Raw genomic sequence first — 536,148 nt, forward strand, 5'->3', positions numbered from 1 at the left:
TTCGGTTTCATGGCAGAGGCGTTCGCATATTGCTGCTGTTGCTGCTGCAGAGAGGATGCGCAGCAGCAGCTGTAGTTTTATACTGTTCTTGTTATTGCTGTTGTTGTTGTTATTGCTGCCGCCGTTGCTGTCGCTGTCGCTGCTGGTTGGGGCAGAAAGTTTGTCGAACCAATGGCATTTTTCAAAGTGACATTTGGCGCTTTTGCTCTTGTTGTTACAGTCACGTTCACGTTCACAGCCCTGTCTCTCTGTCTGCCTGTATGTGTGTAGCATGTGTGCGTCTGTATGTGTGTGTGTGTGTGCGTTGCCTTGCCAAGGTAAAATGTCAAATGCTTTTGCACTGTCAACTGTTGGTCGCAACTTTTCTTTTTGTTTTCTCAGCCTCTTGTCGTTGTTGTTGTTGTATTTTGGTACTGTTTTTTTTTTTTGTGTTCGAAGCTTTTTAAAGCGCAAGTTTAAGCAAAGCATGACAACAACTACAACGACAAGAACAACAACTATTACAATAACAATTGCTGCCGCTGCCAGCGTCTTGTCGTTAGCGTTGTCAAAGGCAGCAGTAGCAACGGCAAAAAAATTCAACGCCCCTTTGGCGTTTTAACGCATTCGAGCAAAGGAAAAAAAAAAAAATAAGAATTGAAGAGGCAACAAAAAAAAAAAAAAGAAAAAAACAAGACAGCTTCTAACGTGTATGTGTGTGTGACAGAGTGTATATGTGTGAGTGTACATTTTGTATTCCGGCAGCGTTCGCATTTCGCATTCAACGTGACATGGTAATAAGCCAAAGATCAAGCGCAATAAAAATGAGCAAAAAAAAACACCAAAAAAATACTCAAACACACACACACACACACACACACACGTACAGAGAGAACAACACGAAAAGCTGCAAAAAATGCCAAACTTCAAATAGGGAAGAAGAAGCAGCAACAGCAACAGCAGCTGCTTTGACACTCTGAGAGCGAGAGTGAGTGTGTGAGCGAGCAAGCGCTACAGCCTGAGCTTACAGCAACTGTGGGCGAGAGCGAGAGCGCAATAGCGTGAGAGCGAGTGTGAGTAAGTTTTGTTGTTGGGGCAGTGGGTGGCGCCCGCAGCTGTCGTTGTGTTGTTGTTGTTGTTGCTGTTGTCTTTGTGTGCGTTGCGTGAGCGCCATTGTCGTTTGCCGCTGTCGCTGTTGCTGTTGCTGCTGTCGTTTCGGTGAGAGTGAGTGAGTAGAGAGAGCGAAGAGTGGAGGGTGGAGAGTGGAGAGTGGAGGGTGGAGAGTAGGAGTATTTGGGTGGCGATGCTTTCTGAGTGAATGGCGCTTGGCGGCTGCGACTGATGCTGATGCCAATGCTGAATGCTGATGCTGCTGCTGCTGCTAGCAACGCAGTCGCGCCTTCGACTTTGCTGCGTGGGTGGGGGAGAGGGAGAAGGCAGCAGCCTTCTGAATTTCCTTTTTATACAATTCGTTTGTGCGTGTGTCTGTATGTGTGTGTGTGTGTGTGTGGGAGTCAAAAATATTGCACATTAGGGTGTTAAGCTGTGAAGTGCTTGACTGCCTCCGCCTGTCTTGGTCCTGCGTTCGTCCTGCGCCACATTGAGCACGTCTGTCTGCCTCACTGGCTATGCGTATGTGTGTGTGTGTGTGTATCTGTGTGTGTTTGTGTGTTTGTGTGTGACCGTGGGCATTGGCGCTTTGGGCTGTGTGCGCTCATTTGTCTGATGTTTCACTTGTCAATGTCTTTGGCCCTTCACAACTCACGACTCACGACTCGCGTGACACGTGTCACGACTCTTGACCCATCAACTCACGAGCATCGCGATAACTTTTTTGTTTATCAACATTTCACTGTTATCGAATATTCTATCGCTGTAAGATCGTATTCACTGCTTTAAAGTTGCTCAAAAAAATCATCTTGCTTGGAAATTTACTCAATAAGTAAGATTATTTTCAAGTAATCATTTTAAATTTAGTTTTGCAATCAACCAAAAAATTTTTTTTAATTACCACTTAAATTTCGTGAAATATAAAATAACGTTATATTTAAAACATTTTCAATCTTTTGGCTTGCATTTCTTTTTTATTTGCTTGTTTACAACTGAATATCATCTTATGAATTAATTAGTTTTGTTTTGAGATCTGCAAATTTTAGAAGAATATTAAAATAGTTTCCTAAAACGTTTTACTTATTATATATTTTGTTTGGTTTTGAGATCTGCAAATGTTATTTAAGTATTAAAATAGGTTTCTTGAATAAAATATTCCTATTTTATATTCAAGTGTTTAAATATTTTTGTATTTCATGTATTTTAATATATTTTTTTGACATTGTTTTCCCCTAGAATTATGTTATAATGTGATCTTAAGAAAAGTTCGTTTCGATTTTTCTATATTTTGTTTATAGTAATGTATTTTCAGTAATTGTAAGTTCGTAACTTACTATGAAAAGCTACTTTTAAGTAGTTTGCTTTGGATGAACTTTAACCGTGAATTTTTCACTTCAGTTTTATTTGCTCTGAAGTGAACTTTGCAATCGGACATAGTCAAATTGTTATGCCCTGAGCTCCAATCTGTGCAAAAGTTGTTCTCTATTTTGCTTTCATTTCTTATTCGTCTTCCAACTGTGCTCCAATTGCTCATATCAACTGTGTTAATCTGTGTGTGCCGCACATTCATATCATTTTGGCCAGAGGGAAATTACCTTTGGCCCCTTGTAGCTTCCCTGAACTTCCCCCTCTCCTATCCCTACAACCCCCCTCCTGTGTGTTCAGTGTTTCAGCTCCATTTGTTATAGCTGAGGCGAAATGTCAGTTATCAAAAATCGCAAAAGCAAACAAACAAGTAGCCAAGAAAATGTTGGCCAAAATGCATGATAAGGCCAGCACACCACGCCCACAGAGAAGCGGGGAGCGGAGGTTCGCTGGCTTGACATTCGATGGGGCAACAACAAAAGACGCGACGCGCCATAAACTTTTGGCTTTGGCGACGCTACGCGAAACGCGAATCGAGGCAAAAACAACACAAAAACACACACACACACACAAAGGATGTGAATGTGGCCGTGTGGCACTGCCATGTGGCATGTGGCACGTTTGCCACGTTGCCACATTGCCTTATGGCCATGTTGAGCCAGAGTCAGAGCCAGAGTCAGAGCCAAAGCCGTGTAGCCGGCGTGTCCTGGCTGGCGACCAGGAGTCAAGTGCCTGGCGCCGCCCTCCAGTCACGAACAGCGAACAACGAACAGCGAACAACTCGCAACTGGCAACTCGCAACGTGCAACGCGCAGCGCGAGCAAACAGCACAAAACAGCCAACGGACGCGCCATGTCAGCCCCGGTGGCAGTCTCGGGACAGGAGTCAGGACAACGACGAGGACACTTGGCGATCGCTGTGCTCAGATATGCAAACACACGTTCAGCCCCCTATCCCCTATCCCCTCTCACTCATCTCCTCTCCTGGCTTGCACTTCCCCTTTTACCTTACCCTACAACGTTGCTCTGCATTGAGGCGGAAACGACAAACAGCGAACGATGCGACGCGAAACGAGCAACAACAATGCGAAAACGAGAAAATAACTGCAACACATATGCGACGTGAAGATACCCTATACTTAATGCAACTGAAATATTGACAACAAGAAGAGAAAAGACTTAAGAAACAAATATAAACTCAATAATTTCAATAATTCATAAAATAATCAGAGACATTAATTTGGAATAATCTTTTATTTTAAGATCACAACAAGTTTTGCGTTAGTTTCGAAGTTACATAATTGTAAATCTTAAAACATAATTATTAAAATATAACCCAATTTTGTATATAGCACATACATATGTACATATAGTAATAAAAATACGCTAGAAAATTTTATATAGAATTTGATTTTGATGTATTTAATCATATTATGCACTTAAAGAACTTAAGTACTAAAAAACAAATACTTCGAATAACCTAATGAATAATGAATGAATAATTTCATAAAGAAAATTTTCATAACACAATGGATCCATAGCATATCTCCCTTGTTTTTATAAAAAAAATTGTCTGAAAACCGAAAAAATTAATTTAAATTAATTAAATTAAATTAATTTATTCGCTTTTAGCTACTTTTAAATGCATTTTTATGTTTAAATATTTCACAAGGAAAACATAAGATACCTTTTCACTTTTTCTACCAAATCTCTTAAAGCAATCCAATAAGAATAGGAAAATGTATTGTATATAATAATAAAAAATTTCAAAATAATTTTATTTATATTGTTTTTAAACATATTATGCATTCGTAGAACTAAAGTTGTAACAACCAAAAGTTCAGACTTACAAGTTTATTATTTACTTAAATTTTAATCTAACATTTTTTTTTTTATAAATTGCATTTAATCTGTTCTTATCAAAGTTACATGCTCCGAAAAGTGAGAGAAATTCGTCGTTGTAATTATTATTTTTATGAAATAACGAATACAATTCCTTATAGCAATGACGTGACTGAGGTCTTAAGGCTTAAGATGAAATTCTAATTAATAGTTTACTATATATTTTTTCCTTTATTTTCCTTATATTTACATATACAACTTTTGGTACACTTAGAACATATATAATAATGTATTAGTACTAATTATTAAGATTTTTTAATAAAATTTTAGTTTTAATTAAAGTTAATTAGGTTAAATTAAAGTCGTGGACTTCAGCTTTTAATACTTTATGGATAATTATACGATAATTCTTTAAAAAGAAAAAAATATATTTTAATATTCACAACTTTAAATTAACTTAATTTTGTACTAGCATTACATATAAAAAAAATACATGAATATGATAATATAGAAGAAGTTGTAAGCTCAAATAATAATGCATGATAGATAAAAGATTGCATTGAATGTTTGTACTGAGTACTCAGTAACCAAACTACCCCATTTGATGCATTTGCTGTGAGGGTATTGAGTCCAAATCAAAGCCAAGCAAAAATTTGCGAGTGCGCTCGATGTTGTAGTTGTAGTTGTGTGTGTGGGCGGTGCGCAAGTGCCACGCCTTGTTGAGCGTTGAATGCTTGGCGCCACACACACACACACGCACACACATATATAGAGAGAAGAGTTGCAAGCAAGCAAGAAGCAGCAACATAAGCTGCTGTTGTGTGTCACTTTTGCTTGTTTGTTGCGGAAAAATACTTTTTCCTGAGTTGAGTTCAGCTCAGCTCGCTTTTCTCTCTGTGTGTGTGTGTGTGTGTGTGTGTGCGAGTGTGTGTGTGCATTGCATTTCTATGGCTGCAACAGCTGCACATGTGTCTTGTCTCTGTTTGCGTCTCGCTTGCACATGCCACAGTCTTTATTCTAATATTTGCGATTTCTGATTTAGCCAGAGCAGAGTGCGCTCTCTCCCTCTCCCTCTTCCTTTCCCCCTCACACACACACACACACACACACTGACACACACTCTCTTGACGTTGCCTGTCGCTGCTTTTTGCAACGCTTTGTTATTTGTTTTGGCAACATAAATGTCACTTGTTTGCAACTTGCTCCTCCTCGACATAAGCTAACTTTTGCACCACCCCCTGTCTCTGTCCCCCCCTCCTCCCATCACCACCACCGCTTGGCCTCATCCTGTCTGTCCATTTACGGTATCTTTTCTCCATTTTGACATGTTGTCAACTTCACGTAACGTCATTCATTCCAAGTTTTCTGACATGCATGGCCTCCCCTCCCCACCTTCCCACTTCTCACCATCCCTTCCCCCTCCTACCCTTGCCAGTTCCCCTCCCAGCTCCACTTATGTCATCCTTAGTATTCTAGGCTAGGCTTATTCCCAGTTTAGATTTCGTATTTGGATTTTGATTTTGAGAGTTTTTAGCTTCAGATTTTTGATTTGAGTTGCTTTCTTCTCCCTTCCCCATTCCTCCTCTCCCTTCGTCTCATTGTTTGACAGACAAACCTTGTGTGTATGAATGTGTGTGTGTGTGTGTCTGTGTGACATTTGTGAATCATGGCAACCTCGCATTTATTTAGTTGCGTCAACAATTCAAATTTAAATTTCCTAGTTTGCAGTCATGTCCTTGCCTCACATATACACACACTCACACATGCAGAGTATGTGTGTGTGTCTGTGTTATTTATGGTCCAGTTTTTGGGTTTTGATTCAAGTGTTTCTGTTTTGAGTTTCGCCTTCAGTTTTAGCTTCTTATCGCGTCTGCAATTTTGCAATTTCTGCAGTTTACAGTACAGCAAGTTGTGCGTCGCTTTCTGTATCTGTATCTGCATTTGTATCTGTATCTGCAGCTTTTTGTATCCGTGCATCTGTAAAGTGCACTTCTATCTGTGCATCTCTCTTAAATTAAACCATAAACATATTGCGCATAAATTGCGACCATGTTCGCAATTGTCCATGCAACAACTTTGCGATGTGTTGCAACATGCAATTCTTCCTTTGCATTTTGTGCTGTGCTTTTCTCCTTGTGATCCTCGCTTATCAATCACTTCACAGTGCTGTCTAAATACATGCACACCTGATTGCATTTACAACAAAGTGTCTACGAGGTGAGCAAACAGATTAACGAATGAAGCTTTTGCTACTGTTATTCATTTACTTTAATATTTTGTTGTATTGATTTTTATTGCTTTAAAGCATCAAAAATTATTATAATCTATTTATAATTTAAATGTAAGTACAATAATAACAAAGTCAAAAAGATTCTCATCAACTAATTTCATAACAAATTTTCTTAGCCACAAAAGCAGATTATTTTCTATAATTCTTTAAACTTAACTGCACTGCACATAATTGCACATTTCCAATGATTTATATTTTTATATATATTTTGTTAATATGTTATTTATTTTATATTTTGTATAAAATGTTTACAATACAGCTGTTAAATAGAATGACATATGTTAATATTATAATTTTGTTTTTATGTTTTAAGAAAAAGTTGCTGTTAAGTGCATATATGCTGTTCAGTGCATAAGTGCTGCTAAGTCGCATTAATTTTATATATTATGAAAAGTGTTTCCATAACAACTGTTAAATAGATTCATACATGGTTTAATTTAATTGTTAATATTTTACAAAAAAGTTGCAGTTAAGTGCACAATTACTGTTAAGTTGTATAGCTAATGGCCTCTACAAAGGTCAAAGAAAATCTGTTTTTTAATGTGTACCTAATACCAAAATAAAAATGAACTAAAAATTACTTTTTATTTTAATTGCGATAGTTATATATAAAATGTGAATTTCTTAATTTTTTGTGAAATAGAAACGACTTTATATTTGTATATTATTATCGTATAATTATTGTCGTTATAATGTAAAATTGAAATAAAGTAAAACTATGTTTTACTCCAATAGCAGATGAGTGCATAACTTTTAAAGGAATGAAAAATGATACACTTTTGATTGTTGAAAATGTAAATTGCATTATTATATTTGGCAATAATTTCTAAGTACAATAAGCAAAAGGTGTATTTTCAATTTAAATTCAAATCACAGATAAATGCAACACTTTTTCGATTAAAAAATGATACAATTTTAAGCGTAGACAATGTGAATTGCATCATTATATTATATTCTGTTTATATTTTCAAAATAATATTAAATTACAATAAACGAAAGGTGTATTTTTTATTAAAATGCAAATCTCAGATAACTGCAACACCTTTAGTGTGTCAAATGTGTGTGCACTTATCTGCATTATATTGTATGTATGTAGTATTTAAAAGAAGTGCAATATAATGAATATTTTTATTGTTTTTATTTTACTATTATTACTATCTACTTAAAAGTTAGTGTTGTGATGTGACAGTGATAAAGATAACGTCTGGTTTAACACTTAAATGTACTATATTATAACTATCTGTTTCAATAGTTATTATTTCATTTATGTAAGCTCTAAAATTGGCACACTTCCTGACATAATTATGAACATTCTTTTTAGCAACATCATCATCATCATTTGCATTAAGACTTTTAAAAATGCATGGAAAGCTAAAGCAGCTGCTAAAGGTATCTTTATTTATTCGCTGCCTACATACATAGGTATATATCTGTATATATAAAAATATATGTATATATATATCCTTTCAGTGGCGTATCTCGTTTTGTGCTTTGTTCTTGTGGCCAGTTACGCTGTTGTTGACGTTGTTTTTTGCTGCTGTTGCCGTTGCTGTTGTTCTTGTTGTTGTTATTGCTGTAACTTTTCACTGGCCACAAAGAATAATGTAAAAAGTTGAATATGCATAAAGTTTCATTTGGTTTTTGGCAGCGCCGCAAGCCCCGTCGGACTCCAACTCGAGCTGTAACTCGAACTCGAAACTGAGTTGCCTCCGTCGCCGTGTTTTTCACTTTTGTCGAAAACTCTGAGCCAACAACGACAACGGTAACAACAAAAAGCAACTAAAACAGTAGCGATTACTAGAATATAAAAAACGAGACAGCAGAGAGAGAGAGAAAGAGAGAGGTAGAATACTATAGAGAGAAGGCAAAAAAGGTGTTACAGCCACATAAATGTGACAAGATTTATGTTTGGTTTTCCGGCTGTCTGCTTGTTAGCCTAAAAGTTGCCTCCCGTTATGTTGAACAAAAGTAAATAACTGAAATATTTTGTCAAATACATTTCCCGTGCTGCACTGCATTTGGTTGCCAACCGAAAGGATTATAGCAGGAGTTTTGCAGGACGATGAGGAGAAGGGAGGTGGAGGTAGTGAACTGCTGCTCCTGTCGTTGTCGTCCTTTGCTTGTTTCATGAGTTTTGGTGTGCAAATAAAATGGAAATCCCTCACAGACTTGACAACGTTGCCAGTTAAAAACTGAGCTTACCTATCCGAGTATGCTATGCTATGCTGGGGCACAATCAAACGATGCCTGAAAACCGCAAAAACTAACCAACGACGAGGCTCGACATAATACTTTCAAAAGTTGAGGTGGCCAGAATATAATTGTTAATACTTTAAATGCCGGTATTAACAGAAATGATGAATTTGATTCTAAGTATTGTTCCATTCATATTAATAATTAATATGATGTATAGATTGATAAAATCAAATAAATTCTAACAGCCAGATAAATTCAGCTTTGATTCCTAAGTAGCTAACAGAATCTTTCTAAGAATTACAATAAATTTTGTATGCTAATTAAAATAAATTCTATTAAATTTGCTTGCTTCTTATTATTATTTTACTTTTTATTATTAATGGAAAGAATAGATTTACAAAGATTCACAGTTCTTTATAAAATTATAGATTCCAGTTAATTATTTTTCTTATTTGTTTTGTTATAAAGTTATAAAAATTCTATACACTGTCATTAAATCGAAAAGTATTGGATGCTAATCATTCCTTTACTGTTTTTGTTATCATTAAATAAAAATCATATTTTGAAACAAGAGCCGTTTTTTTTTTTGGTATGCATAATAATTACAGAATTTATTATGTTATTCCTCAAAATTTGCTTGCGATGAAATAAAAATTGTAGAAGTTAACATATTAAAGAAATACTTTTACATATATGGGCAAAAACGCCTTCTGCAATTGGATTTTATTTCCTTTCGCTGACAATCTGGTATATTTTGCACTCAATAGTATATTTTAAATGTAATCAATATACCAAGTAAAGCATTTGGTACATTTTCAGTATATTTGTGATATATTTTTACTTTAGTATAATTTAAATGTATTGCTATATATACATATTTATACTGAATATAGTCGTTGGTATATTTTTAGTATTTTTGTGGTATATTTTTATTATAGTATAATTTGAATGTAGTACTATATCGATATACCTGGTATATTTTTAGTATTTTTGCTATAGTATAATTTGAATATAGTACTATATTGATATACCGAATATAGTCTTTGGTATATTTTTAGTATTTTTGTACTATATTTTTTCTATTGTATAATTTGAATAGTACTATATAGATATACCGAATATAGTCTTTGGTATATTTAAGTATTTTTGCGGTATATTTCGGTATATTTCTAGAATATGGTTTTATTGAAAAGATGTAGCGGATTTCTTACTCAACTGAAGTTTTCCTACTTGTTCTTATTAAAAAAAAGATAATTATTTTGGTAGATTGTGGTTTGGTAAACGGTTCGATTGACCCTCGCTGACTGGCCATGCCACAGAAAATTGCTGTACGCTATAGCTGTGCTTATCCCCCCTCATCGCTTCACATCGCTTCCCATCTCATCGCATCTATGTATGTTGGTAAGTTTTGTTCCATGGATTTTGTTATTATTCTTTCTGTATTTCGTACAGTTTTTTCTGTGTTTTGTCTTGTTGTTTTTTTCTGTGTGGGTATCTCTTTCGGCAACAAGGAAAAATGCTAGAAATTTATGCTTGCACAAAGAAAAAAAAAGGAAAAACGAAAGAAAAATGCTGAAAGTGGATACATTGGGAATGGCAAACAGAAATGAAGATGGTGATGGCGATGGCGATGAAGAGATGGTAGTTGGAGCTTTAGCTACGTGAGAATTATTGTGGCATTCGGAATGGGTAAAAGGAATGTAAAGGCGAGCAAAGGATAACACACGTAACTGAAGCTGTCCAGCGAGCAGAGAGACAGACAGCAGTCAGGAGACACGACTTGAATTGGAGCTGTTGCTGTTGCTGGAGTTGGAGTTGGAGTTGGAGTTGGAGTCAGAGACAGAGGCGTCGAGTAGCTGCATTCCATAAATAAAAATGGCAAAATGGCGCACAAATGCCACATGGCACATGGCACATGCCACACACAGCGACAGACAGATACAGCAGAGAGTTACACAAAGGCCGAGCGAGATGGCGTCAGCTGTGAAGCTGTGCGCACAACTGCGACAGACAGCAAATGAAGAGGAGAACGAGAACGAGAGCAACATGAACGAAATCATCATGAATGGCGAACGTGACACAAATGACAAAATATCAGCCGAAGCCGTCCTGCATGTCCTGCAAGTCCTCTTGTCCTGCCTGTGTGTGTGTGTGTGTGTGTGTGTGTCTGTCCATGGCTTCGGCTGTGGCTATGGAAACAGTCCTTGCTGCTGCTGTTGCTCTGCTTGAATGCCGCCCCGGGGGCAGATTTGCGACCCACACAGCACAGCCAACTTTCAGCCTATCTCCTCTTCCTCCACCACCTCCTCCGCCTTTGTCTGTCTGTTTGCTGCTTGTGTCCGCTTCGGTTTTATGTGGCAACTGTGTGCAGTGTCAGCTCATTGTCCACTCAAGCTCCATGCGACCAAAAGCCACCCAAGCATCTATCGAGCCAGGACATTTTGCTCAGTGATTCGTGGCACGCTGTCAAAGACAATATTTCAGATTTACAAGCATTCGCATTGGCGCGAAGCAACTGCAATTGCAGCTATATTAAATATGCCCCTAAAGCAAAAATGCGAATCAACAAATTACAGTAAGCACTTTTCAAATGCTCGACGGTTGCCAGCTTGCCACTTCTGCCACCAATATTTGTGTCTGCTCACTGCTAAGATTTGCCGCAACATCAACAAACAATTATTATCACGCTTAGCGGCCAAACAAAAATAGGCTGTTAAGTGCACAAATATAAAATAAAGTCACTATATTTTTTTTCCTTTTTTATGGTTTCTTATTCGAGGCGCATTAAGATAAATCGCTATGCCACTAAGTGAGTTGTGCTACTAAGTGCAATTTGACTGTTAAGTGCAAACACATTAAAGGTAGCAACATTTTGTCTTTCTTTTTTAGAGTTTGTATTAGGTGTCAAAATGATTTTGTTTATATAATTTTTCTATTAAGTAGAAAGTGGCCGGTAAGTGCAATCACATTAATTAATTTTAAAACTTTGCAAATTTTGTTACTACAATTCATTAAATGATGCTAAATTGTTGTCCAGGCTCTCTTCGTTTGATTGGCTTAGTTTGCTAGTTAGTTTGAACTAAGTTAAAAAGTAAGTAAGAAAAGTAATTCGTTAAGTGAAAGTTGCTTCTATACAGATTGTTACCGTTAACTGCAAACACATTAAATTAAGCTACATTTTGTACGTTTGTAATGCTTTTATTTTAGGTTTATTTAAGCGAGAGAATTGTTTGGTAAACAAGTTCAGCTGATAAACACAAAGTGACTGTTAAGTGCAACTTTTAGTAAATGTAACGTTGCATTAAATAAATGCTTTAAATGAAAATTCATTATTAAGCTAAATTAAACTAAGTTTTTGTTTGGAAGTAATTAAACTAAAAAATTAGTAAGAATTAATATAGAATATAAAATATAGAACATTGTCCTTAACTGCAAACAAGTTGAATTAAGCAAAACATCTTTTTTTTGGTTTTTATGGGTTAATTTATGGTTTGACTTTAAGTGAGACAATTGTGGAGGTAAACACAAAGTGACCGTTAAGTGCAAGTATCGCAAAGCAGCGTCAATCGTCAAGTTTGTCATGAATATATTATACACACGTGTTTATAGAAGCGAGACAATTGTGTCCTTCGCTCTTCAAATGCCTCGGCGAAGGCCTTTTCACACTTCGAGACAATAACACAAAAGCACTTTGGCCGTGATGTGCCAGACATGTCCTTGAAACTGCAGTGTGCAGATTATGTACACACACATATACATAAGCATACACACACACACACACATACATATGGCAAGGGATATTCGAATGAGTTTTGATTTTAACGCGAGCAATTAGAAGGGCCAAAAACGTTGCCTACTTTTGGGCGCGCTGCTAACAATACTCGAACTTTCGTTGGCCTTGTTAATAAATGGTAGAAAGGAGGCGAAGCAAGGGGAGAGGATATAGAGTTTATTAGTTTTTTTTCGTTATGATTTTTTACTTTTTTTTCACCTGCAAAAAGCCAACGCAGAAACAAACAAAATAAGCATTAAGAGAGAGAGAGAGAGAGAGAGAGAACGAAGGGAAAATGCGGGGTGTGTGTTTTGGGTGCGCTGTGAAGCCCACAGACAACTGACTAACTGACAGATGCACAGACTGACAAACTGACACTGTGTGTGAGTGTGTGTGTGTGTGTGTGTGTGTGTCTGTTTGTGTGTGGACTGGGCCTCAGTTTTTGGTTGGGTTAGTTTTTCTGTCCCATTAAACGTTCCATGGCTGCCGTTGCCTTTCCCGTTGCTGTTGCTTTTGCTGTTGCTGTTGCTGTTGGTTTGCTCGTGGGCTCAGTGTGGCTTTTATGGGATTTGATTTCTAATAAGCGGCAAGCGAGGCACGTCCAGCATCTAACAGCAGCCACAGCAGCAGCAGCAGCAGCCAGAGCAAAGAGCCATTTCAACATTGCTCGGTTACTCGGCACTTTATTTTTTTTTTTTTTGGTGCCTTTTCATTTTTTTCTTCTTTTTTTTTGGTTACGTTGCCAACGTTGACAGCCATTTTGTAGCTGTTGTTACTGTGCTGCTTCTTCACTCACGTACATATGCGTGTGTGTATGTGTGTATGTGTGTATGTGTGTGTGCATGTCTGTGTGTGGCAAGTGGATTTTTCGTTGCGCAGAGCAACTCAGAAAAATGACACGAGCAAAAAGACGCAAAAAACATTTCAGCTTTTCGCTTCATTTTTTCTTCTTTCCTTTCCTTCCCTCTCACTCTGCTGCTCTATCTCTCTCTCTCTTTCGCTCTGTGTGTGCTGCCCACTGTCTCGTTTCTCTCTTTCTTTTGGTAAGGTTGCAAAAAGCTAAATTGAGTTTTTCCAACAACAACGATCTCAAATGGCAGGCGAGTCGAGGCGAGGCAGAAGTTTTTTTTTTTTGGGGAGTCGAAGAGATAAAAGCAGCTGCCCGTACTGGATGGCAACGCGTACGTGTTTATGGCCACGAAAAGTTGCCGAACAAAACGACAAGCAACTGCAACAACAACAACAACAAAATACTGAAATCAGAAGAAAAATGTGCGCAGCGTTGCAAACAAACCAAACGGAATGCGAAAGGAAGTTGAAATGCGACTGCGAATGCGATTGTGAATGCGAATGTGAATACTCCACACCACTCCACTCTATATAGTATAAGCGAGTGTGTGAATACGGGCACTCAGACTCAGACTCAGACGACGGGATGCAACAGCAGCAGTCCGCAAATGAGCAGGTCGAGAATGAAGGAAAACACAGCGCCCAAAAAGGGAAGCAAACAAGCAGCTCGAAGCGACAATGCGCTGCCATTCCAATAAAATGCCGAAGAACCCTTTAAAATAACCACTTACAAATGCTCACAACTGCATGCGAAATGCATGCAAAAATAACTCAGCTTACAGAATATATATTGATTGATATAACTTAATCATAATAAGATAATCTAACATATAGAAATACATAATGATATGAATCTGAGAAGTTAATAAATTATATTAATCTGAAAAGTTACTAATGTATTTATTATGTGAAGATAAATAGGATAAGATAAACTTACAAATGGAAATAGAAAACATATGTATATAAGAAACTGATCGAACATTAAGAATATCTTATCATATCTTCCTTCATTCAATAAATAAATTAATATTATATCATATTGTTAACTTTTTGGATTATGCATTCTTATAGATGCTCGAATGCCTAAATTCAACGAGAGAAAAAGGAGAAAACGATCTAGATTCAAAAATAAATTGCGCATCTTAATTTAAGATTTTATTGATCTTAAAAGTTTGAAAAATGTTAAATCAAGATTTTTCTGGTAATTGACTTTCTACGATTAAAAAACATCTTATTTTAAGTATAGATTTTTAAAATAATTAAGATGTTTAGTCCCTAGTCCCTAGTTTGTCCCTAAATTGATAGCAAAACATTTCATATTACAAATTATCTAGAATTTATAGAATAGAATTTTAAAACAAAAATATATTTTAAATAAAATAAGAGAAATTAATAAATAAATAAATATTGTGCATCAAATAGGTTCATTATTTAAATTATTATTACTGTGGAATAAGTTACAAAATATATGGCAAAAGGCAAATAAAAAGATAAAAATAATAAGTAAGGAAGCTACAGACAAGTGTGCTGGACTGTGAGATACCCATATTGAATAAAAGCAAACTGGCGTTGTATCATATTATACTAAAATATACCGAATGCTATATTTTGTATATTGATATATGACCCCATTTAAAATATACCATCATAGAGTACAAAAAAATATTGTAAAAAAGTAACTAAGATTTCGTAGTTTTATTTATAATTTAACCGAAAATAAATAAAACATAGCTTAATTGAAATACTACTGTAATTACAATACTTCTAATAATTTATTGGTATTTACATTTTGAACAGTTTATAAAATATTTTTGAATATTAAAAAGTGATTTCGACCATTTATATCGCATAAGTTAAGGTTGAGGTTGTAACTATTTAACATAACTATTTTTATTGAGCTTATGCAAACAACTTTTAGTCTTGTTTAATTTTTTAAATGATTCTTTCACGAATATCGTTGGTGAATTTCTTAAGCACAAACTTTATACTTTTGACAGGCATTTAATTATAATTTTCGCATTTCTGCGAATGATTTTTGCATTAAATGTTTCTTGTTTTTATGTTTTTACGAGTAGTTTATTAAAAGTGCCATCTCATAACTAGCAACTCAATGTCCAGACATTTTGACACACTCAAGTCGCCAGCTGAATTGCTTTTTTGCATCCATTTCAGTTGACCTTATCGATATGCCGACCTTTGCTTTTGTAGCTGACTGAGCGCGATGAAGATGCAAAATAATGAAAATACTAAAGCAAAAGGAAAAGGAGAAAAAAAAGAAACCAACGCAGTGTGTTTACTTTGTGTGCTGCGGGGCATAAAAGCCGCATGCTTGGCCATGGACGCATACTCGTATCCTCGCCTTACCACATGTAGTTGCAACACACACACGTAGATTTCTTTTCGTTATTGCTGGCATTTATTTATTTACTCGGTTGTCTTGAACTTTAACAAGTTTTTATGAAAATTATTTATGGAAATGCGCCGCGAAGTCTCTCTTCGTTCTTTCTTATGTACGAGTATCGAGTGTGGTTGATGATGATGGTTCGATGGGTTTAGTTAATTTGCAATTCGTCTGGGCATATTAAAAGTATTCTTGCGTAAGAGATTAGATAAGATACGAAGATGAAGAAGACGAAGGCGGAGAGAAGGAGGAAGAAGAAAAGCAACCACAAGCGGATAAAGAAAATGGAAGGAGAAGAGCTCGAACACATTGCGGCAAAGCATTTGCCGTCGGCCAGTTTCGAACTGTCCAAGCGCAAATGTTAATCATACGCAACGTTGTCCACAGCTAGACACGAACACACGCACACACACACACACGAACACATTTGTATTTGCTCAAGTGATGGTGTCTGTGGCACTGTCACTAAGAGCGCAAAACTGTAAGTACTTAAGGCAGCTAAATATAATTAAATATTTAAAACACACACACACACACACATGCGCACACATCTACGTGTGTGTTGTTGCTCAGGGGCAGCGCTTAATAACGTTTTAATGCGTTTGACAAAATTTAGCTGCATACTTGCAGGCGCAACGGCAACGCTCATTAAATGCAGCAAATCAAAGCAACGTCAACGTTAACGACAACGCCAACAACAACAACAGCAACAATAGCAACAACATCAACAAGAGCTACAACAAGAGCAGCCACAACATCAGCAACAGCAACAACAATGAGCATGACAACAATGTTCTCTACGGCTGCCAGAGCACTAAAAACAATCGCCTCAACTCTGTCACACCGAATGGCAAATGTGCTCACATTGCGTATACATAATACATTTTGGATTCTAAATGCACATTTTACTTACTTGGAGTTATATTTCACATTCATATAATAAATTACTGATATTTTGAAATAGTTTTCAATGTTCCATTGATTAATTGGTATATATATTGAAGCTCAAATAACATTGCGTATACTTATTTATGTTATTTGATCTTATGCTATTTAATTGTGCTAACTTGTACTTATTTTAATATTCACCTATAAAAAGAGTTCTTTTTTTAAAACGTTTACTTTTTTGTACATATTATGTTCTAATAAATAGCAATTTACTTAGGTAGTTCTATTACATTTAAAAATAAATGTAAAAAAAATATATAGGTTTTGATTTTATTTTATTCAATTGTACTTACTTATTATTATATTTCTATTTAGCCATTTCTATATATATATATATATATTTAAGTTTTTATTTCGGTATACTGTGTGGTATATTATAAGTATAATATTCCACTGTTTTTCTTTTATTCAAAATGGGTAGTGAGTATGTCACAGTCGAGCACACTCTCGGTTTTTTACTAATTTTGGGTTCAACTAATTAGAAATTTATTATTAACATAACTTTAATTATTGTTATTAGTTTTATTTTAATAAAGAATACAATTCCTTATTGCAATGAGATGAGACAGAGCGACTAAGGAATACAGGCATATTTTTAATAAAACTTTGTTGAGATATTAAATATTTAATAATTTGATCTTAAATAACATTGAACTTGATAAAAGAGTCTATCTTTTGATTTTGTTGTACATATTTATATTTAATATGTATTTTAATAATATAATATAACATTAAATAACAACTTTTGGCCTTTTCTCGTTTCTGTCTTATTATTTTAATAATGATAATTATTTGTAAACTATTTGATTCTATTGCCTATTATAAAATATAAGAAAATTCAAAATACTTTTTAAAATTACCAACTAATTTAGTTAAAAATCGGTTTACAAGATTTTATTTCATTATAAATAGTATCAAGCCGAAGGCCTATGCACCCAGAGCATTAAAAATAGGTTAAAGTTAATTTTAATTGTATGTAATCTTTACTTATAAATAATATAAACTATTGACTGATTTATTTGTTAAGCTTATAACTTGCAGCTTCAATAAACTATTCTCAAAGTGAAACGCTTAACTGCTTTGATATTTTGCATATGCCCCAAATGAAGGTTAGAGCAGCACTTTTAAGTGGCCAAAAGTGCAACACGATGCGGGGGCAAGAGAGGAGCGAGGACAACAACAACAACGAGGACGACGACGACGACAACGGGAGGACACAACTTCATGCTGTTATGCATGCCCAGGCTCAGTTTGAGGTCCAGTGCCACAATAACAATATATATACACATATGTGTGTGCATATAGACAGAGAGAGAGAGAGAGAGAGAGAGAGAGAGAGGGATGTGTGTGTGTGCGTACACACTTAAATTACCTGGAGGAAATTTTATGAGTATCGTAGAGCAGCACTTGAAAGTTAAACAGACGCTTCCTGTGTGGCGGCGACGACCACAATCCGCAGCCTCAGCGAGCGAAGGACGAAGGACGAGCACAAGGACGAGCATGAGAAACAAAATGTGAATGAGTACGTGTATGTGTGTGTGTGTATGTGTGTGTGTGTGTGCTAATTGTGTATGCAACTTGTTGCATCGTTGTGCTGCTTCTGTTTTTGACGCTCTCTCTCTCTTTGTCTCTCTCTCTCTCTGTCTTTCTCTCGGTAGCAGACTGCAGTCCATTTTCATTCCCAGCACAGCCATCAACTGCTTTGTTTGCATGCACACACACACACACACACACACACACACATAGTTGTCTCGTCGTTGTTGTTACTGTGCTTGTCTCTAAGTTACATTGTAAATGTTAGTTTTGTAATTAGAAAATTTTCTAACCAGCTAGCGAATGTGATAAGGAGCTGCCAGCATGTGAGACGACAACTAAAACGATAGCCAAGCCAAGAGAAGTGAGGGGGGAGCAGAGATCGAGGCCACTTTTGGTTCTTGGTTGCATCACACACACACACACACACACACACATTTATGTGACATTTATTAGCTGCAACTTTTTTCATAAATCAAGTGAACAACGCGCATGCAAAAAGTTGTTCAACTTTAGAAAAAAGAACCACTCACAAAAAAAAGGAGGAAATAAGAGCAAAGAAAAAAAAACTAACATTAAAAGGCATTAAAAGCGTACAAAAAAAAAAAAATGAATCTCAGCCAACACATAAATCAATTTGGAAACCCCAAAAACATCACACGAAGTAAGTCCGGCCTTAGCTTCAACCTCAACCTGAGTTCTCTCATCGGTTTCAGTTTCGGTTTCGGTTTCGGTTTCAGGTCATTTGTCGAAGAGACGGAGACAGAGACGAGCTCATAATTCATCAGCCGTTGGCAACGTTTGCTGCAACTGGAAGCTGCAACGTCTGGCTACGTGTGATTGACTGACTGAGCGACTGACAGAGCAGCGGCCACAAATGCCAAAGGTTGAAGATGCATCACACAGACACACAGAGCTGCAACATCGACACCAGCAAGAGCAACAGCAACCATCAATATCCGTTGTAGACATTTCAGCAAAAGAGTGATCTGCACATGTTGATTGCCGATTGCCCATCGCCGTTGTTGCTACTCGTCATGAGAAATCGGCCAGCGGCAGCAACATTTCTAGTTGCTGCAGTTGCAACAGCAACACCAACAGCCACAGCAACAGCAACTGCAACTGCATCAATTTAACGGAAGTTGCAATTTGCATTTGCAACTTGACCAGATCTGTGCAGTCTGTGAGCGACCTGTCGCGACGGTCACGTTTCAGACTCTCGGCGACTGGCGCCATTTGCTGATTTGCTGCCATCGAGCGGAAAACGCGGCGTATGCTTAATAAACCGCAGCAAGCAGCCGCATCGCATCGCTGCCACCAAAAGGGGGGAATATTGACTTGATGAGGCAGCTAGCAAATCAAATCAAATTAAATCAAATCGAAATTCGTTATCTAAATAAGTCAGCAATCCACTTAACTTCATTAAATAACAAATTTTAAAGAAAAATACAAGTAAAACTAAATACAAAATTTAAGAAATGAAATGACTAATAACTAGCATGACATTTCCATAATAAAAAAAGCAAATTAAAAGTTGCAAAATTGATCAAACAAATTTATAGAAACCCTGACTAAAATTTTAACTAAAAAGTGCTTCAAAAGTTAAGCAAAACAAGTAATAAAAAGTCGGGTTTATTTATTATTATTTAAAAATAATTATATAAAATATATAAAGCGAAATTATAAATAAAAATAAATCAAACATTTAAGTAGAGAAAATATTAATAAATAACTAAAGATTTCAGTTGACATTTGCATAATATAAATATTTGCAAAATTTAAGAACAATTTGCCAGAAAACCTAACGAAAATTATAAAATATATTTAATTTTTTTTTATTAAAAAGTGTTATACAAAGTTGTAAAATCAAACAACAAAAGGTGTATATTTTTTTTAGTAAGTTTTCTTATACTTTAAATATATTTTTTTTATAGTTTGTTTCAGAAATAATCTATATTAGAAAGTAATATAAATTTCACATATATTTTGTATAAATGTGTGCCATTTCAAATAAAATAAAATGGGCGAAATAATATCAAAATAAAACAACAAAAATAAAAGGAAAGTTTTACATGTTTAATTTCAAAAAATGTTTGTTAAGTATTTACATTTTGAACAATGAATTCAGTTTTAAGGCTTAATTTAAAAGGAATTTTGTAAGATTATTTAAAAGCTGATTGTTTCTTTTTAAGATATCATTTATATAATTTTTATGCTTATTATCGAAGTATTTTTTAATAAAAATTTATTTTTTGGGTGTATGCTGTTGTTTGTTGTATGTTTCTGTTTAAAATGTCATATACATATATAATTTTTATGCTTATTTTCGAAGTATTTTTTAACAAAAATTTCTTTTTTGGGTGTACATATGCTTAACATATAATATTTTAAATATTTTAGAAAAAAAAAATTGCTATGCTTTCTTTTAAATTTTCTTTATTTGTTAAGCTTAGTTGAAATAAATAAATAAATAGTACTTTTGTTTTAATGCTAATTGTTTATTTATTTTAAATTTCATTCATTTGAATTTCTTAAGCTAATTTTTAACCTTTATTTTAACATAAATTTTAACTGATTGTCCATTAATTTAAAATTTAGTAAATTTTTAGCATTTTTTAAACATAAATTTCATTTGTTTTGGGTTATATTTGAAATATATTCTTTTAAGTCGATTTCGTATATATATATTGTTTGTTAATTATATTGTTCATTTTTTCCCATAATTTAATCTGTTCTGTACTTCATTTTCATTCTAATTGATTAAACACTTACGTTTACAAACATTCCTTTACATTTTCTTATCAAAAACACAATTTAAAATATTGTTTTTCTTGAAGTAACGAAGAGTGGCAACAATTAAAAAGTAGCGTGAGTGTAAAATCGGTTTACAAATGTACAAAGTTTTCTTTTAGATTAAGTTTGTGAGACTGTCAATCGCCCGTGGGCTTTCAATTTTCCGCCAATGTAACGCACACTGAGAGTGTGAGTGTATGAGTGAGTGTGTGTGCGTGTGTGTGTGGGTTTGTGTGTGTGGCATTTGATATTGCATGTCGCATTTGAAACAACGTTTTGCGTAATGCGCTCGAATGGCCTCCGTTTTTATGGGCCATTCTGGGCGTTTTGACCATTTGTGATTTGTAATTAGATTTGCAGTCGACATAAAGCGGGAACCAGAAGCGATAGCAAAAGCTGTAGCCAAAGCAAAAGCAAAAGCATTCCCGATGTTGTTGCGCAACAAAGTGCGCGGCGGGACACCTCATAAAACGGCACTAACAATTGAAAATTCATTAGAGGCGACGACAAACGACAAACGGCAAAGCAACTGGCAACTGGCAACTGGCAAAAGCTGTGGCAAAAGCTGTGGCAAAACGGGAATCGACAATAACAAGAACAGCCAAATAGCGAAAAAAAAAAGAAAACAAAAACAATAAATACTTTGGAACAGTGCACGCACAAAAAGACCAAAAGCTAATTAGCCAAAACGTTAACGGCTGACGAAAGAGCTATGAAAAGGTTCCAGCTAATGACCTGGCTGCATAAAAGTTCCCCCTCTCCCCCCTCCCCTTCCCAAAACTTAATAACACTCTCAGCACACACATTGTATATAGTGAACAGAGTGCCACACATGCAACACAGACAGTTGCACCTACTTTTTAATAAATTCCTAAGCATAGCTTCTTGTTCAAAGCTATCAAATTTAAGTGGATTTTAAATAGCCAACTTTGTCTAATAGTTTCTTATTTATTGCCACGCACTTTGAACTAACATTTGTCTCATATCTTTTCATTCTCTTCTCTCTCTCTCTCTCTCTCTCTCTCTACAGGGTGTCCGCCAGCTGAGCACACCCGATTATTAAGTAGCTACAACTACTTACTACTGTGCACAACGCCTTGCGGCTTAAGTCTACAAAATAGCAGATGAATACACAGAGAGAAAAAAAGATTGCAATATTTTAAATCGATCCTAAAAAAAATCTTAAAGCAAGATGTTGTTCTTCAATCATCATTTTTGAATTAAAAATCTTCATTTAAGATCCAAAATATCGAAAATTCAAGAATAATGTTCCTGTTCTTTAAAATTAGAACCTTAATATACCCGCTACCCATAGGGTAGAAGGGTATTATAACTTTGTGCCGGCGGGAAATGTATGTAACAGGTAGAAGGAGGCATCTCCAACCCTATAAAGTATATATATTCTTGATCAGCGTCAACAGCAGAGACGATATAGCCATGTTCATCTGTCCGTCTGTCCGTCTGTGTGTCTGTCCGTCTGTCCGTATGAACACCTAGATCTCAGAGACTATAAGAGATAGAGCTATAATTTTTTTTCGACAGCATTTGTTATGTTTGCACGCAGATGAAGTTTGTTTCAAATTTTTGGCACGCCCACTTCCGCCCCCGCAAATCAAAAAAATCGAATAACAAGCCTAATTTTAAAGTTAGAGTTGCGAATATATATGTATGTATATACTATAAATAAATACTATAGTGGTTATGATTCCTGAAAATTTGGTTCCGATCAGATAAAAATTGTGAAAGTTAAAATACTTTTGTATGGGCACAAACGCCTTCTTACTGGGGGTCTGAGTTGCTTTATCCGGCAATCTGGTACATTGTGTCGTCTAAGGTACATTTTGAATGGTGTATTTTTACAGTATATTCGGTATATTTTGAAAATGATACCGCAATATTTGGCCTTTATTAAAAATGGGTAGCGGGTATCTTACAGTCGAGCACACTCGACTGTAGCTTTCTTACTTTTTTCTTGTGTTGTTGATGTTAGCTCAGTAAGTAGAGATGTCTTCAAACTCTAGTCGATTCGAAAATAAAAGTCTTATAATTGTAACCGATATTAAAAAAATTAGACACAACAGTTTATATCTAAAAAAACACACACATAAATAAATCTATACGTATTTTTGTTTTATTTTAAACAATCTAAATTTTAAAAATATTGATATTGATTTAAGATTTTTCCTTCTTCGTTCATTTTGAAAACTTTATTCATTCTTGAAACAAAATAATCATAAATGTGTTAAAAAATATATAGAAAAGAAACACGCAATCAATTTTATTGGTTTTTAAGATTTTTTATGTTTGTTTTGAAATTGTTTTATTTTCACGATAAGGCAATCTAACACTTTTTAAGAATTCAGATCTTGAATAAACCTTCTTGGTTGAATTTTGACATACAAAAAATGTTTAATCATGGAATCTTGATGCATAATGTTATTCTTAATTTTACCACGATTGTTTTTTTCTGTGTATTCGAAGTCGATGTTGGAGTTAAAGTCAAAACAGCAGCTAAACAGCTGAACCCGGAACCACGTTATGCACTTGGCCTTTAATGACTCTACGAAAATAGCCGTTAATATTTTACGGCGAGTACAAAAACAGCTTTCGCCTGCATTTGCCTATTTAGCTGGCAAATCGGAAACACGGATCTACGCCTAATGAGAAATCTCGCCAAACTAATCAGCTGCGTTGTGTTCAGTTGGATATTTTTTTTTTTTATTTATGTGTGTAAAGTTGACAAAGAGCGACGGAGAACACAAAGCGTGAACTAAAGCGATATGTATCGATAAGCATCGAACAGCGTATTATGGCAAAAAAAAAAAGCAGATTTAACATAAAAAACGTTTTCGTTTCAAGAGAAAATCTTGAGGGAGGGAATTGAGGCAAAGACGATGGCAAACACACAGCACACAGGAAATAATTTTGAAGCGCAGCCAGCCAAGTAAAGCAAACGAGAAGAAAGGAAAGGACGGCACAGGAAAAGATGAAGACAAACGAAGCCAAACCAAAAACCAAAAAACCAAAACCAAAACTAAACCAAAGCTAAGACCAAGCAGACAAAAAAAAGCAAAAAAAAAGGAAAAAGCTAAAGCGAAAGAAGCATTGTGGAAACTTTACGTTTCGGTGGCACGTTTGAATTGCAAACTGCAATGCGCATTGATGGAGGCGGGTTGGAGAGGGGCGGGCAACAGTTTGTGGCAGTTACTGAATCGGTTATCCTCAATGCAAAGGGCCAACCAGGTTCAGGTTTAGGTTGAGGTCCCATCGCATTGCATCGCAGCCAGCAGCAGAGAAAACAAACTTCCAGAAGTTATTCAGTTCGCATAACGATAAACGCCCATCGTTTTATTTTGATTTCGCACCCAACCCCACCAGCTGCCTCTTCTTCGCCATTTGTTTGTGTGTGTGTGTGTGTAGAGTATAGTTTATATTCTGCTGCGTTTTCAGATATGAAATTATGTTTATGGCTGCCGCAGCCGAACCGCAGTCCACACGCAGTTGCACAAAGTCTCGCTGCATGCTTCACCTCTATGCCTCTCTTTCTCTCTCTCTCTCTCTCTCACTCTCTTTCCATTTGAATTGCACTTCTTCTATCCACAAGTTGCAAGTACTGCTGCTGCTTTTGCCATTGCAGTTTGTTGTACCCTGCAGCAGAGTTTGATTGGGGTATGCTCGACTGTTGCATTCGTTGCTTCTGCTTAACTGCATTGCCAAATGATTGAAATACAAATAAGAGTGTAGTGTACAACAAATTAACCACAATCAGTTTTTATTTATTTATTTAAAAATTTTGATATATAGTAATTGCAATTAACACTAATGTATTTCTAAAGCATTGGCTGCAAAGGGATTTTGCTTAAATCAGTTTTTAATTTCCTTTTAAATTAGTACAACAGCAATAGATAAGAAGAACTCAATTTAATACCATACTTTCAAAATGATATACAAAAATTGACAGTCCGAATATTCTAAATTCGGTTTTTTGAATTTTTTATTTCCGTTAGTTTTCCGTTTTGTATTCTGCGTTCTGTTGTTTCTGTGTTTATATATTTTAAATAATTAACGAATTTATTTACAATTGCAATTACAGTTGTGTAATATATGTATTATTACTTGTATAGCTTACAAAAAATCAATTCGTATTTTAATTTTAAATAATAGAGCAACATATTCGCATATAAAAAAGTTCGTATAAAGTTGTATAAAGAGAAGAAGTTAGTAAATCGAGTTATTTAAATTATAAATTTAGTTATATAAATAAATGTTTCCAATAATCCATCCAACCAGAATGCAGTCTTAACACACTGTTAGATAAATTTTAATCTTAAGATTCGTAAACTTATTGTTAGTCTCAAAATTAAGAAGAAGATTCAATAAATAAAAGCAAAGTTCTCAAAAAAAAAAAAAATAATAATAATAATCCACAATAAATGATTTTTATTAAACAATTTATATTTTATATTTTTATAATTTATATTAATAATATATAAAACATATACTATAGAAAATTGTTAAAAATTAAAATTTTAAGAAGTTTGTTAGCTACACTTTATATTATATAGTTGGTTATGCCGCATAATAAACTTTAAAAGAATAGATTATTAAAAGGAAATAAAGTAATAAAGAAAAAAATAAGAAAGATACATTGGAGTGTGTTCGACTGTGAAATACCTGCTATTCATTCTCAATGAAACCATTTTCAACAAATATAACAAATGCTATATTTGATCTATTGAAATAGTACTACATTCAAAATATACCATAGATAACATAATATACTATATTGTTACAGCAACTAAGACCCAATTGGGTCATACAAAAGAATTTCTTTAATAACTTTCGGGAATCTTAAATATTGTTGTTATTATTGCATGCACTAAAAAACTTACGTAAATCTAGCTTCAAAATTACGCTACTCTATTCGATTCGGAAGTGGGCGTGACAAAGATCTTAAACTGCCTGAAAAAAGTCTGTACTTAGGAGCAGAAAAGAATACTGCTCAAAAGTCAAGAGTTTTATAGCTTTAAATGAATGTTTAGGGAAATAAAGCATAGATAAATTATTAGTATATGGTTAATTTACAGTTAAATATATGCTTAAAATTACTGTGTATAATAAAAAAGTTTGTTATATCTGAAAAAAATACGAAATATAAATACTACGAAATAAGTTTTAAGTTAGTAGAGAATATTTAGTACAACAGAACGAAAAGTGTAATAAAAACATTTGGGTAGCATAATATTTTTTGTATTTAGAAAAAAATTGTGTGCCCACAGAGGGTATCTAGAAGTAATTCTTGTGGCTGTTGTTCTTGTTGTTGCTGTTGCTGGGTTGTTGTTGTTGTGTGTTGTCGCTGGCGCATTGAAAATTGCTTGCGTTGTTGCGAGTCGAAGAGCAGCTCGAACTGGCAACCGCAACCGCCCGTAATCACGCCGCGTGCTGCTCACGTAGCAGGTCGAGTGCTGCCTCTCCCTCCTCCACCCCTCAGTTCTCGATCAAATACTGTGCAATCCTCCAATGAGGCAATCGTCGAATGCCCAATCCGCAATCCACAACGGTCGAGTCGAAGCTGAAGCTGAACGCTGAAGCCGGGCGAGCACGTCGCGACTTTGGCGGCTGCTGTTGCCATTTTTACCTTCACTTCCAATGAGGACATTCAGCGCACGTTAACTTTTCGAACTGACTGTGGCTCTTGCTCTTGCTCTTGCTCTCGACTCTGAGTCTGAGTCTGAGTCGAAGTGGAAGTGGAAGTCGGACTCTGACTTGCGAGTCTCTTTGGCTTTGGCTTTTGGGTTGCTTCTGAAGTTGTTGCTGTTGTTGTTGTTGTGATTATCATTATATCTGCAAGATTACCAATTATTTGTTGTTGCTGCTTGCTGCTTGCACTATGCGCACTCCTGTTTCGCCTTCCCTTCCCCTTCCCTTCCCCACTCCCTTCGCTTCCTTCCTTCTCTGCATCACTCCGTTGTCTTTCACTTGCTGCGGCCACATCTCTCTTTCCTTTTGCTCTCTGCGCACTTTCTGGTTATTTTTTATAATTCGCGTTAATTTTTCTTTTAAAATGAAATTGCATTGGTGCAGCAGCAACAGCAGCAACAGCAGCTCAGTTGGCCAGCAGTGTTGTTGTCTCGATTATGTCAGTCGTGTGTTGCCTCCTCTTTGATGTTGCTTGCAACAACAGCAGCAGCAACCAGGTAACAACAACAACAACAACAATTGCTGCAACTCCTTCAGCTGGCAATCTCAACGTTTAACTCCACTCATTCATACAACTTGCACTAATATGCATTATGCTCTGCTCTCCTCTGCTCCCTCTCTCCTCCATCTCCTCCTCCTCCTCTCCTCTTGCATTGTCTGTAATAGTCGCAGCTTTTGTCTCAGTTCGCTTCGGTTTCGTTCCGTTTTCGTCCATTGAACTGCGCGACGAGCGTGTCGCACATTTTGGCCACTGGTCTTCAGACCATCGCAAGACCCCAAAGCAGACCTCGACAGACCTCAACAGACAATGGCCAGGTCAGGCCATACTTCCGCTGCAATATTCTCTTTTTTATTATCATCGTTTTAGGCTTAACTTTTACATAGATATCAACTATACTTTTAACTTCATCTTAAGAAACATTATTTGGATTTTTCATATGTACATTACACACCAAAAGTGTTAGTATTAATTTTAATTATAATTAATCTTTAAATAATAATAATAATAATAAATTTGCTACAAGTTTTTGTTCATTTTCAAATATAAATATCACTTGATGTTCCTATCAAAATGAGCAAAACATTATATGAAATATATAAAGAATTATAATTCACTACAAGCATCATTTATTATCATCGTTTTAGAATTAACTTTTACATAGATATCAACTATTCTTTAACTTCATCTTAAGGAAAATTATTTGGATTTCCCATATTAAATTAAATATATTGCATATCATTTTGAAAATATAATCACAATAGAATTGATAAATTTATTAAATTATTGACATTGTCAAAATTATTATATGTTATATTATATTATAAGAATTACTTCTGTATAAGCTTATTTTGAATTTCTTGCTTGTTATTATTATTATTATTATGTTATTTTACGAGTTTTCGTTAATTTAACAAAAAAAAAATATATATATATATTTCTAAGAAAATGAGTAAAATAATTTACCACAAGCTTTCGTTAATTTTCAAATATAAATAACACTTGATGGTCCTATGAAAATGAGCAACACATTACTATATACAAAAATATATTTATTTCTTATAAGATAATAATAGAATATAAGAATTTAATAAATTAAGGAATTATAATTCACTACAAGCATCATTTATTATGATCGTTTTATAATTTACTTTTACATAGATACCAACTATACTTTTAACTTCATCTTAAGGAACATTCTTTGGATTTCCAATATTAAAATAAATATATTGCATGTGAATACATTTATTTTAAATAACTAACAGATCAGGCATTCGACTTAATTGAAATCAATAAAATATCATACATTAGAATAAGTATAAAATGCTGATAGAATACAGTTGTTGATATTGTTAGCAGACATTTATTTATTAAATAATAATTTGAATGATTGGATATTATACAATTGTAATTGTAAAGTATATAGAAAAATTAAGAAAAAATTACGTATATTATCGACAATTAATTTATTATTACAAGAAAGTAGTAAGCTTCAGCTTACAGCATTAAGGATAAAATAAATAAATAATTAGAAGAATACTTCAGATATAAATGAACAACATCTCAAGCGAATTACATTTGTATTTTTTCTTCTTTTTACATTATTTTAAGCATTTGTTATATGTATTTATTCTTAAATAATTTAATGACTAATACTAGAAACAAATAATAAGAAAACAAATAACAAAAATAATTCTTAAAATATGAATTTCTACACAATAAATATTTGAACTCTAAAATGTAATTATTAAAAGATTATTTTAACATCAATTCCAATGAGAAAAATGTTATTTTTTATGTTAAGTCTAAAACACGACACTTCTTAGCGACGGCAGTAGCAATAATATTTTTATTAAATGTATTTTTAAATCCGTTACTCATAAGGTAAAAGGGCAACAGAGAGAGGGAGTCATCTCCGACCCTATGAACTATATATATTGCCACACCCACTTCCGCCCCTCAAATCGATTAAAATCGAATAGCAAGCGAAATTTTGAAGCTAGAGCCATGATTTGAACATACAAAACAAACTATAGTATTTAAAATTTCTGAAAAATTCTGATGAAAAATTTAGAATTTATTTAAGAAATAATTTTGTATAGAAAAACACATACTGCTTATGTGCTTTGGCTGAGATCCAGTATATTTTGTAGTCCATGGTATATTTTTAATGTACTAAAATGTCGTTATTCCGAATATAACTTTCGTTTTATTTTAGTATTTCTGCGGTATATTTTTGATAGATTTGTAGAATATGGTCGAGCACACTCGACTGTAGTTTTTTTACTTGTTAACATTAAAATTATCATATGAAGTTTCAAAAATAGACAGCAGACACAACACTTTAATATATACATACATACATATGTTAAAAGTTAGATAGATGTGAATCTAATTAAAATAAACAAAAATAAAGTACTCATGTAATGAATCGATCTCAATTATATTTAAGAATCGATCCAACAATATGTGTATTTTTATATGAAATCTTACAATTCGACAGCAGAATAAGAAAGTCTAAAAGTATATAGATATCGATTTAAAATAATCCTCAGCATATTTAGAAATTGATGCAGAGTGTTCATTAGTTTATCACGCTTAACTGTGGACAATTCAATTGTTTTTTATTGCAGCGTGTTGATGGGCAAAATGTATTTTGTCATTATTGCCATAAATAAATATTTGAATTAACGAGAACTGGCGACAATGGCAACTCGTTGATGCTGATGACAATAACAGCAACAACAACAACAACAAATTTAATAATAACAAAGGCAACAACTATGGGAATACATGCAATACATACCCAATCAAACACACACACACACACACACACACACACACACACACACATACACAGCACATATGTGTATACACATATTTATGCAACATGGTTTTTGTCTCCCATTTTTTTTTTTTGTGTTGTGTTGTGTTGTTGTCGCAATTATTTTTGTTTCCTCCTTTTTTTTTGTCTTGTTGCAATTTTGTTTTTTATTGCTGTCGTTGGTCCATTTTACAATAATAATAATAATAATTTTACGCCCCTGCTGGCTCGGTAAATATTTGAATTTTTAAGCATATGCGCATCAACTTCATTGGGTTTTATTTCGCTTATTTTACTTTTTTCTTCTTTTTTTTTTTTTGCTCGTCGTTTTGTGTTTTTCATTTTTGCGTGTTTTTGCCGCATTCCGAGTTCGGGGCGCATTTGTTTGCTTTGCCATTGTACTGCACTCAATGTAAACAGTCAGTCAATATTATTTATTTTTAAATTGCTTACTTTATTCATCGTCATCATCATCATCATCGCTGTTGTCGTACTTGTTTTATGCTTACATAGAGAATCGATGCATTTGCCGTCTTTCTTTATTATTTAAATGCTGTTGTCCTGTTGATATTGTTTTTAATGTTCAGTCAGTTGCGTTTATCACCTGGGCCATGCATTCCACTAAAGCTGTACATTTTGTTTGCATTTTTACACTGTCTAACGAAGGGATTAATCATCATTTTATTAAGGAAAGTAATCCCAACTATTTCTTTTTTTCATGTTAAATCTAAAACAAACGTAAAATATTCTTTTTTAAATCCAATCGCAACAGAATTGATAAAGTTATTAATTTATTGACATTGTAAATACATCACTCAAAATTATTATATATTATAAGAATTATTTCCAGGTTGGATAAGCTGATTTTGCATTACTTGCGCAAAATAGTTGTTGTTATTATTATTATTATATAGTTTTAAATAAAATCCTCACTTTTGAAACTCAGGAAATTGGCGAAAAATACTTATTAAATTTAATTTTAAATAATATTTTTCAAAAATTGTTGTAATCAAAATAAATGAATTTGGCATTATTGAAATTAGTTTCATTTACTACAAGTTTTCGTTATTTTTCTGATAATTTTACTCATGAATGCAGTTATGAAAATTACCAAAAATATGTTCATATAATGCTCAATACAATTTTAAGAAAATAGTATAAAAAAATGAAAAGTTTTGTGACTTTTTAATAACTTTTCTCCCTCATGCATCTAAGGAAATATGCAAACAAATATTCAAAGATATTCATATTAATCTTGAACAAGTTTTATTTACAAAATTATTGTAGTAAAATAGTAGAAAAATAAAAGACAAATTTCTTACATATAAGAAAAGTGTACTACGAGTTTTTGTTTATGAAAAAACGAAAATAAATAACACTTCATGTTGCTAAAAAAAAATGTGTAAAATAATTTACTACAAGTTTTAGTTAATTTTCAAAAAAAAATATCACTTAATGTTCCAAAGAAAATGAGCAAAATATTATACAAAAATATATTCATTTCTTATAAGATAATAATAGAATATAAAAACTAAAAACTAAAAAATAAAGAATAAAGAATTTAATTCACTACAAGCATCATTCATTTCGAAAATAACTTTTTGTTAATTGGAGAGTTAGAAAGCAGAAAACTTGTTTCAATTATGTTTGTGCAAAGTTGTCATTGACAATTGATAATTTATGTTCCAACGAAAATGAGCTAAACATTATACAATAAATATATACAAAAAAAATTAAAATGAATTAGAATTTATTATATAGTTCAATCTATTTCTTCTAACGAACTTTGTTGATTGTTAATCACGAAAAGTTATACAAAAAAATAAGGTTAGTTTTAACATCACAATTGACTGAAGATGCTGTTGCCTTGTTGTCATCTTTGACTAAAAATTACAGGGTATTATTAGCCCATTGCATCCATCATTCGGCAATTCGAGTATGCTTCATGTGCTCGCATTACATATGGCATGTAAATGTGGCATGTTGTGTTTACGCACAGATACAGATACAGTTTTCTTTTATGTGGCATATAAAGCAGCCGAATACATATGTGTATGTGTCATATCTATATACATAATGTACGTGTGTGTATGTGTGTGTGTAGGCTTGCATGGGATTAAATTGTAATTACTTTATTACTTAATAACAAAACCATTCATGCCGCTGAAGTTATTAAGCAGTTTTTTTTATTCTCTCTCTGTGTGTGTGTGTGAGTATTTGATTCACTCGTTTTTTACTGGAATTCCCATTTGATTTTTACTGCAAAGCACATATATATATATAAATTATTAAATTGCGTGCAATATTTAAATTATGCGCATACTTCAGAAAAGTAACTCGAAAAAGCTCGATAATTGGATGACAGCCAAGCGATAGACTATTTTGATTACAATCTAGCGCTAAGTGCGACAAATTAGACAACTGACAAGCCGCTATATACTACTATAAATATATATAACTAACTAATTAAATAAATTAAAATGAACAAAAAAAAAAAAAAAGTGAAGAAATTAAAATGCAATATTTTACGAGATTTATGAGCTTTGCATTTTAATTGAATAGATTTCGATAGTCCGGTTTCATGTGCCTTGACTTTTCATGCGCCATTGCAAAGGGGCGTGGCGAAGCGTAGCTACACAAACACATATATATATATATATATATATAGTATATATGCATGCCACAATCAGTTAATGGAATCTAATAAACGTGCGCCTATCTTACGACCACAATCTAATCGCAGGCGCACGACGACGACGATGACGACGATGAGAACAACAACAAATGGCATCGAGGGGCTGCTTACAGGAGGAGGGTGTTGCCAACTGAGGTGGCTACAAGTACAACGGCTACCGGTGCCAGTTTCGATACCAATTGCGATACCGATGACGATGACCGTTCAGATGCCCGTTCAGATGCACTCAACACCAGTGTTCAGGCTACAATTGCGCTACTGCCAGCAGCAAGGCCACTGCCACTGCCTTCGTCTCTGCCTTCGTCTCTGCCACTGCTGCGACACCCTGTAATTAAGTCACATGGCCAGCCAGCACACACACACACACACACTCACACAACAAAGCGACGATACGAAATGTGAAATAAGGCAAAACAGCAAGCGACGGCAAACGGCGACGTCTCAAATTACGCAACGCCAATCGTCGAGATCAGCGTAATTCCGTTTCGCAGCTGAGTGCGAGAGGGAACACAGAACACACATCTTTTTCAGGTTGCCACAACTTACAAAATGTCAAACATCAAACACACAATACAATAAAATAATGCGAATGATTCGTGCCAATGCAAAAATGCGGGTTTGCTATCGATAGCAGTAAAAGATACAATAAATAAAAAAAAAGTTAGAAAGCTCCCATCGAGTTTGCTCGACTGTGAGATACTCGCTACATATTTTATATAAGAACGCTATATTGCGGTATTATTCTTAAAATATACCACAAAAGTACGAAAATATATCGAAGATTATATTTGGTATATTAATATGGTACTATATACCGAAGGTTATATTTAGTATATTAATATGGTACTACAATATTTTAAAAATATACCATAGAGTGCAAAATATATCAAATATACCATAGAGTGCAAAATATTGTCAACCAAAGCAACTAAGACTCGTAATAAGAATCATTTTTTCTAATACAAAAGTATTTTTTAAATAACTTCTACAACAGACAGATAGATGGCCAGACGAACATACATAGCTATATAAGATGAACAAACTATATCAAGAATATATATACTCTATGGAGTCGAAGATGGCTTTTTTTTGCCTGTGTCATACATTTCCAGCTGGCACAAAATTTTAATGTCCTTCGACCTTCATTCTTAACATAAATCTTCACAAGATATATTACAAAAATTATATTTAAGAATCGGAAAGAATTTTGAAGAATTTTGGCTTGTAATTAAGATATTGTTTAAAGCTTTTATCAATGAAGAATGCACTAAGTGTGGATTATTAGCAGTAAATTAGAAGTTTAACAATAATTAAACTAAATCTTTAAATGCTAAAAGCATTATGAAATTAGAAAATATTAATAAATTGAATTAAATATGAATTAATTCATTAATTATATAAATTAATACTATGAAGTAACTTGTACCATCATTTAAAAGTGAACTAAAAAAATTAATATTATAAATAAACTGCACAATTAACTATAATTTTATTTCCTTTAAAAGTCTTGTAAACATTAAAGTTTAATTTCTTCAAAAATAAAGTAAAGTTTACTATTACTATCACACTTAAAGAAAGAAAGAAAACATTTTCTTAGTTTTCAATAAGCATAAATTCCAATTAAATGTTTTGTGAGTACGAACTCATCAAATGAGCGAAGCAAAAAGCATAGCTAACAACTGTTAGTATTTAATGAAAATAATGTGCTAAATGGAAAAATAAATCAAAGCAAATGTAAAGCTCATAAAATGTGGACTAAGAAATGTACTTCATTTCGTATCAAAATTATTAAAGCGTTTAATAATTGCCGATGAAAATAACTATTCAGCTGTCAGGTGGAAAACTCTTAGCAGTCGAAGTGTCCGGAAAATAAAAAGGAAATGCAGTTGTCAAGTAGTGTATTTGGGTGTCACAAATTGTCACACTTTGGAGCAAATTGCTTAGCCTGCAGCTAATTAGCTGCACAGACAAAATTCAATTTCAATTTTCAAAATATTGAAATTAAGTTTGAAACTGTTTTAGAATTGTTGTTGTTGCTGGTACTACTATATATATATATTTTTTTTTTTGGTGACAATTCGTGTGACATTGTGACGGGACTTTTGATGGCATTTTCCGTTTGCTTGATTACTCTATTTTCTCAATATACATATTTTTTCTTTTAGTGTTCGGAGCTCATTAAACACACAAATATTTGGTTGAGCAATTGTTGTTGATTTCGTTTTCTATTTTTTTTTTTTTGTTGGTTTTTTTGGGTTATTCTGTTGTCAGTTGCCGGATCGTTGCTGTCGCTTGAAGTGTCAGTTTTGTTTCGTGTCCGCGTCAGTCAAGTCGCCAACAGTTTTTTTTTTCTTCTTTTTTTTTTGGGGCTGCTGCCATCGAAAAACCAACAGGCGGGACAGTCCCCAACAACAGCAAAAACAAACTATGCACTCGCTCAGGTAGCTGCTGGCATGCCAGACTGCCCCCGTCCCCCTCCCCCTCTATCTACCCTCTACCCACAACCCTGATTTATCCTATGGCATAACCGTCGGCACTCCAACTAACTAACTAACTGTCGCCTGTCCCCAAACTCTCTCTCTCTCTCTCTCTCTCTGTGCTTCGCATCTCTCCACCCGCATCGCCTCTGCTATCTCTCTGTCTAGCACTCTCTCTTTCTCTCGCTGTCTGTCTCTTTTTCAGCTACCCAATCTCCATCTCCATCTCCATCTGACTAGCTGTCTGTCTATCAGGCTGCCTGCCATTTGTTTACTGGGGCTGTCCATCTTTTTGTCACGAGTGCCGCCTGCCACGCCCACAATGAAGCGAAATTAGTTTGGCTGTCAGGCCGCAGATCGTTGCACAGTGTCCTCTCACCATATTGACCTTTCAAATGTCTATCTATTGTAGAAGTTACTTCGCAAATACTTTTGTATAAGCATATTTGGTATATTTTGAATGTAGTAGTATTTCAATATACCAAATATAGCATTCGACATATTTTTGTATATTATAGGAATAATGCCGCACTTCTCTGATTTGATTCAATGTAAGTAGCGAGTATCTCACAGTTTAACACACTCAACAGTTTCTTAATTCTAAATATATTAATATTTTATAAAAATGTCGGATATTTCTATGTTTCGTAATTGTCATGTAAACGGTTTTAATATTAATTATTATTATTGTAATATTATATATAACAATATTTATTTAAGAAGTTTCTACTTTTTATTCCATTTTTTTTTTAAATATTTATCATATTTAAAGTTCATTTGAATCACATTTATCATGGCTTAAATGCTGTATTTTTCAAGTACAATATTTTGGACGGAATCTGTATCAAAACTTCGAAAGTTTCTATATTTTTTAGATAGCATCGATCAATTATATTTTTTGTTTATAGAATCACTTAAGAGTTTAGTTTTATTACAATTTTTATTTTCTAAACACTTTGTTTTGTAATCTATATTATTTATATATTTTTTAGGTAGCATCTATGAATTATGTTATTTGTTTATAAAATCATCTTTGTTTGATCAAAAATTTTCCTTATTTAGAGTTTAGTTGTTTTACATCTTTTTATTTTCTAAACACTTTGTTTTATAATCTATGTTATTTCAATATTTCTTAGATAGCATCAATCAATAATTTTCCATATTTAAAGTTTATTACATTTTTTTTTATTTTCTAAACATTTTGTTTTTATGATCCGGAAATAATCAACACAATTTTAATATATTCATTGAAATTTCTATATATTACATTATTTTTGGATATTTAAAGTTAATTTGTAATATATTTATTATTATCTAACAGCTGAATTTTTCTAATGCAATATTTTCAGCGAAATCTTACAGCATTCAATGTGTGCAAAGTGCTATACAAAATATAATTTTGTGGAAATTAAATTACAACTTATCTGCATGCCAACAATGTCTAAAAAAATTGATAGAATTCATAATATTTATTTAAATAAGTTCTCCAGCTTCCTTCCGTGTGCTCTCATTTCATATTTAGATTTCAATTAAAAATATATTCTAAAGGCAACTCAAAAATTCTCAAATATTCCCCACAAAAATGGAAGAGAAAAAAAAAACTCTGTCAATTATGAAAGTCGCTTAGCTGACTGAGTGGCAATTAAGACACTGTGCGACATTTGGTTTGGGACTTGTTAATTAGCTTAGCTTAAAAACGGCGGCTGAGAATCTATTCGAAATTTCATTTTTCTTTTCTTTTACACGTTGTGTTTTTTCTTTATTTCGTTTTCTTATATATATATATATATTTTTTTTTTTCTCATTGGGGGCTTAAATGTGTTTGTTATTTTTTTGTTTTTCGTGTTTTTTCTTTGCCATTTGTTTGTTAACTTTAAGATGCAAAGGCGATAAAAGCCGAAGGGCAACAACAAGAACAATTAACAGTCGCACCAGCAGCAGCAACAACAGCAACAACAACATCAACAGAGACAGACATGAGAAGGAGGTTGTGTGGGTGGGATTTTTGGGTCAAAGAGCTTGACTGGGCGGCGATGTCTGGGCACAAGTTGAAGTCGGGGGTCTAGGGTTTGGGTTGGGTTGGGTTGCGTCGGCTTATCGGCACCGAGACCATCTCAATGACTTACTTAATCACATAGAGCAAATCTGGTTACAGGATATCCGCCGTGCACGGGAGGCCATCAACATCAACAGGCGTTGACGACAGCACAGGACACAGGACCTTTGGCAACAAGACACATACAGACATAGTGTAAGAGTGCGGAAGAGACAGAGAGAGATGGCGAACGGAAGGACGAAGGTAAAAAGGACAGACGGAAGGACTAACGCAGCCAAAAGGAAGGAGGCACACACAAATTGAAGCTCATCTACTTAACGCGGCTCGCTCGCGGCTGGCAACGTCGTCAGCGACGTTATCGTTGTCGTTGCTGTTGTTGTTGTTGTTGCTCTGTGTGTTGTCCTCGTGTCCTTCTCTGTCCTGCACTCATCGTGTTGCCATATCCTGCGGCACAGTCATCGCCACCTCTCACACCTCTCGCTCTTGCTTGCGCAGTTGCGCCATCTCGCTTTCTCGTTTTGCTCTGTTGCTGTTGTTGCCTCGCCTTGTCCTGCTGCGTGTCCGTGTGCGTGTGCGTGTGCGGGTCTAAGGATAATCTTTGGCATAATTATTACAATGTCACCATGTTTCGCCAGTCTTGCTGTCCGTCTGTCCGTCTGACGCCTCTCGCAATTTTTCTGCTCATCGCCATCATCTCATTTATTGCTTGCGGTGTTTGGCACGTTCCCTTGTGGTTTACAGCGTGAAATAAGATTTTCCTATGACCAGGCAACCAACAGCACCACCAGCGTCACCAGAAGGACATTGCTCGCCTTCCCACTCCCCACTCCCCTTCCCTCTTTTCTTCTCCTTCCTCGCCTTCCTCTTGCGCTTCTTTATTATGATTATTTGCGCTCGTGTGCGTGCCGCTTGCCGCATGGAGTTGCTATGGTCAGTAATCAAGAGTTTCCAGCTTCCAGCTCGCAGCTCGCAGCTATCAAATGGCATACGCCGAGGCGCCTCCATTTCCTCCAACGCCTCCGCACTTCTCCACTTCGCCTGGCGATGACCTGCAACGTCAGCGCCTGGGAGAGATTTGGCTCCCAGGTTCAAGTCGCCCTGCTGTCCAGCTGCTTGACACTTGCGTCGTCAGCGTCGACACTTGACACACGACACTGACACTTGCCCACTGTCACTTCCTCCTCCTCCTCCTCCTCCTCCTCCTCTTCTATGTGCTGCTCTCAAGTGCGTTGATGCGTGTTCACTTGATGTTGTTTGCTGTGGCGAGCAGAAAACACACACACACAAAAAAAAAATACAGAAACCCAACGCAACTCTCCAAGCGCACAAACAGCGCCAAGGCAACAGCTGGAAGCGAGAAAAAATATATAGTACACATAATGCGAATGTAAATATAAATGATTATTATTATTATTATTATTAAAATAATACAAAATAATAGTTATAATACTTGTGTGATTTCTTGATTTGCTAAAGTTGCACATTTCAAATTGCCAAGTTCTTTTCCACAATTACTTATTCTATTACAAGATAGTTTAAAAGGTAAATTGTAAATTATAAATTTTGCACTTTTCAAGCTTGAAGTGAATAGAAATTTAATAAACAAAATAATTCGTATTTAGTAACGAAATTTGTGCTTTCTTTCTTTATAATCTTACTCCAAAAAACTACAGAATTAATTTACTTAATTGAACAGCAAATATTAGTTAACAAGTGAGAAAGCTACAGTCGAGTGTGCTCGACTCTGAGACACTCGCCACCCATTTTGAATAAGAGCAAAACAGTACGGTATTATTCTTAAAATATACTACATTTATATGTTTATCGAAAGAATACAAAATATACCAAAAGCTATTTTTATATATTACAAATATACCGTAGAGTGCAAAATATACCATATTGTTAATCAAATCAACTAAGGCCCATATAAAGTGGCATTCTTGCCATACAAACGATTTTCTTAAATAATTTAAAATATCTCATCGAATTAGATTTTCAGAAATCACAAATACCGTAGTCGTTGTTGTTTTTACTAAAATTATACTTGTATAGTAATTTTATTTACATTTTTTTTATTGAGACAAACTTTATCTGTGTGCCAAAAAAAATAACAAGTGCTGTGGAAATGAAATGATATCTCTATCTCTTATAGTCTCTGAGATCTACAAAGGATGGTCAGATAGATAAACAGACAGACAGGTTGGAGATGACTCCTTTAACCTGTTTCATAGATTTACTGTAATAAAGAACTTCTGAAACTTTTGTATATAATATAATACAAAAGTAGTTTAGATATCGTTTAGTACAAATTAACTTATTCAGCTTTGCCTTTTATAATATATATGGAACCTGTGCACTGAAAAAAAAACTTTATATTATATTCCATTACTATTACTATGAAGTATTTAAGGAAATTATGTTTGAAATTTAAATTAGTATGGTTTAAAAATATTCAACAGTAAAATACCTTCACATATTTGTAAAATATTTAATTCATTATTTTCGATTTATATTTAAAAAATGTATATTATTTGTATATATTTTTCTTTCTCCAATTGTGTTAAATCGAAATCGTGTTTAATACTTTATAAAATAATATTTAATATTAAAATCATTATTCCTTCAAAATACATGCCACTGAAATCCCTTAAAATTCTTGTACAATATTTAAAAATTGAAATTATTATGCTTAAAGAAAATATGCCACTAAAATTTTAATAAATTTGTCTAAAATATATATGAAATAATGTTCAAAATTAAAATGATTATGCTTAACGAATAAATGGCACTGGAATTTCTTCAAATATTTAAATGAATAATGTTCAATGGGAATTTTGTTTGCATTTAAGTTGAATTTCCAGCATCTAGCTACGAGTATTGCCGTTAATCACCTTAGTTTTGGGCTGAGAGATATGTGAAATATGCTGGACAGCCGGACAACAAGAGACAGACAGAGGTGCTCGTCATTTTGGAGAATGAAACTACAACTGAAAAGGCGGATTCAAAATTTGAAGCGAGGCTTAGGCCAGGGCAAACAAATTGCCAACAATAAGTCAGCAAAATTGAGCAACAACTGGCAGGCAGGTAAAAATTCGAAAGAGCTGAGAACACGCTGAAGCGAAAGTGGAAGTCGAAGTAGAAGTGTAAGTGGAAGGGGAAGGGGAAGGGGCTTAAAACCCTTTGCAGATAATGAAAGTGAGGCAGCAGCAGCGGCAGCAGAAGAGGCGGCTGAGTTGTGATTTAAGATAGCAGCAGCCAAAGCAAACCCGGAACAACAGAGCCAGAGCCAGAGCAGCCTCTGCGGTGTGTGGCATGTGCGGCATGCGGCACCCGCACTTGGCACTCGCTGCCAAGGCCTGACTCGGCTCGGCTTCGGCTTGACAAATGATGATGAGCCGCACGCGCAGCAAAACCGGCAGCAACGACAACAGCAACAACAACAACATAAAGAGCATGCCACTGGCTTTGTATGCAAATCACCGTTGACACTTGCCGCTTGTTGCAGCTCTCGGTTACACAGGTACAAAGTGCAGCCAGAGAGCCAGCTGTGCCTCACACTAAGCTGTCGGCTTTAGTGACAAATCCACTCGCCACAGTCGCAGCCACAGTTGCAGCCACAGCCGCAGTCACCGCCACAGCAACCGCATCTCGCTCTTTGTCAGACTTGCAGTTGCATATGCAGATGTTACCCTCTTCCGTGTGCCTCTTAATGTTTAATGCGCTTTTCCCATACATCGCATGCAACAAATGCAACAATAACAACATCGACACACACTCTTCAGCATTTCAGCATTTCAATATTTCAACATTTCAGCGTTGACATCTTTCACACCTCAACATTCGGTCAATGAATTTCGCTTGGATTTATCCCAAAGCTGACCCACGTTGCTCTATAACTATAAGTTGACTTAAGGAGTGTCAATGAGCCGCATCTACATTTCATTTGCTGATCGAGAAAACTCTGCAAATTAATCGCCTAAGCTACTTTTGCAAATTATAATTCTTTTTGTGCAGTCTAAACGAAAACAACAACAACTTTGATTCGCAATTATTATAATAAAACATTTTTAAATTTAGTATCCTAAAATACAATTATTCTGCTACAAATTTATATTTTCAACCTTAATAATATTAGTTCTTTACACACTGCAAATACCATTGGTTTTATGTAGCTTTAATCTGCGAAAAAATGAAGACAACAACGTTGATTTTATTAGCCAAAAATTAAAATTTTAATAAATCCACTATCTCTAAAATATTAATGTCATAATTTAAAAATTATCGCTCTTTAAAATGTCATTGCTTTGTGCAATTTAAATTTGCAAAATAAGTGATGAAGCTATTCTTTGATTTTATGAATCAAAAACAATGATTCTACGTTTTCTGAATTTATTACCCAAAAATATAATTATTTTTTAAATACGAATTCAAAAATTAAACCAAAATTATATTCTCTTTTTAAAATGTCATTTTCTTTTGTGCAATTTTAATTTGCATCAAGTAGTTAAGTAATAATAAAATACATCATATTTTACAAATATACCAAATTAATATTCCGAAAAAAATAATACTATATACATATATATATATTGTACTACACTCAAAATATACCATATACCGATTGCAGTAATAGATTTTTGCATTAGTATTACTTAAATAAATTTTATCATGAATTCCGTAATTAGTATTTCATGTACTTTACTTTCTCTTTAAAAATACGTTTGTCATTCAATTTTTTTCGATTTGTGATTGAAAGACACAGCTTTGATATGCAATTATTAACTTTATTATTAAAATTTCTTAGCCGAAAATATAATTATTCTACAGTTATACTTTCGATCTTATTTTTAACACTTTATAAACCCCTCTTTAGTTATATTACTTCATCACGTCGCAAATAAATATCTTCTTAAAGTTTTAATTTCCTAATAATGAAAACAACTGAAAGCAAAAATGAGAATTATTATAATATGAACTTCTAAATTCCTTATTATTTTAAATATATTTCCAGTCTTATTTTAAATCACTCTTAAAACGCTCTTCAAAAATATTACTTCGTTAAAAATGCCATGCAGAAAAATGAAAATGTTGTAAAACATAGTTCTGACAATTATTTCTTAATTTACAATTTTTTTTTTAGAACCCGGGCAACCGAAGTGATATTTGTAATTTGCAATTTGGATAATTATGAAGTATTTTTTCTTTTGTATTGTTGAATGTTGAATGTGTTTGATGGCTGCATTTCAGCCTGAAGCGATGTGAGCTCATTATTACGTGCATATTTTCACGCATTTTAAAACCTATCGAAAATATGAATTCCTTTTTTTTTATTGATTTACTTTACCAAAACACATTTTGACATGTCATTTGAGTGTGTCAAGAGTTTGTTAATTTTGTAAGTCGATTTGTAACACTGAATATCTAAGATTAATTTTTGTTAACTACATTTATGAAGTGCTCATCACTGAAATACTAAATACTAAATTAACATTATAAGATTATAGTAGAATTCTTATGTTAGTTATTTTGTTAACTTAAAAGCAAAAGCGTATTTGACATGCCTTCATAGAATGCAGTTGAGCGCATATTTCATCTGTTTTCATTTAACTGAAAATTGCATTTTGATAATTTTCAACAGAAATCGCTGAAAGCGAAACTAAACTGCAGTTGACATTTTAGTGGAGTTGGGAAAATTCCACGCAACGCAGCGACGAGCCAACCAATCAGGCAAACCAATCAAAAATAAATAAGAAAACATATATTTTATAAAATATGCGCATCAAATGAATTTTATAACGAGTACAATGTGCACAGCTCGAGTATAATGGACTTTTCAATGTCCTGTAAACCGGACAAATAAAAATGATTATAAAGTCAAAAATTGAACGCACATTCAATTAATCCATGTCAATGTGTGTGTGTGAGTGTGTTTTGGAAATTATTTGCAAAAATACACTTTGATAGTGCTTTGTTTGAGTTATGTTAAGGAAATGTATACCATTATTGTTTGTGCGATTCAAAAATATGCATAATAATTGAATTACATTTCAGTTCAAATTTTTTTTGTTTGTTCGGTGATTCTTTTTGTCATTTACATAATTATAGGATCACATATGTTTGACCATACTTTTGCGTACTTAATACATTCAATCTGATTTCCAGTTTTTCTTTCATTACTAAACTGCCGACTGACGAGTGACGAGTATTTGAATAATTTACTTCTATATATACTACATATATACAGCAAGTGAATGTGTGTGTGTGTGTACATACTCGTATAATTTAAATTGCAATTTATTTCATCTTTTTACTCGCCCCAACAGTATTTTTTTCTCTATTTATTTCATATTATTTTCTCTCTTTTTTTTTTGTGCTGCGTGTTTTTTGACGTGCCATACGCGCCACTCAAATGAAGCAACAACCATTTTTATGACAGCTCGCCCCTTAAACTAGAACCCACTGTGTGTGATTCTGCATTTGCCTAAAGGGGCCAACCAGTCAGCCAGTCAGCTAGCTCTGTGGAGTGGAGAAGCTTTCATGACAACTCATCTGCATACAACAAATTGACGCATCAGTAATCCACACAGACACACGCTTGATTTACATTAAAAACTGATGACAGCCATTAAATACTCTGCGTATTGAAAATATCCATAAAGAAAAAACCTATTTAAAATTCATTGCAGCATTTTCGTTTGCAACATTATAATCAACAAATTATACACAAAAAAAAAACCAAAAACAACTACTAATATATTTTGCTATTTTTTTTCAGTGTTGTTAGAGAGTTAATAGTTTATTTTATATATTTGACTTTGGCTATTTTCTATTTCGTATAATATATATTGCCTATGCGTGTGAGTGTGCGTATGTGTATGTGTGTGATGCACGAAAAATTATTTTAATTTTCAATAAAAATGCAAATATTTTATTTATAATTCTGTGCAAATTTTTTAATTTTATTTTTATTTTTTAATACCACATTCAATATGTGTGGCACATGCCACACAATAACACACACACACACATGCGTAGATTCGCGCATATTTTACATATGCAACAACAACAGCAACACAATGCAAATACAATTGTTGTAGTTATTGCAGAGCCACATTTGTCGCCCTGTTAACCCAGCCAACCCAATCCGCGTGTTCCCCCATTTCTCCCCCCTCCACCCATCCACCCACAACTTTTCAACGCGTTGCAACGTCGCTTCGGTGACAATTTGACGGACTTGCGACAGACGTAAGCGAGTGACAAAGCGTCAATCCGTCAAATGCAGCTAACTGAAGCATTGACTGCAGTTCCGATCAATATACTCCGACAATATGTGCATACACATCTATATAAATACACACTATATGTATATACATACTATATATGTATGTTACGTATAGGTACTTGTAGTTACACCCACAAAAATCCACCTATTTATTATAATGCTTTTTTATACCCGCTTTCCATAGGGTAGACAGGTATTATAACTTTTTGTCTACAGAAAATGTATCTAACAGGCAGAAGGAGGCATCTCCGTCCCTTAAAATATATAAATATATTCTTGGTCAGCATCAACAGCCGAGATGGTATACCAATGTCTGTCCGTCTGTCTGTCTGTCTGTCCGTGCGTTTGAACCTCTATATTTCAGAAACTATACGAGATAGAGCTATAATTTTTTTGACAGAACTTAAAATGTTTGCAAACACATCAAATTTGTTTCAAATCTCTGCACGCCCACTTTCGCCAGCTTTATTTTCAAGCTAAAACCGCAATGCACTAATAACTACAATGCTTCTAATTCTCGAATATTTCGATCTGACTAAAATTGTAGAAGCCTACTAAATTTGACTACTAAAATTGTGTCTAGTCTATTTTGTACTCTAAGGTAAATTTTAAATGTAGTACTATTTCGATATACTAAATATAGTATTTGATATTATTTGTTTGGTATATTTTTGTGCTATATTTTCAGCATATTTTTAGAACGTGGTTTTATTGATATGGGTAGCGGGTATTTCACAGTCAAGCTCACCGGACTGTAGCTTTCTTACATGTTATATATGTGTTTACACAAACATCAGAGAGTGAGAGGGGGAGTGAAGGGAAAACCGAAGTCGATATAAACAAATGTATTAAAATATATTTACAGCAATATTGCAAATGGATTAACCTGGCTTTGTTCACCTTATTCCTTGTTTTATATATTCAACCTCTTTAACTACTTTATACTCATTGTAGGACTTTATTTTACTCCTTCATTTTAACTGTTAAAAGAATCATATTTAAATTTGATCACATTTCCTTTGCGACATCAGCAACTGAGCTAAGAACTTGCCTTAAATAATTTAGTCTATGATATAATTTTGTAATGCATAAATTTATTATTTGGCTTAGCTCAGAATAAAAAGTATCTAGCAACTTAGTCACTTGCTTAATTTTAAAAATATGTCGCCTCAAGAAATATAAAAGAGTATTTTAATAATTTATCGAGTGCAAAGTAAAATATTTATACATTTTTTCATTGCATATATTTATAATTCATTTCAATAATTAGTTGAAGGTCTAAGTAGTCCTCTATGTGGTATATGAGTGAGCTTCTATGTTTTAATTATGTAAACTTTCAATAAACAAAAAATTTAAGAAAAAATGAAAGCATTGTCGAACCCAAAACACTTTATTTTTAAGAGCAATTATTGTTGGATTCTAAGTTCTTACAAGAAACTTGCTAAATAATTACATTAATTTTGGAATTTTACCTCTTATACAAATGTCACATACAAAATTGTACTATTAAGTTATATGCTTAAGTCAAGAATTTCATTTTATTAAATTTAAAGAAACGGAATTATTTAAAAATCAAGTTTCCTTTAGATTTGTGTATAAATGTATTAAACAAATTTAACCATTTATATATTGTTATAAAAACACACTACAATAAAAATAACATATTCAGTCTAAACTTCAAGCTGATCTAATTTCCAACTGCAACGAAAAAAAGTAAGAAAGTTACAGTCGAGTGTGCTCGACTGTGAAATACCCGCTACCCACTTTTAAAAAAGGCAAAATATTGCGGTATCATTTTCAAAATATACCAAAAATACTAAAATATACCAAATGGTATGTTTGGAATATGTAGATAAAGTACACCATTCAAAATATACCATAGACGGCACAATATACCAGATTGTCAGACAAAGTAACTAAGACCCCCAGTAAGTAGGCGTTTTTGTCCATACAAAAGTATTTCTTTAATAACTTCCACAATTTTTATCTAATCGCAACCAAATTTTCAGGAATCATAACTACTACAGTAGTTATTGTATATACAAAAATTCGTAACTCTAGCTTTACGCTTGTTATTCGATTTTTTTGATTTGCGGGGGCGGAAGTGGGCGTGGCAAAAATTTGAGACAAACTTGATCTGCGTGCAAACATAACAAATGCTGTCGAAAAAAAGTTATAGCTCTATCTCTTATAGTCTCTGAGATCCAGTGTTTCATACGGACGGACGGACAGACGGACAGACAGACAGACGGACATGGCTATATCGTCTCAGCTGTTGACGCTGATCAAGAATATATATACTTTATAGGGTCGGAGATGCCTCCTTCTACCTGTTACATACATTTCCTGCCGGCACAAAGTTATAATACCCTTCTACCCTATGGGTAGCGGGTATAAAAAGTCGAAAAGTTTCTCAATATCCAGCGTATTTTTTGCAGGGTATGACGATAGCTAATATATCAGTGTTTGCTTTAGAAATAATATTTTTACATTTCAGAGTTAGTCGCTAGTCTATGGACTGTCACATTCACGGTTAAATGAATAAATTTGATAACCGTTGACCGCTGATAACCTGGCTAAAAGCAACAACAAGAACAACAACAGCAACTATGCAAATTTGAAACGCGCAACAAACGGAAACGGAAAGCGTTATACGAATATAGACAGACAGATAGAGAGAGAGGTAGAATGAGAGAGGTAGAATGAGCGAGACAGATAGATCAGACAGACGACGTAGAGATAGATGGGCAAGCGGATGACCATCGTCTGTCTCTCCGTCTGTGTGTGTGCGTGTGTGTGTGTATAGATCAGAGAGTCAGTGAGTCAATTAATATTTTGTTAATTTTTTGTTGCACAAACCGGGGCCACAATCAGAGACAGAGGCAGAGGCAGAGGCAGGGGCAGCGGCAGGTCCGCTTGGTTTTTTTGGTCTGGCTCGTGTTATGGTCACATCAATTTCCAGCTTGCTTTTATTTAAATGTATTTGTTTGCATAAATAAATAGACAGACAGAGAGAGAGAGCAACAGCCAACTCAAAAAAAACAACCAAAACCAAAAAAAAAAAACCGAATCAGAAAGCGGGGATGGGGGAAAAAAAAGCAAACTAAACAAACGTCAAAACTTTTAAAATTTCAATTTCCGGTGCAGACGACGGTTGGGGAATCTCTTCAGATCGCCACAGATGGGCAACTGGAGAGTCGAGTCTGCGACTTGCGACTTGTGTCTGTGGCCAAGAGTCTGTGGCGACCTGTTGCCCATTCATAAAAGAGATCAGAAGGACTTTGGGACTCGGACTTGGACTTGGACTTGAACTTCTTAAGGCAAGTGCAAAACGGAAAGAGGCAAAAGCAAAGGCAAAGGAACTGAAGAAAACAGAAGAGCACCGAACACAGAACGCTCCAGTGAATTGTGTAAAAATCAACGAAATTAATTTTATTTTGATATTTGTGCAACAAATTCCCCAGCGAAATTATCACAACAAGTTATTTTTCAACAGCATGCACAACCAGGGAGGAGGAGCAGCAGCAGCAACAACAAAAGGACACAACTCGCAATGTTGCACGTCAAATTTATCAAAAGCGACAGCCGTAAGAAAGGAATCAGCGACCAGAGCAACAAAAAAAAACCATTGAAACCCATGTCCAGCGTATTCCTTGCAGCTTATCCTCTTGCTCTCCCTTCTCCCTCCACTACTTCCCTCCCTCTCAGCTGCCGGCTGATCCATGTGGTGTCCATGTCCAGAGCTTGTGCAACTGTCAGTCGAATAACCTTGGCGAAATTTGCGAATCTTGCATACGAGGCGAGTATTTCGCTATTTGCATTTATTCAAAATTAATCAAAAAACGCTTTTGATTTGTGATTTCCTGCTGTGGTTGGTGTTGTGCTCCTCCAACTTTGTGACTGCGGCTGAGTAGGCTCTTTTTTTTTATATATTCACCAAAGTTCTTTAGTCTTCAGCCTTAGTTTCCAGCCTCGATATCAATTGCATTATTAAGACACAAACGCACGCTCCGAACTGATTTTATTGCTCAACATCTTTCTTTGAGCGATAGAATTTAAAAAGTTGCTTTAAATGTCGTTAAAAAAAGTCACTGGTTGATATCTATGTGGATGAAGAATTTATGTCTAATGAACCACATTAAGATACTTTATTTCTGTAAAATGGTAGAGAGTTGGAATTTGAAATTTGAAATAATTTATATGGTAACTAAAATATAGAAAAAGTTGTATAAACTTTGCATAATAAACTCATTTATTTATCGTCAATGCCAGTATAAAAAAAATTTGTTGAAGAGATTATATTTGTATTTTGCAGTTAAAGACAGAGTTAGTAAATATATTTTCCCTTAATTTATAATTACAATATATTTTGAAATAGTAAATCAATCCAAACAAGTAAGAAAGTTTCAGTCTGGCGTGCTACAGCAAAATAGTGTGGTATTATTCTAAAAATATACCAAATTAATATACCACAAAATACTAAAATATACCAAAGACTACATTTGGTATATTTATATAGTATTATATTCAAAATATAATATATACATACATGATTGTCAGCCAAATCAACCATACATGATTGTCAGCCAACGCAACTAAGACCCGTAGAAAGCATTTCAAAAATAACTTCAAAAATTTTAATCTGATCGCAACCAACTTTTCAGCAATCATAAATACTGTAGATAGTTTTGCATGTACCAAAAATCGACACTATAGTCAAATTTTCAATTTGCATGGGCGTAAGTGGGCGAGACAAAAATTTGAAACAAATTTTATCTGCTCGCGAGTGTTCTCGAAAAAAATGTATCTCTATCTTTTCTCTCTGAGATCTAGGTGTTCATAACATATGGTCTAACGGACGGACAGACAGACAGACAGACAGCTATATCTTATTGTTTGTTGACGCTAATCAACCCTTTATAGGGTTGCAAATGCCTTCTTCTGCCTGTTTCCTGTAGCCTCAAAGTTATAATTCCCTTCTAGCCTATGGGAAGCGGGTATAAAAAATACTAACCAGTAATCTAAAAAATGGAATAGTTAATGTACTAAAATTCAAAAATGTCGCAAAAATTTAGCTGTAAATCATTTTCAGAATCATTTATTGAACAAGGTTCGCACAAAGTTTTATGATGATAATATATTTCCATAGTTGTGTTTATAATGACAGAGTTAGTTGACAAACAAACTTGACATATAAATTTCAAAAAAATTTCATAATAACACATGGGCTGAAAAGTCCCGGGCCTAATAAAGAAAACACGCTTTTTTTGGATCAAAATTGGCGTTACTCATTAATTTAATCTTTATCAAGAGCATCGCAATCATTCCAGAGCCGCTGTAACATTTCAATATAAATTTTTTAGAACGATTTATTTTTTGCCTCAAAATAGGCTTCAATTTCAGTGATAACCTCTTCATTCCTACGAAATTTTTTACCGGCGAATATTTTTTCAGGACTGCGAACCTCCAGAAGTCGCTGGGAGCCTAATCTGGCGAATACGGTGGATGTGGGAGCAATTCGAAGTTAAATTCATGTAGTTTTGTCACTGTCATTGAATCATGAACACATTCTTGTTGATGGTCAAAAGTGAGCAAACGCGGCAGCCACTTTGAAGAGAGCTTTCTCATAGTCAAATGTTCATGCAATATTAGGCCAACATGTTCTTTTAATATCTTTACGATGTTAGTTAACTCATGCAAATTTAAATTTCGATCATTCAAAACGATTTTGTGGATTTTTTTTGATGTTTTCTGGTGTGACCTCCCCATTTGGACGTCCTCTGGGGTCTGCATCATCGGTGTCCCTACGACCACGTTTGATTTTAGCAAACCAACGTTTAATTGTTGTTTCTGATGGAGAGGAGTCCCCATAACACTATTCAAGCCAAAACTGTGCTTAAACGGTATTTTTTCCCATCAAGAAGCAGTGTAAGATTAGAACACGAAATTGCTTTTGATCCATTGTTTTGAAAAAATCAAAAGTGGTGTCACTCTTAGCTCAATAACTTACAAACTAATGAATAGAATATCATGAAATTTTAGCAGCTGTCTTCTGAAGGATTGTATTAACTGAAAAAAAGGTGACTGCAATAAAACTAGCGCCACCTATGTGTAAGGCCCGGGACTTTTCAGCCCACGTGTTAAAATGCTTCGAAGCTATGCCAAGTAGCCGCTAATTATAATTATAGGTCTGTTCATTTATTTGAAAACATATTTTGCTGTTCGCTTAAGTAACAACTAATCTCAGTATAGAAAAAACAATGAATAAAAGTCGCTAATTATGTTTTCAAAATAAGATTTAAAGTCTTTTAAGTGCAAAGTGACAAGCAATAAGCTTTGTAGTAACGTGCTTTCAACTAAGCATAAAAAATGACAGCGCAAAGAGTTTTGGAACTAGGCAAGGCACAAGCAATTTGTTATGTAAATGCGACTGGCTTTGATGATGATGATGATTATTGGCAATACTTGGCTTGCACTCTCGAGATAAGTATCGATGCAAGTGAGTGAGTGAGTGCTGTCTACATACGATTACGTTGAGGTACCACACGCATCAGTTGATCAGCTCATCCATGGATGTGCTACCATCGCGGATAGAACACCCACAACACAATGTGAAGGGGCGAGGGAGTAATTACTCCATATACATAGATATCTTATAAGTAGGCAGCGTGCTCTATAGACAACAATAGCGACTCATTGAAGAGAAAGAGAGAGAAAAGGGCAACGACGAGTCTCAGGCATTCATTCATTGCCGCGACGACTCATTTGAGATATGCACATAAAGCTAATGTGGCATGATCATGAGGCAGCTCAGATCGAAATCACAACAAGAATATGGGAGCAGTGCGTGACGACGACGACGACGACTCTCGAGTCGGAGTGGAAGTGGGAGTCATTGAGATGCTTGGCGCTTGATAGCCAAAGTCGAATAAATATGAGTACTTGAAGCGCTCTCGCATTCATATCAAAGCGAAAGCAACTCATTGCTGCCCACACACACACAGGGCTGAGACTGAGACTGAGACTGAGACCGAGGAGAGGTCTAACTTTCTGGCCTGTTGCAGTCTTCGCACCCGCTCAAAGCGACAAAGATAAACAAAATGGCGCCCCACAAAGGCAACAACAATTCTTTGGCTCTGGCTCTGGCTCTGGCTCTGGTCATTGGCTAAGTTATGGAGTATTGCATGCAAATGCAGCCTGGCCTCTGGATGGCCTGCCTTTTGCCTCTTCAACTTCATGCCACAGTCACACAATCGACTCAACTCAACGCAACTCGACCCTCGGTCTCTGGCCGTCTGTCTGGCTTGGCATTTCCCTCTGTACGTCTGCAGCTGACATGATATACGCTTTGATGTCTCGTTTTTTTGATAAAGTACTCAATCTATAAACGCCAAGAGCAAAAACGAAGAGCCGCTTTGGCCGCAAATGGCACTGGCTCCTCTTGACGTAGAGAGATACGTATGTACATATATATGTATATCATCTCTCTGTGGTCTGGTCTTGTATCTGCTCTGCTCTGCTCTGCTCTGCTCTTTTACGGGGCTGGGGGTCAGTGCAAAAATATGATATGAATTGGCTCGCTGGCCAAGCGACTGCCAACTGCCAACTGCCAACCAACTGGCGACTCTGGTCACTCGCTCACTCGCTGACTGGCTGCCTGACTGGAGAATGCTAAAACAGCAAAAACAACAACCATTCGACAAAAAAATAAAAATAAATAATAAAAAGCATTCAAGAAAAAACGCAAAAATGGCGCACTCGCAAGCGCTTCAAAGGTAAACACACTCCACGAACGGGCGAGCGGCAACAGCTTTTGGCTAATTCGCGCGGCACCAAAAAGCGGCACTGAATCAGCAAAAGCAACAAAAATACAACAACAACAACAACAACAACTACAACAAAACGCATTCAATTGCGATGCAGCGAAAGTGTCAATACCCTGACAAAAGTGCTCGAAATCTCAGCAACTTTTTGTAGAACACTTATTAAAGATAACGAAATATTTGCATCAACTTTGATTTTAATTTCGTAATAGTTTATTTTTAATTTTTACGAAATGGTCTTTGTGAAAAACCACTTTCAAGCCTTTGAAGCGAAAGCAGTTCAAAGTCAGTAAAATTTTTAGGAAAACAAAATATACATATGATAAAATAACTATAATATTAAATACACATTTTATGCTGTAGAATAAGAAACATACCATTTTTTTACTTTCTTAATTTTTATTAAGCACAGAATTCGTAATAAATCGGACCAATATACTTGTATAAAATATTATATTATTAAATGAAATATAAAACTTTTATTTTATTTTATACTTATTAATACATATTAGGGAAATCTCATTCAGGTCAAACCTCATACACATATAATAAAGACGTAAATATTGAATGTGATTATTTAAAAACCTACTGCTTGACATTTATGTATGTTAATTTAATTATTTGCTTACTCCAAAAAGTATGCTACATTAATTTAATGGAAAAAAACATGCCAACACATTTGCTAATTTTGAGTAAAGATGAATTGTATAGCTCTTGATTAGCACTTTATTTAGAACTGAGAATGATGTTGCAATTATTTTTCCAGTTAAAGATAATTGCAAAAATTATCGAGCTCGTACGCAATCCAAAAAAAAATTAAAAACAAATTCATATATTTTATCGTAAAACAAAAAAAAAGTTCCTGATAACAATCTTAGTTTCTTATAGTCTATATAGAGCTATAAGAATAACCTTTATTTATTTTTAATATTTTTTCAGTTTATAGTATTTTTTCCATCGTACATAGAGTTGCAGGCAACAAATTCAATCAGAGAATTGAACCATATATAAAATGTTTTTATTTTATCTAAAGAGTGTAAGAAAGGAGTCTAAAAAGGTATTCACATTAAAAACTAATTATTAGTTTAGTAAAACTGTATCTAAAATATAGCAGTATTTAGCTTTGAATGACAATTTTCCTAATTTGTGCCATGCAAAATGAAATCATATTCTTTTTATAACTCAAACCCTAAACATACTGCAAAGCTGCTGTGCTAGCCATGCGAACCGCTTGTGGTAAGGGCAACTGTAAGCTGAAATGTCATTCATAAATCATACGCAACGATGTCGGTGCTACGGCGGCAACAGCAACGATTCCATTGCTCTGTGCTCTGGCTACGCGATTCGTTTATTTGTCCGGTTTTTGTTTTGTTTCATTTCTTATTTTTTTGTTTTTTTCTTTTTGTTGAGCTCTTCTTTGCTTTGCTTTTGCGCCTCTTTTGCTTTTGTTGTCTTTGCTTATTTCGCGAGCGCTTTAAATCGATTCGCAAGCAAATTAAAACATTTCAAGATTTATACGCACAACTGTCAAAAAATGTTCAAGTTCGTTTATCAGTGGGTCTCCCCTGCGGCCCCCCTCTCCTACAAGCACCACGCGAGCGCTGCGTTGCATGCCACAGACTAGCACCCGCTCCGCTGTTGCCCGCTGTTGCCTCCGCCCCCTCCGCTCCTTCACTCTGGTTGCGCTCGAAATGCATTTGCAATCGCAAAGCACTTCCGGCATTCAATTTGAACTTTGCCCACAAAAAGGGCACAAAAGGCACAGAAATTGTTCACATTATATGCATATATACATATATAGACCATATATGCATATACGCACATTGCAATGCATTGCATATATGTTATATGTATGTGTGTGTGTGTATGTGTGTGGGTGTATTGTATGTGATATGATTCTATCGCTGTTTTGGCCCCGTTAAGCCGCGGGTATTGCATCTGAGTCGAAACTTTTGTGCGTGCTGCGAAAACATAGCCCGCAAAAATTGGCTTTAACTTTTATGATTTTCATGATGAAAGTTCCCCAAAAAAGTAGCATAAGCATCCAAATGGCAAAAATGGGAAAGAAACGGATGCGAAAGCGGAAATGCAAACGTTGCTGCCACTCTCTTTCTCTATGATAATATTATTGCATGGAACGCGAAACACGAAACTACAAATGAAATCATAATTTCATTTTAATCAAATACGCACACACACACACACACACACACACACGAACATAGACAAAAATTGACTTTACAACATTTAAATGAGAAATTAGACTATATTGCATATAGAGTTATTAAAGTATGCTCTCTCAATATTTTAGAATTCTACAGTAAAAGTGTAAAATGATTCAAAACAAAGATCTTTACATAAAAGATGCTGACTAAGTAGCAGAAAAACATAAATCAACAGCAAGTAGAAATATAGCAAATCGTTCTCTTACCAAGTGGCGCCATCTATCGTTTGTTCGATTATTGAACACTTGTTGGATGAAATAATAATAATAATAATAATTAACTGAATTTATTTTCGATCGTGTTTTTTTTTTCAAATTTAAAAATATCCATTTTTGAAGCATACTTTGAGGATGCAAGAATTAAAATCACTTTACTCTGAAAACAAGTGACTTTTTGTATATATGCCATCGACATCTTTTAAAAATTTGTTGATCATTTTTAATGTTGATTTTCACAATGTATTCAATTACGCTATATTTTATTTTACCACTTCGTTCTTAAGATTTATCAAATTTTGTATAAAGATATACAAATATAGATAAAAAGCATTTCCCATGCAGAAGACCGTTAGCAAATCGAAATTTGTGAACACTCGAACGATATTACAAATAACGTATGTACATTTAAGCAGAACAAAAGCACAGTGGCGACATCTATTAGCTGCAAAAGTATGCAACACTTAGCCAAGACAACAACCAACTTTTTACGATACAGCGACTTACGATAAAGTTAACAGAAAATGCAATTGTACGTTAACTATTCACAAATCTGTTAAAGAAATAATATTTTTATTTAAACTGTTGAAAATACAAATTGTTAAAAGAGGAATAGAAGAAATATCAATAAAAAATATTTTATTCAATAATTTATTTGAAATAGGCAATCATTAATTGAAGTTCAGATTTGGTGTTCGATATATATTTTAGCTCGGAATTTTCACCTAAAAGTTCTTCTACACGTGCAGTAATCTGACTCAAAAAGCCGTTAAAACAAATACTCCAACCGATATTCTATGTGCTATCCGAAAAACAAAAGCAAGACTTTACGCTCGCTGCTTCTGCGACCGAAGACAGCGGCAACTAAGTCGACGGCAACTCTAAAGTCAACCGGTTTTTATACACTACCATTTAGTAGGCTATACGAATTTTTATAAATTATATGTTCGTTCAAAAACTAATTTATATGTGTTATTAAAAAATATGTTGTTTTTAAAGTACAATTTAATTAATTCATTTAATGTTTAAAAATATCCTCCATTGTTTATTGTAATAAAATTAATTGCTTTAGTATTTTTTTTGTGTTGTAATTCTATGAGAAATGACAAATAGTAGGAATATATTTTCAAAATTACCAGAGTTTGAAAAGAAACTTTACAAGTCTTTAGTACTTTCTGCATTAACTTTTCGCTCTTTCTTTGCAGAGCACTTGCTTGTCAGTGTGGGCCAAGTTAACAGTTCTGTTACTTGTTTTCTCTGCCAACGTTGCTGGTGTCTTTGGTGTCTCTTGTTGTTATTGTTGTGCGGCGCTTTTGTTAGTTTGTGCGCGCTACTCAAAGACGTTGGTTGTTGCACCAAAACACACCATAAAAAAAGAGAAAAAAACGAACACTCAAGAAAAAAACAAAATCACCAAAACAGCAAACAACAAGTCTAGTGCAATCCAAGAGATTGTTGTTATTCTATCGAATTGTTTTTATTTTTTTTTGTTATGTTTGTTGCATTCTAATGTCCTGCATCCGAAGAGGTGAACAACAGTGCTGAGCACAAAGAGAAAGAATTGAATAGAAACCAAACAGAAATCGAAACGCGAGTGCAAAACATCAAAACCCAAAACCAAAGCTGACATCAGCTGGAGATTCGACCAAAAGTCAGCAGCTAGTTGTGCCGGAGGAGAACGGAAGTGGTGACTGGGGGGCAACCAAGCGGGTAAGACAAATCTTCCAGAACTGCCGTTAGACTCGAAAATATTTGTGAAGCCAATTTGCTATGTGTGGCAACGTTTGGAGCGAGCTGCTTTTATGACAGAACACGATCTAATTTTGATTGAGTGTGTGTGTGTGCCACATATATATTAATGTTCTTCTGTATATACATGTGTGTATGTGTGTGCAACAGCCTCGCGTCAAGTGGAGCTCAGCATGTGCATCTTGGCAGCTGGCAGTTGCAACGGGTGAAAATTCTGTGGCGGCGACAAATACGCCCACTTTCTAGTGGCTAAACCAGACTGCAGGCTGTTCAGTGCTCAGCAGGCGGGCCGAACAAGCTTATGAATGAAGCTTCAAGTGCACAACCTACATGAGAATCGCGTAGAGAGGCGTGGTATACATAATTAATTTCTTACGATACATATTTGCATCGTCAGAAATGCTTAAAGTTATTGTAAAGAATGTATTCATAACTGATTCTAGCTACATTTTGCCGAAATACAATTCTGATTAGCCTATATCCATTTTTAATGGTAAAATTATTAGACAAAACGGAAATATACGATTTAGATCCGAAATCTGCTAATAAACTTAAATGCCAATACACATTTGCTTGTGCTATGTAAAATAGCGTCTTTATTTTAAAAGTGCTAATGAACAAATAGTATAAATAAGAAACATATACATTCCAAAATACTTGGCATATACTTCCTAATTCGTTACTCGTATTTTTCTCGCTTATCATATCCGTTTGTGCTGTAGGGTAGGTCGATAGAATCGATAGGTTCTCAATGACAGCTGTTTTAAAACTTCTCAGAAAAAATTTCAAAATAATGTTGAATTTCTACAAATCGATTTAAATCATTCCGGACATCTATTCGGAGAGAAACAAATCTAGATGGAAAAGTAGACTGCAAAATTATTTTTTATTTTGTTTTAAGTTATCTTAATTGTAGAATGTTTGATCTTTATTTACAATTGTTCCTTCTTGGTTCAATTTTAAGACTTTTGTATTTTGCATACAAGATTATAATCTTGAATTTAAAGATCGGTCAATCTAGATTTTTCGTAGAATTTGGTTCTTAATTTAAAAATAAATTGTTTGGTTTAATTTTAAGTTTCTTTCCATTTTTGAAACAAGATTATAATTCTCAATTTCAAGATTGGGCAATCTAGAATCATACAATCTTAATTCAAGATTTTATTTTTGATTTTAGCACTTTTTTTTTTATCCGTGTAGTTAGATCAGCAAACCACATGGCGCCCAACGTGCGGTTACGACCCAACATTTGGCACAGTGTGAGGTATTGTTTTTGCTAATGAATATACTAAAAATGAGGTTCCGTGAATACAAAATTGAAGATGTATTACAGAATATAAAGTGCCTAGAAAGTTGCACTTGCCCACAAACCATATGAAGATGGAGCTTGTACTCGTACTTATACGCTCATATGTAGGTCTGTTGTGCATAGGGTATACCAAAAAAAAGCGCTACGGAACTTATAGCTATGCAAATTGATGTAAAAACCAAAAACAACAAACCAAGACGCAACGAGTGGGAAAAAGTAAGTAAGCAATAGAGATAGAGATAGAGAGAGAGAATGGCAACAATTGAAGCAGTTGCTAAGCTGAGCATCTCGACACATTGAGAATTGCATAGAGAAGCGGCGAGTGGCGCACAACAATCCCAAGAGTTTGCTATGACTTTGACTTGAGACAGTTGGCCTGGATTTTTGGGTTGTTGCTCGTTGCTGGTTGCTGGTTCGCTTGTCGCTTGTTGGTTGCTGGTTGCTGGTCGTAGTTTGCAGGTTTTTCTTTCTATTTTTTTAATTTTTATATTTTTCTTTCTTTGGCTCTCTTGTTTTATTTTGCTTTGTTGCTTTTCACGCTTCTCGGCTCAGGTTTGCGCGCCAAGTGAACTGAACGATGCCGAGTGAATGAGCTGGGTAGCTGGGCAGAAGTGTTGCAGCTGAAAGAGGAGGCAGCAACCGCAGCAACAGTGTCGTCAGTGGCAAGAAATCTTTGACTATTAAGGTTTGCCAGCCTGTGTGTGTATGTGTTTGTGTGTGTGTGATGTGTAGGTAATTAAACAGACAACATCTGCAGTTCAATTCACAGGCATTGCTGCTGCTGCTGATGTTGCTGCTGCAGTTGTTGCTGCGATGCGTTGCAAGATTTATTTATGACTTGACCATTCGCCCAAGCAACCAAACAGAGGGCGGGGGAAGGGCTACAGCCTGTGGTCTGCTATCTACAGTCTGCACTCTGATGCTGCACGGCTTTGCACGGCAACAAATTCATAAACAACATAGAAATCAAGTTTAGCAGCAGCTGCATCCAAAGCGAGAGAGCAAGAGAGAGCGAATAAACGTATAGTAGGTATGTCCAGTGGGTATAGCAATTTACTGTGCAATTGCCAACTGTGGCAGCAACAAAATCAAGATGTTGTTGCAAGGCCTGGAAAATTCTTCGACACACACACAGAGAGCTATAGAGATCCGCAGTGTCTTCACATTTAACTCGGCACTTTTCGTTATTTATTTTTATCAGCATTTTTCTTGAGTGCGGCGGCGCACAAAACAAGTTTTTCCTTCTCCAGCATGCATTTAGTAGAGTTTTTCTTTTCGAGCTTCAGTTCTTCTGATAAACTCCTCAACAATAACAGCAACAACAACAATAACATCTTGCATTTTGCGCTTCGCTGATGTTGCTGCTAGGAATTTAATGCCGCATGGCAACAACAACAACGACAACGATTTTTATTGTTATTATTATTATTATTGCTTTTCGCTATTGCTATTATTATTACTATTGCTCTGCTCAAACTGTCAAATAAATCATGCGATCAACAGATTTTTGCATCTTCTTTTGCGAGTTTCAATTCGGGTTTTCCATTTCTGTTCTTCGTTTGGATTCAGCTAAAAACAAGTCAACAAACAGCATTAAGAAGCCTGTTGCCTGTCAAGTAAGAAACTTACTTTTTATATAGTTGAACAGGCAATTAAAACATCATTGATAATATCTACATGCTAATTAGATCCATTGATATTTATTGCAGACCCGCTGCACACTTTCTACGCCTAGCAAAACCTGTCTTTAATACATATTTAGAATCGAAGTCAGAACTGACGTTTTCTCCAATTCTTGTTATGTGGAACATTCTTACTCTTTGACAGCGTTTCAATTATGGTATCATATACAATTTCAATCCACAATTATCTTTTCTCCTGCGAAACATTTACACTGTCATTCAATAATTATATGTATTTGCAACACACACACATAATTATTGTGTCTTCTGTGTATAGAAGCTTCCATTTAAGATATTTTTTGGGTTGCTTTAGCTGACAATTTAGTATATTTTCTACTCTTTGGTATATTTTTAAGTAGTCTTATACCAATATATCAAATATAGATTTTGGTATGTTTGTAGTATTGTTGCAGTATTTAGTATATTTTGTACACTTTGGCATATTTTTATGTAGTCTTATACCAATATACCAAATATAGATTTTGGTATGTTTGTAGTATTGTTGCAGTATTTAGTATATTTTCTACTCTTTGGTATATTTTTATGTAGTCTTATACCAATATACCAAATATATATTTTGGTATATTTTTATGTAGTCTCATACCAATATACCAAATATAGATTTTGGTATATTTTTATGTAGTCTTATACCAATACACCAAATATAGATTGTGGTATATTTTTAGTATTGTTGTAGTATATATAGTATATATAAATATAGATTTTGGTATGTTTGTAGTATTGTTGCAGTATTTAGTATATTTTGTACTCTTTGGTATATTTTATGTAGTCTTATACCAATATACCAAATATAGATTTTGGTATATTTTAGTATTGTTCTAGTATATTAATTTGGTATATTTTAAGAATAAAATCGCAATGTCATTTTACAGTATATCAATATACCAAAGGCTAAACGCTATTTCCTTAGTAAATATTAGTATTTTTTGTGGTATATTTTAAGAATAATACTGAACTGTTTTGCTTTCATTCAAAATGGGCAGCGGTTATCTTACTTTTTTACTTGTTTTTACTTTAAACCATGCGCAAATAAGTCATCGTCATCTTATTAAAATGTATAAAAATAAAATCGAAAATATAATCGCATCCCAAAGTATTGCGCTTATGAGTAACTCTCATTGTTACAGCCTTTCATTAAAAGTGATTTCTCTCGGTTCGAAGTGCCATTAACAAATTTGAAATTCGAAATTAGCTTTCGGGGGAAATTTGGCTAATGCCCCAATGGCCCACACACCCGAATGTTGTTGCTTTAAGTGGAGATTTGACACATTTCACCAATCCATCATCGCCCAGTTAACTTAAGTTGACAAACCAAATAAAAAAAAACTTTCGCATAGCGTATTTTGTAATCCATTCGCGTTGATCTGTCAAAATCAAATCAAACAATCATTTAATTAGCAACCACAGCAGCAGCAACATCAGCAGCAGTACCTAAATGCAAACGAAGAAGCTAAAGAAACGGGGACGTCAACTTCCGCACGCTATAAAAAAACACACACACACACAACACACAAAAAGAAGAAATTAAAATTGAAATTGTCTGGGTTGGGAGTCAGTCTCGATGCTTCTTTTGAGAGTCTGCGAGAGTCGTCGTCGTCGTCAGCGGCAGCAACAAGCCTGGGCGTTACCTTATTGGTGAAGACTTTCTAAGCTTTCAAGATTTTTCAAAAGTGTGCAAATATTTCCATATAGAAAGTAAATGAAATTTTTTTGCGCGCAAAATAATTGCCATAGATGCATGCAGAGAGGCCGTGTAGTACTTGCTCGTTAATACAGTATACACAACAAACACACAAGCACACTTACAGACAACTCGACACAACGACCTACACCTGCAACATCAGCAGCAGCAGCGGCAGCAACAATGCCAAAGGTCTGCGTCAACGTCAACGAAGCATCGTCGCATTGTCAACGGGCAATCAGTGAAAGTTAAATCGAACAATGCAGTCGCCTCTTTTACTTACTCTCTCTCTCTCTCTCTGTCTGTCGCTCTTTCTCTCTACCTCACTGACTCAGTCTCGTGTCCACCTGCTCTCTCACAGCTGGAGCTGTCGTTGGTCGGTTGTAGGCGCGCCGCAGGTGCCATTGTTGTTATTGTAATTTCACACTCTCAACGAGCAAAAGTGAAAAGAATGCTCAAGCCAAAAAACTGAAAAACAAAGTAAAGAAAAAAACAAAATAGCTTACGCTTACGCTCACGCTCACGCACCCAAAAGATCAAAACCTCTCGCTGAGGAAGCGGACGAAGCGACAGTGACGACGGTGTTGGTGACGGCGACAGCAACAGCAACAGCAACGACGACAGCAACTGAGACGCTGACGCCGACTGCGACTGCGAGAGGTTCATCAATTTAATTAACGCGCGTGTGAAACGCAACGGCAACAGCAACGGCCAACAATAGCAACAACAAATTTGACAGCGCTGTCAGTTAAACAGTTAAGCCAAAAGTGTACGAGACACAACACAACAAAAGAGACAATACACACATACACACACACCCATTCGTACACACCATATTGGGCAGTAGAAACTATTGTTCATAAGTATGAGTAATTAATATTATTATAAATAATTCCATAGAAATTCACTTAACTTTTTAGAAAGAATGAAAGACTTTCCTCTCAGTCTTAATATGCTCACCGTTTCTTAAAATATTATTAAATTTGGTGAACCACAGATCTAGAATTCCTAAATTCAATTTTACAATATTTATGCAATTTAAAACAATAAAATAACTATAATACTCGTTTTTTAAACAGGCCCTTCGAAGTCCCAGGCATTTAATTTTCAAATTTTATCACTTAAAATCATAAAAATAGATTTAGTTGCTAGTACTTATTATATACAGCTGTGTTCCTTGAAGTAGCAAGATTTAAAGATTGAAAAATACTATTATAAAGCAATTCACTTACATTAATTTAAATGCAAAACAAAACCGATTCATAGTTCTGCTTCTATCACGCTGCTATTTTAATGTCCACAACTCTATCTCTAGCTCTTTTAGCTTTAATATATGAGTATGAAAGCTACAGTCTAATGTGATAGATCCTCTAATCATATTGAATAAAAGTCAAAACAGTACAGTATTATTCTTACATACAGAAAAATATACTAAAATATACTAAAGCCTATAATTGGTATAGTATTGGCATAGTATTACATTTAAAAAATATCATAGAGTATCACATATGCCAGTCGAAGCAACTAAGACCCGATTACGGACAGACAGACAGACAGACAGACAGACATACGGACTTGGCAATATTGTCTTGGCTATTGACGTTGATCAAAAATATAGAAACGTTCTAGGGTCGGCGATGCCTTCTTTTGACTGCCGCCAAAAAGTTATGACACCCTTCTACCCTATGGGTAGCGGGTATAAATAACATTGTATATTGTAACATTCTGCTTCTGTTACACTGCTATTTGAAAGTACACAACTCTTTTAAATTAAATGTATCACATTATCTCTAAGTTTATAAATAAAAAAGTATAAAAATAATTAATTTTTCGTGTCCTTTAACTACCCACCTTTAATAAATTGCCAGCTAATTTCATTTAACTTCATGCTTTTAACTACAAGTGATCTTTCCCATATGCAAATCCCAAGCTTGTCCCATGTTTTTGCAGGAACATGCATTAAAGATTATAAATAAACTTGATCATCTTGCTGGAAAGAGATGTTCCCCAGAAAATGGGTGCGTCTCTCTCTCTTGATGTTATACATACATATGTATATACAAATATGTATTTTTGGCTTATGGGAAGTCGGAATGGGGGTAACGGACTCCCCCCTCCTGAAAGCTGCGTAATACTTGTTCGTAACATCAACCATAAACCCCTATCAATTATTGTAGATGATGAATACCCTTTTTTTTGTTTGTGTGCATGTTTTTTTTCGAAAATAATTTCGCAGTTAATTCGCCCGCATGAATGAATGAAATGGGCAAATCAGAGTTATTTCTTTATGCTGATTTCGTTGCTCTCCGCTGTGTCGTTATGTGTTTGTTTTTGTTATAAATTACATGCAAATACAATTTATTGAAGGTGAACGGAAATGTGAGCTAATTTTTGAATGATTAATGCGTTTTATGCGGCTCGCAGACCAAAAGTGATTTACTTTAATTAATTAAATGCTAAGTTACAACAACGACAACACGTGTCTGTATAAGAGGCCGAAGACGTTTGGTATTGGTAGCTGGCACATGGAAAATGTAGCCAAGCCAAGTAGTCGACAATCGGTAGTCAGCAGCCAGCGAAGCGCTTAAAAGTTTCTTGACCTTCACGGCGCTGTTTTCTTTGCGCAACAACAACAAAATAGAAAAACAGCAGCAGACAGGCAGTAAATAGCAACAGCAACAGCAACAGCAACGACAACAGCAACCACAACGAGAGCTGTAACAGCAACCGATTCATAACTCACGACTTTCGCGACAATTTTCACCTATAACTCATCTAAATGGTAACGAACAAAAATATAAAAAAAAAAAAAACCCGCCAAAAAGGCCAAAAAAACACTTAAACCCGTTTCATGCCGAAAAAAGATACTCTGCAACCTGCAAGTGCAAATTGCTTTGGTCAACACTTTGGCCAGCGCCTCTAACATTTTGGCTCTACAACATTGTTATTTATGCCAAGAAAGTCCCTTTCATTGCGAAGCACTTTCTTATCGTCCATTAATATTACGTATACGTCATTTGCATCTAGAACTTTCTCCGCTTGTTTCTGCGAATGTCTAATTAAGCGCCATTCATCTTACTCTCTTTTCATACTCAACAATACTATTAATTTAATTTCCAATCAAATCGATAATTAATCTATTTCTGATTTATGATCTTTACCATGGAATTTGTTACAATCGTTTGATTAATAGTTTAATCGTAGTATAACTAGAACATCTTGATCTACTAATACTTTAAAGCGAATGAGTTTTATTAATTGTGTGAACTCTCGATCTTCGCTTGATAAAATAGGAATTGATTTATTATTGATTTGGAACAACTTTCTAGCCAAAAACATACCTCCACTTTTATTTATTTAGTCTAGAAATATCCAACACTTTGAGCATTCATTTTAGTTTAAGAAATTTTATATTACTCAATTTATTTGATAATGTTCATTTGATAATAATGATTGAGCATGAATTGTAGTTAAAAAAAATTCTACATATGTATATTAATATTTAATAATTTTGTTTTTGTTGATCATGTTAGAGTATTTTGATATCGTCAGAGCTGCGCTTCTGTCAACTTGTCTTTATTTTGCACACACTTAATAAAGATTTGATTTTTATGTTGGCATGTGTTAAGTACCCGCAATGTATATGCAAATATATCTACATAAACGATATATTTTTCGTTGTGTATAACTAATTGCAAATTTGCCCAAAAGACAACGCAAATAATTCAAAATATTTTGCGCGACTTGCGCATATTAATTTGCCACATAAATTTTGCAATTTTATGACAGGACATATTTTTTTTTTGTTGTGGTTTTCAAGTTTTCGGCTTTTATTAATTTTTATTTTATAATATTTGATTTTGCGATCGTTGTTTGTTGCTGTTGTTGTTGCTGGCGGTCAACGCCAAAGGCGACAAAAAATTTATATATTGCAAATGAAAAAGAGATTTTTTTCCTTTCTTTATATTTTTTATGTGCATCATTAGAAAGTGAATTGCGCGTGTGTTGCCGGTGGAGTTGGCTGTTGGTTGCTGGTTGCTGGTTGCTGTTGTTGTTGTTACTGGTTTGCTGACTGATCAGCAGCACCTTTCTCTTAACGAGAGAGCGAACTGAGAAATAAAAATAAAAGCAACAACACAAAATCCAAACAAACGCGAAATAAATATAAAAATCAAAAAGCAAAAAAAAAGAAGAGAGAAGAGAAAAACAAAATGCCAAAATCGATTCGTTTCGGTTGGAAACCTGGCAGCCAGACATGGATCGGGCCAACTTGAAAGATGGAGTTGGCGTTGTGCTCAGATCATGGAATACACATGACCAACCAACAAGTGCTGAGGCTGGGTTGGAGGAGAGTGGAGTGGGGAGGGGGAGTTAATGTGCCAGCGGCAACGGTAGCAATGGACAATTTATGAGGAGCACCGCCTGCATTTTTATGGCCAAATAAATTAAATGCAAATTAACGAAAATATTTTGAGCAAATAAAACAAAAAGTGGAAAAGACTTGAAAAATAAGCTAAAATGAACTTTGGCTAGAAAGCCGCTCCCATGTCCATGTAATATGCATTGTCAACGGATTCGTTTTGGCTCTGGCTAGCTAATTTAATGCTCTTCACTCTTGATGATGTCCAAGCGAATCAGTCTCGAAAGTCTCCTGAGAGCCAAATCATACAGCCAAGATGATTGTAAATGATGTTTACAGACATCATCTTCTCCTTCTCCTTTGCCTTCGTCTCGACTTGCATGTCATTAAGATGAGACATACTGTGAAATTGGCCCACAACAACAGCAACAACAACAGCAGCATTCAGTTAACAAACTCAATTGCCGTCTAATTTGGCTAATACTTATGTCAATCATTGTATTATTTTTATGATTTCATTTCGGCGAGCTTTGCCGTCTTCATTATATAATTAATTTAATTTAATATTGTCATGCATTTGAGAGACAAAACTTAGTTCATTGCCAGTAAAATTGTTGAAGACAAAGATAAACATACATATGTATAATTTTTAATATTTTGGTCTGCTTAAACGATTAACTCTGCAGAAGTGGCAAAAACAGCTTAAGGCTCTTCAATAATCTCGAATAGGAAACGCAAATAAATAAATCTCGATATTCTAAAATGATTTTCGAATTGAAATTTGCGGCACATCGAGTGGTTGTCTTTTCGTTGCCATTTTCGGAATTGGCCATGTCCGTATCGGTGTGAGCAACCAGTTAGTTAACTGTGAACTTTGCGCCTTAATTAAATGTTAATACAACCACTTTTGGTTTCACAGGGCCCCACGGATGCAGAGTCAGGCAGTGTTGTTCAGCTTTTTTTTGGTTTTTTGGCCATTAACCGAGGCCCGTTTCAGTTTGTGTTTCACTTTTGTTTTCATTAAAAACCATTAAAAATTGCTTTGACTGTTGTGAGGTTTATTTTGCTGTACGTTTTGCAGCGACTGAACAAGTCGAACACTGACAGACACAGGTAAGCAGGAAGGTAACGATCTGCAGTGGATGTGGAAGGGAGGGAAGCAGACTTAATGGGAGTAAGTAGGAGCGCAGTGTGTGTGTGGGAGGAAAGGGGGAAAGGGGTCAGTTTTCTATGTTTCTCAGGCGAACGTGGTCAACAACATGCGACAATTGAAAGTGTTGTCAATTTCAGCTAGGTTTTTTTTTCTCTATTTTCTGTTTGTTGTTTGTTTGTTTGTTTGCTTTCGTTTGCTGGCTTTGACGTAGTGCGTCCATTTGGCGGCCACTTTGGCTGCTGCTGCTGTTGTTGCTGCCTCAGATTTCCGTCATTAATGTCATGCGACATTAAACTTTGTTGTTGCTGCCTGCTGCTGCTTGGCAGCTTGTTATTTTTATTAGCATAGTTGTTGTTGATATTATTATGATTATATTTCGCATTGTCTTTTGGCGGTCGACCAGCGCCCAACGCTACTTGAACAGCAACCAGTTGACCTGCTCCACGAAAGAAAAAACACGTCTTCAACTCGAAACTCAAACTCAAAACTTGTGCTTTTCATTTTCATTTTCATTTCTCGTATCTTGCCCTGCTCCCGTTGCCTCTTGCCTCTTGCCACTTGCCATGCGAATCGAGTTTCAGTTACACCAAAAAAAACCAAACAAACTGACAACAACACAAAATATTCATATACAAAACAGAAAAACTTGACAATTAAGGGCAATGCAGTGGGAAGTGTGCGAAAAAAGTGTAACAAGAACTTGAAACAAGATTCAGATATGTCGGACAGCAACCCTATCGTCTGACCTCACTCTAAATGGCTTTTTATTGCTTGATGGCCAATACATAAAGATATGGGATTATTTCTTATACATAAATATAATTTGGCAGTATCAGAAATGCAAATTTATTAAGCACTCGTATGCCATGAAATTAATAGCAAGAGCAAAATACAAAAAAAAAAGAACGAAATACATCATTTAAACTGTATTTCAATTAAATACTACTGTGGGCAAAAAGTAAGGCGAATTTCTTTTGAATCAATTTCATCGCGCTCAAGCCAATTCCCTCCTGATAAAATACACTTATGCGAACGTTTTTGCAAACCCTCAAAATAAACCAAATAGTCCCGTTCCGGAATAGACATCAGCGCCTTCTTCAACATTTCCCGGAGTGATCTCTAGGGTGTTGGGAATAAAACGATTTCACTCGGAGACAAATCAGAAAAGTACACTGATTGTGAAACGATATACTATACGTCGAGTTTTGTTCGAAATGATCACAAAGAACTAGTGAATAAATTAAGCATTTTCGGTACCAAACGGGATTTGACTTTTCATAGGCTCAAATGGTCTTTCAAAATGGCTTTCACAGATCCTTCTGACAATCCGATCATATCAGTCAGATGTCTAGCAGTTAATCAACGATTTTTGTACACTAATTACTTCACTTCAATCACGTGATATTCATCTCTCGATTATCGTCCGGAGCGCTTTAAGTCATCAACACGTTCTCGACTCACTTTGAAGTCTTTACACTACTTATAAACATTTTTCTGTGACATGGTAGAATCAGCAAAGGCCTTCCGCAATATCCTGAAACTTTCCGCAGCCAAAATATCATTAAGCAAAGAAATCTTCTCGGATCAATTAAGACATTGTAAAAATCCAAAAAAGCATTCTTGGTCGTTTGATAAACACAAACGTAAATATATTACTGATAATGGCAATGGCATTCAGTTTTACCCAGATGTCATTAACAGTCCTGCTAACTCAAGAAAAAAAGAACTAGCCCAAAATGTGAAACCTGAGTGATTTAAATTACAAATTCACGTTACCCCCAGTAGAACATAACATTCACATTTACTACTGTGGGCAAAAAGTAAGGTGAATTTGCTTGTAAAATGAAAAATCTTTATTTATTCTTGTAAATCAATATCATGCCCTTCAAAGTAATCCCCTCCCTATAAAATACACTTATGCACAGTTTTTTTCCTATCCTCGAAACATGCCAAATAGTCCCTTTTCGGTATAGCCATCAGTGCCTTCTTCGATTTAGCTTTTATCTCCTCAATCGACTCGAAACGCGTTCTCCGAAGTGGTTTCTTCAGTTTTGGGAATAGTCAGAAGTCACACGGAGCCAAATCAGGCGAATACGATGGTTGTGGATCGATATGCCTCGAATTTTTGGCGAAATGGTCAAGAAAATCGTGTACAGAAATTGGTCGTTTTTGGTACCAAACGAGATTGGACTTTTCGTAGGCCCAAATGGCCTTTCAAAATGGTTTTCACAGATCTTTCTCATATTCCGATCATATCAGTAAGGTCTATAATAGTCAACCGACGAATTTTGCCTCCACTTCATTGACGTGTTGGTCATCTGTTGACGTCGATGGTCGTCCGGAGCGCTCCAAGTCATCAACACGTTCTCGATCCTCTTTGAAGTCATTGTACCACTTAAAAACATTTTTTTTGTGACATGGTAGAATCACCAAAGGTCTTCCGCAACATCCTCAACGTTTCCGCAACCGAATTTTCATTCGGCAAACAAAATTTGATGACACTTCTTATTCAGACATTGTAAAAAATCGAAAAATGCACTCTTGGACGTTTGGAAAACGCAAGCGTAAATATATTTCTGATAATGACATTCATATGAAATTTGGCCCAGATGTCATTAACAGTCTTGCTAACTTAAGAAAAAAAGAATTAGGCCGAATTGTTAGGCCCGCGAAGTTTAAATTAAAAATTCACCTTACTTTTTGCCCACAGTAGTACATTTACATTTTTGTTATGCTCCTCTCTCCTTAGGACTTTAAAGTGTATTTCTTCTAGACGATTCCTCAGATTAAAGAGAATATTTCAATACACTTTACACACTTTGAAAGACAAACGTCATTGGTAGCCTTCAACATTCATGTCTTTTGTTTTGTATTCACTTTACAAGAAAATAACAGCTTTACTAAACGATCCCCTTGTGCATATTATGCCACTTAAATAATACAAATGCTAACAATGATATTAAGCTGATCGATTGTAACAATATAACTAGCGATATCATAATTTAATTGTAAGTTGTAAATTCATACGTTTATACGTTACAAGTTCATTCGTTTTCTTTTGAATTTGTGACAAATTTATAATGATCCAAGCGCCGACATAATAAACTCATTAAGTCGTTTGGCTTTGGCTTTGGCATCAAAAACAATCATTTTTTATCAATTGATTGACCGGGCCAAAGGGGTAAGGAACGGGGGGCCGATGGCTCACCTTATCGACCCAGTTGAAGCTAAAGCTTTGCTTTGCGAGTCAAGTCAAGTGTAGGGCACACATACACACACACATACATACATAAAAATACAATCAATCGAATCATATTTTGACCTTTTCGGCGTATTAAACAAATTGGATTTTTTTTCTTGGTTTTTTCTTCATTGAATCTCGTGGACATAAAAGGCCAATCAAAAGAGTCGTGCAATCGTTGTTATTGTGGTTGTTGCTTGTGCTTTTATCGTGTATCTAGTTGTTGTTGAGCATTTGACTTGACTTCTTCAATGACCCACTAACTGAAGCCATCGAGCACGGAAGTGGGCAACAAGTCAACGTGTGTTGTTTTCTCACATTGAGGGGGCATTTAAAAAAATAATTATATGTTATTTTATAGTCAGCGATTTATTTGACTTTTCAAATTATAATTCTAAAACGAAATCTGGTCAGCGAATATTACGTATACGTAATCAAAATAGTGTACTTACAATTTTGCGCTACCATCAAAGAATCGTCTCCCGTTGGTCTTTGCAATTATCAACTCTTAACTATCTCCAAGTCATGCTGCATTGTTCCTCTTCTTCTTCTACAAGAGTCAAGAGAGGGCAACGCTTGATTGCCGCATTTGTTGCACGCATTTTGCATGCTCTATATAAAAGAATTCATACAATAAAAGTGGCGAAAAATATAATAGCAAACCAATTTAGCGCACTTTAAATATAAGTATGTCTTTTTCTAATTTGTTCCATTATTTTTTTTTCGACTTTTTCATTTTTACTGACAGCAACAATTAATAATCGCTATTGTTGTTGGCTTGTTTTGTGGCAAGCGGCGCTTTTCATGCAATAATTTTCAGCTTCCGCAATTCAAATGTATAATGGAAAATTTGGCAATAGCAAATGTAGCCAAAGAGCTAGAGCATGATTCATAAATTTACGTATAGTATTTAATATACGTGATTAGCGTTTTTTTGTGTAATTTAAATAAATATGAAATACTCTTTAAAGAACTCATAATTCCAAAGGGAACACTTTGAAATCGAAAAGCATTCAAATTTTCAAAACTATAATATGAAATATATATCTTTTGTATTGTTTATTGATACAGCAAGTAAAAAAGTTACACTCAAGTGTGCTCGACTGTGAGATACTCGCAATCCATTTCCAATAAAACCATATTCTACAAATATACCAAAAATATACCGAAAAAATACAAAAATATAGCAAGGTTATATTTGGTATATCGATATTGTACTATATTCGATATATGCCATCGAGCATATACCAGATTGTCAGCCAAAGCACTGATATATTTTGTATTAAATTAGAAATTCAATTTTGTAAAAATACCAAGAATATTAGAATAAAAACAAACATTAAATGTAAAACGTATAGAGTATTTGATTGTTCATGTCAAATGTTTATTTTCCCCTATTTACTTTATAGTTAGTATTTGCAGTAACAACAAATGCAGCAAAACAAAATGTTTAAATTTAATATATGCAACAAAAACCAAAAACAATTCTTAAATACAAAATGAGATAATACCTATAATGGGAATGGCGAGCCAATTTTTAGCCTGTTTGCTTGTGCACAAAGTTTAGGCGTCACAATTTTCAATTATTATTATAATAATGATTTATAGAACCAGTTATTGTTGCTCTTCGTTGATGATGTTGTTGCTGTTGTTGTTGTTATGTATTACGCGTATCGTTACCTTGACCAGATATACATCGTAATTGAAAAATTCCCACAGTGAGACCCGAAAATATAAAAAAATAATATACTTATAAAGATACACGGCAACAGCAACGACAACGACAACAAATCATTTCCCGCTTCGAATGCGATTTCAAGGCGAAACCTTTCAATGGCCGCGAAGGGTGCACGCGTGCAAAGGGGGCGTGGCAGCGGAAGGGGAACCGAAGGGGGGCGGGGGCGAGGGGAACGCAGCGTAAAACAAAATATTGAGAAGAAAACAAAAATGAATGACAACAACAAATGCACGAAGGCTACAATGTTGCTGAAGCTAAAGTACGCCTCAACTTGAAAGAGACAAATAAATAAGCATCAACGAAATCGAGATCTTGTCAAAAACATACAACAATCAAGTGATAGTCTGCTAAGCCAGATACCCTGGAAATTACAAGCTGAAAACTATTTTGGAATGAATGAAATTTGATGTAGCATTTTGTATTTGTATAACACTTCAAATGTAATTCAATAATCTAATAGAATACAAAAGTATATAATCAAATAAATTTTTAATCAAATTTTAAGTGTAAAACATTAATAAAAACGTAGACCAAATTTAAAATATATATTTAGATTTATTTGAATATGAACAATCAAAAGACTGCAAATGAAAAATGTAAAAATTCATTAATTTTAAAAATTGCTTCAAAGTAATAATAAATTTAAAGATTATACCCATTTAAATATGAATTTCCTCAATTTTAAATATTACAAAGTTTGCTAATGGAAAATAGATTTAATTGGATATAAAAAAATAGAATAAATAGAAAGAGGGCAATTAAAACGAAATTATATATAATTTAAAATTTTGAATATTGCTTAACTCTTAAAATATATATTGAAATATTATACCAATTAAATCCGTGCTCTCTGTTATTTTTAAATTTAATTTTTTTTATGACATAATCCATTAAAATAAGAAAAGATTAATCAGCAAGATTCCAAATGAGAAAAAAAAAAGAATTTGAAAATTAGAAAAATGTATACATTTAAAAGTATATATTGAAATATTATACCAATTAAATCCGTGCTGTCTGTTATATTGAAATATTACGAGGTATGCTCATTGAAGACCGATTTAATTTAATACAACATAATCCATTAAAATAAGAAACGATTAATCAAAAAGGAAAGAATTTGAAAATTAAGAAAAGGTATACATTTAAGAATATATATTTAAATATAATATCCAATTAAATCCGTGTTGTCTGTTATTTTCAAATATTACGAGGTATGCTGATTGAAGACAAGTCTAATTAGTATCTAGAAAGACATTTACGCGTAGATAGCGCAATTTGAGTGGGTGTGAGGTCTCTCTCAAAACAAAGTACACGGCTTTATTAGTCTACCCATCGTGTGATAGAAGTGTTTTGCACTGTTTGCAGTAGTAAATTACGACTACAGTAGCTAACATACACTGGCTGGGCAAAATTGCAGCCCACACATGCAATTAAAGCGAGCACTTCCGTAACGGAATTCGATGCCCACGTCTTGAGGGCATTGCACCTTAAAGCAGAGAGAGAGGTCACAAATTACTTACACAGATCTATCAGATAATGAGTGGCAAACAGTTGTTTTAAACCGCTTCAACATACACTTGAACTTTGAAACGTAGAACAACCGTTAAGATGAAATGTTAAAATTTAAATATTTGAATTCACTTTCTCCAAATCAAGAATTCACAATTCAAAGGTTTATTAATAGAAGAGACCTGTATAACTTGAAGACTCTTGCTTTCAATAACAATTATGCGAATTAAGTAGAAATGAATTTCAGGAATTATTGATGTTATTACTAATAAAAACAGTTTCAAATGTGGCTGCATAACTCAACTTTGTTATTCGCTGTTCGCATACTTTTCGATGCATTATCGACTACTAGCTCGAAATTCAAGTCGCCGTATTTGAAGATCAGGAAGCGAAAAAAGCAAAAGTGTGACATAATAACGAGTCATAAACAATGCACCGTCAACAATCATTGACTACACATACGGGCGGGGGGAAATTGTCTATGAAATCATCTGCGGTTGAATGCAACAACTAATGCTAGACCATTATTGCCATTACGAGGGGCATATTAGATAAAATGCTGCCCTCCCTTTGTGCCAGCACTCCTTTTCTCGATTAGCTTCATATCGATTACCGAGCGCATGCAAACACTTCCCCATTTATTACATATATGCTTCGGCATATGCATGTGCCCCGACTCGATCCCAGTCCCAGTCCCAATCCCAATCCCAGTTTCAGTTGCAGCAGTGGCAGTGGAAGTTCGAGTCGACTGCACACCAAAAATAACACCAACAAAAAAAACAACTATGAAAACTACAGAGGAGTTTGCTCAACTTTGAGATACCCGCTACCCATTTTGAACACTGTGCGGTATTATTCATATAAGTATACCATATGAATATACCGTAAAAATACTTAAAATATACCAAAGGATATATTTGGTATATTATTATATTATTAAGTTGCAGAGCGGTAGTATTCTTAAAATATACCTAACTAATATACCACAAAAAAATTAAATATACCAAAGGCAATATTTGGTATAATAATATACTAATTGATGGCCGCGTGGTATTATTCTTAAAATATACCAAATTAATATACAGTACAAAAGCTAAAATATACCGAAGGCTTTATTTGGTATATTGGTAAATCATAACGTGACAATATGGTATTATTCTTCAAATATACAAATTAAATATACCGCAAAATACTAAAATATACCGAATGCTATATTTGATAAATTAATATATAATTTAATGGCAGTGTGGTATTATTTCAAAATATATATATCGAATATTAATATAACAAAAATACTAAAATACACCGAAGACTTTATTTGGTATATTGGTATACTATTGCATGACAATTTGGTATTATTCTTAAAATATAAGAAATAAATATATTTCAAAAATACTAAAATATACCAACTAATGTATTTGGTATATTAACATACTCTTATATGTCAAGGTGGCATTACTCATAAAATATACCGAATTAATACATCGCAAAAATACTCAAATATACCAAAGGCTATATTTGGTATAGTAATATACTGATTGATCACCGTGTGGTATTAAAATATACCAAATTAATATACCACACAAAACTAAAATATACCGAATGCTCTTTTTGGTATATTAATAAACCATTACATGACAATGTGGTATTATAAATATACCAATTAAATATACTGCAAAAATACTAAAATAGACCGATGACTATATTTGGTATATTAGTATACTATTACACAACAGTACAGTATTATTCTTAAAATATACCAAATACCAATATACCAAAAATACTAAAATACACCGAAGACTTTATTTCGTATATTAGTATACTATTACGAGTATATGATTATATCGCTTTGGCTCCTTCTGCAGGCACAAAGTTATAATACCCTCCTACCCTATGGGTAGCGGGTATTAAAAAGTATCGAAACCGAAACCAAAACGCAAAGTGTACGCAAAAAAAACCTTAATTACAACAACAACAACAACAACAACAAGAGCAACGAATGCAGCAAATGAAGTCAAGCAAAACCTCAGACCCAGTCAACAGTCATCAGTTGTGTGTGAGTTGTGAGTTGCTTGTGAGCTGTGAGCTGTGTGTGAGTTGTGAGTAGTGAGTAGTGAGTGAATCTGTGTCTGTTCCAGTTCCAAGCAGGGCTATCATATGACCGCAAGTCGCTCCATTGAAGCATTGCGAATTTTTTGCTTCTCTTACCTTTGCTTTTTGTTTTGGGCACACACCCAGCTGAAAGACACAAACGTGTCGAGGCGCTGAGACCTAAACTAAGAGCATGAGCGGCAAATCGACATAGAAATGGCAAATGGCAGTTGAAGTCAGAGCTGGGAGATCGAGATGGAGATGAGACTGAGACTGAGGCTGAGCTTCAGCCCTGGTCTGGTGAGCTGCGTCCATTGTCTTTTTTTTTTGTTGTTGTTTGTGTTTTGTTCGATTATAATGATGTGACGCCAATGGGATGATGTAATAATCTCAGGCCCTGGCCACGTAATCATCAACTAAACAACTAAACAACTTTGCTTAATTTGTTTAGCCTCAATGCGGTTGCTCTCGTCTCCTCTCTTCCTTTTCATTGTTATTGTTGTTGTTGTTGTTGTCAGTTCCAGTTGAAGTTTCTTTCGCTTTTTGATTTCTATCATAAACAAACGAAATAGCAACAAATAAGATTTTTATTATGTCGGCAGCATGCACTTGCCACTAAAAAATAAACAACTTCTATAAAACAACTGACAACCAAGCAAAATGTTTTTTCCACAATCAAAATTGAAAACTTGTTCCTTTTATGACATTTAACTTTTGGGCATTTCCTTGAGCCCATAATCCACACATGCAATTGTTGTAAAAGACGTTGTTCATGACACTCGGAAATAAAAAACTCTAGAGTAATAAAAATAAATAAAAATAATGTCTGCCAAAGGCGCTTTATTGAAATATATTTCGATTATAAAACAGACAAAAACTGCAACTACAATAAAATACGTTTTTTGTTTTATTTAAATAATATAAATTACAAAATTAATTTTAGTATAAATGTTCAGTTATTTCAAGGTCGAAACAAATCTTAGTAAACTAAGTGGAGCAAAACATTAGCTGCCAAAATAAACAATAAAATTAAAAGATCAAAATAATAGCTGCCAAAATGAAGCATATTATTAAACACTATAAAAACACATTTCGGTGATTGGGCAAGCATAAATATCAACTAAAGGCAACTGGAAAAAAAAGAAATTAAATTTGTTAAGTAAACTTTGCTAAACAAAAGTAATTTTGAAATATTGATTCTAATTTATAGTTACTTCTAACACATATATTAATAAATAAAATAGAACAAAATATTAACTGGCAAAATAAAACACTTTATTAAACGCTTGCGACGCAACTTAATAAATTCTTGAAAATATCTAGATTGTTACTGCTTCACCTAACACAAATTAATTTAAATTACTATGAATACAAATAAAACTATAAAAGCTACTGTAAATATAAACATAAATACAAAAAATATATGTTATTCAATGTTGAACTTGAATTAAATTTGTTTTGCAATGAATCACAGAATAACTTACTTATTTCATATAAACTTAATTTACTTTGTTTTGCTATAATAATAACATTACAACTTAATATATTCTTGAAAATATAAAGATTGTTAAAGCTGCGCCTAAGCTCAATGAAATGTATTATTGAACACAAATTAAATTCAATTACTATGAATACAAATAAAACTATAAAGCTAATGTAAATATAAACATAAATACAAAAAAATATATTATTCAAGATTGAATTTGGATTAAATTTGTTTTTCAATGAATCACAAAATAACTTACTTATATCTTATAAACTTAATTTACTTTGTTTTGCTATGAATCACATTACAACTTAATAAATTCTTGTAATTATAAAATAAGTTACACCTTCACCTAGACTCAATCAAAATTCATTGTCAATTCAAAGCAAACATGCCAATAATATTTTGGTTAATTTGTGTTATGCTTTAACCAACATTTGCCATAATTCACAAGTTGCAAGTTGGCCACGGTCTGTCAGCTCTGTCATTATAATAACAAATATAGTACAACAACAAAAAACTCCCCCACGCATCGCATCGCATGGCGAAGTATAACATTGTGGATGGATGGAGTTTATTATTATTTGTGTAAATAGTTGAGGTCTTGCGACGATTGTCATCCTTGGCAAATTGTTATTTGATTTAATTAACACTTGGCTTTTAATTAGTGCAAATGTGTTTAAGAGTTTTGTTTGCAGAGCGTACTATTGTTATATGGATTTGAAAGAAAGCGTGACTTGTGCTTTCAATGCACTCAAACAATAAAAACGAGTCTCTCGAAATCGAATAGGTTTCGCCTACAACAAAATTTCATAATCGAATCGTGTGTCGTAAGCGTATGAATTTTGAACAGCGTTGTTATTTTTTTTTGCAGCAGCAGCAGCAACAGCTTTGCCATGTAAAGTCTCACTCAGAGTCTGGCACAGAAATATGAAAGAATTCTGTTCAGCTGACTTTTGTGGGCGTGGCAGACAGTGGTGTTGCTTAGGGAGAGGCCGTCGTCAAGACAAAACGAAATCAGCGCAAGGCGAGTTGTGTGTGTGTGCTGTTGTTTGGTTTTTGGGTTTTTTGATTTCGGTGCGCTTTTTTACCCACGCCATAGAAAACAAAAGACTTAGGAAACGAACTTGCCCCCAAGACAAGTGATGCAAAAAATGTGGCACAGCCGCGCGGCAGCCACAACAACAAACACTGAAATGTGAATAGGAACAAAATGCTGCAGCGAATTAGTTGCACGTTTGCTCGACTTATTGTTGACTCGATTGCAGCTGCTGCTGTTGTTGCAGAACAAACCGCTCATTAGGCGCATTAAATGCAACTGTGCTTTTGCTCTTGTTGTTGTTGTTGATGTTGTTGATGTTGCTTGGCATCGTAATTACCCGACTAGTAGCAACTCTTATGTTAACACAAATGCCCTGCTCACACACTCACATTCCATGTGGCGCATTGCGTAGGCTGTCTGTGCAAATATTTTGCCATTTGCTGAGTTCAAGGCTCACATACAGACATATCCACGTATCCCACGCCCTGTCGTGGCAACAACAACTTGCACTCCGTCTGTGCTTTAACCATACATACAGCTCAATTACAGCTGGACTTTGTTGTTACTGAGCTGCTGAGCTGCATTAGAATTACGCTTGTTTTGATTTCCAGGAAGTTCTGCAGTCGCAGCTATTGAACATACCATTTCACAACAACAAAAGTATTTGCCAACCAACTCTAGTATTTATCTATATCATTATTCTACCTACATTCATTTCCTAGTTGTCTTAATTATATTTTAAAAATTGCTTCTAGCCCAAAAAGTCATTAGTAAATGTAGCTAAATTAGTCATCGAGTGGTCTCCAAAATGTATTCACTTCCTATAAAAGAAAACACACAAAAAAAATCAAACTTTTTAGAGACGTTATTCTGCTATTTTCCATATATATTAATTTACTGCGACAATAAATCCATAAATAATAGGAAATGAGTAAGCCGATAACAATATAATGAAAAATTTCACACCTCAAAGCAGTTTCAATTACCTTTCATCAAATAAATCAATAATTCATTTTCATATTCCAAAAATTCAATAAAGTGAATAAAAGCGTCTCTTTAATAGTAAAACTTGAATATTAATTTTTAATTCTATATGACAAAAGTATTGTGATTTTTCAGTTGTTTTTCAACAGCTTTTAATCTTATTAACTTAAAGCTTTTTACGAAAATGCTGCATTTAATTTATGCTAAAATATATACAGTATATTCATAAAAATCAGTTCATTAACTGTTGTTTATAGCATATTTACAAAATCAAAGAAAAGTAGAGAAAATATATTATTTCTTTTTATATGCTAAATTATTTTTGGGCATCAACTAATTTCGAGAATATTTGGTTTTAATAAATTTAAAAAAAATATATCAACCATTATACAAAATTCTTTTAAATATGTATATCAATGTATTTATTTTAATTATTATATTAAAGTCACAAACAACAAAAAAAACAATATACATATATTTGAGTGCTTTTTGTACAGTGCTAAAGAAAGGTATTAAGTAAGTTTCCATAACTATTAATCTCTAATAAAACCAACGCAATAATGAATAATGTTCTCAATGAATAATGAAACAGAAGTTTAATTTAAAGAATTTCAGTATATCCTCTGTAGCACTTTTGCATTAATAATCTTTCTTGTGAAATTCAGAAAAGAACAAGTAAGAAAACTACAGTCGAGTGTACACGTCTCTGAGATACCCTTCATCCATTTTCCATAAGACCAATACAGTGCGGTTTTATTCTTAAAATATGCCAAATAAATGTAACGTCAAAATATTAATATATACCAATGTCCATATTTGGTATATTCATATTGTACAATATTCGAATCATACCATAGATTACAAAATATACTACTTAGATTGCCTGCCAAAGCAGCTGAGACCCAATTGCAGTAGGTTTTTTTTTGCTTTAGAAAAGTATTTCTTAAATAACTTCGACAATTTTTATTTGATAACAATCAAATTCTTAGGAATCGTAGAATATTGTATGTGCCAACAATCCTGAATCTACCGTCAAAAGTACGTTTGTTAAACATTATCAATTTTCGGGGACTGAAGTGGGCGTGGAAAAAATTGAAAACAAAAAATTGAAAAAATACTGTCAAAGAAAAAGTCTCTCCCTATGTCTTATAGACTCCAAAATCCAGGACTTCGTACGCAAGGATGTGGTTAAAAATACTTTCTTCTCTGTCTGTTTCATAGATTTTCTGCAGACACAAAATTATAATACTCTTCTTCAAAAGAAATGATTATGTTTCGTCAAAAAGTTTGCAGTGTCAGACGAGTTGCAAGCAAGTGCTCGCATGAATACTCGCTACTATTCAAGTACTCGCATTCGCACTCACATGCACTCGCTGAGTAGATGTAAGATTAAAGAGATCACAGTTAATTGTGCGCCTCTTGTGAGCGGCATTTCGCATTTACAGCAAGCTAACTCAACTAACTAACTAACTAAGCAACTAACTAGCAAGCTGGGTAACTAACTAAGTTACTAACTAACAAAGTAAATGACTATCCCATGGCGCATGGCGAGTGTGTGAGTGTGTGAGTGTGTCAAGCAACGATGGGAATTGGGATGTAGATGAGGTTGGAGGTTGTAGGTTGGACTATGTGTGTGTGTATGTGGGTGTGTGGGAAATGTGCAGTAAAAGTGCAACAGCAGCAGCAGCAGCAGCAGCAGCAGCATCTTCTCCCATCGCGTTTTTGGCATTGTCTGCACTCTGTTGGCAGCGATCTCTTCTTCTCTGGGCATGACATGAGAATTAGGCACTAAAGCGCAGTCACAAGAGTCGGAAGAGAGCGCTTTGTGCTAGATACGACGAGTATTCCTGGTAACGTCGCTGCTGTTATTGTTATTGTTGTTGTCTTTTTCTATTGGGGTAACGTTCATCACGTTTGTCGATGCAATTTCACAGATAACTGTTTCTTCATGTTTGCCACTCGTGCGGTTGCATAATCCAACAGCAGCAGCGGCAGCAGCAGCCGCAACTAGCACCACTAAGAAAAAACAAAAACTTGAAACAAAAACAAAACAATGCAAGCGCTTTAAAATGCCGCAATTATCTAACAACAACAATAACAACAACAACAACGGCAAACTGAGACTAAGCCAATTGCTTCTTTGGCTTTGGCAGCTTCCTCGCCAGCCAGCCAGCTAGCTAGACTTGCCAAATGTCTTTGTTGTTGCAAGCCATCCCCCTCCGCCCCTTAATCCACCTCTCTCCCCGCCTATGTGGGTCACAGCAGCTGTTGTTGTTGTTGTTGTTGTTGCTGGGCTGCGCCAGCCAGAATATAATTGTTGTCGGTTTTATTTATTTTTGTAGACAATTTTTTAAATATTTCTTTTTGGGTTTTTGTTATTGTTTTTGTCTCTAACGCTTTACGTGGGCCACTTTGCCATTTGCAATTGCAATTTTTTTGTGTGTTGTGTTGTGTTGTCTTTTGTGTTTGTTTTTGGGGCTTGTTATGACATTTTTGTTGTTGTTGTTGTGCGCTGGTATTTATTTGATATTTGTTTTTCTGCGCCGTGGCATTTGAATGATTGCCTGACATTTTGTCATTTGGCGATTGCATGCGGCAAAAATTAAGTAATACAAGTATTTTCAACAAATATCTTTTCATTAATCGTCTCGTTTTTGTTTTGTTTTTTACTTGCAGATATCAAAGGCACGCCACCAAATAGTGCAACTTGTGAGTAATGTATTTAAGTGTTTAAGTTATTTATCAACTAATTGATCAAGTATTTAAGCTACAAATTTTGCGATTTAATTTTACTTCCAATCGAATCTAACTGCTCTTTGATGACAACAACAAACAGCTACGACAATGACAATTTATCATTTGTAAATGCTTTCCCAACAATGGCTGAAAAGTTCATTTGACAACTGGAAAAATGTTTGAAATGTCATTCAAGACAACAACAAGAAATGACAAGAAAGGAATGAAGAAAGAAACAAATGTGAAAAATTGTTTTATGCATATTTAAATGCATTTTGCATAAATTGTGGCATTGTCATGTTGTGCATTTCGTTGTTGCTGTTGTTTGCTGTTGTTTATTGCATATTTTCACATGATTTCCAAAATGCATTCGACAAATGCGGCAACAACAGCAGCAGCAGCAAATAATATTACAAACAAATAATGCAACATTTTGTGCGCAACACAAAAGGCGCATTAAAATGACATACAAAATATTTGGGTCCTCATTTGTTGAAACAACCAAACAACGACAACGACGACGACGACGACGACGACGATGAGCGACAACAACGTGTAGAAAGCTAATGTTAATGAACCATTTTTCAAACACAACAACAATAGCAACAAATGGCTGAAAATGTGCGCTAAATGATAATCAAAAAACACACACAAAGCAAAACAAAACAAAACAAACAACAACAAAAATGCACAGCAGCAACAACGACAACAAAAGCGACGCTGCGCATTTAAATTGAAGTTCAGTTTTGTTTGAAAGACTCCCAACAGGGCTAAGGGCAGCGGTCTAGGGAAAAAGGGGGGACAGAGTAAGGGCAGTGACTGCGATTGCGATTGCGACTGAGACAGAGACAGAGATGGAGACAGAGATGGAGACAGAGGAATGGAGCCACTTGATGGCGCGTCAAGTGGACACTTGAAAATCACTACAACAAATTAAAGCAACAAGCACAATAAACTTGCACAACACATCATTTGATTTCCATTACTTGCTTATGAATTGTAAATACTCTAATGGCTGAAAGAGCGCGTTGACTAAGCTTATGCACTTAGCCAGAATATTTACAATAAAATTACATTTTATAAATCACATTTCATGTTAATCTTTTCCTTAAATGAAGCAACTTGATACTTACTTCGCACAGAAGTATGTCTGAAATATCATAACCAAAGTAACATTTTGTAAATCTTATTTTATAAGAATCATTTCGTTAAATGAATCAACTTAATTCTTATAGCTAGACGCAGAAGTTTGTCAAAAATAAATCAACAATAAAATGCAAATTTTATAAATCTTAATTCATTTCAAAAGAGTTGACTCGGTTTATGAAGTTGTTGCATATTTTGCTTTAAAGCTGAAAATGAACGCTGACTCGACTTAAAATTTTGACGAAAGATCCACAACAAAATCACATGAATCTTTTAATAAAATTAAAAGACATGATTCTAATGATTATTTTACACTTAATGCTGAAAGTGCAGGTTGACTAGGTGCATAAGTTTGTCAGAAATATCATCAATAAAGGGATATTTTATACATCTTTAATGCATTAAGAATTGACTCATTTTATGTTAATCTTTCAATAAAATGAATGTAATTGATTTTTATGCTAAAAGTTTAGCTTAACTAGACTGCGAAGTTACTCCAAATATCAACAACAAAATGTCATTTAATAAATCTTAAAGTTGCTTCGAGAATTTACTTATTTTATGCACTAAAATCACATTTGGTTAATATGAAATCTACTTTAATATATTCATTTGAAATTGACTAATTTTTTGTTAATCTTTTAATTAAATGATTTAACTTGATGCTCATACTAATTTTGAAGTTCAAGGCTTTTGCGAGTACTTGAAAAAAAATGTATTCTTTTGTCTTATAGCTTCAAGCTTTGACTTTTGACTTTAAAACACAATTTATAAACTTTTACTAAATGAATAAAAAACAAATTAAGTTGCCATTTAATAAACTTTGGCATTTCTTGTATAAATTTTTTTTATGGTCGCCTGTCATATTTGGAAATATTTAAAATTCAATTGCAAACTCTGCAAACACCTGACAAAAGCACTCTACAAATGCCAACTACTTAAGTTACATCGCTGCCCAATTATCACAAGCTGATGAAACACTCTTTTTTGGTTTTTGTTTACAAGAGCATACCATATTTTGTCGACGCACTCAACTTAACTTTCCACTCATGTCTTCAATTGCATTTTAACCTTCAACATTTCTCAATGAAATTTCATCAACAAAAACAAAAAAAAAGAGCCAAAAAAAATCCAAATCAATGTTGTCTGCAGTTGTGTTTGGCATTTCTGATTGACATCGCTGGCTGCCCAGCCAACTGACTGGATGTGATGTCTGTCTCGTGATTTTGTCGTAGCCATTTCACCCCGCTCCCATTCCCCTCTCATCTCCCCTCCCCATCCGACGGGGGTATGTATGACATGAGATTTTTGTTGGTTTTGTTTTTTATGCCAATGGCAGGCGGTGAAAGTTGTTAGCCTGTCATTTCGAGGCCTTGTTGAATGTTTAATTGCTCATTTCGCTTGTCCAACAGCATCTCCTTTAGCTGCTCCTACTTCGTCTTCATCGTGAGCTCCTTCTTCTTCCTCATCATCGTCTTGTGCTGCTCTTGGCTGACCTTTGGCGCTACGTCCTTCACACAGAGAGCATTCCATTGATCAGGTGTTTAGCTATACACAATTCTGCAAGTTGTCGCCTTTCTCCTGCCACATTTTCGTTTTTGGGTAATTTTTCGTTAGGTTTCTGCGCAGCCATTTTTGGCTTGATTATGCGAGCATTCGAAACTGTCTGCCCGGTTAGTTGGCTATCTAACTAGCTGGCTGGCTGTCTGGGAAGCCCACATGCACTCGCAGCGATTGCATTTGGCGACGACTTTCATTGATTTGCTGGCGCACAGAAATGTGGAAAAGCAAACAAAAAAAACACCAATGAAAACAAAACGTGCCCCAAAACGAAAACAGCAAACTACGAAATGCTGAAAAGCTGAAAACTGAAAACCTATCGAGACAATTTCACTTTTCATTGTCTCGCGACAGTTACCAATACCCCTCTCCCCCCTTTCATTTCACTCTTCCGAAAATCGTGGTCGATTTTAAATGCCCGCAAGTTTGTCGCCTAAGTCTTTTGTTTGCTAGCACACAATGTCCTGCAATTGTTTAGGGTTTTTTTTTATGTTATGGATTGCGGCTTCTGTTGCCATAGAAAGTTGTTTGCGCCGCTAAACGTGCTCTTAATTGGACAACAACAAATACCACAACAAAATCACGGCTATAAATCAATGCGAACCTTTTGCTGAGAATTTAATTAAACTCAAGTTTCTCGGTGCTAATTTGATCAATTTTGCAGCCGATAAAAATCACGTTATATGAATATTCAGGCACATATTATATAACACCGCTTACCGCCTACGAAATTCAATTTATGTTGCTGCGGCTGATCAAATGGATAACACCAAAAATACTATTTACATTTTTTTCAACTAATCCATATTAACTTCGTTGGGCATTTACATAATTCAGGTGCCGTTAACATAATCGAAATGCGAGCTTATTAAGTCTGAATCAACATAGAGGGCAAGAGTTCAAAGTACGTTTGACTAGATTATCAGAAAGTGTGTTTTAAATAATAAATTAAAACTGTCTTTTTAGGAAAATTATGTTCTTTTATAATTTAGCTATTATTCTATTTATAGTTTGCCCAACATTTTTTGACTTTTTGTTTTGTCTTGCTAATTTGTCGTTTACAGGGAGTGGAATTTTTTTTCTCTGATTTCACTTGATAATTTCCCTACTGTCGACTTTAATTAATCATTACGTGCGAATCAAGTTCCATTTGTATACAACGTTATGTAATGCGGTGTTAAATGAATAACATTTAATTGCACAATTAGTAGATAGACCTACAGAAAAAAAACAACCCAAAGACATTCATCAGACGACCGGCATCTGACAATTATGCTGTCATAATAATTTTTGTGTGAAATGATAAAACGTGTTATGGATACACGTATTATAAGAGATTTGCAGATAGTACTATACAATACTTGGTCCGTTAATTGCTGCTTCTGATCTTAAGAGTCATTAATTATGATATACGATTGCTGGCTCAATTGATGAATTTGGCTTGAGCACATATCTAATTCTTCTATATATAATTCTTTTTCGTTACTCACCTATTGACTGTCAGACAACTTAAATGCGAAATTAGCAGATATAGAAATAATAATAGCAACAGCCGAGGAAAGTATCCTAAGCAAAGTGGAAAATCTTTGTGAAGATCTTCTACCTGACCACGCCTACTTCGCAAGTCCGCCTTCGGTAATATCGCAGTCTAGTAGGCACACAGAAACCAACATTTTTGGCAACGAATTTTTCAGACTTTTACACGAATCGATTACCAAGTGATTTCAATGCCAATTTCCAGCAGTTTTATATATCTGTATAGAATATAACAATAAATTCTTAAGAACATGACAAAGTTAAAAAAAAAACTTAAAGTTGGAGAACACATCTTGAAAGCAAAACAAGTTTTTATTAATAAGAGGAAAACATCTTATAGTTTTAACACTAACAATCTTATTATAAGATCAAAGACCTAGTAAATTACATTTTTTGTATGTATTTTTTTACTATTCAATTATTATTTTCCTATTTTATCGCATTCAGCTATTTTTCAGTTGTATGTTGATCACTTACGAAAAAATTGTCATCGATTCGCACAGCATTTGAACCCAAGACAGAATTTTCTTTCTTTAAATTTAATGAAGAATGGTTCGACTAATTGAGCTATGAACGAAAACACTTAAATCTAGATAAAAACTTTATTTTCATTTCAATTGTAAACTAAATCTAGTATTTTTGGTTTTAATTTGAAAATCTGAAAATCTGAAAATCAGACTAGTGTTCTTAGTTTTAAGAAAATGATAAAGTGGTTTTATGTTAAGAACACAATTATTAAAACGAATGTTCTTCATTTTAAAAACAACGAATTTTTTTTTAATGTATGAAATAACTTGAAAACTTTAGTTATCAAGTCAATCGAATTTTCCAATTATTTTATATGTTAGAACAAAAAGTACTTGGGGGACCATTGAACCAAAAGTGTGCGCTGACCAAATTTGTGAGCTTTTTAGGCGTGGCGTGGGCGTCAAGTCGTGACTGTGCGGGGCGAGAAATCATTTTGTGGCTGTTAGCCGAGTTTACAGTTAGCAGCTCACATCGACGCATGCAAATTGCGTGCATGACAGCGACAAAAATAATAAAAAAAAAAAACAAGTACTGAAGCCTACTGAGCTGATTGATTGGAAAGGCGCACACGCAGAGGGGATAGACGACAATTAACCTTGATTTGCAATCCAAGCCGAAAATGAAACAAAGAAAGAAAAGACAAGCAACAACTGAAAACTACAGCATACAAAAGCCGCCACAAAAGTCGTGCAAATGAAGTCATTTCAAGTACAAAGTAGAGGGGCACAACCAACAACAACAACAAAAAATCGTTTCAATTGAGGGCAAATATCATCGACCACAGCTCAACCGAGTGTTAAATGTGCCAAAAACATCTGAGAGGAGGGGAATCGGTGCTGAGGGAAAGGAACTTGATCAGTCTGGCGAACAGTCGGAAAGTCAGTCAGTCAGGTGTTAGAACTCCAGTTAACATTGCTTAGCGGAAATGGCCGACAAGCGGCAATAGATACTTTTTTTTGCTTTGATTTTTGGTTCAGCTCTTTACAGTTTGTTGCACAATAAGCCAAAAGTCTTGAGAACCGGTTGCAAAAAGCCCAAAAACGAAACCCAAACCAGAAGCCAATCTAAGCTGCTAATAGTCTTTAACTTTGAATAATTGCGAATTGTTTTTCCCTCTATTCCCGCATTTTGTTTTTTTTTTTTTGTTGTGTGCGAATAATTATTTATTTTTTTAACTGAACAAAAGACTTCTATTTTAGGAAAGCTTTTTTGTTTGTTAACTGTATTGACATCACTTGTTCACATATGATTCATATAACATCTCTATCCGGTTGAGTTGAATTACCATATCCAATCATTATGCCTGTCATCGAAGCATTTTATATGATTTTTATTTTGCTGTTATTTTAATTCAACAATTACAGTTTACGCTTGCCCCATCACATTTGATCAATTAATGCAAAGTATTGTATACAAAGTTCTGCTTAAATAGCAATGCACTCGCAAAAATATCTTGTTTTGAGTTTATCAAATGCCAGCTACTGTATAAGTACTATAATAAACGCGTATTTCAGCTTGAAATTCACTGGGATACAAATATTTAAAACGGGATTTGCTTTCACGATTTTATACACTTTTTATGTTCCAAATTCAATTGAAAATATTTTGCGCACATGGCAGATAAATGTTGAACAACCTAAAACAAAAACAAAATAACAAAACAATTCAATTATAGAATGAAAAACCGGCTCTAAATCCTGTCATGACATCAGCCGAGGTAAAGACATCAAAATGAAGAAAACAGCAAAAAAAAACACACCACACATCACAAAAACCCATCAACAGCCGAGCAAGCCAAACCAATAATCATCATCATTATCGGGCATCAATTTCTAAACACAAATGCCAAAATTAGCAATAGTGGATGTAAAGACATGTTTTTAATTTGCCGGTTGCCGCAAGGCAAATTGTTTAGCTGAAAAGAATCTTTAGTTGCTTCTACATACATTCATATAGTCGGCGGCCCAACAAATCGTCTTAATTTTTGCCAGTGATGAAATGTAAATACCTTAGGCTCTTGACGGTGCGAAGTATGCGAGGGTTGCCTCTAAAGTCATAAATTTATATTTAAATAAATTTCTTATTATTGTACATATTTTTTAAAGAAAAGAAAACCAACATTCGCACTAGCAAGATTTAAAATTCTTATATTAATAAGCAAGAACAAAATTCCTGAATTTGGAATCTTTTCGATATTAAAATAAGAATTGTTCAACCTAAAAATCTTGTTTCAAGATTCTTTTGTAAGATCAAAAAGTTTGAAAATCATTATTTGCAATCTTCTTTTCAATCTAGAACATCTTAAAATCTTAATCTTGAAATGGAAATTTAGCAAAAAAAATCTTGATTTAAGACTTTTTCAACCTAAAAGTTTTATTTGAAGATTTTTTTTAAGATCGAATATACACGAATATATCGCAACACACTTTTCAATGTAGACTTGTATTTCTATGGTACATTTACTTCTTTTTGTGAATTTAAAATGTTATATTCTTTTAACTTTACAAATCTTTATTAAATTGATTAATCTATTTTTAAAATTCAAAATTTCTGTGCTCTTTATTGTAACAATTTCTCAACTCTTATAGTTGATAGTGTGATATATGGAAACTCCTTTTGTCTAGTGTAATTCCCTAAAATATGGTGCAACCCTCGCGCCTTGGCTTCTACACATGTGTAATGTACTTGTGCCTATGTCATGGTATCATCTTCATTTCTTGACGCTATCTACATCGCAGCTGTTGCCTCTTCTCTCTTCTCTCCTCTCACTGTCATTGTCACTGACTCTTTCTCCGCATGCTTGCTGCGCCTTTTTCCATAGTTGGCGTCTGGCTTTTTGGCTTTTGTCAATTCATTGTCAACAAGTCAGTGAACTTGTGTGGCGCACATACAAACATACATTCGCTCAAGAAGCTCAACAAGAAGAGGGCCAAAGAGGCCAGGCAGCAGCAGCAGAAGCAGCAAAAGGCAGTCAACCAAATGGGCTATATACATAGTATATCGGGGTATACCGGAATACCATGCTTTGCTTTGCTGTGAGTGGAGGGGAGGGTGGTGAGGGAGGGAAGGCATGGTGTGGCTCTTTCTTTTACAAATAATTAACATAAATTAATAGGAAATGAGTAGAAAGAGCGCATGGCACACCAAGACAACGAGCCAAGCGAGCTGCTTACAGTTACAATGGCCCACAACAGAAATACATAAAGTTCGTGTCTTAAGTCTTTTGTTTTACTTTTTTTGTTTTTCAACGAAAATCTCTATTTTTTCTCTCTCTTATATTTCTGTTTTCCATATGCTATTTATAATGCACATGCATATAACTTATATATATAGTTGTATTTTTTTTTTTGGGCTGCAACTAATATGGTTAAGTTGCATAAGCTCTCAACTGAAATTTCTCGCCCAGTTATTTATGAGGCGCCGCACAGAATGACGACGCGCAAAAAAAAAAACAAAAAAAGAAAACAAGGTAGAAAAACGCAATTGCATTTGGATGCATTAATCGTGTAAGTCTTGGGCTCGGTGTCAGCCAACTAATCAGCACCTGTCATGCGTGCAACGCAATCAGGAAGCAATAACAACACACACATACACAGAGCTAAGCTCAGGTCTCAGTGGCAGTCGTAGACTCCACAGCCGTCTCCAGTTTCAGTTTCAGTGTTAACCATAATGCGGCCTGTGGCGGGGCCTAGCTGAAGCTGAAGCTGAAGCTGAAGCTGAAGCTAAAGCTGGAGCTCCTCCTGCTGCTGTTGCTGCTGCTGCTGTTCCAGCCCACGATGTGATGTGATTAGGTATGGTTTTTTATGGGCTTACGTTGTACATGGAGTCATGTCATGATGTAATGTTTATATGGGGATAGGCCGGGCACTGTGAGCCAGCTAAAACGGCAAATAACTCTGACCCCACCCATCTATAGATAACTAATGGACTTTCGAACAAAACTTTGCCAGTTTCGTGTCTGTCTTCCTCACTCACTCACAAATGAAAAAAAAGATTCTCTTAATGGGACTTTCGGTAATCAGTATTTAAAAAAAAAAAAAAATCACATGTAATTGAAGTTGGAACGAAAATTAAACTTAAGAACTCTCTGACATATACTTATTTTTTTTATGGCACAACAGTTATAAGTAATAATGCAATAATGCATGACATTCAGTTCATTGAATAATGACCACAAAAACCATAATCTTCAAGTCATGTTTGCTTCTTGCCAAATAAAAATGAAGAAATTTAATAATTTAAACAAAAAAATATTTCCAGAATGTTACGACAACAAGTATGAAACGAAACCTTTTAAGTAAATAGTTAGTAAACTGAATTGGATTAAAAAAAATTAAAAACTTATAAAAGCAAAGAACTATGATAATATAAAATATGAAACGAATTCAAAAAATAATTGCAGTGTGACAAAAAATTGTAAAGGAATCTTTAAAATAAATATAGTAAGTAGTAGTATTGCATATTTAAAAGACTTATAAAAATATTAAAAAATTATAATATAACAAAAATAAAAATTCCAAAAATATATAAATGTGATAGCAAAAACAATTTGCAAAAGAAATCTTTAAATAAATACTAAGAATCTAGTAAGCTGTATTGCAAATTTAGAAGACTTATAACTATTGTGATAGTATAAAATAAAATAAGATAGCAAACAAATTTGCTAGCGAAACCTTTTAAGTAAATATTAAAAATTTAGCAAACATATTTAAAAGACTTATTAGCACTCAACAGCCCTGAGAGTTCATCAACTCAGTTGCTTGACATAACACATTAGATCAAGTCAATGCAATTGCTTCGCTCATAGATCATTGATCCAGTCGATTGTTGGCTGGCATTTTAACTCATCGTATTTGTAGAAAATTGAAGAAATTAATGTTGTTAAACAGACAAATTTCTATTTATATAAAAGATTATTAAGTGAAAGTACGACGATCAGGAGAGTGAACGAGAGAGACAGAGAGAGAGAGAGAGAGGCAGACACTGACAAATGCCAAGAAATCAATTTCTGTTTACTGACACGAGCAAATTTATTTGCAAAGTGTATGCCTCGTGTGTGCTGTATGAAGAGTGCTCCTAAGTGTCTACAAATAATATGCTATTTAAAAGTGTTTATTTATTGATTCATTATTAATTGCACAAGTGTGGTAGTGGTTGGTAGTAGTAATACATACATCTGTGTGGGATTAACGATTTTATACACACATACCATTTTTTCACGATCGATTCGTTTGTTGTTTACCCGCACAATCAATAATAATCACGGCTAATATAAGTACAATCATGGTAATGTTTAAATAATTATTAGACACGTACATATGTGTAGAAAAAAAGCAAGTAAGAAAGCTACAGTGGAGTGTGCTCGACTGCGAGATACCCGCCACTCATTTTGAATGCGGTATTAATTTTGAAATATACCAAAAAAATACTTGGTATACCAAGTGTTATATTTAGTATATTGATATACTGTTGCGTGACAGTACAGCTTTAATTTCGAAATATACTAAATTAGTGTACCAAAAAATACTGAAAATATACCAAAGACTACATTTGGTATTTTAATATAGTACCACATTCGAAATATACTAAAGGCAATATATGGTATATTTATAAAGTATTACATTACAAATATACCAAATGCAAAATATACCATATTGTCAGTCTCTCTGAATTATATATAAATATACCAAATTAATACACCGTAACATACCAAAAATGCTTGGTATACCAAGTGTTATATTCGGTATATTGATATACTGTTGCATGACAGTACAGCTTTAATTTCCAAATATACCTAATTAATATACCAAAAAATACTAAAAATATACCAAAGTCTTCATTTTTGTATTTTAATATAGTACAACATTAAAAAATAAACCAAAGTAAATATTTGGTATATTAATATACTATTACATTACAAATATACCAAATGCAAAATATACCAGATTGTCAGTCTCTGAGATCTTGGTATTCGTACGCTGGGACAGACAGACAGACGAACGTAGCTATATCGTCGCTGCTGTTGACGCTGATCAAGAATATATATACTTGCCTCTTTTTGCCCTTTACATACATTTCCTGCACACGCAAATTTATAATACCCTTCTAGCCTATGCGTAGAGGGTGTAAAAAAAGAGAGAGGAAAACAAAAGAACAGCAAGCAAGCAAGTTCGTTAAATGCAACAAAAGGCATTGAAAAATGGAAAATAAGCGATTATAATGAAACTTTCAAGATTTACTATTATACGTGAGACCCAAAATTAAATGTATCTCGGAAGTAGCTGGCGAATAGTTCCAGTTCACAACATTTTTGATGGGTTGAGCCATGATTATGCATGCACATAACGATTATTTTCTATGACACACTTGGATTTTTTAATATTAGACATGAGTGACACCTGATGCCATGTGATTAACTCCGCAGCTGACTTAATGATTGAGATGATGCCGCCTTTTGATTGAAGCTCTCTGCGTGAAAGAGATTGTTCAATTTGTAGGCTGCAAATGCAAATTGCTGGCGCTTGTTATACAATCGATTCGATACAATGGGCAAGGCCGCCAGTCTCAATGGAGACTCTCGCCTCCCCTTCAGTCTCTCTCTCGCATGCGCATCCCGTTGATAAATTGATTGATAAGCACACACGCAGCACACACGCAGCACACACGCATCAATCAAGTGGCCATTAATTGAGCCCGTCTCGAGCGATCAATCGCTGCCGCTAGATGGCGTTGCTGTTGCTCTTTTACTTTTGCGTAAGCTCCATTTGAATTGTGCGTCTCTATAGTATTGTAGTTTCAGTTTGCGACCCGCATATCAACTTGGACAATCTTTACGCGATGTTAACGCTTCGTAACTTTGTAATTACAAAAGCAAAAAGAACTTCTAGTTATGGCGTACATAACCAACTATTCTCAACTATCTTCACATCTTTAGCAAAGCTTAACTTAACTGCTCTTTACCCAAAAAACCAAAATTAAACGATATAATTACGGTTCCTTTTTTACTTCCTATGTTACTCTATCCATCCGTCAACCTCATAAACATGCTCTTTATCTTGTTTTGCTCTTGCTCTTGCTCTTGCTCTCGCTGTCTTGCTTCAAGAATTCTTCTTGTTTGCTGTTTGGGCGCGTGTCTACGACAACAACAACAACAACGTACTACTGAGGGTCAGAGTACCACAGACATTACGAGTATGACTGCCGCTTAGCTCATTTTCTTGCTAAGTAGCTTGAACCTTTGCAAGTTCCAGGAAGCTTTACAATCGACAGCACATGCTCCAGATGGATCTGGGCTGGCTATAAAATTGCTGATGAAAATGCATAGCAATGAAGACGAAGATACATTTATACATAAATGTAGATATATACATAAATGTAGATATAAGTATAGTAGATGCTAAGAATAATATATGAAATGAATTATTGTTATATACAAAAGTAGTTTGTGTCCTAAGTCATTTGTTTTAATATTTGTCGCTGTCAATCAGTTTATCGCAACTACTTTTCGGCACAGATTACAGAATGGACATCTAATATAAAAGTAGTTCTATACAATCTGTATGTTTAATATATTATATAAAGATTCGCAAAAAAGAGTTTGTGTTCTAAGTCATTTGTTATACAAACCTTTTATTTATCTAGCATAACTACGTATTTGTCTGTGCAGATTAGAGGGTATTTAAAGAGCTACACTGACTGCCTATTAATCGTCTTTAAATAGAGATTTAGTTGTTAATATATTTGTAAATGAATATATTACCTTAACGTCCTAAAACTAAGTTGATTTACATTCTTCCTTATTGTACTAAATCTCTCTACTACTATCTATCTATGTCAGGCCATACTGCTTGCTATTAATCGTAGTATAGCGACAAATATAGTTATTGAAATATAAAATCTGTATATAAAGATAATGATTGAAATGCATCGGTGAATATAGTTCGTGTTCTAAGTCTTTTGTTTTTTTACTATCGCAATTATTACTCTCAATCGCTTTTATCTGCCTAGATTACAGGGTATTTGAAGAGCATTAGTGACAGCTTATATATGGATATACATAGATATAAATAAAGCATAATAGAAAATGTGCACTTAATGCACAAATCAAGTTCGTGTCCTAAGTCTTTTGATATACCAGCTTCCTTACTCTACTAAATCTCTTTATCGCTTTTTATATGGATATAGATATAAATAAAGCATAATAGAAAATGTTCAACTAATGCACAAATCAAGTTCGTATCTTAAGTCTTTCGTTTTTCTATCGCACTACTGACTGTCAGTTATCTAATATAGTATAGTTAATATACAGTCTTTTGTTACACTATCGTACTTACAGCTCTGACTCATCTTATCGCCTACTCATAGCCATAGATTACAGGGTATACATAAAGGGCAACGCTGACTGCCTATTCATCCGTAGCTCGTAGCAATCGTTGCCTCATCATCATCATCGACTCTCCCTAGCTATTATTAATATGCACCTTGACTACAGCTTTCCACCTTTTGTTCGTGGTGGCAGGAGCAGCAGCAGATGCCACGCCCCAATGCCACTTCGATGCCGATCGATGTGTACGTGATTGTGATTGTCTTCGCATGTGCGTGCGTGCCTCAATGGTATATGTGTGTGTGTGTGTGTGTGTGTGTTGGGCACACCCACATGCGTTTTCACCTAATCAATCGGAATGGTCAATAAATGAGCGAACGTTGGAAAGCAATTTATATGCGCTAATCACATGAAATAGATCAAATTTCTGCTTTGTCGGCTGCCAAAGGGGGATGATAGCAAACACACAGAGAGAGAGAGAGAGAGAGAGAGGGGAAAGGTGAGGAGACCTAGTGGCAAGCATAAAGCGTACCAAAGCGAAGCGATCTTCGGTCATGTGGATGGGAGAAGAGCAGCGCATTAACGGAATTTCACTTGCCGTGTGCTGCTCTGTGGCATGTTCATGTGGCAGCTAACTGTATGAGTATGTATATGTGTGTGTGTGTGTGTGTGTGTGTGTGTGGGTTGCCATCTTATAAGCAGGCAGTTAAAATGTTTTAATTTTATTTTCTTTGACTGCGATTGCGGCTTTTGGCTTTTGTCGCACTCTCACCGCCTAATCTATGGGAATTCGAAATGGAATTGGAATTGGAAGATTGGGGCTGTTGATGGGGTTGGCAGCCAGACAGAGCTCTAGAGAGACATCAAGAGAAAGAGAGAGAGAGAGAGGAGAGATGTGTGTGTGTGATTGACTTGGCCAACGCGTTGCCTGGCCTGGCTAATGATGATTACCCACTTTTACCCAAGGCTCTCATGTGTGTGGACAACATGGACAACAAAATATACGAGTATAAAAATCAAAAGCGGTTTAACGCGTTTCACGTCCAAGACACGAGACTCAAGACTCAAGACTCTCTTCATTGCGATTCAATTAAAAACGCTTAGCACAGCTGCAATGCAATGCACTGCACTCGATGCCCCTTTCTCTCTCCTCTCCCCATCTCTTTTACTTCTCCTGCGGCGATCTGCAATCTCTCGGATCTCAGATCTCTCGCTCTGGCTGCAAAGTCGTCGCACCCAAAAGAAAGCCACTTGTTCCGAGGCCGCGCTGTTGTTGTTGTTGTTGTTGTTGCTGCTGCATTTATTGGTAGTTGCAGCGACATTGAGTGGCTAACTGCCACTACATGTGGCATGAAGCATGATGCTTGCCGCGGGGCGTGGCAGAGTTGCTTCTTCCTTTTGATTTAATGGCACAGCACAAAGTCAACTCGAATCGAATCGAATCGAATCGAGTCGAGTCGCCTCAAGTCGAGTCGATCGCCTTCATATCGATCCAACCACACGGCCTTGGCCACAACTCAAGCGGGGTGTCGAGGGGCACGCGAGAGAAGCGCACGCGAACTCTATAAAAGCAATTTCGTTTTTTTGCGTTTGGGATTTCACCAAAAAAACAACAACAACAAGCAGAAGACAAGCAGTCGCAACGAAACTGAAATGCTCTAGAAAACTCATTTCGTTTGTCAATCAAACTTAGCAGGCAACATCTTCAAGTTATGGCTCTTCGAATATGATCTAGTTTGTCCGTAAAAAGAAAAAAATAAAATAACTACTATATACAGATTATAGTTCAAGATTTTTCAAACAGATTTCTTTTAGTTTAATTAAAAAAAAGGTTTAAGAAAAATACGAGTCTCAAAAATATTTACAGATAAGAAATTTCGAAAAATAATTCAAAAAATTTTACAAATTTTTTATTGCAACTGGTAAATAAAATCATTTTGAAAATTTACTTCAATCATCATTAATTAATGTCTTTAAAAACTAGTAAGACTAAGAAAGTTTTTTGCATATTCATATCGATGAATTGTGGAATACAAAAATGTTTATTTATTAATTTTAAATTTAATCATTAGCTAAATTTTCTGAATTGTTTACGCTGTCCATTTTAAAACCAAAAATGTTTTATTATTTAAACATTTTTCATAATTTTCTGATCTATTATTGGATTTAATTGGACTTATAATTAAGTTACTTAAATAAAATTATTTAATTATGTACATTTTGTGGCTATTTTTCCTGGCTGTAAATTTAATTAGAAAAATTACTAAATTTAAAAAGTATTTTATCATATAAACAATATAAATAATTATCTAATATTTTATTTAAGATATAAATTTCCAACCATTTAGAAATTTATTAAAATAATTGACAAAAAAAAAATATATTTAATCAATTTGACTTTATTTTCTGATGTTTTATGTTGGCACATATGAACAAAAAAAGCTACAGTCGAGTTTGCTCGACTGTGAGACACTCACTACTTATTTTCAATAAAACCATATTTTACAAAAATATACCGAAATATACCGCAAAAATACTAACAAATACCTAAGGGTATATTTGATATAAATTGCGAAAATATACCGAATTTTCAATACTCTGCAAAATAGTAAATATACCAAAAATATACCGCAAAAATACTAACAAATACCAAAGAATAAATTTGGTATAAAATTCCAAAATATACCCAATTTTACATACTATGCCAAATAGTTGATGTACAAATATACCGAAAATATACCGCAAAAATACTAACAAATACCAAAGAATATATTTGGTATAAATTGCCAAAATATACCGAATTTTACATACTCTGCAAAATAGATGCCGTTCATTTTGGTTACAAATATACCGAAAATATACCACAAAAATGATAAAATATACCAAAGTCTATATTTGGTATGTCGATATACTATTCGATGGCTATATAGTCTCCGCTGTTGATAGTGTATATACTTTATAAGGAAGGATTTGCCTCTTTTTGCCTGTTGCACACATTTCCAGTATTCACAAAATTATAGTATAACAATTTTGAGTTTTATTGAAATCACAAAAATATACAAAATTTCACATACTCTGCAAAATAGTTGTTGTACATTTTGGTTAAGCAGACAACCAGTTCCCAGGCAATGCTCGACCAATTTAATTGCAAGTTATTCGAAAAAACTTTTTTATTGTTATTATTTTCAATTTTTTTTCTCCATTTTTTGGGTATTTTGTTGTTGTTGTTGTAGTTGTTGTTGTGTAGTTTTTCCATGAGTGAAAAGTGAAATTTCAATCGGCTTGTTGAGTGAGTGTGATTATAAATTTTTCGGGTAGGCGTTGCCATTGGACCAATAGCATGTCAGCAGGTTAGCAGGGATTTGTCAAAAAGAGCCGGAGAAATCTCTCAGCAAGTTGTTTTCATAGCTTTTGTTGTTGATTTCAGTTTGATGTTGTTGTAGTTGGCAAAAACGTGCTGTAAATGCATTTCGACAGTCGTCTATGGGGCCAAAAATAATCGCAAATTCGCTGACCAAGGTCGAACACGAATTTACGCTCTGGCATTTACAATAATAATAAACCGCAGCGCTTTATTCATGAGTGTATTCACATTGTATATCAATTGAAAGTTGAACACGCTTCTACAACATATTTTAATTTATTTTGTTTTTGCTTTTTTTGACTTCTGCTTCTTATGTTTTGATACATGCATTTATCATGTCTTTAATAATCTTGAAAGTGACAAATGACGTTGGGAAGAGAGAGATAGAGACGCTCTCAATCTGACTGCTGTGATTTACCCTTGAGGTGGCTCGAAACTTTAAATCTAGCCCAAGCTCTAGTTAATCATTATGGAGTCATTATGTAATTTACAGAATTTTCAAGTTAACCTTCTGAAATCTAGGCTGACATCCAACTGAAATACTTTAACCATTAGTTTTTTCTTTAAGACTTTAAATTACTTATTTCTTTTGGGCAAACAACTAATGTGTAAAGCGCATAAATATATATGTGTATTAAAAAGCGACTCACAACATTAATTGCGGAAATGCGACGTACTTAATTCTATACAGAAAGTAGGCTAGAAGAAGAAAAAAAAGAACTGAAAACTGAGCAACGGAGAAACAACAACATGGCACATTATTTGATAAGCCCATAATCATTGAACCTCAAAAAAGTGCTTACAAACTTTATGACATTTTCCACTTAGCAGAACAACTGATGAGATAAGATAGAAGCAATTAAGGTTGCTGCACCGAGCGCCTCATCTATGAGACGTATGAGAGAAGTACTCTCGTAATTAAGCAATTAATATACCTTGCAGACAGTTATGAAAACCAAGATGAAAAACATAAAAAAAAATACAAAAACGCAGCTGTGGCAGCTGCCTAAATGCCGTTCTCAATTTAAGTTGATGACTGCCTCTTTTTTTTCTATAACCAAAAAAAACTATAATTAAGCTAGATGAAGTAAAGTTTGTGGTAAGCAGACGACAGCTATTGTCTTTAGCATCTTTTTGTCTGTAAATCAACAGTAGATTATTTTAATAAAGTGCCAGAAATGCTAGGAAATAAATACATTGAGATCTTGCTATTTGAATAGTATTTAAAATAAAAACCAAGTAATTTTTTAAAATTAGTTAAGCTATTCTTTGCCTAAAATTGCGTCTACGGCTCTTAGTTGTCTTAGCTGACAAGCTGGTATATTTTGTACTCTATGGTATATTACAAATATAGTACTATAAAAATATAGCCTTTGGTATAATTCAGTATTTTTGCAGTATATTAAATTGGTATATTTTAAATTGAGTAATATATCAATATACCAAATTAAGCTGTTGGTGAAGTTTAGTATTTTTCGGTATATTTGAAATGTAGTACTATATTAATATAGCCTTTAGTATATTTCAGTATTTTTAAAAATTTAAATTGGTACATTTTAAATTTAGTAATATATTAATATACCAAATATAGCTGTTGTTGAAATTTGGTATTTTTGTGGTAATTAATTTGGTATATTTTAAGAATAATACCGCAATATACCATTTTTCATTTTTTTTCTCACTTACTTCTCACACTTACTTGTTTTAAACTTCGTTTCTGACTTTAAAATACATATAATATTTAAAATAAAATCCAATTATTTTTGTTTTTTATTATTTATTATTTAATTGTTAGCATTTTGGTTTAAATTGTAGCTCAAAAAACAGCAGCACTTTTTTTATTTAATTGACTAACAAATTTTAAAACGTAATTTGAAAAACTATAAAATTTAAAACGTAGTCATTGAAATAATTCTTTAAAATAAATATCAAGTCATTTTTGTAAATTATTATATTATTATTATTAGCATATATTTTTATAGTATTATTTTATTATAAAAACATCTTTGCTTAAAAAATTCAAACTTTAATTTATTGAATTTAGAAATTTGAGTTTATCTTAAAAGTATATATTTTAAAGCAACTTTTAAACAAATTTATTTGCAACATTTTAAATAAAATATGCGGCAGCTAGCATAAAGTGATTCAAAATATCAAAATCAAGCTTCTCATTGTTGTCTCTAGTGAACAAAATGCACTTGAGATTGGCAAAAATCCGATTCTTGTTGCAAAGGTTGGCAAGTTCAGAGATCGCAAACGGTCGAGCGATCGTGTTTCGAAAGTAAGTTGCACAGAAAATGTGGGACAGCAAAAATTGTATAAATATCGACACCTTTTGGCGGCAACGCTGACTAAATTTGAGCATTTCCATTTCCGTTTCCGTGCCCAAAAGCAAACAGACTTCAGCCGCCGCCGCAGCAGCAGCAGCAATAATAATCACAACAACAACAACAACAATAACAACGACAACAAAATGTGTCTGATTATAGACATATAGAATAATTTTTGCAGATTTCACTTGGCCAAGTTAAATGCCAAGTTTTTCAATTTTGCGCAGCGCAAATTGTATTTGTGTGTGTCGATGGAAAACTTGTAGAATGCATAGAAACGACGACGGCTTTTCAAAAGTGCTCAATGCTACACTATCAATAACAACAACAACTGCAGCCGCTGTCGCCGTCGCCGTCGATGTCGACGTTTCTCTGCCTCCGCCACCTCAGCGTACACCTGTCTAAGCCAAAAATATAAAAAAATAGGCAGCAAGCAGCCGCTGTCTTGGCCTGGCCTGGCTTGGCCAGGGCCAACAGCAACAGCAACGGCAACAGTAACAACAGCAACAGCAACAGCAACCACTGCGCCCAAAAACCCAACAACTTTTAATTTCAAAACATTCCAGCCAAAGACTTGTGGCGGCAGCGCAGTCGCAGCGCAGTTGCAGCGACGTCGTTCAGTACGTGCGACTTGACTTTCTTTGCGGCAACACAGCCACAAACAAACATACATACAAGTATCAAGTGTATGCGTGTGTGTGTGTGTTTATGTGTGTGGCGCATACCTGCCGGACGGCAGTTAGCCAGGCAGGCAGGCAGTCAGGCAGTCAGCAGCCACCAGTTTTTAGCTAAAGTCAGTCGATAGCAGGCGGCCAAAGCGTTGAGACGTCGTCAGTTGCGCGACGCGTTCGAACGTAACGTTTCTCTCAAAAGCCTAAAAAACAAAAGCAACAACAATTAACAGTCGAGCTTATAAAGTGTAGTACAACAACAACGAAGTGAAGCAAAATAAAAAGCTCAGCTTTTCATTATTTTTGTTTCTGTGCATAAGCAAAGGTGTGTGTGTGTATGTGTATTGCTTGCTCTCTCTTAATGAAGAGTCAGAGAAAGAGGCAATGATGAGTGAGAGCGCGCGTTGCTCTCGCTCTCTTGCAATTACCGTTAATCAAATAAGTTTTGTAGAAATTTAAACGCTACAACTTGAGTGTGTGTGCATGTGTGTGTGTGTGTGTGTGTGTGTTAGTGTATTAAACGGTTCATTGATCGAGTTCAACTGAAATGGAGCAAATGCCAGCAACGACAACAACAACAACAACACAAACGCAAAGGCAAAGGCAGCCAAACAAACGCAAAGAGAGCCCAAAAACAAAAACAAAAAAAGTACAAACAAATACAAAAACAGTGCAAGTGCCGCGCGTACTTTTATGTCTGCGTGTTTGTCTGCATGTGTGTGTGTGTGTCAGCAATTTTTGCTTCTTCGTCAAATGCGCTTAACCCATTTTAATGTGAGACGCGCAAAGCAAAATCCAATAAGCGAAGCAGCAGAAGAGAATGCCAAAAGAATGACAATTGCGGCTTCCAATCGAGTCTAGCCAAAAACAACAACAACAACAGAAACAGACACAGAGAAGAGGGCGCTAACAACACCTATAACAACAACAACAGCAACAACAACAATGGATAATCACAAAAACAACAAGCACAAGCAAAACAGTCTGAAAACCAAATCAGAAATTCATTCCACATGCTCACATTCTATGTACACTGATGTGCAAAAGTACACGTTCAACTGATAAATATAGAATACATTTGCATGCAAAAATATGCACACGCTCAGCTAAAAATATTTTATTGAGCAACTAATTGCAATTAATTCTATTTTTTTTTTTTCATATACAATCTGAGACCGGATTTTTTAATATTAAAATTCCTTTGAATTATTTTATTGAACTCTTAAAGAAAGCTTAAGCTAAAGTAGTAAATATTTTATTAATCAAAACTCGAGTAAAATGTCTGAATTTTGTTTATTTGTAAACAAAGTGAAACTGAAACAAACGGAATATTTAATATTCATTATTTTTTAACAAACTTAAACTGGAGTATTAAAAACTTCAAATTAGTTTAAAATATTTGATTGAACACAAAATAAGTTAAATATCTGCATGATTTTTATTTTAAAACAAACTGAATCTAAAACAAATGGAATATTTAACATTAATCATTTTTTTAACAAACTTAAAACGGGATGTTTAATAATTTGAATTAGTTTATGAAACTAAAATTCAGTTTATCTTTTTCAACAATCTGATACTAAAACGAAACAAAATATTTAATCTTCATTATTTCTAATTTCTAATTTGTTTGATCACAAATTTAGTTAAAATTCTGAAATTTTTTGATACCGTTTTATTGTTTTCTTTTATTTTATTTATTTTTTTTGTTTTTGTTTTCCTTGTTTTGTATTTTAAATTGCTTCGATAGACTTCACAGAATAATTCCACAAATTTCTAAAGAAATCCAGGAGCACATAAAAAAAGAAACATTTGCTTTTCATGTATTCCACTCACAAACATTATATACCAAAGTGCAATCTATTTTGATTGCTTGGTAATTTTGGATAATTACGGTTGAATAACATAAATTAAATTTTTAACTGTCGGTGCTGGCAGTCGCATACGAAATAACGAAATAACAATTGAATGTCAAGCTGACAGACAAAATATAAGAATAGAATTTATTTAACTGAAAATCAGACACGAAATTAAATATAATTTAGAATAAAACTAGCTCTGAGCAGATGAATTAAAGAATTAAACTGAGGATTTGTTGTGAAAAAAGTAATAATAATTTTACGAATTATTTACCTTATGTTTGCAATAAATTACTGCATTTTTAATTCACAATTAGACACAGCTTGTGGGCTTTTGCAATTGGCTTAATACATTATGACCAATAAGTTGTTGTTATAAGCTAAAATTATCAGGATATTATCAAAGTTTATTACCACAAATCACACGGTATACAGGTTTATACTGATCACCTTGCAAATGAATCGAGTTCTAACTTTTGAAAGCGAACACAAAAATTCTCCATTTATGAGGGCATAAAAACTGATTCATTTAAATGGCCTGAAAAAATGCATTAAAAAATAAAACAAACCTAGAGTGTATGAAGATTTATTTCTTATAAACAAAGTTCAGTTCAAATATATAACAACAAATGCCACCCGTGGTAGACCTTTTTTTCTTTGCTCAATTGTTTCGTGAGCTTAGTAGAAACCAGTTGAGAAGGATGACAAATATCATAATATAAGATCGGATTTACGTAATAAATAAAACCATTCAGATAAAGTTCAGGTGTTTTTCCACATTTTGTATGTGTGTGTGTGTGTGTGTGTGCGATATTCTCTTGGTACTTTTCAGAAGAAATAAATTTCAAATGTGTTTATTTCGCTTTTTGAGGTTAATAATTTCGTTTGTTTAGCAGCTTTTGTGTTTTGTGTTATTGCCGTGTGCTGTGGGCCGCTTTTGTGTCATATGTAAATTTCAAAGGCACACACACACACACACACACACATTGTGGCAGCCGTATAACATTGATAAATATCTTGAAACTCAACAACAACGGACTTGGAATGAAAAAAAAACATCAAATAAAACAAGATTCGAGATTCTTTTTGGCCTACGCGAGATGCGAGAAGCGAGATGCGAGATGTCGCACAACAAGTTGTACCAGCTCATCGATTATGAATATTATTGAGAAGATATACGAGTATATCAACAACATTAATACCGTTCTTCGGCTTGTGTGTGTGTGTGTGTTAGCACCATTTTTTTTGTTTTCTGTGTGTTTTTCAAAATCCCCCAAGACTGGAGACTGGAAACATAGTATTATGACACACCAGTGGACAGAGCGGCTGTTTGGTTGGCTGCCTTGGCTTCTCTTGCGGCTCTTTCGAATTGAAATTTGTCTAAAAATGATTCCGTTAGATGCCCGTAACCATAACTAACATGAGCATAAATATTATATGCACTTGTGCGATGCGATGCGATGCGTTGTGATCACTCGGCATTCCACACACACACACACACATATAATCACACACACACTCACTCGGATGACGCAAATGTCTCCTGCTCAGTTTCATCTGTGATTGATGATCATCCGATTGCCGCACGTTGAGCTCCCCTAATAAAAATGCATATTTTAAATTGGATTTGCATTTAGCGGCTTCATTCTAATGACCTTCTGATCTAAGTATAAGCCGCTTTCTTATACGTTTATTTCGATTTAAGATTCTTGGGAAATTTAACTTGAAATTTCTCCGGCATTTTGTTTTAGCTGCAGCACTTGAATATTTAAATATTTATGTGGAGAATGCTTTGCATTTTAATCGAGTTTAAAATGAAATAAATTATATTCAAAAATCAATTCTGTGTACTTTCAGTATTAACATACATTTTATAAGCAAACGCAATTCAATTTGATTTTTATATATTTTTGCAAATGCTTTGTATTTAATATTTTGTTTATTAAAGATCAAATTCAATTCTTGAGAACATTTTAAATATCAGAATTAAGCTGAATTCTACATGAGAAATTAAACTGGAATATATTTGACATTTATGTTTTGTGTTGCAAGCGCAGTTTAATTTAATTTTGAATTATTTATAAGAAAATGTGAGGAATGCTTTGCATTTTTTTATTTAGTTTGCTAAACATCAAACTCAATTCTGCGGGTATTTTAACTCTGTGTATGCATAAAATGTTAACAGGCAGAATTAACCGATGCGATATAGTCATGTAATAGTATATCAATATACCAAATATGGCCTTCGATATGTTCCAAAATACTGTATATCAATATACCAAATATGACCTTTTGTATATTTTACCATTTTTAAGGTACATTAATTTGGTATATTTTACGAATAATACCGAACTGTAAAGTAATTGTACACCAATATACCAAATATAGCCTTCGATATATTTTAAAATATTGTCAGTATATGTACTTGGTATATATAAAAATAATACTGCACTGTAGTGTAATGATATACCAATATGCCAAAAAAAACCTTCGGTATATTTTACTATTTTTAAACCGAATACCGAACTGTTAAGTAATAGTATACCTATATACCAAATATTGACTTCATTTGGTATATTTTAAGAATAATACCGAACTGTTAAGTAATAGTATACCTATATACCAAAAATTGACCTCTGCGTAATTTAGTATTTTTGTGGTATATTAATTCCGTATATTTTAGGAATAATACTACACTGTCCTGTAATAGTATACCAATATACCAAATATGACCTTCGGTATATTTTAAGGTATATAAATTTGGCATATTTTAAGAATAAAACTGAACTTTAAAGTAATAGTGCCTATATACCAAATATAGCCTTCAGTATGTTTTAGTATTTTTATCGGTATATTAATATGGTCTATTTTAAGAATAATGTCATACTGGAATTTAATAGTATACCAATATACTAAACATAGCAGTCGGTAATTTAGTACTTTTTGGTATATTATTTTGGTATATTTTAATAATAATACCGCACTATAATGTAATAGTATACCAATATACAAAGTATTGCATTCGGTATATTTTAGTATTTTTTGCGGTTTAATACCGCACTGTTTTGCTTTTAATTAAAATGGGTAGCGAGTATATCACAGTCGATCACACTCGACTGTAGCTTTTTTACTTGTTACAAATCAGCAATTATAATAAGCTGAATTCTCAATGTAAAATTCTACTGAACATTCTATAAATCAAAACTTCATTTTCACAATTTCAATGTCTTTAATCTCATTTGCAGATGCTCATCAGCAGTTGCCTTTGAAATTGGTAAAGACAGTGAGCGAGAGAGAGAGAGAGAGAGGGAGAGAGAATCGATAAATCGCTAAACGAAATTTCGATTTGGTGTCAAGATGGCGCTACGCTTGCGTCGCGACGTCCAGAAGGCCTCGTACTATGTGTGGTTCCTTGGTGCCGAGGAGGCGAAGGGATTGCGGGGTGCTCGCGTCATTAACTCAGTGCTGCCGTATCTGGTGGACAGATCGCGCAGCCAGGAGCCGCTCAAGGTGACGTTGCAGGTCTCGCACAAGGGCATCAAAATCGTGCAGGTGAGTAACAAAGTTGTGGCATTCACTTTCCTCCTTCTCCTCCTCCTCCTCCATCATGCAACATCCATTCGTTTTTTCCTCTTTTTGTTGTGTATTATAGGGCGCATCGAAGCATTTAATACCACACAGTGCCATAACCAGCTCCGTGCAAACCGATGACATCGTTGCCTGTGTGCTGCTCCTCTATAATCCGGCCACCAAGTGCCCGCTGCATGTGCACGCCTATCGTTGCGACTCGGAGACAACGGCTGAGGCGTTGCATCTACAATTGCAAATACTCATCAATCGGCCCGACAATCAAAAGCGTTTCGAGGAGCTCGAGACCAGGTAAGTTGCACACACCATGAATGAATGACTGATCTGATGTGAATCACATTCGATTGATAGATAGACCCAGTAGGAAACTGTTCAATGACATTGAAGTAATTTGATTATAACAGTGTTTTAATTGATGAATAAAAATATCTAAAGTAGTTGCGTTCTGTTGCATGTTAAAAGAGACTCTAAATTTTAAAGAATTGTAACTATGGATAGTTCGAAACTTATTAACAGATGAACTCTAGAAGGGTTGCTAAATAAACATGAATGAATGAATACCTGATCTGATGTGAATCACATTCGACTGTGATAGACCTAGTAGGAAAATGTTCAATGACATTAATTTGATTATAACAGAGTTTTAATGATTAATGAAACTATATAACATAGTTGGGTTCAATTGCATGTTAAAAGAGACTCTAAATTCAAAAGAATTGTATCTATCGATAGTTCGAAACTTATTGACAGATGAATTTTAGAAGGGTTACTAAATAAACATGAATGAATGAATACCTGATTTGAGGTGAATCAAGTATTTAAAGTAGTTGCATTCAGTTGCATGTTGCATGTTAAAAGAGACCATTAATTTAAAAGAATTGTATCTATGAACTCTAGAAGGGTTGCTAAATATAGTATGCATATATCCAACCGATATACAAAGCAAAAATGATCATATTGTTGCATTTATACTGTTCTTTATGAAGTTTATTGTTATGTACTACAATTTCAACTCATATAAGAAATAAAAGATTTTTCAATTTTTATGTTATTTCCAATATTGTTAATTCATATTTATGTAAGCTAAAAGACCAAGCAGTAAATCTTAAATAAATGTAGGAAATAAAATGTTATTCATTTCATATTATAATAGATTATAATATTAATTCAAATTAGACCCAGTAGTAAAATTCAAATAATTTAGAAAGAATTTAGGTTTTTTTTTCATGTATTTATGTTATTTAGTTTTAGGTTAATTCGACTCCATTTCATATATTTTACTGTGGGATATGCTGTATAAAAAAGTAATTGCGATTCCAAGATAAAAAGATTGTCCAATTCTTATGCAAGACTTTTGGTAGACAAATTTTCTTATTTATTGATTTAATCACAGACATATGAATTGTGTTTGCTTTAAGCCAGTTCCAATCAACTTGCGACTAATTTCATTTACGTGGCATACACAAAACATCATGTGGCAGCACTTTTCGGCGATGTTTTTAGTTGTTTTTAGCTGGGGGTCTTCAAATTTACCGCAAATCGCAATCAATTGAGTGCCGCAACAAGCAGGAAGCAAAGTTGCCAACCTGCTCACTTAGACACTCCATTAGCCAATGGGGCAGCTGTGGCACTAATGTTAATGCCTAGCAATGCAGTTGCAAGTTGCATTTTCAGTTGAAGACGGCACTCCCAATTAATGAAAGACCAGAAGAGAGAGAGAGGAGGAGAGAGAGAGAGACAGTTTCCCCACGAGCAACGAAATAGCACACAAAATGATATAAGCGACTCCTGTGGCGTTCAGTTATTTTTCATTTACTTCTATGCTACAAAACTAAAGACCTATTGCATATGGTTATACTTCATAAAGAGCTTAAGAGTTCTATGAGGCTTGCATACAAAAGTAATTTTAAGATTTCAAGATTTCAAATCATGTTCTCAATCTAGATTTTTTCTTGCCGTGTAAGAATAAGCTCTTCTAAAATGATTGCTTTTAATATAATACATAGTTGTTCTTATAATACTGAGATATATATATTTGTGAGGTTCAAGTATGATATTAAGCAGCATTGAATAGTTCTTAAATGTAAATTCCAATAGAATTCTGTACTTTAAACTAATATTAGGCAGTGAATAAAACTTCCAAATCAAATTTTTTTGTATATTCACTTTTAAAAACAAGTTTTTCATCTGATCAATATTAACTTTAAAAGAATTATTTATGTGGGTTCATTATATTTTACTTTTCAAAGTTCAAGAAATATAAAAGTAATATGTTTGTTAGGAAAATGTGATGGTATTTCTGCCAATATGATGTTTCTTTTGAGTAAATTAGTTTCGGAATTGATTAATATTTCATAAACACATAAATTCAAATACAAATTATTTGAAAAGCTCTATTACAAAACTGCTTTTAATTGAATAAATGTGATTTCCGATTCAATTATTTGATATGTTTTAAAAATCATAAATACTGATCGATCGCTGCTCCTTTTTTCACTGCAGATTGGGCATTTTGCCGCCTCTGCCCGCTGGCGGAGGACCAGGACAAGGACACGGCAGCAGCCACAGCTCAGAGAAACGTCACGAAAGCTCTCACAAGTCGTCGCACCATCTGTCGCAGTCGCAGTCGCAATCGCATCACTCCAATGGCGGTGGATATTCACATCATCAGCAGCAACAGCAGCAGCAGCAACATCAGCAGCGACGTCACGAGACATCGCCGAAGCGTTTCAGCAGCTCCTTGGGCAGCGACACGGGCAACAGCACACGTGAATCGGAGTGCAGTGAGGAGCACGGTTTGGCTGGTTCTCCAGTCTCCCGCTCTCCGCCACACGGTGGCAACCACAACAACAGCAACAGCAGCAACAACAACAGTGGAAAGCATCATTCACATCAGCACTCACAACACTCACAGCATCATTCACAGCACTCATCATCATCACATCATCCGCCGCTGACGGCACAACAGAACAGCGATCTATTCGATTCGCTGGCCGCCGAGCTGCGGGCCAAACTCAATGGCAACGGTCCGCCATTGTTGTTGCCGCCTCGCGACTACGACACGGTGCATCGCTCCAAGGGCAATCTGACGGCCATCGAGCTGCGTCGCTGTCGCAACGCCTTGATTGTGGGCGGCGCTGGCACGCCCAAAGGCGCCACTGCCTCCGGCCACGGCGCTGCCACAGCTGGCGGCAGCCCCTCAGCAGCTGTCAGTGGCGCCACATCGGCCGCAGCAGCGGCATCTGCGTCCAATGCCAACGGCAAGCAGGTGTCCTCGCGTGGCTCCTCGGGCATTGGATCCGATCTGGCGCCGAGCCCAGAGCGACAAGAGCTGAATAGTTCAAGTGGTGAGTGGAAAAAGAGATCAATGATCTACATATGGATAATTCTCTGACGGATTTGTCCCGTGCGACAGTCTTTACAGTGAAAAAAACATAAACTGAAACAATTTTTAAAATAAGTAAAGGTTATTCTTCAAATTAGTACTTCAATTGGAGCTAAGAACAGTTTTGGATTTCTTTTTCTGTTTTGTTTTCTGTTCTGATAATTGCAAAAATTAACAAATTTGTACGCAAACAAAAAAAAATTAACGAATTTATATATTTTATCGTAAAATAAAACAAGTTCCTAAAATCAATCTTAGCTCTAAAAATAGTTTTAATCTAAAGAATGACATTCACTTAGTTTTAAAATTGTTTTAGTTTATGTTTTTTTTTAACTGTAAAGATGAATTACCCATATATGATTATAATTGCAGTCGAAACAAGAGAAACAACAATGTATTTAATTTGAATTGATAACTGACAATAGTACTATATATAGAAGCAACTTATTTTGTCACAATTTCAACAGCTTAACAAATAGGTAACGCAACGTTAAGATCAAATGTTCGTAACATACTGAAGACAGTATTTTTCTCCTAGTGATCTTAGCACCATGAAAATAAGACATTAAGAGATTGATTCCATATTAAATTATGACAATGATAACATTATGATGTGCAAATGATATTGAAAGAATGAAATTTGAAATTTGAAGAATAAAATTTGAGGAATCAAATATGAAGAATGATATTTAGCAATGAATAAAGCTACAGTCAAATGTGCTCGATTGCTACCCATTTTCATTACCAATTTTAGTATACTGATATACTAGAAATATTCCAAAAATACTGAAATTTATTGAAGACTATATTTAGTATACTATACAGTACGATATGATATAGCCAAAGCAACTGACACCCGATTTCAGTAGGCGTTTTTTGGCATTATTTTTTAAACAACTTCTGCACTTTTGATATGATCTCAAATTTCAGTTATATACCTGCTACTCTACCGAAAATGAATGTAACAGGCAGAAGGAGGCATCTTTCGACACTATAAAGTATATATGTATATGTTTTATACTTAATCAGCGTCAACAGCCAATACGATGTAGTTATACAATAGCATACCAATATACCAAAAGTAGCCTTCGATATATGTTAGCAATTTTTCATAACGTTCATAAATAATACCGCAATGCTTTGTTTTTATTGCAAATAGGTAGCAGGTATCTCATAGTCGAGCACACTCGACAGCAGCTTTCTTACTTTGCTTTGGAATGGACATTTATAGCCATCTAGCATACCACAATTATACTTAAATAAATGAAAAGTTTCATAACAATAACATATTTTCTCTAATGCGATTGCAAAATTTCGATTAATTGTGTTGCACATGAATTTCCAATAAGTTTTCTCAAATAACCTTAAATTGAGTTTTTTTTTTTTTTAGAAACAAGGAACAACTTTCGAACATCTTAAATAGATTTGACTGAAGCTTCAATTAAGCCAATAATACTTTAAAATTCATAAAATCGAACAGAAACTTTAGCGTAGCAAAACTGCATCAAAATCTAGAAGACTCTTTAAAAATAATAAAAGTAAATTAATTAGTAATTATAAAGGTAGAAAATAAATAACAGTGCCGCAAAAATACTAAGATATGCCGATCGATGAAAAACTACATTAAAAAAATACCATACAGGTCAAAATATACCATATTGCAGTAGCGTAGAAAAACTTCATCAATATCAAGTAGACTCTTTTAAAATGGAAAATGCATAGCAGTAGTATTATTCTTAAAATATACCGAAATACAAAAATATACCGAAGGTCATACTTAGTATATTGATGTAGTACATTGAAAATATACCAGATTGTCAGGCAAAGCAGCTAAAGCCAAAAGCTTCTCTTCATGAAATTCGACTGTAACATACTAAGTTTTTCCCACAAAAAATACTAAATTCCAATCTCTACCCAACAGATGACGAACACTGGTCGAATGAGGCGGACAATTCGGTAATTGCGCTGAAGCCGTCGCAGATTGCGCTGCCGCCGCATGCGCAGCTGAAGCGCAAGAGCGCCGTTCAGCCGCCGGAGGACAGTTATCTGCGCGACTTGCCAGCGAAGCCGTATGTGCCCCGGCAGAGCGAGAGAGAGCGCGAACGTGAGAGGGAGAGGGAGCGTGAGAGGGAGCGAGAGCGCGATAGAGATCGCACCAAGACGCCGGCATCGTCGAGCAAATCGTGGTCGCGAGAGGATGAGATCAAGCCGATCATCATGCGACCAGCGGACTACGATGCGAAATTCAATCGTGTGATGCAACAAGAGCCGCTGAAGCACGAGGGAGGCGGAGGTGCAGCCAAATTGCGGGACACGGACAAATACAATGAGATCAATCGCTTGCTCAACAAAAAGCTCTCGGGTCACGAGCGGGAGCGCGAAAGGGAACGCGAAAGGGAGCGTGAGAGGGAGAGGGAGCGTGTGAAGCAGCGTTCGTTGCATGATGATGAACTCGATGATTTCGATGACTCGGATCCGTGCAGCGAGCCGCAGCAACAGCAGCCGCATTCGCTGAGCGGCTATCGCAAGGAGAATCTGACCGACAAGCAAAAGTTCATGGAGTATGCATCAAAGAAGCAGCAGCAGCAACAACAGCAACAGCTCAAGTCTTATGCTGCCGAGGAGGCGCAACGTTATGGCGGCAGTCGACATCGCTATGTGGATCCGGCAGAGTTGCCATTCGATCAGCAGCAGCAGCAGCACAACAAGTATGCTGCAGTGCATCGTGGCGAGGCGACGCGCAGCAGCAGCAGCAACAACAGAGACAGAGAAAGGGAGAGGGAGAGAGAGCGTGAGCGTGAGCGTGAAAGAGAGCGTGAAAGGGAACGCGATCGGGATCATTCACGTGATCGGAATCCATATCGCGAGGCCGAGAGCCTGCCATACATCCAGAGCATGGAGAAGATGATGAAGTCCACGGGCATGCGCTACAACAACAGCAGCAGCAGCAACCACAACAACCACAACAACAACAGCAGCGGCAACGATGAACCGCCACCGCCGCCACGCAGCAGCAGCAGCAACAAGACGCACAGCGTCAGTCAGGTGTCGCCCCGTGAACGTTTCCACGATGCCAAGGACAAGTTTAGGGCCATGGAACGCAACGGCAGCAGTCGCTACGATCTAGATGAACGCGATGGCGTCCCACCATCGGCAACCGGCAACAACAGCGACTATCATCGCTCATCGTCGCGCCGGCGACGCGGCAGCTTGGAGCCGCCCAGCTATGTGGAGGAGCAGTGGAGTGATGAGGATGACGAGGAGCCGCTGCAATCGATGCAGCCGGAACCGTTGTTGCCCCGTGGCCGTGGACGATCCCGAGAACGTTCGCATTGGCAGCAGCAGGAGCAACTGCAGCATCAGCAACACAGCAGCAGCAGCGGCAACTTGCGGCATGGACAGGAGCGTGAGCGACGTGAGCGGGATTATCCCATGAGACGTGGCGAGGAGCACCATGAAGTGTATAGGCATGAGAGGGAGAGGGAGCGGGAACGCGAGCGTGAAAGAGAGAGGGAACGGGAGCGTGAAAGGGAGAGAGAACGTGCTTCGTCGCGTCATCAGCTGCGAGCGCATTCGCGTGAATATCTTCAGTCAGCAGAGTCCGGCGGCAAGTCGAGCTCATCGCGTGGCGGCGTCTCGCATCACGCAGAGCGTTATCCCTCGCCAGCGCCCACGCCCAGCAGCAGCAATAGCGGAGGAGGAGGAGGTGCAGCTGGTGTGGCGCCCTCTGGCGGTGGCAAGCCGTTGGCCAGCATGCCGAAGGGCTATCGACACAGCTATGCGGAGCCGGTGTTTGCGCGCTCCGGCGGACGTGTGGGACTCGCTGCAGTCAATCCCTACTAAGAGCAGAAGAACCGAGCAACAATTGTAAATTCCGAAAAGAGAGGAAGAGGGAGAGCATGAAAGAGAGAGCGAGCAAGCGAGTAACCCAATCCATGCGCACGAATGCGCCTGTAATTATGTGCCTTCTAAATATGTTTTATATGAGTACATACTTTATACATATACATATCTATATATATATATATATACATACACATATATCTACATCTATATGCATAGATTAGCCTATATACATACATATACACCGTGTATATCTTTTATGTAGCGAACAAATCGAAACACAAACAAACACACAGTTTAAAAATGCATTTTTTTTTTATTGATTGTAATCTTAAGACGCGCGGTTAATTGGTATAGTATAAATATTATACATAAATACTGTATATGTATAGCCGATTTTTTTTTTATATATATATATATTTTACATATACTCGATCAAAAATAATAATTGATTAAATTTACTTATAAATATATAGCTCATGTATCTATTGTTATCAATTTGATATTTGCATTAATAAAGCGCTAGTAACAAACAAAAAATATCCAACAAAAAAAATAGTAAAAGCATTTCAAAATAATTTGCGTTCGTTTCGTTGTCTGTTTGTCACATGAATTTATAATTTCGCTATAGTTATACATACCACATTATAGGAACCATCGGAGGAAAAATGGGGTAACAAGAAATATATAAAACGAAACTATACCATTTAAAAAAGCAAATAATAAAAGTCAGTCAATTATATTCACTTTTTTTGGCTGCCTAAAAGTATGCTTTGATTTTTGCATTGTGAAATTTGAGAAATGCAGCGTTGCCAACTACTTGAAATTAGTGCAAGGCACAAAAACTAAGTTAACTTGCATCACTATGTCAAGAAACATTTGAACGATACTCGTTATAAAACGAAATTGTAGCACTTGAAAAAGCAAATAATAAAAGTCAGTCATTTATGACAGCCTAAAAGTATGCTTTAATTTTTGCATTGTGAAGTTTGACAAATGCAGCGTTGCCAACTACTTGAAATTAGTGCAAGGCACAAAAACTAAGTTAACTAGCATAACTATGTCATGAAACATTTGAACGATACTCGTTCATTTCAATTATTTCCTCAATCCCATACAATCACTCGATCTGAACAGAAACATTTGAATATTTTTATATACGCACACGCCTTTTCCAAATTTATTTTATTTGTCCGTCTAATGAGCACAATGACTGAAGAAGACCGCAAAATGGCTGTCTACACTGCGAACAGGAAGAAATATAACTATACTTTGGCTGTCCTGATGGCGATGCGGAACGACTTCGAACCGGAAAAATTCCTTAGTCTGTATGATGATATACACAATCGATATCCTATGCTAATCCATAATCATGTGATTGACACGGCGATCATCATATGGAAAAAATGCTTTGTTGTGCCGGACAAGGATGTGTCTTTTTATTATAGGGAATTGTACAAATACCATTTCAATATGATAGATGCGTAAGATTTAATTCTACAGCTGTTTTCACATTCCCTGATTATTATAATTACCCATAGACTGAATGGCGATTATTAAACCGACTCAAAGTCAAAAGTCGCTAATGCTATGCAAGCAGATCATTTTACTAAAACGATCAAATTAAAATTAACCTTGACAAATGCTATTCAGCATTAGAACTTCAATTTTTCGATTTTTTTATTTTATTACTCATTCGCCTAGTCGATAATTTTTTTAATTTGACAGCATAAAAGTATGCTATAGAAATTGTCAAAATCCCAAAAGTTAATTTTCTTTCTTTCAATATCTTGAATAAATGCTCATTGTCACTGTTGTAGTTGTTTTTGTTTTGTTTTACATTTTTATTGTTTAATTTAAAAACTCTTTGTTTGGTTTTTCACAATAGTTTTTTTTTTAAAGATTTTTTTCAAAACAAAAATAAAGAAGAAAAATATAGTTTATATAATATATTTTTATCCTTTTTCTCACTTGTGTTTTCGTTTTCTTGTTTGTTTGTTTTTTTTTTTGTAATAATATTAATTAAAAATATTGTTTTCTTTTTGTTTTGTTTTCTTTCGCAAGTTAATTTAAGAAACAATTAATCAAGTTCTTATTTAATTATACAAATTTAAAAAAAATAGTAATTATATAATAATAAAAATAATATTTATAACGGGGGAAAATGCAAATTGCTGTTGTTGTTGTTTGTTATTGTAGTTGTAGTTGTTGTTTTTCTTGTTACTGCGTTTCGTTTCTCCTCAATGTGGAGCTCATAGGGAGAAGGGAGGAGGGATTCTGGACCTGGCTGGTGCACAAAAATTGGCGACCATTCTATAAAATTTATTTACTGCATGGATGGGGCGGGGCGATTGATTGATTGATTGATTGTCGTTTAACACTAGACTGTCAAAACCGTTGGCGGAAGTGTCTTCTATTATTTTCTTTTTGGTTTTATATATTTTTTGTTTTAAATAACGCTGCGCTTCATTTCATCTCCTGCTCATATTCTTATTTTCATTTTCATATTTTTATTTTTATTTGTTTTTGTTTTTCTTTTCAACTTTCTATACATACACGTCGCGGGTCAGGTTAAAAAAAAAATAACTCATTTGAAATAAATTGTTTAAGCTTCATATTAACTGTGGAGTGTAATTGATTAAAGTTTTTTTTTTTTGTTTTCCTTTTTTTTTTGTTTTGTTTTGTTTTTTGCTACATCGACGTGATTTTGGGCGGGGCGGAGAGATGGGGTTAGGGGGGAGGGATGGAGCGCTGCTAGTAGTTGGATGTAGAAGAAGGCGTCGTGGATGCCGCTTTACATGTTCTCAAACTGATCCACGCGACGCTTTGTGTTGCCCTTGCGGATCTCACGCAGCGTCTTGTACTTGTCGCGTCCCTGACGCACGTTCTCGCGATGAATCTTGTCGTTTGCCGTCTCTTTCGTTTCGTCGCGTGACTGCGCCAGATCTTGCTTCAAGGCCTGGGTTGTTGTATCGAAATGAGCGAGATGGCGACACACAAATAGAAAGAGAAAGAGAGAAAAGTAAGTAAATTAAGTATACGTTGAAAAATAACAATGCCAAAAGCTTAATTACTTAATGCGAACAAATAGTGACTTGACTAGTCTTAAAATTTCCATTGACTTATTTCTACTAAACAATGTTAATAGCACTTCAACAATTTGTACAAATTGCAATCAAGACTAACTTCGTTTTTCTACAAACATACTGATGATCGATGTGCTATTCGCATTTAAAATAAACATCTTGTTTATCGATACTCAATTGAAATTTTACAACTAACTTGACATGACAATTTAACTAGCTCTAAAATCGATTGATAAATGTTTTCCTTAAACTATCACCAATTAAACTTTGCTTTTACAACTCTTCTATATGCTAGATAAAACGCACCTTGAGCTGATCATGCAAGCGATCGCTACTCAATCTAAAATTTACAACTAACTTTACATGGCAATTTAACAAGACTTAAAGTTAACTAAAATCGATTGTGAAATGTTTTCCTTAATCTTTGCTTTTACAACTCTTCTATATGCTATATGAAACGCACCTTGAGCTGATCATGCAGGCGCTCATTGCGCTCGGCCAGCGTGCGTCTGTCCTCGATGGGATCCTTGATATGCTCGTCCGTGTCCAAATCGCGCGACACATCGCCGCCGGCATCGCCATTCGTCAGCTCCTCCTCGTTCTCGTTCTCATCCTCGGCCACATGATGATGTTGCGGCGTGGTCGATGCAGCCAACAGCGCGGCAGCAGCCTCAGCCTAAAAAGCACATAATACCAAATTTAGAAGCTGATATCCAAAATTGATACAATATACAATAGATTTACCTGTTTGCGACGTGCTTCCTCGACCTCGTCTTGCAGACGCTTGGTCTCTTCGTCCTTGGCATTGACCTCGTCCTGAATGCGTTGCACCTCCTGTTGCTTGGCCATGATCTCCTCCTCGAGCTTGGCCTTCTCGACGGCCTCCATGTTCTTGGCCTCCTCGAGACGCTGCAACATCGACTGCAGCTCCTTCTGGCGCAGCTCAAGCTCATCCTTGGCGGCCTGCAGCTGCTTCAGCTGCTCCTCGAGGCGGCGAATCATTTCCTGGGCCTCGAGCAGATCGCGCTGCGAACGTTCCATCTCCTCTTGCATTTGCTTAAGGCGATCCTCGTACTCTTGCTGCTTCTTCTCGGCACGTTCGCGTGCTGCCAGCGCCAGCTGCAGCTTTTCGCTGTATGAAAATGAAACCAACACAAAATTGTTAATTAAGAAGATGAAGAAAGATAAGAGAGATCTAAACCGACACAACTTACCGCTCCTGCTGTTTGGCATTCTTCTCTTCGCGCGCCTGCGCCTTCATCTGCTGCACATCGATCGTGTCGGGCTTGCGACGACGCATGTACAGCTCATGGTTGCCCATGCAGAGGGCCAGGATGCGTTTGTTGATGCGAACGCGTGGCGCAAAGAACATAAAGTCGGGTGCCTTCTTGTCGATGGGCTTGATGATGAACTTCTTCTCGGAGAAGGAAATGTTACGGATCTCCGACCAGGGGAAACCAATTTTGGGCGTTAATCGATCGTCCTGCTCGTAAATGTTGAGGCCAAGGGCATCGACGCCCAACCACAGATCGGTGCCCTTCTTGTTGCGGATCTCAAAGTAATTGACGCCATACATTTCCAGATCCTGGGCAATTTTCAGATACTCCATCATGGCATCCTCGCGCAGCATGCTGCGATGCTCCTGCCACCAGGTCATTATCGATTGCTCCCACTCATCCTTGGACATCTTGTGCTGATCGATGACGCGCTGTGGCAACAATCGATCGTTCGCTAGGAAACCGGCTGTATGGGTGGTTTTATTGTGATCACCATGACGCGCCTGCACTGCATAGGAGGCCAGCAGCACCGACGTTTCCGGCGGGCAATAGATCTCGTCGGTCAATATGGCATTCTTCACTTGCAGATAGAACAGGCGCAGTGTGATGTCCTGTATCAGCTCCTCGGCCACATCTTCCGGATAGAATTTGGCACGGAATCTGAATTGCAAGGGATTCTCCTTTTTCACATCCTGATTCATCACCTGCACACGGATAAATAAAGTTCATTAGTTACAATTGACAAATACAATTTTTCAAATTTATAATAAATAAATACTAATATAATAAATTTCGAATATTCTCTAATTTTAAATATTCTTATATATTTATACCAATTTTTTGTTCAATTTTTAGAATTACTAATTCACTTTGATTTTGTTGATTTAGAATTCCAACCAATTTTGTATTATTTCCTACTTATTTATGAAATTTTAATTAAATTTTGAAATTATTCTTCTTTTGTAACTTATCGAATAATAAAATTAAAATGTTTATTCATATTTGATTTATGCTTTTGGTTATTTTGTGTGTTTATGATTTGCCCTCAAGTTTACCCATGTGGAAAACGGCATTGATCCAGTCTGTGGAAGTTTGTTTTATTATTGTGCGAGCGGTGCAAAGTGCGCAGCATGTTCAATGAGAAATCAATCAAAGATCAGAGTTCAATGTAATCAGTAATATAAAGTTCTGAAATTATTTTCAACAACTCTACAGGGCATGCAAAAATACTTAATTATCGTTGCCAGTTTTCACTGCAACGTTGCCAAATTTCACAACTAAACACCAGATTTCTACAATCACAATATTTTGTGTGGGACGCTACAATCGGTCTAGACGGCAATAGCATGGTAAAAGTTTTATTTCCAGGACAGTTTTGTGATACTTTAATAATCGTTGCCAGTTTTCACTGCAACGTTGCCAAATTTCACAACTCAACATCGGCTTTCTACAATCACAATATATTGTGTGGGACGCTACAATCGGGCTAGACGACAATACCATGGCAAAGGTTTCTTTTTTCAGGACAGTTTTGTGGTAGTTTTTTTTAGTAAGGCCCACCATATCATCGGCATCGTCATCCTCTTCGCTCTCATCTGTCTGATTGTGTCCATTGCTATCGGCTGTCTTCTTGTCCACATATTTCTTAACACGTTTCAAATACTTGATAGTCTTTATGGCCGGCGATTCGGGCTAGAGACATGCGAGCGAACGTTAACCTTTTTATTAGTCTAAATTCTAAAACTATCTACGTATAAATAATTTATGTGTGTTTCTCTTGTGTGTGTGTGTTTCAAGCATTGTTCTACGGTGATATTTTGTTTGAAAATATGTGGTTTTGTAGTTTGTATAACAATGCTCTTACCTTTTTGTATAGCTTGATCCATGTGGAATCGCCCTTTGAGTCCGTGTACTGCAGACCAAAGAACCAAACCTCACGCAGGCCGATCGTCTTGACCACCTGATCGAACAGTTGTTTGCCCGTCGTTGTCGACTGAATGGCGAACTCCAGTTCGGCGTCCATTGTCGTGACGCGCACATTTAGCTGCAAAGATAAAATTTATTTCGAATTAGAACATATTTATAATTGATCGGAAAATACACAGATATTTTAAAGTTTTAGAAATTCGAATTTGAAGACTACAAACATTCTTTTAAAGCGCATAGCACATCGAATGACATTGCTCTACAAATTTGATTGTCATTTGAAGTTTGCATTAATGCGTCTCAAGATAATTTGTGATATCGATAACAGGTTGTATGTAGCACAGCTTAGAGGAAACCTCTCCTCCCATCACGTGCCTTGCTCATGTGCATTTTGCATTCGTATTCGCATTCGCATTCGCATTTCACTTTCGCTGTCTCTCGTATCTTTCTGCACCATTTGACAACCCCTTTCGCCCACGCGCTTTCCAAATTGGTCAAGTGACATACAAATATATATACACCTGCATATCGGACATGTGACACAGCTTGTGCTTGTATAATAGTTTTTGTGCTGTCCCGCACCCAGGCATAAACTCAACCAGTCAGTCAGTCAGTCAATCCAATCGCTGGCTATCTGTCCCTCTGTCTGTTGTTGTTGATGTCATGGTTGATTGCATTTGCTCGTTTTCCAAAAGTGATTTTCTTCCCATTGTTAATGTGTGGTTTTCTGTTTCTGTGTCTGTATGAGTTCGTAATTAGCCGACACGTGCATCTTCTCTCACATGTTTTTCGACTTTTGCACATAATTCCTTCTTCACACACAGTTGACGCTTGATCGATATTATCGATCTCTTGTTATCGATACATTACTGTGATTTTATTTCATTGCAATTCATTTAAACTGAGCATAATTATAGATATTTCAGTTTAAAACATAACATCGCTATGACTTAATTGTTTTTCCAACTTTTTGCACATAATTCGTTCTTCAAACACAGTTGACGCTTGATCGATGTTATCGGTCTCTTGTTATCGATACATTACTTTGATTTCATTTCATTGCATTTCGCTTAATCTAATCATAATTATAGATATTTCAGTCTGTCTGTTTGAGTTCGTAAATTTTTGTACATAATTTCTTCTTTAAAAAGTTGACGCTTGATCGATATTATCGATCTCTTGTTATCGATGCATTAGTTTGATTAAATTTCATAGAAATTCGTTTAAGCTGAAATTAATTATAGATATTTCATTCTGTCTCTCACATATTTTACGACTTTTTGTACATAATTCCTTCTTCACAGACACTTGATCGATATTATCGAACTCTTGTTATTTAAACTGATTATAATTTTAGATTTCAGTCTGTCTGACACATGCATCTTCTCTCTCATCTTTTGTACATAATTCCATCTTCAAACGCAGTTGATGCTTAATCAATTTTATCAATACATTATTTGGATTTAATTTTATTCCATTGCACTTAAACTGATCATCATCATAGATATATCAGTTTAACTTTGACTTAATTGAAACGCTGGGAATTGGAACACACAGCATATTGGCGACGTACGTTTCTGGGAACGTCATCCATTAAGTGAATTCGTATGTAATCTTGCCCGTTGCTTGTTTGCGATATTTTCATCATAATTTCGCATTGTTTAAGTTCTGATTCTCGTTTCATTTGTTTTGCTACTTTTATTGTTGTTGTCGTCGTCGTTCTCTCTCTCTCTCTTTATCTCTCTTTTATTTGTGCACTGTATTCTGTTGTTATTGTTGTTGTTTTGTCGCAATGCAAATCAAACGTGACACAATGCAAGGAAATTGAAAACGTTCATTTCAATCCAATTAACGTTTTTGGGTTAATGCATGTTGTTGTCATGTGCATGTGTGTGTCTGGTTGTGTACGTGCATAGAAGCATAGTTTAGCCCCACTGTGCAACGGAAGCCACCGCATAACCAACCAGTTGACGACTCTAGTTGTCCCCTTCCCCTCCCCATCAACATTTCCATCTCCATCTTCACTCTCGTCAGTAATTCGGCAGCGATTTGTCGCTTGCATGACAAATTGCTCACAGCTCTATGCCAAAAAACAACAAATAAAACAAGAGTAGTAGAGTACTGTGTTTTTTTTTTCTTTTGGTTAAGACGGAAGCCATAAAAATGCATCACAAACACAAATTTTGACGTCATAAAAAACAAAAAGAAAACCAGAAAATAATTGCCCAAAAGTCGCATTTTTCGTACACTAAATTATTCCAATTGAAGCGGATTATGAATGCAGATTATGCCACATAGTAGAGATCGTTATGCAACACACGGACGGACGGACAGACAGACGGACGGACGAAACGCACAACGAATGTAAGTATTCGATTGCTAAAGTGGTCACAACAATTAAATCGATTCCGAATGAGAAACTGGTTTAATGGGTCAGCGATTAGAGAACAACATTTTGACGGCATAATCGGTTTAAAGTCGAACGATTGCAAAGTTGTTATCGATAGCTATATTATCTATAATTCGATGGATGGCAGAGATCTGACAACGCCACGAAACTTTCGCAATCTTTCATATTTATTGTCTAGCTATAAGCTTTATGGCAATCATATAATCTTCAAAAATTGATACAACTTCTATTAATAAACCAAAATAATAATATTTGTAGATTTTTTTAGTTATAAGTTTTATGGCAATCATATAATCTTTAAAAATTGATACAACTTCTATTAATAACACGGGAAAAATAGAGTTTACGACAAATATTTGTAGTTATTTTTTCTTATTTTGAGAGTTTTTTAGTTCACTTTCTTTATGTCATCTTTATAACTAAACAATCTTGCACTCATTATTACATTCTTATAATGCAGAAAATTCGAATACAAAATCACAGTCAAAAAAAATCAATTTTTTATTTTTAGTTAAAGATTTCTTTCAGTTCTTATTATTGTAATAAGTTGAGTTATGCTTATTTTAATCGGGGAAATCTCAAGAACTTTACAGACAAAAAGAGTCAACTTTATGGTTACAGATTTCTTTCAGTTCTTATTATTGTAATAAGTTGAGTTACGTTTCTTGAAATCGGAAAATCTCGAGAACTTTACCGTTTTGGATTTGACGCTGCCGCCGTAACGCGAAAAACGCGTGCGGCTGTCGGAGACGACGACCATTTTGGGCAGCCAGGCGTTTTTGAGTAGCTTTTGAATAATTACGAGTTAAAGTTGGCGCTTGGCGCCAGCACACACAAATACACACACACACACACACACTGTTACACCGAGAGAGTAACAAGAACAAAAATCAAAGTAGAGAAATTTCCACGGCACAAATCGAATACACAACAAAAGAAAATACACGACGCGTTCTGTTGTCCAGCGGCAACTGAAGAAAATGGAAAAGTCGCAAATGCTTTTTAACTTGACTCGTGGCCGGGTCGAAAGGTAAGTCACGAAAAGAAGGAGGGAGGGAACAGGGGACGCATAGAAGGCACCCTCAACGACAAATACACAAACATATATATTTTCCCTATTTCATTTCTCTAGTTTTTTTCGTTCGTTCGTTTGCTGTGCTTTCTTTAATTTATTCTAATTTCCCTGTCCAGTTGTTGGCACTAATTGCATGTTAATTATGCCAGTTATAAATAGACTAGCGACGGACTGACAAAATGACAAACTGACTAGTCGCAAAGGTCAGCTTCGAATTCGACATATAAGTATATGTATTTATAGCAGTTGTAAATACGGTTTACCAAACGCAGCCAGTGGAGGCTCGGCTTGAGCAAACAAATCAGCGTCAATCATACGCCGCGTTGGCCTGTCAGCTATGTTAGAACTGCAATTAGCCAAGCCCAAGGCTAGCATTAATTCGATTGTTTATTTTTAGTTTGCGTTTATGATAAGCGTACAAAAACTACTGAGAAACTACTTTAATCAAATTACGTATACGAACTGTTTTCGCTTCTTCACACTTACTCATCAAGTGTTTTCTACAATTTATAATGTCATCCAGCGCGCATATAAATATATCACGGAAAATTGTACCAAAAATGTGACATCGATTTTTTGGGTCAACTCAAGTTTATGGCTTATGATTAAGGCCAAGTTGGCGCGCTTGCGACAATTTATATGACAATGACACTGAAACTACAAAACAAAAAAGACATTTCTGACAGATTTATTGGTCTGCTGCCCTGATTCACCGTCAATCGCAGTCGCGAAAGCCATAACTAATACTCAGTCCACAGCGGTTTTCTGCAAGCTGTCACTATTGCTGATAGACAGACAGACTGACAAGCAGAAGCGACGAAGACATCGCCAGTTGGCCACTACTGAAAAGTCCCCCAGAGACTGAGACTGAGACAGGGTCAAGTGCATTTGGGGGGGAGACGTCATAGAATTTTTCTTTTGGCGTCAAAAGCACAAGCGGATGAGATAAAAATATGAAAAAAGAACCAACGTCAATAGGTTTCTATTCTTTTTTTTTTTTTTGTCAATGGTAATGACGTTGTCGATGACGTCTTTAAATTCGGTTCGGTAGTTTTTCCTCCACACAGAATCTACTGTCAATCATTATCGATAAGAAATTTCTGCTACGCTCTCTCCTTCTTTCTTTCCTTAGCTATCTCTCTCTATTGATTGTGCATGTGTGCCGTGTTTTTTTTGATAATCGATCATAATTTACAAGCTTGTTTCGAGTCCAATTTTGTTTATTTCATGGTTGATTTCGCTTATTTTTTTTATCAGCTTCAAACACGAAATGAGTTTTTCATTAATTTAATTGCTTCTGTGATTGATTGCATAATGATTGAAATTCCATTTTTTTTTTTTATTTGTGTGTTATCACAAATCGCTTGTCAACTTTTGGTGAGCTCAAATTATGTGCAGTTGACAGCCAAAGAATTTATTGTTGAATTGTTGCCAAATACGCGCAATGCAGCGTTGGCAAATTTCACGCATATTTTAACATTGCAACGTTGCCAAATTTCACGCATATTTTAGTATTGCAACGTTGCCAAATTTCACGTTTTGCACATACAATATGTATTTTAATAGTATTCTTTTTGCAACTTACCGATTTTGGCGACATTTTGCTGCTTGTCTATTCGCCGAGTGGTTGGTTAGTGGAATTTTAACGTATGTGGTTCTGTGGCACAATGTTTTTTGTGGCTTTCCTTATTTATTGCTTTCAGACTGCAATGAGAAAAAAGAAACAGAAATGTCAGAATTAATTTACGAATACAAAAAGTGGTTACAAATTTGCACAATCTTTAAAGTTCTTCAAGTTGAATTTGTACAAACATTGAAGAAATTAGCATTTGTTTTGTGCACGCGCACTGCGACGAAAGCAAATCAAATCGAATGCTCACGATCATAATTCCTATATATAGCGGCCGACTAGCATATATCACGTTATATCTGGTTGGTTTAGGTTTATTTCTGATTTCACCTGGCACTTTGACAAAATCAACAGCAAACAACAAACAAGAACCACAAAATTTTCGTTCCTAATTAAGAAATCGTGTGCATGAAAATTAACTTAAAATTTGTTATTGTATTGTGTTCGATGCGTTGTTGCCAAGCACGTTGAGCAGAACTTTTTGTTGATAAAATTGTTTCCTTTACAATATGTTTAGTGAACGGAAATGCAAAAGGCCAAATGAAACGAAACAACAAATAGATTACGACGACGTAAAGAGTTTTGTTCGACCCAAAATTATCGTTTAAAATTCATCACAAAAAAAAAACCAAGTACACAAAACAAAAAAATTATGAAATTTTTATGAGCTCGCAATGTTTTATAATGGAACTTCGCACTCACAACGAGCGACAAATTTGCCCAGCAAATAATGCTGCTTCTTTCGAGTTTGACTTTAATTAAGCACAAAAGCTAAAAAGCCCTTTAAACATCGGAGCCAAAGGTGCGTTTAAACATTTTCATAATGGTTTTGAAGCATAAAACATAAAACATGAATTCTTTTTTTTATGTATAAACATCTCTTTGCACTTTAGTTCAATATTTAAAGTGTAGAGCATCCAAAAGTCGAGCTAGCGTACTCTAGTTCAAATTCTATTACTTATTGACGGTAAACGGTTATCGTTTAATGAAAATCCAATTGACATTTTGACACATGACATGCGAGAAGCGCGTCTCAACTGTGACGTCACACAAAAATAGAGAGAAGTAAGGGGGCAACAAACAACAAGCGACATAATTGTTTATCTAACAAATACTGACTATAACTGACTGGCAAACATGATAGCTTATACACACACTCAAAGACAAACACACACACAAAACACACACGCATAAATAATTTTGAAACGAGCCTGAAAAAACGGTTTCCGTCGAAATGCAAATTAATAATCATTAGCTGCAAAACGCAAAAGAAATTCCAAAGTTTCGGTTTTCATTGTAGTTGCTGTTGCTGTTGTTGTGTTTGCACAAATTATGACATCATGCTTTGACTTTATTATCGCTTCTGCGTGAACTTCAAGTGTACACACACTCACACACACGCACAGGAAAGAGAGAATGAGATATTACTGCATACGCAAATATAAGTTGTGATATAGCCTCCGCCAAAGAGGAGAGAAAAAACTTATATTGAAATCTTATCAGCATTAACAAAGAGTAGCTGCAAGTACTTCAAATTGTTGACTCTTATTCTATATATTATCTAGCATACGATTGAAATCGTGATGCTTTATCGAAATTGTCATTTTAAAAAGGAATTGCAAGAATGTAGAGAATGTTAATAAAGAATATATTCAGAAAGCAGCTATTGCATATTAATTATATACAAATGTGAAGCATATTTCTCAAATTTCTTGAAAAAAAAACAAGTTAGAAAGCTAAAGTTCACAGTACCCGCTTAAAATATACCGCAAAAATACTAAAAATATACCGAAGGTCATAATTGACATATAACATATGAGGTACTATAGCCGAAATATACCATAGAGGTCAAAATATACAAAATTAATAAACCCCAAAAACACTAAAAATATACCAAAGGCCATATTTGGTATATCGATGAAGTACTACACTCGAAATATACCTAAATAATAATATCTTAAAACACTCAAAATATACTAAATGACATTTTTGGTATATCGATGCAATAGTATGTTTAAAATATACCATAGATGTAAAAATATACCGAACAATATTTGCAACCATACGAAAATATACCGAGCCCCATATATCAATGAAGTACTATGTACATTCGAAATATACCATAAAGGTCAAAATATACCAAATTAATTTACCTCAAAAACGCTAAAAATATATGAAAGTCCATATTTGGTATATCGATGAAGTACATACAACGTTCGAAATATACAAAAGATGTAAAAATATACCGAGCCCCATTTATGGTATATCGTCGAAGTACTACATTTGAAATATACCATAAAGATCAAAATATACCAGATTATCTGACAAAGCAAGACGTAATTGCAGTCAGCATATTTCACCATGCAGAAGTATTTCTTTAATGACTTTTACAATTTTTATTCAATCGCAATCAAATCAGGAATTATAATACCCTTCCTAATACCCTTCCTCATAAGTAGTGGGTATAAAAAATATAAAAATCGCTTTGAAAATTCATAAATTCACTGAAAATTGTGCCGCAGTTTCGAATACTTATCGATAAATCATTGAAAATATGTTGATAGACTGTTGAGAGTGCAGCTATTGAATACTCATGATCTTTAAGTAAGAGCTATAGAATATAGAATAGTTAAACTTGAAACCATCCATTGGAACAACAAAATTAGTTCACGACAAAACAAAATAGACAACTGTGAAATATGAAATTGTATTTTATGACAAACTTTGCGACAATTGCGACAAACAGGTTCGATTACTTATCGATAACTTATTGAGAGCAGTGCCAAAATGATTTGCCGGCATTCAAGTTGACTTTCTTGTTGCCATAATTTATTTAACGTTTTCTTTTTTGTTAGTAAATGTTTGCTTTGTAGTCGAGTGGGTCAATACAGTAAAAACGTGAAATGAGCTCATATTTTTTTTAGACAGCTGTAAACGAACTGAGAGCGTTCGTGCTAATCAGCAGCGACAAATTCCTTTGGCTTGAATCAAACTTGTTGATCAGGGGCCCAAAATGGCGCATAATGCGGCCCACATTGCCAGATGAATCATTTGGACAAACAAACCAGCGAGATATTAGAAAGAGTGACAGAAAGCAATAAGAGAGAGAGATAGAGAGAAGTTTGGTTCTCAATGCATTCGACACGATGATGAATGGAACGAATGAATGCGTCATTTTCTAACTTCAGTTGCTTACCAACGAAGCAAAACCATTTCATTTCTCGCATTTTTAATCTTTCGCAAGAGATGTTGGAGAGGAGAGGGACTGACTTTTAAGTTAACCGACAGTAGCGGAAATGAAAATGATTTGGCGAATTGCGTAAGCAAATGTGACGCACCAAAGGATCGCAGCAGCAGCAAAGAAAGTAAATGTTTGAACGACATTCACTTTCGATAGCTTTCTGTCAGTTATTCTACTGCCAGTTTACATCATTTTTGTTGGTTGTGTGGGGTTAAACCACGCGCAACATTGTTGGCTCATTGTTTTGTTTATGTTTAATATCCATTAACTGCATTTAATGAGTCCAACAAAACAGACGGGGAAAACAAACAAATAAAACAATCACGTTTACTGCTTGACCACCGGAACCACAGAAAGCACACAGACAAACGCAACTAATGAGCTTTTGAGCGGCGGCTAGACAGATAAAGAGAGCGAACGAGAGCATGGCTCACATTGCGTATGCGCAACGCGCAATGCGTCGCAATGGAAGCCAAACAACTACAAAAACCAAAGAGAGAGGCGTCTGATGTGTATGTGTGTGTGTGTCTTTGTGGCACATTTCGCTTTTACTTTTCAGTCATAAAACAAGCATCAAAATAATAATAATAATAATAATAAACATCAAATAAATAGCCAAAACATTTTCTGCGCCAAAACTTTTAATTTCAACAATTATTTGTCTTCTTTTCTCTTTCTTTTCAGTTCATGGCGTGTGGATTCTTCTCTTTGTTTTCCCCCCTCCCTCACATCATCACAGCATTTTTGTAGCCCCAATTCTTCGGTGCTATTGTCTTTCGTTTCGACTCTTTTTGCTCTTCGCTCTTGTGCACTGGCTGTGGTCAATAATTAAAATGGGGCAATCAAGCGAATGAATCTCTGACCAAGTAAACTGTTTTTATACCGCACACACACACACTCACACACACCATTGCAAATAATGAGCGACGGGTATGATAGATTTTAAGTAAGCTATATGAAATAATACTTAACTTTTTCAATAGATATTTCATCAATATACATAAATTGCAAAAAACTATTCAAGTTTGGACTCAAATATATGAAAATAAGAAATAATTTAATGCTGAAAAAATACTAAGAACTTTATACCGAAAATCAACTAAAAATGAAATACCAAAAAAAATACTTAAAAAATGAAATACCGAAAAAAATACTAAAAATTAAATACCGAAAAAATACTAAATAATAAAAGAGCTTAGTTAACGCTTTCTTAATATAATACTGAAAATTTGTAATGCTAAAAATGTAATACTAAAAATACTAATAAATACTGAAAAATACTAAATAATGAAAGAATGCTCACTTCGCACTTTCTTATTTTAGTACTAAAATATGTTTACTACCAAAAAGTAAATACTGAAAAATACCTAAAAAAAAATACTAAACTTGCTGAACTTAATATTACAAAATTTTAATACCAAAAAATTAAATATTGTAAATACTATACAAATGCTGAAAACTACTATATATTAAAACCAAAAAGCTATCTTAACGATTGATTAATTTTTGAAAATTGTTTAATACTAAAAATGTAATACTATAAATACTAAACAAATACTGAAAAGTACGAAAAAGCTAACTAAACATTTCGTCAATTTTCCGTGCAACTAAATTCATTTAAAATAGTGTCAGCTTTTTTCCCAGGGCATCTGCAAGTTCAGCACTTTTACACTTTGCCTTTGCACCGCGAATGAGAACAGGTAAAACTAAAAAGCCAAGGGGGTGAGGGGGAAGCGGGGAAAGGGAGCTGTGTGCTTGGGCTCTGTGAGAGTTCGAAGCAGTCAACGGGGGCAGACCGCAAGCGGCTTAGCAACAAATGTTAATTACGCTTTTAAAGTATATTCAGTGCAGCTGTTAATTATAAAGAAAAAAAGAAAAACAACAACAACAAATACGAAACTAAAACACTTCCTTTTTGTTGCTTTTGCTGTACAAAAGACCGCCAACGAGGCGAGTGAGAAAGAGAGAGAGAGTAATTTAGAATACAAATGTGACAATTTAATGAAGCAAATTAGGCTTAAATGTTCTTGATAGCAAACAAATGGCAAGAGCACGTAAAGACAACAACAACAACAACAATGGCAACATTGACAGCTACAACAACAACAACAACATGAAGAAATGACTGTCAAATGTCAGCGACTTCGTTTATATCCCATGTGAAAAGCGAAAAGCGGACAAGACATTGCCATCGGTGTGCGTAGGAGCTAATGGAGGAAATCGGGGGGAATGCCAAGGGAGGGGAAGGGAGGAAACAGAGGAAGTGGGGTGCCACGGAATGGGAGAAAATAAAAACATCAACGCCACCATAATTAACACGACACGCAAATACATTTAAAAAGCGTTTTCTGTGTCTATGTGTGTTTGCTTTTATTTATTTTTTATTTCCCATTTTATTTTATGACATTCTGCCGAGTGTCGGCAACGCACTTCCCTCCTCCCCTCCTCCTCCTCTGCTTCTCACAAGATTACTTTTTTCTTATTGTGTTTTTTTTTTTTGTGTAAATTGCCAACTCATCGCAACAATTAGCTTTTATGCTTTTTATTTATGTTTATTTGTTGTTGTGTGTAGTTGTAGTTCATTCATGCAAAGTCCAGCGATCATTTAACAATTTTCTGCCAAGCACTTAGCGACTTGATGTCAGCGAGAGAGCAGCGCGATAAACATAAAGATTAAGCAATTATTATTTCGCGTCGAATTTTATCAGCACCCAATTCCAACAGAATTCCGTGCGGAATTTCCATATGTTGTTTTAATTGTCAATTATTCAAAACAACATTTGACATTGCCTCATGGATATTTTTGTGTAGAATATCAAAGAAAGCATTTTCATAATTTTGTTTTTTGGTTCCATATTTTGTTCAAATTTTAATCTAGATATTTCTCAAAGAATATTCTACTTTCGTATAGAAGACTTTGTGTTCAATTTTATTATTTTAGGATCTATGTATTTTTTTATAGCATTTCCTAAACAAGCGCACTTTGCTTTATGTTAATAAAGTTCCATTGTCGTACTTTGAATATATTTGAAAATCATGTACTTTTTTTTATAATCTCACAGTTAACTTGAAGTATTTGTTAATAACTTTTTCGGAATTCCAACCAAATATATTTCTATGCATAGTTTTAATAATTTCCTCCAAATTCCAAAAAGTTTAACGTTCATTAAAGATTTTATTATAGTTTCTTTTTTATGCACAGAATTTATATTCTACAAAAATAATGTTGTTTTTTATTTTTATAGTAGACTTTGTATTAAATTCTATTAATTTTTATAGCAACTGTACTTTGTTTTATTTCTAGTATTTTCTTCCAGTTCTTTGAATTTTTACTTCAACGTACTGTGACATATTTGGGAATTATTTTATTTGTAATCTCACAAAACCCACTTTTTTGAAGTATTTGTTTATATTTTCTTCATAATTCCAAAAAGTTCAAGTTCTTTGAATATTTTTAATAATTTCATTTTAATTCCAAAAAGTTTAAAGTTTTTACTCTTTAATGCCAAGAATTTATAGAATTTAAATTTTTTTTATTATTTAATTTTATGTAGTAGACTTTATGTTAAATTTCATTTTTTATAGCAGTTCCTAAGCAAGCGCACTTTGATTTATTTTAAGTATTTTCTCACTGTTCTTATAAATGTTTACTTTATCGTACTTTGAAATATTTGGGAATTATTTGAAATTATTTATATGGCCTTTTTTATAATCTTTCAATCTACCAACTTCTTCAAAGTATTTGTTAATCATTTTTTCATAATTCCAAAAAAATTCAAGTTCTTTGAATATTTTTCATAATTTCATTCAAATTCCAAAAAGTTTAACGTTCTTTAAAGATTTTGCAATCATTTCTTTTTAATGCCTACTTCGTATCACACTTTGATTGTGATGTTTGACAATTATTGAATTTATTTTATTTGGTTCGCAATTAAGATATCTAAAGCTCATTCCCATCAACAGCTCATCAACAACAACAACAAAACGAACACGAACTTTCTGCTCACGCATTGTGGAGGAGGAAGAAGCTTCCCACTTGGTCTTCCTCTTTCCATTTCGCGTGCTGTTTAGTTTTGTTAATTGTTTTGGTCAATTTGACAAATGTTTTGCATGCAAAAAGCAAGCACACACACACACACACACACACATACAAAGCGAATACATTGTGTGAGCGAGTGAATTGTGTTCTTTGTTGTTGTTGTTAGTTTTTGAAGGGCAACTGACAGTTTTTTTTCTTTTTTTTGTTCCAGTCAATCAATGGAAAGTTTTATTTGTGTATTTTACTACCAAACAGAGTCTGACTAATTTAAGCCAATAGTTACTACGTGTTGCGGTTGTACATTGTATATATATACATATATATCGTGCTGTCGAGTCAATGATAATCTCAATTGGGTCAAATTACATAACGGAGACGTGTCGCTTATCAGTGCTGGCCACGTAAAGTCGCCCGACGTGCAATTCAATTTCAAATTGCTAAACACACACACACACACACACACAAGTACAATAAAATCGTGAATACTCTCGACGCGGATAGCGAATGAACAATGGATAATGGGTTGAGAGAGAGAGAGAGAGAGTGGTAGAAATAAAAATAATACCGCGCACTTGAATACATAAAATATTCTTGATCTTGACCTACAAATTGTTGTTCTATTCCTAGGGTATTCCCCTAGTCGGACACACGCCATTTGCCTATTCATGTCTTCTATTGTTGGTTTTTCTTGCTTCCCCCCTTCCCCCCTCCGTTCAATCAAATTAATGCCATAGAATGTGTTTTTTGTTTAACACGAAAAAAATGTAATAAAATAAAATTGCTATTACAAAGGCGGGTTTTTTGCTCGACTTTTTGATTGTTGTCAACGTCACTTCCGTTAGCAACTATTCTTCTGTATTTGTACAATGAAATCATGTGCATATCTTATCTAACGCACATAAACACACACACACACACACACACATACTGATGTTTGTGTTATAAATATAATTCATATCAGCATTTTTATGTGGCTCGCCCAAAAAAACAAAAAAAATGAGCCAAAAAAAAAGAGCAGAAAAAAACAATTACAAATTGGCAAATAGACAAATAACAAGCGCACCACGGTAACTGTCAATTGGGTCGCATGTTTTTTTTTCCAACCTCTTCCGATGCGCGTGTGCGTGTGTATGCATGTTATCGATAAACACTCACGCACTCACTCACGCATGCAGAGCTTTTGCTGCCTTTGATCTCTGCATAGCAAGCAGCTTATGTTAGGTGCTAATACACTAAGAGACAACAACAACAACAAAGCTGCGCTGCTCTTAATTTGAGCGCAAGCAGCAAAGAAAGAAATGCGTAAGGCTGCGCTGCTTACTTATTTAGAGCAGCGCTGCGCGCGTCCTTAATCTATGCACAACAAAGAGAGAGAGAGACACGGAAGAGAGCACAAAATGTCAATGCGTGATTTGTTGTTGTGCCGTTTAAGCTTTCGTTTTGTCTGTTTGCAATTATTAAATATATGCAAAGCGTTTCTCGGTTATGAAACGACAATTTGTGCATGCAAAAGCTGTAAGTATGTGTGTGTGTGTGTGTGCGACAAGCAAAGCAATTTTTATGATGCAACGAGCATGCGGGTAACAGAGATAGCTAGTGAGATACTCGTTAGATATTAAAAGGCAGCAACAACAACTACAATAGCAACAACGACGTCGACGTCGTCGTTGTCGGCCTCATCTCTGCCATTTTGCTATTATTTTTATTATTTGCAACTTATTTTTTATGACAGCCGCAGTCGCAGCCGCAACTCGTTAGCTAATTTCATTATTTTTACCTCCATCGCTGGCGCAAATATTAATCGTCAAGACAACACACAAAAAAAAACCCCATAGACAATAGACACACACACACACACATACATGTACACATAGATATACACTCTAATAAAAATGAGTAAATAATATGCGTGACATTGAGTTTTGAGGTTATGCATACGATATGCAGCCGCAGTCGCAGCCAAAGCCGCAGACGACACTTCAATTGTTGTTGAGTTGAGTTGAGTTGTTGCCTCAAGTTTCCGTTGAAATTGCCATTCATATTTGTAGAGTGTGTTTGTGTGTGTATTGATGTGCTGCTTATCGATGGATTGCCAGTTAATTGCCTATATACTCAAATTGGGTAATCCTAGAGAGCTAGTCACTAATCATGCTGCCCGGATTTGTGCCTTTCTGTTTCGATTGATTTATGCAGCAAAACAAAGCAATGCGATAAAAATAACTGCAACAACAAAAGATTGACGCAGCTTTAATTAAAGAGTCTACTGCACAAACGAAAAAAAAATGCCGGCAGAGCCATCGCTGCTGCTGACGTCGACTTTAGCGTCACAGCTGTCATTAAAACAACATTAAAACTAAAGCAAACAGCGGCAACAAATTAAACTCTCACTCTCTCTCCCTCTCCCTCTCTTCAAAACAATTCGATAAAAGAAAAGAAGAGGAAGCGCAGTATTAGCTGCTTAAACTAGAATTGCCAACTTATTTGTGCAAAGAATGAAGCTTGGCGTTGCCAACTCATTTGGCGAATGTGACTCGTCATCGACGCCTTGTGTTGATCTCACACAAAAGCTGATATTCACAACACTCCATATATGGGCAGCGAAGAAGAAACCTTTTTGACACAAGTGCAAGTACAAATATGTCTGTCTGCGTTGTGTTGTGTATGTTTTTTATCGCAATGTCAATCCGCAAGTGGAGAGGTGTAGCTATAAACGAGCATTGCTGTCATTGAGCTATAACTGATTCATCATCAGCGTACAAACGCCGTTAAATTAAATTGCTGCTACCTTGACGCATGCAAAAGCACATCGAGAAAAAATCAAAATCAAAAAAAAAATTAATAAAAATAATAGAAAAAAAAATCACATACACACACATTCGCACCTATGACAATCGACAACAATTGCACAATTAGTCATTTCATCAATTAACAATTAACTATTTTTAAACTTGTGCGCTTCCCAACAGCAGCAGGTGATGATGAGCTCAGTTTTGAGCAATGCTAAGAGAGTGAGAGAGCAAAGATTTATCGTATTTCTAGTTTGTGTTTTTTTTCTTTTTGCTTTTTACACCTTGAACTTTGACGCAACACTGAAAGCGCGGTGCAAAGCTCGTCATAGGCCATAATAATGCGAGAGCGAGAGAGCAAGCGAGAGCTACTGTACGATCTGTTTGTGCTCTACGTGCAAACGTGTTCATATCGAACAAACTCAGCGCCTCTGTGTGAGTGTGTGTGTGTGTCGTATCAATGAGCATTTGTATGCCAGCTTAAAGTTACACCTGTAACAACAAGACTCTGTACATCATATTCGGCTATCGTAGTCAACGTGAGTAAAAAAAAAAAAATGAAAAAAACAGAACCTGTTCCCCCCTAAAAAGTAAAAAAATGTGATTTTCAGGTATTTATATTTGCTTTTGACATTTTCGCTTTGATTTCATGCTAATGACAACAATAATGAATCAACCGATGACGAGGGGTTGAAAGGAATGGCAAGTGTTGGGAGTTAAAACACCTATGTAAATGAGTTTTTATTTTATTTCACTGTAAATCAATGAAGCGAGAGATTAACTCATCGAAATGTTTTTAGAATTTAACTCTATTTGACCTTCACAAGAGATTTTTATCACTAGAGTTGGTTTTTTTTTGTTTGGGCGCGTCTCGTAGAAAACCACAAAAAAAAAACGTTAACAGCATTTCAGTTGTTAAGTTTTTTTTCGGATTGGTTTAAAGCAAAAATTTACATGGAGACGCGACGATGAAGAAGAAAGCTGTGCAAGAAGACAAAAGAAAGCTGTGGAATTTTAGCAATGCGGCCAACATTGGATGGCCAACGGCCTCCCAAGCACTGTAAAACCCATCAAGGCCTCGCCATCATTATCATCATCAACAGCAGCTAGACAAGTCTACAGAGAAACAAAGAGAGCGAGAGAGAGAAAGATCAAGACAATCTTTCTCATCATCCATCTGCACTTGATGATAATAAAAAGCAGGGTCAAGCATTGAGAAAAACAAGCTGCTCTTGCTTATTTGTTGGTTAAGCTAAAACGTTCAAAACTCATAACAATATCATAAATTAAAAAAACGCCGATTTAAATGCATTAAAACACGCGCACATCGCATGCAACAACAACAAAAACGACAGCAACTTCAACAATTGCAGTATTAGCTTTTAGTTTTAGCCTCGCCTAGGGGAAATACCATCCATAACTTTCGTCATGCGATGATATGCCAGCGATCGAGCTAACTACAAACTCTTCTCACTTTTTCAATGTTATGTGATCTCACTTAAAAAAAAAACACATAAAAAATTAAAGATCTTTTTCATTATTGTAATGAATTAACTCATTAAACATATTTAACTCTCTCACTGGAGAATTTTTCATAATTTTTGCTAGCTGACTTCGCAGTTATTAATATAGTTGTGGAATTTGTTTATTTCTTATCTTATCGAGTCTATTAATAACTGTGTTTATAGACAAGTCAGCTCAGCATTTAACACTTGAGGTGTTGAGCTATGTGCTGACTGAAGATCATACGTGTGAAAAAGCGTTCAACAAATTGTAATCCTTATAAGCAAGGCAAGTCTTTTGGGCATGTTTTTATTTTTAAAATTATGAAAATTTCAAAATCCTTAAGATTTTTTACTTCAAAGACTTTCAGGATGAGTCTAACTTGGAATTTAAAATGTAATCGTGTAGATATTTTAGCAATAATGAATGAGACTTTTATATGATTCTGAATAGGAAAAGAATTATATAGAAACTTTCAGGATAAACCAAAGATTTTACAATCATAGTTTAATGAACTTAAAAGCTCATTGACAACATTTTAAGTGAAGGAAACTTTCAGGGAAGAGCCTAAGGTAGAACTTTAAATGTAATCTTGTAGATATTTTAGCAACAATAAACGATACTTTTATATGATTCTGAATAGGAAAAGAATCATATGGAAACTCACAGGATAAACTATTGTAATCACTTTCAAGTTTAATGAACTTAAAAGCTCATTGGCAACATTTAAAGTGAAGGAAGCTGTTTCGATTGTTCAATGGACTTGAAAGCAATCCAATTAATTTGGAAAGAAATCAAAAGATTCAAGTGAGGTTTGGTGTGGACGGGAAGTTTGAAATGGTCATGGATTGCATTTTTTTTTACTGTTAGTTTTAGTCGCTGACCAAAACGAGTCGCAGACACCTGAGTAAAAGCTTCGTTCAACGAGGTGCGTCTGCTGTTGCTGTTGTTGCTGTTGCTTTTGTTAGTTGCTCGGCTGTCTATCAACTTGTTTATGAGGCACTGTCGCTGTTTCTGTGTCTCCGCGTCTCCGTTTGTAGTAAACCTGCTGACTGCCTGCCTGCTTGCCCCATGTTACTGCCTGCAGCACCGTTTTGCTGTGGCACTTAGCCATTGCCATTACTTGTTGTTGCCGCTGTTGCTGTTGCTGCTGCTGCTGTTGCTGGTCAGATTTCCTTGTTGTTGCTGCTTGTCTAGCAGCGCTTTTAGAAAGTATGTCAATTTAGAAAAGCCGTTGACTGGACACACACAGAGTGTGTGGCACATAGCTGCTGCCTGTTTTTTCATTTCATTTCATTTCTTGCTGTATTTTGTCTTCTTTCTCTCTTTGCCATAATGTTGTATTAAGTTCAATTTTGTATACCAACCCACCACAAGTTTGTTGTCGTCGCTGCTGCTTGCCGCTGGCTGTAATAATTGCTGGATTTGCTGCAGTTATATGGATATTGTTATTGCCTCAGCACACACAGTTGCACTAGTTTATTATTGCTTTTTTTTTGGTTTTTGGTTTTTCCTTTATTCTCCTTTTTTTGTTCAAGCACAGCACACGAAAAAAAACGACATTTATTCAAATTGCAATTCGCACTCAAATAAAAAATTAAAACGAATTCGTTTTCGTTATTTGTTGTTTTTCTCTTTTCTTTTCGCTGTTTTTTGCGTCTGATTGAAACGAGCGCGCCGTCGCGACTGTCTAACTAAAGCTTACAGCCGCCGCCGTTATTGCTGTTGCTGCTGCCGCGCTGCTGCTGCTTTGGTTGTGCGCACGGAGAGAGTAAGGAAAAGAGAGAGAGCAGAGGCAGAGAGCCGAAAACTAAATAATTGAGTGAGTGCGGGCGGGGTTAAGCTTCGGCTTCGTTTATGGCTTCGGCTATGGCTTCGACTGTTGCTCTGCGTGCGTTGCTTTTGTACAGACGCGAGTTAGCAAGTTTTGCTGCTGCTTACTATGGTGGAGACTAAATGGCAAAAGTAATAGAAACGAATGTGTGAGAGGGAGAGCGTTGTGTGCATGCAAAGAGAGCAAAGACAGTTGACAGCAACAATATTGCTACTCCAAGATATCACAGCAAAAATAATAACTCTCCTCTATGCGTGTGTGAGTGTGTTTGTATGTGATATGAGCGCCAAGCATATCAATAACAGTGAATGAAGTGAACGAGTGGGGTGAAGGGGGGTGAACTGTTAGCTTTACTTGATAGGTTAGGTTAAGGCTGACTCATCCATTTAGTTGGCAATCAATTGAAAGTTCATTTAAAAAGCTACTGCAGCTGCAGGTGCAAGGTTGGCTCGAGCAATAAACCAATGTCAACACACACACACACACACACGCACACTCACACACACACACAACATGCGCGCATCACGAGAAATATTTTTGCGGCACATTTTTTTCTTTGATAGCCGCGCGTCGCGATCACAACCCAATTTAGAACATTACGTAGCCAAAAAGCAAAAAAACCGCTTTGAAAAATAGTTTATCAATTTTGGTTTCTATCGTTTTTGTTGGTTGTGTTCTTTTTACGAATTGATAAAAACACAATGCCGCAACACAAATACGCAATCAACACAAAAGTACATTTTCAAGCATTATTATAAAGCGAGGGGGAAGGGAGATGTGTGTATTGGCGCCATGGCAGCTTGTTATCGTTTATCGATAAACATGCGGCCAATGCTAACTTGAATTCATGATGACAACTCATTCAGTTCCATTTAATAACACTTAAAATTCGAATTAATTCAATGAATAAAAGGTGTTAACGATTATCGACAATATATCATTCTATTTGGCATCGTAAATAAAGTTATAAACTTTAAATACACAATGAATTCCGCAATTCAGAATCTGGCAAAAGCAGCAATATAAACTGAACTCCCCACTATTGTTGTCGAATTATACTTTGCATGTTCTCCCCCTTTCCCTAAAATCAGTATCTCCGGCTTCATCTACATCTTCATCTTCATCTTGATCATCTGGCAACGCTGGCCTTACGCATCATGCACTCACAGACTAACACACACGCATATTTTGGAGAGAGGGGTCAGCTGTCGACATCGCAGTCGCAGTCCAAGTTGTTCGTTCACTTTCAAAAGCCAAGAAAAAAAAGTAAAAGCTCTCCCACGCAACGTTTATGGTGAATTGTGCAAGGGACAAAAAGAGATCACGACGATCGTTGCTGCACACGCAATATTTATAAAAAGAGACTTTTGTCTTCAACATTAAAGATAAGATAGCAGCCAAAGTGCATAAAGGGATTTTTGGAGGAGGAGGTGGAGGTTGTCGTTGTCTTTCGGGCGGCGCCGGAGGTCATCCGGCGTTTGACCCACTGAACAACTGACAGCAGCGTAGTCTTCACTCGCTTTTGGGTTGATTAATTTCTCACACATACACTACGTTCATTAAGTGGGTGAAGGGCGATTCTGATTGGACAAGAGTCGCTCAGTCGCCGTTGATAACAACGCAGCAGTTTTAAGGCGTTGCCAAACTGCAGCCTGAAATTTATCGACACACATACACACACACACGTAGACATTTACTTACATGCAAATAATACACCAATTGTCCACAGAAGCCAACGCAATGAAAATGTTTTTTTAAAAGCGCGCGATAAGTTTTTGTGCTATTTTACACAAACAACTATAAGAAAAGCTCTCAGAACTCTCTCACTCGCTCTCTCCCACCACGTTATTGCACTCTCACTTGCACACGTGCAAAAAAAAAACGAAAAACGAATAAGAAGCGCAACAGCAGCAGCAGAACTCTCCACAAATGAGAAAGCCAGCAACAACAACAGTTGGACAGTTTATTTGTTGTTTTTGGTTTTCGCTGTGTGTTTGCGCTGCGTTGTCGTCCGCTGACTGCACGTACCGAAAGTCAAATGCGAAATGAGCCGACGACGCGTCGCAGCAGCGCAGCGCAGCGCGGCGAATGCGAGCGCACAGCCTTCTTTTTTTTTTATCTGTGTGCAGCTGGAGGGTTGGAGAGGAGGGGAACGGTCGTCTGTGGTCTTTTGGTTCTCGTGAGATGCTCCACTCGAAACAATTTTTAATGGCCAGCCAGCCGCCATCCCAGCCAGCAGCCCAAAAAGCAAGTCACGCGGTTGCCAAGCTTCGAGCCGCTCTCTCAGCAAAGTGTAGAGTCAGAGAGACAGCTGGAGAGCGAGAGTGTGAGAGAGCGTAACAAGTGTCAGTTCCCAACCGTTGTCGGCCAGGTGGCAACGCCGGCGCATTAAAATTTTTATTTATTTTTTTTTTTTTTTGAAAGCAAAGCGCCTAGCCAGCTTTTAACGTTTTATTCGTTCCCTTTGAACGTTTCGTTTTGTTACGTAATGCAGCGACGGTAACGGCGACTGCTCTCCCAACTCTTCTTTCTACGCGTCGCTGCCTCGGCGCCCGCTTAACTAGTCAAGCATAACACGACAACAACTAGTTTTGGTCAATTTACATAAAATACGGTACAAAAGCAACAATAAGCCGACGCCGCTGCCGCTGTCGTCGTCGCTGGTGCTGCTGCACACTTGTTGCACTGACCGCCACCCTATCATCCCCTCCCACATCCAGCAACCCTTTCATTCGGTCTAAAAATAAAAATGAAATTAAAAAGCCTTCGACGCCAGCGCAGTCGACGCATGAGCAAACAAACCAAGTGAGAGTGGAGACAGCAAAGACGACGGCGACTGCGCAGCCGGCAGAACTGCGCTGCTGCTGCTGGTTGCGCTTCATGGCCAAGCACACGTGAGAGAGCGGCCTCCCCCCACTACAAATACAAAAATTGAGAGAGAGAGCCAGAGCAGAATATTTCAAGTTCGAAGACAACAACAACAACAGAAATAATAAGCAAAGTTCGAAAAATGTCTTATGACGTCGTCGCTGTCGTCGTCGCATCGCGCTGTTTGCGCCAAACACAAAATGCAAATTGTAAATTCTGTTTAATTTTCGGTTTTGCCTAAAAATATTCGCCTCGAAAATAAATTCAACAGGCGGCCGGCTGGCTTCGGCGTCAATGACGTCAGCGTGAGTCTTTTTTGGCTGTCTTGCCGTTGCTTCTTCTTCCCTCCTTTGTGCAAAAACAAAAGGCGCAAAAAAAAAAAACACAACAAAAACAATTTCTGGTGAATTCAATGCCAAAAACACACAACAGAAGCAAAACAGAGCAGGCAGAATGTCCCAGAAGACCAAGCAGGGCGAGCACTAGCGATGGTCACGTGACTCACGAGTTACTTGCAATTATAAATTCACAAGAACAAGGGCTGATGTAATAGAATCGCATTAAAGAAAAACTATAAAGTTTAACTTGTGCAATATATTTGCAATAAATTTGGCAAATGAACGCTAATCATTCAACACTTCAATCTTAAATGCATTTGTCACGCATTCGATAGTTGCGCTCACGTGTTCGCACGCGTTCTCAACTCTCATCACGAAGAGCAACGCGGTGGCAGCGACGTCAACGTTGGGTGCTTACCTGTGTGTAGCTTGGCTGCTGATCTTTTGCTGCTGCTGCTGCTGTCTCTTCTTCTTCTCAATAAGAGCGCTGCTTTGTTTTTGTAACTACGCAAATTTCGCACAAAATGGCAACTCTGGTTGGTAACTGAAACTGGTTTATTGTCTCCTTCCAGTCGTCAAAAGCAACAAAAATGCTGCATAAATAAATCATAGAAAATAAGGTGCTAATTGACAAGAGAGAGAGAGAGAGAAACAAAGAGAGAGGAGAGAGATTTTGCCGCCTTGCCGTTTTGGGCATGTTTTGAAAAAACACTAATTACGAATCGTTCTACTTTCGGCCCGATAAATCAAATAATGAATGAACACACACACGTACACAGAAGCGGGCAGCGACGTCGCGTTGGCGTTGCCACTGAGTGAGTTGAGTGTATGAGTGAGAGAGAGAGGTAGGGAGTGAGTGAGTGTAAACAAAAGCGTCGCAGCATCCGCCGCAAGCTCTCGCTCTCTCCCTCTCTCTCTCGCTGAAAATGGGACAGAACAGAAAGAAGGCTTAGAACTTAGCTTGGGTGCCTCTTGCGGCTTTTTTTTGTGCTTGCTGCTGCCACTTTCTTGTTACCACAAAACAAACCGTTACAAATGGCTTGGGAATGTGTGAAGCAGCTAAAGATGCTGGACAAAAGCAGCAGCAGAATTATGGCAAAATAGAAAAAAAAAGAAGCGTTCGATAAAAAACCAAATTCGAAAAACTCACGTGTGTGTGAGAGTGTTGTATGTGTGAGTGTGTGTGTGGTAAAAGCGGGCCCACACACACAAGTAAGAAAGGTGTATATGTGTGTGTGGCGACATATGATAAAAGACGGAAGTGAGCGAGCTGCAGACAAAGAAAAAGACAGTAACATAATATGTATAAGAGACGTCTTGATGTCTGTATGTGTGTGTGGAAAAACTTTCAAGCGACGCCTGGAAAAACAAACGGTGGTTGCGGCATTGACTGCAATTTTCACACGCTTTGCCTAATACAAAAAGCAACAAAAACAAAAAAAAAAAAAGGTAGCCGACGGGCAGCGACAGTGACGCAGTCGTGATTTATGGCAGCTGGCAATTTCACAGTCACACACACACACACACACACACACATTCAGTGAGACAGAGGAAAATAATAATAAAGAAATACAATATATTAATTCTCACATTGCATTTGTCTCGCTCTAGCGCACAGCGCGCGCGCTGACAACTTTAAGGCGCGGCGAAGTCAGCGGCGCTTTCAATACAAACTGGCAAAATTTTCAAAAATTTAACCGACTTTTTTGGCGAATTGAATTCGCTTGCGGCGAAGAGAGCGGACTCACTCTTACTCTCACTCGCTGCCGACGCCGCAGTCGCCGTCGTTGACGCTGTTGCTTTTGTTGTTGTAGACTGTTCGGTCAGAAATTTGGAAAAGTGTCGCTTGGTAAAATTGTGTTTGCCAATTTGCAAATGCACAACAAAAAGAAAATGTAATAAAAGCAACAGCCGCAGTAGAAAAACGTTGACACAGCGGCGCGCAGGCCGGTTAATGACTCACTCAAACCAACTTAACTCACAAGTCGCCGCACTCGCTCTCTCTCTCTCACACACACACACACACACACATAGATAGCGACAGTGACGCCGCCGCGCACACCGGTATTTCAACATTGCGTTACACACTCTCATTTCCCATTTGCTGCTGTCTTTCTTCCTTTTTTTTGTACTACTGTCCGATCGTACAAACACACACACACACTCACATATGCACATACACAGTGTGCATACACTATGTAGAGCGCAGTCTAGTATTAGTAAATAAGCAGAATATATTAAAAATTAAAATTAACACAGAGAAACACACACTCACCTGCAAAATTTCGGCTAACACCGGCGGCACGCACACAACGACAACGACGACAACACAACACTGCAAACTGTTTGCGTGGAGAGTTTTTGTCTGTTGCCTTTGTTTTTTATATGTATGTTTTTATTATGTACAATACACACTCACTTGCAGCAATGAACAAAATTTCTATGTCGTTCGATTTTTTTATTTTTGTTTTTTGTCTTTTGCCTAAAATCCACAAGAATCACTCAAAAGATGAACGAAAAAAAAATAATAGAAAAAACTTGCGGCGCGGCGGGGAAAAAAGCACAAAATTGCTTGCAGTACAGTGTAGCTGCAAGTTTTCTGTACGAAAAGTGCTATTTTATGACGGCGTTAATTTGATTGGACAAACTTCTGCGTAGGGTCACAACTCCGTCAGCTGGTCACACTGCGACCAGCATATTATGGGTATATACTAGAAAACGCGTGTAAAACGGCGCTGCCATTTCAAAAACTATTTAGCTTGTCGTAAACTTTTGTTTTTTGTAAAAATAAATTTTTATGGGAAAAATTGAGTAACCGTATTTATTTAGAATGTAGAATGCCTTTTTTGAACACGAATAAACCTAGCTAGGTTTGAGTTAGTATCCGGAACTGTCTCTGCTTGGAATGTTAGTATATTTGCGCTTGCCGGCAGTATTTTGATTTGCCATAGAAGTGATCGTGTTACCACGAAATATTTATCGATCAAAGTGCAATTGGCAAAATCACAACATAACTGTTAACAATTTGAATTTTCTGCTCAACACAAATTAAATATTACCAATAAACTAGAAATGTAGCACAGCAATATAAAATTCCATTACAGAACAAAAAAGTGAAATCGCTTTGCCGCCACAAATTAATCGATGAACTTATCGAGCGCCACCCGCTGGCATTTCAAAAAGACCAAAGTATGTCGGCCAAAATGTAAATTTAGAACAGAAAAATACAAGTTTATTTTCGCTTCAATCGAGGTGCTTGAGTATCTGAGGCCACAAAAATAAACTTACAAATGCCCAACACATTTCATGTGCTGGGCTCACTAATTTTGTACTCATTGGAGGTCACATCAAATAGAGAGAGATAGAGGGTATCAATTAAAATTAAAAAAAAAAAAACAAAACCATATATGTCCAATCTAGACTATCATTACTATTATTAATTGTCCAGGGCGGCAATGCGTTCCCGTTCCCGCTCCCGCACCAAGCGCTCGCGACTCTCCTGCGGATTAAGCAGCACCTTCACCAGATGCTCCACCGTTGGTCGCTCCGCGGTGCAGAAAACCTTCAATCCCAGCGATTCCAGAGCACGTCGTGTACTCGGTCCAATGGCCACGAGTTTCCACTGCTCCAGCGAGACATTGTGCGCCTTGAACCATTCATGGGCACAATTGACACCCGACGGCGAGAAGAAAGCCAGAAACTCAATGCTCTCCACATCCTGCAAAGCACGCTCAATGCATTCTCCCAACTGGGGGCTGCACTTCGTCTCGTACACCTCGCAGGCATCCACACAGAAGCCATTCTCCACCAGCTTGGAGAGCAACGTGTCGGTGGCCAAGTTGCCGCAGGGCAACAACAGCGGCAGATTCCGTGAGCCATCGAATGTGTCCACAATGAAGTCACCCAGATTGCGAGCGTTTCCCGTCTGTTTGCCATGGGTGAACAGCTGTTGCAGTGTGCTCAAGGCCAGATTGTGCGTAACCTCGCCAACGGCATAGTTATGCAACAGTGTCCAACCAGCGGGCAGCTCCCTCAGCTGCAGTGCCTCCGCCACAGCTTCGACGCAGCGCGGACTCGTAAATATGATGCCTGCATATTTATCGGGTGTCATCAGCTTGGCACGCAACTGATCGAGTTGCTTGAAACCGAAACTCAGGGTGGGCACAAACACTGGCTGAAAGTTGTGCCCCAGCAAGGTCTCTGCATACACATCTGTGCTCTCCGATTCCGATTTGAATATAATCACTGTACGTCGTCGACTGCTCATTGTTATTCCTCTATTGTTGCTGCTGTTGTTGTTGTTATCGAATTGTTGTTGTTGTTGTTGTTGTTGTTATGCCGCCCGATTGATATTTAGCTTTGCTCCGCTGATTCTTAATAGAATAAACGAGTTGTTGCACTGCCGTTTGCTGCGTCTGCAAAAAGTGTCATTTGGCTTTAAACCAAAAAACTAAAAAAACCAAGCAAAAATAAAAAGAGAATGAACTCTTGATTTGATTTTGTTGCTATGTTTGCAGCAGCTGCAAAACAGCTGAGTTCATTGTGTTTCACCGGCCGGTGATGCCACCTGTTTCGATTTGCAGCTGGCAACGCTGTGCAGCTGCACACTGGGTCGATGTTTAGTGTAATCCTTAATGTTTTTTGTAGTGCATAAAAATACAATTTCAAAACTGAAAATGCATTGTTAGGTAAATAATTAAGATGTAAATTAAATAATGGCATACAAATATTTATATAAATTACCATATTAATTATAATTTAATAAAAAGATAAAGTATTGTTTTAAATGTAAAAATAAAGTAATTATTAAAAAAAAATTATGTAATTAATTAGTTTATTTAAATTTTATTAAGAATTTTAAATAATTGTTATCTAAATAATCATTTTAATGCCAAAATTTAATTTTATTTGAATGAGTATTACTAATTAAATTTAGAAAAGGTAAACAATATTTACAATTAGTATAAAACAGTATGAAAATTATATTAAGAACCTTAAAACATAAATAAATCTGCTTTAATAAGCTTAACAGTTGAAGTATTAATAGAAGTAATAATTAAATTAAAGAATTTAAAATAAAAATTCACCAAAATATCAATTTATGTGCAAACTACATTTTTAAGACAAATGTAAATCATAAAAAAAAACAATAAATTTGTTGTATAAAAATTGATTATTCTATAAAAAAAATATTTTTGCAAACTAAAATATTAGAAAAAACAGTAAAGCATTAAAATAATTGAAAGATTTCTGGTTTGTTATATAAAGGAGACATTTTTGGAAATTACATTTCAAAGAAAAAATGTAAACCATTTAAAAAAACAAAACTAATAAATTTGTTGTATAAAAAATATTTATTCTATAAAAAAATATAAAATTACTTAAAATAATTAAATAAAAATGCAATAATATAATCAAGTAAAAATTAGTGTATATTTCATTTTTCTATATATATATAAGCTAACAATCCATTTCATATAAATATCGCGTCAACAAAAATAAATGGTATAAATATGTTTAATCCGCATTACTAAATTCTCTTCCCAAAAAAATGAATTCATTATTCTATTGCTTAATGTGGTCTAAATATTTTGTTTATCTCTTTTTATTTGATGAACACTTTGCCTTAATTACGATGATGTCGATGATGAATGAATGAAGCTGTTTCGCATCGAAACAACTGAAATGAAACCACGGCAGTGTGTGTTGGATGATATTTTGTTGTTGTTGTTGCTGACTTGTTTGCTTGTCGTTGTATATTTAAATTAATAGTTTTGTGTTGTTGAACTCCATCAAATACCCCAAAATACGATGCGCGTCAAAAGCTACCCGTATATAGTATATATAATCATCTCTCTAGAATGTCCATAAATCGGATAAGCGACCAGATTTTGCGTCACATTTTATCTACAGTTCTCCTCTCAAATTATGTAAACTTGTGTATTATTTCCTCCTTTAGCCTTTTTGTGAGGCAGCGGCAGAGGCGGCGCTATTGTGATCGATCCACTTGCGCAATAGATCGCCAGGACGCAATTCCGGATTGGCCTGGACTGGCAGTGTGCGCTCAAAGTTGAACTCACTTTGTGTGGCATATGGTGAAGGCATCGGAGGCGCCACACGCAAACCCATTCCTGGTAGTTGCCGTTGTGAGGCAGAAGTTGTTTGCCAACCGTATTCGCTGGGCTGCGTCGACTGATAGCCAAACATCGTTGGCTGCTGCTGCTGATGCGGTTGGTGTTGATTGTTGTGTCCGAGCTGCGACTCAAAGCCCGAGGATTGCGATGAGGTGCGTGACAATTGTTTGTCATCGCAGCAGCCCATCAAATTCGCCGTGTTGGGCTCCTCTAGCACATTGAGCTGACGACAATCGTTGTTGGCATAAACCCAAGCGCTGACATCGCCATTGCGATGAAGTTGCTGCTGGGGTTGTTGTTGCTGGAGACGCGATGGCAACAGCAGATTGCTGGTGGAACGTGTCTGTGGACGATGATGCCTGCTCAGCATCGATGGCACCGGCCTTGAACTTGCGACGTTGCCACGTTGCCAGCCATAAGCGGAAGGAGCTGCGTTGTTGCCACGCCATGGACGCTGTGCATCCAAACAGCTGGAGGCATAACTTGTGGGCGCCAACAAAGTGCGTTGACTCGGAGCTGGTGACGAGACCAAAGGCGACCGGGTGTGCGTAGAGAGATGCAACGAGTCCAGCGACAGCACAGAGGGCGCAATGTGAGAGACGTTGTTGCGTTGCCGCAATTGCGAACCATTTAAACTGGAGATGCTGGACATGGCAATGCTGTTGGCCGTTTGGCTGCCATTGCAGCTCAGCTGCTGGCTCAGCATGCTGATGCTTTCGTCATCCGAGATGCCCTCGTCGGCGTACAAGCGATGAAAACTCTCGCCAACGGATTCATTCTGTGCCAGCGAAAGCAGCGAATTCTTGCGATTTGTGATCAGCAACAACAGCGTACACAAACTGCCCAGCATCTGACAAAAGAAATACAAATCAATGTGAATACATATGTAAGTGAATCGAATTAACTTACTATAAAAGTGACGCTGTGGATGGTGAATGTGGGCAACAGAAGCGAACCCTGCGCATAGATGCTCCACACGACCAGCAGCAAGGTGAAGCGCGTGAATTTCAGTCCATTGCCAATGTTGTGCAGAAAACTGAGCGCCAGCATGACAAATGGATAGATGCTGATGTAGCAACTGCTGAACGTTGCCTGCTGATTGAGGCCCAGCGAATACAGCAAAAGTCTTCCCATGGTGCGTCCAAAAAGCATCAGCCGAGCGAGCAACGCTTGCTCCGCCAGCACATTGCCCAGTGTTTCGATGGTCACCCGGAAGAGCGTCAAGGCATGCGAGTAGACAAAGAACAAAGCATTGCCCAGAGTATCTGACAGGAGCCATTGGAATTGTTCTCGAGACGCGGCGGGCAAACTGAACAGCAGACAGAGCACATTGAGCACTGTGAGCAACGTCATCTGGAGCTCATAGCGTTGCAGGCGACGTTGTTGTTGCACTCGGGCCAAGCGATTGAAGTGCGGCTGCTTCAGCAGTGCGGCGCCCTTGATGATAAAGTTGAGGAACTTGCTGCCCAGCACCATTTTCTTCTTCTCGTGGAGCACCTTGTTCACATGTCGCTCGCAGCTGCCACACAAGCGGAATTGTTGCTCCAGTTGTCGCCTGTTTGAAGAGGGATAAGATTAAGAGAGATTAGTTGAAGACATAAACCGGTTCGACGATGCTGAGACGCAACTCCATTCAACGAACCGAACCTCATTTATAGAACACTGACACAAATTATGGATTCTCTAAAGAGTGTTTAAGAAATTAAACTTTATTTTATTCTTTAAACTTGTCTTCAGAGTTGCTCCAAAAGCGATTCAACGTAGCGAACCATTTTACTTCATTGTGAAGTGAAACTTCTATTTGAATCTTTTATAGAGAAACGAAACGAACTAGGATTTAGCTCAAGAAGTGGATCAACGAATCGAAACTGATCGAACCCATCACGAATTCCCCATCTTATTTTAAATTACTGCAACTTTATCTATCGAACCGAACAATATTTAAAGATAAAGAATTGAATTCAATCAAATTTCATAGATTCAAGAAAAATGGTGGAATAAATAAAACTCTATTTCATTCTACTCTGTCATAAAGGATTTCAAATGAACTAGGCTTCAGAGTTGCTCTAAAAGCGGTTTAACTAAACAACCAAACCATATTACTACATTAAAGTAAAAGTATCCAATAAAATGGTTGAACAAACCAAGCTCTATTCCAAGTTAAACACTCATAGGGAACCACAACCAACCGGAATTCAGTGTGGCTCTAAAAGTGGTTAAACGAATCGGAGAGGAACTGAACCTTAATTGTTAATCGAACTCAACATGTATTCTCAAGGACTCGAACACAATCGGACCTCAGCGCTGCTCTAAAAGTGGTTCAACGAAGGAACTAAACCTTATTAATGCATAGTTATCCTATCTTACTCTATATGATCATAAGAACTCTAACCCAAGCGAAACACAGTGCTGCTCCAAAAGAGGTTCAGCGAACCGAACCATTATACTACATTATGAAGCCAACATTGAATCAAATGTATCCAATAAAATGGTTCAACTAAGCGATCTCTATCTCGAGTTTTAACTATTAAAGGAAACCGAACCCAAGCAGGATTCAGGGCTGCTCGAAAGCGGTTCAACGAATCGGAAAGGAAGTGAACCTTATGATTTCGTTGTTAATTGAACTCAACAAGTATTATCTAACTTATTCTAAATTATTACAAGAAACTCGAACCCAAGCGGGATTCAGGACTGCTCTAAAAGTGGTTCAACGAACCGAACCCAATCCCAAAACCAAAGCAGCAAAGTTGTGACATAAAAAATATGTGCTTTTTTGTGCTTACTGATACAACTTGAGCTCCTGCTCGAAGCGTGACTCGTGCTTTGGCTCGAACTGCGCCAACTTCTCGACCTTCAAGCGCTGCGCCTCGTTGCACTGATCGCAGAGACCGTTGCTCAGCGACGGCGGCGCCGCAGCGTGCAACAAATCGTTGCTGTAATATGCGTTGGCGCAAACATTGCTGCTGCTGCTATTGCTGTTGTTGTTGCTGTGATTGCTGGCGTTGTTGTTGCGGGACGCCGATGCCGACGACGAGGCCGACGATGTGTTCAAGTCGCGATTGTAGTCACCGTCCTTGTTGAAGCCGTTGTACTGGTCGCACTTGGGGCAAGTCCAGCTGTTGCGTTCAACGTACGCGACACGCGTGTTTTCATTGCAGAACCAGCAATTCACTTTGATGTCATAGCGTGAGCTACAAAATATACAATATACAATATACTATTATTATGACATACTCTAAAAATAGTCCCTCGTTCACTCGCGCACGCTTACCGCACTGTTATGAATAACTTGAAGCTCAACAATGCGGCTGAGAAACTTAGCGCCAAAATTGGCAGCGCTGTTGCCACCAGCATTAATAACTCTTGCTGCATTGTGAGCATGATTCTACAATTTTAATAACTACCACAAACCAAATATATATATGTATATATATATGGAGCACGCGTTACACACACGCACTCTTTAGTTTTGCAGAATCTTATAAAATTGAAACCCGGCAGTGACAGCGGCTAATTTTTCTCTCATTTTTTGTTTGCAATTTATCGATAACGATAAAACCGGCGCGGCGCGGTGGTTGTAATGTGGCCGCACCATGTGACAAACCATCGCACGTTACATATCGTTTAGCGGGTTTTGGTCAGTATACGTTAAAAGCTAAATGCTATAAATGAGCAAAAAAAACTGGTTGCTTAGGGAAAAAATGGTATGTTAGTTAAAAAAATTAATGTAAATGAATTTGATATAAATAATTTATTTTTGTTGAGTTAACTACTACTAGTGTGTGCCAAATCTATAGCACTATGTATCGACCATAATCTGGTCACTTTGTTTGTTTGACGTTTCAAGGCGAATGTCAAAAAATCGTCTATCGCATGAAGTAGTGTGTGATTTTGTTGTTGTATTTTAAAACCGCTTGCACGTTGCACGTGTTTAGAGAAGGCAAATAATTGTTTTTAAATAAAAACAAGCAACTGAAACACACAAAATGCAGCACGACGATGTAAGTAGACAAAATTACACATTAAAGCAATAATAAGTTGACAAATTAATTCCCACGCAGGTTGTCTGGAGCATCATCAACAAATCCTTCTGCTCCCACAAAGTGAAGTAAGTTATTCTATAATTTTTAAATGTGACTTACATATTAACACTATTTCTAGAACGGACACGCGTACCTTCTGTCGCCATGAATACAATCTTACGGGTCTGTGCACACGACGCACTTGTCCGTTGGCCAATTCACAATATGCAACAGTCCGCGAGGAGAAGGGTATCATTTATTTGTTCATAAAGACGGCGGAACGTTCGCATATGCCCAGCAAACTGTGGGAGCGCATCAAGTTGTCGCGCAACTTTGAGAAGGCCATCGAACAGATCAATGAGAATTTGGTCTTTTGGCCCAAATACATGATTGCGAAGAACAAACAGCGTTTCCTCAAAATCACACAGTATCTGATGCGCATGCGTAAGCTGAAATTGCGCCGTCAAAAGCTCATTGTTCCACTGTCTACGAAGATCGAGCGCCGTGAGACACGACGTGAGCAAAAGGCGCTGATTGCGGCGAAAATCGATAATCATATCGAAAAGGAGCTGTTGGCGCGTCTTAAGAATGGCACCTACAAAGATATTTATAACTTCTCGCAAACGGCTTTCAACAAAGCGCTGGAGGCGGAGCATGTGGATGGCGAGGAAGAGGATGAAGACGAGGAGGAGGACGAATTGGAGCGTGAAATGGAGGTGGAAGATGGCGAGGCGGCAGAATTGCGAAAGGCGCTCAATGATACCGAAGAATATGTGGAGGCGGACTCAGACGACGATGACGATGACGACGACGACGATGATGATGAAGATGAGGACGATATCGATAGCGATTCAGGTCAACGTGAGCAAGTGGAATTGGACAGCGATTTTGAGCAGTCCGATGACGATGACGATGCCGATGATATTGAGGTAGGTTGAAATGATGCTATGAGGTGGGAGGTGGGAGGCGGAAGGCGTTACAGTTGCAGTGTGTGCTTTTGTTGAAATTACTATAAAGCAAGTTCAAGTTTGCTGCTGCGCTAAAAGCTCATATGCCGGCCGGCAGCGCAGCGCTGCGACGTAGCTGCTGCTGCTGCGTTGTGTTGACTGTTTTTAACGGCTGTGCGACTTTTGCAAATAAATCGAGTCCGCAGTCAGCAAACGCGCGCGCGCGCAACTTAAACAACGAGCTCTCCCAACTCCCTCTATGAAAATAAGAAAACGAAACTCGAAATATTTACCGTATATTTTATAAACACACACCCACACACAGGATACAAAGCTGCCAACGAAAGCTCCCAAGAAGTCCACCGACAGCAAGAAGAAGACACCAACAACAACAACAACGAAGGGAGCTTCACGCCGCAGCACAAAACCAAAACTGCGTTTGGAATATGAAATGGAATATGAAAATGAGGCTGATGCGGCACGGAAAGTGCGTGATTAGCGAGGTAGCCACAAAAATCAGAATGAGAAAACTACATACTATATTTTACATAATTAATGTATAGCAATTTAATTAAAAATATATACAATAAGCAAAGAAAAATGCACAACAAAATTGCTTGTGGTCCAAACGAAACACTTGAATCAGACAGAGACAGCAACAGTTACAGTTTGCTGTGCTCTGCAATTCTTAAGCCCGTGTGTGTATGTGTGAGTGAGTGAGTGTGCTTGTGTGTGTCGTGTGCAGCCAAATATGAACTTGACATTGAGTCGTGTTTTGTTGTTGTTCTTGGTTTGCTGCTGCGTCGCAGCTGGCCGGCAAAACCAGTTCTAAAACTAACATTGTATATTCGCAACTCAATTAAATTGCCAGCTTTGCTTTTATTACATAAAGTTGGTAGCTAATTAAAAAAAACAAATAAATGCGCCACTTATAAATAAATAACGCATGCCAAAATCAACTTAAGCGCAGTAACGTCGACGTTAACGTCAACTGCGCTGCCATCGGCAACTGAGCGCAAGGCCGCTGCTGAGGCTGAGCTTTTAACATATTATTATTCTTTATTTACAATATTTTTTTTATATTGTTCTCGTTACGCGCTACTGCGGTTGCAAAGGTTCTGTTTATCTCAATGCACAAACACAAACACACACACACATACACAAATTTGCTAAGCACTTGTGGAGTTAACAACAATTGGCAATTAACAGTTTTTTGTATTATTATTATTTGTCCGGGTTCGGGTCACTTTGGAGCTTAAACTGCAATCAAATAATTCTAGATATTAACGTGACTAAAAGCACTAACTTTAGTATTATTATTTTACTATTTCATGGGGCCCTTAAAAAATAAACAAATGGCTTGAAAGGTTAAAGTTGAAATTGATATTGACAGTAATCTGTTCCGGTTTCCATTTCATGAGTAACTCAGACTTGGCATTCGATCTACATATAACAATTGATACGAGTATAAATATTTTGCATAAATATTTCTATAGAATCTTTTTCACTTTTTAGTTCTGCATTTAATTTATAACTTTTAACTATAAATTCATGAATGAAAATTTGCAAATATTTAGAAATAGCATATAGATAAATATAGATTTTTTATTCCACTCCAATTTTATAAATGTTATCCTATGAAATTATTTAAAGATTTTGATGAATTCGGGAGAACTTGATATAAACTTATATAAAACTTGATTTGAGTGCATAGTTAAAAAGTTATGAATGAAAAGTTGTAAATATTTGAAAATAATAATACTAATAATATGTATAAACTACAATTTTATAAAACTGCTTTATTTTATCAAGTTTTATGAATACTACAAAAGGTTTAAGTTGAGTTTTCTGAATACTACAAAAGGTTTAACTAGAGAAAATATTCACACCGCCAAATTATCGATGAAATATTACTCATAGGGAATTTCCCAGCAATCCAGACAAAAAACAATACGCTTTTGATGAAAAATAATTTAAAAGAAAGTCGTAAAAAGCGTGAAAAATATAAAAATATTTGATTTATCGTGCATCAAACAAAAATAATTAGCTAGGGAAATTCCGAAAGATATAATAAAAAAGAAAACACGCTGTTGTTATTTGTATATATATACATACATTAGATTATATTTAAATACAAAAAAATTAAGGTTCTTATTCGCCAGTTTGTAGAGCAGAAAACTACAAATCGGTTTTACAGTCGTACATTTTTTTGTTTTCATTTATAGTGTTATTAAGCATATAGAAGAGCAACTATGAAAAATAAACAGAACAAAAAATGAAAATTTCTTAAATTTTTGAGATAGAGATTAAACAGATTGAATGAAGACCGAAAAATGATAAATTTGTTGTTGGAAAGAGAGAAATGTGTTCTTTCTGTTGTTGTAATTGATTGCTGTAGCTATTGTTGTTCTTCTTCTTATTGTTTATTTGGTGTGTAAGTGTTAGTTTGTGAGTTTTTTAGGCATTCGGGCTGAATGCAGCCTGACGTAGCAGCACATAGATCTTCTCCTTGATCCAATCCTTGTTGTAGGGCGCATAAGTGTTGGTGCTCTTCTGATAGACCAAACAACTGATATCGATAAGTGTGTCGATGAAATCGAACAGCTGACTGATGTCATAGGTGATGGTCGGTGTATTTGGATTGCGTCGCTTCAAATGCTCCTCGTATATCTTGCACACCCCCTCCATGCACTCATTTACGCTTTCATAATCGCAATATGTGCGCGTCTCTGGTCGCGCTCCCGGCTGCACCAATAATATCGTATGCGACATGATCTCTGTCTCTCTCTCCTCTCTCTCTTGCTCTATCCTAAAAAAGCATCAGAAAAGAAGGCACATTAGCATAAAGCTCTTCCTCTTGTTGTTCATGTTATTGTTGTTGCCATCTCGCTCTTACCCCAAAGTTATGTGTTAATTGGTTGTTGTTGTTGTTGCTGATGTTGTTGTCCGAGACTGTGCGAAATTGTTTTGGCTTCGCTTGTGGCTGAGGCTGCAAAACAAGAACAACATAGATAAACATTGAAAACTGCTGCATTGCATTATTTTAGCATTTGTTTTTTTTTTTGTAGCATTTTCTGCCATTGTTTTTGCCGCCAGTGCACACATACATACACACAGACACACACATGGACGCGCATACGGCATAAACGTTTCCATGTGTAGTTGCATTTATTTGCAAATCCACACACATAGTTGCGCCGCAAACAATTGCAATCGTTTTTGGCGTTACTCACCTGTTTGGCTTGGTCAGCAAATGTTTGCAAAATAGTTTAGCTACTTAAATTATTTATTATAAACACATTTTTCACACAGCTATTTGGGTAGCTGCAGCAGCACGCACGGTGTTGCCAAATTGCCGAATGCCGCTGTGTGTTCGCGTTCGGTGTTGGTAAACGTCGCGCACAGCTGGATGTCTGGCAGCGTTGCTCGCATGGCGTTGCCACACCACCGGCAATAGGCAGCAAACAAAAAACAGGCAGTTCGAACAGCTGTTTCAAAAAGTGATCGACAAATGGACCAATTGCAAGAGCGTCGGCGGCAGTTGCTTTAACGTACGCGGGGGCTGCGCAGCGTGCGTTCACACACACACTCACACACTCACGCTTACGCGTAAATATGTCTACAAACTATAAGAAAAATTAAATTGGTCTCATGTGTGTGTTGATGATGTTGTGTTTCTGTTTTTTTTTTTATTATTTGTTGTAGCCGCAAGTGAAATGCAAAGTGAAGGCGCAGCCGCAGCCTAAATGAGTTAGTGTTGCTGCGTGTATATGTGTGTTTATGTGGCACAAGCATTTTAATTGAGAAAAAATTATAAATCGTAGTCGGCGTCAATTGTGCGTGTGTTTATGTTTTAATTCACAAAACACTAGATTTGTTTTTTTATTTTCCGCCTCTTCTCTTCGCTATGGCTTTTATTATTGTCGCGACGCACGCGTGTTAAACGTTTTTTTTTTTTGTTGTATATTTTGTGTGTTTATTTTTTTTATTGCTTTGCTTGTTGTGTGTGTGGTTTGTGTGTCATATGTGGTCATAGCAAAAGTGTTAATTTGTTTATGTTTCTCAATATAATTATTATTGCGGTTGACGCTGCTGCTGTTGCTGCTGTGATTCAATGTTCTCCGCTGCCAATGGGAAAATCAAGGTGCAGCATTTCTCCACTTAACAACGCATTCCAATAAGCCATCACATAGATTCCAATATTCCAATAAGCATCGTTCCTTGTTGTTGTTTGCAGTTGCCGCCACACGACACGGATGCAGCCGCGTCGTCAACGCTGCGCTGCTTGCTCAATGGACCCTTTCGTGATCTGCATTTCAATGTGTCCGACCATCGGCTAATTCCAGTGCACGACGTCGTCTTCCTCGACGACATCGAACGCAATGTGAAGCCGCTCATCTATCGCCCTGTGCTGCCAGAGGCGCTGCTGTCGACGTCGACGTCGACGCCAACGGCAACGTCAAGGCTCAAGTCAGCTGAGTCAGCTGTCAACAGCAACAACAACAACAACAACTACAGCAGGTGAGTGCGCCTTGTGCCCTTGAACTTGATTCACGTCTATACGTCTGTCTCACTCACTGTCTCACTCTGTCGCGCTCCCACGCACTCATTTCATTTGGTTTTTGTGTGTCATTCCAATTAGACTTGCTCCAGGTTGCTCTCATTTATTAATTGAGCCGTTGGCTAAAAACCGAAACAGTTAGAATTACAAGCAACACAAAACAACACAAAAAAAAATAACTCACACCGGTTGTGAGTTTTTGGATGTTGCCCCACTGTGCTTTAAACACGGTTAAATAAAACAACACAACCAGTTTATTGCTTTAGCAATGAATTTTTAAAACAATATGTGATTCCATTATGATTTCATTTAGAGCGTTATTATTTTTAAATAAAAGCTTTATTGTAACGATATTTGCGAATGACAGTGAAGCATCGCTATGACAAAATTTAATGGGGCAGCTTAATAGGAATATAAAAAAAATTGTAGTCGAATTTTATTGAAAATAATTAGTAAGTAAGAGTCAACTACAGTGAAACTTGGCCATAACAAAATTAATGTATAACAAAATATTATGTGACTATAGCAAATGTTTTATGATATACATAAGATATGTGTATATGTAGCTACAGTTGAGCTTCGCTATAGGAGAACATATAGAAATTAAAATTCTTATAGTTACAAAGCTCAAGAAATGTAAATATTGAAATTTATTATTATAAGTTGAGAAACGACGAAGAATTTATTATGGTTTGGGAATCATATTATAATTTATTATAAAATATTAAAACACAAACAAATTATTATAAAATAATTTATAAATGAATTTTAAATATGAGATTAGTTAAGAGAATTTCTACATATAAAAAAGATCTAGTTTTTTTCTTCATTCAAAAGAAAAATTATAGAACTTGTATTAAATTTGAAATAAATTATTAAAAAAGTTCAAAATGATTGCAAAAATGTGAAATTCGATAATGTAATATGAAAAGTAACACAATAGTCATTTTTATTTTTAGATAAATTACAGAGGAATGAATTTGAAGTTAATCAAGAATCCAATAAAAGATTTTTCCAAAAAATTATTCATAAACTCAAATGAAAGAACCGAAACTATAAAACTTTGTTCCTAGATTTCAACAAATCATCGAAAATATATTTATTTTTTTACATTATTATCGGTTAGGAACCAAAATCGAAAATATTTTAAGCATATTATTTGAGAAACCACAAGAGAACTATTTTAAATGTTTTCTGATAAGGCGCTTCCCCTTCCTAACTGGTTCCGTAAAAATAGAAATAGCAAAACGAAAAGAAAAGAAAAAAAAGTAGAGAATACTCGGAATAGATCGCGGAAATTCTAACCTTGTCACCTGGTACTAATTAGTAATGTTTTACGACCGTTTAACTGTTGTCTGTCGGCGCTACGCGATAAGAAATCTGCCGAGCTCCCGATAAGAGGAAGCAACACAATTGTTGAGCGTACAATATAATCATCATCATCATCATCATCATCATCAGCATCTACAATATCATCTTGCACAATTACATTCGCATTCACATCATTGTCATTATTATTATCAACGCTGATTCGACGTCATCATAATTAAATTATTTATAAATTATATTGTGTGAGACTCCGCTCACAGCTGGGGACGAGTTTAAGCACTTTATATATACGTACATAAGTATACCATATAAATACCTATTTGTAGGCTCATTTATGGTCTGCGTGTGTCTGTGTGTAAATTGTTTTGAAGTATTACTCAGATTTTGCAACGTGGGTTGCTTATCAAATTGTTATGCGTGTTTATTCTGTATTATTATTTATTTCTATTATTTTTTCGTGTTCTTTTCATTTACGATGAGTGCTTATTTGTTTTGTTATTATTTGTTGCTTGCATACCCTGTATTTAATGTGCTTACCAAAGCGGGCCTATTGCGCAACACGCCAACAATCCATAATGGTAATAGAACACGTCAAACGATCGCAAAACATGAAAGCGAAAGATTGTCTAACGATGCGCAAAGCAATTAATAACTTTCATACAATTTATGACACTTTATAAGGTATTTTGGTAGAGTGGAAATCGAAGAAATAGTTGAAAATAAATTGCGAAAATTATTATTCTTTATAAATATGATTTGCAAATATAAATCTCTGAAAATTATTATTATTTATAAATATGATTAGCAAATAGCTTTTAAAGTTTCAATAAATATCTTTATTTACTTTTTCTAAGGTATACTCTAGTCGCTCAATAAATACTTATAAATGTAGATGGTATTTTGACAAAGTGGAAATTGAACTAAGAGTTAGAAATAAAAAATTCACGGTCTTGGCTGCTTTAGCTGACAATCTGATATATTTAGTATTTTATTTTACTTAGTATTTTAAATGTATAACAATATACTAAATATAACATTCGGTATATTTTTAGTATTTTGCGGCATATTTTAAGAATAATATCACACAATATACCAAGTAGAGTCTTCGGTATATTTTAGTATTTTACGGTACATTAATTCGGTATATTTTAAGAGTAATACCACACTCTTATTCAAAATATGTTGCAGGTATTTCACGGTCGAGCACACTCCATTCAAGTTTTCTTACGTGGTATTCTTTATAAATATGATTTGCAAATTGTTTTTAAATTGTTAAATTGTTTTAATTACATTTTCTAGGGTATGCTGTAGTCGCTTAATAAATTTTTTTAAATGAAGAACGTATTTTGGCAAAATGGAAATTGAAGTAATAGTTAAAAATAAAGATTCATTCATTTATGACAATTAATATTCTTTATTAAAGACTTTGACATAGCTTTTTTATATTTATAATTTATTAATTTCCAAGGTATGCGTTAGTCGTGCACACTTCAAAAGTTGTGAAAGTTTAAAGAGCAATGCAACAAGATATTTAAAGGAGAGCTTCATTAAATTAGTTGTCTTTAAAGTTATTTATTAGCTTTCAATTAACATTGTTTAGGGTATTAAATCTTCGACAGACTTTACGTTCTTATTTTTACAGTTAACAGTTGGAAACTTGTAAATGAAGTGGAAATTCAATAGATATCATTGTTGTCTGTGTAAAGAGTAATTTATTATAGAACAATTGTAAACAGCTTGAAGATAACTATTACATTTTTAAGATTATATTGATTGGAGATAGCAATTAAAATTTCAAGTTTATATTTATTTAACGGACGCAGTTTGTTGATCTTTCAATTATAGATTGTATTAACTATTAGTTGCCATTTAAGCTGAAGTTTAGATTAATAAGTCAGTGAACTGTTTGACAAATTCAAACGCACCTTTTAGGGCAACGGGAATGCCCTCTGCAAGGTCGTTAAATGCCGGGTATTTGAGGTCTTCCGCCATGCGAAGGTTGCTTTAGTTGACACCTTTTTTTTTGCTTTTGTCGTCGCTTAATTTTTTGAGGTTTTTGTTCCCAAAAAAACAAAAAAAGAAAAAAAATTCACATCCGTCGTGTCTGCAACAGTGGCTGCTAAAATTGTGCGGCCTTGGCAATGAACGATGAGAAGCGTGGCAGCAATTATGTCTTTTGCATAATTTAAAATCTAAATCGCAGTCGCACAGTCGTTGGCATTGACAGTTGGTCGCTCTCGGTGTCGAGTTGCAGCAAGTTGCAACAACTTCAATTAACGTGCGCTCAAACAAAGCGTGGTATAATTTGTCATTCGAGATGGTTGCATCAATAATTGCAATTCATTTCATTTGCAGCTACATTTGTCCCGATCAAACCGAGAAAGAGATAGACACAGAGAAAGAGAGAGATAGAGGAAGCTTGCCTTTGTTGAAAATATAATATCATATTGCAACATTGGCTTTGTCATTGTCGAAACCATTTGTCTAATTAACTTTGGCCTACGTTCTGCAAATTGGTAATTTGTATTGCGAAATTATTGTGCAGCCGTCGATTAAATAATTACGCACTTTAATTGCTCAAACATTTTGCCCAAATTCTGTAAATGTCATCTGCAAATTGTCTCCAGTTTCAATCTGGTTGCAACACTAAATGCTAAATGCTCGACTGCAACACGAGAATGCTACATAAGTTTAAATTAAACTAAAAACATATATTTCCGCGTTGAATATGTTAGATTATATATTATGTGATATGTTTTAGGATAAAATAAAAGTGAAAAGAAATCATTTGATTTTTATTTTCAATAGAATTCAAATTATCATTATCGAATATTACGAAATACTAAATAAAATGTAAAGTGAATTAAAGTAATTTTAATATGAATATATTGAAGATGTTGATGAACTTAAAGTATTGTAATACCAAAATAACTAAAGTAAATATAAGAAATAAAATATATTAATAAAATAGAATACATTTCAGAGACTTTAAGAGATAGAAATATCATTTTTTTACGCCAATAATAAGTACAGTTTTTATGATTCCTTAAAATTTGTTTTCCTGATGAAAATGTTTGAAGAAATACTTTATATGCAAATGATTCGGATATCAATATGGTATATTTTGTACTCTATGGTATATTTTAAATATAGTACTATATCAATATACCAACATAATAAAATATACCATTTTGAATAAGATCAGAACAGTGCGGTCTTATTCTTAAAAATATACCATAAACTATATTAAGATAAATTTTAGTATTTTCCGGCTAGTAATTCAGTATATTTTAAGAATAATACCGCACTGCTTTGAGCTTATTCAAAATGGATACTTCACAGTCGAAAACTCTCGAATATAACTTTATTACTACATATTTTTTAATTCAATTTTCAAAAATAAACAAAGAACGAAATATAAAAAATCAATGCAAATTTTGTAAAACGTAAAATTTTGATAAATGTTGATTTCTACTGTTATCTAAATTTCAAATAAAGTAAATTTTGTAAGTCGTAATATTAATGAATTTAACTGAAAATAGTTTTGGATAAAACAAATTTATCTTTATGAATATCTTTAGTGTCTCAATTCAATGCACAGATGAGTAGACAGAAGCATGAGTCGAATACTGTTTTACGAGGGCTGCTATTTAAGTTTCTGGCCTAGGTAACTTCTAGCCATATTATGACCAATTGGCTATTTCCCAAAGAAAGTTTGGACTTTTATCGATAAAAGCTCCATACAACTTTTTCATGTGCGACCACGTTTGATATCGATAAACGATTAATCAAAAACTTACCTCGGCAGAAAAATCGAATTAACTCGTGAACACTTTCGAGCAATAATTTTTCACAACTTTCGACTTGGATTATTACGACAAGAGTGCACCGATGAACTTAAATCTTTGTAAGGCGATGATGTGCCATCCTATAGCCCTGTGAAAAACTGATTTAATGGATTCTATCGTGGCCGATGCTCGCTGGAAGACGAAGGTTGTGAAGATCGTCCAAAAACAGACGTTGTGCCAGAAAACATTGATGCCGTGCGTGAACTGATAATGCTAGATCGTCATGTGACATATCGTTAAATAGAGGCATCCTTTGACATTTCTTCCACCAGAATACATTCGATATTGCATAAACACCTGGTCGTAAAAAAGGATTGTTCTCGTTGGATCCCGCACAATTTGACAATTGCTCAAAAAAAGGCTTGTGTGGATTGGTTCAAAGAAATTTTGGAAAAATACATTCCCTGTGCTTCAAAAGACATTTATAAGATAGTCACAGGTGACGAATCATGGATCTATGGTTATGAGCCCAAAACAAAACAGCAATCGACCGTGTGGGTCTTTGAAGACGAGCCAAATCCAACGAACCTTGTTCGTGGAGGAAGCACTATTCAGCAAATGGTCTCCTGTTTCTTCGGTAAAACTGGTCATGTGGCGACTGTTTCGCTTGAGCAATGTAGGACGGTCAATTCTGAGTGGTACACCATAATTTGTAAGCCTGAAGTCCTTGTAGAAATTCGAAAAACGAACAAGAAAAGATGGATCATTCCGCACCATGACAACGCGAACTCTTACACACCAGCGCCTTTTTTTGTGGTCAAAACGTGGAATTCATGGGTCATCCGCCGTACAGCCCTGACTTGGCACCCAATGACTTCTTTTTATACCCGCACATCATCGAAAAAAGGCGTGGTCATCGATTTTCGATGTCAGAAGATGCTGTTAAAGCGTTCAAAAACCATGTTTTGGAGGTGCCTCTATCAGAGTGGAAAAAGTGCTTCGACAATTGATTTGAGGGGATTCAAAAGTATATAAATCTTGCTGGAGAATACTGTGACAAACAATAAATCCATTTTTTTTTATAAATATTCGCATTTTCATTATTAGGCCAGAAATATAAATAGCAACCCTCGTAAACATGTGACAAATGCTAAAAAATACCCCATGCAGATGCATAAAAATAAATCAGATTCCGAAACGAAGAACAGTGGGAGAACTGAAGAAGAATGCGAACCTATTTTAAGAGTACTTTAAAAGCAGTTCAAGAAGGGAAAATATATTGAAATATATATGAAATATTTAACTTCAGTTTTTATCAATTATTGAAAAAGGTATTAAATAAAATAGTAAATTATTTTAATTAACATTCTTCAATGAAAAATTGGTCTAGCATTTTTTTTGTTTTCAAAATTTCACAAGCAAAAATTAATCTACTATATCTAAATGTGTTTTATAGATTTGAAATCCAACTAGTTATTATTTATTTGTTTATTTACACTTAATTTACAATTGAAATTAAGCGGAAAACATTATTCTTATTTATTTGAGTACTGGCAACTAATCTGAATGCTGGAAAAATAACTGAAAAAATAATAGCAATTAAAATATACGCGAGCTAAAGACTGGAATATTTTATTAAATGATTTTTAAAAGCAGTTTTTCTTAAAACAATTTTGTTTTTAAAGATCTTTGCTTTTTTCTTTCATTTAGTTTCCGTCATTATTCTTAGTTTAAATTATTGAATATATTATTCTGTTAAACTACAAAAAGCATAACAATTTATGTTAATTAGATTTATTTTCCTAAATTAAAAAAATTTATAATTTATCAAATTTATGCATTAATTATAATAATGAAATATATTAGCGAGTTTTTAAGTACATTCATACATGCGATTTCGGCAATAATTTTCGTTAGATGAGCAGCAAAAACAATATTCAAAAGTGTATATAAAAAGAAGAAGAGTGTGCTCGACTGTGAGATACCCGCTATCTAATTTTAATAATACCAAAACAGTGCGGTATTATTCTTAAAATATACCGAATTAATATACAGCAAAAGTACTAAAATATACCAAAGGCCATATGTATAAAAATATTACTACATTTTAAACATACCTAAGAGTACAAAGAATACCAATATAACAAAAAATACTTATATATATCAAAGGCTATATTTGGTGTATTGATATATTACTACATTTTAAACATACCCAAGAATGCAAAATATACCAAATTAATAAACCGTAAAAATACTTAAATATACCCAGGGTTATAATTGGTATATTAACATATTACTACACTCTAAACATACCCAAGAGTACAAAATATATCGAATACATAAACCACAAAAATACTAAAAGATATACTTGGTATATTGCTATAGTACTACATTTTAAACATACCCAAGAGTACAAAATATACTAAATTAATAAACTGCAAAAATACTAAAGTATACCAAAGGCTATATTTGGTATATTAATGTATTACGACACTTTAAACATACAAAAGAGTACAAAATATACCAAATTCATAAACCGCAAAAATACTAAAATTTACTAAAAATATATTCGTTATTTTTATATATTTCTACACATTAAACCTACCCAAGAGTGCAAAATATACTAAATTCATGAACCGCAAACATACTAAAATATACTAAAAGATATATTTGGTATATTAATATATTACTACACTATAAACGTACCCAAGAGTACAAAATATACCAAATTCATAAAACGCAAAAATACTAAAATATACTAAAAGATATATTTGGTATATTAATATATTACTACACTATAAACATACCCAAGAGTACAAAATATACCAAATTAATTAAACACAAAAATACTAGAATATACCAATGGCTATAAATGGTATATTGATATAATACTACATTAAGAATATATGTATATACTTTATAGGGTTAGAGATGCATCCTTCTGTCTGTTACATACATTTCCTGCAGCCACAAAGTTATAATACCTCTCTACTCTATGTGTAGCGGGTATAAAAATTGAAGATGAAAATAATAGAAATAAAAACTAATACTCGCACTCACTGAGTGAGTGCCCACAACACAACACAAATAAACACAACGCAAAGCAACACTCGATGCCTTGGCATTGAAATGGCTCGTTAAATGTGCGCGTTTTTGCCCTTGTGTCTCGGCTCAGCTCATTTTCAATTTTATGGTTCTTTTGGCTTGCCGGCAACCGACAACCGACAACCGGAAGTGTTGCCAATGCGGCCAAAGCAACCAGCCAGCTAGCCAGCCAGCTAGCAAGCTAGTCAACTTGGCCAAAATAGCCGACTGGCCAATAATTGTTAATAATTGTTGTTGCTGCTGTTTCTGTTTTTGTTGTTGCTGTTGTTGTTGTTGTCGCCAATGCGAAGCTTGCAAATGAATGGCTAATAAGCAAAGCCAGCTTCGAAAATCAATAATAACAATCAAAACTAAGTGTGCAAAGCGGGTGTGATGCAGCTGTAGACACCCTGTAATGAATGGAATTTAATATTAATATCAATTGTAAATATTGTAATTGAAACATTAAAAAAGTGGTAGAAAAATTGAAGAAGAAAAACAATCGACTAAGAAATATTCTCCAATTAGTCATCTAATATATTATATTATAAATAAAATATAAATTCTTATCTTTTTTTTTGGTTAAAGCTATTTTCTTCCAAATATCTTAAGAAATAAATTAATTAATTCTACTTTGTGGTTTGGTTATTTATTTTGATTTTATATCAATTGTAATTTCAACTAGTTTACAAACAAAGTAAAGTATTTCCAATAATAAATATTTACATCAACTCAAAGATTTTTTAATTGATGATTTGATTTGGAATATAATTTTTAAAAATATTAACAATTTCTTACTGTCAAAAATGTTGTTTTCCCTTTTTTCACCATTTTTTTGTTTTTCGATCATTTTATATAGTAAACAAAAAATTAGAGCACAAATGAAAGAATATCTTGTATGTTAAAACATTAAACTAAAATTCGGCGTTTAATTAAAATTAATACCTCTTTTAGTTTGTCCAGTATAGTGATTCAAAGTTGTGGTGGTTGAAATAAGCTGTGATCCATATTAAATCTAGTATTAAATGTTAAATTTAATTATACAGTAAAGAAAGTACTCCCTGCTGGCGCCCTCAACTCATTTTCGATTTTATTTTATACATATTAATATGATAATGAATTATTTGCGCATAGTTTAAAGTAAAAAAAGGAAGAAAGTTACCTTTGAGTGCGCTCGACTCTGAGATACCCGCTAAAAAAGTATACGAAATTAACATACCGTAAAAACACTAAAATATACTAAAGGTTATTTTTGGAATATTGCTATGGTACTACAAAATATACCAGATTGTCAATTTTTATATGATCGCAAACAAATTTTCAGGCATCATAAATACTGTAGCTATTATACTAAAATCGTAGACTAAATATATATACATACATATACTAATATGTAGACTAAAAATCGTTTTTAGATCTAACTAAAGTTCTAGATTATTTATAAAATTTATCTTTATTCAAAATAAAAAAAAGTGTACACATTTCAAAAATTTTAAATTTTAAATTTTTTCACCAGAGAATTAACCATATATTTTTCTTAATACAACCAAATTATGTTTAATACTTTAGTATTTATAGAATTTATACTTTAGTATTTTTATTTATTTATTTTATTTTTTAAATATTACTTTAATACTTTACTATTTATAGAATATTATTATTTTTTTTTTCAAAAATTCGAAGTTTTTATACTTTTAACTAATATAAAATTAATATTATTGTTGCTAGCAACAATATAAGGTTTTTTTTTCCAATAATATGTAAACTCATTAAACATCAAAAAAATAATAAATATAATATGATCTTATATAATATTTATTATTTTTATAATATATTTTTAAATATTTCTAACAATGGATAATAATAACAAGAATTTTAATATAATTTTAAGTATTTCTAACAATGAAACAAGTAACATTATTTACCATCGACAGTTTGTTATTTGCATCACATCAAACTTATAACTAATTATTCTTTTAAATAATATGAAGAATATGTTATACTTGCTTTGAAGTTTCTTGCAAAAAATGTGAATATTTTGACAGATTAAATCTGTTTTGATGACATTTATTTTCAATTTCAATAATTGAAATGTGCAAGGCTAAAATCACGTTCAACTGAAGAGATTTGAAGTTCATCAAAGCAAAACAATACGAATGTCGCAATAATTCGAGAATATGTATCTTTGAGATACTTGGTAGCTTATGGCAGTGATTTGAAGCCAAATTCGGCTGCAGGCAATATGCTAATCAGATGGGGCTTCCTATTTGGCTGACTGGATGGCTGCTAGAGCAACCGCCAGAGCAAATGTCCCCCAAACAATGTCGCCCCCAAAAATCGCTGACCCCATTTAAAAAAGCAAAAACAAAAAAAATATATATCTGAGAGTAAGCGAATGTATCCAAGTGTGTGTGAGTGTGTGTGTGTGTGTGCGTGTTGGTCAGCTAATTGAATTAGCATAGAAAATCACCTGGCGGCCTTTTCGAAGCCCCACAGAGTCAAAGCGACTCTGCTTTGGCTTTGGCTTTTTTGCTACGCGACGCTTTCCTAGCGCCAATTGCAGTTTTGGATGCGTTCGGTGCAAGTCTCAACTCGAGTGGCGTAGCAAACAAAAAACAAAAAATACAATTTGCGTGTTTCTTCTTTTTTTTTCTTGTTACTGGTGACAACGATCAAGTGTGTTGAACAAGACAAAAGTGAGCGACGAGTGAGAAAGTGAACGTGAACGTGAACGAGATCGAAGTGAGAGAAAGAAAGTGAACGAAAATGCCGGAGCGAAGCATTAGTCAACGCGATCTTGATGAGATCGAGATCGAGAGCGATGAGGAGGACGATGAGCTGGAGCAAGGCGTCGGTCTGCCAGTTCAATCGATGCGACGTCGCGGCGGCGTTCCCAACTCCGAGATCGGCAGCCAGGGCCAGGGGCGTGGCAGAAGCGGCAGCAATGCCAGCCACAGCCACAACGGTGGGGGGACAGCAGCGAGGAGGCGGAGGCGGAGGAGGAGATCGGGATCGCGAGCGCGAACGGAGTCGGGAGCGTGAACGTTTTGGCAGCGGGAATGCGGCACAGGAGGCCAAGTTCTATGACGATGATGAGCGGAGGGAACGCGATGGCTACGATGAGGATAGCGACGATGAGGATGACATTGAAATGCTGGATTAGTGAGTGTCACAAAAAACCAAAAAAACAAAACTAGAAACAGAAACAGAAGCGAACTTAATGCATTTTTAATTTAATTAGTCGTGTGTTTTCTATTTGAACTTGTGGTCAGCTTTTTGTTATTGTTCTTCTTTCTTTTTTTTATGTTTATGTTGTGTCTTGTGTCCTGTGCTCACTTCCGATTTTACGGTCTAGTTTTTTACTTCACTCCCCCAACACGCAGAAGGCATTTTATTTTGCAGTTTGCTTGCGCGCGCTTTTCAATTAAAAGCAAAAATTTGCTTAAATGGATTTTCTTAATTCCACGCAGCAGCCAAAGCTTATTTTCTTCTCCACACATTTTTTTATGTATCTCCTTTTTTTTATCGCTTCTTTCGCTGTTTAAAGTATTAAGTTTCATCGCTCGCTCGGATTAGTTTATCGCTGCATTATGCTGCCCACGTTTATATATAATATATTTATATTGAGGATTGAGCATTTCATTTGCTATTTATTAGCCATAATTACTTGTTGACTTTTTGCTATTTTTGCTTTATGCGTTATACTTTATGTGTGTATTGCGCATTACTCATCTGTTGCTGTTGCTTTTGCTGTGTTGCTGTGTTGTTTAAAACCCTGTCCCTTCCAAATTCAATGGCCAGGCGAAAAGGCACTTAAGCACTTCATTGCCAACATGTGTGCTCTGTGGCCACATTTTACCCAGACTTCAGTTTAACTCAGTCATTTGCCGTTTTGATCTCTAAGCACAAGCCCAGACAACCTAAATAAACTTGTGCGACAATATTGGGAGTCGACTAGAAGATACCCTAGACTGAACTTTTAAAACTCAAAATAAAAGTACTATTTTGGAAATTCATAATTCATAATAATACTTCATAATCAATTGAATAAAAGAATCTTAAAGGAAAATTATTAAATTGGAATTTGAAATATTTAATATTTAGTTGTATAATATTTTATAATAAAAGTATTTAATTGGAATTTAAAATATTTCATAGTTGAATACATGAATTTCAAAATTAAAAATAAATGTATTCAATTCGAACTTGAAATATTTCATAAATAGTCTAATTTTTAAATAATTAAAAAAAAGGATTGAGTACAAATTTAAAATTCTTCATAATTGAATACAGGAGTTGAAAAACTTTATAATTAGTTGAACAAATGAATTTAATAATAAAAGTATTGAATTGAAATTTGATATACTTCATAAATATTTAAAAAAAATGAATGTTGTAGTAAAAGTATTAAATAGACATTTAAAACTTTTCATCATTATTCTAATAAATGAATTTTAAATCTCAAAATAAAAGTACTATTTTGGAAATTCATATTTCATAGTTAGATGAATGAATTTTCAAATTCAAATTTGAAATACAGTTGAATAAAAGAATTTTAAATGAAAAGTATTAAATTTTAATTGAAAATATTTAATATTTAGTTGTATAAATTTAGTTTATAATAAAAGTATTTAAATAGAATTTCAAATATGCCATAGTTGAATAAATAGGAGTTGGAATTATTTAATAATTAATTGAATTTAAAAAATACAAATGGAGTTTAATTAAAAATAAAAGTTCTTAATTAGAATTTGAAATATTTCTAAATAATAGAATAAAATAGAATTTAAAATATTTAAAAATGAAATATAAAATTATTAAAAATGAAAATGAAATACTTCATATTTAGTATAATAAATAGAATTTACAATAAAAGTATTCAATTGGAATTTATAATAACATTTTTTGAAAGTTTTAAATAAATAAATTCGAATTTCAGATTTTCCATAATTATTTGAATAAATGAGTTTTATAATAAAAGTATTTAATTAGAATTTGAAATATTTTATATATGAACTTGAGAAATAAAAGTATTGACTATCAATTTCAATTATTTAATAGTAAGTTGAATAAATTTGTCAGGAAATCGTTTTAACTAGAATAATTTTGATGATATAAGACAAGTAGGAATTTAATGTTTCATAATTATTTGTAATAAGTAGCTCAACAAATAGCTTGAAATTAAATATTTTGTGAAAAGATGTAAAATATTCAAATGTTCTTTATACAAATGATTTTATGAAAGGAAATATTAAGTTGTTGAAAAGTATAAAAAACCGATTTTCAACGGTAACAAAAGATGCAATTTTATAATAATTATATAATTATTGTAAAATCATTTTTAAATTCTATCAAATAATAGTAAAAAACTCTATTTTTTTTTATATTTTGACCACTCAATAATGATGTAATAATTATTTGAATATTTATTATTACCACCAAACAAATTGAAAATTTTAATCTACCCATTTCCTCTTCTAACATATAAACCTATCACATCCTTTTTGAGTTTACTTATTTGTATAGCATATAACATATACATATATGTATGTATATGTATAGTATAAACATAAAGTGACAAGCAGCCCTTCCATAACTTTAATCGTTTCGTTTGCTGAATTGAAATGTTTTCAGTTTTGCGGCTTTGCGGTTGCGTTGCGTCAAAAAGTTAATGCAATGACATGAGATCCACATGAAAATATAACATACATATGTATATACATATATACGAGTATTATGATATTTGTATTTATGTTTCTATTTACGCTTTTTGCCCATGTTCCATAATTTGAAAGCCAGCGAAGGGGTGGAAAGCCAAAAACTGTGACAGCAAAGTGAAAGCAAATGTTAGAGAGAGAGAGAGAGAGAGTTGAGGCAAGAAACTTAATTTATTATTCCTTAGTAAAATCTCAAGGTTAGCCAAAAAAAAAAACAAAAATGGCAGCTGGAAAATGGCGAATGCTAAAAAGCGAAAAGCGAGCGACTAATTTGTCACTTTTGGTGCCAAAAATTGTTGTCTACTTTAAAGCGAACTAGGAGATGAGCACGTGATTGAAGCTTGGCATGAAAAACCGAAGGAAAACTGGCGAAAATGTATCGAAAATAAATTCAAAAGAAAAATGAAGAATAGCAAACGTAAAATTTGCGAATGAATAGATATTTTAAATAATAAAAAATAAATTTAAATTGCAATTCAATTTATTGAAAAAATATCATTCAAATTCAATGGCGTTAATTTCTTTATATATAATAATAATATATAATTAAAATTAACACTAACGTATTTCTAAAGCACTGGCTTAATGCCTCTTAATTTTTAAATGTATTTTTATAAGATTTTTGTTTTTCTCTTCAGCAATATAATTTGCTTGTGTGGATTCATGATATAAATCTTTTGAACATTTTCTGTGACGCTTGCTTATTGACTTTTAAAGGCAAAAACCTTTTATACCCGCTACCCATAGGGTAGAAGGGTATTATAACTTTGTGCCGGCAGGAAATGTATGTAACAGGTAGAAGGAGGCATCTCCGACCCTATAAAGTATATATATTCTTGATCAGCGTCAACAGCCGAGACGATATAGCCATGTCCGTCTGTCCGTCTGTCCGTCTGTGTGTCTGTCCGTCTGTCCGTCCGTCCGTATGAAACACTGGATCTCAGAGACTATAAGAGATAGAGCTATAATTTTTTTTCGACAGCATTTGTTATGTTTGCACGCAGATCAAGTTTGTTTCAAATTTTTGCCACGCCCACTTCCGCCCCCGCAAATCAAAAAAATCGAATAACAAGCGTAATTTTAAAGCTAGAGTTACGAATTTTGGTATATACAATAATTACTATAGTAGTTATGATTCCTGAAAATTTTGTTGCGATCAGAAGAAAATTGTGGAAATTATTAAAGAAATACTTTTGTATGGGCAAAAACGCCTACTTACTATGGGTCTGAGTTGCTTTGGCCGACAATCTGGTACATTGTGCCGTCTATGGTATATTTTGAATGGTGTACTATATCGATATACCAAATATACCATTTGGTATATTTTTAGTATTTTTTTAGTATTTTCGGTATATTTTGAAAATGATACCGCAATATTTTGCCTTTATTAAAAATGGGTAGCGGGTATCTCACAGTCGAGCACACTCGACTGTAACTTTCTTACTTGTTTTTTTTATGTTTTTGTACTTGTGGATTAATTTAATTTATTTACTTAGATTACTTTGTATTTGTTTTTACTATTAATGACGTTCTATTAAATATATTTAAATGCATACATAAATTTGATATTAAGGCTCGAATATTGACCGTTTTAATGAATTTCTTTTAAAAATATTTATTTCGAAGTATTAAATTTTATTTTTATTCATAATAATCTTTTCAATTTAATTTTTATTTTTTTTTTACATCAATACTTGAGGGCTACATTTTAATATATTTAATTTATTGTTGAGAATTATTTTATTTTTTTGTAGAGCAATTGATGACTGATGGATGACATTATTTTAAATATAAATTAATTGCAGCTTTTTATATTTTTATAATTTTTATTTAATAATTTGTTTCCTTTCTGCTTTTTTAATGAATAATCAATGACTTCATTTCAAATTTGTATTTTTATTCTTTGCGATTCATTTAATTCATTTGCTTGGAATAAGTTTTTTTGTTGATGATTGAGTGATGATTGAATTGATTTATTAAAAATATATTTATATAATATAAATGATTTGTATTTTTTCAAATTTTTTTTTTCTGTTTAGAAATTTGTTGTATTTTAAAATCTAAAGATAATTGTCGAATGAAGGGATTATTACAAATATAAATTATACTTTTTACACATTTGGATTTTATAATTTTCAGAAATTTTTATTGAATTATATTATTGATTATTGGAAATGTCAATTATTTGTATTTTTTGTACTTTTAATTGGTTTTTTCATTATTTTGAGTATTAGGTTTTGATAACTATTGACTAAATAGATTATTACAATTATTATACCTTTTTTTTGCTCTTTTGAATGATTTTAAATCAAAAGTTTTAATTAAGAATATTCGTAAAATGAGTACAGATGTTTATATTAAACAATTTCAAGTTTTCACGCATCCATCTCTAGTCTATGAAATGGGATGCAAAACATTTTGCGATGTTACTCAGTCGCTGCTTTTACATAAGGTGGATTTTATGGCCTACCTTCTTCAGTTTCTTGTCGCTGCCCGTTTTTTGGGGGTACGCTTTTTGTCATGCTGTGGGCGCTTAATTAAAATTAATGAAGTACGTCGGCTTTTTATCCTTTTGCCAGGCCAAGCTACAGTCGCTGCTGTTGCTGCTGCTGTTGGATTTCATTCTCAGTGTCTCTGTGCTAACCAGCAATTCATTCAAGTCTCCCCGAGATGTTGTTGTTGCCCTCCAATGCCGCCGTAAATATTTGCGTCTGACTTTATTTTAAGTCTGTTAATTGAGCAGCAGCCGTCGCATATGTCTCGCTCTCTCTCTCGCTCTCTCTCTCTTCCCCTGTGTTGGAGTTGTAATGGGCTAACGGAGTGCCTTTTGCCGTAAAAATGAAGTTCGCTAATGAAGATTTACAAAAATAACAGCTATGCAGCTGTACTGCATGCTTTACTCACTCACTGATTTGACTACATAGCTGAATGACTGACTGACTGACTGACTAACTGACTGACTGACTGACGGACTGACGTTTGAGCTGCCTGCAGCTATTTCATTTTTGCATACACATATTTTCACTTTAACATTCAACTCTCAATTGCGCTCACAGCAATTAATCATAATTTCCAAATTGTTTTCTGTTTTCTTTCTCACATTTTATTTGTTGCCCTCCACACACACACACTGCAACTTGACCTTCCCTGTGTGTGTGTCTGTGTGTGTGCTGTGCTCTCAAAATTGAGGAAAACTTTTATGCTCTCGATTTTCAATGGCGACTTGCACGAGTGAAATCGATCCACGGCAGCCACTTTAACATGCAAAACACTTGAGTACTTTCTGTGTTGTGTGTGTGTGTGAGTCTCATGTCTTTTTTTTTGTTTATACATATTCTGCATTTAAAAATCACAAAAAAGGACATTAAATTCGTAAAAGCATTACGCGAGCATTTAAGTGAAGAGCACAAGCTTAAAGCTCTCGACTTACATTTTAAACGCGAATATTTAAAAGCAAACAAACTAAGTGGTCAACTAAAGTGATATCACATAAAGCGCATTAAATTCGTAAAAGCTTTACTCGAGAATTTAAAGCACAAGCTTTAAGTTTTTCATCTTTAAGCGCCAACAAATTTAGCTTACAGTTGAAAAAACATTCCTTTAACATTATTTGCTTACAAAATCACATTGAATTTACAGAAGCTTTGCGAGGGCAATTAAGTGAAAGATGCAAGCTTAAAGCTCGTCATGAACGCTTAAATGTAAAGAAATTAAGATTAAGTTTAAAGATTTACGATTTTAAAGCTAAGTAAAACATTCAACATTCTTCATTGCTTACCAAAAAGACATATTTAATTGGCCAAAAGATTTGTACCAGTATTTAAGAGAAAAAACACAAGCTTAAAGCTGGCTTTAAAAGAAAAAATAAATGTTATGCTAAACTAAAAACACTTAAAGCACATTACATTTGTAAAAGCTTTTCAGGAGCTTTTAAATGACAAATACAAGCTTACAGCTCTCGACTTATAATTAGGGAGTTAATATTTGAAAGCAAACAAATTAGTGTCAAACTAAAATAACATATCTTAAAACACATTAAATTCGTAAAAGCTTTATACGATAATTGAAGTAAATTACACAAGATTAAAGCTTTCCATATTTAAGCGTAACTAATTGAGCCTAAATCTAAGCTTAGAGTTTAAAACATTTATGCAAACATTCTTTTTTGTTTACTAAAAATCACGTGAAATTCTTAAAAACTTTGCATAAGCAAAAGCGTAAAGCTATGCATCTTTAACAGCTTAAAGCTAAGTTCACAATTTAAAACATCTATTCAACATTCTGCTTTTGCTGTAATGGCTCACTCTTGGCTATTAAAAACATTAAGCTCAACGCCCACCGTGAATGAGTTATTGCGGCATAAATTTGCAGCACAAAAGGCAAAAGTATGGCAAGTCCTTTAATTCAGAAAAAATGCATCTGTTGCCCAGCCCAAAAGAAGATGGAAAAAAAAGGAAAATACTAAATGAAAATGAGGACTAAAATGTAGAAAGCAACTTGCAACATTGCAACATGCAGAATGCCTCAACAAACACAACAACAATCACAACAACAACAACAACAGTTTCCAGTAGGTTGACCAAAAATGTTCAAGTAAATATGCGCTTAGAAATTGTTGTTAAACAAAAGCTCTGAACGCCAAATACTTTCGCCTCATCATTTCCTTTGACTCAACAACAATGTGTGTGTATTATATATATATATATATATATATATATATAGTTTTATATGTTTAGTAGTCATTGCAACTTGAGCATTTTACTGGCTTGCATAAATATTTGACAGTGTGGCCTTTGTCTTTGTCATCAAATATGCTTTTTTGGCATTATATTTTTAAAGTAATTCTTAAGAAATTTCGGTGTAGCATACTTTTTGGGGCAGCGCTTTAAGTACTTGAAATTGTTCAAAGAGAAGTAGAAAATTTGTTAAAATACTTTGTATTTCATCAAACACAATATTTATTCACTTTGCATTCAATTATTAATTTCATTTTTGCTTTTATTTCTTTTCAGTGATACGTGAGTACTCCGCACAATTCTTTAACAGCATAACGTTAAGCAATCATCGTTTAAATACAAAAAACAAGAAGCAAAGTCAAATAGAATATCGAAATATCAGGTATTTACCATGACAATCGAAATAAATTTAAATGCCCCCAAACGATTTTTGCAATTGATTTTGTTTTGTTTGCGTTTTTGTTCCGTTCGCCGTTAACATGCGTTTATTTCATTTATTTATTTTATCAAAGTCCTCAAGTGCTTTTGCCCAAAATGACATCGGAAATTTTATGTTTTTTTTGGAAACAAGGTTAACAATTGCAACAGTATAGTAATTAATTAAGCATTGTGCAAATTTAATGAAAATTTAAGCACTTAATCCAAAACAATTACAAATAAAAACAGCAAAGCGCTCGAAGCAAAAACAAAAAAACAAAACGAAATCAAAATTAATACAATAAATTGTTAAGTCAAAAGTCGAGCATTAAATACACTATGTTAAGTTACTTAATTAATTTTAAATATACACAAAATATAATAAAATAGTTTGTTTTTTGTTTAATATGAAAGGTAAAAATATTGAAATTAATAATATGAAGTTAAATTTGAATTTGACAGATTAATTTTAAATTAATTTTTTTTAAATATATAATTATTAGTTAGGAAAATTTAAGTTATGCTCTAAATTGAATAGGATTTATAAAAATTAAATTAAATTCTTTTTTCTTATTTTAAAAATGTGAAAATAGAATTACAAAATGAAGTAACATAATTTAAGCTTTGAAAGAGATTAAATTTCTGCATTTACATAAATTGCGCGTTTTTTTCAGTTGAACTTTAAATTATTTGCAATAGCAAATATAACGAATTTTGATATATTTTTTTTTATAATTATTAGTTTACCATATTTAAGTTTCGCTTTAAATTGAAAGAGATTTGTTGACATACATTTAATATTTATATTTTTCTGATTTCCAAAAGATAAAAGTAATTTGAAATGTAAGATCAAATTTCTGCATTTGAATTGTTCGTTTTTTCAGTTCAACTTTAAATTATTTGCACAAAATTTGCACTGACAAATAAAGCGAAATTTCATTTTTGCTTGTCTGTTTTTCTGTTAGACTTTTTACTTTGTGAGTGTATTGAAACAACTTTAGGCTATACAGCTGCAAACTGTGTTACATTAAGCAGCTATTATTGTTGATGCGTATACGAGGTTCTCTCTGTATTTATATAGATTTTTCTACATACAAATGTATCATAATATATATATATATATGTGGGGATATACGCACACATGCGTGTATATGTGTATTGAATCACGCCCACACACACAGACACACAAACACACACATAGACAGCATTTGTGACAACCTTTCCACCTGGCACGGCACGTTGTGTGTCAACCATTGTAATCATATTTCCCTCTTTACAAAACAACAATAACAACGCATAATACAAAGTGAAAAAGGCAGCTGGGATTCTCAGAGCGCGCTCAAGATGTTGTTGGATTATGGGGTCCGAATGCGTTAGGCGCCCAACAATACTATGCGAGGATTGAGACGACGCGTCAAGGCGGGCGACTTACTCAAAAAAAAAAAAAGAATGAAGAAAGAAAATAACTGTATAGAAATTCAACGGAAAATCGCTTAAATTTTTGTTCCTTTTCATCACACTCCATTGGAAGGACATACTAACTACGACGTGATGTTGTTTATAAGATGGTCAGCAGTTAGTCTACTCATATATTTATTTAGCTATTTAACTCGTTTCGTTTGTCGAAACATAATTCATATTCGGAAAGCATTTCAATTTATTGTTTTCACTAGAGTTAAGAGTTAAAGTTCAAAGTTTTGGCTTTGATTTTAATCTCATTTAGTGTATATAATGTTCGTCATTTAAAGTTGTCAATTTTCGTTGGCTTTTGCGTTACGCATACGCCGCATTGACGTTGAGGATTTTGTTGTTGATATTGCTGTTGCCTCTGTTGCTGTTGTTATTATTATTGTTTGGGGGTTGGCAACGTCTACTTAGTGACTTGGCACAGGACACACACAAAAACGGGTGCTGAAATTCGACTTAAAGCGTTTGCTCAAATATGTGTGTGTGCTTGTGTGTGTAACATTTGCTTTTGTTTTTGGCGAGCCCATTGCGGGATTGGGACGCAATGTCAATAACTTGTAGAGGCCAAGGACGAGCGCGCGCGCCGCTGAGGACGTGACGTTATGAAATTGATATTATTGCATAATCGTTGTTGTCATTCCCTGTGACCCACAAATTGCTGCTGCTGCTGCTGCTGTGCAGCAAAAACAAAAAAAAAGAAAGAAAAGGAAGCAAGTAGCGTAACGAACATTTAACCATGAGCGTTTATTTTATGGGCAGCAAACATGATACGAGAATTCAGAACTCAGCTCAAATCAAATGTAAAACGAAACTGAAATCCCAATAGCATGAGAGACTGTAGTCTATGCTGATTTTATGCTAAAAATGAGGTGTTGAGGGAGTTGTTTTTCTCCCCCCCTCTCTCTCTCTCTATTACTGTGTGTTTGGGAATTTGAAAAGTTGCGTCTCACAGCAACTTGCTTATTTTTCGTTGCTCGTATTTGTTGTTGACATTGTCAGCGAGCTTGTTTTGTTTTGTTTTTGTGTTTTGTGTTTTGTGTTTTTTTTTCGGCTCCCGCTGCTCTTCTGTTTTGTTGTTCTATTGGATTTAAATTGCATAGCCAACAATAACTAGTAAAATGGCGAAAGCCAATCAAAATACTATATACATTATGTATTTGCTGTCCGACACTGATTATTCTCTGCTGCTCGCTATTGTTGACAATATTTCGCTGTTTTGCACTGCATTTGTTTAGCTGTTCGTTTGCTCCCCCAATACACACTGGTATTTTCGACTATTTTATTTTATTTTTTATTTTAAATAAAATACCTTTTTTTTTAAAGACAACATTTATTAGAGGTATCAATTGTTTGGAACACTTCGATTGATTCTGAAATAATAAATAATAATGAAAACAGCTACAGACTTAATTATTGTAATATTAATGCAGTTTTAACTTTAACATCTTTGGGGCTATCAACAACATTGCGTATGCGTAATTTTTGATTGTTGCATATAAGTGATTTTATTAATTTGATTATAAGTAGAGGGTATTCAAGTCACATTCAAACTGTCGCCTTTTTAACATTCAACTACCAAGCAAAACACTGCGTATGAGCAATATTTTTATGTTTCTTCTAAGCAGAGGGTATACACTGCGTATGAGTAATTATATTTGTTATTTTATAAGTACAGAGAATCTGAATTTATTTTTGTATAAACTGTATTTTGTTTAACACTTAACTGTCACGCAACACGCTGCGTATGAGCAATTTTATGAGATTTAGATATTGCGTATGACTAATTTTTCTTTGTTAGTAACTACATTACTTTTAAGATACTCTTAGATAGTAACTGCTACGTTTCTATTACTTTACTTAAAAAAAAAACACGTTCCGTATGCGCAATTTCTGCGTATGAGTAATTTTTAGTGGCATACAATGCGTATAAGTAATATTTGTTTGTTAGTTATAAGCATAGAGCATCGCAGAGACTTTTAATTGTAGTACCTGCCACATTTTTTAAACACTCAATTATCACGATGCACATTGCGTATACGTAATGTTATGTCTGAAGCACACAGAGGGTATTTTTCAGTCCAGTTGAATGTGTAGTGCGACATTTTAGCAACTACTTAGCATTAGCAGCAAAGTTAAACAAATAGGTGATATAAAAAAATGAAATACTTAATACATAAAGACTTTTAGAGTGGGAGCTCGTGCAGCCGCTTAACCTGTACACAAGCAGCTTTATTTCTACCTTTCTTTTATTTATGTATATATAGTATATTGTTGCGCTGCGTTATCTTTGCTTTGAAATGGCGGGGCTTAGCGTTATGCGCAGTTGGAGCAAATTACTTGAAGTGATTGCTTGATTTAAGCCCGCGTTAAGCGCTAATGCCAGCAGCCACTAACAAACTATGTTGTTAGTGAGTAGAGAACTCCTTGGAATGCAGAGAATAATGATGGCAGTGGGAGTCAGTGCAATAATAATTACGATTCCCATCTCGTGAATTCGTGAGCATCCATCGCACACAATTTTCAGTGTGCCTCAGCCATCACATATTCAGTTCAGCTGTCTGACTTTCTCTTGAGGCAACTCCAGCTCGACGTTTGGCATTAAAAATGTAAGCGCCTTAAATATTTGATATTACGCATACGACATGTTGCGTCAGTTTTGCTCCGCGCTCTCTGCTTCTGCTGTTGCGGCTGCTGACATTTAAATGAATTTTCAATAATTTGAGCTGCTCGCTTGGTGTTTTTTTTTCCATATTTTCTTTTTGTGCCTTCGCTCGCAGCCGATAGAGTTGGCCCAAGCACTTAACGCCTTGTCTGACAGATAGACGACAAGCGATTTGCTTCGTGTTCGTTTTTTTCTGTTTTTTGGGCTGTTGATAAGAAGAGGCGCGTTGTGTTTGGGCTGCCCCAAAATGCCATTTGTGCAAATCTAATAAATAGCAAACCGCATTAAAGTCAACAACAACAACAACAACAACAACGAGAACGACAGAACGCCCCGCCGTGTTGAGTTCTCGCACGTGACAATGGGACTGGGTCACAAATTTCATTATGAAAAAGCCAACAAAAAAATAAGTAAGGAAGCTACAGTCGAGTGTGCTTGACTTTGAGATACCCGCTACTTATTGTGAATAAAGCCAAAATAGTGAAGTATTAATTTTAAAATATATCAAATTAATATACTGGAAAAATACTACAAATATACCAAAAGCTTTATTTGGTATATTGCCATAGTACTACAAACCAGATACTCGCTACCCATTTTGAGAAAGAACAGAACTATGCGGCATTAATTTAAAAATATATCAAATTAATATACCGCAAAAATACTAAAAATATACTAAAGACTTCATTTGGTATATTGATATATAAAACAAGTAAGAAAGGTAGAAACGAATGTGCTTGACTGTTAAAATATATAATATTAGTAGACTGCAAAAATACTACAAATATACCAAAAGCTTTATTTGGTATATTGACAAACAAGTAAGAAAGCTACAGTCGAGTGTGCTTGACTTTGAGATACCCGCTACTTATTGTGAATAAGGCCAAAATAGTGAAGTATTAATTTTACAATATATCAAATTAATATACTCGAAAATACTACAAATATACCAAAACCCTTATTTGGTATACTGATATATAAAACACGTCAGAAAAGTAGAAACGAGTCTGCTTGAGTGTGCTGTTAAAATATATTATATTAGTATACCGCAAAAATACTACAAATATACCAAAAGCTTTATTTGGTATATTGACGTAGTACTACAAACAAGTAAGAAAGCTACAGTTGAGTGTGCTTGACTGTGAGATACTCGCTACCCATTTTGAGTGAGAGCAACACAGTGTGGTTCTATTTTTAAAATATACCAAATTAATATACCGCAAAAATACTAACAAGTAAGAAAGCTTCAGTGGAGTGAGATACTCGCTACGCATTTTGAATAAAAGCAGAACCATACGGTATTCATTTAAAAATATACGAAAACTAGGCTAAATAGTAGGTTTTTTGTATATTGAAATAGTACCGCATTTAAAATATACCGTAGTGTGCAAAATATTCCGGATTGTAAGCCAAAGCAACTAAGACCCAATTGCAGAAGACATTTTTTGCCATACAAATGTATTTTTGAAATAAATTATAAAATTTTTCAGGAATTATAAAAGCTATAGTTATAATTGTATGTATGTATTAAAAATTATATCTCTATCTATTATAATCTCTAAGATCTAGGTGTTCAAACGGACGGACAGACAGGCAGACAGACAAACGGACATGGCTTATATACTTTATACGGTTGGATATGCCTGTTTCTGCCTTTTATATGCATTTACTCGCAGGCACAACATTATAATACCCTTTTACTCTATAAGTAGCAAGTATACAAAAAAAAAAAGTGAAAAAGAGAGCTCTAAAAAAATATATAGAAAATAAAACGTGAAATCCTGCGCTAACTGGCGAATGTGTGACACGGTTTTCTTGGTGTTGCTGCTTCTGCTGCTGTTGTTACTTTGGGGATTTGTTGGCGATGCGAAGGTCGCTTCCGTTTTGGCCTCCGCGTAGTTTAGGCCAAATTAACATATCACACAAGCCGCACTCGTCGTAGTCGCTGTCCTTGCTTCTCAACTCATTCTCTCTCTATGCTTGACTTGTCACTTTGAGCTGCTGACTCCAAGGCAACCATATATAGTACTATATACATATATGTATGTACTTATGTCGGTGTGTGTAGAGTAAACTTAGGCCTAGGCAACCAAACCTTCACTTCTGGCCCATTGACTGTGTGTGACATACCTATGTTTGGCTGCGTGTGTGTGTGTGTGTGTGTGTTTGTGTGTTGGCTAACAACAAACCCGCCGAGAGACGTCATGGCTCATATCACATTCTTGCTGCCAAGGAATGTCCGTGTGTGCTCTCTTATGAATCTAATGGCATCGCTAAAAACGAAACCCCTCATTTTTTTTTTAAAGCTTCTGCTGCAAAACTTTACTTTAAATAATTTACCACAGTTTGTTGTTCGGTTTGCAATCACGTTGTGCATATCTGGCACATTGCTCAATGCATTGCGCTCACAGTTAGCGATAAGCGCAGCGCCACAACTTTCAATTCACATACAATTGCTTGGCGTTGCTTTTGTTCGCCATTCACAAAACTCTTTGCGCTCGCCTGACACATGACACAGTTGTCACACAACTGTATGTATGTGTGTGTGTGTGTTTGTGTATTTGTTTATTTGTGTGCATGCCTTTAAACCACGCAGATTAATGCAAATTGAAATTGCATTTATCGTGTTGATAGCCCAAACATTCAAGCACTTTCCAACGCCCTTCCTTTGCCTCATTTCCTTGTCGCGCCATTTTGTTGTCTTTTCTTCACCCTTTTGTTTCTCGCTCTCTTTCTTTCCCTCTCTCTCTGTCTCCACTTCATCCTGCCGCCTCCGCTCAATGATTCATTTCATTCTTCGAATGCAGGTAATATTTTTTTCTATTCTATCTTTTGCCCTCTCTCTCTCTCTTTCACTCTCTCAGCTTTCTCCTTCTTTTGCATACGCTTTTGCGAGTGAAAAGTCGTCGTTTTTTTTGTTCAGCAACTTTTTGTTTCATTCTCATTTGCGCTTTGTGTGTGTTTCTACGTATACCCTGTACTTAATAAAAATATGTTGAAAAAAAGAACAGCTTTTGATCTATAAAAATCTTTGGATGATAATTGTTAATGAGTTTTAATAAGGAAATTAATGAAAATTATTATTCTTTTGTATATTTATTTATAGTCTTTCAAATTTTTAAAAATTCATTCATTTATGTTTGAATCTTACGCATTAACTTTTTAATATATTTCAACTTCATGGATATTTATATATTTTTTGAATTCTTAAAGCGTTCTTCAGTAATATTTTTAATAATTATTCTTTTCCATTACACTCATTAATATATTCTCATATATTTATTTATATATTCTTAAAAGTGTATTAAAATTTATAATGTATTTCTTTGTATATTCTTAAATTGTTTCTTTTTTGGAAAAATGGCAAAGGCATTTTATAGGTATTTTTGCAGCGCAACTATTTAGTCGAGCAATGCAACTGGTTGTTACTATTATTATTATTATTATTTTTATTATTATTGCTGCTGTTGCTGTTGCTGTAGTTGGTGTACTCTGTGTTGTGGGAAGACAATAAAAAGCATTTCATTTGAATAATGTGAAAACATTTTGTTAGACAACGTTGCCGCCGCCTCCTTTTTAAAACTGCTGCTCAACTGACGTCGGCCGACACGCTCTCCCTCTCTTTCCCTTCCTCGTTTGTGCTTTCTCTTGTTATCTCTTTCTATCACGCACTTACATACAGACATTTCCATATAGTCGTATATCTGCTTTAGTCGCTCTATCTGTTGCTTTTTGGCCCACACTCTGCATTGATTGCCCATTGATAGCAGACAGACAGTCGGAGCAGAGACGGAGAGTGACAGATGGACGGACGGACGGACGGATGGACGGACGGACGGATAGCATGACATGGTCATTGTGCCATTAGCCCAATAGCCTTGTAACTAACAGCATATTTATTCGGGGCCTATGACCGAAAGTTCGAACAAGCTAACTAACGCGTTGGGGGATTATATTCGAATTAAGTTCAGCATGCATAATTCACAACATTTCAATTATATTTTGATTATAATAAATATATCTTGATGAATATGTGAAAATCGATATTGTATTGCCAACTAAATAGATTGGTCGATGACATATTGGTGAAATGAAAAGCAAACAAATATTTTATAAACATTTTAAGTAGCCAAAAAACAGTTTAAATAATTATAGATATACTTCAAATGAAATGTACATTAAATAATAATATTGATAGCAAAATAAAAACAAAATTTATGAATTATATTTACATTTTTGTATAGCATAGTTTTCTTAGCAATGTTTTTAATTTTATATATTTTTTTTACTTACTCAATACTTTTAGCATATAGTAGTTTTCTCGTCAAAAATAAAGTCAAATTGCCAACCAAATGTTTCTGCTTTTTTCACCTAAAATATGAATAAGTTCAAAGTTTAACAAATCCCCAACAATTTGCATAAATGATTTATGTTTTGCTTCTATTGAAAGTGTATTTTCTGTATCGGTGTCAACAGTTGTTTGAGTTTCGTTTCATTTTCGACCAACTTTGCGCTGCCCCTAAAAGTATGCCACACATTTGTAGTATATGTTTTATTGTGTATGTCGCTGTCTGTATTGTCGTTTATCAATTGGGAGCATATATGAATAATTTGAGGTGTTCGAGTTCGATATTGGTTGGAATTGGGGGCGGGTCTGAGTTGTGTTGTGTGCTCCGAAACTGTCGCGCAGCTGTTAACCCAAAACAAATAATTACTTTATTGAAAAAGCATATTTGTGTGGCGCATAATCGATTAGCTAAATAGGTGATCGATAAACGTTTGTATGTGTCTGAATTTGGCACTCAATGCATTGACTATGCTTCAAGACACGTGCTGCTGACGTTCCTGACGTTCCGTTTGATTCACAAAGAGTTCTCGGCCCGACCACTAATTATTGGTGCCGTGTTTGTGCCTGTTTGTGGTCACTCGGGCAATTAACTTGTCACAGAGAGAGAGAGAGAGAAATCGATAAGCGTCGCTAATCGCAAATCAAATCACAGCCCGATGCACGGCGATGACAAATTGCGTACAATTGAGTCGGAGCAATGTTATTTAATCGAAAAGTTTCCTTTCTGGTAAAATTATGAAATGAATAAAATGCTTAAAATAAAATATATAAAATTGTTAAACCTTTAAAACGCATTTCATCATAGTTTCAAATCTATATTTATCGATCAGATAACTTGACTTTTTGAATTATCTAAATCGTTCTCAGTGTTAAATGGAACTATTATTAATATTCTTAATAATAAATGTATGAAAAAGAAATGATAAAGTCAAAAGTTTTTGATCATAGCTTCAAATCGATAAATATCGATCAGCTATCGTTTTTTGTAATATGATTTATTTTCACTATTTATGTTTTTAAATGGCATAAATATAAAATACATTTTGTAAATATGATAGATTATTGATATTCATAGAAAATATAATATGAATTTGACCATTTAGATAAAATCGATAAATATCGATCAGGTAATTTTATTTTTGTGAATTATCTATATCATTCTCAATTTTAAATGGTATTATTGTTAATAAATTTTGAATTAAACCTGTATAATTGCAGTAAAAAACTTGGTAAATTTCAAATGTAATTTATTATCGATATCTTTTTTGAGTATTCCAATTTGTTCTCAATTTTAAATGGAATTGTTATTAATTTTCTTAATACTAAATGTATTAAGAATAAATAATAATATTACACATTTTTTATCATAATTCAAATTGATAAATATCGATCAGCTAACTTTATTTGCTTGCTGAATTTTTTTCTGAATAATTTGTTCTTAATTTGCTATTATTCTTAGAATTAGATCTATAAAGTTATTGTGTTTGCAATTCGAAATTAATTTAATCACAGTTGCAAAAGGATAAATATCGATATACTTTTTAGCTGTTTGATTTTTTTTTTTTTTATTTGTTTACAATTCTAAATGGGATTATAATGAATATTCTCAGAATTATATATATAAGGCTTATTCAAATTATCACTTCAAAGATCCTTCATCGTAATATCAAATCGATAAATATCGATCAGTTAACCTTATTTGTGTTTGAACAAAGTAGTCGGCTTTTGCTTTTGTTGTTAACATATATCGAAAATATTGAAGCAAAGCTGTTTAGCATTATGGATGAGAATACCAATTTGGAGGAGCAGCGGGAACGCATTGAAAACGCATTGATCAGTGCAGTCGACGACATCGATCGCGAGCATTTGCGCAAACTGCAGCTGACGATGCACGGCTGTGCGAAACGCTGTTGTGCCGACATGAATGCCAGCGCCGAGGCCGTGCAACGTTGCGTCGATCGTTGCCAGTTGCCGCTGACACGCGCTCGCTGCTATGTGCAACAGGAGTTGGCCGAATTCGAGACGCAGCTGGAGAATTGCATGCGTCAGTGCCAAGTGCCGAACGACGACGATGCAGGCGGAAGATCCGAGCGATGTTCAGTCGAGTGTGTGGACAAATATGTGACGCTTTTGCCGGAATTGCTGAGCACCATGAGAATGGCGCTTGACAAGGGATTGTAGGGGAGTGTAAGAGGAAGAGGGAGAGGGGGAAAAGGGAGAAATAGGTGGGGGAAAGAGAGAGGGTAGAAAGAGGAAGGGATGGACAGAAAGTAAGAAAAAGAGAGAGAGAGAGAAAGAGAGAGAGAGAGAGAGAAAGAGAGTGAGAGAGATAAAGAGGTAGAGAAAGAGAGTGAGCGAAGGAGAGAGAGAGAGAGAGAGAGAGAGAGAAAGAGAGATAAAGAGCAAGAGATAAAGAGAGAGAGAGAGAGAGAGAAAGAGAGATAAAGAGAGAGAGGGAAAGTGAGATAAAGTGATAGAGGTAAAGAGAGAGAGAGAGAGAAAGAGAGATAGAGAAAGAGAGATAGAGAAAGAGAGAGAGAGAGAGAGAAAGGGAGAGAGAGGAAAATAGAGAAAAATATAGGGAGAGAGAGAGAAGGAGAGATAAATAGAGAGAGAGAGAAAGAGAGAAATTGAGAAATAGAGAAACAGAGAAAAAGAGAGAAAAAGTGAGAAAAAAGAGAGAGAAACCGAGAGATATAAAGAGAGAGAGAAAGAGAGGCAGAGAAAGAGAGATACAGAAAGAGAAAGAGAGAGAGAGAAAGAGAGAGAGAGAGAGAGAGAGGGAGACAGATTGACAAATAAACAGAGACAAACAATGAAAAAGATAGGTGAACTAAGATATAAACCTCGAGAAAGAGAAAGAGATAGACGGGTTGAGAAAAAAAAGGTGGAGAAAAAAGAAACAGGCTGACAGATAAAGAGACAGATGGAGAAATTTAAATAGAAAAAAAATGTAAAGACAGACAGACAGACAGACAAAAAGCAGAATAGAAGATTTACTAAGAAAGAGATAAACTAACATATAGAAAAAGAGATAGCAAAATAAACGGGCTGCGAAAGAGACAGATGAAGACGTAAAGACAGACTGGTGAAAAAAAAGTTAGACAGAAAGAGGAAGTCAAGTAGGGATAAGGTGGGCAATGAAAGATATACGGACGGAGTAAAATATAGATTAATAGACATTAATGGAAATAGATAAACGAAAGAAGCAAGGCGTAGCAGACAGACGGAGTCAGACAGAGAGAGAAAGCAATAGATTTACAGACAGATTGAGAAAAAGACAGACATAGACATTGTATATATGTAAATAGAGACAGTCGGGCCGCAGACAGATAAACTGTGACAGACAGTCATAAAGAGTTACACGAATTACACGAATATGATGAATTGTGCAAGAGATAGCGAATTAGTTAATTAAAATAGCTGCAAATGAATCAGTGCTTATCAGTGACACGTTCACACGTTCTTCGGCGTTTTTGTATAAATAGCAAGCAGTCTGCCCCAAAACAGCAGTCGTGAAAATATCAAAACAAAACGAAATGCGTTGTCCACTCTCATTGCTGTCGCTGCTGCTGCTGCTGTTATTGTTCTCCTCTGGCGTGTTCAGTGAAGACCTAACACCAGAGGAAAAAAAACTAGAAGAGTCGATCAATAAGGTGTTGGAAAAGCAGGGATTGCTGGAAGAGAATCTTTCCAAAACTGTGGTGACGGCATTGAGCAAGGATCCGGTGCAGTTACGTCGCTTGGATGAATTGATAAACAATGCGGCGCTTCAGTAATACAAATTAAGTTTGTATACATATATGTTATGTATGGACGTGTATGTGGTGAAGAAATGCAATAAATGAGCTTGCTATAAAGTTTATGGCAAGCCAGCAACAACAAGTAGCCGTGGCCGTAATGTGCCAACTGTTGAGTTTCCTTCCGCTTCCGCGAGCGAAGGCGCCACGCTACTCTTCTTCATTCTCTCTCCGTCTCTCTCTGTCTCACTCTCACTCAGTCGTTCACTCTCTCTTTGGCTGCATCCTCTGCACTCGCTCTCGTTCACTCGCATTTCACTTGGTTGCCGGCATCGTGCCGAATTGCCAAAAGCCGAATACCGAATGCCGAACTGCGACGCCGACGTCAGCGTCGTTGGCTATGCTTACAGGTGTTTGTCTTGCTTTGTATCAACACACAGGCACACGTCTACGTGTATGTATGTGTGTGTGTGTGTCTCACTCACTCGATTCGTTTGGGGCTCGCTTCGTTCGTTTCGTGTGTTCGGCTCTCGTTCGTTCGCTTGTTCGTTCGTTTTTATTCTTTTTGTTCTTCTGCCTTGTGTTGATTTTATAGCACACTCTCAGTGCTGAGGCCTAACTGAAGCTTTATATTCCTGTCGCAGACGCGCTATCGCATCAGTTTCGTTTGAACGCTCGACAAGGCGAGTTGTGCAGCAGCAGCAGCAGCAGCAGCGGCGGCAGCAACAGCAGCAGCAGCGAGCAGCGGCAGCAGCAGCAACAGCAACATTTGAAAGAACAGAGTCAGAATCACAATTCTCAAATAAAATATCAAAATACATAGAAGCAAAGAGCTCGACAACAACAACTTTTAAAACTCATCCAAAACTCGAAAACATCTTCGCAATATATCTTCCTCTTTGTAAATTATTCGCAATTAATGTTCATGTTGCTCACAAATTAAAACCAATCAACAACATCAACATCAACAATAATAACAAACAACAAATAGTGAGAACAACATTTACATTTATCAGAGAGACTTTGCTATCAACAACTCTTTTTTTTTATTGTTTGTTCGTTCAACACTAAAGTGCAAGTGCGGTGCTGAAGATCTACCAAAAAAAACAAAACAACAATTCAAAATACTTTAGACCACGAAATCAAAACAAAAGACAACCATACAAAACAATTTGGAAAATTCTAATTGAAACGAAACAAAAACCGAAAAGAAAAATCAAAATTAATTCATAAGGAAAGAAAGAAAACACAAAATATAAGAAAACAAATCCTTCATATTTTCATATCTCACAATTTGATTTGTGTGTCAGTCTTATTTTTTTTCGGTGTAAGAATTTTTTGATTGTTTATCGCACAAAATGTGCACAAAATTCTCATCGGATTCGAACGACTGAAAAGTGCGTCGTTCTCAGGACAATTTTCTGCTTGTGAGAAGGTAAGTTCCTAAAAAACATTTTATTATATATGTATATGTATATGTATAGCAACATACACACACTTTCGTATGTGTTGTAATATATCATGCGTATAGTATGAATGCTTGTCCGATGGGAGTCGAAAGTTTGGGCGCAAAACGTTTTTGAAATATTTGAAAAACTTTTTCGAGTTTTGTTGAAAAATTGTTTTAAATTGTTGACTGAGTGTGTGTGTCTGTGTGTCTGTTTGTTGTTTGTTGTGTGAGTGTGTATTACAAATGGATGCAAGTTTCAAACAGTATTTTCCAAAATATCTCATTTGGGGATTGCCAGTTTTGGCAGTCGTTGTATTCAGTTACACTTTTAATTGCATAGCTGCAAAATGCATTTCGATTTCTGTGAAAAAACAAACCGATTTTATATTAAATGTGTTTTTAAAATATGTAAATTGAAAGGTTTCAAATGCTGCATTTATTATTCATGTATCTAATTAGAACAATTTTCATTTTATACTTCGACATTAACGCGATAAAGGAAGAAGTAGAAGAAAGGCCTTTGTGAATTTATGTTTTAGCATTTCGCTTAATTCTAATGTGCATATGTTATGTGCATTATGAAAATGTTGTAAAGCCGAACATTAATTGAAAGTGGAAAGATCCGCTTGAGAAATCCATAAGCAGAAGCTGCTTCTTGGAATTTCTGTGTGCTTGTGTGTTTTTTTTTGCCATTTTCCTCAGCCTGCCATCACGTATACGCCGCATGCGTCTATTAAATGGAATCGTACCAGCGGCGCTGCAAATTGGCAAGCTGAATGAAAATTGCAGAAAAATAGCAACAGGATGAAAAAAGCATGCCAACACCAGGAATAGAAGCAGCAGCAAACATTAACGCACATTGAGACACACGAGTCGAGCGAAGGCTGCTTGTGAAGTTTGATTAGTTATTGATTAACACACTAAAATGCATATTTCGAATTTTGAAAATGCACTTCTTAAAGTGTTGGAGGCAAAATAAATTATTTCATTTGCTTCGAGATTTTCTCCCTCTATTGCAACTCTTTGAGCAGCCCTCTGAGGCGATGTTTGTGTGCAGGCTTTGTTAGCAGCTTCTCAGGTTTGCCGCTGGTTTGTCTCGTTAACCAAAGTTCGCGTGTATGTGTGTGTGTGAGTGTGTGTGTGTGCATACCGTACGTGTCCTTTTGCTAATCGCTGCGTTCAGAGTGCTGAATGAAAAAACAACAAAAAACCGAACGAAAGAAAGAAAGAAAAGGTGCAACGTCGCTTTTGGCGCGTGATTCAAAAGCAAAGGCGAGGGTGGAGAAGAGTACGAAGAAAATAGAATATAGTGAAAAGAGAGCGATCTTTGATTTGCCAACGCATTTGTCGAAAGTATGTGGCGTATACGTGATATTGGTTACAAGTCATCTCTTGGTATTTTATTTTATTTTTTTGTTTCTTTAGACTCCAAACTGTCATCAATCGTTACGCTCTCTTTCCTTGGCCACAATTTACGACTACTGCAGTTTTTTTTTTGTGTAGCCTGCGGTTTTAGTGTGGTTTCTTTTCACCTTTTGCATATACAGTATATATTATATACCACATAGTATTTTGAATGTTGGGCATTTTCCCCCCTTTTATGCTTGACTCAATGCAATGCCAAAAATAAAAAATAAATAAAAGAAGAGAAAGAAAAATAAACTAAACATGTACCGAGCAAGGTCATTTCATTTTTGTAAACTAATGAAGTATTAACATGAGTGCGTTTGAAAAGCAACGTCGTAACGAGTTGTAAGTCAACTCAGGTATTTTGCCAACTAATACACACACACACACACACACACACATAAGTATTTTGCTTGAGTTTTCAATTTAAATTCTTAATGCATTTTACCGGCTGCTTATCTCGATTACTGATTACTCGAATATTTACTAGCATGTGAAGCAAAGCAGCTGCCCCTCAAAAAAAAAAAAAGAAAGTAAAAGGAAACGAAAGAAGTCTTATAAATGACTCGCTGTGTGTGTGTGTGTGTGTATGTGTGTTTGGCTGTCTCAATCTTTTAACAAATTATCAATATTATGAATGTCAGAAGAGCGTGGCTCGAAAAGCAATGCGAAGCAGCTGCTCTAAATTCTATGCGCTGACCTTTGTAAGATGAATCACAGTTTGTCATGGCAACATCTGTGAACGCAATCCTTAACTGAGTATATACTACAAATATACTATATATATAGTATTTGGTATAATATATGTACTTGCTCCTCAATTCATTCGATGCCTGTGCGTGTTTTCCCTCACAGCACAGCTTGACCCTTTTCCTGTGCGTGTGTTTGTGTTTGTGTTCGTGTATTCACACTCTGTATTAATCCTATCATCCATTTGCTATTCAAAATCATTCAATCAACGTCCCATTGAAGTCATGCAGCTATAATGCTACAATTAACATTGCACTTCGTTCGCATCAAGCAGATGAGTTATGATTTTGCTTTTAAATAGAATTTGATTGAGTGGAAAATTGTAAGAGAAATAATTTATTGTTATAAATATGCTTTTGTGCTTTTGATCACTCGATAGTCGTGCATTCCCTACAACAACAGCTGCCAAAGTTTTGACTTGAACTCTTGAGCTCTGTTACTCAAGTTTAGCGTTGCGCTTTTTTACGACATCTGATGTATATAGCTATATATATGAAGATTTCTATATGTCTAAGGATTTGCTTCTTTTTTTCTTCTCTTTTCTTTTATTTTTTTGGAAGTTGAGTTGAGTTGAGTTTGCGAAAAATTCACATAAAATATTCAATTTTCATTTTTTACGTTCGCTCTAAAAACATAGAAAAAAAAGCAAAAAAAAAAACAGCGAAACTCCAATAAAAATACGCACACACACAGACACGCAAGAATATTCAAAACAAAACACAAATTTTCGCTTGTTGCGTCCTGAGGGGAAGGAGGGAGAAAGCGTTGAGAGTGCTGCCACAAGCAGGCAGCAAGAACGGGGAGGTAAAAGGGTGTGTGTGTGTGTGTGTGTGATGTGGGAAATACGTTGAGGTGCGTGGCGAGGCGTAAAAACACATGCAGCGCATTTGATTGCAGATTGTGTTTCGTACAAAATAAAATACTTCTGTACTGCGTATGTGTGTGTGAGTGTGTGTGTGTATCTATGTGTGTGTGTGCTTTTGTTGTTGCAACATGCACCGGTGCCAAAAAGTTTACGTTGCAGAACAACTAAAAATTTGTCCGCCAAGCGAGCGCGAGAGCGAACAAAACTGAGAAAGAGAATATGAAAGCGAACAAACATAAAGAAGAAAAATAGAATTATAAAAAAAAAACACAAAATGGAAATAAAACCAATTAATACCATTTTAAAATTAACCTGAAAGTTCAACACGCAATTTCCCCAGATAATAACCAGAGAATATTCATTGTGTTCTCGATTCTTTTCACGTGTAAAAATATATTTTCAATGGCTGTAAAAGCGTTGGATATAATTAACGTGAACACAGCATTAAATGATAGTAATTTCTTAATATTTTTTCAATTAACTGTTTATTTTTTGTACATCCATTTTTAAAGATTGAAGTTTAAGTCGAAAATAATTTATTTGCGATATTAATTTCTCTCTTTTTAAATATTTAAGTTTCATTTAAAAATACTTTTTTTTATTAAATTTTATTTACTTAATCTTCTCAATTTATGTTTTGAAGTTAAGGCTAAAATATTTTGTTTTAATTGAATTGAATTATATATTGAAACATATATTTTTAAAGATGACAGTTTAATCTAATCATTTTTTTATTTTAATTAAATTGTATTATTCAATCTTTTTTTTTAAGATTGCAGTTGAAGCTGAAAATTTTCATTTAAAATTTTAATTTTATTTAGTGAATCTTTCTTTTTTTGGCTGAGACTAATAAAATATGATTAAGTGCTATATTTATTATATTTTATTTGTGAATAATATTTATTTTAATTAACTGTTTACTTGCATTGCATTCATTTATAAAGATGGAAGTTAAGGCTGAAAATATTTATTTTCCACTTTAATTTTATTGACTGAATCTTCTCTTCTTCTCTTTGACTGAGACTATAAAAATGTGTTGAAGTATTATAATTGTCATATTTTGTATTTATGAAAGTATTTAACAGAGTGTTTGCTAGTCGGTCACACTCGTTGTTTCGCATTTGTATTTATAGACTGTGTGCATCAATCAAATTGTGAAGCAACGATAAACGATTTTAAGCTCTCATCTAGATAAATACAATATCTATCTATCTATCTATCTTTTTATATATATAATAGTCGTATGTATGCCCAAGAGAGAGAGAGAGAGAGAGAGAGAGAGAGAGAGAGAGAGTGAATAGATATTTAACTCTGTGTATATTGTTGGCTGTCAGATCGGTCAGCAAATTTCTGACAGCTTAAGTGGAAAACAATGTTGGACTCTTGTGTGTGATAACACGCAATAGTTGCGGCTCATTGATAATGTTTTCCATTTCCATTCTCATTGGTATTTCCATTTCCATTTCGATTTCCATTTCCATTTCCACTTTGGCTTCGCCTCTGTTATGAATGCAAATCAATCAAAATAAGCCTACAAATTTATTTGGCAATTGATTCAGAACTATTCATTCGTATGCCACACACTATTCAAATGCATATTCATTGCGAGTATTTCAATTATTTTGTGCTCGACAGCATTTTGATGCTTTTCCTGTTTGGTTTTTATTATGATTGTTATCAGCGTTTTGTCAACATTTCATATTTGCCTAATTATGTCACAGTTGTTTTCATTCCGATGAAGAAAAACATGCTCAAATTGTCGTTGAATATTTATTTTGTATTTAAGATACTTTTAATTAATGCGTATAAAATATTTAAATGAAACGTCAATTATTCGAAATACGAAATTGAAACATTTTCTCTGGAATTAGTTGTTATTTACGATATAAATTTGCGAACTCAATTAAAGAAGTCTTATCAATATATTCCCATTTCGATAGCGTCTTCACTTTAGTTTTATCTGTTTTGCTGTATCGTCAATAAAACCTCGAATCTAAGTTGTACAACTCACGTATGTGGCATTTATTTATTTGCAATTTCTTGGCTCAACTTTTGTTCGACAAATTGAATTTGTTGGTATCTGAATATCGAAATAAATACAAGTTCTCGAGTATTAACGTACAAATATAACTCTATTTTTCATTCATTTCAATCAGTTAAGCCTTACTCAAGGGTTCTCTCCTCTCTCTTCAACTTTGTTTGTTTGTTTGCTCGGTCTCGACTCGATTCCCTTACTCTACTCCACTTCGTGCTTCGCTTTCCTGAAGTGTTGAACCAATATTTCAGAACTTGGCAAAAACTGTCGAGTTGCTGTTTTTTTTGAATGTAGCTGGTTGGATAAAGTTAAGTGATTGCTGTTTAGGGGGTTAGTTGTTGTTAGTTAGTTGGCTTTGGGTATTGCCTTTGCTGTTGCCTTTTGCATTGCTATCGTGCCGTGACTTTAATGCTCTGCCCTGTAGGCAATAGAGGTGGCTTTGTTTATGTTTTTCGTTGCTTTGTCTCCTCTTCTACAATATAATATCTGCTACATAGTTGCGACACACTATTTGGGGCAGCGACAAACATTTTCACCCATTTTCATGGGCTATTATTGGGTGGGTGTCACACACATGGCGTATGCTTTATATGCGCCAACATTAATTCTACAAAACAACAGCGGCGAACGGGGAACGCAACGCAGTTATGAGTCTTTAACAGGCCATAGCAACGAAGCAACGAAGTAACCAAGTTGACTCCGCACCTAGCAACCGCTGTCCGTAATAACTAACGTAGTTTGCCTAAGCAATTTGGCACTTGTGCGCTTTATGTGACTCTCATACCACACACACACACACACACACATACACTTATAGAGTATACATCGATTGCAGCGCCAGACAGCCACTCAACCTTGTTTGCCACACACACAAACTGACAGTGGGTCCAATCCTTTGATATGCCATACATCGATGACAATTTTGGAATTCATAACGCACAGTGATTGCAACTTGTTTCTTCTGTCTTTGCAGATTATCAAGTGTTGCCTCTGTTCCTTATAATTGTATATTGATAATGTGAACACTATTAGAAAATTAAAAGTTATTATTATCATTATTTTATAGAAATAACGAATACAATTCCTTATTCCAATTAGATGAGTCAGAGCAACTTAGGGCTTAGGGTTAAATGAACAAAAAGAAAAAGAAATATACAATTTAACCTTTTATACTTCAATAAATGATTAAGAAAGGTAAAGGTGATAAATTCTCTTCGATAATCTCTCTCTCTCTGTCTATCATTTCACATCATTAAGTGTTGCTTCTGTTCCTTATTATTGATAATTCATTATTTGATCACAAATATGAGTATGAATATATGAAGGAATATTTACAAGTGTAGAAAAAGACAATTTGACTTTTTATACATAAACAAATGAATGAGAAAGGCAATGCAAGGAATAAAATTTACAATTCATAACATATTAAAGAATTTCCTCTGTTCATTGTAAATTCTTTTTTGATATCTCTGCCTCTTCTATTATTTCAGTGTTAAGTGTTGCTTCTGAAATTATGAAAAATATTAACAAATTTAGAAAACGACAATTTGACCTTTTATTCTTAAGCAAACTAATGAGAAAGGAAGCAATATAAAATTTCTAACATATTGTTTATTATTGCTTATTATAAATTCTTATTGATAATCTAAGCACTTTATAAAATTAATAAAATGAAGGAGTAGACAACGAGAATTTGATAGCTCTAGATGAGAAAGACACACAATATACATTTTTTTACCGATTAAATCGTTGCTTCAGTTCTATATAATTGATATTTGATAATGCAAACATTTTATTAGAAAATATAAAAGAATACTTAAAGCTGTTTAAACAAGAGATTTATAAGAGTTGAGGCCAGTTTGACATTTTCTACTTAAACAGATAAGCTTAACGAATAAGAAAAAATTTAAACAACTAGTGCTCAACTGTGAGATACACGCTATATCTATGTATCTTAAAACAATAAATACCAAATTATATATAGATATAGTGATATATTCAAAATATGCCATAGAGAGCAAAATATACCTGACCATAAGCCAAAGCAACTAAGACCCGTAGTAAGCATTAAAAAACAATTATGAATATATTGAAGTATTACTTCTGTTCTTATATATTTGTTTCTTAACAATTGCTTTTATATAATTTCGAATTCATTATACAATAGAATTATTTGAAATTAAAATAATTAGTTTCAATAAATCTTTGAACGCACATTTGAAATGAGATGCATCTGCTTTGTGCTTCAATTAAAGTGTTTTCTTTAATAGCCAGACGGCAACTGTGATTGACAATATGTTGTGAGTGTGTCACTGTGCAAGACGGCAAGAAAATGTCAGGAGATATCACAAGAAGCATATCAGACAGGCAGGATGTGCCACATGTGCTTAACTGCAGCTGTCGGCATGCTTTAAGGGTATCGAGTGGAGAACGAGAGAGAAGCGACAAGCGAGAGGAGAGAGTTGAAGATGCGGAGGTAGAGCGATGTCTGGATCTATTTGCATGCAGGAGTGTTTGTAACAGTTGCTGTTGCGCTCGTGGCCCAATGATAAATGCAAATCGTAGGCAGCGAGGAGCGAAATATTACGCATACGACACGTTTGACAAAATCGAAGCGGCCTTGGCATTGCCCAACATAAGTTTGCCTGATTGACTGACGACGAGCTGACAAAATAGACGTCTGTCTCTCTGTCTGTCTGTCTGCTTACTAAGTGCACAACGGTCACGCAATTGTAATCGCTAATCGTTAATCGAATAACTTGTCGAAAGCTTTCGTTTTCACTGTGTTTGCCTTTGTCAAATACACAAAACGCATTTATTTAATAAACATAAAGCAAAAAAAAAAAAATGGCGTAAAGCAAACGATAACAAATGTGCAGACAAATGCTCTACTTTTCGCTTTTGTCTGTGTTTGTGTGTGTGTGTTTGACAACAACAATAACAGATGAAGAGAACATAAAAAAAAAATCCGAAAGAAATACTTTGGGGAATTTGTCGCGTGGCCTTTTCATTGTTATTTTGGCTGTGATCAACGGCCGGACGATGGGCGACAATGGACAGACGAGAGACGACGCATATACAATTTTATTTCATTGTTCTCTTATTTTTTCCTGCTTTGTGGTTGTTGTTGTTGTCGTTGTTATTGGACAATATTGTTGTAGTACTATAGTAGTGCAGTCGGCGGCGTTATTATTATTATTTTGCTTAGTTTTATTTAGAAAGTCCATTGACATGCGTGGCTTTTGTTATTTTACCATCGTGTCGTCTGTCTGAACTTGACCTAAGACAAGACCAAGCCAAGAACCCACAAAGCTGACTCCTTCTACTTCTTTTTTTACTTTTTATAGCCAATGTCTCTGTGTCTTGAAATAGGGCCAAAAGTTTTGCCAAATGTAAATTAGCTTGGCCAAAAAGAAAGAAAAAAAAAAGAACTTTTGTAAAGCAACTGCAAACTGTCAAGCCAAAAGAAACGAACTTCGACTGTGCTTCATAAATAATAGTGCAAAAATGTATGCACATACATTAAGAGTATCTATAAATGACTCTATATATTATATATAGTATATAGTATTTTGGTAGACAAGAGAAAACTTTAAAATTGTACCGCTGAAATGACATTATTCATTTATGTAGCTCTTAATTGAAATTGGTTGCTTTATAATTAGTTGAGTAATTTATTTCATGATGATTTCATTTGATTCGCTTTATTAGCAAACAACTTCGTCCATTCTGAATGTGAAGTCTTGTGGTTTTAAGTCTAATTGAAATGCTAAAATTTTGCCAAAAATAAATGCAAGCTGAAATTAAATAACTTTCTTTAAGTGCATTTATTCTGGTGTAGATTTTAATTAAAAAAATAACATTTTTATGATAAATAGACTCATTAAAGAATCTCTTCAGCATTGTAGTTTTCGATGCTGCGCTACACTTTACTTAGCAAACAAGGTCATTAGTAACTTGGGGTGCCTGACAAGTGTTCAACATACTCATTAAAGTTGTTCTTAAGATGTTGAACAAAGAGTTTAAAATTGCAATAAAATATTTAAAAATATTTGTAATACTTGAGCTGCATATTTATTTTTACATTTTACAAATTTACATTATTGAGAGAGTATTTCAATAAACTACGGAGTAAAATATACCAAACTATATATATATATATATATATATACTAAAAATACTGAAATATACTATTAGCTATATTTGGTATGTCGATATATTATATGTACAACGAATGCAAGAGTCTGTTGACATGCCGAATATAACTTTTGGTATATTTCAGTATTTTTGCAGTATATTAATTTGGTATATTTTCGGAATTATACTTCACAGATTTTATAAAAAATGAGTGGCGGTATTATACCAAATATAACTAATGGCACATTTCATATGTTTTCGGTATATTTTGGGAAATATACCGCACATCAAAATGAGTAGTGGGTATGTTGCAGTCGAGCACACTCGACTGTAGTTTTCTCCCTCTTTTTTTTTGTATGTGTGCTGTTTTTAAGCAGTCTATATGCAAATTTGATGAGCTGTCAACATTGCAATGACTTGTCTCATGTTTAAGCCAAGTTTTTACGAGTGTGTCGCAAACACACACACAGAGAGAGAGAGAGAGAGAGAGAGAGTGGGAGGAGAGAAAGTGAGAAACGGAGACAGAGACGCTGATAGCCTGAGAAGTGGCCTCGGACTCTTTGTAGGCATTACGTGCTCAACACTTTTACTTCAATTATTCATGCAGCTGGGCGTCAATGGCAAAGGGTTGACTGCAGGAGAAGGAGAAGGCGTGACAAAGGGCAGAGGGACGACGGGAAGCTGAAGTAGGCATAGCAACAAAAGGTCAAGTGTGTGTGCGTACAGGACAAATGCATGTGTGTGTGTGTTTGACTGAGACTATGCAATTAAGGAACAGTTCATGAAGACAGAGACGAGGACAACAACAGGCCAGAAAAAGGGAGTGAGATGGGCAGAGAAAGCCATAGATAGATGGGAGATACAGAGAGAGAGAGAGAGAGAGAGAGAGAGAGAGAGAGAGAAGAACATGTGCATATAAATTGCTTTGATGAAGATATGCAAAAATCGACATGGTCAACGCAGGTTGTTAACAGACAGCTACCAAATGCTGGCCAGAATGTTCACACACACGCACACACACACACAGACTAGTGCAGTAATTCATCATTCAATTTTGCCATTTCATTGGACTCAAAAACACATACACACACATACACATAGGCAGTAAACTGGATTACTTGTAGTCCAACACTTACACACAGAGCAGTTGTTCGGCTCTCATGTAATAGGCTTAAAACGGCACTTTCATTTTCAGCAATTTGTTTATTGATAGCCCCAGAAAACAAGGCAAGCCAAGAGTGTGTTGTGCGTTGTCCGCAAAATCAACAGCACACCTGAGAAAGTCAAGTCAAATTTATTAGACAAATGCATGCAGAACAAGCACAAATATCAAGTACTTATTGCAAATTGTTTATTTTATTTTCTTTTTCATTTTCAATTTTTTTTTTCGATTTTTTCAACTTCATTTTCTCAATTGTAATTGTAAAGCTTGTGGCTTTGGCTCTCAATTTATTTTTGTCATTCAATCGGCTTAACAATTTATTTTTATAATAGGGTCAAAACTTTTTTTTTGGTTGGGTCTTCTTCAATGACTCACATTCGGCATTCGTGTTGAGCTGCTTTTGTCGCTGTTTGCACGGTATAAGTGCCCTTTTGGGCCAATCGATGCTGCAGTTTTTGTCTGCACAATTCAATGATGTCGTCGCTTTTATTGCTATAAATAGACGGACAAAGTGCTGCAGTGCAGAAAACCTTCAGCCAAAAATTTGTTGTTTGTTAAATTTCAGCTTTAAAATCTTGGCATAAGTCAATGTTGTTTATTTAATGAGCTGTAATGGGCACTAGATGAGATCGATTTGCGATTTCCCGTTTTTTTTTTGCTGTTTAAAAACTAAACGATTTCAACTTGATGATGATGATGATGATGCCAAACTTAAATCTCATTTAGTTAACGAAAGAAGTCTATTGATTTCAAGAAAATCTTTTCAACGGTATCTTTATACTAACTAAATTCATTTTCACATAATTTCAATCAAGCAAAATGGTTATATTTGCATTAATTTTATGTTGAAATATAAAAATAGCAAGCATAAAATTATATACTCGTATGTATGTAGTTTCTCTAGTCTTGTTTGAAGCGTATCCACTTTGAGGTTTACCCATAATGGCAGCTTTCTTTTGTTGTTTATTATCACCATTTACGCTCTCGCTTGTCTTTTTCTATTTTGTACTTCATGGCACACATTTAGATCCTGTCTATGCTTGGCAGTGTGTGTGTACGCGTTGATGTATTTGTTTTATCTGACACTATTTGATGGCTTGCTGGCATCTTATATAGTCGTAAACTCGAAAAGATTTACGAGACATTGAACTGTGCGAGCAGGATGCCAAAATAATGAGATGGCGCACTCTTTTCGCCCCATGGCCTGAGTAAAAACTAAACTCAAATGCAATTTATCAAAGTTGATATAAGGTGAATAAATAACAGCACAGTATAGCACAAAAAAAAAACAAAAAATAGAAAATATAAAGATAAAGCAAAGACAGCATGCTATTTAAAGCTTAATAAGCTGATGCACTAGCGGATATCTTGGAATTCTTATGGAATTATAATTCTTCTTTGATTGTAAAACAATTTTAAGTGTTTGACTTGATGTGACTATTAAGATTATTTGTGTTCAAATTTATATAAAAATTGTAATGTTTTACTTTACATAACAGTATATTTATTGGTTAACAAATTCTTTATAATATTTATTTATAGTATACATTTTTTTAATATTATGAATATCATGTCTAGATTATTGACATAATTTTGTTTAAAACTGAATAGAGATATTTTCGTTGACTAAAATATTATACATTCGCATACATATTCTTTATGGAAACACAATTTTTTTTCAATTCTAAAACAATATTTAATGTACGACTTGTCGTGACTATTAAGATTATTTATGTACAATGTTTTCGTTGAAAAAATATTATAATTTTGCTTAGGTATTCTTCGTGGATTGTAAAACAAAATTTTGTATGTGTTGAATAAATGATAAGATTGGATTGCAAAAGACAAGCATATGTTAATTGTAAAACATATTTATAAAACAAATAGAAGTTTGTTTAGTTTGTTTAAGCTTTTTCTAATGAGCATTTACTTAACTCGTGCTTTCAATTTGCTTTGAAATTATCAGTAAAGTCGGGTATACCTCTTGTTTGCAATCTAAAGACGAGGGAAATTTCTGAAAACGGTTTGAGTGTATTTTTCTTTGCTGGCCATCGACCGTAGCGAGTTGAGTTGCTGTTGCTATTGCTGTTGCTGCAACACAAAAAGAAAAGAAGCACTGCCAAGTTTAGCTGCTAATAGTTGTTGTTGTTGTTGTTCTTGGTGTCGCCTTTATTATTATTCTTGAGTAAATAGTTGGGAGGATCAGCGGGCGGCCAAGGCATTCCCAGCTTTTAGCTTGGCGTCACAAATATGTCCAGGCCATTGATTGTCAATGTCAGCAGCATCAACAGTGACAACAGCAACAGCAACACTAACAGCAATAACAGAGACAGCAATAGCTGGCGCATAATGATAAATGTGTTTTTTATTTAAATGCGTGTAACATTTGGCGGCGCCATCATCATTATCATCAACAGCAACAGCAACAGCAACATCATGATTGGCATTATTATTATGATGATTATATGATCATCAACTTTAGCGTGCATTGACCGCATTTTGCAAAGAGGCAAGGGAAAAAGGGATTGAGAGAGACAGCGAGAGCGAGAGCGAGAAAAAGCAGAACAGAAAAGTTGCTAGGCTAATAAATTACTCATACGACATGTTGTTGTGCAGCCAACAAAAAGTTATGCAAATGAATAAATATGAGTCGAAAATTCGTTTTCTGATTTGCAATATTTGATGGAAATTCATGACAAATATACACACAATCAGACACAGACAGACTCTTGTGACCTCTCCTCTCCTCTCTTCTGCCCTTGGACGGAAACAAGAGTTCTTAGATAAACTTGAATTTATGCGTGATTCAATATCGTTTTGTGGAGTTTATCTAAGATTGCCACATTTATCATTGCTTATTATATTTTATGAACTGTCAGTCCCGCCCCCCAGTTACGCCCCCTTGTGCCGCCCACTTAGTTTCCGTTTTTGGCACATGCTGTTGACTTTTGCCAGCAATGAAACAGAGAGAGCGAGAGAGAGAGAGAGAGAGAAACCGAGACGTTGATGGTAAAAGTTGGGCAATTATACTACGAGCTATGATATTAATATTGTATTCAAAGCTGAACTGAACTCGTATGTGGCACAAATAAATTAAATTATTAGTTAGTTTACATAGAAACCACTTTTAATTTACTTTATTGTGAAGACTACTGCATTAAGCAAATATTTAAGCTTGATGCAAATACAATTTCGATGTTGAAATTAATGAATATTTAGTTTGGAATTTGACATTTGCATTATCATAAATATAACTTTGTACCAATGAATATTTGTGTTAAATGAGAAATAGTATATTTCTTAATTTTGAATGCAGTACTATATCAATAAATACCAAATATACCCTTCGGTATACTTTAGTACTTTTGCGGTATATTTATTTGGTATATTTTCCTCACAATACTGCACTGTTTCGCTTTTATTTAAGATGGGTAGTGAATAACATACCAAATATAGGTTTCAGTATTTTTTCGGTATATTAATTTGGTATATATTAATCATTATACCGCACTGTTTCGCTTTTATTTAAGATGGGAAGCGGATACCATACCAAATATAGGTTTCAGTATTTTTTTGGTATATTAATTTGGTATATACACTATACCGCACTGTTTGCTTTTTATTCACAAAGGGTAGCGAGTATCTTACAGTCGAACACACTCGTTTTCTTACTTGTTTTCTATATTATTCTATATAACACATGCTGAACCTTTATAAAAATACAAATTACGTATACGTAATGCTCATTCCGTCCTCACCTGTATTTAGTAATTAGTTTTAATGATGCTTCGTTTCGCACGAAATAGGTCGAATGATTTCTTTTACGTGGCAAAAATTGTGTTGTGGCATTTTGTAAGATGTCTTTAATCTTCACACGCCCAATAAATCGACTCGCCATCGCATAATCATTCTCATGGTATCGACTCACGCTTCAGTGACAAATATCATTAAAGTGTATACGTAAAAGACAGAGAATATTGCTTTGCTAAATATTTCCGATTTTCAATTGATTTATCCATTAGTATAATTTCATTTTGTGAAATATTTTGGCTGCAACAAAATAAAATATTTCGTTTGGCTAAAAATAAGCCAATTGGCTTAAAGAACAACATAACCAAAATAATACATGAAATTAATAAGGTCCAGAAATAAGACGAAGACTAAATCTGTGTGGACAACAACAAATTATTTTGTGTATTGTTTCGATTTCGTTTTGATATTGAACTTGAATCATAAGCCCAAAAAGAAATGTGAATAATGGTCGCCAAAACAAAAAAAAACTAAAAAAAAAAGATGCCGCCAGGTGTCTGAATTTGTGACGTGGTTGAATTTAAGGTGAACACAGATGAAGAGGCAATGGAAAATGCGAAACATGCCATCGTCTGGGTCAGATGCGCTTCGATTGTTTCCACTGCTCTTGGAAGATCAACGCATGGGGCTGCTTTATTTTTAGTCGAAACAATGCAGACAGATCGCTTGAGTTGTGGCTAGGATGATGGATGATGAGTGTGTGTGTGTGTGTGTGTGTGTGTGTGTGTGTAGTGGCTGTGTGGCATGGGCATGGGGCACACACATCCAGTCCGTGTGGCAGCGACTGATGATGATGATGATGATGGGAAAATGGGGCAATGGGAATGAGAATGGGTTTTGGGCTATGTGAATGTGAATGGGAATGGGAATGAGGTGCTTGTGAATTTGTATTAGAATTTGCGATTGCCATGCACAAAGCAAACGATACAAGAGTAAGACAACATGAGAAAGAGAGAGAGAGAGAGGGAGAGAGATGGAGAGAGCGGGAGGGCAACCAAATGGGATTTGGCCGAACATTGATTGAAGGCGCTACAAATGTGCGCACGTGACGTCTTATGGGGCGGCATTAATTGCCCATTTCGGCTATAATTAAACAGCAAATACTCGCACTGTTTTTGGGGGAATTTATTTTGCTTTCGCCATTTCACAAAAACAAAACGAAACACAAAAACACAAAAAAAAAGAAAGAAAACTAAATGAAATAGCCATAAATTGTGCCACAAGTTTCTGTAATGTGATTACAAATCGACAAACGCAACGCCATTTGAATCATTTGCAAAACGGTTAATCATTGATTAATCATCCACATATTGTTACCACAATTTAACAAAGATTTGTGCCACAGATTTGATTGCATATATGCAAAATTTATTGCTTAATAACTAAAATTAAATTAGCATTAGTTTTGTTTTATTTGTTAAAATTTACTTATAACAAGTAAGAATGCTACAGTTGAGTGTGCTTGACTGTGAGATACCCGCTACCCTTTGTGAATAAAAAAGCAAACAGTGCGGTATAATGATTAATATATACCAAATGAATATACCAAAAAAATACTGAAACCTATATATGGTATAGTGTGGGCTACCCATCTTTAATAAAAGCGAAACAGTGCGATATTGTAATAAAAATATACCAAATAAATATACCACAAAAATACTTAACTATACCGAATGATATATTATTATATATACTATTGAGTACAAAATATACCAAATATGCCAGAATATACCAATTGAGACCAGCATTAAAAAGGCATTTATTCCCATACACAAGTATTTTTTAAATAACTTCTAATTTCTGACGCTGATCAAGAATATATATATATATATTCTTGATCAGCCACATTAATTATTTGTATATTAAAATATATGGATAATATAGATTCAATTAATTTGAAATTATTTAAATCTTGAAATGAATTTGGATTCAAATTAATTTATATATCGAAATTAATTTGCAATATTAAAGTTCAACTGAATTGCCTTTGGGTCATTCAATTAACTTTGCCGTGTCTTCAGCTGAAATCTAAACTGAAATTCTGTTATTGGCATTTACTGTAAATACCTTATATATTATGTTAATTCGTTTAGCTTTGTGTACGTTCTCCATTTGCAATTGTTTATTGCTTTTGTTGTTGGGTGAAGTTGTTGATGATGTCTCGACTGCTTTTCGCCTTGAGGGGCTTACTGTTAATCACAAACACTTGCTGCAGCAGCAGCAGCAGCAGCAGCAGATGAAAGTGATAAACATATTAAATACTTGGCTGCAGTTGCAGTTTAAGATGTGCCTGGCAACAAGGATATTATATTTGCATCATTAGTTTAGTCGCAGTCAGTGAGAATGTGGCTTAAACGGCCAACAAGGACAATGCTAAAAATAACAAAGTGCTGCACTTGAGCCACAAATATGGCGCTTTAGCTGCCGAGATGAGCGACGGTCTAAAGACGAGGTACAAACAGCAGACAGCAGACAGAAAAGAGAAGAGAGTAGAAAGAAGAGAGCACAGAGCAGACAGCAGAAGACTCAGGACGATGAACGACTCTGGATTAGAAGGACGACTACAACTACAACTAAAACTACGACGATGACAACAACCACAACGACGACGACGACGAATGTCGCCGTTAAGTTGACGGTGACGAATGTTGAGCAACGATGACAACGCTGAACACTGAACACTGAATGCTGCAGGCTGCAGAGCACATTGCCACATTGCTGTTGCACATTAACTAGCGCATGCAACTTGGCCTAGTTAACGTGCAGCAAGCAGCAAGCATTCACAATTGATGACTACATATTATCTCAGCTCTCAGCTCTACTGCAAGCAGTTGCAGCATCTCTTCTTGTGGCCTGAGTTTATGCATAGTTACACTTAAAATAATGTTCAAATATTTTTCTTTTGCATTTATGAAATATTCAAGTGCAAACTGAGAATTCTATTTAAATTTGTCTTGTTAAATTTAGCAGAAAAACAAAATTCTTAAATGTTGAGACATTTTTATTTTTCAAGTGCAACTGAGAATTTCAATTAACTTTAACATATTTAGCTGAATTTAATGATTTTAGTTGCACTAAAATAATGATGATAAATCATTTTAATGAAATTGCAAACACATTTCCATTTTAATTTACTTTGTATGATTAAATTTAGCAGAAAAACTGTTTTCAGCACATAATTTCATATTTTTAGTTACACTAAAACAATGATGAGATAGTTTTCTTTGAATTCTTAAATATTCAAGTAAATTGTATTTATCTTGCACATATTATTTTTTTTGGCTTAATTCAGCAGAAAGAACAGAATTTCACGCTCAATTTAGACTATACTTATTTTGTTTTCATCTTGAATTATAATTATTTTTGTGTTTGAATAGGTAGAATTTATTTGTTTTCTTTATAATATTAAAATGTAGATACTGAATTTGAAATCTTGTATTGTTAGTTTTGTAAGAATTAAATATTATTTTGCATTATTTAATATGACGGAAGTTATGCTACGTAATTTCTAATTATCGAAAGCATTTTAGATTTTTTTTTTTAAATGTTTTAAATTTTGTTTTCGTAGTGAATTATTTTTAGTGTATTATTATTGTTTTTTTCATATTAAATCATTTTTGACTTTACATGCAATATATATATGTAATTGAAATTATTTGGATGATTTAGTAATATTATATTTACAGATTTTATATAGCTCTAGAAAAAGCTCTTTATTTCAAAAGTATTTGAGATATTATAAAAATTCATCAGAATATAAAGAATTTCTTTTGATTTCAAATCGAATTAGTTTCGTATCAAATTCAAATATTGCTACAAGTTATTAGACATCCAAAAATATAAACAATAGATCGATTTAGATATATCTTCGAGCACTTTAACTTTGTTTTTCCTCCATTAATTGATTAGGGATTATGCCATCAGTCAACTCTAGCATTTCGGGGCAACTTTAACTTTGTCTTCTTCCGAAAATAGTAATATGCGGACGCTGCAAAACTTGGTTGGCTTTAAAGTTTTTGCTTCGTTAATATTGGATTAGGTTTCGCAGCTATTTTTAGCTTGAAGTGCGCGCCAAGATATATTTTCATTATGGCAACTATGTAAATGTGAAGAGTATTAAATTTGTGAGCTGTTTGCGAGCAAATGACGTGCCGCCCACTTGGCAACTGTTGTTGTTGTTGCTGTTGTGGTTGTTGCTTTTGCCATGTTTGCTGTCTATGTTGTCTCTTTGTCATGTTTCTGTCTGCTTGCCTGTCGTTCGCTCTCTCTCTCTCTCTCTCTCACTCGCTCTCTCTTTCGCTCTGTCCATTTGTCTGTTTTGTCGCTGGGCTGTCAGTCGTCTTATCGCACTGCTGCTTCTGGCGTCGTCCTTTTTTTTTGCGTTGCGTTGCGTTGCGTCGTCGTCTGCAACTGTCAACTTGAGCGACTTATTTGCTTAAGGATGCAATTTGCTGCAAGGCGTTAGACTTTTGCGCCAGTTAGGCCACCTACACCACAGCTAGACCACTTTTGGCTTTGGCTGCAAATTGTTGCACATCATTAAAAGTTGCTGCTGCAGCGCGAAAAACGTGGCCACGTTGCAACTAATTAAGTGTCCTCCAGCCCCCCACCCCTTTCCATGCCCTTCGGCAAGATATTTTCGTTCATTTGATTTACGTATTTTATATTTTATTATTTTTTGTGTTAATTACATTAAAAGCGTATATGTATTAAACGCAAACATGGACGGCAATTGCAGTGCCCACATTGACCTACGGATGTGAATATCAAATTAAAAGGACATTAAAACTGCGTCGCTTGCTCGTGCTCGCGATTCGAAACAATAATTAATTTTTAATGAGTATGTATTGAAAATGCATTAAATACCTGCGGCTTCTCTGTGAAGGGGGTCTCATAACATATTCGGTTGGTTGCCCGCGTTATTACAATTATTATTATTACTCTTTTTTTCTCAATGGTAGTTAATCAGCATTTTATGAGGTGCTCGCCTGATTTTATAGTTGCAAATTTGCATGACAGTTTATGTTTTTTTTGTGTTCTCCTCTTTTTTTTTACTACATGTCGCTGTCTATTTTTGGTTTAGTGTGTTTGTCTTGTTGGGGGGAAATGGCAAAAAAAGCTTAAGAGCACGCTTGAGGCGTGTTGCACTTGAGTGTCGGCTAAGGTCGTTTATTACAAGACCAAAAACAAAAATGAAATGCCACAGCGTATACATAGCGGAGATAAGGGGGCTGTAACGCTTGAATAGCTGCTAAAATCCTTAGACTTTGCTGATGTGTGACACGGTTAAGGAGCAACGTGTGTGTGTATGTGTGTCAGTGTGTGTTTGCCAGCAAAACTATGCGAAAAATGTTATTGTCATCACCGACCTGAAGGCAGCTCAAACAGCAGGTTATATTTATAACAAGCCAAAGAATAAATGCTGCACTTTAAGACAGAATATTCTTGGAATCAATATGTACTTTACGTTGAGGTTAGAAACAACAAGAAAAGCTACTGTAGAGTGTACTCGACTGTGAGATACTCGCTACCCATTTTGAATAAAAGCGAAACAGTGCGTTATTATTCTTAAAATATACCGAATTAATATTCCGCAAAATACTGATCTCCCGGAAAATACTAAAATATTCAATACTTATCTATACTATACCAAATCTATCTAAATATACCAAAATCAGATACCGCAAAAATACTAAAATATTCAAAAAGCCCTTACTATTTTTTTTGAATACAAACAAAAGAGTTCGTTATTATTCTTAAAATATACCGAATTAATATTCAAGAAAATACTAAACTCCCGGAAAATACTAAAATATTGAATACTATCCTATATTTTGAATAAAAGCAAAACAGTGCTGTGACTTCTTAAAATATAGCAAATTCATATACCAAAAAAATACTAAAATACAAAAAATACTAAAAAGAAGCAAAAGGCCCTTCCTATTTTTGAATATAAACAAAAGAGTGCGTTATTATTCTTAAAATATACCGATTAATATTCCAGAAAATACTAAACTCCCGGAAAATACTAAAATATACATATATTCTCTTCTATATTTTGAATAAAAGCAACACATTGTGGTGATTTCTTAAAATATACCAAATTCATATACCGCAAAAATACTAAAACACCAAAAAATACTAAAAAAAAAATAAAAAGCATTTACTATTTTTTGAATACAAACAAAAGAGTGCGTTATTATTTTTAAAATATACTGAATTAATATTCCCAAAAATACTAAACTGCCGGAAAATACTAAAATATTCATAAAGATTTCTCAATATTTGGAATAAAAGCAAAAATTCTTCACATACCACATACTAAAATATCAAAAAATACAAAACTATTCAAAAGGCCCTTACCATTTTATGAATTCAAACAAAACAATCAGGTATTATTCTTAAAATATACCAAATTCATATACCGCAAAGAAATGCAAAACATTTATCAATGGCTTGTTTAGAGCGATTGCTCATCAATAGCAATTTTTCATATTTATTTTAAGAATAAAATAAAATACATAAATTCAATAGAAAAATTCAAATTGAAAATGTAATCATTAAAATGTATTTAAAATTTTGCAATGATATAGAATTTAGACAGTGGCATATATTTTTTTTTTAAGATTTATGAGCATATTTCATGGCGCAAAATTGTTTATAGCGATCCCTCATCACTCGTAATTTCTCATATTTATTGGTATTTGGAATTTGCATCCATATTGCAGCAGGCAATTGTTGAATTTGTTTAGTTTTTTTCTTTTTAAAGAGCAGAGCATTAAATATTCGACATTGCAAATTTATTGTTGCGTTTGTTTGCAAACATTTTTTGTGAGTGACGCTGACAATGGCAACAGCAACACAGCAACACAGCAACAACGACAGCAATGGAAACGACAACGAGAATGCTTCAGCTTCATCGTTGTTGCTGTTTTGTTAGCTTCATTGTTGGCTTTGTTTGCTTTTCTTATAGTTGTTGTTTTAACTCATGGTTGCTGCTGTTGCTGCTGCTGCTGCTGGTTGCTGGATGGTGTTATGGCAACCTTATTGTTATCGTTGTTGTTGTGGGCTGGCTCAGCTGTGTGACTTTTCTGTGTGTGTGTGTGTGTGAGCTCAAACTCTGCTCAGTGTTTTCAGCTTAACTCAGTTCAGTTCGCGCCTCTCCTTTTGCCCACATTTGCAAGTCAAATGAAATTATTTATTTTGTGTGCGTGTGTGTATGTGTGTGTGTGTGTGTGTGTGTGGTAGAAAATATGACAAAATATGTGCAGGGCATATTATAAATAAGCAATATTCTGGCATGTGCTTAGATATGCAGACAAGCTACCTCACATCAGTTGCTTTCTCTCTCTCTTTCTCGAATGCAAATTTCAACTGCTCGGCTAATTAGACTGGGTGGGGGAAAAGGAAGCGGAGGAGCGGGGGGGGAGGCGTGACTGTTGGGTCAAGTGCAGGGAACTGAAGCAGCAGCAGCAGCAGTTGGATCACAGTAGCTGGCCGTAAGCACAGTTTTCACTTAAGACAACAACATGAAATGAGAGAGAGCGAGAGAGTGCAAAAGCAACTAAACGAGCCAAGAGCAGCCTTGGGGAGAGGGTGGAGAAGGGGAGACGGGGAGGGTTGGAGAATGTGTGTGATGGCACGGTACCCAACGGGCTCTTAATGCACATTTGTTGCATTACATTTTATGATGGCTGTTTGGCATTTCCGTTTTATGTTTTCCATTTCCGTTTGCTCTGCTCTGCAACAGCAGCAGCAGCATCAGAATTACACAGATTTTTGCATTTAATTATTATAGCCACATACACACACACACTCACAGTCTCACTCACACTCAACTTACATATGGCTTCGTGAGTAGAGAGCGAGATGATGACAAAGAAATCCTTTAAGCTGCCCCTCCTGTTGCAACAGCAACAACAACAGCAACAGCAAGTGAAATAAGCAAAATGCATTAACAATTAGCGTGAACGGACAAAGGGTAAATTGAAAACGACGATTTGCATTCGATTACAATGGCGAGCAGCAAAAAAATGCTAAAAGAATACAACAAAATTGAAATTGATATTAACGATTGCTCAATGCATTTGCTCGACTGCTGAATGCTCTTGATATAGCTGCAACTTAATTAGGTTGAATAATTTACTTAAATTCTGTTTCAAATTGCTTAAAATATCAAATGCTGTTCAATAAAATACACATTAAAAAATAATTTCATTATGAAAGCTATAAAACCAAACTAAAAGTTGATGTAGTTATTAATTCAGTCAATTTATTAGAGACTCTAAAATTGTAAAGGTTAAAAATATTTAGAAGTAAAAAGAATTTCATTCTAAAACCAAAAGTTAAAATCAAGATTATTTAGGGTGTCGCAAATTAATGAATACAAATATTATGAAGATATTGAAAATGTTTAGAAATAGAGGATTGCATTGTGTAAGCAAAACTTAAAAACAAGTTGAATGATCAATCGTTATTGATATATAAAAATGAGCTTAAATATTTTATTGAAAGCAAAGTCAAATAGCTCAAAGGAGTCGATTATTTAGAGTGTCGAAACTTCAAATATCAAATGCATTACAAAAAGTTTCATTATGAATACTATAAGTTCAAACTAAAGTAAAAGATGATGTTGTTATTTTTAAAAAACTGAGTTTAAACAACTTAAGGCTGAGAAACAAATTAAAACTACTCAAATGAGTCGATTTTTTGGTGTCGAATATATTTAGAAATTAAAAGCAAAGTCAAATTAAATCGTTGACATTTTTTTTTGTGTATTTATAAAGCACACGTGCTGCTTAAGATGTGTTTAAATATGCGCATTATATTTGCTCCGCCAAGAGTGTTAATTATTTTCGTAAAGCTCATTTTGAAAACTATTTATTTAAGCTGCGGTTAAAGCTCATTAACGGCGTGTCAAAGCCAAAACCAACGCCAAAAGAAAAAGAGCTGAGCACTTGGGTGTTAATCAAAGAAGATGTGCTGGTCACACACAGTTTACTCACACACAGTTTACTCACACACACACACACACACGGAGAAGTACACACAAGTGTGTGTGTGAGCAATTAAATGTAGCTTGTGATGGAAGAGAGTGGTAGAGAGAGAGGGAGAGAAGAGGAGAGTCGACACATGGCAGCAGCAGCAAATCTTTTTTGGTTGACATGTTGCGTGCTAAATAATTCACATGCATCGGCAACAGCAATTGCCATTTTTATGCTTCACTTTATGCTGCTGCTGCTGGTACGGTATATAGCCTCTGCGTTGATTATAATGTTTATGAATATTACGCATACGCCGCATGTGACGTCGCATTATGTTGACAATGATGTGACACGGCGCTCAAGTCGAAATTTTTTTTTTGCTAATTAAGTGTTAAATCATGCCAGAAATCTGCCCACTCAGCCACATTTTTGTTTCTGCCTTTTTTCGTTTTTTTTTGGGCATTCAATTTAAAGAGCATACACACACACATACACACACACACACACATGAGTACTCATTCAAGTGCGAGTACCTGTGTATAGACGTAGCTGCCTCATTGCCTCACTGACAGGCGGCAGTCAGCAGTCAGCAATGAGCAGTTGCCTTTAAGACACGCCCAAGTAGCACGCACTTTATGCGCAAATGAACACGCATTCACACTCACTCGCACACACACTCACACACTCATTACACTCACTCGCAGCAGCGGGAACTCATTTATGAATATGCTGCCTCATGTCATGTCATGTATGCACAACAGTATTCATTCTTGCTTTTTTCGTTTCGCTTCTGCTTTCTTTATTTATTTTATTTTTTTCTTATTGCTGTTTTGCTTTCCGTCTAAAACTGTGAGAGAGAAAGGGTATAATCAATTGCCATTGGACTTGCGAAACGTTTATGTTACAATACGCTTACAAAGTTGATGTCATTATAAGCCCCATGATTACAATGAAGCCCAGCGATATTCGTTTTTATATGCGGGGAAAGAAAAATAAGGAAAGCGAAAAGTTATTGAATGAAAAGAAAGTTAAATTAGAATGTATTTATTAATTAATATCTATTAAAATGGTATTTAATACGCGACTATTTTAAGTCATTGCCATATTCGACTTTGGAAATTTAATACATATTATTAATATAAAACGAAAGAAAACAGAATTAATGAAGCGAAGGTTAAACTAAATTCTATTTAGAAGTGTTCGATGACTTAAAATCCTAAATTAAGAGGTGAAAACATATTTCATAATTAGGATATATTTCAATTTATATTCATTAGTTTTCTATAAGTCTAATTAAATGGAATACTTCATATATCAAATAGATATTTAGAATATTTATTCTAACGTATAATGCGCAGTAAATTAAACTTTAAATACTTAAAAGTTATGCACAATTTAAAGCCGTTGAAATTATGCGTTGAAGCGCTGTTCTTCTCCAGCATCGAGTTCGGCAGCCAAAATATATTTATGCTCTTTTATAGCCCATTAATATTAGTTTATTTATTTGAATGCTGTTTAAACTTTTTCGCTGTTTCACTGCGAGTTGAGTTTTGTAGTTTCGGGGTTTAATGGGCTAGAGCATTGAAGTTTCGTTTTGCAGTTTGGCTCGTTGGCTCTTGTGTAATGACTTTGCTTTCTAAAATTATTGTATTGTTGTTACTCTTGTTGTTACTCTTGTTGTTGTTGTAGAGCACACACATGCTGTCCGCTTGCTGCTGACTGCCTGCTTACGCTTTTATGGCCAATTTGAAACTCATTTTATTACGCGAAACAGTAAAAAGGAGAAGCGATAGAAGAAAAAATGTGTTGCCTACTTTTTTGGGCAAACATTTGCCCCCCAGCACTCGCACGCATAGAACATGTGTGAGTGTGTACTGGTGTGTGTTGGTGTGTGTTGGTGTGTGTTGGTGTGTGTGTGTGTGCTTAGCAGAGCATCATTAACATTTGGCCTTAGCTGTGTCTTTAGCGTCTTTTGTCTTTAGTCCTTTGTGCGCGCTACTTAAGTGAAATCTTCTTAATACGTTGTTAACAACTCATATGGGGATTAGGCGCCTTTTCTGCCAAGGAAACGGAGGCTTTACCTTTTTTGTTCTGTATATGCGCCTCGTCATGGGTGTCCTCCCCCCTCTCCCTCGCAACCGCAGAAAAAAAAACTATATGTATTCCTCAATTTCTCACAAATTTTTCGCCCGTCACTTTTGGCTCACCGGCGTAAATTATTTATAGAGCATTTCTGGGTAAAATTGCCGGCATCTTGGTCGTCGTGGCCATGGCTTGTCTTACTTTACCTCGCACTCATACTCACACACACACACACACACTTCACCTCAGCTTCAGCTCACTTCACTTCACTTCACTTCACTTGCTGCTACAACAAAATGTTTGCCTGCTGCTGCTGTGTCAAGTGGCAAATCTGCGTTGTAATGTGCATACATAATTTTTCATATGTTCATACTTTGCTTCCGCTCTCTCTTTGTCTCTGTCCCTCTCTCCCTCTCTCCCTCTCTCGCTCTCTCTGTGTCTTTTTTGCTGGCAGGCAGTTAACGCTTGAATGAATTTTGTGTAAGCATTTTCACATTTTGTTGCCAATTTATTTATTTATTTCTTTTGCCAGCCAGCTTTAAGCTGCAAGTCTAACTGGAAATTGAAAAATGATTTTCGATTAGACAAAGATCGGGAGTTTTTAAGACAAAAGCAAAGCAAAGCAAAGCAACGCTCTTTATTGCTTAATTTGTGCTCTTCGGTGCTGTTGTTGTCTGACGTCTTAAGCTAAGTATGCAACAAGCTACAAAATGCGAAATGCGCAAAGGGCGAGTGACAGCAAACAGCCAGAAGGGAAGCGACTTTCTTGATGTGTATGTGCATACATAACTGTATGAATATATTTACATGCCTTCCTGTCCTGACTCTGTGCTTAATGAAAATTATTAAAAATCCAGCGCAAAATATGCGTAAAGGGAGAATGAGCGAGAGAGAGAGAGTGAGAGAGACGAAGCTTTGATTTGATATTAAAGTAAATATACAGCAGGATACGGCTATGGCTGTTGTGGAAATTGCCGCACTGTTTAATTTTTAATGGAGCAACCAAAATAAATTTACTGCCTACTCTCTCTCACTCCCTCTACCTCTCTCGACAAACTCATCATCATCATCATCATCAGGCAGTGAGGAGTGAGTTGGGTTTTTGCGGAAGCAACGCTTGGCTGTTTAATCATCAATGATTGAAATGGATTTTAGCAACCGGAAATGTGGCGTACGTTTTTGATTATTGCGTATACGACCCCGTATGTACGTACCACGTAGAGTTAGCTTCGATTTGTACTGTACGTGCCAAGTGGCCGCATCACGAGTAGGTCAAAAAGCGCATTCACCCGATAAAAGCGAAGCGAAGCCAACTTACAGCAAAAGGCTTAGTTGGGTCTTAACCCTTGGCAAAGCAGCTGTTTTTGCTGCTGCAAATGCTCGCAATTATTATTTTTTTTTGTTGTGTGTGTAAATCGTGTTTTTCGACTGCAATTAACAGCGTCTTAAGCTCGCTTTGCAGCTGTTTGCCAATTAAGCGAAACTTTTTGCGAGCTGGCTTTTGGCCTTCACCATTGTAGAATTGCCTTCTTCAAAAATTGACCTCAATATGGAAGCGAGTAGAAGTAAAAAGTCTTCTCGCAGTCACTCGACACGTAAATCGATTGTGGAGTAGTTTGCAAAAAAAAATCACAAAATTTCCCACAAGTAACTTCACCAAATTGCTGCCTCTCAAGTTGGTCGACAGCAGATGTGAAAATCGCATCATAAATCAAGAAGCAGCAGCGGGACTTTAGCTCTTTCTCTCTTGACAACCATCTGAGAAAGTCACGTAGTCTGCAACTGCATGAGAGTCTTAAGAAGTCGAAGAAGAAGAAGGAGAAGAAGTAGGATGCCTTATGATTATTATTGCTGTTGCTGTGCACATATATCTGACATGATAATAGTTTTCGGTCTCCCAAGTGCACTTCACTTCAAAAGGTCAAACCAACTGCAAAAGTGCTCTCTTGATTCTCGATTCTCGATGTTATCTAACACATTCACAGTCTGACTGTCGCATTATTAATTACACTGTGTCGTGTGACAAATGTCACCAGAAATGAGAACAACATTTTGCTCCTACATATTTTCGATTAACACGCTAGCAATTTCTCCTCTTTCTCTTTATACCCGCTTCCTAAAGGGTAGAAGGGTATTTTGTATAACCTCCGATCCCATATAGTATATATGTACATATATTCATGATCAGAGTTAAAAGTCTGGACGGTGTAGCCATATCTGTCTGCCCGGCTGTCTGTCCGCTTGTCCTAGTTACCAGGACTTTTATTTGTTTTGGCTTACAATTTGGTATATTGTGCAATTTTGTAGTATATTTTGAGTGTAGATCTATATTAATATACTAATTCAGGTATATTTCAGTATTTTTATATTATTATTTTGGTATATTTTATTTGACTAAATTGGGTTCATTGTGAACTCTATATCTATATTTTGAATGTAGAACTTTATAAATATACCGAATAATAGGCCTTAGTATATATATATTAGTCTTTTTTGGTATATTAATTTAGTACATTTTTTATTTAGCTGATAAGTTTATGGTATTATTTGGAATGTCGTATTATATCCATATACCAAATATACCATTCGGTATATTTTTAGTATTTCTTCGGTATATTTCAAAATTAATACCGCTCTATTTTGCGTTTATTCAACATGTGTATCGGGTATCTCACTGTCGAGCACACTCGACTGAAGCTTACTTACTTGTTTTTTTAATTACTTCGATGGCACTCATTTATTAGTCAAATGACTAAACTTTAAATTCACTTGACTGTAAATCAAGTAAGTTAACCTGGCGAACTCTGTTGTTGTTGTTATTGTTGTAGTCTACAAGCTCTTTCCGCACATTTTGTGGACTTCACCTTTTTAGCTTTTTACCTGCTTTTATTATGCCATCGCATGTGTGAGTGTTTTTGTGTGTTTATCGCGCTGTCTACATCCATTTAAGCGAGAGACACGAAACACGAGACAGAGACAAACGACAATGCCACGAACAACGACGCTTACAATATTTAATAGTTGCCATTGCTGCTCTCTCTCTCGACTCGTATATGCTGCCCTATAAAATGATTGAAGAGCATAATAAGTTTGCAGCAATGTTGCTAGCTGTTACACTTTGTACTTGAAATAAACATATTGCTGATCAGCGGGGAACGTAAATGAAATTTTGATTAAATTGACTGTCTACAACGTCTGTAACTATTTTTGTATGAACTTCAAGGTTAACTTTTAATGTCATTCATCATTTTGCTTATAGTGGAGGTTTAGTTTTAAATAATTTTAATAATAATATACACACAATCATAAATTTCTACACTTCATATTGAGCAACAAAAGCAATTGCAATTGATATAAAATATATTAAATATTTTCTAAAAATTTACAATGCTTTCTTAAAGTGCTTTCGATGGAAGCTCCTCTTTAAAAAGTTTAATTAAATATATACATACACTTTCATTAATAATTAACCGCGTATTCTTTAAAAATGTTTGAATAATTTTGAATAATTTGAATAATAATATACACACATAATCATAAAATTCTACACTTCAAATTGAGTAGCAAAATCTATTTCAATTTATATAAAATTAAATTAAATATTCTCTAAATATATATTCTTAAAAAATTTTCCATGTTTTCGTATAGAGCTTTTAATGTTTAATATATATAATTATCATAAATTAAAATGTAGAACTTGCTACTCTTCGCACTGAGCAAAAATACTACTAATACTTTCATAAAATTTATTGAATGTTCCTAACAAATTTTGTATAGTTTCTTATAGTGTTTTTAAGGCAAACTTACCTGTAAATAGTTTAAATAAAAAATCATTATTTTAAGTTGAAACTTTCTACACTTAACGGTAAGCACCAAAAGATATTGCAATTTATATTATATAAAATTTATTAAATATTCGTTTTATCGAAATAAGAATGTTAGATTGACTTGGGTGCTAGGATTGAATATAGACATTTCTTTTACATTCTCTTCTCTATTAACTTGATAATTTACAACTATAGTTACCGGGTATGTTGCAATCGTGGGCATTTGGTTGACTGCTTACTTAGTTGCTTTACTTTTTGGGTGCGAAATTTCGTATAAAATGTTCGAAAGCAAAAAACGCATAAATTCAGCTGTTTGCTCGCAGGTGTGGAAGCTCTCTCTAGTTGTAGTTGTAGTTGTAGTTGGGAGTTGTTGATGTTAGCTGTAGCTATATGCATTGTCTACTATTTGCCATTTAATCGGGCGCTCTGTTGGTGTTGTTGAATTGTTTATGCTGCAAGAGTCGAACGTAAGTCCCGAGGCTAAACCCTTTTGCTAATGGCATGCAAACAGCATTGCCACCAACTGGCGCATAAACTAACAATGTCTGAGTGAGTGTGTGTGCGAGTGTGTGCGAGTATGAGTGGGGCATAAAAATGCTGCCACTTTGTCTTGTTTTGCAATTTAGGAGTCATTCACTTTGGCCTCTGTGCGCCAAATGCGCAACGAACTCTCAACTCTCAGCACACACACACAACTAGACAAACAACAACAATGGCAATCAATGCCAGAACAAGCTGGCAAGTGTGTGTGTGTGTGTGTGTGTGTGTGTGTGCACAGTTCGTTGTCTATTTTATTGTATTTTAATTTTTGTTATTTACACCAAGCCGAGTCGATGTACTTGCTTGCCTGCCTTCCATTTTCTCTCACTCTTTCGCTGTGTGTGTGTAATCAGCTCTTATTCGTTTCATCTTTCTCGCTCTCGTCTCGTTCCTTAACTTTGCTCTGGCATTGACTCGGCATTGTCTGGGCTTCGTCACAGCTGCGGTTGGCTGTGTCACCCAAAGGGATTTGTACTTTAATTTCTTTGCTAATGCCAACACGCAACTCAACTTTTGCTCCCCGGGCCAACTCGCCGAGTGTTGCGCCATAAATAAAGCTCGTTAACTGCCTGTAAATTGCGGCACTGTGCCGCATTTTAATGCCTAAATACTTTACTCCAAATATGACTGCACAACAACATTGAATCCAAGCTCAAAACTTTACAGGTAGAGCAACACAACTCGATAAACACTCAATGCATCATCAAATCCTTTTTATACTAGGCTTTACTTTGGTTAACCTCGTTTATGTGTATTTTATGTTATATGCTCACTATTTTTATAGTCGTTTAGTTGTAATAACATCTAAAGGCTATTAAAGCCAAATTTATGGCAACCACAAATGGCCAAGGAAATCAAAAAGCTTTCAATTTTAGCCAAACTTTGTTTATGCCACAAACATCAAACATTTCTTGATTAGTTAATAAATCAAATCAGTTGTTGGCTGCTCCCAGGAGAGTAACTAAAATTTTGCATAAAAACTAATCCGATTTAAAGTTGTTGGTTGATGCATTGAAATGCTGATGTTTAATCAAATGTGTGTGAAAGCAGAGAAAATACCTCTTAACGTCATGGCACACGGCTTAATGCATACGCATGAAATGAACTATTGAATGTGTGTGTGTGTTTGTTACCAGAATAGTTTCGTTTGGGTTGTGTTTTCTATTTTTTTTTTGCTGCAGTTTTTGCAGCAGCAACAGCAGCAACAGCAGGTAGCCACCAATCACAGCTATCGCTGGGTAGCGTTTCCTCATTTCTATCCCTTTCTCTCGCATTTGGTGTGTGCATTGTGCACACGCTTTTCACATTTCCATTTCAAAGCAAATGCCCCAGGCAAAGTTCTTGGAACACACACACAATGCCCGCAACATCAATTTGGTTGACGCTTATTTGTCTGGCTGCATATCAAAATTCTATAAAAATGAAGCTACCAAACAATTGAGCATAAAAATAGACGACAACGAACGAACGAATGAACGACCAACCGACCAACAAGGACGTCGACAACAACCACAAGGACAAACAATGGCCAGGATATGATGCGACGAGTAGGCAAAAGCAGCGGCAAATAACTTTTAATATCAAATTGTCCACAATGAAATTTAAAATTCTATCAACTTTTGTCAACAGCCACAAAACACACATATTGCTCTCTGTATAAACCATATTTTTTGTTATTTAACACAACTCTTCGATGTCGGTTTTATGTTTTTTTTTAATTGAGTTCGCAGTACTCGAGAGCAACTGTTTACCATCGTCACAGAGATATGCAAATTTCTATGGAGTTGACAGCACCTGTTGTCCAACAACTAGCTCTTTGCTTTAATTAGACAAGCTGTCATCTCCGCTCTCTTATTACAGTTTCTTTTATTATCCACATAGTTTCTTTTGTGCAGCAGCAGCACTTGACATCGAGTAGACAAACAAGTTGGCAAAGCTACAAGTCTTTTTCTTTTTTTTAATTGACGATTTTTTAAATGAATGAAAGTAATGTTTTGCCTTTTTATTAGTTGACTGTTTTCAATATTATAAATTCTACTTTTTATTAAATAAATGTATTTGTTTTCATATTATTGTTTTGACAATTTTTAATATTATGAATTTAATTATTTAAATTAATGTAATGACTTTTATTCTTCATTTTAATTGTTATTTTTCAATATTGTACATTTTATGTTTTAAATGAATTATATTATATTTATTATGTACATTAATTGTACATTGTTCAATATAATAAAGTTTATTTTTTTAATGAACGAAAGTATATTTTATTGTCTTTATTCAATTAAGTTTTTTTTAACATTATTCATTTTTATGAAATAAGCAAAGCAAAGACTCTCAGTTTTTAATTATATTAAATATGCCTAGACTTATTTTGTTAGATTTAGTTACCAAACTCACTTAGGAAATTCTACAAAGCTGTTTATTTCATTAATAGTTTTATTATGCATTTTCATTTTTTTTTTTTAAATATTTTCTTAAATTAAAGAAGTTTTATTTAGCTTTGATACTCGACCACAGCCTTGACTACAATTTCTCTATTGAAAACTGTTTGCTTTGTGTTGGACTCGCTTTTTTCTTGTTTAATAAACTGTGCTCCCCAAGGTGTTAATATGTCGCAAACAAAGTGGGTGGAGACTTTCTCTTTGTGGTTTGCATCTTTTTTTATTATTTGTGATTTAAAGTAAAACTAGAGTTTTAATTTGACGCTCAAAAACACACGCGACAAAATACTCGATACGTGCACGTAGCATTTTATGCTGTCAATATCTCTAGCCTTCTGACTCTCTGGCCTTAGTTGTTGATATTTCACGGCGCTGTCATGCTACTTTTTTGCAGGCAGTGTAGATTTGGGGGAGACAGCAGTGTTCAAATGGCATTTGGAAGCACCTTTTCGACTTCTGTCAGACTTTTTAATAACTTTTGACTGTCGCATAACTCGACACGTTTTGAATTCTCTTTTCTTTTTCCTCGTTACAATATACATTTTTTTTGGCGTTGGACCGCAATGGCGAAAAGTTGCATTGCAAATGGCGGCACATTCAACGTTGGAACTTAACTTTTTGGTTGCTGCTAAAAATGTCTTGAGCGCTGCAACTTTAAACAGCCACAACAGCAGGCAATGACAACGACGCAACAAGCGGATAAAGTTTCTTTGCGGCCAAATTAGAAATATGTAAAATTTGTAAACGGCAACGTAAATACGAAAAGTCAAAAAAATAAGCCAAACAAAGCAAGTTAGAAAGCTACACTCGAGTGTTCTCGACTGTGAGATACCCGTTACTCATTTTGAGTACGAATAAAACAGTGTGGAATTATTTTTAAAATATACCATATTAATATACCACAAATATACTAAATCATATTGAATACTAAACAGTCGAATGTGTAGATAGTCGCAACACAAGTTGAGTAAGAACAAAACAGTGCGGTATTATTCTTAAAATACACTATATATTTGGTATATTTATATACCACGAAAATACTAAAATAAACTAAATTCTGACTGTGCAGTATTTTTTAAATATACCATATAGTGTATACCAAAAATACTAAAATATACCAAAAGCTACTTTTGTTTTATTTGGTGTTGTACTATATTCAAAATATACCAGTAATACTTAATGGGGTCGGGTCAGCCTTCTTCTGCCTGTTACATATGTACATTTCTTGCAGGCACCTAAAATATGCTATATATTTGGTATATTTATATACCACGAAAATACTAAAATATACCAAATTCTGAATGCTCTGTATTTTTAAATATACCAAATAAAGTACAACAAACAGTGCGGTATTATACTTAAAATATACTATATATTTGGTATATTTATATACCACAAAATACTAAAATCTACCAAATGCTGAATGCTCTGTATTTTTTAATATATCAAATAAGTTACACCAAATATACTAAAATATAACAAAAGCTACTTTTGTTATATTGGTGTTGTACTATATTCAAAATATACCAGTGATACTTAATGGGGTCGGGTCAGCCTTCTTCTGCCTGTTACATATGTACATTTCTTGCAGGCACCTAAAATATGCTATATATTTGGTATATTTATATACCACAAAATACTAAAATATACCAAATGCTGAATGCTCTGAATTTTTTAATATACCATATAAGGTACAACAAACAGTGCGGTATTATACTTAAAATATGCTATATATTTGGTATATTTATATACCACAAAATACTAAAATCTACCAAATGCTGAATGCTCTGTATTTTTTAATATATCAAATAAGTTACACCAAATATACTAAAATATAACAAAAGCTACTTTTGTTATATTGGTGTTGTACTATATTCAAAATATACCAGTGATACTTAATGGGGTCGGGTCAGCCTTCTTCTGCCTGTTACATATGTACATTTCTTGCAGGCACCTAAAATATGCTATATATTTGGTATATTTATATACCACAAAATACTAAAATATACCAAATGCTGAATGCTCTGAATTTTTTAATATACCATATAAGGTACAACAAACAGTGCGGTATTATACTTAAAATATGCTATATATTTGGTATATTTATATACCACAAAATACTAAAATCTACCAAATGCTGAATGCTCTGTATTTTTTAATATATCAAATAAGTTACACCAAATATACTAAAATATAACAAAAGCTACTTTTGTTATATTGGTGTTGTACTATATTCAAAATATACCAGTGATACTTAATGGGGTCGGGTCAGCCTTCTTCTGCCTGTTACATATGTACATTTCTTGCAGGCACCTAAAATATGCTATATATTTGGTATATTTATATACCACAAAATACTAAAATATACCAAATGCTGAATGCTCTGAATTTTTTAATATACCATATAAGGTACAACAAACAGTGCGGTATTATACTTAAAATATGCTATATATTTGGTATATTTATATACCACAAAATACTAAAATCTACCAAATGCTGAATGCTCTGTATTTTTTAATATATCAAATAAGTTACACCAAATATACTAAAATATAACAAAAGCTACTTTTGTTATATTGGTGTTGTACTATATTCAAAATATACCAGTGATACTTAATGGGGTCGGGTAAGCCTCCTTCTGCCTGGTACATACATTTCTTGCAAGCACAAAGTCGTAATACCCTTCTACCCCATAAGTGGCGGGTATAAAAAACGTGCAATGCGAATGCGTAATACACTTAAGTGCAGTTGAACTTAAAGTGAAGTGAAGCTTGATCGGAGGCGAGTGTTAACTGCATTTGCAACGTTGTTGCTATAACTGAGTTTGACATTGAGAGTGGCAAGGTGGTAGAATGTTTGCAGTGTATTGAAAAGTTGGTGATGCATGCACCGCTTTTCTTTTTTTCTTTTCGTTTTGTTTAGCACATGTAACAAAGTCGCGAAACTGTCAGTGAGCCAAACACAACAACTGTCGATTTTTAGACAGTGTTTACTTTTGGCCCGGGGTCTCCACTTTCGTTTAACTTTCAGTGCGAGATGGAGCCATATATAAAAGGGAGAAAAAGAGAGAGAGAGAGAGAGAGAGCGTGTGACAGAGGTAGCGAATTTAATATTGTGCTGGCGGCCAAAAAAGGCCACTAATTTGGTCATTATGGCAACGGTTGTCGACGTCGTCTCGCTTTGTCGTTGTCGTTGTCGTTCCCATTCTCGTTGCCATCGTTGTCGTTTCTCGCGTGGGCGTCTGGGCGTGTGTGTTTGTGCGTGGGCGTGGTCGCTCGCACCTGTTGCGGTCGGTTAAACTTTTAACTTGATTTTGCAGCGCCCCGAAAAAAAAATTGAAGCACTGTCGTTGCTGCTGATGTTGCTGATGTTTCGGTAATGAAGAAATTTACGGTTGTGTGTTGCAGCAACAACAATACGAGAGTGCCACAGAGAGCAGCACACACAGTCATGTCGCGGCGGTCGCTCGCTTCGTGTTGGGCATATTAAAAGCGCATAAGCTGCAAAGTATGCTATGAAATTTTGTGCGCGTCCAGATAATTGATAAATTATGCAAAAAAACTGAAATTATGTGCTCTGTGTGTCCTGGCAGTTGATTATTTTGTAGCACTTGCTGTCTCTCTCTCTCTCTCTCTCACTCTTTCTTTGCAACATTTGCTCCTTTGCTTGCTTGCTGTCTGGATGATGACATACACATAAATCGAACATTTTTTTGATGGCAGCCATGAGTGCCATGAAACTCAAATCGAATTATGATTTCGTCTGCCTGCAATTGCTTCTGCATGTGTGTGTGTATAAGGGCAATATATGTATATATCGTGTATATGTATTCGTCCTTAGGGGTGTCATAAATACAGTTGATACTCTACTCATATGTCGCAACACACACACACACACATACACTCATGCATATTTCTTCATTTGCTGCTGATTTTTTACTGCATATCAACGGATTGCAAATCGCCGATAAAAAGCAAAGACGTACAACGAATGAAAAATAACTGAAAATTTACGAGTTATTGCTTTGTGATTTTGCAAGCATGTTTCGTACGATTTCAACATGGCATATGATGTCAGCGGCGTCTTCAAACAACAATATTTTCAATGCTGATTTATAATACTGCGATTCGCAATGCAGTTCAAATGCTGCTGTCTGAGATTTAAATTTTTGGCAAACATTAAATCAATTTATCATTATCAACAACTGTTTGATCTGTTAAGTAACTACATACAGCAAAAAATGGTAAATATTACGAATGCATCAATTGGAATTTATTTTTTTTGTGTGTTTCCCTCAGTAGCAAAAAGTGTAGTAATATCAGAAAGTTAAAGCTGTATAATGGTCGCAAAAAATTCAACTGAATTCTTGTTTATTATTTATGTATGGGTAAAGTAAATTTAAGCATTCGATTCCATTTAAACGAATAACTATATTTTTTCTGCACATAATGGTGTTCTACAAAAGTGCGTTCATATTGAAATTAGTGAGGCAATCAAGGGAATGCATTAAATATGCAATGACAGTTTAAGCCTCAGGTAAGCATATGGTAAGCATTTAGGGTATAAGTGTTTTGTGTAGAAATGGAGTGTAATAAATTTGTATGTTAAATTCGTATGTGCATGAAGGAGATAGTAGTGAAGGCGGATTTGATAAATGGGCGTGATCAGGCAGGCGAGCTATGTTCATCAAGATTCCTAAGCTTAGATTTGCCTGAATGCATGGGTGCTTGTGCGTGGTTTCAATCAACTGCTACTCAACAGTTGTGTAGAATATCAACGTGTTGACTTCTAAAGAATCGTTTTTGCAAACAACATCCAAAAATCTATGTTTATATGTGCCAAATGCATGTGCGTGTGTTTGACTAGGCGGCGGATCAAGAAATTTAAGTGGACGGATGTGCTATGTGGGCGTGGTCAAGCTGAAGAAGTTGCTTGAGGTTGCCTAGCTTACTTGGGGTGCTTTTATTTATTTATTATTAATAGTTGTAAAGAAATCAAGGACATTGCAATACATTTGCAGCGCAAACTGCTAGCAATTAATTCTATATGTCACTAAAAAAGTGTCTGCCAACATTTTTTACGTACATATGTCTCTCATATGTTGCTTAAATTTACTAACATTTTATAAGAAATATTCTTAATTGGATATATAATTTAAACTGTATCGGACAGTCCGTATTAAATTCACTTCATATCATATTATGCGAATGAAGCTTATCTGTCTTTATTGTTTGAGTTGTGAATGAAGCTAATAAGTGCATACTTTTATATAGATTAGTTACGAATTTCGATTTATCGTGAATAACTTTTGCTTAAACTTCTCGCTCTTTATAACTTTGCTCATCATCGGTCTCTTCGACCCTCGCTTATTTTAATGATATGATTTTATAACTCAGTGAAACACACAACCAGCCTCACTTTGTGAACACATTAATGAATTAAAAAAACTATATTGAACAAACATATACAGCTTAAAAAGTATCCTGTAATAATTACGTATACGCCATGTGGATGTACATTTGTGGTATAAAAACAAGGGGTATATTAAAAAGTTTAGTGGGTATATGCTAAGCAGGCAGAAAAGCAAAAGAGCAGAGAACAAACCTCAAAAACCAAAAAAGCAAGCAGGCGAAATTCATATTCGCACTGTTGTTGCTGTTGCTGATGTATTGGTAGCTCGTATCATAAATGGAAAAGATACATTCGCTTTGTAGTGGTTACGCTCTTCATTGGCTTGGCCGGCAATTTAATTTTCCGTGCAGCGGCGTCGCTGCTTTTTAATATGCAAAGGCAAGCGCTTCGTTTTAATTGCCCACCACTTGCACTTGACGTGCACACACTTAACGAAAGAGACAGACAACTGAAAGAGAGACTGCGAGAGAGAGTTGCAAAATGATATACAGGCAGACTTTAGTCGACTGTCATTGCATACAAATGGGCAACACGTGCGCTTATTACACCCAATTTCAGAATATGTCAACATGAATTTATTTCGGTTTTCTTCTCACCTGGCTTAGTAGCTTCTTATCCACAGCTTCGATTCGCTTTCGTGGCTACTATTTATGCTTATGAGAATCTATCTCAGATTCTGCTTTGACTGATTTGTGCATATGTATGCTTTAATTTATCGTTTTCTCTACTTACAGCAAATCAATAAAAATATGTATTTATAGCTTGCCAAAATTCTACTTGATACTTTTCCGTTTAAATGCGAAACTACAATTGGCAAAGAACTCGTATTTAGTTGATATCATTATATCTTGTTATGTGCTTTATTGCATAACATGATATTCGATTTCCTTGTAGTCGCGCTAATGATGTACAAGCTAAATTTACCCAGAAGAGAGTTATGAAATATGCCGAGGTAAACACACACACAATAGTGTAAGCAGGTGCAACGATTGATTATCAAATTGCAAACTGACCGAAATAGAAGCACATGATGATGATGATGAACACACACATTTGCCACAGCGTGCGCAACTCATTAGAAGTTGCAGTTTGTGGCATTGACTTTCAAAGCATGTGCAGTGTTTGGATAATTAATTAATCAGAAATCTTATCGCCGCCATGCACCTCAAAGCCTGAGGCATTGGCATTGGCATTGACACTGGCAATAGCAATGGCAATGGATGTTGTTCTTGACCTCGCACTTCGTCTTTGGTCTTGAGGTTTTGGTTTTGGTTTCGGGGTTTTCGGGGCTTGGGGTCTTTGGTCACTCGAGTTTCGTTGCACAAACTGACTAACTAGTTAATTGCTATATTAAGAATGGTTCAATGCAGACTGAAATTCGATCAGAAACCAGCAACGTTTACCTCGACTAATTGGCAATGGCCAATCGTATAACCACGACAGCCTGATGCTAAGGTAAATACACTGTTCTTGTTGTTGTTGTTGCTGCTGCTGTGCATAACTAATTATTTGATGATTTGTCGATTGACAACAATAGGCAATAAATTAATCAAAGAAAACGCAAACAGAGGCGGCTTAAACTAAGCCAAATAAGCGAATGTCGAAAAGGCAGCGGAAACGGAAATGTAAACATCAAATAACAAGCCGATCGTCCTTAGATAGAGACACTCACTCTGGCAGTCGCCAATCTTTCAATCTCTGGCGTAATTAGCTGGAACCAGCTCGACGGACTTGTGTTTTTTGTATGGAGAGGGGGCGCAGCGTAATTAATTTCGACGCCTTGTAATAATTAATACGCTGACGTGCGCTAATAATTAATGACAAAAAACTGCGCAGCGTTACGAATTGACCAAATTAGATTTTTATTTTCATTCGTTCCCCCATCCATTTGCATTATCGTTCTCTCTGTTTCAATTTGTTTGCTTTGTGCGGCAGCAACATGACGTATGCGCAATCTAAGGATAATCTCTCGCTCTCTCACTCACACTGCTTGCAAGCATAATTTATGCAGAGAAAACAATTCATAATTGATGTAGTTTTCGATTATAGCGAGCTGCGAGCTGCATGTTAAGCTGGAAAATTTAATTAGCCAACAACGATTTTCATGTTCAAGAAGAATTTGCAAATGTTTAAAAATTTTAAGCTCAATTTGACAAGTTAATAATTAAACGAGCGAGTAGAAAAAAATGCGCGAAAAAATAAAAATAATATAAATGTCAGCAGTGGCAGCTGCAACTACTTTTCTAATGGGAGTTGAAAAACATTATGCATTGTTAATCAAGTTGCTGGAATTAGGATTTTATTCGTTTGTTCGTTTTAAACGAACTTATAACATTTTCAAGGTCTTCTCACACCCATAAATAACTTTCACAATTGCTCAACTTATAGGCACGAGTGTCAATGGCACTCAAGTTATGGCCAAACGGAATTCGTAATGTTGTTTTTGTACCCGTTACTTATAAGGTAGAAGGGTATTATATCTTTGTGCCTGCATGAAATGTAGGTAACAGGCAGAAAGAAGGAATCTTCGAATCCATAAAGAATCTATGGCATATTTTGAATATATATGGTATATTAATTTGGTATATTTTAAGAATAATACACAACACTCCACTCTTTACTACTCGGTATATTTAATTTTTTTATTTTGTATTTTTGTGGTATATTAATTTGGTATATTTTAAGAATAATACCGCACGGGTTTACTCTCATTCGAAATGGGTAGTACTCGGTATGTTTTAGTATTTTTGTGGTATATTAATTCGGTATGTCATAAGAATAATACCGCACTTGCCTGTTTCTTATTCAAAATGGGTAGTACTCAGTATGTTTTGGTATTTTTGCGGTATATTAATTTGGTATATTTTATGAATAATAATCCAATCTTTATTACTATGTATATTTTAGTATTTTTGTGGTATATTAATTTGGTATATTTTAAGAATAATACCGCACGGGTTTGCTCTTCTTCTAAATGGGTGGTACTTGGTTTGTTTTAGTATTTTTACGGTATATTTATTTGGTATATTTTAAGAATAACACAGAGCACACTCGACTTTTTACTACTCTATATATATTAGTATTTTCGCGATATATTAATTTGGTATATTTCAAGAATAACACCGCACTGGCGTGCTCTTGCTTAAAATGGGTAATACTCGGTATGTTTTAGTATTTTTACGGTATATTTATTTTGTATATTTTAAAATTAATACTTTAATGTTTAACTTTCATTAAAAATGGCTACCGGCTATCTCACAGTCGAGCACACTCGAGTAGTTTTTATACTCACTTTTTTTCTGTGGCGGCATTTTGAACGAAGAGGAGTCGGGGTTTAATGTGGTTGGTTGACTGGTCTTATGGCTTTATAACTGACACGCAATCGAGTAGAAAAAGTGGCCTGCTAACCGCAGTTATGTGCCAAATGAAAGGAAGCAAGCAAAACTCGTTGAAAATAGGCAATTGCTGATAGACTTGTTGTTGCTTTTGCTTTGCTTTGCTTTGCTTTGCTTTGACTTTTCTTCGATTGCGTGTCACTGAACTTTTGCGATGGCGCCAAGAACTTCCGGGTGAGCAGCGTCGATGGCTTTAAGGCTTGCTTCGAGGTGTGTCAGTGTGTACTTTTTGTCTGCCCATTAAAAAGTAGTAAACGGAGAAAAGGGTGTTCAACTTTTGTAGAAATATTTGAAATGAGCTGCAACAGTAATTTCTTTAGTTTTAATACACACTGCAATGTAGTTGGGAATTTAAATATTTATGCATTTTGCAATCCTATGGAGATAGGATAACTTGCAGTCGATCATTCAAAACTATATCCTTTAACTTGTTGCAATTGCAGGGGCACAACATTATTGTTTATTAATACCTTTGATTGACCACTTTGTTGCGAATTCAATTTGCAAAAATGCAACGTACAAATAACAGAAAGAAACGCGCTGACGTCGACATCATAATCAAGACAATTTTCCTAATTGCCTGCCAACTGGAAAACAGGCACAAAATTGCCGTTGCTTTTCTCCATTGTTGTTGTTGTTGTTGTTGTTGTACAAGGCTTATTCTCAAATTAACTTGGCAGCGCTTCAAGCGAACTGCTGCCAAAACAAGGCCAGAGACGAACTTCTTGCCCCTTTTCCCTGTTTTTTTGGTATTCGTTTTTTTTCTTCTTAACCATCCGGGGGCTAGGCCACATTTTTGTTATTTTATAATTGCCGTTGTGTCTACGGGTATCTGTGTGTGTGTGTGTGTGTGTGGTTGGGTGTGGGTGGCATGTGTATTGTTGTTGTTGCTGCTGCCAGTGGCTGCTCATTTCGCTGACTTCTCTTTGTAAGTCCTTCGTCTTTTGTTTAACCAGACCAGACCAAGCCACACCAGACCACGCCAGACCAGACCAAACCAGACCAGACCACATCATACCCCGCCAGACCAAAGCAAAGCAAAGCAAAGCCAAAGCAGCAGCTGTAGAAAGGGCAACCAGAGCCGCATCAACAATCTATCCCAACCCATTTTTGGGCAGCCTCATGGCGTCGCATCTTTTGAACAGTTCAGCGGGGGGAATTATGGCTTGAAAGCCAAACAAAAAAAACAACACAAAAGTAACAAAACAAAAAAAAGAAAAAGAAAGCAAATGTTTCATTCACCAAAAAAAAGAATACCCTGCAAAAATGCTGGCTATAAATAAATAACGACAACAATTGAAGAGCTTTGCAAATTTTGGGCAATAAGCGACCCCATCGATGAGTGTGTGGTCGAGGGTGTAGAGCGAACGAGAGAACGAACTGAACTCGAACTCCCAGAAACAAACGCATTAATATTTAATGAAATATAAATAATATATTGAAACAACTGACAGTGGGCCAGTGGAAAATGACTAGCGGAGGCTGGCAAACGTACAGAACGAGAGGAGGGAGTGGAGAGTGGGACAGATAAAGGGTCTCGGTGGGTCTCTGACCACAGTTAAAGCAACGGCTCAGCCTCAGCGATGTGGAAGTCATTGTTCTTGTTGCTGTTCTGGCTGTTGTTGTTGTTGTTGGCCATTAGCATTTGTTTCATAAGTCGATGGATAACACTAAATGAAAGCCGGACTGAAAATATATATATGCTATCGATTTATTTACCAGATGAACAAAAAAAAAAGAAGCCGAGTTCTCAAGAAGTCATTCGAATTTTAAAGTCGCAGTCGCTCAGCTAATTAACAATTCGCATAATATTCAAATAATGCTAATGGATCATCGGCAAGGCATAAGGATAACGAAACGTCTGTCTGTAAAATTCTTTGAGTTTTTGGAATTTTTAGAAATTACGTCGTTGGTTTGAACTTTTGACGGGCAGTTCAGAATTTCATTATTTTAATGGAACGAGTGTGTCGCCAGACTAAGAATAAAACTTCAGAGCTCAAATCGCATAAATCTATAAAAAGGCTGAGCAACTGCTTGACACTTTTACTTAACCGCAATTTTCCATTTCCGTTATGCAAGTGGCACATAAAACAGTTAATACTTCGCTTGGCCAACTAAATAGTCAGTTTTGTGTGTGTGTGTGTGTGTGTGTAAGGTGTAGAGAAGGGGAGAGCTTAACTTACAGACAGCCGCAGTTAGAGTTACTTTTACAGTTGCAGTTACAGTTACACATTTACTGTTACTGATGTGGTTGGGATTGCGGCTTGTGGCCGAAAACAGTTCAAAGACCCACAAAAGTATGCTATAAAATCAAATGCTTTTTTGCGGTCATTCGTGTGGCTGCCATGTGCCATGTGTGTGCGTGACTGAGTGTGTGTGTGTGTTTGTGTGTGTGTGTGGAACTTGGTTTCTTGTGATTTGTGCGCGCTCGGTTTATTTGTTTTTGCCTAATGTAAATTAGTTAATTACATGCCATTGAAATTAATTTTGCCCACTTGATGAATTGTGGTTGCAACTTTCAATTTGATTGCAACTTGAATCAATTAGTTAAAGTGCTTTAACAACAACAACAACAACAAGAACAACAACGACTAACAGGACAATAACTGCAAATGACATTCAAATATTTGCATGACAAGGCAAAATACACAAATGCAGAAAACAACAACAAAACTGAAAACTGCATTTTGTTGCTCGTGCTCAGACAATTGAAGAACACAATTATGAACAGCTGCTGTTTACATTCGCATAAAACTAGTCAAATGTAAGACTTAAGTGATTGACGTACGTGAACGCACACAGAATACACATTCGATTGTTAGCTTTCAGCTATTTGCTCCTGGCAAAGAGTCGATTTTTCTTAAAAGAAACAAAATATAATTTGCCAAATATTGTATGTAGACAAATAAATAAATATATATGCAATTCAAAAAGCTAAGTCAGTATTTCTTAAAGCTTTTAATACCAGCAAATGTTATGTGCCAACTAAGAAAAATATATCTGAATTCGTTTGTGAATGAATACATACATCGAGTGTGCTCGACTGCGAGATACCCGTTTGCATTTTGAATAAAACCATTTTCAACAAATATACCAAAAATATATCCCATATATCACACATTGAAAATATACCATAGAGTAGAAAATATACTATGTTGCCAGACAAAGCAAGTAAGACTAAATTGGAGTGGGCGTATTTTGTTATAGAGAAGTATTTCTTGAATATCTTCAAACTTCTCTCACTGATTAAGAATTTATGTACTTTACAGAATCAGAGATAATACTGCATCTGCCTTTTACATACATTTCTTGGAGACTCATAGTTATTATACCCTTCCACCTTATGGTTAATGGGTATAAAATAAAGACTTCTTTTCTTAGCAGCTTTAGCATAATATTTCTGCATAAAAATGCGGTAGCTTAATTCTTGAATGACATCAAGCTGAAATATCAAAAATGCAAAATGCAAAACAAAATGCTTTAAAAATTTCACAGCGATTACTCAATATAATTTAAGTGTCATAGGCAGAGCTTATTTTGAATGCTAAATCTTGGCTAAAGCCAAGTCAAACTTGAATTGAAAACAGGCAGAAAAAGATACACAACAAAAAGAATATATTAGAATATTTAATTCAACTTGAGTTGTTCGCAACGTTTTCTTTTTTTTTTCATTCTTTGTTGGGTGTTTTGTTGGTATTTCAGTTACCTGTGGAAGGAAAAAAACACCAGCTTTAAGTTGTGTGTCATGTCAAATGACTTGCAATAAAAACGGTTCAATACTCATAATGAGGCAATTCCCGTGCCAACCTCTGGAAATGGAAATACCATTAACCGAGTTACTTATGCGTTGCGATAAGAGAAGAGCTGAGAATGAATAAATGAGAAAAAAAAGAGAAGTGAAAGAGAAATGTGCGTAGCTTCGCTCAGTTATCAAAACTGCCCAGTTGATGAGCTGTTGAAGTGATTTTTATAATGCCAAGTGCTCACTCGCTCTTTCTCTCTCTCTCTTCCACTGTTGCGCTCTCTCGCTCTGACAATTATGCAATCAGTGTGGAATGAAGAAACAAGACTCTGGCAGACTCTGAAGCAGAGGCGAGAGGCAAAGCGATGAGGACCTGGAAATAAGGCGATTGCCCGACGCCCAAGATGAATTATTGAATGGCATCGACGACTCACACTCACAGCTCAGATTGTGATTTGCGAATGCGAATACGAATGTGAATGTGAATGTGAATGATTGCCAGCCATTTGAATTGTAAAATGTGCATTCGAGTGGCTGAATCGAACGAACGAACGAACGATTGAATATTTGCTACACTCTGTTGCAAACAACTTAGTTTGCCACTTGCCACGCCTCGACCGTGTTGATAGAGATAGCTAGATATGGAGAAGGGGCAAGCGAGGGGATCTCATTTTTGGACAGGATGTGAGGATGTCCATAAATATATACTACAACATGAGCCTGCGGCGCTGATGTTTTCTATTCGCTTTGATTTTGATTTGCTTGATTTGCCTTCTTGGCTGCCCAAAAAAAAAAATATATACGAAAACGAAATAATTTTATTTGGTTTTTTTTTTTTGTGTTGGTCTTGTTTTCTGATTCTTTTTTTATTTATTTATTTTTCGTGTACTTCTTGTTGTATTTTTGTTTGCACGTAATTGTTCCTGTTTGTGTTTTGCTCTCACTTACGCTACTCTCGCTCTCGCTCTCTCAATATTCTCGGCTGCTGCTGTTGCCTGATGATGATGACAGGTCCCCGGGCATATGAACAAAAAAAAATAAGAACAGAATAAGAAAAAAATAAAATAAAATAAAATAAAATAAAGGGGGGTGTGGCAGGCACTTCAAATGTCTTTGCGTCGCTCGTGCATGAATGCCAGACGTCCCTCTTCCTGCCCCTCCGACCCCTGACTCTGTGACCCCCTCTATCCTCACTTTTTATATAGCATTTGGGGACATTGCTCATGCGACGCGTTGCCGTTGCCGTTGCCGTTGCCCTGCGACTAAAGTCAAATAAGAAAACTAATTCTATTGCCCAACGGCGGCTGCAGGTGGCCAACAACCAGAGAACGAGAGAGAGAGAGAGAAAAAAAAAACAAGCAACCCGAATGTCTCGAATGACCCCGCCTATTAAATTGCTGCTGTTTTTGATTTATGGCTGCCATTGAACTTGCTGCTGCTGTTCCTTTTGCTGCTTTGTATGGTTTTTGTTTTGACACTGGCCAATTTGTAAGTTTATTTGCTTATGCGGGCCGAGAGCACACACAACAAACACAACACACGCACACACACACACAGACAGAGGGAAATTTTCTTATGCCCTGGACATTTAACCCAGTAGCTGTAGTAGTAAAAGAAGAAGAAAAACTGTTGGAATAACCACACGAACAATATTCATTGAAAACTAATGATGTGGAAAATAGAAAAATTGCCTGCAGTTAGCTGCGTGCGGACAGAGCGAGAGAGAGAGAGAGAGAGAGAGAGAGAGAGATGGAAGAAAGGTGGAGAGAGGGGAAAGGGGTTGGGTTCGAGAGAGGAAGAGAGTGGGATAGTCCACCCACTTTGGGGCTAGATTGAGATTAAGAGCGGTTAACAGAAGTTTCAGTTACATGGCTTGTTTTTCCTGCCTTCACACACACACACACACACACACACACACACACACACACACACACACAGCAACTTCTTCTGCCTCCTCTTGTCAGTTGTTGACCTTTTGAGTGCAAGTAAATTGAAGTTAAACGCAATTGTTGACAAGCTGCTGTGCCTTTTTCTTTTGCTTCTTAGTTTATTTTGTTTGCCCAGTACACATTTTACTAGCTTAAGTGCGTTTGCCAACTTGATGGACGCTTGTGTGAGTTGCTGAAGCTCAAGATGATTTAGCTAGATGCCGATCTGAGAAGTTGCCCATAAAAGTTGCATCTTATACAAATAAAATAAAGTAATGTGACTACTAAATTAATTCTCTTTAAAGTAGAACACCTCAAAATTGAATATAATCGAATCTAAAAAAGGAAATATTGTATTTAAAATATTCATTTTCTTCTAGAAAAAAGCAATAGCAATAGCAAACAAGTACGATAGATTTAGTTGAGTGTGCTCGACTGTCCATTTTGAATAGGAATAAAGTAGTGCGGTATTATTCCTAAAAGTATACTAAGTTCATATACCACAAAAATACTAAACAATAATACTGTGAGATACTAGCTACTCATTGTATATAGTATAAGCCAAACAATACGGTATTATTTTCCAAAATATACCAACATTAGTATACCGCAAAAATACTAAAATTATACATAATTATGTATTTTGTATATTGTATATAGTCTTACATTAAAAATATACCAACGAGTGCAAAATATACCAGATTTTCAGCCAAAGCATTATTTCAGACCTGTATAAAGTTACAACAAACTTCTCCCCAATGGGTAGCGGGTATCAATAGCAAGAGTTGTCTATCACAAATAAAATAAAGTACTTTGACTCTTAAATTAATTTCCTTTACAATAGAACACCTTAAAATTTAACATCGAATATAAAATTAAAATAAACGAAATATAGTATTTAAAAGTTCCTCTTATTTATAGGGAAATATGTAACGTTTCCAAGTGGAAAATCCATTCAGTTTTCAGTTTGTAGCTTGAAGCATGAGCACTGGCAATTTGGCACTTGATGTTTGAGCATTAAGCGCAAAGTGTTTGTGCGCCTTTGCCAAAGAACAGAAACTGCAAAATGAACAAATAAACAAAACTTCAGTCAAATGTGCCCCTACACGATACACACTTGCTGATTGATTTTCAAATGTGCGTAATCAATAAAAAAAAAAAAAAAACAGCAAAAAACACAAAGCACAAACAATAACAAAAAGCCAATGGAGATACCGTGGAAAGAATACGAGTCGTATGCTTAATGCCCGAACACACGCATATCAGTGACGTCAAATGGAATGAAAATTGGAAATAAATAAATAAATAAACAGCAGCTGAATTGGGGAACTTATAGTGATCAGGCGAACGAACACACAACACTAGTTGCTGCCAATTGGCACATAAATATTTGAATTCTAATAACGCCACAGGCGATGGAAATCATTCTGGCTGGCGTCCCTATAAATATAATCGTTTATAAGATGAGCACAAATAACACTAACACTAACACACAAACACACGCCTTTATGAGCATCTTTGTTATATGGGGTACTTAAGCTAATTTCTGTCTAGTGGGTCATAAGTGGTTTTCCAGCTTGTGGCCCCCAAAACGATGAAAACGACGACGACGACTGACCGATGTTGCAAAACGCTGTGCTGACTGGACACATTTTATGTTATGTTTGGGGTTTTAGTTCGCTCCGTTTGGGTTAACAATTCACATCGTAATACAATCAATTTCCATTCGATTCATATTCAATTTGTGTCGTACTCGTTGTGCGCTTCGTTTGGCCAATTGAGTTGAACAAATTGAACTGGCATTTGTTATTATTATTATTATTGCACAATAGCATTATTGTGCAGGGTATTTTGTAGTTGTTAATTGCTGATTAAAGGTTTTATCAGCTTGTCCCTATTTAGCGATAAATTAATTCGGTTATCATAATCAATGTTTTTAGCGCTTATCAGATTAAATCAACTATAATCACTTATCGCTCAAACAATTATGTTAGATGTGAAAAGCTAATCTTATCTTAAGCAATATTTACTGTCATTTCCCACAAACTCAAACTGTTCACTGACAATTTTGTATAAATTCTTTGACACCACAATTTGTCTAATTGCAAATGAAATGCTTGCTTGTGGTTTTGCATACTTTGTTTTGCAGGTGCCAAAAAGGAATGCAATAAAGTTGCAAAATTCTACATTGTTTGTACATTGGAAAAAGCACTGGAAAAATAATGTTTTCAAATCAAGATTTATGCCTAAGAAGTAAGAAATTTCTTCTAAAAAGTTCTTTAAGAGCATGAAAACATTTTGAAGTTAGAAAACATATCAATGAAGCTATGAACGCAAATACTGAATTTGGTTGGGAGCAGATCAAAATTGTGGAAGTTATTTGTATGGGGAAAAACGTGTACTTAAACTTAGTTGCTTTGGTTGACAATCTGGTATATTTTGTATTATAACATTATAGTATATCAAACCAAAAGAATAGTATGTTTTGGTCTTATTTTATGAACACAATGAATTTATAGATTATTATGAACAGGTATTTTTCTTCAGTGCATCAACTTCCAATCGAGCAACTTTAATTTGTAGTCTTTGTCGAATATCAAATGACTCATAATGAACCAACTGTTGGAATTGTCATATTAAATATTAATTCGAGTCTCAAATAACACTTAGTACAACTCGAAATGACTCACTTATAGCAGCCACAGCTGGCAAGGGGAGAAGAACACTTGGAACTCTTCGAGTGAGTGTCGCAAAACTTTTGAACTTTGACAATTCCATCGAAGAGCTCAAGCACAATTCGTCTCTCATTATTAGAAATTAACAAGTTTTTAACAAGTTCGGACATTCCTTGTAAACGATAGACGGTTTTTTTTTGTCACCGAAAGGGACTTGAAATGGAGACGAGATAATATACGAAATGTATGGTTAAAAGAGCATTATGAAGTTCTGCTTTCTGGCTTCCCCAATCTGTAATCCACTTGCAGATATGTCTTATTGATACCTTCCTCTCTTCTTGCCTCTTTCGTAAGCCTTTGAATGGAGAGCTGACAAAAACACACGTAAATCTCGCTCTATCTTTCGTTTCATTTCTCCATTTGCAAGCTGTGTGCAATTTGTCAGACCTCAGAGCAAAGCAGCAAAGATTGTGAATTTGCCATTTTGCCAGTCGGTTAAAACAGGTGTAGGCCAAAGTGAAAATAGTGAAAAGGCAGTGGAAAGTAAAAAGAGTGGAAAAAATATTGCGACACGTTGCAAAGTGCGAACGGTTTGCTTTTGCATTTGCTGTGACAAAGAGCCGTAACCAGAGCAAAAGCGAGACAACCTTTTAAGCCTCAAAAATGGCATGCACTCGAAACACAGGCCATCATTGACGACGCACCGCACGTCGCACGTCGTATGCCGCATGCCGCATGTCGCATGCCACACGTCGTGTTTTCCCTTTTGGCTTACTAGCTCAATAAATTGCATGAAAACCAGCGCTCTCTCTCTGCGTGTGTGTGTGTGTGTGTGTGTGTGTGTGTGTGTGGGCCTCTGTGGTGCTACTGCTGCGCTTCATGGGCGTGGCATTGAGAGCCACTTAACAAAAAGTAAAGTAAAAAAAATGTGAGCTTGAGAGTGCGTTGGCTTGCGGCAAAGGCATGCAGACAGTCGGAGATGGAGGCAGCGTCGACACTTCATCGGTAGCAACTTGCTTTAGCTTCTTCACTTTTTTTTGTGTGTTTTACTTTTACCTCGTTCTGTTTTAGCTGTTAAGTTTCGCCCCGCTCGCTTTTTTGCACTATATATCGCTGTGTGCAGTGTATTTTGTAGTGTCGCCGTGTGGGCAAAATTGTAAGCAACTGTTGCCTGCCGATGACAGCTTCATTGCGCCTGAATAGTTCGGCGTGCAACGCGTTTTTCCATTAATCGAGCGCACTCCATATGTGCGAATATGTGTGTGTGTGTGGGGGTTCGTGGGTCGTATGCGTAATGTTGATTACATTTGCGCACAACGCGGCGTATGCACAATTTTAATTACTATGTGCAACAAATGCCAAAGACGGCGAGCAAGCAAGCAAGCAAGCGAAGCGCCACAAATCGAATGCTGCCACACAGCTCAACTTCTTTTCACACTCACATACACACACATAAGTAGTATATATTATGTGTGTGTGTGTGTGTGTGTTTGTGTGTGCATCAGCCGTGCATATCCGTTCGCCTCATCTGGCAATGAGCTGAGAATTCGCTTTGAGAAATTCATTCGAAAATGTTCCCTTTCAGTCCGTTAAATCTGCATCGATATTGCCCATTCTATCTAATGCAATTTGCAATCAGTAAACAGCTGATTAGAGAAGATTTTTAGTACATGGAAATTTCTATAAATAGAAAACTAAGAGGTTTTCATTGACAACTTTATTTACATACACAGCGAGTACACTTTATTTAATTGCTGAAATTTCTAGTCTAGTTCAAATTTTTACATTTTTGTGCCATGATTTGATTTGAATTTTATTTTCTTATACTTTCAATAAATTTAATGTTTACGGTTCAAGCTGTACTTGGCATTTTTTCAAAATTTCTGGTGTCAAGGTATTAAATGCACATATTTTTATTGTTGATTATTTCAATACATTTTATTTGGAATTCATTCAGTTGTAAACTCCATATATTTATTTTATTTATTTTCTTTCGTCTCAATTCAAGATTCTTTACTTTCAATAAAGTTTAGTTTTTATGTATTTATATTTATATTTTCCATATTTGTTAAGTCTGTCGTCTAGATTTTGTTTAGTATTTAATTTGCTGATATTGATTTTCATATTTATTTCATTATTAAACATTTTATGTGTGTTTATAAAGAAAGCAAATATACAAGTCGCTTTAAAATGTTTGAAGTTTGGTTAAAGTTATACGGAAGATGGCAACCACAGCGACGAGCGAGTTGCGACACAAAGGGAAAACGTGAAGCAGCAACTATGACAACAGAACGGGAAGTTGCAACTGTTGTCGCTGCAGCAACAGCAGCAACAGCAGCAGCAACAGCAGCAGCAATAGCAGCAGTTACTGCCACACTGACAACACTTTACTAATAGTGTTGCAAGTTTATTATATTTAAAAGATGATGCCATTGTCTGGGCCAGGATGCTGCAAGGCAGACGTTGCATGCTGCTTGCTGTTTGCGGAAGCTTAGTCGTTCAACAGCGATTTCTCCTGCATTTCTTTTGCCATTTACCAGCTACCTTTCGCTGTCTTGACTTGATTCTGAGTGTGTGTGTGTATTTGCTGTGAGTGTGAAAGTTGCTTCTTGCAGGTGTGTGTGTGCTCAGTAAGCTGCTTAGCCTTGCGAAACCCCAGGACATTACCAAGAAGAGGAGTAACATATATGTATGTAAGTACATAACATATGCTGATATGGTAATACACATTACAGATGCACACACTCTGATAGCAGCACTCATACAGGGGTTTTACTTTGAGTGTGCTGCGGATAAATGCGATTCGGCCACATTACAAAAGGAGGAAAATATGTTTCAACTGCGTTGTTCCATTTCCTTTTTAAACTTTCGTTAGAGTTTCACAACTGATTTTTCTGACATTACTTTACTGCAATATAAAATCAAATAGCAAGCGTAATTTTCAATCTAAAGCGAATTTTGATACATACAAAAATAACTACAGTATTTATGATTTCTGATAATTTTGTTGCGATCAAAAATTGTAGAATTTATTCAAGAATAACTCTATGGTATATTTTGAATGTTGTACTATAATGATATAGCAACTATAGCCTTCGGCATATTTTAGTGGCATATATTTGGTATATTTGTAGAATATAGTTTTTTTAAGAGAACACTTAAACACACTTCTTACTTGTTTACAATATCTTTTCGATATTTTTCATTTGGTCACAATAATAAAACGAGGAAAATATATTTCAACTGCCATATGGGCAATTCTCTGATGTCGAATGCGACATTTGTACGCATTCAAACTGAAAAAAAACATGTGCCAAGACATTATTTTAATTTTGTAAAAATTGAAACTTATAGCTCTCGGTTAGCACTATAATTGGTGCTAAGATGGATTTTGGGCAATTGTTCGTTTTCAAGAAAATTTGAAAAATGTTGCGCATTCGCACGCGACAAAAACAGAAGTTACTTTTTCAAAAACCAGTTCAAGCACTTATTTCAGCGAAACGTGATGAAAGATTTTAATGCAATTAATTTTAATGTATTATGCATATATTTATCTAAATAGTGTATTTGGTTTGACTTAAAAATATTAAGTTGTCTTTTTTTAAATTAAATTTTAATCACTGTCGCACGCGACATGTCGCACGCGACATTTTTTCCATCATACTTTTTATGCTGTTTTTTGTACTTTTTAAGTTCATTTGAAGAGCATCTGAAGCATTTTCATAGTTTTTTGATATATTCAATATATATTTTTATTTTCAACTGAAATTTCATACTTTAAAAAATAACTTTAATAAAGGTAAACAAAACGTAATATATTCATATCATGTACATTAGAAACATAATTACCTATCTTAAATTACATCATTAATGTCAAAACATTTTTTTTATGAATATACTGTTCTAGTAGATTTCGTTTGTTGGCCATTTCAGCCAAACAAATTCATTTGGTTTATACCCGGTATACTGTGCACATTCATTCTATCATTGTTTTTAATGACAATGTCTCAATTGGCGCTTATGACATGAAATTTATATTATTTTTTGCACATAAAAAGAGTATGCATCATCTACACTAAAAAAAAAAATAATTTAACGAAAAAAAAAATTTTTTTTTGCCATGTCGCACGCGACAAACTTTCAAAAATTCTTAAAAATGAAGTTGTGCTTATATTCATCCAAATTTTATTTTATTATATTTGGTAGCAAAATATGTGTTTGGACACAGTTTTGCATGCTCAATGGACAAAAACTTTAGATGCACTCATAACAAATGCTGTTTTTCACTGTCGCACGCGACAAAAATAGAAGCTGATTAGCTGAAAAGAAATTTACCGTTATTAGCTATTGCATTATTTCATTTATATATTTTGTATATTCCTTGGATATTAAACAAGATATTAAACTAAGGGTATCAATGCATACTGACTCCCTTTAAGGAAATGAATCAAAACAAAACTTGTAGTAGAAATCTTCAAAACAGAACTTTTGCTCATCTTCGACTTTGCATTGAAATTTTTCAAAATGTGTTATGAGTAAATGGAAAAATCGTTTATATTAGTTAAATGTAATATTTTCCCTATAAACAAATGTGAAGAAAACATGCTTTTATAGAGTTTGAATTTTTTGGCGCCGGTTGCACTTTCTAGAGAATTGCCCATATTTTATTTTATAAATTTACCTTATTAGACATTATATCAAGTATTATACATCCATCATTATTTTTTTAATACATTTTATCAATCTTTTCTATTTTCCGATTATGTTCGATTTCCATTGTTTAATTTGCAGCGTTTCGATTCGATTGTTCTCACTTTGCCGATATTTTCTTTGGCACATTTCTAAGCCTTTGGCTCCATTATTGCATTTCATTTCCATTGTTTCGCCTTCCATTGTTCCACTTCCGCCATATTGATAGCTTTTACTAATGGACCATTCTCAGCTCTTTCCCTTTTTTATAAGCTATTAACATACTGCAACAACATATGTTCGCCTATTTATGAAAAAACAAGTAAGAAAGCTACAGTCGAGTGCACTCGACTGTGAGATACTCGCTACCCATTTTGAATAAAAGAAATATATTTTGCGGTATTTTCTCAAAATATACCAAATATACTGCAAAAATACTAAAAAAATATACCGAATGGTATATTTGGTATATAGACATAGTACCGTATTCAAAATATACCATAGACGGCAAAATATACCAGATTGTCAGCCAAAGCAACTAAGACCCCTAGTAAGTAGGCGTTTTTGCCCATATAAAAGTATTTCTTTAATAACTTGGACAATTTTTATCTGATCGCAACCAAATTTTCAGGAATCATGTAATACTGTAGTTATTATTGTATATACCAAAATTCGGAACTCTAGCTTTAAAATTACGCTTGTTATTCGATTTTTTTGATTTGCGGGGCGGAAGTGGGCGTGGCAAAAATTTGAAACAAACTTGATCTGCGTGCAAACATAACAAATGCTGTCGAAAAAAAATTATAGCTCTATCTCATATAGTCTCTGAGATCTAGGTGTTCATACGGACAGACGGACAGACGGACATGGCTATATCGTCTCGGCTGTTGACGCTGATCAAGAATATATATACTTTATAGGGTCGGAGATGCCTCCTTCTACCTGTTACATACATTTCCTGCCGGCACAAAGTTATAATACCCTTCTACCCTATGGGTAGCGGGTATAAAAAAAGAATTTTGCGCCCTCATAAGGAATGAAATGAATACAGCAAAAAAAGGTCTTTACCACACACTTGACTAACACAAAACAAAAAAAAAGGAAAGAAACCATGCCAGAAAGAAGGAAAACTTTTCCTTTCTCCGGCACACAAAAAGTTTCTCACTATTATACGGACAAGTACTTTCAACTTATTAAGGAGCTGTGCGGCGGTGCACAAAACTTTGATGTTCTTTGTGGGCTGTGCACGGTTTCTGTGGGCGTGAATTTGCGTAGTTGCCGCCAAGCTTGAAGCTTGGATATTTTGTTTACATTTCAGCCAAAAAGGAGCAACGACAAACTAGTTCAATATGCTGTTTACATAATGTTTAATTCTAATATATGCGAGGTAAATTAAAACAGTTGCAAACTGAAAATTAATTCACAACATGCGCATACGAATATTTGCTCTCTTTTTGGTAGACATGTGCTCATTAGTGGAGTCAATAGCCATTTATTGCAAATGTAATTCAATATTTATAAATTGCATTGATTGCGATAATCATTGTACGAATTGCGTGCTTCTAAAGAACTACTTTCAATCTCTTGCCATTAGCCAATTAAATATTCACATATAAATCTTATTTATTGTGCAATAAATATTTGATATGCTCCATTATTGCCAAACAAATGCACAATTAATATGCATAATAAACGAGCATCAATTAATTAGTTACAAAACTTTCAAATCAAGTTCATTTTTAATTTCCATTACAATGACAATTTTCCGGCAAATTACAAAATTTGCTTAGCTCTCTTGAGAAGCACACAAAATGTAGAAAAAAATCAATTATTAAAACACCCGAGAACTAGACAATAGATGGCAGCTGGAGCCACACAGCATTTGGGGAAAATGTTGAGTATTTTTAATTTCCATTTAACTTTTTGGGGCACAAAACTTTGCCATCTTGTTCTTGTGTTGGCTTGACTTGGCTTGGCTTGGCAGTTAAGTGTGCTATTTTTGGATCTCTCTACTGCTCACTCTCAATTATGAAATGCCCTCAGAGTATTTAAATATTATCTATTGGCCAACAATCAGGTCAAACACACACACACACACACACACAGAGAGAGTTTGGTTCATTATGCAAATGTGAGGGAAACTTTTCAGCCAATTTGGCCAATTGTCAATGTTTTTACAAGAGTTTTCCATATAACTGAACTCCCCGAAGGCAAAAAGTATAGAGACAATATATGTATGAATATGCATCCACATTCACATTCACATTTGCATCCACATCGACATCCACATATGTATGTATTTATACAATTTGATTGTGCAGAGTGCTTCATTATGATTTAATGCACTCGACTTCGTTGCGGATGGCATTGACAATCACAATCACAATCACAATGACAATAACGCTGACATGGCCGTGGCAGTTTACCTTCCCTCCCTCCCTCCTTCACTCCTCCAATAAGTTTTATTGAATTTTCCCAATCAACCAATGCAGGCCGTTGCGCTGCAGTTATGTGCTAAAAATGGCAACATTTCAGTTTTTGTCCACCTGACACATTGACGTTAATTGATATTAGCGCATTATGAACCTGCTGCGATTGTTATTTATAACTGTTGTCCATCATCATAATGAATTTGGGGGTGAGGTGGGCAAAAGGTCAGAGGGCGTAAAGTCAATTTATCTGTGTGCAACTCTGCATTAGATTCTATTTTTAAACTAGCTAAACGTATGTGTATGTGTGGGTAAGAAAAGTGTTTGTTCTTAGCCGTTTTTGGAATTCTTCGAAATGTATTTTGGAAAACTTTACGTGGGTTTTGCGGCCATGAACGGTAGCTGTTGTGGGATTTGTCTGTCTGTCTATCTGTCTGGGGTGGCCTGTTCTGTTCTGGTCGACAACATACAAGTCCAGGCGGGTATTTGCAATTGCCCTTTTGGACACAGCAAACCGATAACAAGGAATTTTTGATTGGTTATCGACAAAAAGCCAAAAGCCCAAGTATTTTTCTTGGCACAAATGGAGACAGTTGCACGGAAATAGAAATAGAACTAGTAAAAAAGCTACACTCTAGTGTGCTCAACTGTGAGATACCCGCTACACATTTTGTGCTAAATCAAAACAGTGCGGTATTCATTTTAAAATATACCAAAATAATATACCGCAAATAAAAATATACCAAAGGATATGTTTGGAATATTGCATTCAAAATATACCACAAAGTAAAGTAAATAAAGTACTATATTCTAAATAGAGTGCAAAATATACCAGATTATCAGCTAAAGCAAAGTTTTCTTAAATAACATATACAATTTGTATGTGATCTCATTCAAATTTTCGGGAATTATAAAGGCTATTGCTGTTATTATACGTACCAAAAATGTTATGTCTATCTCTTATAGTCTCTGAGATCTACATAGGTTTATATACGGACGGACAGACAGACAGACATGGCTATACCATTTCAGCTATTGAAGATAGCTATTTGATAATTTATGGTATGGGAAATGCCTCCTTCTGCCTTTTACAAACATTTCCTGCATAATACCCTTCTACTTTATGTATGTACAGGTATGAAAATAAAAAACCCCAAACAATTTTTTGGTCTATTAAACTTTGGCAAAAATTGAGAAATGTGTGCCCCAAAAAAATGCTCCCATATCTAATCAACAAAGTGCAGCTCATTTGTGCAGTCTCTCTGTCTGTCCTTTTACCCTAAGCAAAGCGTGTGTTGCTGTCATTCGGTGTGCAATGTGCATTTTCAGTTCGTGGAAATTTGGAATTTTGTGAAAAGGCAGATGGCAGTTTTACTTCTGTTCGGTGCTTTGAACATTCAAGCAATTCACTGCAGGTGCAGTTTATTGCCAGCTTTGAATGCTTTTCACTTTAATTGTCTGTAAAACGTACTAACAAAGCAGTTGAATAAATAATACGAAGAATAAAGCTTCAGTTTTGTGTATTTAAAAAAGAGTTATTTACTCTTTCTTTCTATTTTTGAAATTTTTGAGTGGTTTTCACTTTAATTGGCTGTAAAACGTTTCAATAACACAATTAAATAAATAATAGAATGAATAAGGTATCGGTTTTGTTTACACAAACTCGACTTTTACTCTATGTTATGTGCAAAAGAGGCTGTCTAAAACTTTTGACCATAATTGACATATTATAGAAAAAGTGTTGTTGTTGTCCTTTTTTAACATAATATTTAATTACAGAGCATTCGCCTAGCCCGCACTTATGCTTGATCGTTTTGAGTGCATACTCAAATGGCAAGCAAATCAAATTTTCTCATATTTATTTTTTAGCTTTAATGTAATGCAGCAACTGCGTGTGTGTGTGGCAAGTGGCCAAGCTTGTTGGTTGCTGGTTGCTGGTTGCTGGGTTTCCTCTGTTTCTGTCTCTGTCTGTAGCATAACTTGCAGCTATTTGGCTGGTGTGCACAATGTTGTTATACGGTACTTGTATGTCGATAACAGCAACTGCCAACTAGAAGCCACAAGAGCAACTACTTCGTCTGGTCAGGGAACGATACTGAAATGCTTCATTGCACTCAGCGCTGTGCTGCTGACCAGGCGCATACACAACACTGACTGGGCTTGTTCTGCCTGCCAAATTGTTGAGACACACACACACACACATCCTTACACACACACATACAGTGAGTGTGGCCCTGGGGCCATAACAGGCTAACAACATTTGACCACATGCACACGTGGGCAAGCACACAGCGCCTAAGCGATTTTTTTTTTTAGGTCATCGCAAAAATTCCATTTTGGCCAGCAAAAAGAGGTATTACAGAAACGCCTTGCAAAGCAACTCTGCCATGACTAAAAATCTTTCTTCTTATTGCCTTGGCTCAAATCCAATTGTACTGATAAATGAATAAAGGCAAAATACTCGGAAGTTCAGCTCTTAAATGCCAGCGAAAAGTTTTCAAAACTGAAATGAAAGTGCGTTTTTTTTAAATACTTTGTTTCCTAAAGTTTTAATTAATATCATTTATAATGGACCTGAAAAGGGAAACAGTTTAAAAATTTCTTTATGTTAAGTTGTCAAAATATTGATGTCATATCGATATACTGATAACACGATAGATCGATAGCAGATGGGATATCGATGATATCGAAGAGGAGTCTCGTAGAAAGCGAGCTGACGTGCATGAAGCACTCAAATGTAGAATTGAATCGATATATATTTTCTGCTAATAATTATAGGTTTAAAATTATATAAAATTAAAACAATTCAAATTTAACCTTGCAAAGTATTGTCAGTATAATAATATGATATGGAGCAAAGGAATAATTTAAGCTTCATATTTTCTGGTTAATTTTTGAAGCAACTTTCGATAATTTTCCATTTCATGCAATCTACGTTCTTTTGGCTCTAAGTTGGGGATTAGAAAATGGTTCATTATTAGTTAATACGCCCAAAAAGTATGTGCTTTGCATACAAAATTGACTCTGGGTGTTTCTTGGAATTCAACGAAGTTCGCGCGCCCTGGAGACGAAAACTTTTCTTTTGTGCTCTCGGTGGTTTCTTCGAACTTCGTCGAATGGCTTAACAAATGTTTAAAGATATTGCAATTCCGTTAAAGTGTTGAATGCAAATTGTGTTTTGGTTTATATTTACTTTTTTCTCTTTTTTTTTTTTTTTTTTTTGTCGTCGTCTCATCCAGTGAAAAGTTTATCCGATATGCGTGTGTATGTGTGTTGATGTGTATGTGTGTCAGTATATGACATTTGTTATAAATTTAATTAAAACAAAATGCCGGAAACGAGTGAAGTGCAGAGCTGGGGCTGACAAAACTTGTCTAACTGGCTGGCAGCCCTGACAGACAGACATGCAGCCGGATAGACAGATAGACGGGTAGACTGACATAAAGAGCGAGCGAGAGAGAACGAGGGAGGGAGAGAGAGGGAGAGAGAGAGAGAGAGGTGCTGGGCTCATGTGCCTTAAAACAACGTAGCAACAGCAACAGCAGCCAAGTTGCAGACAGACTCTCGCATATCACAAAACTTTTCAAAGGGTTGCCCCATATGATGGCTGCAAACTGAGTGGCAAGAAGAGTGGAAACGTGGGGAGGTGGGGGTGAAAGTGAAATAGAAGAAGAACTATAGTATGTTCAGTGGCTGCTATTAAAAGGATTCGCTCGCAAAAAGTTTCGGTTTCCGCCGAAACCGACACAAAATAAAAAGCGGGTGAACAAAAAATAAATAAATAACAGGCGAGTTTTTCTTCCTCTTTGTGTGTGTATGTGTGTTTTTTTTTCTCTCTCTCTCTCTCTTTTGGCTTGTCGCTGACGGCGTTTTACACGCAAAAAAAAAAGCCAAAAAAAGGAAAAAATGGAACAGAAAAATTAGATGTATGTGTGGGTTGGTTAGATGGATGGAAAGCAGAGAGCTCAGATTTAGGATTAAGCTCTCAACTTTGTGCAGCTAATGTTGAAAATTTGTTAATTAAGCATCGCTCTCTCGCTCGTAAAGCGAGTGCAATTACATGGCCCAATGGCGGCCTAAGTAGCAAATCGTGTTGAGACCCGGGTCTGAGAGAGATACTTTTATTTCGCTTTCACTTTCGCTTTCGCTTACGCTTTTGTTTTTGCGCATTTTCGCCTTGACTTGAAACACAAAACCTCAAAATCGCTCCCGAAAGTGCCTCAGTTTACATAGCACATTGTAAATATAGTACATCGTGTATTCTCAGTCTATGTTAATGGCAGAAGGCAAAGACCTTAAATTGTGACTTGCATTTTAGCATTTGACCAATAAAATGTATTTTTAGCACAATTTACGATCCCAGTGTAGTCAAATAAACAAATTTATTTAATTATAGTCGCGCATCTGATAAACAGTGAATTCAATTCTTTAAATTTACATCAGCTTAATTGACATTAATTATCATTCAGATGCCATCGGGAATTATTTGAGTACAATTTTTCCATTTCATATATGCAACCGCAATGATTTTCAATATCGATACAGAGCTTATCCGTTAATGGAAGCATTTCAATCGTTACGTTACGTTACGTTACGTTACGGTTATTGTGCTGTGGCATTATTATTACAACATGCTCGCATATTAATACGACAATTGTGTCTTTTAGCTCTCAGCTCAAGGTGAATTGAAAAATCGATTTGACCTGCATTAAAAAATGACCCGACGACAAGTTGTTGACCCAGCGTAAATATCGTGTTCCCAGTTGCCAGCTTTCTGCATGAGTGTGTGTGTGTATGTGTGTGTGTGTGTGCCGCCCCCAAATAACTGTTTTTCACAGTCGGTTATTAATTTATAAAACTGAATTATTTATTTTGGGGAGTTGTTGTTAAACTGTAACAGCCAAACCAACAATAACAACAACAATAATCATAACAATTACAATAAAAACGAAATGAGGCCCACAAAAAAAAAGAAGGAAAAGTAAAAGCCACACAATATGTGACTGTGAGTGCGAAAGAGATGGCGGGTGTAAGAGAGTGAGAAGGCAAGAGTGAGTGTGCGAGAGTCGTTTTGCCTTCATTTGATTGTTATTTGGTGTTGATTACTTCATTTCAACAATAACAAACGCGCTGCGAAAGGGAAAGGGAAAAAAACAACAAGCCCCAGAACACGTGCTCACTTCACACAGCCAAACAGACAGACAGACAGACAGACAAACGGACAGAGAGACAGACTGTAGAATGTTATCAGTACCATTCACCCACCGCCCTCAACGTTATCTCCTGCACCTGGGCATTGGGCGAGGAGGAGAGTGCATAGAGCACCGCTTGGGCCACATCATCGGCTTGTAGGATCACATCGCCCAGCTGCGCCTTAATCTCATCCGAGACAATCTCGGTGGCCACCCAGCCGGGGTTAATGCTCTGTTAGGAAATTGAAGAAAAAATAAGGAAATTGGTAATAATTATTAATAGCTTAATTATAGAGGCATAACAGGTAAAACAATATTTATTTTTAGCCTTTTTTGTGGTTCATATAAATAGAATAAATAATAATAGAATTTACTCATTTCTTTAGTGAATTTGTTAAGCGGAAGAGTTTTGGAAAGTCATAATAATTATACATTACTTTTGTGGTATATAATTTAAATAATTCTTAATGTAATAAATGTTTAATTGCGCTGTTGCCTTTGCTTTTTTTTTTAGCGAGAATAAGTTCAATATCGCATCTGTCTATCCTAACATATTGGCCGTAGTTCACAATCGCATTTTCTGCTAAACCTATCTTATCATTACAATACTTTAAACTAACCATTTAGAGTGTAAGATAAAGGCAAATATTTTACATTTATTCTCTACAAAAATAAATTAGAAGCTTTTCGGAATTTAAATGAATTGCCAAAACAGAAAGATTTCATATTTTGCATTCATTCTCTCCGAAAATAAATTGGAAGCTACTCCGAATTTAAACAAATTGCCAAATAAAAAGATATCTTAGCCAAACCTTGTTTAAATTCCTCTTTCACTTACCGTTGTCTTGATCTTTGACTTGGCTGTGATCAATTCCTGCCTGCAGATCTCATGCACAGCGGTCAATGCGAATTTACTAGGCGTATACGCATTGAGACTGGGATCCACAGGTCCTGGATTGTAGCCTGCCAAACCGGCCGTGCTGTTGATGAAAAACAAATGTCCGGCCATCTCACGGCGTCTCATACTGCTCGCTGCCAACTTGGTGCAGTAAATGCTGCCCATCAGATTCGTCTGCAGTATCTGGCTGATCTCTGGCACCGGCATATCGAGCAATTGGCCATCGCGCACAATGCCCGCATTATTGATGAGCACATCGATGCCGCCCAACTGCTGTTCGATCCACTCGAAGGCGCTATTCACCTGCCCCTCGGCAGATACATCGCAGGTCCGCTGATGGAAACGTGACTGCTGCTCCACGGGCAGCGATTGACGCAGTTGCTCCAGTCGCTCGGTGCGACGTGCAAGGCCAACCACCTGCAGACCGGCGGCAACCAAAAGTCGCGTGCATGCAGCTCCAATGCCTGAGCTGGCGCCGGTTATCACAGCCACACGATTCTGCCAACGTTCCATGATCCACTGTCAGCAATTGAGAAACATTCAGCTGATTTTTATAGCAATCGCTTATCAACTGTTTTACTCTCTTTATAGCGTGCTCTCTGGCTGAGAGATGAGCGCGTGTAGTTGATTCAATTTCTTAGCTAAATGCTACTTCTACATAGATTGGCTTGTATTCATATTCTTTCTTCTCCTTATACTTTTATGCTTCTATTTATCTTATTTGCTGAGAATGAGTTCTATCAATACCTCACTCTGTATATTAAATTTACAAATGTTTGCTTTACATCGTGCATTTTCGTTTCACGCGCTCAGCTCTAAGCAGCTCTAATCTCAGCATGACGTGTCGCTAGCTTTTGATTTTGCTCTTTGCTTTGGAACAGACCACCACACAACAGCTGTTCGCTCAGGTTCAGTCTGGCGATGCGGTTCTCGAGGGCTTGTTTGTTTGTTTGTTTGCTTGCCTCTCGCCTTATCTGTTGCCCCCTTTACAATCAGCTGCCTAGTGATAATGGGCAATTTGAAGTTTTTACAGATCGCAAGGTTTTCATTTTTCTTGCTGCTGATGTGGACTTCCTTCAAATTGAAGTATATTTATTATTATTTATTTATTAACATGTTAATAAATATACAAAATAATATAATAACTAAAAAAAGGGATTGCTAGCTACTAAGGCCATCGACTTGAAATATATTTATGCTATTACTCATTAATCTATACTTGTTTGAGCGTAATTATTCTTTAATTTTTATCTATATTTCATTTTAAGTTAGTACAATTTCTTTATTATTATACTACAGTATGTTTTGAATATAGTTCTATATATCAATATACCAAATATAGATTTTTTATATACTTTAGTATTTCGGTGGTATATTTAAAGAATGAAACTGCACAGTTTTACTTTTATTCAAAACAGTACTTAAAATATACCAAATTGGTATACCAAAAAATATTAAAATAGTATTACATTGAAAATATACCACAGCGTACTTAAGATACCAAATTATCGCACAATGAAAATAACATCCAAAAAATAATTTAAATGCTATTGCATGGCCTAAAAGTAAGTATATAATATTATTATATATCGTAGTTGGTATATTGATATAGTACTACATTGAAAATATTTCACAGTGTACTAAATATACCAAGTTATCGCACAATGAAAATAATATTCAAAATTAATTTAAATGCTATTGCATGACCTAAAAGTAAGTCTCTAATATTATTAATGATTTTTATTTTCATAGTATTCTGCGCCTAAATAAAATAAGCTCAAAGTTATCAAAGTTTTGCTACTTGGCAGCTTATTAATGCAACTGCTGCAAATGAATGTATTTCACCATCAAAGAGCGCAAATTGGTTTGCTACAGAGCAACATTGTTGCCGCATTCAGAAGTAGCATGCAGCATGAGAATAAATATGCTATATATAGAGTACACTCGCTGTGAGTGTGTGTGTGTGTGTGAGTGAGTGGGGCGCTTTTAAAAGTTGTGGTCGCAGTTTAGCTGCGGTTTTAAGGTCTGCTTTCAAATTAGCTGCCTGGCAAATGGGTTAATAAGCCTGCCAGCGATATGGCCGACAAACGCGACTCTCTATCTGTGTTGGTGTGGGTGTGTTTGTGTGAGTGTGCAGTATATATATGTATATGCATTTATGGGGTTTCAGATGCCACACACAGCGACTCGTTCTCTCCTCCTCCTCCTCCATATGCAGGCATACTTATATGGACCATTAAAAAAAAAGCCAACATGCAGTGCCAGTTAAACGGCGACTCGTGTTGTGCGCTCTCTACACACACACTCACACTCACAGTCACATACACACATGTAGTGTGGAAAATGCCAACACACCTATACCAATGCATTTGCGGAAAAAGGATCCGCTTGGCTCTTTCTGCTTTATCACCGTCGTCGCCGTCGTTGTTGTTTTTGCACGTTTTTTGCTCATTTTTTTTATGGGAACGCTCGTAACATTCAAGAGATGCTTAAATGGGAAACAATAAAAGCTCGATGAGTGTGGGCGGGGGCGGGGGCGGGGGCAGGGGTAAGAGTGTGTGTGTGTGTGTGGGACTTAGCTTAAGGCAGAAATGGGAGCAGCTTCACACGGGTTTTAACGAGCTTGCTTTGCCCTGCTTTGTGTCCTTTCCTTCGTATTTTTTGCAATTGTTGCAAGTGCAAGTGGTGCTGCAACATGTTGCAAGTGTGTGTGCGTTTTGTGTGTGTGGCCATGTTGTGTTCATCAAATCACGACCGTCATTTTGCAGCACTTTATCATGCAATTACAAGTGCAAAACGATGTGTGTGGCGGCGACACTTAAAAAAAAAAGAAACGCAACATTAACATCAAATTGAATGTCGCTACACAAATTGCCAGGCAGCAATCTGATTAACACGCTCTCCTCTATATCCACATATAGTATACATACTATATATATACGATATATATATAGTTTGGCAGCTGCTTGATAACAGAGACACATCCACTCTAAGCGACTCTCATCAATAATTTGACGGCAATTTCTATAGCAATTTGTATGGATTTGCTAGCTATTCAGCGAGTTTGATGGCAACGCATCACTAGCCACGCCCCCACGCCTCCCTAATTCGTGGACTACCTGCTGCCTTGAGTCATTGGCAACTGACTCGTTGACTCGTTGTTGTCTCTGCTCCCTTCGCTTTGTCTTTAACGGTTGCTCGTTTGCGATGCTAAACGTGTCAATAGACCCCTGAACGTAAATATTCCATCTACCTTCTCACTCAATTTTCTCACTTATCTCAGCATATATACAAATTTCAAGCCGCTGGCTGAGATTCTACTTTGTGTAGAGCAAAAGTGAAGCTCGCTTCTTGTCTCTATTATTATTTTATTCTATTTCAGTTTCAGTTTCATTCTCTCATTTTATTTGGTTTTAATTTATTTCCATGCCACACGTTGTGGCAAATAAAAATTGGCAGCCGAAAATAGAATCACAATATTTTGGCAGCAGCAGGAAACTGTGTCAGAAAAACAAAAGAAAAACCTTCGAACAGACAACCAAATATACAACTTAATTGCCCAACACTCTGCAGCACGAGTTAAAGCAAAATAAGAAATAAGAAAATAATGTTACATGATAGCTTTGAACGAAAGCAGAGCGGTATTATTCTTATAATACCAAATTAATATACTGTAAGAATACAAAAATATATTAACGATTTCATTTGGTATATTAATATAGTATTACAATCAAAATATACCACATTGTAAGCCAAAAGGAATCATAAACAAGTAAGTCGAGTGTGCTCGACTGTGAGATACCCGTTGCTCATGTTGAATAAAGGCAAAGCAATTCGGTGTTATTCTTATAATATACCAAATTAATATACACCGAAAAATATAAAAATATCGCAACTAGTTTTTCACAGATCATAAATACTGTAGTTACTATTGTTATGTACCAACAAGTAAGAAAGTTACACTCGAGTGTGCTCGACTGTGAGATACCCGCTACCCATTTTTAATAAAGGCAAAATATTGCGGTATCATTTTCAAAAAATATACCGAAAATACCAAAAAAATACTAAAAAATACCAAATGGTATGTTTCGTATATCGATATACTACACCATTCAAAATATACCATAAACGGCACAATGTGCCAGATTGTCGGCCAAAGCAACTCAGACCCCTAGTAAGTAGGTGTTTTTGCCCAAAAGTATTTCTTTAATAACTCCCACAATTTTTATCTGATCGCAACCAAATTTTCAGGAATCATAACTACTACAGTAATTATTGTATATACCGAAATTCTAGCTTTTAAATTACACTTGTTATTCGATTTTTTTGATTTGCGGGGGCGGAAGTGGGCGTGGCAAAAATTTGAAACAAACTTGATCTGCGTGCAAACATAACAAATGCTGTCGAAAAAAAATTATAGCTCTATCTCTTATAGTCTCTGAGATCTAGGTGTTCATACGGACCGACGGACAGACGGACAGACGGACATGGCTATATCGTCTCGGCTGTTGACGCTGATCAAGAATATATGTACATATATACTTTATGGGGTCTGAGATGTCTCCTTTTGCCTTTTTTAATACTCTTCTACCCTATGGATAGTTGGTATACAAATTTTCGTATGCAATCAAACAATTGTTAATAAATTACAAACATTAGAATTAATTATCGAAAACCCGTTTCAAACTAATCGATATTTTGGCACTCTGCTCGCTAATTGCAATTTATGTGAAACACCGCAAACATAATAGAAAACATTTTTGGCATGTTCGATTAATTTCTATTTAGTACTTTTTTGGAGCGCCAAAGAATGTGAAACTAATCAAGGACTCGCATTGTGTGTGTATATGGCATAAGGGTTTATTCAAAAGCGTATTTTACGGCATTTGCAGGTCAACAATTGAATAAATGTACGTAGTTGAATGCTTTTGTGTTGCGGCTGACAATAGTTTTTCCATTTTCCATTTTCTATGCGTTTGTTTGCAGTGCAGCTGCATAAATTAATTTCGTGGGGGCAGGTGTAAATTAAATTTTAAAACTGCACAACAATCTGCGGTGGCAACAGCATGTGGCAAGGGCCCGCATAAACACACACACACACACTAATTGTATCTTTCTCTCTGTGCGTGTGTGGCGGCTTACTTCTGTTTATCCACTGGCAAAAACAAGTAGAGAGGAGCAACAAAGCACAATTAAAATCACTTGTCTGTTTGCTCACTCTCCCACAATCTTCTCTCTCTCTCTCCCTCTCTCTTTCGAGTGTGTCTTGTTCTTTTCTGTGAATTCTTTTGAATTTCAAATATTTGCAACATTTTGTGCTTAGTTTTCAATATGTTGTTGACAAGCAGCGAGAGCAGCTAGCTAGCTCATGCTCATCCTGCCTGAGCTGTCTTCGTTGTCTGCCACATAGTCGCCTCATTTGACTGCTTAAAATGTCATTAACAACAATTTGTTGTCGCTTAGCTTCGCTCATTGGCTGCCATCATCAAAGTCCTTTTCGCGTTGCGCCATTTCGCATTAATTTTTTTCTTTGCTTTTGCGTTTGTGTTTGCCATGGCATGGCCTTAACGCTGCTTTCAGTCAAAGTTGGGGAGAAGGAGTGACAGAGAGAGAGAGAGAGACAACTTTGAGCGACAGAGAGCGAGTGAAGCCTGCCCCAGCAGCCGGAGCGTGGTATGCATTATCCATACGATGACACTAAGATCCTTGACAACGCATCCACACAATGCGCAGCACATCGCAGCTGATGGCAAACTGAACTGAATGCCCCAAAGACGTTTGGACGTTGACTAAATGCCGGATAATGAGACACACATAATAAATGAGCTACATGTAAATAAAGTGCGCGTCAAATGCAAGAGCAGCAAAGTTTTTTGCTATTGTAAAACTTAAATCGAAACTTTTCGCTAACTAAATATTGATAAATATTTGTAGCTGATAATATTTCGAAAATGTTTAGTAACTAAACTATAAATATAGCTTACAAATTTTAAAGCAATATTTTTATTTAATTTTTACTGCCTTGCTTGTAATTAAAAATATACAAATTTAATATTTTTTTTAAGTAATTTGTGGTCATGTTTTGTGAGTACATTTAATTTATATATCATGTCTAGATTTTTCTTTCAAATTATTTTAAAACTGAATCTTAATAAATGGCTGTCACTTTTTGAAGAAATATATTTTTTTATTGCACTTTGAATTTTTTATTTTTAAACATTGAACCATTTTTTTTTTACATTTCTGCCGATGCTTTAGTAAATTCTTTTAATTTACATTTTGACTGCATTATTATTAAAAGTTTTACAACAAAATCCTGAAAAGTAGTTAAGAAATTTGAATGCAATATTTATACCCTATTTATACTCTGTAATATATTTTGAATATAATACTATATTAATATACCAAATATAGTGTTTGGGTTTTTTGTTTGCAATATTTATAGCATATGTTATTTAGAGTCTCTGGTATATTTTAAATACTACTACTATATCAATATACCAATTGTATCAGTCGGTATATTTTTAGTATTTTTACGGTATTGATTCGGTATATTTTACAATTAATACCGCACTTCAAAAGAAAGACTACAAAATAATATTTGTTTTGAACTCTACCTCATTTTTGTTAGCAAGTTCAAAAGTAGCTTCAATTGACAGTTTTAGGCCGATTCTTGGGAAATGAAAATTGCTTTATCAATGAGAATATTCAACCGCTTCGCCAGAAGTTCATGTTTGTGCTATTAATGTTTTTTTTTCTTTGTGTGTGTACGAGAGGCGGCAGCTTTCTTTTCATTTTGGGCAATCTTGTGTCACTCAGTTTGGGAGGCGCGCAAAGTTTGCACTTGCAGTCCGTTCAAGGTGGGGGAGGAGGAGGTGTTTAAAGTAAGGAACCCAAAGTTATAAAGCAGGTAAACGATGCGAACAACAAAAGGAAGCGAAAAACGTTAACAAACATTTTGGAAAAAGCAAAACGAAACTTTTTGTTGTTTTCTTTTTTTTTTGTTGCCTTCCACTTTTCACTTTCTTAGCGTGTTTCTTGTTGTTGGCTGCATTACATTGTGGCAGCTTGAGGGATTGATGATGAGAATAATAGCAGTGGGGAGGGCGTGGCTGATGTGGGCGTGTACTGTGCACTTTTCCCCTATTGTTGCCCCTGTGTGTGTTTCTTCGTGCCATTTGTTACGCGCACAAAACGGGCCATCATTTGGTGCTTTAGTTTACAGGTTCTATAAAATTATCACAAATGAGGCAAGCAACGCAACAATGTAAACTGTTAGTGCCACTTGCCCCTTTCCCCGTCTCCCCTTTCCTATCTGCCAGACTGACTGACCACCGTAATGGAGTGGAATGAAAGCCAACAATAACATGGGGATATCGCTTTCACTGGATGAGCAGCACATAAATGTATATTTGCTCGCCAGCTATTGTTTACTTGTGGCTCCAGTTGTTGTTGTTGTTCTCGTTGTTGTTGTCATTTAAGTGGCTTCATTTACCAAATAAATAATGTTGCATCATTTCGAATGCCACAAAAATTACAAACCTACACATTTTTAAAGTTTCAACGCATATTATTTCACTCTTTGCGTAGGCTTTTTTCTTGGAATTTGACAAATAATTAACGAATATTATTTGGCTTAAATGCCAGCTATTGATTTGATAAAACAATGTGCGCATTCCCCAATTTGTTTTCTTTTTCTTGGAATGTAATGTATTCTTAAGAAAGAAAACCCTTTGAAAATGCCATTTTTAAACATTTAAAGTTTCGTTCTTAACTTAAAGTTTTGCTGCAAAGAAAGTTGTGTGTTGGCAGCTGAGACTCGTTAATATCACTTGCCACACTCATTAGCCGAACGAGATTTATGCGCAATTGAATAAAACAAAACAAATTGCGAAACTAACTGCAGAACTGAGACGCAACAACGCTGTCTCAGCTAATGAATTTGCGGTTAGAAGTTGGCTAGCCAGCTAACTGATTGGCAATCAGTGGCTGCTTTCGTTCTTGGCTTTAAGCGTACGTATATCACTGCCAGCTAAAAAGCTAATCAGCTATTAGAGGGGCACCACAAAATATTACACATACGCCCCCTAAGGCACCAGAGGCACCTGAGGTGCTGAGGCGCTCACCTGGGCTTGGCACTTTTTACACTTAACTCAATTTGCAGTGCCACACACACACGCACACAAACACAGAAAGAAAAACATTCCATGTTTCCCTGTCCACTGGATTCCAAGAGAGTGAAACACAGAGAGAGAGAGAGAGAGACTTCTATGGCAGCTTTAGCTAACTCTGCTCGTAGCTGTGGCTGTGGCTATGGCTATGGCAGCTTTTGGTTCGACCACTCGGCACCTTTATGGAGGTGTCGGGACAGTGTGAGAATAGAGGGGAAGGGAGAGTGAAATGCCAAGGGACTTGGTATAGAAAATTATTGCTCAACGGAAAACAATTATTTCGTGCCGGTTTCTGGCATGCCATTAAAGTGAGTCCAGCTAGCCAGTTCCAAAGGCGATGGCCCCACAGGAGCGAGCTGCCACACAGCCAACACACTCCTGTCTTTCTATCGCTCTTTCTCTCTGTGTATGTGTGTGTGTTGTGTAATCTGAATATTGCCGTGACTCGTTGCAGTGGCCACTGTTCGCTATTAAATTGCATTTGCTTGGGGCTGTTATTTGGGTTATCGACACAACGCGCGATTCACTCTCGAAGCACTAAAACTTAGCCAAAGGAAAGACTTCTCTGCTCTATGCATACATATATTTAATATACATAAGTATATTCAACGTGTATGTGTGTGTGTATTATGAGCATTTCCATTAGGCATGCAGACATGTCTGTGTCATTGATCCCATGTCAAACCAAACTGAGTGCAATCACATCAAATTGTGCATGGCAAACAAATTGAAAGCAAATCGTCCAACAACAACATTCACTGTAAAAAGCTAATAAATATTTGCTCTCTCTCTCTCTCTCTCTATCTCTCTCTCGTCATTTTCAATCAAATTTATATGCGCTCAAATTGAAATCTTGTTCAAATTCCACAAACATTTCTTTGCACAATAAAATACATTTACAATTTGGCAGTATTTTGAAAGAAATTTGCCAGAGAATTTATATTTATATTATTGAAATGCTGTCGAAAGTTGTCCAAACACAACACGAAATTTAACAATCTACATTGAATGTTACTTCTTTTCTTCTGACACAACTTTTGTTTCTATCAAAAATATATCTTATTTTAACGACAACTATATTTAGTTACTAATTTCCTTTTTTTTGTGTTATTTTCTGCTTTGATATTGAATCTTCATGGAATGTTACTTTATTCCTTGTGATATTTTCATTGTCACTAAAAATATTTCGAAATATAAATTTGCATTCTCTTATGTTTACGACAACTTAATTTAGCTATTAATTTCATTTTTGTCTCTGTAATTTTTTACTTTTATAAGACCTGCGCTGAATAGCAATTATAATTAAAAACTATATTTCATTTCGTTATTCTTTGGCTTTAATAGCAAAAGGGTGTTTGGACCTGCGGTTTTTTTTAGTTTTTGGTTTCGTTTTACTTGAGTGTGTGTGTGTATGTGTGATGTCTGGGTGCTTTATTGTGATTTAGCTTAGTTGGGATTTCGTTTGCTTTTGCTGTGCCGCTGGCCACATGGCGTATGTGTGATATTTGGTAATGGCCTGTAATTAAGCAGCACGTTCTTCTGCCTGCTGCCTGTTGTTGTTATTGTTGCCAACGCCTGCGAGCGACTTCCGTTTGTTGTTTGGCTGCGAAACATGAAACTCTAATTACCAGGAAAAGAGGCTACCAAAAAGAAACATACACAAAAAAAAACACAGAAAAAAAAGGAAACACAACAACAGCGAAAAGTAAATAAATAAATACATACAAAACACAAGCACACCTGGACAGGATTTAGAGAACACCAAGCCAAGCACGTGGACATTATACAATCTGTAAGTGTGAGAGAGAGAGAGAGAGATAGAGTGAGAGAGATAAGCAACTGGACAGCAGTTAAGTGGGGAGCTACACCAAAACGTTCAATTATCAGGCCACATTTGGTTGTCATTAGAATGTTTGCTTAATGTTCGACAGTCGTGTTCCGGACTCTCTCCTTTGGGAGTTGAATGGAGGAATCTTGGCCAGATCGTTGGCCTGGATATCATCATAATTTTTTTTTGGTTTTGGCATGCCTTCGTTCAAAACGTCATCTGCATAATATGACTCGTAAATGTTTAATGTGCATTTAATTTTCCAGCAGCAGCAGCAGCAGCGAACGAACGCCTAATGACACTCAAATTGTACATATCAAGTGGGTGTAACTTCCTGTGTATGTGTGTGTGTGTGTGTGTGTGTGTGTGTGTGTGTGTGTGTGTGTGTGTGTGTGTTGTAACTGTTCTGGACAGCGACAGCGAAATGAAAGCAGTTACCAAAGGGTTAAGCTGCGGATGGTTGGCATAAAATATGCCATGGGGAAATTAAATGTAATGGCTGCCTTTCGGGCGCATTTGTCATGGGCGTAACTCACCTCCCCCCTCCTCTTTCTCCATGTGTGTGTGTGGAAATTACAGACGTTAGATATTAGTGCCGTTTGTTACCTTTTTAATGACAGTTGTTGCACATTTTTCATATGCCAGTTGGCCAACATAAAACACATAAAAAAAGGGCACAATTATTGAGCATTTTGATTTTTCCGGCAGCCGAGATTAATTTGAATTAAAATTATGTGCAATTCAAAAGTTGGCTCATTATTAATATCATAGCTTGATTTATTTTTGTATTTCATTCTTTTTATTACTTTTCATTTGACTGCGCCTGAATGAACCAATATTCAAACATGTCGCATTCAATGACATCTGCTGTCGTGTTCACATTGAAATTAAAAAAAAAAATGACGACAAATGGGCACTATTCATATTCATTTTTCATTTCCATTTGAAATGCTCTGGCACAAATCACAATGTGACAGCATAGACATGCTATGGAATTTTCCAAAGCACATATAAATGCTGCAATTAAGCTCCGGCAAAATGGCTTTACTTCATTTAGAGGCTCAAGCTATTTGCTGTACACGCTTTTCGCCCACTCAACTGTCGACATATATGTATGTCTATATATGATATATATTTCATGTTTTTCAAATGAAATGAATGCAATAAGCAATAAGAAATACACGTAGAGAAATGCTAATATTTGCATTGCGCTGGACTCGCATTTATTGCATTTTATTGCGTTCTGTCCGGAATCGCATTTCATATTTATTCATATGTTTTTTATCATATGGAATTGTGGCTCTTCTTCGCTCTCCTTTATTTTTTTTGGTTTGCACTGACAAATGGGTTGAGGGAATTATGATTTTGTCAAGTCGCCAAGCGTGGGTCATTAATGCGATTTTACACAGCGTCCTTTATCCTTGTTTCCTTGTTTCTCTCTCCCTCTTTTGAAATTATCCTGATTTATGTGTTCATTTTGCAGGTCAGTCAGACATTTCTTCTGCTTCTCTTCTGTGTTTTTTTTTTTATTCTAGATTGCATTTTATTTGAGCTGCGGTTTTTTATGATTTTCATTTCCCCTTTTTATTATATTTCATTTTTTTGTTCTTCCATTTTGCTTTTCTTTCATTTCACATCATATATTTCATTTTTCTCGCGCTGTTGCGGTCGCTGAATTCTTGTCCATGGATTGCACTGGATAATTAAAAATAAGCGCATGGGAGTGTAAAAAATGTGCTGCATGCTTTTAGGCGAACGTGAAGGCGTATGCTAAACCGTTTTTTTCTTTCGTTGTTTTCGTTTTTTTTTCGTTCCGCCTTCGTTTGCAAAGTGCTGCGCCATCGCATCGTAAAAGTGAAGTTCTTGTGTGCAGCCAATTTAAGCAGCTCAAGCGGATTTTCACTGTTGCACAGCTCAGCACAAAAAAAAAATGTGGAAAATGTAAAATAAAAGCGAAATAATTGAAAGAAGCTTGAGAGAGTGCTCAGTTAATTCAAATCAATCAAGCTAATCAAGTGAAGAATTATGATTGCCACAATTTGACTTGACGTTCAGATGTATTAATTAAAAGTGTCATCGTGTGTGATTCGCATTTGAATGACGTGTGCATTGAAGCCCAAAGGTTGAGTCCAGGATTAGCTGCAGCAATTTGTGGTGCTGCAATCGGAATGCTCATGTTGCAGGGGCAAAGGTTACGCTTACGATGATGCTGCAATGCAATTTGCAGTTGACCAGAGTTCGTAGCTTGCATGTTGCATGTTGTGGCAAAGTTGTGTTGTTGCCATGGCAGAGGCCAAAGGCAAGTGGCAACTCACAACTCGCAGTTGATTGCTGCTGCTGCGTTTGTATCGCATTAACTAACCAACTGGCAGCGAGTAGCGAGCAGCGTTTATTGTATGCAGGACACACAGCTTAACACCCGAAACCAAACAACAATTGCCACAAGTTGTGGCAATCGCAAAAAAAAAAGAAAGAGAAACAGAAAAGAAGATGTGCAAACAAATCGCCGTTAGCAGAAGTTACTTGCCACACAGCGTGTGGCATGGACCTACGTAAATAACTGACGAAATTTAAGCTAATGCCCTTTGCTTTTATTGTTGCTGTTGTTGTTGTTGTTGTTGTTGCTGTTGCGCTGTGCATAATTCAGCAGTCAAAAATTGTGGCTGCCACATCAAGCAACTTCACTTACATTGATACACCTGACTATATATTTCTATATACATGGTATATATGTATACTTAGTTGCACGTAGTATTTTGTGGGCACGTATTTATGTCTTGACGTGCCTCAAATGGGCGTGGTCATGCGGGGCGACAAACGTGGAGCGGCGCTTAGCTTTTTTCTGCTTTTTTTTTTTTTGTTGTACGGCCTGCATGCAAATTTTATGTTTTAATAACAAGTCTGTGGCATGCAAGCGGCGCATATTTTATGCCAATTGCCGTGCCACGCTTCAGGCCCAACCCTGCAACACACACCAACACACACACACATATCCTTTAAAGTCTCTCTGCACAAGTTTTTGGGCAACCTTTTGGTTTTTTTTTTTTGTGGGTGCCTTAGAGAATTCGCTTTGTCTTTGTCTTTGTCTTTAGCTCTGGCTGTGACTGTGGCGCTTGGATTTGGATTTGACTTCAGCCTTAGCTTGGCTTTGACGTTAGCTTTGGGCCGTTTCGCCTCGTGCGCGTGAGCGTGTGCAACATGCCCAACAGCGACTTCTTTATTTTTAACCCAATTGTGTTACTTGCTTGTTTTTCTTTCTTCTTTCTTTTTTTTTTTTTTTTTTTTTGAGTCACGCTCCTAATTGTGTTTTATTGCCATACTTTGTTGCAACTCCGGTGCCTCCTTAAAAAAAAGAAAATCTATGTTTTGTTTGCATAAATTGTGTATAAAAATAGAGTAGTATTTGCCCAGCAGGAACAACTAAATAGATCACGCATATCGTGCGTCAGTTTATTGCACTAGCCACAGTGTGCGTGCCTCATGCGAGTTGCAATAGCAACAGCAGCAAATGGAAATGCAAATGCAAATGCTGCATAAAATATGATTGCTGCAATTAGGCGTGTCCAAAGAGCCAAAGAGCCAAGTTGCTAGCTGACCCAAGTGGCTGCAAGCCATGCCATTAGAATTTGTGTAATTTATTTCGATTTTCATCTCTTATAAATTCATTGCTTTTGACAGCTATTCACGATACGAAACTCTCGACTGCATTTGCTATGAATTCAACATCAAAACCTGTAAATTCATTAAACTACACAACTTTTTGCCAACTAGTATTTAAATGCTCTTTTTTTTTGTTAGTGAACAGCTTAAAATTACAATTACAATATAAGCTAAAAATGATAAGCATTATTTTTTGTTGGTTAATAAGATTAAAGTGTTATTTATTTATAGATAACTTTATTTTACAAACTGGTAAATTATTCATATTTACCTTGCAGTAATTATATTAAAAAAAAAAAACACAATCAACTGTTTTCAATTGATTATTAATTTAAGCTCAAGCTTAACCAATGTAGTCGAAACAAGTGAGAAAGCTACAGCCGAGTGTACTCGACTCTGAGGTACCTGTTAACTATTTTGAATAAGAGAAAAAACGGTGGAGTATTGAATATATCAAATTAATATACCAAAAATACTGAAAATATGTCAAGGGATATATTTGGTATATTGATAAAGGACTACATTAAAAATATACCAGAATATTTAATAATATACCACATTAAAATACCAAAAATACTAAATTATAGCGAATGCTGATTTTGGTATATCGTTAAATAATACATTTTAAATATACTGAAGAGTAAAAAATATACCAGCTTGTCATTCAAAGCAACTAACTTCGACAAGTTGTGTAGTACGAGTATAATTATTATTGTAGGTACCAAAAATTGACTCTAGCTTGAACATTATGCATGATATTCGATTTTGGGCGTAGCAAAAATGTGATCTTTATGCAAACATAAGAAGCGCCTTCAAAAATAATTATATCTATATCTGTTTTAGTCTCTGAGATCTAAGTGTTTATGCGGACAGACAGACAGACAGACGGATAGATAAACAAATTTTTATCGTCTTGACAGTTGATGCCGATCACACAAAGTTATAATACCCTTCTACCTTATGTGTAGCGGGTATAAAAATTCTTTCTATAATTGCACAATTTTCATGAGATCTGAATTTCAATGCAATTTTAAGCTCAATTAGCGGCAAGCATTAAATATGCTGCAATATTTTTGCACTTTAATAATTCCACTATCAAAAAACGTATGTGACTAAGAGAGAATTGCTTGATATTTATAGTGCAGTGAAGTTTTCTTTATGATTTCGTTTATTTACACACCGAGTGTCTAAATAAAGAACTCTTAATTCAATCGTGGACAAGTCTGCGTTGTTGCCTTGTGCTTTCGTATGAAAACAGACATTCATTTGAAGCATTGTGATTTGTTTTCATTTTTTTTTTTTCTAGAATTTTTAACATTTGTTATGTGTTTTTTTTTTGTTGTTTTTTTGCGTTGCTTTGCTTTGCGCACTCTTCCGTTTTATTTCGCACTTAATTAAAAAATCTTTTGCTGACGTGTGACACGCACATGCGGCCGCACCTGCTGCCCTCACATCCATCGCCCACTTGGATTTCACCTCCGTCGACCGCCCACTTCATCACATCACACTGACAATTAGACGTTGCATTTTATTTTGTACGCTGTCCGTTTTAACTGCAGCTTTACAAACTAGAAAAAAAAAATAGACAAGCTCAAAAAAAACACAAGAAATTGTGCAATTATCTTCGAGGAGTGGCAAAAAAAAAGAGAGAGAGAGAGAAAAATACTCTGGCAAATGAATCATTGCTTAAGGTACAAATTATGGATGAAAGCAGTAAACTATATTATGTACAGCAAGTGGGAGAAAGCTAGGGTATTTCAATAGCAAATCACACGCTTGGGCACGTCACGTCAGCTCAACACGTCTTGTAAATGGTTGCGTTCACCTCGTAATGACAGATGGGATGACGACTGACGCCGTCCTTGGGATTGAGGGAATGGACAGTGCCACGTATGGAATAGATGGTGTTCGGTTGATACATGAACTTCAATATCGCCGTATCGGGCGGTATCTGAATCACATTCATCGTGTACACGCCCGTCTTCAGCGGACAGGCCAAACTCATGTTGCTCCCCGCACCGGAGAGCATCAGCTTTGCCGCATTATTCCACGCATTCACACGTCGTATGTACTTCCAGAATTCGCAGGTCTTCACTGATGAATTGTACAGAGTGCGCGGCTGTTCAAGCCGATTGGCGCGTCGCCTGCTCGGATGTTGGACGAGCACCAGATGCCACAGTGGTATGGGAACTTCTTTGCGCACCGTTGTCACCGACGACAACGAATTGTTTTTCTCATGCAGTTTCATCTCCAGTCCATAGTTGGGCGTGTCCCACACCGTGAAATTCAGGGGTTTCATTAGATAGCAATACTGCAACGGGTGAGGGAAATGAAAGTGAATAAGATGTATTTAGGGTTAGAGCAACACTTTTAAAAATTCTTAAAAAAAAAAAAACATTTCTCACAACATCCAAATTCAACTTTTATTTCATTAGAATAAAACTAAACTATCCATATACAATACACTTATTTTTGAAATATTTGTTTTAAGAACCAAGCAAATTGAAACATAAAAAGTGGGAAAATTTTGAATTTCGTAGGTGTAATTGCAATAGTCTGAAACTGTAGGAAAAATAGATTGGATATATAGGAAAATATCTATAAATAATAATTTTTTTTTGCTTAGAGCATATCATAAAAGACTATTAGCTTGTTAGGCAATAATTTAGAATATCTTAAACACATACTTTTTATATAGGAAAATATCTATTTATACTATACTCTCATTTATTTATACTCTCATAAAATGTATGAGAGAATATCATAAAAGACTGAAAGCTTATTAAGCATTAATTTGGAATAACTTGAACATATGCTATTTAAAAAATTCATTAAAAAGTTAACTTTTGTACATCACTTCACTAGCTAAAAACTTTTCCAATGAATGTTCAAATGAATTATACAATTTGAATGCAATTCTGCTGGCTGAAAACTCTAGTAATTAGAATCTTTTAGTTTTGTGTTTTGACTTAGGTTTATCAGTTAAAAACAAAATACTCTCACTCACCTGCTTGCTCAGCTGCAGAGTTGCGAGCAATGTCAGCAGCACTTGAAGCACACGTCTATTGTCTTTCATAATGTGCAGACAAATGTGCGGGGAATTTGGAGATGAGATATATAACATATTTAAATATTGATACAGTATTCAATTAACGTGTTGTCCCATTCAGCGCTAATGATAATTTAAGTGATTTTTGATGCCATTAATTTTGTGTTAAATCTGTCGCGTATGGACTTTAATGTCTCTGTTATTGGAGCTGTCATTATTTAATTGCCGTCAATAAAGTTGAGGGCTATGCTCGACTAGCAGAGCAGAGATATTTGTTGTCATCTAAAATTCTATTACTAAATGGAGTAAAATATAGATAGTAGATATACAAAATGAAAAGTATACAACAAGTGTCTGCTATCCTCCTCGTTCAAATGTATAGGGTATAAGGGAAGCGCAACAAAACGTTGTAAATTGTAATTACAACGCTTGACCTCTCGCACAAATCCCAAAAACCAAAATCTACAGCTTTTCAAACAACAAAAAAAAAGTAAAACCAACACTGTTGAGAGAGACTTTTGTAGGGGGGAAAGAGAGAAGGTTGTGGGAAGAAAGACTTATTTACTTAGGCTTCAGTCAACAACAGCAGCAGCATAACAGCAACAACAACAGCAACAACAACAAGAGTAATAAAAGTGAAGGCAAGTATCAAAGTCAGCTGGCAGCGTCATCATCATAATCATCATCGTCATCGTCATCGTCGAGCACATTATCAACGTCATCATCATTAGCTGCCACAAGCAGCGACAGACTGTCAGTGAATGAAAGAGAGAGCACTTCAAGAGCGAGAGAGTGATGTGGCTGTTTGGGTAATTGTTAAAGTTTTATTTGTTTATATAGCTAATTACGATTCGCTTAGTCAGGCTTTGGGCGCATATCTATAACAGATTTCCGTTACAGTTACGTCTAGCATACGTTTCCGTTATGCCCTTATCCGGTTTCCGGTGTGCTCAGCATTCTCACAAACATTGTAATCGTGTGTGTGTGTGCGCTAGCGAGTCTCTTCTCGCACATTGAGCATGCAAAGTGTCGGCTGCTGTGACACCACAACAACAGCAACAGCAACAACAATAGAAATAGCAACAGCAACTCAAGTAACAACAATGACCACTTTTGTCACCAGCTGCCATATTCTATGCAATGTCTTTGTTGACACACACACAACGCACACACACACACACAGCGTTGTCGCTTCAATTTTCATATTTACTTACGGGTTATTTTCCAGCAAATATTTGCATTTGCTTACCCACAGCCACAGCAGCAGCAACAGTCTCTATGACATTGGCTTTTCACATTCATTTCACATTTTCCCATTTGCCTAGCAAGCTTTGTGGCTGTCCCCCCCTCTCCCCTTTACCCTTTATCCCTTTTCTCCATTGTTGTTGTTGTTGTTGCTGATGCCACTTTATCTTTATCAGACACATAACAACAGCAACACAAATTACGCGTGTCTTTCTCTGTTGATTTATAATACAAAGCAACATCATAAAACTGCTTCACTCAATTTTCAATTCAATTTAACACACAAATACCTGCACACACACACACATATAAGTAATGCAAATGGCCGTCGAGTTGTCTCCTTCTCTTTCCCTCTTTGTTCGCTCTGTTCTCCATCTCTTTATGGGTTTGTGCTTCTGCCACTGTTTCGACGCTTGCTTGTGTGGATTTTTTGGTTTTTTGATTCTCTTACATTTGCCATTTATTTCGTTGGCAGTCAGCAAACAGAAAAAAAAGGGTTAGACATCTTGTTAAGAGAGCGAACACCACATGTTAAGCTTCTACTCAATCGGCATTTGCCTCACAGCGCGCTGCAAAAGTTCAACAACATTATTAAAATCTATTGCTCTCCAATGGGCAGCGAACATTTTGCTTTCCATGGAATTTAATGTCATTATTTAAAGCTTCAATTTTGCATTTTGCTAAACAGCAAGCTATTCCACATGTAATTAATGTGACGCAATTAATTTAAATTTGCTAAATAATGTTAAGACAATAATCTAGTTAGTTGCAAAAAAATTATAATAGCTTTATACATATGCAAATATGAACGATTATAGGAATAACATATTAGTACAAAGAATTAAAATATATTCAATTTGTAAAGTATATAAAATATAAAATTATATCATATATATCATATTATGTTATATATAAAATATAAAAAAATTGGTTATTCTCTTGCGAAAATCTACGTGCTACACTATCTAAAGTGAAAACAAGTAAATCCTAATATACTGCAAAAAATGCTAAAATATACTGAACGTCATATTTAGTATATCTATGTAGTACTACCTTCAAAATATACCATGGGATCAAAATATACCATATTATTAGCGAAAGCAGCTAAGCGTAAGTTTCCATACAGACGTATTTCTTAAATAACTTAAAAGATTGTTATCACCAAATATGTCATTTGGTATATTTTTAGTATTTTTGTAGTATTTTTGGTATATTTTAAGATATTTTATTTTTATAATATATTTTTCATTTATTCAAAATGGGTAGCGGGTATCTCATAGTCAATCACACTTGACTATAGCTCTCTTACTTGTTATTTATTTAAAATAAGCTTTAAAGTAGTTGCAATCAACAATCTAATATTACACATTAATATAGCCAATCGTTGCTATTATAATTTACTATCAAAGCTTAATGTACTTAAGAGCAATAAAGTTCTACGACTAGATAGTTTGATTGCTATTTAATTGAACGTGTTTTACAATCAATCAAAGCTCTCAGCGCTCAGCTTTGATGTGTTGGACAATAAAAAACAAAGTCGTGTACTTTTGGCACTTTCACAAATACGAGTATTTGCTTCAACTTGCTGCGTGTCTGTCGCAAGAAAAACAATTGCATTTATTTGCCAAATGTTTTTTTCGTAGTCGTGCTGTGACCTTTGCCCCAAACTTCAACAGCAGCAGAGCAGGCAGCAGCATTTTAGCATTTATTGCCTGCGTGGATTGTTGCCAGTTGCTTTGTGTTGAACATCATCCTTGAGCGAGGCGCGTCCTTCGTTGATTTTGTTTTTTTTTTGTCTATTACTTGGATTTGATGGTCTACAGCTTTATTAGAGCGGAGCTCGCTGCCGTTGCTGTTGCTGCCTTCTCCCCAATCATTTTCGAGTGTAAAATTTATCTATTTGGGTTGCTTTTCTTTTACATTTTGAGTGCTTGTTGTCATTGTTGTTGTTGGTGTTGCTGTTGTTTTTGATTTGATTCAATAAGCTTTTATGGGCTTTTAGTTGGTCGATTGGTGGCTCAAATTGTTTTGCCTGCTTCCAAGGCGATTTCACAGTCGTTTTTTTGATGTTTGTTTTTTTGATTCGCCTGACGTCGCGAGGCTAACGAAATGTCACAAAAATGCCAATATTCAGATATGCCATTTTTAGTGTCGAGCGGGGGCCAATGCGCCTAAAAGTATGCCACATAAGTGCCAACTTTAATGCACTCTCCCCCTCTCGTTCTCCTCTCCATCCAATTGCCAACATATATGTATGAAGCTATAGCCATTGCTGTTGCTGTTGCTGTTGCTTTTGCTGTTGCTTATCGCTGCACTGCACGGGGGCCTTGAACGTTTTATGATTGCACTTTTCAGCAATAAAATAAAGCATACACTTACACCCACACACACTCAGTCAGAGAGCGAGGGAGTGTGAGGGAGGGGAAGAGCGGGAGAGCGACTCCCATCTCGTTGGCATCGTCAGCAGCAGCCGCAGGCAATGAGACTTGACACCAATGTTGAAACTTTAATAACCTCAGACAGTGCGCTGCCCAGCACATGCAATAAAATGTCTGTTGGCTCATAAAAACGAACCTACACACACACACACACACACACACACACACATACACATATACTCACTCATACATGCACTCACGTATACGCTTGAGTTAAAACGAAAATGCTTGATGCATCTTCGCACAGTCTTTTAAGATATGTAGATGTATGTGTATCATATAAAAAAGTATACAACAATTTATAGCAATCGAGAGCTCAACGAATGTTAAATACGCTATTGGAATAACGAAGTTGATTAGGTGGGAAAATAAGTTAAGCAACTGAAGAGAGAGAACTTCTTATTGGAATGAAGCAAATTGAACAGCAAATATATATTACATAATTTTTAATAAATATAAAATATATACGATAAACTATAATGATGGAGAGAAATAACTTAACTTGGATTCTCAGTAAGGCGAGAGATTGATTACAAAGTTCATTATTTTATTTTTGATAATTCTTTTGCAATAAACTAAAGTATTTCTAATAAAGTAAAATATGTCGAATACATTAAAACAGAGATAACAAGATACAAAAATACATATATTAAGATATTTAAAAATATTAAAATTGATACAGTACTTTAATATATTGACGATAAACAATAATAATGAAAAGAAGGAACTACACTTATATTGTTATTTTGGTGAGAGATTTAACATTATTGCATTATTTTTGATATTTATTTGCAATAAATTAAATAAAGTGTGATTAAATAGTAAACAAACTAATGAAATAAAAATATGTACAGTTAAAGATAATAAAGAGAAAAAACTTCAATTGAATACTCATTAAGTTGAGAGATTAAACCGTAGCAATTAAAATTTTGTATAAAAAAAAATAAATTAAAGTACTTATAATCAAGTGGAACAAGTCGAACAAACAAAAATAAAGTTAGAGAAAAGTGAAACAAATACAAAATAAAATGTTAATAGATATTTTCCTAAAAATTAGAACATATGAAATAATTTAAAATTTGCATAAAATAAATTAAAATATTTACTAATTGCAAAATATATATATTTGATAAACCAAAAATATTAAATAAATTCAATTCAATAAAATAAAATTCGCATCAACTATTTATGACATATTTTTGAATTTCTCAATAGCAAACAACAATATTTATTGGATAGAAATTATATTGAGTTCTCGGAAAGAAATAGAAATAGTTCTACATTAAAATAAAATAAAATTCGCATAATATATTTATATATTTTCCAATATAGTCAGCAACAATATTTCTCAGAAAGCTGTCGCTTTTTATTTTGTGCTGGTGCTACTTTGTGGTTGCCTCTTGTCAATGATCGATTTATAGCGACGCAGCTTGACGTTAGTGTAAAATAAGCAAAGCCCAGTCTCGGGAGCAGTCAAGCGATGATGTGGGTGTGTTGTCGGTGGATGCGGCGGTGATGGTGATGGTGGCGGTGGTGGTGGCGGTGGCATTGTCAGCTGTCATCGCGTCGCCATTGCAGCTCATAAACATGAGGGTCGTCTATGGCATCCCTTGGCGCCCAGCTCCTCGCAGCGCAACTGCTCACAGACTCAGTCTCAGGACTGAGGGCTCGGGACTTGGGGCCAACAACAACAACAACTCTCGCTGAAGGAACTCCCACAGCTCGATGGCAGATCTGCACACACACTTGTCAACACTAGCATGCCTTGTGCTGTCTCTCCTTCTCTCTCTCTCTCTCTCTCTATCCTGGGTAGACCTGTCATTTGTTGTTTGGCCCATCATCGCGTCATATTTATTTCCAGTCCATCCATACGAATGCGACGCTGCCATTACCATTTGCCACATTGCCTTGCATAATTGTTGCACAGCATTCGCCGAGTTCTCGTCTTCGGTTTCGCTGCAGTTTCACCTCCATTTGCAGCACTTTTATTTTAAGCCAACGAAAAACTGTGTGTTTGGCAATTTAAAAGTTGTTAGGCTTCGCGGCTTTCAATTTACTTTGCTCATTTTGTGTGTGTGTGTTGCTTCGCTGGAATGTGTGGGTGTGTGTGTGTGTGTGTGTGTGTGTGAGGCAAATTGCCTGTGTATAATTACAAGAGCTTAAAACCGCGCCGTCATCGTCGTCATCGTCAACGCCAGCGACGCTTTTTGTCGCGATTTCCTCATCTAACCACTTAATTGCATATATGCAACGCAAATGATTGCTGCTGCCGCCGCTGTTGCTGTTGCTGCTGCTGCTCATAAAGCAAGCGACAGCAACAACAACAACAGTGTGTGTGTCCTGTGGATGGCCACAGCCATTATCCCATACCGAAGCGCCGTATTGTGTTGAGGAGGGTTCATATACACAAGTATATGAATATTACGCATTCGCCACGTACACCACTTCATTACATCAGCTTGTTATTGTTATGGCTGCTGCTGGCTTTAGCTGTAGTTTGTTGCTGTTGTTGTTGTTGTTGTTGTTGCTCTTGCTGTTGCCTTGTTGGTCTTGTTAAATTCCCGCGCCGCCGTCAAGTCAAAACATGGCCCATCAATCTCTGACAGCGCCTATGCAAAACACAACATCTCTCTGTGTGTAAGTGTGTGTGTGTGTGTGTGTGTGTGCGTGTGTATGCGTGGCGCCTTCTGGGTCTCCTGGGGCGTTGAATTGAGTGTGGGGGGCACTCGTAAATTTCATTTAATCACTCGAACCTTCCGACTTTGATGTAGTACGTAAAAATATTAAAGTCCAAACTGTCGGACATGGCCATTAAATGGCTTGGCCCTTGTCCATAAGAGGCGCACAATTTATTGGCGTTGCTTATGAGCCAGGTGAAAAATTGGGTCAGCATTGCAACAGTTGTGCCCGAGCGAGGCAGACACACAGCTAGGCCATGGAAAGAGAGGGCGAGAAGCTGGGCAAGGTCAATTCTGTTTATGGCTGGCCGGTCGCAATTCTCTCTTCATTCTCCGTTCTCTGGCTGCCTGTTGCTCTATGTGTGTGTCTGTGTGTGTGTTGCAAGTGCAAATTTATGTTGAGATTAATTGCAACAGTCGCTGCGAAAAGTATGTGTTTGTGTGTGGGAACAAACTTTAATTAGCAACAAACGTCAACAAGTCCAGCCAACAGTCCACAGTCCACAGTTCGCAGTCCAGTGCAACCGCAAAACTCTCTCTCTCTCTCTCTCTCCCTTGAGGCAAAGCCTGTGTGTGTGTGTGAGTGCATTTTGTAGTTTTACAGTTGCTGTCGAATTTCTGTGTTTTAAGTGCTCAAAGGATATAAACAAGTGCAACTGAACTGAACTGACCTGACTTTCATTTCATCAACAATTTATGTTGTGATTGAGTTTTTCGTTAGCGAAAGAGTTTTTAATAGTCGCCAGATTTTACAATTTGGTTTGAATCGCTGCGGTGTTGCTGTGATTGTCGGGCGATTGATTAGTTTAGCAATTGCAAATTGTTTCGCTTGACAGACAGACAGACAGACAGACGGAGAGACAGACCACTTGTTAGCTTTGACACTCGCGAAGTTGAGTTAACAACGTTATTAGGTTGAGCTGAGCTGCGGCTTACCAATGCTCATAATGAGGATCCTTGTTTCGCACAAACTGAATGAATAATTAAAATATATACGAACACGAAAGCAGCTGCAGCTGTCAACACGCATTGCAATTGCCATTGCATTGCATTGGAGTGGAAAGCGTGAAGCGGCGCGAAGGTCGCACACTCTGCTCTATCGAGTGCTCTGATATGTTAAAGTCCAAGCCCCAGACCCTGATTTGAGTGCATCCGCAATTCAGTTAGTGCAGTGTTTGAGTGCGATTATTAATTCATTATAATTATTGCACACACACACACACACACACACACACACTGCCAACAAACACTTCATGCAATTGCGAGGCTCTGTAATGCGAAAAATTAATATTGCATACTTTTGTGCGCCGCAATGATGCGCTGCTCAGTGCGTGTTAAAAGGCAAGCTCATAAATTAAAATTACAACACACTTTTAGACGGCTTCGCATTTATGTACGTGCTGCAAATGTGTGAGAGTCAACTCGCAGTTGTCACTTATACAGGTGAAAACAGGTTTTTGGTTGATAATTTGGTATATTTTGTACTCCATGGTATATTTAGAATGCAGTACTATATTGATATACCATTGATTGATAAAATACTTATATACATATGTATATTAGTATTTGTTCGGTATACGAATTTGGTATATCATTATAGTACCAGATTGTTACTCATCGATATGTTTTAGTATTTTTTAAGTATTTTTTGGTATATTTATTCGGTATATCGATTAAGTACCGTATCCCACAGTGGAAAATATGTTAGATTGACAGTTTTCGACACATGTCAGTATTTCTTTGGTATATTTTAAGAATAATACCGAAATGTTTTGATTTTATTAAAATAAGGTATCGTGTATCTCACAATCAAGCACACACGACTGTAGTTTCCATACATAACAAAATATACCAGATTGGTACTCATCGATATTTTTCAGTTTTTATAGTATTTTTTCTGTATATTGATTCGGTATATCGATTAAGTACCGTATCCTACAACGGAAAATATGTTAGATTGACAGTTTTCGATACATGTCAGTATTTCTTTGGTATATTTATTTGGTATATTTTAAGAATAATACCGCATTGTTTTGATTTTATTACACACGACTGTCGTTTTCTTCCTTGTTATTAATGTTGCATTTGATTATCAGTCTTTCTGTCTCTCTCTCTATCTATCTGTCTTTCTTTTCTCTCTCTCTCTCTCTCTCTCTCTCTTAATTGGCCTTCAATGCAGCTTACATTTGAAAAGAAATCGCGCGCAAGGTAAACTCGCATTTGTAGCTAAATAAATGCAACTGCAGCTGCAGCAACTGCAGTGAAACAAGTGGCAAACAATTTGTTTATAAATGGCAACTTTTGCTTTCGCTTTGCGTACCAATTTATTGAAGTGTTTTATTTCCATCAGCCCAAAAAATTGGCGCTGTCTTGTCTAACCGAAACCAAGAAACTATTTAAAATGTGCATAATTCGCGAGGAAACTTTTTTGCAATGCAAAAATAGCGAGAAAATCGAAAGGGAAGAAAAAGTTAACAAAACTAAGAGCGAAATGGAAATAGAAACCGAGGCGAAAACTTTTAATACGCCGTGTCCGTTTCAGTGTTGGTAAACGTTCGCTGTGGTGTGTGTGTGTGTGTAGTTGGCCAACACTGTGTGCCGCATAATTTGCAATTAGATTGTGGCCTGCCTTTGGCTGCCACAGGACATTCTTCCACTTGATTATGCGCTCAAACTGTTGTTTATGTTTATGGAAATTGTTTTTCGTCCGTCTCTGCTACACACACACACACAAACACACTCGCACACACAAACACACTCTCACACTATGTTGCCCCTTCGGCCGGATTATCCTCATTTTATGCGCTTAATTGTTGGCTTTGACTTTGTTGCCTTTTTACCCGCCTACTTTTCTTCCTGCTTATTTTTTTTTTGTTCTCTTTTCTCTTTTGTGTTTCGCTTCTCTTTTCTTTTTGCGCTCTTTCGTCTTGTTTTGTTTTCCTTTTGCATTGTGGCTGCCAGCCACAGTTGCTCGTCGTAAACGTGTATAAAAAGTATAAAGGCAAAGTTTTCAATGGCATACAAAAGCTGCCAATACTGTTCCCTTGCGGGTGAACTTTATTTAATAACAATATTTATAGAACTCTGCTAGGAAAATATCAAGTTTTATACTCGAAATATTTTCGAAATTATGCAATTGCATTGTATTTATATTTAGTTGAGACTTTGTTCAATTTTAGGACATCAAAATAACATTTGAAAATCAATTTTGATTTTTAATTTGTCTATTTACTGATATGTCCAAGCAACTGCTTGTTTTTGCAAAGTGTATTTTACTGCCTTTCATATAGATCTATGTGACATTTATTATCAATAGAGAGTAACATTTAAATGCCATAAAAAATTGAATTAAAAAGCAATTCTCAATTTCAATTTTTTTTCTTTCTATTTATTTTTATATTGTTAATAAAGAATTACACTTTTATGCCATAAAAATACAATTCAATTGCATAAATTATTGTTTTTGATTTAAAAATTGATTCTTAGATTCGTTTTGTGTACGACAAGCAACCACACATTATTCGCACAGTGTATTTCGCTGGCTGCCTCATAGATCTATGGTAACGAAGTATGTGCTAACTAACTTCAGCAACAACTTATGAAACGTTCTATTTCTGGAAGTTATTTAACACACACGCTGGCTGACTGCAAATGTGTGTGTGTGTGTGTGTGTGTGTGCGTGTGTATTGAGGAATGCAGAAAGTATGAACGAGGCAAAATACAATGCAACTACATTTCAAGTGGAGAGCTCATTATTTCACTCACACAAGTAAAGAGCGCATAAATATACAAGTAGTTTATGTACATTTCTGTGTATTGACGCAAGACTATCGAAGTGTGTATGCGTGTGTGCGTGTGAGTGTGGGTGTGTGGCATTGTTGGCCTTGCTTCTTTTGTGCGTTAATGGAAAAAGTTAGCAGCCTGCTGCCAGCATGTTTTATTATTTTTTTTTTTTTTTTGCTTTTTGCTTGCCTCTTTTCGCCCAGTCGCATTCGTTTTGCCCGTTGCCTGTTGCCTGTTGCTGCTGATTGCATTACAACTTCGGCTCTTTCGCTGTTGGCCAATAGATATTACAATAAACTACAGCTCATTGTTGGTCCTTGCTCCTTGGGCGCCCAGATAACGAGTGAAGCGTTGCGTTTTCCCCGCCTCCTCCTCCTCCTGTGCCTCCTCCCAATTGCCATTCAACAAAACTGCAACAATTTCGAGAAACTTGCAACACAATTAGAGTGCGCCTCCGCACAAAAAGAACAAATTGTTAACAATTTCCATTGAATTTGTATAATGAATCGCGTATAGAGTATCGCTAGCGATTGCCAATGAAATTGCCAGAAATTCACATGAAAAATACATAAACTAATAAGGCCAACTAACATAATTAGTTGTACTATTTCAAAAGAACCTTTGCACTACGCTGTTTTTCGAACTTATGCCTTTCTTGTAAGCGTACTTAAATGGTTGTATTATTAAGAAAACATTACTATAAATAAACAGCAATTATTTGGTTGCAGCAGATATTTTTACAAGCGTAAACAAGTATGAAAGCTACAGTCAAGTGTGCTCGATTGTAAGATACCCGCTGCCCGTTAAAAAAAAGTATCACAGTTCTTAAAACTTTCCAAATCATATACCATAAAAACTACTATTATAAGACTTATTTGGTACTATATCGATGAAGTATTATATTAGAAATATATAATAGAGGTTCAAATATATCAAATTGTCAGCCAAAGTAGCGAAGACCCGATGGCAGTAAACGTAAAAAAACTCATACCATTTATATCATATCTCAATCAAATTCTCAAAAATGACAAATATTGTAGTTGTTAAACTCTTGTGGCGGATATAAAAATATTGATAAAACGAGTCAGCAAAAATCTGAAAATTAAAAAGTAAACAATAATAATATTTAAATTGTAATCGAAGCTGCAATAAAATTAAAAATATTAATATTAAATATTTTCATTCAATATATATTTTTTTGTTGCTCAATAAATTTGACCATTATGAATATATGATTTATATAAACTTTGCTGACTACTGACAAATTTGTTCTTTCACATGTTTGAACACACTTGAAAAGAGTTTTATCAGCATTTTTAAGATACTATTGGTACTGTATTTTCATCACTTCACAAATAATTCGATGGAGAACATTAGTTTTCATGTTTCAATTGGTTTGCAGTTTAAATATTGCTGGTCTTGTCAAACTAATGCAATTGACTAGATGAGGCATAGCCGCTGATACTCATAAAAAATACACAAAAATAGAAATTCTGGAATTTATGATTTTGTGCTCTCAGCTATTCCGACATCTTGCCAAATTCATTATTTGTCTCGCAAAAGGACACTTGAAACACTTGAAAGTGCACTTAAAAAAAAAAGCAGAGCTGAGGAGTAGAGAAAATATATTTTTATCTGTCTCGAACCGTTTGAGTTGAAAATTGCGGCACAACTGAACCGAATTGCAGTCGAGTCTGTGGAAATTTCAGTTCGGACAGAGTTGTTGTTTGTTTAGCTTTAGCTTTAGCTTTTGCTCTTGCTTCTTCCTCTTTCCCAGTTCCAGTTTCAGTTCCCCTTGTGAATTGGTTTCTTTCTTGATTGTTGTTGTTATTGTTGTTGTTGTTATTGCTGCGGCTGCCTCTTGATATTTTACATAAACAGGCAAAGTGACGAGAGGGATTTTTGTTATTGTAAGTGCTGCTTAAAAATTGATTAACGCTTTGCTTATAACAAGTTTCAAATTACCAAACGGCGTCTAACTGACGATTCGTTTTCCATTTGTTATTATTGATGCTGTTGTTTGCCGAAGCATTTAGCGCCTGTGCAACAGGTAGCAGCCAGCGAGCAAGACAGAGTGAGATAGAGAGAGCGAGAGAGAGAGAGATGGGAAGAGTGAGAGTGAAGGATAGATAGATCTTTTTGGCTTGTTAAAGAATTTCAATTGATGGATGGTATATTTTTTTTTGTATTTTTTGTTGCCAAGTTTCAGTTTCCATTTATTGCCGCAACCAGTTAACATATTTTCTTAACAATATTCATAGTTTGTTGTTGTTGTTGTTCTTTATCAGCCGCATGTTAAATGGCCTAATTTCTTGTCTAGTGACTTTGCCCAGCTGCTTCATCGTCAGAGTCAGCGTCAGAGTCAGAGTCAGAGTCAGCTTTAGCACCTCGTTGCCAACTGGCAACTGGCAGCTTCTTGTTGATGTTACACTCATTGGCCGCAATATTCAATCGTGCCTCGTGCCTGTCATAATTGCAAGTGCTTGCCTCGAATCTATATGTCTCACTATATATCCTTTCAGCCACATGAGCAGCTCTTTGCTGAGAAGTTGAAGCTACAGCTTTGGCTGTAGCTGAAGCTGAATCTGAAGCTGATGTTGATGCAGTAGCTAATGTCTAATGCTCTGGCACTTGAGAGGCTGCCAGCAGCAGACTAAAAGTGCTAGAGAGATTGCGACAGCGAGAGCAAAGAGAGCAAAGAGGTAAATGCCTGTTGATGTGCCTAAGTTGAGCAAATCAACGAGGATGTCAAAAACAAACACACACGCGCCACAGCCACGCATCAATATAAGTAGGCACACACTTCTCTCCTCTCCAGAGCAGACAGCATTTTATCCACTTAGAGCTGAAGGCTCCATTCAAAAATGCCAGCGAAAGTTAAGAAAAATGTGATACTTGAATACGTAATTGTCTATAATTGAAAAAAACAGAAATGAAAAAAAGAAAATCGATCAGTGTTTCTTTTTGCCGCAATGAGGGGAGGGCGGAAAGCATTAAAAATAGAAACGAAAAGGTTTCATGCAATTTCAATAAAAATGTTGTTGAATATTTAAAGGGTAAGCATTGTAAGCATTTCTCCACCATTCGCTCACTACTTCTATGCCAGTCATATCCTTGTCATACCCTTCTCTTGGTCCCACTGTGCAGCAGCTCCAGCTCCAGCACCGACTCCGGCTCCTCCATTTCCCAGTGCGTGTTTGTCGATGCTTAGGAAATAACAAACACGAAATTCATAAGGCAAACAAAATGAAATGTCGGTCAGCAGCTGCCTTTGGCTGCCTCGACGACTGCCTTGACTGCCCTGGATCAGGGATGCCAATGCTGTATTGGGTAGCGCAGCACAGTTTTGGGTTAACTCGGGGACAGCACGACAATGTGCCATGCCACACCATGCCACACCATGCCACACCATGCCACGCCATGCCGCACACACATTGCATACTTTCAGGCTGACAGCGCAAAAGGGGCACAGCTGTAAAGTGTACAAAAATAGCAGCAACGAAATGAAAGAATAACAAAATAGCGCAATGAAACTAAGCCAAATGCGAACATAGAATATAGAATATAGAACAGACTAGACTATGTCAGCAATGGTCTTCAAGATGCCAACAATAATAAATTGCACTAACCGTCACTGAAATAGTCCTCACTTTAAGGCAAACACTAAACCACCATTTGGTGGAAGTTTTTCAAGAAATAGTTTTATATGACAAACCATTGCAATGGCTACTGCAGACGCATATTTTGTACTCTACGGTATATTTTAAATGCAATAGTATATCGATATACCAAATATGGTCTTCATTATTTTTAGAATTTTGTAGTATTTCATAATAATTTTGTATATTTTCAATTTATAATATTTGTTATTCCAGTATTTTTAGTAAATTGATTTGGTATATTTGAAATATAACAGTATATCGATGTACCAAATATAGTCTTCGTTATTTTTAGTATTTTGTAGTATTTTATAACAATTTGGTATATTTTAAATGTGTAATATTCCTTATTGTCAGTATTTGTAGTACATCGATTCGGTATATTTGAAATAAAATAGTATATCGGTGTACCAAATATAGCCTTCGTTATGTTTAAGATTTTTTAGTATTTCATAATAATTTGGTATATTTTCAATTTACAATATTCGTTATTTCAGTACTTTTAGTACATTGATTCGTTATATTTAAAATGTAATAGTATATCGATATACCAAATACAGTCTTCGTTATTTTTAGAATTTTGTAGTATTTTACAAAAATTTGGTATATTTTAAATGGGTAATATTCCTCATTGTCAGTATTTGTAGTACATCGATTCGGTATATTTAAAATAAAATAGTATATCGGTGTACCAAATATAGCTTTCGTTATATTTAGGATTTTTTAGTATTTTATAATAATTTGGTATATTTTTAATTTACAATATTCGTTATTTTCAGTATTTTTAGTGCATCAATTTGGTATATTTGAAATATAATAGTATATTGATATACCAAATACAGTCGTCGTTATGTTTAGTATTTTTCAGTATTTTTATTCGGTATATTTTGAATTTACCAAATATAACATTCGTTATTTTTAGTATTTTTAGTACATTGATTCGGTATATTTTAAATGTAATCGTATAACGTTATACCAAATATAGCCTTCGTTATTATTAGAGTTTTTAGTATATTTAAATAATAATACCGCATTGTTTTGCTTTTATTGAATCGAGTACATCACAGTCGAGCTCTCTCGGCTGTAGCTTTATGGCTTGCTTAAAGTTTCTATAATAAAAATTAAACATTAAGCGAATTACAAATTTCTTTAATATAATTTTCAATTGAATTTAAGTTTCTCACATTAATTTCATTTCAATCGACATATTTTATTTTACCGTTGATGAAAATGTTACCAACGTTTATCGGCTTCAAAGAGTCATTAATGATGTGTCAATTGCGTCAGTTTGAATTGTCAGCGGCATTGACTATTTCTATTAATAATTAAAACATATCGTAAATTTAGTAGCATTTCAACACGTTGCCTCCTCCTTCGTCTCTCTCTCTCCTTCTCTTTGTCTCTGTGTCTTGGCAGTCAGTTTCGATAATTGTGAAACGCAAATGAAACGCAACGTTTCGCTTGGCTGCCCTTTTGTGGCATACACAAATCGATGGCGACACAAAAATTTCACACTTAACCTGCTCCACTAGCATCCAGCAAGCAGGCAAGCAGTAAGCTGGCATGCAGGCAGCTATCCTAGCAGCCTAGCAGACAACAGCAACTAAGGCGACAACAAAGCGAACGAAGTACAATCAGAAGAACCACAACCACAGCTTGGCATCGATTCTTTATATGAGTATGTACGTAAATTCGTACGTAGCTAGCTTCTGTTGAAGAGTGTGTGGATGCCACTGGCGGAAGTGTGGCAGCTCTTTGGGGTCCTCGTTTCCTTTTGTTTGTGTGCCGGAGAATGCAACCTCAATCTGTTGGGCCATGCGCTCGCCTTTTGTACATATGTTTCGCATTCATCGAGTGTATTGCGTATTGTCTACGTCCAGTATCCTTTTTTTCCTTCCACACACACACATACAGACACGCGTACGCACACAGGACAGACACCAGCTTTGGATTAAGTCCACTGCAAAATCCGGTCAAGTATGGTTTTAAAGGCCTACATCACAAGCTGCGGGTCGAAAGGGGCTTATTTGCATATATGTATACTATATAGAAAGGACAACTTTAACTCGATGTATTGCTTTTCTTTTTCTATTTCTCTCCTTTTACCTTTATTATTTTGCACTTTAATTCAGCTCTCTAAATTCTCTCACTCGAGCACATAAATTGCCCCGAGGCTTTTAGGGTCTCTGGCTCTGTGCGGTAATTGAAATTTTTTTGGGACAAGTGTAGCCTACTTTCTGAGGCAGTTAACATCACTGTCACCTTTTTATGGGGCTAGCTATGTAACTACTTGTATACAACGAGCTGCTTTTGGTATAACCAACCAAGCAACCAACCAACCAATCAATTTGCCAATATGCTTCAAGAATGTGGACAATAAACATTTTTTTGGGTAATTTTCCGTTTTGTTGACATTTCTTGAAGTTCTCTCCTTTCGCTCTCTTCTCGGTTGTGTTGTGTGTGCTCATTGATAAAAAGAAAAGCAAATTGTTATTGTTGTTGTTGTTGTTGTCTTTTGCACGTCCGACTGCGACTGCGACTTCGACACGTGTCCACGTGGCGCCTCGCTTAAAAAAAAAGAAAAAAAAACCAAGCAAAAAAAGAAATAATAATAATAATAAAGAGTAGGAGAGATGCGAAAAAGAAAAGGCGCAAAAGGAAAAAGTTTTGCTTCCCATCTGCTGCTTTTCTTGAAGCGCCCGGCTCGTCGAATTATTTGATTTCCAAATTTATTTTCACTTGAAGTCTTTGCCTTTTACTTACACTTGACAGAGAGAGCACAAGAGAGAGAGAGAGAGAGAGAGAGAGCGAGAAAGAGAGAGAGTCTGGCTGGAGTTGTCTGTTCAGCTTTACCCAAAAATATCTGGCGCAATGTTTTGCATTTAAATATTTTGGCAACTCGAATGGCATTAGGAAGTCAACCCAAAAACTCCACTCATCCTCTTTACACACTCCCACACTCACAAGTTTCAGTTATGTGTGTGTGTGTGTGTGTGTGTTTCTCAGTTCAACTCGTATTCGTTTTAATAATCTCATTCCAAAACGTTTCGTGTTAAATAATTTCCCAAACAGCTATTAACTGCAACAAAACCGTTTTTGGCAGCGACAAATGGCAGCAAATTATGAAGTTCCAGCTTTCTCCGCCACCGCCACCCCCGCCTTCGTCTCCTGGTGTTCGCCCACCCGCAAAAACCGTGAACTCCCCACACAACGAAATAAAACTTTGGGGCAATTTTCTTTTTTTTAGCTATTCGGCCCCGCTAACAATTAATTGAAATTAACATATTTTTCTTTTATTTAAGGCAAGTTATCAGGCAACTCACCCTTTTTCTTTCAACTGCTTCCCAATTCCAGCCCAACCTTTTTGGATTCCACTCCTCCATACTTCTTCCCCCCGCTGCCTGCCTCATAACTCGGGCTGTCAAGTTGATTTCCATGCCAGTGAAAAGTTTTCATTTTTTGGCCAAGTTCTGGGCATACTTTTCCACACAGCCTCACGCTTTCCCTTTCACTTTCGCTTTCCTTCTCCCTCTCCATTCTCGTTACCACAAAAACCAACCTACACCAGCAGCAGCATTGGGGAATGAAGTTTTTGATGGGCGTGGCCACAGTCACGCCTATCAGTCAAGCTCCTCAGCGACTTCAATCGATGGCGTGTGTGTTTTGGTTTTTGTGGAAATTGACTTCACCAGCAGCTCCTTTCTCTCTAATGTCAATCAATTGGTATTCAAATTGCGTGTTATCAATAGCAAATTTATTTTAAATATCTGCTTAACTAGTTGACTATTAAATATCCAACGTGCGTGTAAGTCAAGCAATCACTTTAAGCTACTAATATTTGTGTGATGTTGGCATTTATTTTGGAATGAAATGTTTGAGCTTTCTATTACTGAGTTGCTGCTGCCTTTTGTTTGGTACCCACTCAGACTTTAGTGGCTCTGGCGTTTATTATGTTTAGCTTCGCGTTTCAATTTGAGCTCAGATTCCTTTACGTTCAATTCACACAATTCCCAGGCCAGATGCACAAAGAACAGAGCAGAGGGCAGAGACGCGTTCGCTCTCTAGGCGCATAATATGGCAAGGGGCATATTGCTCATACGCCACCGATTCCCAAGTTGTGCCATTTGTTGTCCTCGGCGGAGCAGCAGCAGCTCTGTTGCCTTTGTAGTTGCTATTTAGTTTGTGTTATTGTTTGCCCTGCCGCTGCTGCTTTTGCTGTTCCTGCTGCCCTTTATGAAAAATTATACAAAACTTTTTACTTAGTGCGCGCGGCGCTGAACAATTACGAGGCCAGTGGCAAGCGGGTGAAGGAGGGGGGGCAACAGGAAAACGTTTTGCATGGCTGCTCAATGCCCAATGCGGCTACTGGCTGCCGGCTGCGTGGTGAAGTGGGCGTAGGCGTGGCAAATGGGGGCGAGAGCAGGAGGTGGTAACTGCAAATAAATTATGTGTTTGTAATAAGCGCGTTCAGCAGGCTGAGTATTTGATTTGCCTTTTTAAACGATGCTGAACGACAAGGGGAGCCACTAAGGCAACAGAGCATAAACACAGAACAACGAGCGAGCGAAAAAGCAAAAGCAAAAGCAATGTCAGTGATTCGAGATCAAGAAGTAAGAGCCAAAGAGCCGCCAATGATTCAATTAGGGTACAAATCACTTAAAGCCAAGCGTGTTGGAAATTAAATGAATCAACTGAAATATGAAACTGCTACAAAAATGATTTACATACATTTCTACATAAATCAGATAACGGGCAAAAAGGTTAATTCAAATATATGAGTTGGACGTGCTGTCAAATGAATTGCAATGCACACTTTAATTTCATTGCAATTGTTGTGTCATTTAATTAAAGTTCAAATCCATTAAAATGCGCAACTTTTTGCTTGTCGAGAAATGAATTGTCGTTGCCGACGGAAAGCAGACAACGGAATGAAATCGAAGCCAGTCTAGAAGCAGGCAACACTTTTATAAAATATATATTTCTTATAAGCTGCTGGGGAAAACTGAATCTAATTCCAACAATCCGACGTGTTAATTACTCGCACTCACTGGCTCTTTTGTGTCTTTCGCTCTCCCCATTCTATACCCTTTACTTCTTTATTTATTTTTTTTTTTGTTGGGTGTTGGTTGAACTTTTCGGCATTTCTGCGGAATTCAATTTCAAAGCTATATCATTTTCATTTAATTTCACGCTTTCAATTTGCCAACCCAACGACAACAGCCCACGCAACTAAACACTAACGTTGTGCCTCAGAAGTTGGGGGAGCGAGGAGGGTGGAGGGCTTCAGATTGACCTAGCGTCGCATCCTTTTTTCCGACTCGTTCACTCATTTCCTTTTTACCCATCCTATTTATGTGTGTGTGTGTCTAGTTGACCTCGTCGTTGCCGCGCTAACATGCCAAAGGTATGCCATAATAGATTTTTGCACCTATTGTCTGTAAAATGAAACCGTAACGGGTTTTGCGTTGTCCTCATTCGCTTTCCTTTCCTTTCTCTACTTTTTTTTTCTCTGTTCTTCAAAGGCAACGTGCATTTATTTTAAGGCCACTTGCTGGCACTTGAAATACCACGCAATAAACTATTAATCAATTAGTAACACAAATATCGATACTCTTCTCATTGTGAATGGACTTTTACAGGGTATTTGCAGTTGGGTGTTGCACAATGCTTGAATTGTGCTTTTGTATGGATTTGTTTTGTTATTTAGAGAACTAGTAAATAGATCCAATTAGTTGCTTCCATCTACAATGCGATGGCAAATGTTTGCTCAATTTGTCGATTCTTGCACTTTGTGCTCAACTTTGTCGAACTTGCTGAAATTAAATGTTTTTCCATTCTACAAAATTGTAAGCTCATTGCCTGTGTCTATGTGTGTATGTATGTGTGTGTGTATGTGTGTGTGCGGGGATTGCTCAGCAAATTTGAAATGTGGAAAAGGGGAATCCTTATTTTTGCGTTGATGAAGAAAAAGTAATATGCTTTACATTGTGTGAAAACTAACGTAATCATTTCTTGCTCTCTCTTCCTCTATCTCTTTCTCGTTTTTCTTTGGCGCGTTTTACTCGCTCTTTTGCTAAATTACAATGTATAGCAAAAACTTTGATTAATTAAAAGTAAAGGCAAAACAATGCGAGAGCAACAATAGCAGCAGCAACAACAACAGCAGCAGCAGCAACGACAACTTTAGTTGTTGTCGAGCGTTGGCGACGCGCAGCCAACGCTTTGACCCACAACAACGACAACAACAACAACAGTCACAGCAAGGACATCAAAGACAACGCACCAACCTTGTGAAGTTTTTTTCTGTGCAAAGATCGTTTCGAAAGACAAACAAATCAAATCCAAACAAAGAAAATCTAACAACATTTGCAGCAAATCATCGAAATGGAATTGAGCATCGCAATTTTGAAGCATTTAGCCAACTACAACAACAGCAACAACAACAACTATTACAACTGCAGCAGCAACAACAAATCTACAGAGTGTTATAAAAAGCAGTTCTTGAGCAGCTACAACAAAAACAACGACAAACAGCGACAGACAACAACCAACAGCAACGGCAACGGCAACAGTAAAAACAGCAGCAGCAACCATAGCACAACGATTGCAGCAACAACTGCAACTTCAGCAACATCAACAATATTTATCAACAACCAAAGCGACAAAGCGTCAACAGCAGCAGCAGCAGCAGCAGCAATAACAACTGCAACCATTGCTCACAACGCTGAAGCAACCGTCCAAAAAGCAGCTGTCAGTCCATTTAACAGCAGCAGCAGCAGCAGCAACAACAACCACAGCAGTAGCAGCAACCAGAACAACAACTAGACAGCAGTAACAATTACAAACAAAAATAACAACTAAAATCAAAATCAACAGATTCAGATAACAATAGTGACATATTCCTAACAAGCAACCATCGATTAACAATCAATCAATCTACAGCAACAGCAACAGCAGTAATAGAAACAAGAACCATGCAGCGACTACGTACAACATTCACGCGATCGCGAACTCCGACGGGAGCTGAAATGAAAATGCAGAATAGTCTCGAGGTGCCCAAGCAGGTATAATGCCGTCCAATATCGATTAGCTATCAATGTGTTATCGATCTCGTTATGATATTGATAACTCATCGTTTTTCAATGTTGCTTCATCGATTATTCGTTGTTGTGTGTGCCCATTTCTTCTGTGTTTTTATATAATAATTTCCTTTTTTCTATAAATTTATTTTTTTGTTGTCTTTGCTGCATGCTTGATTTGATTATTGTTTAACAAAATGCATGCGCCGCACTAACTGGCAAGCGTTTATCGATCAATGCATTAGTTGACAATTGTTGTGGTCGATATGTACAAACAACGATAATACAATCTGCTCTTGGTTGCACAATGTCTATTTCGATCACTTGTTTATCGATCAGTGTTAATATCAATTAATAACACTCAACACATTAGCTGCAACAGATATATCGATCAATGCATATTTTTCAGTACAACGATAATACAATCAGCTCTTGGTGGCACGATATCTATTTGGATCACTTGTTTATCGATCAGTGTTAATGTTTATTAATAACACTCATCATACCAGTTGTAAAGTCTCTATTGATCAATGTTTATTTCGCGGTACATAGTTGATATGTATTGCTAACAATAACAGTCGCTGCTCTTGCTAGTGCAATAGCTACTGCGATCAATTGTATATCGATCACTGCATATACTAGATACGCATATTTATCGATTATACTTGCTGCATTGTCTACAAAGTGTGTATCGATCTATGCATACTATTCAGTAGTTGATGTGCATGATACTTTAACAGACGTTGATTTTACTATATAGATTAGTAGATGAAACTAATTGTCAATGTTTAAATGACAGAAGCAATTGTTGCTCTTGCTGCTAGAATCGATCAATGGCATAGCAACGCATGTTGATCGATAATACTGCTCTTGCTGCTAGAATCGATCAATTGCATAGCAACGCATGGTGATCGATAACACTGCTCTTACTGCTATAATCGATCAATTGCATATCGACGCATGTTGATCGATAACACTGATCTTGCTGCTAGAATCGATCAATTGCATAGCAACGAATATTGATCGATAACACTGCTCTTGCTGCTAGAATCGATCAATTGCATAGCAACGCATGTTGATCGATAATACTGCTCTTGCTGCTAGAATCGATCAATTGCATAGCAACGCATGTTGATCGATAACACTGCAAAGAGCACAAACCTCTTCTTTTAATCTCTTCCGTTTCTTTAGTTTTGTTGTTGTCCCCAAATTGTGTGTAAACAGTCAGTCACGTGATCGATTATTTCTCTCCTCTTCGCTGTCCTCAATCCTTCTAGGTGCGCTCCGCTTCCTTTGACGAGATGCAGCTGGAGGCGCAGCGCGTGTCGGCGCATCTGCTGAAGCAGCAATCGTCCTCGTCGGCCGAGGAACGCAGCTCGGAGGGCGGCTACCTGCAGGTGCCGCAGGCGGCGCATGCTCAGCGCTCGCACAGCTTCGATTCTGCAGCGGCGTCGGTGGGCAGCGACGATTCGGGCGCCTTTCTCGAGGTGCCGCGTCGCCTAAAGACACGTCGCAGCTCATCGACGAAGACGCCGCCGCCCTGCATTCACTGCTACTATGTGGAGCAATATGAGAAGCAGATGAGCGCCGAGCAGCGTTACTTTATCGATCATCGCGAGCTGACGACGCTCAGCTACAGCAACACCAGCTCCGAGGTGAGCGACGACGACGATGATGATGATGTCGAGGACATTACCGAGGCGCTCGAGGATGATGACGACGACGAGGAGGACGAAGAGGAGGCCGAGGCTGAAGCGGAGCCGGATGATGGCCGAACCGATGGCCCTGGCGGCGAAGCTGATGCCGAGGCGGATGCCAGCGCTGGCGGAGAGCTGATGGACGATGATGCGGCCGTCGAGATGGACATACGCATGTCCAATCTGAGCATGGGCAGCAGCATCGAGGAGTCGAGGGCCCGCCTGCCACGGCAGATGCGTCGCCACACCATTGGCAGCTCGGTGACGACGTCCGAGGACGAGGGACTCGAGGGATCCGATCACGGTTCACCGCACTTTGGCAACACGCTGTTGCCGCCGCAACCCGCAACGCCGTGTGGCATCACCTTCACGCTGTCGCCGACCAACGGCGACTATCCGCCGCTGCCCAGCTATGCGTTCCCCATCGATCCCAGCTCGCCGCCTCTGACACCAAACTCGTCGCTAATGCGCTCCAATCTAGCGCTGGAGTTGCCCTCATCCTCGGCCACCGGGCAACTGCAGCTGGGCGCCACAGCCGTGGCAGCAGCTGCTGCACTCACGCTGCCTGCCATTGCCACCGGTGGTAGCGGTGGCATCGGTGGCAGCGCTGCAAGCAGCGCCACCTGTGCCAGCGCCGATGCCGAAGATGCGGGCGCTGCGATGGGCGTGCCGATGCGGGCCAGACGTCGCTCAATATCGCGTCAGGAGGCCATCTTCGTGGAGCCCACGGGCAATTCGCTGGAGAATGTGTCCCATGAGGAGGTGGACAACAACAGTGGGGCGCACAAATCATCGATGGACACCGCCGATTCGCTGGAGGAGGCATCCACCATGGCCACCTGTGGCTCACCCATGGCACAAGCAGCAAGTGGAGGAGGAAGTGGAGGAGGTGGAAGTGCCACCGCTGCGGCACATCATGCTGCATTTGTGGTGCGCGACATTTACTTGACCGTGCCGGATCTGAAGCGTGATCGCGCCGCCTCGGTGGACTCCTGTTTCTCCAAGGTCTCCTCGGGTGGCAAAACCGAGGAGCTGCAGCCCTCCGGCGATGGCTGCTTCCTGGCGGTGCCCAACATCAATGCGACGCGTTCCCGTTCCGTTGACATTGTCCTGCCCACCGATGAGCAGGCGCGCTACAAAGCGCTGGCGATGACCGGCAGCGGTGGAGCAGCCGCTGGTCTCTATGCAGCCGACGGGTATGTTCAACTCTCCCCCTCTCTTGAGCAACCACAATCTCTCTCTCTCTCTCTTTTACTTGCTGTTTTGCTTTGTTTGTTTTTGTCTTGTGTTCGTCTCACATATTTTTCTTTTTTTGCTGCTGCTGTCTGCGAGGGTTGCCAGTAATATTTGTGAATTATAACATTTCTTTATTTGTCACTTGCTCAATTTTTTTGCAATTTAAGCAACCAATTTTGCTTAATAACTAATTTATTTATTTGGAAATTTTAATTAAGAAAAATGCCTAACAAGACAAGCTAGCTTAAATAATGATTTTTACAAAAATTGCAATGCTTTTCATATATAATAGTTATGGCTAACGCTATTACTTAAAATTGAGAGCAATTAATAGGTTTACATCATAAAAGAAGATTTGCAAATAGAACAGTTGTAATAATTGATCAAACAATTATTAGGCACAATAATTTATGTTATTTAGGAAAAAAGATGACTGCAATTAGCAAATTTGTTGTATTTCATAGCTGATTTTATTATATGTTTAATAATATACAATTATATTACTAAATAGACTAGTTGTAATACTATATTATTAAAACTTTTACAATAATTTTAAGTATACAGTAGAATTCAATGTACTTATGATATATGTACATATATCTTAGTATTATACAACATTTCTTTCTTACTTATAAAAATAAGAACAATTTAGTTAAGAATTCTATCAAATTCTAACGAAAATTTAGTTGCGATTATATAAAAATTGTAGAAATTATTTAAGAAATACTTGTGTATGCTAAAAAATTGGGTATAAACTGCTGTAGCTGACAATTTGGTATATTTAATATGGTATGGTATATTTTGGTACAAAACAAAATATACCAGATTGTCAGCTAAAGCAGTTTAGACTAGATACAGCTATGCCAAATATAGTTCACGGTATATTTTAGTTATTTTGCGGTATATTTTTGGTATATTTATTGAATATGGTTGTATTAAAAATGGGACTTACTTGTTTTTATTTTAGATTTGCATAATAGATTCATTTTACTTAAATTTAGTAAAATTCTGTTTAGCTTCTTCTTAAAGCAATAAATTATTTCTAATTCTAACTAAATTCTTCATATCAGAATTTTATATTTAACTTTAAATTTTTTTTAAAGTTTAATTTGACGATATTAAACTTAGGTGGAATGCGATGAAAATACGAATTATACAATTACATTTAGCAAAATGTAAAACTAATATGAATTTGCAAGGAATAATAATAAATATATTATGTCAGCAGTCTGTAGCAATAATTTCGAACATTTAAATTGATTAATTAAACGAAATTGCTGAGTCAGATTGTTCTTTGCTGACTTTTCAAAATGCTGCAAATTCAAGGCAACACGTTAAAAGCTTCTCAACTCAAATTGTGGTCTTCTGCACACTCTGATACCGTTTCGACTCTCTCTCTCTCTCTCTCTCGAGTCACTGACATTGTGTAACACAGTAGCTGAGCTTATTATTATTTGGCCAAAAGCGTGTGTGTGTTTTAGGCCATGATTGGTTGCGCGTGGAGCATCAAGTGGAGCGACATGTGATGCGTTGCCCAAAAATCTAGATGGAGAAAGAAGGCTCGCGGCTTTAGCTCTAATTAGAAGATAACTCAGCCTACAGCCACAGTCACAGTTATAGTCAGAGCCATGGCCACAATCACATCTAGTTGTAGCTGAGCCAAGTACGTTCAACGTTTTCATAATTCGCACGCAGAGCACGGTCATTGACTTGGAAGCTGGACGCTGAGCGAGAGTCTGAGAGTTGAGAGTGCTGTTGGTTGGGTGTTGTCAGTATGTCAGTATCCTGTCAGAGTCCTTTGCAATGCCAAATAACCAAATAGCGTGGGCCACCAAAAGAGAAAGACAGAGGGAGAGAGAGAGAGAGAGAGAGTGGAAGGCGCATGCATAAATTATGGCGGGCCGTTGTTGAAAAAGAGGCTCAGCCAAGCGATTTCCTTGAATTACAACAAAAGTAGCTCATAAATAACATTCAAACAAAGTGTCCTGTTGCCCAAAATGACAGTTAAGCGAACGTACGCACCGACAAACGGACTAAAGATACACGGACAGACAGACAGACAGACGGACGGACGGACAGACGGACAGCCGAACAGTTGGACAGTTGGACAATTCAAGCGTTGTGAGCTGAGCTTCACTCAGAGTGTCGCCTCTGTGGCCAATTGTGGGCAATTTGTTCTTCTTCCCGTTCCCGTTCCCGTTCCCGTTCGCTGTCGCCGTCGCCGTCGTTTGTTGTTTGGCCAAATATGGTTAAGCCCTTGTCCGAAAACTTCCTTTTTAGATAGATGGATGAATATGAGTTTTGTGACAGCCAAGTGCAAGTTAATCAGCCTGAAAAAGATACAACTTTCCTGATGGATGGCAATGTTAAGCGTTCACTTTTATTCTCGCATTTTTATTATTATTTGAAATTCGCATTCCCCTCAGTCTCAGTTGCATTTGCAATTACAGTAACATTTTCTCATACTCAGCTCAGCAGATTGATTTCATCAAATGATTTACTTAATTTATTTAAATATTATAAATTTGAATCTAAAGTGAGACTAAGCTTAAATTAATAGTTTATTTGCAAAGTTGAAAGTTCTTAATTGGAGTGAATAAATTAAAGATTAACATTAGAAGTGAAAATACAATTCCTAAAAATGTATATTATTAAAGCGTAGCATGTAATATAACTAATATATAGATATAATTATGATCTAACTACATTTAAGAATATTACAATTCATTTATTTTAAATACTTTAAGCTGATGTTCGAAATTTACTTATCTACCTAAGTATAATTTCAACTATTAAAATTAGTTTATTTTAAACCTTTTTGACTTATATACTTTACGTCAATTAATAATGTTTTACGTATAATTTAAATACTTAAATTTATTGTTATCCATGCACCAAAGTTTGCTAAATTTACTAACTCTATTTTTGTTTCTCTTTCACAGGTATGTAAACACACTCACTGGTTATCTGCATTATTATAGCCATTAAGTTCAGTCAATTTGCACAGATAAGTACCAAATAAATATGTTTGATAGCTTTAAGCCATGTCCTCGTGTGTGCGTATGTATATATGTGTGTGTGTGTGTGATTCAAGGCAACTTTGGACTTTTATTTACACACGAGAGCTTTTCTTTTTAATTTCCGATTCATGTGGTCACAACAGCATGGAATGGCAAAAGGATGTTTTTTGGGTTGTTCATTTATGATCACATTTTATTCCCCGCTTCCCTTCTTAATGTGTGTCTCTGTCTGTGCGTGTGTGTGTGTTTTTTTTCCGGGGTGGGGGTTAAATCACGATTCCTTTTGTTGGGTCTATTAGCAAGTGGCTTTCGCATTCGGTTTGCGCCCCGAAGCGAAGCGGATGCCAATGGGCATCATAAAGTTGATTTTTGATTTACGATGCCCAAGCGTGACATGTTATTGTCTATCGAGGGGTCGAGTCGAGCATAGCAGGCAAACAGCACTCACCCGGCACTCACCCTGGCACTCACTACCGCAACAGAACGCTGCTCTATCAGCGGCTATCGATGGCTTAATGCCCCAAACCATTAACCATCGAATGATATGTTTAATTTTTTTGTGCTTGACCTTTTGCTCAATAAAATGGAAAATATTATAAAATCATTCAATCATGCATCGCATGCCAGCAATCCGGTGAAACGCCAGCGAAGCATTCAACTCTTTGCTGCCTTTCAACTTCCTTTCCATTCCGTTTTGAGTGTGCGGCTCATTCATGCGATTTGCGACGCCCATTATTGCGGTTTTTTTTTTCTTGTTTGTTTGTTGCCCTCGACTCCCTTGGGATAACAACAACAACAACAACAGCTACAAGAACGACAATAAACAGTTGGCAAACGGTAATAGCAACAAAAACAGAAGCTTAACTTCACTTTTATGACAATGGCGCAAATAATTTTATGAAAGCGTTCCCAGGAGTAGCAAAAGAATTGTACCGCATCTAAATTAACATAAACTCCACAGAGAGAGAGTGATGAGAGAGGAGAGAACAGGGTGATAAGGGAGCTCGAACCTGGCTGTAAATATTTAGAGCAACCTCAGTTGAGGCGCGTGCACATTAATCATACGCCGCGTGCCACAAAACTTCAATAATCAGTCGGTGGCCATGTCCTGCGGGGCGAGACACGTAATGCCATAAAAAAGCATAAAACTTGAACATAAATAAATGAGAAATGAATGTTTGAAAGTGCACAACTTAAATCGACCCTTAAATTAGAGTAAAATTAAAATAATTAGCCCATCAAAATACACAGCTTATGAGTGACCATTATAGAAAATAGCAAATCCATAGACGAGCAATGCTACAATAATCATAAATTATGGGTTTCGCATGAATGGGCTTAATGATATTCTGCATTCGATTGAATGGTTAATGAGTCGTCAAATGCTTTGATTGCTTTCATCATGTGATTCAATATAGAAACAAAAATATACAAAATCACATTTGTATATTCCATATATATATATATCGAAGTTCAATTGCCATCAGATTGTGGTTATGATTTCCTGTGGAATATTTTTGCCGCTTTTCAATTGCTGTTCGGCTAATCTATTCATGTAAATCAATCACTTTCGACTTTAGTACAAATTGTTGTTGCAGATCTGATCTAGAAATGCGGCAGAAATGTGCAGAGCTCTGATTGACTTATGATGCCCACTCAATTGTTCAGCTACACCATAAAAATGTCTATCGCCAAAGTGATCCCTTGCTTTCGCTCTCTCATTCTCTGTCTCTATGTCTTTCTCTATTGAGATTTGTGTGTGTCATGTCCGCTGTGGGGGCAGCTGCTAGAGGAGTTCCAGTTCCGCATTGCTGACGCACGAAAGCGCAACAAGAGGCTACAAGCTAAAACAACCGCAATATTCAGTTTTTTGCCTTCTTGCCATACCCTCGCTACTCAATGCCATTTAGGGGAGTGTGTTATGTTCGCAGCGTATTTGGCAGCGGCAACAATTTAATGCGCATAATTTGTGAATATTCAATTAAATTGCTAACGTCAAGAAATCATTAAAAGAATATAGAATTATTTGTTGTTATCTTTGGGTAGCTTTGTTGTTGTGAAGTTGAACTTTTTTGGGCAGGGTATGTGCTAGTTGAGCATGCTGTCTGTTTGCATTGTTAGAGTACGATTCGCAACTACGTCATCGACAATCGTCAATCGTCGGTCTGTCAGTCATATGTGTTCGTGAGAGCAAGAGCAACAAAGACAACAGCAGCAACAACAATAGCGGCAACGAAAAAAACAAAAAAAAAAACAAAACTGAAATGCAAATTGAAGGCACAAAGCGAAAAAATGCCAGCGAGCAATCAAAGCGAAACAAAGCAGCGCAAAAAGCAAAAAGGCTGCGTAGCTCTCGACGTCGCAGTCGCTGGGAGCAGAACTAAAAATGTCACCATGGAAATATGAAAGCAGACGCGCGCGTAAGAAGAGATCGAATCGCACATACACACACACACACACACACACACACACTTAAATAGCAACAACAACAACAGCAACGAAACTCACCACAATTGTGGAGGTGACAAAGCGCCAACTTAGTGATCTGCTGCTGCCCACAGAGACAGCGACGGCGACTGCGACAGCGACAGAGGCTGCTGCTGCTGTTGCTGCTGCTGTTGCTGCTCGGTCGAGGCTGATCGCTGCCTCAGTTGCCGTGTGTGGTTGGACGCCGCCAGCCAGCAAAAAGAACGTGAACGTGAACCGTAAAGAGTCGTTGTCGTTGTCGTTGTCTGTGTCGTCGTCGTCGTCGCCGCTTACGCGATCAAACAAATAGAATCTCCGCTCTCACCCCCTTCAGCCCCGCCGGTTACCCCGCGTGCCGAGAGAAAACAACAAAAATTTAATATACTATGGAAAAGCCATAGGAAGAAGGCGGGGGAAATGTAAAGTAAAAAAGTAAAAAGTGTGTTGGAAACATTTTGTGTTTGTTTTTCTATCATTATATTTATTTTTTCTTTTTTTTTTTGTGCTGTGCTGTGCTGTGCTGTGGCAAACAGAGAGAGAGAGAGAGATAAGCATCAACAATGCGAAATTTGCATGCAACGTGTAATACGTAATGCGAAAATTGCAAATCAAAACAACAATAGCAACGACAAAAAATGTCAAAGATGCCGCCCCATGTGGTTGCAGTTACGAGTGCGGCATAGGAGAGGCATAGGAGGAGGGACAGATTGGGGGGATTTTAATTGGCATATCCAGCATTTGATATTCCGCAGAACTTTCATTCAGTCATTCAATGTGTGTGCTCATTGAATTTACGACGTTTAATTGAATTGATCGATGAACTTGAAAACAAAAGAGAGAATCCCACACACCCACACACACACCCACGCACAACAAATTCGTTGCTGATGATGATGGTAAACAAAACCCCGATGAGGGGCGGCAAGATCAGTGTTGCAGAGCTACGCAATTAGTTTATTTGCACTTTCAAGTATTGCAAATTTGCAGCAGCAGCAATCGATAAAGCGTTCAACTGAATGAAATCAAAATAAGTGACAAGTCAAATGATTTGATAATTGTTGTGATTAATTAATCAAACGCAATTTGTTTATTTCCTAAAGTGTTGCAATTGCTGACTATAAAAATATATTGTTACACAAAAAAACGACGAAAAAAAACCTTTTCATGCGTAGATCATTTGTTTAGAATAAAATGCTTTCAAATTGCTTTTGCTATTTTCTATTTTTATCATAATGATTAGAACTTCGCACAATTGTTGATAATCAATAGTAAAACAAACAAGAAGCTACGTTTTATTTATTCTTTGTTGATCATCAATAGTAAACAAGAAATTGCACAAAAGGCGAAATTTTAGGCTACGTTATCTCATCGTTTATCCAACACACATCTCAACAGAGGCAACACCAAGCTAATCCCTTTATCCCCACCATCTAATCTCTACTATATCTGCGATTATTTCGGGCGTTGCTATGGCGACCATATTGTGTGCAGTCAAGTGTAGTATTAAGTGCACTTTTCACTCAGCATTCGCCTAAAATAAAACAAATAAGAAAGCTACAGTGGACTCTCGACTGTGAGATACCCGTTACCGATTTTGAAAAAAAAAACATAGCAGTGCGGTATTCTTCATAAAATATACCAAATTAAAATACCGAAAAAATATTATAATATACCAGAGGTCATATTTGGTATATTGATATGTTTTTGAGTAAAAGTAAAACAGTGCGATATTATTTTTATAATATATACCAAATTAATAAGTAATGGGATATATCCGCTACTCGTTTTGCAAAAAAAACCAACGCAGTGCGGTATTTTTCTAAAAATATACCGAATAAATACTGTGTCATACCAAAGATGTACATTCTTTAAATATTCAAAAAAGTATAAAAAATACTAAAATATGGTATTTAAAAAAATAGCAATGCGGAATTATTCTTAAAATATACCAAATTAAAATACCAGGAAGTACTAAAATTTACCAAAGGTCATATTTGGTATATTGATATATTTTTGAGTAAAAGTCAAACAGTGCGGTATTATTCTTATATACCAAATTATTAATTCACAGAAGATACCTGTTTTGCAAAAAAAAAAACAAAAACCAACGCAAAGCGGTATTTTTCTAAATATATACCGAAAAAATACTATCATATCAAAGGTATACATTCTTTACATATACCAAAATAATGTATTAAAAATACTAACATGTGGTATTTGGTATTTAGTAGTATAATATATAGTATATTACTACATTCAAATTATACAAAAGTGGGCGTGGCAAAAATTTGAAACAAGTGCTGTCGAAAAAATTATAACTCCACCTAGTAAAGTCTCTGAGATCTGGATGTTCATGTGAGCGGACAGACAGACAGACGGACAGAGGCTATTGCTGCTGATCGAGAATATATATGCTTTATGTGGTAGGAGTTATATACCCTTCCATCCTATAGCGAGCGGGTATAATTAAATGCCAACTGCGATATTGCCAAAATGATCAAATGTGTTTAATGAGCTCTAATTGAGCCCAAGATCATGAACTAATTGAGATTGAGAAGTGAGATTGCGAATTGCGAATTGATGCCTGTCTTCTTTGTGGGGGATATGTGATGTGTTGCACAGCCGTGTTGCAACTACTAGTCGCAATAGTATGTGTGTGTGTGTGTAAGTGAGGCATGTGAACCAAAAGGCTAACTGCCAGCCATGACATTTAAAGAATTTCGCACTCATTTTGAACGTCGCGTTTTTCTTCGTCTATTTTGTTTGATTTATTGCAAATTTTGTTTCACTTTTGTTTTTTTGGCTCCGATTGTTGCTAGCGTCAGATTTGGTTGTTGTTGCTTTTGTTGCTGTTGTTGCTGTAATTGCTTCCGATGATGATGGCAGCTGCGCCAAGAAAACATCACAGGGCAGCCGGCCAAGTCGAACAAGCCCCTTGAAAAATAAAACACACACGCGGCACGGCGCACATTGCGCATACGCCCAGTGAGCAAAAAATTGTAAATGTGCAATTTATGGCCAACTAATATCCAGTGGCAATTTACGACTGCAGCAAATTGTTAAATTTAATTTTAATCAACAAACAAAGCAGAGGCAAAGGCATGGGGCGTGAGGCGTGAGGCACGGCCCCACCTGCACCTGTGTGTTGCCGCTGCCTTAGCAGCACATCAACCACAACGCGAATATACGAATACGACTAAAAATTATGTTAAAAATAAATATCAAGTCACACACATGTTTTAGATTTGAGATGTTCAACTTGTTTTGCTGCTGCTGCTGTTGCTGCTTTTGCTGCTGTTTCTTATAATTAACTTAAGTATTTTTAGCAAAGAAATTAACAACAACAGCGGCAGCAGCAGCAGCAGCAGCAACGTTGTCGACGTCGGCACAAAACACGACAGCAGCAAAAGCAACAACAAGAACAACAACAACAACAGAAAAAAGGCACATAAAGTATTTCAATTAAAATACGAATAACGTAAATTAAAATACAGCCAAAGCAAAACAACAAAAAAACGAAGAAAAAAATAAAATAAAATAAAATTTTATTCAACGTCGCGAACCAAAATTTTGCAAAACGCGCCAAAAAAAAGGCGAGAAAGAGAGTGTATTATATATGTACATATATGCAGACATGTATATAGCGATATGTGGTATATATCTGCATATATATGCATATCTAAGTTCAACGAAATTTACTTAGATGACTCGTTATTATTCCTGTTATTGTTGCTGTTGCCTCAGCTGCTCACATTGTTTCTGACAATATGCAAAAAGCTGCTGCATCCAAAAGAGGACTTTGTGTAATATTTTATGCTGGCCGTTTATCAATTTATTTTATTGCAAAGCATAAGCTCTCTTTCTATCCCACTCTCTCTGTCTCTGTTTTACTGTCTCTTTTTATAGCAAGTCACGAGACAAACTGTCGCTGGTTGTTGTTGCTGCTGTTTGATTTGTTTGCCTGATGCTTAAAATTCATTCATAAATTTCCCAGCCTGTGATAAAAAAAAGAATTCATTGTGCAATAGATTAGAAAACGGTTGCTATGTTCTACTTTACACACTCACACACACACACACACACACAACAATAAAAACAACAACAACAATTAAAACATTGTTTAGGGCTTGTGGTGATTATTATCTGTGGCATTTTGTGAGATTACTATTTGTGGCATTGTAATCAGAAGCGAGAACAATTGTTATGTTGTCGGTTATCAAACAGATTTCCAAGCAAATAAAACCCAAAAGATAAAACTATCTTTTACGATAGTAAAATGAGAGCACATATGTAACATATATGAGAATTGCAGTAGTATTTTTAGCAATGATTTGAGCGGCTTTCTTTATTAAAATGCAAAATTCAATTAATGAAATTAAATTACTAAAATTATAGTTTAGACTTTAATTAAATACTAATATCATTTTGACAGTGATATCAAATTTCTCTGCATTGTCTTGAGGCTGATGATTTAATAATGGGCTTGTGAAACATTATCCCATGCATCACTATCAAATAAACCCTTTTCTAAATGTTCTAAATGCTTTGTCAGCCGATAATGTTGACTAAAGTTTTATTGTAACAACAAATTTTCGTAAAGCGTTGTATAAACTTGCCACTTGGTATTGGCCTTTAACTTTGCAACTCTCTTCCTCGCTCTTCAGCTTTTGTCTCCGTCCTCAAGCCCTTTTCTCATCCTCGAGCATTGTCAAATTTTGCTTGAGTTTGACTAATTATTGTATAACTTTTTTGGCAAGACAACAACAACTAAAACAAGAACAACAAAAGCCAGTAAGTACATCAGCATCAGCATTTGAATGCAAAATCAAAATGTCGTCTTCTTCGTCTACTTCTTTCCCTCCCTTTCCCTCTTTTGGCTTTTAGCCCTCAGGTTCAGCTTTAGCTTTTTTGGCCTCAGTCGCAGTCGAAGTCGAAGTCTCAGTCTCAGTTCTGTCACCGTCACCACCGACAGCTGTTCTTCATCATTTGCGCTGCTTCTTTGCGATGTCTGCAAACTTTTTGATGAAATCTGCGCAATCGCCTACCCCAACAACCCCCGCCGCCCATCCCCTTCCCCCATCTCTTTTTACCCATTTGAGTTTAGCTGGAGAGGGCGTCAAGTCGCCAACGCAAATTTCCGTATTTTCTTATTGAAATGTTTGCAATCGTTTTGCCGCCTTGTCCTTGGACACGTCCCATTGCTCTGTCCCTTCACCTGTCCCTCCCTCCCGCCTGCAGAGTGTTGCCTTTGTTGTGTGCTGTTTGGACAGCTCAGCGTTTCATTTTCAAATGCTCTGGCTGGCAAAACGCTTAATGCCAATTAAGAATATTAATGTCGTAGGCAGACGATGCTCGTTTATTGTCAAACATGCTCCTCTCTTTCTCTCTCTTTCTCTTTCTCTTTCTCTCTCTTCCATTTGGGCCATTCGTCTCCTTCATCTTCATCTTCTTGCCCATCTTCTTGGCTGTTTTTCGGTTTTTTTTTTCGTTGCTGACATTGCAGTTGCATCGCTGTCGCTTTTTTTTGGGAGGGGAAGAAACAGTTAAAAGCAACAGCCCCCAGTTGCCATTGTTAATATTCATTAGCTCGAAATCCTTTTTCGAGTTGACGCTCAAGTTGCCAGCTTCCCTTCTTCTCGGTCCTCTCTGCATTTTCCTGGTACCAATTGAATACCAGGCACCATTAATCGCAATCACAAACGAGACGACGTGCTGATAATTTTTCATTTTGCGCAGCTCGAATTGATTTTCTCAGTTATATAACTCTTTATAGTTTGCCGGTCAGTTATTAATAGCAGTCAGAAACAAATATAAAACGACTCTGCGTATACGCAATTTTATTTAAAAACTAAGCAGAGAGAGAGAGAGAGAGAGAGTCGAAGAGGAGAAAGAAGCTCGCCATTTTCAGTCAATTGACACAAAATAACTTCTGCAATTATCAAAAAGTCACACAAAAAATAAAACAAATTCCTTGACTTTGAACTTTAAATGAAATTTAGCCAATGCAATTTATATATTTTTTTCTCTTTGCAAATTTAATATAAATAAAGGAAATTAATGTTATTTATAAAATGGTTGCTAGCTAAATTTGTTGCCATAGTAAAACGAAATATGATATGATTTCGAGCGCAGAAAAGTGCATTAAAATATTGCCACATTGTTGGAAAATTGGCGAAAGTCAACAAATGTTACAATTTTTGCGCAATAACGACAATTTGTGAAATAAAAATATATTAATAATAATATTTTTATTGTGGCCAACGAGCGAGATAATTTTGTTAATTGCAAAACGTCATTATAGCGAGAATATTTCAGGGTTTTTTTTTTTTTTTTATTTTATTGATTTTGTCATTGAGTCGCGTCCGAGTAGAGAAATGAAATAGAAGAGGAGGAGAGGAAGAGAGGAAAGGGGAGAATGGCCAAGATTGTTGTGACAGCGTTGACGCAACGAGGGCATCGAAGGCAATGAATCAATTCGCCAGTCTGCCATTCATTAGCGGCTCATCTGGCCACCTAATCACCTGCCCATTGCCCAGTTTCCCCTCCCCCTCCCCCCACCTCCTCTCGATTAACGTATTCGTATTCAATGATTGTGATTCAGCTTCTGCTTCTCATTTTCATGCTCCTTGCTGCTCTCCGATTCTCATTTTGGGTTTTGTGTCCGCTGTGTCAGCAGCTTCAAAGGCAGGCATCAAAATTAATCGCATTTGAATTGAAATTGCGTTTCAAGTTTTGCGGGCTGCGACCAATTTGGTAGGAAGGGAATGTGACGGGGGGAAGGGAAAAGAGAATGAGGCTAATGATTTCGGTTCAAATTCTCCATTTGGTCTCGCCATTATTTGTCAATTGTTTTTTTACTCGATTTGATATTTAAATATTGTATTGTTTGTTTCACATTTCGATCGGATTAGCCAAAAACAAAATGTTGACTTTTGAATGATGAGCAAATCACTTGTTTTTTTATCTCAAATTATGCTCAAATTGCTTGTGAATTCCAAATGAATTCAGGCATTGCTTTTGCTCAATTTATTACTTATAAATTAAATTTCAATTGCATCGATCAATTAACAAGGAAATCAATTAATTTTGTTTTGAATTCTTCTGCTTTTGTTATGAATTATAAATGAGGTTTATTTTTCTTCTGTTATTCATAATTTGTATAATTTGCAGCTGTCTTGGCTGCCAATTCTGATGCAATTATATGCCACTTTTTATGTCAGCTTTTTATATATTTTTCAACCTCCTTGATTATAATTGACAGTTGGAGGCAGTTGCTTTGACTAGTTGTGAGTGTGTCAGTAGTCTTAGGCATAATTATAAACTCACACACACACTGATACTCTTGACGCAATAATTGCCATAAAAAAGCAGCAGCATGTGCAAAAAAAAAAAAAAAAACGCACTATCAATTTGAATGCTATACATAGAATATCTAAAGTGCGCGGCTGCAGTTTTTAAGGCAGGTCATGGGTAAAAACGACGTCAATTGCAGATATGCTGGTTCACACCCACACACCCGCACATACACACACGCACGCCCACATACACTTGCAGACAAATGCAATATTTTACGACAAATCAAAATTCCTTACAAAAAGAGAAAAAACAAGTAAGAAAGTTACAGTTGAGTTTGCTCAACTGCGAGATACTTGCTGTCCATTTTGAATAAGAGAAAAACAGTGCGGTATTATTCTCAAAATATACCAAATGAACATACTGCAAAAATACTACATAAAAAATACTGGTTTGCTCAACTGTGAGATACTCGCTGTCCATTTTGAATATGAGCAAAACAGTGCGGTATTATTCTCAAAATATACCAAATTAATATACTGAAAAAATACTGAATTGCGCCAAAGCATATATTTGGTATATTGACATACTATCACATGGCTATATCGTCTCTGTTATTTATGTTGATAAGGAATAGTGAAAAAATACCGAAGGCTATAGTTGGTATATACATACGTGACTATATCATCCCTGCTGGTGACGCTGATCAAGAATATATAAACTCTATGAGGTTGTCACAAATATACTAAAAAATACTAAAATGTACCCAAGCATATATTAGGTATATTAATATACTATCACATTGCTATATCGTCTCTGCTATTCATGCTGATCAGGAATAGTGAAAAAATACCAAAGGCTATAGTTGGTATATCGATAAACTAATATGTGACTATATCATCCCTGCTGGTGACGCTGATCAAGAATATATAATGCTTCCTTTTGCGTGTCACAAAGATATAATACCCTTCTGCTTTATGGGTAGCGGGTATAAAAAAGAGAGAGCTGTGCAAATGTGTTTGCTGCTCAAATACTATGTAATTTGAACAAGATATATTTCAAGTACTTTATGGAATAGTTTATGGCTGGCTGTTGCTAGAGTATTTGTGTGTTGATGTCAGCTGGCATTTTTCTTGTTTTGCAACATTTTGCAATGCAGTTTCAGTGCAGGGCATAAAAAAAACCGCAAACAACTTTTGCCATGCGTCAAAAACACTGGTTAAATTTGAGGCTCTACTAGCCACATCCGGACAAACAACAAACAACAAGCAGCAATCAAACACCCACACACACACACACACATGTGAGAACACGCCCACACACACACGCACACATACACACGCATGCTGACATAGGAAAGAACTGAGCCACTGACAACGAATATTGCATTGGACACGAAACATTGTCGAGGGCGTGGATGATGCGACTAAACGCTGACAATTGTCATGCAAATCCTGCCAACAAGAACCAGCAATTTGGCCAGGCCAATATCATCATCAGCAGCAGCAGCAGCAACAGCAACAGCAACCAACAACAACAACTTTCCGTTGCTTACTAAGTTGCCTCGCCTTGAGAGAGTCACCGAGCTTATTGTTATTTTTATTATTTTGTTTTTTGTTGCCTTCTTTTTTATTATTATTTTATTTTCTCTTCTCTGTTGTTTTTGTTTTTCATCTCAATCTGATAAGAATTTAATTACAATGCACACAATGTACAAACTGTATACAAATGTATTAAGCACGCACACACGCACACACACACACACACACAGATACACTCTAGAGGGAAGAACAGACACTGAACTGTACTGAAACTGAACACTGAACTGAACACGCACATCTGAATACTACGGCATGCGTGCGTTGGGGATGGAGGGGGGAAAGTAGACTGACGGAGGGTGAAGGAGGGGGGATTGATGTGAAGCGATTGCTGCAACAAATATTCAATACGCTTGCAGCTCAGCTGATACAAATCTAGCTAATTGATAAATATGAATATCAAAGTTGTACTCCAGCAATAGTTTCATTAATCATCAATCAATTTTGGTATTATTCAAATTATTCACTCGACTCAATTTATTTTCTAACTATGATAATTCATATCACAGCGATCGAGGAAGCCTTTGGAGGGTATAATAATCTTGAGTTTACTAATTAATTACTCAAAAAGTTTATTCAAAAACTGTATGAAATAATTAATAAGATTATATGTATATATCATATATATTTTTAAAAAGATGCACTGTTTTATCACATTGGAAATAAAATACTCAATAATGTGAAGTTATGAGTATATTTTGTTTATATATGTATTGCATGTGGAAATTAGGAATACTCAAATATGAACTGAATGAATAACAGCTAGTATATTATTATATTGTGTTTTTTTAATATACGTATCAACTATGCACACATCACACATGTGAGTTAAATGTTTTGCAAATATCGCATAGCAAATAAAGTACTCAATAATGTAAAGTTGTTAGTATATTTTGTTTGGTATACTACGTATACATAAGTATGAAAAGGGAACTGAATGCATAGCATTTAACCATACATATTAACATAAGTATGCGCAAATCAAATGAGAGTTAGAAAAATATTACAAATAAAATACCCAACAATGTGAAGTTTTAGTATATTTTGTTGGTATATTAGGTATACTCAAACAGGGTTTGCATAAATACTAGCTTATATGTATTCTTGCTATATTAAGTATACGTATCAACTATGCGCAAATCAAAAAATGAGAGATAAACCTTAGAAAAATTCATATTACAAATAAAATACCCAATAATGTGAAGTTTTAGTATATTTTGTTGCTATATTAGGTATACTAATTCAGTATACTCAAATAGGTTTTGCATAAATATTATACTTATATACATATTTGGTATATTAAGTATACGTATCAAGTATGCGCAAATCTGATGGGAGTTAAATGAATAACGTGTGTGTTTATATAAAAATAAATATATAATAATGTTTGACTAGTCAAAATCTAGCATTGAATAATATTATTTATTCCCTGCATAAACTGTTTGCCGCAGCTAACAGACAGCACAAAGATAGGGCATTGCGTACTTATGTTCTTATATTCTACATATGTATGTAGCATATAAATATTTTCAGTTATACATATAGTAGGCTGCAACTGTATCTTTCGGTCGGCATAATGATAGCTCGCGGCAGCAGAGACATTGGCACGGGCCAATTTGGAACCGCAGCAGCATCGGCAGTCGAAGTCGAGGCGGGCTAGAACCCTACAACATACAATATACGTGTGTGTGTATATGTGTGTGTAGCTGTGATTGCTATGCTAAAATGCGGGGCGCGAGAGTGGAAGTGGAAGGAAGGCGTAGAAGCAGAAGACAAACACTAAACTAAAACTCGAAAATCAAATGCAAAATCTAAATCAAAATTAAAATCAGAATCAGAATCAGAATCGGAATCTGAAATCTGAAAATCAAAATCAAATGTGTAATGAAGTCAAGTGAAACGAAGTGGAAACAAATCGTTGACGGTGCGAGTTTCAATATAGCGCGGCAGCAAAAGCTGTGAGTCGACTCGTTGCCATGTTCATATCTTATTTGAACTGTGACAGCGACAACAACAACAGCAACAACATAAACAATAATAACAACAACAGCATAACAAACAAACACAAACACAACAACAACTACAGCAGCAGCAGCAGCAGTAGCAGCGGCAGCGCTGCCAGCGTCGCAACGCCGACGACGACGCCGACGTCGACGCCACTGCTGAACATGGAGCGGCTGCTGCACGCGGTACGCGAGGAATTCCAAACGGAAGATGAATTCGAAGAGGAAGCCACCCAAAGCCAAAGCCAAAGCCAACGTCATCGCAGTCGCAGAAGCAGCAGCAGCTCGTCGACGTCGTCGTCATCGTCAGCATCATCGTCAGCGTCGTCGTCGACGTCGACGTCGAGTCAGCAGAGCGAATTCATAGCCACAGTGGCTGCAACAAATGTGGGCACGGGGGCGGGCACAGTGCGTCGCTTTCGTCGCTCATCGATTGGCATGCAACGCAAATCGGCGTTTCGCCAAAGGAAACTCGATTCGCTGGGGGGCGTGGCGCCGCAAGAGGTAAGTTATGTGCAGTTTGCTCTGTTGCACGCTTTACTGCAAACCGGGGGGCAGGCGTCACTCAGCTGTGTGTGTTTATGTGCGTGTGGCAAGTGCAGTAATAACTCAGCAAGCAACAAGACAAAGGCGGTTGCGTAGAAGTTTACAAACATTTTGGTACTTATCGAATGCAGCAGCAAATACTACAAATGCCGTATCTGATATCTGATATCTATATATATACGATACGACTTAACTAATCTATTAAGGAATTACTTTCATAAGTTATCAAGTTACTATATAAATATCACATAATACATTTACTTAACTAATCTATTATGAAATTTTATTTTATAAGTTATCGAAACCAAATCAAACAATTATGTCTTAAATTCATTATGCTTTGAATTCATTCAGAGTTAACAAACATTTTGGAACTTATCGAGAGAAGCACCAAATACTACAAATACAATATCTGATATAGATATACGATATAATATGTATGACAATTACTTAACTAATCTATTAAGGATTTACTTTCATAAGTTTCTATATTATTATGATTTACTTAACTAATCTACTATGAAATTTTTTTTTTTATAAGTTACTAAAACAAAGCAATTATGTTCTAAATTCATTATGCTTTGAATTCATTCAGAGTTAACAAATATGTTGGAACTTATGAAGTGAAACACCAAATACTACAAATATAATATCAATAATATATATATTTAACTGATTTACTAAGAATATTTCTCTTATAAGTTATTGAAACCAAATCAAACAAATATGTCTTATATGAATTAATTAAATATGCCTTTAAATTTAGTCTGCTTGATTAGTTCAAAGTTCAACAAGTTTAGTGCAGTACAAAATTCTACTAGACAATTCTTCTAGACAATATCTGATTTAGAAATATGATACAAGGTATATAAAAATTACTTGTCTTATCTATTATGAAATTGCTTTTTATAAGTTATCAAGTCACTTTATGATATATAACATTTAATTAGCTGATCTATTATGGAATTCCTTTTATAATTTATCCAGTATGTATGTTATAATATATAACATTTAATTAACTAATTTATTATGAAATTTACTTTATAAATTATTAAAACATATGAATCAATCATGTCTTAAATTCATTATGCTTTGAATTCATTCAGAGTTCACAAACATTTTGGTACTTATTGAGTGCAACACGAAATACTAAACACAATGTCATATCTGACATTAATGTTTGATATGATATTACTTAACTAATCTATCGTGGAGTTTATATTATTATGCATAAAATTACCATAAGAAATGAATCATATACATAAGTATGTCTTATTTTTTTAATTAGTTCAAAGTTGACAAACATTTTGGTACTTATCAAGTGCAGCTTTGCTCCCAAATATATATGACATAAATTTATTACATATTTATCTGACATTTTTACATGCCATATAACAAACATACAAGTATTTAGGAATTTCATCATTTAAATTATATGTCTCTAAGAACAACTAAAACAAATGAATCAAAGCTGTCTTACATTCATTTTGATTCATTCATTTCACTAGAAATATATAAATCATTTCTAATTATAAAAGTTTCGGAGAAGTTCAATGTCATATATTCAAAAAAAAAAATATTAATAGTTTTCTGCTGACGATATTCCAAAAATATAAATTATGAATGTAGACAGTAGATAGTAAAAAAATGAAATTTTAATTTGAATTTATTTTCTAGCTAAATGAGAATAAGTTTTTTTAATAAATCTTAAGTACTGAAATAACTTCCAATAATGATTTATATTTCCAAACTAATTAATTAAATATTTGAACCTTATGTTCCATGCAGACGCACGGCCTCGTCGAGCAATGCGCGTAGACCGATTCGCATTGTGCCGGACTGGACAGAGAATGCGGTGCAGGGCGAACACTACTGGAAGCCCACCTCGGCCTCTGGTGATCTCTGCTGCCTCAACGAGGAGTGCATCGTAAGTACACGCGAGGATATACAATATTTTCTTTCTTTTCGATTTTCGGCATTTGACAGGTCTTTGGGGTTAGATCTAATTCAATTACAGCCACGTCGTCGTCGTCGTCGACAACAAGCCACCAAACAAAAAACCCAAAAAAAAGAAGAAAAACGAATGAAATTTCGTGTAATCGTGTAATTTATTTATTGCGTGCTTGTCCGACATGTTCGTCGGCCAGTGTTGTGTGTGGCCGCATACAAACACACACGCACTGTGCGACGTCCACACGAACGCAGCAGGAACGTGTTTTGTTTTTCCTCAACTTGCTGTGTGTATTTCTCTTATTTTTTTTTTGCCCTGCTTTCTGTGTCCAGCAACTAAAAGTTTTTGGCCCGACGTTTGCTGTCCAAAAGTTGTTGCAAGTACTTTATTGTTGCACGTCGGTGGGGGAGAGTGAGGGGCAAGCGAAAGTGAATATGTGGCAGCTTATCTGCATGTGTGTGGCAAGCAGTCACGCTAGCAGAGCACAACCTTGTTTTTATATAAGTTACTATAACGTAGACATATGGCTGACTGACGACTGGCTGCTGTGGCATGAGTTTAACTGCCTCGTCTGTGCCCTCACGCTCAACAAGTGCCCCACACACACACACCCACACACACACACGCACGCACACTCACTTTGTCCTGCCTGTGGGTTAAGTTTTGTCACTGCCTCTAATTCAGTTGTCACTCTAACGGCACCCGACAGTTATTGAAAACGACAGGCATTATGCACTAGCTCTAAGCGAGAGCTGTTACTCATTAGAGGCACACTTTTTAGACGCTCAACAGCAAATACTTCGAAAGCTGTTTACTTCAAAACATACAAGTTATTAGACAAGATATAAATTGCAGTTTTTAGTGAAGAATAGTTTTTGTACCTTCAATAAAAGCAAATTTATTTTCTCTAGCAAATGCTTTCAAAATTCCATATTTACATTCTTATACCTCTTACCCACGTGGTAGAAAGGTATTATAACTTTGTGCCTCCAGGAAATGTATGTAACAGGCAGAAGGAGTCATATATGACACAATAAATTATATATATTCTTAATCAGCGCCAACTGCCGAGATGATGAAGCCATGTTCGTCTGTCTGTCTGTCCGTCCGTCTGTCTGTCTGTCTGTCTGTCCGTCCGTCTATCCGTATGAACACCTAGATCTCATTGACTTGACTAGGTAAAGCAATAATTTTTTTCGACAGCACATGCTTGTAATTATACCCGCTACCCATAGGGTAGAAGGGTATTATAACTTTGTGCCGGCAGGAAATGTATGTAACAGGTAGAAGGAGGCATCTCCGACCCTATAAAGTATATATATTCTTGATCAGCGTCAACAGCCGAGACGATATAGCCATGTCCGTCTGTCCGTCTGTCCGTCTGTGTGTCTGTCCGTCTGTCCGTCTGTCCGTCTGTCCGTATGAACACCTAGATCTCAGAGACTATAAGAGATAGAGCTATAATTTTTTTTCGACAGCATTTGTTATGTTTGCACGCAGATCAAGTTTGTTTCAAATTTTTGCCACGCCCACTTCCGCCCCCGCAAATCAAAAAAATCGAATAACAAGCGTAAATTTAAAGCTAGAGCTGCGAATTTTGGTATATACTATAATTACTGTAGTAGTTATGATTCCTGAAAATTTGGTTGCGATCAGATAAAAATTGTGGAAGTTATTAAAGAAATACTTTTGTATGGGCAAAAACGCCTACTTACTAGGGGTCTGAGTTGCTTTGGCTGAAAATCTGGTGTTTTGTGCCGTCTATGGTATATTTTGAATGCGGTGCTATATCGGTATCCCACATATACCATTTGGTATATTTTTAGTATTTTTGTAGTATATTTGGTATATTTTGAGAATAATACCGCAAAATATATTGCTTTTATTCAAAATGGGTAGCGGGTATCTCACAGTCGAGTACACTCGACTGTAGCTTTCTTACTTGTTTAATGTTTGCACACAGTTCAAGATTGCTTCAAATTTTAGCCACGCCCACTACCGCCAATATAAATTGAAAAATTATCAAAGAACAAGCGTAATTTTCAAGCTAGATCCGAGATTGTTGGTACATACAATACTATCTAGAGTCTCTTATGAAATTTTGGTAAAATATTTAACAAAAGTATTTGTATGCAAAAAAGAAACGTATTGCCCAATATAGCGTTAGTTCTTTTTTTCTAGCAATTTGGTATGTTTAGTATTATATAGTATATTTTCCATATATAGTATATTATTAGAATATGGTGTTACTGAAAGTGGCTAGCGGATATCTCACAGTTTAGCATACTCGACTTTCATTGAGAAGAAACGTTTCTAGTCCAGCATATGCTTTCAAAGTTCCATATTTAAATTTGAATTTATTAATATTATGTTATTTTATTATTTATTGAAATTATTCAATTTCCATTTTAATTGTGCTTGTAATGTAAGTAAATGAATATTGACTTTTGAAAGCTTTAATAGTTATACAAATATTATTTAAAGTTAAATACAAATGTGTCATTCCTCAACCATTTCGATGTTAATACTCAGCTTGCATATTAAAGACCAAACCCGAATAGAAAGAGCAGAGCAAATCTCTTTGTCTGTCTCTGTGTGCAAGTGACAGATGAATTAGAGATACAATTAATGACACTAGTTTATTTTCGTGAGGAGGGGGGACCAAATAAATTGGAATACGAGAAGTCGCAGTCGCAGACTGGACACTAAGAGGAGAGTAATCGATGGGTCAATTGCTAAAGTCAAAACAATCTGTCTGTGCTTGTGATGTTAACCAATCCAACTATGTTTCTCAATTTGATTTGGATTTTTTTCATTTGTTGTTTGTTGCTTTCTCAATTTGCAGAAGAGCGGACAGCGAATGAAGTGCTCGGCATGCCAGCTGATTGCCCATCAGAATTGCATTCCAATTGTGAATGAAAAGACTCAACTAGTGTGTAAGCCAACATATCGAGATGTCGGGATCAGGCAGTATCGGGAGCAGACAACAACCCATCATCATTGGGTGCATCGCAAGTTAGAGAAGGGCAAGTGCAAGCAGTGTGGCAAGGTAATTAACCCTCCTCCCTACTCCTCCTTTCGATTCACGTATTAACAAATCTGCATTATTTATAGGCCGTGCAGAGTAAGCTCTTTGGCTCAAAGGAGATTGTCGCCTTGTCCTGTGCCTGGTGCCATGAGATTTACCACAACAAGGAGTCGTGCTTCAATCAGGCCAAGATTGGCGAAGAGTGTCGCCTGGGTAAGTTCGCCTCTCCCCACGCTCTCTCTCTCCCCTATGTCTTTCTCTTTCGTTGTGAATCCTCTTCCATTCACTGTTATCGATGGCCACACAGCCATGGCCGAAAGCAACAACAACAGCAAAAGGAGAGAAACCCATTGTCCATTCTCCATTATCCAGTCTCCTCCTTTTGCCGTTCTCCGTTCTCCGTTCTCTGTTCCTCCTCCATTCACCATTGTCCTCTGATTAATTACGTGACGTGCATGCAAATAAATTGCGGCCCGTTAACTTAATTAAAATTTGTGCATTAAAACAGAGCTCAGAACTTGCCCCTCAGACGCTTAACCCTTTTCTCTCTCTCTCTTTCTCTGTGTGTGTGTGTCTGTGTGACCCCAGAACGAATCCCATTTATTCGCCAGGTAAATTGCGACACACCTCTCGACCTTTTTACCCCACAATCTCTCCCTCTCTCTCTCTCTCTCTCTCTCTCTCTCTCTCTCTTCCTATCGCTTTCACTCTGATTCTCTCTCTCTTTATCTCTCACATATTGTCTTAATTTGCACAGTCGCTCGCTCATTCGGCATATTTTTTGTGTATTTTCATTTTAAATCACTTTTTTGTATACTCTTTCTTAGAAGTCAAAATTTCAGTTTGCTGTGCATTTTATATTTAATAGCACATGAAAATTTCTTGACGAAATTGTCATTAAATTAAATAAAATTTAAATGTTTATTATATAATTCTTATTCGTTTAAAATTAACTATTTCAAATGAAGCTATAAAATTAAATTAAATTACATTTTTTAATTAGAATTCTGTAATAAAATTTCGTTTAAAATTAACTATTTTCAAATTAGCTTCTATGATAAAATTGTCATAATTTTTTTTTTTATTTTCTCTATACTTTTATTTACAATCTGTCATTAATTTTAATAAAAACACATATATTAATATTCATGATTTCCATTGAAACTAAAACTACTTCAAATTAAGTTTTGCGATAAAATTGTCATTAAATTACATAAAATATAAATTTTTATTATATAATTCTTGAATAAAATTACAATTAAAATTAATACTATTTCAATTTAAGTTCTGTAATGAAATTACCATTAAAATTTAAGTAATTATAAATTGTTTTCAATTTAATTTAAATTTAAAGTCTGATTGCAACACATTAAATTCCCTTATTTTTCTTATTATCAAATAATTTCCCCAAAAAATTATGATTTTATAAAAAGTTTTATTCTTAGAATTCTATAAATATTTCGGTAAGAATTTCAATCTATGTTAATTTAGGAAACACATTTAAATTTTTGCCCCACAGTCCACGTTCATAAAAGTGCTCGAAGTATTTTTTAAAGAGTATCTCAAGGTTCCTTCATCACATTGACAGATTCGCTGCTCATTTGAAGCGCCTTCGCTTCTCAGCTTTTGGGTAGTGTTTTTATTCGTTTTTTTTACGCTTTTTGGGTCAAGTTCTAAGGTCATTAGCATTTATTTCGCGGAATTGACAATTTGTCAAGTTCTTGTCTCCGGCACTAAGTCAATAGATGAGCGTAATACGTGTACGTCGAGTGCTCAGGCAACTTTTCTTTTGACTAACTGACGCTGTTGTGACGTCACAATTGAATGGAAATTAAGCAAGCGGATGGACGGACGTCTGTTGACTTTGCTCGTTTTCAATTCAAATTCAAATTCAAATTCAAATGCAACCCACCCAAATACACGAAGATTGAAGGGCCTTGACAGCGAGACAGCGAAAATTTGCTACAATATTCAGAACAGAAGTCAGTTAATTTCGAAATTGCTAAGAAATATTGTGTGCCATAAAATTGATTGACATCTTATGGGAGTGTGAATTTGACTGAGTAATGCGTAGTGCGTCTTAAATATACGAGTAAGCAAATAAAAATGCCACTAAGACTTTATTTCAGAATTAAACACAAGCTGTGTTTCTTCAATTCAAAAATCGAAAACAAAGAATAGACAATTAGTCGCAATAACAATTCCTAACCAAAACTTCGATATATGTATGAATAGTGGAAAATTGAAAATTTGGTCGAACCGAAAACGAAAACAATTCGGCAAAACAATACTTAATTAGAAAGCAAACACGTTCAATGTCAGTGTCAACGAAAAACGTGCCAAAAAAGAAAAACAACAGATAACAATAGTATACTTCGAGTACTCGCATGAATATGAAATCAAATAGTGGAAGCACACAGAATTGGATTCAATTGGCATGATTGATACAGCATTTGAAATTCGCAATTTTTCGGTTGCTTCTTGTGTTGTGAACTTTCAACTTTTTCATTAGTAGAGTTGAGCAGATGGTGCACAGAAAGTTTAATATAACATAAATATGAAGCAATGAAATTCATTTCCTTTTTGGGGAAAATGTAATTTCTGCAAACTACTTTTCGTTTTCCCGTTGACTTTTCCGAAGGATTCCTTTCTCTAGTTGACATTCTCTAGTCAAATGTTAACCATGTCAGAGATGCCTCGAAGGTCAGCAAAGAGAGAGAGAGAGAGAGAGAACTGCGAGAGTTGAGCAGTTGTCAGCAGTTGATTTGTGAAGTGGATTGGCTGACCGACAAAAATTGTTGCACAAAACGCAAAGTTTCTGGCCACTCGGCTGTTGCACTTTGTGGTCATCTTTGCCGCCTGCTGCCTGCTGCCTGCTGCATGGAACAGTTAATTCCGAGATGCCAAAAAGTTGCGTCAAGTGCCAGATGAAAGTACTTTAGCAGTGCCTCAGCTGTGAATGTCCCTCAGCACAATCGACCATGAACAGTTCTAGTTCTCTCTCTCTTACTCCTACTTTCTTGCCATCTCTTTCTTCAAACGGTGTGTTTATCCATTTCATCGAGTGTGCAAAGGAAATGCGTACTGAACTGGACTATGTCCGCTTTTTATAAAGTGTCTCAATGGGCGACTTGTTAACACACTCTCCAGCATCGCATTACTCACACCAATACACACACACACACACACACACACTCACAAGTAGGCACAAACAATGACGGAAAGACAATGATGAGGGCCACAAGACAATGAAATAAGGCGCAAAATACAATTACAGGCTGGCATCTGTGTGAAGCCTAGACCCAATCTTTTGCTCCTTTGTCCCTCTCTGCTCCTGCTCCTCGTCTGCCTGTCTGTCTGGCTGTCTGTTTGTCTGTCTGTCTGTCTGTCTGTCTATGTGTTTCCCCTTTTGTCCCTCTGATGACTGGCACCTACTGCAATGCGTCGCTAAACTTTGTCAGCTTGTCTGATGCCTTTTGTTTTGCCCAAGCCTCCTACTTGCTCTCTCTCTCTCTCTCTCTCTCTCTCTCTCTCTCTATCTATCTATCTCTTTCGCTCTTTATTCATCTCTCTCACTCTTACCACAGCACACACAGCCTTGCTGTTTTGTCTGCTTCTCTGTAATTCCTGTGGCATTCATAATTGCACTTCGAGTCTGCCTCTCTCTCTCCTTCTCTCTGTCTCTGTCTGTCTGCGCTTCGGCATGTCCCCTCTGCTGTGGCATGCGGCATCATCTCAATTTCTTTTGTTTGGCCAGCAGAGTCTCGCAGCAGACTTTTCGCATATTTTCTATGATATTAACTTATCCCGGTCGCTTGCGTTTTTGGCTCCTCTACAAATGGAATTTGCTGTCAGCTCTCACAGCACTCTCAATTAGCCACACACACACACACACACACACACACACCCAGTTATCTCCTCTAGCTCACTCTAACTCTCCATCCATCTCTCTTCCACACAGGTGACTATGCGCCCATCATTGTGCCACCATCGTGGATTGTCAAGCTGCCCAACAAGGGCAACTTCAAGTCCTCGATTCGTGTGAGCAACAAGAATAGCGCTGCAGGCGGTGCTGGCGGCGGTGGTGGAGGCGGTGGCGGTGGCGGTGGCGGCGGCGGTGCTGGCGGCAAGAGCAAAAAGCAATTGCAGAAACGCCAGAAGGGCAAGGAGGAGAAGAAGGAGCCGCGCGCATTCATTGTAAAGCCCATTCCATCGCCGGATGTAATACCGGTCATTGTCTTTATCAATCCCAAGTCCGGTGGCAATCAGGGCGTCAAGCTGCTCGGCAAGTTCCAGCATCTGCTCAATCCACGTCAGGTGTTTGATCTGACACAAGGTGGTCCCAAAATGGGGTAAGTTGAACACACACACACACACACACGTCTACTATATACCACATAACACACGTGTATGTTCGTACAGTGGCTCTCAGCTTAGTTCAACCAACCAGCACACAAAGTGGGTTAAATCGTTATACAAAGCAAACTAAGAGCGATACTTAAATAGTTCCAATGTAGGCTTATTGCAAAAGGTTTCAATTTACAATATATAGTTTAATTAAATTACCAATATTTCTATACATATTCGGAATTTTTATCATTAATAAATTCAATAGTAAGTCAATACAAGTACAGTCAACCAAAAATAGATAGAGATTACAATATTCTATGGCGAGACAATTACCTATGATTGCTAATAGAGAGATTCTAACATAATTGACACATAGGTTAACTCAAAAAATATATAATTAGTTCATTATTAATATTTTTCTTATGTAATTTTAATCTAAAACAAAAACTCTTTATGAGTATGAGTATGTAATAGAGTATTACTAAATTTAAATTGTTGATAAATTAAATACAATTATATAATTTAAAGTCATAATTAAATAAAATGAAATAAGTATAAATAGTATTTAAAATTACTTTAGTTGTTTACAATCTTAATCAATAGTTTATTGGCATATAATAGAAGCAAATATCTTAGATCTAGGGTTAATCGGTAGGTAGATAGAACCCTGGAGGAGCATAGACCAGTGGAAGTCCTTAGTTGTAGCCGTATATTTTAGCTTCTTCTTCTGCAAAGTCACACAGTAATGTGATGCATTTTTGGCAAAAGCCATCGGCATCATGGAGGATATCCTTAAAACGTCAAGAAGATCGTTTAAACACAGCGATTCAAGGTATTTCAACCGGAGTCGGGATAACAGAGGAGATGTTCCAATGTTTCCTTAACTCCAGACTGATCGTGATGCCCAAACAACCGACAAACAGTGACCTGCGTTAGGCCTGCAGTCTTGCTTAAGTTGATTTTTACTGAAGGACACATCAGTTAGTAGAGTACCAGCTCATGTCTTACCGAAGCTTAGAGTATACTTCTAGTGTTAAAAGTTCTGTTTTTATACCCGCTACCCATAGGGTAGAAGGGTATTATAACTTTGTGCCGACAGGAAATGTATGTATGTAACAGGTAGAAGGAGGCATCTCCGACTCTATAAAGTATCAGCATCAATAGCCGAGACGATCAAGCCATGTCCGTCTGTCTGTCTGTCTGTCCGTCTGTCCGTACGAAAAACTGGATCTTAGAGACTATAAGAAATAGAGCTATAATTTTTTTCGACAGCATTTGTTATGTTTGCACGCAGATCAAGTTTGTTTCAAATTTTGCCACGCCCACTTCCGCCCCGCAAATCAAAAAAATCGAATAACAAGTGTAATTTTAAAGCTAGAGCTACGAATTTTGGTTTATACAATAACTACTATAGTAGTTATGATTCCTCAATATTTGGTTGCGATCAGATAAAAATTGTCGAAGTTATTAAAGAAATACTTTTGTATGGGCAAAAACGCCTACTTACTAGAGCTCTTAGTTGCTTTGGCCGATAATCTGGTCCATTGTGCCGTCTATGGTATATTTTGAATGGTGTACTATATCGATATACCAAACATACCATTTGGTATATTTTTAGTATTTTTTTAGTATTTTCGGTATATTTTGAAAATGATACCGCAATATTTTGCCTTTATTAAAAATGGGAAGCGGGTATTTCACAGTCGAGCACACTCGACTGTAACTTTCTTACTTGTTTTTTCTCACACCTCTCGTCTCTCTCTCTCTCTTTCTCTGTCTCTCTCTCTCTCTCTCTCTCTCTCTCTCTCTCTCTCTCTCTCTCTCTGTGCAGACTTGACATGTTCCGCAAGGCGCCGAATTTGCGTGTCTTGGCCTGTGGCGGCGACGGCACTGTTGGCTGGGTGCTCTCCGTCCTCGACCAGATCCATCCGCCGCTGCAGCCGGTGCCCGCTGTGGGCGTGCTGCCTCTTGGCACTGGCAACGATCTCGCTCGCTCGCTGGGCTGGGGTGGGGTGAGTAATTTGGTTGCACAATTGTTGACATTTGAAGTTGCAACATGATTTCTTCTCTAGGGCTACACGGATGAACCGATTGGCAAGATACTGCGCGAGATTGGAATGTCGCAGTGCGTGCTCATGGATCGCTGGCGGGTGCGAGTGACGCCCAACGATGATGTGACCGACGATCATGTGGATCGCAGCAAACCGAATGTCCCATTGAATGTGATCAACAACTATTTCAGCTTTGGCGTCGATGCGCACATCGCACTCGAATTCCACGAGGCTCGCGAGGCGCATCCGGAACGCTTCAATTCGCGTCTCCGCAACAAGATGTACTACGGCCAGATGGGCGGCAAGGATCTGATACTGCGCCAATATCGCAACCTCTCCCAGTGGGTGACGCTCGAATGCGATGGCCAGGACTTCACCGGCAAGCTACGCGATGCTGGCTGCCATGCCGTGCTCTTCCTAAACATACCCAGGTAAGATTCAAGGTCCCAGCTTCGCTTTCGCTTACTCACTGGGTTTCATTTCGACTTCGACCTACAGTTATAGCGGCGGCACGCATCCCTGGAGCGATTCATTTGGCCAGACGAAACCGGCCATCGATGATGGCCTCATGGAGGTGGTCGGGCTGACCACCTACCAGCTGCCCATGCTGCAGGCAGGCATGCACGGCACCTGCATCTGCCAGTGCCGCAAGGCGCGCATCATCACCAAACGCACCATTCCCATGCAGGTCGATGGCGAGGCCTGTCGCGTCAAGCCCTCGATCATTGAGATCGAGCTGCTCAATCAGGCTCTAATGTTGTCCAAGCGCAAGCACGGACGCGGCGATGTCCAGTAAGTATACGACCCTTGGCACGTTGCTCTCTTGCTAAAAGTTAGGTGTTTCAAGTGTTCAAAATTTAATGGTAAATAATATCAAGAAATTTAAGTACGAGAGATTAGAAGTTGGAATAGAAAATGTTTAAAATGTTTATATGAACTAATTCGATAGATCATTTTAGGTTGAGGATTTCAATTTAATTGAATAATTTGTTAATTATTTTACACCTCATCGCTCTCTCTCTCTCTCTCTTCTATTAATTTCTTAGACAGCTAATGTGTTCAGACTTAACTGACTTTGAATTTGCAAGTTAGAAATTACTTTCAAAGAGACTTGAGTAAAAAGTCATAAATATTAAAAGAGCTGAATAATACTTTACTCTTCATTTAAAAGTTAAGAAAAGAATACAATACTAAAGTTCTTATCCTCTAATTTAGAAGCTAGAAACAGAATTGAAAGAATTTTTTACTAGTTCATTATTTATTATGCAATTGACAGTTGATAGCGAATTCAATAATATTTTAAAAGCACTAAATGTTATTTGGTTGAAAGATAAATTAAATTTTCTAGTTATATGTAGGAGAAATTTGCTTTTTTACTCACCGGATAGAAGGTACTATAACTTTGTGGTGCTTTGGCAGACATTTTGACCTTTATGGTATATTTCGAATATTTCTTTAATACTTAAACGATATACTAAATATGACCTTTGGCATGTTTTAGTATTTTTGCTCTAGATTATTTGGCATATTGTTGTATTTTTGAATGGCACAAAAAGCATATGAAAAAATACGAAGCGAGTGATATCCTAGTAATCCTACTTAATTTAGAAATTTAAAAATATGTAATACCTATGAATCCAAATATCAGTTAACTAAAGACGAATAAGAAAAGTTGAAAAATATTAGAAAATTTCTTTTTCTAAAATTACATTTTTTAGTTAGTTATTTTAGAAAATTTCATTACTTTAGGACTACAAATACATTTTGTAATGACTGCTCAATTTTCCATTACCTAATTCACATTTATCTCCGTAGAATCAATCCGCTGGAGAAGCTGCAGCTGGCCATACTGAGAGTGACAATGCAGCAGTATGAACAATATCACTACGACAAGGAAATGCTGCGCAAGTTGGCCAACAAACTGGGACAAATTGAGATCGAGTCGCAGTGCGATTTGGAGCATGTGCGCAATTTGTTGAATGCCAAATTCGAGGAGTCCATATCGTATCCAAAGGTCTCGCAGGATTGGTGTTTCATCGATTGTGAGTGCCAACAAATATATATCTTACTGTGTATATAATGTTAATAATTTATGATATATTTGATTAGCCTGCACTGCTGAGCATTATTTTCGCATTGATCGCGCCCAGGAGCATTTGCACTACATCTGCGACATTGCCATCGATGAGTTGTATATACTGGATCATGAGGCGGCCACGATGCCACAGACACCGGACCAGGAGCGTTCCTTTGCGGCATTCTCGCAGCGACAGGCGCAGAACGAGCGACGGCAAATGGATCAGGCGCAGGGACGGGGAAATGGCAGCACGGGTAGGCTTCTGTTAGCTGACTGTTGGTCGCAATTGCGGCGATTGCCGGCGGCAACGTACAGTGTTGCCGAAAGCAACGCTGCCGAGTTGCCGCTGGAACAGCGTTTGCAAATTTATCAGCAGCAGGTCGCAGAGCCGCTGCCGTATTTAGAGAGGCGCATGTTTTGCCATCTGCAATATCGCAAGAAGCGCTATGAGATTTGAGCTTGTGTGCTCTGAGTGTGTGTTTGCCGCCTGAACTCCCAAAACAAAAAAAACAAACCGAAACCGAAACCGAAACCCAAACACTCCTCTATCCTCTTTGCCTTGAAGCAAGCCTTTTTTGCGGTGTCCGTAACTCTTCTCGTTGTCCAAGTTGATTTGCGTTTTGCGTTGTAATTTTTGCATGTTTTGGCACTAACAAAATAATCAACACAAACACACACACACACACACCAATACTCACACACACACACACCTATAACTGGGATGGGAGCGAATACAGCTTAGTCCTTGCCACGCCCGCATGTAAGTAACGCCCTAATATATATATGAGTATCTGTTGTATTTGGTTTATAATCGCCGCTTACGTTAACAGAGTGACAAGGACTAAACCGTATTCCGTTCTCGTCTCCAAAAATTACCCAACACCAACCAACCAACCAATAAACCAACCACTCAACCAACCAATCAACCAAGAAAACAACCAACCAGTCAAATCAATCAATCAATCAGTCAATTAACCAACTAACCGAACACAAAAAAAGAAACAAAAGACAGAATAGAGTTATATTGTGACGGGTAGGTTGTCTGTTAGTTTCACTGATTTATCGATTAACCAATTTATCGTTTATCGTTATAGCTTTATATTTAAGTTTTCTATTTCTATTTTTTTTTTGTTGCCCAACCCAAATGCATATTGTAAATATTTTCTGCAAATGGCGTACTAACAATTTTGTAAATCTCTTTTTTTTTAATTTTAAAATATACACCTAAACACGCACGCACACAACTACACACACACACACACACACACACACACACACACATCAACACGCGCGTATCTCATACAAAGATGAGGACTTGCAAATTGGCTCGAAGCCCATTAAAGTGATGAAGTGGAAGAGGTAAAAACCGCCAAAGAAACGTCAACTAAATCCACAGCAATCACAAACTTCATGTTTCACGAGCATCACAAGTCCAAAAATTAATCAAAGAAAATGCGAAATTCTATTAAAGCCAAATGAGCGAGACAAACAAACAACAACCTTATGCTCTGTCTCTGTCTCACTTGGCTTGCAAATCCCATTGGTTGTCCTGCTCTAACGATTGGCGCTTCAATCACTTGTCCATTTGCAAAAAAAAAAAAACATCACACTCTCTCTCACTCTCTATCTTTCTCACTCGATCTCCCACTATCTCTCTCGCTGTCTCTTTCTTTTCGAATTGTCTTTCTTGACTGTCTCTTTTGTTAACCGTTATTTAATCTTTTATTTACTGTTGTTCAACGCATGCAGCAACAAAGATCGTTTATTCAGTTTTAACGAAGATGTTTTTGGTTATGGATTCAGGTACTCTGTATTATAGCGCTTTTCAACACTACTCTTTAATCTATTACTATTCTAACTACTTGCATCTCTATCTTACTGTATATCTATCTGTCTTTTTCACTCTCACTGTGTCTTAACAGAGATCGTATTCGTATCATATTACAGAACCATCTGAAACTTGTCGAATCGAAACTGATGCTTGACTTTTTTTCTTTTTGTTTCTCTATTTTTCAATGCACACACCATACACCATACACACACACACACACCACACAACTGTACACACACCAACCAACCAATATATTATTATCTATGCATTATATCGCATACACATAACAGCCCTATACTGGAGCAAACTTCCGATGCCGTACTACTAGCAGCCCAGAGCGGCGATCTCAATATGGTAGCTTTAACTTCTTTCTTTACTTTACCTTACCTTTTCCTTTTACTTTTGATTTCCCTCTTTCCATTTTCCATTTTGTGATTCAACGCGCTTTATACGAACCAACGTTACGTCTCTTCCTCTCTGTCACTGTTACTGCACCTTTTTGCTTAATTATTTGACTAACACTCCTCACTTTCTCTCTTTCCATCCGATTCAGTTACGTGCACTACATGAACAAGGATACTCATTACAATCAGTGAACAAGAACGGGCAGACGGCGCTGCACTTTGCCTGCAAATACAACCATAAGGACATTGTTAAATATATCATTTCATGTGCCACGCGACGCGTCATCAACATGGCGGACAAGGAGTGGTAAGTTCGATTCTATTCAGAACTTTAATTCGGTTCGAATCGGTTCTCGATATTTACAATATTAAAAATATATACGTTTTAAGATATTAAATTAAATGAGAAGGATTGTGCTCGCCTGTGACATACCCGCTACTCATTTTCAATAAAACCATATTTTAAAAATATACCAAAGATAGACCGAAAATATACTAAAGGCTATATTTGGTATATCGTTATAGTTATGCATTCAAAATATAAAATAGAGGACAAGTATATCAGATTGACATTAATTTCTCTTTGGGTAAAGGGTATAAAAACGAATATGTTCTAGTAGTATTGTTTAAAGAGACGTTAAATGTAAACAGATTAACTTTCCGAAAAAAACATTGTAAGAAACATCATATATAATTTGTAATTATACCCTTCTACCCTAAGGGTATTATAACTTTGTGCCGGCAGGAAATGAATTGTAACAGGTAGAACGAGGCATCTCCGACCCTATAAAGTATATATATTCTTGATCAGCGTCAACAGCCGAGACGATATAGCCATGTCCGTCTGTGTGTCTGTGTGTCTGTCCGTCCGTCCGTATGAAACACTGGAACTCAGAGACTATAAGAGATAGAACTATATATTTTTTTCGACAGCATTTGTTATGTTTGCACGCAGATCAAGTTTGTTTCAAATTTTTGCCACGCCCACTTCCGCCCCCGCAAATCAAAAAAATCGAATAACAAGTGTAATTTTAAAGCTAGAGCTACGAATTTTGGTATATAATATAATTACTATTACAACCTCAATATTTGGTTGCGATCAGATAAAAATTGTCGAAGTTATTAAAGAAATACTTTTGTATGGGCAAAAACGCCTACTTACTAGGGGTCTGAGGTGCTTTGGCTGTCAATCTGGTATATTGAGCCGTCTATGGTATATTTTGAATGCGGTACTATATCTATATACCAAGTATACCATTTGGTATATATTTTTGTAGAATATTCGGTATATTTTGAGAAAAATACCGCAAAATATATTTCTTTTATTCAAAATGGGTAGCGGGTATTTCACAGTCGAGTACACTCGACTGAAGCTTTCTTATTTGCTTTTCATATAAATATATTTATTGGGACTAAGCGTATACTTAATATTCTTCAAAGCCTACTTTCCATTAAGCAGTTCATTTATTTTTTGCAACAATTGTAAAGCAGCTAAAAAGTTCGAATGTAGACCTACATAAACTATCTTTAAGAACAGTGTAATATTTTGATCCTAACTTTTTAACTGGAGGGAAAATACCAAAAAAATAAAATTACACATTTGTAATTGTAGTAAAAATGTTAAGTTATCCTTTAACGACTTTCTTTTTGCAAACAATTTTTAACAAAGCGAAATAGTATATTTTTATATGAACAAATTGACAGTTTGTGTCGGTTTTGTATTGTTACTCAAATCTAGTATATTTTGTACTCTGCGGTATAGCAACATACCAAATACAGCCATCAATATATATTTAATGTAATAGTATATTAATATACCAAATACATCCTGCGATATATTTATAATATATAGTGTATTATTATTCCAAATATAGCCTTCGGCATTTTTTGAATGTATTAGTATATCAATATATTAAATATTACCTTTGGTATATTTTGGTATTTATAATATATTAATTTGGTATATTTGAAGCATAATATCGCAGTATTTTGCTTTCGGGCACACTGGACTGTAGCTTTCTTACTTGTTTTTACTAATCCTTTCTCTATTTGTCTCTCCCTCTCACCCTCTCTCTGTTTATCTCCCTCTCTAGCGGTCAGACAGCGCTGCATATTGCCGCTGAGCAGAATCGCCGCGACATTTGCGTGATGCTTGTGGCAGCTGGCGCCAATTTGCAGGCTCGCGATGCCGGCGGCAACACGGCTATGATGGTGGCATTCAACAAGAATGCCAACGAGATTGCAACATATTTGGAAAGTAAGCTGGTTGAACAACAACAACAACATCAACAACATCAACAACAACAGCAGCTGGGTGTCGGCTGGTCCAATTCCAATTCCAATTCGAATTCCAATTCAGATTCCACATCGCCGTCGGCCACCTCCATGTAAAAACCCCCCGCAAAAGAGAAACACCAAAATGATTTTTTCAATTGATCCACTGTAGAGATCTCGCTAGCTGTGCACAAACAACATCAACAACAACATCCATCAAATTTTAATATAATTATAAATAATTAATCGTAGTGAAGCCAACGCCCAAAAAAAAAAAAAAAACTAACAAATGAAATCATCTGGCTGCTTCAAATCCGTTTCCATCTGGTAATTATCTAACTAATCAGCGAATTTCCTTCTTTTTTGCTCTCGCTCTCACGCCAAATGGAAATTGTATCACAACAAAAAACAAAAACCAAAAACAAAAATGTACATTGTAAATAAAACAACAAACCCAATGCGAATAACAACATTCCAATGCAAACGACAAATGTGCAACAAATGAAACAAACTGCTCCTTTCACCTAAGGTCAAGAGCGTTTCATGCATTTGGAGGTGCAAACCAGAATTTAAATGTTTATCGAATTAATCAAAATACACCACTAATTGAAAAGCAAAAACATAAATCTCAAAAAACCAAAAACGAAAATGTTTTGCAAACATTTCACTCCCGTTTCGCTTTTGAAAGTTTTCATTTATTGTTCAACAAAGATTCAAAAGAAAAACAAAATGAAAAAAAAAACAAAAAACTGAGTCCAGTTAGTTATATTGTCTATAGTTTTTGGTCAGATTTTGTCGGTAGCAATTAAAGAGCGAATGCAGACATGCATTATAAAAATTAAAATAAATAATTACAATTTTAAGAATTACAATTAATTTAATTGTTAAGCAACGAATTCACAACAACACAACACATTTAGGCGTTGGTCTTTTTGTTTTTAGCAACTAAGTGACAATTCATTTACTCAATTCATAAGCAAGAAAACAAAAACCAAAAATACAGAAAGCAAACAAGAACAAAATGCAAATTTCCACTCACGTATAGAAAACACACACACACACTCACACACACCTAAGAAAAGTGTGTGTTAAACTATTGTTTTGAATTCTTTGGCAAACAAAATTAAAAGATGATTATATTGTGATATCTAAATTTAATTGTACTAAAATCTACAACTAAAAAAAAACTAAATAAGAACACATTCTAATTATACTGATAATAATATTAATAATAATAATAATAAAATGCAAGCAACTTATCAATTTGTTGGACTTGAGAGAAAGTGCAAGAGAAAGCAAACCGAGGCCCACGAGGCGTATGATTGATGTTGATATTAGCCAAGACATTTTTTGCTGTATATACTACGTAGTATGAGAGAATATTGATAAACCACAACAATAACAGCAAGTTCTAAATATTTATTCACACCCACACGCGTATAAATTATATAGTAGCACACACACACACACATACACATAAGTATATATAGATATTGTTTTTTTTGTGAAAATTTCGATTAAGAGAAATAAATGTAAAAAACTGTTGTAAATTGCAATACAAGCCAAAAGAAAAGCAGCGCAGCAGCAGCAAGCGGCAGAAAAGATAATGAATATTCTAACTGGACAGCATAATGTATTTCACACACACACACACACACACACAAGGCACACTCTTGGCACACACACACACACAGTCCCATGCGCACACTCTGATCTAAGCTATGCACAACCCAGAAAAAGTTCCGTATTTTCAAGTCTTCGGTTCTCTGGTAAACTCTCCCATCTCTCACTATCTTCCTCGATCCCCTCCTCTCTATATATCTAGCTCTTTAACGCACTCTCAATGTGTTTCAAATTGAATTAAAGACTTTCACAGAGACTTAAGCGCCCGTCCTCACCCGCCCAACCCTCAATAAACAAATAAAACAACAAGCAACAACCAACAACCGACAAAAACAAGAACAAGTGAAGTGAAAACTATATACTTACTTAGTGTAGACTCTAGAAGGTACTATATACATATATATATATATATACTTGTAAAGACTATTGGAAACTCTAAACGACTTTAAAACACAACAACAATAACAACAACAAAAGAACAACAACAACAACAACTACTACTACCACAGCAACAAGAATTACGATTACAACAGGAATATATAGAGAATATGAAAATAATCTTAACAAACAAAGATATATACATACATATATTTATGTGTGTGTATATAGTTAAAGATAAGAATAAACTATCTACTACATATATTATATGAATATATATATTTTATCAAGAAACCAAAATCAAACACAGATTAATATTGTAGTTGATTAAGTGCTAAATTAATTACGCGTAATCTCGGTATTATTCAACAACAAATGCATATGTATATGTGTTGTTTTACTTGTATGTGTACGTATGTGTAGAATAGTTCAATTTTTTTGCATTAGATTCGTTCATTGTCCCCCTCTCTCTCTCTTTCTCTCTCTCTCTGTCTGTCTCACTCTCCGATTCTAAGTTCGAATGTGAAAATGCGCTAAAAGTCAATTACGTTTCATAAAAAATTTCCAATATTCGATTCTAAATACGAAGTATGCAATAAAGAAAATGGCAAAACAGAAAACAAAATCTCACTATTGAACATAAGTCATAACGTAATTAACTATTTAGTGAGCATCCTTACACAACGACAACGACACAACACCACACAGACAACACACTACACAAAGCTCTGAACTAAATGTAATTGTAAGTGTAATTGTAATTGTTATTAATTAAGTGTAATTAGCGGCCAAAACTCGACTGAACTGTGATTGGCCCTCGGCTCTTGGCTCGAGCATTTTAATCGGGCTGCGATGATCACTCGAGTTTTGAGACACTTTTCGACTAACTACGAAGATTTGTTAAGCATGCAAACAATTATGTTTTGGATTTCGCGTATGTAACGAGAGAATGTAACACAATGCAGAAGAAGAAGCAAGTTCGAGGCGATTGCGGGGAGAGCACGATTTGTGGCAGAGCTTTTGGGGGGCACACAGCTAAATGCCCCGCAAACGTGCACCCAAAGCAGCTGCCACAATTTGCATCAATGTGATCGCCTCAGCAACGTATGAAGCAGTAATAGTAATCGATAATCGAAGTAGAAGAAGATTTATTGAAGAAGCTGCAAGTCTTATTTAGCAAATGACAATCTAGTGAATTTAGCAAAGAACAAAATGCGTTTGCTAAACAAAGTACAACTAATAATAAATTAACAAGCAAAAAAGGAAATCTAATAATATTTATTAATAAGCAACTATTCCCGCATTACTATCGCTTAACTATCGATTAAAAAACACAACACAACTGAAACAAAATCTATCTCTAAATTGAAATTGAAATTGAAATTGAAATTGTAGTTTGAGGAATTATTGAAATGAACAAGTGAAATCAAAATGAGTGGCAACGATTGATTGATTGACGATTGACAAAACTGAAGCAAATAAAGAAATAAATTACTATGACAGTGTTGTTAGTACTAAGAGGAAAGGTACTAAATACCGTCGGGAGAACGAACGAACGAACGAACAAAGAAAGAAACAAACAAACAAAAAAAGAATTGAAAGAACGTTTGTAGATGGGGGTTATATTCACCTGTTCGGAAAACAACCGGGTCCAAGCCAAACTAAGAATATATTTTCGTGTATTTTGTGTACATTACGAAAGATGAAATATATAGAAAACTTACATACATTAATATGGCATACATCACATAAATACCTGTACTACTTCCAATGCCTTACACTCAATCACCAGACGCCTCAACACACACACACACACACTGACATACAATACAGACACAAACAGAAACTAAGTTACAATTGCAAATCACAGACACCAATAAGGATAGAGAAACACACACACACACACAAACACAATCTGTTGAATGTTCTTTAAGCAAAAATACATAAAAGCTGCATAGTTATGTATATGTGTGTACATAGAAGCATGTGTATATATTGGACACATACATAGAAGCATACATCGTATCGTATCGTATGTACATATATATACATAGATACTATATAGAAGCTATACATTAATATTATATACATACATATACTATATATACATACATATATATTTTTTTCTAAGCATATAAGAGAATTGTTGAACAAATGGTAAACAACATGAAACGCAAGTCTTATGAAAACCTAGAATCTAAGGCAACTGAAATTGTAAAGGAAGCAAAAACAGTAAACAATAAAAAACAAACAAAAAAAACCGAAACTAAAACAAAAACAAAAACCATAAGGGAAGCAGAAGAACAAAACTAAAAAATATAACAAACAAAGAAATGAAAACTATTTACTATTTAATTGAATAATATAATTAACTATAATACAAATATAAATATTTTATGCGCCTAGTAAATAACTTATATTAATTGTAATTTATTTATTTATGCTTAAACAAACACACACACACACACACACACATACATACATACACACCCAAACACTGAGAAAATAATTATTTTATTTTCAAAAATAAACAAACAACAAATAAAACAAATTCATGATTTCGATTTTTTAGTGTGTAAATAATTGAATAATAATTTTCTTTGGTTTTTCGACTGAATTTCAAGTTCTTTCCTTAAACATTTTTCCAGCTCGGCAAAGAAACAAAAAAAAAACACACACACACAGCTGAATTTATCAATTTTTGTTGATTATAATAAAAAAAATTAAAAGCTATAAATATTTAGAAAAAGAAGATGAAACTTATGCAAGTCTGAAAGTATTTCTATCGAAGAGTTCTAAACTGCTTAACTGTAAATTGTGTAAAACTAATGATCTTCAACTTAGCGCTATACATAAATATATAAATATATGTATATACTTATATATACACACACACCACATGCAAAATTGTAATATATACACACACATTAAATAATACCTACTTATATATTAATATATACATACTATATTATTACAATTTTTTGGTAGTTCTTAAGCATAAACATAAACAGACAACAAAAAAAACAAAAAACAAAAGTAAGTACGATATGCACTGCAAGCACTGAGGAATTTGATTCAATTTTACTTAAGATAAACGAAAAGAGAAATTGAAGTAGCATTTAAAATTTAAATTATGGCATTATGATTAATATTAAAACAAGACAAAAACAAATGCAGAAAATCAACCTATTTAAAATTTAAAATTAATTTTCGAACAAGCTAAATACAACAACAAAAAAAAAAAATTGAAATTGAAAAAAAAATGAAAAACAAAATATCCGATGCAGCAAAACCCAATAAAAAACGACAACAACTGGAAGGGCAAATGGGCAAGCTTTGAATGAGCCGCAAAAATATCAATTGGATTTGTTAAGCAGAACGTGGTCAAATCGATAGGCCAAATAATAAGAAACAGGCACAACATCCCACACGGCACACACACATAAAAACACACACAATATATCAATATACATGTGTATGTGTTATCGCAAATTGTACTATGCTTCAATTAAGCTGTATTAAAGGCAGAATTACCAGTTAATCACACACTTACGCCGACTTTCGCACCGAAACTCACAGACAGGCAATTTGTAAACAAAAAGAAAAAAAAGAAATGAAGAAACCACACAGAGAAAAATCAATGAGAAAATTACGCATTGCATAACAAATTCATTAACCGATGACTCAATATGTAAACAAGCTTAACTACTTAATAATTCAAGTTCCATTTTATTGCCCAAAAAGCTAAACTCAATTTTCTACCCAAAAAAAAACACCATCGTTTGGTCTCCTATGTAAAGCATCTATGATAATTCTTACAATATTTGACAAGCGAAAAATATACAAATGACAAAAAAAGAACTTAACTTAAATTATGTACTATCATCAAGAAAGTTGCTAATCAATACATTTTTCGGACACTCTATTACAAAAGAAATAAACATTTTTTTGGTATTTCAACTTAAAACTGGCCTTTTTTCATTTACTCGATCGCAATAAAATTGGTTTACAGCAGAAAAAAAAGACAATTTTCAAATTCCAAAGGCTTTCAATTTTTGACGGTTTTATTTTCAAATTGACAAACCTTTGCCTACTTTTTACAGCTTAACGGCTTTTCGTCATTACTGCTTGGTAGCGCCATCTATGGTTCATTGGCAGAACAAGTATTTAAATTTGCGCAGCCTGAAAGTATGTTACAATTATTTGCATTTAGCGCGCAAGGTCCACTACAAAACCTCAATTTTTTTAGCATACTTTTAGGATCGAAAATTGTCGCCATCAAAAGAGCAAGTGACTTGCTCTATTTCTGCTTGCTACTAATTTATGTTCGCCTGGTATTTCATCTGCTGGCTTGGTATTTTTCTGTCTGTTCGCGGCTGCTTCAAGTGGATAAGTGCATCAACAGAGATGATGGCAAAAACTGTCCAGTCAGCAAAGGAAGTACTAGGAGAACAGAAGTCAGCAGCAAGCAGAAATAAATTTGTCACATCCTAAATTTGTAAGCCATCTGCTTGGCCGCCAATTTTAAATATGAAAGTAACCGACAAAAAGCCAATCCGTTAAAATTCAAACATAAGTTTTATTAGTTTTTTTTTTTATTTTTCTGAAAATCTCTGCCAATTTGTGAAGGATATTATATTTTTGTAATTAGGGTAACCAGCTACAATGATTGACCCTCAAGGATATTTCTATTAAATTGTAATATCTAACTTCGCAACCAACTGCTTAGTGGCGCCATCTATGGTTCATTAGCAGAACAAGTATTCTAATTTGTGCAGCCTGAAATTATGTTACAATTATTTGCATTTAACGCGCAAGGTCCACTACAAAACCCCCAATTTTTGTAGCATACTTTTAGGATCGAAAATGGTCGCCGTCAAAAAAGCAAGTAACTTGCTGTATTTCTGCTTGCTACTGATTTATGTTCGCCTGGTAATTCATCTGCTGACTTGGTACTCTTCTGGCTATTTGAGGATGCTTCAAGTGGCCAAGTGCAGCAACAGATGATAGCAAAAACTGTCCAGTGAGCAAATTAAATACTAGGAGAACAGAAACCAGTAGCAAGCAGAATTATAGTAAGTTACCTACTAAATTAATGAGACATCTGTTTGGGCGCCAATTTTAAATATTAAAGTAACCGACAAAAAACCAATCCGTTAAAATTCAAACATACTTTTTGTTATTAATTTTTTTTTTTATTTTTCTGACAATCTCTGCCAATTTGTGAAGGATATTACATTTTTGTAATTAGGGTAACCAGCTATAATGATTGACCCTCAAGGATATTTAGGATATTTCTATTAAATTGTAATATGCAACTTCGCAATCAACTGGTTAGTGGCGTCATCTATTGTTCGTTGGCGGAGTTAGTATTTGAATTTGCATAACCTAAAATTATACAACATTATTTGCTGCACATGCTATGTTATTTGAACTTGGCGCGCAAAGGCCACGACAAAAATTATAAATGTTATGTAGCATACTTTTAGGGGCGAATGTTGCCGCCATAAAAAAACAAGTGACTTGCTGTATTTCTGCTTGCTACTGATTTATGTTCTCCTGGTATTTCATCTGCTGACTTGGTACTCTTCTTGCCATTTGTGGCTGCTTCAAGTGGCCAAGTGCAGCAACAGATGATAGCAAAAACTGTCCAGTCAGCAAATTAAATACTAGGAGAACAGAAGTCAGCAGCAAGCAGAATTACAGTAAGTAACTCACTAAATTAGTGGAGCCATATTTTTGGGAGCCAATTTAAAATCTTAAAGTAACTGACAAAAAAAAAGTAGTTAATAATAACAAAAATTCTTATTGAATTTTCTTTTTCTATCGTATCTCTGCCAAATCTTTAAGAATATCGCCAGGACCTACATTCTTCTAATCGGGATAACTAGCTCTCTCAACTGACACTTAACTATAGTCAAGATATTCGTATAAAATTCACATTAAATTAGCATTTTAACGATAACTCTGCCAGATTTTTAAGCTAAAAAATAATCAAGGCATCGAGTCGAATCAGCTGAACCTTAAGGGTTTATAGTACCTTAATAATAACTGTGAAAAAGTCAGAGAACCGAAATTTTAAGAACAATTTTGATGTCGTTTACAAAAGAATAGTTTAATTGAATAGAGAAATATTCAAATTTTTCAATAACAATAGAATGTACCTTTTCGCACTTGAATTGCATACGCAACAAATTAAATATCTAATTATTTTGAATACTTTTAGGATGCAAATATAATATAAAAAATAATGCACAATCTAGGGTACATTGACTTTGCAATTGAAGTTGGCAATTAAAAGTCTGCCATAATATTGTGTTGATGCCAATCAATGTTGTGTTCATTTATTTTTGTGGCTTATTTCTAAAATGAACAGCATGATAAGCACTTTTAATTGCGACTTGGCCAAACTTTAAACAATTGAGCTGCTATCAATTCATCAGCTGATAGCGACAGCGAGGTAGGCCCCAAAATCATTACTAAGCCCCAATTCAATTAGGCTATATGTGAATAGATAGACAATTAGACAAGAACAAAAAAGACAAAAGCCCAAAAACAATTTCGGTAGATTAGCTACATATATTGTCCGTTATCGGCGGGAAGAGCGGCAGCCAAGAAGTCCACGGCAAATGCTATAAAAAGGTCCAAGACCGAAGACAGTTGATAGAGAAAGCTCTAAGAAATCGCAACATGAAGTTCACACTTTTCGCTCTGCTTGTCGCCGTCTGCGTGTTCAGCGTATGTTGGAAAATTTTGGAATAATAATAAATATTGAATTGATAATCTTATTTTTGGCTTCTTTTCAACAGACCAATGCTGGCACCTGGCAGCCTCTGAACATGTCCCCAGATGTGGGCACACAATTCGAGATCGATGAGTTCGAGAATCTCGATACTGAGGCCGATTTCTTCCTCTTCAATGGCGTCTATTATGCTATTAAGGTCGCACTTCGCAGCGTCAAGGGCTTCAACTGCCTCATTAAGTGGGTGGTTGGCATTAAAGCCAGCGCTCTGCAATACAGCTCCGATATTATTGCCTGCGGTGTTACTGCCAACCAGGATGTGACCAATCTGATCAATGCCAATCTGAAAATCATCTCCACTGCCAACAACATCATCAACCTGAAGTCAAACATTTGCGCCGGTGCTGATGAGTCAAAGCCAGTCACCAAATGCGTTGTGAAGACTCTGTACCAAGTGTTCCAGCTGTACAAACAGGTCAAATCCGCCGTCAAGCTGGCCAAGAAAATCCCAACCACCGGACCCAATGCTGTCCAGTGTGTGACCGATGCCACCACCACCCTCACCAACTACTACACACAGTTCCCTAGCAACATCAAGTCCTGCTCGAAACTCACCTCCTAAACAGTGATATCTTATCTGCTTCCAATTATTTTTTTTTTTAATTAATATTCAATAAATATTAATTACTGCAATACAACACGTTAAGAGTTTTTAATAAATAGAAAATAATAAGTTGCTTTAAAGAAATTCCTGCTGAATTGTTACTAATTTTCGTAATGCGACATGAAGAATTTAAATATATAACTCCTGCTACTAAATTTATAGGGTTTAATATGTTTGTTTCTCGGGTGTCGCATAGTCAGAATAATTATGTTCGCTTACTATATATGTGAAGTATGGCACTACTGGTTGCTGGTAACGAGTGGCAACGCGAGCTTAGTGAAAGGATATGGCACCACTGATCATGAAAGCAAGATCGACGAGAAGTTAGTTGGTGTGTCGGCGTTGACAGGAACAGTTGTCCTTTCATCGTGTTGATCATTAATCTGTTTAATTTATCATTAAAAATAAAAGTAATGAACTTTTATATTTTCTATCAATAAATTACTCTACTTTGTTACATATATAAAATAAACTCATCATAAACTTATCTAATCTTCAATGATTCCATTCTTATTTGATAGGTTAAATATCGATTAAAGTAATCGATTTTGATATAAATTGTATTTCTGTATGAGAGTAAACTTACTTTTATAAGCAGCCCTAGTAGTGTTCATCTGGGCACACAGTCAGTCAATAAGTATCGAAAGTTCGATACAATTCCCTTGAAGTTAGAGTCTTTTAAGTTCTGCGCACGACGCAACATGCAAATGAAAGCAACTTCATTATGTACTTTTAATACATCAATTAAGACTCTTATAATCAAATTACTTCAACATTGAACTAAAATGTGAATGGCGTTTAAGCTACAATCTCACAGCTCTTACAATTTGTGAGATTAGTCAGAGAACGTGTTCAACAACTAGTTAGTCAGTGAAGACAAACCATTTGATTTATAGTATATATAATGTACACATAATAAATATATCGCAATCCGTTGATTTGTCTTGTTTTCCATTACTACTTCCAAAATTTCTTTAGAATTATTAATTATACCCGCTACCCGCTAAAAAGGAATTATAACTTTGTAACTGCAGGAAATGTATGTAACGGGCAAAAGGAGGCATTAATTATATATGTATGTATATACCCCATAAAGTATATATATTCTTTATAGAGATAGATATATAGTTATATATAGAGATATAACTTTTTTTCGAAAGCATTTGTTATATTTGCATGCAGATCCAGTTTGTTTCAAATTTTTGCCAGTACACGGACCCTTAAATCGACAAAAATCGAATAATACGAGTAATTTTGAAGCTACGGTTAAATTTTGGTATAGTCTATAAAAACTAATATTTATGATTCCTGAGAATTTGTTTGCGATCGGATAAAAGCTGTAGAAGTTATTTAAGAAATACTTTTGCATTGTAAAAAAACCCCTACTACAATTGGATCTTAGTTGCTTTGTGTGACAAACATGTATATTTTAACCTACATATTTGTCATATTTCGAATGTAGTACTCCATTAATATACCAAATATCTCCTTCGGTATATTTTATATTGGTATATTTTTAAAATAGTACCGCACTGTTTGGCTGGTATCTCTCAGTCGAGCACACGCGGCTGTAGCTTTCTTACAAAACTTGAACCATGTTTAAATTTGCATTATTTTTTTTTATTTTTAGTCAATGTTCGTTATAATTTTGTGACACATTTTACATGGAATCCACACAAGTGTCGATGTTGGGCAAGAAATTGTTGTAGCTAGTCTTCACGCTGTTTGTGGCATCCACAAAGCAGGAGCTTGTATCAGAGGGCAGGCTAGCCATTTGCTTCAGTGTCGTGTTGATCTTTCTGGTTAGCTTCATGACAGTCTTAAATAGGTTCCAGAAGCATTTCTTAGAAGTCGTCTTGGTGCCATCTTCAGAGGTACCACACAGTTTGGTGTTCGCATTGATGACGTCGTTGCACAAGCTGATGATGGTCTTGCAGGAGTTGACAATGGCAAGAACATCCTTGGGCACAGCAGTACCGCAGGCATCAATGGCATCCACATAACCGGTGGATGCGGACAAGATTTCATTCACTTCCTTAATAATGCAGTTGACGCCACGCACTGTCTTGAGGGCCTTCTTCAATGCCTTGCGCACGGATCTGATGAAACCGAATGTCTCGAAATCCATGTACTCATCATCCAGCTGAGCCTCGAACTCATCCAGGTCGAAATCCTCAAAGCCGACTGCATTGGGACCTGCTGCATTGGCCTGCATTCAATCAAAAGAGAAAATATCAAGTCAACGCTTTGGGTTATCACAAGTTCTTCTTCACTTACATTGACGCTAAGCAGACAGCTGGCCGACACGAGGACCAGGAGACAAAGTGTGATTACTTTCATATTGCTTGACGATCAGAATTGACTTGACTGAATGAATGTTACCGGCAAAGGTTTCGCATTTTTATAAAGATCCCCATTCCTCCAATTAGCGATATCGCTGTGAAGTGTTCACGCGTCAAGTGATTTCATTTTTCTTTGTCGCGATTAAACGTATGTATGTATGTATGTATGTATACTCATATTTATACTATGTTATTTATCTCATGTTCTACTTATAGTAGTATTTTAGGACTTTAAAACTGTTTGGCTTGTTTATCGCAAAAACAATGCAAATAGAATACCTTTAATTAATCTCCCCCAAGTCCAGAGAGCCAATCAAAGAACCTCAAAGCAACCTCAAGTGACAACAAATTTATTTTAAACTGATCGAACACTTGGTTTGCAATCAATAATTGACAATTGACTTTATCAGCCGGTCAAAATATGTTAAAGATACTGTGAGCGCTGGGAGCGTTATGATTAAAAAAAGAAATAGGTAGACTTTGGTATTGCAGAAAAAAACCCAGTGTGGAATATATTATTCAAATATCGCCTTAACTTATCTCTTGCAGTTGATTTGCATTTGTTGCTGATTTCTTCACCGGGCACTCGCAAAAATAATTGAAAACAAAAAAAAGGTTCTATGTGAACTTCAAATCTAAGTGGAGGATACTAAAGTTAAAAGCGATTAGACAAGCAAGTATTTTAAAAATATCTATAAATTAATATTCTCTAAGTTCACAAAAGATGCAAAAGTATCTCACTACTTGATATGTAAATTGTGTTCAATATTATGTATCTATAAGATACAAAGCAATCTTTAGTGTCCCATTTGATGCACAGATGGTTAGATGTTATTAGTTGTAGTTATATGTATTTTAATAATATTATTGAGCCAAGTATAAAAACAAATAACAATGACAAAAAAAAAATGGGAAGCTTAACCGGCTAATTTATGATCAATGTAATGAAAATTCATATCGATAGTTAAGTAAAATCATTAATGCATTACAATAATTATAATGATAATAATAATAATGATAGTAATAATAAAGATAATAATAATATTAATCATAATAATCGATAATCGCACAACACCAAAATTGATTTCATTGCAATATTTAAATATGAATTATGAATATCAATGCCATACATTCGATTAATGTTTATGCTCTAACAAAATACAAAAAAAAAAATAAGTGTTTAATAATTTTTATATATAGTACACGCAATGTTAATCGATTATATAGTACATATATTGATTCGATTCGATTTCGATTTCGTTTTCGTTTTTTCATTCTTTCTCTAAAGCTTGCCTTGAATGTGAAGAGCAGCGTTTAACAAATTATATATTAAAGATACTTAAGGTTAACAATTTAAATGTATTTCACTCGCATATCGCATATTTTCTTTTAGAATTGCACAAATCGTTTAGTTATATATTGCCACACACAAAAAAAAAAGAAACGAAAAAAATGCACTACAAACTGAGGACTTAAACACGGATGAAGAGAGCTGCAGACAGATGCCCAAGTTTAGATCAAGCTGAGGCGACTGTTGGTCTTGCGAAGCTGAGCACGCCACGGAATGATGTTGTCATTGTCATCCTGCTCCTGCTCCTCGCCATGCTCGAGTCCATCTGGCTGCTGTTGCTGTTGCATTTGCTGCTGCTGTTGCTGCTGCTGCTGTGGCGACTCCTGATCATGATTAGCCTTCGATTCGCTGTGATTCTCCTTGTTGCCCTGTGGATGTTGCAGCTGCAACTGTGACTGCGATTGGGAGTGCGATTGGAGTGTCTGCTGCTGGAGCAGCTGCAGCTGCTGGTAATGCTGCTCAACATTGAGGCCACCAACGCTGGCCAGATTGATGTTGTCAATGGACATGGCGCGATTCTTCAGACGCCACGTGTCCGCAATGCGATTGTTCTCCTCCACCTTGGGCGTGTAGATGGCCGCTCTGGAAAAGTTTGGCGCACAGGTCAGTGGGGATTGGGAGTCCGCCAGAGCAACTAGCTGGGCAACCACCATCGACCATCGTCCTCGCCCCGCCCCACAACCCAGCAAAAGAATACCCCACACTTACTTCAGCTTGTTCTCAGTCTCTTCGCGACGCGCCAATAGATCGCGTTTCCATTGCGGTATCTGGGAGAGACGACGCGACTCAGCCTCCTGAGCCATGCGATCCTCAAAGTCCTTTTTGGCACGCTCCGCCGCCTTCTTGGCCATCATCTGGCGCTTCCAATCGGGTATGGCATTGCCCGCCTGATCCTTTTCTGGTATCTGCAAGTAGATCTTTTGCCCCCGCATGACAACAACGAACACTACACATGCTAAATGATCGCCACTCACCTGATCCACATAGTTGTTCGCTGTGAACTGTTTGGTTATCTCCATATAGTGCTCAGAGTCCATGCGATTGGCCATCTGTTGTTCGACCTTCATCTTCTTGATGCCCGGTATATCCTTGGAGATCTTCAGCTCGGCAATCAGATCGGTCTTCAGATACGTGTCCGTGCTCGTTGTCAGACACTGCATGCTCAGGCTGCGCGCCGGCATCTGATACGGCTTTGGCACCTTCTGTGTGTCCGTGCGACGCAGCTAAAGAGACAAGTGTGTGTGATTACCGATTACCGATTACCGATTGCCGATCGGTAGATAGAAGCTCACCTGCACACTGTTCAGATCTTGAATCGAGATGGCAGACAGCGGCTGATGCTGTTTGCGTGTCGCCGTATCCTGGCTGCTGGGCGCTGCCCCATGGCCCGGCTTCTTCGGCTTCTGTGACTTGCTGTTGGTGGTGCTGCCGGCATCGCCGGACATGTTCGAGAGCATCATGTTCGGCATCGGTGGCGGCATCATGTGCGGCAATGGTGGCGGCGGCGGCGGCAATGGCGGCTGCTCGCCCACGCCCATGCCCCCATGATGCGGCTGATGCTGCAACTGATGCTGCAGCTGGTGCGGCAACGGATGATGATGATGTGGATGTTGATGTGGATGTGGATGTTGCTGCTGGGCAATCTGTATCTGCATGTAGTCCTCGGTATCCGTGGAGCTGCAAAAGAAAAAGAGTTGTAAACTAGCGTCAAAAACAAAAGGGAGCGGGAGCGGGAGCTGGAGACAAGAGGCAAGATGCAAGAGGCAAGAGGCGGCGATCGGACCTGCGCCAGGCGTGTCGTGTGCGCAGTATCATCTTTGGATTGCAACTGAAACGCTGAACGCTCGTCTCTCGACTCTGGCTCTGTGTGGTGTGTGGTGGCATGCAGCATGCCACAAGCCACATGCTAGTAGCAGTAGCAACCGCAGCACGCATAAAATTTCATGCACTCTTGAGCCGCTGAGGAAGTGGCTGCTTACAAGCTGACTACCTCCGACTCTGCCTCTCTCTCTCTCTCTCTCTATCTCTCTCTGTGCCTGTCTGTTAATTGCCAGCTGCAAGCTGCAAGCTGCATTGTGTCTACTGCTTAATTATGGCAACTGTACTTCTGCCACTTTTGGTGGTAATTACTTATGTTGCCGCTGCACGAGATGTGCAACCAAATTAAAGCAGCAGCAACAGCTGCTGCTGCCACTCTGCGGCTTTCTCAACTTACCGAGCAGAGGATGGACACGAACGCTTATCGCTAATGCTCTTCAGATACTCGGACGGCTTGATGAGATGCGTGACGCCGTCTTGTGATTTATTGGGAAAACTGGGCGGCACAAATGGCAGCACCAGCTGCTTGTTGACCAAATTGGGGCCACCCGAGCGCATTGCAGACGCTCCAACGCCAACGCCAATGCCAATGCCAACTCCTTCGCCATTGTAGCTGCCGCCGTATTGCGATTGCGACTGCAGCTCATAGTGATCCTCGACGGAGGAGCCAACGGCATAGAGGCTGCCGCCATAGACAGATTGTTGCTGCTGCTGCAGTTGCTGCGGTTGCTGATAGTAGCTGCTGTTGCCACGCGGTTTGCCCTCCGCATAACCGTAGAGGCTGCTGGCATTCGGATGATGCTGTTGATGCTGGCTTGCCCCTGGTGCTGGCTGATAATGCCCATCTCCAGCAGCGGCGGCGGCGGCGGCTGCTGATTCAGTGTTGTTGTTACCGTTAGCATTACTGTTGTTGCCGTTGCCAGCAATGTTGTTGCCATTGAGGAGCTTGGCTTTCTTGTTCGCTGAAATTGAACAAATTTATTTATGAGATTTTTTTTTTTTTTTAGCCTTGTCTGCGTTAACTACTTATTGTGGGTTAGCAGTTATCCCAGCTCTTTGGTCACGCTAGCTTGCACACACACACACACACACATAGACAGATAGAAAGACACTTATTGCGTATGGAGCGTGTGTGGCGACGCCTTTCACCAGCCGAATGCAGAATGGCGCTAATGGATGCGAAGCTGCGTCTTAATCAGCTGCGAAGCACGTCGAAAAACGCAACCACAATGATGCACATACAACAAGCAGCCACTAACCACCCACTCAGCAGCACAGTCACACTCTTCCACACACACAAAACAACAACAACAACAACTACATCACTAAGCAGACAGCCTAAAGAGAGTGTTGCCCCACATACTAAATACTGCATACATACATACATACATATACATTTAGTAGAGTCTTGCCTTGGGATATATCACAATTAAAAACAAATCATCAAGAGTCTTGCTTACAGCCTTGAAAATAGAATTATTGCCAACTAAACTGACTAATAAATATATTTTTATTTTAATTATTAAGTAGAGCAATAAAGTATCATAACACATTCTAGAGAAAACCGATTCTAGCCAAACCTCATATTTATATCATAAGAACGTATTTAGTAAAGAACTAGCGTATTAATTGAATACGACATCAGTTAAGCAACTAAAATCAAAGTTTGGCAAATTACTATTGTAATGTTTGATACATTAAATTGGATTTGAAATATTAGGCATGTTTATTTTAATTTTCTACTGCGAGCTAAAAGAAATAAATACTTAAAGTACAACACATTATATTTCCAAGAAAAGATTTCCTGGAAATCTAATCAATTAACACTCTAGTGCCTAATAAAAAACAAATAAAAATTGTTTTTGCATTTTTTTATCTTTTTGAGTAAAGATTTGTTCTGAAAAAATGTTGGCATTTGCACGGATTAAGATTTATAGAACATAAACCTTGGCTAGTTAAGACATTATAAAATCAATAAAAAAAAAACTTATGAAAACTTTTTTTAGTGTGTGTTTTGCTGTTTTCATCCTTAAGACTATCAGCAACACGACATTAATTTTGTGTGGAGCAATAAACTTCTTAAAATATTAAAACCAAAAAAACTGTTTATGTCGCGTCAACACTTTGCCAACTTCAAACGTTTGCAGCAGCTGCTGAAAGCTCTGACATCTATTGCAAATGTTAGAAACATAATTTATAGATAAAAAGCAATTGGAAAAGTGAGTTAGGGTGTTTAAAACTCTGCCCTTATAGAGGCGGTCTTGGGCACTAGAAGGTTAACCCTATTTAATCTACCTATGAGTCATAAAATGATTATAGAAAATTCAAATGAAATTCTTTGTTAATTAATATTCTAAAACAAAATAAAATTGAAAATGAATATAAAAATTCAAGTATTTTGTATCGGTTTAAAATACACTTTCATGTATAGTCTGCTTGATTTCACAAAATATTTTGATATTAAAGAATTTTAGGAAAGTGTATGTTATTAAATTTAAATTATTTGCGTTGTTTAGAAAAACACTTTATCTACACATATTTGATTTCAAGAATATTTTAGCGTCACAGAAGTTTAGAATATGCGTATCAGTAATAATCAAGTTATGAAGAGATAAAATCCTTTTGGAAAGTGAAAAGTGGACGGCAAAATGCTTTCGATTCCATTGAAACGAGTCTGCAGAGCGGCATTAGCAGCTCTACATTTGAAGTATGTTTTGCGATTTGAAAACGTGAAAAAGCCAAACCCGAAAATGACATGAGATGATTAGCGGAGCTGTTGAAGCAAGTGATACACATGTTGCCACTTAATTGACCATCGTTTCTGCTCCCGCTCCCGCTCCCGCTGCCACTGTCCCTCCTCCCTCCCTCGCCTGTTAATGTAACCACAAAACCATGACGAATCCTCGAAACGGTGAAGCAACTTTCACGGCAAATGCGAACTGGCAACTTGTTTGAACTAACGACAGATCTGGAAATCGACAATGGCAATGGCAATGGCAACAGCTTCCATTACGTGGTCAGGTTGACGCCATTTGCCACAGCATTTTGGACAGAGCCACTCCAAAGTGCATGGAATCGAGTCTAGCCTGTTTTGGCCAATTGATTTTGGTAGTCACAACAAATCAAACAAAACGCGAAAAACAAACAGAAAATTACAAGAAAAAGCAAACAAACTGAACAATTTGAAGCATTTTTGTCAGTGGCTCAACTTGCTTTTGAATTGGATTGCAATGGATTGGAATGAGATTGAAATGCTGGTAAGACTGACTAGGAAACTGACAGTTTTTGGGTGAAATTCAATTTGAAAACAGATTTATCTACATCGAATTGAAAGCAAATTCAAAACTTCCTGAAGTCATAGAATTAGTAATTTAAAAAAAAACAGTCAGATCATTCAAAGATATGTACTTAAAAATTAGCATTGAAATTGAGCAAAAATAAGAAAGAAAAAAGATATTCATCATGCATTTATTTAACTACACTTCTTTTCATTTAAATGAACTAAATTATATGCAATTTTCTAATATTAGCAGCAACATAGAATCCATTATCGATACCACTTACAGCGAAATATGTCAAAGCGCTGAAAGCTAAGTGTAAAATAATTGCGTCGCGAGTTCTTGTGGATCTTCACCGAACCCGGCATATTCATGATCGCGGAGGAGAGACGGAAGGAGTGTGACGAAGTGAGGAAGAACGAGTCAGCGAACCGATAAACACAAGGCACAATTAATCGATAACAAGTCACATTCTCAATGATACGACAAGGAAAATAAATAAAAAAAAAATATATTCAAAACTCGCGTTGTTTATGCGTTTCAATGCTCGAATGACGACGGCGGAATCACGATGACGATGACGACGATGTTGACTTGGCAAGCGTCGCTGGCAGCCTGATGCAAGTTCAAGCGATCGCCAAAGTTATTCACCCAAAACGCCAGTAGCAGCAGCGGCAGCGGCAGCAACAACCACGACAACGACAGCAACTTGCAACAAGTTGCAGTCGTCGCTGTTGTGCGAAACACGTTCACTTTCATTCGGTAAAAGTTTCGCAGAGTGCTGCAAACGCGCGGGTGGCTTGCCGCTTGCCGCTTGCCACATAAGGCCATAATTGGCATTGTGCACCTTTTGCAGTGCGCGGGGAATGTCTGAAAATTGCCCAACGAATTCACTTCCTTGTCTTGGCATGTCTTGTCTTGACATTTTTGGCAAATGACAGCACCCAAAAAGATCCACGAACGATAGCTTCTGATTGCTGATCACTGATCACTGATCAGATGATCAGTTGATAGCTGATCACATAATCTAGACTTGGATTTCACTCAATTTCATGTCCATTTACAATCGCAGCGACTGTCTGTCTTTCTGTCTGCCACTTTTCCGTTTTATTTTCCCGATGTTTGTTACTTTTGTTAAACAACAACTTCCACTTCTTTGTTTAACAACACTTGCTTTGTGTCTGCTGTGTGTGAACTTTTTTTCTGCCCATTTGTATACGTTTCACATATTCTCTGTGGCGCAAAAAAAATAAACCAACCAAAAACAAAATGTGAAAAAATTGCAAATGGCATTTAACTATAGTATAAATTGTATATTATGGATCAACGCATGTCAAATATCTCTCGCATATTTTGCATTGTCTTTGCCAATTGCCAGGTTATTCCACTCCAGCAACAGAAAAACAAAAAGACATTCCAACTATGTTATTTTAGTGCTTTAAATGCTAGTTTTAACCGCAACTAAACATGGTGTGTAGAAGTGACAAAAAATAGATAAGAAAGCCAACATCACGGCTTACTTAGTTGTTAAATTGCAAATATTAATAATATATATATAATCCTAGTTGGTTTGACTACTATTCAAGCTGAGCTGAACAGTGTTCAAAGCTTAATCGAATTAAGGATTTAATTTTGTGTAAGCTTGTAAATTTAAAAGCTACCAGGAAATTGGCTTGCTATTAGCTCAACTCCTCCACTTTTCACTAGTTTTTTTTTTTTGTTTTCTTTATGCTAAAACCAATTGCGAATTCACGGCGTATTTCTGGTTTCGTGTGTGGTCGTCGTTGGCGTCGCATTGCATCGTGGCTTAAGTGGCATGTAAAGTGTTTAAATAACACTGCTGGCCAATCAATTTGCCCGAAACTTTAACAGACTGACGCTGCCAGTTGGTCTAAACGTGTTGGCTGTTGCTGTCGTCCGCTCGTCGTTGAGGGTAATTCCAGTTTTCAGTTGTCGAGATGCCACTAATTGATCAATCAGTCTGTTCCCATCGCTCTTTCTCCCCCCCGGAATGCCCCAATGTCAAAGACCTCGGTGATAATGAATGCGTGGCGTGGAATACGGGTCAACGGCCGATTTTACTAGCCCAAACGAATATATCAATATACAAGTATGCACAGCTACAATCGCTGAACATACAACTATATAGATAGAGAGACATAATACATAGAGAGATGTAATACAGAACTATTTGGCCTGCACTCGATTGATGCGCTTCTTCTGGCCAAACACTTTGAGGCACTTGGACTTGGCATATAACTTCCGCTTCGCCATCGCCGCCGACATCGTTTTGGCCATCGAACTGGAGCCGGACAGCGTATCGGGTGGCGTGCATCGCATGCCAATGGTGAGCACCGAGGGATTGGGCCAAAGCGGTGCCAACGGCTCGGCAATCTTAACGTCCAGCAGATGGCGATCGAGCAGCTCCAGTTGACGATCATTGGCCAGCTGGGGATCCAAGGAGCTCATAAAGAGCGTCGCATTGCCTGCACTGTAAATGATGTATGTGTCCTTCGTCTTGGGTTCGGCTGGATCGTCCCACAAATTGGGTAAACTTGTCATTGGGGGCGTGGTCAGCTGCTCGCTGTGATGCAGCTGTGTTTGCGTCTGCTTAGGTGACATGTGCACCGTTGCAGCATCTGAGCTGCTGCTGCTGCTCTCATTGCTGTTGCTGCTTGAACTGTTGCTGCTATCAGAGCCACTGCTGCTGCTGCTGCTGCTCAATGGCCTGCTCTCCACCAGATCTGACCAACCCAAACTCGATCCATCCGTACTCATCTCACCGTTGCCGTTTATCGACGGCTAATCGAGTCCTAAGCTATTATGATCGAATTTCGAAAGGCTTTTGCGAATTTTGTTGATGTTGGTGTGTTGGAAACCAAAAATGTATGTTCTGTGGCCGAAAATATGTTGTGATTGAAATTTGTGAATTGGCAATGACGAGAAGCCAACTCGGAATTTCATTCGATTGAAAATTTTGAAGTGAACTACGATGTAAAGTAAAACCAAATGAGAAATATTCATTTCAATCGGAACAGAGAAAAAAATACAACAGAACTTTTCGTAAGTTTGTTTGATTACAAATTAAGTCAAAATATGGTTAGTATTGAAAGAGAAATATTTGCAGGGGTATTATATTTTCCTTAACTATTTTCCACTTCATTTTTATACTCACTACCCATAAGGTAGAAGCGTATTATAAAAGAAAATGTATGGGGAAAAACGCCAACTTACTACGGATCATACTTTTTATGGCTGACAATCTAGAGTACTATTTTGTACTTTAGGGTATTTTTATACCGCCACCCATAGGGTAGAAGGGTATTATAACTTTGTGCCGACAGGAAATGTATGTAACAGGTAGAAGGAGCCATCTCCGGCCCTATAAAGTATATATATTCTTGATCAGCGTCAACAGCGGAGACGATCTAGCCATGTCCGTCCGTCCGTCTGTCCGTCTGTCCGTATGAACACCTAGATCTCAGAGACTATAAGAGATAGAGCTATAATTTTTTTTCGTTATGTTTGCACGGAGATCAAGTTTGTTTCAAATCTTTGCCACGCCCACTTCCGCCCCCGCAAATCAAAAAAATCGAATAACAGGCGTAATTTGAAAGCTAGAGTTGTGAATTTCGGTATATATAATAACTATATAACTATAGTAGTTATGATTCCTGAAAATTTGGTTGCGATCAGATAAAAATTGTCGAAGTTATTAAAGAAATACTTTTGTATGAGCAAAAACGCCTACTTACTAGGGGTCTGAGTTGCTTTGGCTGACAATCTGGTATATTGGGCCGTCTATGGTATATTTTGAATGGGGTACTATATCGATATACCACATATACCATTTGGTATATTTTTAGTATTTTTGTAGTATATTCGGTATATTTTGAGAATAATACCGAAAAATATATTGATTTTAATCAACTTGGGTAGCGGGTATCTCACAGTCGAGTACACTCGACTGTAGCTTTCTTGCTTGTTTGAGTGTAGTATTATATCAAAATATCAAATATAGCCTTTGGTATATTTTATTATTTTTGACGTATACTAATTTCTAATACTTTAGGAATAATACCACACTGTTTTGCATTTATTCTAAATGGATAGCGGGTGTGAATATTTTAAGTGTGGTACTATGCATATCAATATACCAAAAATACCATTCTGTATATATTTTTTTTTTTTTATAAATTTTGCGATATATTCATTTTAAACAGTTCAGGAATAATATCGCACTGTATTAAGCACACTCGACTGTCGCTTTCTTTCTTGTTTTTAATTGAATTCCGCTGACAATACAAACAACGACGCTTCATAAAATGCGAATGAGATTTGTCAACATTAAAACGTAATAATTTCTACACAAACAATCTTGGTTAAACATAAATTGGCAACCATAATCAAACAAGAATTTATAAGAAGAGAGAAGACACGAAGTTAAGCCAAAGACAATTTAACCAATATCAAATACTAATCACACGCGTGAGCAAAGCATTCATTTACTGGGAATTGGCATAATGATTGCCCAAGGAAATGAAAACAGTTAAATATATAGTTCTGTGGCACTAACCTGATATGGTGGACATGGTGCGATTGTGATTGCCACGCACCAATTCCGAGGGGCGCAGACTTGGCTCCTCGACCACCTCGAGGCCAGAGTCCGAGTCGACGGCGTCGTGTGTGGCAGCTGTGGTTGTGCTTGCCGCAGGGTTGCCACCTGCACTGTTTGTTGTTGCTGCTGCACTAAAGTGATTCTTCTTGTAGATGCTGTTGTTGTTGCTATTGTTGTTGCTGCTGTTGTTGACGTGCTCTGCATTCAGATTGTTGCGTTGCACGGGCGCACGCAGCGGAGGCGGCAAAGGCGGTGGCGGTGGTCCATTAACTGTTGCGTTGCAGAGGATAGAGAACAGTATGAGTAAGTAATTCAGAGAGATTGGAGAAGGCGACTTTGTGACTTACCCACTGCCAGATTCTGCATAGGGGGAGCCGAGGAGACTCGCTTCAGATTCCTGTTGCTGCCGGCGCCATTGATTTGATTGATGTTGTTGCTGCTGCTGCTGTTGCTATTGCTGCCAGCAATATTGCTGTTACTGTTGCTGATGTTGTTGCTAGCACCAATGTTGTTGCTGCTGCTGTTGTTGCTGTTGTGGGTGGCAATGTTGGGCGTGCTGCTGAGCATTGTTGCATCCATCAGATTGTTGCGTATCATCGAGTTCTTGTGCGTTTGCTTTGTCCTCTCGGCCACATCCTCGGGCGGACAGACGCTCTCATAGGTGTCGCTCTTGATGCCGCCATTCAGCAGCTGATTCTTGAGATTCTGATTTTGATTCAGATTCAAATTCACATTTTTACCGCTGTAGTTGTCCTTGATCGATGACTCGTACTTGCTGCTGTGCAAACCGATCATTGAATGCGATTTGTTGCGATTCAACAGGCTCATATTATTATGGTTGTTATTGTTGTTGTTGCCGGTGCTGTTGTTGTTGCTATTGTTGTTGTTATAGTTGTTGCGCTTGTTGTTCAAATGCTGTGACAGAGGATTAGAGAAAGTTGTCGTTACTCGTTGTATCAAATGATTTACTGGCTCGCATCTCACTCGAATCGTAGCTACTACACTGAGAGAAACCACAAAATCGAGAGACACAAAGTTGTCGCTTTCTATCAGAAAATTGTAATTATATGATAAACAACACTTACTTTGTAATAATTTAACTTTTATTCTTGACAGCATAGGTATAGTTATATTCGCTACGCATAAAGCAGATATTTTTAATATTCCAGCTCAACTCTGGTTGGCAATTTAGTATATTTTATACTCAATGGTATATTTGGAAAAAAATTGTATATCGTTCGGAAAATCTTAGTATATTTTGCTATATTAATCTAGTATATTTCCACTTTGTGGTATATTTTGAATGCTCTACTTTATCAATATACCAAATATAATCGGTAGCATACTTTTAGTATTTTATGATACATTGCGAAGTAGCGAGTATCTCACAGACTGTAGCATTCGTAGTTTTTCTTTTTCTTCATCTGCGTGCTTATTAAATCTTAACAAGTAAGAAAGCTACAGTCGAGTGTACTTGACTCTGAGATACCCGCTACCCATTTTAAATAAAAGCAATATATTTTGTGGTATTATTCTCAAAATATACCAAATATACTGCAAAAATACTAAAAATATACCAAACGGTTTATGTGGTATACCGATATAGTACCGCATTCAAAATATACCATAGATGGCACAATATACCAGATTGTCAGACAAAGCAACTCAGACCCCCAGTAAGTAGGCGTTTATGCCCATACAAAAGTATTTCTTTAATAGCTTCCACAATTTTCTGATCGCAACCAAATTTTCAGGAATCATAGCTACTATAGTTATTACTGTATATACCAAAATTCGTAACTCTAGTTTTAAAATTACGCTTGTTATTCGATTTTTTTTGATTTGCAGGGGCGGAAGTAGGCGTGGCAAAAATTTGAAACAAACTTGATCTGCGTGCAAACATAACAAATGCTGTCGAAAAAAAATTATAGCTCTATCTCTTATAGTCTCTGAGATCTAGGTGTTCATACGGACAGACGGACGGACGGACAGACGGACATGGCTATATCGTCTCGGCTGTTGACGCTGATCAAGAATATATATACTTTATAGGGTCGGAGATGCCTCCTTCTACCTGTTACATACATTTCCTACCGGCACAAAGTTATAATACCCTTCTACCCTATGGGTAGCGGGTATAAAAAGCATACTCATATTGAGTATATTTTTAAAAAAAAATTATGTGTTCACAAACTAGGAATAATAAATGTTGCCTAAAGTTTGAATTTCTACGTTAAATATCTGTTTAATCAACTTAAAACGAATCAAAGCATCACTTGTGAATAACATATATTAATAAAGTTGCTCAGTTCTCTGTTTCCTTGATAGTTAGTTGGTTAGATTATTGAATATTGTGATCAACATTATAAATAAAATTATTTAATGGTGATATTTTTGGTTTTTGTAAGCAATTTACAGCTACTTTTTGAATTCAATTGAAAATGTCTCTCGTTTTATATTATTACATACACTATATAGGAAATTTGTTGCAGTGTACTCACATGGTTGCTGTATTGCAGCACGACATCTGTGCTGCGTGTAGAGCTGGCGCTGGCGGAGCGGGAATGTGAACCGCTATCGCGAGAGCGAGATCTGCCCACATTGTATTTGTGCTGTTGCTGTGACAGCAACTGTTGCTGTTGCTGCTGCTGATGTTGTTGCTGCTGCTGTTGTTGCTGCTGCTGATGTTGTTGTTGCATCTGGTGATGCTGATGTTGCTTGCGCGACTCTTCGCGCACCAAATAAATGTCCTCGTAGTCGTGATCGCCATTCTGATTGCCAATGTTGCTAATGTTGCTGTTGCTGCCATTGACAATGCTGCTCTTGTGCTGTTTGTAATTGTTGTTCGTATTGCTGTTGTTGCTTTTGGCAGTATTATTGCTGCTGTTGTTGTTGTTGTTGCTGCTGTTGTGGTTGTTGGCAGTGCCATTGATATTGCTGCTGCTGCCATGACGATTGAAGCTCTGGCTGCGCAACTGATGATTGTGACTGTGACTGTTGCTGTTGCTGTTGTGATGATGACTGCTGTTGCTGTTTGTGTTGCTGTTGTGATGATGACTGCTGCTCTTTGGCGAATTGAAGCTGGACGAGATGGAGACAGACTCGTCGGAGCCGCTGCCAGCGCCACTGGAGCTCGAATGCACATCGGCCTGAATGGTCATAATAGCATTGCCCGACTTTGATGATGGCAAGCCATGTGAGTGCTGATGTTGATGTTGATGCTGATGCGAATGCTGATGCGAGTGCGAGTGCTGATGCATTGGATGCATTGTGGACATCTGATGCTGCTTCACGCTGCTGCAATCAGAGTCGACAAACAGATCGCGCACCCGATTATAGATGATCTCCTGCGGATCATGCAGAAAGAACGATTCGCCCGAGATGCTGCCATTTGGCGATGGCGTCGCATACATGCCGCCATTACGCATCGGATTCACATAGAGGCCATCGTTGGGCAGCAATGCACCACCGCCATTAGCACCGCCTCCGCCACCGCCACCGCCACCGCCAGCACTGGCCGTGGCACTTGTGCCACTGTTGCCACCGCCATTTGCACCATAGAGCTTCTCCGATGAGCTGCGCGATTGCTGCGAGTACAAGGCATCGCTGTTCTTGCGCGAGATGCCAACGCCAGCGGCAGCAGCAGCCGCTGTGACTGCGGGCGGATGCAGATAGAAGGGCTCCACATCGGAGCTGAGCGTGGAGGATGATTTCGATTTGATCGTGTTGCTGCGGCTTGTCTGTTTGCTCGAATTCGTATTCGAGTTGCAGCTGCTGCTCAAGTGTTGCTGCTGCTGCTGCTGCTGCTGTTGCTGTTGCTGGTGTTGCAAATGCTGCTGTGACTTGTGACGCTGCGCGTTATTCTTGTTGTTGTAGTCCACTGTGGTGCCATGTTGCACCAGCACATTGAGACACTGTCGATAACAACATCAAACAATCAGTTTGCAATCAAAGTGATTCGCTATTCGATCTTTCAAATTTCAACTCACCTCAACTTGTTGATTCTCGGCCGCATCGTTAATGGGCGATTTGCCGTATTTGTCCAGCGACAATTTGGCGCCGTGATTGAGCAGCCAACGAACCACCGACAGATGGCCACGCGAGGCGGCAAAGTGCAGTGGTGTCGCCCCGTCGCCATCCCTCAAATTGGGGTCCACGCCCTGGTCTTGCACCTGTGAATATTAATTGTTGTATATGTGATTAATATTTAAATATTCAATACTCATGTGATTAACTTTTATTCTAATTTTGTGTAAGATTGCTGACATTTGCTTAGCGTTAATTATGAGCTTTCAAAATATACTTTCTACACATTTAAAAGTAGATTAAAAAAAACTAAAATATCTGATCAAATTTAAATCTAGGAATCGTTATAAATTATTAAAACATATTTATTTCAATAATTAATATAAATATTATAAATTATTAATTAATAATTCAAGTTTAATTTTGTTTTAATAAAGCTTATATAAAATCAAGCATTTAATTAAAATTGAAATTGAAAATTAAATAAAATTGAAAATACATTTTGAAAATAGGAATAACTTAAAAAAATGAATTTTTAGGAATAATAAAATCAAGATTAAATTGAAAATAAGAAAAACTTTAATAAATAGTTCAATAATTAAATAACACCAGAAAGACTTTCATAAATAAATAAAAATGTATAATAATAGCTTGCAGATTAAATATTAAATTGGGAAACACTTTAAAAAAATAGATGAAAATTTAAAGTAATAGAATGAGAATTTAATTTGGAAATTTAAAATACGTAAATAAATTGATGTATAATTTAATAATACTAAAAATACTTAATTAAATAAATAAAATGGGAAAATTAAATGTAAAAATAAGAAAAATTGTAAATAAATGACTCTGTAATTAAATAAGACTAGAAACACTTTAATGAATGCAAATTATACGTAGTTTTACTCTTAATATATTTATAATATCTCAAAGTATCTAAATAATCTAATCTCATTAATAGACATATAGTAAGAAGAAAACTTTTATGTTATTTCACATTATTTGGAATTAAAATAATTTTAACTAAATACTGCTTCTATTATTTTGCAATTTTGATATTAAACAGTGAATTGGCATTTGTTGAAGCTGTGTAGTGGTCACGTGCTGTCGTGGTTGTCGTGGAGTGAAGAGACAAAAGCAAATCTATTAGCCAGTTTTTATGGACTGTCAGCTTTTCTCTGTGACGCGTTGACATGAAATGAGAGTTCGTTTTCACATGCTCTACAAGGATTCGAGTTGCAACTGTAAAGTGTCAAGCGTGATCTGTCAACATTGTTGCCTGACTTGGTTGCTGTTGCATAGCCAGCTAAGTGGCCACTTCTCTCTCTCTCTCTTTCTCTTTCTCTTTCCATCTCTCTCATGTGTGTGGAAAGTGGCTTGATGGAGCTGGAGCTGTAACTGAAGCTTTAGCTTGAGATTGAACATCGGCATCGGCAATGCAAAACTATTTAGTTCAATTTAGAAAGGTGATTTTCAACTGGCACCCAAAGTCGGCCTGCCACAATGTCCAGTTAATGTCTTAGCGTTCGCCTAATGCAACAGCCACAGAAGACGTAACAGAGAAAGAAGACAGAGAGCGAAAGAGAGCGAGATGGAATCTCGAGCCTACGCCAAGAAAACCACTTCATCAATTCTGAGTATATAGAACATTGTTGACTCTCCACGATTGCCTTGGCACTGAGACTGCAGCTGAGGAGAATTTTAATCCGCTTGATAAATTGCATAGTCCATGCGACAAACTGGTCGAAAGACTGTGCACCGTTAGAGCAACCATGACGACGTTGGTGTTTGGAGTCAAAAACCAGGACAATAACATTCAGAAGCCGAGTGCCAAGCTCCTTGCGGTTAAAACAAGTTCAACACTCGATGCAACGCGATGTTGTTGCTGTTGTCGACCTCACATTGGCCTAGTTTAAGCGTTTCAGCAATTCGGCAAATTCTGTTACATTTTGGCCATAGATATTACCTTTAATTGGAGAGTGAGCTTCGCAATGAATCCAAACAAAAGTTTGGGGCAGCAGTTGCTTAGCTGGTTTATTACTAGTTAATCTACATTTATTGTAGAAAATTCTAGTTTTAACTCTTAAGCAAATCGACAATTGAATTTGAATCAATAGCGAGAATTTTCAGGCAGATAAATTTAAGCTTCAGATCGAGTTTTTATCGCTTTATACCTTAAGTTAAAAGCAAGATTAAATGCTCGCCTTAAGCATTAGTAAAGAGAAATGGAAAACAACCAATTGATGTAATTGTTGTGTGTTGTAAATGGGCCCATATTATAGAAATAATAATTAGCATAACAAACGTGTCCATATTTAGTGTTAAATATCCTTCACATTTTTGTATGGTCACACTTGATCTTAACTGTCTTTTTGGCTGTTCATTCGGTGTGTTTAGATGCACAGCATCAGTTTATTATATATGTATATTAAAAACTAAATCGAAGTTGTGTACTTTGTTTGGAAACGGATATTAACACTCAAATATTTTGCATAATTAAATAAACTTTTAATTGCATACAAATTATATTTTGTAAAATATTTAAGTTCAATTAAATATTTAATTTCGTTGACTTTCAAAATTCCTTTAGTCTCTTTTAACTAGTATTAACAAATTAATTAGTCGACTTTCAAAAATACTCAAATTCTATCTAATAAAATATGCACTTATGTTCAATTAAGACTTTTCTTCGGTCTTTAAATAAATTAATACTTTCAAATAATGTTTTGTATTTAGTCCTTTTCTTTATAGCATCACACATCAAATCTGAACTTATTCTTGAATTAAGTTTTTGTAAATTCTATCTAATAAAATATGTACTTATGTTCAATTAAGATTCCGAATTTTCTTCGGTCTTTAAATAAATTAAAATAATTTATTGTATTTAGTTCTTTCTTTCAAAGCATTACACACATCAAATCTGTACTTATTATTGAATTAAGTTTTTCTGTATTATATCTAAAAAAATATGTATTTATGTTCAATTAAAATTCCGAAGTTTCTTCGTTCTTTAAATAAATTAAAACTTTCAATTAATTTCTTGTATTTAGTACTTTTTTTAGAAGCATTACACACATCAAATCTGTACTTATTCTTGAATCAAGTTTTTGTAAGATTTGTTTTTTTTTTCTTGTTTTTGCTACTTTGCTTTTTAATTTCTAGTGAATAGTTGGCAACCCTGAGCGTGTACTCACCATCCATTTGAGGCAATCCAAGCAGCCCATTTGTGAAGCGGCATGGATCGGTGCCATGCCGTCGCGTGCGCGAACATAAAGCGAGCCGCCGGCTTCAAGCACCAGAAACTTGAGCACCTCCAAGTGCCCCTCCTGGGCGGCAAGATAAACGGGCGTGACATCATTGTCCATTTGCGTATTGGCGCTGCAAATATGAAAGGAGCACATAGAACAAGCCACAACGCAAAGTCATTCAATTAGTATTTGTTTTAGTTTAAGGTAAAATGTATAAAAGAGTTGCCTTTTTTTTTTTGTTCAATTGAAGCCACCAATTTAGTCAAAGTGTTGTGGGTTAATGAGCAAAAAGTCAACAAAGCAGCGACCACATAACATTCGAATCGCATCGCATCGCATTGCAGTTGTGAAAACGATTTTGTAAGACACACAAACGCACTAATATACAAGACAAAAGGAAAAAAACAAAAACAAAAACAAAAAATGCTAATGGCTACCATATAAAGAGATATGTGGATACTAATTAAAGTATCATCAATGCCAGCGTGAAAACAGAGCACAGCAACAGCAACAAAAAACATGTGGAGAAACAAAAAGAAAACAGAAAACAAGTTGACAGATTGCGCTAGGGCCGCAACTCTCCATTAGCCAACTCGTTTTTCAACACCCCCCTTCCTTCTCTAACATCACATCACAGCATGAAAAACACAAATCTTCAGCATTCTAGACTAAACACTTCCATATCGAGATGACTCGCTATCAAGCTGACACTTTCTGTGCATTTTTCTAGAACTTAAACTTGAGTTTTAAGATGAGTTTTGTTTATGCAGTTTGTGTTATTGCAACTGGAAAATAGAAATATTGAATGCACATGATTATTTAATAAATTTGTATAAGCTATTTAGCGATAGAAGTTCGATTTTATAATATTTAAGTCATACTGTAATAAACGAAATTAAATCACTCTAAGATATTTATTTTAATAATAAATGTTAGATGTGTATAATAGCAACTCATGTTTCATAATTTAATTAAAGACATTAAATCATTGAACGCACAACTTTAATTTAATTCGTAATAAGTTTGTGCATATTTTGATAGTTGCAAGCAATATATATATATATCACTTATTTATTTTGACATTCATTTTATTTATAGTACAATGAAAAAATGTCCTTTAACTGTATTGCTTCCTCTACGTTTACAAAGAAATTGTTGGAAATTGCTTAGCAAAAGCCACAATCACATGATTTCATATCGATTAATGATAACTCGGAACTGATATCGACTTTAAGTAAGTAAGTTAAGTGATCTTATATTGTAATATATTATAACTAATGTACTAAAATGTTTAATTATTTATTTTGCCTGAAGCCTGAAGGCCTTAGACGCTCTGGGACATTTGATTGCAATAAGGATAATAAGGCTCATCTCGTGGCAATTTGATATTTCAATAACATAATAATAAATAATAATACAATGATTATTTATTTGGATTCAGTGTTCTAATACTTAAATGTATTATAACTATCTGTTTCAATAGAATTCAACTAAAATAATTGATAATAAGCCGAAGGCCTTTGCAGCCACTGCTTTAATTTTATTAATATTTAACCTTTTTAATTAAAATAAATAAATAATTGATACTGCGTGATTATTTCTAAAATCCAAATCTTTCAATAGCTTGCTTGAACTTAGAAATCCGAGATATTTATTGTACAAACATTTGTAATAATTTTGTACATCATTTCTTTTTGCTGTTGCCCCCAGTAAATATTTGGCCATGAGTGAAAACGATAACATTTGACAAACCTGCAGAACGTAATTGAAATTTATAGTCTGATAGCAAATTATAAGTTTGATATTCAATTCAAACAAACAACATTCGACATACAGAGACTTAACGTACTTAGAAATCACAGAAATTATTCACCAATATGTCGCAATATTTTCGGTAATAACAGAGCATATTTGATTTAAATAAACTCATTTTCACACTAAATGAAAACAAGTGGAAAACAAGTAAGTAAAGACATGTAAGAAATCTACTGTCGAGTGTGCTCGACTGTGAGATACCCGCTGACCATTTGGAGTAAAAGCAAACAGTTCTTAAAATACCAAGTTGATATTATTTACATTATTTGGTATATTTATATAGAGCATTGTACAGTACTACAATATATATCATAGAGTGGAGTCAGAAAACAGAAAAACTATTCGCAGTTATCAACAGTTTATAAACAAAATACGACAAGAAATAGAAAGCTCATCTTGAATAGAGAGACAGAGAAACAGAAGTTGCTCCACATCACAGCTGTCTCACCTAACGACGCTGCGTCGATTGTTTTGCTCCTTGCGACCCTGACCGCCAGTCCCGCTGGCCATCATTGTGGTGGGCTCATCATCATCGTTGGAGTCACCGTGGAGCTGCACTGACTCGGCAACTGCGGCAGAGACTTTGCGCTGATGGGCCTCCATCATGCGCTCACTGAGATGGCTCAGCTCCTCTTTGTGATCCTTTTTGCTATTGCTGCAGCTGCTGCTGTTGACGTTGACGTTGTTGTTACTGTTGTTGATTTGGCTTTGATTTTGATTGTGATTGTGATTGTGATTTTGGTGGTGTTCGATTGCGTTTGCGATTGCGGCTGTGTCTGTGTCTGCCACGTGCTCAACTGCATCCGGATCGTGACTGTTGCTGCTGCTGGTACTGCTGTTGCTTCTGCTTCTGCTCCGGCTCCGACTGCGACTGTGATGACTGCTGCTCAGAATGGCTGTGGTCACACAATTCACCTCCGTCGCGATGATGGTGTGAATGTCATTGTTCGACTTGCTCTTCTGCTTGCTGCGACGGTACGAAGTCAGACTTGTGGTCATGCGGCCCAGCAGGCCCTTCTTAACGTTGATGGTCGAAAAGTAGCTACAGTTGGGAATGGATATTCGTTTTTTGGTTTTTGTTTTCTTTGGGGGAAGGTGTGAATGTGTGTGTGTGTGGTTGTGTTTTGTGGTGATTGGACAAGTGTGACGCTGTGTACGACGTGATTTACTGTGCACGGAGAAGAGACGCTGCTGCGACACGAGACGACAGACTAAAATGCCAAACAGTAGTAGGAGGTATCGGGGGAAGTGGTATGTATAATAACTAAACTAAATATACGAGATACATTTGAGTGTGTGTGTGTGTGCTACAGAGTGCAGTTTGTTGTGCTAGTTTGAAATGATGCTTGGCTCCCTTCGCTTACCTACGGATTACGTATACGACTTTCGATTTCGAGTTTGTTTTTTTCGGGTTATCACAATGCGATAATACAGTTTATAGAATCCACTTCAACGTTTCTTTGGTCTGCTTTTCCCCAATACCGTTAATGTACACTCACACTCACACACACACACACACAACTGTTATAAAAATAAAACGAAGAAACCAAATCACTTTAATATTCCAAAATAGTTTTCGTTTTGGTTTTCGTTCATTTTCGATTTTCGTTTACTGTTTAATGCTTCCGTTTATTTGCATATCAAGTTTGTCTTTTCAACTGATCACGAGCACACACATAAATCTAAATCAATCCACTTCTCGCACTCCCTCTCTTTCTCTCTCTCCCTCTCTCTCTCTCTCTCGAACCGAAACCGAAAGTTCAGAAAAGTGACACCTTGTTTTGGGGCAACTGGATGCAGTGCGTCTGCAACTGTTTCGCCAAGTGGCCGCCACGCGATTAAAGTATCTCTTCTGCAATCTGTTTGCTTGCGACTTCAGTCAGACTCGGCAAACTTCTAGCGCATTTTCCGTCTATTTCACACGTTTTGTTTTCTTTCGTGTTGTCGTTTTTTTCGGGGTGAAATTAGCAACAAAATGCACGAAGAAACAAAAACACTGCAAATGCAGAGCAGATCATCGCAGCACAACAAACGGGAGACGTTTCTCTCTGTGTGTTACGCCCGGCCAGCTCTTGTCTCGCTGGTCTATGCCGCGGGCATCACTCTGCATTTGTAAGCATCCATCGCACAGTGGTTCAAAAGCGAGGTAGTTGAAAAAAAAACATACGAAACTAAACTACAGTCTATTCCAATAATATAGAGGAGTTTGTTGGAAATGTTGCACCAAAAATACTAAAAGAAATTGCAATTTATTTCCATGAAAATATATTTGACTTTTCTATTTTATTAATTCTGATCTAACATCAAAGTTCATTAATTTTGCACTTAAATCAAAACTTGCTATAAATTAATATTTGAAAAAATTATATCAACTCAAGCAAAGAAAATTAAAATGTATTTCGATGAAAATATATTTGACTTTACTTTTTCATAATTCTAGTCTAACCTCAAAGTTAGTTTAGGAATCTATGTTAATTAATTTTGTAATTAAATCGAAATTTGTTATATATTAATATTTGAAAAATTTATATCAATTCAGCCAAAGAAAATTAAAATATATTTCGACAAAAATATATTTGAGATTTCTATTTTATTAATTCTGATCTAACCTCAAACTTAGTTTAAGAATCTATTTTCATGAATTTTTTAATTATATCGAAATTTGTTATAAAGTGATGTTGGAAAAAGTTGTATAAACTCAGCCAACAAAAATTGAAATCTATATCGATCGAAATAATATAGTATATTTGATTTTTCTCATATCATTCTATTCTAGCCTAAGAATTAGTTTGAGAACATGGAACTAGAAATTTCAAAATAAATTCAAATTTTGTTGCATATAAATATTTAAGTGAATTTACAAATTGCACTGTTGAAAAACTCAATGAAATTATAAAACAAATTTCAGTTTTCAATAATTTAAGGGCTCATTGCATTTGTAGGAATAAATAAAAAAACAAATATTTATAGAAATATAAATATATCTATATATTTTTCTGTTTTGTAACTGCAATTCTAAGCATACTTATTGTTTATTTGTATTTAAAATATGTTGTGAAATATATTATATCGACTATGAAAAAACTGTTTCTATTTGAAAACAAAAATCTATACAAAAAATATTTTCAACTGATTCAATACAATTCATGAACGAAAATGATTATTGCACTTGCTTAATTTTTCTGTATTTTTGTTGTCAGTTGCAGCCACTTGAATGGAAAAATAATTCTCGAAATATTTGGCTCAGTTATGCTCGCTCTTGCACCACTGTGCTTTCCCTAATTCACGTTGGCGGCGCTGGCGTTGGCATCGCGCTTTGACTAAGCTGCTCAGTGAGTGGCGGCCACTTCATGGATATTGCACACCAGACACACACACACATACTCAACACACACACACACACACACACACACACTGCAATCTCCAGCATTAGTCTCGTCTCAAGACTCGATCTTGAGAGTCTCAGCCAGATCGAGGAATGAAGCTGGCGCTCCAGTTGCTTTCTTTGTTGGGCGACTTGACGACTTGACGACTTGCTACATTTTCCAGCTTTTCGCTGCAGAAATGAATTGTAAACCAATTAAAGTTGATTTTTCATCTTCATGTTTCTACAGCAACTTCTTTTTTTGCTTGCTTAGCACTCGTAAAGTTTATAGCACACCTGTCTGCCCCACTAGCTGTCCACCTGCTCCTCCCCCCTCCCGCCTCTATCTTTGCTATAAACTGTGGACAACCCCCGTCTGTCGATTTGCGAGTCGCGTGTTTTTTTATTCGCCTCGACGGCTTCGGCTTCAGCTTCGGAACGTCTTCAGCTTAGCTCTTAGCTTTGTAGGTGAAAATACTGTAAATCGCGAGTACGTATACCCAATTTTGTTGTGCCCATTTTGTAATTGCAATTTAATAATTATATTTTTTTCTTCTTTTTGTTTAATACTTTTTGTGTTTCTTTTTTAATATCCATTTGGCTGCTTAGCACAAAAGCAAAATCTCAAAACACCGACCGATAATTGTAGAGAGAAGCCTCGTTACTCCAACTTCAACTCCAACTCCAACTTCAACTGCGTCTGCTGCGATCGCTGTTGACAGTTATGCCAGTTTATCTTTTTATCGTCGTCGCGATCGTTATGAGAATGCCATGATCTTGATATTTCTTTTTCTTGTTTTTCTTTTAATTGAACATTTGCGTGTCGCAGTCGTCAGTCGCAGTCTTAGCAGTCCAAATTAATGCCCCACTGTCGACACAAATACGCCAACAATTCAAGAATCGCATCTTCTTGTTGTTTTCTCGCCACCAATTAGATGCCTCTTACTCCAATTATAACTAGCATAAATATGCGATTAGATTTGCAAAGCATTTCAATAACTTTGCTCTAATGAGTCTGACTTCTCCAATGCGCTTTTTTCTATCATTTATTTGTGGCATCCACTTTTGTGATGAGCAAGAAAATCACATTGATTTCAGAAGAGATTTGACTATAAAAAAAGCTCTTTAAACTGATCTTATTTCTGACAAGATTTTCGCCGATTTCTCTAACAGTTTATGGTGCAAGTTTTTTACTCTACTGCAACATACTTTATATATAGTGATATAATCAAATTTTCTGTACTTATTCTTAATGCACTTCTCAATTAATCTGCTCTTCCTCAATTATTAATATATTTAATATAATTTCGTAACATTTCATTCATCTTCTATTCCAAAATAAAGTATTTACCATATTTCTTATTACCCTCAAATATAGCAAATACTTTTCATTCATCACTCTAATAAAATGTTTGTCGCCAAGCCGTCATTGATTATATATTTGTGTTATCAGTTATATTTTATATTATTTTCAACTAGTTTCAAGATTTATATTTATATTTTTTCCGGGGTTTTTCTTCGTTAATCCATGCACAGTATTTTTGCAGCGTATTCACACAGTTTGACACTTGAATTGATCACACTTAACACATTCTATTTGGATTATTCTTTGGCGTTTAATGCGTTTGTTTTCTTTCTTTTTTCTTCTTCTTTTTTTGGAGGTGTGACCTCTCAACACACCCACACACACTCACACACAGTTAACACCGTAAAAAAAGGTAACAAAAAAAAAAAAAGTACATAAAGTATATATAATTGTAAAGGGAAAACAAAGCACAAAAGAGTGATTCCAAGTGCGGTTGTAATTGCGGTGGCTGGCTGGCTCGGTTCTTCGGTTGCCTTCGCTTGGCCAATTGATTATTGTAACTGATGTGAGGCTAGGCTACCTTTTCATGGTTGCGGCTTGAGCAGCACACAGATTGTTGCTGCTACCGTCTGCAAATGTTATTGTTGTTGTTGTTGTTGATTGTTGCTGGTGTTGCTGTTGATGTTGCTGTTGTTATTGTTGTGGCTTGCAGTTCTTTGGTACACTGAAACTGTTAATTAATTCGCGTTCCGATTCGTTAACTGCATTCGAAACACTTTGAAGCGCGAAATTTTGTTTGTTGCTGTTGTTGTTGTTGTTGTTGTTGTTGGTGTCTGCTGACCAACGTGGCGCGGCGCAGGCTTTCAACGGCATGGAGGCGGCGTGGGCGTGTCTGCACGGCAACAACGGCAACACGGCAATTGCTGTTGCTGGTGTTGCTGATGTTGCATTTGAGCGTTAAAACTTCACGAACGAAACACAAAATCAAAACAAATTCAAAAATTCAAATTCGTCTGCCATTGCTGTTGTTGTTGTTGTTGTTGCTTCGGTATAACGGTTATGCGATCGGTCAGCGCGTTACGGCAAAAAAAAAAAAAAGAAACACAACAACAAACACAAACACAAAAAAAAAAAAACGGTAACAACGCTTCTGCCCAGTCCGCGTTGGAAATGGAAATGAAGATGGAAATGCTTTGGCGTTGGTAATGGATAAAGATGCCGACACGACACTTTTGCAGCTGATGCCAGACGAAGACGAAGACGAAGTCAACAACGACGATGACGACGAAAGCACCGTTCGCTTCGAGTAGCCAAACGCGAATAGAAGCGAACGCGAACGCGACCAGCGGCTAGCCAACAGCCAACAGCCAACAGTCAACAACCAAACAGACGACAGCAACAGCAGCAACATGAGCAGCAACAACAAACGAGGAAAACGACAAGAAGCTAAAGCTAGCTAAGAAACCAGCTCAGCTCTCTTGCACAAGTTGTGTGTAGCCCCTATCATCAAATGTTTTGTATACTCATATATACGATATTATCCAATGATTCTGTTGTTGCTTCTGCTTCTACTTCTTCTCCCTCTCCTTCTTTTCCATGGCATGGGTTACTCGACCAAGCTACGAATTCCCCGATCATCAACTTTACGGTTAACTTACACTCCATGGAGAATAACCCAACAGCTAATTTGCCATAAACAGAGCTTGAAATTTTGACATATTGTCACCTTTTTTCTACCAGCAACAACAACAACAACAACACATTAAGGTTTGAGGGCTAAAAATAAATGTTGGGATTTATCAAAACAACAATTAACTTTTTGGGTAGTTAAAATAGTGTAATTGAGTTTTTGTAACCAAACAAAAAATTATCTAATAATTAGATAGTATTCTATCTGAATTACATTTTCATATTCAGGAAAGTTGTTTAGATACATTATATTATTATTATTATTATTATTATTATTATAGTTCTATATTAAAATGTATGTTCATACATATTATTATATTACTATCGATTGAGATGTTCAATAAATATTTCTGTTGATCGCAGACACTAAGTAAGTAAGTTGGGGTTTGGTGCAAAAAGAATTCTATTCCAATTCATTTAATTTCATTTCATTTCGTATCGTTTCATTTAATTTAATTTTATGTAATTTCATTCTATTTCGTTGCATTTTGTTTTAATAAATTTAAGTTAATTTCATTAACTTTATTTCATTGCATGTAGTTTATTTTCAAATCAAGTCGATTAATTTCATTTCATTTCATTTTATTTCATTCCATTTCATTTCATCTTCTTTTATTATATTTTATTTTATTTTATTTTATTTTCTATTGTATTGTATATTATATTTATATCATTTTATTTAATTTAATTTTATTTTTTTGTTTTATTTTATTTTTTTTTCATTATATTTTATTTATTTCTTTCTTTTCTTTTATTTTATATTATTTTCTGTTATTCTTATTTATTTATTTTATTTTATTCCATTATATTTTATTTAACTTTATTCACGCTAATTTGATTTGCTTATATTTATAAATTATGCAACAGAGAAATCATTGCATTTAGACTTTTGCACATTTATTAAACAACTCTCGTATTGCACTCTACTGTTGTTGTTGCTGTTGTTGTTACTGTGTCAGTTGTCATGGCAATTGAACTGGCGTGTTTAATAAATATGAATTGAAGAAGAGAATTCAAGCAAGCCACAGAGAGCCACAAGAACCAGAATCAGAAGCAGATGCAGAAGTAGAATCACAGCCAGAACTTCAGCTGAAGTCAAAGAGCTGGCCAAACCAGACCAAAGACGAGGCCAGTCCAGGTTGCTGGACTCCTTCGACAGCAACAGCAGTTGCTCCACTTGCAATTGCAACTCGTTGCAACGGTGCTTTGTGCTGGAATCGCAAGCAGCTTGCAACTTGCTTTTCCTCCTGCTGGCAAGCGAATAAAAATAGCACGCCTGGATGCTTCATACCAATCACATGGCTATCTAAGTATCTGGTTATCTGCTTAGCTGCTTAGCTGGTTACCAGGCAAACTTGATGCCTGACTCTGATTCTGATTCTGATTCTGACTTTGGCTCAGGGTCTAGGTTCTCGCTAGCCTTGGCGCATGAATCAATGCGCAATGAACGCGTGCTCTCCTTTGTGGTATTTAGGTGACTCCAAGCAGCTGCCAACTCGAGCACACAGCTGGCAGCTAGAGCCAACTAAGGCTGGAAAGCGATCTCAATCGCTGAGGCTGAAGCTGAAGTTTGCAGCATGTGGATCATTTGCCACCGCAGATGGCAGATGGCAGATGGCAATCTCTTGTTCTCTCTGGATCTCCCATTGTTTTGCAGTTCTAATTATGATCTCATCAGTTTTAATTGCCACATTTAATTGCCACGACCGCAGCAATCGATGAAGTCGGCCAATGCTCATTAAACGCCACTCGACTATAAAGCAAGCGAGCGAGCGAGAGAGATCTCGACTTCGATCTCGATCTTGTATATGTCTTTTGAGAGATTGCCGCCAGTCGCGATTTTTATAAATTTAACAACTTTTAATGAGAGGCGGAACCGGGTTAATGTCTTTATCATAAACGCAAAGTGTGGAGAGTTGAATCCAAGCTCAGGTCGTCAATTAATCAATCTCAGCAGGTTTAAATCAACACGAAGCACACAATTATGATATTGTAAATATTGGCATTTTGGTTAGCTTTATGTACAAATTATGGAATTCAATTTCGTGAACCTAATTTCAAGGTTAATATTCCTCGCTTTCTATAATTCAATACTAAAGTATTCTCTAGCTGTATCTGATTCACTGATTGTAAAATTGATATGCTTTTTTACGATTTTAAAGAAACAAATAAACAGATTAAAATTAAATTAACTTCGCTGATCAAATTGTATGAATTAGTTTCTTGACTATTATTAAAATAAACTCAAAATTAAAGATTGCTTTTATTTTAACTTTCCACATTAAAAAACTAAAAACTAAGCGACTAAGCTACTGTACATTTAAAAAATTCATTAATTCATTTATTACTACAGATTTCAGCAAGAGAGTTCACAAAGTTTCCTTTGATTTTTGTCATTGCGAATAGTTTCTCTATTTGTATACCCGCTTCCTATAAAGTAGAAGGGTATTTGAACTTTGTGCTTGCTGATATGTTTCGAATGTAATACATTGTCTATACACCAAATAAAGTCTTAGGTATATTTTAGTATATTTTACCGCTCTGTTTTGCTTTTATTCAAAATGAGTAGCGAATATCTCACAGTCGAGCTTACTCGACTATCTTTCGCACTCGTTTTTTATACATTTTTTTGTTGAGATTTAACCTGTCATTGATATCGATGATTTGTGATTTGCTTATCTGTAAGGTTAATGGCATGTCTCTGCATTTTGGATGTGAATGAATGGATGATATTGAAAGCAAGTGAAGACTGGATATGCAATTGAGCTTTTTCCGCCTTTTGATCCAGTATTTCCAGCTAATGGCCAATTGAGAAATGTCAACTGTTTGTCGATGATGATAATGATGTGGGGCAAGTGAATGCAATAAAATTGCATTAAAGAGCTGCAAATCACGCTAACTGCTAACTGCCAACTGCCAACTGCTGCCGCTAGACAGCCAGCCAAGCAAAATGGGGAGAGAAGTCGCTCTGATTTCGTGTCGACACTTGTCGCAATCATTTAAATGAGCACCGTTCCACCGGACTGGACCACTTAATTCCTCTCTCTCTCTCTATATCTCTGTCACCCTCGCATTTCCCACCGCCCCCTGAAACGTTTTCGCAAATCGCGGTAAAGTGATAAAGAACAAAGCTTTCACCCCAGATGCGAATGCTGTGCGACTTTTGCTTTTAATTTATTGAGGTTTTTGGTTTCAGTTGTAAACAAGAAGCAAAATCGAGTTGCACTTACCAAATGTCAACAGACGCGGCAACCAGCAGCTGAACACAGTCCAAACAGCCCCTGGCAGCGGCATAATGCAATGCCAATGCTCCTCCATTGGGCCTTTCGTTGCCAGAAATGTTGCCCGGATGCATTGGGCCACCCATGTTCATGGTCATCGGCATCCCGGCCAGATACGAGTCCAGCTGATGGGCGTGCATTCTGTTCTGTATGTTGTGATTGTTCTTAATGTTGTTGTTGTTCGAATTGTTAATGTTGTTGTTTATCTTATTGTTCGTTTTGTTGTACAGCTTGTTCAATTTGTTATTGTTGTTGCTGTTGTTATTGTTGTGCTTCAAGTGCAGATTCGAGTTGAGCGCATAGTCGTTAATGGTTCTGCAAATAAACGATAAAATCAATTTCATTAATATATTCCAACTATAAAAGAGATAAACAAATATAGTAAGAAATATACAGACAGACTTCACAATCATGTAAATAATTTAGCCCTAGGTCTATTAGACAATAGCTCAACATAGAAGACTCAAAAGATTTCACATTCTTTATCTCCCTGAAAGGTAAATTTATGTAAACGAAAAGTTATATATATTTAATATCAGGTTTCACTGGAAATGTAAATATTAGTCATAAAATTTAATTATTGTCACAAGACAGATTGTAAATTGAGAAAAAAAAAAAATTTCATTCATAATTAGCTAATAATGTTTCAATTCATTTTAGAGTTACAATATTTAACTTAATCTTATTTTTATACTTTGGTTAGTGCTCAAACTTTGCAGTCTCATCTGCATAACATTTCTTAAAATATCGTTGCATACTTTTGCGCGCCCAGTTTAAAGCTTAAGTCCAAAAAAGTATAGCAGCCTTTGAGGAGCCACAAACGAAAGACTTAAGACACGAACCTGCTGAAGTAGACAACACTTTTCGCTTGCGTTGCGGTTGTTAATTATTTCACAAAAATGGAAGTTATAAACGATAAATTCACACGCACACACACTCACACACACACACAAATGTAGCTTGTTGTGAAAATCTTTGAATTTCGCTAGGTTAATTTGGCCCTTGGCTGCTGTTAACCGGGTCAGGTCCATAAGCAGCTGCTGACTCACATCATCAACATCATCAGCAAACTGCGGCACTTGCCCCATGTGGTAAACACACACACACACACAGGAACAATCACACACACATATGTGGAATTCGGGCGCCGCTTCCGCAAACACACAAAAGTCGAGCAAAACTCATAAAGTTGGACTCTTCACATTGTAAACTGGCGACGACAAATTAATTGAATAACAAAGTCAGGAAAGCGTTGGGTCGAAAGAGTGTGAGTGGTGGAAGAGTGTAGAGAGAGGGGAGTGGAAAGGCCAGAGCGACGCAACTGACAAACCGACAAAGTTGACTTTTAGCTGCTGCTGCTTCTGCTGCTTTTTTTGATGTGTTTTCTTGGTCTGTTTTGTCTGCGCGCTTCTGACAACAGCTTTAAAGAAGACAGAAAGCAACTACACAGACAACACAGCCACTTTCTTTAAATTTATTGCGTCAACGCGCTGAAATTAGTTTACCCGAAATGAGGTGCTTGTAGCAGGTGCCGAGCAAGAGGGCGTTGTGCGAGTGCTGCACACATTTCAAGAGGTGCTGAGAACGCAATTTGGGCACTTGAATGGGGGCCAGTTGGTCAGTTTGTCACATAAAACATAGCTGACATTTTTGTGCAAAAATCACCATAATAAACCTACTCACAAAAAAGTGACAGCTTTTTGTAACGCACACTGCCAGACTAGCTGATGATATGTGAAAGCTTTTGAAAGATAAATTAAAGCTCAAATTAGTAAAGCGATTTTTTGGAAAATATACTACAAGTTTTAGTTCAACTTTGCAACGAAATATAATTTGTATTATTTTGATTAGACTGAGAAGTAGACTGAGAATTGTAGTTCAACTTTGCTCAGAAGCAAATCGAAATCGCATTGATTGTTATGATTATCATCACTATAAAGTATATTCTATTTATGATATCTATAGCAGTAATATAATATTATATGTACTTAATACAGTTTTCTATACAGGTAGAAACAAAATCTAGATTGAAAAGTAGATTGCAAATTTTGATTTAAGATTTTTTGGATCTTAAAAAAAGGTTTAAATAAGATTTTTGGGTTGAAAAAATCGTAAATAATTTTTTTAAATTTTCATTTTAAGATTTTAATCTTGCTTCAAGAATCTTTTATTCTAGATTGAAAAGATGATTGAAAAATGTATTAAAGAGCTTTTTGATCTTCATTTAAGACTTTTCCTTCTTGGTTCCATTTTGAAATTTGTCCATTCATGAAACAAGATTTCAATATTGAATTTAAAGATGGCGATATCCAAAATTGTTGTAGAATTTATTTAAGAATAAACCTGCTTCAAGATGCTATTCTTGATTTAAGCAAGTTTTTACTTTCAGTTTATCAAATGAATGCAGATTAAGTTGTGCAAATTCTATTGCCAACAAAATAAATGGCATGTGATTATACGAATATGTTAACTAACATATTTCAACAATTTCTCTGCTATAAATTCGTTAATGGGTTTAGTTAACTACGTAAAGTTCGCGACCTAACAACAATTTGCCACTAAGTAAACGACATTTTTTGTGGTGATATCAAGGAGTTGAGACTTTAAGTGTTCCCCAGCAATTGACACAAAGACAAACCTAATCAAATTGTCGAGCTGTGTCCACAAATCATTATCAATTACATTGATAGTAATTGAAGTGATAACAACACAATTATTTGCGCAGCACTCTTGAAACTTTTGCTTCACTTTTCCACACACACACACAACAACAAAAAAAGTAAAAAAATAGTTGGCGGGTTATCGCTGCCGCTGCCTGATGACGATTGTTTACCTCAGTTTGATGGCAACTTCGCGGCACTTGACGCATGGCACTTCAGTGTTTGCTTCTCCCGTTTCAGCTGCACTTTTCTTGGCTGTCACATTTTCCTCTTCGGTTAGTTTTTCAGCTGTCTCTTCTTGTGTCCCCGTCACAATTGTGGCATATTGTGCTTCAGCTTCGACTTCTGCCTCTGGTAATTCAGTTTCTAACTCCTCCGTTTCGCTGGCAAAATCCACAACCAGTTGCTCATCATCCTCTTGACCCGTTGATCCACCGCACTGTCGCCTGCTAAAGTATCCGACGTGCTGTTCGACGCCAGCATTCGCATCGAGCAGAATCCGTTCGTAGGCGGCGCTTTCGTTCTCGCTGAGTGCGAAACGCTGCTCGAAGACGCGCATGGGCAGCGCACTCTGACGCAACAGCTCCATGCGTTTGTGCCGCAGCTCAATGGAGAAGATGAGACGCACACGCACCAGACGCCGCAATCCCTGTTGCTGCAACGTGGAGCGTGCACGCTGCAAACGGCGACGATTGTGTCGCAACTCGAGTTTCTCAAGGCCACGCAGCGATTTCTCAGCTGCTGAAGCTCCTAAGTTGTTGTTGCTGCCGCTGTAATCCACCGCTGAGCTGAGATCCAAGGCGCTGCGTGTGCGTCGCCAGGGAACGAGATCAAAGTGCGAGAACTTGCGTTCGCCCAACTCAGTCCAGGGATGGAAATTCACCTGAGAGACGCCGCTGTTGCCTTGCCGCAGAATCCAATCGGAAGAAGAGGAGTTGGTGGCAACGGAGGGGGAGACGGTGGCAAGTGGCACTTGTGATGTGGCACGTGCAACGCTCGCTTGACGCACGTGCGCGTTGCGGGCGCTGGCCTGCGGCTTGTGGCGCTTGTAACGCGGCACCAGAGTCGCCTCCAGCATGCGCTCATCCAGACCGTAATCGCGTCGCAACAACTCCAGCTCCAGCTCCCTGCTGCTCGCGTTAAACTGTGCGCCGTTCCACACGATGACCGGTCGCGTCAACAGATCCGCGGACAGTGACTCGCCGCTGGGCATAATTGCTGGCGAGTTGAATACTTTTCTAGTCGAGTTCGTTCTAGTGTTCTCTAGTGTTATTTGCCACGAAATTTGTTAGTCGCTGATTGCTTTTTAATATTATATTTTTCCGGTTTCCGTTTTTCGCGTCGCGTTTCGCGTTTTTCGTTTTGTCGCCCCGTCGTCTGCCGTCGACGTCTGCGCGCCGTGACGCCGTCGCCGCAAATGCTGCTGGCCAAATTCAAATTCAAATCTAACTCCCAACTCTGAGTCTGCGACTTTCTGCGACTTTACGAATCTGAGGCAAGCGGAGTGAAGTGGAGTGAGCTGAAGGGAATGCCCTATGCAAAACGGCGACGGCGACGGCGACGTCGACTGCGATGATTAAATGTATGTAAGCGGCGCTGACTTGAGCTGAGTTTATACAACAAACAACAGCAACAAAAACATTATTATTATTGTTGCTTTTGTTGTTGTCATGTTTGCTCAACATTGGAGCAGCAACATCAGAGTATTTTATGCGCTTTTATTGTTATTTATTTATTTTCACGCTTACTGCCATGTCACCAGACCAACGCTCTCGACTGCGACGCCAACGGCGACGCCAACTGCGACTGCGACTGCGCTGCCTCTTTTCAAATGTTTCACTTGGCTGCGCACGCGTCAACAATAACAATAACAACTCTCAATGAGGGCCGCAGTTGGGGGCCGATTAACATTGTTGTTGTTACTTCTGCTGCTGTTGTTGCTGCTGTTGTTGCATGCCCCATTCAAAAATTCACAGTTCACAGTTCTATTCTCAGCTAATTGACAGCTCGCTGCCCATTGAAATGTTCAGCCAATCGCATTACAAACTACACACACACACACACACACACACACACACACACACACACACACACACACTATACATCTATATGGCATCAGCTGCATTTACTCGTAATATCTAGAAACAACATTTTCCCTTGTAAATTTACAAATTTTTTAATTGCCAAGAAATTGCCTTAGCCTTAGATAATCATAGACTTCCATCATTGGTTTATCAATAAAAATTATTTCGAGCATAAATAGATAAAAAGAATAATAAATAATAGTTAATAAATAATAATAAATATTTAAATAAAATTTCAAGAAGATTTAAATAATATTATGAACTCAATTCACTATTTTCAATTTTTTACAGCAGTTTATTGACACAAGTAACAAATTCATTAAGACTCATAAAGATTACATTTTTAAATAGATTAATAAACAACAAATGATTCCAAATTTGTTAAAGTAATAAGAATGATTTATTTATATTTATTATAAAATACGATCAAAGTATTTTTCCATCTACAAAATTATTTTGCGATATTTTTCATACGCGCTTTCCATATAGTGTAGAAGGGTATTATAACTTTGTATTTAAGAGGCAGAAGAGGCCATAAAGTGTATACATATATGTATACTTGATCAGCGTGAACATTCAATATGATATAGTTATGTCCGTTTGAATGGGCAAAAACGTTTACTTACTAAGACCCATGTCTTAGTTGCTGTGGCTAATAATCCGGTATATTTTGAATGCAGAACTATCATATAACAATATACCAAATATTTGTATAGTATTTTTCGGTATATTAATTTGGTATATTTGCTTTTATTCACAGTAGTTAGCGGGTATTTCACAGTTAAACCCGCTCGACTGTACCTTACTTACTTGTACTTATTAATATTCAAATTATTATTATATTAAGCACATAGTCTACTTGAAATTGTTTTGATAATGTAGTCGCTCTAATTTGCAATTTAACTTAACATTACCAAAAACTAATACAATACGTTGCGACAATATTTTATGCCACAAATAAAAAAGCACTCAATATTAAAAGAAAACTTTTGGATACAAAAATATAATACAAGTATAGTTAAATTTTGCAATTTAACTTGCACATATTATTATCAAAAACATTGACATCATCATTGTATTAAACTGAGCTTAGTCTTCAACATCTTGTTAAGTAAAATGCTTGCCAACGTGAAAATAGTTGAAATGCTGCATACAAAGACTGCTATTTCAATGATCATAGCTAGTTACATTGACTAAATAGTTAGTTACGAGAGATAGAGAGAGAGAGGAGCAATAAACGATATTGTGATCTTTATTTTTAGCTATATTTTGCGAGTTATATTCAATAGGTGATTGATGCCATGTTTTTAGTGTGTGTGTTTTATGTGTGTCACAAGTGTGAATGTGTGATTTGTATAGCATGTGAATTGGATTGAAATCGGATTCGATTTCTGCAAGCCAGATGATGATTTTGACAACCTTCGAGATCGAGTTGATTTGAATATAAAAGAAATATGTGAAATGCGGTAGACGCGACAACGACGAAATCAAAACAAATCTATTAAGTATAAGAGACTTTGTTATAGATACATATATGTATTTGCATTATACATTTATGATCGCCTTTCTAAGCTCAGACCTTAATTGCAGACCTCAAGTGTCAACAGATTGCCTAAAAACTAATGGACGTCATCTTTGACATTTTCAGTTTTGTATGAATATGAGCTAAAGTTTCATTTCCATTTTCATTTTCAGTGTTTTATTTTGGGGGTCGAGATGAGTCAACGATTATGAAATGCAAGCGATGAAAATGAGATGAAACGATTGTCAAGCCACCGAAGGTCGAGGACTGTCACATAGATCTACGTACATACATAGTATAAAGTGTATATATAGTTTTATATATGTATAATATGCAGATGAAAAGCCAAAGCGGAAGTTTCGTCAGGGCTCGAAATGCGGGCGGTGACATTCACCGAGCGCCATTGAACCAGAAATCACGAAAACTCTTTACGCTGCTTGAGCATGACTCACGTTCGAGGAGGGAAATGTAGAAGGGAACAAGTTCCGGGCCTATTTATGAGGCACAGGCGCGAAATCAGCTCAAGACCATTGCACCTTACCAACTAACTAACTCTCTGAACCAGCTCAGTCAATGGGAACGCACAAACACAATCACAAGCTGCCCACTTGAGGCTCGCTTTTCTTTCCAGCGACTAACTAACTAAATGACTGACTAAGTAACTGACCAACTGACTAGCTAACTAACTAACTGACTGTCTAAATGTCTCGCTGCCTGCTTCTGCTTCTACTTCTGTTCAAGTATGTAGAAGAAGAACTCGCGTTTCGCTTGAGTTGAGCGACATGCAAAAGTTCTGCAACTTGATCAAGGGTTGATACTTCGTTACTATATACTATATAGCATACTACAATGCTTGTATATTTATACATTTTCCATATGCCTCTCTGTGTAATTACATGAATAATTGATGAGTGGAAGCTATGTCTATTATTTGATAAGTACAAACTCATAGCAGTTGCAGCAACATTTTAAAGTTTAGAGAAACTCTCTTGTGCAACAATCGTTTAGGTGATGCAATCGAGTTTCTTAGATATTCGCTCTAAATGTATCGATAATAACATTGTTCGATAGTAAGCAGACGTTATTCAAAATATGTAAATATATACGAGTATATCATATTTGAATTACTGCATTCATATAGAAATATAGTTCAATAGACGTTGATTTAGATTAAGATGTAATCTAACAATAATAATAATTGATTTTAAATGTATTATCGATAGTATGATCGATAGTAAAATCGCTTCTTTTGAAATATATATTACATATTTCAGAACAATATACAAATATGTTAATCCGTATCTAATTACATGAATAATAGATGATGCAATCGAGTTTCTTACATATTCGTTCTAAATGTATCGATAATAACATTGTTCGATAGTAAGCAGACGTTATTCAAAATATGTAAATATATACGAGTATATCATATTTTAATTACTGCATTCATATAGAAATATAGTTCAATAGAAGTTGATTTAGATTAATATGTAATCTAACAATAATAATAATTGATTTTAAATGTATTATCGATAGTATGATCGATAGTAAAATCGCTTCTTTTGAAATATATATTACGTATTTCAGAACGATAAACAAATATGTTAATCCGTATGTAATTACATGAATAATAGATGATGCAATCAAATTTTTTACATATTCGCTGTAAATGTATCGATAATAATATTGCTCGATAGTAAGCAGATGTTATTAAAAATATGAAAATATATACATATATAACATTTTTTAAATTCTGAATTTTCATTAGAAGTTTGTTTATATTAAGATCAAAGCAAACAATAATAGTAATTTAATTATACATTTATTATCGATATCATAATCGATAGTAAGACCATTTCATTAAAAAAATATAACATGATAAACTGTGATTAGTTAGATAAGGATAACAATTATTTTTATAAAATATTATTAGTTGATGTAATCAAGGTGTTTTTATATTAACTCAAAACTTATTATCGATATCACGTTCCAAAATAAGATCACGATTTTCAAAATATATAACACATTTTATATATTCGGTAAAACTAAATTTCGAATGAGATCTAAACATTGTTTATGTAGTTTAGACTAAAAATTATTTATATTTATTACCAGTAATACTATCGATAGTGCATACGATAGTTAATCTTTCGTTCTTAACATGGTTTAAAGCTATATCAACTGCAAAGCTCTTTACCCAAATAAGCCCAATATCCCGTAATCTTATTAAACTGCGACTGTTAGAAAACGAAACCCCAACAAGATCATTATAAAAGTAAAGTAGCAACAACAACAACAACAATATCAAATGCTTCAGTGATTTTGGGTGCAGCAACACACATAGAGAGAGACGAGTAATTTCTTTAACTGTTTTGGAAATGGTTTTATTACAACTTTTTTTTTGCTGACTGATGAAGATGCTCGTAAAAAACCGAGCGCTCCAAAACTTGACCAAAGTCGTTAAAATCGTATACGAGAGCGAGAGCGAGATAGCAAGATCTTGCAGTAATGCCATTTAATTAAATATCATATGAATTAAATTAAGAATTAAGATTATTTAGCGCGCAATATCAATAAAAATATAAGAAATATTATAGTTAAAAATATCTATGATTTTCTCCATTTGTGATTCGATCGTCAACAATGGCTGAGACTTTTGCACTTCTCTCTTCAACACTTTTACTTTTTGCTTTGTTATCAAAAGCAGAACACCGCTAGCTACATGGCTTGCATGGCCAGCTGTATAACGGTAATGTCAGCAACAGCAACAGCAACAGCAATAGAGTTACCATCTTTCCTCTTTGCTCTCTTCACTCTCCCCCCATCCATCTTCTTCCATCCGCGTCTGGCATTCACATTCAAATTAGCTCTTAGAATCGAGTAGCATTTTTTTCTTCTTTTTTTTTGTGTGTGTGGCTCTTTGATTTTTACGTTTTTAGGTTTTTTTGGGTTGGAAATTTTCACTTTCCGCATACAAAAAGAAAGCAAAAGTGAAAGAAACTGAACTTTTTTTTTGTGTACGCACAACGGGGAGGAAGTGATTGATTGATTAACGAGAAGTTTTCGTCAATGAAAATGCGCCAAATTTTAAACAGACTCGAGTCTTTTTCTCTTTCTGACTCGCTCTCTTTCTCTCTCCATCGAAAACAGTTAACGCTTCCGCTCTCACGAAAGCTCGGGCCAAAAGCTTTTGGCCAATCGCTTGCAAATAAGCCAGCCCAAGTCAAGCACTCATCATTCATATGTATATGCATTCATTTATTCAATCAGTTCATCCATCAGCTGCCGTGAAAGTTCAAAGCAAACAAAACATTTGTCTAACAACAACATCAAGACTAACAAGCGCTCTCTTGATATACTCGGCAGAATCGCACAGCTCTCAAATGTGGATAAGATAAGCGAAGATGCCGCAAAGACACCAACAAACAACTGGCAACGTGCAACGTGCAACAATAGGTGGCACTTGTTGAATGTGACACAGCGAGTTCCACGAGTTGCGGCAACATTTCTATGTAAACAAAGTTCGGAGACCCAGTTTACGAAAATCTTTATAAACAAGTCCTCATTGCATGCGAATTGAAATGAAAATACAAATATCCAATCAAAATTCATGAAAAAAGAAAAGATTGCTACAAAGCAGCTTCAAATTTTAAAAATAGAATGCAGAGATCGTAAATTTTATAAGTTTTATATTTACATTTATGGTAAGTTAATTATATATTAATTTTTCTTCATTAATAACGATTGGTTTGAAGCAATTTTATAAATAATCATAAGTAATCATAACTTTTGATAAATATATAAAAATTTAAAATAAAAATGATTATGTATGATGTTTATTAGAATCTCTTTTATTTTATTTATCCTCTTAATGTTTAAAAACATTTAATTTTTATGCACTAGCTTTCATTGGGTATTAGATTAGTTGAACTAATCATACATTTTTTGTCCTTACTGTGATAAAACATTATTGAGAAAATATTTAAAAGTTGTGAAAAATGAAAAGCAAAAAGTTAGAAAGCTACAGTCGAGCATGCTCTACTGTGAGATACTACATATTTTTAACCACAAATATACTAAAATATACCAAAGGCTATATTTGGCATATGTTGTTTTACATTCAAAATATACCATAGAGTAAAAATATACTTAAGCAACTTATTGCCATATTGTATGTCTTAAATAACATCTACAATTTTTATGTATCCGATTTTTTTTCGATTTGCGGTTTCTACTTCATAATACTCTTCTCCCCAACATCCGATAGTTAAAATTTACTTTCTGTATAATTAATATAATAATATTTTGGCTATTACTTAAAATGTTGTATCCTGGCTCTCAAACAAACTGAACATTAAGAGGGGAAAGGAAGCGGCAAGGTTTGCTGCAATTGACATTAATCACGTATACGTAATTAGAGTTGAAACAATTTTGATGATAGTCTCATTTCAATTGATATTTCGCACGCAAGTAATTGCTAATAATTGTAATAATAAAAGTGAATTTTGTAAGCATTCTGTAACCAGTCAGATTGCAACGTATTTTGAAGTAATTAATGTTTTAGTTTTTCGATAATGACATGCAATTATAAATCTTATGAAAACGTTGCGTATATATTTGAGAAGAATTTAATTGCTGTTTAGAAAAACAATTCTTATTACTATTATGATTTGTAATATCCAATATTGATTGTTATTAATTAAATTTCTACAGCTTTGACACTGTCATTTCATATCAGTCACAACAAATGGACAGAGCCGAAGTCGTTCAGTGGGAGATTATGAAGACCAACTGAACAAATGGCCAATTAACGGCAAAAGCAATAACAAAAGAGCGAGATTGGAAAAACCAGTTGAGCATCGGAGCTGCGCTTCAATATGGAAAATGAAAATCAAAAAGTCTGACGTCTCGTCTCGTCGCGTCGCGTCGATTTCTAGTCAAGTGTCGAGTTAAAAATGTCGTATGTAAACGCTTTGCCTTTAATACTTAATTGACATTGGTGGAAAGTTGCAGCGGCAACAACTGCCACAACAACTGCAATTGCAACTGCAACAGCAGCAGCAACAGCAGCAGCAAAGCTGGGCCGGTTGTTGACCGAGAGATTTGTTAACCATGGTTAACACCGCTAATAGCCATCGGCATCGCCTTCGCAAAGTCTCAACGAAAGCAAAAGGATGACAGTGGACCAGGGATCGGTCTCGGGCTGGAGATTAAACAGCGGCTTGTATTTTGGGCTTGTTCAATTCGTTTCTGTTGATTTTTGGTTCGTCGCGGCCATGGGAAACGTGTTGCTGCAGCTGCAAGTTGCAAGTTGCCGCCTCAATTGGCCAACCAGAAATTTCACTTTTTCTTTTGCGCATTTCGCAACTTGCGAGCAAACTTAATTTTTTTTTATTTTTGTTTTCTTGTGCACAAACATATTGAGTTGTTTGTAAGATTCATTCATTTCTAAAATGCCAACAAAGATTTCGAGCAGAAAGCGTCGCTAATTAACGTAAAGAGGCAAAAGGCAAACAGGTAATGCGAAATCAACAAAATAAATAGATAAATAGAAATAAAAATAAATACTTAAACACACACACACACATGCGAATAAATACCTCGTATTAGCCGCAATTGCATTTGGTCACTTTGGGCGATTTTTGGCCATTTATCTTTGCGGTTTGCTTAATCCTCATCTCATTTATTTTCTCTCTTTTTTTTCTTCTCTAGTTTTGTTTTCCTTCTTTTTTTTTTTTTTTTTTGGCTGTTGCAGACACGCGAGTTGAATGTACGGCGACGCAATGCCACGCGATGCCACTGAGTTGCAAGATCTTGCGACTTTCGATGCAGAGCATGCAACATGCAACATGATCAGCATCTTATCTAACCCGACTGCATTATCTTTTGTTTCATTCTTTATGTTTCTGCTGCCTTTCGCTGATTTTTAAAAGCGAATACAAACGTATTTCAACTTAATCTTAGAAATCAAGAACATGTTCAACATGAATGAAATAAATTAAAATAAAAGCTCTGAACAACTTTAACTATTACTTAAAGAACTTTTATCATATAAAATGAAATCTCTATTAAGTTAATCAACATAAACTATTATCTAAAAAAAAACTTTTGCCAAAGCTCTAATCAACTTTAACTATTACTTAAAGAATTTTTGTCATATACAATCAAAGCTCTGATAACTTAATCAACTTTAATTCTTAATTCAAAAATATTTGTCAAAGCTCTAATAAGTTAATCAACTTTAACTATTACTTAAAGAACTTTTGGTCATATGCAATCAAAGGTCTGATAACTTAATCAACTTTAACTTTTAATTCAAAAACGTATGCCAAAACTTTGATAAGTAAATCAACATGAACTATTACTTAAAAAACTTTTGTTTTATATAATTTTAATTCTAAGTCAACGAAAACGTGCTTTTTCAAATTAAACCGACATTTAAATTGTTATCTCTAAAGATTTGTAAATCACATAAACCACAATGAAATCTCTGACCAACTTTAATTCTTACTTCATATAAAGTGAAATCTCTATTGAATTAATCAACATAAACTATTACTTTAAAAATTTTTAATTTTTAGTCAACGCTCTGATAAACTCATCAACATTAACTATAATCTAAAAAAAAAAAACTTTTAGCAAAGCTCTCAATCAATCAACTTTAAGTATTATCTAAAAAAAAAAGTTGTTAAAGCTCTGATAAGTTAATCAACTTTAACTATGACTCCAAAAACTTTTGCTTTATAGAATTTTAGATCTAAGTCAATGAAACGTAGTTTTCCAAATTTAACCGATATTTAAATTCTTATCTCTAAAGGTTTATAAATTTGAAACATAGTATGTTAGCTAATAAAATTTAATTATTATATAGTGTAATTTTGCTAGATTTCAGCGACTAACAATATGAAAATCTGCTGCAGAAAAAAAAAAGAAAAGAAGCACAAGTTGAAGAGGGAGTGCGATAAAGAGGAGAAACCGAAAGAGAAACAGAAATGCAAAGAAATAGTATAATTATAGCAACGTCTAAGGCAATAATCGCCAAGCTAGCTAGCCGGAGGGGAGAGGAGACGATGGAAAGGGGTATGAAAAAAGAGGTGTGTGCAACACCGAAACCAAATACTCGTACAATTTAATGCGCTTCTCAAATTCTACAAGAGCCACAAACTGTGATCACATCAGTAAGCATGGATATGGATAGCTGCCCGTTGTTCGTTCGTTTATTATAGTCAAAATGGAATGGAGTGGTATAGACCATATAGACCAGGTCTGGTATCTCCCGCAATACGGTAAGTAAGCCTAGTATAATATTATATTGTGTGCATTACAACATATTACGACGACTGCGTTGCTTTGCCCCGAAATTGTAAATAATTAATTATTAATTGCAACTCTCACCATCTCTTTCACGCTTCTCTTCTTGTGTCGGTTGCATTTATCGCAGCAAGCAGCCTAATCAAATTCATTTTGGATTGTATAACTTATGAAGAAATCTCTCAATTCGACACCCTTAATATAGAAATCATCAAATAATTTAATAATTTGAATTGTTTTAATTGAGAAATTATTTCAAAGCTAACTTTCGTTATTACCTTGATAGAAAGAGGAGAAAGGTGAGGTGAGTGGGTGAAAGAGAAGGGGAAAGAAAGCAAAGGAAGTTTGCTATTTTACAATTGTCTCAGAATATCAAATATCCAAACTCTTAATTTAATTTCCTTTTTAGTATGTTCAAGAATTTATAACTTACACTCTTACAGATAGTATGTTATATCCAATGGCGCACTGCAATCGAGATTTATGCATTAAGCATTTCCTTTAACTTTAAAATCAACACGAACACAACACACACGCACACATTGTTATCGTTATCGTCGTTATCGATTGTGCTGATTACAAACTCGAGTACAAGAAGTCACAAGAAAAAAAAAAGCACAACTTAAAACTACAAGTGTGTTGCTCAAGCTTTGTACACAATGTAAAACAACAGTTAATTTGTGTTTATTGTTGTTGTTGTTCTTTAGCGCAAGAATCGCAGAAAATTCACAACCAACATGCGGCTGGTGTGTGGCACGTGCTACACGAACAATGGTCGACGCTTGTTTGAGCCGCAACTCTTTCAGTCTGCGGTCTTCGAGTCTCGGACTTCGACTTTGCTTGGCCACCGGTCGCCAAAGAAATGTTAAAGCCGCAGTCTGCAGTCGCTGCTGACGTCGCTGCTTACCGTTCGTTGGCTGGTTGGCGCGCTCAAAAGCGCAAAGCATCAGCAGCGGTTTAGCGACGAGAAAGCTTTAAGCTTTTGCCTATTTGTTTACATGCGAGTTGCTTCTGTTGTTGTTGTTGTTGTTGTTGCTACTGCTGTCTTCTGTTTCTATTTTCTGCTTGTGTGTACGTGTGTGAGTGCGTGGTTGATTTCCGATGCGCTTTTTGCGCATTGCTGAACTCTTTCTCTGGCTCGCTCGCTCTTAACGTTTTGTATCGCCTATACTCTTTCTTTTTCTGCAGTCTTCATTTATTCTTGTTCCTTGCGGCTTATTAAGTATTTCGGTTGAAATAAGAATAAGTTTAGGGTCTAACTATTCAAAATGTAGTTAAACATTTCAAGTGAAATAAAATTGCATACATAAATAAAGCTTCAATTTCATTAATTAACATTTTAAGTGACATTAAATTTCATAAGTAAATAAAGCAAAAATTATACAAGTTTTTAAACACATTGATAGTTTACATTCTCTCTTAGTCCATTTAATATAAATTTAGTTTTTTCTGTAATGAGTTCACTTAATGGAAAGAGTATACGATGGTCGGGGAATATTCGTTCCTTTTTTTACACATATTTTTTGCCGTTTTCTTATCTTGAGTCAGATTTTTTTAATTTTTACTTAATTTTATTCAATCGAGCTTGTGTTTGTTGATGTTTTTATGGCTGCCGCGTCATGCGCTTCTAGGCAGCAGCTTTTGTTCGCTGAGGTTTCTAACGGTAATGACGTTTCTTCGACTACACACACACATACTGTATGAGTGTGTGTGTATGTGAATGTACTCTTAAGTCGCATATTGGTCAGCTTAAGATACTTATGCATGATTATAGCTTTGGCTTTAATTCAGTTGCTTTGCGTTGAGTTCAGCGCAGTTCAGTTGAGATTCGTCAAGTTGAACTAAGCTTTCTGTGCATTGCTCTCTCATGTGGTTGACACCGAGAAAAGCTCATTTAAATGCCATCAATCAAGAGTGCAGCTAATTAGTCGCATATTTGATTGGCCGTCCACACAATTGAATAGAGTTATGAAAACACTTCATTAGCAACGCCATTATCGATGATGATGAAAAACTCTTTAACTCGTATCTTATTATTGGTCATTGGCAGCGTCTCTTTCGATCATTGGAGCACGTGACTGACTCAAATTTTGAAAACAATCATCGAGAGAAATTACCCAAAAACCTAATAAAAATATCGCAATACCATTTGGCAACTATTTTTGGGGCGATTTTTACAAGATTGAAAATTGCTTACACTTAAAATTACTGCAATTAAATATTGCCTATTTTTTAGTGAGAGAAATTTACGTTACAATCTAGCATGCAAGAAAATCATGCAATTGTTTGAAAACAAATCACAAAATTGATGAAGGAAATTGAATTTCGTATGGAAATCGGATGATTTAATTCTAAAATACACTTTTTCTGTTTTTTACCAACAAACTTGAATGTTGTAGCTCTAAGATATAGATGTTAAGAGCGATAGAAAGACGGACAGATATTGTTGGCAGTATTGCTGATTAATAAAAAAAAGAAAGAGTAAGAAAACTACGAGTGTGCTCGACTGCGAGATACCCGCTATCCATTATTAATAAAAATCATATTATGCAAATATACCAAAAATATGCAGCAAAAATACTAAAATACATTTAAAATATACCATAGAGTACAAAATATACCAGATAGTCAAAATTACGCTTTCTATTCCTGCAGGCACAATGTTGGAATACCCTTCTACCCAATGGGCGACGGGTATAAAAAACGGGCAAGATATAGTAAATAACATACCTGATAGCTGCCGATGCGGCGATTTTGGGCTGCTGCTGCTGCTGAGCAGTCAAAAGTCTCATGCTGCCGCCAAAACGTTGCTGCTGTTGTTGGAGCTGCTGATGTTGCAGCTGCAACTGCTGATGATGATACTGCAACTGCAACTGCTGGGGATTGCAATCGAGTTCGTTGTTGTCGCCGCCAGGGTATTGCGATCCATTCAGATTGCAGCTAAGGCGACTGGCATGCGAACCACGTTCCGAGTTGCACTTGGAACCGCAGAGCGAATTGTCGCAGAAGCGACAACATTTGTTGTAGCTGAACGTCGAAGTGCAGAGCGTGCAAAAGGAGTCGAGTTGCGACTCGGATTCGGGCTGCTCATCGTCATCGATGTGTTGCAAGTTCCGCTCGTTATGCCCTTCACATCCATTATGATCCGGCACATCTTCGTCATCATCATCGTCGGGTTCGGTGTCCAGATGCAACAGTTTGTGGCAACGCAGCTTGAGCGTTTGTGCATTGCTGCTTTGATCCTCGTCCGAGCAAAAATTATAACGGTCGCTTTCCGTGTCCTCTTCGGCCAAACTGCTGCCCGCACTGCCCCCCTCTCCACCTTGGCGATGGGGTGAAATGCCAAAGCTGCTCAGTGGGCAGGAGGGGTAGCGTGTGAGGGGAAATTGCCGTACATTGTATTTGCTGGTCATCGATAAGTTTTCGTTGAAATAAATCACGTTGGCAGCCCCGTTGTTGAGTTCCCGCTGTCCACGCTCCATCTCTCCATCTCGTTCGCGCAACAACCTGTCGGCATCTCTATCTCTGTCTCTGTCCCGCTCTCTGCTAATGCTCAGATCGTGATATTTGCGAAGAAATGCCGCATTGCAGTCGGCGGCCGTGTATTCGTGTAGTTTCTTGGGCTTGGGCATCGGCTGCAGAGGTGAATAAATCATCTGTTGCTGCTGATGATGTTGATGTTGCTGCAGCAGCTGAGGGTGAGAGATGCCATTGTTGTTGTTGTTGTTGTTATTGCTGCTGCTGTTGCCGCCGGCATTGTTGTTGTCGCCAACGGAAATGCCGCCAGAACGCAACAGATCGAACAAGCGCTGCTTGAGATCGCGCATGGCGACTGCATCAGCGCCTTATCTGCAAGCACACAAATTTGTAACAACAATTAATAAAAGTTAATAATTGTATAGTATTTTTAAATTAAAAACACACCACAGTCGTTGCTCGCCATTTAATTTTCAACACAGCGTCAGCTGTTTGTCATGCGCACATAGCAAGCAGCTTGTGTATGAGTACGTTACTGAATATTGCTTTCAGCAGTGTTATCGATGACAAGTTTAAATTTAAGAAATTTATACAAATATAAAATTAATAAAAAAAATAAAACTATTCTATTGTTTATTAGCGTGTGCTACAGCAAAGTACACATCTGGCATTTTAGGGTATATAACATGCGCAGATAGCAAGCAGCTTTCAGACGCAACCGCGCACATGTTGACCAAATTGAGTAAAACAGTTATCGATAAATTTGCCATTCATTTCCAACCGACTTGCTGTTTGGCAACATCTTAATTTTTCTGAACAGACAGCGAGCAATTAATTTGTTATTGTAAAAAGGTTAGTATAATAAAATAAACTTATACATGTGCTTGCACTCACAGTTTGCGTTGCAGCACCATACACACACACAGACGGGGAAAATGAGCACGCAGCGTGGAAACGCGAGTCGCACACGTGCACAAAAACACAAGAATCGTCATGTATTCAAGAACGATTTGCACGACAAGACGCCACAGCAAATGCGCCTCAACAAGATGCATGTTTCGACGGTGTGCCAGCGCTGTAAGGAGGTCATCGAGTGGAAGATCAAATACAAGAAGTACAAGCCCCTCACACAGGCCAAGACCTGCGCCCGCTGTCAACAACGCACGGTTCGCAAGGCGTATCATGTCATCTGTCGCGACTGCGCGGTCAAGGATCATGTGTGCGCGAAGTGCCTGAAGAGCGCCGACGAGGTGGCGATTGAGGCGCCGGAGCCAACACCGCAGGAGGAGCAACAGTTGCAGGTGGAGATGGATCGTTTGATTAAATCGTTTTCGGAGCGCAAACGTCGTGCGTTTTTACGCTTTATGGAGAAGGGTCGCAAACAAGAGGCAGCTGAAGCAGAGGAGCCGCTGGACGAGGAAGCGAAAGAGGCACAAGAGAAGGCGACGCGAGTACGTCACACACGAGAAGAGTTGCTCGAGAAGATTAAGCAGTTGAATCTAGCTGAAGAGGGCAACGATGACGATGAGTTCGATGACGACGATGACGAGGAGGATGATGACGATGACGATGATTCGGAACTAGATTCCGACGACACCGACAGTGATGTGGCTAGCAAAGTGAAAACAAAAGATCTGCCTGCGAAAAAATAACACCCATCTTCGCTTTATTTGTTTACATATACACTAGTTAATATATTAATACATATATTTTTTTTTTGAATATCGTAAACTGACTTCTTTCATTTCAAAACGATTATCAGCAGCGGTAAAAAATAAACAAACGCTATCGCACGCAAGCTTTCGCAAAGCTCAGAGCTTTGAATTTAAAATGATGGTGAAATTGCTGTTGAGCGTAATCGAATATATATAATCGCTTTGAAGCTATCCTTAAGCTAACTGATACGTCACTCTGCACACATTTAACAACATTAAGCTGTTGGCTGGCTGTGTTTAGCGTCGTTCGCAAAATTTCTTGAATTGTGCATGTTTACGAACAATAACTTGAATTAAAACAAAATACAATGGCAAACGGCAAACAACGCAGTGGACGTAAGCGCCGCAACAAGAAAAACGACGAAGGCGCCGCACAACTGCTGTCAACTTCAACAGTTGCCAAAGCAAAACCAAAAACCAAATCAAAGGCTAGCAACGAGAAAAGCAAACTGACGTTTAGCGAACAAATTGTAATGCAGGATCGTGTTCTCGAGTTTCTCAAGAGCGACGCGCTCACCGAAGAGTTCACCGGCCTCACCAATGCCCAGCGCAAAGAGATCCATCTATTTGCCCGCCAGCACGGCCTCAAGACGCGCAGTCGCAGCACCAACGGCGACCGTGTGCTCACAATCAGTCGCAAGGACGCCAGTGGCTACGGCGCCGAAATGCGCCACTTGGCGGTCATGGTTAAGCTGCAAGTGTCGCCACTCCTTCAAGTGTCGCTGCAGCAATCCCTCCAGGATCTCGACCGTCGCCAGCTGGCACCTATCTCGCGCCACAAGGGCGAATTCTCTCTGCCAGGTGGCGGCCTGGTAGCCCGTCCACGTGTGCCGCGCCAACCACGTCCCAATCGCGCCATGGCCGCCGAGCAGCGGCAGCTGCCCGTCTACGGCAAGCGGGACGAGTTGATGCAGCTACTCCAATCGCAGCAGGTAAATATAAAGATGTGATATGCAGAAAAATACGATATATATCTTAGAAATGATATATTTATATATACATATGTATATGTATTTTATAAGTAGCATCCAAGATAAGTGTGTCAATTCGCAGGTTCATTCAAAAATCTACTTAAATGCCATGCATTTACAGTAAGTTGTCGATAAGTGCAACTATGTTTAATTGTACAACTATGATAAATGCTTTATGCATTGCGTTTAAAGCGCAAATTATATAGTTTCTCTAAAATGTAGATTTAGATATAATACGTATTATGTTCATATCTGCAGTTACATTAAAATGCTCATCACAGATAAGTGCATAAAATTGAATACTCAAAAATTCCGTTTATGTGCCTTACTGAAATGAACTGAAATGTTATACTGTCGATAAGTGTAACTATATTTCATGGCACATAAAATAAATATACAAAATACAGTTCGTTTGTGCGAAATACAATTTGCAATTAAGCGCACAAATGCTGTTCTGCACATAAATTAATTATACATACGAACTGCAGTTGATTTGATTGAAATACGATTTGCAATTAAGCGCATAATTGGTGTTTAAAGACGCTACTTAATATACTAAAAAATGGAACTTTTGAATTTTTGGTTTTTGCATTTAAGTGCACAACAGCAGTTAGCTATACTAAAATGTATGTTAAAATATGTTGAATTTAGTTGCAAATCGCAGGTACAAGAAAATGCTGCTAACTACACATGAATCTCAAACACAAACTGTAATGAGTAATGAAATTCAATTGTAATTAAATTTGTGTAGAATTTGTTTAAATGGTAAGTTAGGCAATTATCTGTGATGTAGATGCAACTATCGATACTACAACCAGATATATGGTGAACATCTTTGTCTAATGATTTTCGCCTTCTGTTACAGGTCATCATCATCAATGGCGCAACTGGCTCCGGCAAGTCGACTCAAGTGCCACAGTTCTTGCTGCAGCATGCCACAGATCGTGGCCAGCCGGTGCGCATTGTGGTCAGCCAGCCACGTCGCATTGCCGCTGTGAGTGTCTCGGGTCGCATTGCCGAGGAACGCGGCGAGTCGCTGGGCGACACTGTGGGCTATATCATACGCATGGAGAGTGAGTAGTAAATCTCTTAAAATTTCCACAACGAATGCTGAAATACTCTCTCTCTCATTTTTGCAGGCCAGCACAGCAACAATACTGTGCTATCGTTGACCACCAGCGGCTGCTTGCTGCGTTCGTTGGCCATGAATGGCAACGAGTTCTTTGCGAACACCACGCATCTGATCATCGATGAGGTGCACGATCGTGATCTCAATACAGACTTTCTACTGCTCGCCGTCAAGCTGGAGTTGGAGCGCAATCGTCGCCTCAAAGTCATACTGATGTCCGCTACCATGGATCTGCAGGCATTGTCCAACTATTTCAATGGTGCCCCGGTGCTTTATGTCGAGGGACGTAGCTTCAATGTGCAAGTCTATTCCCTGGAGCACATACTCCACGAGACGGGCTATTGCACACCGCAAATGCTGCAGATGCTGGCGCACGTTGAGCAGCCGACACAGGAGCAGCTGCTCGATGCGTATTTGAGCACTCAGCTTAAACAGGAGGCGAACATTGACAATGCGTTGATTGTGTCGCTGCTCGAGATGCTGTTGCATCAGGGCGTCAAGGGTGCTGTGATTGTCTATTTGCCTGGCTATCAGGATTTGACAATGCTGCGCGATCAGCTGAAGGAAACTTTGCCATCGCATCTGATTAAAGTGCTGCTGCTGCACAGCCAAATCGAGGGCAGCATGCAGAGCGAAGTGTTCCGCGTTCATCCCGATTTGCAGCTGAAAATTGTGCTCAGCACGAACATTGGACAGACGTCGATTACGATTGCGGATCTGTTGTATGTCATCGATACGGGACGCTCCAAGATGAAGAACTACGATGTACAGACGGGCGCCTCGCAGCTGGATTGTGCGTGGATCTCCCAAGCGGATGCAATGCAGCGTACTGGACGCGTCGGACGTCGCACGAATGGCATCTGCTATCGTCTGTATAGCAGCGAGCAGTTCAACAGTTTCACGCGCTTCATTGTGCCCGAAATGCTGCGCACCACCCTCGACGAGATCTGTCTGCTGGCCAAGATTGCGATGCCACAGCGTCGCTTGGAGCAGTTCTTGGCACTCGCGCTCGATCCTCCCGATACGGCTGCGGTGGCCAAGAGTTGTGCGAACCTAAAGCTGTTGCATGTGCTCAACGAGGACGAAAGTGTCACGGAACTGGGACGCATCATTGCCGAGCTGCCGTTGAATGTGTCGCTGGCCAAGTGTCTGGTGTACAGCGTCTATTATCGCTGTGCCGGCAGCATGTGCATCATTGCCGCCTTCTACTCGGTGCGCGATCCATTCGTGTTGCCCGTCGATCGTGGGGCACGCAACGAACAGCGCAAGGCACGCAAGATCTTCTCACTCGATGGCTGCAGTGATTCACTGGGCATGCTTCAGCTCTACACGGAGTATGTGCATCATCGATCGATGGGCATACGGGCCGCTGAGGATTATTGCGATCAGCATTATGTGTCCTACAAGCTGATGGACTTGTTTGTGGCCACGGTGCAAACGGTGCGCAATTCATTGCGTCGCGCCATCAAATGCCACGATATGGGACTCGTCTCGCGCAACGATCGCGACATGAATGTGCTGCGCATGTGTTTGGCTGCCGGTTTGTATCCGAAGATCTGCTACATTGATCGTCCGTTTAATGGCCGCCGTCGCTTCATCGCCGAGGGCGATCCCCTGGTGCAGCTGTCCCGCAACTCGGGCATGACGTTGTGCTTTGACAAGAAGTCGAAATGCGATCTGTCCGATTGGCTGATCTTTGACGAGAAGTCGCGCAATGGCGGACATATTACGAACATTGATCAGGTCACATTGATCAGCACTCTGATGGTGGCACTGCAGTGTGGCAAGGTGGCCAGATTGGAAGTCGTTAATCCGCTGATAGTGGAAACAGATGAATCTGACGAAGAAGAAGACGGCGACGATGATGAGGCAGAGACGGAGGCGGACACGGACGCGGAGGAAAAGCCGAAGGAACGCGTTGAGAAATCGCTGCTGTACATCGATTCGTGGATACGTGTGCTAGTGGACAGCAAATTGGGACAAAAGCTAATGAGCTTGCGCCAACATTTGGCCGGTGAGTTTATGGACATGGTCGAGGGGCGTCTCATGATCGTCGATCGCTGTCCCAGCGCGGAGCATGTAAAGACGCTGCTCGAACTAAATGCGAGCAGTTCGGGTCTGTCTTCAAAGGATATTGGGTTGTAAGTAGTATTGTGTGAAAATATTATGTACACAACTGATAATTGAATATTAGATTAGACTAGAAGAGATTTATTATGCGGTGGAGTGAAGAAACCATCTATCAAGAGAAATACTCAATGAATTTGAAAATGAATGTACAACAAAACTCAACATATTTCATGTATACTATATATATAGAAAGAGAGTGTATTCTAAGTACAATTAATACTCTAGTATTAATCCAAAGAAATCTATGGCTGTTCAGGATTTTAGTATTGGAAATTACTTTATTATACTATATACTATATATTATGTGTAGTACTCCTTTGTGATAACAAAAATTCGAGTCATATATGTACATTTTTTTTTTTTTTTTATTTATTGCACAGCATTTGTGAAAGAAAAGACAACAAGATCAAATATAGATATATATAGTGGATCACAGCTTATTTCAATTACTACCAAAGGCAAAAATAGTCAAAGTTCGAAATGAAATATTTATTATAGTAATAGTTTTTTTCCGTCTGGTTGAATTAAGCTGTGTTATTTGATAAATAAATGATATAGTATATTTTATGTGAAAACATTAAGCTAAAATGCTGCGTTTATATAAATTCAATATCTTTCGCAGTTTAGTCAGCATTCTGATTGAAAGTTGTCTGTTGGTATTGTTTTTTAAATAAGCTGTGATCCTCTGTATATTGATGTAAATAAAGTAGTTGTAGTATATAATATTTATGTATCTGTGCTGTCACTTGCGATCTAAATGGAGGCTGACGAAAAGACTTGGAGTATTATACTACGTATGTATGTGTGTATGAGGATCGATCGTGTTGTCATTGGCAAACTCTCGATGTTAGTTACCATGTAATAAACGAGTGCTTAAAGCACTGGACATGAATTGTATTTAAGTGTACTTTATTTCTTTTTATCTCTTGGGTGAAAATATGTGTGCCACAAGTGCCACAGAGAGCTGGCATTGTGCCGCATGCTTTGGCCGCCTCCAGGGCCAAGTGCAGCCCATTGAGGCGCATAGCAAATATTAAAATAGTTGTATACATTTATTGTACAGACTCTATATATAGTATGTACATATATATGCGGAGTACAACGGAGTTAATTGCATAGAGGCGACGCTGCAACGTTTGCCGCATGCGCGCAGTCAATAAACCTGCGACTCTCGTTCCCTCCCTCTCCCTCTCTCTCTCTCTCTCTGTCTCGTTCGGCCTCTCTCTCACTCTAGCTGATCTCTTAACAATGGCAAGACAGGCAATTTTGTGTGTGATGCATAAAGACAACGTGCAACAGCAGCAAAGAAAGTGAAATTAATTTGTTACTTGTTTTCTGCTGCTGCTGCTGCTGTTGTTGATCGTTGTTGTTGCTTCTCTCTGTCTTTCAGTTGCGAGCAACAAGTGGCAGTTGAAGTGGCAGGTTGCAGGTTGCAGACTGCAGGTTTCCAAAGTACCCACAAGTATTGCTCTACTTAGATATGGGCAATCATTGCCATTGTTTAGTTCAGCTTTGCCAGCGCCTTTCAACTGTCTTTGATATCAGCTCAGTCCAACTCTCTCACTGTCTCTCTCTCTCTCTCTCTTTCTCACACACCCACTCCCCCTCTCTCTCACTCTTTGGTATCGATCGGGTGATTTGATCATAAGACCTCGAACTAGCTGTAAAGCAATTGAACTGCCAATCTGCAATATTAAATTTGTTATATCAGGTTTTCTTTTTTAAACTTTTAGATTTATTAAGCAACCAGTGCAGCAACATGACAACAGACTTTAGCGCAACTTATTCAAGCCTCAATCTCATATCATGAGGACATATTTCTTTTTTATTAAAGTATATTTTACACAATTAAGAATCACTGGAAAGTTTACATACTTTTACATAATTAATATGTTTAGATTTTTTTTTGACCGGAAATATTGTATGTATATTGTATAGTATATTCTTCATTAGTGAATATCAGTGAGCAGAATTTAAGCTTCGTAAGCTTTAATAGTGTGAAGCCATCAAGGTTCTGTCAATGAAATGAATTCTTTTAATTTCTTTAAACTATGATATGCAAACAATTAACAAGTATTTATAAATAAAACATATATAAGCAAAGCAAATAAATTAGGAAATGTTTAAAGCAATATACCTTTTGTAAATTAATTTACGAAGTTAACCATTTGAGAATCGCAGAGACGTGATCGTTATCAAATAATCACATAGTACGTAGTAAGTAAAGTACTTTATTATAATTCAGAAATAATTGCATTTAAAGCTATAGGAAATATTTAAGCTTTTTATACCCGCTACCCATAGGGTAGAAGGGTATTATAACTTTGTGCCGACAGGAAATGTATGTAACAGGTAGAAGGAGACATCTCCGACCCTATAAAGTATATATATTCTTGATCAGCGTCAACAGCCGAGACGATATAGCCATGTCCGTCTGTGTGTCTGTCCGTCTGTCCGTCCGTCCGTATGAACACCTAGATCTCAGAGACTATAAGAGATAGAGCTATAATTTTTTCGACAGCATTTGTTATGTTTGCACGCAGATCAAGTTTGTTTCAAATTTTTGCCACGCCCACTTCCGCCCCCGCAAATCAAAAAAATCGAATAACAAGCTAGCTTAAGCTAGAGTTGCAAATTTTGGTATATAATAATAACTACATGATGATTCCTAAAAATTTGGTTGCGATCAGATAAAAATTGTCGAAGTTATTAAAGAAATACTTTTGTATGGGCAAAAACGCCTACTTACTAGGGGTCTTAGTTGCTTTGGCTAACAATCTGGTATATTGTGCCGTCTATGGTATATTTTGAATGCGGTACTATTTCGATATACCACATATACCATTTGGTATATTTTTAGTATTTTTGCAGTATATTTGGTATATTTTGAGAATAATACCGCAAAATATATTGCTTTTATTCAAAATGGGTAGCCGGTATCTCACAGTCGAGTACACTCGACTGTAGCTTTCTTACTTGTTTACATTTAAGGTCTGTAATATATATTTGATGACTGACTTTGAAAGTAACAGCTAAAAAAACTTCTCATATATGAGAAAAGTAATTTGAGAATCGCTGATAAGAGCCTCTAAAAGTTGTTAATCAATTCCAATTTTCAGTGCCAATTCCATTTAGAAAATTCATTTACGAAGTTAACAATTTAAGATTCAATTAATCACGAACTGTAACCAGAATACTGACTACGAGTAGGTAAAGTACTTTACAAAGTACTTTCTAATTCTTTGAATATTAATCAAAAGCAGCGAGCTTATGTTTCTTTGACGAACTGGTTTTTTGTGCACTAGTTCAAGTGAACATTAAATAATAATAGTTTTCAGTTAACAATTTGAGAATCACAGAAGAGAGACGTGATCATTTTCAATACATCCTTTAGTACTTAAGAGTGTCCGTAGACACTTATCATATAATTCGGTTCAATCACGAACTGGAACTAGAACTAGTTCCACGCTTACTTAAAGTAGGTAAAGTACGTGATCATTTTCAATACATCCTCTAATACTTAAGAGTGCTTGTATATACTTATTATATAATTCTATTCAATCACGAACTGGAACCAGAACTATTTCCACGCTAACTTAAAGTAGGTAAAGTACTTTACTAATGTACTTTCTAATGCAACGAACATTAATCAAAACAGCGAGTGTAACTTTGACGAACTGGTTCTTTCTGCACTAGTTCAAGTGAACAGTAAGTAATAGTAGTTTTCAGTTCCAGTTCCATTTGGTAAATGAATTGCCAAAGTTAACAATTTGAGAACCACAGAGGAGAGACGTGAACATTTTCAATACATCATCTAGTTCTTAAGAGTGGGTGTATATACTTATCATATAATTCGGTTCAATCACGAACTGGAACTAGAACTAGTTCCATGCTTACTTAAAGTAGGTAAAGTACTTTACTAATGTACTTTCTAATGCATCAATTAATAATCAAAACAGCGAGTGTAACTTTGACGAACTGGTTCTTTCTGCACTAGTTCAAATGAACAGTAAGTAATAATAGATTTTGTATTGAATCTGCGATAAGACTCGTTACGTTCATGGTTCATTTGTTTGTTGTCCGTTCGCTGTCACCGCAGCTGACCCACAACTGCATAACTGAATAACGATGGATGCTGTTTGTGGTGTGGTTCGAGTGGTTCAAGTGGTTCATTCAACTCAAGCCGGCAACTGGCAAACAGAAAATGCCGGTTACCATTTCCACTTGTTAGCCAAGTTTATTGTCCAGCCATTAGTGCGCGCCTTGCATTTCATTCAAATTTCTCGCCGTTGTCTGTTTTTGTTGTTGTTGATGTTGCTTATTGCGATTGACTGCTCAATTGAGTGCTCTTCGAATGCACGGAGATGAGTGCTTGTGAATGCCATGCCCGAGTGTTGTGTGAATAAATGCCGGCATTTTGCAATTGACTTTGATTTTGAACTCTCGCCTCGGTTCAATTACCCACAATTGACACTCATTGCAAACGCGGCAAATTGATGATGTTCAGCCAGCAGATTGACGTGTAATGGCCATGGCCAAGACACCAGGCCAGCTTCTAGGCCAAGTCTACTATTCTATTGCCTCCTCCTCCTCCTCCTTGACAATCATCAATCTTTTGCTATGATGGACGCATGCCTCAATTGCGTATTGGTTTTTGTGGTTTCGCTTTTTGGTTTCGTCTCCGACTCCAACTCCAACTCCGACTGCGTCTGCGGCTTCACCTTCAGCTTCGGCTTCTTATTGGCTGTTAGCCGTGCCGAAATTGCAGAGAGCCGCCAGCTAACTGTAGTCGCATGTGCCTCCGATTCGAGCCAGTCCCAATGACGAGGCCTCTTGGCCATGAAATTATAATGCCAAGAACAAGCCACAGCCAGCGTATTATTGTGTGCTGTCTACACAACTCTGCAAACATTTTAAACAGTTCTGTATTCGATTCCAAAATATATTTGTGCTGATAACCAACAATATTCAATTTATTTCCAGCTATTTATTAAATTTAAGTTTACTTAGAATTCAAATTAGGCAGCCCACTAATTATATTTATTTTAATAGAATGTTGACTACTCGTTACCCCATTTTTCTGCATTTAAATTGGATTCAGTTTGGAATTAATATCAACATAAAAATGAAGGATCTCTTTAAAATAACTATTCTAACTATTAAAATAATTATTCTTAATTAATTATTATTATATTAATTATTATTCTTATTCTTAAAAAAAACTACAAATATACCTAAGATCATATTTGGTAAATCGATGAAATACTACATTCAAAATATACCATACTAAAAATACCATATTGTCAGACAAAAGTTTCCAGTTTCAAAATTAAGCTTGTTATTCGTGCGTGGCGAAAATTTAAAACAAACTTCATCTGCGTGCAAATATAACAAGTGCTATAAAAAAAAATGATATCTCTCTTTCTTATTGTCTTCGAGATCTCTGTGTTCCTACGGAGGGACGGACAGACAGACGGACATGGTTATATCGTATCGACTGTTGACGCCAATCAAGAATATATATACTTTATGGGGTCGGATATGCTGTCTTTTGCCTGTTTGCCATTATAATACCTTTCTTCTTATGGGTATGGCATACAAATTGTTCTACTTACATTACACAAAGCAAATAAAAGCACAATGAAGCAAAATGTATTTTTATCACAGCACAATATTGATTTTCTACGTTGTTCTATATTTAATTGGACATGATAATAAGAAAATCAATGTTGATAATATAAAAACAGAATTTAGTTTTCGATTTCAATTAAATTTAAGCCATTATATTGCTTGATTTGGAATACAAAATAATACAATATATAAAATAAAAAAAAGTTTGTTAACTAGTGTAGAAGTTGTGCTGCAAAAGAAAAGAATTTTGCAATTGGCAACTGCAACAAATCATGCGAATAGCAGAATGATTGTATTCATCACAGTTCTGCTCAAACTATATTTTGTAAACTCTGCGGATGCAAAAGAAAATGAATATAGAAATATGTATACTATATGTGTGTTTGTGTGTGTGTGTGTTAATGAAGCAACTAAAGTTGATGAGCCAACGACAACAACAATTGATTGATAGACAGCTGTATGTGTGAAAATATGCCTCAAGAGTGTGTGTTGGTGTGTGTGTGTGTGTGTGTGTGTGTGTGTGTGGTTGGCTTGGAGCAGCAGTTACAGTTACATAATTACTAAAATTGATTTCACAGGCCCGCGGTGCTGAGTTGCTCCCAAAAAATCGGGTGTCTTTGCCATCGCCAAAGATGATGACATCAGGCAGCAGATGGAGAAAAAAGATAGAGGAGCAGAGAGAAGAGCGACAAGTGGCAAGTGGCAAGCGGCAAGCTGCAGCACGAAATGCGTTTTGGTAATTCCAAAAATTGAAAATAATCATAATACTTACTTAGTAAGTTATGAACAGGCGCAACTATGAGACTGAGAGACGGACAGCAGACAGCAGACAGACAGCAGACAATGGCCTGGCCAAGCCACAGAGCGAGAGGCTTACCCTGTGCCTGTCTTTCTATCTGTCTGTCACGCCAACCAAACACATAAGCAACGTGCCTGCGGTTGTTGCATTAAGAGCAAATGCCCAGCAAAAATAAAAAAAAGTCGAACTCCAAGTCGAAGTTGAAGTTAAAGTCAAAGCATCGTGCAACGGTGAAAGTCTTGGCTGGGTCAAATCAATCAGCCTGGGCGGCGACCTGGCCAAATGCCAAAAGTTGTTCGTTCATTTTTCCCTCATAAGTTATTTTTCATTTGATTTCATATTGTTTTGTTTGTTGTTTTTATCGTTTCGTTGCGTTGCGTTTTACTTTTTTCTTGATGTGACTGCCGGCTAATTAATTTTTCATACACCATTTTTGAGTCATTTTTCCCCATTTCGCAGACTGCCTCCAAAAGCAACGCCTAATTATGTCATTAAAAGCATTTTCAACGATTATGCGTTCCATGAACACGCTGTCGAAACTTCTGCTCCGATTCATTACACTCACATACTTGTGAATCATGGTGTGAGTCTATCTCTGAGTCTGAGTCTGAGGCTGAGTCTCAGCCACTCATTAACATGCCCATGATCTAAGCTACGAGTATAATACAATGGCGCAAAGCGAACGCTGATCTATTTCCACAAGACTCTGAATTTCCAGAAGAAATCATTTTAAATGCGCTTCAAAGTAAATGCGAATATTCATGACTCTTATGTTTATGCATTTACTGAATATAATCAAGCAAACTTGCATCGTTTGCATATAACGTATACCACTAGTTGTACTTAGCTGATGCTAAAGTAATATTTTCGCATACTCAAATGATGTTTTGAGTGTACAAAATGTATAATTTAAACCACAATATGCACAATATAATTAAACTCAAAGATTGCCACACAATAAGTGATGTGTTTTTTGTTTTGTTTTTGGCATTTTTAATACTAAATTTGCAGTCTTTAAACTGTTTTTATATTCATTAAGCAAGCACTCGAAAATTATACAAAAATAATAATAATATATAATAATAATAATAATAATATATTATAATTACAATTTTCTGTATTCATTTTATATTATAAATAAATTGAAGTTTTATTTATTTATTATTTATATTTTTATATTTCAATTAAAAAATTATTAATAAGTAAGTTCCACTCAAAGCTGTGAATATAATTTAAGTATAGTGTCATTTGAACAAAATTATAATTTCATTCGAAAATTATATAAAAATATATTATTTAAATTGTAATATTATTTGACTTCTTATTTATTTTACCTTTTTTATTGTTATATTAAATTATTAAAAAGAGTTTACATGTCAAAATGTGAATTGCGTGCATTCCAATAAGTTAAATGGATTGTGCTAGATAAATTTGCATAAATTAAATATTGAATTGCATAAACAGAGCATTGGCTTGGGTATAATTTAAGAACAGTGTAAATTAAATGAAATTATAATAGAATAGTAAAAACTCTTCAAAGATGTTAATAAATTTGAAAGGTAATTAACAACAATTGTAGTGATTATTATGTTTGAAATAAATTCTTATACTACTAATTAAATTGTTATTATTAAAAAAAATTCTATATCTGTATAAGTCTGAGTTTGGTTACTTCAATGTCGCAATAGCTTGATGTGATATATAGGATATATAGGAACTATATATTCTGATATATAGGAACTATAAGTTACATATATTTATAAAAACAGATGATGCTAATAGTGTTGCTTGGCAATCGTTATTGCGTATAAATTATTGCCTTAAGTTCAAACTGAACTTTTTGAACGATTTTAAAGTAAAGATTAGTTCCTATAAAGTGTGAATGAAGAAGACATATATTCTTTTTAACCATAACGAAGTTATTAAAAGATTTCGGATGCATTATTTTATATGAGAAAATCTTTGCATATATATTTCGAAAGGAGTAACAAAAATATTTGAAACCATTACAATAGCTTTAGATCACGGAAACATTAAAAAATCGACTCTAAATATTTTTATTGAATATAAATTAATAATAAATATAGTTATTATGAATATTTCAAATACATTGGTTTATGTTATTAAATACATTTTGGAAATTGTTGCAAATATTTAAAATATAATTTGAATTAGAATTCAAGTGACTATTTCTAACAAGATGTTATCAATGCAGCAACTGAAAACGTTGAGCATTTTCCCCATCACGAGTTTCCATGTTTGTAGATAGTAAAAATCACCAAACAATACCGTGAAAAGGGCTTTCGACTTGTTGCCCTCTGCAGCATGAGCATGAGAGAGCAGTTGCCACTTGTATGTATTTTTCTTCTGTTATTTTTTTTCGGGCCTTGTTAAAGTGTTTGGCTGTTTGCTTTCGTTGGCGCATGACGAAAGGCTTTTGGACAGCGGTAAAAGTGAAGCAGCTGAGCATTGTGCGAGCTGCTCGCGCGCTTGCCACTTACCACATTGGCCAAATATCTGGCCGAAAGTAAAAGCACAAAAAAGTAGAGCGAGATGGCAAGCAAACAAGTCACAGCACGACACGAGACGAGAGACGAGACGATGCGAGACAAGTGTGTGGTAAGTCCGTAACTGGCAATCGCCTTAGCGTGCTTGACTTGGCTGACTTGGATGGAAGCATAAACGTTTACATATTTGGCCAATGACAGCAGGAGCCGGAAATGACCGGAAAGTCAAGCCAAGGCTTTTCACATTGCGCAAGAGATCTCTGACGCCGATGACCCGCAACACGTCACAAACACAGAGAGAGAGAGAAAGAGAGAGATGTATTTTGGGGCGCCTCTGCGGAAGCTGCTGCTGTCGCATAACGATCAATCAATAAGCAAATTATTTATGCATAAGTAGATATAAATCGATCGTAACATTATTGGGTCTTCCATTTTATTCGCAGTCATTTTGTTGCCTCGTTTTGCTGACAGCGAAATTTTTGTTGATGTTTTGTTAGTTGTTATTTTGTGTTTAGTCGCAAAATCGAATGGCCATTAAAATGCCAAAAGAGCAACTGTAAAAAATTGTGTATTTTATGTTTCTTTTATTTTCTTTTCTTTTCCGTTTTGGCAGTGGGCAACAAAGCAAATCAAATCAAATCAAATCGTCATTATGTAACACTATTATAAGTTTATCTTTTTTTTTTGGGTCCACAACCCACAAAGCAAAATATCTTCGTCCACTTAGGCAGCTGCATCTCAGAGTTCAAGCAAACATACAACCACACTATATAACATATATATAATGTGTATAAATATGATATCATAGTCGCAATCAACTCACTGATGCTGACCTCTTCAGCACATCGCTTTTAATTAACAGTTGCAAGAGTAGCCCAGACATCAGTCAGGCTTCGCCAGAGGGGCAAGTGATGAATGAAGCAACCATTAAAGCCACCACATGATAAATGTGTTAGATTAAAGCCAAATAAGACTTGGCCAACAAAACACTGAGTAGCACATAGGTAAAAACAGAGAGAAAGAGACGGAGGAAGACTAAGGAACTGAGATTAGTTTTCCTACTTTAGAATTATCCTCTGCTTAGCATAGCGAGAACGTCAAAAGCTTCTTTTGGCAACTGCTTAATTTGGTTGTTAATTAATATTTAATTACACTTTTACTTTGAATCTGCAAGTACTGGAAAATTCGAATTATAGAAGAGGAAAATAGGTTGTGCTATTTACTTGAAAGTATGTTGAGTGTTTATCTAAAATCTGTATACTATGAATTTAACATAAATTCTACGAACTATAAATCACAAAAATCTTATCATTCAATAAAAAAATTGTTGTATAAGTACTATAAATTGAATTTAAGAGCTATAAAACTCAGAAATATTTAAATATTTGGGGATTTATTTAAAAAGGCTAGATATCATTTAAATTAACACTAACGTGTTATTCTAAAGCACTGTCTTATTTTTTGCGATATTTACTTTTGAGCTGAGGTTGTTCTATTTAGTATTAAATATACTACTTGAAGAGTTTGCCCAGTTACGTCACCCTTTATTTTATGCAAAGTTTGATTTCAGTTTTGAAATATATACATGGCTTTGATTATGATTGCTGTACACTGTGCCAATCGCCTCTTCTGATATGTGTTGTCGAATTTCAAAGCAGAGACAGATTAGAGATAGGTAATCAACAAGTGTAATAAAGTGATTGGCAAAAATGTTTTCTGGATCTGTTTTCTATGCTGTGTGTTTCTTTGTTTAGGCGACGGACTGAAAAAAATGTAAGAGGGGACAGGCTTAGTGGGCGTGGTCAGGCATTTGAGCTTCACAAAGATTGTCAAACCTGCTTAGGTGCCCTTTTGATCAACGGTTGCTCAACAGGTGTGCAGAATCGCAACAAGTTCACGAAGCTGAGCAAAGTGTGAAAAAGTGATTGCCAAAAATTTCTCAATATGTGAACCAAATGAATGTGGATGCCTTTGACTAGGCGGCGGACCGAGATATTAGCGAAGGCGGACTGGATAAGTGGGCGTGGTCAAGACGAAGGGCTTCAGAAAAGTTCAGCTTGGTTAAGTGTGTATGTGTGTGTGTGTGTGTGTTTTTGGCATTCCTATTGAACTGATTTTCATAGAAGAAATCAAGCAGAAGACAACACATACACACAAACACATGCACATGCAAGTTGAGGAATGTTTGTGAAGCTCGCCTGCCTGACCACGCCCATTTGGCAGATTGGCGATTACGATAATCTTGGTCCGCCGTCTAGTCAAATACACCTACAAAATATGAAACAGATCAAGATAAATTTTTGGCAATCACTTTTTTGCACCTCAGCTACTCTAGTATCAAGTTCTGCAATTCTGAACAACTGTTGAACAACAGTTCATCAAATGTACATTAAGCAAGCTGGGAAATCTTAATAAGGCTCGTCTGCCTAACCACGCCCCCTTAGCAGATCCGCCTTTGCTATTATCTCGGTCCGCCGCCTAGTCAAACACACAGACAACATTTGACGGACATACGTACAAATTTTTGGCAAGGGTTTTTTCAGTCATTCACTTAAATCTAGTATCATCACCACAACTGTTCAGTAATACCCACAACTGTTCAGCAACCGTTGACTTAAAGAGCCCTAAACACACACCCTAGAAAACTTGTCACTCTTTGTGAATCTCTACTGCCTTCCATGACTACTTTTTACATTCGTTCATTCTAAAAACATACCCATACAAATTTAATACACAAAGCCAAATTTTTGGCAACCCATTTTTATATACTTTTAAGCAAATCAATTACCAAATGTTTGCCAGCAGTTTAGTCTAAGCATTTGCAATTGAGAAATTCTCTGGCAGTAAACAAGTTAGTATAATCAGAAACTAATTTCGAAATAAGTAAAGCTATAGGTCTTTGAATTGGTACTAGATTTAAAGCTAAGATTCATTTTGGGAACTTTTATGTTTTACTATAAAATATATATACATATAAAGTCGACTATTTTTTTGTGTTTTGTATGAATTCCTTCATTTTTGCAATTAACTTAAAACAGAGAAATAATACCAAAATCAATCTTAGCTCTTATTGAAGTGCTAATCAAGAGCTATAAGATTCATATTTACTAAAAATAAAAAAATGCTTTGGTATATATTTTTCACTTTCAAGAATATATAGAAGAGATTATTCGACAATTGACAGCAGCCAGCTTTGTCACTGTGCATCAATTGTGTTCAAAATCGATCTCATCATAGCTTTACAGGTTTTTATTATGAAATGAATAACATACATATTATCACGGTTTTTTAAGAAATACTTCTGTATGGCAAATTACGCCTACAGCTGTAGGGTCTTAGCTGCTCTGACTGAAAATCTGGTGTGTTTAGTACTCTATAACATATTTTGAATGTACTAGAATGTACTACAAGAAACATATATCAATATAGCCTTAAGTATTACATATTATTATTATTAAAGCATAGTGTAAATTTACTATTGCTTGCTGCTTTGGCTAATCCTTCTGTATATTTTAAGAATAATACAGCACTGTTTTGATCTTATTCAAAATGTGTAGCGGGTCTCTCACAATCGAGCAGTCGACTGTAATTTTGTTAATTGTTTTTTAAAGAGTGTTGAACATCTTTCTGCATGTGGATTTGATGCGTAACTTTAAAGATATGTCAATAGTAACTTTAGCTTAATGCTGAAGAAACGAACCTTCTTTTCCGTAAGTCTGGAAAAATAACTTTATATAATATATTCGAACATAAATTTCTACCTCAGACAAACTTCTCAGTGTTCTTTTTCAATACAAACTGCTTATTAGTTTATTATTTATTTCATATGAGATTTAGTCTCAATCTGGATTTAATCAGATTTGTGTTTTCTTCTCTGCAATCAGTTGGTGAGATTTATTATCTAATGGCTTGACTAGTGTTCGAAAATCGAAAGGTTATGCTTGGCAAACAAATCCCTCATCAGGTTGAGTGCGTCTCTTTGGCCCTGATTTAATGGGCTTGCGGTTTGTGTGTGTGTGATTTTTATAGTTGGAAAGTTGATGCCGCGTTTTTTAAATAATAAGCCAAGGTTTAATACCTACTCTAAGAGACCTAAGCTCTCCACCTCCTCCTCCACCTCCAGTTTTCAGTCTGGTTGAGCGCAGCTCGCATCAGTTTTTTGGCATTGTGCTGACTTATTGGGCCGCAGCTTATTTATTTATTATTATTATGATTATTTCTTCGGTTTTTTTTTCTGCTTTTCGGCTGAACACAATGCGATATATTCCAATGGCAGCCAGAAATTTCACTTTCGATCTGCGCGTCTGCGCGATCTTCAGTTACAATACAAAAATAAACAACAAAATGCGATACAAATTTTTTTGGTGTGTATAAATTTGTGGCACAATATTTATTTGTTGCCCGCCATCGATTTGTTATTGTGCTCCAACTAAAAAATTCCCAAAACGATAATGATGATGATGATGATGATGATGATCAAGCCTCCACGCATATTCATTCTTCTGGCACAGGTGAAGGGAGGACTACAAAAGGGGCATCAAGAATTGTTGCGATGTTGAAATGGTAACAAAAAGGCGGCCAACAGACAATTCAGATTGAGGCATTTGTCTAGAAAATGTCAACTTCAGCTTCAATTTCGATTCGAATGCGATTCGAAAGCGAGACAGAGACAGAGACGAAGCTATGACTATTATTATTATATTTTATGCATAATTTGTGTGACAAATGCAAAGACTGAACGAAACGAAAAAAGAGTGAGAAATGCAGTGGAGCATTGATAATCATGTTAATTGCCTGGCCGAATTGTTGAATACATATTATGAAAAGGGCTGCGACTCAACTCGAGGTGTGGATTGGACAAATGTGCAGCAATAAATAAATTGTCGCATTGCTTTTCACACACACAAAAATAAAAAAAGAAGAAAAACAGTATCTATTTTGAAACTGAAACGGGTGCCGAATGATGAAAGTCTATTCTACTCAAAAAAAAGTGACAAATATTGTTTAGTTTGCGTTTTGTGTGTACTCACAACAGAAACAACAAGAGTAACTAACTAACTTTCATTCTTGGTATCTCTTTCTTCTCTCTCTCTCTCTCTCTCTCTCTCTCTCTCTCTCTCTCTCTCTCTCTGATAAAGATACCTTTTTGTAACGTTGCCTCAACACTTGCTGCTTGTTGTCATTTGTTGTTGGCTTTTTGGGTTGCCACAGCGCTCTGATTATATGGTAGATACTGTTTCATTTGCTGTCAGTTGTGCGCACGTACGTACAACACAATCACAGTCACAGTCACGGCGACAACAAGAACAACAAAATAACAACAACAGACATCTCAACCTCACAAGTGACACAACGAGCAAACACCGAAGCGTTAATACCTTGCAGCAGCAAAGAAAACTTTAAGAATATTTCTAAGTATTTATTAGAATGCCTAAATTTGTATTTAATATTTATATTTATTCTATTTCTGAATGTTTATATTTATTTTTGAAAGTATTTAAAATTTTATTTAAAATTTATATTTAAAGTTGGTATTTATTAGAAAATTCTATTTATTTAAATTATTAAAATAATTTTCGTTTATAAAATTACGAGCTACATCTTTTGTAATTCTTGTGTCATTCTCTTCGTCATAGAATTTACTTATTATCTTTAGATAGATAGTTTGTAAATAGAATAAAAAAAAAAACTTTTGCAAATTATTATTATAGCCAATTTAAATTGTAGCTAACCATTATGAATAAATAAATAAATAGAATTTATAAATATTAGTCTTTACTAACAAAAAAATAATTGAGGTAAATAACATATAACTTTTTAACAATTCTTATTATTTATTTGTGAAATGCATTAAATAACAATTTTATTATTATTAATTCTTTAACACATAATAAATACCGAAGAAATCTAAGAATATATAAATACATGTTTGTGACTTCTGAATATATTAATCGTTTTAATTTATTTTTTTCCAATAATCTTTATTAATTTCTACACTACACTAAAAGGAACAAATATTCAAATAATTTGTTGTTCATATTTTGTATTTAAAAATATTGAAAGTATCCACTTTTGCCCGATTATTTCTTAATATTTTTATTGGTTAGTCTTTTTTGCACTTAAAATGCTTCAACTTTTGTGTTATATAATTTTTGAAATTTATTTAAGGGCCGGAAGAATGTCAAGCAATTGAAGTAGAAACATAAATTTTGTCATTATGAAAGCAATTTAATATATGCAGATATTTAGCAGCATTTACCTTAGGATTAAATATGTAAATATGTGCATATAACATAGAAATTTTTTTTTTATTCTGAACTATAAGTCGCTAATCTTAGAGGCGATAGATTAAAGTAAAATTAAGGAATTTACTACATTTCCTCTGAAATTAATAAAATAAAACAAAGGAAAAGTAGATATTTCAGACTGTTTTCTAGCGCTTACCAGAATCGTGATACCCTCGAGCTTAGAAGACAGAACTGAATGTGATGTCGATTATGGTTACACGATAGTTGGCATGGGTGCTCTGCAATTATGACGATCCGTTAGCTTTTGGATGTCAGTTCGCTGCTGAGCGCATTGGGGCAATTTGTACGCCCAGGAAGGGGCCTCAGAAAGCTTGGAATGTTCTCGCAGCAGCCGCCCCCAAAGTGTTTTCACATCAACAGAGACAGAAAACAGAAAACAACAACAACGAAAATAAGATGAAAGAAACTACAGTCGAGTGTGCTCGACTGTGAGATACCCGATAGCCATTTTGAATAAGCGCAATATAATTCGGTATTATTCTTACAACTTACCCAAAATAATATTGGAAAAATACTAATACATACCGCAGGCTACACTGGGTGCATTGATATAACTTCTAAAATATACCAAATGATATATTTGGTATGTTGATATGGCTTCTATAATATACTAAAGTATATATTTTGTATATTGATATAACTTCTAAAATATACTAGCGACTATATTTTGTTTATTGATCTAATAATATCAACAATTTTGATCTAAATTAATATACCGTAAAATACTAAAAAAATATATATCAAGGCTATGGCATATTGATATAAACCAAAAAATATACCGAAAGCTACATTTGGTATATAAATATGACTTCTATAGTATGCCAAAGGCTATATTTGGTATATTGATATAACTTCTAAAATATACCAAAGGCTATATTTGGTATATTGGTATAACTTCTAAAATATATCAACGGCTATATTTTAGAAGTTATATCAACAATTTTTATTTAAACTAATATACCGTAAAATACCAAAAAAAATACCAAATACCATTTGGTATATTGATATAACTTCTAAAATATAACAACGGCTATATTTGGTTTATAGTAATATCAACATTTTATATCTAAACTAATATACCGTAAAATACCAAAACAAAATACCAAAGGGTATATTTAGTATTTTTATATAACTTCTAAAATTTTTATCTGGGGTCGGATCCTTTTTCCTGTTATATTAACTGCAGACCCAAAGCAAGCCCTTCTACCCTATATAAAGCGGGTATAGAAACTGCTTTGGGAAAAGCGCAGAAATATATTTTAGACGAGCAAAAGTCTATATGAAGTTGTATCAAATAACATGCACTTGGGGGCACTTTGCTTTGGCTAAATTAAATGTGCGCTTGATACGACGGAGATTTATTTTAATCATTGTCGTCGACATTGTGGTGCAAAAAGTGAAAATGCGAGCGAGCAGGCGAGCGAGTAAGCTGTTTGAAAATGCGTTGGGTGGCGTTGGCGATGGCGATGGAAGTGCAAATTATGAAATTAGTATTATGTGAAATGGAGTTAAAAGTGTGATTAACTCGACGCGTATGTAAAACTGCGAGCCAAAAGAGACAAAGACAAAGACATAGTCGACAGCGGCAGCAAAGACAAAAGCATTCAAGCATTAGACATAAAGCATACGGCATAATAAGCTCACAACAATAACAACAACAACAACAAACGGCAAACCGCAAACGCCAAAGACAATGAAAGTCAAGTAGTGTGTATGCGTGCGTGTGTGTGTGTGTGTGTGTGGCAATTAATACCATTTCAGTTAGTTTCGCAGGCGACGCAGTCAACTCTTTTCCAAGTGAGCAAACTTCAGTCAACTTCATCTTGAGCCCTGCAACAACATTGTTGCTGTTGTTGGTGGCTGCTGCTGTTTGGCTTATTAGCGATGGCACTTAGAATTGGTTTTGTCAGGGAGAGAAAGCCACGCAATGTAATGTGTGTAATGTTTGCCCAAAAAACCGCAAGCGCAACGTACCAAGCGAGCTGCATGCTAGTTCAAGTTCGTTGCCTAAGTCTTTTGTTCTGCATGCGGTAAAACGCGCAAAATAAAACCACATTCAACAAACAATAACAAGACAAGCGACTGGAAACTGTAACTGACAACATGAACGCGTTGAATGTGTGAAATTATTGCCAAGAATTTGCAGCAAACACTGAATTCAATTTACGATTTTCGTTTTCAGTTTGTAATTGCTTCTGTTGACTTGCCCGATATATACGAAATATATGTGTATATATATATATATGCTGCACTGAGCCCAATATAAGTTATAATAAAAAGAAAATGCACAATTAATAGACCATGAACACGACGCTAGCTAGACGCTCTCACAATTTTCGAGCTTAATTTATTATCATAATACATATTAATGTCAGATCCACAGAGATCTGGGCTAATCACTTAATCATTTGCCAGGCTAAATAGAATCATTTGGGGACAATTAAACTTAGTATAGAATTATTTTTAGCACTCACCACTTGAACAATAACTATTTATGCTGTGATTAACTAAACTTTTCGACGTTTAATTTGAGCTGCGTCAAATGTTTGCAAATAATAAATTAATTACTGCTTTTAATGGTCGTTGCCTTGTCGTCGTTTTTCGTTTTTTCGTATTTCTTTTATATTTTTTATTTTTTTTTTTTTTTGGTTGCTCAACAACTATTTTGAGTGAGCGCACATACAAAAAACAAAACACAACAATTTTTACAGATTTTTCGCAAAATATTCGAAAGATGAAAAATGATGTTGCAGCATCAGAGAAATAACGAAAAAAACAACAGCAAAAAAAAACAAAAATCCAATAAAATGGTAAACACGCACAGACACGGTTTTGGGTTCAAGGATTCGTTCGGTTGTCGGTTGTCGGTTGTGGATAAACGGCGTTAACTTGTTAACGCGCACAACATGCAAATGTGTAAAATGCGCGCGCTTGTAATGAAGTTGAAGATGGAGATTAGAGATTGAAGATTAAAGTTTGGGCGATAGCACGAGGCGGACGAGTAGCGACGATAACGCGAAGCCGGTGAACGGTTGGCGATCCGTCAAACACGTTTCCCAGTTACAACTTCCCAACGGAATGATTTGGCCAAATCTGCAGCAGCAGCTTTGAAGCTGCCACCGACAGCGAAGACAAACGCAGCTCAGATAGAGAGAGAGAGAAATTGTCAGCCGGAGAGAAAGAGCTTAAAGCCGGCTTTGCATGGTTCAGGTGCAACCAAAAGATTGAGAGAGAGTCTTTCACTCTCTTTCACTCTCCAGCTCTGCTGTGCATGAAAGTCGAGAGATGAGCGACGAAGTCGAAGTCGAAGTCTGCTCACGACTCGCACCCCATTACAATTTAGATCGATGCTAGATCTGTCTGCTACTGTTTGCATTTCGGTTTCATCAGTCTCGGCACTTGTTCCATTAGAGAGATATGATTGATATTTGCCTGGCTGATAAGAAACACAGTTTTAATTTAGTTGATCTGCTTTCGGCAACTTTCTGCTCATATATCAATGCATTTACTCGTCGCAATTCACAATCATTAGCCAAACTTTAATGGAGACAAACTCTTAGCTAATTTGTGCAGTATTACAATTTGCACTTATTTTCATTTGCACACCATAAGTCTTTTGCTAACGGATTGTCTGTGTCTAAGCTTAGCAATTCACTCCATTGATTTGTAGTTTTTTCATTCAGTAAACTTATTTTATTTATGTATTTGATGTTTGCCAACTATTTTTGATCATTTTTTATTGGCATAACATATTGCTTTTATGTATAGCATTTCTCCTCAATTTATTAATACACAGAAATAAAATATTTAGAATGAAAAGTCGATTTTACGATCTTCAAAATAAATATTCAAATAAGATTTTTAGTTTAAAAAAAATCTTAAATCAAGAGTTTTATTTTAAAAAAATTTAGTATTTGCCTTTTAAGAATAAAAACATCTTTTTTAAAGATAAATATATTGATTCAATATTGAAAGAAAATTACAAATCTTAATTGAAGAACATTTCGATCTTAAAAAGAAAGTATTTTGTTCATGTTTCTTAAAATGTTGGAATTCCCTTCCTTTAAAATAGACACTTAATCTTTGGTGTTGTTGCTGTTAGTTCAGTAAGTAAAGATTCCGTAAATCAAATTACCGTGTGTTGTCGTTGTGTCTTAGACTTAAACTCTAGTCGGTTTTGATCTTTATTTAAGATTTAGCTTCTTGGTTTAACTTTGAATTTGGAAATTTTTCATCCTTTGAAGCACAAGATTATAATCTAGAATTTTTAAGAATGGGGAACGTAGAGTTTTTGTGGAATTTTGATCTTGAATTAAGAATAAACCATCTTGTTCAATTTTTACAACATATGTATTATCATGATTCAAGATTTTATTTTTGATTTTAGCATGTTTTTTCATTCTGAGTAGCTTTATTATTTAGTAAAGTTATTTTCTTCATTTATATATATTTATTTAATTTTTTTATGTATTTATTTTATTCCTTATTTAATTCTCCATTATTTATTTTATCATTTTTTATAATGTACATATATACTTTTAACAAATTTGTAGTTTGCTATTAAAAATACGTATTTTTAGGTTTCTTTGAAGCTTGTATTATTGATTAATTAATAAATGAGCTAATTGGTTTATGGCTTATTAAGCAATCTGTTAAGTTTAGCTTAAAAGTGAGATCATAATTTATTTTGAATTTAGGCAAAATGTTCTTCATATCTATTTTAGATAATAAAATATTAATTACAGCTTGAAGGCCTTAGTCGTCTTAGCTCATCTTATTCCAATAGGGAATTGTATTCGCTATTTCAATAAAATAATAATTTGAAGGTAATAAATTATCAAATAATAATTACTTGTCTCATTCACTATGTTTAAAATATTTGTATTGAATTCGTTTACCATTTAAAAAAATAAAGAGTCATCTATACTCAAAACTGGAAACAACAAACCTAACATAGCTTTAGGGCAGCATTTAGTTTATAACTTTCGAATTGCACATTCTTTGTTTGTCCAGTTGTTGAAGGAGTGGCAGGTTGGCCGTTGCACCTGGCACCTGGCACCTGGCACCTGACTGTGCTTCAACCATCTCAGACTAGGGATATGCTTAATGCAACCTTCGCTGCATTCGCTCTTGATGTGTTGATGGTGTTACAAATTTAAACACTTCGTTGCGTAAGTTTTAATTGCATAAACCAGGCGCAGACTGTTTGCTGCCATTGTGATGAGTTCACTTTCAAAATAAATAAAAAAAAATAGTGAGTAAAAAGTAGGTCTAGCTTATAGGGCTTGGCTACAAGATACCCAAGCTTTTGGGCCTACAAAACTTGCACATTTTGTGAGTGTGAAAGGCAGCTTCACACATAGCAATCCTTAGTACGATTTGTTATAAAAAAAAACTGGGTATAACTATAAAAAAAAATAAAAAAAAAAAAAAAAAAAAATATGGGCAGCTCAGCTGTTTGTCTACGGCCCACACGACGTATGCGCAATGTGCGCGAAGCCGGAACTTTGCGCTCGCTGACGACAGCAGCGTTGAACTGGACGCAATGCGTCCACACGTTGTCGCTTTTAAACAAAGAGCTAAGCGTGCCGCAGGCAAAATTGCCACGTATAATTGCTTGCAATTAATTTATTAATTTGATTTCGCATTTTAATTAAAGGCAACGCAAAAGGCACTCGGAAATATCTGTCTGCCTGCCTGCTTGAACTTGATCATCTGCTTTAGTCGTGGCGTGCGCACAGAATCTAATGAAGCGTTAAGCAACGAAACAATAACAAAATAAATGTTAATGTTTTTCGTGTTTTTCATTTATTAATTTTTTAGTTTAAAGTTATTAAATTATTTTGTTTTTGGTTTTTGGTTTTGGATTTTAGGTTTTTTGTGTTTTTTGTTATTGCTTCGCTTCTTCACTTCGAGAGTCAACAGATCATTAGCGAAAAGTGGCTGAAATTCTTCAGCTATAAATTGTGCTGCGTGGCAGACCAGAAGCATCACAAGCAATTGGAGCTGCGCCCCGATAGCAACCAAAACAAAACAAAACACAACCAACTCAAAACTTCAATCAAGAACTTTACATCAACATGAAGGTAATTTAGGGATTAAAGAGTTTGCAAGCCACGAATTTAATCCTTTCATCCTTCTTCCGCAGGTCTTTGTCTGTCTGCTCGCTACCTTGGCCATGGCTAGTGCTGGACAACGCGGTGGTGCTGGCGGTGGCGGCTACTTGCCTGGCGGTGGCTTCGGCGGTGGCTCTCGCATTGGCGCTGGCCTCGTCTCGCATGTCTCCCAGGCCCATGGCAACACCAAGGTCCACATTGGAGGCGGCGGTGGCGGTGCTGGCAACTATGGCGGCGGTGCTGGTGCCTATGGCGGTGGCGGTGCTGGTGGAGCTGGTGGCTGGCAGGGAGGTGCTGGCGGTGGACGCGGTGCTGGCGGATGGCAAGGCGCAGGAGCTGGAGGTGCTGGCGGCTATGGCGGCGGCGGTGCTGGTGGCTGGCAAGGAGCTGGCGCTGGCGGCTCTGGCAGCTATGGCGGCGGTGCTGGTGCCTATGGCGGTGGCGGTGCTGGTGGCTGGCAAGGCGGTGCTGGTGCTGGACGCAGTGCTGGCGGCTGGCAGGGAGCTGGAGCTGGTGCTGGCGCTGGCGCTAATGCCTGGGGTCCACCGGCCCAGTTCGATTACACTGTGAACCATGGTGGTGCCGGTGCCGGTGGCTCTCGTGGTGGTGCTGGCTGGTGGAACGATTAAGTGTAGCATACTTACAGCAAAAATGTAAAATGAGCTTGATAACCGAATAAATGATTTGAATCCAAGCGGCAAATATCTTTTAGCTTTTTTAGCGTTACCAGATTTGTTAAAAATCGTTGATTAGTGCTTTCAACTAAAGCTTTACTTAAGCTTCGGCTACTTCCACGGCAGATGGCGCTAATGAGCAGACTTAAAATTGAGAGCATTGATTGCACTGTAGAGGGAGCCACACTATTGAAATGATTTACTCAATCATTGAATTAACAACTTAACATAAACTTTAAGTGGTCATTAAGTTCGAGTTTGTTGTCTAAGTATTTCATTACAAATGGCAGCAATCAAGAAACTACAGCTGTGTTCTTTAAAATAACAGTGCAACAGACGTTAAACTTTATAACGGATTTTATGTTTATATTCCTTAATGACTTAAGTTAAGTATGCATATTTCAAATTTGTATTTTTATGTATTAAATTGTATTATTGTTTTGCTTTATAAAAAAAACTTTTCATTTGATAACTTACCACCACGGTTGCTATTCCAAAAAAAATTTTTGGACCAAAAATTTGAAAAAAATGTACCAATTTTAGCAAAAATGTACCAAACATTTTTCACGAAAGTTTTTTTGTATTTCACAAAAATGTACCACACGAAAGATTTTTTATATTTCACAAATTGTGGTTCACAATAAATAACTGTTTACGTAGTGGGCCTTACATTGGCGCATACATATTTTCTCAATTATCCTGTCAATTGTCATCGCAAATCGACTGTATGCGATATTTTCCAGTGTTAGTCATAGTTCAATTTCTAACTGATACAAAATTTGTGTCTGGTGGAACAGAGCCATTTGTTAAAATAATATATGTGAACATAAAATTTTATGAAAAATTTAAATACTAAAACAGGCATATTAAAAATGTACCAAAATGTAAAAAAGTGATCCAATGTACCAACGCATAAAAAATGTACCAGTTTTGGTACATTTGTACCAAAAGTGTCCGCTGTGTCCAGTGTTGCCAGAGTCGCTTTTTTCCCGTCAATACTGGCTTTTTTCAAATACCATTTACTTGAAAAAAAAGCAAACGGGCAGCGGGAATTCTGGCTTTTTTTTACTTAAATGCTTTTTTTAGATTTTTTTTCTATTTGCCCAAAATTATGGGACAATATTTGCTGTAGCTGTTCTGTCGATGCTTGCCAACATTTTTAGTGTCAAATCGATTGTACAGTGTTGTTAAGAACGCGCCAATTCTTATCGTAGCGTCACTAAAGGCGAAAGTGAATTGATCTTAAGATCAGTGTGTTTTAATTGTATTAAAAAACAAAAATATCGGACGACACGGAAGACAGTTACTACAAATATACTATCACCACATAACTCTCTGATTTGATTTTGACCAAAAAGCAAAAGTTAAATACTTTGAAGACGACAGCGCTATTCGTTTTTCTACTCGTTGTTTTCTACTTAAAATGGAAATACATTTTATTCTAAATCATGCATTTACAGTTATGGCTTGCACAGACTTGACAAATGCTGCTATAGATATAGTATAACCTTCCTAATAAATTCCTAAAAATGATAGGAACTGGATGAACATATGACAATAAAAATGAGGAGAATGAGAATAGTTTTAATGAAATTCTCCAAATATGTTATTGTGAATAATAGAGCAGCTGCTGTACAAATTCCATAAATATGTTTCAAAATATAGAGAATCCAATGAATTCAAAAATCAGTTTTTTTATAGCTTTTTTTTTTCCTAATTTTTCAGCTTTTTTTCATCGTTCTTCCCGTCAAAAACAGCTTTTTTTCTCAACAAACTTTGGCAACACTGGCTGTGTCCGCTATGTCCGCTGTTTCCGCTGTGTCCCCCATGTCCGCTATGTCCGCCATGTCCGCTATGTCCGCTCTGTCCGCTATGTCCGCCATGTCCGCTGTGTCCGCTTTGTCCGCTATGTCCGCTATGTCCGCCATGTCCGCTATGTCCGCCATGTCTGCCATGTCCGCTGTGTCCGCTATGTCCGCTGTATCCGCTCTGTCCGCTTTGTCCGCTATGTCCGCTATGTCCGCCATGTCCGCTGTATCCGCTCTGTCCGCCATGTCCGCTATGTCCGCTATGTCCGCTATGTCCGCTATGTCCGCCATGTCCGCTATGTCCGCCATGTCCGCTGTGTCCGCCATGTCCGCCATGTCCGCTATGTCCGCTGTGTCCGCTGTGTCCGCCATGTCCGTCATGTCCGCTATGTCCGCCATGTCCGCTATGTCCGCCATGTCCGCTATGTCCGCCATGGCCGCTATGTCCGCTATGTCCGCTATGTCCGCCATGTCCGCTGTGTCCGCTATGTCCGTCATGTCCGCTGTGTCCGCCATGTCCGCTATGTCCGCCATGTCCGCTGTGTCCCCCATGTCCGCTATGTCCGCCATGTCCGCTATGTCCGCTCTGTCCGCTATGTCCGCCATGTCCGCTGTGTCCGCTTTGTCCGCTATGTCCGCTATGTCCGCCATGTCCGCTGTATCCGCTCTGTCCGCCATGTCCGCTATGTCCGCTATGTCCGCTATGTCCGCCATGTCCGCTATGTCCGCCATGTCCGCTGTATCCGCTGTGTCCCCCATGTCCGCTATGTCCGCCATGTCCGCTATGTCCGCTCTGTCCGCTATGTCCGCCATGTCCGCTGTGTCCGCTTTGTCCGCTATGTCCGCTATGTCCGCCATGTCCGCTCTGTCCGCTTTGTCCGCTATGTCCGCTATGTCCGCCATGTCCGCTGTATCCGCTCTGTCCGCCATGTCCGCTATGTCCGCTATGTCCGCTATGTCCGCTATGTCCGCCATGGCCGCTATGTCCGCTATGTCCGCTATGTCCGCCATGTCCGCTGTGTCCGCTATGTCCGTCATGTCCGCTGTGTCCGCCATGTCCGCTATGTCCGCCATGTCCGCTGTGTCCGCCATGTCCGTCATGTCCGCTATGTCCGCCATGTCCGCTATGTCCGCCATGTCCGCTATGTCCGCCATGTCCGCTGTGTCCGCTATGTCCGCCATGTCCGCCATGTCCGCTCTGTCCGCTGTGTCCGCCATGTCCGCTATGTCCGCCATGTCCGCTGTGTCCGCTATGTCCGCCATGTCCGCCATGTCCGCTATGTCCGCCATGTCCGCTGTATCCGCTTTGTCCGCCATGTCCGCTGTATCCGCTCTGTCCGCTTTGTCCGCCATGTCCGCTATGTCCGCTGTGTCCGCCATGTCCGCTGTGTCCGCCATGTCCGCTATGTCCGCTATGTCCGCCATGTCCGCCATGTCCGCTATGTCCGCCATGTCCGCTGTGTCCGCCATGTCCGCTATGTCCGCTGTGTCCGCCATGTCCGCTGTGTCCGCCATGTCCGCTATGTCCGCTATGTCCGCTGTGTCCGCCATGTCCGATGTGTCCGCCATGTCCGCTGTGTCCGTTTTGTCCGCCATGTCCGCTGTGTCCGCCATGTCCGCTCTGTCCGCTTTGTCCGCCATGTCCGCTATGTCCGCTGTGTCCGCCATGTCCGCTATGTCCGCTTTGTCCGCTGTGTCCGCTATGTCCGCCGTGTCCGCCATGTCCGCTATGTCCGCCATGTCCGCCATGTCCGTCATGTCCGCTATGTCCGCCATGTCCGCTATGTCCGCTATGTCCGCTATGTCCGCCATGTCCGCTATGTCCGCCATGTCCGCCATGTCCGCTATGTCCGCTGTGTCCGCTGTGTCCGCCATGTCCGTCATGTCCGCTATGTCCGCCATGTCCGCTGTGTCCGCCATGTCCGTCATGTCCGCTATGTCCGCCATGTCCGCTATGTCCGCCATGTCCGCTATGTCCGCCATGGCCGCTATGTCCGCTATGTCCGCTATGTCCGCCATGTCCGCTGTGTCCGCTATGTCCGTCATGTCCGCTGTGTCCGCCATGTCCGCTATGTCCGCCATGTCCGCTGTGTCCGCCATGTCCGTCATGTCCGCTATGTCCGCCATGTCCGCTATGTCCGCCATGTCCGCTTTGTCCGCTGTGTCCGCTATGTCCGCCATGTCCGCTGTGTCCGCTATGTCCGCTATGTCCGCTGTGTCCGCTGTGTCCGCCGTGTCCGCCATGTCCGCTATGTCCGCCATGTCCGCCATGTCCGTCATGTCCGCTATGTCCGCTATGTCCGCCATGTCCGCTATGTCCGCCATTTCCGCTATGTCCGCTGTGTCCGCCATGTCCGCCATGTCCGCTGTGTCCGCCATGTCCGCTATGTCCGCTATGTCCGCTGTGTCCGCCATGTCCGTCATGTCCGCTATGTCCGCTGTGTCCGCCATGTCCGCTGTGTCCGCTATGTCCGCCATGTCCGCTGTATCCGCTATGTCCGCTATGTCCGCCATGTCCGCTATGTCCGCCATGTCCGCTATGTCCGTCATGTCCGCCATGTCCGCCATGTCCGCTATGTCCGCCATTTCCGCTATGTCCGTCATGTCCGCCATGTCCGCTATGTCCGCCATGTCCGTCATGTCCGCTATGTCCGCCATGTCCGCCATATCCGCCATGTCCGCTGTGTCCGCTATGTCCGTCATGTCCGCTATGTCCGCCATGTCCGCCATGTCCGCTGTGTCCGCAATGTCCGTCATGTCCGCTGTGTCCGCCATGTCCGCCATGTCCGTCATGTCCGCCATGTCCGCTGTGTCAGCCATGTCCGTCATGTCCGCTGTGTCCGCTATGTCCGCCATGTCCGCTATGTCCGCTATGTCCGCCATGTCCGCTATGTCCGCCATGTCCGCCATGTCCGCTGTGTCCGCCATGTCCGATATGTCCGCCATGTCCGCTATGTTCGCTATGGCCGCCATGTCCGCTATGTCCGCCATGTCCGCTATGTCCGCTATGTCCGCTATGTCCGCCATGTCCGCTGTGTCCGCCATGTCCGCCATGTCCGCTGTGTCCGCCATGTCCGCTATGTCCGCCATGTCCGCCATGTCCGCCATGTCCGCTGTGTCCGCCATGCGAACCGCGATTTATTCGCGCGCGATTCGCTCGCGATTTATTCGCTTGCAATTCGCTCGCGATTCGCTTGCGATTTAAAATATTTGAATATAATAATTGAAGTATTATTAAACAACTAAGGTCGCAGGCGAATCGCGAGCGATTTATTAAAATGTTTGAATATAATAATTGAAGTATTATTAAATAACTAAGGTTTGAACTTTTTTTCCAAAATCGCAAGCGAATCGCAGGCGAATCGCAAGCATCAATCGCGGGGCGAGAAAATGTTTGAAAACACAACTTATGTTATATTTTTAAAATATTTGAATATAATAATTGAAGTATTATTAAATAACTAAAGTTTGAACTTTTTTCATACAGGTCATGTATGTCATACATGTCTTGTATGTCATACACGTCACGTATGTCATACATGTCATGTATGTCGTACACGTCATGTATGTCATACATGACATGTATGTCGTACAAGTCATGTATGTCGTACATGTCATGTATGTCATACACGTTATGTATGTCATACATACATGACGTGACGTGTATGACATACATGACGTGACGTGTATGACATACATGACATGTATGACATACATGACCTGTATGACCTGCGATTTTTGAGAAAAAGTTCAAACCTTAGTTATTTAATACTACTTCAATTATTATTTTCAAATATTTTAAAAATATAACATAAGTTGTGTTTTCAAACATTTTCTCGCCCCGCGATTGATGCTTGCGATTCGCCTGCGATTCGCTATAATAATTGAAGTATTATTAAATAAATAAGGTTTGACATTTTTTTCAAAAATCGCAGGCGAATCGCAAGCGAATAAATCGCGGGGCGAGAAAATGTTTGAAAACACAACTTATGTTATATTTTTAAAATATTTGAATATAATAATTGAAGTATTATTAAATAACTAAGGTTTGAAATTGTTTTCAAAAATCGCAGGCGAATCGCAAGCGAATAAATCGCGGGGCGAGAAAATGTTTGAAAACACAACTTATGTTATATTTTTAAAATATTTGAATATAATAATTGAAGTATTATTAAATAACTAAGGTTTGAACTTTTTTCCAAAAATCGCAGGCGAATCGCAAGCGAATCGCAGGCGAATCGCAAGCGAATCGCAGGCGAATCGCAAGCGAATCGCAGGCGAATTGCAAGCATCAATCGCGGGGCGAGAAAATGTTTGAAAACACATTTTATGTTATATTTTTAAAATATTTGAATATAATAATTGAAGTATTATTAAACAACTAAGGTCGCAGGCGAATCGCGAGCGATTTATTAAAATGTTTGAATATAATAATTGAAGTATTATTAAATAACTAAGGTTTGAACTTTTTTTCAAAAATCGCAAGCGAATCGCAGGCGAATCGCAGGCGAATCGCAAGCATCAATCGCGGGGCGAGAAAATGTTTGAAAACACAACTTATGTTATATTTTTAAAATATTTGAATATAATAATTGAAGTATTATTAAATAACTAAGGTTTGAACTTTTTTCATACAGGTCATGTATGTCATACATGTCATGTATGTCATACACGTCACGCTGTGTATGTCATACATGTCATGTATGTCGTACACGTCATGTATGTCATACATGACATGTATGTCGTACAAGTCATGTATGTCGTACAAGTCATGTATGTCATACACGTTATGTATGTCATACATACATGACTTGTACGACATACATGACATGTATGACATACATGGCGTGTATGACATACATGACATGTATGACATACGTGACGTGTATGACATACATGACATGTATGACATATATGACCTGTATGAACTGCGATTTTTGAAAAAAAGTTCAAACCTTAGTTATTTAATACTACTCAATTATTATTTTCAAATATTTTAAAAATATAACATTTGTGTTTTCAAACATTTTCTCGCCCCGCGATTGATGCTTGCGATTCGCCTGCGATTCGCTATAATAATTGAAGTATTATTAAATAAATAAGGTTTGACATTTTTTTCAAAAATCGCAGGCGAATCGCAAGCGAATAAATCGCGGGACGAGAAAATGTTTGAAAACACAACTTATGTTATATTTTTAAAATATTTGAATATAATAATTGAAGTATTATTAAATAACTAAGGTTTGAAATTGTTTTCAAAAATCGCAGGCGAATCGCAAGCGAATAAATCGCGGGGCGAGAAAATGTTTGAAAACACAACTTATGTTATATTTTTAAAATATTTGAATATAATAATTGAAGTATTATTAAATAACTAAGGTTTGAACTTTTTCAAAAATCGCTGTGTCCGCCATGTCCGCTGTGTCCGCCATGTCCGCTATGTCCGCATGTCCGCTATGTCCGCCATGTCCGCTGTGTCTGCCATGTCCGCTATGTCCGCCATGTCCGCTAAGTCCGCCATGTCCGCTGTGTCCGCTATGTCCGCCATGTCCGTTATGTCCGCCATGTCCGCTATGTCCGCCATGTCCGCTATGTCCGCTGTGTCCGCTTTGTCCGCAATGTCCGCTGTGTCCGCCATGTCCGTCATGTCCGCTGTGTCCGCCATGTCCGCCATATCCGCTGTGTCCGCCATCCGCTGTGTCCGCCATGTCCGCTATGTCCGCCATGTCCGCTGTGTCCGCCATGTCCGCTATGTCCGCTATGTCCGCCATGTCCGCTCAAAAACATGGAAGTTATTCACAAAACATTGCTTCACACGGCCCTTTTCTCTATTTCCTACAGAGCACAAATCGGTGTTGGAAAACGTGAGGCTGTCTGAATTGAGCCAATTGTGCGGAAAAATGCAAAAAAGACAACTATTGACGGATTAAGAATTTATAACACTACAACATACAGTCGAAGTTATTGCTCACTTATGCTAACCTCATTTTCAAAATCCTTTCCAAAGTTGAAATTTGTTCTTCATGGTTAGAGGGTGCAACAAGGGCGTTTATTCGAAAACAAGCAATATCTCGGGCATATCCTACCGAATTTTCAAAGCACACATAGGATCGCAAGGACGAACTCTATCGATCAAGATCAACAAAATGTGGGGTCATCTAAAATCTCGACATTTGTAATTTTTGTCAGTCAGTCCGCTATGTCCGCTGTGTCCGCCATGTCCGCTGTGTCCGCCATGTCCGCTATGTCCGCTGTGTCCGCTATGTCCGCCATGTCCGCTGTGTCCGCCATGTCCGTCATGTCCGTCATGTCCGCCATGTCCGTCATGTCCGCTATGTCCGCCATGTCGCTGTGTCATGTCCGCTATGTCCGCCATGTCCGCTGTGTCCGCCATGTCCGCTATGTCCGCCATGTCCGCTATGTCCGCCATGTCCGCTATGTCCGCCATGTCCGCTGTGTCCGCTATGTCCGCCATGTCCGCTGTGTCCGCCATGTCCGCTATGTCAGCCATGTCCGCCATGTCCGCTATGTCCGCCATGTCCGCCATGTCCGTTATGTCCGCCGTGTCCGCCATGTCTGCATTGTCCGCCATGTCCGCTGTGTCCGCCATGTCCGCTGTGTCCGCCATGACCGCTGGGTCCGCTATGTCCGCTATGTCCGCCATGTCCGTCCGCCATGTCCGCTATGTCCGCCATGTCCGCTATGTCCGTCACGTCCGCTATGTCCGTCATGTCCGTTATGTCCGCCATGTCCGCTGTGTCCGCCATGTCCGCCATGTCCGTTATGTCCGCCATGTCCGCTATGTCCCGTCTTGTCTGTCTTGCATGTATGTAACAGGTAGAAGGAGGCATCTCCGACCCCATAAAGTATATATGTCCATGATCAGCGTCAACCGCCGAGACGATGTAGCCATGTCCGCTATGTCCGTCATGTCCGTCATGTCCGCTATGTCCGTCATGTCCGCATGTTGTCCGCTATGTCCGCCATGTCCGTTATATCCGCCATGTCCGCTGTGTCCGCCATGTCCGCTATGTCCGCCATGTCCGCTATGTCCGCCATGTCCGCTATGTCCGTCATGTCCGTCTTGCATGTCCGGTATGTCCGCATGTCCGCCATGTATATAAATTCATGATCAGCGTCAACAGCCGAGACGATCTAGCCATGTCCGCTGTGTCCGCCATGTCCGTCATGTCCGCCATGTCCGTCATGTCCGCCATGTCCATCATGTCCGCTATGTCCGCTGTGTCCGCCATGTCCGTTATGTCCGCCATGTCCGCTATGTCCGCTGTGTCCGCCATGTCCGCTATGTCCGCCATGTCCGCTCAAAAACATGGAAGTTATTCACAAAACATTGCTTCACACGGCCCTTTTCTCTATTTCCTACAGAGCACAAATCGGTGTTGGAAAACGTGAGGCTGTCTGAATTGCGCCAATTGTGCGGAAAAATGCAAAAAAAAAACTATTGACGGATTAAGAATTGATAACACTACAACATACAGTGGAAGTTATTGCTCACTTATGCTAACCTCATTTTCAAAATCCTTTCCAAAGTTGAAATTTGTTCTTCATAGTTAGAGGGTGCAACAAGGGCGTTTATTCGAAAACAAGCAATATCTCGGGCATATCCTACCGAATTTTCAAAGCACACATAGGATCGCAAGGACGAACTCTATCGATCAAGATCAACAAAATGTGGGGTCATCTAAAATCTCGACATTTGTAATTTTTGTCAGTCAGTCCGCTATGTCCGCCATGTCCGCATTGTCCGCCATGTCCGCCATGTCCGCTGTGTCCCTGTGTCCGCTATGTCCGTCATGTCCGTCATGTCCGCTGTGTCCGCTATGTCCGCTTTGCCCGCCATGTCCGTCCGCCACATGTCCGCTATGTCCGCCATGACCGCTGGGTCCGCTATGTCCGTCACGTCCGCCATATGTCCATGTCCGCATGTCCGCTGTGTCCGTTATGTCCGCCATGTCCGCTGTGTCCGCCATGTCCGCCATGTCCGTTATGTCCGCCATGTCCGCTATGTCTTGTCTTGTCTGTCTTGCATGTATGTAACAGGTAGAAGGAGGCATCTCCGACCCCATAAAGTATATATATTCATGATCAGCGTCAACAGCCGAGACGATCTAGCCATGTCCGCTATGTCCGCTGTGTCCCATGTCCGCTATGTCCGCCATGTCCGCTATGTCCGCTATGTCCGCCATGTCCGCTGTGTCCGCCATGTCCGCTATGTCCGTTATGTCCGCTGTCCGCCATGTCCGCCAATGTCCGCCATGTCTATGTCCGCCATGTCCGCTGTGTCCGCCATGTCCGCCATGTCCGCCATGTCCGCTGTGTCCGCCATGTCCGTTATGTCCGCCATGTCCGCTATGTCCGCTGTGTCCGCCATGTCCGCTATGTCCGCCATGTCCGCTCAAAAACATGGAAGTTATTCACAAAACATTGCTTCACACGGCCCTTTTCTCTATTTCCTACAGAGCACAAATCGGTGTTGGAAAACGTGAGGCTGTCTGAATTGCGCCAATTGTGCGGAAAAATGCAAAAAAAAACTATTGACGGATTAAGAATTGATAACACTACAACATACAGTGGAAGTTATTGCTCACTTATGCTAACCTCATTTTCAAAATCCTTTCCAAAGTTGAAATTTGTTCTTCATAGTTAGAGGGTGCAACAAGGGCGTTTATTCGAAAACAAGCAATATCTCGGGCATATCCTACCGAATTTTCAAAGCACACATAGGATCGCAAGGACGAACTCTATCGATCAAGATCAACAAAATGTGGGGTCATCTAAAATCTCGACATTTGTAATTTTTGTCAGTCAGTCCGCTATGTCCGCTGTGTCCGCCATGTCTGCATTGTCCGCCATGTCCGCTATGTCCGCCATGTCCGCTGTGTCCGCCATGACCGCTGGGTCCGCTATGTCCGCCATGTCCGCTATGTCCGTCACGTCCGCCATGTCCGCGTGTCCGCCATATGCTGTGTCCGCCATGTCCGCTATGTCCGTCACGTCCGCTATGTCCGTCATGTCCGTTATGTCCGCCATGTCCGCTGTGTCCGCCATGTCCGCTATGTCCGCCATGTCCGTTATGTCCGCCATGTCCGCTATGTCCGCCATGTCTTGTCTGTCTTGCATGTATGTAACAGGTAGAAGTCTGTCTTGCATGTATGTAACAGGTAGAAGGAGGCATCTCCGACCCCATAAAGTATATAAATTTATGATCAGCGTCAACAGCCGAGACCGCCATGTCTAGCCATGTCCGCTATGTCCGCCATGTCCGTCACGTCCGCTATGTCCGTCATGTCCGTTATGTCCGCCATGTCCGCTGTGTCCGCCATGTCCGCTATGTCCGTCACGTCCGCTATGTCCGTCATGTCCGTTATGTCCGCCATGTCCGCTGTGTCCGCCATGTCCGTTATGTCCGCCATGTCCGCTATGTCTTGTCTTGTCTGTCTTGCATGTATGTAACAGGTAGAAGGAGGCATCTCCGACCCCATAAAGTATATAAATTTATGATCAGCGTCAACAGCCGAGACGATCTAGCCATGTCCGCTATGTCCGCCATGTCCGCCATGTCCGTTATGTCCGCCATGTCCGCTATGTCCGCCATGTCCGCTATGTCCGTTATGTCCGCTGTGTCCGCCATGTCCGCTATGTCCGTCACGTCCGCCATGTCCGCTATGTCCGCCATGTCACGTCCGCCATGTCCGCTATGTCCGCCATCCGTCCGCTATGTCCGCACGTCCGCTATGTCCGTCATGTCCGTTATATCCGCCATGTCCGCTGTGTCTGCCATGTCCGCTATGTCCGCCATGTCCGTTATGTCCGCCATGTCCGCTATGTCTTGTCTTGTCTGTCTTGCATGTATGTAACAGGTAGAAGGAGGCATCTCCGACCCCATAAAGTATATAAATTCATGATCAGCGTCAACAGTCCGCTATGTCCGTCATGTCCGCTATGTCCGCATGTCCGTGTCGCCATGTCCGCTCATGTCCGCCATGTCCGTTATGTCCGCCATGTCCGCATGTCCTTGCATGTATGTAACAGGTAGAAGGAGGCATCTCCGACCCCATAAAGTATATAAATTCTGTGTCCGCCATGTCCGCTATGTATGTGTCCGCCATGTCCGTCCTATGTCCGCTGTGTCCGCCATGTCCGCTATGTCCGCTGTGTATGTCCGCCCTGTGTCCGCCATGTCCGCTATGTCCGCCATGTCCGCTCAAAAACATGGAAGTTATTCACAAAACATTGCTTCACACGGCCCTTTTCTCTATTTCCTACAGAGCACAAATCGGTGTTGGAAAACGTGAGGCTGTCTGAATTGCGCCAATTGTGCGGAAAAATGCAAAAAAAAAAAACTATTGACGGATTAAGAATTGATAACACTACAACATACAGTGGAAGTTATTGCTCACTTATGCTAACCTCATTTTCAAAATCCTTTCCAAAGTTGAAATTTGTTCTTCATAGTTAGAGGGTGCAACAAGGGCGTTTATTCGAAAACAAGCAATATCTCGGGCATATCCTACCGAATTTTCAAAGCACACATAGGAGCGCAAGGACGAACTCTATCGATCAAGATCAACAAAATGTGGGGTCATCTAAAATCTCGACATTTGTAATTTTTGTCAGTCAGTCCGCTATGTCCGCTGTGTCCGCCATGACCGCTGGGTCCGCTATGTCCGCCATGTCCGCTATGTCCGTCACGTCCGCCATGTCCGCTATGTCCGCCATGTCCGCTATGTCCGTCACGTCCGCTATGTCCGTCATGTCCGTTATGTCCGCCATGTCCGCTGTGTCTGCCATGTCCGCTATGTCCGCCATGTCCGTTATGTCCGCCATGTCCGCTATGTCTTGTCTTGTCTGTCTTGCATGTATGTAACAGGTAGAAGGAGGCATCTCCGACCCCATAAAGTATATAAATTTATGATCAGCGTCAACAGCCGAGACGATCTAGCCATGTCCGCTATGTCCGCCATGTCCGTCACGTCCGCTATGTCCGTCATGTCCGTTATGTCCGCCATGTCCGCTGTGTCCGCCATGTCCGCTATGTCCGTCACGTCCGCTATGTCCGTCATGTCCGTTATGTCCGCCATGTCCGCTGTGTCTGCCATGTCCGCTATGTCCGCCATGTCCGTTATGTCCGCCATGTCCGCTATGTCTTGTCTTGTCTGTCTTGCATGTATGTAACAGGTAGAAGGAGGCATCTCCGACCCCATAAAGTATATAAATTTATGATCAGCGTCAACAGCCGAGACGATCTAGCCATGTCCGCTATGTCCGCCATGTCCGCCATGTCCGTTATGTCCGCCATGTCCGCTATGTCCGCCATGTCCGCTATGTCCGTTATGTCCGCTGTGTCCGCTATGTCCGCCATGACCGCTGGGTCCGCTATGTCCGCCATGTCCGCTATGTCCGTCACGTCCGCCATGTCCGCTATGTCCGCCATGTCCGCTATGTCCGTCACGTCCGCTATGTCCGTCATGTCCGTTATATCCGCCATGTCCGCTGTGTCTGCCATGTCCGCTATGTCCGCCATGTCCGTTATGTCCGCCATGTCCGCTATGTCTTGTCTTGTCTGTCTTGCATGTATGTAACAGGTAGAAGGAGGCATCTCCGACCCCATAAAGTATATAAATTCATGATCAGCGTCAACAGCCGAGACGATCTAGCCATGTCCGCTATGTCCGCCATGTCCGTCACGTCCGCTATGTCCGTCATGTCCGTTATGTCCGCCATGTCCGCCATGTCCGCTGTGTCCGCCATGTCCGTCATGTCCGCTATGTCCGCCATGTCCGCTGTGTCCGCCATGTCCGTTATGTCCGCCATGTCCGCTATGTCCGCTGTGTCCGCCATGTCCGCTATGTCCGCCATGTCCGCTCAAAAACATGGAAGTTATTCACAAAACATTGCTTCACACGGCCCTTTTCTCTATTTCCTACAGAGCACAAATCGGTGTTGGAAAACGTGAGGCTGTCTGAATTGCGCCAATTGTGCGGAAAAATGCAAAAAAAAACTATTGACGGATTAAGAATTGATAACACTACAACATACAGTGGAAGTTATTGCTCACTTATGCTAACCTCATTTTCAAAATCCTTTCCAAAGTTGAAATTTGTTCTTCATAGTTAGAGGGTGCAACAAGGGCGTTTATTCGAAAACAAGCAATATCTCGGGCATATCCTACCGAATTTTCAAAGCACACATAGGATCGCAAGGACGAACTCTATCGATCAAGATCAACAAAATGTGGGGTCATCTAAAATCTCGACATTTGTAATTTTTGTCAGTCAGTCCGCTATGTCCGCTGTGTCCGCCATGTCCGCATTGTCCGCCATGTCCGCTGTGTCCGCCATGTCCGCTATGTCCGTCATGTCCGCTGTGTCCGCTATGTCCGCTTTGCCCGCAATGTCCGCCATGTCCGCTATGTCCGCCATGTCCGCTGTGTCCGCCATGTCCGTCATGTCCGCTGTGTCCGCCATATCCGCTGTGTCCGCTATGTCCGCCATGTCCGCTGTGTCTGCCATGTCCGCTATGTCCGCCATGTCCGCTAAGTCCGCCATGTCCGCTGTGTCCGCCATGTCCGCTATGTCCGCCATGTCCGCTGTGTCCGCTATGTCCGCCATGTCCGCTGTGTCCGCTATGTCCGCTGTGTCCGCTTTGTCCGCAATGTCCGCTGTGTCCGCCATGTCCGTCATGTCCGCTGTGTCCGCCATGTCCGCCATATCCGCTGTGTCCGCCATGTCCGCTATGTCCGCCATGTCCGCTGTGTCTGCCATGTCCGCTATGTCCGCTATGTCCGCCATGTCCGCTCAAAAACATGGAAGTTATTCACAAAACATTGCTTCACACGGCCCTTTTCTCTATTTCCTACAGAGCACAAATCGGTGTTGGAAAACGTGAGGCTGTCTGAATTGAGCCAATTGTGCGGAAAAATGCAAAAAAGACAACTATTGACGGATTAAGAATTTATAACACTACAACATACAGTCGAAGTTATTGCTCACTTATGCTAACCTCATTTTCAAAATCCTTTCCAAAGTTGAAATTTGTTCTTCATAGTTAGAGGGTGCAACAAGGGCGTTTATTCGAAAACAAGCAATATCTCGGGCATATCCTACCGAATTTTCAAAGCACACATAGGATCGCAAGGACGAACTCTATCGATCAAGATCAACAAAATGTGGGGTCATCTAAAATCTCGACATTTGTAATTTTTGTCAGTCAGTCCGCTATGTCCGCTGTGTCCGCCATGTCTGCATTGTCCGCCATGTCCGCTATGTCCGCTGCGTCCGCCATGTCCGCTGTGTCCGCCATGACCGCTGGGTCCGCTATGTCCGCCATGTCCGCTATGTCCGTCACGTCCGCCATGTCCGCTATGTCCGCCATGTCCGCTATGTCCGTCACGTCCGCTATGTCCGTCATGTCCGTTATGTCCGCCATGTCCGCTGTGTCTGCCATGTCCGCTATGTCCGCCATGTCCGTTATGTCCGCCATGTCCGCTATGTCTTGTCTTGTCTGTCTTGCATGTATGTAACAGGTAGAAGGAGGCATCTCCGACCCCATAAAGTATATAAATTTATGATCAGCGTCAACAGCCGAGACGATCTAGCCATGTCCGCTATGTCCGCCATGTCCGTCACGTCCGCTATGTCCGTCATGTCCGTTATGTCCGCCATGTCCGCTGTGTCCGCCATGTCCGCTATGTCCGTCACGTCCGCTATGTCCGTCATGTCCGTTATGTCCGCCATGTCCGCTGTGTCTGCCATGTCCGTTATGTCCGCCATGTCCGCTATGTCTTGTCTTGTCTGTCTTGCATGTATGTAACAGGTAGAAGGAGGCATCTCCGACCCCATAAAGTATATAAATTTATGATCAGCGTCAACAGCCGAGACGATCTAGCCATGTCCGCTATGTCCGCCATGTCCGCCATGTCCGTTATGTCCGCCATGTCCGCTATGTCCGCCATGTCCGCTATGTCCGTTATGTCCGCTGTGTCCGCCATGTCCGCTATGTCCGTCACGTCCGCCATGTCCGCTATGTCCGCCATGTCCGCTATGTCCGTCACGTCCGCTATGTCCGTCATGTCCGTTATATCCGCCATGTCCGCTGTGTCTGCCATGTCCGCTATGTCCGCCATGTCCGTTATGTCCGCCATGTCCGCTATGTCTTGTCTTGTCTGTCTTGCATGTATGTAACAGGTAGAAGGAGGCATCTCCGACCCCATAAAGTATATAAATTCATGATCAGCGTCAACAGCCGAGACGATCTAGCCATGTCCGCTATGTCCGCCATGTCCGTCACGTCCGCTATGTCCGTCATGTCCGTTATGTCCGCCATGTCCGCTGTGTCCGCCATGTCCGTCATGTCCGCTATGTCCGCTGTGTCCGCCATGTCCGTTATGTCCGCCATGTCCGCTATGTCCGCTGTGTCCGCCATGTCCGCTATGTCCGCCATGTCCGCTCAAAAACATGGAAGTTATTCACAAAACATTGCTTCACACGGCCCTTTTCTCTATTTCCTACAGAGCACAAATCGGTGTTGGAAAACGTGAGGCTGTCTGAATTGCGCCAATTGTGCGGAAAAATGCAAAAAAAACTATTGACGGATTAAGAATTGATAACACTACAACATACAGTGGAAGTTATTGCTCACTTATGCTAACCTCATTTTCAAAATCCTTTCCAAAGTTGAAATTTGTTCTTCATAGTTAGAGGGTGCAACAAGGGCGTTTATTCGAAAACAAGCAATATCTCGGGCATATCCTACCGAATTTTCAAAGCACACATAGGAGCGCAAGGACGAACTCTATCGATCAAGATCAACAAAATGTGGGGTCATCTAAAATCTCGACATTTGTAATTTTTGTCAGTCAGTCCGCTATGTCCGCTGTGTCCGCCATGTCCGCATTGTCCGCCATGTCCGCTGTGTCCGCCATGTCCGCTATGTCCGTCATGTCCGCTGTGTCCGCTATGTCCGCTTTGCCCGCAATGTCCGCCATGTCCGCTATGTCCGCCATGTCCGCTGTGTCCGCCATGTCCGTCATGTCCGCTGTGTCCGCCATATCCGCTGTGTCCGCTATGTCCGCCATGTCCGCTGTGTCTGCCATGTCCGCTATGTCCGCCATGTCCGCTAAGTCCGCCATGTCCGCTGTGTCCGCCATGTCCGCTATGTCCGCCATGTTCGTTATGTCCGCCATGTCCGCTGTGTCCGCTATGTCCGCTATGTCCGCTTTGTCCGCAATGTCCGCTGTGTCCGCCATGTCCGTCATGTCCGCTGTGTCCGCCATGTCCGCCATATCCGCTGTGTCCGCCATGTCCGCTATGTCCGCCATGTCCGCTGTGTCCGCCATGTCCGCTATGTCCGCTATGTCCGCCATGTCCGCTCAAAAACATGGAAGTTATTCACAAAACATTGCTTCACACGGCCCTTTTCTCTATTTCCTACAGAGCACAAATCGGTGTTGGAAAACGTGAGGCTGTCTGAATTGAGCCAATTGTGCGGAAAAATGCAAAAAAGACAACTATTGACGGATTAAGAATTTATAACACTACAACATACAGTCGAAGTTATTGCTCACTTATGCTAACCTCATTTTCAAAATCCTTTCCAAAGTTGAAATTTGTTCTTCATAGTTAGAGGGTGCAACAAGGGCGTTTATTCGAAAACAAGCAATATCTCGGGCATATCCTACCGAATTTTCAAAGCACACATAGGATCGCAAGGACGAACTCTATCGATCAAGATCAACAAAATGTGGGGTCATCTAAAATCTCGACATTTGTAATTTTTGTCAGTCAGTCCGCTATGTCCGCCATGTCCGCTGTGTCCGCCATGTCTGCATTGTCCGCTGTGTCCACTATGTCCGCCATGTCCGCTGTGTCCGCCATGTCCGTCATGTCCGCCATGTCCGCAATGTCCGCCATGTCCGCCATGTCCGTCATGTCCGCCGTGTCCGCCATATCCGCTGTGTCCGCCATGTCCGCTATGTCCGCCATGTCCGCTGTGTCCGCCATGTCCGCTGTGTCCGCTATGTCCGCCATGTCCGCTGTGTCCGCCATGTCCGCTAAGTCCGCTGTGTCCGCTATGTCCGCCATGTCCGCTGTGTCCGCCATGTCCGCCATGTCAGCCATGTCCGCCATGTCCGTCACGTCCGCCATGTCCGCTATGTCCGCCATGTCCGCTATGTCCGTCACGTCCGCATGTCCTCATGTCCCATAAAGTATGTCCGCTGTGTCTGCCATGTCCGCCATGTCCGCTATGTCCGCTGTGTCCGCCATGTCCGCCATGTCCGCTGTGTCCGCCATGACCGCTGGGTCCGCTATGTCCGTCACGTCCGCCATGTCCGCTATGTCCGCCATGTCCGCTATGTCCGTCACGTCCGCTATGTCCGTCATGTCCGTTATGTCCGCCATGTCCGCTGTGTCTGCCATGTCCGCTATGTCCGCCATGTCCGTTATGTCCGCCATGTCCGCTATGTCTTGTCTTGTCTGTCTTGCATGTATGTAACAGGTAGAAGGAGGCATCTCCGACCCCATAAAGTATATAAATTTATGATCAGCGTCAACAGCCGAGACGATCTAGCCATGTCCGCTATGTCCGCCATGTCCGTCACGTCCGCTATGTCCGTCATGTCCGTTATGTCCGCCATGTCCGCTGTGTCCGCCATGTCCGCTATGTCCGCCATGTCCGTTATGTCCGCCATGTCCGCTATGTCTTGTCTTGTCTGTCTTGCATGTATGTAACAGGTAGAAGGAGGCATCTCCGACCCCATAAAGTATATATATTCATGATCAGCGTCAACAGCCGAGACGATCTAGCCATGTCCGCTATGTCCGCTGTGTCCGTTATGTCCGCTATGTCCGTCATGTCCGCATTGTCCGCTATGTCCGCCATGTCCGCTGTATCCGCTATGTCCGTTATGTCCGCCATGTCCGCTATGTCCGTTATGTCCGCCATGTCCGCTATGTCCGCCATGTCCGCTGTGTCCGCCATGTCTGCATTGTCCGCCATGTCCGCTGTGTCCGCCATGTCCGTCATGTCCGCCATGTCCGCTATGTCCGCTGTGTCCGCATTGTCCGCCATGTCCGCTATGTCCGCTGTGTCCGCCATGTCCGCTATGTCCGCCATGTCCGCTCAAAAACATGGAAGTTATTCACAAAACATTGCTTCACACGGCCCTTTTTTCTATTTCCTACAGAGCACAAATCGGTGTTGGAAAACGTGAGGCTGTCTGAATTGCGCCAATTGTGCGGAAAAATGCAAAAAAAAAACTATTGACGGATTAAGAATTGATAACACTACAACATACAGTGGAAGTTATTGCTCACTTATGCTAACCTCATTTTCAAAATCCTTTCCAAAGTTGAAATTTGTTCTTCATAGTTAGAGGGTGCAACAAGGGCGTTTATTCGAAAACAAGCAATATCTCGGGCATATCCTACCGAATTTTCAAAGCACACATAGGATCGCAAGGACGAACTCTATCGATCAAGATCAACAAAATGTGGGGTCATCTAAAATCTCGACATTTGTAATTTTTGTCAGTCAGTCCGCTATGTCCGCTGTGTCCGCCATGTCCGCCGTGTCCGCATTGTCCGCCATGTCCGCAATGTCCGCCATGTCCGCTGTGTCCGCCATGTCCGCTGTGTCCGCTATGTCCGCTTTGCCCGCAATGTCCGCTATGTCCGCCATGTCCGCTGTGTCCGCCATGTCCGTCATGTCCGCTGTGTCCGCCATATCCGCTGTGTCCGCCATGTCCGCTATGTCCGCCATGTCCGCTATGTCCGCCATGTCCGCTGTGTCTGCCATGTCCGCTATGTCCGCCATGTCCGCTAAGTCCGCCATGTCCGCTGTGTCCGCTATGTCCGCCATGTCCGTTATGTCCGCCATGTCCGCTATGTCCGCCATGTCCGCTATGTCCGCTATGTCCGCTGTGTCCGCTTTGTCCGCAATGTCCGCTGTGTCCGCCATGTCCGTCATGTCCGCTGTGTCCGCCATGTCCGCCATATCCGCTGTGTCCGCCATGTCCGCTATGTCCGCCATGTCCGCTGTGTCTGCCATGTCCGCTATGTCCGCTATGTCCGCCATGTCCGCTCAAAAACATGGAAGTTATTCACAAAACATTGCTTCACACGGCCCTTTTCTCTATTTCCTACAGAGCACAAATCGGTGTTGGAAAACGTGAGGCTGTCTGAATTGAGCCAATTGTGCGGAAAAATGCAAAAAAGACAACTATTGACGGATTAAGAATTTATAACACTACAACATACAGTCGAAGTTATTGCTCACTTATGCTAACCTCATTTTCAAAATCCTTTCCAAAGTTGAAATTTGTTCTTCATGGTTAGAGGGTGCAACAAGGGCGTTTATTCGAAAACAAGCAATATCTCGGGCATATCCTACCGAATTTTCAAAGCACACATAGGATCGCAAGGACGAACTCTATCGATCAAGATCAACAAAATGTGGGGACATCTAAAATCTCGACATTTGTAATTTTTGTCAGTCAGTCCGCTATGTCCGCTGTGTCTGCCATGTCCGCTGTGTCCGCCATGTCTGCATTGTCCGCTGTGTCCACTATGTCCGCCATGTCCGCTGTGTCCGCCATGTCCGTCATGTCCGTCATGTCCGCCATGTCCGCTATGTCCGCTATGTCCGCCATGTCCGTCATGTCCGCCGTGTCCGCCATATCCGCTGTGTCTGCCATGTCCGCTATGTCCGCCATGTCCGCTAAGTCCGCCATGTCCGCTATGTCCGCCATGTCCGCTGTGTCCGCCATGTCCGCTAAGTCCGCTGTGTCCGCTATGTCCGCTATGTCCGCCATGTCAGCCATGTCCGCTATGTCCGCCATGTCCGCCATGTCCGTTATGTCCGCCGTGTCCGCCATGTCTGCATTGTCCGCTATGTCCGCTGTGTCCGCCATGTCCGCTGTGTCCGCCATGACCGCTGGGTCCGCTATGTCCGCTATGTCCGTCACGTCCGCCATGTCCGCTATGTCCGCCATGTCCGCTATGTCCGTCACGTCCGCTATGTCCGTCATGTCCGTTATGTCCGCCATGTCCGCTGTGTCCGCCATGTCCGCCATGTCCGTTATGTCCGCCATGTCCGCTATGTCTTGTCTTGTCTGTCTTGCATGTATGTAACAGGTAGAAGGAGGCATCTCCGACCCCATAAAGTATATATATTCATGATCAGCGTCAACAGCCGAGACGATCTAGCCGTGTCCGCTATGTCCGCTGTGTCCGTCATGTCCGCTATGTCCGTCATGTCCGCATTGTCCGCTATGTCCGCCATGTCCGCTGTGTCCGCTATGTCCGTTATGTCCGCCATGTCCGCTGTGTCCGCCATGTCCGCTATGTCCGTTATGTCCGCTATGTCCGCCATGTCCGCCATGTCCGCCATGTCCGCTGTGTCCGCCATGTCTGCATTGTCTGCCATGTCCGCTGTGTCCGCCATGTCCGTCATGTCCGCCATGTCCGTCATGTCCGCCATGTCCGCTGTGTCCGCCATGTCCGTTATGTCCGCCATGTCCGCTATGTCCGCTGTGTCCGCCATGTCCGCTATGTCCGCCATGTCCGCTCAAAAACATGGAAGTTATTCACAAAACATTGCTTCACACGGCCCTTTTCTCTATTTCCTACAGAGCACAAATCGGTGTTGGAAAACGTGAGGCTGTCTGAATTGCGCCAATTGTGCGGAAAAATGCAAAAACTATTGACGGATTAAGAATTGATAACACTACAACATACAGTGGAAGTTATTGCTCACTTATGCTAACCTCATTTTCAAAATCCTTTCCAAAGTTGAAATTTGTTCTTCATAGTTAGAGGGTGCAACAAGGGCGTTTATTCGAAAACAAGCAATATCTCGGGCATATCCTACCGAATTTTCAAAGCACACATAGGATCGCAAGGACGAACTCTATCGATCAAGATCAACAAAATGTGGGGTCATCTAAAATCTCGACATTTGTAATTTTTGTCAGTCAGTCCGCTATGTCCGCCGTGTCCGCCATGTCTGCATTGTCCGCCATGTCCGCAATGTCCGCTGTGTCCGCTGTGTCCGCTATGTCCGTCATGTCCGTCATGTCCGCTGTGTCCGCTATGTCCGCTTTGCCCGCCATGTCCGCTATGTCCGCCATGTCCGCTGTGTCCGCCATGTCCGTCATGTCCGCTGTGTCCGCCATGACCGCTGGGTCCGCTATGTCCGCTATGTCCGTCACGTCCGCCATGTGCGCTATGTCCGCCATGTCCGCTATGTCCGTCACGTCCGCTATGTCCGTCATGTCCGTTATGTCCGCCATGTCCGCTGTGTCCGCCATGTCCGCCATGTCCGTTATGTCCGCCATGTCCGCTATGTCTTGTCTTGTCTGTCTTGCATGTATGTAACAGGTAGAAGGAGGCATCTCCGACCCCATAAAGTATATATATTCATGATCAGCGTCAACAGCCGAGACGATCTAGCCATGTCCGCTATGTCCGCTGTGTCCGTCATGTCCGCTATGTCCGCCATGTCCGCTGTGTCCGCTATGTCCGTTATGTCCGCCATGTCCGCTGTGTCCGCCATGTCCGCTATGTCCGTTATGACCGCTATGTCCGCCATGTCCGCCATGTCCGCTGTGTCCGCCATGTCTGCATTGTCTGCCATGTCCGCTGTGTCCGCCATGTCCGTCATGTCCGCCATGTCCGCTATGTCCGCTGTGTCCGCCATGTCCGTTATGTCCGCCATGTCCGCTATGTCCGCTGTGTCCGCCATGTCCGCTATGTCCGCCATGTCCGCTCAAAAACATGGAAGTTATTCACAAAACATTGCTTCACACGGCCCTTTTCTCTATTTCCTACAGAGCCCAAATCGGTGTTGGAAAACGTGAGGCTGTCTGAATTGCGCCAATTGTGCGGAAAAATGCAAAAAAAAAATACTATTGACGGATTAAGAATTGATAACACTACAACATACAGTGGAAGTTATTGCTCACTTATGCTAACCTCATTTTCAAAATCCTTTCCAAAGTTGAAATTTGTTCTTCATAGTTAGAGGGTGCAACAAGGGCGTTTATTCGAAAACAAGCAATATCTCGGGCATATCCTACCGAATTTTCAAAGCACACATAGGATCGCAAGGACGAACTCTATCGATCAAGATCAACAAAATGTGGGGTCATCTAAAATCTCGACATTTGTAATTTTTGTCAGTCAGTCCGCTATGTCCGCCATGTCTGCATTGTCCGCCATGTCCGCAATGTCCGCTGTGTCCGCTATGTCCGTCATGTCCGTCATGTCCGCTGTGTCCGCTATGTCCGCTTTGCCCGCCATGTCCGCCATGTCCGCTATGTCCGCCATGTCCGCTGTGTCCGCCATGTCCGTCATGTCCGCTGTGTCCGCCATGTCCGCCATATCCGCTGTGTCCGCTATGTCCGCTATGTCCGCCATGTCCGCTGTGTCTGCCATGTCCGCTATGTCCGCTGTGTCCGCCATGTCCGCCATGTCCGCTATGTCTGCCATGTCCGCCATGTCCGCTCAAAAACATGGAAGTTATTCACAAAACATTGCTTCACACGGCCCTTTTCTCTATTTCCTACAGAGCACAAATCGGTGTTGGAAAACGTGAGGCTGTCTGACTTGCGCCAATTGTGCGGAAAAATGCAAAAAAAGACAACTATTGACGGATTAAGAATTTATAACACTACAACATACAGTCGAAGTTATTGCTCACTTATGCTAACCTCATTTTCAAAATCCTTTCTAAAGTTGAAATTTGTTCTTCATGGTTAGAGGGTGCAACAAGGGCGTTTATTCGAAAACAAGCAATATCTCGGGCATATCCTACCGAATTTTCAAAGCACACATAGGATCGCAAGGACGAACTCTATCGATCAAGATCAACAAAATGTGGGGTCATCTAAAATCTCGACATTTGTAATTTTTGTCAGTCAGTCCGCTATGTCCGCTGTGTCCGCCATGTCCGCCGTGTCCGCCATGTCTGCATTGTCCGCCATGTCCGCAATGTCCGCCATGTCCGCCATGTCCGCTATGTCCGTCATGTCCGCTGTGTCCGCTATGTCCGCTTTGCCCGCAATGTCCGCCATGTCCGCTATGTCCGCCATGTCTGCTGTGTCCGCCATGTCCGCTGTGTCCGCCATGTCCGCCATATCCGCTGTGTCCGCCATGTCCGCTATGTCCGCTATGTCCGCCATGTCCGCTGTGTCTGCCATGTCCGCTATGTCCGCTAAGTCCGCCATGTCCGCTGTGTCCGCCATGTCCGCCATGTCCGCTGTGTCTGCCATGTCCGCTATGTCCGCCATGTCCGCTCAAAAACATGGAAGTTATTCACAAAACATTGCTTCACACGGCCCTTTTCTCTATTTCCTACAGAGCACAAATCGGTGTTGGAAAACGTGAGGCTGTCTGAATTGCGCCAATTGTGCGGAAAAATGCAAAAAAGACAACTATTGACGGATTAAGAATTTATAACACTACGGATTAAGAATTGATAACACTACAACATACAGTCGAAGTTATTGCTCACTTATGCTAACCTCATTTTCAAAATCCTTTCCAAAGTTGAAATTTGTTCTTCATGGTTGCACCCTCACAAGGGCGTTTATTCGAAAACAAGCAATATCTCGGGCATATCCTACCGAATTTTCAAAGCACACATAGGATCGCAAGGACGAACTCTATCGATCAAGATCAACAAAATGTGGGGTCATCTAAAATCTCGACATTTGTAATTTTTGTCAGTCAGTCCGCTATGTCCGCTGTGTCCGCCATGTCTGCATTGTCCGCCATGTCCGCTGTGTCCGCAATGTCCGCTGTGTCCGCCATGTCCACTCTGTCCGCTATGTCCGCCTTGTCCGCCATGTCCGTCATGTCCGCTGTGTCCGCCATATCCGCTGTGTCCGCCATGTCCGCTGTGTCTGCCATGTCCGCTATGTCCGCCATGTCCGCCATGTCCGCTGTGTCCGCTATGTCCGCCATGTCCGCTGTGTCCGCCATGTCCGCTATGTCCGCTATGTCCGCCATGTCAGCCATGTCCGCTATGTCCGCCATGTCCGCTATGTCCGCTGTGTCCGCTGTGTCCGCCATGTCTGCATTGTCCGCCATGTCCGCTGTGTCCGCTATGTCCGCTATGTCCGCCATGTCCGCTGTGTCCGCCATGTCCGCTGTGTCCGCTATGTCCGCCATGTCCGCCATGTCCGCTGTGTCCGCTATGTCCGCCATGTCTGCATTGTCCGCTGTGTCCGCTATGTCCGCTGTGTCCGCTATGTCCGCCATGTCCGCTATGTCCGCTGTGTCCGCCATGTCTGCATTGTCCGCTGTGTCCGCTATGTCCGCCATGTCCGCTGTGTCCGCCATGTCCGCTATGTCCGTCATGTCCGCCATGTCCGCTGTGTCCGCTATGTACGCTTTGTCCTCCATGTCCGCTATGTCCGTCATGTCCGCTGTGTCCGCCATGTCCGCCATATCCGCTGTGTCCGCCATGTCCGCTATGTCCGCCATGTCCGCTGTGTCTGCCATGTCCGCTATGTCCGCCATGTCCGTTATGTCCGCTAAGTCCGCCATGTCCGCCATGTCCGCTATGTCCGCTGTGTCCGCCATGTCCGCTGTGTCCGCCATGTCCGCTATGTCCGCCATGTCCGCTGTGTCCGCCATGTCCGCTATGTCCGTCATGTCCGTTATGTCCGCCATGTCCGCCATGTCCGCTATGTCCACCATGTCCGCTGTGTCCGCTATGTCCGCCATGTCCGCTATGTCTTGTCTTGTCTGTCTTGCATGTATGTAACAGGTAGAAGGAGGCATCTCCGACCCCATAAAGTATATATATTCATGATCAGCGTCAACAGCCGAGACGATCTAGCCATGTCCGCTATGTCCGCTGTGTCCGCTATGTACACCATGTCCGTTATGTCCGCTATGTCCGCTGTGTCCGCTATGTCCGCCATGTCCGCTGTGTCCGCCATGTCCGCTATGTCCGCTATGTCCGCAATGTCCGCCGTGTCCGCTATGTCCGCAATGTCCGCCATGTCCGCTATGTCCGCCATGTTCGCTATGTCCGCCATGTCCGCTATGTCCGCCATGTCCGCTCAAAAACATGGAAGTTATTCACAAAACATTGCTTCACACGGCCCTTCTCTCTATTTCCTACAGAGGACAAATCGGTGTTGGAAAACGTGAGGCTGTCTGAATTGCGCCAATTGTGCGGAAAAATGCAAAAAAGACAACTATTGACGGATTAAGAATTGATAACACTACAACATACAATGTAAATAAACATACTCCAATTCCAACAATTTGGAAAAAAATCAACAGATTCTGTGGCCTCAAAACCAACATCCAGATTCATTGTCTCATCAACCCTAGTAATACATCCTGTTGATGCGAGCGCATTGCTAAGTGAGTGGCACACCTCCGCTCCGCCGACCGAAAAGCACTCAAAGCTTTTTCGCTCACTAGCAATGCGCTCACGCGTAAGAATGCACTCAAGCTCCAGTGCTCTCAGCTTCTCTCTCCCACAACTCACCACCGCTGAGCGCGGCTCGGCGCAACAGATCGACGAAATGCCGTCGGCATTTTTTTTAAGACTAGTTCTGAACAACGTTTCTCTTTTATCGGTTACAAAACACCCCCCAATTTGTGCGTCCAACAACTCGACAGTTTGAAAATATACAAATATATATAATAGTAAAAAACCGCGAGTGTTTTTATTTCGGAAAGGAACTCTTGGCACTTTTCAGCGCCCCTACGCAAACACATCTGACACTTATACAAACAAATATGATATATCCAAAGCCCTATGTGAATTCTGGTCAAATGCTTCTTTCAACAATAACTTCCATCCTACCTTCAGATCACACAAAGAAAACATAAGCTACAATTTCTCCCACAGTACCTCCACCCTAACCAGACCCTTAGAATGTGATTTTTCTATTATTGAATTGAAAAACGCCATAAACCAACTTAAAGGCAAAACACCAGGTAGAGACCGAATCAGTTACCCAATGATAAAAAATCTACCAGATTCGGTAATGATAAGACTACTTAAGCTCTACAACAATATCTTCAATGCACACATCCCTCAACAATTTAAAATAAGCAACATCATCCCAATATTAAAACCAGATTCAAACAAAGCAGAAATACCTTCAGATCGTCCTATATCTCTAAATAGTTGTCTATCCAAAGTCCTTGATAAAATTATTTCTAAAAGACTATGGTGGTTAGTTAACAACAGTCGTCAAATGGGCTTCAGAAAGGGTAAATCGGTATCTGACTCTCTAGCAACGGTAGATTATCTGACTACCACCACACTATCCAGAAAAAGTCACCTTTCTATAATTTCGCTAGACTTCTCAAAAGCATTTGACAAAATAGGAATCCACACTGTCATAGATGAACTTGTTGATTAGAGGTTAGGACCAAAAATGATCAAATATATAATAAACTTCCTAACTAATCGAAAAATCGGCGTACAAATTCAAAACACACAGTCCCAACCTTTACCACTTGAGAATGGAATCCCACAAGGATCACCATTATCCGTAATCCTTTTTGCAATTGCCTATAACAAACTCAATAGAATCATTGGTCTTCACAAATCATTCGAATTTACGGCATACGCAAACGACTACACAATTATAAATAGACACAAAAGAAGAGACACGTCAATAAACTTAAACCCCCTCCTCACAGACATTCAAGAATGGTGCAATTACTCTGGAGCCAGTCTCTCCATCCCTAAATCCAAATATTTACACGTTTGTCGTAAGAAGAAATGTAACTTCAAAGTACTTAGCACTTTCCAGCTAAAAAACGAAATATCGTTAAAAATATTGGGTATTACTATAACTAATAATTATAAGTGGGACGCACACATTGATCATTTAGTAATACAAATTTCTAAAAGACTAAATATTATAAAATGCCTCTCTAGCACTAGCTTTAACTGCCACATTAAATCCATTATTTATGTAATCAACTCAATAATCATGTCGAAAATTAATTACGGGTTATTTCTATACGGAAGAGCACCCAAATCAAAACTAAATAAAATAAAAACGATATACCACTCAGCTATTATAATAGCCTTCGGAGCATTTCGCTCCTCACCAATAAACAACCTGCTATACGATGCTAGCTAGACCAATAGAACACAGAACTAAACATGCCATTTTAAAAAATTTTAAAATGATTTCCACCGCCAAGAAAACTCCTCTAGAACAAATTATCAAAAAGATCACGAATACAAAACGAATCCCAAAATATACATCAACAATAAAAGATACGATTGACCACTGTAAAGCAATACTACTACAACCTATCCCCATAACAAATAAAAAAGAAACCGCGCCAGCGTGGTCCTTTAACTCTACTAAAATAAACAAATCCTTACATACTTCAATAAAACCAAACACACCTCCGATAGTTCCAAGAATTGATAGATACCCTCAAGCAACACACATTCCTTTACCCTGACGGTTCCAAATCCATCAATGGCGTTTCCTATAGCGTAACCTCTTCACAATACATCATAGCCCAGCAGATTCTACCTCCTTATTCATCCATTTTCACTGCTGAAATAGCAGCCATTCTTCACGCATGCCGAAAAACAAACAGGAAAAAATGCACCGACAAAACACAAAGCAATTTCGAAAAATCCTGGATCATTAACACGTTACTGCAGACCACTAAGGTACCAATTCCAAAAATAAATAACCCAATTAACATAACATTAAATGAAGCTAAATACTTTAGAGTCAAATTTCTGCGCTGGAGCCATATACATGTAAAATACTTACCAAATCTATAACAGCTATTACGGAAAAGTCTGTAGTGCTTTAAGTGATACATCTACTTGTAAATGCTACATATGTGACGCAAAGCCGAGCAAAATTAATGATTTGGAAAAATGCTTAAAAAAAAGAAATTCACAAAGAACATTTCGATTTTGGGTTGTCTCCATTGCACTTGTATATTCGGTTTTTTTATATTTCTTGCATTTGGCATATAGATTGCATTTAAAAACTTGGCGAATATGTAGCCCAGAAGATAAAAATGTATTTAAGGATAGGAAAACTCAAATTCTAGCAGACTTCCGCGCCCAAATGGGATTACATGTCGACCAACCAAGGAGTGGTGGTAGTGGAACTTCTAATGATGGTAATACGGCAAGAACATTTTTTAGCGATACAAAATTGTCTGCTGATATTACAGGACTGGATGAAAATGTTTTAATTAAGTGTGCGACTTACTGCAATGCATGACATTCGTATATAAAATCAATTCGGAAAAATTTGGGCGTTTTGCACTTGACGCCGCAAAAATGCTTATTAAATTGTATCCATGGTATTACCTTCCACCATCCGTTTACAAAGTTCTAGACGACGGTTCTGAAATTATAAGCTATGCCCTTGTTTCGATAGGAGAGTTGTCGGAAGAAGCTGCCGAGTCTAAAAAGAAGGATATACAAAAATTTCAAGAGTTTTACACTAGAAAAATGTCTCGAGTAGACACATATAGGAATTTATTACATAGATTGCTGTTAACCTCAGACCCATTAATAAGTGGGTAAAGAAATTTACAATGCACAAAAGAAAGAAAAACAAAATTATTGTGCATTTGTTGCTCGATGAATAAAATAAGTGTTATATGTGAATTTATGATTGTTTTATTTTTGGGGATTACGATTAAACCAACGTTTGTATTAAGAGGTCAAATATTGAATTTAGTCTTGGAAAAAATATCTGAGACAAGAGCTGGCAAAAATCCTCTACTGAACCCTCCCCGAGGGTGCCGGCGGGGTAGGATCTGTATTACCTCATTGTCATCAGGTAGCAGATCTCTACTATGCGCCGACATTTCAGGTACTGCCGATTCTAGCTGAGGGCTCTGCTCCTTATCTTACGGGCATCTGTCTGTAGATAAGAAACAGAATGCATGGGACGAGGTGTTTGGCGGCTAAACTAAAAACGCAATGGGGGGCTCCCAAGAACAAAATTAGCCAAGTGTCTCGGATGGAGCATTTTAAAAATCAACTCGGGTTAGGATGTCGACCCAAAGGTCGGTGGAAGGCGTGACTGCTACCACCGCTGGGCACGGGGGGAGAGATCCTCTCCGTGTCGCCAGCGATCACACCGCTGATGCGGTGGGTGCAGGGCAAGTCAGTGGTAACAATTCTGTCACAACCAACAACTCGAGGTTGTTGCGCGCGGGTGCCGTTGTCATAGCCGACTCGGACAAACAGAGCGCTGCATCATCCTCTACGGTGGAGAAGGTATGTCGTCCTCTTCAGTCACCTCGGCCTATCGCCAGCACCTCCAAGGTTGCGCAGCGGGGCATGGGGGCTAAAGGAGAAGTCCAAAAATAAGGCGGCGACCCGCATTCACGCTAGGCTCAGTGGCGTAGTTAACCTGTCCGTCCAGGACAAGGAGAGGCTTGCCTGGGCTAATGCGTGGATGCGTGAAAACGAACTTAGCCCCCTCCCAAAAGACAATAAGGCGCAGACCGGTTCTACCGATTCTGCCCACTCGAAGATGGTGCCCACGGCAAGCGCCAACGGTCTGCTGAGAGTCTCAAGCAAGGGGCTTCAGTGAGCAAGACGCAGCGAGCGCCTGACTTCAGCAGCAACAACAGGGAACCCTAACGGGAGCAAAGCGGTGGCGGTCGACGCACTGTTTGCCCAATGCCTACTTTCGAAGGTACGGGCCAGATAAATGGCGTCAAAATCTAACAGGCAAGGACGACCCAACGTTGCTTTGGTTGAAGGACGACTTGTGGGAGGGGCCAAGCTGGACGTGGTGGATAGGAATAACATTCCGTCCATACCGAAGACTAAGGGCCTGTTCCCTGTAGTGGTGCAGGGTGAGCAATCTCATTAAGTCCAAAACAACTTCGGCGGAGCTACTCCTCGCCCTGGAGGAAGGTCCAACTACGCGGCTATGGTCCAAGAACCGTGGATAGCGTCGGGCAACACGGTTGCTTGGTTGAAGTCGCATAATTACGATTTATAAGTCCCGACATTGCTAAGTAGATCGAGAACTGCCATTCTTGTAAAAAAGGGGCTAAAAGCTCATCTACTACCTAATTACAGCAATGACGATCTAACCGTGGTGGTGCTAGAGAGCTGTGAAGGATGTATGCTGCTGGCATCCTGCTATATGGCCCACGACGTACCGGCTCCACCTGAAGAGCTACGGAGACTGGTGGACGTGGTCTGCTCCTCCAACAAACAACTAATAATCGGAATGGACGCCAACGCCCACCATAGCGTTTGGGGAATTCCCGACATAAACGAAAAAGGTGAGTCAGTTCTAGATTTTATCCTAAACTAGTCGACCCGGCGAACTTTGTTCCGCCCTTATGAAGTTTTTTTTATTATTTCATTCATTATTATTGTCGCTTTTTTACATTTTTTAATTTGCAAAAATTTGGCGGTTTTTACGATTTTTTCAATTTTCAAAATTGTTTCAAAAAAATGTTTTCAATTTAAAATTTTTTCAGATTTTTACTTTTTTTTTTAATTTTCAAAAATTTGCCGATTTTACAATTTCTTCAATTTACAAAATCTTACCGATTTCTTATTTTCAAAAATTTTGCCGATTTTACAATTTTTCGAATTCCGAATATTTTGACGATTTTTACAATTTTTTTTTCAATTTCCAAAATTTTACTGATTTTTTAATTTTCAAAATTTTGCCGATCTTACAATTTTTTCGATTTGCGAATATTTTGTCGATTTTTACATTTTTTGTCATTTTCCAAAATTTTTCTGATTTTTGAAAATGTGTCGATTTTACAATTTTTTCCGCTAAAATTGCTCGCTCACTCAACCAATTTTTTTTTTATTTTAATTATTTTTATACCCGCTACCCATGGGGTAGAAGGGTATTATAACATTGTGCCGGCAGGAAATGTATGTAACAGGTAGAAGGAGGCATCTCCTATAAAGTATATATATTCTTGATCAGTGTCAACAGTAGGGTTGTTGATAATATATCAAAATATCAATATATCGATATTTTTTTCTAAAAATGATATATTTATATCGTGATATTTTTTTTTGCCCAAATATCGAAATCACGATATTTTTTTTTTTTTGATATTTTTTCCTTGGTCACTCTAAATTCAAAACGTCGATTGAAACTTTCAATTTAAACTTAAATTAAATTTGAAATTTTACAGAAGAATAAAGGGAAAAATTAATGTTAAATCAAATTACACAAACATAACAGGCGGCACCGCGAAGTGCATTCAATCTCAATCTCATTCAACTCAATCACAAAAGAATTGAGCGGTGTGTCGGAGCAAAACAAGGAGCTGAAACTATACTTTAGTTTGCCCCAAACTGCGTGGGAATGTAACCCGCTGGAGGTGTGGAAATCCCATAGGGCGACCATGCCGGGCCTTTACAAAGTGGCCATGCGACATTTTATCACTCCAGGCAGCTCGGTGCCTTCAGAGCGGTTGGCATCCGCAATAAAATGTGTAGTTTGCGATGCTAGTGTTTTTAAAATCTTTAAATTCTGCCAATTGGGCTTAATGTTAAATTTAGATACATATAAGACATAAGACATGTATATATATATATATTGATTAAAAATATAATTAAAAATGTAAGTTTATAAATCTTGTTTTCTTTTTATTATCCAAGAAAAACCATTTTTTATTAAAAAAAAATCAAAAATATCAAATATATCGATATTTTTCGGTGATATTTAGAAATATTATTATCATATTATTTGATAAAAAAAATATCATCGATACGATATTTTTTAAAATTTTCGACAACCCTAGTCAACAGCCGAGACGATATAGCCATGTACGTCTGTCCTTCTGTGTGTCTGTCCGTCCGTCCGTATGAACACATAGATCTCAGAGACTATAACAGATAGAGTTATAATTTCGACGGTTATAATTTCGACAGCATTTATGTTTGCACGCAGTTTGTTTCAAATTTTTGCCACGCCCACTTCCGCCCTCGCAAATCAAAAAAAATCGAATAACAAGCGTAATTTTAAAGCTAGAGTTTCGGTATATATAATAATAACTATAGTAGTTATGATTCCTGAAAATTTGGTTGCGATCAGATAAAAATTGTCGAAGTTATTAAAGAAATACTTTTGTATGGGCAAAAACGCCTACTTACTAGGGGTCTTAGTTGCTTTGGCTGACAATCTGGTATATTGAGCCGTCTATGGTATATTTTGAATGCGGTACTATATCGATATACCACATATACCATTCGGTATATTTTGAGCATTTTTGCAGTATATTTGGTATATTTTGAGAATAATACCGCAAGATATATTGCTTCTATTCAAAATGGGTAGCGGGTATCTCACAGTCGAGTACACTCGACAGTAGCTTTCTTACTTGTTATTTTTATTTATTTTTCTTTTATTTCGATCGTCTTGCCCGCGGCATTGCTGACTGTAAAATGAATGTAAATGTATAAGTACATAATATCATCATATCGTGTATGAAACGTTACGCTCACAGCCTACTCATTGTTTCATTCATTACTATAAGTGCAGCCATGTCGGTGGAGTAAAATTCGCGCTGTCGAACGGGATAAAAAGTATCCTATAGCAGTCTCCTGGATCTAAGCTACCTCCCTACCAACTTTCACTGAAATCTGTTCCGCTGTTCTTGATTTATAAGTGGTGAAACTTTATATACTTTTGTTTATATATATATATTATAAGCTGAGACTAGCCAACAGAAATGAGAAATCTACCTATCTAGGTTCTACCTCTCGTAACGTGCTGGACTTAACCATTGCGACTGAGTGCACTAATGTAGAGGAGTGGAGAGTCCTGGATAGACCCTCCTTCTCTGATCGTAAGTATATTCAGTTTACCATTCCATTAAACAGGGTACCTACGGCTGAGCCGTTGAGAAATCCCCGTAATACGAACTGGGCGAAATTCTTTAGCCTTGTTTCCAAGTTTCTTGGCCCGCCGTGCACCATCAACTCGGTACAGGACCTAGAAGCAACTGTTAATGCCCTCTCAGAAGGACTACTTTCCGCGCTTCGCCAATCCTGTGGGCTCTCAAGACCGACGAGAAGATCGATTCCACCCTGGTGGAACCCAGATCTCTCATTGCTACGTGGGGAGCTTACTAGCATGTTTCAACTTGCTAAGAAAGCGGACAACTTACATATATGTCTGGGATGAGTACAGGTCTCTCCTAAAGTTCTACATGAAGATGATCCGATCATCTAAAAGGTCTTCATGGAGAACCTTTTGCTCAGACCTGGACAATATTAAAGACACCTCCAGACTGAAGAAGCTGCTGTCCAAGCAGGCTTCCAGTCCTAGTCTGCTCAGGTCGGGCGATGGAGTGTGGACGGAGAGCAGTGCTGAAACTCTTGAAGCTCTCAGCTCATTTCCCGGGATGTATTGGAATAGAGAACAGTGACTGGCAGCTCTTTCCTAGTCTCCCAGTTCTGAGACCCCCTGCCGGTCTAATTACAGACCATAAAATAATTTGGGCTGTCGACTCCTTTGCGAAGGTCAGGTCGCCCGGTCTCGATGGACTTTCGCCAGCAATGCTACAAGCCAGCAAACCTACGATTGTTCCTTGGCTATCAGGGATCTTTTCGGCGTGTCTCGCATGGTGTTATATCCCCACTCTTTGGAGGACCTCAAAAGTTGTTTTCCTGCCCAAGCCGGGCAAATGCAGTCACGTGGTCCCAAATGACTTTCGACCAATCAGCCTCAAATCTTTTCTGATTAAAACTCTAGAGAAGCTACTTGATATGGGTATCAGGAGAAATTCATTGCATCTGATAGCCCCAAACCAGCATGCCTATACGAAGGGCAAGTCTATTGAGACGGCTCTCCATGCTCTTGTAGCCTCTATTGAAAAAGCAGACCACTTCACAGAATATGCCCTGGGGGCTTTTCTTTACATTTCAGGCGCCTTCAATACTGTCGCTATTATGAAGGGCCTTACCTCAGTGAACACGGCTTCAGCGATCCACAGATGGATTAACCGAATTCTTAGTGACAGGCGGGTGGTGGCTACGTGGGGCGAATCAACCATTACAAAGGAAGTGCGAGGTGGCACTCCCCAGTGTGGGGTCCTCTCGCCTCTCCTTTGGAATTTGGTCGTAAATAGCCTACTTCAAAAATTCACTAGACGGGCTCCCAAGATAATTACCTGTGACGATGACATAAGAATTCTGATAACTCGGAAATGCCCAACCCCCCTCAGTTCCGTAATGGAACTTACTTTGCTGGAAGTTTAGGCATGGGCTGTATCAGCCGGGCTCAGCATTAACGCGGACAAAACGGACCTCATCCTCTTCACAAAGAGATATAAGGTACCTGCGTGGTCCCCCCAAAATAAGCTGCACTGTGCTAAAGCCGAGCCAAGCAGTAAAATACCTAGGTGTGGTCCTGGATAGCAAACTGTCATGGAAGCTCAACGTGTTAGAAAGGGTGAAGAAGGCCACCGGAGCCTTGTACGTGGCGAAAAAGATGCTAAGTTGCACTTGGGGCCTCTCTCCTAATCTATTGCCGTGGATATACATCTCAGTTGTTCGCCCTATCCACACCTATAGTATTCTAGTGTGGTGGCAGGCCACTGAAAAAAAGACGTATCTATTTTTCGTGGAAAGGACACAGCGTCAAGCGCTACTGTGTATTACAGGCGCTATCAGGTCGACGCCTACTAAAGCCCTCGAGGTAATAGCTGGTGTCAAACCGTTGAACCTATACGCGCAATCCATAGCCGCAAAATCGTCTTTAAGGATTGTAGTAGAGACTTGGACTCTACTATCCCCTTTACCAGTACTGACCATATAAAAACAATATTCTTGGAACCGGACTGCTGGCGGGAAGGGTTATGCATTCCCGAAGCCGTCAACCTCTTCACCGACGGGTCGAAGATGGATGATGGTATCGGAGCGGCCGTATACTGCCCCCCACTCCTATAAACTCCCAGACCATTGCAGCATCTTCCAGGCGGAAGTTTTTGGCATTGGCAAGTCTGCCGAATTGGCTAGGGGTTTACAGCGTAATCACAACTCAATTAACATCTTTGTTGACAGCCAGGCAGCAATAAGATCAATGCACTCTGATGTGGTCAAGTCCAAAGTTGTCCTGGACAGCAGAAGAGCAATAGAGTCGCTGAACGCATCTGCGGTCGTGCGTACATATCTATTGGATCCCAAGCCACCAGGGCATCGATGGCAACGAGATCGCAGACACTCTCGCCAAAGAGGGAGTTGGGCTCGATATTGGTAACATGTGCAATGACTTCAGTGAGACGCGAGCTGCTTTCAAGGAAAGAGTGCAGGCTAATGCTAGGCATTTTAACTGGTCACTGTCTGTCGGCTGTCCATGCTGTAAAGCTGGGTATCACGAACAGTGATCAGTGCAGGAAGTGCAACGAGCCCAGGGTTAAGGAATTCCATCTCGCTTCTACCATCTGGGTCGTTATCCTGCAAAAAAAACCAAGTTCCACTTGGTATTTTTTTTTTGGTATATTTTTTTGATTTCTGGTTTTCCAAAGAATATAGTACAGTCCTTTTCGGACTGTAAGAGCGCCCAGTTACTTTCTCATCTTCAGTGCGTTGCATGTTGTGGGAACCGGCGGCGAAGAGCGAGGGCGATGGCGGTAGCAGCGACGTCAGCGCCGACGTCAACGACTGATTCATTTACTCTCCTAATTATGTTCTAGTTATTTTAACACGTACGACCGATGGACCAGCATCGCCGGTCCGAGAATAAAGTGAAAAAGTGTGAAACAAAAGAAATAAATAATACATATATTCATTGTGAACGGGAGTGACTTCTGGGTTAATACATTGGCGACGAGGTAAAACTAAAAAAAAAAACAAAAGCAATAGCCAATATTTAAATTAAATACATATGTATGCAAGACGTAATTTCGTGATATTGCGGTACTTGGTACAAATGCATGTGTCGTTTTCCTTTTCTTTCTTTCTCTCTCTTCTTGTGTTCTACTTGTTCTTCTGCTCTTATTGTGCTCTACCACTGCCAGCATACGGTAAATGCTCATATTAAGAGTGGTAAGCTAAACGAGGATGTATAAAAAAAATGATAGTGAACGGAAGACCAACATCTAATGAAGAGAGAGTGCAAAGAAAGAGTTGATCACAATTCAAAACAAGTAAGAAAGCTACAGTCGAGTGTACTCGACTGTGAGATACCCGCTACCCAATTTGATTAAAGCCAATATATTTTGCGGTATTATTCTCAAAATATACTAAATATGCTGCAAATACACTAAAAATATACCAAATGGTATATGTGGTATATCGATATAGTACCGCATTCAAAATATACCATGGACGGCTCAATATACCAGATTGTCAGCCAAAGCAACTCACACCCCCAGTAAGAAGGGGTTTTTGCCCATACAAAAGTATTTCTTTAATAACTTCGACAATTTTTATCTGATCGCAAACAAATTTTCAGGAATCATAACTACTATAGTTATTATTATATATACCAAAATTCACAACCTTAGCTTTAAAATTACGCTTGTTATTCGATTTTTTTGATTTGCAGGGGCGGAAGTGGGCGTGGCAAAAATTTGAAACAAACTTGATCTGCGTGCAAACATAACAAATGCTGTCGAAAAAAAATTATAGCTCTATCTCTTATAGTCTCTGAGATCTAGGTGTTCATACGGACGGACGGACAGACACACAGACGGACAGACGGACAGACGGACAGACGGACATGGCTAGATCGTCTCGGCTGTTGACGCTGATCAAGAATATATATACTTTATAGGGTCGGAGATGCCTCCTTCTACCTGTTACATACATTTCCTGTCGGCACAAAGTTATAATACCCTTCTACCCTATGGGTAGCGGGTATAATAACATAAGCCTAATTAAGAGAGTGACTGAGTAACAGTTGGTTGCAAGTCAAAAGAAAAAAAAAAAGGACAGAGATACAAGCGTAATTAAAAGAGTGACTGAGTAACAGTTGGTTGCAAGTCAAAAGAAAAATGAAAAAATTATTAAATAAATAAAATTCTTAACTGAGCAACAGTACGTTGTAAGTTGGAAAAAAAAAACATTTAAACAGAGAAATAATCTGTTTGTATATAGGCAGTTAGCCTTGTAATAAGCAGTCATAGTCAGAGGCAGTTTGCCGCGAAAAATGAATAAATGAAATTTTGGTTTTCGTTTCATTTGCAGAATTCGCAGAAAAAGGGAAATGAGTGAAAATATAATCAAACCTTTCCTGTATGAAACCATTGAAAATTCACTGTTACGAAACGAGTGGGAAAAATGGTTTCGCGCATTTCAAATATATATCGATGCTGCAGAGATTGAAACACCTACCAGGAAACGGAATAAATTGCTTCACTTGGGAGGCGTGCAATTGCAAACGGTTGCTTTCTCCTTACCAGATGCTCTGGTAGACCCGGATAATAACAAAAAAGTCGACGTATTCTTGGTGCTAGTGAAAAAGCTAAATGATTATTTCTCACCGAAACAAAATTCAACCTTCGAACGGCATATGTTTAGGAACCTTTCACCTTTTGAAGGTGAGAGTTTTGCAAAATTTTCGATTCGGCTACGTCAGCAAATGCAGAAATGCAATTTTGGCTCCACTAAGGCCAAAATTGAAGAGATCTGTTTAAAAGATAAAATCATGGACTCCTGGACTTCGCTGGAACTGAAGAAAACGCTACTGGAGAAAGAGCATACCTTGACTGAAGTGATCGAAGCTTGTAGAGTAGAGGAAAAAATTATTAAGCAATCACAATCGATGATTTCTAATGGGTCGAATGGGTCACTCTGACGATAACTTGACCAGCCCGGCGCGACAAGTTAAATGCAACAAATGCTTGCGGTTTGGTCATTTCGCCCGCAAGTGCAGAACGAATCTCAAACGCCAGTCCACACAGCCAAACAACGGTGGCATAAAGCGATCACGGATAGATGTGCGGCAAGTGCAAGATGAATGCGCTCCTTCCGGAACGAAACCGACCAAGGAAGAATGTTTCCGGATTTGCAGCGATGATGATGAAAGTGATGAACTCATAGAGTGTTCAATAGGAGGGCAGATTTTTCCCCTTATCATCGACTCAGGCTCGCGTTTTAATCTGATTAGCCAAGCTGACTGGTTATTAATGGAAGCAAACAAAGCCGTAGTCTTCAACATCAGATCCAACTCGGAGAGGCAATTCGGGGTTATGCTTCAAACCAATTGCTTAATGTAATTTGTGTATTCGAGGCTCCCATATTAACAGGCTCAGATAAAGAGATCATTGCTTCATTTTACGTGATTGAAAATGGAAAACAATCGTTACTGGGCCGAGAAACAGCAATCAAATTGAACGTCTTAGCATTGGGACTACAGGTCAGCCGAGCTGAATGCATTACCCCATTTCCTAAGTGGAAAGGAGTAACAGTCAAGTTATTAATTGACCCCAATATTAGGCCCCTACAACAGCCAATGCGACGTATACCGGTTGCCATCGAAGCTAAGGTACTGTCCAAACTAGTGGAAGCTCTAAGCAGTGACATAATAGAACCAGTTGTCGGTCACAGCCCTTGGATCTCGCCTATCGTAATAGCTTTCTGGGAAAATGGCGACATCCGGTTGTGTTTGGATATGCGGATGGCCAATCGAGCGGTGATGAGGGAACACTACCCACTGCCTACTTTTGATTCGTTCATGACTAAGTTGAAAGATGCTACATACTTTTCAAGGCTCGATTTGAAAGATGCATATCATCAATTAGAACTGGATGAGGCAAGCCGACAGATAACAACATTTATAACCCCAAGAGGTCTGTTCCGCTACAAACGATTAATGTTTGGAATAAATTCAGCCCCCGAGATATTCCAACGACGGCTTGAAGAGTTATTGTCACCATGCCCCAACGTTCTTAATTATATAGATGATGTCATCATTTTTGGATCAAATGAAGATGAGCATGACGAGACGGTCAGGAAAGTCCGGGCAATATTCAAGAATAATAATGTGGTACTGAATGACTCTAAATGTGTTTGGAAAACACACCGGTTAAGACTTCTAGGCCATATTCTATCAGACAAGGGAATCAGTGTCGATCCTGAGAAAGTAGATGTCAACACTTCATTCCGAGACCCGAAAAATAAGGAGGAGACGAGAAGCTTCCTAGGACTGGTCACTTACGTCGGGAAGTTTATTTCGGACTTACCCGATCGCACAGAACCGTTGAGGAAATTGTTGGGAAAAGACACCAAATTTGTCTGGGGCCCCAAAGAGAATGAAGCGTTCAACGATTTGAAAACTCGGCTGGCTGAAATACCCAGACCTTCATACTTCAATATAAAACATCGAACACGTCTGATTGCTGATGCAAGCCCGGTGGCGCTGGGGGCAGTACTGCTGCAATTCACAGAAGCAAGCGAACCCCAGATCATTTCTTTTGCCAGCCGAAGTTTGTCTGATGTGGAGAAGCGGTACTCACAAACCGAAAAAGAAAGCTTGGCACTGGTATGGGCGGTAGAAAAATTTCATTACTACTTAGCTGGCTTAGAGTTTGAGTTGGTTACCGACCACAAGCCGCTCGAGACAATATTTAAGCCATCATCAAAACCACCAGCTCGCATCGAAAGGTGGCTTCTGCGACTACAGACTTATAAATTCAAAGTTATTTATAAAGCTGGAAAGGAAAACATCTCAGACACTTTGTCTCGGCTGTGTATTATATCATCGACAAAGGATTTCGAGCCAAGAGCCGAATATAGCATTTTACGTATACTGGAGAGCTCAATCCCTATGTCAATGAGCATATCGGAGATAGCAGAGAAAAGCATCCTTGATGAAGAAATTGTAGATGCCATTACTTGCTTGCAAGATGATTCATGGACTTCCGCCGCATCAAATAACCTCTACCCGTTCCGATTCGAGCTTTCCACAATCGGGAACATCCTACTGAGAGGAAATCGTTTAATCATTTCGACTTCTCTGCGGGAAAAGGTGCTAGAGCTAGCCCATGAAGACCATCCAGGCGAATCCGCAATGAAGCGACGGCTACGCTCCAAGGTTTGGTGGCCTGGCATAGATCGTGCGGCTGAAAAGTTTGTGAAATCCTGCAGAGATTGCCTTCTAGTCTCGCAAGCAAACAATCCAGCACCGATGAGTAGAACACCGTTTCCAACGGATCCTTGGATATGCGTGGCTTCCGATTTGTTGGGTCCCTTGCCAAATGGCGAATTCGTACTCGTTTTCATTGATTATTACTCGCGATACATGGAGTTTAAATTCTTGCGTTCGATAACATCAACGACTATTATCGAGGTAATGAAAGAAATTTTCTGCAGACTTGGTTTTCATCAGTAGTGAGTTTAAAGAATACTGCAAGGTTAGTGGCATAGAGCAGATTAGAACTCCGCCTTACTGGCCTCAGGCAAATGGTGAGGTTGAAAATATAAACAGATCGCTAGTGAAGCGATTAAAGATCGCATATCAACACAAAAATAACTATAAAGAGGAGATACAAAAATTTGTGTTGATGTACAATGTAACCCCACATAGTAGCACAGGTACTGCTCCTACGCAGTTAATGTTTAACAGGCTGATCCGTGATAAGATGCCGGGGATTCAGGATTTGGGCGCGGAAGTATTAGACTCAGCAGAACGAGACCAAGACTGCGTTGCAAAACAGAAGGGGAAAGAATCAGCTGATAAAAAGAGAGGGGCGAAGGAAATTGATATAGCAGTAGGTGACAAGGTCCTAATAAAAAATGTTGCGTTCCCACATAAGCTAACACCAAACTTCGACCCTACCGAATACGATGTTATAGAGCGAAAAGGAAACATAGCTATAGTGTCAAGAGATGGTAGACGTTTAACCAGGAATATTAGCCACTTAAAGAAGATACCAATAAGGAGCCCGTCGGACAGTAGCTCCGACCCTGATTCTCTTCCACAGGTACATGTGACTCCACCAGAAGAGTTGACAAACACAGAACAAACGGAACACCAGCCAGCACAGACAGCCGGGATGGAACTACCAAGCTTGGACCAAGGACTGAAATTAAAGCTGATAAAAAAAGGAGGGATGTGGGAACCGGCGGCGAAGAGCGAGGGCGATGGCGGTAGCAGCGACGTCAGCGCCGACGTCAACGACTGATTCATTTACTCTCCTAATTATGTTCTAGTTATTTTAACACGTACGGCCGATGGACCAGCATCGCCGGTCCGAGAATAAAGTGAAAAAGTGTGAAACAAAAGAAATAAATAATACACATGTATATTCATTATGAACGGGAGTGACTTCTGGGTTAATACACATGTCATTGGGCAAACCCGATAAGACTAAAGTAAAATTGTCCGTGCCGTCTACTAGCGCCGCTAGAACTTCAATTAACCCCCCTTTGCCTAGATCCAAGAAGGAGTCGGCTCTTCGTGCATCCAGCACATCGCCGGTTTACACGAAAAGGGAGGTCCCCGCACGGTCAGCTAGTGTTTCGCCCACTTCCGGTACCAAGCCTCTGATCCTCGTCACGAAACCTCCGTCTGATCCTAAGACCAAGGTTGCTTCCGTCCCAATCCCTCGGCTGCCAATTGTAACTCGTTCGCAAAGAGAAATGACACTCAATGTAGTAGACTCAGCATTGACAAAGTTCATTGCCGCGACTGATCGTATCAGTCACTTTGCGGCGCGAGTCAACAAGCTTTCTACTGACAGCCCATCCCTGTACACGTGCCAGGTCTGAAGAGACCAGATGCGTGCCTTGTGGGAAAAAATCGAGAAGGAGTACGAGGCTTGCTCCTGCGTCATGTCGGATGAGATGACGACAGACGAGTTGCCTACTACTCAGGCAAAGTACGATTGCTGAAATGTTCTCTACGAGCAGTGTTCAGCTCAGTTAAGTGAGCAGATAGCTGATGCATCCCAGGCACTCAGTCCCCGTACAACCGCAAGCCGTGCAGTTCATGTCCACAGGGTGTCGCTTACATCCGTGCTGTGTGCCTTCAAGCGATTTAATTCAAAAATAATAATAACTGTCGTCGCATGCAGACGTGTATTTATTGTGCTCCGGGAAAAATATTCAATAAAATAACATAAGTGCAGTGACTGGTTTAAAAATACAATAAAAAAATTCTACAATAACGCGAAAAGACGCTCTTTGCGATGAAATCGCTAATGTTTATATTGATTGATTAATTAATTAATATAAATCATAACAATTAAAACTCTAACTAATCAATCTCGATTACAATGAGTCAAATCGACATTCGTGCACAACGTCACCGTGAGCAAGACGAGAGACGGCTCTCACAACAAAGAAACAACGCGTACTTCTCTTTTAAAGCGACCGAAAATAGTGCAAGCTCTGATCAAGTGCGGTCAATTACCCCCAACTCGATCGACCTCTTAAACGTAGAGAGCAATAGAGAGCGCTCATGCTCTCCCTCGCTTCCATCGACGTCTCTGCAGCCTAAGAGCGCAGTAACCAGCACCGCAATTTCGCTGACAACGTCAACTGTAACAACAACAACAACCGCAACTGTATCGACAGTGCGTTTAACGACATCATCAGCTATAAGCGCAAACATTACTATGTCTGTCGCTGCGCTGTCCGAAAAACAGAACAAAAACAATGAACTTATTAAGCCGGCTGTGCAGACTGGTATGGATCGCTACATTCAAATTAAAAGGAAGATGAGCCCTCTAAATTCTCAACGCAAAATAACCCGTGGCAATGCTAGCCTAGCTGCAATAGAAACGGACATGAACTCGAACCTATTAAAAATCTTGGCAGACGCCTATGAGGTTGAGGCGGCCGAATCTACTGAAGTCGAGAAAAGGAAGCCACAGCCTTCGCCTATTTATATACGAGAAAAAAGTTCCAATGTTCTCGTCAACAAAATTATAGAGCTTATTGGCAAGGATAACTTCCACATAATACCCCTTGTAAAGGGCAACATTCACGAAACAAAAGTTCAAATGAAGTCTGAAGACAATTGCAGAGTACTATCGAAATATCTTACCGATAATAAAAAGATTTTTTACACGTATCAGCTTAAAAGCAGCAAGGGTTTGCAAGTCGTACTTAAGGGTATAGAATCCAAAGTAACGCCTGCAGAGATAACAAAGGCACTACAAGAGAAGGGATTTAGCGCAAAAACAGTCTGCAATATCCTTAACAGGGATAGAAAGCCGCAGCCACTCTTTAAGGTTGAGCTCGAGCCAGAAAAAAGACCCCTGAAGAAATACGAAGTGCACCCTATATATAATCTTCAGTTCCTGCTGCACCGCCGAATTACAGTTGAGGAACCGCACAAACGCAATGGTCCGGTACAATGTGCGAACTGCCAAGAATATGGCCATACAAGGTCATACTGTAAACTGCGCCCGGTGTGTGTAGTTTGTGGAGAGCTTCATGACTCCGCACACTGCCCAGCGAACAAAGATGACTGCAACTCGAAAAAGTGCGGCAAGTGCGGTGGCAATCACACTAACTATAGAGGTTGCCCAGTTTATAAGGATCTGAAAAGCCGCATCCATCAAAAAGGAATTACCGCACGCACCCAAAATAAAACATTGAAAGTCTCCAGATCAAACCCTGAAGTCTTCGTCTCGACTGGAGCCAGATCCTCACTAGGACCTATAAACTCTGACAAAAGTGTGACATACGCAAGCGCTTTAAAATCAGGACCGGCTACCCCTGCCCCAAAAAGTTCATTTCTGCAATCAGCATACCAAGAACCGAACATGGCTCAGCAGCATCAATCGCCGGAGCAGCAAAAACAACTTCGAAGCTATGATATGCAGCTTACAACAAAGCCTAACAGAATTTATGTCATTTATGCGCATAACTATGCAAGATTTAATGCGAAACCAAAATCTATTGATTCAAATGCTGGTTACACAACAATCCAAATAATGACTCCCCTACGGATCTCTACGTGGAACGCTAACGGCGTTTCCCAGCATAAACTTGAGTTAGCTCAATTCCTGCTGCTTTCAGAAGTACACCTTACAAACAAATACAATTTTCAATTACGAGGATATACTTTCTACGGAACAAATCATCCAGACGGTAAAGCACATGGTGGGACTGGAATTCTAATCAGAAGCCGTATTAAGCATTACTATCATAACAAATTTGCTAAAAACTACCTACAGGCCACATCTATAAATATAAAATTAAATACTGGCAACCAAGTTACACTAGCCGCCGTATACTGCCCCCCTCGCTTCGCTATAGCTGAAGATGAGTTTATGCAGTTTTTTAACTCACTAGGAGACCACTTCATAGCAGCAGGAGACTACAATGCCAAGCACACACACTGGGGATCTCGTCTCGTGACTCCAAAAGGAAAGCAGCTCAACGCCAAGAACAAGCTCGACTATGTTTCTCCTGGCACACCTACATACTGGCCGGCAGACCCAAAGAAACTGCCCGATTTAATAGACTTTGCGATTACCAAAAACATTCCAAAAAATCTGATAAGCGCCGAATGCCTTTCGGATCTTTCATCTGATCACTCGCCTATACTGTTTATTCTACTCCGACATCCAGAAACATTGGAACAATCATTAAAATTGACCTCACAGAAAACCAATTGGATTAAGTACAGAAAGTATATTAGCTCACACATTGAGCTAAGTCCCCATCTCAACAATGAAGCCGACGTAGACAGCTTTGTTAATTCACTGGAGTCTGTACTTGTCTCTGCAGCCCAAGCTTCAACACCTCAAACCATAAACACACAAAGCAATCGAAAGAAGACAAATCTACAAATCGAGCAGCTCGTCCTCGAAAAGCGAAGCCTACGTCGAGAGTGGCAATTCCACAGATCGCCATCTGCAAAGCAAAGTTTAAGACATGCCTCACGTAAAGCTCTACAACAAGAAGAAGCATATGTCCAACGGCACTACATAGAGCAACTGTGTACTTCTAGTACAAAAAACTCACTATGGAAAGCTCACCCAACTCTGAGCTCACCGAAAGCTGGGCGCGCAGCGATGCAGACAGAGCCAGCACGTTTGCCAACCACCTTACAAATGTATTCCAACCAAATCCTGCCACAAGTGAGTTTACTTTGCCGACTATCCCATATGAGGCTCAGCCAATCGAATTTCGCCCAAATGAAATCGTTAGCATCATCAAAAATCAACTGAATCAGAAAAAATCTCCGGGCTGCGATCACATAACTCCCAAAATGATCATCGAACTTCCATATTGCGCCGTTTGCACTATCACCCATCTTTGCAATGCCATCGCAAAACTTGGCTACTATCCAGTGAGATGGAAAAAGTCAATTATAATAATGATAGCAAAGCCGGGAAAAGACCACACAATCCCCACGTCGTATAGACCTATAAGCCTACTTTCATGCTTATCTAAACTCTTTGAAAAATACGTTTTGACTCGGATAAACACATACCTAAGACTGCAGGAAGGAATCCCGTCACACCAATTTGGGTATCGCGAAAAGCACGGAACAATTGAGCAGGTCAACCGGATAACATCAGAAATTCGGAACGCGTTCGAAAAACGAGAGTATTGTACTGCCGTATTTTTAGATGTCTCTCAAGCATTTCATAGAGTCTGGCTAGAAGGTCTAATGTACAAGATCAAGACAATGCTCCCCAGCAACACCCATAAGCTTTTAGAGTCTTACCGTTACGACAGAAAATTTGTTGTGAGATGCAACACTGCTATATCTGATGATTTCACTGTTGGAGCCGGAGTTCCTCAAGGTAGTGTGCTAGGGCCAACACTATACGTCCTCTACACAGCAGACATCCCGACAAGCACACGAATAACAACATCTACGTTTGCTGATGATACAGCTATTCTTAGCCGCTCAAAATGCCCGAGGCAAGCAACTGCGCAGCTAGCTCTTCATATAATCGACGTTGAAAAATGGCTATCAGATTGGCGAATTAGAGTGAACGAACAAAAATGCAAGCACGTTACATTCACCCTGAACAGACAAAACTGCCCGCCGCTAACGTTAAACAACACTCTACTCCCGCAAGCAAACGAAGTGACATATCTAGGAGTACACCTCGACAGAAGACTCACATGGCGCCGGCACATTGAAGCCAAAAGAACACATCTAAAGCTAAAAGCCAGCAGCCTTCATTGGCTTATCAACGCTCGGTCTCCTCTCAGCCTTGAATATAAATTCCTGCTGTATAACTCGGTACTAAGACCTGTATGGATGTACGGCTCCCAATTATGGGGGAATGCCAGCAACAGTAATATTGACATAGTCCAGCGAGCTCAGTCGAATATCTTGAGAACCATCACCGGGGCACCGTGGTACGTTCGCAACGAAAACATACAACGCGACTTAAATATTCTACCAGCCAAGGAAGTGATCGCAGAACAGAAGAAAAAGTACTTTACCAAGCTACTGTTGCACCCTAACCACCTGGCGAGGTCTAACAAGGTTAAGCAACCAATCACGTCTTCGTCGCAATGACTTACCTACCCAGCGACCGACTTGAGGGACGCGCAACCAGAATGCAGTCTTAACACACTGTTAGATAAATTTTAATGTTAAGATTAGTCTCAAAATTAAGAAGAAGATTCAATAAATAAAAGCAAAGTTCTCAAAAAAAAAAAAAAAGAGAATTGGGACTGCATCCTGGTTTTCTTGTGTTCTTCGAGGCTCCCCCGTCTCCAAGCAGGTCGACTCCTTTAAGAGTAGGGTGATTTCGAACAAATTGTGTTCCTGCAAATTGTGTTCCCGGGAGAATCATCCGATTCGCTTGTGCCCTCGTTTCCTTCAGATGGATATCAACGAAAGGGTCAACTACATTAAGCTACAAAAGCTGTGTTTAAATTGTTTCGCAGGAGGCCATATCCTGGCCGAGTGCACAAGTGCGCACAGCTGCTTTACTTGCAAGGGTCGTCATCATACACTCCTGCATCGAGTGAACCCGGCGCCGACAGTTACAACCCCCACTCCATCTCCAATACAGTCCACTTCCACCCAGTCAGCTAACGTCCAATCATTCCTGGCAGTTAACACACAAGGTGTTCTGCTGAGCACAGCTGTCATTCACATATGCCATCTCGGCGTCCGCTATACAGCTCGGGCTCTGATCGATCCCGGTTAGAGGCCACCTTCCTTTCAGAAAGATTGTTCAAACATTTGAGGATGCCATATACATCCGTGCAAGCCCACGTCTCTGCCCAGCCCCGAAAGTACTGCCAATTCTTAATTGGCTCCCCTGTCAGACAGGATCTGCAGATTGAGGCGTCGGCGTATGTCCTTCCCCAGTTAGCGGGGAATCTGCCCTCATGTACAGTCCCACAAAAACTCCTCGAAAATCTGCCAAATATCCAGTTGGCAGACCCCAAGTTCTTTGAGAGTTCGCAGATTGATGTGCTACTAGGCGCTGATATCCTCCCGTCCATTCTGCTCGGTGGCTCTCACCCTAACATTTGTGGGACCCTCCTTGGTTAAGAGACCATTTTCGGTTGGATCCTGACAGGCCCTGTGTCGAGATCCACTTCTAAGTCCATTTCGTCCTTTTCGGCTCGACTGTCCATAGGCGAACTGCGCCATTGGAGGAACTCCTCTCCAAATTTTTGGAGATGGAGGACCTTCCCGCTAACCCAGCGAAAGAGTCTGACCTTGTCTGTGAGGCCACGCCATCGCCACGACCGAGCGAATCTCAACTGGTCGCTATATGGACACGCTCCCATTCCGCGATACTGGTCACGTTGACCTGGGTCACTCGAGGGCTACAGCTCTCGCTCAGTTCCTGAGAAACGAGAGCCGTTTAAAGAGAAACGACTCTCTGAAGGAACAATATGACGCCGTTATTCAGGAGGATCTAGATTTGGGTCATATGACTCTAGTCCCCCATCGAGTTCCGGCAACTATTATTTGCCGCATCACGCTGTTCTCAAGCCCGACAGCACCACCACGAAGCTTAGCGTTGTATTCAACGCCTCCAGTCCGACTTCAAACGGGAAGAGTCTGAACGACATCCTCCACACTGGGCCGATCCTGCAATCTGACCTAACCATTCAAATCCAGAAATGGAGGTTTTTCCAATTCGACAACACCAAGATGTATCGGCAAATCCTTGTGGACCCCAAACACACCCGGTTTCAAAGGTTGCTCTTCCGTACGCGAGACGAGAAGTTGTGCGACTTTGAACTCAACCTTTGGAGTGAACTGTGCTAGGTACCTGGCTATCCGCGTTCTGCATCAACTTGCGAGTGATGTTTGCGACCGGTACCCCCTAGCTAGTGACATCATCGCCAAATTATATGTACGTTGATGACGTCCTAGCAGGAGCTCACACTAAGCAGACCGCGGTGTCTGCTATAGATGAGCTTCGAACAGCGCTTGTGCTCCGGGCTGCGATCACATAACTCCCAAAATGATCATCGAACTCCCATATTGCGCCGTTTGCACTATCACCCATCTTTGCAATGCCATCGCAAAACTTGGCTACTATCCAGTGAGATGGAAAAAGTCAATTATAATAATGATAGCAAAGCCGGGAAAAGACCACACAATCCCCACGTCGTATAGACCTATAAGCCTACTTTCATGCTTATCTAAACTCTTTGAAAAATGCGTTTTGACTCGGATAAACACATACCTAAGACTGCAGGAAGGAATCCCGTCACACCAATTTGGGTATCGCGAAAAGCACGGAACAATTGAGCAGGTCAACCGGATAACATCAGAAATTCGGAACGCGTTCGAAAAACGAGAGTATTGTACTGCCGTATTTTTAGATGTCTCTCAAGCATTTCATAGAGTCTGGCTAGAAGGTCTAATGTACAAGATCAAGACAATGCTCCCCAGCAACACCCATAAGCTTTTAGAGTCTTACCGTTACGACAGAAAATTTGTTGTGAGATGCAACACTGCTATATCTGATGATTTCACTGTTGGAGCCGGAGTTCCTCAAGGTAGTGTGCTAGGGCCAACACTATACGTCCTCTACACAGCAGACATCCCGACAAGCACACGAATAACAACATCTACGTTTGCTGATGATACAGCTATTCTTAGCCGCTCAAAATGCCTGAGGCAAGCAACTGCGCAGCTAGCTCTTCATATAATCGACGTTGAAAAATGGCTATCAGATTGGCGAATTAGAGTGAACGAACAAAAATGCAAGCACGTTACATTCACCCTGAACAGACAAAACTGCCCGCCGCTAACGTTAAACAACACTCTACTCCCGCAAGCAAACGAAGTGACATATCTAGGAGTACACCTCGACAGAAGACTCACATGGCGCCGGCACATTGAAGCCAAAAGAACACATCTAAAGCTAAAAGCCAGCAGCCTTCATTGGCTTATCAACGCTCGGTCTCCTCTCAGCCTTGAATATAAATTCCTGCTGTATAACTCGGTACTAAAACCTGTATGGATGTACGGCTCCCAATTATGGGGGAATGCCAGCAACAGTAATATTGACATAGTCCAGCGAGCTCAGTCGAATATCTTGAGAACCATCACCGGGGCACCGTGGTACGTTCGCAACGAAAACATACAACGCGACTTAAATATTCTACCAGCCAAGGAAGTGATCGCAGAACAGAAGAAAAAGTACTTTACCAAGCTACTGTTGCACCCTAACCACCTGGCGAGGTCTAACAAGGTTAAGCAACCAATCACGTCTTCGTCGCAATGACTTACCTACCCAGCGACCGACTTGAGGGACGCGCAACCAGAATGCAGTCTTAACACACTGTTAGATAAATTTTAATGTTAAGATTAGTCTCAAAATTAAGAAGAAGATTCAATAAATAAAAGCAAAGTTCTCAAAAAAAAAAAAAAAAAGGGTGTTGGGACTGCATCCTGGTTTTCTTGTGTTCTTCGAGGCTCCCCCGTCTCCAAGCAGGTCGACTCCTTTAAGAGTAGGGTGATTTCGAACAAATTGTGTTCCTGCAAATTGTGTTCCCGGGAGAATCATCCGATTCGCTTGTGCCCTCGTTTCCTTCAGATGGATATCAACGAAAGGGTCAACTACATTAAGCTACAAAAGCTGTGTTTAAATTGTTTCGCAGGAGGCCATATCCTGGCCGAGTGCACAAGTGCGCACAGCTGCTTTACTTGCAAGGGTCGTCATCATACACTCCTGCATCGAGTGAACCCGGCGCCGACAGTTACAACCCCCACTCCATCTCCAATACAGTCCACTTCCACCCAGTCAGCTAACGTCCAATCATTCCTGGCAGTTAACACACAAGGTGTTCTGCTGAGCACAGCTGTCATTCACATATGCCATCTCGGCGTCCGCTATACAGCTCGGGCTCTGATCGATCCCGGGTTAGAGGCCACCTTCCTTTCAGAAAGATTGTTCAAACATTTGAGGATGCCATATACATCCGTGCAAGCCCACGTCTCTGCCCAGCCCCGAAAGTACTGCCAATTCTTAATTGGCTCCCCTGTCAGACAGGATCTGCAGATTGAGGCGTCGGCGTATGTCCTTCCCCAGTTAGCGGGGAATCTGCCCTCATGTACAGTCCCACAAAAACTCCTCGAAAATCTGCCAAATATCCAGTTGGCAGACCCCAAGTTCTTTGAGAGTTCGCAGATTGATGTGCTACTAGGCGCTGATATCCTCCCGTCCATTCTGCTCGGTGGCTCTCACCCTAACATTTGTGGGACCCTCCTTGGTCAAGAGACCATTTTCGGTTGGATCCTGACAGGCCCTGTGTCGAGATCCACTTCTAAGTCCATTTCGTCCTTTTCGGCTCGACTGTCCATAGGCGAACTCCGCCATTGGAGGAACTCCTCTCCAAATTTTTGGAGATGGAGGACCTTCCCGCTAACCCAGCGAAAGAGTCTGACCTTGTCTGTGAGGCCACGCCATCGCCACGACCGTGCGAATCTCAACTGGTCGCTATATGGTCACGCTCCCATTCCGCGATACTGGTCACGTTGACCTGGGTCACTCGAGGGCTACAGCTCTCGCTCAGTTCCTGAGAAACGAGAGCCGTTTAAAGAGAAACGCCTCTGAAGGAACAATATGACGCCGTTATTCAGGAGGATCTAGATTTGGGTCATATGACTCTAGTCCCCCATCGAGTTCCGGCAACTATTATTTGCCGCATCACGCTGTTCTCAAGCCCGACAGCACCACCACGAAGCTTCGCGTTGTATTCAACGCCTCCAGTCCGACTTCAAACGGGAAGAGTCTGAACGACATCCTCCACACTGGGCCGATCCTGCAATCTGACCTAACCATTCAAATCCAGAAATGGAGGTTTTTCCAATTCGACAACACCAAGATGTATCGGCAAATCCTTGTGGACCCCAAACACACCCGGTTTCAAAGGTTGCTCTTCCGTACGCGAGACGAGAAGTTGTGCGACTTTGAACTCAACACAGGCACCTTTGGAGTGAACTGTGCTAGGTACCTGGCTATCCGCGTTCTGCATCAACTTGCGAGTGATGTTTGCGACCGGTACCCCCTAGCTAGTGACATCATCGCCAAATTATATGTACGTTGATGACGTCCTAGCAGGAGCTCACACTAAGCAGACCGCGGTGTCTGCTATAGATGAGCTTCGAACAGCGCTTGAGAGTGCTGGGTTCCCTTTGCGTAAGTGGACCTCGAACTCAAAACATGTGCTAAAGAGAATCCGTAAGGAATACTTGCTCTGTGCAGACTTCCCCGAGATCGACAAAGCTAGTGTCACAAAGACGATAGGTATTCGATGGCGGGCCACGTCCGACGAGTTCTTTTTCGTCACCGCCGAGATGGTGTCCAAACCATCTTTCACCAAGAGAGAAGTGCTGTCGCAGATCGCCAAGTTGTTCGACCCAGCAGGTTGGCTTAATCCCGTGGTCATTTGGGCCATTCACATTCCCAGATGGACCAAGTCCATCCATTCACCCGGCGCAAAAATCCAATTCCACGGCTTTTGCGACGCCTCTCAGAGCGCGTATAAAGCCGCTCTATATGCACGAGTGGAAACGGCCGGACATGTGTTCGTACGCCTCCTTGTGGCAAAGACTAGAGTTGCACCTATCAAGACGGTCTCTCTACCTCGTCTTGAGCTGTGCGGAGCTCTCCTGTTGGCAGAATTATCCGCCGCCCTCCTACCACACTTCTCCACACCCGACGCTGAGACGTAGCTGTGGACAGATTCCACTATAGTTCTGACGTGGCTGGATAAGCAGCCGTGCAAGTGGACCACTTTAGTAGAAAACCGTGAGGCTAACCGAGTGGCTAAGCTTCAGTCGGTGAATGGCACTTGGCAACATGTTCGTTCCGAACACAATCTAGCCGATCTGGCGAGCCGCGGTGTCTCGCCGCAAGAGCTATTGGCCAGTTTGCCTTTGGTGGCAGGGGCCTGAATGGCTAACGCACTCACCATCGTAGTGGCCTTCACCAATCATTGGGCTCGATACTGAATTGGAGTGTCGAGCGGTGAAGGTCCATGCAGCGCAAGTCCTGTGTGACGACTTCCTCGACTGTTTCTCCAGGTTCGATCGAGCGCTCAGAGTGTTTGCGTATGTGCGGAGGTTTGCCAAGCGTTGCCGCCATCCCAAGGTCTCCTTTCCAGAGACGCTCAGCTCTTAAGAGCTTGCAGAAGCTCAGGAGAAGCTGATAGTACTGGCTCAGAATCGGGTATACACGAAAGAGTGTGCTTCCCTCCAGTCCCATAACCGTTTAAACGGGTCAAGCGATATTCTGAGCTTGAATCCGTTCCTTGACAAGCAAGGGGTCCTGCGTTCATGTGGACGCGTAAGAGCGTCCACCTCCTTATCTTACGACGAACGGCATCCTGTAATACTCCCGTTCAACTGCGTGCTTTCACGCCTCCTGGTCTCGTTCACGCATCAAGTCTCCCTCCATGGAGGCAACCAATTGGTGATGCGGCTGGTCCAAACCAAGTTCTGGATTCCCAAGCTAAGGAACTTAGTGAAGACAGTAATTTTAGCATGCAAGACCTGTGTGATACTTCGCCAGAAGCTCCAGTCGCAGCTGATAGGCGATCTCCCAATTGCTCAGTCGACCTTTCCGTGACCATTTACTAACACCGGAGTAGATTTCGCCGGTCCCTTCGACGTCAAGAGCTACGTCGGACGGGGCTGCAAGATTACGAAGGGTTATGTATGTGTCTTTGTGTGCTTCAGCACCAAGGCAATTCATCTTGAGGCGACCACAGATCTGACAGCGGAGAAGTTCTTGGAAGCTTTTTCCCGATTCGTGGCACGGCGTGGGTGCCCTCTTCACATGTACTCTGACAACGGGAAAACATTCGTCGAAGCCTCCTCAATTCTGCCCAAAGATCTTGTAGAGAGCACCCGCAACCTGATTCTCACCACTCACAGCCATCAAGGTCTTGCATGGCATTTCAACCCACCTGGTGCCCCTCACATGGGGGGGTCTCTGGGAAGCAGGCGTCAAGAGTTTCAAGACGCATTTCTACAAAACGGTTTCCTACGTTAAACATACGTTCGAGGAACTTTCGACCCTCCTGGCGAAGATCGAAGCGTGCCTCAATTCGCGGCGTCTGTCTCCTATGTCAGAGGATGTAAGCGACTTTCTGGCCCTCAGTCCCGGTCATTTCCTGATCGGGGGGTCCGCTACTCTCTATGGCGGAGCCAGAGTCGAGGGAGGATGTGGAGTCCATCCGCAATCGCTGGCAACAGCTCAAGGCTCCCCATCAGCATTTCTGTGTGCGATGGAAGAATGAGTATTTGTAGGAGTTGCATAAGCGGCAGTCACCCTCACGCGACCTTCAGATCGGTGGCATGGTGATCATCAGAGAGGAGAATTTTCAACCACAAGAATGGCGCCTTGGGCGTGTGCTGACCACTTGCCCGGGCGCAGATGAAAGGGTCCGCGTGGTGGACATCCAGACGTGTCGTGGTGTTTTCCGCCGACCAGTTGCAAAGCTGGTCCCAACGGGACCCACGCTCTGAATCTCCCACTCTTCTCTCTACTGCCATCCACTATCCTGTGGTTTCTCATCCGGCTTATGCAACTCATACCGCGCCATTTTTCATTTAATCCATTGTTTCTTTTATTTTTCTCTTCCATTTGTTTTTCTTTTTTTTTCTTGTTCTTCTTTTTCATTCCATAACAGTTCACCATGGCGTCCTCCAGAAGCTCGTCCTGCTCCCTCTCAGACGAGGTGTGCTTGAGAAGGCTCTTCTCGCCAGCGCGCCCCATTTCGCCTCCGACAGCCGCCTCTCCGCCGAGACAAGTCGTCCCGATGGAGACGGAGCCCTCTCCTGTACCGGTGGCACCGGTTACTCCGCGTGGGGTTTCCGTGCCTCACCGGGTCACCCCCCAGTGGGATGGGTATGCGCCTCCCGGCACAAACTCGTTCCGCTGTAGGGTGTGCCGCGGTGCCCACGCACTGCGCAAGTGTCCGCGTTTTGCCCAGCTGACGCCAGAGAAGCGGCTCCGGGCAATACATGTCAATAAGGACTGTCCCAACTGCTTGGCTCATCAGCAATCCCGGGGCACTTGTCGCAGTGATGGACGGTGCAGGTATTGTGGCGAGGACCACCGGTTGACGTGACCAACCGGCACCCTCCAGAGGAGGACCATCAGGCTCATCCCGGATTAACCGGCCCACTGCCCCACACCCCAGGCCCGTGCCTAGCCCCGCCATGACGTACTTACTTACATTAATGGTGTTTGTTCGCGCAAAAGTGCACCTTTGCCGTCCACCCAACACATGCAATAGATGGTTGTCCAATTCAGGAGTTTGTCGTCCCATATCAAGTGCCGTTTTCCAGATTAGGGTAAATATTTGTTATACGTATATTTCGTTTTTTTTTTGTTGTTCTAAGTTTAGTTTTGTCTATTTATTTTTAGATTCGGCACTCAGTCTTAAATTATATTAACCCAGTTATAATTTATATAAAACCCAGTATGCAAACTAAAATCAAATAACCCAGTCATAAATTATAATAACCCAGTCACAATTAATATAAACGCCGTAATAATTCATATGAACGCCATATGAAGTTATATAAAACGCCGTAACAATTTATAATAAACCAATATCCAAATTTGAATGTGGTCGAATTTTAAATTCGTTATACTGAAAATTCACCACACACAAATGAGGGATTAACGGCTATCCACCCAAAGCTCGCCGTCACAGCTTTGCTGGCCACATCAGCTGTTGGTACGCCACGAGCAGATGATCTGCTGTTGGTTGCCGACTCTCATTGAGCAAAACCAAGCAGACTGAGTTTCGGATGAAGGAAAACATCTGCGGCCGAGGGCTTTGCAATCTCCATCTACGGATTGCTATGTTCTGTGGTGTCCTCAAGGCGAATATCAGCGTCACCCAGTAGGAAGGCGAACAGCTGAATAGCAGCTAATGTTTTTTTTTTTTGTATTATTGTAAGCTTATTTTTCTTGTTATCTTATTGTTCGTTATATTGTTGTTAGTTTAGATTGTTTAGTGTGCATTTTTAAGTGAATGTTTGTAAGTGATGTAAGTGTATTATGATGTGGCGAGAAAATTGAAAACAACCACTTTTCTTTGCCCCGCCTAGTACAAATACCACTGTTTAATTGTACAAGATCACAATGGCAAACAGTGTATATAAGGCAACAGAAATAGGCAAGATATCATTGTATAATTGTATTTACTTAAAAAATTTAATGATTTTGTATTGCCGCCAAGCAGATACAACCATACCTACATACGTGTGTATGTATGTATGTTTGTTTTGATCGTCTTACATAGCAAGTAGCTTGCATGCATGCGCAAAAGCTCGGAAATTATTATTTCTCCACAGCTACACCACAGACAAGCACCAACACAAGGAAAGATCTTTCTGCGTGGGAGTCGCGACTGTATGTAAGTCTGATTCATTCTAACTAATTGATTTCTTATGAGCTAGAGCTAAAGCTTTCGTTTGCTTGTGGTCCCTCTGACCATAGCGCTGCTACAGCTGTTTGCAGTCCCAGCGGTCAATGACCTTGCGAGACTGGCAATAGCAAGTCATTTATTTGAGTGACAGCCATCAGCTGATCCACATTTAATTTCAATATAATGGTTGCCTATATTCTAAATGCTAGCAATGCATTCTAAATGAACCAAAATTAGTTAATTTTAACTATCATTTTAGTTTCACTTCATTTTATTTCCCTTTAATACTTTCGAAATAATTATTTATATTATAATTATGCCAGAACATATTTTATATTTATAGGTTAATTATTTTTAGTATTTATATATTTATTCTTTTCTTTTTGCCTTATTAATTTCCGCCTCATACACACTTACTATGTTTGTCCGTTAATTTATTTATTTTCTCTTGTCATATTTTTTGTCATTTCATAATGTATTTAATATTCAAATTATTTTTGTCATATGTTAATAAATTAAGTATGCACACTTTTTTTCCTATCCTCGAAATATGCCAAATAGTCCCTTTTCGGTATAGCCATCAGTGCCTTCTTCGATTTAGCTTTTATCTCCTCAATCGACTCGAAACGCATTCCCCGAAGTGGTCTCTTCAGTTTTGGGAATAGTCAGAAGTCACACGGAGCCAAATCAGGCGAATACAGTGGTTTGCGAAATGGTCAAGAAAAACGTGTACAGAAATTGGTCGTTTTTGGTACCAAACGAGATTTGACTTTTCGTAGGCCCGAATGGTCTTTCAAAATGGTTTTCACAGATCTTTCTGATATTCCGATCATATCAGTAAAGTCTTTAATAGTCAACCGACGATTTTTGCCTCCACTTTGTTGACGTGTTGGTCATGTGTTGACGTCGATTGTCGTCCGGAGCGCTCCAAGTCATCAACACGTTCTCGACCTTCTTTGATGTCTTTGTACCACTTAAAAACATTTTTTTTGTGACATGGTAGAATCACCAAAGGTCTTCCGCAACATACTCGGCGTTTCCGCAGCCTAAATTTCATTCAGCAAACAAAATTTGATGGCACTTCTCATTCAGACATTGTAAAAAATCGAAAAATGCACTCTTGATCGTTTGGAAAACACAAGCGTAAATATATTTCTGATAATGACATTCAAATGAAATTTGGCCCAGATGTCATTAACAGTCTTGCCAACTTAAGAAAAAAAAGAATTAGGCCGAATTGTTAGGCCCGCGAAGTTTAAATTGAAAATTCACCTTACTTTTTGCCCACAGTAGTATATGCTGTCGTATTTCTTTAGGTGTAGAGCTTACTTTGAAAAAAGTTCGTGGACCAGATCTGCCTCTTGCGGTAAGCAAAACACCTAATGAAAACGATGGAAATAAATTAGTACTACAAAATTAATTCAGCAATTGACAACTAAATTCATTGACTGGGGTTGCATAGTCCCGTGGTGGCGCAAGTCAGCTTAATGTGTTTAGTATTGTTTATTGTCCGTCTTCATCAATCATAAAAGTTTACAATGTAATATTACTAATTAGGCGATCTATTATCGACCGAGTATGGTTTGCATGCGCTATTACGCTATACTTAGTTTTGAAATAATTGCTCTTAAAGTTGGTATTATTAACATGAAGGAGCTTTATGAATGCTTATATTTTCCCCAATTTCTTTTCTTTCCTTTTTAGTGGCTGTTAAGGCATTCACATTTCAATTAGCGTTTGAAACGGATCGTGGTTCAGAGCTGCTTTCTCGTCATACTAATTGAAGGTATGCTTATCTAGCAACTAGTCCTATCCATTCAGGTGGGTTAATAGGAAAATCTGGAGGCTAACTTACACTCTGTGAAGTTTTGCATGGTTTCCAAATATCTTATGAATCGTGTTTATTTATCAGTTTTGTTGAAATTTACATTTGTTTTATTATTTAGTTATCTATTTATTTGTTCAGTTATTTTTGTGTGTTATTGTTGGTATTTATCTATTTATTTACTTATTTATTTATTTCATTTTTTTTCTTATTTATATTTATTTATTTATATATTATTTATTTTCCCATTATTTTTATTTTTTTATACATTTGTTTGGCGTAGCAGAATTTCTCAGTAAATTCTGACGCGTAGGTCTTATATATCATGCCAGGTCAAATAATTCAGGGGGAAACCATTTGTTGTGTTTGTACTCAGGAGGTCGAACATCCAGCTCAGTTACTAGCTACGAGGTGTAATCATTATTTTCACCACGCCTGCTTTGAGACTCGCACTGACAATAGGAATTTATGTCCAGTGTGCCGGACTGTGTTAATAAGATCTTCCATGAATCTTGCTGAAGAATTGGAAGCGGCCAGTTCAAGTGCAACTATGATAACTAGAGGGCAAGCGAAAGCCGCGGCAGCGGTCGCATCCGCAAATGCCAATGCAGGAAGTTCTACTGGTAATGGTAGTAGATCCAGCTCGCAGCCAAGGCAGCCGAATCCAATTCCACAAGCTCCGCAACCAGTTGTGGCTCAGAGTCCAATAGCTCAGCCAGTGGCAAGTGCTGTTTGCCAAGAAATACAACAGGCAATTGCGGCTGCGATATCAGCAGCATTAGTGCAGCAGACGCAGATACTATCGCAGGTGCTGGAGAATGGGTTTCAGAGAGTAGCTCAGCAACAACTAGCTGTACATAATGAACAATTTCAATCCGTTCCTAGACCTTCTCCACCAAGTCCACAGCATCAAAACTTTGAGGAGTTGTTTGGATTACCAAAGCGGCTAGATACGAATCCGTTGGTAAATCCGAGAGCGCCACAAGTTGGTGCCAACTCTTCGCCACCGGGTTCTCAACTGAGTAATACTCTACGACCCGACAGAATTAGCCAGATTATTGCTAATTGGAAGCTGAGGTCCTCTGGACATTCGTCTATGTCGATAGAAGACTTTCTGTATCGAGTAGAGTCATTGACTCGACAAACTCTGGACGGAGACTTTGAGTTGCTAGCAAGATATGCGAGTAACTTGTTTGAGGGTAGAGGAAGTAAATTTTTCTGGAGGTACCACAAAAGTGTGACAGAAGTTCGTTGGGCAGATTTATGCAAGGCATTGAAAAATCAGTTTACGGATGGTAGAACCGATTTGGAGATTCGAGCAGCTATTTCGCAACGAAAGCAGAAATCCAACGAATCGTTCGATCAGTTCTACGAAGCCATTGTGGCATTAGTAGATCGTTTGAACAGCCCAATGAGTGAGCAGTCCATGCTGGAATTCTTGCGAGCCAATTTGCTCTCGGATATTCAGCACGAATTATTGTATGTGCCAATATTCAGCGTTGAGCAGTTGCGTCACACTGTTCGTCCGCGAGAGAGGTTTTTGAAAACCATTTCAATGCCATCAACCGTTCCCAGAGGTTTACCGAGACGGCATGTAAGTGAAGTCGCGGTACAAGCCACAATGGATGAAGAGGATGATGTTGAAGAGCCAGAGAATCTGGAGGTGGATGCTCTAACACTTTCATGTTGGAATTGTGGGAAGAGTGGTCATCGATACCAAGATTGTGTAGCCGTACGTAAAGTATTCTGTTACGGTTGTGGTAAGCGTGACACTTATCGACCCAGTTGCACGAATTGTGCAATTTCAACCAAACCTGTAGGTGCGTGCACCGTTAACAAGTGCACGCAAACAAGTCTCAAAGGGTACCAACCCCCAGTAAATGAAGATAATAGTTTATCCAACATAGTTTCGGAAATTCAAATAAATCCGGCCAGATCTATTAGTTTTGATGTAGAGAATGTTTGCAATTCAGGTATTCGCAATAAACAGCGGAAGGGGAATTGCATAATAAGCAATAAGGAGGAAAAGAGATCTGTATTAGCGTAAATAGTGGACATCACTGGTGATCCTCGTCCTTATGCCCAAGTCGAGATGCTAGGCAAAACGATAACTGGGTTAATGAACACTGGCGCTACTATTAACTGTATTGGAGGGAAGTTAGCTGAGGAAATACTAGCAAACAACACCGAATATACGCAACTATTGTCATCTGTGAAAACTGCTGATGGAAATAGGCAGCGAATTTGTGGGAAGTTGAGTGTTCCTGTCCAATTTAAGGGCAAGATACAACCACAACGATTTTATATCGTACCGACTTTGTCGCAAGACGTATATTTGGGTATTGAGTTTTGGAGAGATTTCAAGCTATTGCCAATATGTTTGATGCACCCGGCTGACACTGACAGCATTGCCTCAATTGCCTTTGATAATTCGCAGCAACTCGAGTTGACATCGGAGCAACAAACAGAACGGGCAAACTTCATGCGAAGGACCTTAAGCAATAATCGCTTATCTTCGCATCATTGCAATTAAGCTACCTCCAAGCGGGTATCCCACTTTGTCGTTACAACGACTAAGTGTGATTTTGCCAGGGGGATGTGTAATAGGCCGCTTGTCGTAGTTGAAATTGACTAAGCCTAAAAGTATGTAACATTTTTTTCTTCTTTTTCTGCACACATACATAATTATACTTATTATTTATTATATTATTTATTTATATGTTTATTGTCCTAGTTAATTTGTATTATTTAATTTGTTTAGTTGTAAAAAATTATTTGTAGTCTGTGGAAATGGTACTAAATGTCTTGTCATGTTTTGTTCTGAGAAGCGGAGCTTTATTTAGCAATGAGTCTGAAAGCTCCAAAAATAGCGCCATCTATTGGTGGACCACGATACTTTCAAGCGTGAGTTACAAGATCAGCTGATCGTGCTAAGTCCACACCAAAAGAGACAACGATTACCTTTTTGAGTAGGATTAGTTGTCAAATTCCGAAAAGAGGTTTTTTTTTCGCAAAAGTGCACCTTTGCCGTCCACCCAACACTTGCAATAGATGGTTGTCCAATTCAGGAGTTTGTCGTCCCATATCAAGTGCCGTTTTCCAGATTAGGGTAAATATTTGTTATACGTATATTTCGTTTTTTTTTTTGTTGCTCTAAGTTTAGTTTTGTCTATTTATTTTTAGATTCGGCACTCAGTCTTAAATTATATTAACCCAGTTATAATTTATATAAAACCCAATATGCAAACTAAAATCAAATAACCCAGTCATAAATTATAATAACCCAGTCACAATTAATATAAACGCCGTAATAATTCATATGAATGCCATATGAAGTTATATAAAACGCCGTAACAATTTATAATAAGCCAATATCCAAATTTGAATGTGGTCGAATTTTAAATTCGTTATACTGAAAATTCACCACACACAAAGGAGGGATTAACGGCCATCCACCCAAAGCTTGCCGTCACAGCTTTGCTGGCCACATCAGCTGTTGGTACGCCACGAGCAGATGATCTGCTGTTGGTTGCCGACTCTCATTAAGCAAAACCAAGCAGACTGAGTTTCGGATGAAGGACAACATCTGCGGCCGACGGCTTTGCAATCTCCACCTACGGATTGCTATGTTCTGTGGTGTCCTCAAGGCGAATATCAGCGTCACCCAGTAGGAAGGCGAACAGCTGAATAGCAGCTAATGTTTTTTTTTTTTTTGTTGTATTATTGTTAGCTTATTTTTCTTGTTATCTTATTGTTCGTTATATTGTTGTTAGTTTAGATTGTTTAGTGTGCATTTTTAAGTGAATGTTTGTAAGTGATACCACTGTTTAATTGTACAAGATCAGATACAACCATACCTACATACGTGTGTATGTATGTATGTTTGTTTTGATCGTCTTACATAGCAAGTAGCTTGCATGCATGCGCAAAAGCTCGGAAATTATTATTTCTCCACAGCTACACCACAGACAAGCACCAACACAAGGAAAGATCTTTCTGCGTGGGAGTCGCGACTGTATGTAAGTCTGATTCATTCTAACTAATTGATTTCTTATGAGCTAGAGTTAAAGCTTTCGTTTGCTTGTGGTCCCTCTGACCATAGCGCTGCTACAGCTGTTTGCAGTCCCAGCGGTCAATGACCTTGCGAGACTGGGAATAGCAAGTCATTTATTTGAGTGACAGCCATCAGCTGATCCACATTTAATTTCAATATAATGTTTGCCTATATTCTAAATGCTAGTAATGCATTCTAAATGAACCAAAATTAGTTAATTTTAACTATCATTTTAGTTTCACTTCATTTTATTTCCCTTTAATACTTCCAAAATAATTATTTATATTATAATTATTCCAGAACATATTTTATATTTATAGGTTAATTATTTTTAGTATTTATTTATTTATTCTTTTCTTTTTGCCTTATTAATTTCCGCTTCATACACACTTACTATGTTTGTCCGTTAATTTATTTATTTATTTATTTTCTCTTGTCATATTTTTTGTCATTTCATAATGTATTTAATATTCAAATTATTTTTGTCATATGTTAATAAATTAAGTATGTCCGCTTAATTGTTTACCTTTATTTGGAACCATGCCTAACCAAGCAGGAGTAGATTAGTCGAACCACTGTCTCTTAGGGATCCTGCCAACTTTTAGTTTTTGGCAATGAATGCAGGATCATGGTAGGGTGGGCGTCTGCACACAATAACAGCTGTGTTGCATTCGAGAGTGGCTCCGTCTTCTTTGTTAAACTACCTTCCTCTCCTTCCCTTTCTCGTCTCTTTCACTATTGTTTATTGTAACCTTCCCATTACACTCCTTCTTCTCTGTCTTCCCTTATGTACGCGAATTTTAAATGTATTATTGTTATAAGTGGTGCGTCCTATTAGTTGGCCTTTTATTTAACCCCATGCTACCTGAGCAAAGACCGGAGAAGCCAGCGCGTACGCCACGCTAATAAACCCAACACCAGCACCAGACGAATACTACACAAGTAAGAAAGCTACAGTCGAGTGTACTCGACTGTAAGATACCCGCTACCCATTTTGAATAAAAGCAATATATTTTGCGGTATATTTCTCAAAATATACCAAATATACTACAAAAATACTAAAAATATACAAAATGGTATATGTGGTATATCCATATAGTACCGCATTCAAAATATACCAAAGACGGCACAATATACCAGATTGTCAGACAAAGTAGACAAAGTATTTCTTTAATAACTTCCACAATTTTTATCTGATCGCAACCAAATTTCCAGGAATCATAACTACTGTAGTAATTATTGTATATACCAAAATTCGTAACTCTAGCTTTAAAATTACGCTTGTTATTCGGTTGTTTTGATTTGCGTGGGCGGAAGTGGGCGTGGCAAAAATTTTAAACAAACTTGATCTGCGTGCAAACATAACAAATGCTGTCGAAAAAAAATTATAGCTCTATCTCTTATAGTCTCTGAGATCTAGGTGTTCATACGGACGGACGGACAGACACACAGACGGACACGGCTAGATCGTCTCGGCTGTTGACGCTGATCAAGAATATATATACTTTATAGGGTCGGAGATGCCTCCTTCTACCTGTTACATACATTTCCTGCCGGCACAAAGTTATAATACCCTTCTACCCTATGGGTAGCGGGTATAACTAGTGATTCGTTACAATAATCTGCCAACATCGGCAGCATCCATCAATGTTTTTTTGCTTTTGAGCAATGAAAATAATTCAGCTCGTTATGCTTGCCAAGAGAAGGTAATTATTTTGGAGAAATAATCAAGTTTTTACATTGGGCCTAATTTAAATTTTTTCTGTCTTAAGATTGTGAAAATTCGTCTAAAACCGTCATTATTTATTTAAAATAATACGGATAGGTAAAATTCTACTTTTGTAGTAGATTTAATTCCACAAATGCGGCACATGTTAGTCAGCGGAGGCCGACTATTTCGTGCCGGGAGACCTTTATATTTATGGGTCCGCCGCCTGCAGAACCAGAATGCGCCAGCAGTTAAGTGCAGTGCATCTCTGGGCAGAGCACTATTGCACGACTGTGCCGAGCCGCTCAAGGCTCTTTGACCCAAAATCGTCGCTTCCACTTGTCGCCTCTTCATCGTAGCAGCAGCCGCAGCAGTCCACCAGTGCTAGTGAAGTAGTGTAGTGCAAGTGTGTGAAATAATACTATGGCCAAAATAATTAGTTAAAAATTAAAAGGTCATGCAATAGCTGTGAGATTCGCAACAGCGAAGTAGTAGTTAAAAGCCCACATAAAAAGAAATCTAAATAAAAGATTTGCCTTCAAAAAAATAAAATAATTTAGTTGCCATATATTTAGAAGAAGTCACTAAAAAGACAAAAAGAAAAGAAAACAAGTAAGAAAGCTACAGTCGAGTGTTCTCGACTGTGAGATACCCGCTACACATTTTGAATAAAAGCAAAATATTACGGTAATAATCTCAAAATATAAAAAATAAATATGCATGTATTCACGATCGGGATTTGAACTCGAGCATCACCGACCGGGTGGTTAAAAAAAAAAAGTTTGTACCTCGAGCGGGCTCTAACCCGACCACCACAACATGCGCGGCTTGCACTCTACCACTTGAGCTATTGCATCCGAGGCGTCTCCGTCGGTGTCATCGTCGTCATTGTCTTTAACTGCAGCGGGTCTGTGACTTTGCGTGACTGCAGCTAACTGAAGGGTTTTCGCGAGTCCCTGTTGCGCAATTGCCACACTCGATCATCATCAGCACGCGAGACAGATCACAGTGATAATACTTGTTCTTCGTGCTTCCCAATTTGATCAGTTCGTTAAGTTCGCTATCGGTTAGATTCTTCAGATCGTTGGCCAGATGCGGCTCGGTTGTCATGTGTGCCACCAGCTCTGGCTACCCTTTGTACGTCTTGTCGCAGTAGCCGAATTCGCGCATTTGACGCACATCGCAGGTTACCAAAGTGCGGAGACGATGCACATTTAGTTCCTCCAGCAGTGCTTTGGCACTGCCTTTGAAGTCGTAGCACACCGGACACCTGAGCTGCGGTTGCACACTGAAGTAGAAGGGTTGCTTGGGATACTTGATCGCCCAGTGTTGCGATTTCAGTTTGTCAATGTTGCAACGCGTCTTTGTGGAATGCGAGCACGCGACCTCGTATTGCTCCTGCAAGACAGTGCGAGGATTAAGGATTACAAATAAAACAAGCTATAAATGAAGCCTGCAACCATTAGTTACTATCAATACCAAAAATATTGAGTTTATTTCGTGCCGTACAAGACGGTATCAGTTACTATCGATACCGATAATTATCGATTTTTGGTAAAGCATCTGCAACTAAAAAGTTATTAGTTACTATTGTTACCGATATATATTAAGTTGTATTCATGCATTGCAAATATGCAACTGAAAATTGATTAGTTACTATCGATATCATCGGCTCATCGGTACTCAGGTGGAGTTCCATCCCTGGCCCGCAGTCCGCACAATCGATAACTCCACCGATACAAGACAGCTGCTTTAAGACAGATGAAACGCATCACTAACATAATAAACAGCTGCCGCGCGATTGAAAATTGCGCTAAACAAAAGAAAATGTATGAACAAATTATTGACGACGGTAAGTACAAAGAAAACAACTATAAATACACTCACTGATCCATTTTTTTATATTTGAATAGGGCCCAATTGGACCCCTGTGTACCCACCCTGCCTGAGATGGCCACATCGACGCCATCTCCCTTGCGATGGCCACTACGATGTTCAACGTAATTACAATTATACTATCCAAGAATTTTCCTTAATTACTAACATTTAAATTATTTACAGATATAATATTAACAGGTATGTGGGCTTCAATTTGGCAAAGGAACACGATACAAGAATAACGCAGTAGGACGAGGCGAAATAACCATATAGCCACAACGGCGTAAAAGACAACTTTTATTTGATGCGTTACACTTTTTGGAGATTATAACATATATATTTATTTATAATTTTATATACGCACGTTTGTATGCATTTACATACCTTTACTTAAATCGCTTAATCATCTACCTTGACCTGCCTAAGAGCTCTTGGGATTGGATTATGTTGTGTAATGTAATTCATATATAAATATAATATATAATCTTTTCATTTAAATCTTGTTGAGCGAGAGCGCACTGAATATTATTCTGAAGACAGGCTTAGTGTCACTCAGCTTGACTCACTCTGTCGGCTCCTCCACTTTATTAGGCGCTGGATGCGTCACCTGGCATCCGCTGTCTTACGTCGTTGGTGTCGCTCCGTCGCACCGTTTCCAACCTCGATCAAAATTCAACTCCACGACCCAGCTAAACCCACATGCTCAACTTCCTGAAAAAATTGACGTTCTCCTTCCTTCTCATATTTAACAGGAGGAACAATTTTTAAACTTCCCTCCCCTGGAGTTGCCATTTCCTATCCCCCTCGATAACCTCCCCAACATTGCTGGCACAAACAATACCTAACAATGTAACAATATAAATAAAGCAAGCTATAAGTTTAGTCTCCAACTAAACAGCTATCGGTTAGTATCGATACGATAGTAGTCCGATATCGGTTGAATTTGGGCGACTGTTGTCATTGATTTATAATTTCATTATAGATTACAAATGAAATTAGCTATCTACTATCGATACCGATAAATATATCAGGTGTACCGGTATGAAATGAGCGTTTTTTTGTGAACATAAAACACTAATTATTAATGGAAAAGTTAAAAACATTTTATTCAAAGTATTGGCAATTGTTTTCTACACATTTTGACCACCTTTCTGGCAATTTGTGGATACCACGCCAATAAAATTGTTCGCCTTTTAAAGCAAAAAACAAGACACCCAATTTTCGACCTCCTCGTAGGAATCAAACTACTGCTCAGCCAATGAGTGTCCCATCGATGAAAACAAATGCTAGTCGGAAGGAGCCAAGTCTGGTGAATACAGCGGGTGGGGTAGCAGCTCCCAGCCAAGTGTTTTGATTGTATCCTGAACCATATTTGCTTTGTGGGCAGATGAATTGTCATGGAGCAAAATTACCTTGGCCCATTCTGGTCGTTTCTCGATCAATGCATGGTTCAAATTGATCACTTGTTGTGGGTAGCGATCAGTATTAACGGTTTCACCAGGTTTTAGCAGCTCGTAGTACACCACACTTTTCTGGTTTTCTATGCGTTCCGCAAATCATCACTTTCTAGCACAAAATTCGAAATTTTTAACACGATGAAAAAATATGTTGTTGTGTGTTCAATGACTTGATGTATACTAAATATGTTTCACAGATGTCATAGCATCAAAAAAAAAAAAAATTAATAAAGGCTCGTTCACAACAAATGTTCCCTATCGAGACATTTCTATCTAGGGGCTCATTTCACCTGGTAGAGTTTTACTCAGTGAAAGTCTGCAACTAAATACTTATTAGTTACCATTGATAACGATAATATTCCGTACTAGAGACTGTTGTTCATTCTAACGTAAAAAATATGTGTAATAATTTTTTTTGCATTTTGTCTGTCACAGCCCGTGTAGTAATACAAATGTAGAAGCATAAAAAACGTACCTGTGTGGACTCAGCGTTATAAGTTCAGTCATCCTCTTCATCCGACGACAACTCGATGGGGTCGAAGGTCTGAATGGTCAGATCATGATTGGTGGGCGCGAATGGCTCACGCGGCCTTTTCACAAAAATATCTGGGCCATTGTTATTGTACAAGCGATCGAACTGCTGAATGGGAAGGCCAGGCATTCCGGGATGTTCCTATGTCATAAGATCAACGACGGGGCGATGCTGAGTGTGTCCAAAGTCACAGTGGCGACACTTGTACTGAAAGCGATTCGAATGCACAAACTGACAGTGATTGGCCATATTGTGGAAGGATTTGACTCACGGCATGTGTTGCCAATAAAACCGAGTGTGTAACGATTTTTGCACCTGATGCGCAGATAGTATTGCAGCGGCTGAATGCGTTTGCCGGCATGGCTACAACGTATGTGGTAGACAATATTTATGGGATCCTTGTAGCCATAATCGCAACATCAATACTGATGCAAATGCTGGTGTGCCAACTCTGTGTGTCCAATCATCTAATGCTCGGTGGCGAGCACATAGAAGCAAATGGAGGACTTCCTGGACCGTTTGATCGAGGAGTTGCGTTTGCGATGCACCGACAACAAATCAATCTACACGCCGAGTGAAATGCATCTGATTGCCAAGTGTGGGGAATGCAAGTATTTAGCCTATTCCAAGAATCTCTACAATTACAATTTAAACTACGAAGAGCAAATAACAAGAATTGTTTCTGCACCGACTCAATCCTATCTTGATAAACCCTATTCTGGGGATTCCAGACAAGAGATCCGTACTCAAGAATAGGACGAACCAGTGTGACGTACAAAGTTTTGGTAATGAAGGGATCGTTGAACTCTTTCGACCAGCGTTTTATAAATCCCAGAACACCCATGACCCTATTTATAGCAGACAGAATATGTTTATCAAATTTTAGTTTTGCATCAAGCAGAACCCCCAAGTTATTCACAACGTCAATTCGCTCTAAAGGAGTATCATATGAAACATAGTTATTTACCTGGGAAGAACCCCTACAGAAGGTCATAAACTTACATTTATTGCAATTGAGATGTAACATGTTTACTCTGCACCAAGATTCTAGACGACTAAGGTCACATTGCAACAGTGACATCGTAAGACTATCATTAAATGTCAGGCAAAGCTTAACTCATCATCGTACATAAGTACACGGGAATGCTCTATAATAGAAGGAAGATCATTTATGAACAAAGTGAACAACAGAGGACCCAAATGACTACCCTGGGGCACACCAGAAATAACTTGGACACATTTAGATACAAAGACATTATAATAAACATTCTGAGTTCTGTTGAAATTCTGTATGAGGAGATCAACTCAATTAGGCTATGAGGAAACCCTATAAGATTAAGTTTATACAGTAAGAGGTGATGATTTACTGAATCAAAAGCCTTACTAAAATCGGTGTAAATGACATCTCTTTGCATTTTATTCTGAAATCCTTTAATTACAATATAAGAGAACTCCAATAAGTTAGTAGAAGTAGACCTAGATTTCACGAACCCATGCTGGTAAGGTGAAATTATAGATTTACATAGGTATTGCAGTTGAGAAGTTATGATGTTTTCAAATGCTTTCGGAATCGCAGACAAATTACATATACCGCGATAATTTTGAATTTTAGATTTGTTCTCTTTTTTTAGGTATAACGTATGACTTTTCCCAGATTTTTGGAATAGAGCATGAGTTTACGGCTAATTCAAACAATTTATAAAGCGGTTTACAGATACTACTAGCACAATACCTTAGCACACAACTAGGCACTCCATCCGGACATGCCGAAAAAACAGGTTTTATAGCCAATAGTTCCGTTAAAATAGAGCTGTCAGTAATTAAAGGACCACAAAATACAATTAGATGAATTTAACTGATAAGGATAAGACGAGAAATTTTGAAAACTTGGAACAGAATATGTCGTTTGGAAAAAGTCCGGAAATAAATCGGCAATACCAGTTATCGATAGTAACTGATACCGTCTTGTACGGCACGAATTAAATTCAATATTTTCGATGTTCATAGTAACTGGTGGTTGCAGGCTTAATTTAGCTGCTTTATTTGTAATACTTAATGAAGTTTACCTAATCGATATCTCGCACTGTCTTGCAGAAGCAATACGAGTACGCGTGCTCGCATTCCACAAAGACGCATCGCAACATTGACAAACTGAAATCGCAACACTGGGCGATCAAGTATCCCAAGCAACCCTCCTACTTCAGTGTGCAACCGCAGCTCAGGTGTCCGGTGTGCTACGACTTCAAAGGCAGTGCCAAAGCACTGCTGGAGGAACTAAACGTGCATCGTCTCCGCACATTGGTAATCTGCGATGTGCGTCAAATGCGCGAATTCGGCTACTGCGACAAGACGTACAAAGGGTAGCCAGAGCTGATGGCACACATGACAACCGAGCCGCATCTGGCTAACGATCTGAAGAATCTAACCGATAGCGAACTTAACGAACTGATCAAATTGGGAAGCACCAAGAACAAGTCGATCATTGTGCTTCGGCAGCTGCCACTTGTGCATCGAGCCCTTAAGCCACGGCTTCGATGAGTACATAAAGCACCGCTATTCGAATCATCGCGATAAAGTGGATAACTTTGATGTCGTGCATCCGTATAATGAACTTAAGAAGTTCCTCATGCAAGTGCGTTATCAATTCCAAAACGGACTCATCATCAGCACGAGCAGCTTGCGCGACACCCGCTTCGGTCACGAACGTGCCATCCAGCAGCTGAGCAACGAGCTGCACAGCAAGGCGGCGCGAATACCCTTCAGTCAGCTGCAGTCACGCAAAGTCACCGCCTCGCTGCAGTTAAAGACGATGACACCGACGGAGACGAGTTGCAATTTTTAACACCGCGCACATCCAGAGTCGTTGACGGTGTGTTTGCGCACAGCAACTCTACAAACACCGGTGGCGTTCAGCTGTTGTTGCTGGTAACTTGGCGGAGGCGATTAGCCGACTAACTGTGTACAACGTGCAACACGCACTCTGAGTTTTTTGGTTGGCTGTCAACGCAACGCCTGTTGTGCCTTAAACGCAGCAAGCTCTACGCTGGTGCTGGTGTTACTCATACTGCATGCATAATGCATTGAATGTAATGCATTTAGGCAATTTTTTTGGGTTTGGGCGAATCAGCATTTAACGAAGTTTCCTGCGGTTTCTTGAAGTTGAGCTTCTTGATGGAGGTGCCTGTCAACACCACATTGCAATACGATAAGTCAAGCTTGTCAGAATCGCTCTCAGTGTTCGATGACGCCTCTACCGCTTGTTCGTCGTCCAATCCCAACTGCTTCTCTGCCGCTGCCGCCGCCGCACCCAGCTGTCGTTTTTCGGCTGCTACCTGCTGAGGTTGCATCTCTTGCTGCCTGGCCTTGGCCGTAGAGCTGCAAAAACATCGATGTTTCCCTATATCGAAGTTTAGGATGTTTATCGGGCACAACATCGATATATTTTGAATTTATGAAACGACCAAAAAGTAAATTAATGTATGTATTTCAAAAGCAACTTAAATTTAATATAACGGAATACTTTTTTTAGTTTCTTACAATCTAACAATTCATTTTTATACCCGCTACCCATAGGGTAGAAGAGTATTATAACTTTGTGCCGGCAGGAAATGTATGTAACAGGTGGAAGGAGGCATCTCCAAGCCCATAAAGTATATATATTCTCGATCAGCGTCAACAGCCGAGACGATCTAGCCATGTCCGTCTGTCCGTATGAACACCTAGATCTCAGAGACTATAAGATATAAAGCTATAAATTTCGACAGCATTTGTTATGCTTGCACGCAGATCAAACTTGTTTCAAATTTTTGCCACGCCCACTTCCGCCCCCGCAAATCAAAAAAATCGAATAACAAGCGTAGTTTTAAAGCTAGAGTTGCGAATTTTGGTATATACATTAATTACTATAGTAGTTATGATTCCTGAAAATTTGCGATCAGATAAAAGTTGTCGAAGTTATTAATGAAATACTTTTGTATTGGCAAAAACGCCTACTTACTAGGGGTCTGGCTGACAATCTGGTATATTGTGACGTCTATGGTATATTTTGAATGGTGTACTATATCGATATACCAAACATACCATTTGGTATATTTTTAGTATTTTTAAAGTATTTTCGGTATATTTTGAGAAAAATACCGCAAAATATATTTCTTTTATTCAAAATGGGTATCGGGTAGCTTTCTTAATTGTTTCTTTCATTTAAGGAGATCAAATTAAATCTCTATTTTTATTAAAAAATAAGAGAATGTTTACGTGTTTTGCCTTTAGCGCTGCTCTCTGATATTAGCTGTCCAGCTTTACTGAAGAGTCTTTCTGACCCCATTTAGCAGGGCGTGCCTCCTCTAAAGAAGCAGTTGGTGCAATACGCTCAATCCCGTGATCGACGATCGTGGCAGCAGTCGACCTCCTTTCGAACAAGACATTCTGAGGGGTTGTTAACTCAGAACTTGGAGCATGTGGATTTGCAAGACGCTTTTGTGACGCAATTAAACTAGAGGTAAAGGGAATTGTTTTCTTGACAGCACTTGACATCTGCGTTAGTTGCGTTTCCTCAGCTGCATTTTTGGCCGTTGCTGTCTTTTGGTTTGTTGCCGTTGATGCTGGTAGATTAGCACAGGGCTCGGGTTCCAAGTTTGTGGGATTTGTACTTGGCTGTTGGTCATCAATCACGATCAACTCCGTGTGATGAATAACTGTAAATGATGAAGTCAGCAAGTATGATGAGATCGATATATCTCGACTGTAAACTATATTCATATTTGATCTTGATTTCGTTAAGCATATTCTCTAAGCTTGCCAGCTTGGACTCGGTATAACACGCAAATATCGCCGACGATCATTGGATTGGCATTGTAATTATGATCATTTGCAAAGTGTAGTAGTACTCGTTTTCTAGGAGTTTTCTGAGCTTTTTCAGTTTTATCCACTTCTCTTCGGTCATCTTATGCCTAAAGATCGTCGTCAATGTCCCGACAAAGGGAGCCCAAGCACGTAGCTGCTTCACCTTTGCCCGATATGGTGAGTCCTCAATTACTTCGAAAACCGCATCTTTCCTGTCACTCATAGTTGATCCTTTTGATTACATGGTGACATGAAATGAAATCCTCAATTAAGGTCAAATTATAACAAGTAAGAAAGCTAAAGTCGAGTGTGCTCGACTGTGAGATACCCGCTACACATTTTGTATAAAAGAAAAATATTGTGGTATTATTCTCAAAATACCAAATTTATATAAATGGTATATAAAGATATACTATAGAATGCAAAGTATTGAAACTCTATGTGTTCGATTCATTGCGTGCGTATATCGATTATTGTAATACTAACCGATTGTAACGATAACTTAACAATGTCAGTCGCAAATAAAATTTCGTACATAGCAGACGTGCTTGGCGATCTTTTTCTTTTCTATACATACACACACACCCAGCCAAACGTAACTTCTACACAAAATATACCAGATTGTCAGCCAAAGCAACTTAGACCCCTAGTAAGTAAGCGTTTTTGCTTATACATAGGTATTTAATAACTTCGATAAGTTTTATCTGATCGCACCCAAATTTTCAGGAATCAAAAATACTATAGTTAATTTTGTACATACAAATTGTATATTGTATATAAAATTCGCGACTCTAGCTTTAAAATTACGCTTGCTATAGCTCTATCTCTTATAGTCCCTAAGATCCAGTGTTTCATACAGACAGACAAACATGGCCAGATTGTCTCGGCTGTTGATACTGATCAAGACTTTATATTATATATTTTATAGAGTCGGAGATGCCTCCTTATGCCTATTACATATGGGTAATTCTCTGACGGATGTTTTCAGTAAACAAAAAAAAACAACCTTAAACAATTTTAAAAATATGAAAAGGTTACTCTTATAGCTCTAGATTAGTACTTTAATTAGAGCTATGAATGGTTTTGGAATTTTCTTTTGTTTTGTTTTTTGTTCTAATAATTGCAAAAATTAACAAATTCGTACGCAAAACCAAAAAATTAACGAATTTATATATTTTATCGTAAAACAGAATAAGTTTCTAAAATCAATCTTAGCTCTAAAAATAGTACAAATCAAAAGCTTTAAGAATAACCTTCACTTATTTTTAAAATTGTTTTAGTTTATGAAAACATCCGTCAGAGAATTACCCATATGTAATAGGCATAAGGAGGCTAGAGAATTACCCATATATTTCCTTCCGGCACAAAGTTATACTATCCGGGTATCAAAAATTAAGAATATTAAACTTGAGAGTTGTCAGTTGCTTAGACTTGTTCGAACTGCTGAAAATGTAGACTGTCTTTCTGACTGTTTCCTTTCTCTATCTATCTCTTTCTATGCTTACTACGCACACATTGAAGCCTAAATTCCTTATGTCGCTCTTGCTTTCTCTCCTTAAAGTGACTCTCTGATTAGAAGTTGCCAGTGCGAAACTCTTTTACCCGCCAGTCCCTTTGATAAAAAGTCTTGAGCAGAACCAACGTGTATACTTGACAACTAGAAGCTCATCACGCAGCCAACATAACCCCACTCAAGTGCGACAACGCACTAACACAACAACACTAACGTCATACGCTACCCATTGTTATTTTTCGCCGCGTCTTTCGTTCGTCTTTTCTTTTCGCACAACGTGCATATTTTTTTCCCGTTCACTGTAGTAGTGTGACTACAGACTAATACAGTCGACGCTAAAAAAGTGTGTACAGTGTGACTGTGCCAGTGTGATTACACGCCAGCATTTGTCTCACTCATACTGTTTACCTCGTTTTTCGTAGTGCTCGTGCAAAGCAAGTGCCCGTTCGCTGTAACAGTGGGACTACCAGTAGTACAGTCGACGCTGGAATAGTGTGTATAGTGCGGCTGTGCCAGTGTGATTACACACCAACACTCGTCTCACCTACACCGTACATCCCAGTTACGATTCTTCGCGAAGTACACCGAACTCAACCGTTAGCTGTAGTAGTGTGACTACTAACTACTACAGTCGACGCTGGAACAGTGTGTACGGTACGCCGCGTGTCACGTTTTATACTATTCGCACGAACCACAACTTTTCCCGTTAGCTGTAGTAGTGTGACTACAAACTACTACAGTCGACGCTGGAACAGTGTGTACGGTGTGATTGGACCAGTGTGATTACACACTCACAACCATTCCACCCACGCCGCGTGTCACGTTTTATACTATTCGCACAATCCACAACTTTTCCCGTTAGCTGTAGTAGTGTGACTACAAACTACTACAGTCGACGCTGGAACAGTGTGTACGGTGTGATTGGACCAGTGTGATTACACACTCACAACCATTCCACCCACGCCGCGTGTCACGTTTTATACTATTCGCACGATCCACAACTTTTCCCGTTAGCTGTTGTTGATGCGAGCGCATTGCTAAGTGAGAGGCACACCTCCGCTCCGCCGACCGAAAAGCACTCAAAGCTTTTTCGCTCACTAGCAATGCGCTCAGTGCGTAAGAATGCACTCAAGCTCCAGTGCTCTCAACTTCTCTCTCCCACAACTCACCACCGCTGAGCCGCGCTCAGCATAGATCAACGAAATGCCGTCGGCATTTCTCTGACGTTCAGTTTCCAACCACGTCTCTTTTCGATCGGTATAATTACCCAACTCTGTGCGCCACAAAAACCCGCCAAGTTTACAAATAAATCTACAATATATATTTAGTGAAAAAAACGCGAGTGTTTTTATTTCGGGAAGAAGAAACTTTGAAACTATTTCAGCGCCCCTCCAATTCCGCCATATTGCGCAAAAGTTTTTCCAATAGCTTTTGTCAATTGCCTTTTTTTTTTTTCTTCGGACGACCTTTTCCATGGTTTTTTGCCTAAGTACATATATAACAAATAATTATATCTGTTTTTTCCGCCAATCGCGTACGTATGTATGCATGTGTGTTTTTTTCCTTTTTTTTTGCAAGTGCAAGTGCAGTGACAAGTGTAAATTATCCAGAGAGAAACATTTTTTAAAGTGCGAAGATTATATATTGTATACTCCATACATATATAATCATACGAATTAATTAATTTAAATCCAAGTGTGTACCAGAATTTCGTTTTGCTTAATTCTTATCCGTTATTTCTTGTACGTTTGTATGTCGCGGTAATTGCCGACATACATACATACACACATATTTCGGTGCACTCTCTTTTGTCCGCAAGCGCACCAGCTTGCAGCCGCGCTTGCTCTCGCGCTCTCTCAACACACACACACGCACTCTTGTGCATTCGCTGTTGTCTGCACTTGCTCTCGCTCTCTTTTGTGTTACATACAAACATACATGCACTTCGCTTGCTTAAGAAGTTGGCAGCGCAGTGCAAGCATACATACATACATACGTACATACTGATGTGCATGCTTAACCGCGTGTATAAGTACTTCTGCGAGTGAAGTAACAGATTGGCAGGGCAGCGGTAGTCGCACTCGATATACCCTAGCCTTTTTTTTTTGAATTTGTTTTTGCCAAGTGATATTTTTAGTGTGTGTATTTGAGAGCAACTCCCAGCTCAAGTGTCGGTGTACATACACACACACATATACACACCTACATATAAATACACTTTTCCTTCCACCACATATCCATATATATTTATATAAATAATTTTTTGTTTTTTCTGTGACAATTTATTTATTATTTTTTCCATCCAGCGCATTTTTAACCACATTTGTGTTTTTTCCAGCATATTGTGTTTTGGTGGTATTTTTCCGTGCTTTTTTTTTGTTCTTGTTTTCGACAATCATTTGCTTGATTGTCGCGGGAAATTTCCCCCGGCCCCTTTGCGTTCGTTGCCTGTGTCCGCAGTCCGTACCCATTTGGGTTCAAAATATCTCAGCACTACCTGTGGTATTTTTTCTAGTATTTTCTTTGGTATTTTTTTTTACTAGTTGCTACGTGCCTTCCGTTCCGTTTCCACCTTCTGGGCCGTTTCCGGATAAAAAAAAACCAAGTTCCATTTGGTATTTTTTTGGTATATTTTTCTGTGATTTTCTGGTTTTCAAACCAGCTGCTTCCTATCTTCCGTGCGTAGCATGTCAACGGGCAAACCCGATAAGACTAAAGCTAGACTGTCCGTGGCTTCTACTAGCGCCGCTAGAGTTTCGAGTAACCCCCCTCTGCCTAGATCCAAGAGGGAGTCGGTTCTTCGTGCATCCAGCACATCGCCAGTTCACACCAAAAGGGAGGTCCCCGCACGGTCAGCTAGTGTTTCGCCCACTTCCGGTACCAAGCCTCTGATCCTCGTCACGAAACCTCCGTCTGTTCCTAAGACCAAGGTTGCTTCCGTCCCAATTCCTCGGTCAATTGTTACTCGTTCACAAAGCAAAATGGCTCACAATGTAGTAGATTCGGCATTGAATAAGTTCATCGCCGCGACTGACCGTATAAGTCACTTTGCGGCGCGACTTAACAAGCCTTCTACTGACAGCCCGTCCCTGTACACGTGCCAGGTCCGGAGGGACCAGATGCGTGCCTTGTGGGACAAGGTCGAGAAGGAGTACGAGGCTTGCTCCTGCTTCATGTCGGATGAAATGACGACAGACGAGTTGCCTACCATTCAGGCAAAATATGATTACTGCTATATTCTCTATGAGCAGTGGTCCGCTCAGTTAAGTGAGCAAATAGCTGATGCCTCCCAGGCACTCACTCCCCGTACACCCGTACAAACGCAAGCCGTGCCGTTCATGTCCACAGGGTGTCGCCTACCTCCGTGCGACACCGAAGTTTTCGGAGGCGATTACACTCGCTGGCCCACCTTCCGAGACTTATTCACGGCTATTTACATCCGAAATCCAAGACTGTCGGAAGTTGAGAAACTTTTCCATCTCAACTCCAAGACCAGCGGAGAAGCCCATGCCATTGTGTCAAAGTCTCCTTTGACCAATGAGGGGTTTCAGTCGGCGTGGTCCAGCTTGACTGAGCGTTTCGAGAACAAACGGTTGCTCGTGAACAGTCAGCTGCGAGTCCTTTTCAATTTGCCCGCCATTGGGCAAGAGTCGGGTGCAGCCATTCAGGAGTTGCAGAGCACCATCCAAGGGTGCTTGACGGCCTTAGAGCACTCAAGGATCAACACGGAGAATTGGGATTGCATCCTGGTTTTCCTGTGTTCTTCGAGGCTCCCCAAATTGACCCTTTCTCTTTGGGAACAGTCCATACAAAATAAGAGCGACATTCCAACGTGGGTTGACATGAACGCTTTCCTTCTAGAGCGGTATCGCACCCTAGAAGCGATAGCGGAAGTGTCAGCCAGCACGAGCGCTCCGACGGTTACACGGGCCTCACGCAAGGAGGCCTCCGTCGCCAAGCAGGTCAACTCCTTTGAGAGTCGGGTGACTTTAAAAACCCAGTCCTGCAAGTTGTGTTCCCGGGAGAATCACCCGATTCGCTTGTGCCTCGTTTCCTCCAGATGGGTATCAACGATAGGGTCAATTATATAAAGCAACAGAAGCTGTGTCTAAATTGTTTCGCACGAGACCATATCCTGGCCGAGTGCACAAGTGCGCACAGCTGCTTTACTTGCAAGGGTCGTCATCATACACTCTTGCATCGAGTGAGCCCAACGCCGACAGACACAAACCCCATTCCATCTCCAGTACAGTCTACTTCCACCCAGTCAGCTAACGTCCAGTCATTCGTGGCAGTTAACACACAAGGTGTTCTGCTCAGCACAGCTGTCATTCACGTATACCATCTCGGCGTCCGCTATACAGCTCGGGCTCTGATTGACTCCGGATCAGAATCCACCTTCCTCTCAGAGAACTTGTTCAAGCGCTTGAGGATGCCGTATACATCCGTGCAAGCCCGCGTCTCTGGGCTGACTCAAGCTGTGGCAGCCCAGCCTCGAAAGTTTTGCCAATTCTTAATTGGCTCCCCGGTCAGACCCGATTTGCAGATCGAGGCGTCGGCGTACGTCCTCCCCCAGTTAGCGGGGAATCTGCCCTCATGTTCCGTCCCACAAACACTCCTCGAAAATCTGCCCAGCATCCAGCTGGCAGACCCCAAATTCCATGAGAGTTCGCAGATTGATGTGCTACTAGGCGCTGACATCCTCCCGTCCATTCTGCTCGGCGGCTCTCACCCTAACATTTGTGGGAGCCTCCTCGGTCAAGAGACCATTTTCGGTTGGATCCTGACTGGCCCTGTGTCGGGATCCATTTCAAAGTCCATTTCGTCCTTTTCGGCTCGACTGTCCGTCGAGCGAACTCCGCCATTGGAGGAACTCCTCTCCAAATTTTGGGAGGTGGAGGACCTGCCGGCTAGCCCAGCGAAAGAATCTGTCCTTTTCTGTGAGGCTAACTTCAACGCCACGACCGTGCGAACCTCAACGGGTCACTCGAGGGCTACCGCTCTCGCTCAGTTCCTGAGAAACGAGAGCCGTTTAAAGAGGAACGACTCTCTGAAGGAACAATATGACTCCGTTATTCGAGAGTATCTGGATTTGGGTCACATGACTGAAGTCCCCCCCATCCAGTTCCGGCAACTACTATTTGCCGCATCACGCTGTTCTCAAGCCCGACAGCACCACCACGAAGCTTCGCGTTGTATTCAACGCCTCCAGCCCGACTTCAAACGGGAAGAGTCTGAACGACATCCTCCACACTGGGCCAATCCTTCAATCCGACCTGACCATTCAAATCCTGAAATGGAGGTTTTTCCAGTTCGTCTTCAACGCTGACATCACCAAGATGTATCGGCAAATCCTTGTGGATCCCAAACACACCCGGTTTCAAAGGTTGCTCTTCCGTACTCCAGACGAGAAGTTATGCGACTTTGAGCTCAACACAGTCACCTTTGGAGTGAACTGTGCTCCGTACCTGGCTATCCGCGTTCTGCATCAACTTGCGAGTGATGTTCGCGACCGGTACCCCCTCGCTAGTGACATCATCGCCAATTATATGTACGTCGATGACGTCCTAGCAGGAGCTCACACTAAGCAGGCTGCGGTGTCTGCTATAGATGAGCTTCGAACAGCGCTCGAGAGTGCTGGGTTCCCTTTGCGTAAGTGGACCTCGAACTCGAAAGATGTGCTGAGAAGAATCCCTAAGGATCACTTGCTCTGTGAAGACTTCCTCGAGATCGACGAAGCTAGTGTCGCAAAGACGCTAGGTATTCGTTAGGTGACCACGTCCGACGAGTTCTTTTTCGTCACCGCCGAGATGGTGTCCAAACCATCTTTCAGCAAGAGAGAAGTGCTGTCGCAGATCGCCAAGTTGTTCGATCCTGCAGGTTGGCTTGCTCCCGTGGTCATTTGGGCCAAGATTTTTATGCAAGAAATCTGGAAGCAAGAAATCGGCTGGGACGACTCCTTACCGGCGGATCTCACAGAGCAGTGGACCAGTTTTCTGCGAAACTATTCGTCCTTGCAGGACATCCGCATTCCTAGATGGACCAACTACACTCCCGGCGCAAAAGTCCAATTCCACGGTCTTTGCGACACCTCTCAAAGCGCGTATAGAGCCGCTCTTTACGCACGTGTGGAAACAGCTGGACAAGTGTCTGTGAGCCTTCTAGCAGCGAAGACTAGAGTTGCACCTATCAAGACGGTCTCTCTACCTCGTCTTGAGCTGTGCGGAGCTCTCCTGTTGGCAGAATTATCCGCCGCCCTCCTACCACATTTTCCCACCCCCGACGCTGAGACGTACCTGTGGACAGATTCCACTATAGTTCTGGCAAGGTTGGATAAGCAGCCATGCAAGTGGACCACTTTCGTGGCGAACCGAGTGGCCAAGATTCACTCGGTGAATGGCACCTGGCAACATGTTCGTTCCGAACACAACCCAGCCGATCTGGCAAGCCGCGGTGTTTCGCCGCAAGAGCTATTGGCCAGTCGCCTTTGGTGGCAGGGGCCTGAATGGCTGACGCACTCACCAGCGCAGTGGCCTTCACCAGTCATTGGGCTCGATACTGAATTGGAGTGTCGAGCGGTGAAGGTCCATGCAGCGCAAGTCCTATGTGAGGACTTCCTCGACAGTTTCTCCAGGTTCGATCGAGCGCTCCGAGTGTTTGCGTATGTGCGAAGGTTTGCCCAGCGTTGCCGCCATCCCAAGGTCTCGTTTCCAGAGACGCTCAGCTCTCAAGAGCTTGCAGAAGCTCAAGAGAGGCTGATTGTACAGGCTCAGAACCGGGTATACGTGAAAGAGTGTGCTTCCCTCCGGTCCCATTATCGTTTAATCGGGTCAAGCGATATCCTAAGCTTGAATCCGTTCCTTGACAAGCAAGGTGTCCTGCGTTCCTGTGGACGCGTCAGAGCGTCCACCTCCTTATCCTACGACGAACGGCATCCAATAATTCTCCCGTTCGGCTGCGTGTTTTCACGCCTCCTGGTTTCGTTCACGCATCAAGTCTCCCTCCATGGAGGCAACCAATTGGTGATGCGGCTGGTCCGAACCAAGTTCTGGATTCCCAAGCTAAGGAACTTGGTGAAGACAGTAATTAGTGCATGCAAGACCTGCGTGATTCATCGCCGCAAGCTCCAGTTGCAGCTGATGGGTGATCTCCCAACCGCTCAGTCGACCTTTTCGCGACCTTTCACTAACTCCGGAGTAGACTTCGCCGGTCCCTTCGACGCCAAGAGCTACGTCGGACGGGGCTGCAACATTACGAAGGGTTACGTATGTGTCTTCGTGTGCTTCAGCACGAAGGCAATCCATCTTGAGGCGACCACGGATCTGACAGCGGAAAAGTTCTTGGAAGCTTTCTCCCGATTCGTGGCACGGCGCGGGTGCCCTCTTCACATGTACTCTGACAACAGGAAAACGTTCGTCGGAGCCTCCTCCATTCTCTCCAAAGAATTTGTGGAGAGCACCCGCAACCTGATTCTCACCACTCACAGCCATCAAGGTCTTGCATGGCATTTCAACCCACCTGGTGCCCCTCACATGGGGGGTCTCTGGGAAGCAGGCGTCAAGAGTTTCAAGACGCATTTCTACAAGACGGTATCCTCCGTAAAACATACGTTCGAGGAACTTTCCACCCTCCTGTCCAAAATTGAAGCGTGTCTCAATTCGCGGCCTTTGTCTCCTATGTCAGAGGATGTGAGCGACTTGGCGGCACTTACTCCCGGTCATTTCCTGATCGGGGGTCCGCTACTCTCCATGGCGGAGCCAGAGTCCAGAGAGGATGTGGAGTCCATCCGCAACCGCTGGCAACGGCTCAAGGCTCTCCATCAGCATTTCTGTGTGCGATGGAAGAACGAATATTTGAGGGAATTGCATAAGCGGAATAAGTGGCAGTCACCTTCACGCGATCTCCAAATCGGTGACATGGTGGTCATCAGAGAGGAGAATATACCACCACAAGAATGGCGCCTCGGGCGTGTGCTGACCGCTTGCCCAGGTGCTGATGAAATGGTCCGTGTGGTAGACCTCCAGACGTATCATGGTGTTTTCCGCCGACCAGTTGCAAAGCTGGTCCTCCTTCCTACGGGACGCGCGCTCTGAGTCACCTATTCTTCTCTCTACCGCCATCCACTATCCTGTGGTTTTCTCTTCCGGCTTAGGCAATTCATCCCGCGCCATGTTCTTCATTTAATCTATTGTTTTTGTTCTTTTTCTCTTCCTTTTGTTTTTTCGCTTTTTGGTTTCATCCCGTTACAGTTTACCATGGCGTCCTCCAGAAGATCATCCTGCTGCCTCTCCGACGGAGTGAGCTTGCGAGGGCTCTTCTCGCCTGCGCGCTCCCTTTCGCCTCCGATTGCCGGCTCTCCGCCGAGACAAGTCGCCCCGATGGAGTCCGAGCCCGCCCCAGCACCGGTTACTCCGCGTGGAGTTTCCGTGCCTCGCCGGGCCGCCCCCCAGCGGGGTGAGTATGTGCCTCCCGGCACAAACTCGTACCGCTGTAGGGTGTGCCGTGGTGTCCACGCGCTGCGCCAATGTCCACGGTTTGCCCAGCTGACGCCAGAGAAGCGGCTCCGGGCAGTACTTGTCAATAAGTAGTGTCCCAACTGCTTGGCTCATCAGCACTCCGGGGGCACTTGCCGCAGCGGTGGACGGTGCAGGCATTGTGGTGAGGACCACCACTCCATGCTGCACATGCGGGATCCTAATTCCAAGCATCGGTTGGCGCGACAACCGAGGGGCCGACGCGACCACCCGGCACCCACCAGAGGAGGACCATCGTCATCCCGGATGGACCGGCCCACTTCCCCACACACCAGGCCCGTGCCTAGCCCCGCCTTGTCATTGACGGCACTACTCCAGTGCAAGGGAGTCAGTATTCTCCCCACCGCGGCGGTCTGGCTAGTCACGGGGAAGACGGCCTTCGAGGCGCGAGTGCTCATGGATCCGTGCTGTCCATGCAGTGGCCATGGGCCTCTCCATCACTCGCGTGGGCGCAGAAGGAGTGTGCACGGCAACGTTGCGCTCCAAGACGTCACCCATGAGGTCGTCTTCAAAACTGATCCGCAGCTCCATACAACGACGCCCACCAGGACTGTCACACCAGCCGGGCCCAGTTCTTTCAGCAACCTCGTGTTGGCTGACAAGGACTGGTTCCGCTCGGCATCGGTCTCGGCAGTCTTGGGGGCTGATGTGTACCCTGACGTCGTGCTACCGGGTATCCTCCCGGGCCAAGGCGGACTGCCTATGGCGCAGAATTCCACGCTGGGCTGGATTCTGTCAGGCACGTGCTACTAGCAGTTTCGGTTGCAATCCCAATATTGCAAGGGGGGGGAGAATGTTGATGCGAGCGCATTGCTAAGTGAGAGGCACACCTCCGCTCCGCCGACCGAAAAGCACTCAAAGCTTTTTCGCTCACTAGCAATGCGCTCAGTGCGTAAGAATGCACTCAAGCTCCAGTGCTCTCAACTTCTCTCTCCCACAACTCACCACCGCTGAGCCGCGCTCAGCATAGATCAACGAAATGCCGTCGGCATTTCTCTGACGTTCAGTTTCCAACCACGTCTCTTTTCGATCGGTATAATTACCCAACTCTGTGCGCCACAAAAATCCGCCAAGTTTACAAATAAATCTACAATATATATTTAGTGAAAAAAACGCGAGTGTTTTTTATTTCGGGAAGAAGAAACTTTGGAACTATTTCAGCGCCCTCACGAACAGCTGTAGTAGTATGACTACAATCTACAACAGTCGACGCTGGAACAGTGTGTACGGTGTGATTGGACCAGTGTGATTACACACTCACAACCATTCCACCTACGCCGCGTGTCACGTTTTATACTATTCGCACGAACCACAACTTTTCCCGTTAACTGTAGAAGGGTGACTACAACCACTACAGTCGACACCGAAAAAGTGTGTACAGCGCAACATAGTCAGTGTGCTTCACACTGACCCTCGTGACAACCACCCGCATAACATTCCTATCGACGTTGGACCTGAGGACAATCGCAGAAGCGGAAATATCTATACCATTGTTGACTTCTCTGGAAGCAGTGAAATAAGAAATAAAGAAAACAAAATTAAGAATTCAAAACTACTGTGTCTTTCTTTTACATCGAGATCTCCATTTGGCTACCAAGATTGTCTCACACCTTGTGATACTCGGCTTGTAGGGTTTCAGCAAACATAAATTTCTTATTTCGACCCCTGGACAGCGCTAGTTACCTTGGCGTTGTGACGGTTCGTTACAAGTGGCGCCCGAGCAGGGACCCTACAAGTCAAGTGGAACTCAGTTTCCGAGTGGCATAAAAACCTACTAGCAAGGTGTGATTTCGTAGCTTGAGTCGTTACATTTCCGCGAGTGTTTCAAAGTAAAAATAAATATGAGTGATCATGATAGTGATAGCGACGCGTGTTCGCAGGAGATATCCAGCCCTGGAGTTGGCGTAAAATGGATTTACTACCGTCGGCGCGATGAGTTAAAAGCATTGGCGCAAGAATTCAAGTTCTCGGTCGAAGGCAAAGTCGAGGACCTGAGGAAAGCGTTCGCTTCACTAATAACCAAAAGTAGGCTTGGAAAGAGCGTCTGGGCTCGATTGGCCGAATTAGAAATATGATACACGCGGCCGCGCACTTCATAACCCGACGCGCAAGCCACCACCTTAGGCTTGAGCCAGCAGTTTTTGCACGCCCCGCCGTTTACCCTGCCCAAGACGGAAGCACGTTCGACGTCTCACGTCCCGGTGCTATCTTCCACCCCTGCCACTTCAAGTCTACACAGGCCAATTCAGCGAGTCTCAGCCGAACCCGATCACCGCCAACCCTTGGCCATACGGCACTGACCTGGATCGAATTCGGAAATGGGGAATCCAATTCGACGGTCAGGGTGATCCGTTGGCTTTTGTCGAGGCATTGGAGGAACGGGCTCAGGCATACGGGATCTCGGTACCCCCGAGAACACATTGACCAAGGATTCACGAATTCGTCTCGCTGACGGCTCTGTTCGGGAGGTCACGAAGACGCTCATAGCGCGTGTCTGCCTGGAGAATCAGGAAGTTCGTCTACCATTCCTGGTTTTACCCCATATTCTTGAGCCCGTGATCATGGGCCTAGATTTGCTCTGTTCCATAGAAACAACGATTTGCTGCGGTACAGCCCAGATTCGTTTAGATAATTCGCTAACATCGATGAAAACACCTTTGTGCCCTCGAGCCTCGCACTCCGAGCCTATCCTGGCGACACCAAGTTTGACGGAATGACAGGGGTAACCTCAATCGCGGAGCACACTATGTATAACACTGCGAGACGAGCGACCTATCAAACAGCGTTATTTTCCTAAGAACCCAGCCATGCGAAGGATCATCGACGAACAGGTCGACCAATTGCTGAAGGATGGGCTAATCAAGCCTTCTTATAGTCCCCACAGTGCCCCAATTGTACTAGTAAAGAAGAAGAATGTGCAATGGCGATAGTGCGTGGACTACCGACAACTCAACGAGCGATCAGTTCCTGATGCATACCCTCTTCCGAGGATTACCTACATCCTGGAACGCCTACGACACGCAAAATTCATATCCACGTTGGACCTCAAGAACGGCTACTGGCAGATACCGATGGCTACAGGAAGTCGAGAGGCCACAGCTTTCACCGTGCCAGGACGCGGCCTTTATTAATGGCGAGTGATGCCGTTTGGACTACATTCGGCCCCGGCGACATTCCAGCGTACCTTGGACTCCGTGATCGGAGTCGACATGGAACCTTTCGCATTCGCGTACTTGGACGACATTGTGGTGGTCGGAAATTCTCTAGAGGAACACACTAAAAACCTTAGAGAAGTGTTCAAAAGGCTCCGGCGGGCGAACTTACGCATAAACCACGAGAAGTGCGCATTCTTCCAGCGGAAAATAAACTACTTAGGGCATGTGATCAGTGAGGAGGCGATTCACACAGATCCTAGCAAGGTAGCAGCTGTCCGCGAATTAATTCCCCCGGCTAACTTGAAAGAATTACGCCAGTGCATCGACATGGCGTCTTGGTACCGCAGATTTGTTCCTAACTTTGCTACGGTGGTGCAACCCATGTCACAACTCCTCAAAAAGGGGCGAAAGTGGACATGGGGTGAAGAGCAGCAGGCCGCGTTCGACGAACTAAAAACTCTCTTGACCACCGCCCCTGTGCTAGCGTGCCCGGACTTCCACGTGCAGTTCGTACTACAAACTGACGTTAGTAACGTAGGAATCGGAGCAGTCCTGACCCAAGAAATCGACGTTCAAGAACGGGTGATATCCTACGTTAGTCGACGGCTCAACAAAACGGAGGAGAACTACTCCGCCACCGAGAAGGAATGTCTCGCAGTGATCTGGGCCATCAGGAAACTTCGTTGTTATCTGGAGGGTTACCGATTCGAGGTCGTCACCGACCATCTGGCACTCAAGAGGTTAAATTCACTTGAGTCACCACATGGACGTGTGGCACGTTGGGCTTTAGAGCTGCAACAATACCAATACGACGTGCGATATCGACTCGGAATTCAGAACGTAGTCGCCGACGCCCTTTCCCGACAACCCCTTACCAGGCTGGCTATGTTAAAGGAGGAGGCCCAACCTTGTTCTTGGTTATCCCGGCGCATACAACAGGTGAGTGAGGAACCACAACGCTACCCGGATTATACCATCAGGGACGGACAACTGTTCCGGCACATCGTGCATCGGTCCGATGATTTCGACGACGTTACCTGGAAGTTGTGCGTACCCCGGGCCATGCGACCTCGCGTTCTCCACGAGTGTCATGACCAACCAGCTGCCGGTCACTTAGGAGTACGTAAGACTATTCTTCCAATCAGTCAGCGGTACTACTGGCCAGGTATGCATCGGGACGTTAAGAAGCACGTCCGGCAATGCCTGAGCTGCCAAAAATTCCAGATATCACAACAGAAGCCTGCCGGACCCATGCATACCCGGCCCGCAGAAGAAACCTTCGTCGTCATTGGAGCCGATTTCGTCGGCCTACTTCCTCGTTCCAAGCAAGGTAACACCATGCTCCTCGTTTTCTTTGACTTGTTTTCCAAATGGGTAGAACTAGTGCCACTACGACGTGCCTCTACTGCGAGCCTTCAGCCAGCGTTCCGAGAACATATCCTCGCTCATTTCGGTGTTCCGCGACGTTTCGTGTGCGACAATGGTACACAATTCACTAGCCGGTCCTTCAAGGCATTCCTAAAAACCGCTGGAGTCGACCTGCAACACACTGCCCCCTATTCTCCACAGGAAAACTTAACGGAACGAGCAAACCGGACAGTTAAGACCATGATCTCGCAATTAATTGACGGACAGCAGAACCAATGGGATGAGTTGTTCCAGAGATCACATTAGCTATCAATTCCAGCGTCTCCGAGTCCACCGGCTACAGTCCCGCTTTCCTAGTACAGGGTAGGGAACCACGACTTCCCGGAGGATTATACGACGAGGTGACACCAGAGGCCCCCAGCGAACTAGAAGACCCCGGCAATAAGGCAAAAAGACCGCAGGAGATATTTACAATCGTACGAGGAAACCTGAACCAGGCGAGCCATGACCAGAGTCGACATTACAATCTACGCCGGAGGCAATGACGACCTACTCTGGGCGGAAAGGTGCTTTTGCGGCAACACTATCTCTCCAATGCTGCCGACGGTTTCGCAGCAAACATCGTCCGCCTGCAACACACAACGACCAACCAAAGAAGGGTAGCTAACATTGCAGATCTCCGGGAGTTCCAGGAGCAGAGGCCTGAGTCCGAGGCCGAAGATTACGAGAGCGATACGTCGAGAGCCGCGATCGCCCTACCAATAATCTCACTACTTTCCTTAATCATTAGAGAACATGGAACCGATCGATCTCACTCTTTCCTCCCCGCCACGCGACTACGCCGGCGATGAACCCCGGACAGCCAACTTGCGCCGTTTGACTCGTGACCGTTCGGAGCCGCATTACTCCCCGTGGCCCGAAGATGAACCCCGGATGACTCCTGACCGTTCGGAGCCGCATTACTCCCCGTGGCCCGAAGACGACCCTTTGTACCAAGCCAGTCTGCGAGCGATGTACAACCCCGTCAGCGAGGGGTAATCGGAGGAGGAAGGGTCCTACGAGGAGGACGAGATATCCGGACAGGAGGAGAACAGCGAGGCGGAAGAGCCCTTTTCTCGGCTCCCACCAGGCGCTTGGTCACCCCGTGGACGTGGGGTGTATGGCCGACCCCCGTCGCCGAGGACAGAACACCCACCCTACGCCTACTCCGGGAAATGGACGTGTCTGACCCCGACGGGCTTCCCCCTCCCATGCACTCCTCCGACCCACCTCAGGAAGGTCCACGCTGGGAATTCGCGTCGTCGGACGACGAGCCGGACGGACCTCGGTTCCGCCGGCAGTACGCTAGGACTTCCCCAGCCAACGAGGAGACCGACCGTCTCTCCGACCCACTGGAGGTCCTGGGGCAGGACTTGGTGCCGTTGGAGGAGGATGGGGACCAAAATTTAATGTCCGAAGTAGCCCACGGAAGCGAGCTGGTGGAAGCTCCCACCAACTGGATGGTGGAAAGGTCCGCTGCAACGAGGGACGAGGAACCAGGACCAGGTTCACGCACACCTACCTCGACACCACCTATCAGGTGAATAGGTCCAAAACCGGACGTATCCGGATTTTCAGGGATTTCCCGCCCGGCGGGAAAGGAGAGTGTGACGCACCATACTGCGCCCCATAATAAAACAATAGCCCAAAAACATATATATATCAGAGTTTTTCTCTCACATACGGTCACTCACCCAGCTGTGCTGAGTTAACAGCGCATGTGCAACGCAAACAGAGCCAAGCGAGTTAACAGCGCATGTGCAACGCAAAAGGAGCCAAGCGAGTTAACAGCGCATGTGCAACGCAAACAGAGCTAAGCGAGTTAACAGCGCATGTGCAACGCAAAAGGAGCCAAGCGAGTTAACAGCGCAAGTGCAACGCAAACAGAGCCAAGTGAGTTAACAGCGCATGCGCAAATTTAGGGAAAAGAAAGAAAAAGCAAGTTGGCAGAGCCAAGACCTTGACCCAGATAAAGGCGAGAGTAGGAGGAGCGGCTCTGACTCTCTGATTAGAAGTTGCCAGTAGAGGTGGAAAAAACATCGATGTAACATCGATGTTATCGATGTTGCCAAAAATATTTTTAACATCGATTGTTTTCTGGAAACATCGATTATCGTCACTTGTAACCGAGAAACAGAAAGCGTGGTAGGCGGAGAACAAATTTTTGTGCAATTTTTACAAAAACTAATCTATTTTACTTGAATTTATAGTGAACAATATTGGTGGTGATGGTGGCAAAGTGCTTAAAAACAAAGTTAATTAAAAGTAAGTTAACTGAAATATAAATAATTTTATGCAAAATGCGTACACATGTATGTATATGTATGTATATGACAATACTTTTGCGTTCCAGCATCTTCCACGGCATCCGAGAGAATCTTCAGCAAAGCTGGCCAAGTCATTAGTGAGCGCAGGAGCTCTCTCAAACCAAAAATAGGTAATATGTTGTTATTTTTGAAGAAAAACAGCTTCCTTTATGATCTCAATTAAATAAATAAATAAATTTAAACGGCGATAATCGATTATAATCGATGTTTTCTTCCCAAAATATCGACAACATCGATTATGGCCAACATCGATGTTTTTCTAGCTCTAGTTGCCAGTGCGAAACTCTTTTACCCGCGAGTGCCTTTGATAAAAAGTCTTGAGCAGAACCAACGTGTATACTTGACAACTAGAAGTTCATCACGCAGCCAACGCTTATTTTACAGGTACATTCAAGCTGGATGCTTGATACCCACTTGCTCATTGATTTTTCCCCGTTGCTCCCCCGTTTAACATATGCGATTACGCATAACCAGTAAGCATTGTTATTACATAACCCCACTCAAGTGCGACAACGCACTAACAAAACAACACTAACGTCATACGCTACACATTGTTCTTTTTCGCCGCGTCTTTCGTTCGTCTTTTCTTTTCGCACAACGCGCATATTTTTTTCCCGTTCACTGTAGTAGTGTGACTACAGACTAATACAGTCGACGCTGAAAAAGTGTGTACAGTGTGACTGTGCCAGTGTGATTACACGCCAGCATTTGTCTCACTCATACTGTGTACCTCGTTTTTCGTAGTGCTCGTGCAAAGCAAAGTGCCCGTTCGCTGTAAAAGTGAGACTACCAGTAGTACAGTCGACGCTGGAATAGTGTGTATAGTGCGGCTGTGCCAGTGTGATTACACACCAACACTCGCCTCACCTAAACCGTACATCCCGGTTACGATTCTTCGCGAAGTACACCGAACTCTCCCGTTAGCTGTAGTAGTGTGACTACAAACTACTAAAGTCGACGCTGGAACAGTGTGTACGGTACGCCGCGTGTCACGTTTTATACTATTCGCACGAACCACAACTTTTCCCGTTAGCTGTAGTAGTGTGACTACAAACTACTACAGTCGACGCCGGAACAGTGTGTACGGTGTGATTGCACCAGTGTGATTACACACTCACAACCATTCCAACCACGCCGCGTGTCTCGTTTCATACTATTCATACGAACCACAACTTCTTCCCGTTAGCTGTAGTAGGGTGACTACAACCACTACAGTCGACACCGAAAAAGTGTGTACAGCGCAACATAGTCAGTGTGCTTCACACTGACCCCCGTGACTACCACCCGCAGAACATTCCTATCGACGTTGGACCTGAGGACAATCCCAGAAGCGGAAATATCTATACCATTGTTGACTTCTCTGGAACCAGTGAAATAAGAAATAAAGAAAACAAAATTAAGAATTCAAAACTACTGTGTCTTTCTTTTACATCGAGATCTCCATTTGGCTACCAAGATTGTCTCACACCTTGTAATACTCGGCTTGTAGGGTTTCAGCAAACATAAATTTCTTATTTCGACCCCTGGACAGCGCTAGTTACCTCGGCGTTGTGACGGTTCGTTACAATGTATATGTATAGTTGTTACACAAATACAACATGTACTCTATACACACTTAGAATATTGACACTAATATTACACTTTTTTTTTATAACACAACAACGCAAACTAAAAAAAAAAAGGGGATTAAGCGACACATACTAAACATATTTAATTTAAAGTGTTGTACATATATAGACTTATTATTTATGGAAAAATACCAATTTGGTATTTCTCAACGCAAAAGATTCTTGACCAACCGTAAGCTGGCCACACCTTTTTAATTTCTCTTCTATTTTGATGGATACACGTAATAAATAAAATAGCTTCACATGATCGAGTCCAATATCTGCATATAGAAATGTGACGAACTGACGAATATCGTACACATAACTGACGAATATCGTACACAAATATTGTGATCAAAATGATTATGTGTGTGTGTATGTATACATAAATTGACTGCTGTAATTCGCTGCAACGCGTTGGTTTGAATTCGCCGTAAGCAGTGCTCACACACTGCTTGTGTTTGTTTCTGCTATTGCTTCTTCCTTGTGAACTGAAAATGACAAACCATATAATACATAGATAAGCCAGCTCTTGAAAAAAATTGTATCATTGAAAACAGTATTATTGCGTCCCCAGAAAAGCCGAGCGCTGCGCAGCAACCTCAAAGAACATCGATAAACCAATTCTTATCGTAGTGTCACTTACGACAAAAGTGAATTGAGGGTATTAAGTTCAGTGTGTTTTTATTGTTTTAAAATATGCCAAAAAACTACAAACAAAAATGTCGGGGCGCTTGGCTAACAAGCGATAAGTTGAAGACATGGGCGCGTAGGGACGACACGGATGAAAGAAGAGCTTTGTGCTGTTACTACAAATGCACAATCACTATCTGATTTGCGAGCCCATGCCTTGGCCAAAAAGCATAAAAGTGCTACGGGCGGCTTTATGCAAACCAACCAAATAGATTGTATTACTTCGCTGGTTAAGACGATGGAACAAGAAGCAGCGCTATGCCGTTTTGTGGCCGAGCATGCATCGATGGCTCAGGTGGACCACTTAGGAAACCTAGTCATTAGATACTTTGAAGACGACAGCACTAGTCGCATACCTCTACACAGGAAAAAGTGCACCAACATCATTAAAAATGTTTTGGGACTGCACTTTTCCGAGAAAGTGCAGAGTGATATTGGGGACTCAAAGTTTAGTGTCCAAATAGATGAATCGACGGATATAAGTGTTACTAAACTTCTAGGTATGTACATATATTTCAAATTCAACTATTTGTATTGTATTTTTGTCATATATAATATTGTCCACATCTCTTTTTATGTAGTTCATTATGCAATTAGGTGTTGTCATCACTTATTTTTCGCATCAACATGAAAAGTTTCTTTCGAGTTTCTTTGCATGGAAACGCATCGTGCATTGTTGAGGCCATAAAAAACGAGCTGAAGGAGTCCAAACTCGTAAATAACAGTATGTACTCTTTGTTAAAAAAGGAAGCGCCTTCCTTGATTTTTCTGTCATTCGGTTCAATTGGCTGTAAGTCATGTTTGCAAAGATTTTTTGCCTGCTTAAAAAAAATGTTATTTGATGTGTGATCGTCCCTTTCTTAACAAGTAAAATAAAAAACTTACAACTTTTTGAAATATTCTTCGCCAAGGCTGCACTAAAGATACCAAAAGTGTGCGACACAAGGTGGCTGTCAATTGAATTGACAGTATCACGAATACTGCAACAATGGGAAGAGCTGAAACTCCATTTTAACCTAGCAGCGAGCAAGGAAAAATGCCATAAAGCGGATTCTTGCATCAAATGTTCAATGACAAGAACTACGCATATTTACTTTTTTAAATCCAATATTGTCAGAGTTGCAAAGAGTAAAGAAGTGCTAACAGAGCAGCAACACAAATGACACGGAATTATTAAATGATTTGGCATTGACCATTCAATCATTGATATAGATGTGGATTTGTTGGAAACGGAGGATATCGAAAGATATGTCCACGGTGATCTGGTGCAAGGATATGACTTTGAGAAACATATGAAATTAATGAAATTGGATCCATTATCCGAAAAAGAGATTCGAGACTGCTGCTCTAAATTTTTAGTTGAGCTTATTAAGCAACTCAAACAGAGGTAACTAGTCTTCATTTGACACAGAATAATTAAACCAAATATATTATTTTCAATTTAATTTAAGGCTTCCAGAAAACTATAAGTTATTGAACCAGATTGATATTTTTTCTGTGAACAATATGTTTTGCCACATTGTCACAAGACATTATTCCATTATTGGAAGGGCTTAGTTGCCAAAATATAGGGAAAAAAATTCATTTTGTAAATTGGCAAAATACGTACAGCACTAAAAAATTTTGAATTGAAGTCAATTCCTATATGGATTCTAGAGGCATCAACACATTTGCAGAGTTAGCTGGGGTTGCCATTAATATAACATATTATCGTTGCCTTGGTCCAACGCCGAAGCAGAGCGCATATTTAATCAAGTCAGCCTTGTCAAGTGTAAACTGCGAAATAGATTACATTTGAGTACACTTAACCGTATACTTCACGTAAGGTAATTGGTTTAATTGTTTTCCACTTAAAATGAAAATAAATTATATTCTAAATTATGCATTTACAGATATGGCTCACGTGGACTTGACAAATGTTGCTATACGTATAAGCTGCCTAATAAATTCCTAAAAATTATAGGAACAGGATTAACAAATGAGAATAAAAATGAGGAGAATTAGGACTCTATTGACGAAATTCTGAAAATATTGTGAAGATCAGAGCAGCTGCTGTTCAAATTCTATATAAAATGTTTTAATATTTCGTGAGCTCGCCCCGTGCCTATCAGAAAAATATAAAGAATAGAATGAATTGAAAAACCAGCTTTTTATACCCGCTACCCATACGGTAGAAGGGTATTATAACTTTGTGCCGGCAGGAAATGTATGTAACAGGTAGAAAGAGGTATCTCCGACCCTATAAAATATGTATATTCTTGATCAGCATCAACAGCCGAGACGATCTAGCCATGTCCGTCTGTTCGCCTGTGTGTCTGTCCGTCTGTGTGTCTGTTCGTCTGTCCGTATGAACACGTTTGTTTCAAATTTTTGCCACGCCCACTTCCGCCCCCGCAAATCAGATAATAAGTGTAAGTAGTTGAAATAACACGTTTCTATACATACCACATTTCTATACAAGGAAGTACTAATTAGGGTAACATGTCATTAATGTCAATTTAGGGGTAATAAAGATGCAATTTAATTAGGGTAACCTATTGAAATGTCAAGTGTGAGGTAATAAAGATGCAATTTAATTAGGGTTAGCTGTGGAAATGACAAGTGTGGGATTTGTGTGACGAATCGTACGCGACCCGAGACGGGGCGATGAAAGGATCGGGATCGGGGTCGGGGGCGTTTCGTCAGACAAATCCTTCGGAGTCGGGGTCGGGGTCGAGATCGCTTGTCCCGAGACGCCCTCGGGGTCGGAGTCGAGATCGCTTGTCCCGACACGCCCTCGAGGTCGGGGTCGCAATCGGTCTCGCACTCGGGATCGCAATCGAAAACGATTCGTAGATCGAGGACGAAAACGTGCAACGAACATGTGCTACGATACGCTCTCGAGGTCGAGACGAGACGGTGAGGGATCGGGGTCGGTGTCGCAATCGAAAACGATTCGTAGATCGAGGGCGAAAACGTATGACGAACACGTGCTACGATACGCTCTCGAGATCGAGACGAGACGGTGAGGGGTCGCGGTCGGGCTCGCAATCGAAAACGATTCGTAGATCGAGGGCGAAAACGTGCAACGAACACGTGCAACGAACACGTGCTACGATACGCTCTCGAGATCGTGTGTCCCGAGACGAGACGGTGAGGGGGTCGGGGTCGCAGAAAATCTGAAAAAAAAACGAATATTATAACCAAGATGGAATGAGACTAATACACCATGAATACCCAAGGATATTTGTTCACTATTCAATTTTCCTCGGTTTTCATCCAAAAACCTAAAATCCTTAAAATCACTTCTAGTTTGTGACTCGAAGATACACATCGGCTCCGCGATTCTCCAAAGTTAACAATATTTAAAAATTGTTAAGTGAATAATTGTCTAGTGAAAAATTGTTTAAACATTCAGTATTAACAATAAAACGCTCGTCGAAAACAAATTATAATTGTGCAGTGAAAATTGTTAATAACTTTCAAAATCAAGTTTGTTTAAACAAATTGTAAAATTCGAAAATTATTATTAAACAACATTGTAAAAATCAATTTTACAATACACAATCAAATACTTTAAAAACAATACTACAAATAAAATAAAGTTTATTACATTCAACCAACAAATAAAAAAAGAAGCAAACAAAAACATCAACATGAATCCCGAGAATATCAACAACTTCAACTACACCACCAACACCATCAATGGGGAGTATTGCTATTCCTGCCAGCATTACCTACCTGCAGGTATGCAATGGCATTTCCACGCTCGCACCGAGATACATAAATACAACTCTATCCGTCCGGTAGACGGAAGAATCAAGCAGATTGGGAATGGATACAAGGGACGTATTCTCCAATACATGTTTGAGAACGAGGGAGCGGATGTAAGGATGCCTTTTGAATTCCTAAATGAGGCTGGATTAGCACTGATCCCTCACTTGGAATGCGTGATGACTACCCACCTATCATCCAAATGCAATTTTGAGTTGTTTGCTGAGTACATGCTAATAAAAGAGTATGATATTCAACAAGAAATAAAATCGTTCCAGAGCACAATGTCTCAGGTTACGACTGGATCCGACTTCACCCGCTTCTTTGAATCGCATAAAAATGTGATAGACGCAAAAATGAGTGAGTTTCAGGAAAAGGATAGTGGATGGACCTTGACACGAATTATTAGGCTGGAGCTTAATGTTTACAAATGTGATCCGACAAAAGGATCTAATCATTTTGAGCTTCCGCTTAAATTAAAAAATAGAAAGGCAGTTGTTAATGTACATAACAAAGATGCCTTCTGTTTTAAGTGGGCAATTATATCAGCCCTCAAAACAATAAGTAGATCATACCATTGTAAGAGTTATGGTGTTGAGATTACGTCCCCAATAATCGAGGTGAATAACATAAAGATTGACTTCAATGGATTAGCATTCCCGATGGAAATTCGAAAAATAAAAGAGTTCACTCAACGAAACCCTCACATAAGTTTAAATGTTTTCGGGTATGATAAGGAATCTGACAAAATAATTGGACCACTTTACTGCGATGGAGTGGAAATGAGAATCCACATTAATTTATTATTCGTCGACGGACCCACGGCGGGTATTCATGGACACTATGTGTGGATTAAAAATATTTCATCGTAAGTACATTCATTAAATTTGAAAATATCACAATCACCTTACAATTTCAATTTTCATTCACAGTCTACTTGCCAAACAACTGGGTAAACATCGAGTTAAGCGTTGGTTCTGTAATCAATGCTTACAATACTCAACGAGTGAGGAGAGGGCGGCTCAACATACATTGAGATGTAGTCGGGTGGTTACCGAGGGACCAAGAAAGGATCAGAAGATCACCTTTAAAAATCATCACCGTCAGTTGGAGGTTCCGTTCGTCGTGTATGCAGACTTTGAATGTATATTGGAACCAGTATCATTAGATGTAAGTGTAAACACGAAAATTATTAATAAGCATGTGCCAGTAGCATTTGCATACTACATAAAGTGTGCATTTGACTCTGGCTTAGATAAGTTTGTTTCGAAGACAGGAGGTGATGTTGCTCGCACTTTCATTAAAAATTTAACGTCAGATTTGTCCGATTTGTATGAGAACCACATGAAAATAGTGGTTCCAATGCACATGAGTCATAATGAGTTAGATAATTTTAGGAAAGCGAGCATTTGCCACATATGTAAGGGTATTTTAAATAATGATAGAGTGAAAGATCATTGTCATTTTACAGGTAGATATAGAGGTGCAGCCCATAATTCCTGTAATCTTAATTACAAGACGGGTGATTTTATCCCCGTATTCTTTCACAATTTCTCCAAATACGATTCTCATTTGTTTGTTAAAGAACTTGGAGAAATTGAGGGGGAAATAAAAGTTATTCCTTTGAATAAGGAATTGTATATTTCAATTTCTAAATATCTCCCTCTAAGGAAAAATATGCTAGAAATCAGGTTTTTGGATACTATCAGATTCATGCCCTCTAGTCTAGACACACTCGCGGGAATTTGAGTGAGGAGAATTTCAATGTGCTGAAATCACAGTACAAAACAAGTCAGATTTTGAATTACTTCGCAGGAAAGGAGTTTTCCCATACGAATATTTAGATTCTGTTGAAAAACTAGATGAAACTTCTCTCCCACCAAGATCCAAGTTCTATAGTAATTTAACAGAATCAGAATGTTCAGAAGAGGATTATGCTCATGCCATCCAAGTATGGTATCATTTTAAATGTCGTTCATTGAAGGAATACTTAGAATTGTATTTGAAAACTGATGTTTTATTGTTAACAGACGTTTTCCAAAATTTTAGGACAATTTGTTCTTCAATTTACAATCTTGACCCAGCCCATTATTACACTACACCAGGATTGTCGTGGGATGCTATGTTAAAAACCACAGAGATTGAACTCGAGTTACTCACTGACATTGATATGATTATATATTTTAATAGTGGAATTCGGGGTGAGTTGGTGGTATGTAGGCATACAAAAGCAAACCACAAATACCTAAAAGATTTCGATCCTACTAAAGAATCGGAACTTTTAATGTATGTGGATGCAAACAATTTGTATGGTTGGGCTATGTCTGAGTGAGTTCAAATGGTTAGACACGAATCAGATTAAGAGTTTTAATCTAGAAAATATTCATGAAAATAGTGAGTATGGATATATTCTAGAGGTTGATCTAGATTACCCTTACTCAGTTCATGATGAACATAATGATCTACCATTCTGTCCGGATAACAAGCTACCATCAAGCAGTTGTAAAACTCCCAAGTTAATAGCCGATCTCGCTGAAAAGAAGAATTATATCATATACTATAAGACTTTAAAACAGTGTATGAGACATGGCTTGGAATTAAAAAAAATTCACTCCATCCTTCAATTTAGGCAGAAAGCCTGGCTCAAGAAATATATTGATATAAACACTGAGCATAGGACCAGAGCCAAAAATAATTTTGAAAAAGATTTTTTAAATTATTGAACAATGCTGTTTATGGAAAACCATGGAAAACAGTGAAAAAAGGGTGGATGTACGGATAATAACGGAGTGGGAGTATCCAGTTGAAAATAGGAAGTTAGGACGACCCAAATTATGTGCCAGGGATTTAATATCAAAATCTAATTTTCATAGTGCATCAAGGTTCAGTGAAACTATGTATGCAATTCAAATGAAGAGGTTACACAACATTTGTGATAAACCAATTTATTTAGGATTTGTAGTGTTGGAGATGTCAAAATACAAAATGTATGACTTCCATTATGACTACATGAAACCTAAGTTTGGGAAAGCACTCAAATTAAATTATATGGATACGGATTCATTTATTTACAGCATAAAAACAAATGATTTTTATGCAGATATTCGGGATGATGTGGAGTTAAAGTTTGACACGTCCGAATATCCAGATGAATTGGCCGAGTTGTATAAGTTTAAGAAATGTAATAAGAAACGATTAGGTTTCTTTAAGGATGAGTTGCATGGTAAACCAATGACTGCGTTTGTTGGTTTACACTCAAAAATGTATGCGTACACTTATGAAAATTTCGATAACTCTGGTGAAATATGCATAAAAAAAAAAATAAGGGGGTAAAGGCATGTTGTTTGATGGGCATTTCATTATCAAATTATTCAAATACTTTGTATACAGGAAAGCAAGAACGTTCTAGTATGCAGATGTTTAGGTCTAGAGGGCATGAAATCACTACAGTCGAAGTAACAAAAACTACATTAGATAGTCAAGATGATAAGCGAATAATAGAAGAAGATAAGATTTCAACTATAGCAAGAGCACATTATTTAGTAATACCCTTTGAAATTGAGAGTTCCATATCAATTTTAGAAGCGGAGTCAAGAGTTTGGCACAGCCAAATGATTGCGCTAGAGAACTAATCAAACTAGTGTGAACAAAATAAATAATCTTAAAAGAAAGATGGATAATAATGAAAGTGCGATCAACATTTACGAAGGACAATTAGTATTACATTTCATGTTAATGGATGGGTTGAAAAAAGAAAACTAGATGTTTAGAATAATAAAACAATACTTTATTGAAAATTAAAATGTATAAATTAAAAAATAAAAAATGTTTAAAATTAAGTGTACATATTAGTAAATTAAGAAAAATAAAAAATTATAAATAACTTGAAGATAAAATAAAAAGAAAAAATACAAAATTGTTTTCAATCTTATAATATTACAAAATTTCATTCTTATGAATCCAGCTGTCTTCGGTTTTGGGAAACCCAACCAGCGCACTAGAGCTCTATTGCCTTTCTTTTTAACACTTTTCAACCAGATAAGTGTTAGGAAAACTTGTTTTTTTCAGTTCCTCTTTGTAGAAACTACCTTGAATTGGATTCCCATTGAAGTCTTGTAGTAAGTATGTTGTTGGGTAAGTATTTTGTACTTTGCTTATTTTAAAAATTTCAGTTGTCCAATTAGGAGTATAGCCTTTTTCAAATACATGTTTGTACTTGCTGATGCGTACATAATCACCCATTTTCAATTTGCTTCCCGCAAACATTTTAATGTTGTTGTAGACAGTTTTCAAAATATGTTTCTCATTTTTAGTGTTTACATTAACGGGTGGCATTCGTATAGTTCTATGATGTCTATTGTTGTAAACGGAAATTAGTGATTTGAATATATCAACCCACTTGTATGTCCCATTGAAACTAAATTCACGCCACATTAGGTCTTTTAATGATCTATTAAATCGTTCAACAATTGAGGCCTTTAGACTACTAAATGTTGAATAGTGGTTGATTCCATATCGTTTCATTAATATCTTAAATTGGGTGTTAAAGAACTCTTTTCCATCGTCTGTTTGAAGATTTTTGGGGAATCCTCTCCCTGATTGAAATATTTTCTCCATGGCCTCAGCAACATCTTTTGCATTTTTAGACTTTATTGCTTCCCCCCATCCAAATTTTGAGAATGTGTCTATCACTGTTAGCATGTAGCGATACCCATTGTTTGAGTGTGCATACTTCCCCATTTCAACCAAGTCAGCTTGCCATAATTCGTTTATCCCTTTTGTTATGACTCTACGTCTAAGAAAATGCTTACGTGAAGGAGCATGTATTTCATTAATTATTCCCCGTCTAGACATATTTATTACTTTCGAATATGAGAGCGTATAATTTTATCAAGAATATCTGATGTAGTTTTCTCAGTCTTGATTATTCGCTGATCAACTGTAGTCAATTTATCGGATAATAATCTCTCATTCCTTTCTTGATGACTTGAAATCATTGATGTTAGAAAATTTCTCAAATCGTTTACAACTTGGTCCACATATTCTTTTATCGCCAAGTCGGCATTCTCAATTGGTAAGCGACCATTTTTAAACGTCTTCCTTGAATATTATAACTTCCATCATTATCAATGTAGAGTCCTGGTATTTTCTCACGTCGTTTCAAATGAATAGAGATCTGCTTATCATTTACATAACGTCCAAACTTGTCAACAGACATGATGATTATAAGTTCATTTCAATGTTATCAATCAATTATATATGAATTTAGTGTATAATTTGAGCCTCTCTCAATTCTTCAATTATTGATGTAATTTCATTAGTATGATTCGTATTTCCAGCTGTTTGAGAGGCAATTAAGAGTTGTAATCGTTCAACCAACTCATTTGGATCGTCCCAATATACATAATTGGGTTTATTCGTCGCGAGTGACATGAAACCAGTCCCACAAACAATAGATTTTGAGAATTTAGGTGTAGACTCGGCAGTACGTGATTTTGTTAAGAGTGGTTTAATAATTTTTGTATATTTCTTTGCCCTTGTTCCTCTGATCTGTCCATCGGAATTAAAATTTCTCCGGTGCACATTAGTTATCAATAAAATTTCATTATATATTTCTAGATCATTTGAATTATAATTTTGAGGTAGGCGGTGGAATATTAATGAATATAATCCACTTGTAAGACGCCAGTTTTTCCCATCATCCAATTCAATTTTTTTGTGAGTCACATTAATATGTGAATTCCCCAACATTAATTGTCCACTTGCATTTTTGAATGGACCATATGTCTTATCCAAAAGATCTTCCCGTGCCAGTTCACTGATATTCAAATTTTTTGAGTTGTCCTCATGTTGGATTGATTGACTCGCTATCGAAGGCGTTGAATGTATAGCTGTTTCATTTGATAACACGTTCGATGAATGAGAGGGCTCTTGACTCATTAACGGCAATGATGAATGGGGTGAGTCTTGAACCGGTAATGGAAGCGAAGTGTGGGGGATATTTGCTTCATAAACTTAGTTGATGAATAAGGAGAACCTTCTCTCGCTAACGATTTCGAGGTATGAGGTAAGCCTTCAAACGATGTGTCTTCTATAGCTGGTTGAGAATAGAATTGATCATCATCATTATCATCATCATCATCATCATCTTGAGCATTAACACTATCCATTCCCCAATTCAATGCCTTCTCAATATCATATTTAGGTTTTGAGAATTGACTCTTAGCACTGTGAAATGTGAGTTTCCTTTTCTTGTTAGGTGGGGTGTTTCTCTCTCGGTCGATTGGAGAGTAGTTTTGCATAGTTTTTTTTTTCCAGTCTCAACATTATTAAACTCTGATGGTATCAATGTCCGAAATTTTTTGTTATCATTCACAAGTTCATGTAGTGGTTCAGTTATAGGTTTAAATGTTTCCTCCAGACCAATACTGTTCTGACTTTTGAGTTGTTTAAGATCAGAAAATTTTTTTTTTTTAGAGCATATCGGCTTTTAGTTAATTGAGTTAAAACTTTTTGATTCATTTTCTTTCAAATTTATCTCATTCAACTGTTAGTGGATTAATGATTATTTCAGTCTTGTGGTCATTAGTGTACTGTGATCTATTTTACGAAACATAACCATATATAACCAATAAACAGATACATTAGCATGTTTTTATGAAGAGAGTTGGTTGTACAGATCAGCTATCAGACTGTTAAATAGATCAGCTAGCTATTCTTTTAAACAGACCTGGTTGTAGAGATCAGATACCTGGTTGTATCGAACAGCTAGCTGTTCTTTTAAACAGACCTGGTTGTACAGATCAGGTATCCGGTTCTGATAACGGACCTGTTTCTGTTAACAGATCTGTTACAATTTCCAATATCCCCATCTTAAATTATGAAATTAAATTTTCAATTACATTTATTGACACAATGTAAAAAGAAGAAAAGTGGCTGAAAAAGAAAGCTGAAAATTCCCCAATTTCCCATTCCCTAATGAAAATTTCGAATTTATATTTCATTAACATTTATTTGTAATAAGTATCAGAACTAATAAAGCTGGAAAAGAAAGCTGAAAAAAGGCTGAAATTCCCCAAATTTACCAGTCCCCATTTAAAAATTTTTTTTTTTTATTTTATTTTGTTAATATAATTTATTGTTTTGCATATATTTTATTACATTTTCAATTTGAATAGAATTTCTCCATCATCCTGTTTTGTTATGGTATAATTACCAGTATTTAATTCTTTAATGTATACAGTTTCAACTTTATCATAACATTTCGGGAGATAAATTAAATAGTTTTCCAATGTTAATTTTAGCGAATTGCTATTAAATTTACTAGGAACCTTCGACGCTTCATATATCCTGAATTCCGTATTCCTTGGAAGAGCGCGGAAAGGGAGCTTCTGTTTCTTCTTGATTCCATTCAAATATTTCAGTGTTGATTCAATCTCCATGTCATTGGCGAGGAATTGAATGTCCTCAGCAAGAGGAGTAATAAGAGGAAGATTAACTTCGGTGAAGTTAATCTCCTCTCCGTTGCTAACCTCAAACGATGGATTCATCCTGATTATTTGGGGTATGTGTGTGTGTGTGTGTGTGTGTGTGTGTGTGTGTGTGTGTGTGTCTAGTACTGCTGCTGCTGCTGATACTGCAGTTCTCGTTGTTGTTGATGCTGCTGTTGGTGAGGATGTTGATGATGGTGATGATATTGTTGTTGTTGCTGTGGTTATGACTGAATGATATTTTCCTTCGAGTGGCTAGCTGATTTTATACTTCTCACTTCCGCCCTTCCACTGTTGTTTTCAAAGGTTTTCATTAGCTAAGGACGTTTTCCTTTGATTGGTTGACTTTCTAGCTGTTGCTAGCTGTAGGACTTCTCAAGTGCTAGAGAAGGACAACCATCCCACTGATAAGTGTCTCCCTACTCTTCAACCGACATACACCACATTAAAAATTCTAAACACAAATGTCCACAGTTTACAGTCCCAAAATTTTGAAAACGTTCATAATTGTACTTAATGTTTTTTCCTAAATATCTGACTACTTCTAATGGTGGTTGTAAATTCCCAAAACTATCGAAATAATAAGAATCTGATCCTCTCTTGTAATATGGTACCCAATGCGATATTGAGTCTGCTAAATTTATTATTCCACACTCGAAATGATGTGGAAATTTGGGTAATTGATCCTTCATATAAACACCTCGAAAATGAGGAATCTTTCTAAAGGCAAACGACATTATATCAAAGTTTGATAATGCTCTCTTGGGTAGCTTACCTATTAGTTTTTTTGAACGCGTTTTTGTCTTTGATTATTTCTAGCAAATGATATACCATATCCATTTTTGTATGGTTGTAAATACAAGCCAGCTCCCAATGCAACCGTTTCCATTTTTTATTATGCCTCTTGTTTTCCTCTAGATGTTGTTTAGCCATCTTTGCATTGTTAATAGATTTTACTATTGCTGCACTACCTGACGCCAAACTACCCACAGCGCTCAGAGCTGTTAAAATTGGGACAAGTGGCAAGAACCCACCTATCTTGGGTACATTTATAATACGTGGAATAACAACATTTTTCCTACATCCCATCGAGTTCGATAATGCTTTACGTGCAACTTTTATTGCACTCAAGATATCAAGCGGTTTATTCTTTTTTGTTGCCTTTTTGATTATTGTAGTCAATGATGTTTTCACTCTTTTCTTTCTCTCCCGATTTGATCCCATTCCAAATTTTTCTTCGTCTTCATCATGTTTGTTACAAAGTATGCTGCTGCTCTCTCTCCAATACTACTGTCTAACGCTTTTACACGATTCCAAGCCTTTTCAATTAAAACTGAGTCAGCTTTATGACGTTCACTCAACTCTTTACTGTTTGAATATGCAATATCATGCTCTCTACACGCTTCATCCAAACCATTAATTCCACGATCACCACGTGCTAATCGTTTCTCTAACTTTGTTCCAGGTCCACAGTAATTGTATCCAGGTATATGAGCCTCAAAGGTAGAGAGTCTATTATATTGTTTACAAGACCACTACCCTGTTTGAATTTTGATTTTGAACTAATTAAATTATAAAAACGTTTGGCCATTTTATAGCAACCTCAATCATCAAACGTTTCCCATTGAATGAAGTACTTATCTCACTAACATGCGTTTTTTAAGACATAAGAAAAGCATACTAGTACGAAACATTGAGGGTGGTGGACATGGAGAGAATAATCAACAACCTCGACATAGTGTTTTGCTACCCAATACAATTAGAGCATTAATTGTTGGACCATCAAATTGTGGAAAACCAATGTGATGCTTAGTCTTATAGAGAGTCCCAATGGTCTCAAATTTGAAAATATTTATGTATTTTCAAAGAGTTTATACCAACCCAAATATGAATATTTGGAAAAACTTATCAAACCAATTCAAGGAATGGGATATTTTACATTCTCCGGAAACGATGCAGTGTTATCACCGCACGAAGCTAAAAATAATTCCATTATGATATTCGATGATGTGGCATGTGAAAAGCAGGATAATATCCGAAACTATTTTTGTATGGGAAGACATAAGAATATTGATTCATTCTATTTATGTCAAACATACACACATATACCGAAGCATTTAATACGTGACAATGCTAATTTTATTATAATGTTTAAACAAGATGATTTGAATATGCGTCATATATATCGAGATCACGTAAACAGTGACATGGACTATGAATCATTTATGGAAATTTCACGAAAATGCTGGGAGGAGAAATTTGGATTTCTACTAATCTCTAAAGGTGATGATATGAAAAATGGGCGATACAGAAAAGGCTTTGATCAATTCATTATACTTTAAAAATATGAATATAAAACTAATGATATGATGATTAAACAACAGTTCAAACTCAGACTTCAAAATGTCTACATCACTAACATTTGCATTAAATGGAAACACATCAGTTATAACCGAAAATTTTTTCCCACAAATTGAATTAAATAGAAATTATGAGTGTGCTCTCATTGACTTTCACACATACAATTCTATACCAAACGTAGATAGAGGGAACAATCTATTTCATATTGGAAATAAATGTATAGAAATACCTGTTGGATCGTATGAACTCGAAGAGATTGCAACATATATTATTGATGTCCTAAAGGGGTATGGTTCTTATGATGAGTTAAAAATAGAAACCAACAATAATACGCTGAAAGTTCAAGTTACTACTAAAAAAGAAACAGTATATTTTAATCGTGAACGAAGTATTGGAAAGCTATTTGGATTTGGTGCATGTATTCTAAAACCGCACAATACTGAAATTTATGTCTCAGATAATCCTGTGAATATTTTAAAAGTAAATACAATTAGATTGGAATGCAACATTATCAGTGGCTCATATGTAGGTAATAGACCAAATCATGTGCTTCATGAATTTGGAATCAATGTTCCTCCGGGATATAAAATGAGTATTAGACCACGAAACTTGATTTATTTACCTATCAACACTAGAGAAATAAGCACGCTCGAAGTACGGATAACTGATCAGGAGGGGAATTAATCAATTTTCGAGGGAAACTATATCAATTCGTCTTCATTTACGAGCAACAGAATGATTATTTATAATAAAAGGTCGTTACATCACCTCACAACTCCCATTACTAAATGTAAAGGTGAAGTGAAAACACCATCATCATTATCATCTCGAGGACCATCATATCCACGACCTGCGGTATCATTAAAAAATAAACTGATTTTAAAATCACTTGGATTTAATATTCAGTAAAATTACTACCTTCATTTCAAATGAATGAAATTTTTTGTGCAAGATAAACCTCACAATGATGAGAGTATCACGAAAAAGAATATCACACTTATTACCCATATCAGCAGAACTTCAAAACAAATGATGAAGTTCGTATTACAATACAAAACCAAGATTTGTATGTATTACCGTCTGAAAGTTTCCTCCACTTTGAAGGAACACTTAGTAAAATTACTAACCAAAATTCGGGCACAAGTACAACAAATGATGTTGCCGGCTTGCTTAAAAATAATTGCATGGCCTATTTTTGGATGAAATAAGATATGAATTGAACGGATGCGAACTGGATAGAACACGGTTTACTGGAATCTCATCTACTCTGAAAAACTTTCTTTCCATTGGTCGACAGGAGTCTCTATGTTATCGTAATGCCGGGTGGAGTGGAGGAGAGAGTATATCTTGCGGAGGTCATTTCAGCTTTTCATTACCACTAAAAATGCTAATGGGATTCGCTGAAGATCATAAAAAAGTTATATTAAATTGTAAACATGAACTCATTCTCTTGCTAGCTAAAAATATGAATGAAATGTTTGAAAAAACGGTCGGAGGTATTGAATATAAAATTGCTATACAGAACATTAGCTGGAAAGTACCCCACATTGTTCCAAGCGATACTACTAAAATTAAAATGTTCAATGTAGTCAAAAGTGGAGCTACACTTCCACTTTCATTCCGCAGCTGGGATTGTTATATAAATCCCTCGTTGGTACAGGGGACTCATCATGTATGGAACGTTAAGCTAGCTGCAAATAGAGAACGTCCACGGTTTGCAGTCATTGCGTGTACATTAAATGGCAATCTAATTACAAACAATTTGAGAAATGCAAAGTGTATTTAAATTCTGAAGTCTATCCATATGAAGATTTAAATGTAAAATTCAATGAAAATCGGTTTGCTGCCTTGTATGATATGTACGTGAAATTCCAAGAGAGTTACTACAACCGTGAGCCTCGTCCACTTTTATCACCACTAGACTTCAAGTCAAAGGCTCCTATTGTTGTTGTTGATCTTTCATATCAAAACGAGTCGGTCAAATCAGGGCCAATTGATGTTAAAATTTCAACTGAATTAAGAGTACCAAGTGAGTTGAATACAAAGGTATATTGCCTTCTCATTCACGATCGTCTAGTTGAATATACCCCACAGACCGGATTAGTTCAACGTATCGTATAATTTTTTTCTCAAAATATTTCTTCATTCACCTTTTGGAAATCATTACGAGTAGACGTCAACGGATCGAAAGAAATGTAAAATGATATTGATTGAAAACAATACCAACTCCACAACTCATATTTCGATACAACAACTTATAACTGGAATAAATAATTTTATGAAAATGTTTAACGATAAAATTTTTCCTGAACACATGGAATATTTATCAGAATCATTGAAATATTTTAATAATAGAATATGTGATGGACCATTGGTTTCTAATGTTCATGGTGAACATTTCGCATCCTGCTGTTGGGCTCATAACGATGTGGAGGATGGAGTCGATACATGTGCCTGTCATTTCTATACTGTTCGCTCACAAAAATCAAGAAAAATTATAAAATGTATGTTAGTTTAGAGAATCGATTTTAAACAATGTATTTGGAAATAAAATTATGTTACATACAGAACATGCAAAGAAGAATACTATATCTTTACGGGAAATGGAATTTTTACAGCTCTATTCGGTTTTCTTTCAGATTTTCTATTTTATCTTCAAGTGTCTTGGAAATGGTGTTGTACTCTCGTCCGAATTACATCACATGCGTCACGTGCAAGACGCCTTCGATCGTTTTTCAGGTAGCGTTGGGTTTCCGAATATATTTCATCACGTTTCGTAACGTTGATTCGTGTTAGACGTTCACGTATTCGATCGTCTTGGATGTGGCGCTGCGTCACGTCATCACATCGTCCTTCCTCCGCTCCGATTTCGAATACATTCGAAATGACGAGACAAGTGGGCGCCACACCTTCGTTCGCTTTATAGATAGCGTGGCGCCTACGATCGTTTTACAGTTAGCGATGCTAGCTAGCGTGCAAGGCGCCTTCGATCTACAAATCGTTTTCGATTGCGACACCGACCCCGATCCCTCACCGTCTCGACCTCGAGAGCGTATCGTAGCACATGTTCGTTGCACGTTTTCGTCCTCGATCTACGAATCGTTTTCGATTGCGACCCCGAGTGCGAGACCGATTGCGACCCCGACCTCGAGGGCGGGTCGGGACAAGCGATCTCGACTCCGACCCCGAGGGCGTCTCGGGACAAGCGATCTCGACCCCGACTCCGAAGGATTTGTCTGACGAAACGCCCCGACCCCGATCCCGATCCTTTCATCGCCCCGTCTCGGGTCGCGTACGATTCGTCACACAAATCCCACACTTGTCATTTCCACAGCTAACCCTAATTAAATTGCATCTTTATTACCTCACACTTGACATTTCAATAGGTTACCCTAATTAAATTGCATCTTTATTACCCCTAAATTGACATTAATGACATGTTACCCTAATTAGTACTTCCTTGTATAGAAATGTGGTATGTATAGAAACGTGTTATTTCAACTACTAGTGTAATTTTCAAGGTACGAATTTTGGTGTATACAATATAGTATTCATGATTTCTGAATATTTTATTGCGATCAGATAAAAATTATTGAATTTATTAAAGAAATACAAAAACGCCTACTTACTAGGGGTCTTAGTTGCTTTGGCCGACAATCTGGTATATTGTGCTGTCTATGGTATATTTTGAATGTGGTACTATATCGATATAACAAATACACTATTTGGTATATTTTCAGTATATTTGTATTTTTGGTATATTTTGAAAAAATAGCGCAATATTTTGCTTTTATTCAAAGTGGGTAGCGGGTATCTAACAGACGAGCACACTCGACTGTAACTTTCTTGTTTGTGTATACGTATGTATACAACAAAAATCGATGTTGTGACGCGCTAAAGAACAATATATACTCAAACCTATCGAACGTGTCGTGGAAGATGTTTGAGAAAGTTGCAGTTAGTTCTGTGTTTCAGTGCGACTCACAGACTGAGAGCAACAATATGTGCTCAAACCTCTTAACGTGTTGTTGAAACATGATCGAAACGATATTTGTATATATTTAGGTGCAATTTAAGTACCAAATGCAACATTATATTTATAGAGTTTTTGAAATATTATATTTCCGCTTTATTCGCGAACAAAGAGTAGACCTAATTGCAAGACAACGAAACGGGAAAGAAACAGCAAGAGTGACGACGCGCTGATGAGTTCTGAATTTCGCTCAGAGAACAAAACAAAAGCTTTTTTGATACTTTTAAACGAATCAAAATCAAATGCGCCAACACTAATAGTAAATCCTAATAAACAGATATGAGCTACCATTAGAGGAGCAAAAGACCATATTCCAAATACCAGGAGTCGAACTGGAAACAACACCAGCGTATCGGAGAATACAGAGGCTATCGTAATAAGACAAGACGATCAATCATCTACGTCTTCTTCATCAGAGTACGCCCTTTCGGATCAAGGAAAGCAAAATGTTAATCCACTTGATGTCCTATCAACACTGGAGATACCTGACACAATTCGTTTTTTACCTGTATACGATGGTAATCCAAAAACTGTACATGAATTTATAACCAATGTGGAGGAAATCCTAGCACTGATTAGCGGCACTGGTAAAACGCCATATGGTCAGCTACTTCTAAGATCAATTCGAAATAAAATCGAAGGAAAGGCTAGCGAAGGCATCATCGAATCTGTAGCCAGTCTTAATTGGGAAGAAATTAAGGGCGCCCTCATTTTGCATTGCGCGGACAAGAGAGATGAACCCACTCTTATGTTCGAGCTCCACAACTCTGTGCAGGAGAGTTTATCTTTACGTCAACTACATATATGACAAAGTATGTGAGATTAAGTTGGCATTATTTAGAATAGCGGAAACCACAAAATCGGAGCAGTGTGTTAAGACAAAAAATAATTGTTTGCAGACTTAACTTATTTTTAACAGGAATTAGGGGCCTATTAGGAGCTACAATAAGATCTATGAAACTGACCAAACGTCGGGAGGCCTTTGAATGGGCGTTGAAAGAAAGAAATATGAAAAGACAGGATCAAAAACAAGAATTTGGATCCCAACATTATAATACTAGAAGTATAGATTATAAGCAAAGTAGTGGAAATGATGAAAGACGTAGTCATAAACGTAGTAGTGACTGTTATAACTATAGAAACGATAATAGAGGAAATGACGAAAGACGTAACTATAAGCGTTATCGAAACGATTATGACAATATTGATAATAATTACAAAATAAATAAGAATATAAGAATAATAATCAACAGAAACAATCCAATAGACAAACCACCAACTATCAGTCCAGAAATTCGATAAGCAATGATGATCAACAAGCACAAATACACAATTTTAATGAGGCGGCAAATTTTCCACAAGAAGCCTCAGACAACAGACAGGATACCTGATAAATAAAGACAACAAATCAAAACTTTCGTATATTATGGTAAATGAGATTTTCGATAAAGCTCTCGAGTTCCTTATAGATACTTTTTCTTTTATTAACCCTAACTATATTCACAAAGAAAATCAAATTAAATGACAAGCACCAATAGCCATTAAGACAGTACTAAATCAATTCCAATTACATAACGAGACTATGATTCCATTGTTTAGTGAATTCTCTGATTTGTCACAGTACCCATTTCATTTATTTGATTTTCATACATATTTTGATGGACTTATCGGGATAGATATATTGAAAGAAATAAAAACTATTGTAAACATTCCATTAAAGATACTTGAAACAAAAACTTCAAAAATAAATATTGAGCTAGAAGAGAAATCAAATTCTGAAATATATGCAATAGAAGAGGAATCAATGAAGATTATTCAGCTACCAGTAAACGTCACAAACGGAATCTTTTTGTTTGAAACCACAACTATTTCCGAATTTCAGGTGGACTTTATTATTATTAGGTGGCACTAGAACCCATTTCGGGTTTTGGCCGACCTCAGCGTCTCCCTCCAGGCGCCTCTGCTCTTCGCGTGCCTCCTCCAATTAGAAATTCCCAGCAGATTAAGGTCCTGCTCTACTTGGTCCTTCCATCGAAGATTTGGTCGTCCCCTTCGTCATCGCCCGTAGTCGACTCACGCTTCAAATACCTTCTAAGCTGGAGATTCTTCATCCATACGCACAACGTGGCCGAGCCAGCGCAGACGTTGTATCGTGATGCGCCGGACCACGTCCACGTCGTCGTACAACTCGTACAGCTCGTGGTTCATCCGAATGCGAAAGTCGTCCCCAATCCGAACGGGACCGAAGATCTTGCGAAGAATTTTCCTCTCGAACACATCTGTCATTGACACTACCCATGCTTCTGCACCACATAAGAGCACGGGTAGGATGAGTATCTTGTAGAGTGCTAATTTTGTTCGGCGAGAAAGGTCCCTATTGCACATTTGCCTACTCAGACCAAAGTAGCACCTATTGGCAAGTGTGATTCTTCGCTTGATCTCCAGGCTGACGTCATTTTTAGTGTTAATGGCAGTGCCAAGGTATGTGAACTCCTTGACCACTTCGAACGTATAGTTGTCTGCTACCACCTGGGAGTCTAGACGCCGCGCCTCCCTGCTTGTAGATAGCATATACTTCGTCTTGCCCTCGTTTACCGCCAAACCCACTTTTACTGACTCTTTTTCGATAGCGCAAAATGCAGCAGTGACATCACGCTTGCTGCGGCCAATGATGTCAATATCATCAGCGTAAGCAAGGAGCTGGACACTTTTATAAAAAATAGTGCCAGCTCGATGCACACCGGCTTTCCGCAAGACCCCTTCCATCACAAAGTTGAAGAGGTTGCACGACAGGGGGTCGCCTTGTCCGAAACCTCGAACGGTATTGAAAGGTTTGGAGAGGTTCGTTCCTACCTTGACAGAGCTGATGGTGCTGCTCAATGTCATCCTGCAAAGACGTATCAGCTTTGGAGGAATACCGAACTCAGACATGGTGGCATATAGGCGTTCTCGTGTCGGACTATCGAATGCAGCTTTGTAATCGACAAAGAGATGGTGTGTGTCAATTCCATTTTCGTGGGTTTTCTCCAGTATTTGGCGCAATGTGAAGATCTGGTCTATGGTGGATTTGCCAGGTCTGAAGCCGCACTGATAAGGTCCAATCAGTGTGCTGGTATACGGCTTCAGTCGTTCACATATTACGCTCGATAGGACTTTATATGAGATGGCAATCAGGCTAATTCCCCGGTAGTTGGTGCATATCGTCGGGTCGCCTTTCTTCAGCACAGGACAAAGGACGCTGAGATTCCAATCGTTGGGCATGCTTTCTTCTAGCCATATTTTGCAGAAGAGCTGATGCGTGCACCTTATCAGCTCTTCGCCGCCGGCCTTAAACAACTCTGCAGGCAGTCCATCAGCACCGGCTGCTTTGTTGTTTTTGAGTCGCATAATAGCAACTCGGACCTCGTCATGGCTAGGTAGTGGTATATCCACATTGTCGTCGATTGGTGGTATCGGGCTGCTTCCTCCAATGCACTATGGGCTAAAAGTCGCAAAGTGCGGCATTTTTACATTATTTTTATTTTTTGAATTAGAATACTGAAACATATTTTTAAAAAATTTTAGATTTCGTTGGTAATTTGTTATTCGCCCATATTTAAAGACTATGGTGTGGACCCTCTAAGAAAAAAAATTGGCGGGAAAATTTGTGATTTTTTCTGTCAGATTTATATTCAAATATTAAATCAAACAAAAAAGCTTGAATATGGAATTTAATCGTCAAGGTATATAATATTAATTATTGGCACTAAATTTTTAGTACATGTGATATATTGTCCAATAGTGCAATGTGTTGTTGGTATGTTTTTAGGTTCCTGGTAACAAATGTATCTGTGTTTCTGTGGAGTGTAACTTGTGGGTCTAGGCCGGTCGAGGCAATATTAAAGCTGAATGTTATTAACCAAACTGTTAACAATCAAATAGTGGTTAACATTTTTGCCCGTTTTTGCCCGATTTACGGCAAAACTTAATGTTGTAGTTGTATTTACGTCTTGTTATTCAACGTTACTTGATTTTTGGAGCAACAACAACCGACAACAAACTGCTGTGAAGCAGTTTGTTTTGCATTATATCGATAAAAATGAATTAAGTGATGTTCAGCAAATCTTAAAAAAAGATAAGCTTATTGAGTTTTTCGGATTGAATAACACTAATTTACGAAAATGCAACAGAAAAGCCTGCGCAATGGCTTGCATCCTCGTTCATAATTGAGTTTCTTAAGATGATGTTCCACCCGAAAAGCCTGGTCGTTAAAGTGGTTAAAGTGAAAATTAGCATTTGAACTAGTCTATGAAACAAAAAATTCAATGCTATTGTTGCATGCCGTTTTGAAAAGTGTTTATATAATTTTAATTGCTACATAATGTGAGTTTGAGGTATGCCCATTAAAAGTTAAAGCAGGTACTTGATGTACTTATACATTAATATTTATGAGTGGTATCCAATGTCTCCAATTTTGCATAAAGTACTGGTACATTGGCACCAAATTATGGAAACTTCCGTACTTCTTCTAGTGGCTCTCCGAAAAAGGCGTCAGAAGAGCGCAAAAAATTGTACAAACTCGACATGTTTTCTCATGCAGGGAAAAACAGCCGTCTGAATACTATATCAGATGTGTTCAATAGAGCATTGGATTCCTCTGACCCACTGTTTTCAACTATAAATCTAAAGAAAGGCCAAAGATTAAACTATAAAAAAGCCTACCAAGAGATGTTATAGTTCTTTTGGAATCTCCTGATATTGAGACTCCAATAACATGGGCATGTAGACAATAATGATAATCAGGTAGAAGAAGGCGGAGATAATGAACTCGAAATTTTCAGGCAAAGTTCCCCTGGAGTTGGAGGAAGACCTTTGTGAAGAATAAATTATTAACTGGGCACCAAGGTATGGAGTCACAAAACATAATATTGGGCTCTAATTAATTTTTGATTTAATTTTACATGGATCCAAATCAAATTTAAAATGCGAATTTGCTAAAAATATATTAACTTAATAAATTTAGTTTAATTTGATTAAATATATTATATTTAAATATTTTAAAAGAAATTAAAAAAAAAAATCGAAAATTATAACCTCATGGTAAGGTGGGCGGGAAGGAAGGCGTGGTCCAATTGAAAAAAGAAAAAATCCGAAATTCTATCTTTATTTTTTAGGTATATGTACAAAGTTTCATGTTTCTATCTTCAAAAATGGTAAAAATGCCGCAATTCGGGACTTTTTGCCCATAGTGCAATGGCGGGATTGGTGCCGTCATCGCCTGCTAGCAGCTTGGAGAAATGCGCCCTCCATAACCTCAGCGTGCACTGCGTATCTGTAACCAAATTCCCATTGAAACCATGTGTCAGACGGTTGACTTGTTGGTAAAATTTTCGAGCATCATTTTTGTCCTGCAACACCTCGAGTTCCTCGCACTCTCGCTTTTCATTCTCCCGTTTTTTCCGTCTAAAAAAGCCGCCTCTCTTCCTTCCTTTTCTCCCTGTAACGTTCACACGTAGCTCGCGTTGCGCCAGACTGCATCGTTGTTCTGTAGGCGGCGTTTTTTGCCGCAGCTGCGACGCGACACTCCTCGTCATACCATTGGTTCCGTGTGGGTGGGCGCTTGAACCCAATGGCTGTTTCAGCGGCAGCTCGCATGGAGTGGGATATGTGCGCCCAGAGTCCGCCGGCGTCAACAGGAAGAGGGTTGGTTGGTGGAACAGTTCCGAGAGGTGGAGTAGGCTGTTGCTGTCCGTTGTGATCGCAGCCTAGTGACGTCAAGCTTTCGTTGCGTGATGGAGCGCACGTTTTCGCTCGGCATAGCCGCATGCGTATCTTGGCTGCGACAAGATAATGGTCCGAGTCTATGTTGACTCCACGAAACGTACGCACGTCCATCACGCTTGAGGCATGCCTTCCGTCTATCACAACATGATCAATCTGGTTGCGCGTTTTTTGATCAGGGGACAGCCATGTGGCCTTGTGGATGTCGAGGTGCCGAAATCTGGTGCTACTCACTACCATGTTTCGCGCCGCGGCGAAGTCAATCAGCCTGAAACCGTTGTTCGAGGTGGTCTCGTGGAGGCTGAATTGACCGACGGTGCGGTCAAAGATGCGTTCGCGCCTAACCTTTGCGTTGAAGTCCCCGAGGATGATCTTCACGTCGTGGTTTGGGCAGCGGTCGTATGTGTCCTCGAGTCTCGCGTAGAATGCATCCTTAGCAGCATCGTCCTTCTCCTCCGTCGGGGCGTGCGCGCAAATTATGCTAAGATTGAAAAATCTAGCTTTGACGCGGATTGTAGCCAGCCGTTCACTCACTGGGGTGAAATTGGAGACGTGGTGGCGAAGTCTCCGGCTTACTACAAATCCGCATCCAAATTCGCGCCTCTCCGCATGGCAGCTGTAGTAAATATCGCAGTTTGCTCGCCTGGAGCAACCTTGTCCTGTCCATCTCATTTCCTGGATGGCGGTAATGTCAGCCTTTAATTTCTCGAGGGCATCCGCCAGTTAGATAGAGGCACCTTCCCAATTAAGGGTTCGGACATTCCAGGTGCATATCCTTAAATCGTAGTCCTTTTTCATTTTGCGGTGGTCGTCAACATAAGGGGGGATCCTTTCCGAGGCTTTCGCTTTGGTTTTCCTTGGCCTTCTTTTTTCCGAGGCGGGTTCCAAACCCTGCGCTCAACCATTTACGGTCCGGATGACCCGCTGCACACATTAGCTCGCTATCTAGCGGATGCTAGGATAGCTACCCAGGAGGTGCCACGAGGAGGCTGTGTGTCAACTTGCAATCATTCGTAGACAGAGATCGCACTGGCGGCCACCAAGTTGACCGCAATCAGAAACTTTACTCTGTACGAATGAAAGCTATCCCATCCCCAGGTGGACTTTACACTGCCGAAAATAACCTTAGTTATATGGAAGTTCTTAATTTTTCAAGCCAGGACAAAACATTCTGTTTAGATACATATTTAGAACTACAAAACTGTAGAGAACAAGATTATTTTTAATTGAACTTAATTCAAAAAGAAAATAACGAAACGACATTCAATAATCAGGATTTCAATACTTATATACGAACTCAGCACCGTGATAATGAGGAAATTAGCCAACTTAAGAAACTCTGCTTAGAATTTCCGATGCTGTTTTTCAAAGATGGAAATACCATACCTTTCACTAATTAGAACCACAGACGAAATTCCCATTCACACTAAACCCTTTCGTTATAGCCAAAAAGAAAGGCAAGAAATGAGGAAACAAATCGATAACCTGCTGGAACAAAAATTAATTAGGCCTAGTTATTCTCCATGGAGTGCTCCAACGTTCCTAGTAACAAAAAAAATTGACGCCTCAAATACAAAAAATTGGCGATTAGTAGTAGATCATCGCAAATTAAATGAAAAAAATATTAAAGACAAATATCCTATATCTAACATCAATGATGTGTTAGATAGAATTGGCAGGACTAAATACTTCACAGCATTAGATTTAACTAGCGGTTATCACCAAATCGAGATGCATCAGATCAGATTTATATTCAAATATTAAATCAAACAAAAAAGCTTGAATATGGAATTTAATCGTCAAGGTATATAATATTAATTATTGGCACTAAATTTTTAGTACATGTGATATATTGTCCAATAGTGCAATGTGTTGTTGGTATGTTTTTAGGTTCCTGGTAACAAATGTATCTGTGTTTCTGTGGAGTGTAACTTGTGGGTCTAGGCCGGTCGAGGCAATATTAAAGCTGAATGTTATTAACCAAACTGTTAACAATCAAATAGTGGTTAACATTTTTGCCCGTTTTTGCCCGATTTACGGCAAAACTTAATGTTGTAGTTGTATTTACGTCTTGTTATTCAACGTTACTTGATTTTTGGAGCAACAACAACCGACAACAAACTGCTGTGAAGCAGTTTGTTTTGCATTATATCGATAAAAATGAATTAAGTGATGTTCAGCAAATCTTAAAAAAAGATAAGCTTATTGAGTTTTTCGGATTGAATAACACTAATTTACGAAAATGCAACAGAAAAGCCTGCGCAATGGCTTGCATCCTCGTTCATAATTGAGTTTCTTAAGATGATGTTCCACCCGAAAAGCCTGGTCGTAAACGCTTGACGTATACTGAGGCAGGACCAATGTTAAAGTGAAAATTAGCATTTGAACTAGTCTATGAAACAAAAAATTCAATGCTATTGTTGCATGCCGTTTTGAAAAGTGTTTATATAATTTTAATTGCTACATAATGTGAGTTTGAGGTATGCCCATTAAAAGTTAAAGCAGGTACTTGATGTACTTATACATTAATATTTATGAGTGGTATCCAATGTCTCCAATTTTGCATAAAGTACTGGTACATTGGCACCAAATTATGGAAACTTCCGTACTTCTTCTAGTGGCTCTCCGAAAAGGCGTCAGAAGAGCGCAAAAAATTGTACAAACTCGACATGTTTTCTCATGCAGGGAAAAACAGCCGTCTGAATACTATATCAGATGTGTTCAATAGAGCATTGATTCCTCTGACCCACTGTTTTCAACTATAAATCTAAAGAAAGGCCAAAGATTAAACTATAAAAAAGCCTACCAAGAGATGTTATAGTTCTTTTGGAATCTCCTGATATTGAGACTCCAATAACATGGGCATGTAGACAATAATGATAATCAGGTAGAAGAAGGCGGAGATAATGAACTCGAAATTTTCAGGCAAAGTTCCCTGGAGTTGGAGGAAGACCTTTGTGAAGAATAAATTATTAACTGGGCACCAAGGTATGGAGTCACAAAACATAATATTGGGCTCTAATTAATTTTTGATTTAATTTTACATGGATCCAAATCAAATTTAAAATGCGAATTTGCTAAAAATATATTAACTTAATAAATTTAGTTTAATTTGATTAAATATATTATATTTAAATATTTTAAAAGAAATTAAAAAAATCGAAAATTATAACCTCATGGTAAGGTGGGCGGGAAGGAAGGCGTGGTCCAATTGAAAAAAGAAAAAATCCGAAATTCTATCTTTATTTTTTAGGTATATGTACAAAGTTTCATGTTTCTATCTTCAAAAATGGTAAAAATGCCGCAATTCGGGACTTTTTGCCCATAGTGCAATGGCGGGATTGGTGCCGTCATCGCCTGCTAGCAGCTTGGAGAAATGCGCCCTCCATAACCTCAGCGTGCACTGCGTATCTGTAACCAAATTCCCATTGAAACCATGTGTCAGACGGTTGACTTGTTGGTAAAATTTTCGAGCATCATTTCTGTCCTGCAACACCTCGAGTTCCTCGCACTCTCGCTTTTCATTCTCCCGTTTTTTCCGTCTAAAAAGCCGCCTCTCTTCCTTCCTTTTCTCCCTGTAACGTTCACACGTAGCTCGCGTTGCGCCAGACTGCAGCGTTGTTCTGTAGGCGGCGTTTTTTTGCCGCAGCTGCGACGCGACACTCCTCGTCATACCATTGGTTCCGTGTGGGTGGGCGCTTGAACCCAATGGCTGTTTCAGCGGCAGCTCGCATGGAGTGGGATATGTGCGCCCAGAGTCCGCCGGCGTCAACAGGAAGAGGGGTTGGTTGGTGGAACAGTTCCGAGAGGTGGAGTAGGCTGTTGCTGTCCGTTGTGATCGCAGCCTAGTGACGTCAAGCTTTCGTTGCGTGATGGAGCGCACGTTTTTCGCTCGGCATAGCCGCATGCGTATCTTGGCTGCGACAAGATAATGGTCCGAGTCTATGTTGACTCCACGAAACGTACGCACGTCCATCACGCTTGAGGCATGCCTTCCGTCTATCACAACATGATCAATCTGGTTGCGCGTTTTTTTGATCAGGGGACAGCCATGTGGCCTTGTGGATGTCGAGGTGCCGAAATCTGGTGCTACTCACTACCATGTTTCGCGCCGCGGCGAAGTCAATCAGCCTGAAACCGTTGTTCGAGGTGGTCTCGTGGAGGCTGAATTGACCGACGGTGCGGTCAAAGATGCGTTCGCGCCTAACCTTTGCGTTGAAGTCCCCGAGGATGATCTTCACGTCGTGGTTTGGGCAGCGGTCGTATGTGTCCTCGAGTCTCGCGTAGAATGCATCCTTAGCAGCATCGTCCTTCTCCTCCGTCGGGGCGTGCGCGCAAATTATGCTAAGATTGAAAAATCTAGCTTTGACGCGGATTGTAGCCAGCCGTTCACTCACTGGGGTGAAATTGGAGACGTGGTGGCGAAGTCTCCGGCTTACTACAAATCCGCATCCAAATTCGCGCCTCTCCGCATGGCAGCTGTAGTAAATATCGCAGTTTGCTCGCCTGGAGCAACCTTGTCCTGTCCATCTCATTTCCTGGATGGCGGTAATGTCAGCCTTTAATTTCTCGAGGGCATCCGCCAGTTAGATAGAGGCACCTTCCCAATTAAGGGTTCGGACATTCCAGGTGCATATCCTTAAATCGTAGTCCTTTTTCATTTTGCGGTGGTCGTCAACATAAGGGGGGATCCTTTCCGAGGCTTTCGCTTTGGTTTTCCTTGGGCTTCTTTTTTCCGAGGCGGGTTCCAAACCCTGCGCTCAACCATTTACGGTCCGGATGACCCGCTGCACACATTAGCTCGCTATCTAGCGGATGCTAGGATAGCTACCCAGGAGGTGCCACGAGGAGGCTGTGTGTCAACTTGCAATCATTCGTAGACAGAGATCGCACTGGCGGCCACCAAGTTGACCGCAATCAGAAACTTTACTCTGTACGAATGAAAGCTGTCCCATCCCCAGGTGGACTTTACACTGCCGAAAATAACCTTAGTTATATGGAAGTTCTTAATTTTTCAAGCCAGGACAAAACATTCTGTTTAGATACATATTTAGAACTACAAAACTGTAGAGAACAAGATTATTTTTAATTGAACTTAATTCAAAAAGAAAATAACGAAACGACATTCAATAATCAGGATTTCAATACTTATATACGAACTCAGCACCGTGATAATGAGGAAATTAGCCAACTTAAGAAACTCTGCTTAGAATTTCCGATGCTGTTTTTCAAAGATGGAAATACCATACCTTTCACTAATTAGAACCACAGACGAAATTCCCATTCACACTAAACCCTTTCGTTATAGCCAAAAAGAAAGGCAAGAAATGAGGAAACAAATCGATAACCTGCTGGAACAAAAATTAATTAGGCCTAGTTATTCTCCATGGAGTGCTCCAACGTTCCTAGTAACAAAAAAAATTGACGCCTCAAATACAAAAAATTGGCGATTAGTAGTAGATCATCGCAAATTAAATGAAAAAAATATTAAAGACAAATATCCTATATCTAACATCAATGATGTGTTAGATAGAATTGGCAGGACTAAATACTTCACAGCATTAGATTTAACTAGCGGTTATCACCAAATCGAGATGCATCCGAAAGATATAAACAAGACGGTATTTTCAACTGAAGGAGTACACTTTGAATTTGTAAGAATGCCATTTGGACTTACAAATGCCCCAGCCACCTTCCAAAGGGTTATGGATAACGTTTTGGCTGACCAAAATGGCAAATGTTGTCTAATGTATCTAGACAATATAATAATATTCTCTATTCTCTAATTATCTTGATTTAAAGCAGTCTTTAACAAATTAAATAATGCTAACCTTAAACTGCAACCTGCCAAATCTGAATTTATGAGAAAAGAAATTGAGTATTTAGGTCACGTGGTTGCGGACAGAGGAATTAAACCAAATCCAAAAAAGATTAGTGCTATAAAATCATTTCCACTTCCAAATACCAGGAAACAAATAAAATCAGTTTTACTAGGTCTGCTCGGATATTACAGAA

At 37.8% G+C, this 536,148-nt stretch overlaps 21 protein-coding genes and 1 long non-coding RNA gene across 36 annotated transcripts; 14 read left to right on the forward strand and 8 right to left on the reverse strand.

The window, feature by feature from the left end:
• The first annotated feature begins 56,245 nt into the window (after nt 1-56,245).
• On the forward strand, nt 56,246-114,193 carry LOC132797245 (myb-like protein Q). Of its 2 annotated transcripts, XM_060808867.1 has the most exons (6): nt 56,246-56,583; nt 81,596-81,628; nt 106,218-106,524; nt 106,625-106,851; nt 109,063-109,907; nt 111,867-114,193. In XM_060808867.1, the coding sequence occupies exons 3-6, from the start codon at nt 106,330-106,332 to the stop codon at nt 113,786-113,788; spliced, it is 3,189 nt and encodes a 1,062-aa protein (XP_060664850.1). In that variant the 5' UTR covers nt 56,246-56,583; nt 81,596-81,628; nt 106,218-106,329; the 3' UTR covers nt 113,789-114,193. The 2 variants fall into 2 exon arrangements, with proteins under 2 accessions (XP_060664850.1, XP_060664849.1); XM_060808866.1 differs by lacking the exons at nt 56,246-56,583; nt 81,596-81,628 and adding an exon at nt 101,231-101,438.
• A 760-nt stretch (nt 114,194-114,953) lies between these two features.
• Nucleotides 114,954-144,327, reverse strand: LOC132797246 (moesin/ezrin/radixin homolog 1). Of its 6 annotated transcripts, none has more exons than XM_060808870.1 (9): nt 144,077-144,327; nt 125,148-125,266; nt 120,016-120,195; nt 119,712-119,843; nt 119,207-119,233; nt 118,089-118,855; nt 117,619-118,006; nt 117,338-117,550; nt 114,954-116,747 (listed from the first exon to the last, which is right to left on the reverse strand). In XM_060808870.1, the coding sequence occupies exons 2-9, from the start codon at nt 125,160-125,162 to the stop codon at nt 116,583-116,585; spliced, it is 1,887 nt and encodes a 628-aa protein (XP_060664853.1). In that variant the 5' UTR covers nt 125,163-125,266; nt 144,077-144,327; the 3' UTR covers nt 114,954-116,582. The 6 variants fall into 6 exon arrangements, with proteins under 6 accessions (XP_060664853.1, XP_060664855.1, XP_060664854.1 ...); XM_060808872.1 differs by lacking the exon at nt 144,077-144,327 and adding an exon at nt 140,297-140,607; XM_060808871.1 differs by lacking the exon at nt 144,077-144,327 and adding an exon at nt 138,133-138,441.
• LOC132797247 (uncharacterized) lies at nt 114,989-115,455 on the forward strand. Its single transcript, XM_060808875.1, has 2 exons — nt 114,989-115,272; nt 115,330-115,455. Exons 1-2 carry the CDS (start codon nt 114,989-114,991, stop codon nt 115,346-115,348), a joined length of 303 nt encoding a protein of 100 aa, XP_060664858.1. The 3' UTR covers nt 115,349-115,455.
• A 680-nt stretch (nt 144,328-145,007) lies between the features above and the next one.
• Nucleotides 145,008-146,332, reverse strand: LOC132796674 (uroporphyrinogen-III synthase). The gene has a single exon (XM_060807925.1). The coding sequence runs from the start codon at nt 146,066-146,068 to the stop codon at nt 145,238-145,240; it is 831 nt and encodes a 276-aa protein (XP_060663908.1). The 5' UTR covers nt 146,069-146,332; the 3' UTR covers nt 145,008-145,237.
• Nucleotides 146,333-147,212: 880 nt separating this feature from the next.
• LOC132796138 (uncharacterized) lies at nt 147,213-151,472 on the reverse strand. Its single transcript, XM_060807201.1, has 4 exons — nt 151,207-151,472; nt 150,719-151,126; nt 148,845-149,490; nt 147,213-148,785 (listed from the first exon to the last, which is right to left on the reverse strand). The coding sequence occupies exons 1-4, from the start codon at nt 151,314-151,316 to the stop codon at nt 147,757-147,759; spliced, it is 2,193 nt and encodes a 730-aa protein (XP_060663184.1). The 5' UTR covers nt 151,317-151,472; the 3' UTR covers nt 147,213-147,756.
• A 340-nt stretch (nt 151,473-151,812) lies between these two features.
• LOC132796139 (protein MAK16 homolog) lies at nt 151,813-153,825 on the forward strand. Its single transcript, XM_060807202.1, has 4 exons — nt 151,813-151,936; nt 151,997-152,043; nt 152,097-152,886; nt 153,230-153,825. Exons 1-4 carry the CDS (start codon nt 151,922-151,924, stop codon nt 153,401-153,403), a joined length of 1,026 nt encoding a protein of 341 aa, XP_060663185.1. The 5' UTR covers nt 151,813-151,921; the 3' UTR covers nt 153,404-153,825.
• Nucleotides 153,826-155,122: 1,297 nt separating this feature from the next.
• LOC132796141 (protein enhancer of rudimentary) lies at nt 155,123-156,297 on the reverse strand. Its single transcript, XM_060807204.1, has 3 exons — nt 156,138-156,297; nt 155,801-155,893; nt 155,123-155,713 (listed from the first exon to the last, which is right to left on the reverse strand). Exon 3 carries the CDS (start codon nt 155,674-155,676, stop codon nt 155,362-155,364), a length of 315 nt encoding a protein of 104 aa, XP_060663187.1. The 5' UTR covers nt 155,677-155,713; nt 155,801-155,893; nt 156,138-156,297; the 3' UTR covers nt 155,123-155,361.
• A 368-nt stretch (nt 156,298-156,665) lies between these two features.
• Nucleotides 156,666-171,653, forward strand: LOC132795422 (uncharacterized). The gene is made up of 3 exons (XM_060806122.1): nt 156,666-157,048; nt 157,142-157,425; nt 171,569-171,653. Exons 1-3 carry the CDS (start codon nt 157,019-157,021, stop codon nt 171,651-171,653), a joined length of 399 nt encoding a protein of 132 aa, XP_060662105.1. The 5' UTR covers nt 156,666-157,018.
• Nucleotides 171,654-186,692: 15,039 nt separating this feature from the next.
• Nucleotides 186,693-188,898, forward strand: LOC132796140 (protein FAM136A). Its single transcript, XM_060807203.1, has one exon. It carries the CDS (start codon nt 186,793-186,795, stop codon nt 187,192-187,194), a length of 402 nt encoding a protein of 133 aa, XP_060663186.1. The 5' UTR covers nt 186,693-186,792; the 3' UTR covers nt 187,195-188,898.
• Nucleotides 188,899-189,379: 481 nt separating this feature from the next.
• On the reverse strand, nt 189,380-410,412 carry LOC132796135 (GATA zinc finger domain-containing protein 14). Of its 6 annotated transcripts, XM_060807191.1 has the most exons (13): nt 410,283-410,378; nt 385,872-386,990; nt 369,514-369,879; nt 358,056-358,239; nt 354,825-355,007; nt 353,337-354,749; nt 351,183-351,750; nt 350,794-351,105; nt 343,337-343,901; nt 342,414-342,798; nt 342,096-342,344; nt 341,830-342,026; nt 340,676-341,703 (listed from the first exon to the last, which is right to left on the reverse strand). In XM_060807191.1, the coding sequence occupies exons 2-13, from the start codon at nt 386,966-386,968 to the stop codon at nt 341,283-341,285; spliced, it is 5,940 nt and encodes a 1,979-aa protein (XP_060663174.1). In that variant the 5' UTR covers nt 386,969-386,990; nt 410,283-410,378; the 3' UTR covers nt 340,676-341,282. The 6 variants fall into 6 exon arrangements, with proteins under 6 accessions (XP_060663177.1, XP_060663174.1, XP_060663173.1 ...); XM_060807190.1 differs by lacking the exon at nt 410,283-410,378 and having other exon boundaries at nt 340,679-341,703; nt 341,830-342,038; XM_060807192.1 differs by lacking the exons at nt 369,514-369,879; nt 385,872-386,990; nt 410,283-410,378 and adding exons at nt 360,373-360,966; nt 365,175-365,659 and having other exon boundaries at nt 340,688-341,703; nt 341,830-342,038.
• LOC132796542 (farnesol dehydrogenase) lies at nt 251,359-253,137 on the reverse strand. The gene is made up of 2 exons (XM_060807745.1): nt 252,547-253,137; nt 251,359-251,940 (listed from the first exon to the last, which is right to left on the reverse strand). Exons 1-2 carry the CDS (start codon nt 253,117-253,119, stop codon nt 251,764-251,766), a joined length of 750 nt encoding a protein of 249 aa, XP_060663728.1. The 5' UTR covers nt 253,120-253,137; the 3' UTR covers nt 251,359-251,763.
• Nucleotides 267,975-269,341, reverse strand: LOC132797168 (uncharacterized). Its single transcript, XM_060808711.1, has 2 exons — nt 269,273-269,341; nt 267,975-268,576 (listed from the first exon to the last, which is right to left on the reverse strand). Exons 1-2 carry the CDS (start codon nt 269,339-269,341, stop codon nt 268,061-268,063), a joined length of 585 nt encoding a protein of 194 aa, XP_060664694.1. The 3' UTR covers nt 267,975-268,060.
• Nucleotides 289,938-329,519, forward strand: LOC132796137 (eye-specific diacylglycerol kinase-like). 4 transcript variants are annotated; one of them, XM_060807199.1, is made up of 17 exons: nt 289,939-290,181; nt 291,474-293,089; nt 311,844-311,982; nt 314,852-315,055; nt 315,121-315,247; nt 318,996-319,386; nt 321,216-321,396; nt 321,457-321,866; nt 321,934-322,227; nt 323,251-323,477; nt 323,545-323,766; nt 324,820-324,871; nt 325,262-325,315; nt 325,634-325,697; nt 325,897-326,054; nt 327,841-328,004; nt 328,551-329,516. In XM_060807199.1, the coding sequence occupies exons 1-17, from the start codon at nt 290,092-290,094 to the stop codon at nt 328,592-328,594; spliced, it is 4,437 nt and encodes a 1,478-aa protein (XP_060663182.1). In that variant the 5' UTR covers nt 289,939-290,091; the 3' UTR covers nt 328,595-329,516. The 4 variants fall into 4 exon arrangements, with proteins under 4 accessions (XP_060663181.1, XP_060663182.1, XP_060663180.1 ...); XM_060807197.1 differs by having other exon boundaries at nt 327,841-329,516; XM_060807198.1 differs by lacking the exon at nt 325,262-325,315 and having other exon boundaries at nt 289,938-290,181; nt 327,841-329,516.
• On the forward strand, nt 336,659-337,465 carry LOC132795903 (uncharacterized). The gene is made up of 2 exons (XM_060806849.1): nt 336,659-336,760; nt 336,832-337,465. The coding sequence occupies exons 1-2, from the start codon at nt 336,713-336,715 to the stop codon at nt 337,384-337,386; spliced, it is 603 nt and encodes a 200-aa protein (XP_060662832.1). The 5' UTR covers nt 336,659-336,712; the 3' UTR covers nt 337,387-337,465.
• On the reverse strand, nt 339,016-339,812 carry LOC132795808 (uncharacterized). Its single transcript, XM_060806714.1, has 2 exons — nt 339,706-339,812; nt 339,016-339,637 (listed from the first exon to the last, which is right to left on the reverse strand). The coding sequence occupies exons 1-2, from the start codon at nt 339,766-339,768 to the stop codon at nt 339,089-339,091; spliced, it is 612 nt and encodes a 203-aa protein (XP_060662697.1). The 5' UTR covers nt 339,769-339,812; the 3' UTR covers nt 339,016-339,088.
• Nucleotides 387,267-388,327, forward strand: LOC132795351 (uncharacterized protein C9orf85 homolog). Its single transcript, XM_060806014.1, has 2 exons — nt 387,267-387,470; nt 387,527-388,327. Exon 2 carries the CDS (start codon nt 387,554-387,556, stop codon nt 388,268-388,270), a length of 717 nt encoding a protein of 238 aa, XP_060661997.1. The 5' UTR covers nt 387,267-387,470; nt 387,527-387,553; the 3' UTR covers nt 388,271-388,327.
• Nucleotides 388,534-393,446, forward strand: LOC132796201 (3'-5' RNA helicase YTHDC2). Its single transcript, XM_060807283.1, has 4 exons — nt 388,534-389,265; nt 390,170-390,377; nt 390,444-392,574; nt 392,628-393,446. The coding sequence occupies exons 1-4, from the start codon at nt 388,642-388,644 to the stop codon at nt 392,635-392,637; spliced, it is 2,973 nt and encodes a 990-aa protein (XP_060663266.1). The 5' UTR covers nt 388,534-388,641; the 3' UTR covers nt 392,638-393,446.
• Nucleotides 410,413-413,828: 3,416 nt separating the features above from the next.
• LOC132796865 (uncharacterized) lies at nt 413,829-414,608 on the forward strand. The gene is made up of 2 exons (XM_060808207.1): nt 413,829-413,894; nt 413,957-414,608. Exons 1-2 carry the CDS (start codon nt 413,889-413,891, stop codon nt 414,551-414,553), a joined length of 603 nt encoding a protein of 200 aa, XP_060664190.1. The 5' UTR covers nt 413,829-413,888; the 3' UTR covers nt 414,554-414,608.
• A 50,166-nt stretch (nt 414,609-464,774) lies between these two features.
• LOC132795433 (uncharacterized) lies at nt 464,775-467,491 on the forward strand. The gene is made up of 4 exons (XM_060806133.1): nt 464,775-465,005; nt 465,351-466,285; nt 466,428-466,752; nt 466,829-467,491. Exons 1-4 carry the CDS (start codon nt 464,775-464,777, stop codon nt 467,489-467,491), a joined length of 2,154 nt encoding a protein of 717 aa, XP_060662116.1.
• Nucleotides 467,492-491,994: 24,503 nt separating this feature from the next.
• LOC132795439 (uncharacterized) lies at nt 491,995-494,784 on the forward strand. The gene is made up of 3 exons (XM_060806143.1): nt 491,995-492,996; nt 493,074-494,095; nt 494,139-494,784. The coding sequence occupies exons 1-3, from the start codon at nt 491,995-491,997 to the stop codon at nt 494,782-494,784; spliced, it is 2,670 nt and encodes an 889-aa protein (XP_060662126.1).
• A 39-nt stretch (nt 494,785-494,823) lies between these two features.
• LOC132795440 (uncharacterized) lies at nt 494,824-497,106 on the forward strand. The gene has a single exon (XM_060806144.1). It carries the CDS (start codon nt 494,824-494,826, stop codon nt 497,104-497,106), a length of 2,283 nt encoding a protein of 760 aa, XP_060662127.1.
• Nucleotides 497,107-507,529: 10,423 nt separating this feature from the next.
• On the forward strand, nt 507,530-508,857 carry LOC132796055 (uncharacterized). The gene is made up of 3 exons (XR_009633494.1): nt 507,530-508,123; nt 508,188-508,562; nt 508,629-508,857. It is a non-coding gene; the product is annotated as an uncharacterized LOC132796055 (long non-coding RNA).
• The last annotated feature ends 27,291 nt before the right edge of the window (nt 508,858-536,148 follow it).

Source organism: Drosophila nasuta, chromosome X (genome assembly GCF_023558535.2).
Source record: "Drosophila nasuta strain 15112-1781.00 chromosome X, ASM2355853v1, whole genome shotgun sequence".
NCBI classification, from domain to species: domain Eukaryota; kingdom Metazoa; phylum Arthropoda; class Insecta; order Diptera; family Drosophilidae; genus Drosophila; species Drosophila nasuta.

What these genes read in the sequence shown, in the direction of transcription:
- LOC132796138 (XM_060807201.1), bottom strand. Translation starts at nt 151,316, where the DNA reads ATGCTCACAATGCAGCAAGAGTTATTAATGCTGGTGGCAACAGCGCTG. An exon ending in AAGTTATTCATAACAGTGCG is followed by an intron (nt 151,127 to 151,206) that starts GTAAGCGTGCGC and finishes TATATTTTGTAG; the next exon opens with CTCACGCTATGACATCAAAG. An exon ending in TCCACAGCGTCACTTTTATA is followed by an intron (nt 148,786 to 148,844) that starts GTAAGTTAATTC and finishes TTCTTTTGTCAG; the next exon opens with ATGCTGGGCAGTTTGTGTAC.
- LOC132795808 (XM_060806714.1), bottom strand. Translation starts at nt 339,768, where the DNA reads ATGAAAGTAATCACACTTTGTCTCCTGGTCCTCGTGTCGGCCAGCTGT. An exon ending in GCTGTCTGCTTAGCGTCAAT is followed by an intron (nt 339,638 to 339,705) that starts GTAAGTGAAGAA and finishes GATTGAATGCAG; the next exon opens with GCCAATGCAGCAGGTCCCAA.
- LOC132795903 (XM_060806849.1), top strand. Translation starts at nt 336,713, where the DNA reads ATGAAGTTCACACTTTTCGCTCTGCTTGTCGCCGTCTGCGTGTTCAGC. An exon ending in TCGCCGTCTGCGTGTTCAGC is followed by an intron (nt 336,761 to 336,831) that starts GTATGTTGGAAA and finishes TCTTTTCAACAG; the next exon opens with ACCAATGCTGGCACCTGGCA.
- LOC132795433 (XM_060806133.1), top strand. Translation starts at nt 464,775, where the DNA reads ATGTACGGCTCCCAATTATGGGGGAATGCCAGCAACAGTAATATTGAC. An exon ending in GCTCCCATTCCGCGATACTG is followed by an intron (nt 466,286 to 466,427) that starts GTCACGTTGACC and finishes ATATGACTCTAG; the next exon opens with TCCCCCATCGAGTTCCGGCA. An exon ending in TCAACACAGGCACCTTTGGA is followed by an intron (nt 466,753 to 466,828) that starts GTGAACTGTGCT and finishes GGTACCCCCTAG; the next exon opens with CTAGTGACATCATCGCCAAA.
- LOC132796137 (XM_060807197.1), top strand. Translation starts at nt 290,092, where the DNA reads ATGCAGCGACTACGTACAACATTCACGCGATCGCGAACTCCGACGGGA. An exon ending in TGGCGAAGAGTGTCGCCTGG is followed by an intron (nt 315,248 to 318,995) that starts GTAAGTTCGCCT and finishes TCTTCCACACAG; the next exon opens with GTGACTATGCGCCCATCATT. An exon ending in AAAGTGATGAAGTGGAAGAG is followed by an intron (nt 324,872 to 325,261) that starts GTAAAAACCGCC and finishes CAACGCATGCAG; the next exon opens with CAACAAAGATCGTTTATTCA.
- LOC132796135 (XM_060807190.1), bottom strand. Translation starts at nt 386,968, where the DNA reads ATGCGCGATCTCAAGCAGCGCTTGTTCGATCTGTTGCGTTCTGGCGGC. An exon ending in CACCATGTCCACCATATCAG is followed by an intron (nt 343,902 to 350,793) that starts GTTAGTGCCACA and finishes GTTCAATTTCAG; the next exon opens with CGAACAAGAAAGCCAAGCTC. An exon ending in TCGTGTCCATCCTCTGCTCG is followed by an intron (nt 342,799 to 343,336) that starts GTAAGTTGAGAA and finishes TTTCTTTTGCAG; the next exon opens with CTCCACGGATACCGAGGACT.
- LOC132796542 (XM_060807745.1), bottom strand. Translation starts at nt 253,119, where the DNA reads ATGGAACGTTGGCAGAATCGTGTGGCTGTGATAACCGGCGCCAGCTCA. An exon ending in AGTCAAAGATCAAGACAACG is followed by an intron (nt 251,941 to 252,546) that starts GTAAGTGAAAGA and finishes ATTTCCTAACAG; the next exon opens with AGCATTAACCCCGGCTGGGT.
- LOC132795439 (XM_060806143.1), top strand. Translation starts at nt 491,995, where the DNA reads ATGGCTCACAATGTAGTAGATTCGGCATTGAATAAGTTCATCGCCGCG. An exon ending in TCAACTCCTTTGAGAGTCGG is followed by an intron (nt 492,997 to 493,073) that starts GTGACTTTAAAA and finishes CGTTTCCTCCAG; the next exon opens with ATGGGTATCAACGATAGGGT. An exon ending in TATGACTCCGTTATTCGAGA is followed by an intron (nt 494,096 to 494,138) that starts GTATCTGGATTT and finishes CCCCCCATCCAG; the next exon opens with TTCCGGCAACTACTATTTGC.
- LOC132796139 (XM_060807202.1), top strand. An exon ending in TTCTGCTCCCACAAAGTGAA is followed by an intron (nt 152,044 to 152,096) that starts GTAAGTTATTCT and finishes CACTATTTCTAG; the next exon opens with AACGGACACGCGTACCTTCT. An exon ending in ACGATGCCGATGATATTGAG is followed by an intron (nt 152,887 to 153,229) that starts GTAGGTTGAAAT and finishes ACCCACACACAG; the next exon opens with GATACAAAGCTGCCAACGAA.
- LOC132796201 (XM_060807283.1), top strand. Translation starts at nt 388,642, where the DNA reads ATGGCAAACGGCAAACAACGCAGTGGACGTAAGCGCCGCAACAAGAAA. An exon ending in AGCTACTCCAATCGCAGCAG is followed by an intron (nt 389,266 to 390,169) that starts GTAAATATAAAG and finishes CTTCTGTTACAG; the next exon opens with GTCATCATCATCAATGGCGC. An exon ending in CTATATCATACGCATGGAGA is followed by an intron (nt 390,378 to 390,443) that starts GTGAGTAGTAAA and finishes TCATTTTTGCAG; the next exon opens with GCCAGCACAGCAACAATACT.
- LOC132795351 (XM_060806014.1), top strand. Translation starts at nt 387,554, where the DNA reads ATGAGCACGCAGCGTGGAAACGCGAGTCGCACACGTGCACAAAAACAC.
- LOC132795440 (XM_060806144.1), top strand. Translation starts at nt 494,824, where the DNA reads ATGGTGTCCAAACCATCTTTCAGCAAGAGAGAAGTGCTGTCGCAGATC.
- LOC132796141 (XM_060807204.1), bottom strand. Translation starts at nt 155,676, where the DNA reads ATGTCGCATACGATATTATTGGTGCAGCCGGGAGCGCGACCAGAGACG.
- LOC132797247 (XM_060808875.1), top strand. Translation starts at nt 114,989, where the DNA reads ATGAGCACAATGACTGAAGAAGACCGCAAAATGGCTGTCTACACTGCG.
- LOC132797245 (XM_060808867.1), top strand. Translation starts at nt 106,330, where the DNA reads ATGGCGCTACGCTTGCGTCGCGACGTCCAGAAGGCCTCGTACTATGTG. An exon ending in TTCGAGGAGCTCGAGACCAG is followed by an intron (nt 106,852 to 109,062) that starts GTAAGTTGCACA and finishes TTTTCACTGCAG; the next exon opens with ATTGGGCATTTTGCCGCCTC. An exon ending in AGAGCTGAATAGTTCAAGTG is followed by an intron (nt 109,908 to 111,866) that starts GTGAGTGGAAAA and finishes TCTACCCAACAG; the next exon opens with ATGACGAACACTGGTCGAAT.
- LOC132797168 (XM_060808711.1), bottom strand. Translation starts at nt 269,341, where the DNA reads ATGAAAGACAATAGACGTGTGCTTCAAGTGCTGCTGACATTGCTCGCA. An exon ending in CTCTGCAGCTGAGCAAGCAG is followed by an intron (nt 268,577 to 269,272) that starts GTGAGTGAGAGT and finishes CACCCGTTGCAG; the next exon opens with TATTGCTATCTAATGAAACC.
- LOC132796140 (XM_060807203.1), top strand. Translation starts at nt 186,793, where the DNA reads ATGGATGAGAATACCAATTTGGAGGAGCAGCGGGAACGCATTGAAAAC.
- LOC132796674 (XM_060807925.1), bottom strand. Translation starts at nt 146,068, where the DNA reads ATGAGCAGTCGACGACGTACAGTGATTATATTCAAATCGGAATCGGAG.
- LOC132797246 (XM_060808869.1), bottom strand. Translation starts at nt 123,247, where the DNA reads ATGGTCGTCGTCTCCGACAGCCGCACGCGTTTTTCGCGTTACGGCGGC. An exon ending in CAATGCCGTTTTCCACATGG is followed by an intron (nt 118,856 to 119,206) that starts GTAAACTTGAGG and finishes ATCCGTGTGCAG; the next exon opens with GTGATGAATCAGGATGTGAA. An exon ending in AGGAAGCACGTCGCAAACAG is followed by an intron (nt 117,551 to 117,618) that starts GTAAATCTATTG and finishes TGTGCTTTTTAG; the next exon opens with GCTGAGGCTGCTGCCGCGCT.
- LOC132795422 (XM_060806122.1), top strand. Translation starts at nt 157,019, where the DNA reads ATGTTCTCCGCTGCCAATGGGAAAATCAAG. An exon ending in CTGCCAATGGGAAAATCAAG is followed by an intron (nt 157,049 to 157,141) that starts GTGCAGCATTTC and finishes TGTTGTTTGCAG; the next exon opens with TTGCCGCCACACGACACGGA. An exon ending in AACAACAACAACTACAGCAG is followed by an intron (nt 157,426 to 171,568) that starts GTGAGTGCGCCT and finishes ATTATTCCTTAG; the next exon opens with TAAAATCTCAAGGTTAGCCA.